General features: G+C 39.0%; 1 protein-coding gene across 1 annotated transcript; it reads left to right on the forward strand.

The window, feature by feature from the left end:
- Window positions 1-63,944: 63,944 nt before the first annotated feature.
- Window positions 63,945-486,095, forward strand: SLC35F1 (solute carrier family 35 member F1; the record flags this gene model as incomplete). Its single annotated transcript, XM_080699714.1, has 8 exons — window positions 63,945-64,117; window positions 314,478-314,653; window positions 399,339-399,466; window positions 437,928-438,087; window positions 448,409-448,565; window positions 450,755-450,807; window positions 458,725-458,879; window positions 485,871-486,095. 8 exons carry the CDS (start codon window positions 63,945-63,947, stop codon window positions 486,093-486,095), a joined length of 1,227 nt encoding a protein of 408 aa, XP_080555840.1.
- Between the last annotated feature and the right edge of the window lie 16,878 nt (window positions 486,096-502,973).

Genomic DNA, 502,973 nt, shown 5'->3' on the forward strand with positions numbered 1-502,973 from the left:
GTGGGGCTGTACTTAAAATTTTTAAAGAGAGATTAAATAGTGGACTCAATCAAGCGGGAAAAAAGAGTATTAGTGAGTTCAAAGACTGAACATTTAAAATTATTCAGAGGAGCAAAAAGAAAGGTGATTGTAAATGAATGAAGAAAGGCAACAGGTACTGTGGGCTATCAAGAGTCCAAACCTTTGCATAATAGGAGTTACAAGGAACCAGAAAGCATATTTAAAGAAATGATGCTGCAAACTTCCTTAATCTGGAGATGGGTACGGACACCAAAATACGGGAAGCACATAGGTCTCCAACCAAATCAGCCTAAAGTGGAGTTCAGCAAGGCATAAAAAATTAAACTATCAAAAAATAAAAAACAAATATAAAATTCTGAGATGGCAAGAGAAAGGAAGCAGGAATATCAACACAACAATCTGGTTTCTCATCAGAAGCTCTGCAGGCCTGGAGAGAATAGGATAATATATTCAAAAGGCTAAAGGAAAAACAAAACAAACAAGGAAAAGAAAACTTCCATCCAATAAAACTCTACTTAGGTGAAGCTGTTTTTCAGAAAAATGGAGAACCAAAAACATTCCCAAACAAAAGCTAAGAATTCATCACCACTATAACTGTGTGATGGAAATTGCTAATGATATTTCTTTTCATTTATTATTTATTATTAGTATTAGTACTGTGGATTGAACTCAAGGACATTGTACCTTCAAGCTACACCCCCAGCCCTTTTAAAAATTTGAAACAGGGTTTTCCTAAGTTGCTGAGGGTCTTGCTATGTGGCTGAAGCAAACCTTGAACCTGAGCTCCTCCTGTCTCAGCCTCCCAAGTACAGGAGTTACAGGTGTGCACTACTATGCCCAGCTAAGGATAGTTCTATTAGTTTAAACAAAAGGTTGGTAGTTAATGGCATAAGACAGTACATAAAAGTCAATGGTATAAATAATAGAATGATATTCAGAATACTTTAGGACTATAATAATGGTGTGTAAAGCAAAGCAATCTTCTCTACAATAGGGTTAAAAGATAATACTATTAATAAAATATACAGCAACAATAAACTGCCAAGTGATACATATTTTAAATGATGATACATAGGGCTTTGGAGGACATTCTAGACCAAAAAGATAGCATAATGCTTTTAGAAAAAAACCTGGGTATGTGTGAGATTAGGCACCAACTTTCCAGTGATGCTTACATGGAAAGTTTTAAGAGTATCTAATTTGGATTTCTCAACACCTGTGTTGTTTGTGTGCTGAAATGACTATACCTAAGAAAATATGGCAAAAAAAGCCCCTTTGACAGAAGTCTCTCCTGTCTCCTTTGCTACATGAATATAAAACATTCTTTTGCCAGCATCCATGAAAGTGCAAGCTAACTTAGCTTACAAGTAGGGTAGAATCTCAGACCCTTCGTGCTTATTGACATAATTAATATCCAAAAGTATATTTTATTTGCTTGCTTGGATATTATCTGTCTCTTTATGTAAAAGAAGGGCACCAATTCCATCTCTTTTTATCCTATATCTTCAGAGCATAAGATAGTTCTTAGCTCATAGCAGATTTTCAATAAATATTTGCTGGCTAAAAAATGAATAAATGAAAATCTTTTCTTACAGTTTTCTAGAACAACTTTTGGAAAATACATAGAGCCATTTTCTACATCAAAGTATAAAACAAACTCCTACTTTCTTGAGAATTATATGCTGTTTTTCTGTTCATTATTGGTGCACCCAGAAGGTACCATATCCTAAAACCAAAATCTAATCTTCCCAAAGTTGGTGCTGCCTAGATCAATATTAACCATGACTAGACTATTAAAGTCTTCTCAGTCCACTTATGCTGTCTGTCATTTCTTTAAAAGAACATGACTTTACATTTGTTCCTGCAATAGGAGTTCACATAGGGTAATGCCTACAGGTATAGTGAGTAACACCATAAGTTGTAGAGTCAAATTGTTTCTGGTTAGGTGTTGACTCTTCTCCCTACCGGCAGTATAACCTTGAGCAATATACTTAACCATTCTAAACCTCAATTTCTTAATCTTTAAAATAGGGAAAACAGTATTTAATTCATAAGATTATTGTGATTGTAATTAGATAACATACAGAAAGTACTTAGCAGAGTACTGCGTCTACAATAGATATTTGGTAAGTGTGAGCTGTGTTGCCTATGGGATCTGCTTACAATGCCTTGCAGTAAGAAGACTTTGCCAACTCTATGTGCATGTTCTATTTCATGCTAAAGGAGATTACAAGGCCAGTCAATAATAGTAGGTTCAGAAATGCAAAGCTCTGGGAGGTTTCAGGAAAACATTTCCTCAGCCTTACGGTTCACAGATAATCTGACAACTCTTCTTTAAGGAAAAATTGTAGCAGAAGATGTGGACAAACCTTCTGGAAATTCTGGAAGGTTTTTTTAAAAAGAAGAAATTTTGGTTTCATTCTGCATTTTTAGGTATATAGTTGAAAGCTTAATGCACGTCCTTGATCATATTTTTCCCTCATATGACTATTTCTATGCTCTGCTTTATTAAAATTAGGGACTAACAACATAGTTAATGTTTAATTTGCAAGACAGGAAACTGAATGTGATGAAATGAAAAAAAAGGAAAGAAAATGAAAAAAGTCTTATAATGGAGTTTCTTTCTTTCTTTCTTTCTTTCTTTCTTTCTTTCTTTTTTTTTTTTTGGTAGTACTAGGGGTAGAACCCAGCGGCTTTCTACCTCTGGGCTATATTCCCAGACCTATTTTATACTTTATTTGGAAACAGGGTCTCACTAAGTTGGTGAGAGCCTCACTAAGTAGCTGAGGCTGGATTTGAACCTGTGTGATCCTCCTGTCTCAGCCTCCCAAGCGCTGGGATTACAAGCATGCGCCACCACGCCTGGCCTTACAATGGAGTTTCAAATTTTCATGAGTAGTTAACCTTTCATGAGCTTACAGCTCAAGTTTAAATATAAAAACCTGGGGTGTGTATGTAAAATTATTACATATAAAATAATCATTATTATTGTGGATTATAGTAGCACAACCACACAGATTTAAAATATTTATTTTATTGGTATATTATAGTCATATATCTTAATGGGGTATAAGATGGTGGAGGCATACATGCACACATCACCCAATTAGCCCTTACCCAATTCCCTCCCTGTTTCTCCGCCCTTCCCTCCTCATGTTTGACTTAGTGGTTGACTTTGATATGTTTGTTAATGTACGTCATGTACATTAGAGAATTCCCCTCTTCCTCCTCCCATCCCCTCAGTTAGGTCACCTTATTTGCTCATCTATAGTATCTCCTTTTTTTTGTTTGTTTGGTTTTATTTTTTTGGTGGTACTGGAGTTCCTGGAAGCCTTTCTACCTCCGGGCTACACTCCCAGACCTATTTTATACTTTTTTATTTTTGGAAACAGGGTCTCTTAAGCCAGCGTGGCTGTCTTCAAACCTGCGTGATCCTCCTGTCTCCGCCCCCCAAGCGCGGGGATTACAAGCGTGTGCCAACATGCCCGGCTAGTATCTCCTTTTTTGTCTAGAGTTCCTCCTATGACCCATTTTTTCCCTAGCTTCCACATATTAGGGAGAGCATTCGATTTCTTATTTTTTGTGACTGACTAACCTCACTTAGCATAATGTTCTCCAGTTTCAAGTTTCATCTATTTCCCCGCAAATAACATAATTTCTTCTTTTTTATTTTTTGTGGGTTTGGAGATGGAACCAAGGGGCATTTGACCTCCGAGCTATACCCCCTGCCCTATTTTTAATTCTTTATTTTGAAACAGGGTCTCACTAAGTTACAGAGGGCCTCACTAAATAGCTCAGGCTGTCCGTGAACCGCAATCCTCCAGTCTCAGCCTCTCGAATGCTGGGATTACAAGTGTGTGCCACCACGCCCAGCTCAATTTGTTCTTCTTTATGGCTGAGTAAAATTCCATTGCTGTACATATCCCATAGTTTTATAATCCATTCATCTGTTGATGGATATCTTGCCTGGTTCCCTGTCGGGAATCCAGCCTGACAGCTGGCAGGGCTTGACGAGATGATGAGTACTGACGACTCGAACACAAACCCACGAGCCGGGAGTCAAGTCAAGCAAGATCTCATTTATTTCTCTCCAAGCAGTCCTATATATAGTACCAAGCCACGAGGGGAATCTCCATGAGAAATAGCCTAGCCTATCCGGGATAAAGATCACTAGCACGTAGTTTACAGCCAATCCCAGGCCAGTACATGAGCCATTCATGTGTGCGGAAAGCTCCTTTAAAGGTAGAAAGGGAAAAACCGCTCAGTCTCCCCACCCATAATGAATGGGGAAACCACATCTTCCTAGCTTCCTCCAGGTGCCATCTTTACTCCTTTTTTGCTGAATCACTTTACTTAAAGTTTTGCCTTAGGCCGTAGGCTTCTCAGGCCGAATCTCCTTAGGCGCTGTATGGACACACCCCATCAGTTCCCTAGTTTAGTAATTGTGAATTGTGCAGCTATGAACATAGATACACATGCATTAGTTTGGAAGTTTTCTGATGGTATATTTATTTATTTTAGACAGCAAAAACCATCTGAGAAAAGCATATGGCCAAGTAGCAATATTAAAGTTGTCCTTCCTCTCTCCCTTTCTCCTTCCTTCCTTCTTTCTTTCCTTCCTTCCTTCCTTCCTTTTTTTTCTCATTGAACCCAGAGGCATTGTATCTCCAAGGTACAGCTAGCTCTTCTTACTTTTTATTTTGAAACAGGATCTGGTTAAGTTGCTGAGGCTGGCCTCAAAGCTGCAATTATTTTTTTATCTCGGCCTCTCAAGTACTGGGATTACAGGCATGCACCATCATGCCAGGCTTGGAGGTGTTTCTTTTGTGATGTAGCACAAAGGCTCAGCAAAGACTTGGATTCATCTTTCTAGCATCAGCAGCCCCCAGTCACATGCAATTGATAACTCCAATGGTGCCACCATTCACCATGAACTCCTTATCAACCCCAGTGCAAGGGGCTGCTCCAAAATAGATTGAAAAGCTGGTGCTTATAGAAAGACTTCTAGAAAAAGACAAATTTCAGAAAACAGAAATAGAAAAGGCTTGACATCCTCAGATGGTGTTATAGTTACATGTTGCTCCAGCAGATGAAACTGAATGCTGGTGACAAAACATTCACCAGAAAATAAGTAACAGAAACAGTCCCTCCGGGCTGTGATTGAGGGTGGCATTTTGCTATATCAGGCAGAAAACTTTCATTAACTAAGGCTAAATGCAAGGAGTGTGAGACAGGGTGAATATAAATAATAACCTCACTGTCACGGGATTAGTAACAAATGCCAAAATGCAGTAGGGCATGGGACACATTTCCTGTAAATGCATGATCATCATTTTTCAGCAACATTGTTTGCATGCTAGGGTGATCAGGCACACTGCACTCTGCTATGTGTGGACAGTACTGGTTTATCTCTGTTCTGGTTTCCCTTACTGTTAGAGTTTCTTTTCATTCTCACATATGTTTTGGTTTGGACTATAAAGTATGTGGTCATTCTGTGCATGACACATGGAATTTGGAGTATATTTCAAGAAAATCTGTGACTTTGGACATGATGTATTCATTTTTTTCCTGTGTAGAGATTAGTACCCCGTTGCATTCTGGGTGAGCAGGGGTCAGGTGCCTGTAGCAGCAGGGCACAAGCAAGTCTTCAAAGGTGGATATGTTGGTTGAATTAAATAATTAACTGCCTCCAGAGCCTCTTGAATTTAGGTAATTATAGTAGTGTTCCCTTACCTGAGAGGGATACATTTCAAGATCCCTAGTGGATGCCTGAAACCACAGATAGTACCTGAATCCTACATACAAGCATTGAGATACCAAGACAGTTGACCTGCTAATCTAGATGGCAGCCAAGGGACTCATGAGTAGGTAACATATTCAGTGTGGATACACTGGATAACAGAATATTTAATGTAATTAATATTCCAGGCAGGACAGAGCAGGATGATGAAAGATTTTATTATGCTTCTCAGACTGTCATACAATTTAAACATAATGAATTGTCTATTTCTAGAATTTTCTATTTAATATTTTTGGACCATGGTTGGCTACAGGTAACTGAAACTGAAGAATGTAAAACTGTGGATCGGGTATAACTATAGTAATATCTTAAAAAAATTTTTTATTGGTGCATTGTAGTCATACGTCTTAATGGGGTACAAGATAGTGGAAGCATACATGCACACATCACCCAATTAGCCCTTACCCATTCCCGTTTGAAGCCTCCCCTTCACTCCTTCTCATGTTTGGCTTAGTGAATTACTTTGATATGTTTGTTAAAGTACATCATGTGCATTAGAGAATTTTCCTCTTCTCTCTCCCATCCCCTCAGATAGTTTGCCTTATTTGATCATCTATAGAATCTCCTTGGTCTAGAGTTCTTTCTATGACCCATTTCTTCCTAGCTTTTGCATATTAGGAAGAGCATCTGTTTTCTTAATTTTTGTGACTGACTAATCTCACTTAGCATAATGCCCTTCAGTTCCATCCATTTCCCTGTAAATGATGTGTGTGCTTTATATGGCTGAGTAAAATTCCATTGTGTACATATCCCATAGTTTTATAATCCATTCATCTGTTAATGGACATCTTGGCTGGGTACCTAGTTTGGCAATTGTGAATGCAGCTATGAACATAGATATGCATGCATTAGTTTGGTAGTTTGGTTTCCTTTCTTTTGGGTAGATACTCAGAAGTGGTATTGCTGAATCATATGATAAGTTCATTCCCATTATTATGATGACCTTTCAAAGTATTTTCCAAAGTGGTTGCACTAATTTGCAATCTCACTGACAATATTTTAGAGCTCCTGCTTCTCCACATCCTTGCCAGCATTTGTTGTTGTTTGTGTTTTGAATGATTGCCATTCTAGTTTGAGTTAGGTGAAATCTCAAGGTAGTTTTGATTTGCATCCTTCATGAAGTGTCTATTTAGTTCACACACTGTCGGGGCCCACTCGGCTGGACCGAGATGGCACCCAGGCTTGTTGCCAGTGTGGACTCAAGATGGCGCCTAGGCTTGCAGCCAAGTCACGAGGCTCACGAGGCTGGCGGTGCCCTGAGCCTGCGCAGTGAGCCCTGTCAGGCGCCCTACGGATGATCAGTGATGCAGCGCCTCGTGCTACCACCAGCCTGCCTATGAGAGGGTTAGAAATGCGCATGCCCTAGCTGCAGGAAGCTTGGGGTTGGTGGAGAGATGAGGGAGGGGTTATGAGACTGATATATATTTGCCTGCTGTGCGCATTGAGAAGGAAGCATTAAAGAGGAAGCATCAGCAGCAGACTCGGCGTTTGTGTCTTCTTTCCTGGGGCTCTGCAGGACGGAGCCTTAGGGACACGATAAGTGGCGCCGAAACCCGGGAGAGAGAGATAGAGAAAAACAAAAAACAAAAAACAAAAAACAACGTAGCAAAAAATTCGCAGGTAAGTGATAAAATAAGATAAGGCTCACGGATAAGCGAGGGATAGCACTGTGTATGTTCGCAGGAATTTGCGACGATAGGTTTGCAGGAATTTGCGATGAAGTAAAACTTATCATGGAGTCTAAGGTTGCTACCATAAAGGTTAAAGAGGCTCTTCGTAACATTCTGTCTAAGGGGGGAGAGAAAGTGAAAGCAGCCACTTTAGAAAATTTTCTTAGCACAGTTAAAACTGTAGCTCCGTGGTTCTTAGAGGAAAGATATGTTAACACTCCTCAGTGGAAATGTCTTGGTCAGGATCTTCTTAAGGCCGATTCTGAAGGGGCTCTCCCACCTGGGACATAGGCTATCTGGAGCTTAATTAAATCATGCCTGACAGACAAAACAGGGAGGTATCATCAAGTTCTGGCTGAAGGCTCTAATGTTGTAGAGGAAGCAAAAGAAGAGATTTCAGGGCAAGGTCAACAGGCAGACTCTCAGAGGGATGAGGAGTCCTCTGAAAGCGACTCCTCCGATTCCTCTGAGGAGGAACAAGAGATATGGCCTGTTCCACCAGAAAGAGATAAGGAGGAAGAAGCTTTGTTAGAATCTTGGCGCAGATTCCAAATGTCTTATAACAGAAAAAAGAAACATCCTGAACCTTCTGCTCCTCCCCCTCCCTCTCCTAGTCCGCCGCCATATTTTACTGAGAAAGGAAAGTCTGATGGGCAGAAGAGACCTGAGGTTAGTCTGTGGGCGGAGATTTTGCCTACACCAGGAGCATTTCCTGTGTTTCTTGACCAGAATCAGCAAAGGTATCATGAGCCATTAGATTGGAAGATTGTTCAAAGATTAAAAGAAGCTGTGTCTACATATGGAGTGCAGGCCTCATTTACCTTGTTACTGGTAGAATCCTTTGAAAGATACTCCATGACTCCAAATGATTGGATGAATTTGTGCAGGGCTGTACTGTCTGGTGGAGCCTATCTTAATTGGAAGTCAGCCTATATAGAATATTGCTTTGATCAAGCTCGTGTTAATGCTCAGACAGGGAAACCTGCTTGGAATTTGGATATGTTAACGGGACAGGGACCATTTGCTAATAATCAAAATGGGTACCCACAGCAGGTGTATGGGCAAATTAATCAAGCAGCATTAAGGGCATGGAAGATGTTATCAGGGACAGGTAATTTAGGAGCCAGTTTATCAAAAGTTACTCAAGGACCCAATGAGCCTTTTGCTGATTTTTTATCATGGCTTGTGGAAACAGCTTCTCAGGTTTTCCCTGATGTGGACGCTGCCATGCCATTGATTAAACAGCTAGCTTATGAGCAAGCCAATAAGCCTTGTCGGGATGCAATATGTCCCTATAAAAATAAGGGCCTAGAAATATGGCTCAAGGTATGCAGAGACATAACTGACTCTGTCATACAAGGACAAGCCATAGCTGCTGCCATTATTGCTGGGTTGCAGGGCAAGCCTTACAATCAAAAGCAGAGAGGCAGTTCAGGGAATCGTTTCCGATGTGGTCAACCAGGACACTTTAAAAGAGATTGTATACAGACTAATTCTGGAGCATCTTCTAGACCAGCCCAGAGGATTCCCAATCTGTGTCCTCGGTGTAGAAAAGGCAATCATTGGGCTGTAGAGTGCAGATCTCGATGGGATGTAGATGGAAAGTCTCTTCCCCCACCTCAATCAAGTGCTAGGCCAAAAAATGGGCAGAGGGGCCCTGTGCCTTAGGGCCCTCAAATGTATGGGGCAATTCAACAGGAGACGGGGAATGCAGGACCACAGATGAGGCAGGTGCCTTGATTTCAGCAGCCTCTCCCACCATACGGAGAGCAACCCCAGGGAGTGCAGGATTGGACGTCTGTGCCACCACCCGACTCATATTAACCCTTGAAATGGGAGTTCAAAAAGCAGATTCAGATTTTCATGGACCCCTTCCTTCTAATACTGTAGGACTGCTTCTAGGCCGAAGTTCCACTACCTTATCGGGTCTAGTGGTGCATCCAGGAGTTATTGACCAGGACTATACAGGCAATGTGAAAATATTAGTTTCTTCCCCTCGTGGGATTTCTGTTATAAATGATGGGGACCGCATTGCTCAGATAATTCTGTTGCCTAGTAAACATTCTCTTTTTCCTAGTCAAAGACAGGCAAAAAAAGATAAAGGCTTTGGTTCTACAGGTCCTCCTGGAGCATGGCTCACTATGGATATGGGGTCACGTCCCATGTGTCAACTCACTATACAGGGAGTCTCTTTTTGGGGTCTCTTGGACTCAGGTGCAGACCATAGTATCATTAGATTATCTGAATGGCCAAAAGATTGGGGATTACAACAGACAGATCAATTACTTAAGGGGTTAGGATATGCAAATAGTCCAAGCTGCAGTGCTGTTCACCTTAATTGGACAGATCAAGAAGGTCATTCAGGGACATTCCAACCTTTTGTTCTGGAGCTTCCTGTATCCTTGTGGGGTCGGGATGTGTTACAACAAATGGGAGTAAAATTGACTACTGAATCTGTATATAGCACTCAAAGTCAACAACTTATGCATGATGCAGGCTATTCAGGGACAGGTGGGCTTGGCCGATTTGAACAAGGTCGAAAGTCCCCTGTTCCCATGATGGGAAGAAACAATCTTAAAGATAAAAGAGGACTGGGTTTTTCTATGGGGCCACTGAACAATTAAGGATTAAATGGAAAACAGATGTGCCAGTGTGGGTCTCTCAGTGGCCCCTTCCTAAAGAAAAAGTGACAGCAGCCCACGAGCTGGTACAGGAGCAGTTATTGGCAGGACATTTACAGTCCTCCACATCTCCATGGAATACCCCTATTTTTGTTATCAAAAAGAAATCAGGTAAATGGAGATTGTTACATGATCTCTGAGCAGTAAATAATAGTATGGAGATCATGGGACCAGTGCAATTGGGGCTACCAGTCATATCAGCCCTCCCTGCCAATTGGCCCACTGTTGTGTTGGACATCAAAGACTGTTTCTTCTCTCGGAAGACATCTGAGGCTAGTCCGTGGGCAGAGATTTTGCCTACACCAGGAGCATTTCCTGTGTTTCTTGACCAGAATCAGCAAAGGTATCATGAGCCATTAGATTGGAAGGTTGTTCAAAGATTAAAAGAAGCTGTGTCCACATATGGAGTGCAGGCTTTATTTACCTTGTCACTGGTAGAATCCTTTGAAAGATACTCCATGACTCCAAGTGATTGGACAAATTTGTGCAGGTCTGTGTTGTCTGGTGGGGCCTATCTTAATTGGAAGTCAGCCTATATAGAATATTGCTCTGATCAAGCTCGTGTTAATGCTCAGACAGGGAAACCTGCTTGGAATTTGGGTATGCTAATGGGACAAGGACCATTTGCTAATAATCAAAATGGGTACCCACAGCAGGTGTATGGGCAGATTAATCAAGCAGCATTAAGGGCATGGAGGATGTTATCAGGGACAGGTGATTTAGGAGCCAGTCTGTCAAAAGTTACTCAAGGACCCAATGAGCCTTTTGCTGATTTCTTATCACGGCTTGTGGAAACTGCTTCTCGGGTTTTCCCTGATGTGGACGCTGCCATGCCATTGATTAAACAGCTAGCTTATGAGCAAGCCAATAAGCCTTGTCGGGATGCTATACGTCCCTATAAAAATAAGGGCCTAGAAATATGGCTCAAGGCAAGAGGGTCCCATAATGTGGGTACACCTCCCTCATTCTCCCAAAAAAGTGTTGCCATGGTATCCAGCCTGTGTTGCACAAATAATTATTAAGGCATTAAAGGCAACTCTGACTGCATTTGGAATGCAGCCTGATCTTATCATCACTCCATATACTAAAGAACAGCTTGCCACTCTAGCTGCCACCAATTCTGACTGGGCCATTGTCCATGTAATGGCCACAGGACAATTCAATAATCATTATCCACAGCATCCATGGCTCAGGTTTGTTTTGGCTCATCCTATTATTTTTCCTAAAATCACTCAATCTGCACCGATTGCTGGAGCGCCAAATATTTTTACAGATGGATCCAAAGGAGGTATGGGAGTGATATTCAAAGAAGGCTCAGATCCACAAACTTTTCTTTTTCCCCATTCATCAGCACAGGCAGTAGAGATTTTGACAGTAATTCAAGTATTTATGCTCTATGATTCCACTCCATTCAATTTAATTTCAGATAGCTTATATGTGGTACAGGCACTTAATAGCCTTGAATGTGTAGGACATATTAAGGGACAATCTACTATTCTTTTATTATTGGCTAAGTTACAACAATATATTTGGAACCGAAAATGTTCCTTCTATGCAACCCACATACGAGCTCATTCAGGACTTCCTGGACCGCTTGCTGAAGGCAATGCTATTGCAGATTTTCATACTCGAACTGTACTTATTTTTTCAAATGAAGACAAAGTTTTACAGGCTCAAGAATTTCACAATAAATTTTATGTAAATTCCCAAACGCTGAGACTAAAATTTAAAATTACTAAAGAACAAGCTCGACGCATTGTATTGCAATGCAAAAATTGTTTGACATTATTGCCACAGCCTACTACGGGAGTAAATCCTCGAGGTTTGCGACCTCTTCACCTATGGCAAATGGATGTCACACATGTTCTTGAATTTGGCTCTCTTAAATATGTACATGTTTCCGTGGATACATGTTCCGGAGTCATCTTTGCCTCTGCTCATACTGGAGAAAAGGCCCAACATGTAATTTCCCATTGTTTGCAGGCTTTTGCTGCCTGGGGCATCCCTCACCAAATTAAAACTGATAATGGACCTGCTTATGTTTCTCAGAGATTTTCTCATTTTTGTGCCCAAATGGCTATACAATTAAATCATGGATTACCATATAATCCATAGGGCCAAGGCATAGTAGAACGAGCCCATGCCACTATTAAGTCTGCTTTAATAAAACAAAAAGGGGGAATAGGGGCTCAATGGAGCACACCAAAAGATAAACTAAATCTTATATTATTTATTCTAAATTTTTTAACGTTGGATGCCAATGGACGAACGGCAGCGGAAAGACATTACAGGCCTCATGAGCGCTATGCAGGGCAAGCAATGTGGAAAGATATTCTTACAGGAGCATGGAATGGTCCGGATCCAGTGCTAACGTGGGGTCGAGGGTCGGTGTGTGTTTTCCCACAGGACAAAGACTCGCCGATTTGGGTTCCTGAAAGATTGGTGCGCCATGTACAGGAACCAATGGAAGATGCCAAGCAACAAATGGATATTGCTAACTCTGTTGGTAATGTTTCACATTGGAATGGGTGAAAAAGATCTTTGGGGAATTATTTCTGCTTTCCCTCTTCCTTTACCTGTGTCCACCATTGCCACCATTTTTCTATGATTTCAGGGGGAACTGTAAAAAATTGCAGCTATTCTCAAAATTTTTCCGATACTTTTGAGGCTAGCGTCAAGGTAAATTGTTCAATGGGACCACGATTCCCGTTTGGGCCCACTCCTGTTTGTGTAACTACTCCATTTTTTTTGGCTTGTTTCTAATAGTTCTTTGGTTAATGATAGTCTAGGTTGTTTTATTGATACCTGTTTTCTAACTTTCTGCTGGAATGCTTCTATGCACTCTTGGGCAGTAGCAATGCGACTGCCTATAGCAGTTCCTTGGCCAATATGAGCGAATATAAATTCCCTTCCAGTTTTGCTGAAACGAGAAAAGAGAGACTTTGGAATTTCTGCTCTTATTGCTGTAATTGTGGCCTCTGTGGCCGCGACAGTTACAGCTGCTGCCGCTTTGGCGACATCTATAAATACTGCAGCCACTATGAATGCGCTATCCTCACATGTGGCTACTGCCATGGCTCAGCAAGCTCAAATAAATGGGCAACTTAAAGCTGGCATATTAATGGTAAATCAAAGAGTAGACCTGTTACAAGAACAGGTTGACATTCTGGGGCAAATGGCCATGGTACCATGTATTTATTAATTATCTGGATTATGTATAACATATGTGCAGTATCAAAATTTCTCCCATGCAGGCAATTTGTCTCGTCAATTAAGCATGATGCTTCTAGGAACTTGGAGCCATGAATTTGAACACGCCATGATTGAGCTTCGAGCATCTATCGTTGCAATTAATTCTACCCGCGTAGAAGTCGCCACAGTACAACAATGGATGGACTTGATACATGGAACATTGGGTTTCTTAAAAGATTGGGGTATCATGGCATTCTGGGCATTTTTGCTGGTGGTAGCATGCTGTTTCCTGGTTGGATATATCAGGTGAACTCGACAACGCACACTGCAACAACAGCGCATATTGGTGCAAGCTATGGCAGTCCTTGATGTTGGCTCATCTCCTCAGGTTTGGCTCAATAGGCTGGATCGGTAGTCAAAGACGGGTAAGATCGTCACCGGGATCATATCAACCTAAGACAGGGAAACAATCATGCTATTGTTCTCCCAAAGACATGTAAGAATGATCCTTGAGGGTCAACAACCTAAGACAGGCACGATCCCGAGCCTTATTTTTAATAAAACAAAAAGGGGGAGATGTCGGGACCCACTCGGCTGGACCGAGATGGCACCCAGGCTTGTTGCCAGTGTGGACTCAAGATGGCGCCTAGGCTTGCAGCCAAGTCACGAGGCTCACGAGGCTGGCGGTGCCCTGAGCCTGCGCAGTGAGCCCTGTCAGGCGCCCTACGGATGATCAGTGATGCAGCGCCTCGTGCTACCACCAGCCTGCCTATGAGAGGGTTAGAAATGCGCATGCCCTAGCTGCGGGAAGCTTGGGGTTGGTGGAGAGATGAGGGAGGGGTTATGAGACTGATATATATTTGCCTGCTGTGCGCATTGAGAAGGAAGCATTAAAGAGGAAGCATCAGCAGCAGACTCGGCGTTTGTGTCTTCTTTCCTGGGGCTCTGCAGGACGGAGCCTTAGGGACGTGATAACACACCCATTTTTTGATTGGGTTATTTGTTTTCCTAGTGATGAGTTTCTTGAGTTCTCTGTATATTCTAGATATTAGTCCTCTATCAAAGGAGTAGTTGTCAAAAATCTTCTCCAGTTTTGTTTGCTCTTGGTTGAGGTTCTTGATAGTTTCCTTTTCTGTACAGAATCTCTTTAGTTTCATGCAATCCCATGTATTGATTCGCCTTTTAGTCTGTTGTGCCTTTGGGGTCTTGGTGAGAAAGTTTTTATCTGTGCCTATGTGTTGCAGTGTTGGACCTATGCCCAGTTCAAGTATGCTCAAGGTCTCTGGTCTAATTTCCAAGTCTTTGATCCATCTTGAATTGACTCTTGTGCAGGGTGAGAAAGTAGGATTTATTTGCATTTTTCTGCATATGGTTAACCAGTTTTGTCAACACCATTTGCTGAACAGGCTATCTTTTTTCCAGTGTATGTTTTTGGCCCTTTTGTCAAAAGGATGGAGAGAAGAGAGTAGGTATATAAAAGGGAAGAAGCTTGGGAGAAGGTTTGAGGAGAGGGTAAAAAAAAAAAGGCATACACACTCACACACACAAAAAAGAAAAAGACCAAAACAACACCAACAACAAATTAATGCAACTCTACAAATATATAGCTACTCAGCAGACTGGGACTCTGCAGTCTCTCTCTGTGCATACACGGAGTGCCACTGGCACCTTTCCTGCTATAAGCCTGTTTCTCTGAGTAAACTTTCTCAGTCTATGCAGATGGTCAGTATTGATAGGGCTGGATCTAGTGTTAAGCACAGGTTACCCTCCATGCTTTCCAGAGATGTGAAGTCTTGGACTCTTCCTGACTCTGCAGGTGGCAGATGCCTCTGATACCAAACTCAATGTAGGAGTCTCTGTTCTCCACAGCGAGAGCTGGGTTAGTCTAACTTCTCCCATTCACCAAGATTGGGTTGTCTGTGGTGTTCCCGGAGATCCTACTAGTAGGGTCCAGTGTTGTGCATAATCCCCCCCACACTTTCCACTGATGCAGAGCTTGAGTCTGTATGAACCTTTGCTATGTCCAACAGCAGACTCTATCCCCATCTTCTCCAGGTTGAACTGAAAAGTCTCAGACCTAGAAAGTTTATCCCAGCTGCACAGCTCCCTGAGGGTGCTGCGCTGTGTATGGTTTCACTGATGGTATTGTTGAGTGCCACTCTGAATCTCTGGAGGGCGTGGTAACCTTGGCCGCCACTGCTGCAAATTTTAGACTCTATCTTTACCTTCATTGAGTTGAAATACAAAGTTTCAAACTCAGGGAGTTTATTGCAGCTGCGGGAGTCCCTGGGGGCACCACACTGGCCATTCTCCTGCCAGGACTGCGGGTACACTTACGGTCTAGTTGAGCACTGGTCTGGATCTCCGGAGGGTGTGGCGAGCTCAGCTGCTGCTGCTGGAAGTTGTAGCAGGAGTTTGTGCAGGTGGAACTGATGGCTTGCAGTCCGATGATCTGCAGCTGCTCACTTCAACGCCTTGGTTGTTTTCCTGTTTGTCTCTGGAGTCACGTGCAGTGAGACAAGATGGTGCCACTGGGTGCCCATGGCTGCAAGGCAGATGGGTTTCTTTTTTGGTGTTGAATGCCACAAGCTCGACGGCCACTGCTGGAATTTGTAGTCGATGTCTGCGCAGGAAGAACTGATGGCGTACAACTCAGATAATCTGCAGTGCTCACTTCAGGTCCTGAGTTGTTCTCCTGTTTGTCTTTGGAGTCGAGTTTAGTGAGGTAAGGTGGTGCTACTGTGGCCGCAAGGCGGGTGGGTTTCCTTTCTTGCTCTCTGATCAGCCTTTTAACCTTTTTTTCCCTGCAGCCGTGTACCCATAGTTTTATTCCTCTACTGATAGTATTTTCTGGCTTTGTAGAATGTTGTTTTTAAGGCAGTAGAGATCGGGTGTCAGTAGGACTGGTATGTGTTGCTTCCCTCTGTCGCCATTTTCCTGGAAGTCTGTAATATCTGACTTTAGAAGATTTTGAGAAGTTTAAACAATATTTTAACCGGAACAAAAGGAAATTAGAGTCAATCTTACTGTGTTGGAAAGTAATCATGATATGACCAGCCTTTTCTTTATACTAAGAAGCTTATAGTGAGTTAATCATTGCTTAAACAAAAGTCCCAAGTAGTGCTTCCCCACACTAATAAACTTGTAAAGCCTGTTTATTAAGCATCACTTTGCTATTTATCAGGAACAGTAATCAATCAGCTTGGTACTGAATAGAGTCCATTGTTCAAATTTCCCGAATATCACACTGAACATTAAGTTTGGATTATTTCTTAAATGAATAGTCTATCCTTTTTAGATATTATAGGTAAAAAAAATTTAGCTGAGTGTGTGACATACACATGTAATTCTAGTACTTGAAAGGCTGAGACAGGAGAATCTCAGGTTCGAGACCAGCCTCAGCAATTTGGTGAGGCCCTCAGCAACTTAGCAAGACCCTGTTTCAAAATAAAAAATGCAACAGGGCTGAGAATATAGCACTAAAGTAGAATGCCATTGAGTTCAACTCCTAGTACCAAAAATTAAAAAATAAAAGAAGGAAGAAAATAAATAAGATTTAAAAATCTAAGCAAGGCCTTCTTCTTTTTAGTAGTACTTGACATCAGAAAATTCAAAGATACATAGATTTATTAAATAATCATAGATTATGATAAATCTACTTATAAAAACTAACTCTCACAGCTCTATGAAGAGTGACAGATATTAATATCTGAACTCTGTGAATAGGAACAGGTATCATTGTCTCTGTTTAGTTGAGAGGGTAAAGATAAAGTATTGTTTCAAAGATTTATATATTCCTGGTAAAATGATGAAATTTCATCAAGCTTTAAACTTAGAAAAGTGAGTAAAATAATTTAAACTTTCTTTTTCATGATGATGAGAAGAATGTACATTGAGATCAGAACCTCAGAAATGAGCTAACAAAAAAGATTAAAGAACTTTCTGGTAATTTATTTTTAACATGACTTTTACTTTAATTATCTTTATTATTTGTCAAATTAAAATTGTTATCCTTAGTCTTTGTTTTACAAATCATTTATTATTCTTCCAAAAGCACATCAGTTTGAAAGAATTCGTTAATTTATTCAACAAAAATTTATTTCCCACTTATTATATTCCAGTCACTCTTCAGAGTATAGGGAATCCTGTAGTGAACAAGACTGGCCAGGCTCTTCAGCACATATAGGAATCCAGAGAGGAAGATGTATATGTTTAGAAACAAAGTTAAAATAGGGTTTCCTAGTAGCTAGGCTTCAGCAACTTAGCTAGACTCTCTGCAACCTAGCAAGATCCTGTTTCAAAACAAAACATAAAAAAGGGATGGGGGTGTAGCTCAAATGTAGGCTGCCTCTGGTTTCACTCCCTAGCACACACACACACACACACACACACACACACACACACACATATATATATATATGTATGTATATGTGTATATATATCATATATATATCAGAGTTAGGATGGTGACTTTTATGTTATTTACATTTAAAACACAATTTAAAAATCTTTGGTTTATCATAAGATCCACGTAATTATTTATCATTGCTTAAATTTAAAAAAATAATTAAAAACAGTGTGATTCAGACTGGAATAAATGCTGTAGATGAGAAACCAGAGGTTGCTATGAGTTTTGTGGGTTTTAGGCTAAAAATTTTTAGTAGGTGATATTTAAGTAAATTTAAGACCAAGAACAGAAAATCTGGTGAGAAAAATAGTCACCAGAATCACATTAGGTATTAGTCATCATTTTTCTTTTGTTAACTGCTTTCCTTCAGTGCCGAGTACCTCATAGCTTTCCTCAATTAGCCTGTTTCCTCTCTCATTATTTAATTTTAAAATATTTATTTATTTATTTATTTATTTATTTATTTATTTATACTGGGGATTGAAACCTCTAAGCTATACTCCCAACCCTTTATATTTTGAAACAGGGTCTCACTAAGTTGCTGAGGGGCTTACTAAATTGCGGAGGCTGCCATCAAACCTGAGATCCTCCTGTCTCAGCCTCCCAAGTACTGGGATTAGAGGTGTGTACTACCATGCCTAGCTTTTTCTTTCATTTCTTAAGTAGCAACCCAGTGGGATTCCTTGACCTAGCACAAAAGCAGTTCACAATCCCAAATCACTCCTAGCATACTTTCTTTGATGCAGACTATGTCCCTCTATTTAGTTCCTTGGTTTGGTTCCTTCATGGGATGTATGGTCAACAGGTGCACATATCAGGAGGTGGCACCAGACAACAGCTGCATGATGAGAAGGTTGTGCCAAGACAGGCAGTGCCGGGCAGCTGGAGAAGTCTGGCTGTGGTCAGACCACGTTGACCTCCTGTGACTGGGCCAGCTGGTTATCACTATTGTTCAGTCTTGTGGGCCTGGACCTTTATTGTTGTTCTGTATTATTTTAATATCTTCAGAACCTAGTTACGTTCTGCTCCAATTATTCCTATAGTTTCCCAGAGATTAAAAAATTCCTCAGAAGCAAAAGATAGCCTTGACATTCTTCTGAATTTTCTGCTAAAAATTCTATGTTGACGTACCTATATCTGGTTTTTGGACTGCTTTAGTATTTTCAGTGTATAAATATACTATAAGTTGTCTATCCCTCTATATCTTTAGTTTGGTTCAATTTTATTTCTAATATAGCAAAAGATTTCTACACAGGTCTGCTTTGGTTTGTCAAGTGCAAGAATTTCACAAAGGAATGCTTGAAGTGAAATTGCAAAGTCATGATGCCTGCACAATTTCTTTTCTTTCTTTCTTTCTTTCTTTCTTTCTTTCTTTCTTTCTTTCTTTCTTTCTTTCTTTCTTTTTCTTTTTTAAAATTTTTTTTGTACTTGGGATCGAATCCAGACACATCCTACCTCTGAGTTACACCCCTATTCCTTTTTATTTTTTAGTTAAAAAAGAGGGTTGTGCTAAGTTAACCTGTGCTGACCTCAAACTTGCAACCCCCCTGTCTCAGCCTCCCAAGTACTTGGATTACAAGCGTCTGTTACTACACTCAGTTTGTCTGCGCAGTTTCAATGGCAGAATTTGCTAAATACTCACTGTGATTTATTCTCTCCCCAATACTTCATAAAAGTTCCCATTTTTCTACATAATCCTAATAATTGGTGAGTTGTTGAGTAATTTGGAAAGAAAGAGATTGATTAAAGTCCTATCTCTCTCTAGTTACAAATGAGGTCAAGAATTAAAATGTTTATTTCAGTAAAAATTCTCTATTTTCATTTTTGTTTGTCTTTTTCCTCCTGTTAGTTCTTAGAATCTTGAACATATATATGTTACTAACTCTTATTTTATTTTATTGGGACATTGTAATTATACAGCATAATGAGGTTCAGAGATAGAAACATACATGCACACAGCACATGTGTCTTTCCCTCTTTAGATGTTTTATTCTATTTGTATATTGAAAATATTTTCTACCATTATGAATCTTGTCTTTAAGTCTTAAATTTTGAAATATAACCAAATTCTTAAGTCTTTTTTTATGATTTGTGATTTTAGTGATTTTTTTTGTGTGATACTGGGGTTCCTGGAAGCCCTTCTACCTCCGGGCTACACTCCCAGACCTATTTTTATATTTTTTATTTGGAAACAGGGTCTCCTAAGCCAGCGCGCGCGGCTGGCTTCGAACCTGCGCGATCCCCCTGTCTCTGCCTCCCAAGCGCGGGGATTACAAGTGTGTGCCACCATGCCCGGCTCAGTTTTAGTGATTTTTAAAAAGAAATTTCTGTTGTAAGGTCATAAAGATACTCTCCCATATTTTTTTTTCTAAAATGTTTTTGCCTTTAGCCGGGCGTGGTGGTGCACACTTGCAATCCCAGCATTTGGGAGGCTGAGACTGGAGGATCGTGGTTCACCGACAGCCTCAGCTACTTAGTGAGGCCCTCTGCAACTCAGTGAGACCGGTTCCAAAATAAAGAATAAAAAAATTGGGCAGGGGATGTAGCTCGAAGGTCAAATGCCCCTGGATTCCATCCCCAGACCCCCCCCCCCACAAAATGTTTTTATTTTTTATTCTCATTTAAGTCTTCATCTGAAATTAATTTTTCTCACATAGTATGATGAAAGGATCTAAATAATTGTTTTTCTTCAGATGGATAGTCTTTATTAAAACATCTCCTCTGTATAGCCCATCTTTTCCTTGTGAATTTATACAATCACTTTATCACATCTGTCATATAGCAAGATCCCCTATTTTCATGCGTATGTTTCTGGACTCTGTACTCTGTTTGACTCTACTTGAATCTACTCATGCCCATATTATGCCATTTTAATGATAACTATTTTATATTACAACTTGATGATCTGGTTTCTGTGTTAGCCAGCTTTTCATTGCTGTGATACAGTACCTGAGGGAAAAACAATTTAAAGGAGGAAAGGGCCAGGCATGGTGGCGCACGCTTGCAATCTCTGCACTCGGGAGGCTGAGACAGGAGGATCACACAGGTTCGAAGCCAGCCTCAGCTACTTAGTGAAGCTCTCAGCAACTTATGAGACCCTCTTTCCAAATAAAATATAGAATAGGTCTTGGAGTATAGCCCCTGGGTTTTACCCCCAGTACCACCAGGAAAAAAAAATGAGGAAAGGTTTATTTTACTCTGCTTTCAGAGGTTGCAGCCCATGGTTGACTGGCTCCCTTGTTTCTGGGCTGTAGTAAGGCTGAATGTCATGGTGGAAGAGCATGATAGAGTAGAGCTCTCACCTCATGGCAGCCAGGAAGCAAAGATTTCATCTCCAAGGGCCTCAATCACCTCAATCACCCATTTCTACAGTTTTCACCACCTCCTGATAGTCCACTGAGCTATGAATCCCATCAGTGAGGTCAGGGTCCTCACCGTCTTATCACACCCAAAGACCCACTGCTGAACATCGCTGTTTTGTGGACCAAGCCTTCAACACAAGCCTTTGGAGAGCATTCTAGATCCAAACCATAATACCTGGCAAGGCAATTTTTTTGTGATTATTGGGCATATTTCCATTATATCATTTTGTGTTTTCTATTTGTCTTCTTTTTATTCTCAGATTTTCCCCTTCTCCTGTACTTTTTCAAAATTGCGTTATTTAATCCTGGCCATTTCATTAGACTATGGAGTAGATTTATAGAATTCTGACATTTTTAGACTTTTGACTGGAATATGAGAACATGTAAATGATTTAAACAATAATTTTACCTTTATGATCATCCTTGGATTCAAGTCTTTCTTTGTGTCCCTCAATCAAATTTTACAATTTTTTCCCACAGTAACCTTGTGTATCTTTTGCTCAATTCATTTTTGATACTTAACATTTTTCTTATCTTATTGCCCTATCTAGAACCTTTATTGCTATTTTGAATTTCAGTGGTGCAGTGAAAATTTTGGTTTTGTTTTTGAATTTAGAAATGATTATTTTAAAGTTTCACTATTAAGACTTACTCTCTGATACGTACTCTTTACTGGGTTAGAAAAAAAATTTTATTCTTAATTTGCATTTAAACCATAAATATGTATTGAATTTTATCAAGTGCTTTTCTGTGTTAATTAGTCTCAGCACATGTTTTTCTCTTGAATTTGTTATTTTTGTAAATAATTCTAATTTTTAGGTTAAAGAAGTTGTTGGTATGTCATGTCTTTTGAAATAGCATATACTAGAATTTAAAATATTCCTATGATAGGCACTACCTTTTAATAAGTTTGCTTAATTCTTCTGCATATCTGTGATTATTGGGCATATTTGCATTATATCATTTTGTGTTTTCTACTTGTCTTGTTTTTGTTCTCAGTATTTTTCCTTTCCTGTCTGGCAATGCATTGATCATCTTGTCTTCTACTGATTTAACATTGTTACTTGTACCTAATAATAATAACTAGCAATTATTTGTTGCTTATTTTCTTAGCCACTCTTCCAAGTTTCTAGGATTTTTAAAAATAAATTATTTAATACTTGCAACAACTTGGTAAAATAAATACCTCTTCAGGTTACCGATGGGAAACAGGTTTATAGAAATTGAGTGACTCAGACTGAGGTAGGATTCACTGTTGTCCACACTGCTCTGCCAAGTCTTAAAAAACACCTGTATTCTATCAAAAATAAGAAAAACTAGAGGACTTCCGGGAAGATGGCGACCAAGAAAAGCAGGGCTTAAGAGCCCCGCTAACAACCAATCTCCATTACCACAAAATCAGTGCCTTTTATAGCCAGAAAACACCATCACCAGAGAAACAAAAAAATCACCAGGCTCCAGAGAGAAAGTGGACTGAGAACAGAGCTCAGAACAACAGAGGAGATACACCGGCCTCACACCCAAGGACGCGGCAGCAGCGCCATACTGCTGGCGGCAGCGGCGAGTTCACCGGACAGCTACAAAAAGCCGAGGTGAGCCACTGCGGAACAGCAAGGCGGGATTTTTCAGCGCAGGGAACATCTAAAGCTCCCAGTGGCTGAGCTCAGCACACGCTGCAGGGACTCAGAGTGGAACTCAAAACCAAGAAGAAATAAGCCAGCCTCACGGCCGAGGGCGTAGCAGCGATGCCATATTGCCACCGGCGGCAGCAGCAACGAATTCACCGAGACCAGTACAGCTACATCTGCGTACTCAAGAACAGTGAGTCAAATTGCGGGCCACAGAGGAGAAATCCCAGTACTGTACTCCGTGGGACTTGACCCAGTGGGGGAGTGGCGGTGGCAGAGATATCACACCATAGGAGAACGTGCAACCTGGCACCCCCCACAGTCTAAAGCAGCCTCTATCGACTCTCTGGGTCAGAGACTCTGTGATACAACCCAGAAAAGGAGTAGTGGGGTCTGAGATACTACAGACTCGAGATCCAGAGCACCTTAAGTGAAGTCATAGTGACCCAAGGGAAGAACCCAGAGAAGGCACAAACATCCGAAATCATGGGAAAGAGGAATAATATTGGAACAATGAATGCCCACAACCCCACAACATCAGAACCCGATAAAACAGAAATTAAGAGATTTCTAGAAGATCAAATCAGGAAAATAACTGTAGAAATAATAGAGGTGCTTCGAAAAGAACTCAGAGAGAGCCAAAAAGAGATAAAGGATGCAATTAATGAAGTAAAGGCCTCAATTCAAAGCACGAACAACCGATTAGACCACATGGAGAACAGAATCTCGCTCTTAGAAGATGATCATTCCAAAAATGAACGCATAGTTTCTAATCTAGGAAAAAATATCCGACAGCAGGAATCTGATATTGAAGAAATATGGGCCCATTTTAAGAGAGCTAACCTAAGAATAATTGGAATAGAGGAGGGAAAAGAAAGTGAAACCAAAGGGATCAACAATCTCTTGAAGGAAGTAATAGCAGAAAATTTTCCAAACATAGAGCAAGAGACCGATACACAGGTCCAGGAAACTTATAGAACTCCCTTTAGACAGGATCGGAGAAGAGGATCCCCACGCCACATAATTGTCAAAATGACCAATGTGGAAGCCAAGCAGAGAATCTTAAAGGCAACAAAAACAAAGGGCCAAGTGACATTCAGAGGCAAACCAATTAGAATCACTCCAGACTTCCCAAACCAAGTCATGAGAGCCAGAAGGGCTTGGAGTAACATATTCCAAACTCTGAAAGAAAACAACTTCCAGCCAAAAATTTCCTACCCAGCAAAACTTTCTATCAAATTAGATGAAGAAATAAGAAGCTTCCATGACAAACAGAAACTGAAGGAATTTATGTCTTCAAAACCAGCACTAGAGAAAATACTCAAAGAGATTAACTACAAAGAAGAAATAGGTAACACACACCAGAACCAGAGAAACAAGATTTTCCATCCAACAGACAACTAAGATTGGTTATCTGTGGAGATTCATTATTTATGTTAGTCTTTTACCTATCTCTAAATGGTATTGTTTGCCTTTATTGTGGTTAATTTTTAGGATTTCTAGTTGGAATATTAATATACCTTCAGATATAGCATTTGGAAATATTTTATCCAATTCTACTAGTAACTTTTAACTCTGTTTACATTGTCTTTGGATATACAATTTTTTTTTATTTTTTAGGGAGTTTGTATACTCTTCTGTTGCCTGTGCCATTGAAATCATATCCAAGAAATCACTGCCAATTTCAGTGTTGTGAGGTTTTATGACCCAGATTTTCTTCTAAAAGTTTATAGTCTTAAGATTTATATTTAGGTCTTTTATCTATTTTGAGTTAATATTTGTATATGGGATTAGGTAAGGGTCCAATTTTATTCTTTTCCATGTAAGTATTATTTTTCAACAATATTTAGTTAAAAGATTATTATTTCCACCACCAAATGTTCGTGGAAACCTTGTCAAAAATAACTTGACAATATAGGGAAGAATTTAGCTCTAGGCTTTTATTTAACTCCAATGGTTTATAGATCTGCCTTTAGAATAGTACTACACTGTTTCAATTATTGTAGCTTGATATGGTTTGAAATCAGAAAATATAGATCTTCTAGTTTTGTTCTTTTTCAAGATCATTTTGGGTATCTAGAGTCCATATTCCATATTAGGATAGATTTTTTTTCTGAAAAATAAATATATAAATATATGATACTTTCACCTAAAAAAATAGAAAAAAATATTCTCTGGTAAGAAAGAAAGCAAAAAGAAATATTGAAATGTTATCTTTAAGTCATCAAAAGCTTGGTATCAGACAAATGAAACTGTTATGTGAGATTATCATTTTTAATTTTGGATAAATTGCTATAATACTAGATGTCAACCACTAAGCCAAGCATGGGAGGGAGGGATGGGGAGAGAATGGGGTGGGGATCGGGTGGGGGCTGACTGGGCAATGTGTGCATGTATGTCTACAAAAGTTTGTATCCCACTATGATGTATGAATACAGTGCACCAATAAGAAAAAGGAAAAAAAAGAAAAACTAAAAATGCTTTAAATATGTAGACCTTCCCTTCTCATCATCTATTTTAATTGCACTATATTATATTTCCATCTTTTAAAAACCCTCAATCTTAATTTCTCTCCTTCCTTCCTCTTTCTCCAACATACACACACACACACACACACACACACACACACACACACTGCTGTCTATTTACAGCTAAGGCAATGAACACCAGAAAGTTAGCACGAGCCAAAGTTGCACAGGGAGTTAGGGTCAACACTGTCTGCACTCTCATTTTAGTCTCTCCATTTAACTTTCCTGCTCCCGTGGTAACTTCTATAGTTTCAGAAAGTTTCAAGTCTTTTCATACATGATTTTCCTTTTCAAAAGTAAAAGTTCCTTTTCAAAAACCAGTTCTCAAAACTTTCAGAGCTTTGCTTGAAATTGTGCTGTTTGACTGATGGAGTGGGGAGATCACCATAGACGTGGGAGGAGTTCACTTTCATTTTAGAACAATACAAAGTATATTTAATTAGCAATCCTAATATAGAAGAAAAGACAAAACACAGTACTCCTAAAATTTCAGAATTTATCTGAAACTCAGGATTATTCAACTGCAAACACCTAAACTTATTGGAATTTTATATAAATAATATGTATAGCCCAATCCCTCATTTAAAAAAATAATTGTCTAGACTTAAAAATATATCCAATTATAGATCTTTTCTGTTAAGAAACAGGTTAATAAGTGGCATATCAAAATGGAAGCAAACTTTTTTTATGGTTCAGAGGTTGAAAGAAAATTATAAAGATGCTCATTCTACTGAGCTGTGTGTATTCTTTATCACATAGTCTTGGTAATAGTTGTGATTGTCTCACTGCATTTAAAAAGCGATGATAGTGAGAAAATTTTTACATAATCCAATACTTTCAACATTAAGACACTTTATTTATAGGATGAATTCTATAGTATAAGTAAGTTAAACATTGTATGTTTCCCTATAATATCATTTGTGTGTGTGTTGGGAATTAAACTGATGGCCTAATACATTCGCTCTACCATTGAGCTACACCATCAGCCCATAACTGTAACTTTTGCTGAGAAACAAATTAAGACAAAATAAGCAAGCAAATAAAATAGCCCCTCTTGACCCGTAATCAATTTCCCCATGATGCCAAATAGATATCAGATATAAAAACATGACCGATTCTTCATTACTCGTATTATTTTAGAACATAATGGTTCCATCAAAAATATATTCCAAATAATTTACCACTGTGACATAGGAGCCACTTAACTAAATTTCCTTCCTTAACTCTTCCATCTATACTAACAATGTCTAGTGCTGATTTAAATTGGGGGATTAGTTACCTCTAGATAAACCCAAAGAGGTATTTTTAAGTCCAGATTATCCAATTTTTAAAGCAAATATTATGTGTAATAATTCTTTGTTGTTTTTTGTGGATTTTCGACTGTAAATATCTTCATTGAAAACCATACTTGTGAGTTTCATGGAGGATTATGAAACGCTTTAAAATATTATTTGTTGCTGGGCGTGATGGCGCATACTTGTAATCCCTGTGCTTGGGAGGTGGAGACAGGAGGATCACGCAGGTTTGAAGCCATATATATATATATATATATATATATATATATATATATATATAATCACACAAGTTCAAAGCCATATATACATATATAGTTAACTGTATAATATTTATAAAATATAGTGCTTACATATATTTATATATAATAGTTATTAAAATTCTTATTAAACTATATTTCAATTAATTTCCAAAGAGCTAAAATGCAATATAAAGCCAGATTTTTAAAATTTATAGTTATATGTTATGACTACCCATCAAAGTCTGATTAATGTTATCTAAATACTAAAGAGTCCATTGAGTGTCAATATTTATACAATTTAAAATATTATGTTAATGAAAGTTCTATTGTGTATGATATAGTTTTAATTCTAGGAATAACTTGGTTATAGGAGAGAGGAACTATAAATCCTAGATTATTGGCTGTCATAGGCTACAAGCTTTTTAATCTTTCCTTAAAAAGAGACAGAGGTGTAAATTAAATGAAGTTTTAATTTATGTTAGTTGTTTCAAAGATGTTTACCCAATAATTTCTAAGAAGTAATTTGGAAATCTAAAGATTGTGTGAGCATTTTCTAAATTAATGTCTTCAATTTCTTAGTGGCCCTTCAGTGTATACCAGTAGTTTGGATTATTCCTTTTGTTTACTGTGGGACCAAGGTGATTTTGAGCCATAGATTTAACATTGAATAGAGGGAGTCTTTGTCTCTGCTCTCCTGGCTGCAGGAATTTTACCAGCATTTTATATCTACTTCTCTACTGGAAATATTAATCCCTTATTCTGTATAACCAGCCTCTGTTCTGTTCTTCTTCATTTTAATTTTCTTTCTTATAAAGACAACTTTTATAGCAGATAATTACAGAGCAGCTGCCGTTCCCCCAGTTGTGGCTATTGTGGAGGGATCACTGACTCCTGTTGTTTTCCCTCTTAAACAGCTCCATGTGAGGACATGCGGTAAGACTGAGTCAGTAGAATCTTGGCACACAGGGTAGAATGTACAGATCTGCACGTGAACCCGCTTAATGACACATGAAGATGCTCACTGTACTGTTCTCAAAAATGAAGGAGCAAAATATTATTATTATTATTTCTTTTTTGGTGGTACTGGGGTTCCTGGAAGCCCTTCTACCTCCGGCCTACACTCCCAGACACCTATTTTATACTTTTTAGTTTGGAAACAGGATCTCTTAAGGCAGCGTGGCTGGCTTTGAACCTGCGTGATCCTCCTGTCTCTGCCTCTCAAGCGTGGGGATTACAAGTGTGTGCCACCACGCCTGGCGCAAAATATTTTTATTCTTTTTTGCCTGTGCCTTCTTTTGGTTCTCCTATTTGCACATGCTTTCTCTAAGAAAGGGGTCACCTACTGACCCTTCGATTTGTCCTATAATTCCCAACTGTGCTTTGCTGAACAAAAAGCATTTTTAGCAGGATAGTGGGAGCATTTATCTCTTAGCAATTCACTCCTATTTTTGAAGGAAGAAAACTCACAATAGAGTGACAGTTATATAGCACTGAAGGTCTGTTTCTTTTACTCATTTCTTTGTAGAACTTATAAAAGTAGCATTTTATCCTGCTGAGGGTGGAGGATGGGGGAAAATTTCTCTCTCTGTGTGTGTGTGTGTGTGTGTGTGTGTGTGTGTGTATTGTATGAAAAAAGATGAAACAAAGTTATTGAGAAAAAGAAACTACTTTAAATTTCTTTTCTCCCACTCTCTCCCTTTCACTAAGCCTGTCCACACTAACTCCAAAGCACATTTCCAAACTCATTTCCATAATGATCTCATAAGTCAGCAGAGCCAATACCTAATAATACTTTTTTATCTTGTCAACTAACAGGCATTTAGTTTTTGAGAAAAAATTGAAACAATTTGACTTTTTCTTCTTAAAATATCCCAATTAATTTTAAACAATAAATTTAATCCACAATTACAATTACTCTCCCAGAATAGGATCCCCCTAGGAGCATTAGTTTCCCCCACACTTAATGTAACTCCCCTAATAGAGGTGGTCCTCCTGCTGTCACTGTTGCTTAGTGAGACATTTGTCTTTGGCTCACCTTTGTTTTTTAGGCAATCTTGACAAGTAAACAATGGCACCATGGGAAGGGGCATCATGATACTTTGACAAGATGATCACACTCTTTGATACTGGTACAACCCCACTGGGAAGAAAGTACATTTTACAAAAGTCTCTTGTAAAGTAAGTGGTAGCTAGGAGTGGGATCTTTAAAGTAGATTGATGCCCAATTATCAGTAGTTAGCGGGCAGTAGCAAGGATGCTCCATACCCTTAAGAACATGGAACAAACTTGTTTATAAAAGCAAGAATTCTCTCATAGAAATGCAAAGAATGGCTTCAGTAAAAACGCTGGGTTAGCATATATTGAGAAAGGGAAGGTTGTCACAAGTCTCTTCCAGTTTCCCATCTGGCAGTTGCTCTTCTATTTTTTCCTCCTTCCTTCCTTTCCTTCCTTCCTTCCTTCCTTCCTTCCTTCCTTCCTTCCTTCCTTCCTTCCTTCCTTCCTTCCTTTCTTTCGCAGGTCTGGGGATGGAACCCAGGGGCTTTTGCCCTCCAAGCTACACCCCCTGCCCTATTTTTTTATTATTTATTTTAAAACAGGGTCTCACTAAGTTGCGGAGGGCCTCAGTAAGTAGCTGAGGCTGTCTGTGAACCGCGATCCTCCAGTCTCAGCCTCCCGAATGCTGGGATTGCGAGCGTGCGGCACCACGCTCGGCTATGTTCTTCTATTTTCTCTATCTCCCTGGTTGCTGTCAGTTTCTCCATAAGCGAAATAGTCACTTAGCTTCTATCTTATTACTCTTTGACACTCCTGAACACAGTCGCCTTCAGAGAATGTTGCTTTCTCTCTCCATGGAAACCAACATGGGGACTAACTCTAGTGGGTATCTCTATTCCCCACTTTCTTTTTTCTTTTTTGTGGTACTGGGGTTCCTGGAAGCCCTTCTGCCTCCGGGCTACACTCCCAGACCTATTTCTTATTTTTTGGAAACAGGGTCTCTTAAGCTAGCGTGATCCTCCTGTCTCCGCCTCCCAAGTGCGGGGATTACAAGCATGTACCACCACACCTGGCTCTTTTTTTTTTTCACCGACAGATGAATAAATTATTATTATTTTTATTGGTGCACTGTATTCATACATCATAATGGGATTTAAAAAAAACACATCACCCAGTTGCCCCTACCCCACACCATTCCCTCCCCCTCCCTCCTTCCCATGCTTGGCTTAGTGGTTGACATCTAATATTATAGCAATTTATCCAAAATTAACAATGATAATCTCACATAAAAGATTTATTTGTCTGATATCAAACTTTTGATCACTTAGAGATAACATTTCAAAATTTCTTTTTGCGTTCTTTCTTACCAGAGGATATTTTTTCTTTTTTTTTTTTAAGGTGAAACTATCATACATTTCTTTTTCCAGAAAAAAATCTATCCTAGCATGAAATATGAACTCTAAATACCCAAAACAATCTAGAAAAAGAAGAAAGCTAGAAGATGTACATCTTCTGATTTCAAACCTTATAAAGCTACATTAATTGAAACAGTGTAGTACTGCTATGAAGGCAGATATATAAGCCAGTGGAGTAAAATAAAAAGCCTAGAAATAAATTCTTCCATATATGGTCAAGTTATTTTTGACAAGGTTTCTAAGAACATTTGGTGAAGGAAATAATGATCCTTTCATTAAATATTGTTGAAAAATAATAATTACATGAAAAAGAATAAAATTGGACCCTTACCTAATACCATATACAAATATTAACTCAAAATAGATAAGAGACCTAAATGTAAATCTTAAGACTATAAACTTTTAGAAGAAAACCTGGGTCATAATACTTCACAACATTGAAATTGGCAGTGATTTCTTGGATATGATTTCAAAGGCACAGGCAACAACAGAATAAACAAACAAACTTTCTAAAAAAATATTGTACATCCAAAGACAATGTAAACAGAGTTAAAAGTTACTGATAGAATGGGGTAAAATATTTCCAAATGCTATATCTGAAGGTATATTAATTTTCCAAATAGAAATTCTAAAAATTAGCAACAGTAAAAGCAAACAATACAATTTAGAAATAGGTAAAAGACTAAAATAAATAATGAGTCTCCAAAGATTTTAACCAATAAACACATGAATATATTCTTCTTTGCTTAGTTGTCTGCTGGATAGAAAATCTTGTTTCTCTGGTTCTGGTGTGTGTTACCTATTTCTTCTTTGTAGTTAATCTCTTTGAGTATTTTCTCTAGTGCTGGTTTTGAGGACATAAATTCCTTCAGTTTCTGTTTGTCATGGAAGCTTCTTATTTCCCCATCTAATTTGATAGATAGTTTTGCTGGGTAGGAAAGTTTTGGCTGGAAATTGCTTTCTTTCCCAGTTTAGAATATGTTACTCCAAGCCCTTCTGGCTCTCATGACTTGGTTTGGGAAGTCTGGAGTGATTCTAATTGCTTTGCCTCTGAATGTCACTTGGCCTTTTGTTTTTGTTGCCTTTAAGATTCTCTGCTTGGCTTCCACATTGGTCATTTTGACCAATTATGTGGTGTGGGGAACCTCTTCTCTGATCCTGTCTAAAGTGAGTTCTATAAGTTTCCTGGACCTGTGTATCGGTCTCTTGCTCTATGTTTGGAAAATTTTCTGCTATTATTTCTTTGAAGAGATTATTGATCCCTTTGGTTTCACCTTCTTTTCCCTCCTCCATTCCAATTATTCTTAGGTTAGCTCTCTTAAAATGGGCCCATATTTCTTCAGTGTCAGATTCCTGGTGTCTGATTTTTTTTCTAAGTTATAAATTATGCATTTGTTTTTGGACTGATCCTCTTCTAGGAGCAAGATTCTACTCTCCATGTGGTCTAATCAATTGTTTATACTTTGAATTTAGGCCTTTACCTCAATGATTACATCCTTTATGTCTTTTAGACTCTAAATTCTTTTAAAAGGTCCTGTATTATTTCTAAAGTTATATTTCTGATTTGATCTTCTGGAGATCTCTGAATTTCTGTGTTATCAGGTTCTGATATTATGGGGCTGTGGGCAGTCATTGCTCTATTGTTTTTCCTCTTTCCCATGATTTCAGAATTTTGTGCCTTCCCTGGGTCACTACGACTTCACTTAGGGTACTCTGTATCTTGAGTCTGTTGTAATCTCAGCCGCCACTACTCTTTTACTGAATTGTATCGCAAAGTCTCAGACCCAGGAAGTTAATTGAGGATGCGCAATACCGTGGGGGTGCCGGGCTGGGCGTTTTCCCACTGGGAGCTGCAACTAAGGTGTGGTATCTCTGCCACCGCTACTCCTTCACTAGGTTGGACTGCAAAATCTCAGACCCAGGGAGATTATCAAAGTCCCTGGTTGTGCAGTACAGGGATTTCTCCTTTAGGGGCCACAATTTCACTCACAGTTATTGTGCGTGTTGATCAGGAGCTGTCAAGGGTGCGGTGAACTTGCTGTTGCTGCTGGCAATATGGCACCGCTGCCATGCCCTCAGCCGTGAGGCTGGAGCTGCTGGTAATATGGTGCCACTGCCACGCCCTTGGCTGTGAGGCTGGCGCTGCTGGCAATATGACGCTGCTGCCACACCCTTGGCTTTGATGCTGGTGTATTTCTTTTCTGATTTTGAGCTCTGTTCTGAGTCCCTGGAAGGCATAATGAGCTTGACCACTGGGAGTTTTAGATGTTCTTTGTGCTGAAAGAACTGCTGAATTACACCCGAATGATCCACAGCTGCTCACTTCAGCTCCTTGTTTACCTTTCCTCTCTGGATCCTGGTGCTGTGAGAAAAGATGGTGCTGGCGCGGCCCCGCTGCTGCATTGTGGGCTTGATTTCTGGTCTCTGGTTGTTCTTCTAGTCTTTTTTTTTCTGTCCCTTGTGTTTACATTTTTTATTTCTCTGCTGATGGTGTTTTCTGGCTATGAAAAGCAATGATTTTGTGGCAATAGAGATTGAGTTTTAGCAGGACTCATAAATGCTGCTTTTCTCAGTCACCATCTTCCCGGAAATCCTACCAAAAAAAAAAAAATCTCTATTCCCCACTTTCTAATATCCAGGTCTTTCTATCATTCAAAATTTTGGCATGACCAAAGGGAATAACTTTGTAAACAGGAAAATGATTAAAAATTTACACTAAATATAACTTTCCCCATAGTTCAAGAGAAAAAAAGCACTGCAGTTTGTAATTTTGCTCTCCTGTTCTTAATTCTGACATGAGATGTTCCACTAGAACTTCCTTTTCTTGTAATATCTTTCATGTGAGTCCATTTTTCAGAAATTTTATACTATACTCACAGTTTTTATCTTGCCCTGGATTCATCACCATTCTCATCAGTCCAGTTTTTTAAAGTCTAGGTAAGTCTATCCAGAATTTTACACACACACACACACACGCACACACACTCTCTGTCTCATATATATGTGTATACACACACACACACACACACACATATATATATATATATATATATATATATATAGGCCTCTCCAAGCAGCATACAGTGTTATTATTAATATATACAGTATTATTATTTTTATCAAGCTTTCTGAACACTACCTGAAGCATTTATTTTTTTTATAATTATTATTGTAAAAACACTGTATGGGAGATTATCATTGCTGTTATCTTTTTTTTTCTTTAAATATATTTTATTGGTACATTGTAATCTCATGTCATAATGAAGTTCAGAGTGAGGGACATAATGCTCACAGCACTTGGTGAGCTTCCCCCCAGCTCCCATTCCATTACTTCTCCTTTTCTGTACATGATATGAAGATTGGCACAGACAGTTTTGTATGTGTAAATAGTGTCCATGTAAGTGTTTCCTTCTTCATGTCTCCATCTCTGCTACCTCCAATCTCCTCTAGACACCCTTCATCACTCCATGGGAGTTTATCTTCCTTTATCTGAAGCCTTTCCTATATCCCAATTTCACCCTAACTTCCACATACAAATGAAAACACATGACCATTCACTTTTTGTGACTAGCTAATCTCACTTAGCACAATGTTTTCTAGATCAATGGCTTTTCCTGCACATGATAATATTTTTCTTCTTCATTGCCAAGGAGAATCTATTGTGTATATGTCCCATTTTTTTTGCAGTACTTGGGATGAAACCCAGAGGCATTCTATCTCTGAGCTATACCCCCAGCCCTATTTTTTATTCTTTATTTTGAAACAGGGTCTCATTGGGTTGCAAAGGGTTTAAGTAGCTGAGGCTGTCCACGAACCGTGATCCTACTGTCTCAGCCTCCCAAATGCTGTGATTATAAGTGTGAACCACCATGCCTTCTCTGTCCCATAAGTTTTTAGTCTATTTATGTGTTGATGGATACCTAGGCTTGTTCCATGTTTTGGCTATTATGAATTGTGCCACTATAAACATGGTATGCACGTGTCACTATAATATCCTGATTTCAATTCCTTTGGAATGATACCTTGAAGCAGATAGCTAGATTGTTAGCAAATGGTGTTGAGAAAACTGGTTATCCATTGTAGAAAAAGGGAACTAAACCCAAACCTCTCACCTTGCACAACAGTCAATTCAAGATGGATCAAAGACCTAAAATTAGACCAGACTTGAAATTACTGCAGGAGGGCATCAGACCAACCCTCCAACATATAGGCTCTGGTAGAAGCATCCTTAATAAGATCCCAAAGCTCAGGAAATTAAAACAAAAATTAATAAATGGAATGTCATTAAATTAAAAAGTTTCTGTGAAGCAAAGAAAACCATCAAGAGTCTAAAGAGAGAGCATTCAGAATGGGAGATCTTTGCCAGCTACTCTTCTGATAGAGGACTAATATCTAGAACATACAAAGAACTTAACACTTAAAAAAAAAAAACAAGAAATGGGCAATTGAGCTAAGTAGATACTTCCCAAAAGAAAAATATAAATTAACAATAAATATATGAAAAAATGTTCAATATCAGCAATCAGAGAGATGCAAATCAAAACTACACTGAGATTTTATCTAACCCTAGTTGAATGGCAATCATCAAGAAGTCAAACAACAATAAATGTTGGCAAGGGTCTGGGGAAATAGGAACCCTTCTACACCTTTGGTGGGAGTGTAGTTAGTGTAGCCACTATGGAGATAGGTGTGGATGTTCCACAGAAAACTGGGAATAGAGCTACCTGTAACATTTAGATGAAAATCTGAAGTTCTTATCAGGACCACAAGACCTGAGGGACCCACCTCTCTGCCTTTTTCTCTTGCACTTTGCTTGTGTGATGCTCTCCAACCACCCTGGCCTGTTTGCTCTTGTTTCTAGTTAGAACCCTTGAACTCTTTCTCTCTGTTGAGGATTTCCTCCCTCCTGATGTATATATGGCTCCCTGACTTCCATCAGTCCCTAACATAAACCTTTGAAAAGTACTTCTTGGACCTCTCAGCATAACAGAGTGACAGTTCCTCCCTTCTTTTTCTCATATTCTTACTCTGACAGCTTGTTTTTTTTTACTGGTCTTAAGGTCACTGATATTACAGTATTTAATAGAATGTAAACTTTACAAAGGCAGGAACATTGACTCTCGGGTTCAGTGCTATATTTCTAATACCTAGTTTTCTCTTTCATATATGTTTAAGAGGTTTAATCAAGACTTTATGAATGAGAGTGAAATAGCTTTCCTTTTCTTGTAGTAAATTATTTTTTTGTGTGCTTAAATATAATTAGATTTGGTTTCTGTTGCTTGAAGTTAGACATCCTGACTAATATAGAATTTGAATATAATTTTTAAACTTCTAAGGAGAAATATTTAATCTGAATTCAGTAGTTGCCATCAGAGAGCATCAGTTGCTCTGGGCTCAATTCTCTTTGCCTTGGGCACTAGTTAAAAGTTCATCTTAGAAATACAGTTGGATATTTGACTCACAGTCTCCTTTCACATGTTTAGCAGACTTTTTTTTTTTTTTTTTAGAGCAGTTCGGGTAGGCTGAAATGAGATCTTATCTCTCCTTTTTGGGTTTCTAACACTCTCAGTAAATGACATACACAAGAACTTCAGTCCCCAAATGCTTTCATTAACTTTTCCTAGCACCTTTGCCTAAAGACTTCATGAGAACCAAGCAATATCACCTTCACTCCTCTCTTCCAGTCCTTCTTGCTGACCCTTCGTTTTCTGGGAGTAGCCTCTGTGCAACAGTAAAGAGAGGTTCTGAAGGAGACTGATGGAGACCCTGGCTTCCAAAGAAACATCGCTCGCATGGCATATGGCAACTTGCCTAGTTTCCTGGTCTGTGTTGTTTGTCTGAGCCAGTGAACAAACTGTGAGGAGTGATGAAGTTGTCTTGCCTCTTATGATCATGTGAGCATTACATGGGGTCTCTATTTAGGTTTATCTCCAGAATGAAATAAATAAATAAATAAATAAATAAATAAATAAATAAATTTGAAAATGGGTAATGGATCTAAATAGATACTACTTAAGAGAAAAATACAAGTGGCCAATAAATATATAAAAAAAGTTCAACACCATCAGCAATCAGGGAAATGCAAATCAAAACAACACTTGCATTCCACCTAACCCTAGTTGGAAGAGCGATCACCAAGAATACAAACAATAAATATTGGTAAGGATGTGGGAAAATAGGAGCCCTATATACTAGTGGTAGGATTTGCAAATTAGTACAGCTACTATGGAGATCAGTATGGAGGTTTCTTAAAAGACTAGAAATGGAGCCATCATATAACCCAGCCATATCAGTTTTGGGATCTTCTCAAAGGAATTAACATGAGATTACTATAGGGATACATGAATTTCCATGCTTATAGCAGCACAATACACAATAGCCAAACTATAAATCCAGCCTAGGTATACATAAACAGATGAATTGATTAGAAAATTATGATATATATACATAATGGAAGGTTACTTAGCTATAAAAAGGAACACAATAATGTCATTTGCAGAAAAATGGATGGAGCTAAAAAATATTCTACAAAGTGAAATTAGTCAGTTACAGAAAGTGGAGGGTTTTCACTCATATGTGAAAACTAAAGAGAAACTCGGAATCAAGCAGATTTCAGACAAATGAGGGGAGACACCAGTGGAATGGGGGAGGTGGATTTGGGGAAAGTAATGGGGAAGAGAAAGGGGAGATCTGATGATGAAAACCATTCAAATAATCCTTTGTTCATTCCAGAAGTTATCTGTATCAACATAAATAATTTTTATGGGGTGGAGGGAGTAGGGAGAGATCTGGAGGGAAACACAAAGCAAATGCTGTGTGCATGTATGTTACTGTTACTCTTAATGTATAATTACAATGCACCAATAAAAAAACTTAAACCTTTAAGGTTTTAACCACTAAAATACGTGATTCAAACATCAGTTCCATTCTTGAATATCTTCAATTTCTCTTGAAATTCCTCCAAATTTTCAAGATCAACTGAGTGCCATTCTTAAGTTGTAGTTTCAAGAACATACACATCATTTTTTTGTACTGTGCAAGTATTTTAGTGAATCCTTGTTATTTATTTATTTATTTATTTATTTATTTATTTATGGTTGTACTGGGGGTAAAACCCAGGGGTCTTCTACCTTTGAGCTATATCCCCAAGCCTATTTTATTTTTTATTTGAAAACAGGCTCTCACTAAGTTGCTGAGAGCCTCACTAAATTGGTGAGGCTGGCTTTGAACCTGCAATCAATCCTCCTGTCTTAGCCTTCCAAGTACTGGGATTACAAGTATGTGCTACCATGCCCGGCTTTTAGTGAATATTTAAAGAGATCACATCAGAACTTCAAGAGCCTTAGTGATTATTTTTTATTTTTTTAAATTATTATTATTATTATTATTATTATTATTATTTTTAATTATTTTGGTGGTACTGGAAACTCTTCTACCTCCGGGCTACACTCCCAGACCCATCTTATATTTTAAATTGGAAACAGGGTCTCTTAAGCCAGCAAGGCTGGCTTCAAACCAGCACAATCCTCCTGTCTCTGCCTCCTAAGTGTGGAGATTACAAGCGTGCACCACCATGCCCAGCTATTTTTTATTTTTTTATTGGTGCATTGTAGACATATGTTTTAAAGGAATACAAAATGGTAGAGACATACATGTACACATCACCCAATTAGCCATTACCCAATTCCCGTCCCATTCCCTCCCCGTCCCTCCTTCTCATGCTTGGCTTAGTGATTGACTTTGATAAGATGCTAAAGTACTTCATGTGCTTTAGAGAATTTCCCTTCCCCCACTCCCATCCCCTCAGGTCACTTTACTTGCTCATCTATAGAATTTCCTTCTTTGTCTAGAGTTCCTCCTATGACTTATTTCTCCCTAGCTTTCACATATTAGGGAGAACATCTGATTTTTTATTTTTTGTGACTGACTAATCTCACTTAGCACAATGTCCTCCAGTTCCATCCATTTCCTGTAAATGATGTAACTGTGTTTTTCTTTATGAACCTGCAATCGATCCTCCTGTTTTAGCCTTCCAAGTATTGGGATTACAAGCATGTGCTACCATGCCCGGCTTTTAGTGAATATTTAAAGAGATCACATCAGAACTTCTGATGTAAAATTCTTTTGTGTATATAACCCTCAATATGGATTATTTCCAAAAATAATTATTTAGATTATTTTGTAATCTATTCATCTCTTGATGGACATCTTGGCTGGTTCCATAGTTTGGCAATGATGAATTGTGCAGTTATGAATTTAGAGTTTGATAGTTTGGTTTCCTTTCTTTGGGGTAGATACCCAGAAGTGGTATTACTGGATCATATGGTAAGTTCATTCCAATTCTTCTGAGAATCCTCCATACTCTTTTCCTAAGTGGTTGCACTAATTTGCAATCCCACCAACAATGTCTTAGAGTTCCTACTTCTCCATATCCTCACCAGCATTTGTTGTTGTGTTTTGAATGATTGCCATTCTAATAGAAGTTAGGTAAAATTTTAGGGTAGTTTTATTTGCATCTCTCTGATTGCTAATGATGTTGAGCATTTTTTTCATGATTTATTGGCCATTTGAATTTCTTCTTTCATGAAGTGTCAATTTAGTTCACTTGCCCAGTTTTTGATTGAGTTATTTGTTTTCTTAGTGCTGAGTTTCTTGAGTTCTCTGTATATTCTAAATATTAGTCCTTTATCAGAGGAGTCATTGTCAAAAACTTCTCCCATTCTGTTGACTCTCAGATAAGGTTCTTTTTTGTTTGTTTTTTGTTTTTATTTATTTTTAAATTTTTTATTGGTTGATTGTATTCATACATCTTAGTGGGATGCAAGATGGTGGAGACATACATGCACACATCACCCAATTAGCCCTTTCCCAGTTCCCACCCCATTCCCTTCACCTCCCTCCTTCTCATTTTTGGCTTATTGATTGACACTGATATGTTTTTTAAAGTACATCATGTGCATTAGAGAATTTCTCTCTTCTCCCATCCCATTCCCTGAATTAGGTCACCTTATTTGCTCATCTATAAAATCTCCTTCTTTGTCTAGAGTTCCTCCTTTGACCTATTTTCTCCCTAGCTCTCACACATTAGGGAGAGCATCTGATTTCTTAATATTTTGTGACTGACTAATCTCACTTAGCATAATGTCCTCCAGTTCCATCCATGTCCCTGTAAATAATGTTATATTGTGTTTTTCTTTATGGCTGAGTAAAATTCCATTGTGTACATATCCTAGAGTTTTTTAATCTATTTATCTGTTGATGGACATCTTGGCTGGTTCCATAGTTGAGCAATGGTGAATTGAGCAGCTATGAACATAGAATACATGCATTAGTTTGGTAGTTTGGTTTCCTTTCTTTTTGGTAGATACCCAGGAGTAGTTTTGCTGGATCATATGGTAAGTTCATTCGCATTCTTCTGAATATCTTCCATACTATTTTCCTAATGGGTTGCACTAATTTGCAATCCCACCAATAATGTTTTAGAGTTCTCACTTCTCCACATCCTCACCAGAATTTGTTGTTGTTTGTGTTTTGAATGATTGCCATTAGGGATGGAGTTATGTGGACTCTTAGGGTAGTTTTGATTTGCATCTCTCTGATTTGCTAATGATGTTGAGCATTTTTTCATGCATTTATTGGCCACTTGAATTTCATCCTTCATGTAGAGTCTATTTAGTTCACTTGCCCAGTTTTTAATTGGGTTGTTTTCTTAGTGATGTGTTTCTTGAGTTCTCTGAATATTCCAGATATTAGTTCTCTATCAAAGAAGTCTTTGGCAAAAATCTTCCCCATTCTGTTGGCTCTCAGTTGAGGTTCTTGATAGTTTCCTTTTCTGTACAGAAGCTCTTCAGTTTCATGCAATCCCAAGTATTAATTCACCTTTTAGTTTGTTGTGCCTTTGGGGTCTTGGTGAGAAAGTTTTTAATCTGTGCCTATGTGTTGCAGTGTTGAACCTATGCCCTCTTCAAGGAGCCTCAAGGTCTCTGGTCTAATTTCCAAATCTTTGATCCATCTTGAATTGACTCTTGTGCAGGGTGAGAAAGTGGGATTTATTTGCATTTTCTGCATATGGTTAACCAGTTTTGCCAACACCATTTGTTGAACAGACCTTTTTCCAGGTTGAACTGCAAAGTCTCAGACTCGGGGTTTATCGCGGCTGCACATGTCCCCGAGGTGCTTTGTGCTAAATGTTCTCCCCCGGGAACCACGACTTCTCTTATGATGTTATTGATTGCAGCTCTGGATCTCTGGAGTATGTGGCAAGCTCAGCTGCCACTGCTGCAAGTTGTAGACTTAACCCTTTCCTTCAATGAGTTGAACTGCAAAGTCTTAGACCCAGGGTATTTATCATGGCTGTGCGAGTCCCTGGGGGCACCACGCTGGGCATTCTTCTGTGGAGACCGCAGCTTCACTTAGGGCTATTTATTTATTTTTGCAGTACTGGGGATGGAACCCAATGGCATTCTACCTCCAAGTGATACTGGCAGCCCTATTTTTTATTCTTTATTTTGAAACAGGGTTTCACTAAGTTGCAAAGGGCCTTACTAAGTAGGTGAGGCTGACTTCAAACCTGCACAACCCTCCTGTCTCAGCCTCCCAAATGCTGGGAGTACAAGCATGCACCACCATGCTTGGCTTGCTCAGCTTTCTTATCTCTCAGCATTTTTCAATTATTACCTGGTTACTTCTGGCCGAAACTACAAAGCTGCTTTATTGAACAATCTTTTCATAGGAACATAATTTTCTGTACTTTTATTTGGAAAATTAAAATAATAGTTTATAAAAGCTGCTTCTTGTATATTACTTATCACTGAAAACCAGTCTTTCCTCAAATGTGAAGCATGTTTCCCATGTGGCAGAAGAGACAACTTGAAGTGGAATGGTGTCGAGCATTTACATAATTATATTACTTATTTTTACTTTAATAGGTATTAGGAAAGTATGATTAGCACCTCAAATGTGTAATTTCATGGATATTATTGCTTAATATGAAGCAAAAGTAGTCATTTACATTTTAGAGAGTCATTAAAAACAGTGCAAAGTAAATAGGGCTACAACTTAAAAGTGGCTGAAATCTGGGAACTGCAGTTGTTAAATAAACTTTTGAATTTGTTCCCTCCCATGCACTTCCTGCCCACACATGTGCACATTTCCAGCAGGCCATTGCAGACTTGGTGGCCTCTGTTAGGAGTGTCCTTCTCCTCATCTCACCGACTCTCCACCGGTAGAAGCTGTATGTAGCCATCAAGGCCAGATCAAATCTTCAGAGAAATTCTCCCTGCCACTGCTCCTTCTCCAACTCTTTTATAAAGAAAATGACACCTACCTTCATATCCTCTCCAGATATTATTCATTCTTTCCAAGTAGCAATCATCCTCTGATGGTTTCTTTCTTCCTTCCTTCCTTTCTTTCTTTCTTTCTTTCTTTCTTTCTTTCTTTCTTTCTTTCTTTCTTCCTTTCTTTTTTCTCTTTCTTTCTTTCTTTCTTTCTTTCATCAGTACACTATAGTCATACATCTTAATGGGGTAAAACAGGGTAGTGGCATACATGCACATATCACTCATTTAGCCTAAATTGATAATTCTTTGAAAGCAGAGATGGAGTGTTACTAATTTTTGTACCTTGGAATTAATCACAGAATATGGCACATGGTAAGTGCTTAAGAAGTATTTGTCAAGAAACAAACTTGAGTTTTAATTTAAAGTTTATTGAATGAAGTGAATATTTTAATACTTTTCCTCTTTCTCTGAGTCATTAGGTTTGCAGAAAGCCTTTGGCCGCATAAAACTAGAAAAAGCAAGTTACAGCTAGTATATGCCAAAGAGAAACAACTAAGGATATACAAAATGTAAAGAAAAGATTGCTAAGTTTAATAAAGCTAAAACTAAAAACTTTAAATTATACCTCTTCTATCAAATATTTTTAAAGGAAGAATTTAATTTATTCGAGTAATACAGGCTTATATACCCTACTTTATTATAAACAAGTCTTACTTGACTTGATTATGAAACTTTATGCTAATTTCCTTCACCAAGTAATTGCCCAACTCTCTTTTTTATTCTTTTCGGTGAGCAGCATTACAAATATAACAACACATAGCTCTTTGCTTCTAGGGAAGGGTAATAACATATATAAAGTATCTGAATATATTAAATTTTCTATCAGCTTCATTATGTAAATGAGTCATTTACTTATGTCTAGGACAATAAAAATATGCAAAATATCCTGGGTTTATAGAAATAACTTCAGTTTAAATTAAAAGTTGAGTGCATTATTTTCTAGAATCCTTTGCCTTTTTTTTTTGGAAGTGTTTTAACTTGGGTAGGGAATATGTCTCTTCAGGAGAGATCTCCTTTCATGTTAGCTTTTCCCCTTCAACCTTAAAAGAAGTCTAGTATATACGGTCTGGTTCTATTTTTTCTTTTTTTATTTAAAAAAATCTTTTTTTTAGTCAGGCGTGGTGGTGCACACTTTTGGAAGGCTGAGACAGTATTTGGGAGGCTGAGCCAGGAGAATCGGGGTTCGTGGAGCCTCAGCTACTTAGTGAGGCTCTTTGTAACTCAGTGAGACCTTGTTTCAAATTAACTAAAAAATAGAGCTCAGGGTGTAGCTCGGAGGTAGAATGGCCTTGGATTCTATCCCTGGTACTGCAAAAATAAATCTTTTTAAAGCATTATTTAATTTTGAGGATATGTAGGACGAATCCCTGAGCCCAAATCTTCATTGTCAGTGAGTTTTGCTCTCCTTACTGCATGCCAGTTCTGCACTAAAGGCTGGAGGGAAGGTCATTAGCTTGTGGAGTTTAGAGTCTTCAGGGAACCATGTAAGAAAATGGATGCTGTGCTTGGTATACTCAGAGCGCTGTAGTTGCACCAATGATGCAACTACAATGGTATCATTGTAGTTGGTTCGTCAGTGGTGTTTAGGGCATGCCAATGGGAGGCAGAGAGAAGGATGCACTGATGAGGGTACCAAACCTGCTACAGAATCAGGGCAGACTTCCTGGAGGAGGTGACTTGGCAGTAGTTCTTGAACATTAAGTGTCAGCTGGACCAGAAAAAAGGGAAGGACCCTCAGGGTGAGCATCCTGTGAGAGGAGCCAGAGGTGGGAAGCAGCACCGCAAGGCATGAGCCTGAGCTTCTGTTTGACTGTGCAGATGAGGCTCATACTGGGAATGAGAGAAACTGAAGCTACAAGTTTTGGCAAATGATAGAACCTGAGTGGTCACTTGGTAAGCCAAAGGATTTAAGCATTATCCTGAAAGCTGGGTAATCCAGTGGAAGACTGATAGCAGTGAAGTGACAGGATCAAGTGTGTGTTTTGATAGAACACTGGTGAGTCAGTGGAGACTGTTTAGGGACAAGATCAAACTGAGACAGGGAGCCCAACTCAGTGTCCAGGTTGGAGTGTGACAGGCGTATGGGTTAGGTTTGATGCGGTTACTGTGGTGTGAGTGGGAAGGTGTGGTGTAGCCATTTCCCAGGGCTTTGCTTGAGTAACCCAGTAGAAATGATTTTAATCCACCACACCAGGAGAAGGCATGTAGGAAGGTTGGGACATAGTTTTCTGATGTGTCTCTGGAACATCAAGTGTTGAGATTAGGGATTATCAGATAGTTCTGAGACATCACAGGTTTAGGGAGCCATTGGAAGTAGTAAGTGACAACTGAATCCTTATATGTGAGTGAGCACACCCAGGGATCATGCACTAAATGAGAAAATAGAGGGCCAGGATATAAGCAACAGTTAAGAGGCAATTATAGGAGGTAGAGGAGAAGGAGCAAGAGGAGTGGGAGGAGGAGGCCTGGCCATGAGATGTAAACCAAGGAGTTGGGAGAAAAGAAAAGAAATATTTTCCAGAAGCAGAAAGAATCTACAGCTCAGGAGAATAAGTTCAGCAATTGTTTTAGTCAGCATTCTTGCTGCTATAACCCAATATATTTGACCACACAGAACATAGAGGGAGGATGATTTATTTGTTTAAAGTTCTGGACACTTAAAGGGATCAATCCATGTGAGTCTGGGTTCATCAATGGTGTTTAGGGCATGGCCATGGGAGGCAGAGAGAAGGATGAGACTGACTTTTTGGAGTTATAGGGGTTCTAGAGCCAGCAGATGGCCTCAGACTTGAAATGTAACATCTGCTCCTCAATGGTCACCAGCCCCGAGCCCACCCTGCTGATCTCAGACTGGCCAGCTTCCGTAATCACAGGAGCCAATTTCTTAATGTGAGTCTCAGTCTCTGTCTGTCTGTCTGTCTGTCTGTCTGTCTCTCTCTCTCTCTCTTTCTCTCTCTCTCTCTCTCTCTCTCTCACACACACACACACACACACACACACACACACACACCCTCTTGGCTTTTGTTTCTGTTTCTCTGGAGAACCTTGACTAGTGCAGTCAGCCTTTGAGAGTAGGAAGAATGCTGTCTTCATTGTACCAGGAGGAAAGGCAGACAGGATGACTACAGACGTAAGCAGCTTCCGTGGTAGGAAGACAAAGCAGCTTTTGTCTGACTGCCTTCTTTTCTTACTGAAGAATGAAAAAAGCTGCTGAAAGTGATGGTGGAAGAGAGACTGAAGAAAGTTTTCAGAGAAAAAAGATACATGTAGAGGAAGATTACATACAGCAAGAAGCATGAATGGGGTTTTTGGAGAGTGTGTGCACCTATTTGAGTTTTGTGGGCTGTGGAAATGAGGAACGATCATTTAGCAGGATTTTGTGTCCTCCTTCAGTGCCATTCAGCCAGCAGCTAGGCACATGCACAGAAAAGGTTGACAAATGGAATCAGTCAGGTAGGAGTTTATCAAGGAGAAGGAAGGAAGGAAGGTAATTTGAAAGGAGGTGATTCTCATCATGGCTCAAGATGTCTAAGTTTGGCAAGGATGGCATTAAGAACTTGAAAGTGAGTATTGTTGAAGACAATTAAATTCTTGAATAAAGGTACCAGAGGTGGTGGTCCAAGTTTATGATATTTTGATATCCTTACTTAATTAGGCACTCTGTGTGTGTGTGTGTGTGTGTGTGTGTGTGTGTGTGTGATGAAAAGAACTATGGGAGTGAAGGAAGAATTAAAAGAAAGACCACTGGATCTAAGAAAAACATCAGTTTTGAGTGACACAGACATTATTTTAGGACTGGATCAATACACAAGTAACTAATCCTGCTCCCAGAGTCTTCTGTTTTTGCCAGGGTTCAGCACTAACTGACTTGCCTTGGAAAAGATTGGTCTTTAGGAAGGCTTTGGCATCTGAAATTCACCATCCAGTAGAAAGTGCGTGTTAGAAGTTTTTCTTTAATCTGAGCCACAAAACAAAAACCTGGAGTTGGGCATAAGATTTGGGCTTCCAGATAAGCAAAAATAACAGAAAAAAATATTTTTGGTATTTATTTTTATTGGGAGAATAAGTACAAATGCTTTAAAAATAAAAAGTTTAAAAATACAAAAAATTATTACTGGGTTGGCAGCAGATTAGTCACCTATTAAATGTTCTATAACTTAATGTTGAAAGATGTACAACATGCTATAATTTATCCCCATTGAATTTCAAGAGCCCATTGGCTTATATGAGCTTAAAGGGAATGGAAAAATATATTATATTCAGCTAAATGAATGAATTTAACCACATGTAACTTTTAATTTGTAAAGTGAAAACAACAAACCACAAAATAGTCTCTTCCCCACTTTGCTTATAAAAAAGGTGAACTAAACAATGGCTTATTGTTTACCTAATATTTTACCATTTTATGTCAACTTAAAGACAAGAAATGTTAGTTGAAATATAGCTGAATTCATTTATTGGGAAATTAAAGGTTTACATGTCAAGAAAATGTAGTCATTTCTAAGAATGGAAGAAAAATTAGCATATGAATGAATCTGCTTATAGATTTACTATAGCAATGATTTCTTATATTAAGAAAGAAATGGTCCCAGCCTATGTTATCAACCCCCATTTTCTCCTTTAACTCCAACTTCCTTGGGAAGTTGCCTTGACAAGAACTTAATGGAGAGGGGAAAATTGTGTCAGGGTTACCCTTCTGTATTTCCCTCTCTTTAAAAATAAATGTTATTTTTTTGTTAAAGTTATAATCTACATAAAGTATCAAATAATTCTATGTGATTTCTTAAGCAAAACCTCCTCCTTCTATTTTAGAGGCAATCCCTTTCTGTTCTCTTAGCTGATTTGATTGATTTCTCACTATAAAACTTGTGGAATTAGCTTTTGTATTTTCCTCTCCTTAAATATTTGCATGCATCATTTTTATCCTCTCATTAGTCAAATATAGTTATAAATTTATTTAGGTCAACATTTAGTGTTCATACTGCCATGGCTCAGCAAATATTATTCAGAGCTTAGACGATTAGTGAATTATGATTACCTCTCATCTCCTGCCTGAATAACTCTTGGTTATTGTTAGAGTTAATAATTACCACTTTCTTAAATTTTCTTTTCTTCTTTTTTTTTGTGAGTCTGAGGGGCATTTGACCTCTGAGCTACACCCTCTGCCCGATTTTTTTATTCTTTAATTTGAAACAGGGTCTCACTAAGTTGTGAAGGGCCTCATTAAGTAGCCGAGGCTGGCCATGAACCGCAATCCTCTGGTCTCAGCCTCCCAAATGCTGGGATTACAAGCGTGCGCCACCACGCCAGGCTTAAATTTTCTTTTTAAATTGTCATTAAATTAAACTGAATATTACTTGCCAGTTGTCTTAATTTACTTTTAAGAAGTATAGAAAATAACCTTCATTTCTATAAAGATGTCTCTCCCAGAAACTTCTAACATTTTCTAGTGTGGATGACATATTCTCTGTAACTTGAGCATATCTGTAATCTTGTAATTTCTCAAAATCATCCCAACTCCCTTTGCTTCTCTCCTGTATCGAATCTCTGTTCCTATTTCTCTTTCTTCATTTACTCTGTAGTTTTGGTACAACACATTAAAAAAGTAACTTCCTGACAACAAATACATAGAAGGGAAAGATTCTGAGACCTTTCAAGTCTGAAAATATCTTTATCTTCACAGTGAATTGACAATTTGACTGGGTACAAAACCCAAAAATGAAAATAATTTTTTTCAGAGTCATGAACACTGTGCCACTGTTTTATACTTTCTATTGTTGCTATAAAGAACACAATCATTCTGGTTTTTTCCTCTCTCTGGAAGCTTAAAGAATATTCTTTGTTCTCAAATTATTAGACTTTAATGAAAATGCACTCAGTGTAGTCTATTTTAATCTATTGCTTTTTGGTCTAATCAGATTGTCAACTCATATTTTTCAGTTCTAAGAAATTATTGAATTATTTCATTGATGTTTTCTCCCTTCCATTTCTCTGCTATCTTATGTGGAATATTTACTTTTTAAATATTGGGTTCTCTTCATGGATTTTCATACATTCTACCTTTATTTGTTTTCTTAAAAATTTCTTAAATATGTTATCACCTTCATTTTGCAAACCACCTACTGAGTTCTTTATTCCTCTAAACACTTTTAATTTCTGAGTTTATTTTCTGAATTTTATTTCTGTGTGTGCTTATCTGGTCTTGTTTGAAGCTTGTAAAATCTTCTCTTATCTTTCTAAAGATATAAATGATATTTCAAATTTCTTAAGACATTTAAAAAATTTTTATTGGTACATTATATTCATACATTATATTGGGGTAAAAAACTTGTGTATACATACATGTACACATCACCGATTAAACCCCTACCCAATTCCACCCCATTCCCTCCTTCTCTTTCTTGGCTTAGTGGTTGACTTCGATATGTTTAAGTACATTGTGTGTTTTAGAGAATGTCTTCCCTTCTCCCATCCCCTCCTTTAGGTTGTCTTGTTTGCTGCTCTATAGGATTTCCTTTTTCATCTAGAGTTCCTCCTATGACCCATTTCTCCTTAGCTTTCACATATTTCTCCTTAGCTTTCACATATTAGGGAAAGCATCTGATTTCTTTTTTTTTTGTGACTGATTAATCTCACTTAGCATAATGTCCTCCAGTTCCATCCATTTCCCTGAAAATGATGCGATTGAGTGTTTTTTTTTTTTTTTTGATGGCTGAGTAAAATTCCATTGTGTACATATCCCACAGTTTTGTAATCTATTAATCTGTTGATGGACATCTTGGCTGGTTCCATAGTTTGGCTATGGTGAATTGTGCAGCTATGAACATAGATACACATGCATTAATTAGGTGGTTTGGTTTACTTTCTTTTGGGTAGATACCCAGAAGTGGTATTGCTGGATAAATTGGTAGATTTGTTTCCATTCTTCTGAGGATTCTCCATACTGCTTTCCAAAGTGGTTGCACTAATTTGCAATCCCACCAACAATGTTTTAGAGTTCCCACTTCTCCACATCCTCGCCAGCATCTGTTGTTGTTTGTGTTTTGAATGATTACCATTCTAGTTGGAATTAGGTGAAATCTCAGGGTTAACCAGTTGTGCCAACACCATTTGTTGAACAGGCTATCTTTTTTCCAGTGTATGTTTTTGGCCCCTTTGTCAAAAATCAATTGCCTGAAAGTGTGTGGACTTGTTTCTGGGTCTTCTATTCTGCTCCATTGGTCTATATATCTGTTTTTGTGCAAGTGCCATGCTGTTTTTTTATCACAGCATGTGGCTTTGTAGTATAGTTTAAAGTCAGGTATTGTGATTCATCCTGCATGGTTTTTGTTGCTGAAAACTACTTTGGATATTCTGGGCTTTTTGTTATTCCAAATAAATTTAAGGACTAATTTTTCTATGTCTGTAATGAATGATCTTGTTTTGTAATTTTCTTTGTAGAGATCTTTTACCTCCTTGTTTAAGTTTATTCCTAAGTATTTTATTTTTTTTTTTGTGGGAGATCCTCAGTGGAAGTGTTTACTGAATTTCTTTTTCAGTGGATTTATGGTTGGTGTACAGGAAAGCTTCTGATTTTTTTCAGATTGATTTTGTATCCAGACACTTTGCTGAATTTGTTGATCAGTTCTATAAGCCTTTTGGTTGACTTTGTTGGGTTTCCTAAATATAGTATGTCATTTGCAAATAGTGAAAGTTTGAGTTCTTCTTTTCCTATTTGTACTCCTTTGATTTCCTTTTCTTGCCTTATTGCTCTGGCTAGAGTCTCTAGTACTATATTGAAGAGAAGTGGTGATAATGGACATCCTTGTCTCGTTCCTGTTTTTAGAGGGAATTGTTGCAGTTTTTCCCCATTTAATATGATGTTGGTGGTGGGCTTATTGTAGATTGCCTTAATGATGTTGAGATATGTTACTTCTATTCCAATTCTCTGCAGTGATTTTTTAATCATAAATGGATGTTAGATTTTATCATACTTTTTCTGCATCTGTTGAAATGATCATGTGATTTTTGTCTTTGATTCTGTTTATATGTTGAACTAGCCTTGCATCCCTGGGATGAACCCTACCTGGTCATGGTGTATGATTTTTTTGATGTGGTTTTGAATGCTTGTTGCTAGTATTTTGTTTAATAGTTTTGCATCCAAGTTTATCAGAGATATAGGCCTGTAGTTTTCCTTCCTTGAACTGCCTTTATTCGGTTTGGGTATTGTGATATTGGCTTGATAGAATGTATTTGGGAGAGTCCTGGTTTTTTCTATTTCATGAAATAGTTTGAGAAGTATTGGGGTTAGCTCTTCTATAAAGGTTTTATAGAATTCACTTGGAAAGCCATTTGGTCCTGGGCTTTTCTTTGATGGTAAGCTCTTTATTGCTGTTTCAATCTCTTTGATTGTTATTGGTTGGGTTAAGTGTTCTTTATCTTTTGACTTACTTTAGGAAGGTTGTATTTATCTAGGAAGTTGTCACTTTCCTCCAGATTTTTCATTTTGTTGGAGTATAGTTTTTCAAAGTAGTTTCTGATAATCCTCTGGATTTCTACACTGTCAGTAGTAATGTCTCCTTTTTCATCTCTTATCTTCATAATTTGGGTTGATTCTCTTTTTTTTTAGTTAGGTTGGCTAGTGGTTTATCTATCTTGTTAATTTTTTCAAGAAACTAGCTTTTGGCTTTATTGATTTTCTGTATTTTTTTTATTCTCTATTTCATTAATTTCTGTTCTAATTTTAATTATTTCCTGTCTTCTACAGCTTTTGGGGTTCAATTGTTCCTGCTTTTCAAGGGCTTTGAGGTGTGTCATTAGGTTATTTTTTTGAAGATTTTCTGTTTTTCTTATGTGAGCACTCAGTGCTATAAATTTTCCTCTTAATACTGCCTTCAAAGTGTCCCAGAGGTTTTGATATGTTGTATCTTTATTTTCATTTGTTTCTATAAATTTCTTGATTTTCCCTCTTACATCTTCTATGACCCATTCTTTATTCAGAAGTGTGGTGTTCAGCCTCCACATGTTTATGTTGTTTCTCTGGGTCTTCTTGTAGTTGATTCCTAGTTTCATTGCATTATGGTCTGAAATGACACAGGGAAGTATGTAACATTTTTTGAATTTGCTAGTGCTCATTTTGCATCCCAGGATGTGATCTATTTTGGAGAAGGTTCTGTGAGCAGCTGAGAAAAATGTAAACTCCACTGTAGTTGGGTAAAATATTCTATATGTGTCCAACAGGTCCATTTGGTTAATGGTGTTCTTTAGTTCTGAGTCATCTTTACTAAGATTTTGTCTGGAAGATCGGTATAATGTTGTGAGAGGTGTTTTGAAGTCTCCCTGTATTATTGTATTGGGATTTATGTGTGACTTGATGTCACAAAGAGTTTGATTTATAAAAGTAGCTACAACCTATGTTTGGGGCATAGATGTTGATTAGTTATTTCTTCTTGTGGGATTATTCCTTTTACCAGTAAAATATGTCCTTCTTTGTTTCTTCTAATAAGTTTGGGTTTGAAGTCTAACTTGTCTGATATCATAATTGCTACTCCTGCTTGCCTTTGAGTTCTGTTAGCATCGATTACCTTGCTCTAGCCCTTTACCTTGACTTTGTTCCTATCTTTAGTTGTAAGGTGTGTTTCTTGTAAGCAGCAGATAGATGGATTCTGGTTTTTAATCCATTTTGCCACTTTATGTCTTTTTATTGGGGAGTTGAGGCCATTTACATTCAGTGTGATTATTGAGAGATAAGTTTAATTCCTAACATGTTAAGATTTTATTTCTGTTTGAGATACTGTTTATTCTTCTTCGCTTGGTTGTCTGCTGGATGAAAAATCTTGTTTCTTTGGTTCTGGTGTGTATTACCGATTTCTTCTTTGTATTTAATCTCTTTGAGTATTTTCTCTAGTGCTGGTTTTGAGGACATAAATTCCTTCAGTTGCTGTTTGTCATGGAAGCTTCTTATTTCCCCATCTAATTTGATAGATAGTTTTGCTGGGTAGGAAAGTTTTGGCTGGAAATTGCTTTCTTTCCCAGTTTGGAATATGTTACTCCAAGCCCTTCTGGCTTTCATGGCTTGGTTTGGGAATTCTGGAGTGATTCTAATTGGTTTGCCTCTGAATGTCACTTGGCCTTTTGTTTTTGTTGCCTTTAAGATTCTCTGCTTGGCTTCCACATTAGTCATTTTGACAATTATGTGGCATGGGGAACCTCTTCTCTGATCCTGTCTAAAGGGAGTTCTATAAGTTTCCTGGACCTGTATATCGATCTCTTGCTCTATGTTTGGAAAATTTTCTGCTATTATTTCTTTGAAGAGATCATTGATCCCTTTGGTTTCACCTTCTTTTTCTTCCTCTATTCCGATTATTCTTAAGTTAGCTCTCTTAAAATGGGCCCATATTTCTTCAATGTCAAATTCCTGCTGTCAGTTTTTTTTTTCTAAATTATAAACTATGCATTCATTTTTGGAGTGATCGTCTTCTAGGAGTGAGATTCTACTCTCCGTGTGTTCTAATTGATTGTTTATACTTTTTTTATTTTGGTGGTACTGGGGTTCCTGGAAGCCCTTCTACCTCTGGGCTACACTCCCAGACCTATTTTTACATTTTTATTTGGAAATAGGGTCTCCTAAGCCAGCGCGCGTGGCTGGCTTCAAACCTGCGTGATCTTCCTGTCTCTGCCTCCCAAGCGCGGGGATTACAAGCGTGTGCTACCACGCCCTGCTTGATTGTTTATACTTTGAATTGAGGCCTTTACTTCAATGATTGCATTGTTTATTTCTTTTAGACTTTCTCTAAATTATTTTCGAAGGTCCTGTATTATTTATACAGTTATATTCCTGATTTGATCTTCCTCTTTCCCATGATTTCAGAAGTTTGTGTGTTCTCTGGGTTCTTCCCGGGGTCACTACAACTTCAATCTCCAGTATCACATACACACACAAAATCTTGAAATTTGATGAGGGCTGCTTCATCAACATTTTTGTCTATTTGAGAATGGACCATGCTTTGGGTGCTTTATCAAAAAAAGCTTTTTCTAACTCAGGAACTCATAGATTTTATTCTATATGTTATCCTAAAATTTCTATTACTGTAAGATTTTCATTTAAATTCAAATTATTTTTTTATATCTTATGAAGTCAAAGTCCAAGTTAATCTTTGTATGTGGGTATTCAGTTAGTTGTCTAAGTACTATGTTTTGAATGATTATCATTTCTCCCAATGAATTGTCTTGGCAAACCAATCAATTGACTATAAATATAAAGATTTATTTCTGGACTCTCAATTCTGTTCCATTGATCTATATGTCTATCCCTTTGCCAATATCATGCTATCTGGATAACCATAATATTACTGTAAATTTTGAAGGCAGGAAGTCAAAGTCCTACAACTTGTTTGAAAATCGTGTTGGCTAACCAAAAAGCATTGCATTTCCATACAAATTTTAGGACCAGCTTGAAAGAAAAATACTCCTGATGGGATTTTTTTGTAGAGATTGTATGAAATCTCTAGATATGTTTGAAGAACATTATCATTTGTATTAGTCAATTTTATGCTGCTTTAACAAAATCCCGAAGGTATTTTGTATATGAAGTAATATATAAAGAAAAGAGGTGTATTTAGTTCAAAGTTTTGGAGGTGGCACATCCAAATTGGGTATTCCCATCAGCTTGGCCTTTGGTGAGGGTTCTCTTAATTCAACATGGCAGAAGGCATCATGGTGGGAGCAGGTACTAGAGGGAGAGATCATATGGTGAGATAGGAAACCAAAGAATGAGAAGAAGCCAGTCTTGCTATTTTATAACAAAACTCACTCTCACAAGCACTCGTTCTGAAAATCCATCACTAATCCTATCTGAAGATGGTTTCCCTAATTACTTAACTTCTTTTTAAAGGTTTTACCACCTCACAACACAACTGTACCAAGGACCAAGTATTCATCAGGTGAATCTTTGAGACATAAAGTACATATAACCATAGTATTATCTTAACATTTTGTCCTCCATTAATAAATATAGAATATCTCTTATTTTATTAGATTTTTTAAATTTATTGAGGTAATATCTTGTGATTTTTTTCCCATAAACATCTGATATTATTTTTTATTTTTTTCTTGTTTTCTTCTACTTTATTTTTAGATATGGACATTTATTTTTTTATTTTTTTAAATTTATTTTATTTTATTATTTTTTTATTGGTGCATTGTAATCATATATCACATTGGAATACAAGACTTGAGAGGATATACAAGCACACATCATCCAATTAGCCCTCATCCAGCCCCCATCCCATTCTCTCCCCCTCCCTCGATCGCATGCTTGTTTGGTGATTAACTTTGATACATTTATGTACCTACTGCGTTTTAAAGAGGCTCCATCCTCCCCTATTCCATACCTCTGATTGGTCACCTTAGTTGCTTCACTATAGGGCCCTTTCTATAGCTTGACCTCTTCCTGTTGCCCCTTTCCTCCTAGTTTTTGTTGATTAGGGGAAGCATCTGATTTTTATTTTCTGCGATATTTCTCTGTGCATGCCGCGTTGCAAGTACCGATCCCACTCTTGACGGCCCCAGTAGTAGCCTGGCTACCTGGTGGACTGATCCAGACCTCGCTGGCTCAAGCAGCGGCCTTGCCTCATGGGAGGCCCTGATTCTGGTATCGCTGGCCCTGACATCAGCCTAACCCCTCAGCTGGCTCCGATCCAGGCCTCGGAGGCCCTAGTAGCGGCCTTGCCTCACGGCAGGCTCCAATGCTGGCCATTGGCCCCAGCACCGGCCTAACCCCTCAGCAGGCTCCGATCCCGGCCTTGGAGGCCCCAGCACCGGCCTAACCCCTCAACAGGCTCCAATCTGGCCTCGGAGGCCTCAGTAGCGGCCTTGCCTCACGGAAAGCTTTGATGCCGACCATTGGCCCCGGCACTGGCCTAACCCCTCAGCAGGCTCTTATCCTGGCCTCGGAGGCCCCAGCACCGGCCTTGCCTCATGGCAGGCTCCGATCCCAGCCTCAGAGGCCTCAGTAGCGGCCTTGCCTCACGGAAGGCTCCAATGCCAGCTGCTGGCCCCAGCACCAGCCTAACCCCTCAGCAGGCTCCAATCCCAGCCTTGGAGGCCCTAGCACTGGCCTTGCCTCACAGCAGGCTCTGATGATGGCCTCGCTGGCCCCAGCACTGGTCTAACCCCTCAGCAGGCTCCAATCCGGCCTCGGAGGCCTCAGTAGCGGCCTTGCCTCATGGAAGGCTCCGATGCCAGCCGCTGGCCCCGGCACCAGCCTAACCCCTTGGCAGGCTCTGATCCCGGCCTCGGAGGCCTCAGCACCCGCCTTGCCTCACAGCAGGCTCCAATGCCGGCCTTGCTGGCCCCAGCACCGGTCTAACCCCTCGGCAGGATCTGATCCTGGCCTCGGAAGCCTCAGTAGCGGCCTTGCCTCACAGAAGGCTCCGATGCAGGCCATTGGCCCCGGCACCAGCCTAACCCCTCAGCAGGCTCTTATCCCAGCCTCGGAGGCCCCAGCACTGGCCTTGCCTCATGGCAGGCTCCGATGCTGGGCGCTGGCCCCAGCATCGGCCTAACCCCTTGGCAGGCTCCGATCCCAGCCTTGGAGGCCCCAGTAGTGGCCTTCCCTCATGGCAGGCTCCGATGCTGGCCCTTGGCTCCGGCACTGGCCTAACCCCTCGGCAGGCTCTTATCCTGGCCTCGGAGGCCCCAGCACCGGCCTTGCCTCATGGAAGACTCTGATGCCAGCCTTGCTGGCCCCAGCACCAGCCTAACCCCTTGGCAGGCTCCAATCCAGGTCTCGGAGGCCCCAGCACCGGCCTTTCCTCACGGTGAGCTCCGATCCTGGCCTTGCTGGCCCTGTCACCAGCCTAACCCCTCGGCAGGCTCTGATCCCGGCCTTGAAGGCCCCAGCATCGGCCTTGCCTCACAGCAGGCTCCGATCCCGGCCTCACTGGCCCCAGCATCAGCCTAACCCCTTGGCAGGCTCCGATCTTGGCCTCAGAGGCCCCAGTAGTGGCCTTGCCTCACGGCAAGCTCCGATGTCGGCCATTGGCCCAGGCACTGGCCTATCTCCTCGGCAGGCTCCGGTCACTGCCTCGAAGCTCCAGCACTGGCCTTGCCTCACGGCAGGCTTCGATCCCAGCTTTGCTGTGTCCATCGCCGGCCTCACCCCTCGGCAGGCTCCAATCCAAGCACCCTCTTCGCCCAACCAATTGTCCCACGTTTTTGAGGGTGCATGGTGGTAGCATTCTGCCTCTGGGGTTATTATTTCAAAGGTTCCTGGTGTAATGCATCAGATCTCTGCCTCCCCTGAGTACTGGTCACTGCCATTGCCACTGCCTCCACCATTTCAAATCTTTCCCAAGCTCTTTTTCCACTCTGAATGTTGTCCAGTGTTCCTAAGCATGCACGATGGTAACATTGGACATTTGGTGTAATTTCTCCAAAAAAAATAAGGTTGGTAGGATCTGATTTCTGCTTCTCCTGAATACAAGTCTCCACTGCCATCGTGTAGACCGCTTTCAATATCACCTTTCTCCTTGGTCTTCGCTAAACTCTCTCCTTACACGTGATGTCCAAGATTCTTAACAATATAGAGAAACAGCAGTCCTCCTTCACGGGGAATTTTTCCATAAGTTCCAGTGCATTTGGATAAGTTTTGTCTGCATCTCCAGTATCCTGGCATCTGCCATGGCCTTCTTAAGCCCTCTCTGATATTTTTCTTTTTTCCTTTTCTTTTCCTTTTTTTTTTTTTTTTCTCAATAAGAGAAGACAGTATGTGTGGTTTGAGGAGGTAGTGGGATCAGGCACTCAGTAGCACTGTGACCCGGCCCAGTTTCCCCATGGGTCCATCATGCTCCATACTACTCCACCTGTTCCGGGGTCCGGTGTGCCCCACCCGACCCCTGCCTGGGACCCAGGGTCTTACTGGGCCTGGTTTCTCCATGGGTCTGGTGTGCTACACGCAGTCTGGCCTGGGGCCCAGAGTCCCGCGACCTGAGCCCTGGCTGGCGTGCCCCGTGCAACCCCTGCCCGGGACCCGGGGTACTGGGCCCAGTTTCTTCAGGGGTCTGGTGTGTACGTGCGGTCTGGCCCAGGGCCCAGAGTCCCACGACCCGGGCCTCGGCTGTTCCAGGGTTTTGATATTATTTTTTAAAATTCATTTCTAAGTGTTTGATTCTTTTTGATGCTATTGCATGTACAACTGCTTTTTAGTTTCATTTTAACTTGTGTATTGCTAGTGTATACACATAGAATTGATATTTGTATATTGACCTTATATCCTACAACCTTCCTGTATATGTCTATTATCTTTAACAGTATATTTTTCTGGATTCCTTGAGATATCCTATAGAAAGGATAATATTATTTGGGAATAGAGATATGTTTATTTTTCTTTCTCCTTTCTTTACTTTTTCTTGCTGCCTGAACTGGCTAAATCCTCCAGTATCATTTTGAATAAAAGTGGTGAGAGGAGATATTCTTTGTTTGTTCCTTACCTCAGAAGGCATTTGTTCCTTATCTCGGAAGGCATTTAATCTTTAAACATTAAATATCATTGTCACTGTAAGTTTTTTGTAACCATTCTTTCAAATTAAGGAAGTTCCTTTCTCTTACAAGATATTTTTTTTAGATTTTATCATGTAAAGATGTTGAATTTTGTCAAGTACTCATGAAGATTTTGTTCTTCACTCTACTAATGTGTCATATTATATTAACCAATTTTTAGATGTAAAAATAATCTTGCGTTATAGAGGATTTTTTTTTTCAGACTGGGGATGGAACCCAGGGGCATTCTACCTCTGAGCTATATCCTCAGCCCTATTTTGTACTCTTTATTTTGAAACAGGGTCTCACTGAGTTGCAAAGGGCCTCACTAAGTAGTAGCTGAGGCTGTCCACGAACTGTGATCCTCTGCTTTCATCTTCCTTAATACTGGGATTATAAGCATGCGCCACCACACCCGGCAATATTCTAGAGAATATTATTCTAAAATTAGCCAGTCTCAGAAAAATCAAGGATCACGTGTTTTCTCTCATATGTTGAAGCTAGAGGGAAAACAAAAATAAAAAGGGACTTTACATGCCGGGCATGGTGGTGCACACTTGTAATCCCTGCACTTGGGAGGCAGAGACAGGAGAATCACGCAGGTTCAGAGCCAGCCTCGCTGGCTTGAGAGAGACCCTGTTTCCAAATAAAAAATATAAAATAGGTCTGGGAGTGTAGCCCGGAGGTAGAAGGGTTTCCAGGAACCCCAGTACCACCACTAAAAAAAAAAAAAAAAAAAGAAGAAAAAAGGGACTTTACATAAATGAGGAGACATACCATTACCATTAGAATAGTGAAAAGGAAATTGAGGAAGGGTAGGGGAGAAAACAAAAAGGAAAATGAGGAAGGAAACAGTTCAAATAATGCTTTGTCCCCATAGGAAGGTATCATTGCCAACCTTACCACCTTACAAGTATAGGGAGGGAATCGGGAAACGGGGTGGGCTGTGGAAGGAAATACACCAAGTGCTATGTCTATTTATGTTTGTATTATTTTGAGCCTCACTATGATGTATAATTACACAGTACCAATAAAAGCACAAAAAATCTTACATTTATAGGATATTTCTCACTTGGTTATATATATCATGATAAAAATATATATTTTATATGTTGTGGAGATTCATTTCCTATATTTTGCTGAGGATTTTTGTATCTATATTTATGATGGGTATTGTTTGCTCTTACATAGCTTTCTCAAATCTAGAGGAGTTTATACATTTTTGGATGATTTCAAAATAAAGAGAATATTTCTTGACATGTGGAAACTACATGTCCATCAGTGTTCATCAATAAATTAAGTTTTAGTGAAACATGGCCACCTTCACTTATTTACTTATTGTCTATGGCCATATTCACAGTTTGTAGCAAAGAAGTTGCCACAGAGTAGTTGCAACAGGTACTGTATGGTCTACAAAACCCAAGTGCTATTTACTTAGCACTTGCAGTAAACATTTGCTAATCCCTGGTATTTATTATTGCTCAAAAATTTTCCATGCATTTTTGCCACTATAGTGACTTCCTTCCTTCCTTCCTTCCTTCCTTCCTTCCTTCCTTCCTTTTTTCTTTCTTTCTTTCTTTTTTTTTTTTTTTTTTTTTGCGGGCCTGGGGATGGAACCCAAGGGTATTCGACCTCCAAGCTACACCCCCTGCCCTATTTTTTTTATTCTTTATTTTGAAACAGGGTCTCACTAAGTTGCAGAGGGCCTCACTAAGTAGCTGAAGGTGTCCACAAACTGAAATCCTCTGGTCTCAGCCTCCCAAATGCTGAGATTATAAGTGTGTGCCACCATGCCTGGCTGTGATTTCTGATTAATTACTGGATGTGTAGATGCAGCTTTATAGAGATTTGGGGTGGTGTTTTTTTTTTTAAAGAGTATTAATTTTTAATTAGAAAGGCAATCAAGTTGCCAGTGCATCTCCTTTATGCTGCCGAGGGAAGGTCTATAGTTTTGTCCTTAGTCCTAGGACATAGCCCTTACTGCTAATGACAAAGGTTCTTATTTCTAGGGTCTCTACTAATTGTCTGTGGCTTACCAATTTCCTGCCATGGCTCAACCTAAATTCCAACCTCTATCCCTACCCAAAAGAATGGAAATAAAACTACCAAACTAATGCATGTGTGTCTGTGCTCAGAGCTGCATAATTCACAATTGCTAAACTATGGAACCAGCCAAGATGTCCATAAGCAGATGAATGGATTACAAAACTATAGGATATATACATAGTTGAATTTTACTCATCCATAAAGAAAAACACAAGTATGTCATTTAAGGGGAATGGACAGAACTGGAGAACATTAGGCTAAATGAGATTCGTCGGTCACAAAAAATTAGAAATCAGATGCCTTCCCTAATATGCGGAAGCTATGGAGAACATGGGTCACAGGAGGAACTCTAGACAAAAAATAAGATACTATAGATGAGCAAATAAGGTGACCTAACTTAGGGGGATGGGGGGAGGGAACAGAGAAATTCCCTAATGTACGTGATGTACATTAACAAGCATATAAATGTCAATCACTAAGCCAAACATGAGAAGGAGGGAGGGGGAAGGAAATGGGGTGGGAATTGGGTAAAGGCTAATTGGCTGATGTGTGCATGTATACCTCTATCATCTTATACTCCATTAAGATGTATGGCTACAATGCACCAATAAGGAATAAAAAATAAAAATAAATAATAAAAGTGCATTTTATGTCAAATCCTTTATATAAATTATTGCTAATCTGTATTACCATCACCATTTTTATAGATGAGGAAACCGATGCTCAGAAAGTTTAAGAGAATTGTCTAAAATTAATCCAGCCAGTCAACACAGCTAGAATCAGAACTGAGATTACATTATACCCAATTTTTATCAAAACATTATGTCTACCCAGCCACCAAGTCAGTATGTCAATTATGAACAAGAGTTACTACAATTTCCCCAAAATTTACATAAATACTTTTACTGCTTAAATTGTTTAGAGGGAGAAGTTGTTGAAGTTATCAGCTGAAAATGACAACTGAGGTTTATGTGAGGATTTTCCTTTCCTATACACAGATAATTGATAACTGATTATAATATTTAAAAACAGAGTTTCTGGGGCAGCCCTTCCTTCCTTCCTTCCTTCCTTCCTTCCTTCCTTCCTTCCTTCCTTCCTTCCTTCTTTCCTTTGCCCTTCCTTCCTTCCCTCCCTCCCTCCCTCCCTCCTTCCTTCCTTCCTTCCTTCCCTCCTTTCTTCCTTCCTTCAGATCAAAGCCAGGGCCTTGCACATACTGGCAAGTGCTCTACCACTGAGCTACAACCCCATTCCTCTACAGATATTTTTGCCAATTTTTTGAGATATTGAAATTATACTGATATATTTAAGGAAACGGACATTACTCAATCAGTTGCTTTACTGAATATGGCAAGCTTCCTGTTGACAGAGACATACCATGTTATTGTAACAATGATTTACCATACTGTGCTTTTAGAAACAAAACACTTTGCAAATAATACAGAAATTTCAACCTATCAAAATGTAGTCTGACCTGAAAAATTAGCTATTATTCACAATAACTAATACTAATCTCATTCCCTAACTTTCCGTCTCTCTGAGTAAGAAAGGTCATTTATAACCTGTAAACAATATTCTGAGTTTAACCCAAAAGACTAAGTTTCCAAGATGCAAAATAAAAAATTACATAAACAAGCAGAAACATAGTATAAAATGTGTGGACAGTCTATGAAACCTGTTGTCTACTATTTTCCTGCTTTGTATATATTTTTATAATGATTAATACCATTTATAGACTGTCTTCCTTGATCAAAAGTGCTCACTGAAATTCTATGCTTTGATATTTTATTTATTTATTTATTTATTTATTTATTTATTTATTTATTTATTTATTTGTGTGTGGTGCTGGGTATTAAACCCAGGGGCATTCTACATCCAAGTTAATGCTCCAGCCTTATTTTGTTCTTTTATTTTGAAACAAGATTTCACTAAGTTGCCAAGAGCCTTGATAAGTCACTGAGGCTGCCTTCAAACCTGTGATCCTCCTGTCTCAGCATCCCAAGTACTGGGATCTCAGGCATGTGCTGCCACGCCTGGCTCAATTCATTTCTTATATGCAGGTGTGAAGACAAATCCATTCTATTCCTCTCAGATTCCTTCTCTTCACAAATTTCCTACCTGTTTTGCTTAGCTCGCTTCTATTCTGAGTTCAATTATGTGAATCAAAACTCTAAAGCTCTATCATTGTAGATGCCATGTATTTAGTAGTGTGTATGGAATAAATTCAATCAGAATTAGGAGAAAGAAAAATATTATGAGAGTGGCAGAGGGAAAGTGTATGGGCCACTGGGCATTTGTAGCAGCACAGGCAATTCTAGGCAAGTGTTCAGCATTTGGGGGAGAATCATCAGTCGCTTTTGGACCAGGACTCTGAAGCTTTTCCCTATACAATGGACAGGTGCAGTCTTTGCTAAACAAATTAATCAAAATGCCTGGTGACTCTGAGGTCTGAAACTGAGGCCAGATTCTACCCTTCCCTACATGAGTGAAATGCTTTCAAAATGAGCAGGATGGAAGGATAAATAGCTGATTGCAACTTCTTCTTTCCCAAAGAAACCAGCAGAACCAAGATGTGTCTTAAGAGATACTCAGGTGATGTAATAGTATAAGTAGAAGAACTCTGCTCAGTGAAATTTTGCAATAGATCACATCGTCAACTACACTGCTCAGGAAGATGTAAATTGAGCAGTATGACCCTGGGACCCATGTGCCACTAGAGCAAAACTCCATAGAGATCTTTGACCTACTGCTTTATCTCCTCTCCTTTATGTGGTACTGGGGATTGAACGCAGGAGCATTCTACCTCTAAGCTATACCCTAGCCCTTTTAATTATTTTAAATTTTTAAACAGAGTCTTGCTAGGTTGCTGAGGCTGGTCTCAAAACTACATCCTCCTGTCTCAGCCTCCCAAGTACTGGGTTTACAGGCAAGTGCCACCATGCCCAGCTTCCCCCCTTCTTTTGATAAAAGTTTGCGGGGTGTGTATTTTGAGATCAGGGAGTCAAACAAGACTCTTATAGCAGAAAAAGGAAAGTAGGACCTCCCTAAATCTTTTCTGATTAATTTAATGTCAGATACATTATTTTGATATACTGACACTTCTTTCTTTCTTTCTTTCTTTCTTTCTTTCTTTCTGTCTTTTTTCTTGGTACTGGGGATTGAATCAAGGGGTGTTCTACCTCTGAGATTGACCCCCATCCTTATTTTACTTTTTATTTTTAAAAGGGACTCACTGAGGTCCTGAGACTGACCTTAAGCGTTCAATCCTTCTGTCTAAGTCGTCCAAATATTGGGATTACTGACTCGCACCATTGTGCTCAGCTCTATGGCGGATCCTTTGGTCAGTATTTTTATTTGCTGGTTTCTAGAGCATTTAGGTTCAGTGATGGTATCAGCTTTTGTATGAACAAAGGTTCCTATTAAACTTAGGGCAATTAATTCCCTATTCTGAAATACTGTAAACACATATCATGTTTCATTGCAAGATCCTTATCTAGGCAATCTATATGAAGGAATAATTGAATTCTTTCTCCTTTAACAGTCAATTACTAACTGGGATCTGGATCATAGGTATAAGAAATGCCTAGGACAGAGTCGGTTTCCTTTGGTAGAAATATGATCCCGTTCAGAGCTAAGATTTCTGTGGCAGACACACAGCATTTCCCCTGTTGGAAGTGGAGGACCTTGAAGGAGCCATGAGGCTCTTCTGCTGGATGGCTTATCTCTTACAGCATCTTTGGGAAAAAGACATGAGTAGTCCTTTTGCACAGAGAACTTCTCAAAATTTAAGAAATTGCTTAAGGATTCTTTGCTAGTAAGTTTCACTAGCGCCACTGAAACTCAAATCTGTTTACTTTCTTTCACAGCGTGCTACATTGCCTCGAACTGAGACGTTTGGGGTTGGTTGGATTTGCCTTTCTTAGATCCCCGAATGGATTCTTAATGATAAATAATTCCTCTTTCCATTTCCCCCAAGCCTATCACGGTGACTGTAGGCGTAATATTTAGTATACTCAATTTGGGGTTTTAATCGGGCCAGCCCTTCACAGCGTTCTGCCGCTGTCCCGGGCCGGTGGTGCTGGATTCTGCAGCGTCCTGGCAGGCGCGAGGAGTCTCCGCCATCTCCTGAGAGATGCTCTGTCCTTGGTCTGCTCCTAAAACCCAACGACCAAAAGACAAAAAAAATCGCCATAATCACCAGGACATAAACCACCGGCCTCTGTGGACCTGGGGAAGAAGAGGGTCGGTCCTTTGAGGCCCCTCCGAGCGCCCTCTGGCGAGAGCAGAGCGCACAGGTCCCCGCCCCGGCCCCCGCCGCCGCCGCGGCGCCCCCGCCCGGCTCTCCAGGTTCACTCTCGGGCTCTCACTCCGAGAGACACAGACGGCAGCTTTGCGAGCGAGCGAGCCGGAGAACGGGCTGCAGCGGCTCCAGCAGGACTGACTGCCACTGCTCGCCCGGAGGGGAGGCGAAGCCGGAGCCCCATCCCTCCTCCGCGGGCAGAGCCCGCAGCTCCACGCCCCGCGCACACCCTTCGCAGCCACTTGGCGGGGCGTGCCAGGACTTGGGTCGGCTCGGGAAGAGCCAGGCGGCCGGGGATCCAGGGTGCGCTCGCTCTCCAGCTGGCTCTCCAGCTCCAGCTCGCGGGGAGGAGGGCGTGATCAGCCGGTGGGCGGTATCCCCGGGGCTCCCCCTTCGCAGGCAGCACCGGCGCCGCTCGGCCGGGTCTTCTGCGCGTTCCCGGGCCCGAAGCGGGCGCACGATGCGCCCGGCCGCCTTCTGATCGCCGCCGCGCCGCCACCTCCGCCGCGATGATCCCCCCGGAGCAGCCGCAGCCGCCGCTGCAGCCGCCGCCACCGCCAGCGCCGCCGAACCATGTGGTGACCACCATCGAGAACCTGCCGGCCGAGGGCAGCGGCAGCGGGAGCCTGTCCGCCTCCTCCCGGGCCGGCGTGCGCCAGAGGATCCGCAAAGTGCTGAACAGGTGAGGGCGCGCGGGCCAGGGCGCGGGGCACCGGGCGGCGGGCGTCCGGCCCCGGAGTCCCCTCGGGCTCTCGGAAGTGCCCGAGGTCTTTGGGGACCAGTCGCGGCCGGGGGAGCCTGGGGAGCCCGGGCGGCGCCGCGCCCCACGCTCGCAGAGAGGCCGCAGCAGCTTTGTCCTGCGGGCAGCCCCCCAGTGCCGCTGCCCGCGGGTCCGGGAGCGAGTTGGCGGAGAGGCGGGGTCTTTGCGCCTCTGCTGCCCTGTGTCTCTGCACTCACGCCTCGCACACGCGTGTGCCTCACTTCTTTCCCTTTCCCACTCACATCCCAGCTCTGCGCTCTGGGCACCGGTGGACATGGCCAGGGCGGAGGCGGGAAGGCGCCAGGCTGCGGAGGTGGCGGGGAAATCGCCGGCCTCGCAGCTGCCCGCATCGCCCCGTGGCTCGGACCCCTTTCCCAGGGCGTGGGGCCGGAGGGGAAACAGCTTCCACCTCTCAGACGCCTCCTGACTTGTAGCAGGGTAACCCAGGCTAGAGGCCTGCGCCAGACCCATGCAAAGTGTACAATGTTGCGGGAAGCGTGTAAGCAGGAGGCGCCGGGTTATTCTGAAGCTGGCTGAAGCCAAGAAGATCGCCTGCGCCTCCAGTGCTGGAATCTGCGTAGTGGATCCATTGAGGACCGAGGCGTTTTAGAAGGAGGCTCCCCGGAAAACATGAAAATGCCCCCTCCTCGGGCACCCCTCACTCAACTGTAATGTGGAAGGGACTTTTCCTACCTGAGTAACTTAAAACAGTCGGCGAGATGACATATTAAAAAATCACGTACGAGTGGGGTTTGTGTTTTGTTTGAGTGAGCCTGCTTGCTTTTCCATGCATATAGGGGTAACCCTTCCGCTCGCTCTGTTCGTACAGGTTTGTGTGTGGCACTATTTGGGGGCAGCAGAGATTTCCCAAGGAATTCACACCGAACTGTTTGGGGCTGATAGCTCCGGGGAGAGCACAAATATGTATAGAAATAGGAGCTTGGCATCTGGGGAGTGTGGTTTAATTTATTTATGGCAAACCCCAGACCATTCAAGAATCTCTTGCGAAGACTTACCGTGTATAACTTACTTATGAGTACTTCTTCATGCTTTCATTTATTATCATAGAAGAAGAAATTCACCCTTCAGTGAGACAGGAGTTAGTAATTGAAAGTCAAGTCTTTCCTGTCATTTGTAGCTTAGCATAGTACGTTCCAAAATATTACATTTCAATAATAATGAGTAAAATAAATCGAGAAGATGCTGGCTCAGTACATATCATGGGGGGTTCCTGTTCTTTGTGAATACCTGCAGTTTTAAGCAAAATATTTTTAATCATTATTTTCTGATCAAACTAGAAAACAGTTGTGCCCTAGTTCATTGGTCTCTGTTAATTTGTAAGTTATTATCGACTCTGTGCAGGTGATTTCTTGGCAGGATGACAAGATCACTGCAGTGGGCTGGAGGAGACCTGGGTGGTCATCGTGCCTTGGCTCCCAGCTAGCCATGTGACTTGCCACAGAATCATGTTTTCTCTCCTTGGGTCTAGATTTACTCATTTGCAAAATATGTTTAGTGATGCTTGTCTTATCTCCCCTACCATGAATTTGAGAACAAGACAGTATTGAAGAAAACACTTGGACGAGTAGAAAACTCCACATTTTTTCACTTATTCAACCCTCACTTGGGAGAATCTGTGGAAGCAACATAGATTAATGAAGGGGAGGGGAGGCGCAGCATACCATGGATAGAGGTTTGCGCTTTACTAAGCCTTGGGTAACCTGTACATGAGTTGTACTATTCCCCGTGTATAAAGAAGAAACTTAGACATAGGTTGGGCTAATGACATTTTTTCTTAGGTATAGCCATAAATGGAACTCTAGGATTAGAGCCTTTCAATTTAAACAAACAAACAAAATACCCACTTATTTGTCTTTGAAGTTCTCCAGAATTTTCAAAATCTTATCTTGTATTTGGCAAATGACTTGACCTTATACTTAGAGGATAAGGAAAAATATTTCTCTTGTGACAGACAATCTTTAGTAAAAAGACTGAGGAACATGGAAAAGCTGATGGGATCATTTCTTTGGCATGCAGATGAGCTTGGCCTTTGTGCCAGGATTGTGTCCATCTGCGACATCATTCACAGTGGCTACAGAACGCCTGGGTTCTCGTGTAAGAGTGTGAAGGAGAGGAGATTGTAGAGCTTAATCTCCTCAATATCTCCTCAAGATCGACTTACCTTTTGTTTTCCTTCTTTTTCAACCCCCTTTTCTTCTTTGCCTTCTTCATTAATTCTCTTTCTCTCACCTGTGTTTCCCTACCCACTCATTGTTTTAGTTGTGTCCTGGCACACAGCAACTTAGTTCCTAGAAGGATCTGGTTCCAAATCCAGAAGCTAGGACTCAATATAAAATGTCCATCCAACCACTGGCATGCAGATAATGTAGTCGGCAGCGTTCTGCTCCTGTGAGCTGGCAGGGCAGTCTCCTCATGGTCCCAGTGGGCGATGCCCGCTGTCAGTGGTTACTCTCCTGCTGGCTGAAAGGGGCAGTACCGAGGAATAGGATGGCGTGTTGAGACCAGGAGGGGGACACTGGGAGCAGGGCAGCCCTGGTGAACTGCCTGCCCTGGGTCACAGCTACCTGCCGACCCAAAGGAAGATGTACAAATAGCTGTGCTAGGGACAGGTAAAAAGAGAAGTACCGATTCATAATTAATAGAAGGTACTTGCTATCAAAAGCTTGGAATGAAGATGTAATGTTACCTCAATAGAATCTACCTTACGTGATCCAGAATTGTTTTACTTCTTCACTAGAGCACCATTTCCTGTCTGTATACTTTAAGGGCTTGTATTTTGTATTGTATTTTGGATATATATATATATATATATATATATATATATATATATATATATATATATATATATGGTGGTACTGGGGTTCCTGGAAACCCTTCTACCTCCAGGCTACACTCCCAGACCTATTTTTATATTTTTTTATTTGGAAACAGGGTCTCTTAAGTCAGCAAGGCTGGCTTCGAACCTGCGATCCTCCTGTCTCTGCCTCCCAAGCGTGGGGATTACAAGCATGGGATACCATGCCTGGCTATTTTTGCTGCATTTTGTGCACAACGATTGGGGTGTCTCACTGATGGCCAACTCTTATGTGAAGCAGTTAGATGAGAATATGCTAACATCCAAGACTTTGATGGAAGAGGAGGTGCCAGACCATTCTTTCTTAAGCAGTTAATGGGATATATTGCATTCTTTCCCAAAATTGTTTTGATGATGGAATGTATAAATACAGGATGATTTAAATGCGGGGACAATTACTCCTTTAATTCTAAAGATGGGAAATAATGTATCTATTCAAATAAGAAATCAACACGTCAAACTATTCTTCACTTATTTTTTAGAGTGGAATAGCATATATTACCCTTCCACAGGTGAGCAAGATACAAGAAGCACAACAGTTGATGATCCTCTCACAGAAACTGCTGTTCAAGTAGATTGCTTCAAAACATATAGGTGTGGTTATTGATCTATATATTAAAATGCCCAGAGATTCTCTCTAAAGTGATTAGTTAATGAAATGTCTTTCAAAAACAAGTGCTACTTATCTGTGTTTTGCATATGTGTGCTTTTACTTCTTTTCCCACTTGGAGAATTATTTTCGGTTCTTCATAAAAGTAACCACAAATTTCTAGTTTTGATATGCTTTTTTCCTAATAAGACATATATTGGATTATCTCAAGTTATGAAGGGTTTTCTACTTTTTGAATCTCATAGTGGGGATGTTTAATCATTAGACTAGAAACTCTCATGACCCTAGGTCATCCATTCATTTGATTTGGAACTTATTTCCATCTTACTTGTAGATTTATTTTACTAATTAAAAATAATGCCTGAAACATTTTTGGATTGTAAATCAAGGAACATTCTAGACAATGCATAGGAAAGTTGGTGGCAAGCCTATCTAAAATCAAGTGGGAAAGTCATCAAGTAAGGTGAGCTAATGTGTATACATAGCCTCTCTGAGTCATTCATAAAATAGAACATTGTCAACCAGGGAATGGCTGCCAAGAAATATGGTTATGCCTAAACTAGGTATTAGAACTGATTGATGGTGGCATATTACAATTTAGATAATCCTTTCTTATCAAGCGAGAAGGTTTTTGTTCAGAAATTGCTAGTGAGGTTCTTCCTTAAGCTGCTCCTTCTAACAGATGTCAGAACGAAAAGCAGAAGTTCAGCTTGTAATGAGGATAATTGATACAAAATATTCCAAATGGAACCGGATGGTGTGATTAAAAACAGACATTTCTAAGATCAGTAGTAAATAAAGGATGTCTGGAGGAGGCATTTATTTTTAACTAAAAGGACAAATTTATGAAAATAGAATAAATGATCATCTAGTATACTTGTATTTATGCATAATGCTTGGAGAAATGAATGTTGATATTAAAGGGTTGTTTTACATTGAATAAGGATGATGCATTTTCAGGTAATTAATATGTAATAACAGAGCCATGTCTTTTATGTGATTTTTTCTTTGACATTTTATTTTTAAAAATCCTGAAGTACTCTAGGACAATCATAATAAATGTCTATTTTTAACCATAAGCTGTTATTGACATAGGTGGTTAGGAAATTGAGCTAGCTTCCCCTATAGTTCTAAAGTTACTTAATGCAATAGACTTGGTTTTAGTTTGGCTTTTTCATTCAAGTTCAGGCCAATGAACATTCACTATACATTGTTCAAACACATTAACTTTTAGTTATGCTGCTAAAGAATGATGAGTAGGAAGTCAAACTCTAGTAGACATATGGAAAAAGATCCATAAATATTTGGCATATTTCTTGACTGTCAGTGTCACATGAACAATTACATGTTCATTTATTCTTAAGTAATTGCTGTGCACTGAACTCTCTTACTGAAGGCATGTATATGCAAAAATTATTTCTGAACTGAATGACCTAAAATATAATTGGAACATGCCTATGATCCCAGAACTTGGGAGGCAGAGATCTGAGGAACACAGGTTTGAGGCCAGCCTCAGCAATTTAGGAGACACTGTTTCAAAATAAAAATAAAGTAGGGCTGGGAGTATAGCTTGGAGGTAGAATGCTCTTAAGTTGTTTCAATCCCTAGTACCAAACCAACCCCCCCCCCCAACCAACTGATCAACTAACCAAACTAACTAACTAACTAACTAACTGGTGCATTTGGCCTGTGCCTTACTATTTAAAATGAAACATCCATTATCTGAATTGGTAACATAATACCTAATGATGCAGTCTAGACACTGTATCATGTAAAGAAATTGTTCATTGTGCAATTTATACGGAAGTTATTGTTCTGATGTTTTGGCTTTATACAGGGACTACATGAATGTAGAAGAAATTTCACAGGGAATGCCAAGAAGAACAATAAAAATAAGTATGCTTTAGAAAATATCTTAGAAAAATGTCACAACTCAATCAGTGGATACATGAGTCCAACTTGTTTACATATACTGTTATTTCATTTTTAAAATGTTTTTCATTAAATTTATTTTTTTCTCACAAATATCCACTTTTTTTTTTTTTTTTTTTTTTTTTTTTGCGGGTCTGGGGATGGAACCCAGGGGCATTTGACCTCCGAACTACACCCCCTGCCCTATTTTTTATTCTTTATTTTGAAACCAGGTCTCACTGAGTTGCAGAGGGCCTCACTAAGTAGCTGAGGCTGTTCGCGAACCGTGATCCTCCAGGTCTCAGCCTCCCGAATGCTGGGATTACAAGCATGCGCCACCACGCCCGGCTACAAATATCCACTTTTAAAACTCTGGGATGATGGAAAAAGAATATCTTAAGTATTATTTTGCACATGAGCCACCAATTCCTACTATATTTAATTTTTAAATAAATTAATTAGGTAGATCTGTTACAACTGAAATAAACAATAGATTTTTTTTTTAAACCATATCATACTAATTGTATCCAGATTTAGAGTGAGAGGGCTACAATTCCTAATCATCTTTGACTCTGAGAAAGAAATTCTGATCTGTCAAAGAAGACAAGTCCCCTTTCTGGTTCATTTATTGATTCATCCAGTCAGTCTCTTATGCAATGAATATTTATAGGGTGACTATACTATGTTGGGCTCTGGGAGGTCACAGGGTGACCGTCACAGGCTGCTATGGCCACTGGGTGCCATTGGTGGAGTTTTTATCGTTATCTTTTCAATATAACTCATCAGAGGTAGCGTAAATAAAGTAGAAATAAATGTATATCACTTCTCAAAATTCCACGTTCAAGCTCTCTAACAAAAATCCCTAGAAGTTAACAGTTTCACCTTTAGGAAAGCTGCTCAAGGAAAAAAAAAAAAAAACAAACCCATGAAATGGCTTGAAGTGCACACAGATTCAAGCAGCAGACCTTTCTTGTTGAATACAATTGAGTTTGTTTCACTTGGGGCTTCAAAACAAAACAAGAACAAGATCCAGCCACTAATGTTCATCTAACATCAGAGTATTAGAAGAAAAAAGGGGAACAGATTTTAATCCTTTTCTACTGTTTAGGGTGAGCCCTTCAAAGCTTTTGTCCACGTTAACTGAAGAAAATAGAGTTTTCTGAAAGTATTAATGTGCCCACTGCGTTGCATAGACATGTTTGTGTGTTGCAGATAGGAGGGCTTTAAAATATGACTATACTGTAAGGATGAGTTGGTGGGGGTGCTGGATACTTGAGTATTGAGTTTAAAAAATGCATTTAGATAATAGTTCTAGTTCTTAAATTTTATTTGCATACATTTTATATTAAAAATCATGCTGTATGTTATTCTCCTAATAGCAAATGTTGTTATCATCCTTTTCTAGGTAGGGAAATTAATGTGGTCACTCAGTTTCCTGCTTTGGTTAGACTGCAGAGGAGAGATGGTAATAGGCTGGAAACAAGGCAGGAGGAGTCTGGGTGGCATTTGCCCTTGGCCTTGAACGATGGGTAAGATAGGAACGTTTTTTTTTCTGGGTGGGGGATGAACCATATATGGAAGAGATTGGTGGAAGAAAAAAGTGACTAGTTTGACAGTATTATATATAGGATGTAAATAAAGGGTAGTAGAGTGAATTACGGTTAGAATTGTGGGATGGGAACAGATCATGAAAAGCCTTAGATGCTCCAATAGGCAGCTGGACTTAATTTTATCAGTTATTATTATTGTAGGTTATTGATTAGGGAAACATCATCAGAGAGGTGCCTGGACATGATATTCTGCAGGCCAGAAAGAGAAGGAAGGGACTGAAGTTTGGGCATCAGTTAGGGGCCCACTGCAGTTATTTAGGAAAGAAGAGCTGGGAGTCTGAATGGAGCAGAGGCAGCCAGGATGGCAGGGAAGTGCTGTGATTTGAACATACCCTGGGCTGGGTCTGGAGGACATAGATTAGAGTGTTTTAGGGAAGACACTCAGCAGTACCTGGAACATAGTAGGTCTTCAGTACTTATTTGTTGAAAGGTAACTGAAATCAGGAAAGAGATCCACTCACTAGGGCTAACGGGGCTTCAGGTGCTTAATGAGCTAGGGAGACAACCAGGACGACAACAGTTACTCAGAGTGTGGTCCTCCGACCTGTGCCAAACCCCAAATTCTGACTAGACTGTAATAAGAACAGAAATCAAGACTAAACATTTAGAAATATCTGTACCAGTTTGACAAAATACTTCAGTGTCTTTTGTTCTAATATTAAATTGAGTCTGATTTTGGCCATTTCATTTTTTCTTATAACTGATTTTTATTGTATTTTACAGAAATATTAGATGGAATGAATTGAAAAACAAAGCCAAAGTCTGGAAAGCTCAGGCCCCAACTGTGTGTCTAAGTGGGAGTAACAGCTGGATTCTAGGAGCACATCTGATCGTGGGCGAGAGAGTCTTAATCATGGGGGTGTTAGGCTAGTGCTTGTTAAGACCCTACAAATATGTGCATTAGAGCCAGTAATGTGGAGTATTATGGCCTGGATCTTAATTGCCTCCCAAAAGCTAGGTGCTAGAGGTGTAGCCACCAGCCCATTGCACTATTAAAGGTGGTGGAAACTTTAAGAGGTGGAAACTAGAGGGAGGAGGTAGGTCATTGTAGGCATGCCCTTAAACATGATATTAGGACCCCAGCCCTTACCTTTCCTTTTACCTCCTGGCCACCACGAGATGAAGAGTTTTGTTTGCCATGTTCTTCCATTCATGATGTGTTGCCTTGCCACATGCATAAAAGCATCAGGATCGAGTGTCCATGGACTGAAACCTATGAGCCACAATAAATCCTTGCTACTTAAATATTATCTCAGGTCTTTTGTTACAGCATTGGAAAGCTGACTGGCACATAGAAACAGTAGGGTAAGCCTGGCAAGTGCTACAGTAAGTGTTAAACCCTCAGCCAGATGGCCTGGAGTTCAGCTGGAGCGCCTGCCTTGAAGGGTCCCCTTGGAATATTAAACAGAAAGACTGCTTAGAAACGAGGGGAGAGGACGGCAGTCCAGATCTGTGGAATGGGCTGTGAGTGGAAGGTGCTACCTTTCAAGAATCACACAATTCAGGAGAGCAGATCCTTGGTATGAGTGACTGAAAATGGTTACCTGGGGTAACCCTGATTCCATTTCACTTCAAATTCTGAGAAGCACAGAATATGCACCGGTCAGCCATTCAACAAATAATTACTGAGCCAGGTGAGAGGCACAGGCTAGATGCTGTAATTCTTCAGGGACCAGGACAGAAAAGAGTTTGACTCATACAGAGGACACATTCTATTGGGAGGAGCAGGTGATCAGCAAACACACAGGGCAGATATCCAGTAGTAGTACATGGTATGGAGAGAATTCGAGTGATGTGGTAGAGAGGGGATGGGCAAGACTTTAACCTGGGTAGTTAGGAAAAGCCTCTTGGGTGATGGTGAACCTGGGACCAGACTGACCAGAAGAAACTGGCCACTGGAGAATCAGGAGTAAGATTGTTACTGAATCCTGGTACTTGCCCCAATTTGCCAAATCAATTAATTTGGAAGAAGGAAAAAGAAATTTATTGATCTGCTAGCAAGTCAGAGAAACTAGTGAACCTAGGAATTCAGGAACAAGCCTAGATTCTTCTGGAACAAAGGAATCAAGTCTCTTTTTAAGAGTTAGCTCTTCTGGGTCATGCTGGTGTCTTATCAGAAGGGGCACAGGTCACATTTTGAATCTTTTTGAGTCCTTATTCAGAGTGGGGGTCAGGGTCTTGGTGGGGTATGTATCAAAAGGGGAACAATTTATATTTAAGTTTTCCTTGAATGAGTTTTTATTCAGATCCATAAGTGCCAGGTACTATTCCATCAGTAAATGGATAAGGACATGTCATTTGTTGACCAGCATGAAGGGACAGGGGAGAACAAAGGAGTCCCCCAAATGTCAGCTTTGGAACAGGCTGGCTGTTAGGTACCAGGGTAGGAAGCAGGGAGTGTGGTATTGGAGAAGATCAGAGAGCCACTTTTAGATGGGATAGGGAGAAGAAGTGGAAGGTTTTAAGCAGAGTTATTATTGGGTAAATGTTTTGAACAGACCACTATGGCTGCTGTTGGGGAAGGGTTGTGGGAAAAGACGTGTTGAGGTTGGACTGGCCAGTAGCAGTGGGGTGGAGAGATGTGGCTGTTTTGGGGAGTGATTTGCATTAGGTGTGGAGTCCTTGTGCTGGCTGGGTGATTTGTTGAGGCCGCTGAGGGAGAGAAAGAACAATTCCCACTTGGGGCATCTTGAGGAATTGGTGGGGGACAGTACCATCTTTCTCACAAGATGAGAAAGAGTTGGAGATGGACATGTTTAGGGATGGAAAGTCAAGAGTTTACTTCTGGCAAGTTAAGTTATAGATGTCAAATGAGAGCAAAAGTGTGGAATTCTGGGGAGAAATAAGAGCTTGGAATTTGGTCTTGGGAGTTGTGGTCCTGGCTAAGATTGCCCAGTAGCAACATGTAGATGGAGAAGAAGAGGGGTGCCAGGAACCATATGGGGAGCAGGCCAACCCTCAGTGTCACACAGAAGAGAGGGACCCACCCTCCTGGTGGAGGGGTTTGAGTAGGGCGGAAACAAGGGGAGTGCTGTGTCTGGAAGCCAAGAGGAACATTTGTAGAAGAACAGAGGCCATCCATTGTGCTTCGCCTCAGCACGTAAGGAAAGGGTGGAGAGATGACCAGTGGCTGGGCAACACAGATGGCCTGGGGCCCTGGCAGGCACAGGCTCAGAGCAGCGGTGCTGAGGGGAACCTGGAGGGAAGAGTTCTGGAAGGAATGTGAGGTGAGGGTCAGAACACCACTGTTGGAGGTTGTGTCTCAGCAAGGAACACAGGAAAGGAAGGAAAGGAAGGAGGTCTTTTTTTTTTTTTTTTTTTGATGGTACTGGGGTTCCTGGAAGCCCTTCTACCTCCGGGCTACACTCCCAGACCTATTTTTACATTTTTATTTGGAAACAGGGTCTCCTAAATCAGCGTGCGCGGCTGGCTTCGAACCTGCGCGATCCTCCTGTCTCTGCCTCCCAAGCGCAGGGATTACAAGTGTGCGCCACCACGCCTGGCAAGGAAGGTCTTTTTTAACAACGGGTGTGTAGTTTTTTTTTTTGTGTGTGTGTGTGCGCACATGCATGTGCATGCACACATGCTGATGGAAATGGTACATGAAAAAGGAAAAACTGCATGTGTAGCAAAGAGTGGGATAATGTCAGGAAGGAAGCTTCTAGAAGGTTCAGATCTTCAGATCCCACAGAGGGGAAGGGCCAGGGCACAGGCTGTCATAGGAGAGCAGAGGTGGAACAGGGCCTGAATGAAGCTGATTTGGTAGATTTGGCTGTAGGAATGGAAGGCAACTCTGGTCATGTGGCTTCTCTTGCTGGGTGACACTTAAGGCATGGATTTCAATCATGAATGAACGTTTCAGATGCTGGAGGAGGTGTGTAGGATGTTTGCAAAGAGGGAAGTAGGAAAGAATAATTTTGAAGAATCAGAAGATAAGCATACTAAAGAAGGGGGTTATGTGTAAATTTGACATTTGTGGTAAAATGTGGTGTGTGTGTGTATGAGGGGGATGTGGAGCAGACAAAAAGCTTCTGCTATTTAGAATCTGCCTTGAAAAGGGTTAACTCAAAAAAGAGATTTGGGTTCACACAGAAACCAGCACGTTTGTGAATTCAGGTGTGAAGAAGCAAGAAGCGTTGGGCTGGGGTGAGGGGCTGCATAAGGATTCAGGTCCTGATTGTACTTGGGAGTGGAAGAGAGAAGAGGAATTTTACTTAAGAGGTCGATTGGAGATTTTGTGCCTGGGTCACTGGAGGGGTGGCGTCCCCATGAGAAGGTGGTACATTCTCTCAGGCAAGTGTCAAGTGGTGGGAGCTTCAATTTTCTCATTTATAAACCAGCTAAACTAATCCTAGTTCATTTCCTATTGGATGCTTGGGATTTTTAAATGAAATAACACTGGGGAGATGGCTTGGAAAGCTGCCAAACCCTATGCTATTGTTATCCTGGTCACAAAATTAGGAGAGCCTGGGTTTCTGTGGCTTTGCGCTGTCATTGAGGCTGTGATGCATCTGACCTGTGTCCTCAGCACCAGTCACTGGTCACTTGTCTTATGAGCCTTGTCAGAGTCTCAAGTGAAACCCACCCATCTATGAAGAAAGCACAAGGCTGTTTATGTCAATGTGTGTGTGTCTTAAGCTGGATGTATTTTTTTTTAAAGAAAGTGTCCTCTTGAGAAAGGGAACAGTTCAAATAATGTTGTATTTATGTATGAAGGTATTACGACCAATCTCAGTCACAGGTACCAGGAGGGAAAAAGGGAAAGTGGGGTGGTATAGGGAGGGAAATATACCAAGGGGTGTGTGCCTGTCTGAATGTATCATTTTGAATCTCACTATGATGCATAATAACAGTGCACCAATAAAAGTGTGTACATATACAATAAGCGTGTATACATGTATATGGAAGGATGCCTTCTTTGGGGAAGACTCACGCTGCACCATGCTCCTCTCTGAGTGATGGGGTGTGGGCGGTACCTGTGGTGTGTCAAGAACAGTTGAACAGGCTTCAGGAAGGGGTTAGTGGCTCTTGAACTGGGCGGGTTTCATAATGAGTGAGGGCCTGAAAGGCTCCTTGGAGGCCGGCAGCAGGGTGGACAGAGCGGCTCAGAGGGAAGGGACAGACCAGCTTTAATGTGCTAATGAGGGGAAGCCCAGATGCCTGGCATCAGTGGAGGTCTTTGTGAGCCCAGTTCCCGGGCTGGCTGGAGTCTCTGTCCCTGTCTGCCTCTCACTGCAGCAGGAGGAACACTGCGCTTTCACAGGGCCCTTTCCTCAACAGACAGCCTCACATACTGCCCACGCTGGCCGGCGGAAAATCCCAGGGTAGGCCCATGGCTGGGTGGAGGAGGGGAGCAGGGAGGCCAGAGGAGGCAGACCCGGGATGATCTCTTCTGGAGGGTGTGTGGATCAGTGAGCATTAGAAAGGATGTTTGCAGCTTCATGGAATGAGTGTCCCCAACGGCCAAGCTTGGCCAGTAGTGTTCAACCCAAAGGAGAAAAGAAGCAGTTGGAAATAGTGGGAGTCAGTTTTTAACTCGTTGTGTGGTAAGACTGAACCATCGCAATAACCCGCCAAACACAACCTACCCCCATCCAGTTAGGGCTGGAAGGAAACTCACCTCCTGGTTATTGCCTTCAGGGATGGGTCCCGCCCCACAGGATGGAAGGGCTTAGAGCACCCACTGGGTGGAAGCAGGTCCTGGAAAGTGCCTTGAAATTGTATTGTACAGCAGGAACACAGTATTTGCAAAGACTGTAAATACTGTGAATACTGTAAAAAGAAAAAAGTATTGTACTGCTCCATCTGCTGATGGAGAGCTGAGTAGCTCAAGCACTCCCAGGGTCTTAGTATTCACATTGCTATCTAAGAGACTGATCGTGTATCTTCAGGGAAGGAAGAGTTATTTGCTCACAGTTTTCCTTGGAGGTCTTGGGGTTCATGCCACGTGAAGCTGGGGGTCATGGATCTCAGAACACCACAGTGGGAAGCAGAGAGGGGGGAGCACAGGGCTTCACCCTCACATCATGGAGACTGGAAGATAGAGAGTCAGCAAGCAAGGGGAGTTAAAGACACAGCAGGACCCCTAAGGCTGCCCAGGGAGTCACCTTCTCCAGCCACAGCCTCTCAGGTTCCACCCAGATAGATCCAGAGAGTGGATTTATCTCCTGATGAGATTGCACCTCTCAGGACATAACATGAGTTTAATGCATGAGCTAATAGGGGGCATTCTACCCCTAACTGCTGTTGTTTAATTTTATAATAAAACCGAGGGCCAGTACTATCTCTGGCAAGATGACTTCTCAGATGAGATATATGAATGAACATGATCAATTCATAGTATCCTGACCTTTTCTTTTTCTTCTACCTTTTCTTTCTGAATCTGTCTAGGGGTATATATATTTAAATGTAATATATCACAAATTACATATATGTTATTTCCCAAACACTGTATATTATTTGTAATGAGTCTCAGTTTATCTACCTGTGTTTTTTTCTCTCTCTCTCTCTTTCTCTCTCTCTTTCTCTTTCTCTCTCTCTCTCTCTCTCTCTCTCTCTCTCTCTCTCTCTCACACACACACACACACACACACACATGATAGGTTCCCATTGGAGTTATTGGTTTCTCTTATTTAATGATAGCCCCTAAATTTCCATACTATGTCTGTCTGTCTGTCTGTCTCTCCCTCCCTCCCTCCCTCCCCTCCCTCCCTCTCTTAGGTGAGGGGCACCCAGGGAGAGAGAGCTCGGAATTGGTTCAAGAAGTATGATTTATTTTTAATATGCTTTATATATATTTTGGAACCACACTGAATAGGTATCACCTAAGAAATAAAAAACATTCAGTATGGAATCATCTGTGAGCTAGCTATATCTACAAGAGTAAATGTGCTTATAGAACAGTCACCCCATTTTCTCTCTTTCCCTGAGCCACATCTGGTTTTACTATAACATTTCAATTCCAGGTGACAGTGAGTACATTTACTTGGCTTAAAATTTGACTGTATTTTATCTCCTCTGACTCCAACTGATGGTGTGATTTTAGTACTTTCAGGCAAAGTCCTTTTGTTAATTAAAAAATTGGCTTTCATTGTTCCTATTTATTTCTGGCCCCTAAGGGGATACATGCTTTTGGAGTTGGCCATCCCTATTGCAAGCTAGTTCCTTTAAAATCTACAGAAGTATAAGCAATGAGGTGGTGCTTGCTTGCACCAGCTTTATTGGTCATTTGCAGCTCTAATTCTGATAAATAGACTAAATTGTGGCCAATGTGAAGAGAACCTAGTTCTTTCCTTCCTAGCCCCAAAATTAACTACAACCTGAGAATATGCTTTCAGAAATGGCAGGAGAAAAGAAGAAAGCATTATTTAGAGTGATGTGTGCATATATGACTCTATCATCTCATACCCCATTAAGATATATGACAACACTGCACCAATTTAAAAAAAAGAAAAAGAAAATACAAAAGAAAGAATCATTTAAAATGCAGCATTAGCCAGGCGTGGTGGCACACACTTGTAATCCCCGCGCTTGGGAGGCGGAGACAGGAGGATCGTGCAGGTTTGAAGCCAGCCATGCACGCTGACTTAGGAGACCCTGTTTCCAAATAAAAATGTAAAAATAGGTCTGGGGGTGTAGCCCAGAGGTAGAAGGGCTTCCAGGAACCCCAGTACCACCAAAATAAAAAATGCAGCATTGGGTATCAGATTGTTCTTTTGAATATTAACTTGCCAAAGGAAACAGTGATTCTGACATGCATGTATGTAAATGGGCATGTTGGTAGAATGAGCTGGTGCACCAGGTTTTCTGTTTGTTAGGCTACTGGTTAGTGAATTAAGACAACAATGAACTATTTCTTAGCCAAATTATCATCCTTTATTTTCCTTTGTGGCAGCTAGAAAGCAGCTCATTGGATTTAGGAACCTGAGGATTCTTTCCCTTTTAGCTGCTATTGGATAAGCAGGTAAAGGGGCCAGAATCTACAACCCACATTTTTTTTTTTATTCTCTGAAAAAGAAATTTCCACTTGACTATGAAGGGTGGTTAGAGGAGATAGCATTTATTGAGTGAATTAATGATGTACTTATGGTGGGCCAGGAAAGGGAAACTAAGAGGGTTGTATGGGAGTAAGAAGCCTTTAGTTCAAACTAAGCCCAGGGAAAAGAGAACAACATGCTTCTTCCCATTCATAAATGCTTTCCTAAACAATTTCTATCAGGAGTTAATTTCAGTTAAGTTTCTTCTTTCTGTATATCACTTTACAAAATTAAGCAAAAATAAATTGATAGCCTTTGCATGTCTGCTTTAGGAAAAACTTAGTGTGTGGTTAGAAAATACAGACATGTAGAGTAGACGATTAAGTCCCTACTCTCAGTAAACTGCAGTGAGTTCTCATTACAGTAACTAATTAGATTGCTTTTCTCTTAAGAGCTGAAATCAGTCACAGGGAAGGATGGAAGCATTATTTGAAGGCTTCTTTAGAATGTGGGACATTGAACATAAGATGTGGCTGGATTTTATGGTGGAGGAAATTGTATCACTTGAGAGAGCTAAGGATTTTAGGCTAGGAGAGAAGAATACATAAGCACAGGGGATACCCAAGGTCAACTTTACTATCTTTGAAGTATGTCCAAAAACCCTCACCAGTGGGAACAGGTATCACATTGCCAGATATTCAGAGGTCAATAAATCTCTGAGAATATATCCATGTGACAGCTATAAGAATTTTCACAAGTTTTCTAAAATATATGGTCTCTAACTCTGCTCTGTTTCTTAAAAGGTGTGATTATACATGAGACTATAGCCTGGAAACCTTTTGACAAAGCAAATGAAGTTTATTCCCAAAGCACATGTATAATCTTTCTTCTTAATGTGCTGGTCCCTTAGAATAAAACCATAGCCCAACCACCTCAGCAGTCATTTTTATGTCCTTATATCCTGAAGGAAAATAGCCAATGCGGAGAGTCTAGATATTAAAGATTTTAGTTAAAGTGCTTTTAACTTCAACCAAGAAATAATTAGATATATTTAGTATATTTATATCTATCCTGCAAAAGTAGGCTCAGTGAAACTTGACAAGTTATCTTTATGGGAATTGAATTGGAATTACTATGCATAATTTTTCTATGAGTGTCAGTTAACCTCAGTGGCTTTTAAGTCCCTTCTCCAGAAAACACAAATGTGGTACTTTGAGAGACAGGGCAGTGCCAGAGGGTTGCCAACTATGGCAACCTTTCTCCTCTTTCTAGTTTTTGTTGCATTGCTAAGGAAGGGAGCTTCATTCAGTGTGGAGTGATGGAAATTTGCTTTATAATATTATCAAAGATTCCCTTATGAGAGAGAGAGAGAGAGAGAGAGAGAGAGAGAGAGAGAGAGAGAGTAATGAAGTCATTTGGCTTGTGTTCTTGATGTCATTTGTATTGCCTCTGTGCAGGGTCGAGTGAGGTGGTTTCTATCGCTGCTGTAAGCAATAAGCCTCTAAATGTTAAATGCTGACTCAACATAAGCATGTCTGCAGAAGATGATTAACTTGAAGAGAAGCTAGCGTCAGCAAGAAGAAATACAACCACACATTCAAAAGGAAGATAGAGTATTTACATGTGACATTTCAGGAGCCTTCTCAAAAGAGGAAAACAATTGTGTTAGGTGAAAATAAGCGTGTTCTTTCCCTTTTATCATTAATATTAGGAATTATATTTTCCAAAATATTTCATTGGTTTCCTTATCTGGTGCATACATTTCACTCCAGGTGGTTAATATAAGCCAGTCAGCTCATGGCATTCTCCTGGACTCCAGGGCCTGGAGATTGGTAAGTCTTGGGATATGCAAGATCTTAAGTGGTCTAATTAGTTTAAAGAGAGGAACATACTAGGAAAGTGATGTCTCTTTCTCTTGCTGGGTTTGATAAAGGAAACAGCTGTCTTGCTGCTGGCTGAGCCACCTCATTACTATGAAGGGGCCAGTCTTAGGATGTCGCTGGCATAGAGGATGGTGGAGAGAGGATTCATGTGGAGGATGCAAGAGAAGATAAGTGCCTGGGTCCTTGGAGAGAGTATCCAGAAATTGACTGTAGAGCCTCCTGTGTGGAGCTGGCCCTGTCTCTGGGATTTCATTCTGTAGGGTAATTGATATCTTCTGAAAGCCAACTTGAGTTGAGATTTACTTAACTTGCAGCTGAAAAGCATCCCGAAGTGACGCATATCTCTCACTTTCCCTGCAACAGTGACCTCCTTTGAATGTTATTCAGGTCTTTTCACTTCCTTCTCTTTGACACCTCTGCTAAAGAAGAGGAGTGGCAGGTTTTTCCCAGTCTATGATGTGGTGGGTTGGTTTGGCCAAGATGTGGTTCCATTGAGGGTAGAAAGAATGGGCTCTTGTGACTGGTACATGTCATGGGTGTTTGGTTATACCAGTCTATAACATCATTGATAATCTTAAACTGGTCTGGATTTAGACAAATATATTAGGGATCAGAGTGCTGGATAAAAGGTTCTTCTCTAATCCTCTAATTATTTATTTGTTCAGTGAACATTTATTCTGAGTCTGCTTGGTGCTGGGCTGCTACAAGGCATGGGCACATGAAAGGTCTTCCACAGTAAAATGGAAAACCATGAGGGCATCAAATAATAAAGGTTTTTGAAGGCATATGAGCATATGACAGCTAAGCTTACAACTAGAGAAAGAGGAGGATATGGCCCTAATAAGGTTGAGTGTTGAGTGTGTGTGTGTGTGTGTGTGGTGAGGGGTGGACCTTCTAGGGAATAGTGCTTTAGGCAGAGGAAACATGTCAGAAACTTGTGGGTAGATGTGGGTGCGGAAAATATCATAGGTCGAGTTAGCACCAGCCACACATGAGAGGCAGAGATGTAAGGGGCTGGAAGAGTAGGCTGGGGCCAGTCAAATAGGGCTTTGGAAGTTGAAGTTGTATACACTTTGCTTTAAGAGCACTGAGCAGCACTGGAGATTCTAAGCAGAAGGGTGATATGACTGATTTACGTGTTCATAAAAACCGGCTGCCTGCAGTATAAACAGTAAAGGTGGTTAAGGAACTCAGCTAGGAGACAGAGGAGAAGTGGAGAGTTATGACATCCTCTTAACCTCTCCTTTTTAAAACCCTGGGTTTTCATGCCTAATTATCACATGAGAAAGGTGAGTCATGTTTGATAGTGGTCCATGTTAGATTTCATTTAAAATACTGATCTTGTGACTTTGGGCAAGTTGTCTAAACTCTCTAAGCTTTAGTTTCATCATCTGTGAAATTATAATAAGAACACCTCCTCATATTGAGGAGGATTAGAGAAGATAATATATTTATAGTTTTTGGCACCGGGCCTGAAAAATGTTAGCCACTCTAGTTATTAATATTTAGCCTAACAAATGTTGAAGGAAGAGGCCCAAGAATGAAGACAGAGGAAAAGCTTCTTTCTGAGTTCTTTTTCAATTTGGGAATTGAGATTCACACAAAAATAAGCATGGTGCTATTGTTTTTTCTTTAGGAATAGTACTTGTAATGATTGCGCTGCTAACAGTTTTCTGATAATCCTTGTTCTTGGAAGGTGCAGAAATAGAAATCTGAACTAAAACGATAGGTAGAAGGTGTGCATAATAATAATAATTATATATAATAATTATTATTATTATTATCATTTTGCTAAGGAAAAGAGAGGATAAAGGAGTGGTGGCCTCACAAGGACAGGCAGAGAAGGAGCCATGTTTATGAGAGATGCCAGTAGTAGGGGTTTCAGAAATACCTGAGCCTTTTCCACAGTGAGAACATTCAGCAGAGACACACACAGAAGCTTTAGATGAAGATAGATACATTCTCTTTGGGTAGGGGTGTCTGTTTTCTTTCTTTTGTCCTTTCTTTTTTTTTTTCTTTCTCATGTAGAATCCTGCCAAATGGTAGATACTGTAATTAACAAATATTGATTGAGTGTATGACAGAATAAATGATGGAAGGATGGATGTGCTTCCGCCAAGCTTCATTTTCCAGGGTCAGAATTTCCTACCCAGCATGTGTCTGGGGTATAGACACATGCTGGGTAGAGTTCCCTTCATTTGCTGCCTACAAAGCAGCCTTGTATTTTCTATTGCTGCCATTAGAGAAGCTAATTAGAGAAGCTAATCAATAGCTGATGAACTGATTCATGGAAATAGATTTCTCCAGTCAGTTTGAAAGAAAAGAACAGATTCTTTCCTTGGGCTGTGTAAGCAGCTATTTTTAGTTAGCAGATGTTGCAGCTTTTAAGAGGCATTTGGCAGGGTTTCCTTCTACTCCCATTTCATCCAAAATATGTAACTTTTATCCCTTCCATTCCAGAAACGTGCTGCTTTGTGAGTGTTTTCTGAGTAGAAAAGAGGATTGTGGGAAAATGTAATCAAGAAAAAATATGTGAAGTGCTCAGCACAGAACCTGGCCCCTGGAAGGTCAATAAATCAGAGCGAAGGTAGAAGCGCCATTCACAGAGCGTGGGTGGAGGAGGGGACAGCAAGGCAACGCTTCCTGCTGAAGAGGGAGCAATGGTCTCCACAACACTGGAGGTAGTGTGTTGCTTTCAGCTTCCTCAGTCTGAGTCAATTTCTATACCCAGAGCCTTTGCTTATAATTTTAGCTGTCAATACCTATTAGTTAGGAAAGGCCAATCAGAGTTCTTTGTGCATTGCTTAAAAACAAACAAATCCTCTCCAGATCAATTGGTGAAAACACAGTAACTTAACACTTTGAAAAAAATGGGTCCTTAGGAAACCCATATGATACATAAGTTCTGAGCTGAGAACTGGATGGACTTCCAGAACAGGTATTTCCTTTCATAACCTCTAATCATAAACTGGATTTATACTGGAGGTGCAAGCCATGGATATTAGTTTGTTCCTGTGTTCCACGATGAAATGCTAGATTTAGGATTTTGATGAAGACAACTTGGACATGTCTTGCTTCTTGAAGAACAGTTACAGAAGTCAGCTAAGTGTTTAAGGCAATGACTTGCTTTAGTGGGCCTGGCATGGTCTGCATTTGTGGGTGATGTTCTGACCAGTAGTAGTGCAAAGGGTTAGAGGAATAGCTAGGCAATCGAGGAATAGATCAGTCAAATATTCTCCAAGAAACAGAACCAATAGCATCTATCTGTCTATACTTCATATAGTATAATATGAAGCACAGTATAGAATATATTGACAGATTTCTTTTGAAGAATTGCTCATGGAATAGTGTGGGGGGGTTATTAAATCTGAAATTTCTAGTGTCAGCCAGCATGCAAACAACTCAGCAAAGTTTCTATTTTAGAGTTGTGGTTGAATTCCTTCTTTGAGAAATCTTAGGGTTTTTTTGTTTTTTGTTTTTTGTGTTTTTTTTTTTTTCCCCTTTGGTGGTGGTACTGGGGATGGAACCCAGGGGCCTTCTAAAAAATTTATTTGGAAACAGGGTCTCTTAAACCAGGCAAAGCTGGCTTTGAACCAGTGTGATCCTCCTGTCTCAGCCTCCCAAGCGTGGGGATTACAAGCATGAGCCACCATGCCCGGCTCGAGAAATCTTAGTTTTGGCTCTTCAGTGTTCAACTGATTGGATGAAACCCATATTATCAAGGTCATTTATTCAAAGTCAGTTAATTGTTAACTATATATACTTTATTATAAATTATAAATTACTTACACATATTTAAAATACCTTCATAGCATCATATAGATTCTATAAATTATGTAAATAACATGAAGTTATTTTATATATTTATAAAACATATAATTATAAAATACCTTCTGATTAACAAATAGGCTGTTTGACCAAATAATGGGGCATCATCGCCTGGCCAAAATGACCCATAAAATTGACCACACAATGACAACAATGATCCTCATAGTAATGTAAACTCTCATATTCTGTAATTACCAATTGTCAGTCAGTCATTCTGCCAAGTGCTTTACGTGCATTATGTTGTTTAAACCTCTTAAACATTCATCTTCATTTTAAAGGGGAAGATATTGAGCTAGAGAAGTCTGCTAAATTGTCTGGAGTTGCATAGATCCCAAGTGACATGACTAGGGCTTGAACTATTTGTCTCTAACCCCATGCTCTTATATAGCATTCTGTAGGGTAGATGTCAGTAGATAGTTTTCTTCCTTCTCTGTGACAGAAACCTAACTCAAGCTGAGATGAGTAGACATGGAATTATCTCTCATCTTTGGGAAGTCTGAGATAACTAAATCAGGAGCTTAAAGGACTCTGCTTTTTGCCCCAGCTCTTGGTTCTACTTGTTTCTTGTTCATGTGATTCTATAGCTAGGCTTTCTCCACCAGAAAGGCAGAATTCACATCCTGTGGCGCAGCTAGTGCATAAGAAGGGGCTTTGCTATGCTGTAGCCTTATTGCAATTCTGGAAAGTGTCTCTGGCCTTGCTTGGATTGTGTGCTATTTCTGGTCTAATTCCTAGGTCTGAGTTATGCAGTTCTGGGGTTCTGAAGGGTTGGGGTTCAGGATCCAAGGCATCATGGTAGATACCACACTAAAGCAGGTGGAATGAGGGAGGGGACACTGTCACACTCACACTCATCCCTCCTCCCCAATTCCCTGTGGACACTTGCTTAGAAGAGAAACTCTCTAGTAGATACCTCCCAGGACTGAAATGGGTTTTGCATCATCCCAGAGGGTAGAAGTACCCTGAAGCCATTTTGTGTTTTAGTGCCTTGAGCTGTTTGAAATGAAAGCTCCAAATTACTTAGAATTTAAATATGGACTTTTAAATTTTTAGCTCTGATTCAAAGCACAGGACCCAGGCAGACTTCTTTGCTAAGCCTTAACGCTAAATTAGCTTCCCAGTAGGTGCCTAAATAGCAAAAACTGTCTTAGAGAAGGTAATAGTTAGAACTAATGCTCATATCGCTTTATCCTTTCTAACTGCTGATCACAGACTACCCCGAAATATAGTTGTTTGTTTTTAAATCTTCATGCTAGACTGTGGGCTACAGGGGTGGTGGAGGCAGGGCCCACTCTTATTTCTCTTACTAACTGCCTACAGTTCCTGGCACAGACTTCTGTCACAGTGGGCGCTTGGAAAGTGTTTTTGAGCAAGTGAATGAATCTGAGTTATTATGGAGTAAAATAACCCATTGTATGTAGCACTCAGAGTTCTCCAGGGTAGTTCTTTAAAGGGGCACTCAGAGTACAAGGTTAATGGCACTGATTCTGAGTCAGATTGCCTGGGGTTGACCCTTTACCTTGTTCATCTCTATACCCTCAACTATCACATGGAGATTATGCTAGTATCCACCATACAGAGATGTTATGAGGATATATTGTCAGGACCCTGTTAGTACTCAGAAAACATTGCTACTATAATTATTGTTGCTGATTGGTTGATATAATGCTAGAAGACTACCAGGCCCTGTTTGAACCTGGCAAAGATTTGACTTACTTAGGTTTACAATTGTGCTTCGATCATAAATCAAAACTTAGGTCTATCCTTGCTTATATTGCAAAGGTTAAAAAAAAGTCTTACAAAAAGCAAGTTGCTTCTTTTTATTTTGTTAAATAATACTAATGTGTATCTCAGCTACTATGAAAACAATCATAGTGCACAGGTGGTTGTGCTCTAAGGCTCCTGACTTCAGGCATCAGAAAGCTGCAGCTGGTTTGTCTTGATGATCCCCAAAGACATTTTTCCATTTGCTTGGAGTGTTTTCACTGTGAACAGAGCTGCTTCTCTCTAAGCTCATGGTCGGCTAATGGATTAAATCTTGTCATGTTCTTTCCGTTATGGTTCAGTTGCTTCTTGGCACATCATTTGATAATCTTTATATTCTGCTTGCATTCAAGTCACCTGTAGGGATTATTGGCCTTGAAACATAGATGTTATTAATTGTATGAGGCAGGGAAGATAGGATGGAGTGTGTCCAGGCTTCTCTGGAGTTCACTTTGGATTTCAGAGGAAGGACTAGAAGTGTCTGCATAGAAGCCTCTAGCCTTGCTTCATGCAGTATCAAGGACTGTTGCAGCCAGTTTTCTGTTTAATTATTGCTCCTAGTTTTTGAGAAAACATGTATAAAGTGGTATCTCCAGGTCAAGGTGGGAAAATGCATTATTGGTTTTTACTATTGTTGGTAATACATTGCTATGGTTTGAATGTATCCCTCCAAAATTCATGTTGGGACTTAAAGCAAGATGAGGGACAATGAACAATATTGTACTTGAAGGATTCCCATTTACTTTTAAGCATTATTTTTTAAAGACTATATACCTGTCTCACAATATTCCTGAGTAAGCATAAATGTATTGCAATGTAGTGGTTGCCATAGTAATTAATAATCTCCCCAATAGAATAGTGGGGAAATATAAAGTCATGTAAATTACCTAGAACACCCGTCAGAACTGCCCACTGGGTACCTTGGCTTATGAAAAATTTTAGTAAAAAAGGATGTTTTTCTCTTTTTATGCTTCATGAAAAGAAGGATTGAGAGGCTGCTTTTGTGCTTGGACTGCCCAGTCTTCCCCCTCACCGCTGGCCAGTGCCAGAAGGTTGAGCAGCAGTCACGCGGCCACGGTGGAAGACAGAGAAGGCTCTTGTGATAATAAATCACAAAATACACAAGGGCATGGTGGAGTCCATTGCTTTATGAATATTCTGCTTTCAGATTGTAAGACACTAGTGCACTTTCAGGAATCTTGTGTGAGAACTGGAAGCTCCTTGGCCTGGTGGAGGTCCTCTCCTCCTGACCTGTATGTTCTTTCAGATTGAAGGGGAGGTTACTGCCGATTTGGGCCCAATAGTAATAACAAAAGTGGGAATCATTTAAAGGTCATCTTTGGAGCAAGGATCTGCTGAAATGGAGCAAGTCACTGTGGAGGGAAATTCATGAACTACAGAATAAGGGCTGCAAAGGCAATGAGCACTGAAGGGTGGTTTTAGAAATTTAAACTATATCAAGCAGTTGCTGTTGGGTACCAAGGATAGGACTCACCTTTTCATTGCTTTTTTTGTGTATCAAAACTGTGGTTTGCAGTCCTGTTAAGGACAGTCTGTGTCCTTTGGATGCATGGTGCAGGTCGGTGTGACTGGTATACAAAATCATGTCCAACTGAAAGGATTTTTTTATAGAAAGGCTAATGGAAACAGGTTAATAGGGTGAGAGTGTTTTTAGCTAGGACGAATTCAGGGAATCACATTAAGAAGATATTCTGGGATCATATTAGAGAGAAAAATTATGATAAAGCAATGTCTGGTAGCTATTAAGGGTATATTTTTAGCTAGAATTAATAGTTTCAAAGAAAAGTCTCAATAATTCATGTGCAGGTTTACTTTTCTGTACAGATGATATTTTTACAGTTCACTTTTAAATTCTGTGTTCAATCAATACAAAGTTATTTTGGTGTAGCATTCACTTCTCAGTTATGAAATTTATTATTGGAGACTATTTGATTAAGATATAGATATCAAACATAAGATTAAGGAAATCATATTTATTGGTTTCATGTCAATGAAAATGACTCTCCTGATATTGTTGTGCAAAGAAACAAATCTCAAGATAAGAAATTTTCTCATGTTTGACTAAGCAGTGAGATAGAGTTCAGTTGAACAACACCAATAAATCCCTCCAACTTGAGAACTCTACTCACTTATCTCTTCTCAAATAACTTATGCACAAATTCTACACTAAGAAAACCTACCACTTTATTCCATTTGGCTGATTTGTTGGTAAATATCAGGCTCTACTTCTTACTTTTAGAACTCTTTGCATTAGACACCTCTAATTACAGCAAGGGACTTTTTATTCTTTCAGTATTTTAGTCAATGCTGGGATTTGTAACCATGACATATGATAAAGAAACTTAACTGGAGCCAAAGAAAGGGAAGGAAGGTCAAGTTCAATTATACTAACTAAAGTGTTTCAGCTCAAATAATTAGGTTTTATTTTACTAGGAATTTGGGTCTCTAAAAGAAAAAAAATTCCTGCTCAGCTTCATAGTATCCACATAGATAGTTTAACATATATCATTGTAGAATTAGCCAGGTCATTGTAATTTCTTCCTTGTTCCTCAATATTTTCTACCCAGCATGTCAATAGTTGATAGAATGTGATAGAATTTTGGGGACCAGCACTAGGTGAGCGTGCCCGAGTGGATTTTATTTGATCTGAAGATGATCATTTTATAAAACTGGGAGCCACTGTGAATTCCATTTCAACAGATGGGAACACTAGGGTTCAGATGTGGACAGTATGGTTGAAATTCAAACCAAGGTCTTGTATTACAAGATCTAGGCTGCTTCCCTGTTTGGTCACTTCAAGTGTTCAGGACAGTAGAATTCTTTTTGTCCTCTATGAAACCCTACTGGAAACAACACTACGTGTCACTATTAGAAAAAAAAATAACCAAGTACCCAGGATAAAATATCTTCATTATTGGATGAAAACACATTGTTGTCAGTTGGACCCCTGAGGGAGCTCATCTGCCTTGGCATTTAAGAAACTCAGTGTGGAACTGGGGCCCATGCATGCGGCCAGCACCAGCCTAGAACAGTGCTAGGAACGAGAGGCCAGGTGACTAGTAGATTAGAAAATCGTGTGTTCTTTAATGTGTCTCAAAACAGGTGAACAAATGAGGCACATGTGCAGTAAAGTAGTAGAGCTTTTTGACCAGTGTCAAGGGAAGATAGTGTTTTCCATGATCCCATCTACATTCGCACAACGGGGGCAATGAGGCTTTGCAGAGTGCCAAAACTGACATTCTTAACATGTTTTTGTTTTTCACCTGCTGAATGGCTTTACTTTTGGTGTCTCCATTCTCCACTTGACCCACTCTGTGTCATGCTAGTCCTTTGGTGAGATACAGCAATTTTTTACTTCAGTTCAGGACAGGATAATAATGGTTTCCATGTTAGTTACATGCAGTTAGAAGGAAGAGTTGAACACAAAACTAGGTTGTACACAAAACTGGCAATCAGGAATTTCAATTGCTGATCTGATTTTTGAAAAAAATCATTTGGGAGTATGAACTTTTGCCGCATGGGATAACAGTGTCCCATTAACTCTTTAAATATCTTTTGTTTCTTCTTGTACGGCCCACTCCTAATCTCCTTCCTGGTAAGCCTAGAATGTCTTTTTCTCAGAAAGGGCAACGCTTCTCTTACATGGATGACTCTGGCCACCAGATTCCATGAAATTTCCCACTGCAAAATATAACAGTTGTTTTTTCTTTAGTCTTATTCTATTTCTCACAGTCTCCTCTCACTGCACCCTTGGACCTATTACACTATACTTTTGCAAACATTTAAAAATAGAAGTGTTTGCTGGGCATGATGGTTCATGCCTACACTCCCAGTACTTGGGAGACTGAGACAGGAGGAGTGCGGGTTTGAGAACAGCCTCAGCAACTTAGCGAGACTTTCAGCAACCTAGTGAGAAGTTGTTTCAAAACAACATTTAAGAAAAGGCTGAGTGTAGCTCAGAAGCACTCTACCTACCACTGAGCTAAACACTGAACCCCGTGGATGTTTTACTTTTTTCTTTTGTTGAAGTGCATAAGTAATTCTTCTGGAGTGGATATATGAGTGATGAACTTTCAAAGTCCTTGACTTAAAAAAATATTTCCGCTTGAATGCTAATTTGGCTGAGTATAGGTTTTATGCCCAAGCTTTCTTTTTCTAGAACGTTGAAGAGGTTTTTTCATTTCTTTTAATATCCAGTGTTACTCCTTAAAAAAAATCTGAGGTTAAAATCAGTCTGTCCCTTGTAGGAAACCCACTTTGTTTTTCTGGAAGCTGTTAGAATTCTCTCTGTATATTTGGGGTTCTAAAATTTTGCCACATAGTGTATCTATAATCAGACTCTAAAATTTATTTGTTAAGGACTTTCTCAGCTCTGACAATTAAAATGTATGTCTTTTCTTAATTTTAAAAAATGTCCTGCTTTCTCTTTTGATTCTGAAACTTTTACTATGTAGAAGTTAAAATTCCTATCCTTCTTTTAAATCTTAAACTTCTCTCACATAGCTCGCATCTTTCTGTCCTTTTGCAATGCCTTTGAGAGCATTTCTGGCTTGCTTTAACTTGCTAATTTATTCTATTGCTAGTGTTATCTTGCTATTCAGTATGTATATTGATTTAAAACTTCTACAATCATGAATTTATTTCTCAAGAATCAAATCTTTTTTTTTTTCATATAGCCTGATCTCTTGTTTGGATGCACTAACCTTTCTTATGCACATGATGATATTAATTATACAGTTGATTTCATTAATCACAGTAGTTATGCTCTAGAAAGTTGCTACAATTAGTGAATCAGCAAATACCAAACCATTGATCTTGGAGAAAACACAAGGTTAGGCTTCTGTAAATTTCTGGACAGGATTTCATCAACTGATCAAAATAACCTTCTTTTAATATATGTCTTTTGAAAACACCTTATTTAATCTATATTGTTGATTCACAACATTGATCTTATGGTTAACAGCACTATACCTCATGCTTCGACTGAAGCTTACTTAACATATTTATCCACAAAGCACATCACATTTTCTGGTGCTTAGGAAACTAAAGAGCCCTTCAGTGTAATGTTCAGGGGTCATTTTGAACAGAGACATCACCAATACAAAAGCACAAGAAAATGTGAAAAACAGACCACAAAAAGTATACTGGTTTATAGGATGAGAGTTGAAGCAGGAAGGCAGCATTGTTTTGAGGGACCCAAGCCTGGAATGTGCATGTCTCGGGTGACTTGAACTTGTCACCAGTCTGTGTTTGTGTGTGAATGACCACAAGAGTGCTGGGAATATTGATTTGGGGATTACAAGTAAGTGTTAACCGGTAGACAGATTCGCATATGGAATCCTCAAATAATGAGGATCAGAGGTGTGCTGTTTTGAAAGTCACCTTTTGTTTTGTTGGGTGTTTGGTCATGTGTTTGTGGTTTTCTTCTTTGAATCTGATGCCTCTCTCGTGAGTGGTGCTGGTTTACTTGAAAGTATCTGATTCCTGTGTGTGCTGACATTCTTTGATTACTTATCAAAGGATAGTACCAAAGATACTAGACTGGTGTCTTCTCTGATGGAGGGAAGCTGAGATGTGCTGCCAACTGTGGTGGTCAAATGTTCTCCTGTGGATATGGAGACCTGTTCCTTGGGGGTGTTGATCATCCTTGTCTCTCTCTGGTCTTTGGTGTTATCATGGTTACTAGACCCATAGGTGGATACTTTTGCTATTGCTATTTGTGGTTGGAGTAGTTGGTGGTGTTGTGGGAGGATGCGATTTTCTGAACTGGTCACCAGCCAATTACCAGGACACTTTCCTTAGGACTCCTTCCTGCTACCTTTTCTGCTTCTCTGAGTTTTGAGTGACTTAGAGTTGTTCTTTTGTTGCAACTGAAATTATTCTCCATGTGCTCTGGGTTATGTCCCCCCCCCCCATTGGTATCATCTGACAGTCTTTTATTATTTCTGGAAAGCTTCAGAATTTCTGTCACTTCCACCAATTCTTAATTTTCTAGCAGTGTTTTTTTTAGTGTGTGTGTATGTGTGTGTGTATGTGTGTGTGTGTGTGTGTGTGTGTGTGTGTGTGTGTGTGTGTGTGTAATGGACTTTTCTGGCATTTTTAAGAAATTGAAGTTGAGCTGGGTGTGGTGGTACAAGATTGTAATCCCCGTGCTTGGGAGGCGGAGACAGGAGGATCGCGCAGGTTCAAAGCCAGCAGTGCTGGCTTAAGAGACCCTGTTTCCAAATAAAAAAGTATAAAATAGGTCTGGGAGTATAGCCCGGAGGTAGAAGGGTTTCCAGGAACCCCAGTACCACCAAAAAAAAAAAAAAAAAAAAAAGGAAAGAAAGAAAGAAATTGAAGTTGGAAAGCATAGACATAAAGGCTTAGTTTATAATTTTCCTTTGATTTCCTATTATTTTAATTTTAAGAAAACGGTTTAAAAAAACTTTTAGCATTTTTAAAATATTCTGAATATGTTCTTCTGAATATGTTCTCAACTCTAGTTCTCTAAGACAGGGTTTATACAGAATACAATATTGTAAACATCTATAAGAATAAATTAGTAGATTCCAATTTTTATTATTACTGTTGAATTTATTATTGGATGTGATATTTATCTTCATAGTTTAAATTTGTTATTAATTACATTTTTATAAGAAGAGCTTCTGCCCTTTAACATGTGTCCATTGTAACAATGGATGCCAGACACTTTACGGTTCATTATTTCATCTAATTCTGACAGAGGTCCTATAATGTAGTGTTGTCATTCTCATTTTGAGGATGAGGAGATGAGTTCACTGCCTTTAATTTGCCTGTGGGTCTCAAATCTGAGACCTGGATCGGATCTAACGTCTCCCTGGCTCTAAATTCATCACCTTATCATATTCTTATCAGGAACTGGTGCTTTTAATTAGCATTTAGCAATGCTAAACATTAGCTTTTTGTCCATGTGGTTATATCCACAAAAATCAGAAAGAAAATGAAAAACCTGTAACAGAGGAGGAATATGTATTAGACATTTAAGCATTGCTGTGGCCTTCTGTTGCGTTTTTCTTCATGTTAGAATGAATAACCAGTTAAAAGCTCATCTTTTCAAAACAAATTAATGATCACTTTAATGTCATTATCAACCATTAAAAAATTCCTTTCCAATTTAAGACATAGCAATCAAACATTTATTTAAGGAAAATAATTCTGTTCTCACTGGGGTTTTTCATTTGAACAAACAGATAATAAATCAAGAAATACTGTACACAGCAGGCCTCCAGCTCAGAACAGCTAAAAAATATTCCCCAAGTTCATGTTGTAAAATCATAGAATTATGTAATGATTGAATTTAAGTTGGAAAAATGTTGCTGCTTTTATCCATAGAGACATGAGTGTATCGGGTGGAAGAGAGATCTCACTTTCTAACCTCTCCATTTTGAACTATTCAAACTCAGAATGAATTTAAATTTAGGGAAATTGCCTGTAAATTTCAGACTGAAAATGATCCCCATGCCACAGCCCCACCCTCTCCATCCTCCAGTTTCTGATAGATCTGACTAGAGGAGAATAGTTAGTCTATAGGCACTTCCATCCTGTACCTCCCTGGGAGGCATCGTCTTTCCTTGGAAGGGTCTCTGACCTGTTTTTAGATATTATTTCAATTACCTATGACATAAAATAACATAAAAATTAAATGCCCGTGAAAATCAGATCTTAGCAACCAGGCCTAGAACAATCAAAACAAAAAAAAAAACCCAAAACTAAGTAGCCTGTGATTTGTCTCTCTACTTTTTTGTTCTTGGTGGTGGTCGGGTCATGAGGAGATGATTTGTTGAAATCTGGTTTCTTATCTCTGGAAAAATACTAGTTGCCAATTTGTTAGTCCTAAGTCACTTAAGAAACGTGACATAGAGCTAAATCCCACTGAAATGAAGCTGGATGGATTTCATGGGACCAGGAAAAAAAAGTCACTCTTGGAATTTTGGTTAACACTACTATTCTAGATGATGTTGTCATTGGTAAACTGTCTCGCTGTTGTACAGCTCTTTGTTTTGACAGAAACTTTAGCCTATGCTGGTAAACATATGAGGGTTGCCTCATGAGTTGGCTTGGACGCTCACTGTTGCCCTGTTCTTGTCCACTCTGCCCAGAGCCCACTGCCCCTTCAGCCAGCCCTGCTCTCCTGCTGGGCATTGGCCTTGCAGCAGGGTCAGACCCCTGAGGAGCAATGAGGTTTTGATAAGCTTCAGCTGCTCCCCACAACTTAAACAGCTCTTGAGAAGTGGGAAGTAGGACTTACCTTTCTTCTTGGTAATATTCAGCTAGGGAGACCCCAAAACAAGTGTTCTTGGCTCAACAAATGGCAAAGTGGAGCCATGGGTTTACTAGATTTTATATAATTCTTTTTCTGCCTGTGGTATATACTTATCCCAGGGTAGCATTGTCTTAATGGGTTTAAGTACCAACCTACTGAATGCCTTCATCCTGATTATATCTCTTCCATAACCCCCAGGCCTTACTGTGTTAAAAGACTTCTGCCCTTAAAATGGATATTCTTTTTCAGGGAGTCTCCCCTCCCCCACTCTCCTCTGAATGCTGGGATCTATTCCTTTTATTTCCACAGTTTCATCGGATGTGCTTGCATATTCATCCACTCTAAATGGAGCCATGATTCAAGTGTTCTCCTGCCTACATAGGTGGCCTTTAGACCTAATATAAGTCAGTGGACACGAATGGATACTCATGAGAACAAGTAGGACTTAGAGCTATATCCTAGGCAGCCCCAGTCTACCACCAGCCCGGTCAAGGGCTGTGGGTAATGTTCCCATATATTTATTTTCCTCAGCTTTGTGCTCTTCCTCTGATATTTTTATGTTTAAACAGCATGTTAAGGTATGCTAAGATGACCAAACCATTCTGGATCATGGTCTTGTACAACCTTCAATTCATCTTTGTAATTTTCTGACACTCACTGAAAGTTACTACAAACAATTGAGTCAGTTGGATTCCAAAATACCTTTGTCCCAATAGTTTTCTGAGAAGAGCCAGTTACGATGGGCCTGAAAGAGTATAATCCTGTAAATCTAACAAAGATAACCTACTGTGACATTTGCAAAAATGGAAAAGGAACAGGAGGAGATGATTTATTAAGTAACTGGAAGCTGGTACCTACGTTCATATTAATCTTTTTCTGCTTTTTAATGAGGAGAGTTCTCTATGTTCATCAGCCCAGAGAGAAAGGTCCATGCAAGCAGAGTAGGGACAGGTCATTATATCAGTGTTCCTGGGTGGGGTATGGAGGCAGAGGGATTTAACACACCCACTTACAGGTCCTGCAGCCAGGGTCCCGCACAGCATGAGATGATCATGTGTGATCTCAGTTGTCTCTGACAGGCCAGGAGCACAGGGTGGACACTTTTAAATCAGCCTTTCCCCTGCTGATTGAAGAGGCCCTACTGGCAATTAGCCATTTAATAGAATATGGAGTGGACAATGACATGGGGGAAGTGTACTTTTTTTTCACTTTAAAATTAGTGTGATGGAGAAAGAGAAAAACAGAAGGGTGGATAGCTCTTTTCTGAGCTTATTGCTTTTGCTCCTTCATAAATTGATTTGCTGCTTACTCAGAGAGACAAAAAAAACAACAAAACCCCCAAATCTGTATAGTCTCTATTAACCCTCAAGAGAAGAACTAGGCACTTTCTGTTTAAATGTTGGCCAAGGCGAGTTTCCTCTTATCTCTTGAGTCAGCTGAGACATTTTTTTTAAATATTAAGACTGTCTTACTTATTTATTTATTTATTTACCTTTGAGGTACAATTGACAAAAAATGTATATACTTATACATTATATGAAGGTTTCTTGAACAATTAAAAAATAGAACTATCATATGATCCAGCAATCTTACCTTTGGGCATATATCCAAAGGAAATGAAATCAGCATCTCCAAGATGTATATGTATTAATGTATATATCTACCTCCTGTGTTTATGGCAGCATTATCCATAAGAGACAGAGAATGAAATCAACCTGTGTCCTACAACAGATAGGTAGATAAAGACAGTGAGCCTTTTGGGGTTATATCTCAACTTCTATAAACATTTCATAAAAATACAATAATGACAACTTGATTTATATCTATAGGGTGCCCACTGACCTGGAGGCAGAACATCAAATTTCACCTCAGGTCAGTTTCTTTCCTCCTTTGATGTTTAAAGGCCCGATGTCTCCAGGTTGGCTATGCTACTTAAATTTGGTTTTAAGACTCCAGACCTGTCTTTCGGATTTATAAATTCCATATTAAAGAGATTCATGAAACAAAAGTTCTAGTACCTCTTGAGAAAATCAGTATTTAGAATCAATTAGTTTTAGGCTTTTATGCTTTGTATGAGGAAAACATGTTGAGAAAATGTTCTGCTATTTTAAAATGTTCAGAAATAAATGAGCCTCATCACATTGTCTGCATTCAAGGTAAAGCCCTCACTGTTTTCATTCTTCTTCTATTTCTATAATCTTCACAGAAAGGCTTACAGAGTAGGAGCAACATCCTTGATGAAATCCTAAAATCAAAGACAATCAATAACAATAGCAAAACCAATAACAACTGCTACAAACAACAATGGCCTTTCAAGCAACCCAGGAAACACTGATGTCAAGGGCAGCTCATCTGGTTGAGAAATGTCTACTTACTATTAAGTCAGTGACTTTCATTCCTTTTTTCATACAATATTCTATTTGCCTTTGGAAATTCTTAATTCTGTCACTAATAATGCCACAAATTAATTTTCAGTTAAGAAATAAATCCATTCTATGGTCCGGATTATTCAAGTACCACTGAAGACTTGAGCCTATATTTAAATACTATGTATATCTCTTGTTTACTTGAAGATTTCCAGAATGAAAATAGACTTTCGTTTTTCTGATTTGATATTTCCTATCCAAATCTGAAAAATACTGATAAATAAATATGACTCAATAGTTGCTGATTGTCCAGGAGTTAGCTAAGTAGAATTTCTCCTCCTTTACCACATCATCATTTGGATAATAGTTACCTGATATTTGTGGTACTGGGGGTGGAACCCAGAGGCTTTCTACCTCTGGGCTATACTCCCAGAACTTTTTTTTTTAAATATATTTTATTTGGAAACAGGGTCTCAGTAAGTTGCTGAAAGCCTCACTAAGTAGCTGAGGCTGGCTTCAAACTAAGTAGGAGGCTGGCTCCTGTCTCAGCCTCCCAAGTGCGGGGATTACAAGCGTGCGCCTGATATTTGAATTCAAACAGTGTTCTAGGAACGCCTCCTAAGATCATTAACATTTTGATCAATGGGGAGAATAAAATGATATAAAGGGCTGTAATATATGTATTTAATCAAAATTATCATTTAATCTTCTAAACAGCACTTTGATTCACACATTATTGTGTGAATAATGTGTCCACACATTATTTTGTGGACATCAGTACTTGTCCAACAGGGATATAGCCAGAGGTCCAGTGAGGGTTTGAACTTGAGTCTTACTGACAGTAAGGCCCACACTGCTGTTCTGGGATTTGGACTAAATTCTATTGTTCTTACAGACTGTGAATTTTGTAAATACTATGAGCTTAGTGTTGTAAATATATAGCAAACAGGAAAGAAGAGAATAATTTTTTGTATGTATAATCTGGAGATCAGAAGGAATTTGATACAGAACGCTTTGACTCTGAGAATGTTCATGAATTTAAAATGTTAATAATTAGCACTGATTAATTTTAGTCTTTTATAGAAGCAGTTCCCCATTTTATATGGAATAGCTAATTCCAGTTTTTTATGTCTATCACTATTTTACTTAAATTAATTTCATTGGATCACTTATGGAATTTTAAAAACAAAGATTAAATATCTTGTTCTATTTTCTGCAATGTATTAAAATGTTAGTGATTATAGCTCTGTCATTGAACTTGTGGGTTTTGTGATGTCCAAACGTGATCAAATATTAGCATGATGGAAATGTTAAGATTTAATTATTTCATTGTGAATCGGGGGCCATGATGTGTACTTGTAGTCCCAGCTACTCAGGAGGCTAAAGCGGTAGGATCACTTGAGCCCAGGATTTCAGATTCAGCCTAGGAAACATAATAAGACCCCATTGCAAAACAACAAAACAAACAAACAAACAAAAAACAATAAAACAACAAAACTTCCATTGCCAGTTTCATGTTATTTCTACTAAATATAATTTTTCAAGATTTGTTTTGTAGTTATTGTTAAGATAACATGTGAACTTACAGCTCTTGTGAATTATATTTTTTGTTACTGATGCTTAAAAGTAATGCATTCACTTAGGAATGAATTAAAAGGTGATAGTTTTATTTATTTTTTAGCGAAGCCATGAAAAAGTTATGATCAATGTCTCTTAGTCCACAATTTATACTTTTTCAATGTGCCAGGCCGGTCTCAAATTCTTTCAATTTCTAACGCAATCAATAGTCAAGTGCCTCTGAGACAGCTTTTTCTCTCAAATGCACAGATCTTATTATTGATCCATTTTGGGTTGAGTTTTGCAGATCTGTTAAAAGATTTCTAAAATGCACAAAGCTTCATTTCAAATTTCATTTGAACATGATCTGTATACCACTAACTAAATTATTTGGAAGATCATTACTGCTGATTGATATTTCATGTTGGGACTAGACCTTTGGATATAACCCGAAACACTTTCTGAACCAATTTAGATGTGGTTATAGTTTTTCTAATATATTAACTCCTAAGGTCGCTGAAGAAACCATAGCTTAGAAGTTAGAATTTAGGCAAGTGACACAGTCATTTCTGCACGAGCAGAATTTATTCTGTTATTTGATGTGCTGTTAACCTTTCTCCCCAATTCACACTAGCTTTTAAAAAAATAAGAAATTTAATGCCGGAAAAAATTGAGCTGGTTGAATTAATATCACTTGTGAAGACTATGGGCACTGACATCAGTGTGAAATTTGGTGTAAAGTTTGTGATTTAAACTTACATCAGTAGCAGATCAAAAGCAATTAAAATCATCTTGCAATGGAAATGATCCAAGTCTGTGCCCAAAGAGTAGACTCTATTTTAGATGTTCTAGAAGGGATGAATATTTTCATTTGTTTGTTTGTAGTAAACAGAAAAGATACCAGCCAGACTCCAATAAAATAAATGTACGATGTTTGTAGATCTGAAAATGATTTGGAACCTCAGTTTATGTAAAAATTGATTTTGCTGGTGGTTGAAGAAGTTCCTTTATATATTTTTATATATATTATTTCTTATAATAATAATTTATATGTATTATTTATATATATTATTTCCAAAATGTATATTTTTATATTATTTATAAAATATATAACTTTTATAAATAATATATCACATATATTATTTATATATCATTTTTTGTTATTTTCTCTGCCTTTAGTTGTTTTCCTTTTGCCTACTCTCATCTGTTCAGATATACATAAATTTGAATTAAAGATGGCGTTTCAAACTTCATAAGCCTCAGACATGTCAGCACAAACTGTGTTAACAACACATCCATGGGAATGTTCCTGGGTAGACCACTGATCCAGCCTTTTTATGGAAATATGAAGTCTAGCTCTGCAGATGTGAAAAATGCACTAGAAAAATAATACTTTCATCGTCACTTATCTTCAAAAAACAGAATAAGTGGCCATCACAAGATAATTTTCTATAATTATATTTGATAATCTTGTTTTATTTTTGTGATTACTATTCACAAACAAAACATGAACAATTATAGAGTCATGTCTATGATTGAACTTAGTCCTGTTCAGTCTCCTTGCTATCACTTTGCTTTCTTTATGCTATCTAAACACAGCATTAGCAGTTGAAAGACTTTAAGTAAAGAAAAGGTAAAGGACCTGGCTGCATGAGAGAGATTTGTCACCTCTGAAATAAAAATTGTAGGGTCAAAAGATCCCCACTGAGATGCAAATCAAAACTACACCGAGACTCCATCTAACCCCAATAAGAATAGCAATCATCAAGAAGTCATAGGACAATAAATGCTGGCAAGAGCCGGGCGTGGTGGTGCATGCTTGTAATCCCAGTGCTTGGGAGGCTGAGACAGGAGGATCACACAGGTTCAAAGCCAGCCTCAGCTATTTAGTGAGGCTCTCAGCAACTTAGTGAGACCCTGTTTCCACATAACATATAAAACAGGTCAGGGAGTATAGCCCGGAGGTAGAAAGCCTCTGGGTTCCACCTTCAGTACCACCAATAACTAACTAACTAACTAACTAACTAACTAAGTAACTAACTAAATGCTGTCAAGGATGTGGAAATAGAAACTCTTCTACACTGTTGGTGGGATTTCAAATTAGTATGGTCACTATGGAGATCAGTGTGGAGATTCCTCAGAAAACTGGGAATTGATCCACCATATGATCTGCCTATACCTATACTTCTGTGCATCTTTCCAAAGGGACTGACATCAGAATATTATAGTAATATATGCATATCCGTGTTTATAGCAGCATAATTTATAATAGCCAAATTGAGGAACCAACCTATGTGTCTGTGAAAAGATGAATGGATTACTAAATTATGGGTTATACACACAATGGAATTCTACTCAGTGATAAAGAAGAACAAAAATTATGTCATCTTCAGGAAAATGGATGGACCTGGAGAATAATATGTTAAGTGAGATAAGCCAGTCACAGAAAGTGAAGAGTAATATATTTTTTCTCACATTTGGAAGTTAGGGAGTGATTGGGATAGCAGACGGACTTCAGATAATGGAGGGGAAACTCCATCAGAGCCGGGGAGGTGTTCTTGGGGGAGGGAGGAGAGGAAGGACCAATGAAGGGATCTCTTCCACTGATATTATATATGTATGTGAGAATACCAATGCCAGTCTCAATGCCCTGCACGGGGAAGAGGGGGAATGAGGAGGGAGCAGCAAGCCTACCAAGTGCTGTGTGCACGCATGTCACTATCATGTAACTACATCATGATGTGCGACTAAAATGCACCAAAAAAGTATATAAAAATACCCCACAGTGTTGCCAGTTACATAAATTCTATAGTTGCGCTTAGAAGTTGAGGGTTGTGTTGCAATAGGAGAATTCCCTGGATAGTTCAAAAGTTCAAAATGTAGTGAATTTTATTTTATTTTTTTGGTGGTACTGGGGTTCCTGGAAACCCTTCTACCTCCGGGCTACACTCCCATACCTATTTTATATTTTTATTTAGAAACAGGGTCTCTTAAGCCAGCGAGGCTGGCTTCGAACCAGCGCCATCCTCCTGTCTCCACCTCCCAAGCACGGGGATTACAAACGTGCGCCACCACACCTGGCAAAGCTAATTTATTCTAAATTTAAGTCTATTATAACTAAAAAGCTAGTGGATATAGTTTGGATCTGGAAAGGTATGTCCTCACAGTGACGTCACGTGTTAAGGCTTAGTCCTCACTGAGGTGCTGTTGGGAGGCTGTGGGATCTTTAAAAGTGGGGCCTCCTGGGAGATCTTTGAGTTAATGGTGTTCCCTTGAAGGAGTTATTGGAACCCTGGCCCTTCCTCTCCTTTTTGCTTCCCAGTCATGAAGTGAGAAGTTTTGCACTTTTTATTTATTTATTTTCTTTGTATGTGGTACTAGGGGTTGAACCCAGGGACATTCTACTTCTAGCTATACCCCCAGTCCTATTTGATTTTATATTTTTTAATTTTGAAACAGGATGTCATTAAGTTGCAGAGGGCTCACTAAGTTGCTAAGGCTGGCTGTGTGCCTTTCTACGGGGCTCTAAAGCACCAAGACCTTCAAAACACAGATTGGAACCTCCAGAACTGTGGACCAGAGTGAACTTTTTCTCTCTACTGATTAATTTTTCGGGTGATACTTGTTATGCTAGCACAGCTAGTTACTATTTCTTGTTTTTCTCTTCTATTTTTTTTTTTTTTTTTGCGGGTCTGGGGATGGAACCCAGGGGCATTTGACCTCCGAGCTACACCTCCTGCCCTATTTTTTCTTTAATTTGAAACCGGGTCTCACTGAGTTGCAGAGGCCTCACTAAGTAGCTGAGGCTGTCCGCGAACCACGATCCTCCAGGTCTCAGCCTCCCAAATGCTGGGATTACAAGCGTGCACCACCACGCCCGGCTTGTTTTTCTCTTCTAAACCAAAATTTTTTTCTTTTTTCTTTTTTTGGTATTGGGGATGGAACCCAAGGGCATTCTACCTCTGAGCTACACTCCCAGATCAGTTATATTCTTTTATTTTGAAACAGGGTCTCACTAAGTTGCAGAGAGCCTAAGTAGTTGAGGCTGGCTGTGAACCAGAGACCCTCCTGTATCAGCCTCCCATGTACTGAGATTACAAGCATGTGCCATCATACCCTGCCAAACCAAGATTTTTTGAGATCTACTTTTTTCTTACCTTTCTCATCTTGTTTTTATTTATTTATCTATTTATTTTTTATTTATTTAAAATTTTTTTTTCTTCTGGTGGTACTGGAGTTCCTGGAAGCCCTTCTACCTCTGGGCTACACTCCCAGGCCTATTTTATACTTTTTATTTGGAAACAGGGTCTCTTAAGCCTGCACGGCTGGCTTTGAACCTGTGCAATCCTCCTGTCTCCGCCTCCCAAGCGTGGGGATTACAAGCGTGCGCCACCACGCCCAGCTTGTCTTTATTTTTTATCGGTGCATTATAATTGTATACAATAGTAGAATTTGTTGTTACATATTTGTACATGCTTATAACACAATTTAGTTATTTTTATTCCCCAGCACCCCTCCTTCCTCTCTCCTCCTCCCTTGCTCTGGTCTCCTTCCTCTGCTCTGCTGGCCTCCCTTCTAATTTCATGATGGGATCCACTCTTCTTAACATTCAGACCTCCTCACCACACACCATGTATAGACATGTCTATATTCTAAATGCAAACATGGTATTTGTTGACTTCTTTCAGCTTACTGTAGTACCATCTTCTGGATGCATCTGTTCTAGAGAGAAAATGCTTGCATACAAACAAGGGGAATTTAACTAAACTTTACAGAATTCCAGTTTTAAAGAGTAATTTGTAAGCAGTGTTGAAGTGTGATTCTTGTTTTCTATGAAGCCATTCTTACCTGGAGCATCAGCTATGCTGAGACCTGAGTGCTTGTACTACGCTCTAAATGGTCTGATTTCTTGTAAGGATGTTTTTGGATCTGTATTTGATGAGATTCAGTAGGGTTGGGTGCTGGAGAGCAGAGAGGGGCCATGTCTCTTGGCAGGACACCTGGGTAGCTGTGGGATCTGAGGCATGCTAGTACTGCCCACCATTCATTTCTAACTGCCCAAACATTCCCTAAGTCTGCAGTGTATATGGCAGATAGTTTGTTTCTTCTTGTTTGAAGTTTTTTGCTTGTTTTTTATTTTTTAGCATATATAGTTATAAATTTACTACTTGCTCCATATATTGTATTACTTAATCTTTATGCATCCTACAAGGTAGGCAGTAGTCTTTATCTCCAACGTGTGTGTGTGTGTGTGTGTGTGTGTGTGTGTGTGTGTACTCCTTATAGTTTTTTTCCGAAAAATAAAGTTAACTGAACCTAATTTTTCTAAAGAGAGTCACAAGTATGTGTTTATTTATTTTTGTGGTACTGGGGATTGAGCACAGGGGTGTTCTACCTTTGAGCTACACCCCTAGCCCCAATTTATATTTATTTTGAAACAGAGTCTTGATAGGTTGATGGCAAAGCATGTGCCACCATGCCTGGCTTCTTGCAAGTTAAAATGATCACTTCTTAGTCAGGCATGGTGTTATACACCTGCAATTCCAGTGCTTGGGAGGCCGAGACAGGAGGATCACAGGTTCAAGGATAGCCTCAGCAATGTAATGTAGTGGTACTCTCAGTAATGTAGCAAGACCCTGTTCAAAACAAAAACAAAAAGGACTGTAGGTGTACCTTGGAAGTAGAATGCCCTTGGTTCAATCCCCATTTCCCCTCCCCACAAATCACTTCTTCAAAGTTAGAAACAGCATCATTTTCTCTATTTTCTATTTTTTACACCTGCAAGTAAAGACATACTTCCAGCATCACAGGCTTAACAAAGCTCTTCTGTCTTATCGCTGTTGAAGCCGCGCTTACTTGAGTTGTCCTGTGCCTTTGCAACAGGATCATAAGGGGAAGCACTTCTCTTCTGGAGAATAACAAGTTTTTCCTTTCTCTTTGTAGGGCCATTTTTAATTTTGGGAAAAGTGTAAGTTGCTTAATGTTATGGTTCCTCAGAATGAGCTTTTAGTGATTCATCTTAGAAGAATTGAAGACTAAAACATCATCACTAGAGAAACCAGGATCCTAAGAGAAATGATAGTTGTTAAAATGATGAAAATTGCGGGGCATGGTGGCGCACGTTGTAATCCCCGCACTTGGGAGGCTGAGACTGGAGGATCATGCAGGTTCGAAGCCAGCCTCTGCTGGTGTAAGAGACCCCGTTTCCAATTAAATATAAAATAGGTCTGAGAGTGTAGCCCAGAGGTAGAAGGCCCCTGGGTTCCATCCCCAGTACCACCAAAAAAAAAAAAAAAAAGATGAAAAATTTCCATGTAATGCAAAAAGTTTTGAAAGGAATTGAAGTTTATTTGGTTAACTTAGGGTTGAAGAACAAAAACTCTTACTCTTTCTTTGTGCTCTCTGATTCCAACCCAACTTTGGTGCAAGAATAAAAAGACGATAAACTGGATGTTTTCCCCAGTTATGCTCATTTTCCCCTATTCTCTTCACCCCTACTTTCCAAGTCCTAATTCGTTTTCAAAGACTTTTTTGGGAAAAGTTGAGGGTTGAGTAGTAGAAGAAGATAGTCTAGATAGATTTATACTTACTCCCAAAACTGTGAAATTTAAAATTATTTGGTTAATGACAATAACAAATATTAATAAAATGATTGTGAGAGAAATCTGGAAAATTTCATTTCAATTATAACTCTCACAACAACCAAAAGATGACAGAATGACGCCTCTTTTTATGTTTCTCAATTGAGTATAAAGCAGTTGAGGTTTCAAGAGCTTGCCGCCGCTGCTCATGAAGCTGCTGAGGGGTGGAACTTGGATAATAACTCGGGTTCCATGCCATTCAGTCTAGCCCTTTTCAGTTCACCATTGATGTCCCATTTAAAGCTGTCATAAGTGTGAAAGATTATATAATATGTCTCCCTTTGAGGTGACAGCCTCCATGAAAACTCTTTTTAGTAGTTTGAACTAGAGAGAAACCATTAGTGGCTAATTGAAATGTGCTTTGTGACATTACCAAAGAATTAGGGATGAATGTTCATAGAAAAACATTGACTTATTGGGTCACTGTGATTATTTGGGTCACTGCATATTGAATTTCAGCTAGTGAAGATGTTTTTTTTTTAATTTTTTTAGCAGTTATAGAATTAGTACCATTTATTTTTATTCTTGAAAATCAGATCAGGAAAGCAGAAAAACTTTATTTAACTGGCTCATTCATTAGTTTACTAGGCATTTATTGAATGCCTGCTCTGTGCCAAACACATTTTTTAGATTTGGGGGGCAATAGCAGTAAACAAAGCAGACAAAATCTGTTTTAATGGAGCTTATATTTATATAGGGAAAGACAGAAACTCATGTGCTGGGAACTTAGTACCCAGTACAGCAATCTTGGAAGGCAGGATCTCTACAAAGTGAGTAGGCCAGAAGGCATTCGCCTTCTTGAATAGATTAATGCTGTTGTCATGGAGTCATTTAAGTGTCTCGGGAGTGGATTCTTGATGAAATCAAAGACCTTTTTTGCTGTCTCACCCTCTTTTGCTCTTTTGCTTTCTGCCATGGAATGACTCAGCAAGAAACCACTTACTAGGTATCAGCACCCTTGTTTTGGACTTCCCAGCTGCTAAAACTGTAAGAAATAAATGTATTTTCGTTAAATAGTGATATATTGTCTGTGATATTGTTATAGCAGAAAAAAACATTCTAAGACAACAGACAATAATGTGATAATTATATAAAATATATGCCATGTTACTGGCTAAGGAGAAAACCTAGAATTAAGAGGGTGATGGAAAATATGGACAAGTATGATGAAATGTGAGATCAGGTGGTCAGCACGGCCTCATGAAGATGACTTTGAGTCAAGACATGAGGGAACAAGCTACTGAGGAAGAGCTCCCCAGACCGAGGGTATAGTGAGTGGGACACCTGTGGCTCTAGGTGCCTGGAATGTTCAAGAAACTGCAGGAGAACAGGGTGGGGGGCAAACATATTGGGAGGATATTGAGAAAAGGCTGTAGAGATGAAAGGGGGACAGGTCACTGAAAGAGGGGTCTGTTGTTCACTGTAAGGAGTTTGGCTTTTACTTCTATTGGAATAAAGTCAGGCATTTTTAGCAGAGAAGGGGTGTAATCTGACTTAAGTGCTCTCTTGTAAAACATTACTCTGTGCCAGGCATGGTAGCACACACTTGTAATCCCAGCATTTGGGAGGCCAAGACAGGAGGATCTAGGTTCGTCAACAGCCTCAGCTGTTACTTAGTGAGGCCCTTTCAACTCAGTGAGACCCTTTTTCAAAATAAAGAACAAAGAATAGGACTGGGAGTGTAGCTCGGAGGTAGAATATGCCTGGGTTCCATCCCCATTACCACAAAAAAAGAAAAAAGAAACAAACAAAAAAAATAGCTTCTTTGTTAAGAAGATAGTGTCACAGGTGAGTGAGGACCAATTAAGGGACATTATTCAGAGGGTGACATTAGTGATCCAGGTGTTGAAAGGATGGCAACAGTGTGGGTGATAAAGAATTGTCAGACTCTGTACACATTTTGAATGTAGAGCCATCAGGATTTCCAGCCTGACTGGGAGTGGAGTGTAGAGAAGCGTAAGTAAAGGATGGATTGCAGTGGAGGATGAGGAGGGTCCAGTGAGTAGGGGCATGGGAACATTCGTTCAGTGTTGTGTGTGTAACACATATTATATATTAACGTTCCATATTGTTGAGTGGGTGGTTGAGTAGAGGAGTTTGGAGCAGCAGAGATGTGTCATTGGGCAAACATATGTGGGGAGCATTAGCTTGATATTTAAGACCATGGTACTGGACAGAAATGAACAAAGAGAGAAGAGGACCAGGAACTGAGCCCTGGGTCACTCCCACATCAAGAGCATAAGAAGAATGAACCAGCAAAGGAATGACAAAGTAGTAGTAAAGTAGGATAAACCAACATTTTGTGTATTTTTAGATTCATTCATGTTTCAATATTTCTTTTTATTATAAAACAAATGACAATAAAGGAATCTGGAAAAAACATAGCTAGTGGTATAGGGAACAACAAGAAAAATGATAAGTAATGACAAGTCTTTAACTGAGACAAATCTTAACTGTGTTAAATAGCAGAGTTGCATGCAAGAAGGGGAAGCAGAAGCATTTTCATTTTCCCCACCTTTTCTACTGGATACCCACCAATTCTAATACTCTGGGTTTGACTTGGTGTTGAAAAGTGATTTAAGCTGTGATATCTTGGATTCTGGATGAACTTGGGTCCATTTCTTTCTGAATTGTTTTTAGATATCGGGCAATGATTGGTCTTTCTCAGTAGTTCGATTCCCAGTTGCATTTTTTTCTGGTGCTCAAGGAAGAGACTTTTTGGATTCTGATGGAAGGTCTAGATCTCTCACAATGACCTTACTTGCAACCATTTTCCAGAATCTATTGCATGTCAAGCTTTGCACCTGATGTTGGGGAAACAAGTACCTAACCAGCAACCTCCCTTTCCTGAAAGAGTTCCCATTCTGATGTGAATGAGCAATCTTAATGTATTGTGGGATGTGCTAGAGTAGACATGAATGTTGAGGAGGGATTGTTTTAAGGAAACTTGAGAGAATAACGAACTTCCTGGCAAGGATTGAAGAGTGCTTTGCACAAGAGGAAATACTCAAGTTTAGACTTGAAGGATGAATAAGACTTCCCAGGGAACAAGAGGACAAAGGATATTCCAAGCAGACAGGCGGTACAGATATGGGAAAATTAGTGTGAAAGAAGTACAGTAGGGTTGGCAGGATTTGGACTAATGGAGGCGGTTTTATGCTCTGTGCTGGGCACAATTCTTAATTATTTTTGTGTATTTAGTCACTGAATTCTCAAATGACTCTCTGAGATGATACAGTATCAATGCCATTTTTTTTTTGCAAATGTATAACCTAAAGCATAGAGTGAGTGGCTTCTCAGTTGCACAGCTAGTTAAATTGTATGTGTATAATATATGCATGTGATGCTAACAGTATTAACTCTTGAGTTCTAACCTTCATCCCTATTATTTCCATCTTGGAATTGTTAGAAAACTCCTCCTTTATGCTTACTATTTATTCTTCTCTGTAGCATATCTTGTGTCCTCCATAATATCAGATTTGATGAACATTTTATTTTTTTCCGTCTCCCTCCTTTTTGTACAAATTTGGATTTATAGTTTCTTTATTAGCTAGCGTCCTGCCAAGGCTTGGATTGTGTGAGATGCCATCAGACCCCTTCCAGGAGTCCATAATGTTGGCATTTGTGATCTGGGGCTCAAAACACATTTCCGTCTTTCAACATAACCGTGGAGCCTACCGTTCACACCTCATATGCTCATTTCCCCCATGTAATTATCACCTTCGGGCTGGACAATATTTGAAAATACCACCTGTTCACCTGTATTCCTGAGGCTTTCCGTTCCCTAACCTACCATCGCTGTCAGTTTCTCTGAGTGTGTTGTGAATGGTAGTGTGGGTGGCACCGGTCCAGGGATTTGTGGTCTGTCTTGATCATCACGGGATTGGCATTTGCTCACTTCAGTAGCATATGTCTCTCAGGGCTGAGGGGAGTCCTTGCCCTTGATAATGCATCCTTGGTAGTGTTCTGTGGAATGATATCTTTCTCCATTTGCAGGTCTGGATGCTTTCCTCCTTGGGTAGAGTTGCACTTGTGTGCATGAACACTGATTTAAAAAAAAAATTAACTAGAATGCAAGTGAATCTGTGCCTGCTCTCTGAATATCTCTAATTAGGCTATCTGCTCAAATCTACCACTTGGCTTAAAAAACTTTTTTAATTGTCTTACATCTTTTGAATAACACTTGGCATAGCATTTTCATTTGTGTTACAATCTTCATTCACAGCCTTTTAGTCACATTTGATTCCATGCTACCCATTTTCTTTCTCCATGCCTACATCTGAGTCTTTTTCTTCTGGAAGTTGTTTCTACCCAGGTATTGTTCATCTTCTTTAATAAACTCATAAAGAGCTATTCTTCAAACCCTTTTGCATTCTCCCTCAGCCAGGACTTTGACTCCGACTTGGAATTTAATAATTGGAGCCACGTATCTAGCAGGGTGGATGCCTGAGTTGGCATCCCTTCTATACTCTACTAATTTCTATGTTTTGGATGCTTGGTGAGGTTAATATCCCAGAGCACACGCTGCCATGGTGCTGAGGCCTGAACCTCAGTCCCATGAAGTCCTGAGTCAGAACTTGGCTGAGTGTGTTCTGCTGTCTCTCCAGTTGTTAATATGATGGATTAGTTGTTTTGCCAGTCTTGTTGATAAACACTAATTGAGCACCTTTATTGAATACTCAGTGTCAGATACCATGCAGGATCCTTGGCATATGTGCAACTCAGCTATCTGTCACTGTGACTAAAGTACCTGACAGGAACAACATGGAGTAGGAAAAGTTCACTTTTGCTCAGTTTCGAAGGTTCCAGTCCATGGTTGGCTGGCTCCATTTTTCTGGGCCTGAGGCAGGCAAGGCTGAAGATCTTAGTGGAAGGAAATGGCAGAGGAAAGCTGTTTCGCTCATGGCAGCTGGCAAGCACACAAGGAAAGTAGAAGGAGCCAGAGGCAGACCAGTCCCCAGGGCCACACCCGCAGTGACCTACTTTCTCTAGCCACGCTCCACTTGCCTGCAGTTTTTACACCTCCCAGTAAATCCATCCACATTATTAACCAACCAAATGGTTTAATCTACTGGTGAATTCAGAGCCCTCATGACCTGATCTTCTTACCGTGCAACATTGATTCATTGCCTTACACACGAGTTTTTGGGGACTATCCTAGATGCAATCCAGAAGAGCAAACAGACGTCTCTACGTCACGGAGGCTCACCAGCGGAGTGATTTGAAGACTGACGCTCAGTGCACTGGCTGTGGACTTAGTTCACACATTTCTGGGACAGGTAGATAGCCATAAATTCAAGCAAAACAGAGATTTTCATTATAAAACCAAGATAGTGGGCATAGAAAATTAAAGCAAAATAGAGTATTTCCATTATAAAACTAAGATAGTGGGCATAAGAAAGTCATCTGAAATGAGTTCTGAACATTAACAGTAAACATGATTAAAACCTTTAATTTGGAAATGTGCAGTGTTAGAATTAAAATTCTCTAAATTATAGTCAAGGCATAGAAGAAAGGTGTTGAGACATAAATGTTAATAAATAAAAGGCTTTTAAATAATGAGTCATTCCTAAGAAACAAATTTAAAGAATCTTTAGCATAAGTTAAAAGGTACATTTTTAAATATATCTAAAGTAAAATAAAAATCAGAGACATGTACAACTGAATCAATTACTATTCTCTCTGAATGTTCTATTCTTGGACTCAAATGGAAATATTTCTCTTCATAAAAACTATTTTCAACAGCCTGAGTGTTATCTATAAAAAAAGATGTTTTAAAGGGTTTGTTCAGAATCCAGATTTTTTCCAAAAAGAATTGAGGGGCTTTAGCTTTGGAGCAAGGCTCGAAAAGTCTAGAAGATATGGGGATAAAATTCAGTGCCTAGAAGGAAGAGATTAATCTCCTTAGGAAAAAAAGCCACACACAAAAAAAGGTCATGTTAGAGTAAAGAGCTGTCGACTGGGTTTAAGGTTGAAAGAGTTACATGTTGTAATAACAATCTCGACATAAAACTGTTTTAGGGATGAGAAGAAACTTACCAGAAATTTAGTGGTGTGATTTTATTTGACCAAGGAGAATAAATAAAATAAAATTTAGTTCATTTAGTGGAATTGTATGAGGTGGGAGAAAACAGGGAGTATTGTGTCGTATTATATTACTTATGTACTCCTAAGAAAACACAAACATAACAAAAGAAAAAAGTAAAACATTTTTGCCAGTCAAAGGCATGATCTAATTTTTCTTTTTCTTAAATGGCTGTTTTTGAAAGAACTGGTTCATCAGCTTGCTTCCTGTGCTGTGGAAGACAAGAAATATGCTCAGGATAAGAGACTGGGAAAAGACCTCTGTTCAGACCTAGGCCAGTGTTCAAGGGCTTCACAAAAAATGCTCTTTTTGCCAGAATCCTAACCCTTGCCAAAGAATGTCTATGGGAGGATGGGAGACTAAGCGAAGGAAGATGGAATGGGATTCTGTCCCAGTTGCAATGGACTGTGCCTAAAGTTATCCATTAAGCCTGAGGGATTCCCTGCTAAGTGCCTGCCCAGGGAACGCAGAGCTTCTCAAAGGAACCTGGGAGCGCAGCTGGGAGTGAATGCTGCCTGTGCGGTGGCTGCCAGCCGGTGGCGGGTTCATGCTGTGTCCTTCTGCAGAGCAGCCATCTGCTGCAGCTTTAATGAATGAATCTCTCTCTCTCTCTCTTTTCTTTCTTTTTTTTTTGGTGTATGTTTTGTTTTGTTGACAGAACAATAGCTCCCGCGGTGTGATTTGCATTCCGATGGAGTGTGTGTGTGTGTGTGTGTGTGTGTGTGTGTGTGTGTGTAAGAGACAGTATGTCTGAATCTTTTTAGACTTTTTTTGAAGGGGGGGCATTGGTGGATGTTGTGGAGAAGGGTGGTAATATTTGAAGTTTGTTTCTAATTGGAATCTTCAATCAACTTTTCCTTTGGAGACTCGTGCTGCCAAGCCGCTCTTTTTTCCTCTACATTGCGTGTCTGTTGTTCTCTTTCCACAGGTTGTTTTGCCCCCTGAGCACTGAAGGATGGGTTCAGTTTTTTTTTCAGGAAATATTAGTGAAGTATATAGGTCTATGCAATAAAATATTTAAGAGAGTTTTTTTTCTTTTTCTTAAATCTCCTGACATTAACTTGTGTTGATGAATCCCCTTCTTGTTTCTCCTGCCTTGGCCAGCATCTTTGAATCCATGCTTTTGATGCAGTTTGCTGAAAGAATCCTTTGCAGCAGTTGTCAATATATCTTTCCCCTGTGGAGTTCATCAAACTCAAGAGTGGTTCTTCTTAATTACAAAGAAGAGAAAGAAACAACTCAAAAGACAAATAAAAAATTTTACCAGGAGAAGATTGATTCTGTCTTTGGTTTAATCATCCTTAGACACAGAGGAAATCCTATTTTGCCTGTCAATAATGGTCCTGTGGTTATAATCATTAGCCTAACAGAATAAAGAAGAAGTGGATCTGGGGAAAAACTTTTGAAGGTTGATTATTGAATTCAATGAGGTCATCTAGCTTCTAAGTTTCAAGGAGAAAAAAAAAAGGATATTTCAAGTCAAATATTTGTGAAACCTTCACATCTAAACCAGATGCAATCATGAGTACTCTGGCTGATGCAGAGAGAAATAAACAGGAAGGAAAAAACGAGTACCACACTGACCTGAGTTCTCAGGCTCTGCTGGACGGGCAGGGTTCACAAAGATGCTCACTGAGGGGATTTATTTGTTTGTGGTTGGGTTCTGCTAAACCGTAGCAGAAACTACTTGTTATTGTCTTTGTATTTGTATTCTGCCTTTTAACTGTTAGCAGAAATGCCATTTTATATCCTTTACTGGCATCCCTTCATCTCATATTGGGCTATAATGGGTAGAAGATGGAATAAGTGGGAACTACAAATCCCTTCCATGCTAAACTTCAAAGGGAAAATACATTTACTGTTTTGCTGCTATATGCAGGATTTTTCACCTAATGGTCATTTGACATTCTTACCATTAGGTGTTTTATTGTTGTAAGAACTGTGAGTTAATTTTTATTTTCTTCTAAATATATATATATATATATATATATATATATATATATATATATATGCTTGTGTATATATACATAAGCATATAAAACATATTTGTACAATTCTTACACAGTTCATTCTGAGAGACCCATTATTTCAGTGGTATAGAGCAACATGGAGAATTAAATTCCTTTTTTCAAATTCCCTTATCAACCCCAAAGAAAATTCTCTTTGAAAATCTACTTTTATAGTCCAGAACTATCAGTAAAGTCTCACCAAATATAAAAGTTGCGATGTTTTTCACTTAGGTATGGGTCAGGGACTAAACCAGCAGACCAGAAGGAACTGTGCATTTATAGTTATAATTGTATTTATTTTATATGTGAATGTTTCAGAGTCCACAAGTAGTTGTGGGACCTCAGTAAATCTGGAAGTAAGTGAAGACACACATCTCTAACTAGGTCTTATGAGAAAGTGTCTGAGGGGCAGACAACCTGTTATTCTCATGGTGGGCAGAAAGCAGGTGGTAATTCACTGCTAAAATTAGGGTCATTTTGAGAGTTAAAGAGAGAAGAAGCTGAATGAGATGCTGGAGCAGTAGATACCAACAAGGGCAAGTGGTCACTCTCCAAGTGGGCTTTGACAGTCAGGGTCTGTGGATTAAGATAGTCATCAACCACATAGACATTAGAATATAAGTCTTAAGTTCTATGAGCAATTATGAAGAAAGCCTTAGGAACTCCAGAAAGAAAAAGCTATCTGAATTTGTTAGGGCAGCTTGGTGCTTTACAGCAATCTTAATAGACTATAATTGAGCTTAACCAGAGATTATAAAAGTGGTGCAGGGTGCAAATCAACTGAATAGTTATCAGTGATGAACATGGTAAACATGGTGACCAATAATGCAGGAATTTTTAAAGATAATGCTCCTCAAACTAGATCGGCAGAATTTTCAAGTTAAGTAGGGGTTGTAGGTAGAAATCATCCTCTTAGCTAGATATTCATTATCCTATATCTTGATGTCTAAGTATATGGAAATATGTAGACCTAAAACTTCCATATTATGGCTCTTAATACAGGTTTTGTCTAATCACAGGCAAAACCTTTCTATTCCTCAGTTTTCTCTTCAGTATAAATGGTTAAATATGCAAGAAATACAGTGATGACCCCCAAGGTTTTTTATATTCATTGAATATTAAAATATTTTCAGTATAAAATTTGAAATTTTAAGCATATTTTATTGTAATTCTTTGAAAGTATTAAATATTAACTCATCCATAATTTATTTTGAACTCCCCATTAGCCTTAATATTAAATTAAGCTTCACAGTTCATTCCTGAACTATTCCAAGTATCTGAGAGATAATACTTCACTTTGAAAACTTATCATGAGAAAAGTCCTTCTTATAACTGGTACATTTTTAACATTGGATTGATGAACATTCAATGATGATATTTGTGCCACTTTATCTACTCTGGAACTCCAGTGCTATTTTATGTCTCAGGACTTCTAACTCCTGATTTTTGAGAGATTTAAAAATTGCTATTACCAGTAGAAGTAACTTTTAGGATTTGGAAGCAAAAATTAAGACTTGAACTGCATTTACAATACTTGTTTATTTTCCAGACCATAGAGAATTGATGTCCATAGTTAAATTTGGGATCCATTGTCCAATACATAGTATGACAAGTGGTTTGAGAAATGGATTCATATTCCAAATCAGAACTGTCCCAGCCTATGGCTGCCACACCAAGAGCAGCCAACACAGTGCATGGTAGGTCTGCTGGAGCTTTCTTGCCTGTAGAATTATGTTGTATTTGGCGTCAAGTTCTCTACTGCTTCTCTGAGTTTTGAGAATCTTTGAATGTGAGATACTCCACAGTCAACAATCATGGACAAGGCTTTCAAACTCCCAGTGCTGTTCAATGAACTTTCCTCATCGCACCATTTCCCCAGATCCAAGGTAAAGGAAAAGGTCAAATTGGAAGCTATGGAGGATGAGAGAACATGGGGACAGCGGCAGGACTCAAGCTCAGTGGGGTTTTGCTCCAGCCTGGCTCAGCTGCTTTGTCTCATGCATGCCTGTGCTTATCCAGTTCCTGCCTTTGTTGCTTTGTTTAACTGAATGCTTGATGTCTGAACTCAAGTGCGGGTACTCAGCCCAGATTGAGGGTGGTCTCAGGCAATAACAAGTAGCAGTAGTAGCTTAGAATGAAAGACTGGAAAGAATTTTGTAACTGTGGAAAATGCAACGCAACAGCAGCTATTAAGAGAAAGAGGGTGAGTGAGGTAGCAAAACAGCCGGCCACACCAGCTGGCCATGCCCTAGCCTGTGTGAACGACTTGGGAGGTATGCAAGAGCTCCTTTATAGGGACACCAGGGACTTCTGACTGGAGCTGAATGTCCTCCCTGCTTCCAGTTTCAGCGTTATACATCCTTTCTGCATTTGTGTTCTATGCCCCAGGGTAGCTCACCTGCCCTTCAGCTCACAAACATGTAATGGCTTGGCAAAGGCAGAGAATAAAACGAAGGGCTTCACATTCTTTGTCTCCAGTGTGAGTGCACCGCCCTCTGGACAGTGAAGTGTTGGGGCACCGTGGGCGTTGGTCTTTCCCAGGAGATGAGCAAGTCCCAGTCCTTTTGTCTCACCCAGCCAGAGAGAACATACAAGGGGCAGTGCAGAGTGGTGGTTCTGCCTTTCATGTGCTGTTGGGCTACCTTGTGCGGTGAAGGGTTGTGGCCCTTCCTTTGTGGATGTGAAACTGTGGTTAAACCTTTCAATGAGTGCTCCTTTACCAGGCGACGCGGGGACAGTTTCTGGAATCTAGTCAGTTCATTGATAAAACTCGAAGTTGAAAGCATGACTGTCCCTTTGTGTGAGTGCATCCAGGCCTCATTAATGGGCTGCTGCCCAGCTCTGCCATCTGATTCTGCCGCTGACTAAACGGAGCCCTTGCAGAGGCCATTTTAAAGCACCGACGGGAGAAGCTTTTAATTTCTCCTTGGAAAATTTCAAAACTCTTTGAATGTCAGTAAGTCCCTGTTGGCAGGCTAGGATTTCAGCAGCAGCTGTGAAAGGTTAAGATTTCAGTAGGTCTTAGAAAGGGCAGGGGAAACCCCATCCTTACTGCTTATAAATTCAGTGTTTTCTTCAAGCAAAAATCTACCTTAAAAGCTGGGCATTTGTCATAACTCTGACCAGCAAAGATAAATGAGGACATCCCTTTCCCTCACTTTTTCCGGAAGGAATGTTCCAACCCGCACTACTGTCTCCTTTCTCAGCCCCAGGAGGGTGTTTTTTCTTTAGTGAGATGCACGGTGAGCGTGTCAGCTCACTAGTTGGGCATTCTGAGTGATTTATGATTCTGCTTATACATCCCACGTGCTATTGTTTTTTCCCCTCCATCTTCTCTGGAGATATTTCTAGGTAAAATGAACATTTATCAAGAGAAAGAATGATTCACTCTAGTCCCCCACACGAGTAGTTTAGTGTTTCTTGACTCTAACTTCATTTTTGGGCGTTCTCTCTCTCTTACAGAAAAACTTTTGTCACATTTAATTTTCAGAGGTTAGTGAGCCTGGAACTAAAAAACGCTGGGGCCCTGCGCTTCGAAGAAAGCTACCAGAATTGAAGAAAAAAGGGTGTCAAAATGTAAAGCATTGTAATGGTATTAACTATGTGTTCACATACTCAAAATAAGTTTTACCAAGCATTTGAATTTTGGATGTGAACTTGATAGAAACACCTGGGAAATAGTTTTGTGGTACAATCCATTATTCCTTTAGAATACTGAGAAATAGTTAAAGATTCATTTTTGGGGGATTCTCTAAGGTTATATATAAAGTGATGTTGAGAGGACTTTCTATAGGAAGGTATGACACTTGCTAAATGTTACGTGTTGGCTATTTCCTAACATTATAATTTCCTGGGATGGTTTCAGTAAAGCAAGATGGGGAATTTCAAGTGGGAGACTGAAGGGGCCTCATAGTTCTTTCTTTAAGGCTGTGCTTGAGAATTGTGTACTCTGCTTCATAATGCACACTTATTACAAATGCTGTCCTCTGGGTCCAGAACTTGTGAGACTTCTATATAACAAGGGCCTTTTGACATTTCGGTAACTAAATCTCTGTCTGTAGGGCCAGAGACAAAGCTCCCCAATGCTCAGGATTGTTCTATAACAAAGAGATTTTCATCTAGGTTCCAGCTTGTCATAGTGGAGGGAAAGAAAGCAATTCTAGCAATCTGAAAAAGATATGCCTTGCGATTCCTGAGACACAGGGAAATGAGTAAAATATATTTGTATATAAGTGCACAGATATAAAAACAGTACTCACTATACAAACTTTCTGGCTGAATAGTGCATGGAATAAGAAAAAGAAAGCACACTGGAATTTAAAATTCCTCTCTTCCATGTACAGTTGAAGACTAGTCTACCTAACCAAGAGATTTCAAGAAATGCTATGGGGATAGATTCTCAGTGCATGTAATATCTGACATACAATTGCATACATAATATCCACAAACTGAAACAGTTTTCATCCCTTACAATGTGATAAATGTGTTCACAAGCTTCCCTAGTTACTATTCTCCATAGACATATAAGTAGCATGTTAGGGTCTTTATTTTTAGAGAGAGGAAAACTTTGACTGTGAGAGATTTACTTGAGGCTACAGACAGCTAACAATTGACAGCAGCATCCAAATCCAGAAATTTCTGACTCTGAATCCACTCACTTTCCACTATAATCTTGTTGTCTTCCAAGGATAATTTGATTCAGACCACTGGAGAACTACTAAGACCCAATTGTGTTCCAGGCACCAAGGAGGATGCTGGGGATAACAGGCCAACCTAGCTAGCATGTCCCCTACCATCAAACAACTAACAGTCTAGGTGTGATGGCAAATATAGGAGCATCTATGTCTACTTCTCTCTTTTCTACACACTCTGAGATGTATAGATTCAGACACTGCCACTATCTTGAGTATAGTTTAGACAATTCATAAGGCACTTAGATTCTTTGAAGATAAAGTTTTAAATATCCTAATTTTTATAAGTGTTCACATTTCATACTCTCACCCCCATTACTGAACATTGACACTGATATGATAGTACATGGTAGTTTACAGACTAGACTTTGTAGCATATAGGTTCATTGTTGAATTGGTTAGTTTAAAGATTTAGTAGGAGAATGATAATTTAACAGGTTATATTTCATATTAAAATAAGTAATCTCATCTTTGTTAGCTTTCTTACTCCCAGCCTAATGTAACTAGACTTGAATACTTCTGTCTTGGTGTGGTAGAGCTCATGTAGAGGGCTAAGGAGGAGCAGGAGAACAATTTCTCTAGTATGTGACCCAAAGTTGGATGAGGTATAGATGAAATTGCAGACATAAAAGTTACAACTGACACTTGATGGAGAAAGGACAAATTATTAATACAGGTATGGCAGAGACGAGAGTCAGATGACCAGAGAAGCAGGGAAATAATGAGGGATGATAGAATGTTTTAGACTTATTTTGGGTAAGATTGCATTATTTGTTTCTTATTTCTACATAATTACATGAAACTTACATTTCTTTGTTGACCAGTCTCTTAGGATTGGTTCTTCAGTTTCACTTAAGATCTCACCAAAGACATGCACCATAAGAAACCCTGCTCCAAGTCACTCGTCTTTGATTAACTTGGCCAACTTAAGATTGCATTGCAATATATTCTTTAGACCTACATGCAGGAAAAATAAATAATGCAAATGGAATCCAAAGTGAATCAAAATGTGCTACATTGCTCTTAAGTGAAAGGCAGTTTTTCTTTAGCCCAAGTGTATGTTCTTCTTCTTCTTTTTTTTTTTAATCCTCAGTACTTGGGTGGTTGCTCATTTATAACAGGAATTTCTATAAGGAACTCCATCGAAAGACTTGGAAATGAGACAACTGAATCTCCAGGAATGGATTACTACAGAATCTCTAGCAGATTCAAGTATCCCAATAACATTTTTATTCTCCATCACTGAAACTATTCAGAAAGCCAGAATGATTTCAGGCAGGTCACCAAGACCTCTGATCATCTCCACAGGATGAGAACACTTAATAAAACCAATGGAAAACTTGAGATTTCTTCCATCTCAGCCTTTTTCCAGGTAGTTCAGATGAAGAACTATTAGTGGGTAAGAGCTCAGCCTCAATCTTGGAGTTGTTTGATCAGGTCTAGAAGGGAAGTGAGTTCCAGGCCCTCAGCCCTGCATCTGGTCTGGACGCTTCTTTCTCCACTCTGCCTCCTCTAGTTGTCCTCTGTGCTCAGTTACCATAAGGCACAGATGCACAGTGTTTCCTGAGGGATTTGAACTGTCACTTTTCTTGATTCCACTATCATTTTCTTGAATTTAAATACTGGTCCACTCTGAAGTCTTATGTTAGGTGTACAACCCAATGTATACAGATGTAATCTTTCCTAGTAATCCACTGTGAAATGAGGGGTTTCTTTCTAGTTATTGGACATATTAATGCATGACATCTCATTTTCTGTAATTCTAATTTGATACAATTAAATCAATGGCCCTTCTCTACATTTATGTCTAGCTCTTAATACCTAATCTTAGATTATAGATAAAAACATGTGAAGGAGAAACATCTTAGTCAGAGTCAAATGGCAGTAAATGATGGTAGAACACAATTATCAAATAGAATAAGTGTCTACAGTGGTAGTTATTTATGTGTGAGGACCTGGGTGATACTGTTGAGGATGATGTAGTTAAGTTTTTAACATGTGGATTTTTACTAACTCTTATATTATGGACTAAGTCACTCAGTTTCCACTTAAAGGTTTATCTTTAGAATTGAGGACCAGTCCATTGCCAAGCTAGGATGTATCCACATCTAAGAAGTGAGTCAGGCAGGGACCTCCATTTCCCATCTTGTTTGCTAGTCTCTCTTCTTCACTACTGTATAAAGAAGTTAGCCTGGTTTGAAAGTAGTCCCCCAGCATTTGCACTCAGAAAAATAAAACTCAAGGTGCGATGTTTTGTAAGACAATGAGAATTATTTATTTTCTCCCTTTGCTTACTAAAGATTCACATTGTTTCTGCAGGTCTTTCAGCATGTTTACATTTTGAAATGACCTCCTCCTTGCTTCTTAAAAATGCAGGTCCTTGAACACCATTACATACAGGCACACAAAGGCTTTTAAGATGCACCCTTCTTTGATGTGAGACCGTAGGGTCTTGTATAATCATCTGCTTGCCCGGAGAGCAGATGCTGCTCTCTTTTTTGGTGAACAAAGCTTGGATAAAAGGGCAACAATGCAGAGAGACTGTTAACGCCCACCACCACTCTCCAACTGACAGGCGGTGGACTTCTCTGGAGGGCCTGCCAGCTCCTGTCAGCCGCTAGACATGGGGTCCTCCTAAGGGACCAGAGAAGAAAGCGGCAGAGTGGAATGTGTTGGAGAAGCATTGACAAATGCAGACAGCACAAGACTCCAGATCAGCTGGGGCTCTCTTTAATTGATAGGCTGCTCTGCCCACTTCTCACGGGCCGGCTATACATACAGATGTATAGTGTATACATACAGAGGCCAGTGTGAGTAGGGGCCGGAGCGCCTGGTTCTAGCCTGGCTTCACTGCCTCAGCTCTACCAGTTGTTCCAGCCTCTTAAGTCATCCGAGCCCTAGGTTCCACAGGCTGTGGCATGTAGACAGCCCAGGAACCCCTATCCATAGCATCTGCCAATCTACGTGGTGTAACTACTTCCACTATGGCAATTTTCAGCAATCAGCAGCTGTGACTTGCAGAATTCCTGACTCTAGTAATATACTCGTTAGTGGTCACAAGCACACCATTCTGGATCTATAAAGTGGTCATGATAGAATTTACTTAATAAGGCTTCGTAAGACAATCTACACGAAGTTCTCAGCATCCTAAATTCTGGCACATAGCAAATATTCAACCATTAGTAACCATTTTCATTGTTTTCCAGTTGCATGCCACTTTTAGGGAGTCCTTGTACTAGTGGTTGTGATTCTAGCTTCAAGGGATCACATGGTACAAAAATTACTATGAATTAAAACACATACTCTTCTGGGCGTGGTGGTGCACCCTTGTAATTTCAGCATTTGGGAGGCTGAGACAGTAGGATCGCAATTTGTGGACAGCCTCAGCTACTTAGTGAGGCCCTTTGCAACTCAGTGGGACCCTGTTTCAAAATAAAGAATAAAAAATAGGGGTGGGGGTGTCATTTAGAGGTAGAATGCCCCTGAGTTCCATCCCCAGTATGGCAAAATGAATGAATAAATAAATAAATAAATAAATAAATAAATAAAACACACTCTAAAGATATAATTATTCTTTATTTTAATTCTTTTTCTTTCTAGTACTGGAGAATGAACCCAGGGGCATTCTATCTCGGAGCTTTACCTCTAGCCCTATTTTATTTTTTGCTTTAAAACTAGGTCTCACCAAGTTACTGAACCTATCCTTGAACCTGGAATCCTTCTACCTTAGCCTCCCAAGTACTGCGATTACAGGTATGTGGCATCATTCCTGGCTATTTTAATTCTCTTAATAGTCATCATGTCCTACAATGGTTTTAGAGGAAAGAGCGGGATATTTAACGATGTGAAAGTATTTACCTTTCCAAAGGAACTGTTAGCTGATGCCTTTAAAACTCTGAGTCTTTCTAGGCAATTCTTTTTCTTCATTTAACATCTTTTTAAATGAGGACATTGTGTTATGCATAGTAGTAAGGTTTGTTGTTGCATATTTGGAGGTGTGCATACTTTGGCCAATTATTTTGCCAGCTCTGGAGTGTTTTTTGGGTTCCTCATGGCTGCTCCTGGTCCTGTGCTCTCTTTTCATTATATTGATAAGCCTCACCTTGTCGGGTATCAACATAAAGTTTTGTTTGTTGGCTTCTGATGTTCTCCTGTGTCTTCTCACCTTCCCTTTGCTCAGCATTCACGGCAACCTGGGTACATCCCTGGTTGCTTTGACTTATTAATGATGCAGCCTGTTTAGTTGAAAAACTTTTACTCCCGAGTCAAAACTTTTTTCTTCCTCTAAAACAATCCCCATCCATGACCCTAAGGGCTTGGAGGTGGGACCTACACAATAATTTATATACCTTTTCCTGTTTTTGTTTGTGAGTCTCTGCTAGATTGGCTGCAAGAGGGCATAGGGAGAAAGGCTCATATCTTACCATGGAACGGATGGGCTCAGGCTTCTTTATTTCTGTGGCTGACAGTGCTCAGTGCTTGGGTCCCTCTCTGAGCAGTCAGCCTGCAGCTGTTGCCTCTCTGGTAGTGTACAGGGATACTATGGAGGATCAGAGAAGCCTCCCAAAGCCTTCTTATCATGCCTTAAGGTGAAAATTTAGGTTTTATCATAGATCGGCAGACTTATTAGGTTTACTACTCTTTTTCAGAACAAAAATTACTCAATGCCCCCACTCCCCAAAATCTACTTTCTTTAGGCACATAAGCAGAAAGATACAGTGACAAATTTGTGTTCTTTTATGTATCTGTTTCTTTCTAGCCACCCTCCCCGGGGTGCAGGGGGGGATGGCATTGCCCACTTTGGGAATCTATGCAACTTTACCAGCTTCTCTGTACCATCCACAGATCCTGGCCCAGCAAATGTTAAGCTACTGGAAGGTATTTTCTGTCTTATCATCTCTCTCATTCTCATGAGTTCTGTTTTGAGAGCAGAAGCAGTCAAGGATGCTACCAAAGCAGAATTCCAATGGAGGAAAAAATTATTTGTTTCCCCTTCTTGCATCTGCCTCAGTCTTTTTGACTGAATGTCCTGGAGGCCCTCATCTAAAGAGGAGAAGCACCCTCTTTCCCTCTGCCATAAAGCCTCTACCATGAGAACTATTCCCCCAGAGCCAAGGGCTCCCATCAGTCCCTCCCCACAGTGGAGCGGTGGATAGAGGCAGAGGTGTTGATTTCCTAGGGCTGCCATTGTAAAGTACTGGGGGCTTAAAGCCAAAAGTTTATGCAACAATACTGGAAGCCTGATGTTCCAGGCCAAGATGTCAGCAGGGTTGTTTTCCTCTGAGGCCCCTCTCCTTGGCTTACACATGGCTGTCTTCTCTCTGTTATCTTCACACAGTCTTCCTTCTGTGCCCTGGGTCCAAATGTCTTGTTCTTCAGAACAAAAGAGTCAATCTAACCATCTTTGGTCATCAATGAGTTAATAAAACTTAGCACCATAAATCTCCTTGGTAGATTATTGAGGTTGTTTTTTTGTTTTGTTTTTGTTTTTTTGTTTTGTTTTGGTGGAAAGGTTCGTTATCTCAAGAATGCAAAGAAAAAGAGTTGGATGGTTTGAAGGATCCATTTCAATCTATTGTGGACATAGTAAAGAAACTTGTATGTGTCCTTATTTCAAAAAGATTTTGTTTTTAATTCTTCAAATTCTTAAAGTGAGAACTCAAGAGAAGAATGTGTGTGTGTGTGTGTGTGTGTGTGTGTGTGTGTGTGTTCAATAAAATATTTTAAAGATTGAAAATGTTAGATCTATTTTCCCAGAGCACTATTTTTATTTAATTTCTGAAATAATTGACTGAGAGATTAGCAGGCTTATCATTAAGATCTCTTTTGGGCGGTAGAGGTAGCAGTGGCAAAGAAAGTAGAAAAGAAATGGAGAGGTAAAAACTTGCTTGAAAGAAGACTTGGAAAATGCCAAAACTCTACCAATGTTTCTTTGCAAATTACATATATATATATATATATATATTTTTTTTCTTCAGTACTGGGGATGGACCCCAAGGCCATTCTACCCACAAGCTACAATCCCAGCCCTATTTTTCATCTTTATTTTGAAACAGGGTCTTACTGAGTTGCAAAGGGCTTCACTAAGTAGTAGCTGAGGCTGTCTTTGAACTGTGATCCTCCTTTCTCAGCCTCCCAATTGCTGGGATTACAAGTGTGCGCCACCACGCCTGACTGAAACTATTTTTTTTTTTAATGAAAACTGCATGTTAAAACAACTAGAGGAGTACACTTTATTTTTATAGATCTGGTGAGATTTAGATGGACAGTGATATACCAAGTAGTAGTTTGGGAAATCTAATATTTATTTATTTATTTATTTATTTATTTATTTATTTATTTATTTGGTGGTACTGGGGTTCCTGGAAACCCTTCTACCTCTGGGTTATACTCCTAGACCTATTTTTATATTTTTATTTGGAAACAGGGTCTCTTAAGCCGGTGAGGCTGGCTGTGAACCTGCATGATCCTCCTGTCTCCGCCTCCTAAGTGCGGGGTTTACAAGCGTGCGCCACCACGCCTGGTGATCTTTGTATATTTAAAGACTCTTGAAAAATATGACGCACAGTGTATCTGCATCAGAAAATTTAGAGTAAGTTCTAAACCTACTGTTCCTGAGCCCCTGAGATTTTGATTCAATATGGTGAATGTCTAAAGCCTTCTGCTCTTAAGAGGGCTTTCTAGATGATTCTGAGGCACATAGAGGTTTGAGAACTACTGTTTTGGGAAATAACTGCTCACAGACAATTTATTCTGCCAGCACTATGGATTACTTGTCTACAAAACTCTATTTTCTTCTATTGTGAAATTTTACCAACTACCCATTTTGTTCAACAGAGAAGTTAGGAGGTGATTCTTTTATATGGGTAACCCAGAATTAACTTTTTTACTGGCTGAAAGTAATTTCATAATTTCACTTATGAGAAGCTCTCTCCCAAGTGTCTCTATCTTGGATGGATGTATTTTAGCTGACAAACAAACTGATAGTCCTTTCTGAAGTAAAAAATGAATTTTATTATAGAACATATTCATGATTTAACAATGAATTTTGCTGTAACTATGAATTTTTCACCTATAAACCGATACAGTTTTATATGATGTTAAGCATGAATGCATTTTTTATGTCCTTTGTTTTAAAAAGGACAGAATGAGGTGGGAAGGTACCCAGAGATGTTACAGTTTGTGACCCGAACACCAGCAACATGATCAATGTTATAAAAAATGAAAACTTTCATTTGCTGATTAATAAATGTAATGCATGTTGTTGTAAAATTTTTGAAGTATAATAAAAACTATAAAGATTAAAAACAATATAAAATATAAAAATATAAAGATTAAAACACCAAGAGAGCCGGCCGTGGTGGCGCATGCTTGTAATCCCAGCATTTGGGAGGCTGAGACAGGAGGATCACGGTTCGTGGACAGCCTCAGCTACTTAGTGAGGCCCTTTGCAACTCAGTGAGAGCCTGTTTCAAAATAAAGAATTAAAAATAGGGCAGGGGTGTAGCTCGGAGGTTGAATGCCCCTGGGTTCCATCCCCAAACCCAGTGGGGGAAAAAAAATAAGAGATGTGTGTGTGTATGAATGTATTACTTTGAATCTCACTGTGATGTATAATTACAATGTACCAATAAAAGTATTAAGAAGAGCCATCTGCAATTTCATAACTCAGAGAAAAAAACATTCTCAGCTATTTGGCTTTCTATCTTTTCTAAAATATACATAGCTATTTTTAATATTTTATATGTAGTCTGTAGGCACTCTGGGTCATGTTATCCTTTCAGGATATGCTCCAGAAAGTATAATTCCTAATAGGAAAAGAGACAATTTTAGGGCTTTTGATACATATGGCTAGATTGCTTTCCAGAAGATTGAGTTAATTAGTATTTGTAGCATTTATATGGGTAACCAGACTACACAGGTTCAAGTTGGTGTCTTCTTTAAAAAAAATTTATAAGATGAACACTGTCCATTTTTAGAAGGTTCATAAATTTTTAGTGACTCTTTCTGAATTTTGTGACTTCTTCACTGCATTATGCTGAGGTTACTGTAATCAGTAGACTAAATGGGTAATTGGATAGTATGTTCTATCATGCCAGTGGCCCTGTCTGAAATGGAACCCATTGTTTATAGGGTTTACCTGTGCTTGCTCTCTAAGGAGAATTCCTGGTTGTAAGGATGGCAGGAATGACTATCAGCATAGCACCCCAAGCTGACAAATTAATTCATGGCTTCTTTGTTCTTTACAACAACTCACGAAATACCATAGCTGCAGATGCCATCCTCTCATGAAATTCTAGAATAGAATAGACATATGACCTTAAATTTCCATATTTACTGTGTGTGCACATGTGCGCATGTGCATGTTCCCACATACTGAGTATTGAACCCAGGGTCATTTGCCTCTGAGCTGTATCCCTGTCTATCTATCTATCTATCTATCTATCTATCTATCTATCTATCTATCTGTATGTGTATATGTATATGTATATGTATATGTATATGTATATATGTATATTTTATATGTAGTCTGGAAAGCAATCTAGCCATATGTATCAAAAGACAATCAAAATTTTCTCTTTTCCTATTAGGAATTATACTTTCTGGAGCATATCCTGAAAGGATAACATGACCCAGAGTGCCTACAGACTACATATAAAATATATATATATTTGGTGATGGTATACTTTCTGTGCATCTTTTTGCAGTTCAATGTCAACTTTGTTGTATGGAAACTATACTTTATTACTGGTAACATTAAGGTCCTTTCTTCACAGCTTTTATAATGTGAACAAGTTAAGGACAAACAAAAATTCCTTTGGGTCTAATTCAATATATATATAGTTTTGAAGCATCAACAACAAAAATCTTATCTAAGTTGCTGAGGCTGACCTCAAACCTGTTTTGGTTTCCCAAGACTGAGATTATAGGCATGGGTCACCACATCTAGCTCCATATATACTTTTCCACCAGTGTTTTGTAGGCTAGTTTCTTTTTCTCCAGCTTTTCCTCATCAGCTCCTGTGGACAGGGGAGGTTGACAATATCCTATAATTCTACCTGGCGCCACCTGGAAGCCATCTGTGTCTAGATCTCCAGTGTGGAAATATGGAAACTTCTATTTGTCGTCTCAGGCAAGTATTTAGATATCACTACTTAATAATTTAATGTTAGAGGTTAAAACTGTAGAATTTTTTGAAAAACATATTTGGGTGAGAGAGTTAGACAGGTGTTTGGATCCGGTGGGGCTGATGTTACAAAATACCAGAAACTTAGTGGCTCATAAACAACAGAAGACTTTTTTATAAACAGTTTGGGAGGGTGACACCCAATTCTTGGTGTCATCATGTTTGCTGTCTTCTGACGCCTCTCCTTGGCTTGTGGACACCAGCCTTTCCTCTGTCCTCAGGTGGCTTTTTCTCAGTGTAGCTTTTCTTATAAGAATATCGGTCATTTGGATTCAGGTCTACCCATATGACTTCATTCCATTTTACTTACCTCCTTAATGGCCCTACCTCAAAGTACAATCTCATTCTGAACTTTGAACGTGAATATATGCATTTGGGGAAGGGAAGCTGTATTACAGAGGATTGAATTCAATTTACCTTAAAATGATGTCATTGACATCTGATTTGGTGATGGTATACTTTCTGTGCATTTTTTCACAGTTCAATGTCAACATTTGTTGTATGAAAACTATACTTTATTACTGGTAACATTAGGGTCCTTTCTTCACAGCTTTTATAATGTGAACAAGTTAAGGACAAACAAAAATTCCTTTGGGTCTAATTCAATATACAGATTCCAGGAATAAGTAGTAAGCTCAAATTCAGCTCTTGCCAACATAAACTAGTTCCAGCAATTCTTGGCACTGCTTTGGATTTGTATGTTATGAGCATCTGCTTTGGGTATCTGGGTTTGAGACCTGGGTGGCTGGTGCCAGTTACACTGTGAAGGTTATATGCAGAGATTCTGCTGGTTTGTCTTATCTCTGATGAGTATCAGCTCTTTTCCTTGGACAAAGCACTTCATCTCTGTGCACCAGTTTCCTCATCAGTAAAATGGGAATACTAATAACATACAGGGTTGTGGTGAGGAGTAAGTTAGTGCCAGTAAGCACTTGGAATACTGCCCAGCACATAGCATATACTTAATAAATGTTAGTTCTAATTACTTGGGGGCAGATGTATATGGTTTTTTGTTTTCAGGTGGAAAAAATATCATCTATTTCTCCAAACTAGCAATTTACCAACCATTACCTCATTTGCATGTAACACATACTCTATAAATTTTTATTGAATGAATAAGTGATATTTGAAATTTTATTACTAGGTAGTTCTGCACAGAATTGAAAATTTAATTTGGATTTTGAGTAACATAAAGTCAAACAAAAATGCTTTTCAATTCTGGAGCAGAGTAAAAGCTTGATTTATTTGTGAAAATACAGAAAGATATTTTGGAGTATTTAAGTTTAATATTAATATAACTTTTTAATTCTGAGTTAAAATAGAGGTCTGTGGTAGCTGTTCTCATGAATTTTGGTACAGGATCTATTTATAGTCTTTAAACTTACTGAGGGCCCCAAAAGCTTTTGTTTATGTGAATTATATATATTTATATTTAACATATTAGAAATTGAAATAAAGAAATTTAAAAAGGTGTTGTCTAGAGTAATAAAAGCAAATCCATTACAGGTGAACATAAATAACATGTTTTTTTATAAAATCTGAATGTATTTTCCAAAACAATACATAACTTAATGAGAAGAGTGACATTGTTTTACATTTTTGCAAATCTCTCCAATGCTTGCTTATTAGGAGACATTTGGATTCGCTTATTTACTCCTACATCAATCTGTTGAGGAATTTGCACTGCATACTTGTAGGAGAATGAAAAAAAAATGTCATTGGTATGACTATAGAAATCGTTTCCATAGTTAGGGCCTCCTGAAAGGATCTCGAGACTCCCAAAGCCACCCAGACCACACTTTGAGAGCCGCTAATCTCAGTTGAGTCCATTGGGAATCTACAGCCTCCGAAGTTTGCCATGCTCTATTCATTAGCACTAATAAGATGGATAGATGAAAATGTTTACATTCTTCCATGGATGTTTAGAATTAAGTTGACTCAAGTGCTTTTCCAATGCTATTCATTCATCCTTCAGTAGTAATGCCCATCCTTACAATGAGAACATGATGTAGCTGGAAAAAAGTGGTTGAAGTTATTTGAGCATAATCAAACAAGCGCATGAACTAGAGAAAGCAAGCAAGAAAGAAGAATGTTTGATTAGAGTCCACTACATCTTAACTCTCTGAACACAGTGGACTGCCTGACTCTAATTCAGAGTCTTCTAACTGGAATTGCCTATTCACTTTTACCTGGGATTGGCTGGCAGCATCCCAGGAAAGGTATGGCAGTGTTATTGAAGTGCAGAAATAGGACCCAGGGTCTTGAAGCATTCTTTTCATTTTAATATGATTTTCCTACTTTGATATGTTAGAATTAGTTGTGTATCTCAACCTGTCAGTCAGATGTGAAAACTATGGGAAGATACAATAAATAAACCCAGAGTAGAGTGTTCTCTCTTTCTCTCTCCTTCTCTCTGTCTTCCTTCCCCTCCCTGCCCATTCTTTCTCTTTCTCTTCTTCCCTCTCTCCCTCCTTCCTCACAGATGAGAATCTACCCATCTACTTAGGAATTCATTCTCTTATGTATGTGCTTTGTGCTGTGCCTGAGATTTGTAGTCTTGATTCCAAATTACCTCTAATTTGACTTTGTTCCCGACCTAACGAGTTTTTTTAAAAATCATTTTTATCTTTTAAGAAATGGTTATGGCTCCACATATTAAGAATTTATAGTTAGGTGTGGTGGCACATGCTTGTTGTAATTGCAGTACTTGGAAGGCTGAGATAGGAGGACCTTAGTAGGTTCATGGCCAGCCTCGGCTACCTAGTGAAACCCTCCACAACTTAATGAGAAACTGTCTCAAAATAAAAGAATAAAAATCAGGGCTTGGAGTGTAGCTTGGAGGTAGAATGCTTCTGGGTTCCATCCCTAGTACCAAACAAACAAACAAACAAACACCCCCCCCAAAAAAAAAAGTTCTTCTATCATTTCAGAAAGATTTTGACTTCTTTTCTGGAAATTCTGATTCATAAATATGAGCACAAGAGAGTGGACTGACCACATGAGATTGTCATGTGCTCCAGGATGGTAATGCTGCCACACAGAGGCAAAGTACAGGAGAATGTTCAAGTTGCCTCTTTAGAGTTTTAACAAGCTATGACTCTATGGAATGTCAGGCACTTTCCCATACTAATACATTGATTGCATCTTGAAAACATCCGGAATCAGTGATTCTCACATATTGGACTTCTCTGTCTAGTGAGCACCAATGTCTGTTTTCTCCATGGTGAAATACAAGTCCTTTTCAGCTCCAAATATATTTAAAAAATTCTAGCTCATGCTCACAAGAGGGCGCTAATTCATATTCATAACTAAAGTGGCAATAGAAGTTTGCTCAAATCTATAATCTTCAAGGTCAAACTGGAGAAAATATGGCTGAAAGAAGACTGCTAGTTGGCTTTCTTTCCTGTTAGAAGAATAATTTCAAATTTTACAAATTATAGGTTTTAGGTTGTAAAATAATCCAATAACATATCAAACAGTTATTGGGTTATATGGCAAGCTCAGTTTTGAGGGGAAACATTGATTCGGGGAACAAGAATTTATATCCTTTTTCCAGTTCAATTATTACTGGGTTTTTTTGCTGTGTTATTGAGATGAATATCAATAAAGAGTTTCAAGGTGGAAGCAATCCATAAGTATGTAAATATATGTGTTAAAATAAATACCAAATATTTATTTAATATCTTGCACAGATATAAGCCTTATACATATTCTTATATTAATACATGTTTTCATTTTCCTTATTACAATAACACAAAACTCTTTAGCTAAAGCTAGCATGGCTTTTTTTCTCTCCTGATTGAAAATAACCGTGTGTATTTATTGTAGAAACCTTAGGAAATACAAGAAAAATATTTAAAGAGAAACAGTAATTACTCCACAATCACAACTCATTTAAATAACAATGGAAAGTGTGGTATATTTTTTCCACCCTTTTTATATTGTGATTTTTAATTGTGATTGTGTTACATATAGATATATAAGTAAGTTTTGTATGCTGCTTTGATAAACTTAATGTTATATCAATTACTTTTAAAGGTCATTTAAATTTTTGTAAGCACAATTTTAATGACTGTCCACTATTCCATTTTAATTATTCTTTTATTAATGAAAATGCATAAGCTTTGTTCCTGTCCTTTTACTGTTATAACAGTGTGGTTAATATCTTTGTTGGTAACTCTGATGATATAGCTGATGACATCCTTGGGACAGATTCCTGGAACTGGGATTCCTGGATGAGAATTTGTAACTTTTTTTTCTCTTGGTAATGGGAATCAAATCTAGGGTATTGTGCATACAAGGCAAACAGTTTACCTTTATTCCAGCCTGAACACATGATTATTTTTAAGGCTTTTGACATATGCTGTTAAATTACTTTCTATAAAGGTAACTTATAGAACTCCCTTTAGACAGGATCCGAGAAGAGGATCCCCACGCCATATAATTGTCAAAATGACCAATGTGGAAGCCAAGCAGAGAATCTTAAAGGCAACAAAAACAAAGGGCCAAGTGACATTCAGAGGCAAACCAATTAGAATCACTCCAGACTTCCCAAACCAAGTCATGAGAGCCAGAAGGGCTTGGAGTAACATATTCCAAACTCTGAAAGAAAACAACTTCCAGCCAAAAATTTCCTATCCAGCAAAACTTTGTATCAAATTAGATGGAGAAATAAGAAGCTTCCATGACAAACAGAAACTGAAGGAATTTATGTCTTCAAAACCAGCGCTAGAGAAAATACTCAAAGAGATTAACTACAAAGAAGAAATAGGTAACACTCACCAGAACCAGAGAAACAAGAGTTTCCATCCAACAGACAACTAAGATTGGTTATCTGTGGAGATTCATTATTTATGTTAGTCTTTTACCTATCTCTAAATTGTATTGTTTGCCTTTATTGTTGTTAATTTTTAGGATGTCTAGTTGGAATATTAATATACCTTCAGATATAGCATTTGGAAATATTTTATCCAATTCTATTAGTAACTTTTAACTCTGTTTACTTTGTCTTTGGATATACAATATTTTCTTTTATTTTTTAGGGAGTTTGTATATTCTTCTGTTGCCTGTGCCATTGAAATCATATCCAAGAAATCACTGCCAATTTCAATGTTGTGAGGTTTTATGACCCAGATTTTCTCCTAAAAGTTTATAGTCTTAAGATTTATATTTAGGTCTTTTATCTATTTTGAGTTAATACTTGTATGTGGGATTAGGTAAGGGTCCAATTTTATTCTTTTCCATGTAATTATTATTTTTCAACAATATTTAGTTAAAAGATTATTATTTCCACCACCAATTGTTCGTGGAAACCTTGTCAAAAATAACTTGACAATATAGGGAAGAAGTTAGCTCTAGGCTTGTATTTAACTCCAATGGTCTATATATCTGCCTTTAGAACAGTACTACACTGTTTCAATTATTGTAGCTTTATATGGTTTGAAATCAGAAAATATACATCTTCTAGCTTTGTTTTTGCTTCGAGATTGTTTTGGGTATCTAGAGTCCATATTCCATATCAGGATAGATTTTTTTCTGAAAAATAAATATATGATAGTTTCACCTAAAAAAAAAAAGAAAAAAATATTCTCTGGTAAGAAAGAAAGCAAAAAGAAATATTGAAATGTTATCTTTAAGTCATCAAAAGCTTGGTATCAGACAAATGAAACTGTTATGTGAGATTATCATTTTTAATTTTGGATAAATTGCTATAATACTAGATGTCAACCACTAAGCCAAGCATGGGAGGGAGGGATGGGGAGAGAATGGGGTGGGGATCGGGTGGGGGCTGACTGGGCGATGTGTGCATGTATGTCTACAAAAGTTTGTATCCCACTATGATGTATGAATACAGTGCACCAATAAAAAAATAAAAATAAAAAAATAAAAAAAAAAAAGGTTAGGGTATTTTTTTTATCCATTTATACAATAGAAGAATATGTGACACTAACTACCCTTATTAATATTGAGTATTTTAATTAAATTAGTTAATTTAATAGGTGGAAATGTTAGCTAGCATTTGATATAATAAGGACTTCCCTGATTGTGGGGAAGTTAACTCTTTTCTGTGTTAATCATTAAGTCACTTTTGTGTTCTTTTCTATGAATTATCTTTTCATGATTTTTGCCCACTTTTCTGTGTAATGTTGAAGATGTGATCTTTTCAAGTGAGCTCTTAATAGTATAAGGGTAATATATCTTCATCTTCTTAGTTTGTACTTTGCCATTTAATTGCCTATGGTGTTTAAAAATATATATTAAAGTAGTTTTAAGATTTTTTGCATTTAAATTTATTCGATAATGTTGTGATCTTATTAACTGATTTTTATTTTTAATATATAGAATATTCAGGTAATCATAAAATATTTTTATACTAAGGAAAGATTTTCAGAGGCAGTGACTTTTTTTTTTCTTGGCAATACTGGGAATGGAACCCAGTGACATTCTACCTCCAAGCTATACCCCCAGCCCTATTTTTTATTCTTTGTTTTTTGAAACAGAGTCTCACTGAGTTACAAAGGGCCTCACTAAGTAGCTGAGGCTGTCCTCGAACCTCAATCCTCCTGTCTCAGCCTCCCAAATGCTGGGATTACAAGTGTGTGTCACCACGCCCAGCTTAGAGAAGTAACTTTTAAGTTTCATCTTCATTTAGTAATTGATTTTCAGAAGAAATAAACAGTTAAAAAAATAAACATTGAGGAGAAAAAAATTATTCCTATGTTAATTTGGGAGTAGAGTCAAACTTTACTTGAATTCTAGGAGGATTATGCTTTGTATTTCATGAAAGCCTTTTCTAATAGACACATAAATGCATTAATTGCAGTCTTTTTTCAGAGTAAATTGTGTTTCCTCAGGTGTGCTTATGTGGGCTGATGTGCTCATTCTGCTGCACTTTTCTTCTCCTTCCAAAGCGGAGCAGAGGTGCCACATTTTGTCATGCTTTAGAAACACTCTCAGCTGGGCGTGGTGGTGCATGTTTGTAATCCCAGCATTCGGGAGGCCTCAGCTACTTAGTGAGGCCCTCTGCAACTCAGTGAAACCCGGTTTCAAAATAAAGAGTAAAAAATAGGGCAGGGGGAATAGCTTGGAAGTCGAATGCCCCTGGGTTCCATCCCTAGCCTTGCAAAAAAAAAAAAAAAGAAAGAAAGAAAGAAACACTCTATAACAAAGACAAAAGCCTACTTCCAGTTTGGTTCCCCTTCCAAAAAATATTCCTATGAAAGCAGCTTTTCCCGTGCTTCCTGACTCCTGTCTGCCAAGATAATGCATCTTGCCAAAATTCCGGGTGCATGAGGCCTGCCACTAGTCCAGGAATGCCTTACCACCTTTCTCAAAGTTTTGCTCCAGGCTGGATTAGATGCCCCTTTTCTTGCAGATGTCAGTGCCATGCCTCCTCCCATCCTCATCCTAAAAAGCAACAAGCCATTGTAGTCTTAGCGCTATTTATCTATAGCACATGTTTGCTCATTACAAAAACTCATTGCTTTTTCCTTCATGGCTTTACCAGCCCTTTCCTTTGCTCTGAGCTTGCCCCACAACCAGGTCATCTTTTCTTGAGCAGAACCTCTGCTTCTATTTTGCCAGGTTGTACGCTTTTGACAGAGTCACTTTTCTATGATGGCTTAATACTGTTCTCTTTTCTAAGGGACCCACCTCATCTGGGTGTTATGAATCAGGCTTCCAGTCCTCATTCTCTCATGTAAAGTCATCTTGAACCCATTGTCCCCATCTGGGGTTGCCAGACTTAGCAAATAAAAATATAGCGCACCTCACTGAATTTGAATTTCAGATACACAATAATATTTCTCTGTAAGTATGTCCAGTGCAATATTTAGGATGTTGTTTATACTCCATAAATATTCACGGTGTATCTGAAATTCAAGTTTGACAGGATTTTCCTGTATTTTATCTGGCAGCCCTGCCCTCATCCTGTGGTTCATTTCGTGGCTCCTCTGACTTTGCTACTGGTTCCTGTGGGGCTCTGTCCTTCTGGACATGCCACTTGTCTGAACTCTTCTTCATCTTGTCCCCATCAGGCTTGACCTCTTCCCTGCACATCTAGTGTTATCAGTTCTTTTCTGTTTTGTGAACATATTTTTCAGGGTTCCCTGTACTATTGTCTGACTCACTTTAATGTGAGTAGATAACATTGTGATCAGTTTAGATGGAATACCAGCCCCGAGGAGAAACCCTATTCATCCCCCAAAGGAATTGCCTTCTGGATCAAAGGGCTCCAACTAATTCTAATTCCAAAAGTGGTGGTGGAGCCCGGACTCAGGTTGGTGAGCTTTCCATTGTACGCCCATAAAAGTCACAAACCCATTCCTCCATTGGAAGTTCTCCTTAAGTGGCAGGTCCTCCCTTTTGGACTCCTAAAAACTGTTAAGAAGATTTTACTGTGTGTGTATAAAGCAAATACCAGCAGGTACAGTTTAAGGATTGGTTTTGACTCTCAGTCTCTCCCCTTTCTCTAACTGAAGTAGATTTCAGATGCATTCGTTTCGCCCTACCCACATCTAGAAAGTATTAATAGCTCCTTTCCTTTTACTAACACAGCTTGTTCTCTAGTAATCAGCAGACCGGTGTGTTCCCAATCCTGCTGCGTCCTGCCTTTACATCAAAAGGAGAAAATCTTGCTTAAATCACTCCTTTTAAAGCACAGAGGCATTAAGATTCTATTCTTATGTTGTTCTTTTCTTCTCTGAGGCTCTTAGCTCAAGGTCACACAAGAGGGTCTGTGGGCAGAGAAAATCTAGTTCTGTCTGCTCGCATATACGCGAGATCACAGCTAACATTGTCCTTTGACTCCTGTCCATTGGATGCGGCTGATGTGGTTTCCAGGATCGGAGCCTTCTGTTTCCCAGCAAGATGGGATGATGGAGTTTTTCTTTTTTTTTTCTTTTTTTATATCTCAGCAGGAATATTTGATTCATGTTTCTCTTAGCTCTGCGAGCAAAAACTACTTATCTGAATTTCTGTTCCCTTTGTTGTGGTAAAAATTTGCTGTTCATGCAGTTATAAAATTTCTTTTACCCTGTGTAGAAACTAGGACCTCCAATTCTTTTTCAATCACTGGATGGGTTTCTGTTTGTGAAAGTATATGGTAGCCATGGAGCCAGTTGCCCAGCACAGTTGTTCAAAGCCCCATGTAGAAGATCACGGTGGCAATGTGAATCTGTTTATCATACACTATTAACATTTTTGGTTTTGTATTTTGAAACAACATATATGAGGAGAAGCTTCAGAAACCTACCTAATTACCCCTCCCCAGGTGCAGGTGATCCTATAGGCTGGACCACCTTCAAGGCCCCTGCTGAGGCCTGCCATTCTAGGATGCCCATCATTAGAGCAGTGTGTGTTGGGGAGCAGGTGGGAGCTAAGGACATTCTTGATCCCCTTGAGCAAAGCCGAATGAGTCCCATTTCTCAAAGCCCTGACGACCTTCTAGAATTAGAAGAACTGGATTGAACATCTGGTTCTAGTGTTGTATGTGTTGCAGAGCCTAATTAAATCAATAATTGTCCATTTTAGTGGATGATATTTTAATTTCTAGAAATGTAATGGGATTTGGGAAAAAGCTAAAATAGATCAGGGAGGACTTTCTGTTTTTGTTCACTTGTGTATCAGACAATTGTTAGTGAGCCTACACCCAGCAGTGTGTAGGCTATTGGGCTTATAAAGTCTCTAGCTTTAGGAAGTGCATGTTATTTAAAAAAAGAAAAAAACATACAAAATTACTCAAAGTTCGTTGTAGAAGAGACTGGCTAGAAATATTTACAAAATGTCATTAAGAGTACGAAAGTGTCTTAAGCCAGGGGTGGTAATACATGCTTGTAATCCCAGTATTTGGAAGGCTAAGATAGGAGACTCACAGGTTCGAGGCCAGCCTCAGCTACTTAGTGAAGCCCTCTGCAACTTAATGAAACCCTTTTTAAAATAAAGAATAAAAAGTCAGAGGTAGAATGCCCCTGGGTTCAGTCCCCACTGCCATCACACACACACACACACACACACACACACACACACACACACACACACACATACTAAAGAGTCTTGAATGAATTAATTATATGAAAACCATTTGATTTTTCTAAGGAGGTGACATTTGAGGTAAACCTTGATAAGAGTGAAGTTCAAAAGAAGTTCCCAGAGATTATTCAAGGCAGTGGGAGGGATATGAATAAACCTACATTTTTTTCAAAGATTTTAAAGATGTTTAGAGTTATCCCATGGCAATAGGGAATTCTAGATGATTTTAAGCAATGAAGTGCCATCATTATTTCAGAATTTTGGAAATAAAACTAAATTCGTAGCAAGACCAGTTAGCGGCCTATGAGAAAAGTGTGCATCAGGGGTGGAGGCAGAGTCAGGGTAAGGAGAGGAAAGAGTGAATTTGAGAACATTTAGTTGCAGAGAAAAGGGGACGTTTCCCATTCCCATATAACCAGGGTATTTTGAGTCGCCACTAAATAAGATGGGAAAGTGAGAGTATAAAGGAGGTTTTAAAATATGTTGGCCATGTTAGATTACAGATGGAACATGCAGTCAGAGGTGTTGGAAATCCCCAGCAGGAGAGAGCTGGAGCTGGAGATGTGGATGAGGTCATTACACAAGGATGGGTGATGGCTGACAGCCTGGTACTGGAGGAGCCCAGGGGGAGAATGAGGTGTATAAAACTGAAAGAAGAGGTGTAAGAAGGGGAGGGGAGTGAGAGAAGAAAGAGGAAGAGTCTGCAGGAGGGCTGACTAGAGGAGCTTCCACTGGATGGTAACAGTGCATGAGGGGGGACCTCAGGGAGGGCTGGGAGGTGTCAGCCAGAGTCAGAGGCTCCTGAGGGACACTGGCCAGCCTCAGGGTTCTAATGAGGACACTGGCATCCACTTGTTTAGCTGCCTCTGTGTGGTCTTAAGCCCAGGCATCACCTGATGGTGAATGCCTTACACGAGCTGAACGATTCAGCTACTGACTTCACTTTGCAATGTTGTAAAGGAAAGTAAGCTACATGAAGTAGATTATGGTTAACAGTTATGAGTTTTATTTTTAGAGCCCATGTCAGGCTCTAAAATTTCTAAACTCAGGTAAGAATGGTCGAATATGTTTCTATGTTTATACTGCAACCTCCTCTTCTCTCCATCTTAAGAGTAGTTATCAGCGTTGTTCTGAGGGTGCCTTTCTCTATATTTCCCCCCCCCCCCCCAGGAAATCACTGTGTGGGAGGTAGGAATTGTCTGTAGACTACGGTGCCTGTGTTGCCTGGTGGACGCCAGGGGTGCCAGTGCGAATGTGACAAGCTGTGTATTGTGTTGACTTCAATTTCAGTGGCACCGCTCTGTGCTTCTGTGTTTAAATATGCAACAAAACATGAGATTCATATTTAATCCGTGACCCATTACAATCCCCAAATCGGTTTCTGTCAAACTCATGCTTAAAGTATACTGGTTTAAGTTTTCTGTTTTTCTTTCTAAATAAATTAGCTTTTTCTGATTTTCTGATTTCTTTTCATGTTGGTGTGATCTATTTTTTTTAAAAAAACCTGGTTAGGGGGAAAGCAAACTACCTTGATGGTTAACTTCACTTGGTGGATGGCTGTCATCTGTTTCTTGCGTGCTTTCCCTTTTGAGATGACAAGTACTTCCGAAGGTTACTGAAATATAAAAATGTCGAAAAAGGGACCAGGAAATCATTATTTAATGAGGATCTGGATTAGCACTGAAACCTTCATTTTCAAAGAATAAAAACTTCTATGATTTCAGAGAACCCCAGGATCTTTGTCTGTGGCTTTCCCTCTCCATTTCCCTATGCATAAAATGTTATGAAAATAAGAAGGGTAGAAACTAATTCAACTTTTCCTACAGCCACTCAAAAACATTAGCAGTGGTGAAGGATATGAGACAAAGAGCTGACATTTAATTGGAACAGACTCCACTGCAAGGATGGACAAAGGGAGCCTCTGCGGAGCTCAGACTTCAGCATGGTTCCTCTCTGAAGGGAAGGTGCTTGCAGTCGGCAGAATTGCATGAATATTTTAATTAAAGCTTCTCCAAAGGGGAAGCAATTAAGACATGGGGTCTATCACGTGGGGCTCTCCTGCCCAGAGAATGAATATGGGTATGAAATTGAACCCATGGAGGATAACAAAAACATATGCTTTCCCCCTCCGTGTTTTCTATATATCATTGGTCCTTTAAAAAAAAAATCAGAAAATGAACCAATCTAACTTTGGAACATTGCTTGGAAGACTCTCTAATAATCTGTTGTTACTCTTTCTGCATCCTTAGGTCATCAGCTATATGATTCCCTTCATTATCCAGTTTTACCCACTCAGTGCCTTAATAAGGTGGTAGTGTTTAAACTTCACCCATCTCTCCACCCACTTACCTTTTTTGATTCCATTCACTCAGCTGGAAAGATGTGGGCTGAAGTACTTGGTGGAGAAGAAAGAAAAATATCATTTTTCCTATACTGCAGTTCTGTTTGTGGAATTGTAAATATATTCCCCTGACAAGAAGGGCAGTCAGCAACAAGATGGTGATAAATGATTCCAAGACCTGGAATAGATGACACCAGACCCAGCCATATGTCTTTGAATGGGTGCTTGGTACACTGTCTTTCATGGCTGAGGAATTGGTAGTTTTTAATAGAAAATACAAAATGCCTTATCCAACATAGTAAAGCTCTTTTAAAAATGAATTTTCTTAAATCCCAATTGGTTGCCTGGTTCACCAGCCTTAAAAAATTCAGTATCAACTATAAATTTATGCCATGGTTTTAGAGAGGCAAGGAACATTTTTATCTTTGAGAACTTTTGCTATTCAGACCAATTCATTGGTCTAGAATAGAACTAGAAAGATACTTAAAGATAAGGTAGTTAAACCCATTTGTGGTATACACAAGAAATTGAAACGGAAATGGTCAGGCCATTTGTCTTTTTGTTAAATTCCATAATGACCCTTTATTTTTGTTGGGACTGGCCAGATTATTTTTTTAAATGGTAGACATGTGGATCCATCTAAACTTACATATTTCAGCTACTATTTGGGATTAGATTACCTGAGAATTGAAGCTACAGTGGGATGGCTGGACTTCTCTGCTCCTTCTTGACCCATTTGAAAAGTATATTTCATCATTTCACAGGAATCTATCCAGACTTCCTTTTATAATCTGCCTTCCAATGGCAACTTAAACTGTAGAAAATAAGTAAAAATACATTTACTTAAGAAATCTCTTTATCTGTTTGACAGTAGCAATCCCTCCTGTTTTCAGTAATTATTATTTAACAGCAATACTAATACTATTTTTCTAGTTTTGTTATGAGACAGGCTCACTACCTGTTATGTATGACTTGCAGGCTACTGATCATTTTTACATTTTTAATTGTTGATAAAGTACAAAGATAATATTTCATGATGCATACCCATTTATGAAATTCAAATTTTAGTGTCGAGAAATTAAGTGTCATTGGATCACAGTTATGCCCCTTCATTTATGTATTGTCTATGGCTGCTTTTGAATGGAGTAGTTGCTGTACAGCTTAAATATTCACTGTTTAGTCTTGCATGGGAAAGCTTGGCCAACTACTGCTCCACACCACATACTTTATAGATGTTAGCTTGTTTACTCCTCACTGCAACACTATGCTGTGTGTGCATGGATTGCTCTCTTCCTACAGATGACTGACTGTGACTTTGAAAAGATGTGATGTGACGAGAGTAAAGCAACTAGGGAATTACAGAATTGAGAGTGTGACTCATGTTTGTCAGATGTAGAAGTGCTAGCCCTTTGTCATACACCACATTGCATTTCTTCTTGGGTATGAACTCAACCCTTTTCTGCAACTATATTGTTGTCTTCTGTGCTGCTTCTTAATTCTCCCCATCTTCATTAAACTGAAGAGGCAACAAATACACGCTGTTGCACAGGAAATCTGCTTGTACTTTTAGTAGCATTTTCACCACTATGACCCACAGACCTGATATACAAATATTAAAGGAAAAAGGATTTAATTTTGGGGCTCACAGTTCTGGAGATTTCAGTCTATGTTAAGCTATCTTCCAAGCAGGAGTCAGGCCTGCAGTTCCTCAGGAAATTATGGCTGGGAGCAAAGAGAAAGGTTGAGAGCTTGTGTCAGCTCATGGAGGGAGGGGAGAAGAAGCAAACTGCAGCAGTCCTTCCCAGGAAAGCACTGTTCCCAGCCATGCCCACAGGGACTTTTTTCAGCAGCCATGTCTAGCCTCCAAACATGGCTGCATCATATAATCCTTGGGATGTTGGGGACATTTTAAATTTAAACTATAATAGTAATATAGAGCACAATTTGATGAAACTTTTCCTTAATTGAAAAGTATTCTATTAAACTATGTAGTTGACTGAACCTTTGGTTAGATGTGAGATTAGAAACATAATGTGTTTTTTTCCATTCTGTTAATACATAGGTGATAAAGTATTTTTATAATATATGCTGAGAAAGCTAACTGATGTGACTACATGTTAGAATGGAAGGAGAAGTTGAGGTACTGAAGAATAATATCATGAGTGCTTTGAATTTAGTCCCTGTAACTTAAGCCTTTTAATTGAGCAGTGATTATAACCATTTAGGTTTCGTGTGTGTGTGTGTGTGTGTGTGTGTGTGTGTGTGTGTGTGTGTGTGTTTCTTGTCCTGGGGATTGAACCCAATAGCATTCTACCTGTGATCTACAACCCTGGAAGTATTTTATTTTGAAACAAGGTCTTACTAAGTTGTTCAGGCTAGCCTCGAATCTATGATTTTCCTTTCTCTGCCTCCCAAGTACTGGGATTATAGACATGTACCACCTCTGCCAGCTAAATTTCTGTGTTTTTAACAGTAATGCTCATTTGAAAGTAAACATTAGATAATTTGTGATTCACTTGTTACAGCCAGCCCCTGGTACAAAAGGAGGAAAGTGCTTGAGAAACACCATAAGAACTTATAATTCAACTTGTGTGGGGAATTATCTGGTAGAAAAGTACTACAATTAAAAAGTCATTGCACTGTACATTTCAAATTACAGCACCTCAAGATGTTCATTAAACAGCATAAAGGAACATCTGAGGCCATTGACTACTGCAGTTGACTAGTATAACTATCCATGTGTACGTACTGTAAGTCTCATGCACCATACGTTGTTAAAATGTCTTCCCCAAAACTAGATAGTACCTCTATTTTCTCATTTCTTTTTAACTTGCAAGTCCTTCAATTACTGAAGAAAGAAAACAGCTCATAAAGTGCTTTCAATCCTCTCCCATCTTGATGGATCTTTACATTTATAGAAAAATAAATACGCATGCACTCAGGTTGGGTATCAATCCTAAAGTCAGGTCTGCCTTGTTTTCAAGTAACAGAAAATGTTACTAACCTGAATGAAAAGGGAGCACTGTCTTGTAAATACATGCTTTCCAGGGGAATCTCAGGAAATACAAAGGAACTAAAGGGATGGGCTATCACAAAGGTCAGGGCAGGGCTGGGGGCCCATTTGGAAGATGGCAGTGATGGTTCATCTCTTTCAGGCCAGCTGGTATCTTGTTTCACATTCTTTGTTGTGTCTGTTTTAGGCTGGTCTTTCTGTAGAGCAGCCTCTTTTGCTTCTCCATTCAAGTATTGGAATATGGCCTCCTTACAGCTCACCAGAGACCACACAGTATCTTAGTTCCCAATTCACAGAAGAGAGAATCTGTTTGGCTTAGCTTGAGCCAGGTGACCACTCTGGGGACAATCAGGTGTGGCCAGGCATGTAGGTACTATAACTGACAGACGGCCATGCTGCAGTGGAGGGGAATTATCAGGAAAAAGAAGTGGTGGACTGTGAGTCTACAAAGGCATCTAAACTCTAACCTTATTGCCTATGTTAGACCAAACACAAACAACTTACTTGTTGGCTTTATTTTGTTTCTTGCTTAACAACAACAAAAGCTTGCTGAAAATATATTTTTGAGTTTTTGTATGTTCTGTTTATTTCAACAAGTGTGAGAGCCACCTGGGACTTTTGAAGCTCACTGATTGGCCTCTGCCCAAGCCCTGTTTGCAATCATAGCTAGCCCTAGGCACCAAGGGCCATTTATTCCGGTATGGCTAACCCCAACTCCGCACATGCATGTTTGATCTTCAGGTTCACCGGTGGGGAATTGTTAGTCTATCCCTTCACCTAGAGAATCTTGAAAGCTGAGGAATCTCTATATTTACCTGACTCGTTAAATGTGACAGGCACCATCATATATTTCTGAGGTTCCATTTCTCTCCTGCAGCTCTAAAGAGCTTTTGTTCTTGACAAACATGGCAGCTCCTGCTATAAGAGATGAATTCCAAGCATCCTGCAGTGGGCCTCTTAGGCTTAGTGCAGTTCTTTACCTACCATGTGACAGGTGACATGGGTGCTGAGAATTCAGGCATGGGGAGTTTATTTACATCATTAGGTGGGTAAAGAAACTTCAAAGTGCACAGGGTAGCAAGGAGCCAGAGAAAGGGCATTCAGAGAAACTGCTGGGAATGAAAGGATGCTTCTTTCCAAAGTCATATTAATGGAGCAACCTTAAGACTCACACCTGCTTTCTGTGTGTTTTCTTCCTGTGCTGTAGTATTGCCGTTCTCACAAACCAGTCAACTGCACATATGCAGGTCTGTTTGGAGCCTGAAACACTCCTCTGCCTATGCATGTGCCATACTATGGCAATTCCACAGTGGTCTGAGTTTTAAGTTTGATATCCAATAATGCTGTTATTCTGTTTTCTTTTTCCTATTTTTCCTTTTTCTCCTGCTTCTTACCACTTCCTCCTCCTCCTCCTCCTCCTCCTCCTCCTCCTCCTCCTCCTCCTCCTCCTCTTCTTCTTCTTCCTCCTCCTCCTCTTCTTCTTCTTCCTCCTCCTCCTCCTCCTCCTCCTCCTCCTCCTCCTCCTCCTCCTCCTCCTCTTCTTCTTCTTCTTCTTCCTCTTCTTCTTCTTCTTCTCCCTCTATTGTTCTCCCTCCTTCCTCTACCTCTTCTTCACCTGCTTCTCTCCTTCTGGCCATTTCTTTTATTTCAGGACACCCAGTCCAGTCTGCATGGATATAATGATTAACTAGAGCTTCTTTTTTAAAAAAATAATTTATTTGTACATTGATTTTTACATCGTAATGGAGTACAAGATGGTATACTCTTTTGGCCCTTCCCCAGTTCCCACCCCATTCCCTCCTCCCTCCCTCCTTCTCAAGAAATGTTTGGCTTAGTGATTGACTTTAATATCTTTGTGAATATGCTAGACCTTTTGAACTGGAATTTGTTCTGCTTTCTATTACCTTGAGACAGGCATCACAAAATGTGATGGTTATCTGCTTATAAATAGGGTGAGAATTGGATAGAATAAAAAGGGAATAAATCTAGGGAAGAACAAAGACAGATACTTCGATAATTACTTCAATACCTTCTCTGCAGGTAGAAACCCCTTGAATAGCAAAGGGCTGTCTTCTCCAAGACACATTAAGCTTGTGAGTCATCTTATGCCAGGGAATTTCTCCAAAACACCTTACTTCTTTTAAATAACTGACCATTTTCATTGGCGAATAAAAAATTATACATCTTTCTGTCCGAGTAGTACATTTTCTAAAGCTGAAGAAGTAAGTTTTATTTTAGGAAGCTTAAAGCTTTGGTTGCGGAGTCATAGCCCACCAGTGGTGGCACATTCAGAAAGGAAAGGCCAGGATTTCCAGCTCCAGAGAGGAGGAAGCCATCTCAGTCTCCATACTTCCACACAGTGACTTCCTTTGGGAGCAGTTGGGAAGACACATATCATTTCTCCAGACATCTGTGAAGCTGGGAAAGTCACCTCAGAGTCCCCAGCTCCTACTAAAGGTAAGGCACAGCAGGTGCCAAGCAGCATTTATATCTGAATAAATTCGATGTAGGGGTAAAGCAGTCAATCTTGTGTTTGAGTCATTCTGGGCTGTCACACTATTTCCTCCTTGGCTCAGAGGCAAGTTGGTGGATTCTCTGCCTACAGAGAATTCCCTTCCCATATTTCCTATAGCAGCAAGTCCATTCATACCAACAGGCTGTCAGAGTCCATTATATTTCTAATTTAGTTAAAAAAGTAACGATTTCTCTAAGCCACAAAAGACCTCTCTTAGGAGGAACATAGGAGGAAATCCTAATTAGAATATAGCAAACTCTTAAACTTCCCAGAGTTTATGCAAAATTAAATGAATAGAATGAGTAAACTAAGATTGGCCTTTTTTATAAAGGAGCCCTTGGTATGAAAATGATCAATCATGTGATTATTTGAATATCAGAGATAGATTCAAATTATTAATCTTGACCAATCTATTAGCTGATAGATATTAAGGAATGCACCAACATAAAAGGTTTCCCTTGAAGAATATAAACAATATGGTTTCATACTGTAGAAGAAAGTTGGTTTGCTAATTTTCATCATCAAAGTGTCTTTGGTGCTGGCAAGAGGGTTTGTTGTTCATTGAGCACAGAATTTCCATTTGAATTGATGGAAGCATTCTAGAGATGGATATGGTGATGACTGCCCAACAATGTGAATATACTTAATACAACTGAATTGTACATTTAAAAATGGTGAAGATAGTAAATTTCATGTTCTGTATAGTTACCAGAATAAAAGAGGGCCCTATTTTGTGAGTTTTTGAAGATGTCACAGAGTAGGTTGGTAGTATTCAGGGGGCCAAACTGAGTCGGAAGTCCCAGTTGACTCTTAGCCAGTGGCTCCCATGGGCCATTTCTTGCTCACTTCCTTCAGCAGTCCCTCACTCCCCGACCTACCTCAAACCCCAGCACCTCGAGAGAAAACTGTGCTGTGGTAAATAACGAGACCTGGTCTCTAGACAGAAAAATTACAGGAGAAGCATCCTTTTACCATTTTTAGCCAAACATATTTTATTCTTTTTTTCCCCCCAAATGAGAGACTGTCAAACCAGTGCACTGTGCTATCTGAAGGATTGTCAGCCGTGAAGGAAGTGCTTTCTGCCTGTAACCTGTCAGATAATCTGGGATTTTTCTGCATGTCAAGTAGCATGTCTGAAAGAAAAAGGCCGCTTATTCAAAATAATTTTTGGTCTGATTTTCATATGTAGTTGTCACCATGAGGAAACTTTATTGTAGGCATTTAATTTGAGGAGATTCTGAAACCTTTTTCGTTTGCCAGTAGAGTGTGTGGGGGGGAGGTGCTAAAAATGGAAATAAGATAGCAGTTTCTGAACTTAGAAATGATTTGTTTTTTTGTTAATTAAAAATTTTAAATCCTAAGTACAATTCTTAAAGTTCAGTATTCAAAACCATGAATAGCTACTAAACTTAATGTTGGATTTAGTTCATTTTTTCAAGGAATATGAATACAAATGCACAGTTAGGTTTATAGGTAGAATAAAATAAAGCAATGAATGTTAAAAACCCTAATAAAGCTTTGGTATGCTTAAGGAGAAGGGAAAAAATGAAGACTAGAACAAAGCCTGTACCTTGATTTTCTGGTAAAAAAAATTTTCTGTTTTCTCTCACAAAAACATCAAGTTCATTTTGTCTGACAAATGACAATGGTTCTTTCATTTTGCAATCTGTTTTGTTATCTTGTTTTTTTTGGTAGCTGAGCTGAGTCCAATTTAGTACATCATTGTGACAGTGGCACCTAAGTTCAGAGTTTTCTTTCTGCCCTAAGTATCAGATTTAATGTAGAACCGGACAGTTCTCATTTTTCTTGGTTAAAAGTGGCTGAATGAATGGTTTCTAATTTAAGGCGCTTGAGTTACTTAAAAATTAAAAAATAGAATGCCATCAGGTAAAGGACTTTTATCCCAGGGTATTTCTACTGATTTTTACTGTGGGTCTAAAATACTCAATTCTGAGTATTGGCATAGTGTTATTTTTTTCTAGGAAATAACTAGACCTATAGACTAAGGAACTTCTGTCTCATTCTGGAAGCCACTGGGAAGTGTGACTTGTCTTACACTCATGTTCAGGCCGAGTTTGCACCATATGTTTCTTCTTCCTGCCTCCCCCCTCAATGGAATGTCTTTGGGGCTTATCTAGTGGCAAATTTTCCCTGGAAGTTCCTAGATGACTGAAGAAATATTTCAATAATTTCAAGACTCACAAAAGAAATAGGACATTCTGTTGTACAAAATAGTACTGCTTCAGGCAACTAATCAATTACTAGTTGCTTGAATTAGCATCGCAATTTGCATTTTACAGAGTGATTGCTGTATAGTCATTCCTGGGTATCTGAGGAGAACTGGTTCCAGGACCTCTCAGGATACTGAAATCCTCAGATGCTCAAGTCCCTTATATAATGTGGCATAGTATTTGCATATAACCTATGCATATCCTTCCATATACTTAAAATAATCTCTAGAGTAATTATAATACCCAATAGTATGTAAATGTTATGTAAATATCTATTATGCTGTATTATTTAGGGAATAATGATAAGAAAAAGTCAGTGCATGCTCAATACAGTATTTTTTTTTCTGCATTATTTAAATCCTCAGTTGTTCTGCTATGAGGAAGTGAAATTCCAAGATCCAGAGGGAGGGTCTATTGTACGGCAGCTTATTTTTTGGGAGAATTGCCCTGTGAGCAAGCATCTACTGCGTGCTGAGCTCTGTGCTAGGTATCAGAGGGCATGTAAAACACAAAAAGGAGGCTCTTGTCCTTTTAAAACCTATTCTTGCTTTCTTTATTTTTTCTTTTTTTAATTTTTTATTGGTGCACTGTATTCATACATCATAGTGGGATACAAACTTTTGTAGACATACATGCACACATTGCCCAGTCAGCCCCCACACGATCCCCGCCCCATTCCCTCCCCATCCCTCCCTCCCATGCTTGGCTTAGTGGTTGACATCTAGTATTATAGCAATTTATCCAAAATTAAAAATGATAATCTCACATAACAGTTTCATTTGTCTGATACCAAGCTTTTGATGACTTAAAGATAACATTTCAATATTTCTTTTTGCTTTCTTTCTTACCAGAGAATATTTTTTTTCTATTTTTTTAGGTGAAACTATCATATATTTATATATTTATTTTTCAGAAAAAAATCTATCCTAATATGGAATATGGATTCTAGATACCCAAAACGATCTTGAAAAAGAACAAAGCTAGAAGATATATATTTTCTGATTTCAAACCATATAAAGCTTGAAACAGTGTAGTATTGATCTAAAGGCAGATATATAAACCATTGGAGTTAAATACAAGCCTAGAGCTAAATTCTTCCCTATATTATCAAGTTATTTTTGACAAGGTTTCCACGAACATTTGGTGGTGGAAATAATAATCTTTTAACTAAATATTGTTGAAAAATAATAATTACATGGAAAAGAATAAAATTGGACCCTTACCTAATCCCATATACAAGTATTAACTCAAAATAGATAAAAGACCTAGATATAGATCTTAAGACTATAAACTTTTAGAAGAAAATCTGGGTCATAAAACCTCACAACATTGAAACTGGCAGTGATTTCTCGGATATGATTTCAATGGCACAGGCAACAGAAGAGTATACAAACTCCCTAAAAAATAAAAAAATATTGTATATCCAAAGACAATGTAAACAGAGTTAAAAGTTACTAATAGAATTGGATATAATATTTCCAAATGCTATATCTGAAGGTATATTAATATTCCAACTAGACATCCTAAAAATTAACAACAATAAAGGCAAACAATACAATTTAGAGATAGGTAAAAGACTAACATAAATAATGAATCTCCACAGATAACCAATCTTAGTTGTCTGTTGGATGGAAAATCTTGTTTCTCTGGTTCTGGTGTGTGTTACCTATTTCTTCTTTGTAGTTAATCTCTTTGAGTATTTTCTCTAGCGCTGGTTTTGAAGACATAAATTCCTTCAGTTTCTGTTTGTCATGGAAGCTTCTTATTTCTCCATCTAATTTGATAGAAAGTTTTGCTGGGTAGGAAATTTTTGGCTGGAAGTTGTTTTCTTTCAGAGTTTGAATATGTTACTCCAAGCCCTTCTGGCTCTCATGACTTGGTTTGGGAAGTCTGGAGTGATTCTAATTGGTTTGCCTCTGAATGTCACTTGGCCCTTTGCTTTTGTTGCCTTTAAGATTCTCTGCTTGGCTTCCACATTGGTCATTTTGACAATTATGTGGTGTGGGGATCCTCTTCTCCGATCCTGTCTAAAGGGAGTTCTATAAGTTTCCTGGATCTGTGGATCAACCACTTGCTCTATGTCTGGAAAATTTTCTGCTATTACTTTCTTGAAGAGATTGTTGATCCTTTTGGTTTCACTTTCTTTTCCCTCCTCTATTCCAATTATTCTTAGGTTAGCTCTCTTAAAATGGGCCCATATTTCTTCAATGTCAGATTCCTGCTGTTGGATATTTTTTTCTAGATTAGAAACTATGCGTTCATTTTTGGAATGATCATCTTCTAAGAGCAAGATTCTGTTCTCCATGTGGTCTAATCGGTTGTTTGTGCTTTGAATTGAGGCCTTTACTTCATTAATTGCATCCTTTATCTCTTTTTGGCTCTCTCTGAATTCTTTTCGAAGCACCTCTATTATTTCTACAGTTATTTTCCTGATTTGATCTTCTAGAAATCTCTGATTTTCTGTTTTATGGGGTTCTGATGTTGTGGGGTTGTGGGCATTCATTGCTCCAGTGTTATTCCTCTTTCCCATGATTTCAAAAGTTTGTGCCTTCTCTGGGTTCTTCCCTTGGGTCACTATGACTTCACTTAAGGTGCTCTGGATCTCGAGTTTGTAGTATCTCAGACCCCACTACTCCTTTACTGGGTTGTATCACAGAGTCTCCGACCCACGGAGTCGATAGAGGCTGCTTTAAACTATAGGGGGTGCCAGGTTGCACGTTCTCCTATGGTATGATATCTGCCACCGCCACTTCCCCACTATAGGGGGTGCCAGGTTGCACGTTCTCCTATGGTATGATATCTGCCACCGCCACTTCCCCACTGGGTCAAGTCCCAGGAAGTACAGTACTGGGATCTCTCCTCTGTGCCCGCAATTTGACTCACTGTTCTTGAGTTCGCAGATGTAGCTGTACTGGACTCGTTGAATTCGCTGCTGCTGCCGCCGGTGGCAATATGGCGCCGCTGCTATGCCCTCGGCCGTGAGGCTGGCTTATTTCTTCTTGGTTTTGAATTCCACTCTGAGTCCTTGCAGCGTGTGCTGAGCTCAGCCACTGGGAGCTTTAGATGTTCCCTGCGCTGAAAAATCCCGCCTGGCTGTTCCGCAGCGGTTCACCTCGGCTTGCTGTAGCCGTCCGGTGAATTCGCCGCTGCCGCCGGCAATATGGCGCTGCTGCCGCGTCCTCGGGCATGAGGCCGGTGTGTCTCCTCTGTGGCTCTGAGCTCTGTTTTCAGTCCGCTTTCTCTCTGGAGCCTGGTGATTTTTTTTTTTTCCCTCTGGTGATGGTGTTTTCTGGCTATGAAAGGCATTGATTTTGTGGTAATGGAGATTGGTTGTTAGCGGGTCTCCTAAGCCCCGCTTTTCTCGGTCGCCATCTTCCCAGAAGTCCGGTCCACTATATCCTATTCTTGCTTTCTAATGAAGTGTCTGAGGTTAATGCTATGGGCAGAGGGTAGGTGGAGGTGAGAGAAAGCCAGAGCAAGGAGGGGGTGACTGCTGTCTCTGTGTTAGTTACAATTAGGGTGCTGGCCCTATCCAGCCAGGCTGCAGCAGATTCTGCTGTAAGTCTTCATAAATGATCAGGACTCAGTGAGATTTGTCCAGCTTGTGGAGACTGGTAGTATTGTCCTTCAAGTATAAAAAATGGGTATGAATTTATAGAATGAGTAATTTGGTATCTCTCTATTTTTTCTCATTAGAAAATAAGGTGACTATGTAGTTTTCCCAATACTGTTTGTTGAAAAGGGAGTCTTTTCTCCAAAGTACATTTTCAGTACCTTGGTCAAAAACCAACTGGCTATAAGTGTGCTGATTTGTGTTTGTATCTTCTATTCTTTTCCATTGGTCTGTGTGTCTGCTTTTATGCCAATATCAGGCTGCTTTTGTTACCATAGCTCTACTCTGTAATTCAAGTTCAGGTATTGTGATGTCTCCATCATTGTCCTTATTGCTGAGAATTGCTTTGGCTATTTTGGGTCTTTTGTTCTTCCATATGAATTTTTGGAATTTTTCCTTTTTTTTTCTAGCTCTGTAAAGAATAGGACACGCACTACATCTGTAGTTTGTATTTGCACCCATATCCCTCTTCTCATCTTCCCTCACTTATCATTTGATAAATACATAATCTATCCTTTGTTTCCTCGGTGAAGCCAGGATGAAGATCTTGGTCACAGAGAAGTCAAGTTAGGAAATTTGATGACTCTGTAGATAACATGCCTTTCTGACTGAGAGAAATTGCTGACTCTTGTAGACATTAGACATATTTCCTATTCAGCTCCATCTATTTTTCTTCAAGAGAGATCTTTAATGGAGTGGCTTTGTGGTAGTGTTTTAAATGCCTCATGGAAACAGAAGTGAAAGATTTTGAAAGCTAGATTGGTGCAGAGAGAAATTCAGTTTCTTATTTTGAGATTAATTGATAGTCTTTCCAGGAGTCATCAGTATCTCTGGAGAGTATTTTTTTTTCCATTAGCTTCATCCCTCTACAATCTCTATCAGGAAGATAGGAATTTTGCAGATGGCATCGGGCCATACTTCATTTCTGGTTGGATCACACCATAATGATGCCACTTATTCATCCATAAAAGCTTGTGGAAGTGCACTGAACATCTGCACATAATGCAGCCATTCATGCAAAGAAAGCCGAGGACCCTGTTTATCACAAGGGATATGTAAGCTCTCTCTTCCCGCTCAGGCAGCCTCAGAAGTTTCAACTGCCCTGTCAGAAAAGTGCCAACAGCCTATTAGCCTGATGAGCCAATCCATAGAAACATGCTCTCTCTGCCCTCCCGGATGCCTGGCCGGAGCTGGGGCCCTGCCAGCATGCATTGAGTTCTTCTGAAGCCTGAATGGTGGCATCTTCCTTCTTTAGTCCCACTCCCAAACCACTGCTTAGACATATGGCTTCATATGGTAATGTTCACACTTAACCACATGTTCTGCATAACCGTTAGCCAGAGCAGATTTGAAGTTTTTGAAATGATAGCAATTCTTCAAACAGATGTTGTTATAAAAGTACCATTAGATAAAAAGCATAATAATTCTTTCCGGTCTCCAGTCCTTGTAAGTATTCTCTCATCGGTCCAGTTAGTAGATGTTTACTGAGAAGTTACTGTGTGCCAGGTACCATAGACAGGGCAGTGAATGCTGAAGAAGCTGTTTCATCTCCTTCTGCATAAATCAAGCACAACAAATGAATTTTGACTAATCCTCTGAGAACTATTCTTCATTATTTTCCCAGAGAACAACTCAGCTTTTACTTGTTTATAATTATAGTGTGATTTAGATCCTAGCCTGAAGAAAAATCTAGAAATAAGAATAGTCTCACTTTTGACAGTTGTCTTCACTTTGTTTGCCTTTAATTACCTTCCTGTTTCCTTAACAGAAATGCATTTTATATTTACTCATACTCCTTAATGCACTTTTGCTATACATATGGTAATGAGCTCCAGTCCTAGGATGATCCTAAATACAGGCATATCAGTTTTCTATTACAGCCATAACAGATCAGCACACACCAAATAGCTGAAAACAGTACAACTTCGCTAACTCACAGCTCTGTAGGACCATGGTCTGAATAAGTGGGTTGCCTCCTCTGCACTGGGTTTTGCAGGGTAGAGATCAAATTGTCTCTTGGCCTGAATGCTTATGTGGAGGCTCCACGGAAAAATTAGTGTCCAAGCTCATTCAGGTTGTTGGTAGTATTGAGTTCCTTGTGGTTGCAGCTTGAGGTTCCTGTTTATTTGGCTGTCAGCAATGGGGCTCTCTCAGCTCCCAGGCCACCTGCATGCCTCATCTTGCTGCCTCCTCTGTCCTCCAGCCAGTGATATCATATTGCTGGGAACCATACACCTCACATCTCTCTGACTTCCACCTCTGGTGCATCTCTGACATCAGACAGAACATTCTCTAAGAGCTCATATGATTAGATAGATCCACCTGGATAATCTAAAATAATCTCCCAATGTAAGATGCATAACCTTAGTTCTACCAGCAGAGTCCCTTTGGCTGTGGAATCTCACATATTCAGAGGCTCAGAGACTCGGATATGGATATCTCTGTGGATTCATTTTGCTTCTCAGTTTTCAAGGATCCCTGCTCATAAGAGCTCCTTCTATCTATGCAAATTGTGGTAAACAACCCCATGAGATGGGTGCTATTTGTAGCCTTATTTTAAGAAGGGAAGAAACTAAAGGTCAGAAAAGGCAAGGTACTTGCTCAAAGTCCTAAAGCTGAGAAGTTGGCATTGGAATTTGAACTCAGTTTGTCTACAAGCAATTGTGTTTCATCTGTAAAAAATAATAATAGAAAATATTGTCAACTGATGGAATGCTTGTCCACTGACAATTAAATAATTTGGCAAAGTTACACTTTATGAGAATACTTAAGGATTCTTCAATAATAAGGAAGATGTGTAAGTGGAATTACATGGTTTGTCTGAAAGTTGAAAGGATATTGGGAATGTAAATTTCCAATGCAGAAACTATTCATGAAGATGAATATGTATTTTCATCTGTTTAATAAGAAAGATATTATTGAAGGATTCTTCAATAATAAGAAAGATGTGTGTCTGGGTGTGGTGGCACATGCCTGTAATCCCAGTACTTGCAAGGCTGAGACAGGAGGATCGCAGGTTCCAGGATAGCCTCAGCAACTTAGCAAGACCCTTAGCAACTTAGCGAGACCTTGTTTCAAAACTAAAAAAAACTAAAAAGGTCTGGGGACATGGCTTAGATGTAGAACATTCCTGCAATTCCCCATCCCACATGAAAGGAAGGAAGGAAAAGAGGAAAAAAGGAAAGGAGGGAAGAAGGGAAAGAGGGAAGGAAGATAAAAATACATATTCATCTTCACGAATAGTTTCTGCATTGGAAATTTACATTCCCAATCTCCTTTCAATTTTCAGACAAGCCGTTTAATTCCACTTAAAATGTTCTTGTAAAATGAATGCCAATGCCTTGTCATTTGTGTATTTGGCATCTCAGTAACCATTGTAGTCTGTAAGTAAAAGTTTATAACATTAGCATACTTAAGTTAGAATGCATCTTAGGGACCTCTGGCTTAGGGATCTCTCCTGGCTTCTCACATAGTGTAGAGATCACCTCGCCAGCATTTCTGACTTCCCAACATTGTCTGGCTTGAGTTTTTCTTTCACTTCTTATAATACTCACAGTGCCATGGTTTATTATTTTGGAAGGCAGCTATTTTAAACCAGTAAATAACTTTAATATTTATGACTTCTTTCATTAAATAAACATTTTGCTCCTGCCATTTTCTACCACTGATATTTATTATAAAGTTGAAGGAAAATTCTATACGTATTTTTCCATTTGCAAAGTATATATATATATATATATATATATATATATATATATATATATACATATATATATATTGCTTTGCTAAATATTATAGAGGGCCTTTAAGAATTCTATTTAAATTTAAATTCAATAAAGATAGGCATATGATTCAGGGCAAGTGCTAAGTAAGTATTTGTTGAATGAATGATACAATGAGTGGATACACATTTTCCATATATACAAAGGGAAATATTCAAATTTCTTTAAAAATGTCCAAATACATTTTATTTGAACATTTTGATAGATTGGATGGATTGTATGTGTCTTAATACACACAAACACACACTGTTGGAAGGTGTGTAAGAAAATATAGTATGAATTTTCTTATATTTGTAAGAGCAATAAATTGCTGTTGAGTAAATTCTAAATGAATTAAGATACCAGAGAGAAGAGAGGATTTATTAATACCATGTCCCATTTTTGTAGAAACAAATTCTCCATGAGTAAGGAAACATTCAAAAACTATTATGCACATTTAATTCCTTCATATTTGTATTTCTTTCATATTCTTCAGAGCACAGAAATAATTGTCTATTCATTATGATGATTGTTTTTTTTTTCAGAAAATACCAACATGTAAAAGAATGTAAACCTCCACATCAATATTATGTTAACATAAAAATCTGAAAAAACACATTTCAATGTTAAGATTCTGCAATGATTTTTTTAGCACAGACTTAACATTCAAGGGCACTAGATTAAGTGGAAAAGCACAAATTTACATAATTGTACTAAATAAAAAGATTCCCTTTCTTTTTAGTTAAATAATGGTTTTCCAAGGTCATATTAAACGCTGTCTCTGATTAGTATATTTTATCAGAGAGTATGTGTGCATATATATATATATATGTATATATATATTGTGTGTGTATGTGTGTATACATATATATGTGTATGTATGCGTGTATACATATTTATGTGTGTATGTGTGTATATATAAATGTGTGTGTGTATATATATATATATATATATATGTCCTTTTTGATAGTATGATAATTTCTAAATTGTCCAGAAGAAAGAGCTTAAGGGCAGGGCACAGTGGTGCACACCTGTAATCCCAGACTGAGACAGGCAGATACGAGGTTTGAGCCAAACCTGTGCAAATTAGCAAGATCCTGTTTCAAAATAAAAGATAAAACAGGGTTGGGGGATATAGCCCAGTGGTTGAATAGCCCTGGCTTCAGTCCCTAGTAAAACACACACACACACACACACACACACACACACACACACACACACAAAAGTGCTTAAGAAATAAGAAAAAAGTTATCATAAAGAAAAATTCAAAATTGTATTTGAGAACCTCAAAAAATTGGCAGTCATTTATAGAACTCCAAACATACTAAAATAAATGAGTAATATTATTCCAGTTATTTAAATATGTGTTCTTAGAGTTATTTCACTGCTTTACACTTGGCTACAGAGCAGGTCTTATGCAATATTATCACTTCTGCACACAATATCCAGTTTATCCCCAGGAAATCAAATAGCATATATTTATATCTACATATATGCATATACACACACAAACACACACTTTACTGATTCTTAGAAGGGAACAGAATCAAAGGTGAACTGACAATGGCCTGTCTTAAATTATATTCAGAGAAGTTTAATCAGACAATACCAGTGGCATCTCAGTGGAAAATGACTGAGAATGTCTGATCTCTAAAGGCTCAGTCTCCTCACAATTTCCCTTGCCTCGGCATAACTGAGTCCTTGTGTTTGCTTAAGTATATGTCTGCCTGAAGAGATTGGGATAACCCTTCCAACAAACCCAGAATAATGAAAAGGGGATTATTCTTAGATTCTGTAGACATAGTTAACTCTCTGGGCGGCATGGTTACATCATGGAATGCAAAGGCCTGGCACAGGAGGTGATGGCTGCTGCTGGGTCCTGTGTACCATGGCAACCTGCGGGCTGTGGTGTCCAGATGGGTCTCGTCCATGAGGCTGGCAGAGCCAGGGAGGTTGTCCTCCAAGATGTGCTGCCCTGGTTAAGGTGTGGACACTGGTGTGCCTCTCAAGTGTCAGTTTTGGACATAAGCTCAGAATATGCTGTCCAGGTGTGGAAAGAGAATTTTAGGGGAAGTCTAAATCATACCTCAGTTTACTCATCTGTGAAATGGAGATCATCCCAGTGCCCATGACTTGGGGTTGTTAACGATGATTATGACTACACGAGTAAATGTAGAATGTTACCTTTCATGCCTGATTTTATCTTCATGATTTTGCATTCTTTAAGAGGGTACTCAAAGTTGTATAAAGTTTTGGATCTTACACAACCTGAATCTGTCCTGCCTGGTAGACAGAAACAAGAAAAGCAAAGTAAAAAAGAGAAGTGGAGGCACTGCTTTCAAGAGGAGATGAGGAAAGAGGAGAGTTTCATGACTCGCCTTGATCACCTTTGCATCCTTACTCATAAAATAGGAGTTGTGATCAGTTGGCCACTAGGGACACTGGGAGACTCAAACAAAAATGCACTTGAATGTAACTTATAGATGTAAATCGCTATGGTATTATTACTATTTTATAGTCTTTGTATGAAGGTCCTGTGTTTTGAAAGTTCCGTAAGCAATATGGATAAATGTGCAACAGGTGACCTTCAATGTGTTACATTATCATTAAGCATTTATTTCTTCTTGAAAGTTGATGAACATAGTTTAGGTGTCCGGAGAATGTTATTTTGAAGTTTTTATTTTTGTTCATTTTGAATCCTGAAATTGAATACTCTCTTAAGAAATGTTTTCATGTTCTTGCGGAAGTAACATAACCCCAAATTTGAGGATTTCATTTAGCATCCCTGGTTTCTATTTTATCACAGGGAGTTGTAGCAATAATTGAAAGTGCTAAGTGAAATTATAGATATTTTGATCATTGTCTGAAACTTAAATCTATGTTCAATATGCTAATCACTGACTTAGAAAGCAAAGTTCCAATGGTACTAAATTCGGTCCTCCCATCACCTAAAATTTATACACACTTCAAAATTCATCCAACAAAGATACCACATATCATTGTGTATTAGGGACAGCTCTAGTTTTTGGGCATTGCAAATCAAATGGGGTATAGCACTTACCCTCAGGGAGCTTAAAGTTCAGGCTAGAGAAACACACAAGCAACCTAATGGATGTTGGTCATCATAGAGACATTCATTCAGAGGTTCTAGAATATGGAAAAAACCCCAAAAAGGTCATCTCAATTAGGGTTTTAATTAGGGTTTGAGAAGGGTTCCAGGGAAGATGGCACAAAAATGATTTGACATTTCAAGAGCAGTGAGACAGAAGAGGAAGGTAGGCATGGAGAAGTAGAGGGCCTCATGTGCTCAGAAGACAGAAGGTCACTTGGTCCTGGTGCATGTGCACCTGCTCACCTGTACACAGGTTATGGAGAAGAGGGGGAAACAGAAGCCAGAGCACAAAGAAGCCTTCAGTCTGACTCTAAGGAGCTCCCCTGTTATGCTAGAACTTGTGGGGGCCACTGAATAGTGTCTTGTGGTCCTCCTGATTGTCCTTTCTCCCTCTATCCCTTTTCTTTTTTCCAGCCAATTCTCTTTATCCCTTCTGAGTTAACCCACTGAGACCACAATGGCTGCAGAAACTTTCGCAGCTTTCTATTACAATATTTCCTCATGCAGTAAGTCTTGACTTGGCCTGGAATGCTTCTCTTGGCTTTCAAGTCCCCGATCTCAAGATAACCCCTCATCCAGCCTCCATTTCCCTCATTTCCCTTTTGCATTTTCCCTTGGTGATTCAGTGATCCTTCCAGTTCCACCAGGAAGCCTCCTCCAAAAGGGTGCCTTCTTTCTCTAAATTTCCTCGCTTGTGCATGCCCTGCTTGCCATTGATGTGTTGGGGCCAGTATTTAAATTATTTGCAAGTTTGATTTTTAAAAAACAAGCAGAGGCGGGGCCAGGTGGAGGCTTGCTGCAGGGGAGGGGCATGTGGCTCTGTTGTTCACAGGAGGCTGGTCTGGACAGAACTGGGGCCTAACTTTATGGAGCAGTTTTATGTTCTTGCCCAAATAATTGAGAATGAAAATTTAGCTTATAATTCTGACAAGAGTAAGGGAAGTTTTTCTGGAACCTAGTTAGAGGAACAGAATCTAAACTTCAATTTGATGTTAGTGACAGACCAGATTAGACCTAAGCAGATGGTCAGTGGCAACTGCAGATGGTGACAGCCTCAGTTGAAAAGTCTGTCTATTGCTGCAGGGAATAACAATCTTTAATATTTTACTTCCTGTGCCAACACTCCCTCTGGAGATGGTTTCTTTGTGCTTTTTCTAGAATTTGGCTCTTCTGCTCACGTTTCTTTTTCAGTTATTAAAAACTAAAAATGTAAATGAAGAATTTCTGAAGGTACGCTTATGTTTATTTAACATAGCACATGGGGAAAGTAAAATTTGGATAGCCCTGGGAATCTTTGTTGTCCCGATGGTTGCGCATTGCTCTCAGTGCTATTTATCATGTTCTGTTATTTTTAAAAATTTATTTGTGGTGCTGAGAATTGAACTCAGGGGCATTATACTTCTAAGCTCATCCCCAGCACTATTTTATTTATTTATTTTTATTTTTTGTTTTGAAACAGGGTTCCACTAACTTGTTGACAGCCTCCCTAAGCCATTAAGGCTGGTTTTGAACCTATGATCCTCCTGTCTTAGCTTTCCAAATATTGGGGTTCCAGGCGTGCAACACCACACCCAGCTTACCATGTTCTCTATATATGGTCAGTTAGCAACCAGCAAATCTGCCAAAAGAGATATGTCAGATTGGTTTTGTTGTGTAGGATTTCTCATGTATTCTGCAAATATTTACTGAGTGTCTGTCATAGACCAGGTGCTGTGCTGAGGCTTGGGTACGACAGGAACAAAATGGACCTGGCTTCTGCCTTCAGGGATGGGGAATAGAGGGGTTGGACAGATTCAGGAGGTCTGGATAATGGTCATATTCTTTTTTTCTGTTAAATTAGACATGCATCTGTTTTTTTTTAATCAGTGATTAAAACATAATAAGAGTGCCTCAAGAAAGAAGGTACTCGGTGGTCAGGGTACAAGCAGAGTCACATTGGTAATGAGGTCCCAGGGTGCTAAATGATCCAGCTTGTCCCACTATCTCTCTCTTTTTAAATCTAAAGAAAGCTAAATGGGGCTGTTTTGAGAGAATAAAATAACTGTAAAGAAAATAGAAGCCACAGATCTGCTCTTCATTTTCCTTTACCCTGTGTTATGTGATTGGGCAGTCTTACTCAGGGTCACAGAACTAATTACAGCAGGACCGTGATTCAAATCCTACAAGTCCAATCATCTTTTGATGACAGCTCCATAAAATGGTTTAACATCTTTTGTTCTATTATCCTCTGTTGCCATTTTCTGTTTTTTTATAATTATTCACTCAATAAAAGTATTTTGAAAATGCCAACCTCAGTTTCTTATTATAAATTTTACTCTCATTTGCATAAAAGATTTTAAGTTTAAATTGGTCCAATCATATTTTCAAATAGTTTCTCTTAGATTTATCTTATACTTATGCCTACTTAAGAGTAAATTTTCTGAGTGTCAGAGATCCAGCTTTTAGATGAAAAAATGTTTCATATATATATGAAATCATGCTAGGGAAGTGATGGCTTGGAAATTTATTGACTTTCTGATTTATAGTTGGACCCTGAATATATAAACCATGTGATTTTTATTTTTAATTTTTTGGTACTAGAGGCTGAGTCCATGGAAATTCAATCTTTGAGCTATATACTCATCCTTTTTTATATTTTATTTTGAAACGGAGTCTTTCTAGGTTGCTGAGAGTTTCGCTATGTTTCTGAGGCTGGCCCCAAACCTGCAATCCTCCTTTCTCAACCTCCCTAGTAATATGATTTCAGGCATGTGCTACCATGCTCAGCCTAAATGGTATGTTTATATTGTTATTTATTTTCTTTTAAAGCTAAAGTATAACTTTACAGGTGGGACTTGACTAAAAAGTGCTTCTTAGCTAAGTCATATTTTGATAGCACATAGAAGAAGTTTAGTGTCGAGAATTTGAGATGGAAATTTTTCCTTTATGGTTCAGAAAGGTCTCTCTTTCCTGGGCTTACATATAAGTCCATTTTTTGCCAATATTAGATTAAAACATTCTATTTAAGAGCTTTTTATTAGTTTGTATTATTTCAGAGCAGTAATTCCACTTTTTATTACATTTCCTTAATAAAAAACGATAATGATTCCTTCAATATTAATATACTGCAAGGATGAGTAAATATATATCCTTGTGGTAAAGACAAACAAGATAAAATAAAAATTATGATATTTTAAGGACAAATTTTGATCCTTAATTATTTCTCCATTGTATTTGATCATGTCAATAAGTAGATGCCAAAACATGTTGGCTTGTTAACACATGGAAGAGGAAGAAAATGCATATTGGTTCTCTTAGACTCAGTCCAATCAGATTGTATAATACATATGTTATTCTTTAAGGCTTTTATTATTATCTTCAGGGCTTTATTTTTTCCTCTAAGAAACTCATAATCCTTTAACCAATCCAGTTCACCACAGTTGTCTCAAGGCCATGGTGAGGCAACTAGACATTATTGAAGAGACTAACCTCTCACCTCACAGGACCCTAGCTTCACCCTCACCTCAGGACTGACAGGCACAAAACCTGGAATAATATCTTCTCTTTTCCAACTCACAGAAACCCACAGACACTAAACAATATGATCTAGAAAATTGTATCTGAACTGGGGCAGGTTTTCCTCCACGGGGACATTTGGCACTATCTGGAGACATTTTGGGTTGTTCCAACATGGGGGGAGGGCTGTTATTGCTATCTGATTGGCAAAAGTCAGAAGTGCTTCAAACTATCCAACAGTGCCCAGGACCACCCCGCATAGCACAGAATTATCTGGCCCCAAATATCAAAAGTGCTGTGATTGAAAAACTCTGATAAGGAAGCAGAAATGTTGGCTGAGGGACAAAATATATGAGGTATATTTAAATACCTCTACTGCTACTTACCAGTCAACCAGAAAAATAAAAAAAAAGTTCTTTGAATTCTCAGAATGAACATTTTACACATATCATATGACTTTAAAGAAAATGACATTAATATTTTTAATGCTTTTTTTAGAACAAGGTTAGTAGCTATTATAGTTAGGTATAGACTGTCCCTTGAAGAGCTTAGGCATTGGTGTTTGAAGTTGGTACAATTGAGTCATGAGAATTATAATCTCATCCGTAGATAAATTGCCCAGGGGATTTATGGGGTTGGTCGCTTTGGCTGGTGGGGTGTGGCTAGAGAAGGTGAGTCTCTAGGGGGTGAGTCATTAGCGATTGTGCTTGTGTCCGTGAATCTCCTTTTTTGCTTGCTCTCTTTTATTTCTGCCCTCCACGACGTGAGAGTAGAACCTTGTTCTCTACCTCTCTCCACTTTCTGCCACCATTCCCTGAGATGCTCAGACACCAGCTTCACATGGACTGAACCCCAAATCTCCAAAAACTTGAGAGCAAATAGATCATCCTTCCTCTAAGTTGTATGGTCAGGTCTTTTGGTTTCTAGAAGTGAGCATGTTGAATGAGATAGTTAGCTCATATGGACCTTTAAGAGCAAGAAAGGAATCTGGAAAGAAAAGATTAGGAAAAAAATTTTGTCTCAGGACCATTAGAAGTGATATCCTATTATTTGTAACATCAAACACCAAGTTAGAGAGGAAGAAGCAGCAGAAGTCAAAAGAAAAAGAGAGAAAGGACAGGATCTTGTGCATTTATTTATTTAGACTTGTAATGCATTTTTTTTTTTTTTTTGGTACAGGGGATTGAACCAAGGGAATTTTACCTCTGAGCGTTACCGTCCAGCTTACTTTATTATTTGTTTTGAAACAGGGTCTCACTAGGTTGATGAGAGTCTCACTACTTGCTGAAGCTATTCTTGAAACTGTGATCCTCTTGTCTCAGCCTCCCTAGTACTGGGGGTCACATGTGTGCACCAGCACACTTGGCTTTGTTAACCTATTCATAAATGTAAAAGTTGTTTTTTTTCTCCTTTAACTTAGAGCTATCTCTGGAGATAGTATATAGGGATAATGAGAGAAAACAAACTAAATGGAAGAAAAAACCCTCTGGGTATGTGACTATGAGAATCTTCCCAGTGGTGACAGCAGGAGGCTCAGGAGCAGCTCTACTCTCATTTCCAAAGTTCTCAAGTGACCAGGAAGCCTGCTTGAGCTATCCTGCTTTGGGATGCTGTGTGTGGTGTGTGGGCCCAGAGTTATTGAAAGATCCTGCTGCTTCTGCCCTTATCCATACTTCTCACTTGTTAAATGGCCCCTGGCAAATCGCTTAACCACCCAGAGGTGAGACTAGCTTTTCTTTATTTGCTCTCTGTAATTCAGTGAGGACAGAGAGATGTGTGGAGAGCTATGTGCCATTTGGCAGGTGTCATTATTTAACATCAGCATCTATTAATAACACGTTCAGCCATCAGAATGGGAATGAAGGGTACTATTACAAACCATTAAGCACTCTGCTTAGATATCAACTCTTTTATGTCATCTAGGGGACTAGATGCAAGATTTGCAAGCACCATCATTCTGCCAGTGCTAGCCTTCTCTGGCGATTACTTGGAATTTGGATGAATGTGATTTTTTTGAGCAATTTGTTCATTATGGCAGTGGTAATCATGATAGGTCAGGGACCTCTTCCAGTTGAGTTCTTAGGCCGTTCTCCCTCCCAGAGAACAGCACTTAAATATTAATAGCATCACTGGGAAAACACGCAGCTATTTCCCTGGTTTCTGCAGCTGAATGAAGAGCTGTTCAGTGTGGACCCCACTGCCCTTGCCTCATGAATGGACGTGATTGTAAGGAAACCATCTCTGACTAAAGCAAGACGTGACACTGGGGACAAAGGCTGGTTTTTAGCCTAATGTGATGAGCTCACTCCACTGTTCATGTGCAGACTTTGAAGCTTGTCCAGGTGCCAGCTTTCTTTGGATATGACATTTTGGGGGGAGCTTTGGAGGCTGGGCAGCAGGCCTTTAAACATTGATCTGCAGTGTGTGAATTATAAGGTCAGATGGGGTAAGATGTCATAATTCCTATTTAGCCTCAGTTTCCCCCCAGGGGAGATTTATTTCTTTTGCTCTGAGTAAAGGGAAACCATAATATTTTAAATTCAGCCATATCAATATGAGCTTTTAAGAAGTATATTTATACAGTTGTTTTCTGAGTGATTATGTCTGTAATAAGTAAGCGTGTTTCTCCTCTTCAGTACCTACTGTACCATTTGTGAGGCTTTGCTAACACTTAGGAGAAATCCACAAGGAAACAGGCTAGCATGGCCATTCAAAACAGGAAAACCCCATGGAATTAGTTTTTGATTTATGTGATGTCTTAAAGCCACTTTGAATGCAGGTATTTTTTTTTTCTCACTGAATTGATGGATTCAATTGTTTTATTGTCCTCTGGTCAGAGCACATTATGTTGGCTCTGTGGAAAATCCATCCAACTGTTTGTGGATCAAAGTGAAATTGAATGGCATTAGTTTATTTTCTACTTACATAGAGAATTTCCAGTCACACTACAAATTGTGTACACAAATTATAGGCACCTACAATATACATCATGCTCAACAATGTGTTGGGCGTTACACAAATTCAAAACAAGAGTGATTTACTTCATAGACTTAGGAAACATTATAGAAAAATTTAAATCTACTATGGGTACATTGTAGCAGTAGCCATCCTCTGATACTCACCTGTACTGGTTTGCAGGTATATGATAACTAGGTATATCAGGCCCACCTAGGAAACCAAGAGCAGGTGGACACTTACCTAAAGTGGAAGGCCTCTGTGTCCTGGCTGATCCCCAGGCTTTCGCTGCCCTTCTGTTTCTTTTTTTATCCACCTCACTCCATCTTTTCACTCATTCTGAAAATAGCTGTTCTCCAAACACAGTTTCCTAAATTTAAATTCTCTCTTTTAAATCAGACCTCAACCTTCAATGATCAACGTATATGAAAAGTCTTTGTTTTCTAAACAGAAATAATCATATCACACCAATAAATTCTTTTAAGACATCTTTCCCACCACCACACCACACCTTATACTTTCCCACAAGACCAAAAACTCCTTAAGGGCAGGGATTATTTTAGTCCCTTCCTGTATTGGGCAGTTTCTCAGATATAGCCAGAACCTCTAGTAGTGCCATAAACAGCTAAGAAACTGCATTATTCAGCCAAGCATGGTGGCGCACGCTTGTAATCCCAGCATTTGGGAAGCTGAGACAGGAGGATCGCAGTTCGCGGACAGCCTCAGCTACTTAGTGAGACCCTTTGCAACTCAGTGAGACCCTGTTTCAAAATAAAGAATAAAAAATAGGACTAGGTGTAGCTCAGAGGTCGAATGCCACTAGGTTCCATCCCCTGTACCGCAAAAAAAAAAAAAAAAAGAAAAAAAAAGAAAAGAAACTCTTGTTATTTGCTAAATAGATCTGTATATACAATCTTGCAAGATAATTAGAAAATTTAATCTAATTTCCTGGGGATGATTATAAAAGAAAAATAACACCTATCAAATGTGAATGATCACTCCAGCCATTTGAAATATATTGATTTCTAAAATATGTCCCCTCTCTCCAGCATCCTGCCCCATGAGTTCTGCTTCTCGAGAATACAGTCCTTCCCTAGCTGTTTCCTACATCTTAGTTTGGAATCAGCTTGCTGTACTTTGCAGGAGTCCCTCTCTCAAGTGAGCATTAATATTTTCTCCTATGGAATGTTTCTATGTATGCCTCAAGGAATTGGTTCAGTTCCTCAAACAGATGCTCAGGTCCCTGTGGGTGTTCTTGTAGTTATGGCCATCCCCGTGTGTGTGTGTGTGTGTGTGTGTGTGTGTGTGTGTGTGTGTGTGTGTGTTGCAATTCTTGAGTAAGCGGCATGCTGCATATTAACTGTTTTTCACTGAATGTAGGAAAAATCGTTTATTATTTAACATGGTTTCCTGCAGAAATACTCATTTAAAGAAAGACTAGTGAAATGGAACTCTATTCGTACTTTAAACATTTGAAAACATTATTTTGTCGAACCTAGTTCATTAGCTAGAGTCGGAGGAAAAGTAACATGATTTATATTCTATCCCTTTTAAATCAAATAGAACTCATTTCTTAAATCAACATGTTAGAGTTGAGCTGCAAATACTCTGTGTTGAAGAACTTCTATTTTTATGGAATAACTGGTTCCAAGCTATGGTGTGAAAACCACGCTGTGGAATCAGCCTTCGCACCTCATCTGGTGGTTAATATTTGCTCAGTGCTTTGATTAGTTGGCCCTGGATGCTTTGCTGGTTCCTGGGCTCCTCTCATCTAAATTTTTTTAAAGACTCATGGCAGCACTTTTGAGATTAAAAGGCATGGCTTCTCCTGAATATTTTCTTTTCTTTTTTTGGGTGGTACTGGGGTTCCTGGAAACCCTTCTACTTCCAGGGTATACTCCCAGACTTATTTTTTTTATATTTTTATTTGAAAACAGGGTCTCGTAAGCCAGCGCAGCCAGCTTCGAACCTGCGCGATCCCCCTGTCTCTGCCTCCCAAGCGCGGGGATTACAAGCGTGTGCCAACACGCCCGGCTCTACTGGATATTTTCAGAAGGAAAAAAAAAATTCAAGTCATCTTTTCACCCTCTCACAGTAACGTCCCCCTCTCCATTTTTACTCTCTTTCCCAAATCAGCAACCCAAACATCCCCAGGCCCCAGATTCTTATGGTGAAGTTCCAGAATTTTCCTTTAACATGGCCCCATAGACCAAGGAGATTGCTGCCTAAATAAGCTCACCAGGTCAACAGGACCTGCAGAATCCCTTGTCTTGCCCTCCCTGGAATATTTCTGGAAAAGAAAGTTGCTTCAAGAACCATTGCAAGAGAAGAAAAATAGGTCTGATATCTTGAAGTGACTCTAGAGCCCATTTGAACTGGTCGTGATCTGAATGTTGCCTGGAAGTGGGTACAGATTGCATCTAATGGCCACATTAGGACTAATTCCCAGGACTGTTCCCGAACCTGGAGTGAATCTGCAGGCAGAGTACGATCTGGTCTGCAGGAACATTACCAGCTCCATGGCCTCTTGTGTTCAGACAAAGGCATGTTGGCACAGGGACAAGCCTTTGCATTCTTATGCTTCAGCATAAGGCTGACTCAAACAAAGGAAAAAGGTACACAGCTTTTATGGCATCTATGTGGTAGGCAGACCTGATGGTAGGGCTTGTAAAGATGTCTCTGCTTTTCTTTATCATGCCTCTTCATGTGACTCGTGTCTCATTACATCTTAAGTTTCTGCCTTGGGGAGTGAGTTTTACTATGCAAATAATATAAAGGTAACGATGGTACTGGCTCAGTGAGTCCTTTAGTTCGTGTAGGATAGAAATCAAACATGGCTAATAGAGAGGGTAAGAATATTATTTACCACATTGATCCACATAGTGAAGTAGTTAAGGAAATTAAGAAGGGAATAACTTTTATGTGGGGTTTTGAGGGGGTTAGGGGAGATCTTGGGATAAACATATTTATAAGCTATGTTGCAATCTCTCATTGCACCTTTGCCAACTTGCACAGGGTTAAAAATGTGCCTAAAATTGTGTTAGGTCTTCCCCTGGGCGTACTTTTTAATGTGTACATGCATTTCAATGAGGGATCTCAGTTATTTTGCTTGTACTGTTTGATACTCTCCTGATGTTTGTTTTGAATAATGCATATAGGAGGAAAGGTCCTTCTGCCTTTAAATATAGACACTTAGTCCTTTTCTTTCAATTGTCAAAATTTAAACTTAACCCTGTATTCCTGCCTCAAATATAGGTTATTTTAGTGATACTCTTGCTTATGTGTTTGTCCCTTACCCACTTGTAATTTGCCTCTTATCATCTGGGAAAGTTCCTAGTTACGTTTTGAAGGAGGACACATCATTATCCTGCCTCAGTGGGTTTATTTTAGTGACCTTGTGTTTTTTGACCCTGGATTCTTGGTATGTCATCTGATCACATAGTCTCTGAACTTTGAGCTGACTTTTCAACCTCCTGTCTCCAGGTGCTTTATCTTAATTTTAGACCCTTGAAAACTGCTCCACTTTTTTTTGTGTGTGTGGTACTGGGGGTTCCTGGAAACCCTTCTACCTCTGGATTACACTCCCAAACCTATTTTTATACTTTTTTATTTGGAAACAGGGTCTCTTAAGCCAGTGAGGCTGGCTTCGAACCTGTGCGATCCTCTTGTCTTCCCCTCCCAAGCTCGGGGATTACAAGTGTGCGCCACCACGCCCGTCTGCTCCACCTTTTAACTCTCAGTTTTCTGGTGTATCTGTTAACTCACCAAAACTAAGGGTTAACTTATCTGTCTGAGGAACAAGGGGCCAGGATAACCTTACTAGATTGGTTACCTTTGCATTTTTGCATTCATGTTAAATTTTCCCAGAAAGGAACAACTGTACCCCTTTGTAGTGTGTGTGTGTGTGTGTGTGTGTGTGTGTGTGTGTGTGTGTGTGACACTGCAGAGTCTTAGGCAAACCAAGGTGGGGCTGTAGCTTCTCATCAGGACCTCTGAGCAATGCTTAGTATTGGCTATGTTGTCAATTAATAAGATTCTCTGGAATTCACAGCAGGATAATCTGCTTCAGCGCTACCTTCTTCAATCTCCGTTGACTGTGATATTTAGTGGATAGCAAAAGCTCAACTTCAAGTAGAGAGTGCTCTTCTAAATAATAGCAACTTGGCAACCGCGTGAGCTCGTACTAATTATGTTTCTGTCATTCATCTGTGGTAGATCTTTTGTGGCTCTTGTATAAAATAGCTCCAGGGTATTATTTCTGCATACTTATGTAAGCTCTGCTCATTAAATAAAGTGCTCCCAAGTTAAGTTCCCTTTTAATTTTGTTTTCTAAGATCATCATAATAAGAGAGTGATTGGACTGTAGTGAGTCCTTTTTGTGGAATAGTTAATGGCAAGTTGATATAAGATCAAAATTTTAAAAATGCACGAAGAAGTCAGCGAGACATATTTCTGTACACTTCACTTCTAACGTCCTCCAGCGGTAGTCCAAAGTGGCACTGTAACAGTTTAGATGGTGCTTTATAAGTAGTCATTATCAGAATCTGGCTTCTTTAAGTGGAAGAAGATTAGACTTGTAATCAAAAGACAAACTTTTTCTGTAGCACTTAGTAGCTACTAAGCCCTTCAATTTCTCTGAATATCTCTTTTTTTCACTTGAAAATAGCCATAATAATTTTTACCTTACAGGGTTATTATGAGATTAAATGATTGCTTCCTTTATGTAGACTCAAAGTACTTTGTAAATTGAAAAATTATGTTCATCTTTGTCATCTGCTTTAGATAGAGGCACTTTTCTATGTAAGCTAACGTTTTTATGTTTGGGGGTCTAGTTGCAAAGACTTTATATGGAACTTTCAAATGTTTAGAATGATAATGAACCATATAACAGAAAAATCTCATCCCCAAATTCAGCGCTGTACTCCCGGCCCAAGGAGCCAGCTGGCACTGTGTGGCTAATGGGACCCGCAGCTACAAGTGTTCCTGATTTGTATTGTTAGGCCGCACTATGTACATTTAGGGTTGATTGACTTTTATTGACTTTTTCTCAATTTGAGAGCATTGAGGATACTCTTATTCACATGCCACAGCAGAGAACTCCAGTTTGCTTTGTGACAATAGTACTCGATGAGACTGTCACCGTAGACTTAAAATTGGTTAAAATCATTCAGCACTATAAGTGGAATGGACTAGACCAATGGAATTGCTTTCTCTATAGATCTGATCTCTTACCTTGGAAAACAATAGTTATAAGCTTTTGCATGTATTAATTTATATCCTAGTTTCCATAATGTTCATCTACTTTTACTGATCCTCAGCACTGGATTTGAACACATGTAGTTTTGATATTAAAACAAATATATTGAAATATGTAGTACACTTGGTATTTTTATACTGTCAGTAATTTTATAAATTTTCAATACTTTTATTATCCATATATACACATATATTTTATATAGTAAATACATTTTCAGAGCCAAAGAATGAAGCATGTTTGTGTGTGGGCCTTTTAGTGCATCTTCTGCAAAAGTATGAATAAAAAGTAATAGAATATTAATATAGAAATCTATAGTTGAAGCAAGTTAAAATTTTTTACATAGCTTAGATGTAATCCGTTAGCATCATCAGAAGATAATTAGTACCTATTATGTAATGAAACATTCTTATGGATATATTAAGGGTTGGAGAAGAGGGAAGAGTGAGAGAAAAAACTTTTTTAAAAATTTCATATCATGTTTTAGTTTTAGGCACAAATAACCTTTATATGCATGTTTCCAATAGATCCTTGTCCCTGTTTCAGCTTATATAATGCACAGAATAATATTATCATCCTGAGTGTCTCTGCCTCATCTATTTTAACTCCATTTCACATTGAACCCCTTGGGCTATGCCATTGGTTACACGTCGCTCTGCTTTCATGTGATGGTTGGACTGTGGTGAGATTCTTTGGTTAAGTTGCTATTTGTCTTTAGTAAAAGTTGTTTTAACAAGATGCTCATTCTCTTTGTGTTGTATCCTTTATCACATGGAACTAATTCACCATAATGTATTCTTTTTTACAGTGAGGAGTTTTTAAAATGTGTTAGACAGCTGGATATGGTGGTGCATACTGCTAATCCCAGTATTTGGGAGGCTGAGACAGGATCACAGGTTCAAGGCTACCCTTAGCAATTTAGTAAGACATTGTTTCAAGATAAAAAAAAAATAGGGATAGAGTGTGACTCAGAGGTAGAACACTGATGGGTTCAATCCTTAGTGACACACACAAACACACACACACACACACACACACACACAGAGTGTTGGACAAATGCCATAGTATTTGAAATAATAATATCACAGGCTGGTCCCTGGCACATTTGAAAGATCTGAGAAAAGAGGCATTTATTTCTTTCTCCTCAAGACTAGCCATAAGGAGTCCTTATAGTGTCTCCACATCTGCTTCCTTTCTCACAGATTTTGTTAGGATCTATCATGGTATATTTATTATATAGCTCTAAAACAGCATCAGCCTTATCCTATAGACTGCATGGGCCATGTGATATCCATATAGAACCAACTAGTTTGCATCTTAGACTGACTGCTAATTATGTGCAAAACATCAAAAGTTACTGAGCAAGCTGGCCGTGGTGGTGGCGCACCCTTGTAATCCCTGCACTTGGGAGGCGGAGACAGGAGGATCGCGCAGGTTTGAAGCTAGCCTTGCTGGCTTAAGAGACTGTGTTTCCAAATAGAAACATAAAAATATAGGCCTGACAGTGTAGCCCGGAGGTAGAAGGGTTTCCAGGAACTCCAGTACCACCAAAAAAATAAAAAAGTTACCGAGCAAGAGAAGGTATGATGCCCACCCTTAAAAAATGCATGGGCATGATGTCACATGCCTGGAATCCCAGTATTTGGACGGGAGTATCACAGGTTTAAAGATGCCTCAGCAAATAGTGAAACTCATCAACTTAGCGAGACTCTGTTTCAAAATAAAAATAAAGTAAGGCTGGGAGTGTAACTTAGAGGTAGACTGCCTCTGGGTTCAATCCCCAGTTACCCCTCCCCCCCCAAAAAAAAGTGCACGGATGTTTGGAAGGTGAAGGAAAAAGACCACAAAGGAAACATTTAAAATGCAAGTGCTTGGCTAGGGTAGAAGGAGTCAAGCTCAGAAAGAAAGGATTTGATTTGTATTAGAGACTTGGAAAAATTATTGAAATTTCAAGTGCAAGGTTCAATCTCCTTAGAGTACAGAAGCAGAAGCTGAAGTCATCCATCTGGCTTTAAACATCTACCCAGGGGAAATGAGGCTTAGCACCATGTCTGTTATTTAGGGCCCCTGGGGTTGTGGGAGGTAGGACTTGTGTCGGTTCCCGAAAGGTAGATTATTCGGCAGCAAAGCACAGAAAAAGGGCTTGTGACTAAGGGCAGGGGAGTATGATTCAGCATTTTCTGTATAACTGAGAAAATTAGATTGTTGTGGTGAAGAGGAGGTACACTAATGAATATTAGGAAATATTTGAGAGTAGTCATGGGTGGGAGGAGGCCTTGAAAATGGAATAGAAAGCATCAACTTGAAATTAAAAATGGGAAACTATTATAGACTTTTTTGTGAGTGAAAAGTGAAAGACAATTTGTTAAGAAGATTTAGCTCCTTTTGAGATTAGTCAACCATAAAAAGTAAAAAAATCGGATGCTCTCCCTAATATGTGGAAGGTAGGAGGAAAAGGGTCATAGGGGGAACTCTAGATGAGGAGCCATAGATGAACAAATAAGGCGTCCTAACTGAGGGGGGTGGGAGGGAGGAAGAAGGAAATTCCCTAATGTACATGATGCACATTCATAAACATATCAAAGTCAATCACATGTCAAACATGAGGAGAGAGGGGAGAGGGAATGGAGTAGGAATTGGGGAAGGGCTAAATAAGTGCTGTGTGCATGTATGCCTCTACCATCTTGTACCCCATTAAGATGCATGACTACAATGCACCAATAAAAAAAAAAAAAAAAAGAAAAAGACTTAGCTGACTGACCTATGGAAAGCTGAGGACACAAAGGCTCAGGCCAAGACTGGAGGCAGGGATTGCTGCTGAAATTCAGTTAGGACCTAGACTCAGAGAAAGGACTATCACTGGGGACTAAGGGTAAAGGACCAATCAGATTTATTTTGAAACAGTGATGGGATTTTAAAGGAATGGAATTTGGAGGCTATAGTAAAAGGTCAAATATAGCTCATAGTGTCCTGGTCTGAGGTAGATGAGGCATTGAAAAGATAAACCATTTCAGGAATTGGTGCAAAAATAAACCTTTTGTCTAGTGTTTTGATTATACATGGAGAAATTTCTCAACAACAAAGTCAGAGCATCCTCGGTGATAACAGTATCCTGCATAACCCTATGGCTTTTTGTATTGAGAAAGAACAGTTGTTGGCAGCACAGAATCTGAAGAATATTATCACAATAAACAGCCACAAGGTAGCAGAGCTCAGGCTTATCCTGTTCTGATGGAGCATGAAGGTTCATGCAATATGCGTAAAGATGGTTAGTATCTGGGGTAACTTAACATAGAGACCAGGCTTCCATTTCTGCCACAGAATTCTGTACACATAGTTATTATTGTTGCACAAAATCCACTCCAAAACATAAAGGCTTAAACAACTATTTTATTTGTGCATGATTTTGTGAGTCGACCATTTGGGCTAGGATTAGCAGCTGGACTGTTCTGCTTCTCTCACCTGTGGTCACATGACGAGCGGCGATCATTAGGTGCCTGGGTTGTGGCTGGATAATCTAAGGTGGCCTCTCTTCTATGTCTGGACTTTAGTGTTGGCTGTCATGGAGGCCTCTGTCTTTAGGGAAGGAGGGGGGAAGGGATAGAGAGAGGAATAGAGAGAGAGACAGAAAGAAAGAAAAATGAATTTGCCAGATCTCTGTAGTCCTGAGTTTAGAACCCACTGCCACACTTTCATCATATCTTGTTGTCCTGGAATCCAGGGGGAAAAGAAAGTAGACTCTAACTTTTGAGGGAAGGATTGCCAAAACTACATTGCAAAAGGGCATTCGTATGGGACTAAGAACAATTGTGGCAATTATTAAAAAATCATAGAACATTACCAGATTTTTATTATAATATCTTATGACTAAAGCATTAAAGTGAATTTAGTTATCAGGAAGAAAATTTAGACTGGAAACCTGGAGACTTATCAGAAAGTATAATAAACTAAGAGGATAATATGAATGTTTCAGTGAAGGCAATGGAAGGGGGGATGCACAAATGTGAACAGACCTGAATATTTACATTAAGATGCCAACCTTGGAAATTAATTGATGTGTTAGGGGTCAAGGATGAGCACTAAGTTTCTAATTCAGACAAAAGGGAGGAAAGAGCTGACATTCACCAAAGCAGAGAAACTGGGAAAATAGTTGTTGCTGGGAATGGAGATGATAGAAGGCTGGGAAATGTGGGATTTTAGAGGGGTATCACACACTTATCAGAGAGTAGAAATCATGAATGTCGGTAGCTCAATTCTGCAGGATTGGGCATTTTTAGTCATTTTCAGCCACACTTACATAGGCATAGAACATGCAATGGCCAGATATGAACAGTTAGCAAGTGCTCACTGATCTTTGCTCAATGTAAGGATGAAAAGTTTGGGAGGAGATTTCTGAGGATAAAAATAAGGTACCTTAAAGGGCAGTGGACAAAACTGGCTACATAATTTGCTGGGAACAATGTGAAATAAAAACTTTGTGTTCCTCATTCAAAAATTATGAAGGAGTTCCAAGTGGTGAGGACAGAACCTTAAGCCAAGCTCAGACCCCATCTGAGAGTGTGGTCCTGGGTGACTGCTTGCCTGTCCTTGCAATGGAGAAGTCCTCTGAAAACTAAGCAGAATACAATCACTGAGGGAAAATTTGGAGATTTCTCTTTGAACATCTTTTTCCTTCCTCCTCTTTTTTTGTCATACATATAAATAATGAAGGTAATAAAAATGATGGATGCTGGAGAAGTCACGGGCATGGAAAGGATTTGATGGTATGATATATTTAAGGGCTGACCCTCACTATTCATCTGTGCCTATTTAAATAGAAAAGCTGATGTCTCTGTCCTCAAGCTCTATATCATGGTGTCTGCACCCTGACAGCTATAGTGAGTTACCAAGCAATAGTAATATTAAGGTTATCATCTGCAGCACAGTAATCCTAAAATCCTCTATTTTCTTGCAAACATGGAAATTTTCCTTTTCTTCTCTTCTTTTTCCTCCAGATCATCTGAATCCTGATATCTTTGTTGCATGAAAAAGGGAGCTACTCTCTAGCCTATTTAAGGCTATTCCCAGAGTCAAGGGAACGAGAAACAAATTTTGAAATCAAAGCAGAATTAGGTCTACTGGCCCCAAGGAGTCATGTCTTCTATAGCACAATTTCTATTCTGCAGATGTAAATTCCCATCCCTGTTTCCATTCACTGCAAGGAGTATAAACCTGGGAAGCTGTAGGGTTTACTACAGAATCAGGCTCATGGTATTTACTGTGCTCAGACTTTAGGTTTTATAACTGGAACAAATTTAGAGATAAGTGATTATGAATTATAATCATTTCATTTTGTAAATGAGGAATCTGAGACCAGAGTTGTGGTTTGTTCCAGATCAGTTAGCTCAACAGGAACAAGTTGTGAGACCTAGGGGAACACTCCCATGGAATAACAACACATTATCTCATCACCCATCCTAAAGAAAAAGCTTATAAAAAAGATAATTTTCTTCCAAGTCTTTCTATATTTTCTCATGTATATAATTTATATAATATAAAGTATGTTATATATAAAATGTTTATTACATTGTATTTAATATTATGTAAGATATATAAATTATACATACTTAATACATTGTATAATATATACATATTAAACATAAGCACATAAAATTTATGCAAATAAAAATTATTAAGATAAAGAAAAGCTTATAACTTTAGCAACTGGACATGACTAATAGTGTCAAGTTTCCTAATTTATTTTGAAAGGATTGTTGTGAAAATTTAGAATATAAGAGCCCTTTCCCTCTTCCCCAATAGTAAAATATAGTATCCCTTTATTTGGAACAGAGAAGAATAAAAGGGAATCAGTCATCATTGCAGATGTTCAGTTGCATTGTATTTTAGATGAAACTGACCATAAGGGTGAATTTCAGTAAATAAAGTCATACATTTTTTTCAGTGGCTTTTAGTATAAAACTCTATGATTTCTTTGCAAACCTAAGGAAAGGGAATCATAGGCAATAGAGAAAAAATTATTTAACAAGACATATTAAAACCAACAAATTTAGAACAAAAACTAAGTTTACTTGTGTTTAGAAACTACATCCTTTTGGACTAAAAATGGTCAGAGATGTGTTCCCCTATTCAGGGAGACTCAGATGATGTACTTAAATCTTTATCACCTAAAAAAGTTTTGTGTATATATTTTTTATTTATTTTTTATTGGTACATTTTAATCATACATCACATTGGAATATAAAACTTGAGAGGATATACAAGCACACATCATCCAATTAGCCCTCATCCAGTCCCCATCCCATTGCCTCCCCCTCCCTTGATCCCATGCTTGTCTGGTGATTAACTTTGATACATTTGTTTATGTACCTCCTGTGTTTTAAAGAGGCTCCATCCTCCCCTATTCCATACCCTCTGATTGGTCACCTTAGTTGCTTCACTATAGGGCCCAAAAATAAATAAATAAAACAGAGTCTAACTAAGACTCGGAGGGCCTCAAAAAAAAAAAAAAAAAAAAGGAAGGAAATAAATGTTTGTTTTTATTGAGAATATATTTTGTTGAATACATATTTTATATTTTAAAGGAACTATAATCAACAATCAAGGAGAAAACAATTCTTTCTTTGAGGGAAATTATACCAACTAATCATTATATAAAGCACTTTATAAAAACAAAAAAAGTTTTGTGTATAAATATACTGTTTTAACACATAAATTTAATTTTTGCATTTTTAAAAATTTTAGGTAGTTTTGGATTTGTAGTAAAATTTCAAAGAAATAGGGCTAGGGGTGCAGGTCAGTGGTAGAGTGCTTGCCTGGCATACACAAGGCCCTTTGTTAGATACCCAGGGAAGGAAAAAAGGAAGGAAAGTAGGAAGAAGGAATTACAATGATACTGTAGTTTCTGTTCTCTCCTAAGTTTCTCTGTTGTTAAAAGCCTACAAGAATATATTAACAAACCAATAATGAGACATTATTAATTAAACCCCATACTTTATTCAGATTTTCTTCATTTTCCCTAATGTTCTTTTTCTATTCCTAGTCATATATAAAATGGCACATTAGATATAGTTGTCATACCTCCTTAGGCTTCTCCTGGTTGTGCCTATTTCTCAGACTTTGGTTTTGATAATCTTAACAGTTTTGAGGAGCTCTAGACAGGTATTTTGCAGATGATCTCTTAATAAGATTTGTGTAATGTTTGTTTTGGGATTAGACCATATTTATGTGTTTGGGGAATGGAAATTGTCCTTCCTCTAACATTTTATCAAGGGTCCATTCTATCAACATGACTATTTATCATTGATGTGAACCTTGATCACTTTGCTGAGGTAGTGACTGTCAGGTTTCTCACCATGAAGCTAATACCCCATTATTTCTATGTTGTATTCTTTGGAAGGAGGTTACTACGAGTAGCCACAATTGAGTAGGGATGTTCCAACCTTGAGGGTGGTGTACCTTTAAAAATTATTTGAAATCCCACTATGTGAGAGATATGTCTAATCTCCCTTTCTTTATCTATTCAGTCATATATTTGCATCAATATAGACTTGTGGACATATTTTAAATATTTTCAGTTATAATCTTATGCTATTTCATTTATTTTGTCACTCAAAATGTTTCAGCTTTGGCCTTTGGGAAACCCTTTCAGTTGAACTGGCATATATGTAACCTGATAGCTTTCACACAGATATACACACATCACATTTCTAAAAGACATGAGAATGTATCTTATATTTTAGAGTAAATCTTGAAGCAAAATATAGTACAATTTTCAAATAGGTCAATTTTCTGTGATTGTACCAAAGAAAGTCTGAATTTAATATATAGAGATTCAACAAATGTTTGTTGGGTACCTGTGACTTCAAGGAACTCTCCTAGGTGCTGTGGGAGGTTTAATTTGAAGAATTGTCTGTTTATATAGTATATATATGGTGTGTGCTTTTCTATGGTTCATAATTTCTGTATTCTAAGAATTATTTGCTCCACCAAAGTGACCACAAATGTTTTCTCCTGTGTTCTTCTTGAAGTTATATGCTTTTAGGATTAGGAGTTACATTTAGGTCTATGACCCATTTTGAATTGGTTTATTTTTAATGTAGAGCAAAGTTATCTTATTATTTAATGATTTTTGAATCCTCAGACTTCAAATTCCACATGTAAAATATATTTGAAATGTTTATTGTCATATATATTTGACATATATTTTATATGCTTCTTTCATTATATAATAGAAAGTTGACTGTGCTATTTGGGCAGGGTGATAAACTCCTTAAGATAAAAATTTCTCTGTTTCCTGTATTCTTTTCTTCCTTTCTTGCTGCAATAAACAGCAGTGAGACTTTCATTGTACTACTGTTAGCGATTTCAGAATTTTAAAAAGACTGGGAGGTCCCCTAAAAGGATCTGGTAAGATCAGTGAAGCTAAGCCTGGGGGTCTAAGAGGGGTTATGTGGAGAACTAAGAGAACAGAGATGGTTTAGAGGTGTCTGTAGGTAAGCGAAGGAGTGGAGTTTATAGCCGAGGAAATCTGGCTGGGGCATACAAGAAGAATGAGGGGAGATGAGGACTGCTTCAGGGCTCCCATACTGAGCAAGGGGAGATGGTGTTGATTGGTACAGTCCGCAGGTGAAGAAAAGGAGTCGAAGAGGACCAAGGAACAAAGAAACCATCTACTGAAATAACACTAACAGATGCGGAAGGGGAGGAAGCAGCAAGAGAGAAAATCAGACACTGAAGATCATTCTCTTTTCTGTCTGCAAGACTTAAAGAACATTTTAAGCCTTACAGACAGAAAAAAAAAATGAGATGTGGCAGACATGGAAGGGTTTGGGATGGCAATCAAGTTGAAGATGGTGAACATAATTTTTTTTTTCATTTTTAAGATAGGTGTTTGTTTTTTTTTCAAAACCAGGAATTGGACCCAGGGGCATTCTACCTCCCAGCTCTACCCCCAGCCCCATTTTTTGTTCTTTATCTTTTGAAACAGTGTCTCATTAAGTTGCAGATGGCCTCACTAAGTAGCTGAGGCTGGCCATGAACCTGTGATCTTCTTGTCTCAGCCTCCCAAGTACTAAGATTACAAACGTGGCTAAGATAGGTTTTTTTTTTTTTTTTTAAGCAATGTTCTTTTGCAAAGATTGGCAGTTGATCCTGTTTCTCCTTGGAAATATAGTTTTAGGTTTGAATTGGAATCATGCAGATCATTATAGAAGTGAAAGTTAAAAATATAGACTCGTTCTCTCCAAGGACAGAAACATAAAAGGAGAAAGATAAGACAAGGATTCATCTTTTGAAGGTGCATCTAGTTAAAAAATAAAAATAGCAAGGCAGATAAGAAACAACGAAACTACTAAAAGAAACCAAGGAAGATTAATCAGACAACCAGCAGAGAAACAGAATGTGTTACCTGTAAGTAGATAGAGAAGCTTCAGGAAGGAACTGTGATCCTCTGGATGTATAAGGCAGAGTTCAAGGAGAGTAAGAATCCAGAAAAACCAATTCTATTTGTTTAGAAGACATATCAGAGGTATCCTTGAAAAAGAGCAGAGAAGGAGAAACTCATGGAGCAGAATAACTTTCCCAATTTGTGTGTGTTCTGACAGCTACTATTAAGTGCTACAAGATTAAAAATTCCATTTATAAAAGTATAACAAACTAAAGCTGCACAAGGTAGTACATGCCAGTACTATTGTACTGATACAGGAGGATCGCAGGGTCAAAAGCAGCACTCTGTAGTTAGGGAAACAATAGAAAAGTGTAAGGGACTGAGGTGCGGGGAAGGAGGCTTGATGAAGAAAACAGTTCAAATAATGCTGTGTCCATATATGAGGGTATCACTACCAATCTCACTAATATGTGTGGGGAAGTGGGAAATGGGATGGGATCTCTAGGGAATCATACCAAGTGCTGTATGCATGTGTGTTTGTATCATGCTGAACCTCATTATGATGTATAATTATAATTCACCAATAAAAGTATAACAATGAAAATAAAAAATAGGATTGCGGTCCAGCTCAGAGGCAGAACACCTATGGAGTCAATCCTGAACACCACATGCTCAAAAAAAGTATAACAAAATTAAAATGCACTTTGTTTTTTGCTGAAATAGCTTGAAAATTTTTTTCTAATGCTCAGCAGCTTTTACCATGCTAATATGAATTACCAAGCCCTAAAGAAGGGAACTATAATACACAGCTTTTCCTAATTACTGGGCTTTTCATCTTTCTTCCCCTTTTTACTTATAGAATGTCTTCTTGGAAGTGACATGCCAGAGAAGGAAAAGGGAAAGTGACCGGAGTCAGTAAAGTTTATCCTGCACGTTGTGATGTGACAAGAATTGTGGATACTTTAATAGAGATACTTAAAGTAGAGAAAGGAGATAAACATGTTGAAAAGTCATTTATAAAGGTGGTGAGGGAATGGTGACACTTGAAAGACTTGGAGGAGGTGAAGAAGGAAACCAGGCTTCCCTTTGGGGGAATCACATTTTAGGTGCAAAGTTGCCTAGGTCCAGGGGCCTTACTCGTTGCCATGACGAGGACAGGAGGCAGCAGGCCAAGTGGCTGGTGGGAGGGCTGGTCAGAGGTGTGTGTCTGAGGCGCTCCAGAGAGGATTTCTGGCTTTGGGGTTCCCTTCAGTAATAGCAGGTCCACAATTTTTGTTGCTCTTTCTCATTAGTTTGGCTGTGACTTATTGCCATAATAGGAGGGGCCTTGGAAAGAAGAGTTCCTGACCTGATCTATTCTAGAAAAGCAAAAAGCGATTTTATGTGGCTTATTAGAAACACGAAAAAATCAAGTAGAGTATGCCATACACTGGCCAAAGATCTCTGGGAAAAGAGGATTGTTGAGGCACACACAGAAATTTGGGGGCAACAAATGAAGAATATAAATTAGCGATCCCTGGTTATTTATAGCTGTTCTCCGTGTGAAGCTTCCTTCAAATCTATATTTTATCCCCACCAGGCATAGCCTCCCACTCTCAGTTCCTCATACCAAAGTGGCACATTTGTTTCAATCAATGTGGTATTTTAAATCTTGAATAAGATAAGAGAAAAATCAGTATCTCTTTGAGGTAAATGCAATTCAGAATGTACATGTTCACTCTTAGTATTTTTAAAAACCTGGTTTCTTTATCCCTTGTTGGCAAAACTTAGTAGTAACTTTTAAGTAAATACATATCTAAACGTAAAGTTATATTTCTGTGTGAAATGTTACCTTCTATGCCAGGTATGAGGTCTACTGTAATTTTAGTTAAATTACAGATGATTAATCTTAGCAAGGCATTCACACAGCTCTGAGGAGTTGGGAATTTCAGATTCCCACTTGATTATATGGACCTGCTGGAGGCTCTGCTGGAGCAAAGGATTGTTCTAGCAACTGTGGGTCTGAAGCTGCTTCAGATGGGCACATGATCCTAGTATAAAATAAAAAAAAAAACATGGTTGGAGTTTTTATTTGGGATGTTATTTAGGACCAAAAAAGTATGTGTATGTGTATAAAATATTTCACAATGTATTAAAATTGACACTTTAGCCCACTAAACCCAGACACATATTCTGTCTTTGAGTATTCATCTGAGGAAAACGTTTTTATTCGTGCTGTAAAGTCTAATTTCTGGAATCATTCTATTTTTATTTTGCAAGCCTGGGGATTGAACATAGGGTTTCATATACACCAAGTCTACACTCTACCACCAAGCCACACCTCCAGACCATCATTGATTCATTTTACTTTATTTTTATCAGTCAGCCCTATTTTTCTTGCTCTGCAGACAACAGGATGAGAACAGGGTTAGTTTATAGCTATAAGGACACAAAGCAAAGCGGAGATTGGTCAAATTTTAATTGATGAATTTAACCAATCATTGATTAAACTTCAGTTCATCATGTGTACACGTCAGAGAGTGTGCCTGGAGCTCGCCACATGAGCACGGGTAAGTCTCAGTATCTTTCCCTGAAAGGAAGTGTGTGTACATGCCCGCCTTATAACATCTCGTGTGTAACTCTTTCCTCCCCTCTTTTTGTTTATGCTTTTCTGGGTAGAAGTCAGAATAGGAGTCAAACCTTAAACAGTTTATATACAATATAGGTTATTTCTTTTCCCACCTGATTCAGCTACTGGAGGTGATGGTAGTATAGCAAAAATGATTGATAGAAAAGTTGTTGATATAAAAAAAAACCATTTGATACTATTCAGTTTACTTCTTTTTGTTAGGCTGTAATTTGTCATCATGTTCTCCTCTAACATAGAAAGGCTATTGGTTTTTAAGGTTTTATATACCTCTATGGGTCAATTCAGTTTCATGTTCTGGTTTCTTCTGATCTATATTTTAAGTAGTTTTAAAGAATCCTTTCCCTTTGGTTACATTTTTGAGTTTTAAAATCACTTGCCTTAATTAAGCTGGACATGGTGGCACATGCCTGTAGACCCAGTACTTGGGAAGCTGAGATAGGAAGATTATAGGTTCTAAGTCAGCCTCAGCAACTTAGGGAGGCTGTCAGCAACTTTGCAAGGCTCTGTTTCCAAATAAGAAATAAAATAAGGCTGTGGGTAGCTCAGAGGTAGAATGTCCCTAGGTTCAATCCCCAGCACCACCAATCAAATAAAATCACTCACCTTTGGCTGTGTGTGTGTGTGTGTGTGTGTGTGTGTGTGTGTGTGTGTTGTGTGTGTGTTACTGGGGATGGACCCAGGGGCATTCTACCTCCGACACCCCAAGCTCTATGTTTTATTCTTTATTTTGAAACAGAGTCTCACTGAGTTTCAAAGGGCTTCACTAAGTAGTAGCTGAGCCTGTCTGTGAACCGCGATCCTCCTGTCTCAGCCTGCCGAATGCTGGGGTTACAAGCATGTGCACCACGCCCGGCTGGCTTTTTTTTTTTTTTTTTATATTTCTCAAATCTGAGCACTTCTCTTGGGAACTGAGGTTTCAGGTGATGTGCCACAAGTCTAATATCTCTTTTCCCTCTTCTGACACTGAAAGTCCAAGTTATTCTCATTACTTTGGCCCCTGGGTGGCCTTTGGACAGGATTATCTTATGGAGCATTCTTACATAGATGTTCCCTCTGGAAAATCTTCCTTCCACAAAGTTTTGCATTTCATAAAGTATATAACTGATTCCAAGAATTTTATCCAGGAAAATATCCTTACTTGCAGTTTGTCTCATGACATTTTATTTTTTACCAATATTAATACTGCCCTAGACTTCTTTTTATAGTCTTTCTTATACCTTCTGGACTTAGAAACCATATAGTTGTCAGTGGCTAAGTAAATGTTAGCTAATGCGTTTTAAACACATTAAGATGCATATCCTTTAGATTTGGATATTTTTACATTAACTTTGAAAATTGGAGTTATTTTGGGATGCATTAATAAAACCTCTTAGGTATTATCTTTTATTAATGTTCAACTGTGTTAGTTTTTACTTTAAATATGAGATTTAAGAAGTTTCAATTTAAGAGAAAGATGAACAATTCTAAGACATTGTGAAGTGAGGAAGCCGCAAGGTCACAATAATATCTTGTGTTTGCTTCTATGTACATTCACATTGGTACTTTCATCTTTTATCTTGAGATGTTTTATTATCCCTCTGTTATAATGATGAGAAATTTTATGTCTAGAGAAGCGTGGTGTGTAGTGCAGAGTGCAGGGTGCATGGTGTATAGTGCAGCAAGAAGACGAGGCAGGTGTGCTGGGAACCGGTAAAACTGTACTGGGGTGATTGACATATCAATTGAAGAAAAATTTAGCTCTCTTCTGTGAACTTGTAGGCTCTTCAAAGTCTAAGTTGCCTATTTTGTTCATCACTATATTATAGATATAATGGTACAGTTATTGATATACATTTGGAACTTCCTAGAATATTTGTTAAATGAATAGATATTTCATTAATAAAACCAATTTATTAGCTGGGCATGGTGGCACACGCTTATAATCCCAGCATTTGGGAGGCTGAGACCAGAGGATCGTGGTTCACGGACAGCCTCAGCTACTTAGTGAGGCCCTCCGCAACTTAGTGAGACCCTGTTTCAAAATTAAAAATTAAAAATAGGACAGGGGATGTAGCTTGGAGGTCAAATGCCCCTGGGTTCCATCTCCAAACCCGCAAAAAACAAAAACAAAACAAACAAAAACCCCACAATTTATTGAATCTTTCAAGAGGGGTCAGAAACTGAAGGAAGAAACTAGAAAGGCTGGAGAATGTCTTAGTTTCTGGCCCACTCCTCTCAGTAGTAGAATAATAAAACGACTTATTGTCATAAACTTGTTATTCTAACAAAGATGGCAAACTTTTTGTGCAAAGTCCAAATAGTAAGTATTCTAGGCTTTGTGGGCCACATCTAGTCATTATTACTTCTTGTCTCCCATACCCCAAGCACTATAAAAATATAAAACCTGTTCTCAGCCTGCAGAAAATATAAAAAACAGAACTGGACTAGATTTTGCCTGTGGTCTATAGTTTTTCTGCTATAGAACAAAATCATTAGAAAAATATCTATGGAGTTCAGGTTATATGTTTATTAACTGAGGCTGTATTATAACCAGCTCCTTTCAGGTTTTTCTCTAGCTAACATTATTTGTGTATCTTCCAAGGTTTTGTTTCAGGGCGCATAGTAATATACTTCCACTTTTTTATTTTTATAAATTTATTAAGGTATAATTTGTAATGTTCTTGCTTAGGTTTTGGTGTTGGGGTATACTGATGTTGTAAAATTGTGTTTCCTACTCTTCAATTTTATGAAAACGATTTTGTAAGATTGGTTTGGAATCTTAAATGTTTATTTGAATTTATTTATAAAACCATCCAGGTTTGAAGGTGCTTATGCGGACACTTTCTTTTTCTTTTTTGTGTAAGTTTTACTGAATTTTATTCTTTAAGAAATGTTCTTTTTTATACTTTGTCAAGTTGGTTGGCATGAAACTGTTCTTTGTGTTCTCTCTCTCTCTCTCTCTCTCTCTCTCTCTCTCTCTCTCTCTCTCTCCCCCCTCTCTTTTACCTCTCTCTCTCTCTCTCTACCTCTACCTCTACCTCTCCATCTCTCTCTTTATGGTACTAGGGATGGAACCCAGGGCATTCTACCTCGGAGCTACACACCCAGCCCTATGTTTTATTCTTTATTTTGAAACAGAGTCTCACTGAGTTGCAAAGGGTCTAAGTGGCTGAGGCTGTCTGCAAACCATGATCCTCCTATCTCAGCTTGCCAGGTAGTGGGATTACAAGCATGTGCCACCACACCTGGCTCAAGGAACCAGTTTTTTACTTGATAACTCTTCACTATTGTTTCTCTGTTTTCCATCCTGTTTATTTCTATTATTACTTCTGTTATTTCCTACCTTCTATTTATTTAGCATTTACCTTTATGTTTCTAGATTCTTGAGGTAGACCCTTACATTATTGATTGTAGATATTTCTTATGCAAAGAAAAGCATATAAATTTCTCTAAAATCATTACTGTAAATACATCCTATAAGTTTGATATATTGTGGTTTCATTGTTACTTGGCTAAAACTGTTTTTTTTATTCTCCTTGTGATTTAGATCCATATGTTATTCAGGAATGTTGTATAACTTCCTGATATTTAAGGATTAGAATATCTTAGTACTATTGATTTCTAAATATAGTTGTGGTCAGAGAATTTTTTTATGATTTTGATCCAATTCAATTTATTTAGACTCATTTAAAATTTCATTCTATGTACTTTCTTGGTCCATGTATATATATATATGTGCATTTGAAAAAAAGAGACTGCTCTGAAGTTTTAAGATGTATTCTGCTAATGTCTCAAAATAAAGTTAATTTTTATGTACCAATGTTTCCTACAACCTTGCTGAACTCATTTATTAACTGTAATAAATTTTTTGAAAAGATTCCTTAGGGTTTCCCCCAAGATGTCTTTATTTTGTTTTTTATTATAAAACAATATTTCTTCTGGATATAGAATTTTGGCTTGACAGCCTTTTTTTCAGCACTTTGAAGATAATTCCCTTTTGACTTCTGATCTACATTTTTTATAAACTTTTATTGGCATATTATAGTTTTACAAAATAAGATCTACCTGATTTCTTATGAGAATTATGTGACTATTGGAATGTTTTCCCCTTGTGTACAATGTTTCATTTTTCTCTAGCTCATTTTAAGATCTTTTTCTTTTAGTTTTCAACGAATTTCTTATGATATATGTAATTATTATTTCTTTTAAATTTATTCTTTTTTGGCATTCACTGAATGTCATGAATCTCTGTTATTTTACCTAAGTTGGATATTCCCTATCATCTCTTCAAATACTTTTTATGCCTCATTTCTTTCCCCTGTTTTTCTTCAAATAAAAGCCTTTTTAGTTCTATTTATTGTCTCAAGGGTCTCTGAGACTTGATCGATTCTTTTTCACTTTTTGTTCTTCCTATTATTCAGATTGGATTATCTTTATTTCTATTTTTTAAATTTCTCTGCATTTAAGTCTACTAGTAGTTCTTTAAAAAATTCATATTTTATAATTTTTAATCAAAATATCCAATTATATGTAACTCTTTAGTGAGATTTTCTTTTTCATTTATTTCAAGTTTGCCTTTTCTTTTTGTAGAAGAATTATAGTAACTATTTTAATAGTTTTGATCATTCTAATATTTGAGTCATTTTGGGATTTGATGGACATTAATCATTACAGATCTAACCTTACCATTTTTAGACTTCATGCCCCAAAGTGAAATTCAGGTTAAATTATTTCACCTGACTCACTGTTCAGATTTACCACATAGTTGTCATATGTACCATGCATCTTCACATCGTTTGTCTTTCATGAGAAGCTGCATGGTGACTTAATAAGTCAAGTTTTTATGTCTTGAATATGAATGTTGTTACATTTTCCCAATCCCTAAACCTAGAAATGAGCCAAAATTTCATGAAAGAGAGAACTCAAACAAATAGTGTATAAACATTTGTTGCATCAAATTTAGCCAGGTAGGCTTATTTTAAACTACATTTATTTTGGTCCAGGGACATAGATATGAGTTAAGATTTAATTGCTGCTATTCTGATTTTAGAAGGTGTTAAGAGCATGAAAGGAACTTACACTGGAATTTTCTGTGTTTTTATAAGAATGAATGCTAGGTACATTTAAAATACAATGGTGCAAGCCTGGCATGGTGGCCCATGCTTGTAATCCCAGCATTTGGGAGGCTGAGACCAGAAGACCACGATTTGCAGACAGCCTCAGCTACCTAAAGAGGCCTTAGAGACTCCAGTGAGACTCTGTTGCAAAAATAAAAAGAAACTAAAAATAGAGATAGGGATATAGCTTGGAGGTACAATGCTCCGAGTCCCATCCCCAGTACCGCAAAAAAAAAAAAAAAATACACTTAATCTACAGTTTGCAAGACCTGCTGCTGCTGGTTATAGTGGTGGAAGTAACCAAATTAACTATTTTAAGACATTAGGATGTATAATTACAAAGCATCAATAAAAGTAGAAAAATAAATACAAATCTGTTTTTTTAGAAAATTGAAATATAAAACATTTATAAAAGAAAATGCTTGAGGATTTTTTAAAGACATTTTCCAGTACCCCCAAGTTTTTAAGGTATTTTGCATTTTTACCTAAAGCTATCTTTTAAATATAGAACTTGGGTGATGTTGCTTCCATGGAAACACTGCAGTGCTCACAATCCCCCTCCCCCATTGCATTTAGTTCAGAGCCCACCTCTGTCTGTCTACCCTGACTGCTGACCTCGTCTAACACTTCTGTCATTTATTTATTTATTTATTTATTTATTTATTTATTTATTTATTTATTTATGGTGGTACTGGGATTCCTGGAAACCCTTCTACCTCTGGGCTACACTCCCAGACTTATTTTTTATATTTCTTTTATTTGGAAACAGGGTCTCCTAAACCAGCAAGGCTGGCTTTGAGCCCACGTGATCTTCCTGTCTCCGCCTCCCAAGCATGGGGATTACAAGCGTGCGCCACCACGCCTGGCTCACTAAATAGTATTTAAAGGACAGAAGTGGCCAGGCGTGGTGGCGCACGCTTGTAATCCCCATGCTTGGGAGGTGGAGACAGGAGGATCAAGTAGGTTTAAAGCCAGCCTCGCTGGTTTAGGAGACCCTGTTTCCAAATAAAATATAAAATAGGTCTGGGAATGTGGCCCGGAGGTAGAAGGGTTCCATCCCCAGTACCACCAAAAGAAATAAAAATAATAAATAAAAATAAGTAAATAAAATAAAAGAATAAAAATGGGGCAGGGGTGTAGCTTGGCGGTAGAATGCTCTTGGGTTCCATCTTCAGTACTGAAAAAAAAAAGTACTTAGAAATGTCAAGAGTAGTGAGTGGTGTGAGAGAATGGAGGGAGTGTTCTAATAGAGAGGGTGGGGACAAAGGTAGACCAGAGAGGGACAGAGAAAGGCCTCTTTGAACAGATCATATTTTAATTCAACAGTAGCTACCCTTCAGGGATCTTGCAAGCAAGGGAATCAACAATGGAAAGGGCTTCCCAGGTAGATCCAAACTTGTATCAGACAGAGAGAAGGAAGGTAGAGGGAGTGTAGAGAAGGAAGGGATGAGAAAGGGAGCAGGCCAGAGAAATTATCCTATTTACATCATTGGATCTGATCATGTGAGCTTTAAATTTTATTCATGGTCATTTGCTACAGCCAAACAGGTCGTGTGTGTGTGTGTGTGTGTGTGTGTGTGTGTGTGTGTGTGTGGCAGTACTCAGGATGGAACCCAGGGGCGTTCTGCCTCCAAGCTACACTCCCAGCCCTACTTTTTATTCTTTATTTTGAAACAGGGTCTTACTGAGTTGCAAAGGGCCTCACTCAGTAGCTGAGGCTGCTTGTGAACTGCAATCCTCCTGTCTAAGCCTCTCAAATGCTAGGATAACAAGTGTGTGCCACCACACCTGGCTTCAAACAGACTTTAAAAAAAAAGCATAATAATCTCTACTTAACCCTCTGTTGTCTTGTTCACATAGTTGTCCTCAAATGACATTCTCAGCCCCATTTCGTTCTTTCCAACTGCTATCCCACTTTTAAAAGTGAAGCTCAGCCGGATGTGGTGGCCCAGGCTTATAATCCCCGTGCTTGGGAGGCGGAGACAGGAGGATCCTGCGGGTTCGAAGCCAGCCGCCCTGGCTTAAGAGACCCTGTTTCCAAATAAAAAAAAGTACAAAAATAGATCTGGGAGTGTAGCCCGGAGGTAGAAGGGTTTCCAGGAACCCCAGTACCATAAAAAAAAAAAAAAGAAAAAAAAAGAAAGTGAAGCCCAAACCTAACATTGTCTACGAAATCTTTCCTGACTTCTCTGGCATGATATATTTTCCTCTTTCTTATATATCTATCAATCTTAGCCGGGCATGGTGGCGCATGCTTGTAATCCCCGCGCTTGGGAGGCAGAGACAGGAGGAACGTGCAGGTTCAAAGCCAGCCACGCGCGCTGGCTTAGGAGACCCTGTTTCCAAATAAAAAATGTAAAAACAGGTCTGGGAGTGTAGCCCCGAGGCAGAAGGGCTTCCAGGAACCCCAGTACCACCAACAAATAAAAAATAAAAATAATATATCTAGCAATCCATTTTTTGTTAAGTATTCATTGAGAATTTGCCATGTACCAGGCATCATGCTAAGCACTAGAAATATGAAGGCAAAATATTATCCTTGTTCTTAGAAATCCCATCATTTGATGACAAAGAATAATAGTTTGCATCATTATTTTAGTGCTAATGCAATTTAAAATGAAGCATGATATCTGGCAACACTATGGAAGAAACAACTACCTCTTCCTGAGTTGAGTTTCAAAAGATGAGCAAGTTTGCTGTCGAAAGGGTGAGGAAGGTCTTTTATGGCCATGGCTCTGAATATGCAAAGACATCCAGACTCAAGTAATCACTTGTGGAAGGTTCTCATGAGCACCAGAGACTTGGCTTTAAGTTTCAGGAGGTTGTACAGTGCTTTTCAAATCACACCTTACCAAGGAGATTGGACCTTAGGGGCAATAGGGAGAAGAATATGGATTGTTAATAGTGACAGTATGAAGAATAATGTTGGGTATGGAAAGAAAGAAGTTACGAGGTCTTATTATTCTGTTTAAAGAGTCCAAATGGCCGGGCGTGGTGATGCACGCTTGTAATCCCAGCACTTGGGAGGCTGAGACAGGAGGATCACGCAGGTTTGAAGGCAGCCTCAGCTACTTAGTAAGGGTCTCATCAACTTAGTGAGACCCTGTTTCCAAATAAAATATAAAAGTAGGTCTGGGAGTATAGCCCAGAGGTAGAAAAGCCCGTGGGTTCCACCCCAAGTACCACCAAAAAAAAAAAGTCCAAATGAATGATGATACGGATCTTAATTTAGGGGATGTCAAAGTGAATGAATAGGAAGGACTGAATTTTCCAATAGGATGTACGAATATAATGCATCAATGAAAATTTTAAAAAAGGAAGGGCTGAATTTAAGAGACATTTCTGCCATAAAAACCATGAATATTGGTGACGAGCTGAATGTGGAACATACAGGAAAAAAGAGCTTTTAGTAGGGCTGGCTTGGGCGAATGGTACCCCTATTGGCTAAAATAGATAAGAGAGGGGGAGGAGCAGGGGTAAAGGGGAGATAATTAGGCCAATTGTGAATAGGTTATGTTGAAAGTTCCTGCAGCATACCCCAGACTTCTACTTTGCTTTTTGGGTTTACCACTCATCTGGTGCTTGGCAGCTGCTTTGTGTCCTACGTGGTTGGTATTCTATTTATGAGGATGTCACCTCACTAGATAGAATGTGGGCCATCAGGGGGCAAAATCATGCAGTTCACTTTCTCATATGCTCCTTATCAGCATGCACATGGTCTGTTCCTAGCAGGTGCTGTATTAGTGCATTTTCTGTTGCTGTATTAGAATACCACAGACTGGGTACTTTACGAAGCTAATTGAGCTCCTGGTTCTAAAGACTAAGAAATCTAAGAGAATAGGACTGGTATCTGGTGAAGGCCTCCATGGTGCATTATAATATAATTGAAAGGCAGAGAACATGTGAGAAACAGAGAGGGGAGAAAGGACCACATATGTGACAGACATACTTTCACAGCAACTAACCCACTCCTGAGATAGCATAGGAGCCCTCATGACCTAATTACCTTTAAAGGTCTCACCTAATATTGTTAAAATGGCATTTAAATTTCAACATAAGTTTTAGAGAGGACATTAAAACCATAGTAGGTGCTCAATAAATATATAGTAAAGAATAAAATTAAAAGAATTTACCATTGATGATTCTGTATAAATGGTTTCACTGTTCTTTGGGGCCCCTGTGTACTTAATGGGACATTAAGTGAGCTCGTTGTTTAAGTACTCTCCTGGCTTTCTGCTTGCATGCATCTTTACTCCTGAATTAGGAAAAGTATCCTCGCTGCAACTCATTCACCAAGGAGGGCTTTAAGCAAGTCTTTATGTTTTTCCTAAACTGAGTCTCTTTGCAGTTTATGTAGCAGATGGCTCTGTAGTGATGTCATTTTGTGGTTTATAAATGGAAGTTTTTCAAAGTTCCAGGTAAAAAAGGAAGGGAGTAGCCATGTCTGTCTTATTTTTAACTGCTCCCTGGTACCTAAAGCTATAATTGGCATATAGTAAATTTTTAATGAACATTAATAGATGTGTAGATGAATATATATTTCTCCACATTTTTATATTTCATGGGACATTTTCATAAAAGTCTGGTATTAGATATAATTTCTCACACTTGACCATCTTTTAATTCTAAAAGTACTCCAAATTTTATTGTACACTTATAGGAAATTTAACCTTTGGACCTTTCTAAACCCTACTAGGTAGACAGTAAGAAGAACTATTATAAAGTCTTATATTCAAATCTACAGGAAGAAAAAACTATCTCTCCCTTTGCCACTGCTTTCAGAATTGCTTTTATTTTATTTATTTATTTTGTGTTACTAGGGGTAGAACCCAGGGGCCTTCTACCTCTAGGCTACACTCTCAGACTTATTTTATATTTTATTTGGAAACAGAGTCTCACTATGTTGCTGAGAGCCTCACTAAGTAGCTGAGGCTGGTTTTGAACCTGTGCAATCCTTCTGTCCCAGTCTCCCAAGTACTGGGATTACAAGTGTGCGCCACCACGCTTGGCTCAACAGAAATGCTTTTAAAACAGCTCTTTTAGGGGAATCTGATTTTCTGTCTTGTCTGTCCAGGTTGTGACCTGTTCTCCTTGGATTCATCAAGTCTGTGGTGATTACTCACAAAGGAGGGCCAAAGGGGCTAGTGATGGTTCTCTCTTTCTCTCTCTCTCTCTCTCTCTCTCTCTCTCTCTCTCTCTCTCTCTCTCTCTCTTTTGGTGGTACTGGGGATGGAACTCAGGGGCTTTCTACCTCTGGGCTACAATCCCAGACCTATTTTTATATTTTATTAGAAACAGAGTCTCACTAAGTTGTTCAGAGCCTCACTAAGTAGCTGAGGCTGGCTTCAAACCCGTGTGATCCTCCTGTCTCAGCCTCCCAAGCGCGGGGTTTACAAGCATTTGCCACCACTCCCGGCTCCTATGGATCTCTTAATTGACGGGAGTATGGTAAACTGGCAGGGCTTTATGGATGCCATGATGTTCCCTGTAGGTACAGACCCACAGCTCCTGCTGGGATGTGAAGAAAGTTTGCGTAACCACAAAGCAAGTGCCTTGTTGGCCTTGTTCCCTTCCTTGCAGTGCCAGACTTTGGGTTTTCTTCTTTTCTTCATCCTCTGAACTGTGATCTGTGTACTCATCATGGTGAACCCCTTCTCTGCACTGAGGTGTTAGCCACGGACACCACTCTGCGGCCCCGTCTCTGCCTCTACCATTGGTATCCCCAGGCCCCGCCCTAGCCTTCTTGTCTGTCTTTTCTCTCTTCATCTATCTCTGTTACCCTGAGCTCTACACATATTCAACTCACTTGAAGTCCTTCTCCAAGGATTTTCCTTTTGGATCTGTGGATGGGGGTGAGGAGAGTTGTGCTTTGTGATGTCCTCATCAGGAGTCATCCAGGCTCCAACTGGGGGATTCTATTTCTTCCTGAGGTATTTGTGTTCAGCTACACAGGGTTCGGCCTCAGAGTGGTTCAGATGCACAGCTAAATATCCAAAATAATTACCAGTTAATAACTAAAATAACTATGTGCTACTGAGGTCATTTGAAGGATTTGAAGAGGATAAAAAAAGTTTGCAGCTATACTTTGCAGCTATAAGTTCCCTTATGCTCCTACCAGGACTGTTCTTTCAGATCCAGTTCAATTTTTTTTTTCACTTTGCATATCCCCACCCTCAATTCATATTTTCTCTCTTAGCACTTATCATGAATCAGGATTAAACTCTCTCTGATAATCCTTCTAATTTAGGAAGGAGCAGAGTGAATAAGAAACTATATAGGATAAGAATGAATGTTTTGAACAAGCTTTATGTGATATATATTATATGATAAATATATACATATACTGAAGAATGAATGCTTTGATACTGAATAATATATTAGATATGATGAAAAATTTTTTAAAAATTAAAATTATTTGGTTATACCATCTTTTTCAAAGGAAAATTATGTTCTTTTTGGAAACAAATTTCTTGTTTACAAATTTATTCTCACATGATTCATCTTGTGGTGTCTACATTGGTGAATTTTCACATCTTTCCATTAAAGGCTTTATCATCTATAGTGAAGAGATCTAAAATTAGAATGTTAGGTGTAATGATGTACCTGTAGCACCAGTAACTTGGGAAGCTGAGGCTAAAGGATCGCTTGAACCCAGAAGTTCAAGGTTAGCCTGGGCAACAAAGTAGGATCCTGGCTTGGGGAAAAGAAAAAGAAAAGAAAAAAAGAGAAACAAAAGAAAAAAAAAAGGTAATTAGATATGCTTTGCAACCAGAAAGGAGAAACATTTAAGAAAAGGTTCATCATAGGCTGCTAGCTATGAACACAATTTGGAAGTTGAACTAATGGAGTCTTAGATTGAGTTCACTAGAGCTTAGCCGCATATGGGCAGAGGGCATCTCAAGGGCATAGCACAGAGCACTGCTTCTAGAAAGCTCTTGACTGATGTTTCGTAAACTGAACTGATATAGAAGCTTTGAAGTCCAGAGCTTTACTGTTGGGCATTCATCTCCCACAGTAATTTGTCTTAGTTTCTGGACTTACATCTTATGTAAATTCCTTTTCTTCAAAAATTACATACACGCTGAAGTCCTGATCCTTGTGTCATTGGGAGTTACTTGGATTTTCTGTCTGTAAAGCCTTTATGCTTCTGGGAGAAAGATGGAAAGGACAGTGAGAATGCATAATAACTATGTTTTTGCAAAAATAGCATGGAGGTTGGGCCTAGGCTTTGACATTGAATAGCATAGGTTTGAATTTCAGGTATAATACTTCATAGCTGTGTGAAGGTATATCTGGTGTCTAAGCCACTTTAACTTCAGTTTTTTTTTTTTAATTTGAAATGCTGGGTTAATATGGAATGGAATCACAATATGATCCAGCGGTACCACTTGTAGGTATCTTTCCAAAATAATTTAAGTCGAAATATTATAGTGATATATACATATCCATGTTTATAGCAGCCCAATTTATAATAGCAAATAATCGAAACAGTTTAGCCTCCCATCAGCAAATGAGTAGATGTGAAATTGTGGTATATACACACTATGGAATTTTACTTAGCCACAAAGAACAAAATGATATCATATGCAGGAAAATGGATGAAGCTAGAGAATATCATGCTTAGTGAGATTAGCAAGTCACAGAAAGTGAAGGATGATGCTTTCTCTCATATATGGAAGCTAAGGAGAAATTGGGATGTGAAAGGGATTCTGAATAAAGGAAGAGAAACCCCAGTGGAGCTATGGGGGGGAGTGTAGGGGAGGACAGAGAGAGACCTGATGAAAGAAACACTTCAAATAATGCTATGTACATATACCAAATTATCAATGCCAATTATCTCAGTATTATGTTTACTGAAGGGGAGGAGTAAGTAGGAGGGAGGGGGCTCACTAAGTGCTGTGCGCATCTATGTCCCTATCACTCTAAACTAAATTATACTGTATGGTTACAAAGCACCAACAAAAGTATATTGAAAATATCAACAAATTCCACAGTTATGAGAATATAAGTCTTCTGGCATTGTGTTTGGGATATTGTAAATACTCCAGATATGGTAACTCTTGTATACGTGATTTCATTTGATCTTAACTACCCAGCAAGACAAGTAAAGCAGGGGGGACTATGTTATATCCACATGTCAGATGAGAAAGAAAAAAAGGAAAAGAAAAAGAAAAGAGGACTTTAGGCTTTTTGCAAAAGTTACACAATTTAAATAGTGAATTTGGAGATTCCAACCCAAGTTTTCTGACTCAAATTTCCCAATTTTAAGATATATCAATATGTTTTACTCACAATTTAAAAATATAGATAGATTTTGGAGATCAAAAAAATCAAAATTGATCTAATTTCATTGTGAAAAATTTCTATCCTTTCCCTGCCTTTCCTCTTTTAGGTTGCCAAGTTCTTCCTTTTCTTTCACTGTTCTGTCTCTGGAGCTGTCAGGTAACCTTCTGTTTCTTCTTTCTTTCTTTCTTTCTTTTCTTTTTTTTTTCTTTGCGGGTCTGGGGATGGAACCCAGGGGCATTCAACCTCCAAGATACATCCCCTGCCCTATTTTTTATTCTTTATTTTGAAACAGGGTCTCACTGAGTTGCAAAGAGCCTCACGAAGTAGCTGAGGCTGTCTGCGAACCGCGATCCTCCAGGTTTCAGCCTCCCGAATGTTAGGATTACAAGCGTGCACCACCATGCCCGGCTCTCTTTTATTTTCTATTCCTAATGCTTAGTAGCCCTTCAGAGGGTGTGAGGTGTGGGGAGGTATCTGTGGGTGCTAACTAGGGACCTCCTCCTTGCTCATCCCAACAAGAATACTCTTTTCCAGGGAATCTCAAGTCTCATTCCCTTGAAATTCATGCACAAGGAAAGGGCAATGGGATGAGGAAAATGAGAATAATAGTTGGGAACATCAGGCTGAGGAAATCCTGCCTAGCATTTGAGAGCTTGGCAAAGGAGCCTTAAATTTTGGGTTCTAATTGGGCAAGTCTTTGCTTCTCTTTGCATTCAGTGGCTTTTATTTTTTATTTTATTTTTTTGTAAAATTAAGAAAGCTAGTTGGCTCTCAGATCACATACTGGGAAGTCCAAAGGTCAGACAGATCGTGTGAATGGGCACTGTTGGCTTTGGGGAAGTACGTCTGTAGATGTGGTGAGCGTGGTGGAGTCTATGGGATTTGGGGAGTGGCATACACTTAGTTCAAGCATAGCTAACCAGGAGACGGAGGGAGGGTATGATCTGTCCAAAAGCTGATTCTAAGGATGGAGTGTGCAGAGAAGCAGATTATTCCAGAGTTGGTCCTAGGAAGCATGGTGAGTGAGAAGGGAAATCAGACTAGGGAGAAATAAAGGCCAGTAAATGATACATTGAAGATTGTGGGCACTGGTGCTGGCTTATTCCTGCGAACCACTTGACAGACTGTTTACAGAAGATCTGACGACATAGAAAGTTGGTGATAACTGTATGCAGAAGCCCATTGATGTAGGAAGCTTTGGGCTTCTATAAGAACTGTCCTTCCAGGCTACAGAGATGACAATGTGATGTATATGAGAACCAATGGTATCTGCTCCTTGACCTTTTGGTTTTTCAGGAAGCCAGAACCTCATTTGTAGGTGTTAGAAATAAGTTTCTATGTCGTCTTAAGAAAAGACACATAACATGAAAAGAGCTCGGCAAGGCGAGTTTACTTTTTGCAAAAAGGGATCCTGCTACCAGTAAAGTTAAGGAGGCAGGAACAAACATCATGGTGGAAAACTACTGGGTATTTTCTTTCCCGTGCAGGCTTCTATGCTGTGCTCCCATTGGTGGGAGCATAGCTACACAATCTTCACACCATTGGCTGAAGGGGAATCCAGCGGAGTGGCTGGTATTAGCAATTCTCAGAAGATGAAAACTGGCAGAAAGGAATATAAGCACACATGAGATTACAAAATGGCAGTTTTTTGTTTTGTTTTGTTTTTTTACAAAAAGGAGCTTCAATCAAGGTATTCCTTTGATAGAAAACATCTAATTATAATATCACATGGGGAAATTTCCTAATTTTTAAGTTAGTAACTTAGTTTTAGAAAGTGAAATAAAAGGTGTTTGTAGGCCATATTTGACTCATGGAACATCTGGGCCATCATCTCAGTGGCCATCATCCCACCAAGTAGCTGCTAATTGGTGGTTCCTGAGCCACCATAGCTCACTGCACTGGGTTTCACTATGTTTCCCAAACCTGAAGTGAATCGGGAGGGACAAGTCCCAATTCTACCAGCGGTTGTAATCAAATTGAAGCCTTGGATTCCTCAATTTTATGGTTTTATAATGAAATTATTTGGGGAATAAAAGAATAGACAGTGAAAAATACTTCTTTTATTATTACTTGTTTATTTATTTATTTTTGTGGGTCTGGGGATGTAATCCAGGGGCATTCAACCTCCGAGTTATACCCCCTGCCCTATTTTTTATTCTTTATTTTGAAACAGAGTCTCACTAAATTGCAGAGGGCCTCACTAAGTAGCTAAGGCTGTCCACGAACTGCGATCCTCCAGTCTCAGCCTCCCAAATGCTAGGATTATAAGCATGCGCCACCATGCCAAGATGAAAAATACTTCTTTGATGATTTTTTTTTTTTTTTAGTTTCAGGGGATCTAATTTATATAAAAGCCAGCTGAAACTTAGGGGAAAAGTCATTTACTGAACTAAGTCTGGAGACTTGAAAATATGTCCCTAAATGGTTCATTGTCTATATCCAGGAAAGAACATGCTCTCATACTCTCAAAGATTCCAATAATTACTGCATATATTTATATACATATATATTTTATAATATATAATTATAAGATATATGTGTATATATATGTATGTATATACATATTCTTTATTTTGAAGCAGAGTCTCTGCCGGGTGTGGTGGCGCACGCTTTTAATCCCCGCGCTTGGGAGGCGGAGACAGGAGGATCGTGCTGGTTCAGAGCCAGCCTCGCTGGCTTAAGAGATCCTGTTTCCGCATAAAAAAAGTTAAAAAATAGGTCTGGGAGTGTAGCCCGTGGGAGTGTATCTGGAGCTAGAAGGGCTTTCAGGAACCCCAGTACCACCAAACAAAACAAAACAAAACAAAACAAAACAAAAAGAAACAGTCTCACTAAATTGCAGAGGGCCTCACTAAGTAGCTAAGGCTGTCCACAAACTGCGATCCTCCAGTTTTGGGGGAAATGTTCTATTTTTATTAGTAAAATTTTCTGCTGTTTTGCTACTTCATCATTTCAGACTGATTAATAGTTCTCTTGTAGACACATCAAGATGGGATGCAGCAATATGTATTCTATTGTTCTTATCTTTACAAATGTTAGGCATAACAAACTTCTAACGTCCTCTCCAAATTCAAGAGGGAATTATGTTATATACACGAAATCTAGTGCATTCATCTCACTCATTTGATGCTTTCCATGTAAGGTTTGAGCCCTTGAGGGATGGCTGCAATCACTGAGTGTTTCTAGGGCAGTAGGTTTTACTTCAAGCATTTGAGCAATTTTTAGTAGTATGAACTTTTTGTAGTCAGTTCTATATTATCTTGGATGAAAAATAAAGTTGATGGAGAAAACCTTGTATAGCATTTCTTCAAAGATTTGAGCTGAGCCCCTTTGAAATCAAATATTAATGTTCCCCCCTGAATTTTATTAACAAACAAACATGGTGTATTAGAGTTCAATAAGTATAAGGATAGAAATCCGGAGACAATGAGAACTATAGAAGGGGCAGTGATCCTGACTGTGTGAGAGAGGCCTAGGACCAGAGAAGAGTCTTTGAAGTGATTATAGTTAAAGAAGAGCCAAGCAATCTAGGCAGAGCAATAGGAGGGGTGGAGAATGTATCAGGCAGAGTAAACAGTGCAATGAAAGGACTGGAGGAGGGTGAGCACAAAGCTGGAGGAAGTGAAAGGAAGTCCCTGTGGAATTGCAGATAGGAGAGAAGGTGGAGATAGGCAGAAGGCAGGCCAGATGAAGCCAAGTTTTGTTTTAGACTGTGGTTAAGGAGTTTGGCTTTCATCCTAAGAGCAAGTAGCCACTAAAGTAGGGATACCAAGCAAAGGATGGTTTCCATTCAGAGCTCTTCCTTACCTAGCAACCTTGCCTGGAGAGCACAGAACGAGCAGGGGACTTCTAGCTGTAAAATGGAGAGGAAACACCCAGACCTGATGAAAAGTGTGAACAGGATGAACCCCAGGTTATGACTTTAAAGGTGATACACTGACATCTAGAAACTTTTTTCTCTTGTTTCTACTATCAAATAAAGTTATTAAAAAAGCTGAGCATGTTTCATTAAAAGACTTGTGTTGAGAATTTGTACATTTTAGGCTAAATATTTACTCCAAAGTCAGTTTCCTAGTTACATGAATTGTTGAGTTCTTACCTTTTACAAGGCATTGTTTTTAAGAATTATACCGATTTAATTATCATTCTCAATCCATTTCACTTAAAAACATGCTATTTAATTTCCTGAAAAAGAAGCTTTTGTTCCTCTATTCAGTCTGCATTAATTCTTCCAAGTACCCATCGTGGAGCCAGCACCATTGGTACCTTTACACTTGACTGTTGCTCAGTCCCTCAGTGAATAAATGAGTTATTTTTTAATTACATATTGTAATGAGTGTGATGCTTGCATGCTATTTTTAAAAAGATAAAATAATTTTCCAAATGTTTTAGTTAGAAGAAAAATACATTAATAATAAACACGAATAACCCATTATATAACTATCACTGAGAAAATCTCAATATGAGAGGGAATGTATTAGTCCATTTTCTATCACTATAACAAAATACCTGACATAGGTTCTTTTGGAAGTGTAAAGTTCAAGATTGGGTGGCCACCATTAGTTTGGCCTCTGGCGAAGGTGACATATCATGGCTGGGGCATGTGTAGGAGCAAATGGTCACATTTTGGACCAAACTGAGAAGGAAAGAGAGACAGACACACTCTGAGGTCTTATGTACCCCACAGTGACTTAAGGACCTCCATTAGGCCCCACCTTATGAAGGTCCACAGTACCTTCCAATACCACCATCTTAGGGACCAAGCCTTTATAATGGACCCTTGGGAGACAGACAACCTTCAAATCATAGCAAAAAAAAAAAAAAAAAAAAAAAAGAAAGAAAGAAAGAAAGAAAGAAAGAAAGAAAGAAAGAAATAATACTTTCTAGCAGTTCGCAGTATTGGTATAGAACCAGATTATTGGGAGCTAGGGTAAAGGAGAGAAAATACAAAGCAAATATTAAGAGCTTAGAGTTATGGTTGAAATGATTAAGGGCAATAGGGGTGCCAAGAAGGAGGAGCTCAGTATGAGCCAGAATAATCAAGTAAATTTTCTTGCAGTTGGAATGCTGAGGCCTAGCTTGCCAACTGGCTTTTTATGTTAATGGCTTGTCTTGCTGGGGGAGGTTTTATATGTGAAATTAATCTGAATGCTGAGGCTGAGACAGAAAGATCACATTATCATCACAGAGGTAAAACCAGCCTCAGCAATTTAGTGAGACTGTCAGCAACCTAGTAGGACTCTGTTTCAAAATTTAAAAAAATAATAAAAAAAGAAAGAAGGGGGAGAGGGAGGGAGGGAGGGAGAAAGGAAGAAAGGAAGGAAGGAAGGAAGGAAGGAAGGAAGGAAGGAAGGAAAGAAGGAAGATCAATCTGAGTGTTTAACACAGCACCAAGGAGAAGCAGAGTGGTGATGACCAGGAACTGCATGGCCTCCATACTTTCCCTTACAGGACCAAGCGCTCACATCTCTGCTTTGCATGAGTAGTACAATGTTCCAGTCTACCTTCCCAGGCTTATCAAGACTGTTCCTCCCAGGCTTGTCGCCAGCTACTATGACATAGTTCATGACTCCAGGTGACAAATCTTGCTTCTTTTCATCTAACACTTTTCCTTACACGATTTATCTCGCAGATAAATCTATTCCTCTCTGTTCCAGATATGATGATAAAAAATAACAGCTCTATGACCACCTCCAACTCCCTGTCTGACTAAGGTCATTTGGTAACAATAGTCCCTGTAAGTAGCCCACTACACACAAAAAAATCTTTTACTCATCGCCACTCCCCGCTCCCCTCATGTTGTTTACACAAAAACACAAACCATTAAAACAATAAAAAGCAGAATTCCCTAAATGCTAACAGGAGACTTGATTCCAAGTCTGAATTTGAATGATCCCTGAGACTCTGCCTCATTTTCTAATGTCTATATAAATGCAATACCTAGTCACTATTACATGGTACTTTCCATACACTCTGTTATGTTTCAAGTGTCTGTCTTTCTCTTAAAATATCCTGTATAAATCAGCAGTGAATATCAGTGGTCACCATTAAGTTTGATAGAACATTCTGTATTGATTGAGTAATCTAAAAGATGTGCATCAATATTGTGAAGTGACTTATTGTAAAAAAAAAAAAATTCATTTGGTAAGAAAAGTTACCTGAACAAGAAGATCTTATTTGAGGTCTCCAAGCAGACTGAAATATTGCTAATTCCAATTTATTTTTAGGAACTAGCAATCTAGTTATGAAATTTCCTACATTCTGAAGAGAGGATTCATTACTTTGCTATTTCTTAAGCATAATAACACATAAGGTGGTCAGAAATCTACATTATTGTCTATAAATTAAAGTGATGATACTTCAGGAAGCTAGTCTAATGCCTAGATTATCACAGCCCTGACTATTAAGAAAGGAAGGAAAAACAATCTTCCTTATCCTTCAAAACTTTACATTGTAAAAATATTATTTTTATAATATTAATATATATGGTCATTAAATCTGCTATAATCCTATCATCTTAACATATGATTTCATTTAAAGTAGTTTTCCAATCTTTGTCCTTAGCCATATATTTATTTAACCAATTATAATCATTATAAACATTTAACTTAATATTATTCACTTAATAGTGAATGGCTAGCATTTTCTATGTTGTTTTGATAGTGTTTGTATTTTTAATTTTTAATAGCTGCATGGTATCCTAATGGACAGAGACTTCAACATGTATTTCAACATTTCCCCATTTTAATGTTTTTATTATTTCTATTATAGGTGTTCATGTAATTAACATCTTCATGTACAAGTTTTTTTAAGGATAAATTCTGTAGTTACTGAGTCAAAAGGCAGGAATACATTTATGATTCTGCATACATATTGCCATATTATGTTCCAAAAAAGTAAAATAAATTTATTTATTTCATGACAGTGGTGATTGATCCCAGGGCCATTCTACCAGTGAGGTACACCCCAACCATTTTTATTGTTTATTTTGAAACAGAATCTCACTAAGTTATTACATACTGGCCTTGAACCTGAAATCTGCCTGTCTTAGTATTCCAAGACCTGGAATTCGAGGCATGTACTACTGAGCCCACTAAATCTAGTTATTACATCATTATTAACAATTTCTGTGTTACACCAACATTGATAGCATTGAAAATTTTTACTATTTTCTCTAATGTAATATATGTCTAATGGTACTTTATTGTAATTCGAATATACATTTCTTTGGTTAGTAGAGCTGAATATTGCTTCATAGATTTTTGGAACATTTGTCCTTCCTTTCATGATAATTGAATCTTTTGGAGTCTCGATCTCTTCCTTGTGGTCATCATAACTTAGCAATTAGTTAGCAATAAGGAGGGCTTTGGGGCATGATAAGCACTTTCTGAACAATGAAGCATTCAGAAAGAGGAAGCCCTGGGAACAGAATTTATCTGGCTGTGTTGAAACGGCATGGTAATAGAATTCTCTCCTATAAATGTCTATCCATTGTGTGGATGGAAATAAAAAGGATACTGTTTTAGCTATATATCACACTGCAATTTCTGAATCTTTAAGGAGTGTCTCTGGCCAAGTAGTTGAAATGTTTTATTTTGGGATAGCATATAAAGGTTATTTTCCATCTGAAAATATAATTCCTTTCCCTTGACACAATTACTTATTGTGATTAGAGAAAGAAAATAATTTTCCCAGGGTCTTAGAGTCTCTATATATCATTTTGGCACCAAAGGTGATGTTTGCCAGAGTTGTTTGCCCATGTGCCTCTGGTGTTCCCCATTACCTGTCATCTCTTTCCCTCTCTGGTATTCACTTACTCTCTTCTGCTGCAAAGGGGGGGATAGCAGATTGGACCTTGTGGGCAGCTTTGTTTCCCCAGCTGTATGAGGGAAGCCTTCTGCTGGATGGACTGTGTGAGCTTCATGGCCCATTATTTTCAATGAATGGATGGATATGTTTGAGTATTGAAAGAGTGACTGGGTATTAATATCTAGTTTAGAGCATTAGTAGATGTTACTCTATCAATGTCATTAGATTATACCTTAAAATTTGAATGAAGAAGAAGCACTTCTGAGGATATTGTCTTTAAACAGTTGGTTATGATGCATCTTATATAGTTCTGGTTGGTTTATCAATGGTTTCATTGATTAGATATTTACAATACAGCCATTATGTTTATTTCTGGAATTTTTTATTCAGTCAGATTTTGATTTAAGGAGCCTGTGTTTGATAGAGGAGTGGGCATTTAGAGGAAAAGCTACTTTGACACAGGATGTCCCTGAAAATCAATGTTGTTGGCCTTTCATATATATTTGAAGAAAAAGGAGTTTTTCATAGGAAGGGGTCTATTTTTAAAGTAGCAAATCATTTGTGATTGTTTTCATATTTATATGGCAATCAGAATTAATAATACCTAATTATCTGTTGAAAATGCTAGGAGATATCTTCAATCCAATCAGTTACTTCTGGAAGCATCGTCATTATTCTGGGTGGGAAAGCATCACATCCCAGAATCCTAAGCCAGAGCTGCGGATTGTCAGGCTCTGGTGCAAATGAGATCTACAGCAAAGAGAGGCAAATCATGGACAGTGTGTTTTGACAAGAAGGTGTCTGCTGGAGGAATCAGTTCCTTTCTCATCAATTGACACCTGTGACCAAACCACAGTGGCTGGGGGAGGAGCAAAGTGAGAATCAAGTTTGCCTTTGTGTCCATGCAGGGCTGAGTATTGATTCGTAGTCAGGAGTCAGGACTGAGACACAGCTGTTAGACACCACTTCTGTGGCTTCCATAGGAAGAAGAATCAGTGTGGGTTTTTCTTTGGAATGGCTCAACTCTTCCCTATCAGCCTTGTCCCTAGGATTATGTTTGATATTAACCCATTTTATCCCATTGTCCCAGATGTGGAACAACTATTAAAAACTTGAATATGAGGCCAGGCGTGGTGGCACACGCTTGTAATCCCCGCGCTTGGGAGGCAGAGACAGGAGGATCACACAGGTTCGAAGCCAGCTGCGCGCGCTGGCTTAGGAGACCCTGTTTCCAAAATAAAAATGTAAAAATAGGTCTGGAAGTGTAGCCCAGAGGTAGAAGGGTTTCCAGGAATCCCAGTACCACCAAAAAAAAAAAAGCAAACTTAAATATGGTACGGACTATAAATATAATTATATGATCACATAAGTATAATTATATGATATATAATTAAAATATAAATAAGCTCTAGATTATAATTTCTGACCTGTTTTAATGTGCCTTCTCAATTTCATTGAACTATTAACAGAATTGAAAACTTTGGACTTAATGGGTTAAAGATCTCAGGATGAATCCTGATCCTCATTCTAGCTGGTTATCCAAGGTCCTTTTATTTCTGAATGAAGGCTCTTTTCAAAAGGGAAGCACTGAGTGGATTAGAACAAAGGGACACAACTTCTCTGCTTCACACAATTCAGAGTATGAAAACTGGGACCAGAAAAGCAGTCTAGAGGCAAAGACCTTCAAGAGCAGAGCACGGAGAGCTAGAGGGCCAATCTGAAGGATGGAAGGTAGGAAGAAGGGGCAGTGAGGCAGAAACTACAGGTTTTTTCATCTTTTGCTCAAATGAAACAAGGGTATCTAGACCATTCAATGGCAGGTGGACTCTAGAGGAAATTCTTAAGGTGCTAACTCAAGGACATGTTTAAGAGAGTGCCCAACTTTGACTGCTGGTTGGTTTTAAGAATTTTCAATCATTTCAGACAATACCAGGTAGGAACAATATATCTTCTGAGAACATTGGGAATGTGTCATTGGAGGGTTTGGTTCTGATGAGGACTGACAAAGCCTAATTCTTTGATGATTCCTTAGAAACACTGGGCTGAATGTTGTTACTTGGGGCCACTGGAGGAATCTCTTCTCCTAAGCTCAACTCCAAACCTCAAGATGTGTCATCATTGGGTTAATCAGATGAGAGTTCCATGCAATTCCAAAACAGAAAGTTGAGAGAAAAAGAGAAACCTTTTACTCCAAAACTTTTCCTGAGAAAAGGATCAGGATTGATTTTAATCCATATGCAAGAAAGAACTAACTGGAAAAGAGGTATTCATCATATGTGTGAGCTCCAACATACGGTTCTGGCCTGTGCTCTCAAATCAGGCCATGAGATCAATAGCTCCTTCTCCCTGGTAGGAGGCCTATAGTTGTAAATGCTTTTATTCATGCATTATAGTCTTCTATCAGAATAGAATTCACAGTGGTAGTGACATACTTACAAGGACAGAGACCAGTGTTCCCTGCCTGTACAGTTAGCATTTGAACAGTGACTGCTTCATCACTGTTTTGAACAGTGAGTCTATCAGAAGACAGTCAAGTTAACACTAGAAATAGTTAATGGGTCATTTGAACTATTTAAGAAATGTTTCTAAAATGTTAAGTTGACTCAACTACCATGCGATTAGAAGTCTTTTATCTCTAGCATATATTATCTTTAGGTTTATTTTATTATAAAATATATTTTAAATATATAATTTTAAATTTTTTTGGTGGTACTGGGGTTCCTGGAAACCCTTCTACCTCCGGACTACACTCCCAGACACCTATTTTTTATATTTTTATTTGGAAACAGGGTCTCTTAAAGCAGCGAGGCTGGCTTCGAACCTCCGCAATCCTCCTGTCTCTGCTTCCCAAGCGCGGGGATTACAAGCGTGTGCCACCACGCCCGGCATAATTTTAATTTTTTACATCACACTTTTTTTTTTGCAGCATGAGGATGGAATTCAGGGTCTTTATACCTCTGAGCTACACACCAGCCCTATATTTTAGTCTATTTATATTTTACTTATTTTTTTTGTGGGACTGGGGATGGAACCCAGGGGGATTCTACCTCCGAGCTACACCCCAAGCCCTATTTTTTATTCTTTATTTTGAAACAGGGTCTCACTGAGTTGCAAAAGGCCTCACTAAGTAGCTGAGGCTGTCTGCGACCTCCTGTTTCAGCCTCCAAAGCATGTGCCACCATGCATGACCCTATTTTTTTATTCTTTACTTTTTTTATTCTTTATTCTTTTGAAACAGGGTCTCACTAAGTAGCTGAGGCTGTCTGAGAACTGTGATCCCCTGTCTCAGTCTCCTGAATGCTGGGATTCAAAGCATGCACCACCACTTTTTGCTAATCTTTTCATTTTTATTTTATTTTTTGTGGTACTGGGAATGGAATCCAGGGGTATTCTACCTCTGAGTGACACCCCCAGCTCTAATTTTGTATTCTTTTTTTTGAAACTGGGTCTCATTGAGTTTCAGAGGGCCTAAGTAGCTGAGGCTGTCCGCGAACTGTGATTATGTGGTCTCCGCCTTCTGAATGCTGGGATTACAAATGTGTGCCACCACACTCAGCCTTCTTTTTATTCTTTGAAATAGGGTCTCACTGAGTTGCAAAGGGCCGCCCTAAGTAGTTGAGGCTGTCCGCGAACTGCGATCCTACAGTCTATGCCTCCCAAATGCTGAGATTACAAGTTTGTGCCACCATATCCAGCTCTACATCACTTGTGAAATTATATTATACCCATTTAATGAACATCCTTCTATTTTCATAAAAATAAGTAGGGCTTTTTCTAAAAATGAATTACTGAGTTACTTTGGGCAGATTGATACACATCTCAAAAGCAATGCTAGTCTCATACACTTTTTTCAGATTAAGGGAACATAAAGGAAGACATTTTGATGCTTTAATTAAATTGAACCCAAGTTCCCAGAGAAAGGAAGTTCTCTTCCACATTTGGGATAGTGCTTTGAAACTGTATATTCAGCCAGCACAAAGTAAATCTATAAAGGCCCAAGCCAGTTTTCAACTATTTGCACTTTCAGGCAGACAAAATAATCACAGCTGACACCATCATAATAAATGGTGACGTTGATACCTTGTATTCTAGCTCAGTGAACTGGAGAATAGTGTGTGTATTCAAGAGTGGAAGAAAATAAATGGTTTGGCTTTATTACAGAGACTTTTTATGGGAATTTCCTTGAGTTTGATAGTCACTATCTTAGTAATTAATGTCCCAGGATAGTAGGGAATTGGCGTTTTTATTGTACCTTCTCTGCATTTGGTGAAACTAAGAAAACAAAAATATTAAGAATTATTCGTTTGGATTATTAGACCATCTTGTTTGGCAGCACTGGCAAGTGAAAAACCTTGCCTTTTTCTTTTTAACTTGTCATTAATAGCTGCTTAAAGAGAACAAGCCAACAAGGATAGTAAGAAATTAAAGGTGAAAGTATGCTGGTCCTAATTTAGTTCTCCACATATAGATTTGGTGATAATGAGCTCATTGCATTTGGGAGTGATTATCCCTGCCCTGTGTAAATTTAAACTTTAGACTGTATGAGAAAGCTGTCTTTAAGGTTGACATTTCACATGAGCCATTTAGCAGGGGCACATGAAATTAAGCACTGAATTAGTTTGATTAGTGTTTATTGCACTGTTGTACTAATGTCATGCTAGAGATGTTTACAACTCCCCATTCAAATTCTTTGATGAGGGCTTTAATAGTGAAATTAGATGGAAGTACTTCATGGGCCTGAGATCCTCCTTGAACAGATACACACTTTCTCCAACTCCAGCAGAGTAATGGTGGAATTCTAAGGATAACATCAAACACTGTGGGATACATGCAGATGAGTTGTATGGAGAATCTGAAGAATTAATATAAATTAACCAGCTAAGAAAGTATAGTAAAAAGAAAAATTCCTCATCGTAATATGATAAGAGATTGATCTGCCCCCCAAAAAACCCGATTGCTTAATGTTTGGCCTCTCTATTTCAGTTAATGTGGTTTTGCAGTGCAGCTGAAGGTTGCTATGGAAGAAATAAAATACTGGAAAGATCTTGATTTATCTAAAGCTTCTGGGAAAAATAGGACATGGAAAGGATCTGGTTAATGTGTGCAGTATGTTGTGTTGGTAGAACCAATTTGATTCTTCATAGGAACATTTATAAGAAATCGAGACTACTGGGTAATAGAAAAGGAGGAAATATTTGAAGTATAGGGTTGCTATTGTTTAGAGACAGGAAATTTGTGGAAGACAACCTCTTTTGCCAAGTGTGTGGAAGCTTTCAGATACAAAGGTAAGTGGGGATATATGGGAGGGTGAGAGAAGAGATTGTCCATCAGCTTGTGCTCCTCCCTTCAGGGGCTAAGAGAAGACCAGTGCTTTCCCATTATAGTATGGCGAGGGTGTGATGGGGTGTAGGAAAAGAATAATGCAACTTTGATCATTCTATATTATTTTTAATATATTTTTAAAGTAGGAATGTGAGCCAGGCGTGGTGGTGCACACTTGTAATCCCTGCACTTGACCTATGCATTTTGTAAATTATTATTTTAACTTAGAAACTAATCTTATCCTTTCTTTTTTGTTCCAGGCATTTGTTTTTCTGACTTTATATCCTCATTTTGTTTTAGAATCCTATTATTCCCTAGTCATTTCTGCATACCACCTTGAGATTTTTATGGAATGAGGTTGAGGATATATTAATGCAATTGAAAATGTATAGAGAATACATAATTCATCACAGTGTCAGAACTTTCTGGAGCAACAACAGTTAGTAGCGGGTATTTCTATTGTGAGATCTCTAAGAACCTCAAAATAGTAAACTTATTAAAATGTCCTTTGCCTTGATAAACATGTTTTTCTTTCTAATTAATCTGTACATTGCTGTTTTCTATTGCTTTCTGATATTACAAGTTGAAATTGTGAAAATAGTTCTTAAGATAGAATGCAATTCTTTTTTTATAATAAGATCAGCTTTAATTTAGTTTCAGTGCAATGAAAAATATAATGAAAGTCTCAACTTTAGAACACAGAATCTGGAGAAATTTTCTGTCAATAGCAAAAGGAATTCATAACCTTTTCAAGATATAACAAAATATTTCATTTCTCATAGAAATTATTCACAGGGCTTTAAAAATATTCTTTGATAATGAAAGGTGTCATGAAGTTAACTCAGTGGGATGATTTTATTGCAATTCATCATCCTAAGAATAATTTAATTAGTTATTCAGGATGTGGAAGGCATAAACTACAATATTTAATCACTGAGCCCAGTAAAAATGCCTCCCACACATTTGAGTTACCTATCATATTCCCTATGGCAGAACAAAATGTACCTTAGCTGGTACTTCTCTCAGCTTCGGGTTGACTTTATAAGAGAATTAAGTGTCACATCCCACTATTTGGTGTACTGTGTTTATTTAGGAGAATGGCTTGTGTATTGTCATCTGTAACTTCCCACCCTCACTCAGTCCATGCCTGGGTAGCACAGAAGGGAAGATGATGGGAGACTACAATTTGAGGAAGATAAATTCTGTTGTGGTGGGCTTTCACCCTGTACATTATCATAAAATGGTGGGGTAAAGTTTCTATATTCTTTTCAAGAGGTTACCTTTTAAAATGTTCAATTGGAATTTTAAAGTAAATGTCATAGCCATTAGACTCAAAGGTGCAATTAGTGCAAACTGGAATATGCTGTGGTAAAAAGCAACTCAAAAACTCTCCATGGTTGACAGTAACCATATCTGCATCTTGCTCATGCCACCTGCCCATCGCAAGTTGGCATCACAGTTGAAACTCAGGTATGGAAGCACCATCTTCACTCATGATCTCACAATATTGAAGGAAAGGAAGAGAGGGTATGGAGAGTCATATACTGGCTCTGAAGGCTTCTGCTGAAAGTGAAGTGTCATTTCCACTCACAGCCATGCTGTGTGAAGCAAGCAGAGAATTCCTGAAGTCCACTGCACACTCAGAGCAAGCCATCCAGCATTGTAGACAGCCCTAATGATGGTCACAGAGGCAACTGGTTGAAAGAGATTCAAATGATCAAATGATATCACTTTTAGAGTGTTATTTATGACACTCTAAAGTGTCATAAATAAAGTGATGACACATAAAGTGATGTTATTTATGACATTTATATAATGACATTTATATATATGACATTTATATGCTTATAGATGCATACTATAAACAAATACTGTCTATACCCTCAAATAGCTTACAATCTGAAAGGGGAGTAAGTATATAATTACATGAGGCCAGATAATGATATAGAGTTAAAGGGAAAACAAATAAGTATCAAAGCCAAATAACAAACAAGAAAAAGCACATACTTTAGCACTAGGCTTGAGATCATTTGTGTTTCCTCCTGCTGTGTTGTAGAGTTAATTTTTAGGTTACGTTGTAAGTTAAGTAAGGTGAGTTGTAATGAGTTCTAGCATTGAATTGCTCCCTCATTCTGTTGCTATAAACTTAAAAAATATGTAAAGTGTTAGCTACTGGTAGGGACTTGACTGATGATAATAATTATTAGAACACCTTGATCTACAAAGTCTTCTGCTTCAACATCGTATGCATGTAGATAGGCATTTCCAAAATGAGTTTGACCACATGTGATGAGTTTTTATTCCTAGTGAATATAAATCTGTGTTTATTTCTGAAATATCAGATATTTCTGATATCAGAAGTAAACCCCCATTTCTCTTATGTTTGTCATTTATAGTGACTGTGCTAGCTACTATCTAGATTTGCCCTAAAATAGAAAACTCAAGTATTATACTCACTTGATGAGATATGGTCTCTTTCATAAGCAAGAGAAGATTAAGAGTATAAAATCAGAAAATGTGAAATGGATTTATGAATCATAGAGACTAAGTTTTGTAAAATAGGACACAATTCTGTATCATTTTGCCAACTTGAGGATGTTTAGTAAAACAGAGACAGTACAATAGCTAACATACATTAATTCATTTAGTCCTCACAAAAAGATCAGTGCTCTTTTCCACATTCTCCAGGTGTTGCCACAAAGGCTCAGGGAAATCAAATAGTTTGTCCATGGTTACACATAGATTAATAGATAGAGCCAAGCCCAAATCATGCAGCAGGGTCCTAAAGCCCAGGCACAGGCACCATAACCCGGACAGTCATTCATTTATTTATTCTCACTTTCTTTTTTTAAATCTCTGTTAAGATCTTTGTATTTCCCAACTCCAGGTATACTATTGTTATTTTTAGATATAGAGTGTCCCCCAAAGAACTCATGTACTAATGGATGGGGTTGATATGGTTTTGTCTTGGGGATTGTATCTCATCAATAGATAAATTTATTGTAATGTATTTTGGGTGTTAACCTGGGCAGGTAGAGTATGACTGGAAAAGGTGGATCCCTGGGGGTGTGGCCTTGAGGATTATAATTGGTGCCTCATCCCCTTGCTTGTTTGTTTTTGCTTTTGGCCTCCATCATATGAGGAGCAAAGTCCTTGTGCTCTGATTCCTGCCACTAGACCCTAAGCTTTTGTCCCTGGTCTCACATGGACTGAACCCTAAGATCTCCAAAAACCTGTGAGCAAATCAATTTTTCTTCCTGTAAGTTGTGGGGTCAGTTGTCTTGGGTTATAGCTGTGATAATGCTGACCAAGACAACTATGAATCTTTTAGATAAAGTTAGTGACAACTTCTGTCCAAGTGATATACATGGAATGGGTACTCTTCGGTAGCCTCAATTGTCTTTCTAGATCATGGACACATAAAAAGAGCAGAACAGACCATCTACTCCCCAAAGAGGCTGGAGGCCACCATCAAGGGCTTAAAATTGCTTTTCCTATGCATCACTTGAAATGGTCTCTGCATAGCAATTAGATTTAATGAAGGAAAGCTGCTGATAACCAAGACAGGCTGCCAGACCTTCTGTTGGTTATTTTTAGAGGAAATAGATTGTACAACCTGTTTGGCCTCAATTCCTATCCCTCCCAAATTGCTTTTTCTTGATGGATTTCACTTTTTTTTTTTTTTTTTTTTTTTTGGTCTGAATTAGAAAGCAAGAATTAACTCCTAAAGATTTCTTACTTGATAGTGTGAAATAAACACTATGGTAAAACATAGACACATTATTCTAAGACCTATTAGATGCTATAGATATAATATAGATATAGTCACTACTTACAAATATAAATATATATATGTGTATATATTCTTTACATGTATATGTGTGGTATCTTTTTATATATTTTTTTCTTTTTTGTGGTACTGGGAATTGTTTATACATGACTTGGATCTTCATTTGGTAATTTGAACTACAGGTAAACTGTAGTTTTGCTCATTTTCCACTAAATTCTTACTTTTTCGCTTTTAGAAAAAAGTGACTTGAAATAAAAAATTTATATATATTATATATATATAGCATTTAGGGTGACTTTTGATGAATGAGCTTTCTACCAATGATTAGGTATCTACAAAAAAAGTCATTTGGAGAAGGCATCTAAACCTCAGTTAAAAGGTTTTAAAGTGATATGAGAGCAAACATATTGTAAATGTTAATAGAGGGCTTTTTGCCTATTATATTCTGAGGTTATTCTCAATATGAAATCTAAAAAGAGATGACTTTAGGTAGAATTATAAAATGACTTTTATTAGCATCTCTTTTAAATTATGTCCCTAACAAAATATTAAATAGACTGGCGTAAGATGAGTAGAATGTGTTCTTTTTTAAATTTTGAAACAGGGTCTCACTAAATTGTTGAGGCTGGCTGAAAACCTATGATCCTCCTATTTCAGCCTCTGAAGTACTGGGATTACAAGCCTGTGGTACCATGCCCAGCTTGGTTTTGTATTTTTCATAAGAAAATCAAAATGAAGTTTTTGAGCACAAGAAAATATGATTTTAAATAAAATAGTTCTACATGAGAATATACTATAAAATATTGAAAAATCCCTTGTCTTATAAAAATTATATGAAAAGTTCTGATTTTATTTATGGAAGTTGACTGCTTATAATATTTATATAATTTTATAACAAGTGAAAAAGGAAAGCCAACTTATAAAACTATACTAAAATTTTTATAGTTTTCATATTTTTATGAAATAATTAGATCAAGATGAATTTGTTTTAGGGGGTGAGGAGGATTTGCTTTTTCTTTTTTTAGGGTAAAATACAATTACTTGTTCTGAAAGTAAGTTGTCCTGTCATTTGACATCTGATTCTTTACATGCTTATTTTTTTGATCATTTATTTATTGGTGCATTGTAGTCATACATCTTAATGGGATACAATGATGGAGACATACATGCACATATTACCCAATTAGCCCTTACCCAATTCCCAACCCATACCCTCCCTCTCCTTCCTTCTCATGCTTGGCTTAGTGATTGACTTTGATATGTTTGTTAAAATACATCATGCACATTAGAGAATTTCCCTCTTTCCCCCTCCCATCCCCTCAAGTTGTCTTATTTATTCATCTACAGAATCTCCTTCTTCATCTAGAGTTCCTCCTATTTCTCCCTAGCGTTTGCATATTAGGGAGAGCATCCAATTTCTTGTTTCTTGGGACTGACTAATCTCACTTAGCATAATGTTTTCCAGTTCCATCCATTTCTCTGTAAATGATATAATTGTGTTCTTCTTTGTGTCTGAGCAAAATTCCATTGTGTACATATTCCACAGTTTTATAATCCATTCATATGTTGATGGATATCTTGTCTGGTTCCATACTTTGGCAATGGTGAATTGTGCAGCTCTGAACATAGATACGCATACATTAGTTTGGTAGTTTGGTTTCTTATCTTTTGGGTAGATACCCAGAAGTGGTATTGCTGAATCATATGGTAAATTTGTTCCTATTCTTCTGAGGATCCTCCATACTGTTTTCCAAAGTGATTGCACTAATTTGCAATCCCACCAACAATGTTTTTCAGTTTCTGCTTTTCCACATCCTCACCAGCATTTGTTGTTTGTGTTTTGAATAATTGCCATTCTCGTTGGGGTTAGGTTAACTCTCAGGGTAAGTTTTTATTTGCATCTCTCTGATTGCTAATGATATTGAGCATATTTTGATGTATTTATTGGTCATTTGAATGTCTTCCTTTGTGAAATGTCTATTTAATTCACTTGCCCACTTTTTTATTGGGTTATTTATTTTCTTAGTGTTGAGTTTCTTGAGTTCTCTGTATGTTCTAGATATTAGTCCTTTATCAGAGGAGCAGTTGGTAAAAATCTCCCATTCTGTTGGCTATTGGTTGAGGTTCTTGATAGTTTCCTTTGCTGTACAGAAGCTCTTCGGTTTCATGCAATCCTTCATATTGATTCACCTTTTAGTTTCTTGTGTCTTTGGTGTCTTGTTAAGAGAGTTTTTATTTGTACCTATGTGTTGCAGTCTTAGACCTATGCCCTCTTCAATCCAAGTCTTTGGTTCATCTTGAGTTGACTCTTGTGCAGGGTGAGAAAGTGGGATTTATTTGCATTTTTCAGTATATGGTTAACCAATTTTGCCAACACCATTTGTTGAACAGGCTTTTTTTCCAGTGTGTTTTTGGCCCCTTTGTCAAAAATCAATTGGCTGTAAGAGTGTGGATTTGTTTCTGGGTCTTCTATTCTGCTTCATTGGTCTATGTATCAGTTTTTGTGGCAGTATCATGATGTTTTAATTATTATGGCTTCGTACTATAATTTAAAGTCAGGTATTGTGATTCCTCCTACATGTTTTTTTGTTGCTGAGAATTACCTTGGCTATTCCGGGTTTTTTGTTTTTCCAAATGAATTTAAGGTCTGATTTTTCTATATCTGTGAGGAGTGATCTTGGTAATTTAATGGGTATTGCATTGAATTTGTAGATCACTTTTGGAAGAATGGCCATTTTGATGATATTTATTCTGCCTATCCATGGACATGGAAGATCTTTCCATCTTCTAAGGTCTTCTTCAATTTCTTATTTCAATGTTTTATAATTTTATTTGTAGAAGTATTTTACCTCCTTGGTTAAGTTTATTTGTAAGTATTTTATTTTTTGTGGGAAATCCTGAGTGAATTGTTTTCTGGAGTTTTTTCAGTAGATTTATGATGGGTATACAGAAAATCTTTAATTTTTTAAGAATGATTTTGTATTCAGACACTTTGCTGAATTTGTTGAACGTTCTATAAGCCTTTTGGTTAAGTTTGTTGAAAGTTCTATAAGCCTTTTGATTGAGTTTGTTCGGTATTCTAAGTATAGTATCATGTCATCTGCAAATAGTGAAAGGTTGAGTTCTTTTGAGGATTTGCTTTATAAAGGCATTTTATTGACCTCATAATGTGTGGTTTGGGGATATATGTCATGTAATTCTTTTGTATCTCATATTTATATTATTTTAAAAAGAGTAGCTAAAGTTTAATGTCATCCAGTCACTAATAGATTAGAAAGTTACAGTCTATACAAAGGGAGAAACAAAATATATATTGGGTGAAACTTTCTATAAATTTTATTATATCACACTTTCCTATACAGTTTTATATTTAATTTATCAACAGTTGTTGGCAGTAATACTCTAGATTATTCTCACTATAAATTTACAATGTAATAAGATTCATTACTCTAGAACATTCTGGAAACAAAGGGACTTTTAACTAGCAGAAAGATTTCACTTTTTTCCTTTGTAAATATGCTTCTGTACTCACCCCAGTCAAGTGCCTCCCAAGATTCATCTCTATGTGTATTCTAAGGTTAAGAAACTAGACAAATAGCCCAAAATTCTTGAAAGGAAATTACGTAATAAGTATGAATTTTTATCTGTAATTTTTATTGACATATTTTAAAATTATTCCCTATATAAGAGGCCAATTGTTTCTGGAATTCAGATATGGGTCAAGAGCCATCCTTCATCCCATTCCTCCCCCCAAATCAAAGCTCTGTGTGCAACTGGGTGCTGCATTCTCACACAGTGAAGTCATTCTTTCTTCTCAGTAATCACTGAAGACCAGCTACTGTGAGGAAGTGATGTGCACAACCATAATCTTTTTAAGGCTTATCCCAGACAGATGCTTCCAGTATTGTTCATTCCACTCTGAAGAACCAGACTAATGATGTTCTTAACTAATGCTTGAAAGAAGCATGGACAATTGTGAAATAATGTTGTTGCAAATGTAGGAGAAACTCCTTTTTTAAACTTGCAGTGAAGGTTTAATAATATGACATGATCACTCGTGTCCAGAAAGTGTCTATTGGATATTGAGAACTCAAAAATTATAGCTCCTTTGCAGGTTTTGATTATTTTGATTTAATGGCACTTGAGAAATTGGGATTTACTTTCTCATCATAGTCAGATTTAGAGAGAAGATTGGAAGTTCAAAACCACAGTGAACTTATAATTGCCATCATACTTTGCAATACCTCTTAGTCATGCGCAGGCTTCCCATGTGATTGGGTAAATAGCTACTAAACAGCTCTAGAATGTTGTTCAAGTGACAGAAGGACAGCAACTGGAAATCTTTTTGAACAAACTACTCTGGGCTTGAGCGAACCCAACGAGTGCAGGATGAATCCAATGAGTGTATACTGAACATTTCTGTTAGGAAGCCTTGCATTTCCTTGCCTTCTGCAAGAGATTGAGGGTGCCTAGAAATTTCAGACCTTATTTTCTATGAATAAATAATAAAGCCCAAATTCTGAACTTGTATTCTACACTTTGTAACACTGCAGAGGAACTTAGCACATTCTATATCATACCATATGCATATTGGTTATCCGTAGCCATAACTTTTTTTCTTTAACTATTAAGGGCTACTATCTTGAATATCTTTTCATCTGGTAAGTATCAGATACTTACTGATACTCCATATAGCTGTGATGGTTGGATTGCCCAAAGTAAACTGATGCAAGGTTATGCCCTTAAATAATTTGAGAATAATCACACAGCTGACTTAGACAATTGGGAGGAAGGTGGCAAGGAAGGTCACATGAATTTGTTGGATTTACAATGAGGAAGAATACTAAGTTATATCATAGTCTTCCACTGGAGGTTTGTAATAGGGTACCAAAGGAATGGGAGTAAAATCCTGTCTCTCCAGCTCCTAAATTAGAGTTCAATCCATTTATGAGATCACATAAAACTTCCCAGACAGGCTCAGGAGAAAAAAAAATCATGCTCTTGAATATTTTAGTGCTGGATACTAAGTTAATAATATGAACTAATATTCTAATAATCTGTAACTTGCTTTCTGCAAAAACTAGGCAATATTCTAGGTACATAGGGCTGAGATCATTTTAAAGTTGATTTTATAGATGTTTTTATTTCACGGGTTATTGGTAATTGATAGACTGGTACTGCATTGTGTTGCCTAAGTTAGTGCTAACAACAACAACAACAACAACAACAACAACAACGCTATTTTGAATTTGATGTAGAAAACTAAAAAAAAAAAAAAGTATTGCTGTTGAATAAAGACTGAACTGGTTCCTTACAGGAAGATTTATAAAAAATAGGCTGAAAAACTTTCAGCAAATTAAATTTAATAAGCTTTATTTTTATAATGCAGACTATTTTCACAAAAAAATAAGTAAATACATAGCACTATAGCTAGTCTTAGACTTATAAAACCAGGCTATTGATTTGAGTTTGTATTTGCACAATTTCAAAGTACATAATAGGTCAGTGGAATAACTGAAAGATTTTTTTCTCTTGCATATAATTTTATAGCTGGTCAAATATTTTGTTTAAAACCCAAAATAAAATATTCACATTATGTTTATTTCTTATTATACATTATAGAGTAGTGGTTACCTAAGCATGATCCTTAGGATATCTGAATTGGTTTCTGCTGGAGTGGTTGGTAGATATGAAGAACTGAATGAGGAATTTGGGGTTAGGGGAGTTCTAGAATATGTACTTTTAATAAGCACTCATTGGGACTTTCATGCAAGTTATCATAATCTATGTCTTCAAAAATGTAACCTTAGGAAAGTTCTTTCTTTGTTAGCATTAATATTTGACTTATTTTAATAGTTAAATTATTTACTGTTATGCAACTCAATTGAAGCATCATCCAATTCATATAATTTACAAAAAGTATATCTATATTATTTGATGTTCAGAAAGTACCTAAAGTAAAAGACAGGAGGAATGGGTGGTGGGGTGGGGTTTAAATCAGACTGAAGAAAATTGAGGACTGTAGGTGAGAAAGTGGAGGCAGAAAAGTTTTGTCCAAGATTTGGCAGCATCAGAATCACCTGAGGTCTTGTAAAACTTTGCTGGACCATGTGCCTAGAGTTTCTGATTTGGTACATCTGGAATGTGTCCCAATAATTTGCATTTTTACCAAGTTCCAAGGTGTATCTGCTTTCTGTTGTTGCTGTAACAAATTACAAATCAGTTTTGTAAAATAATCCAGATTTTTTTTTCTCTACTAGTTCTGGAGGATGTAGGTGAATACAGGTCTCTGGGGCTAAAATCCCCAGGCATGGCAGGGCTGCTCTCCTTTCTGAGGGGTCCAGGGAAGAATTCATTTCCTTGCCTGCTGTCAGCTTCTGGAAGCCTCTCGCATTCCTTCCCTCATGCTGCCCTCTTCCTCTGTCTTTAATGCCAAGACCAGCAGAATATTGTTGGCCAATGACAATCCTTCTATAGTCACACCTCCCTCTACCTCTCTATGTACAGGTGACAAACTCTGATGGTAGGCATTTGTGTGATTAGGTGGGACTCATCTGGATAATTGAGTCTTATCTCAGGGTCCTTAGCCTTAATTATATGTGCAAAGCTCATTTTGCTATGTAACATAATTTAGTCACATCTTTCAGGGATTAGGATTCGGATATCTTTAAGAATTTTTTTTCTCTTACACTAAGTGATGCTGATGCTGCTGTTCCTGGGCCATACTTTGAACACAAGTGATATAGATAATTCTTTACAGAAGTGTGACATAAGAATATTCAGAGAAAAAGAAGAAGGGGGGACTTTTTAGAGTGATGGGAAGGTTTAGATATATTTTCAGGAAGGAGGGAGAGATGCTAGTAGAAAAGATGGAAAGTCACAAAGCTAAATTATGGAACCAACCTACATGTCTGTCAACAGATAGATGGATAAAAAATGTGGTATACAGAGCTGTGTCATGCCACCCTTTGGGCCCTCTGCTGGAAACATAGAATCAAGTCTCAAATAATGCCTTTGTGATTGTATCCTCTAGTCTCCTGGCTGTAGGACAGTACTGTATCCACCTCTGAGCATATGCTATCATAGCGTGCGCTCTATGACACGTAGTGAGCCTGTGCTTCCCGGGGCTGTTCTGAGTGGTGTTACTCTAGAGTGTTTTCTTTTCAGATGATGATTGAGAGCTAGTAAAACATGGTGCCAGGTATCACAACAGTAACAGAACTTTGCTGTTTTCTGGGGTTTTGTTTTTACCTTTTTTTCCTTTTTTAAATGGAGTGTGCTGGATGTCTCTACAATTTTGTTCAGATGACTGCAGAACCTGGAAAAGTTGTTGCTGCTATTGATGTATAACATACTGCTATTATTAGTCTTTTTATATAAATATAAATATATATATAATTTGAATTTTTGGAAACTTTAGCTGTGCCGTCAACTTTGAAAAAAGTATCCCAGTTTGCTGTGTTGAGTTTGCATTGTACAGACATTAACAGCCATATTGATCTAGAAACGGTAAACTTACTTTTTTTTTCCATTTGTACAGGGGTAACGCACTGTATTAGATATATAAGGTCTTATCTACGTGGGTTTGATTACAGAAACTAATAAAGTATCCTCTAAATTAAAAAATGTGGTATGCACACAATGGAGTTTTACTCAGTCATAAAGAAGGAAAAAGGTAGCCGGGCGTGGTGGCGCACGCTTGTAATCCCCGCGCTTGGGAGGCGGAGACAGGAGGATCGCGCAGGTTCGAAGCCAGCCGCGCGCGCTGGCTTAGGAGACCCTGTTTCCAAAAATGAAAATGCAAAAATAGGTCTGGGAGTGTAGCCCGGAGGTAGAAGGGCTTCCAGGAACCCCAGTACCACCAAAATAAATAAATAAGTAAATAAATAAATAAATAAATAAATAAAGAAGGAAAAAGGTATGCCATTTGTAGGAAAATTGATGGAACTCGAGAACATTAGACTGATATCAGCCAATCTCAGAAGATCAAAGGTTATATGTTTTCCCTCATATGTGGAAGCTAGAGAAAAAAACAGGGAAGAAAGGGGACTTTAGATTAAAAAATTGAGAGAGACAAATAGAATAGTGGGAGCGAATTAGAGGGTAGGGGGAAAGAAAAAGAGATTAAATAATGTTATGTTCATATATAAATGTATCGCTACCAGTCTCATATGTACTGTTTCAAATTATAGAATAAAAAATAGGGCTGGGGGTGTCACTCAGAGGTAGAATACCCCTGGGTTCCATCCCCAGTACTGTAAAAAAAATACACATATTTACTTGTGGTCATTTATCATATGTACTTGAGGTCAATTAATGCTTGTGGATATTAATTAACCATATTATTTTCATAATACATAACTTCCTTTGATCACTTATTTGTTTTTGACAATTTATCCATCATGTCAAATTTGTTAAATTCTTAGTGCAGGACAGTCTTTACATCACCTTTGAAATCCATCTTGGAGGCTGAGCAATAAAAGCAGAAACTTTTACTTTTATATCTGAACATCAGTATTTCCTTTATTATGTGCATGTGTGTGAGTGTGTGTGTGTGTGTGTGTGTGTTAGAGAGAGAGAGAGAGAGAGAGAGAGAGAGAGAGAGAGAGAGAGAGAGAGACACACATTAGATACCTTATTTAATATCATTTTGTCAGGCTTCTTCCTTCTAGAATGTGACTAGGATCATATTCTAGGAGATGTTCTACTAAAATCTCCTAGGTTAGTAAGAGTCATTTTCTTGAAGCTCCAGCTTGCCACTCAACTTTGACAGTTTTATGAGACACATGTAAAAATAAATCAGGCAATTGTCATAGCAGTGATTAACCAGCCTCCTTGTTGGCATCTTAAGCTAATATCTAGCTATTAAACGATTCTTTGAAGCAGGAATAATTATACTTATTTACCAGTTTTAAATGATGGGAAAAATACAGTTTATTCCACTTCGAGCACTTAAAAATGAACTCTGTCCTTTTTGTGCCTGAAGGAACAGAGACTTCCAGTTCACACCAAAGGAGATCATTTATGCAGGAATTCTCAATTAAAGATAACTTAATTGATGTATAATGTATTATGTAGTGAAGGTTAAGGGAATCTAAAATAGGGTAAAAAAAAAAAAAAGCAAACTTCTTCTGCCTTCAGATAGAGGAAAAATCTAAATTTCAGAAAAACAGCAACCGGCACTAAATTGTATCAAGTGAGGTTTATTTCCAAGGGATATCTATGTTGCTTCTGTGGCACAGGAAGTGTAAGAACATAAATCTTGTATCAAAAAATTGAAATCTACTTTGAACAATGACAATAAGTTCTATACTCTTGGACAGAAGTTTAGAACAGGAATTCTTTAATCCCCATAAAAATAAGAATGCACATCATATACATACATGCAGACCTGAACACATGTATGCATATATCATGTTCATTTTAATACTATCAAAATTTTATAATTCCTTTCTGTTGTGCCACATTAAACCGTAACATTACCCATTCCTACTTCCCAAGTTTTATTTTAAAGTGTTGGAGCTTTTAGTAGATGCTTTTAATAGTTACTGCAATATCTCTAAATAAGGTGTCTTTTCTGCTATTACTATTCTGATAAGTTTTATTTATATTTTCTTGTTTATGTGGTACTGGGGGTGGCACCCATGGGCTTTCTACCTCCAGGCTACACTCCCAGACCTATCTTATATTTTATTTGGAAACGGTCTCACTAAGTTGCTGAGAGCCTCACTCAGTAGCTGAGGCTGGCTTTGAACCAGTGCCATCCTCCTCCCAAGCGCGGGGATTACAAGCGTGTGCCACCAAGCCTGGCTATTCTCATAAGTTTTAGACATTATCTCAAACTCTTGCTGTGATAAAGACTTAAAATTTTATTTTTTATTTTTTGACCTAAATTTTTTATACTTGTCCATCTCCCATCTTCCAACCTCCCAATTTAGTGATACATATGTATATATAAATATATTTAAATTGTGTGTGACTGTTTTCACCATTGCTATAAATATTGCTCACCCAGTACCTATACTTCCAGCTACCATGGAGTCTGAGGCAGGTGGTCTCACATTCAAGGCCAGCCTGTCTCAAAATAAAACGAAAAGGTCCAGGGATGCAGCTCAGTGGTAGAGTGCTTGCCTAGCCATGTGAAGCCTTGAGTTTCTTTTTTTTTTTTTTGGTGGTACTGGGGTTCCTGGAAGCCCTTCTACCTCCGGGCTACACTCCCAGACCTATTTTTACATTTTTTTTTTTTTTTTTGGAAACAGGGTCTCCTAAGCCAGCGCGCGCGGTTGGCTTCGAACCTGCGCGATCCTCCTGTCTCTGCCTCCCAAGTGCGGGGATTACAAGCGTGCGCCACCACGCCCGGCGTTGAAGCCTTGAGTTTCATCCTCAGTACGCAAACAAACAAATGCTCACAGTAGTATAAACCATGTTCACATCCCCTCTTCTCAATGACTGTTTGTTTTTCCTCAAGTTTCTTCTTGTTCTTTATTTCTTTCCCTAGTTTCCAATTATCATGATTACCTTATTCTCAAAGGCTTTGCATAATAGAGATCACCTTTTCTTCATTTCCCCATTCAGCTCCTCCTTTAGTTCCTCTGGTCTCCCCTGCACAGCTGCCATCCCTCCTAAGACTTCTTTTCGCTCTCCTCTGAGCATCTGCAGGAATCCTGCATCTTATAACTTTCTCGTCCCCTTTTATGGTTTACTGCATGCATTTCCCTCCTGGGCCACATTCTCAGAAACAAGATGAAATTCCAGGACTCCTTTCTTTGCTGAAAATCTCTTCATTTCATTGCCATTGATGAATTTGTCTCTATACAGCATTGTATGGTAAGAATAAAATTCTATAATAATTTTGCATAGATTTTCTAATGATTTTGAAGAGCTTTTTCATTGTCTTTTAAGCATCCACTGTTGTCAAAGAATTTTATGCCGTCTCTTTCTTGTTCTACCTTAGCAACCTGCCTTTCTTGTTTCTTCTCTTTTAACCAAAGATTCTGAATTTTCACAGGCATGTTGCTTTCTGCGCCAGTCTTTTCATTCATTGTTCTGGACAATTGGTGGGACTTTTCAACTTGGAGGCTCATATATTTTTTAGCTTTTTTTTTTCTAAATTATTTCTAATTTTTCTTTATTTCTTTGGTACCTATTTCTGAAAATTATTTTATTCACATATTAGACCACTTAGGCTAATTGTTTATTCCACTTAACATTATCTTTTGCCTCTTACATGTATTACTTTTATTCTGAGAGATTTTCTTGACTCTGTTCTCCAAACTTTCAGTTAAAGTTTAACTGAAAATTAAAATCAGAATACATATATGTTTATATCTCATTTTCAAGAGCCTCTTTTTGTTCTTTTACCTTTTATGGACAGAATATAGTCTTAAATCTCTACAAATATACAACTAGGAGTATTTCTTTTTGCTAATTACTGATAATTTTCTTATTTTACTTTTTTTCAGGATGATATTTAGTTTGCTGTGTTCTAATACTGGTGGTTCGATTTGGTTGTCATGTAGGTTTAAGAATAAGACACTAGAAAGTGAATTAGAAGCTCTATACATTGACTGGATGTGCTGATGGGAGGAAAGTATTTAGGTATCTGAGTTTAGAGTTGACTGTTTCATTGAAAACCCAGAATTCCAGATCATAATCTTTCCTTTCCCTCCGTGACTTTTCAGTTCTTTTTCTCTAGAAGAAATCTGGCCTGAGAGAAGTAGGTACAGAACTGTCAGGCATCTCTTACATGGCAATGGGAAGAGCAGATGAAGCTCTGGGGCTTAAGGACTCAAGCGTCCTCTGGCTGTTAGGACAGTAGCTCTTCTTTCACTGTCTGCCTCTTTAGCTAATCAGTCTGCATAACTTACACTGATGGCCTCTCTCCTCTTTGCTCAGTCAGGACTTTATAAATTTTTACATCCTTTGCTAGCAATTTAAGTGATGACTGTGGAGTGAGAAAAGATAGTTACCTTTTGTCCAGGCTTTGTATTTTACTCAGAGTCTTGGACTCTTTTTAATAACATTGACAGGGGAAATATTTTGGGAACTGCTGAGGTAAAGTGTGGAAAGCACACTGAGAATGGCTTGGAGGGAGGAGGGAGATGCAAAATGGAAGCTAGTTCCTGCTGTGAAAGAGTTAAATACTTATTTGCACCCAAGTTATTGTATGGGAAAGACTGGAATATACCATAATGTTTAAGAGTTCTGGCTTTGGAATTAAGAAAGCCTACTTTTGAGCCATGGTTCTACTATTAGGACCCAAATGATTTTTGGAAGTTGCTGAAGTTCACCAAAATTTAGTTGTTCATCGGAAAATCCAGCCTGCTTATAATAACTATCTTATAGGTTTGTGATGATGATTAAATGAGATAGTGCTTGCAGATATCTTAGTGTTGCTTTTGGAGAATGGTAAACACTTTAATAAGAATTTGCTGTTATTAGTTATTAAGGTAGCTATCGCCTTATCTTGGCGTTGTATCAATGAGCAAATAAAATGTTAACTGTACATTTAGATAAAATATGAGTAAACCAGCTATAAATCCCATCAGATTTAGTTATAGGATCCAAAATACAAATAAGATTTATTACTAAAATTTTATGTAGCACAAATGAACACATATTAATATTATTTTTATTCTTAATATTTGAAAAGTTTTTTGCCATAATTATTTAAATAATGACTGATGCATATTTTCCTTTGCGGCCTCATGTTGTATTTTTAAGAATGCAGTTTAATACCCAACAATAAATCTAACATAAGACAAATAAGTCTTTTGTTTTTTAACTTGATTCGCACCTTCTATGTTGACTTATAATTTAAATGACATAAAAATAATTTATTATATTAAAAGTTAGGAAAAGAGATCTGTCCCATTACTTTTAATTGTTCTGATGTCAGCAAATCCAAGGAAAATCTGCTTGTCAAAATTAAAAAAAAATTTCCTGATGATTATATATAAATCCAATTACTTTAGATTTTACCCGCAGATCTTTTTTTCATCGATGGTAGCATGTTTTTATGATTATGCCCTAGAGTGGGGAAGGATCATTGCACTAAAAGTCGGGAAACTTGAGTTTTGATCTCACCTTATTGCAGACGATTAGCGTGTCCTTTCTGCTCCATGAAATGCATGGAGCTTTATAGAATGTGAGGCAGAGATGTGTTCAGATTCACTACAACCATCTCAACCAGTGCCCAGGTGACTACCCCATTTCCACCTGGATGGAGAAAGTGAGAATGGTGTGGGTAATTCATGTTGTGCAACACAGTGCTGTTATGTTCCCAGCACGAAGTGTTGAATGGATTTCTCTTGTTTGACTTATTAGTCATCTTTGAAAAATCCCCTGAGCCTGGGCATGGCCTTTTCCAAAGCATATGGGAAGCTCAGCTTTCCTGACACTGTGTTCTCCATCTATGGTAAGGCTATCCAACAGGCTCCTGTTTTCAGTTCAGGATCCTCAGGACTAAAAGGTTCTGGTGATGGAGCACAGAACAAACTAAACTGACCTGGGAATTATCCAATTCTTTGTGACATGCTGATGGAGAAAGTAGATTTTGGGGAAGCAGTGTGCTTCAGCTTTGCTACCCAGGTGCCAAGGCTTGACTCTCCAACGCGGTGTTCACACAGCCCCCCTCTTTCTGTGCAGTTCACATGAGTTCACTCTGAATGAAGTCATATTCTGAGAACATGGTGCTTGCTGAGTGAGCATTCTGTATATTTAAAAGAGTTTAGTTATATTTGTCCATTGAATTTTTCTTGAACCTATAGTCAGAATTTTATTTATATTGGTCAGAATATAAATAGGGCTCAGAATATTTCTCACTTCTAATTATACTTTAGAGGATTTTTAGTTTCTCCAGTGACTCTACATTAATTGTCACAGTACATTAATAATGATGCAACTGGAGCTTAAATCTACATGATAAGTGGGAACTAGTGTTATTTCTAAAAGAAAACTTGGCATTAATTTTATATTAGCATCTCTTTAGCATTACTAAATAGCCCATCAGATTTTGTGGTCACACATCCATATTTTTTCTTCCAGAAACGTTTCATAACTGTAAACCAACATGTATTGGGAGCTTACTGTAAAGATTAAAATGACAAATATTGTAATTATATGCGCAAATAGCAGTAAATCCCTGACTAATACAATATTTAAAGCTACATTTGTATTTTCGTTTGCACATTAGTCTTTGAGTTGCAGGACACGCTGTTACACAAATGTGATAGTTTTGATCTGTTACCAGTTTATTTTTGGAAACAATCTGGTTGTACTTTGGAGCTAATTGTAGTGTTCATTGGATGTAGGTTTTAAAATACATATGCCAAACATAGTGGTACATGCCTGTAATCCCAGTACTTGGGAGGTTGAGACAGAAGTCAGCCTCAGCAATTTAGCAAACCCCTTTTTCTAATAAAAAATAAAATAGAACTGGAGAGGTAGCTTAGAGATAGAATACCCCTGAGTTCAATGCTCAGGACCACAAAATGACAGCAACAGCAAAAAACTACACACACTCACATACACACATACATACACACACCCTTGTATACTCATAATTATCACTTTTTGGTGTGTAGGAGAATAACATTTGTATTGTCAAATCTATCATTTATTGTGGCAAAATGATGTGAATCACATTTTTTCCTTTATCTCACATGGTGTTGTCTTTTAAATTTAAGCCAACAGCTAAAATTGCTTTTTTTAAAAAAATGCAAAATAGCTGGTAACATCAATTCTGTTTCTACAAGTAGCTTCCTCTAAATGGAGCAGGTGCTCACCAGGTCCACACAGCAACCACCACTCTCTATTATTTCTTCAACACTAAGGTTCACTGTAACTTTTTTTTTTTTAACCACAAATTAACTGTGATCCTGTTGGACAAGCCAGAACTCTTTCTTCTAGTCTGATAATTGCTCATGGATGGTGCCTGTTTGAATTCTGTACTTTGACTTTATGATTTCTCCTTTATAGAATCTCCTTTTTGTATTATGCTTGGAAAACTTTTTCCACACCCCAATCATATGTTATTAGCTGTATTTTCCTTAGGTATTTTTGTGCATAATATTTACATTTAAATATTAAATGTATTAAGAATATACCAGCCTGGGTTTGTAGCTTAGTGGTAAACCATTGCCTGGTATGTGTGAAGCCCTAGGTTGGATGACTGGCACCATGAAAAAAATATATATAACTTACCTTTCATCTAAGATAAAGAGTTGGGAAGCTTTATTTAGCCAATTATTTCTGAAATTGTTTATTAAATAATTCATACTACCATCATAGCTTGAAAATGCTGTGTTTATTATGTGCTAAATTATTACACAGAACTGAATATACCCTTTTCCTAGGTAGCATTAGTTCTCTTATCACCATTAAATTATTTTAATTATTATAGGTTTATAAGGTTTATATATTTATTATTTATAGAGCCAACTCTATTTTCTCTTTCTTGAAACTTTCTTGCCCATTTTTGTGAAACTATATTTTAATCTTTAGAATGACTACCTTTACCTACATTACTCTTCCCAAATTCTCTGTGTTTTTTAATTAAAGATTGAAATTTTAATGAGCTAATGGATTAATATTTAGAGAACTTGCAGTTTACAGTTTTGAGTATTTATACAAATAAATTGGCACAATCTTCATTGTAAATAGACAACAGTACTGACAAAATACATACTCAAAAGCATCCAGGACCTGGTGCAGTGGTGCTTGCCTGTAATCCCAATTGAGGCAGGAAGATCTCAAGTTTGAGGTCAAATTTGGGTGGCTTAGTGAGATGTTTTATTAAAATAAAATAAAATTTAAGAAAGTCAAAGGGCTGGAATGTAGCTTAGTGGTGGCTTGCTTGTCTAGTACGTGCAAGGCCCACATGTACAAATTAAATAGTGCAACGTTTTCAGGGGCACGAGAGTTTAGATGGAGCTGCTGAGAAAAGGCTCAGCAAAGAGATAGTGTATTTTGGGGGGTAGATTTATGGGTGGATACACAAGTAGTAGAAGATCTATATAGAACTCTTTCTTGCTCTCTTTCTTTCTTTCCTCTTTCGCTTTTCCAGTGATAGGCATTGAACCCAGGGTGTTGGGCATGCTATCAGATGTAGTACACTGAGCCACATCCATCACCATGAAGAATTCATGGGCTCTGTTGTATCATTCCCTTTATATAAATTGGCAAATACAAAAATGGAACTACACATTTGACTTGTTGATAAGAGAATAAAATGCTCTTTGAGAACCTAAGTTGAAAGAAATTAGCCAGGCACGGTGGCACACACCTGTAATCCCAATGCCCAGGAGGCTGAGACAGGAAGATTTCAGGTTTGAGACCAGCCTCAGCAATTTAGGGAGATCCTCAACAACTTAGAGGTGCTCTGTTACAAAATTATATAAATAAAGAAATAAACAAACAAATGAATGAATGAATAAAGTTAGGAATGGATCTTGGAGGTAGAAAGTCCCTGGGTTCAATCTGTAGAGAGAGGTAGGAGGGGAAAGAGGAAGGTTAGGAAGGAAAGAAGGAGCGTATAGATTCACTGGCTGGCTGGAAATGGAATGGAGAAAATTTTATCAAATGTGTTTGTTTTAAAGATATATTTTTATCTAATTTACCTTATAATAAGGCTTTTGGGAATTTTTCTTTATTCATAATAAACATAGAAATTGGTAACTGGTGTTCAACTTTAGCAAAGCACTATAGCATATTATGCTAAGTGAGATCAGCCAGCTTTATAAAGGCAAGGGCTTATGTTTTCTTTCTTATGTGAAAGCTAAAGGGAAAAAGAACTTAAGATAAATGAGGAAATAGACCGGTAAAGTAGTGCAAGCTGATTGTAGAGGGGTGTTAGGGAGGAAAAAGGAAGATTGAGGAAGGAAACTTCAAATAATGTTATGTCAATATATGAAGGTATCACTACCAATCTTACTAACATGGATACGGGGGATACAGATACAGACAGAAATGATGTGTGATGTGTGAGTTTATGAATATATCACTTTGAATATCACTGTTCTATAATTAAAATGCACAAACAAAAGTCTTTAAAAAATTTAAAGTGCTGGCAAGTAGATTGAGATTAAGATGGCTTTCTCTAGAAGCTTTGTGAGCATATCCAAGACCATGCTGAGCCACAGCTGCCCCTGGAGGCTCCTGTGACAGGCACCGTCTTCAGATGTGAGAGATAAATTAGCCATGTTTAGTAGTAGAGGGAAAGAATTCCCAGAAAGCTCTGAAACAATAAGAAAACACAAGTTAAGCCCTTCCCATCCAACCATTAAATGTACACTGAAACCATTTTTCACCAAGTCTGGCTGTGTTTTAATTTTCTAGCTCACTAAGTTTTTCTCAGTAGAGGGTTAAGCTTGCCATTGGTAGTCAATTTCAGTTCTGTCTCTTGAGACTGAAAAAAAGGAAAAAAAATGTCAGAAGGTGAGTGTGTCTCTTTAATTGATGTCCTGCAAAGACAAAAGCAATGGAAGCTCCCTCTCAGTGGCTTCTCATTTCACTGGCGTTACCTCAGAGGCATGGCACAGATGGTGGAATACTTTCTGTTTTTTTCTTTTTTTTAAGTTCAGGAGTGAGAGAAATACTCAGAGCTTATTCTTTTGATATTGTTAGTCAATGTTCAATGAAAGAATATAAAACAAAAAGTATGATTTCTCCACATAGAGATAGCTCATGTTGAATACATTACAAAACTTTTAAAAATGGAGAGCTTTGTAGGCCACCAATAAAGATAAGAATGGGTGAGATTTAGCAGCTTTGAAAGAGGAACAAGTTCACCTGCTCTATTTTTGTTGTTTAGTATTGTGTAAAACCTTTATACAAGTACATGTATTGAATAAAGGGGAGTGTAGGACTGTATTCTCTATTATTAAGTAAGTCTAAGAGCCGAAAAGCTAAATCTTCAACGCCCATTTCAATAGGCCAGAGCTCACATTGAAAAATAATGAAATATCTGGGCATGGTGGGATATGCTTGTAATCTCAGCATTTGGGTGGCTGAAACGGGAGGATTGTGGTTTGCGGCCAGCCTCAGCTACTTAGTGAAGCCCTCTGCAACTTAGTGAGACCCTGTTTAAAAAAAAAAAAAAAAAACAAACAAATAAAAATAGGGCTGGCGGTGTATCTGAGGTAGAATGCCCCCTGGGTTCAATCACTAGTACCACAAAAAAAGAAAAATAATAAAATTAAAAATGTATACAACTGATCTTATCCTGCTCTTTGAAACTCTATGTCCAGTGTGGTGGATTACACTTAGATTTTTACTGCTGTGCAGTCCCAGCAAGAACTGCCAGCTGAGAGTAGTTGATTAAAAGTTTCATCTCCATTCCCATCAGGACTCTGGTTTCCCTTCTCCTAAGGCCTCCTCTACTTCTTCTCCACACCAAGAAGAACTGGGGTGCAAGAGGAAGCTTGGGTACCTTTCAGCATTGGTACAGATTGATGGGGAGATGCCTGGTGCTGTCCTGATCTTGGCATTGCCTCTTAAGTCCTTGTTGGCTTCTATGGAAATGTCCCTCAGCTTGTTTGAACCCTGGACAACCTGAGCCATAGCATTTGGGGCTATTTTGGGGGCATATTTTGTGAACATGCAGTGCTGACCTCCATCATCTTTGTTATAGCCTTTGAACACTGCATACCCTGCTGACCCCATTCACGGGTCATTAGGGTCTATTTAAGAAAAAATTTATCATGCCTTTAATCCCAGTATTTGGGAGGGTTAGATAGGAGGATTGCAGATTTGAGGCCAGCCTTAGCCACTTGGCAAGACCCTTCAGCAACTTAGAAAGATTCTATTTACAAATAAAAAATAAAATAGGGATAGGGGTATAGCTTGGAGACAGAATGCTCCTGGATTTAATCCCCAGTACCAAAAATAAAAACCAAACCACCAGCACCACCACAACAACATCTTACAATTTTATTATGGTAAAATATATATAACATAAACATGGCACTTAAACCATATTTAAATGTTTAAATCAGTGGCATTAAGTACATACAACTACTGTGTACCTGTAACTACTGCCCATTTCTAGATTTTTATCACCATCCCAAACAGAAACTCTGTGCCCATTGAATGTTCCTCCCCATTCTGTCTTCCTCCCTGTTTTGGAAACCTCTAGCCTACTTTTCATCCCTCTGAATTTGACTACTCTAGGGGCCTCATATAAGTGGAATCTTTTTTTTTTTTTTTTGGTGGTACTGGGGTTCCTGGAAGCCCTTCTACCTCCAGGCTACACTCCCAGACCTATTTTTACATTTTTTTATTTGGAGACAGGGTCTCCTAAGCCAGCACACATGGCTGGCTTCGAACCTGCGTGATCCTCCTGTCTCTGCCTCCCAAGCACGGGGATTACAAGCGTGCACCACCATGCCAGGCATAAATGGAATCTTAACAATATTTCTTCTTTTGTGTCTGTTTAATTCACGTGCACAATGACTTTATGACTCATCCAGACAGCGTGAATCAGGTTTTCTTTCCTTTTTATGATTGGATATTATTTATTCCATTCTATGTATATACCACAGTTTATTCATTGAGCTTGGGTTGTGTCTACTTTTTGGCTACTGTAAATATTGCTGCTTTGAGCTTTTGCACCAATATCTGCTTAAGTCCCTTCTGTCAATTCTATTGGCTACTTGCATAGGGGAGAAATTGCTGGATAGGAGTTAGTTCACTTTTTTCTAGGGATATTTTGTACCTGTTAAAGATCTAGGAACATAAAGCAGCTTATTCTGTACTTACCTAGGAGGACAGGGCATTGGGTGGCTGTCTTCAACTCCGACTGACTAGACATTTTCCTCAGTCTTCTCTCATGCAGGTCCTTACATGTTGCTGAACTGTTTCCCGGGAAAAAAAAAAAAAACAGCTTCCCCTGCTCTTTTCTGATTTTGAGGTTTCTGCCCCAAGAAGTCAAGACACTCACATCTGCTATGGTTTGAGGGTTCTGTCCCAAGAGGGGATGAGCCAGGATACTTACATCTCGTCACTTGACTCTCACACCTATCCTTTGTCTTGTCTACCAGTAGCAACAGGACTGTCTACTTCTCTTTCTTATCATGGAGTTTTCCCTGCCCCGTATTTTCTTTCTTTCCATGCAATGCTTGTAGAAAACCACACTCATCTCTCCACTGTGCTTTAAATATGAAAGGGGAATCTTAGCATTTAGCATACCTATTATTTTCAACAAAGGCAGGGTTTCCAAACTATTATCTCACTCTGAACATTACAGAATTTGAGCTTAAGACTCAAAGCTGAGCTCTAACTTCTTTCTTCCCAGATGGAATCTACCAGCTCCTGAAATAATAGTGCCATCAGTTCAATAAGTGGGGAATTGCAGGGCAGGAAAAATATATCAAAGTAATGTATCAAAACTACTGTCCCCAGTACATTAGCAATACCACTCCTGTGGCCATTTCTGGTTCGATTCTTTTCTTTGTTCTTATTCCACTTATCCAACTCTGATTTTGGTGGAAGCACACTGCCTTGGAGGGTTATGGGGTTGCATTCGGCTTAATGGGTTCTGGAGAGTGTCATCCATTAGCATATGCATGTAGAGCCTGTTTTCAGATATGGTGAATATTGTCAGGTCAGAACACATTGTGGATAGAGAGCTTTGATGTACAGCTTAAACTAGTATGCACAGGTAAAAGATGATAAATTGGCTCTTTGGTCAGAAAAAAAAAACACAGTGGAGGTTCAGACTACTATTTTGTGTGATTATTGATTTCTAATGGCTTTGCTGTGACCTTAATCGGGCTACTAGAGGCTGAGCCAGGTTTGAAATAAAATGGAAGTGCTTGTAGCATATGCAGGAGCTCTTCTGGGTTGATTGAAGTAGTGATTGGGAAGACAGTGGGAGTCCTTACAGATATGCCTGGGTTCCTTGTGGCTACAGAGCTAAAATGCATCATGACCTTGCAGGGAAACAGCAAGCTACCCTGAGCAGCATTTCCTCTGCCTTCTGCCTGGAGAATAAGGCAGAAAACACTGCTAACAGTCGGTGCAGAGTGAAAGCTAATGAAGAAATCAGCAGTGCTCCTAACAGCACATCAGTGCCCTTCTACTTACTTTGCCAGTGATTGCCTGAGAATTCTCCTAGCCCCTTCTCCTCTTTATTCTGTATATTGGTTTACCTGGGGAGCAGAACCCTTGCCTCTGCTCTATCTCTTTATCAGGGCTAATTTCAGACACTCAGAGCTTCAGATGGAATCTTCTCGTTAATCTTCCCTTCTCTTTTACTCTTGTTGCTCCCATTTGGTTCAGTGAATACTCGTCGAAGTTTCCAATGACAAAAAGGCAAATTATTTTCTTAAAGAGAATTTTATATTTAGGATTCACCTGTGGAGATGGCAAGCTATACTTATGCTCACAGAGAAAAGAGCAGAAGTATCAACTGGGATGGTGAAACCTTGGCCTTGTACTTTGTGTTGTTGTTTTTTTAAACAACCTGATGTGTTCTTGTTTTATGGATGGTCTGACCTGGTTCGTTCATTTAGACTGCACATGCTCAGCACGTATCATCATTGTGCAAGAAGATACTGCCTTCCAATTTTACAAGTTCTTAGTCCACATCTCTTAGCCTGTCTCTTCAGAGGCTCTCTGCTCTGAGTCTTCAGTGTGGCTGTGAACACAGATTCACAGAGGGTGGCTTGGCTCATCATTTAAGTCGTTGTTACACATGAGTGATGCTGAGTATCACCTGGGGAGTCATAAAAACATTCAAAGACCTATTAAATCAAAACCTTCAAGACTCTGTCTCTCAAGAATCTGTTCTTAAAGAGAGCTCCATAATTCTGGTGATCAACCATATTGGGGCCCTTCTTTTTTAATTTTTATTGCTGAGTAGAATTCCATTGTGTCTATTTCCCATATCTTGCAGTCTGTTCATCTGTTGATGGAGACCTAGGTGGGTTCCATATTTTGGCTATTGAGAATTGTGCTGCTATGAACATGGGTATGCATATGTTACTGTAGTTCTCTGATTTCAACACCTTTGGAAAGATGCCCAGGCGTGGTATAGCCGGATCATATGGTGGATTCAGTCTCAGTTTTCTAAAGAAGCTCCACATTGATCTCCATAGTGGCTGAACTAGTTTGCCCTCCCACCAGCAAGGGGCCCTGTCTTTTTTTTTATATAAAATAATTGTCTAAAACAGATAAATTCTAAACCAGTCAAATACATGAAACATTTCAAGTACTTAAAAAAAAAAAACTTGCTGAGCCAGGTGTGGCGGAGCAGGTTTGTAATCCCCACGCTTGGAAGGCAGAGACAGGAGGATCGCACAAGTTCGAAGCCAGCCACGCTGGCTTGAGAGACCCTGTTTCCAAACAAAAAGTATATATATAAAAAAGGTCTGAGACTGTAGCCAGGAGGTAGAAGGGCTTCCAGGAAACCCAGTACCACCAAAAATAAATAAATACTTGTTGAAGTCTCAACCTTTGGGATTTGTTGGCACCTCATTGGGACTAGTATCTAGGAAATTTTAATTAAAAAAAGAACAGGTGATTCTTATTAATAGCCCAGGTTCAAGTGATATAGCTCATCACACTCAAAGCCAGGTGAGATATACTGATCTAAATCATGTTTACAGAGAAGCCTTCTTTTAAAACTGCCCAAGATGTCTTGGCTTAAACTGAGTATATCAATATAGAATGCTGGTATCTAGTGACAGGACTAATGAAAATTTAAAGTGTTCAAGGGAGAGATTTCAGGAAGCTGTAGGAACAAATAGGGCCTGGAGTTTTTCTCTGTTAGGAGAGGAGAGATTAAGAAATTAAAGAAACACTGATTATTAAATAAAACTAATGTCTGTCTTTTATTTTTTTTAAAGAGTTGGGGTCAGGCTTTTTTTTTTTTTTTTTTTTTAACACGTAACAGAAACTTAATTCTATCGAGGAAAGAGAAGAATTCTTCTTGTCATTGTCACTGTATTTTGTTCTTATTTTTCAGGAGAAGCCTGAAATTTGAGATTTCAGGTATATCTGGATCCGGAAACCCAAAAACATGGTAGCGGTTTGTCTCTGCCTTTTGCCTCTGTTTTTCTCATTGCCTTGGCTTCATTCGCAAGCAAAGTCTCTTCAAATGGCAAGAAAAAGATGGCCACTGACTATCCAAGTCATTCCCTTAAGCAGCCCCAAAGGAAAGAGATCCTTTCTCCTGTAGTATCCATAGTCCAGATCTTGAGGAAAGCTCTGATTAGTCTTCTTTGAATCACCTGCCCATCCCTGAATGTGTCCAAAAGGGCTGGGGAGGGAGGACTCTGAGTGGTGAGCCAGGGTGACACCCCAATCTTTTGGGGTTGGAGACACTGGCATATCTGCCAGGACCACTGAAGCAGATCTAAGTGGCTCCTCAAAGGGGGAAAAGGTAAGAACCGCTGGCTGAGCAGGGCAGAAACAACAGCTGTCCTCTCAAGAACAAATTGAGTGATTTCCTCCGTCTGCCTCAAATTATAGTATTCATTAAAGTCCATGATCTGCCGGGAGTCACACATCAGGTACCTTGGGACACAGAGAATCTGTTTCTTACCTGGCTGTTTTTGGGGGCCTACTGGGAAGGATGTGTGACTGAAATGGAAACTAAATTTTGCTACATTTAATATTACCAACCTGAACTGATGAGACAAACAACTGTGTGGAGGAGCCATGCTAAAAACCGCGTTTTATAAACCATTTCAAGATAAGTGGGCTGACCTCAGGGGTAAAGTAATAAGGATTATGCTATCCTTAGATATTTGTATGCAAATGGATTTCTGTGCTGAGATTATGGCCTTGAACTTGATCCGCCCACAGTTTCCCAAAACCTGTTTAGTGATGCTTATAAGAAGAGAAGTAATGAGAAAATGTTCAGGTTAAAAAAAAAAAGCATAATTCAAAATTCATTAAAATCATTCCTGAAGTACTTCTTTCCCAGATGTTAAAAGCAAATAATTAAAGAAGTCCTTATTTTTACTAAATCCAACGATGCTTTCATGTTGCTATTATAAAGTCAAGGTCAAAAAGTAATTTAGTATTTGGTTCTCTGCTGTGTGATTTGCCCTTTAAAAATACTGTGTGTTGGATTTTGATCAGTATTTGGTTATCTATGTTGCAACTAGAATTAGACTTAGGATACAGTTGAACAATAATTTGCAATTTAGTGATCGCTCATTAGCATCTTTAAGGGAGATCCTTATTGCACCTCCAGGTTATGAAGGACATATTTCTCAGCCTCACTAATGCAAAATCTCTGCTGTTCCAGAGACTCCACCATTTACACTTAGGTCATTGGAATGACATTTTGAGCCTTGGACATCCTGCTCTCTCCCCGTACAAGATGCATATCAGTGGCTTTGTGAGCACTAGCTGAGTGACAGGCACTACTCTACTTCCTTTACATGTTTAATTCTTGTAGCATCCAAAAGACATAGACATTCTGATTTCTCATTTTGTATACAATGAAACTGAGTCTTCAAGAATTTTTATTTTCTTTTGTGGTACTAGAGATTGAACCCAGGGGCATCCTACCTCTGGGCTACATTCCCAACCTATTTTATTTTCTATTTTGAAACAGGGTCTTGCTAAGTTGCTGAGGGCCTCACAATAAGTTGCTGAGACTGGCCTCAAACCTGTGATTCTCCTGGCTCAGCATCCAACATACTAGGATTACAGGCATGCTCTACCATGCCTGACTAAATCTTAGAATATTTAATCAATTTGCTCATGATCGCATGGCTAATGAGTCTTGGCTTCAGGACTCCCATATAGTTCTATCTGGTGGCTTTAGACCTTGATCTTTAGGCTCTTTCTTTTCATATATAAATATTGTCCATATTTATATGATATATATATATGTTATATACATATGCCTGTTTTATAAACACACATAAAAGACTGAAAAGGAAAGACTGGGGAGAGAGGCATTTCTGAACATTTCTGAGCAATATGAGGCTCAATTCTGAATTTGTTTTATCCTTGTATTAGGCTAATATGTTAAATGAAATACAAAATAATAAAAACAACTAAAATACTTTTATTGATACAAACTCAGTATTTGCCTGCAAATATTTTACCTCCAAGTCGGGGATAGGGGACATGAGACTGTTTTGTTCCACCTAACTTTTGCCTGGGGTTACCACAAGAGCAGAGCAGGTGAGTTCCCTCAGGGATAGACCCAAACCATCTCAGGTGGGGCTGTTGGGATTCAAGAGAAAGAAGCCCTAAATGCCCAGGTGACCAGTTCATAGCATTTCCTAGAGGAATCCACTTCCAGAGTGCTGCAGCTCATCTTTTTAATGGACAATGAGAGAAAGGGACGTTCCACGTAGGTGTGTCCCCTGTAAGGGAGTCAGAGGATGAAGTCTATGTAAGTATGAGGAATTTTGGCTCAGGGAAGGGCCAGTTTTTCAATTTTGTACAACAACCTAACCACTTTTATCAGTGCTGGGAATGTTCAAGGGCCCAGATTGGGTTCAAGCCCGCTGGGCAGAACCTGCAGCTGGCTAGGTCACAGAGTCATCAAGATACTCTGCAATTTTAAATCAGAACACAGAAAGGAAGTGGGGGAACCTGGCACCCCCACAGACAGATACAAAAATAGCCACTGAAAAGTAATGTGTGGTGTTCTTCAAAGTGACACTAAAGTGGCACTAGCTTTTCTCATCTGTCACGACTTACACTGAGATGTTTCCCAGGGCCAGAGAACTCAGCAGGCTGGCTGCTGGGGACTTCAAAGACTCATCTTTTCTGTCTCTGATTCTCTTGGTAGCCTTGAGAGACTTAAGACTTTCCCTGTCCTAGGCCAATATCACATTTACTAGGAGCCACTGATAAACCAAGTTTAGCCTTTGATTTGTTTAACCCGTTCCTCTTCCACCTGGAGGTGGCCTGAGAAGAGCAGCCAATTCATGGAGGAGAGACTGGACCAGGCTACGGGAGAACCAGGCACTGCTCTCCGTACTGCTGTAACAGCACATCCACCTGGATTCTCTTCTACTTAGAGCCAAAATCTCTCCTAGTGTTTGGGTCTCCATCAGAGGGATCCTAAGGAATTTGCTTCCCCTGGAAGGGGCCCGCTCTGATGGAGAAGTGCTGTTGCTAAGCCAGGCTTCTTTCAGGACTGCCAGCTGCTCTGACATTCTTAGGGTTTGCTGGTTCCAGTTTCAACCAAATTCCCTGGTATCTTTCTGGTACATATTAAAATAAAAACATCTTTCTTTTTCAAATCCATTAGTAATATTTTTGTATAAAGTTTATTTCAACTAACTGCAAATTCAGCTGAGTGTGCAGTCATCCAGTCTATCTTTCTCTCTTATCTACAAGATATATCATGCTAATACTAATACATAGATTTTATAACTTGCTGTACATGAATTAATATGATTATGTTTAATGTATGATTATGTGAATGAGCTGCCTTGAGAAGTTGTATTTATCATCCCTAGAGATGTTTAACTGTAAGTGGGGGGTCACAAACTGTGCCTATTAAAGCATTTGGACTTTGGGGTTACATTATCGTTGAAGAACCCTTCCTGTTCTAAAACTCCACAATTCCGTATGTTTTTCATGGTGCTTTTAATACTGCTTCTATTGATCAGTTTTCTCCCTCTTAAGTGCTTACAAGTCCCCATTTGAAGATTGCCCCTGGGATTGCTGTCAAACTGTCCATTTTATAGTTGCAGATTCCTCTTTCTTCTGTTTGGTGCAAATCAGGTCAACATATGCCATCTCCTGTCTTGTCTGCCTCTTCCATTTTCTTTGCTTTCTCCAAGGTCGGTTTCAGCTGTTCTGCTGCTCATTTGCAAGTTCTGCAGTTACCTTGAGATGTGATTTATCGAGGTCAGGCTACTTGAACTCACTCAGCACAGCCGTGTGTTCTTTTATAATCCTTCTCCTCCCTTGAATATCAATTCTCTCTTGCCAAGGCTCATTCTTGTGTCTTCATTCTGAACATCCTTAATGACAAAGACTGAAGTGGCAGAAGAATGGATGTTTCTACCTGCAGCTCTCGTAGGGGAGCACTGGAGCCTCTGCACGGCCCAGGTTCCAGCTCTAAAGGAGCACTTTTTATAGAAGACCCACGTGATTTTAATGATTCAGTTCACCGTGGCCCTGAATTTCACTGAGGTTTCTGACTAGTTTACTAGTTTGTGTTGGTCAGCTATTTTTCCTGGATTGTATGTCCTACTTTTCATATTTTGTACATACCCTGTAACCTATAGGCTCACTGAGGGGGTGGCCCAGGCAACTTCTTTGGTCCTTTTGTTCTCATCAGGTCCCTTTGTGTTATCTAGTCTTAGAAGTGTATCATGCCTGCCTTTACTCCAAACTTTCTGCATTTTTGGCAAAGTCCATCTGTAAAGCCTTGTCAATGTGCTTGGTCTACAAATTTACCTTCTCCTTTCCCTCATTCTTAGGGACTCTGAGATGCCAGGCCCTGTGTTGTTATCTTAGAACGGTCTCAACAATGTGCTGCAGACTGGGTGGCTTAGCCAACAGAAATTTGTTTTCTCACAGTCTGGAGGTTGGAGGTCCTAGATCAAGGTGTCAGCAAGGAGCTTCATCCCAAGTTCACTCATGATGGCTTATAGATGGCCTTCCTCTCCTGGCATCTTCACAGTCTTTCCTCTGTCACCAACTGTGTTCAGATTTCCTCCTTTGAGAACAGCAATCATACTGTATCAAGGTTTTACTTATGACCTTAACTTCATTATCTTTGTAAAGACTTTGTTTCCGAGTATAGTCATATTTTGTGACTCTGTGGATTAGGGTGTCAACATGTGAATGGGGAGGGGAAGAAAACCAGCCCCCAAAAGCCCCTTTCTACTCTAGCAGCTGGCACCAGAGGGTCAGAATTAGCTTCACTGTAATTGTCTTGGGGGAGGGGTTTGTTGTCATTTGTCCTCCACTTTTTTTGAGATGAAATGTGAGCAAGTAGTTGAGATCATCTCAGCTGATCTGCTTTTACTAGGCTCAGTCCAAAGTTCCAGGACTGAGTAGTTCACCTGCCTCATCTCTCCCTGCATCTTTGGCTGTTGCTTGCTGTGGCCTAAGCTCATACCTTCCAAGTTTTTTCTCCATGATGGCTATTAGAGTCCTTCCCAAATAGCTTAACACAGATGCCACCATTATTTACTGAATCTGTGTTGTCATAAAACCCTGTCTATATAATAACACACACATACTTAATGTTTCTATTGTGTTAATGTTATTTATTTAGTCCTTCTTTCTCACACAAGATAGTGAGCTGTTTCAGTACAGTTTTCCATTGCTATGACCAAATCCTGATGGGAACAACATAGAGGAGGAAAGATTTAATTGGGCTCAAAGTTTCATAGGTATAGTCCACACTTGGCTAACTCCAAAGCAGGCATCATGGACACACCATGTGTGGCAGAGGAGAGCCACTCATCTCATGGTAACTGTAAAGCAGAAAGAATGATAGGAAGCAACCATGTACAGATATAGTGCCCAAGTACAAAACCCCAGTGACCTTCCTCCTTCAGCCTCTTCATACCTGCCTAAATCACCACCCAGTAGATCCACTCAAATCATCAATCCTTCAGTGAATTTAAATATCAATGAGATTAGAGCCTTGATTTGAATAGTTCATCTCTGAATATTCTTGTGTTGCCAACATGAGTCTTTTGGGGAACATCCATATGCACACCATAACATGAGCACTTTGTAGAAGCATTTTGTTTTCCTGATCATCTTTATTCACCCCAGAGCACCAAGCATTTGGTTTGTAGCCAGAAACCACTCAGCAAATATTGGTTTAAATCTTACCACAGATTTAGAATAGCAATCAAGCAATGAACATTTAAATTACATTTTATAGTTACACATGCTTTTTAAAGTTCTATGTGACAAATCATTGATATCGTCAATATAACCACTGAATATTAGTAGTTACTCTTTAATGGCTACTTAAAAGTTTTTAGCCTAGCTGGGTGTGGTGGTGCATACCTGTAATCTCAGTACTTGGGAGACTGAGACAGGAGGATCTCAGGTTCACAGCCAGCCTCAGCAGTTTGGCAAGGCCCTCTGCACCTTAGTGAGACCCTGCTTCAAAATAACAATAAATAAATAAAAAATGGGCTGAAGATGTAGCTCAGAAATAGAATCCCCTGGGTTGTAATCCCCAGTACCACTAAAGCATTAGGCTAATTAAAATGTGTCTCTTTTTATATGTTGTTAATACTCATGTCACCTAAAGCACTATTTATTCTTAGCACTATTTTCACATCTATTATTTATGGTGGGGTATCTTGTCCATTTTCCTAGTTCCATATGTGTGTGTGTATGTGCGTGTGTGTGTAACCAGAGGCATTCTACCTCTTAGCTAGAGCCCAACCCTATTTTATTTTTCACTTTGTAACAAGATTCACTAGGTAATGTGCAATTCTCCAGTCTTAGCCTCAAAGGTGCACACCACCATGCCTGGATCTAGTTCCTTATTTTAAAATGTAGTTCCCTGATGAACAGATGCTATGGCTTGTGGATATTTCCATTCCTGGCACCGTGTAGTAAACAGCAGGCAGGTCACAAAGAACTGCTCTTACTTCAACTGTGCAGGATTGCATCTGACCCTGGTGACAAAAGTAGTTTCCTGGAAAATAGCCCATTTGAAAGAAATGATTATTCATTTTTTATATCAGAAATATTTTATGAGCACTACTTGTAATGACTCTGATCTTGGATAAAAAGGGACATCTTAAAAAAAAAGTAAGGGAAGGTACAAGGATGTAAAGGCAAGTGGGTGGTTGTATGGGTTGTATACTGAACAAGGGCATTCAACCAAAGGAGCAATGGGGCAGACACCAAACTAATCAAGCCATGTACCCTGCCACATGTTGTGATAGCCATATGTTATAGTTCACATCTTGGATGTCTTCCAAAGGACCATGTGATAAAGGATTAGGCCTCAGGGTGGTACTGTTGACAGGTGGTAGAACCTTTAAGAGGTGGGGCTTAATGGAAGGAAGTTAGGTCATTGGAAGTGTGCTTTTCAGGGGGATTGGGCCTCCTCTCTCTCTCTCTCTCTCTCTCTCTCTCTCTCTCTCTCACTCTCTCTCTTTCTCTCTTTCCCATCTGCCATGACATAAAAAGTTCTGTTATACCACATGCTTTCTAATATGGTATTCTGCCTCACCATGGGCCCAAAAGAAACATAGTCAACTGACCATGAACTGAAACCTCTAAAACTACCAGGCAAAATAAATGTCTCCTCCATATAAGCTGTTTGCCTCAGGTATTTTGTCATACTGACTGAGAGTTAACACACCCAGAGGGAGGGGAGGAAGGGAGGCCTTTTTCTAATTACCTGGAAGACACACTGCATTCATCAAGCCTTGCATGGTAGAGCTGCATCCACCCAGAGGAGGCACTGTCTTTTGTAACCTAAGTGGACATAACTTGTGGGCTAGCAGCAGCCATGAAAATTAAGGAGAGATGGACCAACTATGCATTTGCACAGTCAGGGTGAAGGGCACAGTAGAGGTACAGGTTTAACAACCAGAAATCCAGGAAAGAAATAATGGTGCCTAGAGAGAGGTCGTGGCTGTGCAGATGCAATTGACAGACCTGCTGATGGACTGGATGAAGGAGGAACGAGAAAGAGAAGGGAGAGCAAAAGGAGAACCCAGACTTCAGACCTGAGCATCTGATGGCCTTGGTTACCATTTACTAAGGTGAGAAAGAAAGGGATGAGGGCCAAGACAGTGAGGAAGACATTTATGGGTTCTGTTTTGAGTGTTTCTCATTGTAGGTGCTGCTAGAGCATTTTTTACTTTATCCTCTTTGGAGCCTTATAAAGCTGCCATGACAAGCCTCATCCTTCTGAGTGCCCAGAGCCTAAAAGAAACAAAAGAGCCTGGGCTGGGAGTTTAGACAAGCCATTCAACATCGCTGGGCCTTTTGCCAAAGGAATTAGGTACTCATTACTTCCAAAGTTCTTTCCTGCCATACAAAATTGCTATTAATTTATATTTCCTTTTGCTCATTTTTATGATATTCTCTGTGCAGGGTGCACAACTCAGAAAGAGAAGGTGGCATTGGTGATTAGTAGTAAACTAATGCAGATCCTCCAAGCTAAAAAAACAAAGTCAGCCACACAAAGAGGTCTCAAGCTGCCACCAAATATATTTTTGCAATACTAGTGGCTTAAAGATAGATGCTTGGAAGACTTGTGGATCTATTTTCATGCCTGTATTGCCAGTAAAAGTCTGCTTTTCCATCATGGATTTGGGTCCTGGGGACATCTGTGGATCACAGGTTGTTCTGTTAACGGCTCTCTCCTAGATAACCATCAGCCTCCAGTTTTACTTTGCAAAATTGGAAAGTCCTTTTTCCGTAAGCCAATTTTATGAAACAAAACACAATGCCTCAATTCTTGACTCCAAGCCGAAAAGCTGTAATGGTCCCATAAATGATTAAAACAGCAGCTGGTAATGTCTTGGAAACAGATTGATCCCTTGGAATGCCTTAAAATTTGTCTGGGTTCTGCACGCCTTTGAGCAATACGAACTAATTCTGATGTGAGACTGAGTAAGAATGGCTATTTAGAACTCAGAGATGTCAAGATAATTACGAAACCCCTGGCAGGACTGCATCTCTCTAGGGCAACCGCTAGTTTATTTTAATACCCCAAGATGGGGTATACATTTTGGAAGACATTTGCTCTATGGAAACTTGTGGTGACCCCTGTTTAACTGACCAGAACGCTTGAAGTCAATCCTCTAGTGTTGTCATTTTCCCAGAGAAAATGGGTCTTGGTGCTCAGAATTTATCTGAGACATGGGAGGCAGATAAATGAGACAGAGGTCCTGGCATCTCTGAGGCCATTTGTGGTATAAGGAAACAGATGATAACCTAGGAAATAAATAATGCATATAAATTCACTTAGCAATACGTGCTATATTAGAAGTAAAAGTGGATTGGTGAGACACAATTTCAAATTAACAAAGAAAGGCCTCTCCGTAAAGGAGATACTTGAATGGTGAGAGAGAAGTCAACAATGCAACTACTTAGGGGGAAATTCTGCCCGGCAGAGGAACAGTACCTGGAGAGACCTTGGGGTGAGGAGGGGCTTGGCACCACTAAATAAGAAGGAGGGCAGATGAGGTTGGAGTTTGGCAAGTGAGAAGAAGAGCAGGAAATTTAGTAAGAGAGGTTGGCAGAATCCAGATATATAGTGTTGCCTTTAGATCATAAGGAATTGGATTTGATTCTGTGGGAGGTCTGTGAAGGTTTTTCAATAAAGTTTTAAATTATGGTATTATCAAGCTATTATTTTAAAAGCATTCCTATAACCGCTGTGTGGAAAATGAACTATGAGGGTTGAGTGTACATGGATGAAGAAAGGCAGGACAAGAGGTTATTGCAAACTGCCCAAGCAAAGGGGCGTGGTGGGCCTGGACCAGGTGGAAGTGGGAGAACTAGTCAGGAATGGATAAAGATCAGATGGCATTTGAAGGGGGAGCTGACAGGACTTCTTGATGGATTCGATTTGAGGAATGAAGAAAAAGAAAGAAAAATGACAAGAAAATATTTAAATTAGACAACATACTGTATAGAAATTTTTTGTTTTCTTAAAATAAACTTGCCCTCATTCCTCTTCAACCTGTTAGTCTTTGGATTAAAAAAAAAAAAACACCCGGTTTTTCATAGGACCATTTGTCAAGAGACTTTGAACTCGTTACCTAATGCGAAGGTTGTACGTGGCCCATGTGGTTGTTCAATGAGCCCAGCCCTGAAACTTTGATATCTCTGGGAAAGGAGCATCCTGGGCTTCTCTGACCAAATTAGACCTGGCCAATAGCACAATCTAGGACCCAAGAAATGGAGCCAGAAATTGTTGCCGATGGAGGCCTGAGATGGTGTGAAGATTGAGGTGAACTTGAAAAGAAGCAGCCATGGAAGAAAGAAGAAAGTGGAGGCAGAAAAGGGTAGAAGGACAAGGATTGGGGCTGTGGACTAGACAGACCATACCTGCAGTTCAATGTTCTATTTCGGGTTGATTTGGGTCCTTTTAGATACCTTCATTCTTACCAGTGGAGCAGTAAGCCCTAAGACCTGCTTCTCCAACTTTCAACGTTCACAGGGACAGAATCCAAGTGAGAACGTGGGCCAAGAGACAGGCATGGGCTCGGTTGGTCCTGTACTCTCTCAGAAGTCGAAAGTAAATAGGGGGATTAAAGAAAGATTGGAATATTGCTGCTAAATCCTATTTTTCTGAATTTTCTCTTTCCCAATGTCAACCTCTCCCTTCAGTGAAACAAGTTGCTGATTCAGACTCAATCTGCAGTTAGTTAATATCTAATCAATAAATGTAAGGAAGCACTCATACATTTGAGGAATATAGACACAGACATTTTGAGGTAAGCCTTGGTACAACTTGGCCTATAAAATTTGTACCCCATTGCTGAATCCACATTGCCTTTCTTTAAGCATAGTAGAAAACGGTGAAAGTGACTTGTAAAGTATAACACCACTTTTGACACAAATCCTTGTAGACAGACTGCCTCTTTTACCCACCTCAAATCTTTTCTGGAGAACACTAGGCTGTAAATAAGTAATCACAGTTCTCGTTACTGAGTTCCTACTGATTGGGCATTCAGGTTCTGCTGGCTACACAGTGAGAAGCTTTTGGTCACCAGGTATTGCTGCAGCATGCTCTCAAGTGCACAGTAGATGGGGTTTCATTATTTTTCAAAAGCCCAAGGACCAACAGCCAGGGATCATACTTCATCTCTTGGCTCAATTTCCATTGGGCTGAAGATAACAAACCACTCACCTTTCCTTTTTCTTCCTTCTTTTTTTGTGATACTGGGGAGGGAACCCAGGGACAGTCTACCTTTGAGCTACATTCCCAGCCTTACTTTTATTCTTTTTTTTCTTTTGAAATAAGGTCTCACAAAGTTGGAAAGGGCTTCACTAAGTAGCTGAGGCTGGCTGCAAACCTGTGATCCTTCTGTCTCAGCCTCCCAAGTACTGGGATTACGGCGTGCACCACCACACCTAGTTCACTGCTCATACCTTTCCTTCAGACCATTTATTTATTACTTCAGTGTCTAACAGTAGGCATGAGATAACATTACTGGAAAATATAGAACTTTAACAGGAAGCATATTCCATTATTGATGGCATGGCCCATCCTACTTCAAATCTTCTCTTTTCCTATTATGTCAATACTTCCTAGCTTGGCTCAAACAGGGTCCTCACCCTCCCTTTTGTTCCAAGCAGCAAAGTCATAAAATTCTGTCAGTTCTACCTCTCTAAAATTTGCTGGGTCTCACCCTTCTTCTGCATCTTCTACACTTCAGTTCAGGATCTCAGAATTCTCTTACTCTAGAATCTTTCTTTTCTTTCTTTCCTTCTCTCTCTTTCTTTCCTTCTCTCTCTTTCTTTCTTTCTCTCTTTCTTTCTTTCTCTTTCTTTCTTTCTTTCTTTCTTTCTTTCTTTCTTTCTTTCTTTCTTTCTTTCTTTCTTTCTTTCTTTCTTCATGTCTTTCTTTCACTGGAGAGTAAATCCAGGGACATCTTACTTACTCATGTGCCACACCCCCCCACCCCAGTATATATATATTTTTTAAATCTGGGCCTTGTTAGATTGCCGAGAGTCTTTCTGTGTTTCCAAGGCTGTCCTCAAACCTGCAATCCTCCTGTCTCAGCCTCCCAAGTACTGGGATTACAGCTGTGTGTCACCATGCACTGCTCACTCTGGAATCTCAACTAGTTTTATTTCCTCCTCTTTAATCTTGTTTCAGAGTTTATTCCTTCAGCCCATATGATCTTTCTAAAACCAAAAGTTGGTGGACATGGTGGCGCACACCCATGATCTTAGTACTTGGGCAGCTAAGATGGGAGGATCACAGGTTGAAAGCCAGTCTCAGCAATTTAGGCCCTCAGCAATTTAGTAAGAAATTATTTCAAAGTGAAAAAATAAAATAGGGCTAGGGGTCTAGCTAGGAGGTAGAATGCCTTTAAATTCAATCCCCAGTGCCACAAAAATAAATGAACTGCAAAGCTATCACTCTTCTCTTTAACACTCACACAACTGTATGGATGTGGTGGTACAGACCTGTAATCCCAGTACTTGGGAGACTGAGAGGAGGAGTGCAGGTTCAAAGCCAGCCTCAGCAACTTAGCAAGACCCTTAACTTAAGAAGACTGTTTTAAAAAATAAATAATAAAAAGAGCCAAGGGTGTAGCTCAAAGGTAGAATATTGCTTCTGGGTTAAATCCCCTAGTACAAAAAAAAAAAAAAAAAAAAAGGAAAAATAGTAATGATAGAACCAGTTACCCAGGAAAGTCCAGACCCTGAAACTGATCTGCCAGGCTCTGCCTCGGGGACTCTCATGTCACTTCTTGTCTGTCTTTCTGCTCTCACAACCTTCTGCCTTCCCCTTTCTATGCCAGGCCACAGAGCACATGTAAGTGCCTTTAGCACATGTAAGTATGGCCCACTGAATGACTGTTTCCAGGCAGAGAAGGAGGTCCCAGCCCAAAACAGGTGCTCTCTTCTTTCAGAACACCTCTGCTCCATTCCATTTGTTCTGAGCCACAGCATGAAAGGTCTTAGCTCCCTTCCAAACAGTTGTGCCTGGAGATGTATTTCTTTCTTTCTCTCTCTCTCTCTCTCTCTCTCTCTCTCTCTCTCTCTCTCTCTCTGATGCCCTTTTGGACAGAGAACAGTAGAACCCATTTTGGTCCAAATGTCAGCTGTCAGGAAGCAGAAGTTTGAGTGCACAGCAAGGATTGGACCTGGTAGAGTGCAATTTTTCTGTGAAGACTGCTTTATACCAAAGAGAATATTCAAATCACAAATCTCATTTGGAGAGTTATTTTCTTGCCAACACCAGCTTCAGCAGCTGATAATGCCATGGTGGTCATTCTTTGTACCGATAAACAAAGTATACTAATCCTGTAAAAATAGCATTGAGTTTAAATCCGTAATAATCATCCAAGGCAATTACCAGTTACCTAGTAGTAATTATTTTGGAGTGAATCTTTTGGTCTTACTAACTGAGTAGGCGTGGTTTAAGTATTTCTTAATCTTCTCACATTTAATTATAAATAGATCTATTTCCAAATACCACGTTGTCTCCCTTCTAAAAATAAGCCTAGTATGGCTATATATTTCCTATGTACTTCTGTGACACAGCATGAATAGAAAATTCACACTGGCACCTGGATGCTTATAGACTTTGATTCATTCAATAAATACTCACCAAGTATCTATTACAGGGCAGCACAGTTTTAAGTGGTGAGGATACAATGAGCAAATTGATCGATGAGGCTTATGTTATTACTTCACAGTTGTATAGCGGTTTGCAAAGCACTGTCATATACCTGCCTAACATGCCTACTTTGGTTTTCACAATGACCACATGAAGTAGTTAGGGAAAGAATGATCACCATCCCCTTGCAATGAAGAAAACCTAGTCTCGGAATGCCCAGATGACTTAAATGAGAACACATGACTGGAGTGGCAGATCTGGGATCGAAATCCAGGTCTCCGGATGCCTGTGCTGGTGCTGTTTTCACTATGCCATTTTTCCATTGGCCCTCCTTCCTTGAGCCAGAGAGCCTCAAGCATGGATGCTGGGAGTGAGGATGGCTACAAGACCCACTGCAGGGATATGCTGCTCTTCTGCGGGTTTCCCAGTCTTTTGCGACTTTGTGCTTCCTCCTTTGACTCCTGTCTCATCTCTTTTTCTGAATAAGTCTCTTTATATCCAGATAGCATCTCGAATTGCTTTCCGGGCAAGTCCTATTGCCTGCAACTTCTCCAATATATTTCTTACCTGATAACTAAGTTAGTGTATTTCATAGTATACCCTTGAGTAAAATGATTGGACAGGGAATTTTATTTATAGTAGTTTGGACAAAAGATATTATTGATTTGGAAGAAATAAGACTTTTAATGTTTATATATTATGTTATTTTAATTTTATATTTATATGTTATATATTATACTTATTTTATTTTACTTTATAGTACTATGGGTTGAACCCAAGGGAACTCTGCCTCTGAGCTATACCCAAAGTCCAATTTTATTTTTTATTCTGAAACACGGTTTTTCTAAGTTACCATGTGCTGCTAGCCTTGAACCTGCCATCTTTTTTGGACTTCCAAGTACTGGGATTATAGGCATGTGCCACTGTGCTCAGCTTTTATTTTATTTGATTTTAAATTATTTTAATAACATATATGAAGAGAAGGAGAGTGCAGCTCCCTGTCTCCATTCAACGTATTCCTTTATTTTCTTCCCACTGGCTTTGGCTTATTCTGTAAAGAACCTACTTTCTGTAGCCTCTAGGGCTGTCTGTGAATGATGGGAGAAAGCAGCATTAGAAAATAGACCACTGCTAGGAAAGTTACATGAAGGAAAAGTTACCTGCACGATTTCAGCAAGATGTGGTGAGAGCAGAAGTGACGCCAAGCCAGGCCAAGATTGTCTGATCCGAGGCAGCCCCGCTTGATTATGACACCACCATCCAGAGCGGTGGTCTCAAATTCAGCAACGGAATCCCTGAATGGGAAGCTTGTTAAAAGATTGCAGGACCCCACTTTAGAGTTTCTGATTCAATAAGGCTGATGCTGCCAGTGGGGAGATCTTGCTTTGCAAACTTCCAATTTTTATGCTGTAACTGTTAGTTAGGAAAGGTAAATAACCAGAGATAACATGTGTTGGGTCCATTCTCTTTCTCTACCTCTCTACTTCTCTTTCCTTTCCCTCCCTTCCCACTGCACAGAATCCCTTTATTCAGTGGTTACAACTGCCTCTCAGACCCTGAAATTTTATCATGCACTCATTCTTTTGAATGGATTCAGTGTGATCAGAGGCCAAAGGGAGTGACCCTTAACTAAAACTATTCCAATGGGCAAGAGTCCATCTGAGGTCAACCATGAGTTAAAATTGTCACTGTCATCTGTAGCTATGGACGCCTTTCCGGTACAACCCACATGAGAGAGGGTACTCCTTGAGGGGCTATGGTTCATGGCCACACATAATCAGTTAAATGGGCTCATCCTTGTCCTTCTTATACTCTGAAAACAGCATTGAAAACAGTGTTTGCGTAACTGCCTAAAAGCTATGTTATGGTTTGGGTTTAAAAATGTTCTGCCAAAGGCTCATGTGTTGAAAGCATGTTGAGAATGCAACAATAGTCAGAGGCGAAATAATAGAATTAGGAATCTAATCTCATCAGCAGATGAATACCTGAAGGATTAATAATCTGAATAGACTTACTAGGTGGTAACTTATTCAGGTGGTACATGGCAGGAAGAAGGAGGTTATTAGAGATGTGGCCTTGGGAACTGAATCTGTCCCTCATCACTTTGTTTCTGCCCTGCTTCCAGCCACTATTGAGTTAAGCTCAAATTTACTCCACCTTCTATGCTGCCATGATGTCTGCCTTGAAGTCGGCCAACAGTGGACTGTACTTTTGAAACCATGAGACAAATAAACTCCTCTATGTTGATTTTGTCAGGTATTTGATCACAGCAATGGAAAAGGGGTTTAAAACAAGCTATGATTTTATCACCAGAACCCTAGGCCAGAGGCCTGACTCTGAGGAGCCAGCATATTAGGTCTGGCCATTTGGCCCCAAAAAACAAACAGATAAGATAATGGTAAAAAGCATGAAAGGAACTTTGATCAGTATGGCTACATTAGGAAGATGAGGGACCTGTATTCTTATTCTGTCTGAAATTGACAATGAGTTTGAGGTTTTTATTGAAAGGGAATAAGGGTAAAGGGTGGAAATTTGCATAGCTGGAGGCTTTTCACAGAGGCTAAGGCAAATAACCTTGATCAGGTATGATATCCTCCATCAGGATATCAGGATTGGTCAGACAGGGCTTTGTGATAAGAAAGTTACTCTTGTCTGGGGTAGCTTGGACTCCATGTAAGATGTGTAGCCGGCAGCCCCTTGTTCAGGCAATTCTAAATGACTCAGCATGAGGGAGACAGATGCAAAATGAAGGCAGAGGAGCCAAGTCTTTAATCCTGCTTTTAGCCATCCATCAGATAGTTGTAGGTAAAAGTAAAGGGTCTAAAACTCTCTAATTTTATACTGTGGTAAAGAAGAGGTAAAAATACTGGTATCACATTTTGTGTGTGTGTGTGTGTGTGTGTGTGTGTGTGTGTGTGTGTCTGTGTGTGTTAGTGAGGATTGAATCCCAGGGACATTCTACCTCTAAGGTATACCCTCAGACCTTTGGTTTTTGTTTTTGAAACAAAGTCTCAGTAGGTTCTGAAAGTGTCACTACATTGCTGAGGTTATCCTTGAATCTGTGATCTTCCTGTCTCAGCTTCAGAGTATGAGGATTACAGTCATGTGCCACCATGCCATGCTGGTTATTTTTTTGTTGTTGTTGTTATTTTTTAATAACCAATAGAACAAAAACAATACACTGGTTTGTGTGTAATATGCAAAACTTATGATCACTTGAGATAATTTTTCATGTATAACACAATATCTTCACAACAACCTATTATTATTCTCCCTCTGTTAATGAAGAAACTGGAGCATAGAGTTTAAACAACATGTCCAAGGTCACAAAAGCTATAAATAACAGAAACAGCATTTGGGCAAAGCAGTCTGGTACCAGAGCCCTGCTTTGATATTAACCATTACTCCTGACTGGTTTATCCCCTGACCAGGGCCCTTTAGTTCACCTTAACAAAATGGCCTCTAAGTTTTAAACCAAATAGACCACCCGCAAAGTTGTCCATAGTTAAGCAAATTGAGGCTAAGGAGACAGCCCTCAACAAGACTTTCCTCACTCTAGACACCAGCCTTCAGTTGAGGGCTCCCAGGGCCATCTTTACGTTAGACCAGCTGGCTACTAATTTGGAAATGGGCCCTTTGGACTCCCTCAAGTTCAGTAATTCACCAGATGAGTCATAGGATGCAGGAAAGTGCTCTGCTTATTACAGTCTTCTATCAAAAGTAAGTTGGGAATGGTTACACACACACCTGTAATCCTATTACTTGGGAGGTTGAGACAGGAGGAGTGCAGGTTTGGGAACAGCCTCAGCAAATTAGTGAGAACTTGTTTCAAAATAAAGAATAAATTGAAAAGGGTTGGGTATATAGCTCAGAAGTAGAATCCCATTGGGTTCAATCCCCAGTACAAAAAAAAAAAAAAAAACTAGAAATGTTAGAACCTGCCAAAGGCAGAGGCACAAAGACAAAATCCAAGAGGGTTTCTAGTGTCAAGTTTTGTCCCCCATGGACATAGTGTAGTGTAACACTTTGCAGAGTTCTGTCAACCAGGGCAGCTCACCTGAGCCTGTGTCCAGAGCTTTTAACAGTGTTTCTTGATGCAGACATGCTGGATTTAATCACAGGTAATGTGGGGAACTCAGTGTCAAACTTCTCCCCTTCTTGGAGATCAGGCTGATTTTATGGGGTACAAAGCTTCAATCCCTAATCACGTGTTGGGTCTCCCTGGTATAGCCAGCCTCTATCTGGATTTACCTCATTAGCACAAATCATCCCGTGTGGTCCAGGGGCCCACCCTGCATAACAAGGCACTCCAGTTAACTCTGAGGGCTTAGACGTTACCTCCCAGGAACTTGGGACAAAGGCCAGCTAAACTCTTTGTTACACAAAAAGCACAACAGAGAAGGGGTGGCAGAACCCAGAGGCTGGTTCAGACATGAATGTTATGACATCATTTTGGTCAGCAGCTCTGTTTCTGTGTCAGGCCATAGTCTCACTCCCACACACAGAGGGAGCATTTCTCCTGGAATTTCTGCGAATAATCAAGTGCTAAGTGGAAAAGGTAACACCAGAGGAAGAGTGTTTGAATTAGGAGGGAGCTGGAGAGCTCTGCAAGGTGGACGCTGCTGGTGAGCACAGCCCAGTCATAATTTACAATGAGATCACAGGCAGAGGAACCAAAAGGGATGCCGTCCTTGCCACAGTGAGGGAGAGAGCATCTGCTGTGTGAATTGAGGGCCACTGGAGTGCCCTGGGGAAGATTTATACACCACACATGTAAATTACAGTGCCTGTGAATGAGTGTTGGTTCACATGTAAATGAGAAAATGCTTCAGTTAACCAAGTCCCGCCTCTGAGAAGAATAGATAGCTAGGAACCAATGACTGTACTGAGGTGCTTGCAAATAATAGGGAAAGAGAGGGAGCTGTTCAAATTCCGAGGCACTTCTAGAATGAAAAATAATGAGGGGTGAGATGGGGGGAGGGGAGGGCAGAACATCAGAAGGGGCAATCTTCTGTGAAAATCCGCCTTTGTGCCATTAATGCATGTCTTTCCAAATAAGAGCAAGCAAATGAGAAAAGAGCAAAGAGGTTTACATAAAGGCTGGGTGAGCTCCAAGGGAAGCGTGCTATGCATGGATGGAGGCTGATGTAGAAATATGTGCATTCCACAGTTGGGGTTATGACTCATTCAAAGCAAGGGATTTCCTTCTATGATTAGGCTCTCCTTTCTCTGCAGTTGAAGCTCCTCAGATTTGATGGTTTTAAGCAGACTTTTCAGTGCAGAGGAGGAGCAGGTGAAGGGATGCTTACTTTGGCCTAACCTGGCCTCTGAGCACCCGGGCTGTTTGTGAGGTTGATTGGCTTTGCTTTCTCCTGGGCATGCCTCTTTGGCTCCTCCCTACTGGTCTGGCAAAGATGAAACTGAAATTTTACAGTAGCTGTGGCAGCTATTGAACTGTTGAGCCCTTGCCACTGCTGAACAATAACAATGTACAGCAAGGGTTTTTTTTCTTTTTTTTTTTTCTTCATGTTTTTTAAAGAGAAAAAAGAATGCTCATATTCAGATATCACAAGTGTTATGGTGAAATATGTTGCAGTGTGAGAATATTATGGTTGTGGGGAAACTGTTCCCAGGGACCCCTGTTAGGGTCCCGGACACAATTTCCCTCAAATCACAACAAAACCCCAAACAATCAAAAACAGAAAAACCGCGGTTCTTGTCCTGAGCTAAGGGTAAAAACACATTAGCTCAGACTCTTGCTGAAGTTTTAAATTTTAATAAAAAGATAGAAGTACAGAAGATAGTTACAGCCCATGCCAGAATGGCATGGGGGGGGGAGTCAAATGACTGCCCCACCCAAGATACAGCACATGGACTTTTTATACCCATTGAAACGGGGGTTTCTTGAGAGGAAACCCGGCGAGTTCTTGTCTATGGTGAGCAAAGAATGACACCCACAGACCTCAGGAAGGGGAGTAAAAGGTTTATTGGAAGCAGCAGGGAATGGGGGGAGAGTGGCTGAACACCCCCAAAGGGGCTAGAACTCTGGGTCCAGCAGCTGCCTTCAGGACAATACTTGAGAGTAGCCCAAGCCAAATTGCCTTCAGGTGCAGGCTGCTTTCTTCCAGCGTCCATGCAATCTGCCAGAAGGGAATAGAGAAAAGTGTCCAAAGACCCCAAAGGGGCGGTCGGAACTCCGGTGTCCAGTAGCTGCCTTCAGGGTCACTACCCGAGTGTCGCCCGAGCCAAGTGCCCATCAGTTGCAAACTACTTTCTCCCAGAGTTCACGCGATCTGCCGGAAAAGAGGTGCAGGTCACCCCTAGGGGCCTGGTCAGCCATGATGTCCAGCAGAGGCCTTCAGGTCACTACTCAAGAGTTGCCCGAGCCACGTGCCCTCAGATGCACTCTGCCTTCTCTCAGGGCCAACACGACCTGCGAGAGAGAGAACAGCTCCCCAATAGGGGAGGGGGTCCCGAGTGGAAAAGTCCCCCCTTTGCCATCCAACTGGCAAAGGCCTGACCACTTGCAAGTCCGCTTTTGGTTAGGGTGACTTCCAAGGAGAATTTGCATAGGGTATTTGCAAGTCCTTTGAAGGGTCTCCTTTCAGGAATGCCAGACTTGCTTCCGTGGGTTTGTTGGTTAGTAAACAGATGGCTTTGTGAAGCTCTGGCCTTCTTATCTCTGAGCATTTGGAGTTTCAGGAATTTGTCGCCCCTCAGAAAACTCAGGAAACTCAGGAAATTAACTTTTTTCTACCAAGGCCTTTTCCCTATCTGTCTATTTCCTTTCTATCTCCTCACCATGACCTCCATCTTGTTTACATAATTCTGAGGTAGTAAACTTCCTGTCCCTGTAAGGTTCCTCCCCCAGCAAGGTGTCTCCTTGGAAGTTAAGGTCAAAGCCTCCTACCATCCTAGCAAGATTGTGTAGATCTGTCTTTTAGAAAGAGGAAGCCCTAGCTCCCCTCTCCTATTGACTTGTTAATTACTTTTATCTAAGTCAATTTACATTGGAATAGTTGCCTGCTTTTAGGCAGAAACCAAGTCCTTTCACAGATTTTTGAATATAATAATCATAGCTTTCTCAAATCTTCCTAGGCCATTCCCAATATTGGTATAGCCAGGAACTATGGTTTTCTCATGCAGCCCAGGTAACACAGGATTTAAAATATGCAGAGATGCCGAGTGACCCTTGTATGTTGCAGCACATCAGCCTTGATTCTGAACTTGGCGGCTTCAGATGTAGAGAAAGCAGCCACCTCAGCACCTGGAGAGCTCATCCATGGGCTTTGAGGTTGATTTCCCCCTGTCTTCTCTTGAGTTTTCCTTTACCCAGGTTTGTCCCCATCAGCTGGAAGGAAAACTAGCACTTGGCAGGAAGAATGATGTCTCCCTGGGAGGTACAGGTCTCAATCCAGAAGGAAAACTGTAAAGCAAGTTTCTATTAAAGATATCCTGCTCTGATCCAGGAAGCTGGGGAAGTGGAGAAAACCCAAACTTGTGAATCTTGTTCTGCACTTTATAGTATGGGGCAAGTTACTTCCTCACTGAATTTCTGATTATGTGTTTGTAAAATCGGGCAGGTCAAGAGATCTACCTCCCAGTATTGTTTGGAAATTTTGTCAACATTTTTCCAGTTGACAAAAACACAGTAGGTGCCCCCTCTCAAGAAGAATATACTGAATATCAACTAACTTCTTTCCTTCCTTCCTTCTTTCCATTTCTTCCTGCCTTTCTTTCTTCCTTCTTCTTTCTCTTTCTCTCTTCCTTTCTTCCTTTCTGTCTCTTATGCTAGAGTTTGAACCCAGGGCCCCGCACATGCTAGACAAGCAATCTACCACTCTACCACTGAACCTCAGCCTCAGCCCAAGTGCATAGGTTTCTGATGCAAAATTGAAGCAAGCAGATGATGATCACTGAGCCTCCTATTATTTAAGAGTCGATGCTATTTTGTCTTATGAGCCCTGCTGCCACTGGGATCCTAGGTTCTGGGAATCTTCCTTTGGTACTATGCAGAGGTACCATTTGACCCCCCTGTCCTGATGGCTTCCTAAACAGAAGGCCAGGTGATTCTGTGGGTGTGCATGGTGGCTAGGGCCACCCCCATTGAGACTGTGCTCTCTCAGGCCATTACCCGAGTCCCCAAGCCAGAGAAGCATGAGGGGGATCTTTGATTTACTAACATAATGTACTTCCCCAGAAATGGCAGGGGAACTGCTACATGGTGCTGAATGAACATGAGAATTAGCTTCCTCATCTATGAAATGTCAAACTCTCTCCTTTCTGTCAGGAGAGAGTGACCCTTCAAAGGTGTTGTTGACAACTCAATGGGTCTGGTCTGCTTTGTTTATAAGAACAGTTTGCCCAAATTTAGATGATTGTTCTGGCAGCCTTGAAATGGATTTTCGATTTAACATTTTAGTTTTTCCATCATTCAAGTCTACCGGCAGTTACTTTTAACTAATAATACCACCTCAAAGTTTGAAAAGTAAATTATTGTGTTTTACCAGTAGATATCCATGAATTTTATCTCTCTTTATATTTTTATCATATCCAGCAGATAAAACATGAATCTTTATTTCACACTTTTATGCTTATTTTGTGCATTCCTGATCAGTGGAATGCTGATAAAGAAAAACCACATATCAAAGGAGATAATATGATGATCTGCTTATGTTGCCAATCTCAGTGAGACCTCAGCACTACCTGGCAACTCAGAGGCGTTTTTTTCCATTGCTCTTTCTCCCAAATTCCATAGTACATATTTTACATTGTCACTAGTCTTCTTAAATCTCAATCTTCACTTTGTTCCTGCCTTCCAGTGCTTTATAGACAAATTAGCAGGTGTCACAAGGCAAAGTTGAGCCTGCAGCTAAATGTTACTAATATTAATGTCACCACGGCTAAACACCTGTGACTTGGACTCTATCCTCTCCTCCCACCTCCTTATGAAATAGAAAAGACCCTCTTATAGCTAATAATGACACTTCAAATAAATTGTCCCCTCTTCCTTTTATGGAAACTTGGGTTATCAATTCAACTTTCTCTTTTATGTATGAACAATGTCTTTCATTCATCAGGAACCCTACCTGCATCAGAATCCTTGATTCTTGCATTCCCACTGATGCCTCCTCACTTTCCTGATGACATCACTACCTAGCTAATTGCTCCGGAAAAATCCTCAGTGGCATCCTTTGTTCTCTCTACCTTTCACTACCCTGCAGCCTGTCAGCAAGGCTATTGGCTGTATACCCATTCTTACGCTAAATGTGATCACCCCTCATCATTTCACTGATGTGGCTTCCTTACTACGGAGTACAGTTGTAGCTATCAAATGGCTCCCACTAGTTATTTTTCTTTTTATCTTATTTTTAAAGTTTTTCATTTGTTTAGCACTGTGGATTGAACCCAGGAACATTCTACCTCTGAGCTACTCTCCCAGAACTTTTTTGTTTTAATTTTGAAACAGAGTCTTGCTAAATTGCTGAGGCTGGCTTTGAACCTGTGATCCTCCTGTCTCAGCCTTCCAAGTACTAGGCTTATAGGTGTGCTCCATCATGTGTGTCTCTTTTTATATTTTATAATCCATCTCCATACAATAGAGAGGCTCACTGTTTCAAAGTTTAAATAAGATCATTCAATTCTTCCTGTTGAACTCTATAATACACTTTGCTATGGTTAGAATAAAGTCCAAAGTCCTCTTTGTGGCTAATTGGCTATGCTGACTTCTCAAATTTTTTTTTCTACCACTTTCTCTATTTGCCACACTCATTTCTTATCATTCAGCTCTTTGGACATACCAAAGTGTGTTTCTGCCTCAGAGTTCCCTCTGCTTCAGATATTCTTTCTTGTTTATTTTATGACTGGTTCTTTGTTAACCAGCTTTTGGTCACTATAACAAGATATCTGAGATAGTTAATTTAAAAAGAAAAAAGGGCTTTTTTTTTTTTTTTTTTTGGTGGTACTGGCATTCCTGGAAGCCCTTCTACCTCCGGGCTACACTCCCAGACCTTTTTTTACATTTTTATTTGGAAACAGGGTCTCCTAAGCCAGCACGCACAGCTGGCTTCGAACCTGCGTGATCCTCCTGTCTCTGCCTCCCAAGCGCGGGGATTACAAGCGTGCGCCACCACACCCGGCTAAAAAAAAGGGCTTTTTAAAATTCAGTTTTAGAGAAAATAAAAAAGAGGAAGAAGAAGGGGTAGGAGTACCATAGTTCCCTTCATGCATATGGCCTCAATGTCCTAAGCACCTCCCAGTAGGCCCCATCTGCTAAAGGTTCCACCCCCCTAACAGTGCTAAACCTTTAACACATGGGCCTTTGGGGGACATTCAGCATCCAAACTATAACAGGTTCTTTTGGATCATTTCTGCTTTTATTAAAATGTCACCTCCTCACTGAGGCCTTTTCTAACCACTGCGTCTCTATAGATACCATTCCACCTCCCAACAACACTTTGTATGGCTTTCTTCACAGCATTTATCACCAGCTGAATGAATGTTATTTACTTATCATTTATTTCTATTTTATTCAAATAGACAGCAAGCTCAGTAAGGGTGGGGATACAGCTTATTCTGTGTGCTGCTATTCTCTGGTATGGAGAATAATGTCTGATATGCTTAGATAGTCAAGAAATGTTTTTTAAATAGATGAATAAATGGACAAAAAACTGGATATTGACAAATTGCCAGAGGCTCATTGTCCACTAGCCTGAGGGTTAAAAAAGCCAAGAGAAAGCTCAGCATTAAGCTCAGCATTATCAGCACTGTGGTAAACCTTACCTCTAGAAGCCCTCCCAGAGCCTCACTGTAAAGATGAGGTGTGAGTCTCTGCCTTCACACACAAAAAAACCAAAGCAAATGGAAATAGCTACCATCTTCCCCCAAACTCCCATCAGTACTGCTCTACTTTCTTCTTCATCTCACATCCTGTATTCTCATGGTTCTTTGGGCTCATACGCACTCAACACCATCTTGGAAGAGGATTGGAGAGTACACACAAGTAATGTGTCTTTCTGTCTATTATCAAAATCATCTCTATAGGAGTAGTCAATGGAAATAGCAGTGTGAATGATGTTGGGGACCAGGGGGATTTTAGACAAAAATCAATAACTTTGACTCTCTCTTAAGGTCAAATAAATCTCTAAGCATTCTTCCAAATTGCAACCAATTCTAACTTGCCTACAGTTTTACCAGTAGATTTTTGTTAGCCCCCAGTTCCAACACAGCTCTAGCACAATGAGAACATCGGCTCCTACCTTAAGAGGCTGTGCATGACTGAAATGCTTTCTAAACCATTCCAGAAAGAATGAGAAGTATAAAATTGTGGCATTCAATACCCATAATTATTTAGAGAATGGTAGTTTGTGTCTGGTATACATTGTAATTCTATATAACTCAAATATTTGATTCACAAAAAACACTTTGCCAAATAAAGAATTCATTGTTCTGCCAGGCTGGTTTAATAAGTCTTTGGAACTTGATATTTAGCTATATAAGTTAACTAGTTCCATAACTTTTCTATAATTAAAATACAATGTGAGCTTTCATCTTGGTCAAGATTTGCTTATTGCAATCGTTATATTGATTCCAGTGCCTAAGCTACTTCTGGGTAAATTTCCTTGAGAATCTAAAGAAGTTACTGTGGAGTTTTAAATGGTGATTTTCCCCTATATTAGGCCCTGGGACAATCAGCCTGTATATTGATAGTTTCTGACCTTTCCTGCCCTATAGAAAAGCTTTTTAACAAGGATACTTTAAAATGTTAAAAGTTCTAGGAAGTCTTTGTTTGTAGATACTTTTTAATATAGCTTGGCTGTCTGATTAAATGAAAGGAAATTACTTGAAAATCTTTTCTAAAGAACACTTGTTTCCCCCAAATACCTTCTCTGTTGCTACACCATATTATTACTAGATAGTTGGTTGGAGAATTGTTTGGAGCCTATTTACTATGTTTTCTTCATGCTGAAAACTATCAATCAGCTACCACCCATTAAATTTCTTTTCCTTATCACACTGTAGACAGAGAAATGAGTTTAGTTTCTTATGTTTCAGTGACATTTTATGGGTCTATTATTTTCTCACACAGGGAAAATTAAACTTCTCATAAGATTAAATTGCAACACTTACTGCATTTCTTTGTTTTGAGTCATACTAAAGTTCTATATGCCTGTGCTCCTTTGAAGGCATTTCTGCTGGGTAAATTATAACAGCTTCAAGTAAAAAAAAAAAAAATGAAACAAACAGTGAAATTTAAATAGGAAGAATGTCCAATGAGCAGACTAATGTAAAATAGAACTTCATATGTAGGAACAACTTCCTCATTCTTAGGGAAGTATTGCAGGGGAAAGAAGAAAACCAGAAGAAGACAATAAAAAAAACATTAAGGCAAATATTTTTCACAAATTCTGAATGTTTGGAGTAATTATATTTTATAAGAGGTACACTCACAGTTGAAATGGGTGAGGTAACAGATGTGAAGCACGTGAAGAAATTTAATTTTCCAACGATTTTCTTACTTGGGCTACAGGTGGCCAAGAAAGGAGTGGCTTTGGAAAATTCAAGCTCTTAGAATTCCAAAATCAGCCGGGCATGCTGGCACATGCTTGTAATCTCAGCGTTTGGGAGCCTGAGACAGGAAGATCATGGTTCGCGGCCTCAGCTAGTGAGGCCCTTTTTAATTCATTGAGACTGTGTTTCAAAATGAAGAATTAAAAATGTAGGGCTGGGGGTGTAGCTCCAGAGGTAGAACACCCCTGAGTTCTACCCCAGTACTGAAAAAAAAATTCCAAAATCATGCCCTGATACCTATGAGATTTTTCTTCACCATCCTTGCTTTTTAGCTTTTTAGCTTTCTTGTGCCAGTGGTGCAACGATTGCTTCTCAAGGCTCATAACAAACTCCCTGAAAAAAGAAAGCACCATATTCTACATAGACAATGCTCAAATACAGATTCAGTTGGATATGAAGATTATATTAGGGTTTCAGCATCCAGCATTTAGAACGTTAGAACTTGGAAAACCTATGAACCTTACTAGAAGAAAAATTAAAATGGAATTTAAGCTATTACCTTGGGAGTAGAGGAATGTGAGGTAAAACAAGGAGTATGTCTAAATTATCTTGTCTTACAGTAAGACTAGCTCATATAAATTCAAAAGACACATAGGATGTTTAAAAAAACAGAGCACCAGAAACTCATATATAGTAGATATTCAGTAAACATTTGTTGAATGAATGAAGACAATAAATTTGAGGCATAAAAAAACTAAACTTTTGATGAAATACGGCAATGCAGATCTTTTATGTTTGTTTATATGAGGAAATGCACAGCAAATCAGGATGTCCTGGAGGGAAATAAACACACACACAAACAATAAACACACACACACACACACACACACACACACACACACACACACACGACAGGGAAAGAATCTGAAATGGATACCAAGAGACTGGTGAATCTAATGACCTTCTGGCTCGACCACTCAGGAACCATGCTAGAAGTGCTAGGAGCTGGCTGCTTTTAAAGTTGTGTGGGAAAGGAGATTCCATAGCCTGCTTATTGACCCAGTTCAGGCCATTAATTGGCTGCAGAAAAACCCTTTTTCATATTTAACATTTAGCTTTATGATTAGCCCTTGGTGCAACACATAAGTATTAAGAGTTTTCTGTCTCTAAGGGACTAGGTTAGTCCCTGGGGATACACTGGAGGACACAGGAAACACAGTAACTGCCCTTATGGGCCGGTAATATAATGGGCATAGCCACATAATCACATGTAAAAATACATTGTGATGTGTCCTACAAAGGAAAGCACTCAGTGTTTTTAAAATTCAGGGCATGTAGCCTGGCAAAGTGGTGCATACCTGTAATCCCATTACTTGGGAGGCTGAGACAGGAGGATCACACTTTTGAGGCCAGCTTCAGCAACTTAGTGATATCCTGTTTTAAAATAAAATAAAAAGGGTTAGGAATATATCTCAGAGGTAGAAGACCCCTGGGTTTAATCTCTAGCACAAAGAAAAAATTCAGGGCATGTAAAAACTGCCAGTTTTCCCTATGTTATGATCCTTGATGACTTTTTAGCAACCTCTGGCTTCCAGTCTAATATATAAAGAGCTTAGGAGTTATCACTCCCATCCTCACATTGACAACTATAATAAACTGAACAAATTTTAAATCAACAGCCTTTCCAGGAAATAGAAGGTACAGAGCAAACCATTGCCCAGAAAACTGGAGAAATAAGAGAGATAACAGAGCACTGTGGCTTACAGAGAACAGAAGTCCACACTCTACTCAGTATTGGGAGCAGCAATCTATAATTGACAAATTGCCATAGGCTCATTGTCCACTAGCCTGAGGGTTAAAAGAGCCAAGAGAAAGCTCAGCATTAAGGGCAGGGTATACACTGTGGGGAGCCTTACCTCTAGAAGACCTCCCAGATCCTCGCTGTAAAGATGAGGTGTTGGGAGTCCCTCATTCACCACAATGATGGCAAAAGTAGTAATTTTAATATATACTCTGCTTTCTGTTCTCTTGAATAAGTCTTATCCTGGAGGGAAATTATCTTACCAAAGTCTAAAGTACTAGGGTTTTTACCAAAGTCCAATCCACCATGGGGAAGAGAAATCTTAATTCCAGAACCTTCTAGCTTTGGATAAGGGGGAAGGAAAGCACAATTCAGACTCACAAAGACTGAGACCTAATCACAGGACTGTAAAATGCTGCTGCTTCTCCTACACCTCATCAACATGTCAACAAGGCTCCTATGTAATAATGTATATTAAAACTAAAAGAACTGCAAGCCTCAGACCCTATTTATGGAGTTTCTAGGGTTGGCCAGAGACAATAAAGGAAATAAAAGCAGACAGTGGAGGAAATGTCAGCCTCTGACACCACAGCAATAGCATATAGTAAACACAGCCTAGCTCCTAAACACAAACCATCACTTGCGGGCTTCTCTACCCCTGGTCCCTTTATCTGATACATTGGAACTGACTTCCAAAATCACCAGACATGTTAAAGACTATCTGAAGAAACAAGCCATACTCAGATAACCATACTCATAATCACACTCAGATAAGACTAGGATTTTGGAATTATGTGATGGGAAATTTAAGAGCTGGGATTCATATGCTAAGGACTCTCATAGATGAAGTAGAAAACATGTAAAACAGCTGGTAATGTAAGCAGAGGCATGGAAACTCTGAGAAGGATCCATAGAAAATACTAGAAATCAAAAGTTCTATGATGTATGAAGAAGACTATTTTAGGTGGCTCTTCAGTAGGCTGGACATGGCCAAGGAAAGAATTGGAAGCCTGAAGATGTCAATAGAGACTTCCCAAACTGAAGTGCAAAAAGAAAAAAGAATTTAAAAAACAGAACAGAATACCTAAGAATTGTGAGACAATTTCAAAAATTTCAAAAGTATATTGCACATATGATGGAAATGGAGAGAGGGGGTGAGAAGAAGGAGGAAGAAGGAAGAAGGAGAAGAAGAAGGAGGAGGCAGAGAAGAAGGAGGAGGAGGAGAATGAGGAGGAGGAGGAGGAAGAGGAGGAGGAGGAGGAGGAGGAGGAGAAATATTTGAAAGAATGTGCCAAAATTAATAACAGATAACAGACACCAAACCACAAATCAAGGAATCACAAGGGCAACAAGCAGGATAAAAAAAAAAATACACCAAGGCATGTTATAGTTGAACTGCAGAAAATCAAAGACAGAGGAGATCTTGAGAGAAGTCACAGGGTAAGAAGAGACACTTGCCTATAGGAGAGCAAAGATAAGAAATATATTGAGTATCTCTTCAGAAACCATGCAAGCAAAACAAAAGTAGACTGAAATATCTTAAAATGTCAAAGAAAACCTACACCAATCTGCAATTCTTTATCCAGTGAAATTATCTCTAAAAAGTGAAGAAGAAATACTTTCTCAGGCAAACAAAAACAGAAGAAATTGTTGCCTATAGATTTACTTTTCATGAAATGTTAAAAAAAAGTTCTTTAGAGGAAGGAAAATTATATATGTCAGAAACTCAGATGTACATGAAGGAAGGAAGAGACCCAGGGAACGAATAAGTGAAAGTAATATAATGTCTGCTAGAATTTAGCTCTAGCAGAAAACAGTTTATTCTAAAGAATAAGAGAAACAATATATTGGGTAGTTATAGCTTATAAATAAGTGGAATGAAGATAACAATGTTATAAATCATGGGAAGGAGGAATTAAGAGTATTATAAAGTATTTACACTATCAAGAGATAGTGTTTTTTAACAGTGGGCTTGGTCCGGGCCCCGGGCCCCCGAACCTGGCCAGGTGGGCAGGCGCTGGCGGGGTGCCCCTAGGCGACCCCCTCTCCACCCGGAAGCACCCTGTAAGAAAGGAAAAGAAAAAGAAAAAAGGAAAATATCGGAGAGGGATCAAGGAGGTGGCGGATGCCAGGATACTGGAGATGCAGACAAAACTTATCCAAATGAACTGGAATTATGGGAAAAATTCCCCACTAAGGAGGACTGCTTCTTCTCTACATTGTTAAGAATCTTGGACATCACCTGTAAGGAGAGAGACTTTAGAGGAGACTAAGGAGAAAGGCGGTGCTGAAAGCGGTCTCCACGTTGGCAGTGGAGAATTGTATTCAGGAGAAGCAGAAATCGGAGCCTACCAACCTTATTATTTATTTTTTTTTTTTGGAGAAATTACACCAAAGGTTGAATGCTACCGTTGCACATGCTTAGGAAGACTGGACAACATTCAGAGTGGAAAAAGACCTTGGGAAAGATTTGAAATGGTGGAGGCAGTGGCAATGGCAGTGGCCAGTACTCAGGGGAGGCAGAGATCTGATGCATTACACCTGGAACCTTTGAAGTAATGACCCCAGAGGCAGAATGCTACCACCACCATGCACCCTCGAGAACGTGCGACAAATAGTTGGGCAAAGAGGGTGCTCGGATTAGAGCCTGCCGAAGGGTGAGGCCGGCGACGGACACAGCAAAGCTGGGATCGGAGCCTGCCGTGAGGCAAGGCCGGTCCTGGGGCCTCCGAGGCCGGAATCGGAGCCTGCTGAGGGGTTTAGGCCAGTGTCGGGGCCAGCGAGGCCAGAACCAGGGCCTTCCGTGAGGCAAGGCTGCTGCTTGAGCCAGCGAGGTCTGGATCAGTCCACTGGGTAGCCAGGCCACAACTGGGGCCGTCAAGAGTGGGATCGGTATTTGCAATGCGGCATGCACAGAGAAATATCACAGAAAATTAAAACCAGATACTCTCCCTAATTAGCAATAACTAGGAGGAAACGGGCAACAGGAAGTGGTCGAGCTATAGAAAGGGCCCTATAGTGAAGCAATTAAGGTGACCAATCAGAGGGTATGGAATAGGGGAGGATGGAGCCTCTTTAAAAAGCAGGAGGTACATAGACACATTTATCAAAGTTAATCACCAAACAAACATGGGATCGAGGGAGGGGGAGGGAATGGGATGGGGACTGGATGAGGGCTAATTAGATGATGTGTGCTTGTATATCCTCTCAAGTCTTATATTCCAATGTGATGTATGATTACAATGCACCAATAAAAATAAATTTAAAAAAACAGTGGGCTTGGGTAAATCAAAATGTATATTGTAAATTCTAGGGCAACAGTAAAAATATTTAAAAACATATAATCTATATGCTAAAAGAAGAGAAAATAGAATTATATAAAATATTCATTTAAAATCAAAGAAAGCAGATAAAAGTAGATGACAAAAATAGTGTCAAAAATAGAAAAGTTACAAATATGACCAATATCAATCTAACTAAATCAATGATCACTTTTAATATGAATAGTATAAATAAACCTTAAAAGACAGAGACTTCTAGACAAAGTTAAAAAAAATAGGCCCATCTACATATTGTATATAAGAAATCTACTTTAGATATAAAGACACAAAATAAAGTATAAAATGAACAACCTAAGAGCAAGCCCTCACCTAGCTCTAGAGTTTAAGTGATGACGGTGTGCCAGGGCAGGGTCAGCAGTGGGAACAGGTGCACCTTCTGGTGCTGGATGTTACAATGAAGGAAGCTGTGAACATGTGGAGGTAGGGTGTGTATGTGAGATGTCTGTACCTTCTCCCCAACTTTTCTATGGGCCTAAACCTGGTCTAAAGTTACAGTCTATATTTTAAAAAGTAAAAAAATGGGGAACAATTTATCATGCTAGAGCTAATAGAAAACTGCGGTAGTTATGTTAACTTCACGCAAAGCTGACTTCAGAGGAAAGAAAATGATAGTAGCAAACACTCTCAGTGTTATATTTTCCAGCTGTGACTTTAATTTTTTTAACTTTTCTTCCTAGTATATGTTTTTAGTTCTATTAACTATTTTTGACTTTTCTTTCCAAAGTCTTCATGTTTGAGATCCCAGAATTAAAACTTAGTTGTCTGATCCCATTTAATAATGCTGTGTAATTTTACTTTTTAAAAAGTATACTGTCACACCATGTGTGGGGAAACACACCCATAAGTCCCAGTTACTCAGAAGGCTGAAGCTGAAGGATTGCCTAAAGCCACAAGTTCAAGGATAGCATGGGCAACAAAGCAAGACTCCATCACACACACACACACACACACACACAGAAAGTATATTGTCTGTCTTCTATTCTGTGCTGTATCAGTTAATATATTTGCAATGCTAGTCAGCCGTTAAATTTTTTGTCTGCGGTGTTAATGACTTGTTTGTCTTCTATTCAGCATAGTGAAATTCATAATGTCGCAAATAATGAAGCAAAATATTACTATGTAAGCCCTTTATAAATGCACTGTATCACTTAGCTTTTATGAGAAGTCAATACCAATATTTCCTCATCATTGTACTGATGAGGAAACCAAGGCTAGGTGGAGCACAGAGCTTAGCCAGGGTTGCTGAGTTTAGGGGGTACAGTTTGGGTTTGGATTGGGCTCTGAAGCTCAAACACTTAACCACTCTACCTTATATTTTCTCTTTATAAAGTCTGCATTGTTTTCATAATAATGATCCATTTTAACTTCCTAAATCTTGTCCATGTTACTGGAATATTTTAGCCACCAAGTGAACTATGTTTTATTTCCCATGGTATCTTATATTTGGCAGTAAAAGTACAGTATTCCTCAGCCTTACTTTGCCCCAAAATGGTGTGGCTTCCTAATTTTCTTTGACTTCCTATTTCTTCTTTCACATTAACTTAGTGTAAGTTTCACGTTAACTTAAGTGTAAGACTTAGTGTCAGTCTTTCCCTTGGAGCCTTTTACTTATATTCCCCAATTTGTGTGATTTCGGTTTGGAAAGGGCCTCTTTTGAATTCTTTTGAATCAGAATCATGGGCAATGTGGGGAGATGGTTGATTTAAAATACCTGTTATTTTCATTTAATGCAAGCAAATATTTTTAAGAGAGTGGTTTAAGAGATACATAATTTTCTGCATTTAATGGCCATGTAAATCTAGGAGTAGGGATAAGTAAAAGCCACGTGGCACAGGGAGTGTTTGTTTTATATACTTCTGATTTGGTATCCAGATTGTTCTCAAACTGATGACTTGAGTTATCAGCTGACTCACAGTGCTCTTTTAGGAAGTCTTTCAGCTCTTGCCTCTGATAACGCTGAGCATCAATCACCTGGTTTTATTGCCAACACAGTTTGCCCTGATATAAACCAGGAATGAAAGGTATTTACAATGTGCTATTTTTCCTGCAGGTTCTTTTCCAGTGTCTTCTAATCAAAAGAGAGTGTGCAGCTCTAAGTGTACATCTGTATAATTAAGCATACTTCGAGTGCCATTGTGAGAATTACTTTTTAACCACTGGAAGAATAAAATGACTGTTCAGAGAAGCAGCATCTAAGATATCATTGCTTTTGTGAAATGGGATTACAGTGTATGTGCAGTCAAAGAGGCTAGCCTTGACCTTAAACAGCACCATCAAGGTCATTCTTGATTATGTTCAGGGACATGACTTTTTTTCACACCTCGTAGCTGTCCAGCTGAGTCTCTTGGTGCAGTTCTATCTGTAATTTTTCATTGATGAGCTTGTTGCAGTACCCCAGGAAGAGTGATTTATGATTCTTGTGTCAAAGCTAGCCATCTCCTAACTGCAGGAAGGGGAGATAAAATGAAGATTTGTAGAGGAAGAGAGGATTCTGTACCTATTAGGAAGGAAAAATGTGCACTGATCAGAGAGCAGGTGTGCTTTGAGCCCTTGTCAGCTGACAAATGGAAGAGGAAGGGAAGTATGGGTGCCAATAAGCACAGCAGGTGAAGTGATAAAGGAGACAGGGGTAGAATGGTGGCTCACATGATTTTACTTTATTTTGTTCTTTTGATTCTAGAATACAAATATTTTGCAGTTAATACAACATTTAACATTAATTATTCTTTTTCTTTTTTGTTTCGGTCTTCCTTTTTTGTGTGTATGGTACTGAGGATTGAACCCAGAAGTATTCTACTTCCAAGCTATACACCCAGCCTATTTTTAATTTTTATTTAGAAACAGAGTCTTGGTAGAATGATGAGTCTTGCCACTTGCTGAGGCTCTCATTGAACCTGAGATCCTTCTTGTATCAGCCTCCCAAGTACTGGGATTATAGACATGTGCCACCATGCCTGGAATCAATTGCTTCTTTGGGGCTTCACCCACCAGACATTAAGTAAGACGGTGTATTTGAAAGACACTGAAACTAGTCTGTAGTGTCCATTATTTGTTCTCTGTCAGGTTTTCTTTACATCTGACACATATACCATATAGGCAGTTTGTTTCATTCTTAATTTTACTTCTGAAATTTCCTTCTCATGTTTCTCCCAAAATACCATATAACCGCAATAGCATAATAAATCTTACAAATAGTGAGAATGAATAGATAGGTAGAGAATTTGGTTATTAAAGAAAACAGGCTTGTACATAGGTTAAAAAATAAACATGAATTTATGATATCAAGTAAATATTTGGCATTTATAGTTAATAAAAGTGTTAATGTTAAAGGTTTTAAAAATTTTAATTAAAAACTGGATTTTAAAACTATTTTAATTCAATTAAATTTTTTCCTTGATTCTAGTTTTCTTTATTTAATTTTTTTTTGCATGTGGTCATACATCTTAATAAGGTACAAGATGGAAGAGAGAAAAAAAGCTAGGGATGTAGCTCAGAGGAAGAATGACCCTAGATTTAATCCCTAGTAAAAATAAATAAAAAACAAATAAATAAATGAATTGGTACAATGTTTATTATTCAAGTCTAAGTAAAAGGAAAATATAAAACATCAGCTTACCCTCAATATGCATTTCCTTTTTGGTTGGAAATTTAATTTGGGTCTGTTGTAGTTAAACAAGGATATTTTCACTTTATTCTTGAAAAAGCCACATATCTAACTGTATCAGACTTGGTGCCTTGATAAAGTATTTCAAACTGTCCTTTTATGTAATGCCCTTAGGACTCCTTATGTCCAGGGCTCTCTGCCTGCAACAGTGTGAAGTGGTGGGGGTAAGAGGTGCACCGTTCTTTTGTCAAGTAGGAAAAGGAGAGTGTGGAAGAGAGATGAGAGGGATGCCATTCCACTACTGCTTCCATGGCAGATCTGTTCATGTGTGGCTGATGATCTGGAAATGGATTGCCTTCAAACTTGCCCAACTTGCAAACCTTTCTAAAGTTCCCATGAGTATACATGACTCAGTTTCAAGACCACTGGAATATACAATGATTACAAGTGTGGTCAGTGTTTTACAATTTGCAGTAAATAAAAACATTGAGAACTTATAAAAAAATGTCCTTGGGGAGACATTGAATATGTATTGACTGAATGCAATGATTATAACTACAGTTAGTTCTAGATACATCTACTATCATCTAAGATGCATAGAATAAACAATACACACCAAAATGAAAGAGACTTGACAATTTATTTTAGATAGTGCATTAGTTTCTACCTTGTGCTAAATGCAGAAGATAGATATTATAATAATCCCTTTTAAACTTTGGCTGTATGATGCATGGCTTTGCTAAAAGTTACATCTCTGAATATAGATTACTTTGTCAATATAGAAAAAAGAAATTTAAGGAGGGATAAAGGAGTACAATTTTTATAATGTCACAAAAAGAATGAAGAATATAAAAAACCTGGGTGTGGTAGTGGTGTATTATAAATGAAGTAGTTAATTTGATTACATTTCAGTTTTTTAATGCTATTTCAGGGAACAGTTCCCTTTTAAGGCTTGTGCTTCCTGTCTTTTAATTCATCTATATAATGTCTGTATTTAATGAGAATCTGCTCTGTGCTGGTCAGCGGTGCTGGAAACTAAAAACACCATGAAGAGCAGGATAATCTCTGCCCTGAGAATGTTGCTGCTTCTCTGCCACTCAGATCCTTACACTGGCTGCCAAACACAGAGAAGGCAGTAGAGTCGAAGGGAAGAGAAAGGGACTGTTCAGTACTAGAACACCAGGTTCACATTCCCAGCCTCTCCATCTTGCAGCCCAGTGGCAATCGCTCATTGTATCTAAGCCTCAGTTTCCCAATCTGAAAATTAGGAGTTAATGATATCTTATAGAGTTGTTACAGAAATGAAATAAAATTATAACTGTAAAAACCCTTGTTAAATGCTACCAAATGTTGGATATTGTTGAGATTGTTCTTCTTCCCCAGGATCTCTGAGCATCTTCTACCTCAGCCATACTACCGAGCCTTTCTGAAGCCACTGGATGGACAGTTTATTGTTTCAATGCTGCTCTTTTCTCATGCTCAAATTCTCCTTTCTCTTGATCTATAGTTGAGACTAGAGTAAACCCTTGTCTACATCCTGGAACACTGGCTGTCTGCTTTCTTTTTTTCTGAGCTGCCAGAGGAGATATAGGACTTGTGATTAACCTAGACAAAATGTTTAATTTTTATATTGACACTTGTGTCTGTCCAGACATCCTCTTATTCACTGTTCTCCAATGAATGTTTCTGTTAATCCTGCCTCATCTTCTTCCCCTCCTTCCTCTCACTTTACAGGAAAGATAGAGGCCATCCAATGATAATAGTCCTTATACAAGAATTGGCACGATTTCTCCTCCCTTTTCTTTTCTCTTTGTCACTTCAGTTTTCTCTATTCAACATGCTTCTTTCTGTTATCTTCAAAACCTGTGTTCTTGATCCAGACATGGTGCCACATGTTTGTAATCACAGTACTTGAGAGGCAGAGACAGGAGAAATCACAAGTACAAGAACAGCCTAGCAATTTGGTGAGGCCCTCTGCAACTTAGTGAGATTCTGTTTCAAAATAAAATAGAGTTGGGGATGTAGCTTAGAGGTAGAATGTCCCTGGGTTTAATACTTAATACCACACTCACAAAAAAATGCTCTTAAAATAAAATGTCATCAAGGCCTGTTGAGATCTTTTCCCATTCATCACTACATCCTTTTTCTTTTTCTTTTTCTTAACAATTTTATATTAGAAATTTTAAACTAACATGAAAGCATGGAAATTAGATATAATTATGGCAGTCTATGTGATGTTTCAACTTACATGCATACATTGTGTAATGTTAAATCAAGTAAAACATGTCTGTTGTCTCAACTAATCTATCTTTGTGGACAACTTCTCCCTCAAACAAGAAAACAGTGACCACTAGCTCACTTTCTGAGAAGTCTAGATCTTGACCTATGATGTTGCTGAAACTGCATATGAGAATGTGACTCATGATTTAACTGTAATAGAATCTCAGAATGGATCAAGACCTTGGAGGTCAGGTGGTTTCACCTCTTAGCTGATGCTGGGGTAACACCTGGACATTTGCACTAGTGTACCTACCACCTCTCTCATTATCCCTAGTGAAGGGAGCTAATTTGCAAGGCAATTCATTCTAATCCCAAGCAGTTTTAGATGTGAGAAGGTTTGTCTTTGGACGTATCTAAACCCTGTAACAAATGGCCTTTGTCCTGCTGATGTGTAATTTACATCTTGGTCTACTTTACCAAAATGAGATTGTCATTCCCAGACCTACAGCAGATGAGCAAGTGATTTATGTCTTGCTGTACCAACAACCCTATCTGCATATATTTGATTCTAAACATCACCTTTCTCAAAATAAACATTTTCAAGAGTCTTATAAAGAATTCTGATTATGTTCCCAAGTAGAAGAATATTCAATTTTTTGTTGAGTAACTTACTCTTCCAATGAAAATGTGTTTAGTGCTTATGACATAAGACAAAGAGAAAGAAAATGATAGAAATGGATACTTGAAGCAATTGCATTCTAAAACATAAACAGAAAAAAAGTAAACAGTGTGTTTCATGGAAACAACCATGGAGTGAGGGGGCTTCTGAGATACTGCAATTTATTTTCTTGGTAACAAGGGTTAATAATTTGGAGTCACCTTCATCACTCTATAATATAGAGTATAGAATGAGTCAAAACAGTGGTTCATAATAAACTTTTAATGTGTTGCTCAGATGAAATAATTCATCAATGTTAAGTGTATAGTTTGACAAATATGGATAATTTTATATAACCATGCAACCATCACATAATCAAGAAACAGAACATTTCCATCACCTTAAAAATAGTCCCCATGTCCCTTTACAATAAGTTTTATTTTCAGAGTCCCAGATTAAGGCAGACTAATTTACCTTTCTAGAGTTTCTTAAAAGTGAAGTCATACAATACATTCTATTTTGTGTCTGACTTCTTTCACTTAGTGTAAATTTTTGTAACTTACTTGTGTCATTGTATGCATTGCTGCTTCATATCTTTTTGTTTCTGAGTAATGACTATGGCATGGATATAGCACAATTTGTTTATTTACTAGATGAGGAAGATGCAAATAGCTTTTAGTTTTGGCAATTTTCAATAATACTACTATGAACATTCATGTATACAATTTTATGTGGACATATGTTTTTATTTCTACAGAGTAAAATCGTGAAAATTGTTGGCTCACATAGACATTTTCTGAAATTGTCCAGAGTGTCTCTACAACCCTGAAACTCACTTTGCTAAAGTGTCTGTTCTCTTCCCACCTGCAATATAAGAGAATTTCAGTTTTTTAAAAAAATTCTCATTAACCCTCTGTGTCATCATCCACCTTTATAACTTTAGCCATTCTAGGTGGAGTAGAGTGGTATCTCATTGTGATTTTAATTTGGGTTTCTCTGATAATTAGTGGTAGAGAGTATCTTTTCAGATGCTTTATGCCAATTTATGTATTTTGTGAGGTGTCTATTTAAGTCTCTTGTCCATTTTTGAATTGGGTTGTTTGTGTTCAAAACAGATAACTGAAGGATTCCAGGAGTTTCTATGTTCTCAGAACACTTTCATGTGCAGAGAAAGTAACAAATCTAGTGAGTAAACAGAACAGAACTCATTTCAGGAAAGAACAAGGCTGGAGCTGATGACTGGTTTTGCCCAGCACAGAGAATGGTTTACTCTTGTGCACCGCACACCGCTTATTGATTGACACCTACACCAAGATGTAAATTACAAACACTGAGACTAAAAATGCCAGTTTCTGGGAATAGACTTTTTCTTTGTTGTTTTTTTTTTGTTTGTTTGTTTTGCTATGAAGTACAGACATATATCCTTCTTGAACTAAAGAACCAATAAACTCTTGTGTTCCTCCAAAATAGCATAAGGTGACTTTCAGGTTTATGTTGGAGTAAAAGATGTTAATGAATTGATGTAACTATAGATCTCAGAGCATAACATGATTTAAAATTAGGTAAATATTGCTGAATGGCCATTATTTCTATGTTAGAGGAAAAGAAGTTGAGCATAAATATACTGCTTTTTTAAAATTTAAAATGTTTTTTTATATACAACATGATGTAATATAATTGAGCAGTAACAGTATTTTCTTATAAAGAACATAGAAATTTACATATTATTAGCTAGTCTATAATAATGCTGTCCAATACATAATAATTTTGTGCTAAGAAGTCATTACCACATAATATTTATTCAGCATCATTATATATATTGTGTGGTACCCACGGGATTTACCCAACATAATCTCAGTAATCCTGTGAGTTCACCTAAAATGTCTAAGGAAGCATACAAAATTAGGGTGATTTTTTCAGGACAAAAACCAGACATGCATTTTTCAAGGGACATCCAGACCACTGTGGTTTCTTTTTTGTACATTTCCAATTCACATTACATAAATAGCTTACATTTTGTATTACTGTAGCTTAATAAATTGAGTATACAACAGATGAAAAGACTGGGGGTAAAATGAATTGGGAAGTCAAACCTGATGAAATTCTTTGTAAAAATAATAAGGTCACAGATTGAAAAAAGGATAACCGTTGAAGTGTAAACCAGAAAAAACATGGCATAAAAGTGTAGTTTATGGCCACAGAACCAAGAACCACTAGGAACTCTAGATGCAGGATGGAAGATATGAGCTCCCATTTCATGAACATGGCATTATATCTTTGGGGCTAATTTGACTACTGAAATAAACACACAAAAGGATTTCCCACTGGCATGGAATATGTAGCAGCTACAATTTGGTGTACTACATGGAAATTCCTAAGAATCCTGAGAATTTTATTCAGAACAAAACATTTTTAAATCCTTTATGTCTGGTGATAGGAAATGATGTTCAAGTAGAATTAGCTGTGAGTATGCTAATGTTGCCTGAGCTATCTGGATAATTCCTGAAAAGCCACCTGCTTTTGTACAAATAACTACACCAACAAAGGCCAAGTCTGCTAACTATTCTCTTATCATAGAGAAATGTCTTTAACTCTTAGAGTAAATAAGACCATATTTTAACTTCAGAGATATATGCTAATGCATATCCAAATGCATGCCAATGCTTAAAACACCCACAATAGTAGGGGATTCCTTTTATACATCTATAGATAAAGTTAAGAGGGAGGGATGTGGCCCTGTTATCCCCACAGATAACCCAACTCTTTTTGTTTTTCACACAATTCAGTCCCTGTGAACCTTGATTTGTTGGTTTATGTGTTTCACTCATATGGGATTCCCAAATTTTCTCCAGATAATTCAAAATATGAGCAAAAGCTCAAACCATAAATTCATTAAGCATTAAATGTAAAGAATTGTTTTCTTTTTTTGTGTGTGTGTGGGTCTGGAGATGAAACCCAGGGGCATTAGACCTCCGAGCTACAGCCCCTGCCCTATTTTTTATTCTTTATTGTGAAACAGGGTCTCACTAAGTTGCAGAGGGCCTCACTAAGTAGCTGAGACTGTCAGTGAACCCTGATCCTCCGGTCTCAGCCTCCCGAATGCTGGGATTACAAGTGTGCGCCACCATGCCTGGCTTAAATATAAAGAATTTAATGGAGAAAATTTGATAACTGAAGGTGATAGGTGAATTGAAGCCCCCAGAAAGGATCTGTAATACCTAAGAAAATTCCACACTGAAAGAACACAAAAAATTAATCCATTAAGATTCTTGTACAATTTACTAACATAAAGAGCTCTTCTGCCTTGGCTTCCAGGACTCTCAGTGTTGAACTCAAGCCTCAACTGCAGTAAGTAAATTATTCTTTATGTTCCTGGCATGATAATCTTTTTATCTTCTTTCTGCTGCTTTTAAAACTCTCCTTTTAGTTTTAAGTTTTTAACAGTCCTATAAAAATATTTTTTCTTATTTTAATTGAGCTAAACTTTTCTTAAAAGTAGATAGGGTACCAGTTAAAAATAAAAATACCTTGTAACAGTTAAAAGAAGTTTTGAGTTATGAATTGTCAGAAATCCAAAGATTAGGCAAAAATTATTTAGCACTTCTGTCTTTTATCTATCCTCTGACTTAACATGACCAGTATTAACATGGAGATGCTCACTGCTTTATCTTGTTAGATGCTCAGAGGAGATGTTTAGAGGGTGCAGGGTGGAATCTGTGACACTATTTTTAGAAAGTTAGAAGGAACCTTATAAAAAATAACTACTACCTTCTGAAAACATATTATTATCTAGACTGCATGTTAAGGACTCCTTTGCTGCTCAAATTTAATTTTTAAAAACCCATTGGGAATTTTCTTTCGTCATTTTACAGTTGAGAAAATTAAAGCTCATAAAGATAGTGTGTATTGCTTTAGGTCACACCACTAATAAGTGGCAAAGATCTGAACCCAGTGCTATCTGAATGAAGAAGTGTTCTTTTTCACTGTGCAAATAAAACTCCTTAGTGAACTCCTTAAGGACCATCTTGGAAAAGCAACCTCCCCACACAAAATCAGGTTTAGGTTATACATGTAAATTTATGTCTTTGAAGACATCCCTACCATTCTCTTAGAGATGCATTATAACGTTCAACATCCCCTTCAAAAGTATAAAATTCCTCTTTATATCTAAATTTATCTTTTACATGATCTTTGAAGTTCTTTCTCTTTTGTCTTTTTCTAGTTAAAAGGGAGACTGTCAAGCACATTGACTATACACTTATGGTAAACATGAGGGAACATAAAATTCTCAGATATTAGATACCAGTATAAAACAAATTATTAGATGATTTAATAACAAAACAAGGGTGTTTAGAATAAATTCTTCACACATTCAGATTCTATGTTTGAATAGTTGTTCTAGTCTTTCAGAACCCAACATTGTCATCCAATCTTATGAGGAAGAAATTCTCCCCCCCCTTTTTTTTTTTGGAGTGCTGGGGATTGAACTCAAAGTCATTCTACCTCCAAGCTACACCCCAAACCCTATTTTTAATTCTTTATTTTGAAAGAGAGTCTCACTAAGTCATGGAGGGACTCACTAAGTAGGTGAGTGGCCACAAACCTACAATCCTCCAGTCTCAGCCACATGTACTGCAGTTACAAGTATGGGCCATCACACCAGGCTCAAGACTTCCCTTCTCCAAGTTAGATTTTTTTCTAAATGGAAAATTACTCTCAGAAAGCAGACAGCTGATAAAATGAACTTCACTTCTATTTTTAGGTCACAATTTAGGAGCCATTAATATTTTACTTTTGTAGCTCAGTTGGTGCAAAATAATGATGCTCTGATTCGTTAAATTTTAACAATTTAGCATGGCACTTTTGCATATCCAATATAAGAGAATATTTACTCCTTCATTTCTCTTTTTTCTTTGTTTTGTTTCTATCTTGTTTTATTCAAGAAAAAAATGGAAATGCAACAGAAACATAAACTCCATTGTTAGATAGTACCATTGCAGCTGGGCTATGGTAAACTTGGGACAACATGGCGGTGGTTTGGTTTCCAATGGCATTGTTACTTTGAGCTTGACAAGTTGAAAAAGTTCAGCACCAAGCAAATCTCCTCATTAAATAAGCCTTTTATCAAGTCAGAGAAACTTTGTTCTTCTTGTCACAGTACAAAGTACCAAGTTCAGCTCTGCCAGCTTCCTATTTAACCCTAGTGATGAGAAGCTTGGAGAGTTTAGAAAATTACATATGCATGATAAAGAAAGTTTACTTTTATTGTGTGGTTTTAATATCTTACCTTGCCAAACTCTTAACCAGAGCTTCCAACAAATGACAAAATGCTCTTACTCGAGTCTCCAGGCATTTGTCCCTACCTCAATGCTGCCCTCATTCCCTTGAGAAGGAACTAACAAATTGTGTTATGGCCAAAAGGCAGACAGCAGGAAAGAAAAAGAAGAAAAAGCAGAGTCTAGTTAATTCCAGACCCTGGCTAATTGGCATCCAAATAATTAACAGCAGGCTTTACAATAACATACCCAACACCTAATAGAAGCTCAGTGATGAATAGGGCACAGGGAGAAATGCTAAAAATTTTGGAACATTTATCAACTAGTAGGAGTCCAACGCTGTGGGCTAAAAGCAGGAAGTTAGAAACAGAGACCCCAGTAGGAGAAAGGAAATTAGCTAGCTGGCAAAAGCAACCTCATCTCATAGCTGAAAAAAAAAAATCAGCTTTCACTTTTCAGTGATGTGATGGTAGGTAATTGGTAGTTTAAACAGGATTTATTCTCAAAAGGCCTTTTTTTAATGCTTGTATTATGTTCTATGTATGTTGTATCATAAATACCCATCTATAAACAAAAGATAAAACCCTGGGAGAAACCTTTCTTTGGCTATGTCTCCAGGTTCAATTAAAGTAGAGGATGAAGGCAATTGCTCAGATTTAGAGGAGAACAGTCTCACTTTTGCCTAAATTAACAAGCAAGTTCAACCCAAAGTTACACTTTGCTTTAATCTCAGCACTCATCTACTGTTGGGCAGAATTGACCACCAAAAGTTATATATTTGGTAGGTGTTAGAAGATCAGTCTTAGGAATTAAATACCAAATGACAGAATTTTTTAAAAAGTGATCATGGAAATGAGTTTTCTATAAACAATGATATATTTAATAAGTGGCATGAAAAGAAAATGCACTTTAAAGAGGTGGTTCCCGCCAGGCGTGGTGGTGCATGCTTGTAATCCCCACGCTTGGGAGGTGGAGACAGGAGGATCCTGCTGGTTGGAAGCCAGCCGCGCTGGCTTAAGAGACCCTGTTTCCAAATAAAAATATAAAATAGGTATGGGAGTGTAGCCCAGAGGTAGAAGGGCTTCCAGGAACCCCAGTACCACAAATAAATAAATAAATAAATAAATAAATAAATAAATAAATAGGTGGTTACCTCTATGCCTTGCTATTGTACATATGAGTGCTTTGGAAAAGCGCCACTTGTATCCTTGATGCATCTCAGTAATCCTTGGTCTTTCCTAAAATAATACCAAATCTCAGGGTTAAAATGGAAACCATCTATGAACTGACACTTTATGGCCCACAGTGAGCTCCTGTCTCTTGTCAAAACATCCTACTCTCTTCTGGAACAACTTGCTTTCCCACTTTTGTTCTCTTCATGAAAGTTTCTAGAAAGTCTAGGTCAAGATGGTAATGTGGAGGCATTTATTTTTGTTTGACCAAAAAACCCCTTGAAAGAGGATTTTTAAGGACCTGTAATGGGCTCAGGGTAGCAATGTTGGCCAGGATTTTCACCAAAATTTGGGAGGTGGAGTGGTCCATAAGCAGTCAGTCTAAACACAGTGAATTAGCTTCTGCAAATGTATTTTGAGCAGAAATGCAAATCATAGATTTGAAATAAGCTGTCTCTTTGAGTAGAATTTCTCTTGAGAGGTTCATTGGTCTCCGTATTTTCTGTTTTATCAAACACCAGAAACTTGAAGACATTGAGAAATGATCTCAAAATTAAGAATTAGGGTCCCTGGGCTCTAGTATTGGCTTTTCTACTATCAAGTTGTTATCTTGGATTATTCACATAGCCTGCTTTAATTTTATTTTCCTCAACCCTAAAATGAAGAGGTTGGAGCATAATGATCCTTAAGGTCACTCAATCTCTTAACATCTCATGGACTTAAATTAGTATATAATTACCCTTTGATCTCAAAGGAAAGGGTTGTTAAATCTGATTGACTTGGTTTAAAAGATAGAATAATGAAAGTGCTGAGGCAATAATTCTCTTTTTCTCAACTATGCTCTTTAGGCTGGGATTTAAGAGTCCTCTGTGCTGTTATATCCCTATCTCTCCTTAGAGGTAAAGTAATAGACTATTAAGTACCTGTATCTAGACTGGAAGGAGAGGCCCCATGGCCTCTATCCTCACCTCTTCCCTGACTAAAGACTTGGCCCATGTTGTCATTGAGCCTGGCCCTGGATGGACTGCTACAGGAAATGCCCCAAGGTAACCTGTCATGACCTCATAAGCACGACCACTAGATGGTTCTAAACCTGGCAAAAGCCTCAAATCTTTTTTTTTTTTTTTTTTTTTTTTGCAGTACTGGGAATGGAATTCAGGGGCATTCTACCTCTGAGCTATACCTCCAGCCTTATTTATTTATTTATTTATTTATTTATTTATTTATTTATTTATTTGAAAACAGGGTCTCACTAAGTTGCAGAGGGCCTCACTAAGCAGCCGAGGCTGTCCTCAAACCGTAATCCTCCTGTCTCAGCCTCCTGAATGCTGGGATTACAAGTATATGCCACCATGCCCGGGTAGCCTCAAATCTTCCTGTGCAAATCTTGGTTAGGACCCAAGGACATATATTAAAATTTTATTTCAATATTATTTTAGGAAACTATATATTCTCAAGGTATCACTAAAAACTTATACTGCAAAACTGATTGACAGTTAAAATTATAAAAGCTATTCTGTGGCTTTTGACCTGTTTTCTACAATTTATTATTCTTCATAATGTGTAAAATAAATGGTGGCAAGAAGAGTGAATCGTATATTTTAATGAAGTAAAAACTCAATCAACCAGTAACTATGGACAAAAGAAGTGCTGGAAGGCTATCATGCAGCTCAACTTCTAATATTTACTCCAACATTCCAGGATCTTCACTGCATAAGAAACTATTTGCACAAATTTATATGTCTTCAGGTACATAGATGTATAAGTGAGTGCTTTTGTGCATGTACACATGTGTTCAGAGAAAAAAAATAAAGGAAACAAAAAGAACACATGTTTTCAGAATTAATCCATGTTTTGCTTTCTGACTACGGATTGAAAACTGCTAGCCAAAATCTATTATTACAGGGAGCAATCTATCACTTTTCTCCCTGTGCTAGCTTCATTATACAATTACTTTGGGGAAAGATACCAGTTATATGAACAGAATTTTGAATATCTTTTTTCTTTGCTTATTAATGGTTTTATGACTGCATATTTACTATTGATGCAGTATGTTTTTTCTATGATACAAAATTATTTGTGGAATTTTTTTGGAACGGTGAAAATAAGCAAATTGTGCCATTGGAAAGAGCAGGAACTAGATTCTGACAGGCCCTGATTATTTGTACTCAAATCCAAAGTATTCTTGGGCTCACTGGACTAGTATAAGCTGAGCCTCCTAGCCTTGTTCCTCCAGAGCATCTCCCTTTATTAGAATTTGTAAAGTATGGGAATGCTCCCTGGTACCCAGGGGGCAGGCAGCCTCTTGGCTGGAACCTCATGCCGCCTCTCTGTCCATGTTTCCAAGGTGAGAGTTTGCCAATGCACCACAGGTGAAGCAAGCCAAGACAGGTGACACCTGTGAGCTAATGAGATCTTTGAGAAAGGGCATATTTAATATGTGACCCTATTAATACCATTATGTCCACTTTTAGCCAGCTAAGTCAGTGAGGGAACAGAGCTGGCATGTTCCAGGGGCCTGGTGCTACTCTTGGGCTACTACTGCCCGTGGATAATCACTACTTTTTCCAGTTTATTTGGCTTAGCTCCTAGGGTAATCGACTTTCTGCCGCCATTAGAAGTTATAGTAGATTATTAGAAAGGAGGAACAAGTTTGATTTTATTTTTGGAGATCAGTTGTCCAGCATGATAAATACAGATAATAACTAAATACCTTTAATATTATTCATAGTATATTTCAAATAAATGTTGTCACCACTAAAAAATGTTAAATATTAAAAACTATAGATATGTAAATCAGCTTGATTTAATCATTCTATATTGTATCCAGAAATCATAGCATTACTTTTTACCCAACAAATATAGGCAATTACAATTTAAAATATATAATAAACATAAATTTTAAAAACCTAACATAATGACATTGGATTAAAAATATTTGAAAAAAAGGTTAAGAATATGTGCAGTTGGAGTTTGGCGTGCGAGGCAGAATGGTTAGTGGTTAAGCTAACCATTAAGCCCTGGAGCTCCCTCTCTGAGGGACGTTTTGGAGCCTAATGTCTCATTTGTAGAAGTATACAAATAGCATTCTCCATGGAGGCTTTTATTAGGATTAGATGAATTAACTTATGACACACATTTATAAAATAACCCGCCACATTATAATGCTGCATTAGGATATATTTTAAGTTTTATCTTTAAATTTTAGTGTGTAAACTTTGGATATTTCAAAATGATTAAGTGATAAATGATTAAGCAATTTCTACTCAATACACTTATCCTTCCTTTTCTCATATTTTCTTAGATTGTTTAACTCTCTTTACTTCCTTTCTAATATTTCCTTGGATTGTTATTGATCTTCTGAACATTTGTTAAGTATTTTCTGTGTGAGAGGCCAGGTGCCAGGCAGGGCAGATGTGACATGCACAGGGGATAGCCAACCCCTTTCCCCCTAGAGCTGAGTGTCTAGGTGGGAAGACTCATGATCAATAAGTGTTACCTCCTGCTCTGGAAGCAGGCAGCCATGGTTGGAAGTGGTTCCTTGAGGCATAGCCAGGTAGTGTGTGTGTGTGTGTGTGTGTGTGTGTGTGTGTGTGTGTGTGTTTCTGGCTCTAACTTACTCTCTGGCCCTTTTGCTCTCTTTCTTTCTGCTTCCTGCCATCATACCCTAAGGAGTTGTAGCCCCAGCTCCTCCTTGGCAGGAGTAAAATGGAATGTGTGCATATGAGAGATTTATATATACATGTATTATATATTTATATATAATATAATATGTACTATATATATTTATATGTACATCTATTTTCGTCCATATATATGGACTAAAATCTTCATGACCAAAGCAAATAAATCTTCTAAGTTGTTGTAGTCACAATGGTGAGAATGCTTATTGAAAAAAATAAGTAAACAAATGAAGGAATCAGATAATTATGGGTTGTGATTAGAGCCTCAGAGAAGTCAACAGCAACAGTAGAGAAGAATGATAGCAGTGTGGCGTGTTAGGTGAAGAGATGAGAGGGGGCTTCTCTCAGGAGGTGCCACATGGACAGGTGTGTCAAGGATGAGAAGAGCCAGGGGAAGAACCTTCCACGCAGAGGGAACAGGAAGAAGGTACAAAGGCCCAGGAGCAGCAAGCACCCGGGAGGAGCCATGGTGAGTCAGTGTGCAAGGGCATCCAAGCAGAGGAGTGACCTTACCTGAGGTGATTTACATTTCCTGTGTTTTTGAGCAGCATCATAGAGAACGATAGAAAGGGACATTAGGAGCGCAGGTCTGAGAAAGCTGTAATTTAAGAAGATGGTGTGGACTGGGGGTGTTGGCAGTTTTTTGGGGGTAAGGTGAGTATTTGAGAGGTGTTCTGAAAATCAAATCAGAGTATTTCCCCTGGGCTTTGAGAAAAGGGAAGAATGGAGTCTATGAAAGGGAACTTCTTATGTTATTATAAATATGATGAATACCAAATCATACCAAAGGAGCAACCTTATATCTAGAGATGATTGATATATAATGCAGCTGTACCTAGACTCCTCTACTGTGTGTTCTGGGAAGAATCTCATAGCTACTGAGAAAGCTATATTTTAGGATTATTGTATTTTAAGAAAAGGTATTTTGGGAATTTCTTCACTGAATGAGGACACTGGATAAGCTTCATACATTTCTCTCTGTCCTCAGTTGCCCATTCCCTTACCAGTAATCTTTTAGACAGTCTGTCTTTCTACATATAGTATAGACCATGGTTTCTAAAGTACAATTTTAAAAATGCACTATAGTTCTAAAAAATTTTGAGCATTTTTTATGGACATTTTTTCTTCCTGACTTAAAATTTGGGGCAAAGTATTAGCCTCTCTTTTTCTGTTTTCTCATCCTGAACATTAATACTGGTACCTTCCTAAGAGGGTTGTCAAGGATATTAAATGGCAATACCTATAAAGGGCTATATAAAGGTTTCTTACATAGTATGATTTCAATGAATTTTGGTTATTATTATTATTATTATTATTATTATTATTATTACTAGTCTACACTGGCTTCTTAGGAAATATGTTCTTTAGTTTCTTCATCTGCAAAATGAAGATAATTCCTTCCACAGTAGCCAGTGGAAAACATCTGTATCACTATAGACTATTGTGTCTTTCTGAGAAAGCTGTAATTTAAAGACAAAGTACTTATATAGTGTTTTGGTAGATCACACTGAATATGTTAACACTTGGTCTATCACTTAAACAATGTCAAATGCTGAGAAATATGGAAACATGTATCCCTTAAGGCATTTATTTTTTAATTTTGTATTCAGAGACTTACTACCACTTTGTATGCATAAAGCACTATTATTTATTACCTATTTATACTGTGCCACAATCAGAAAGGATTTGAGCTGGATACAGTAAAAAGATCGGAGATCATAAATCATTTAACTAAAAGTAACAGAACCAAAGCCAATAAAGGAAGAGGGGAAGTATGTAAAGATTTTATAAATATTTTATGTTCTCTGTAACTATGAATTTTTTCATGCAATTACTTCAGAAAACTTTAAATCTTCTCTTTATAAGATATCTGACATGGAAACGTAACAAGTGATGTGCTCATACCACAAATATGAAGTCTCATTGCTTGGCTAACATAGAAGGCTGAGCATAAGCAGTGCATGTACTGGTTGGTCCAGCATCATACTTGCCCCAAAGACACACATATTTTTTCAACCATGATATTTTCCCTATATTTTCAAGTTACTCAATGATTAGCTTATTAGATAAAATAGTCAAAAGTTAGAAATTTAAGCTGGCCGTGGTGGTGCATGCTTGTAATCCCAGCATTGGGGAGGCTGAGAAACAAGGATTGTGGTTCGTGGATAGCCTCAGCTACTTAGTGAAGCCCTACAACTCAGTGAGACTCTATTTCAAAATAAAGGACAAAAAAAAAAAAAAAATAGGGCTGGGGGTGTATCTCAGAGGTAGAATGCTTCTGGGTTCTATCCCCAGTACCACATAAAAAGTAAGACATTTTTATTGACCCATCAAAGTTATAACCATATACAGAGAACAAAAAGAAGAAAAAATCTGTTACTGTACATAAAGTAGTTCCGTGTACTTAAAGCATAGAAACAATCTTTTTTTTTTTTTAGTGTTTTTCTGTTTTTCACTCAGCATTATTTTTAAGCACTGTTGTATTTCTATAATCTATTGGCAGTGGTATGAAATTACGGCCTTCCATTCCATCAAGTTGATGCACTGTAACTTAATAAGCCAGTAAATTATAGTCACATTTAGATCATTTCCAAATTTTTTATTATTGTGAATAATAATCAGACTCGAATGTAGTCTTTTAATCTTTTGGATGACTTCCATAAGTTCTCAGAGAGAGATTACCAAGCATGTCAAGCAGTATGAACATCACGGTTTCTGTCTGTCCTGCTCTCAGTAGTGCAGGAGGATCCAATTTTGCCCCATCTTTAAAACTTAGGAGCTCTCGCCTTTTCTACTTTAATGAGTATAAATAAATAAAAGTATTTATTTGATGATAAAATAAATCGAAACTCTGTATTCTGGCATTCAAAGGCAGGTGAATATACTCGTGCTCATATTATAATTATTCACATACAAATGCAAACACATAACATATATTTATATAAGTAACGCAAATCAGTCTACTGATGAATCATTTAATCTATATACTAAAATTAATTATCTTTTTTCTTAAACAGGTTGCTTTAGAAGTAAATAATGTCACACAATATTTCTAAGTTTTTTGTTATTAAAAAAAAAAAAACCACGCCGGGCGTGGTGGCGCATGCTTGTAATCCCCACACTTGGGAGGCAGAGACAGGAGGATCGTGCAGGTTCGAAGCCAGCCACGCTGGCTTAAGAGACCCTGTTTCCAAAAATAAAAAAGCATAAAAAAATAGGTCTGGGAGTGCATCTCGGAGGTAGAAGGGCTTCCAGGAACCACAGTACCACACACACACACACACACACACACACACACACACACACACACACACACACCATGAAGCCAAGCGTGGTGGCTCACACTTGTAATTCCAGTATTTGGGAGGCTGAGACAGAAGGATCTGGGTTTATGGCCGGCCTCAGCTACTTAGACCTTCTGCAACTTAATAAGACCCTGTTTCAAAATAAAGAATAAAAAATAGGGTTGGGGTGTAGCTCAGAGGTAATATGCCCCTGGGTTCAATCCCCAATACCACACACAAAAAAAGAAAAAAAAATGATCTTGTCAAGTGTCAAGTGCACAATCCATTCCTTACATAGTTTTGTCAGAACTTCAAGAAATGGTTCACCAGATTTAGTGAATAATTCAAAGAACAGTCTCTGCTCTTCCAGGTCTGTGTTTATTTCATAAAACACAGGCAGATGGACAAAGGACTTTGAGAAGGGACAAGGTCTCCTTTCTCCTTCCCTAGCTTCTCATTCCATCTGGCAAAATTGCACTGCCCTTTGGATCAAAGGGATGTAAATAATTTAAAAGTGCAGATTAGGGAAAAATATATGATAAAAAATGAGGTAAAATAAAAGAACGTTGGAAGCGAAGCCATCCGAGCATGTTGGACATGTTTGCGCGCTTGTGTGCGGTGTATGGACATGTGGTTGTGTGCGACTATGTGATTGGTGAATAAGAACTCAGATACTGGAATTAGCTTGAGGTTGGATTACATTGCTGCCATCAAATCCTCTGCCACTGAACTCTACTCCTCAGTTTGTATTACAGTTCTGTTGGTTGTGCAAGTATGTGGCCATGGCATCTTCCTAAGGTTACAAAATCACTTTAGGCCTCAGTTTGCTCATCTGTAAAACGGAGATAATAAAAATACCCTCCTTATGGGCTTATTTTAGGGTTAATCCATATTGTGAAATTTAGAGTACTGGAATGTAAGTACTCAACAGATGTTCACTATGATTATTGCTATTATCACTGAAATCTCCACTTTATATTGACTTGTTGTCAATATAAAATGATTGACTAGAGCTATTTCATTGCTTTCCATCTTAGATGCCACAGGATGCTTGTCCACAGGGCACGATTCAGAAGGACCTTAAAGATTTGTTCTGTCCTCCACTCATTTGTCAAGTTCCTTTGTAATTGGTTTTACCTTGCTCCTTTGTTTTCTGAAATGCAGATCGGGCGGCTTATTGCTTTGGGATCCCCTTGGCATCGACAGGAATGCAGGGCTTTTCTCCAGTGGTCCAGGTAACACAGGCATCTGCACTGCTTCCTGAGAAAGGCCTGAGATGGGAAAGGAAGGCTGAGAGTGGTGATATGGCTAAAGTTGTTTGCTACATTGGAAGTAGGAAATGGATTGACAGCTGGTTCCATATGCTTCCCTGGAAAGTTGCATCTGGATACAAGATGTGCCTGCATGACCTAAATCCCTGGGAGCCACAGATCTAGGAGTGGTACAGTTTGATGGAACAAGAGGTTTCTGTGTTACATTCACAGCGTTTTTCTAGTATCAGTAATCTCTGATCTGCCCCTGAATCCAGGGGGAGAATCTGGTCCACAGAGCTCTGCAGGCAGAACCTGTCTGATGCCAAAGAAAAAAAGGGATAAAGGAAAAAAAATGAAACCAGCTGCAGAAGTGTGCATTCCCAGTGCTGTGAATGAACAGAAAACTGTTGCTTTTACTTAACAGGGTTTTTTATCCCCCCAGAATTTAGAGGCATAACTATTTTTAGCTTCTAAAAATATCATTTCTTTCCACTAAGATGCATAAATGGTAACATTTCTGGCTGCAAAAAAGTGAATTTCCACATTGAACAAGTTTATAGAAAGGTTAATCATATTGATAGAATAAAAATAGGCCATTTTTACTGCAAAGAAATATTTCAATGTGCAGAATTATAAAAGTGAAGAACTTTTTCTTTTGATTTTCTTTTTGGAATTAAACTTACAGAAAACAGCTTTCAACTCTCAAGTAGAAATGGTTTACTTTTTTTCCTTTTCCTTCTTGTAGTGCACATACAAAACACTGCGTTGTTGTTGTTATTGGTAACTCCAGACTTTCAAAAATATCTCTTAAAAAATGAGTTTTTTAAGCCAGGCATGGTGGTGCATGCTTGTAGTCCCAGCATTTGAGAGGCAGAGACCGGAGGATTGAGGTTTGTGGACAGCCTGAGCTACTTAGTGAGACTCTTCACAATTCAGTGAGACCCTGTTTCAAAAAATAAAAAGACTAAAATATAGGGCTGGGGGTGTAGCCCCTGAGTTCCATCCCCAGTACCAAAAAAAAAAAAAATGTTTTTCAGTTGGGCATGGTGGCACAAGTCTGTATTTCTAGTATTTGGGAGGCTGAGATAGGAGGATCATAGGTTTGTGGTCACCTTCAGCAACTTAGTGAAGTCCTCGAGAATTTGGTGAGACCCTGTTTCAAAATAAAAAATAAAAAGTGCTGGGAGTGTAGCTCAGAAGTAGAATGTCCTTGGGTTTAATCCTCAGGACAAAAACAAACAAAAATATTCTTCAACTTACTAATGGTTGGCTTGACTTCTAGAAGTGGCCCCACACCTGCTCTGACCTTTCTGTCGCCATCTCTCAAGGGCCTGGGACTGGGCACATTCTGGAGGTCCAGTGGCCACCACAAGGTGGTCTTTTGGGAGAACCAGTGCTCTGCTTCCTCAAAGTATTGCTTTGAAAGTTGAAATCCTTTTGAAGTTGTTTGTGAAGGGAATATATTCAGCATTACCAGAAAAAGAAGAAACTGCCCATGCAGGACTGGCCTGGTCCATATGTTCAACTGTGAACTGCCTATGGTGGGTGTTGGGACTTGGAGAACATCCTGTAAGGCCGTCAAAGGTCTTGCTTCAGGGAAAAAAGTAGTGTGGCTGCAACTTAGAGTTCATTATCTCATTACTTACTGTAAAATTCGCTCTGACTTTGAAACACTTGCTTTTTTTAATCTGTCAAGTCCAATTGGAAACGGAATTAGAAATGTTGGCTGCGTCCACTTCTGACTCGGCACTCCAAGGGCAGGAGGGCCAGGAAATGAGCTGCTTACAGGAGCAGGTAGTTACAAAGGCTGGTCACTGAATAGTGCTGAATCTCATACAATAGACAGAGTTTAATAGTATAACTCGAAGGTGAATCCGAACCAGAGGCCTAGACAGAGGTGACTTGATTTCATCAGTGATACATAGGAAGCCTCTCTGTGACTGTCTTTGCTTTCTGAGTGTGACCCCGTGTGGCAGGCCTTTCCTGGGCTGTGGAGCTGCTGACTAGAGAGTTGTGACAATTGGTAAGAAAAGTCCTCTGACTTGTGCATACCTGGCTGGTGGCTGAGAAATGGTCTGTGTATTTTAGAGACCTGCTGTCACTTCCCTCCATAGAGCAGCAGAAACGAAATGAACCTGAGCGTCTTTGTGACTGCCTCTCCTCTTTCCCCCTTCTCCTCTCACCATCTCCTTCAAGTATCTTTTTCATATTATTGCACCAGGGATTAAAATTTTGAGTGTTTAAGCCAAGCATCATGGGACACTTCTGTAATCCCAGTACTTGGGAGGCTGAGAGATGCAGATCAGAGGTTGGAGATCAGCCATGGCGACTCAGTGAGACTCTTAACACCCTGGTGAGACCCTGTCTCAAAATAAAAAATAAAATAGGGCTAGAGGAGTAGCTTGGAGGCAGAATGCCCCTGGCGTCAATCCCCAGTACCACATAAAATAAAAAGGTTTTGAGTGTTTACTTCCTGTTCTGTCAGAGTGAGAAACAAGTTGAAAAACTTAGTTCTCTTTTTTTTTTTTTAATCAGTGCCTTTTACTTGCACATGATAGTGAAATTTATAGTGATACAGTCACATATGCACATATTTGTTCTGTTTCCTTCCCCATACCTCCTCTCCTCTCTTCCCTGGCCTCTTTCCATTATTCTGCTGATCTCTTTCCTAATTTTCATGATGATCCTTTTCTTGGAAAGCTTTTTTTCATAACAGGGGTTGCACAAAGGCTAAATCAGTAGACAGAGGTCAAGTAGGTAGAGACTGAGAACAAGAATTTCTCTTCTCTGTGGGCTTATGAGTAAATATTCTCCTCTTTACTATGAGCTCTATTTCTAAAGTAGCAATGACACCCTGCCAGGCACTGTGTACACACACTGCCACCCTGTGCTTAGTGTACAGATACACTCAAGGCACACAAGCTTTCCAAAGTCACTAAAACTCAACATATCCAAATTTCAATGCTGTCTCTTAATTATTAACATCCTAATGAACCAAGTAATTAGTGATCATTCTTTTCCTTGAAATCGTTCTCCAGGTTTATAAAGTCTTTGTCAATCCTAGCGTTCTTTTTTAAATACCACTCAAGCAATCTCAATATGACTTGAACTCTGCATTTAGTTTCTGTGGGGGAGCACTGCTTATGTTGTTTAACAAAAAGATGCATAGGGAAAGAAGCGAGGATTAAAGCATTATGGGATTTCCTCTGTCGGAAGCATTTAGATGGAGGGTGCCGGCCATCTGTGCTGGTGGCTGTGCGGGACGCTGCCCAGGCCCTTCAGTCAGCTGGGCTGCTTTGAAGGCCAGCTGAGCATCCACTTGCTCTACAGTACAATTGGACCTCAGCAACCGTCTCCACATGCATGGATTAAACACCTGCTGGTTTCTAAACACTTGGAAGACCTCTGCTGCCCACTTAGTGAAGGGAGGTTAGAGCTTGAACAGCACTTTTGGATGATATCTGACATTCAGTGCAACTAAAGCAGTACACAGAATTGGCATACTCTCCATCATATTTCCCTCACCAATTCTCCTACAGATATTTCTATAGAGAGATAAAAGTGTTCCCAATAACCATGATACTTCCCACCATGTCTCACCTCCCCAGAGTGCCATGCTGGGGACTGAGCCTCCGCGGCATGGACTGTCTCCTTGCGCTTGTCTGGTGTTTAATCTATGGTTGCTAACTTTATTGAGCATACTGTTCTATGTCTATACCTCTTTCAACTTTGAAGAGATGTGGACATAGAGTTTTCTCGGTAATACTAAAACATTCAGCAAAAATCATTAAAAAATACCTTTGGGTTTATTTTGTTGTCTTTATTCGGGAGTTTTAGGTCTCTACGTTAACATGCATGGTTTTAAATTTTTTAAATATTTTTGGTGCATTAGAGTCATACATATTAATGGGCACAAGATGGTAGAGGCATACATGCACACATCACTCTTTTACCCCTTAAGAATAAATCTCTTTATTTATTTTAGTTCCTAATTTTTAGAGTCAAATCACAGTACTTATATCTTGAAGGATTTTTGTACCAATAGAGGATAATGCCTTTTTTCTCCACTAACCCATGCTATGGTTTGGATCTTGAATGTACCCCAAAGTCCATGTGGTAGAGGCTCAGTCCCCAGCATAGTATTCTGGGGAGGTGGGGCCTAGTGGGACATAGGTCATTGGGGGCATACCTTCAAAATAGATATTGGGACCCCAGCCCCTTCCTCTTCTTTTTTCACTCTCAGTCATGAGTTGAATGGGTTTCCTTGTCACACACTTCCACCATGATATTCTAATCACACCACAGGCCCAAACAACATAGCTGATGGATCATAGCCTCAAACTTCTGAAACCGTGAGCCAAATGAACCTCTTCTCTTTATAAGTTGACTATCTCAGGCTTTTATTATAGTGAAAGGAAGCTGACTTATACAGTCTATCTCCTTCTACTTTGTTTTTATTTTTAAAGGCCCCCCCCAAAGTAGCCAGGTACAGTGGTACGCAATTCTAATTTGTGGGAAGATCACAAGTTCAAGGGCAGCCTGAGAAACTTAGAGAAAAACCATTTCAAAAAACAAAAAGGGTTGGGAATGTAGCTTAGTAAATAGAATACCCTTTGAGTTCAGTCCCGAGGACCACACACACATTTGCTCACACACATGCACACTAACTCCCAAAGCAGTCCAAGTCTTGCTGTACCTCAGGAAGTATATTTTTAATAAATATTTCCAAAAGTATCAAATGGGAAAATGTTTGTGGAAGTAAACCTGGGATTGTCAACTGAACCAAATCTTTATATGGCAAACATGAAAGCATATCTCTTATCTCTCTCACTAATATATCTCAGACAGCATTGGGGATGTGTAGATAAAAACACTGTATAAGAAAACATTTTCTTTATAAAATATATATCACAGTAACCATCATGTTGAAGTCTTGAAAGGGCATGATTTTTCACTTTCCTTGGATTGATATTGGGGAATATCAATTCATCCATGGATAGATTCTTAACCCACTCTTGTTGGATTTTATTTTTTGTTGTTTTAGGTAAAATGAATACTATCATATGAATATCCCTTATTCTAGATACTATTGCTTCCTTACCTATTCCTTATTCATTTTTATCACATTATTTGTGTATCTCTTAGCTTTCTAAATGTTTCCTCTCTGCCCAATGCCAACCTCTCAGACTTCACTTACCCCCAGTCCAAGCCAAAAAATTATAGTCCTTGCTCATAATAAAATGCCAAAGAAAGAGAAAAAAAGGGGATATTGAGAAAGGAAGATACTTTATTTGATGAATGAATTCTCAGCTAACCAAAATGAAAATCAATCAACTTTTCCAAGAGGGGAAAAATGGAGACCTTTTGTTCCACAAATTTTTATAAAACAAATGAAATCTGACTCCAATCTGATGTCTCTGGGCTCTGCATTTGGTGGAAATTATCTCTCAGCCATTTGAAGAGGGGAGGAAAACCCAGTCATCCCAAACCCTCCCTTCCCACTCTTTCTAAGGCCACCTATTCCTCTAGAAACAAGCAGATGACCCAAAGTCTTATATTCATCAAAACACATTGGAGTTCCCGTATGCATGTTTTCCAAGCCTGACTGTACTTTGGAATCCAGAATCTTTGTAGATTTTATGCTACCAAAATCTATGCAGGATGAGAGCCAGCTTCTAGGAATACAACTTCCCTCAATGGTCTGCCAAGCCATTCTGCCTACATGTCTGTAACCACCCCACTCTGAGAGTAGAATGAGGGGGTGTGTGCGAGTGCCTGTCACATGGGGAGCCTATACTAGTCTTGAGTATTCTCCCACTTTGGTGCTTCTGTGCCCCCTTCTCTGCAGAGCAGCCTTCGCTACTCCTAACATATCATCTCTTCGGATTCTAGAATTAAAAAGGAGGATGCTTCAGAGAACATCTGCTTTAGCCCTCATCTGTTACCTCCTCAGTAGAAAATAGCCTGATGCTAGGGAGCTCAAAATCTTAGAGGAAAGACTATCAGGAGAAAACCACATACCTTAAATGCCTTCATAAATTATTTTGCCATCAACATAAAGTATGACCTGGTCTCCTTTTTTCCAGTTTTTCTAAAGCCAATATAATATCTGTCTTATTCAAGGAAGAAATGACCCAAAGTCAGCCTGACCTCTTCTTTACTCCAAGGGACTATATCAGCAACCGAGTCATTAAACAAGGCCCATTTTGCCTTTTCCTCTTAAAGAACTTCATTAAGTTTATCTAAAATGTGCTTGAAAAACAATCTAATTTATCTTGTTCCAAGTAATTTAATTAGAATTCAATTAAATTCAGCAGAAGGCATACATCATTTTATATATTGCACCTTGATTCATTTCACTTGCTATTTTTATTTTAAAGCTGCAATGTGATTATATGACCCCACAGTATTCTATCAAAAATAATCTTCTTTATGAATAAACTAACTGGTCCTATGAAACACTGAAGGTAACAAAATGTGTTCTCATCATTAGGCCTGTCACACAGATCCTAAGTTGTTTTGTTTTGGGGTTTTTTTTTTTTTTTTGGTGGTACTGGGGTTCCTGGAAGCCCTTCTACCTCTGGGCTACACTCCCAGACCTATTTTTACATTTTTATTTGGAAACAGGGTCTCCTAAGCCAGCGCGCGCGGCCGGCTTCGAGCCTGCGCGATCCTCCTGTCTCTGCCTCCCAAGCACGGGGATTACAAGCGTGCGCCACCACGCCCGGCTTGTTTTGGTTTTTTTGTAGTGCTGGGGATGGAACTCAGGGACATTCTATCTCTGAGCTATACCCCCAGTCAAATGTTTTAATCTTTATTTTTAAAACAGGGTCTCACTAAGTTGCAGAGGGCCTCAATAAGTAGCTGAGAGGGTGACCACGAACCCAGATCCTCTTGTCTTAGACCCCCAAGTACTGGTATTACAAGCACATACCACCAAGCCTGGCTTCACACACATCTAATTTGAATTTAATATCTTGGGCAACATGTGTGCTGGTGAGATAGGTACATCATTTTAGTTCACTTTTACTTCCAAGGAGATTTTTTTTAGCCCCTCCTTTGTTTTTCATCACACACACACAAACACACACACACACACACACACACACACACACACACACCAATGAAGGAAAAGAAATTATATTCAAATTCTATTCGAATCATTTTCATAGTCATGATGAAAATTTTAGTGTATCAAGAAAAGCAAGGATGGAGTGTGAAATTCTTTTCTCAAAGGGTAGTTCAAAATTCTAAATTGTCTAGAAATTGCTTTTCTTCTAAGGAGTAACATGCTGTATTGAGAATCCGTTCATCTGAGTGAATGAATATGCTCTCCAAAGGCCTGACACCTTGTGAGTGGTACATAAGGCCAGAGGGAGGATGCTGACCCAGCTCATTTCCCAGGAAAGCCATAGGACTGCTTTCTTGTGGTTGGCCATGAGTCTAGAAATCTTTTAATGCTGTATGCTTCTGTAATTTCAGAAACAAAGTGAAATAAAAAGTCTTTCCCATGCTTTTTCTTAATCCGAAGTTAACAGTAGCTAAGGCTTTCACAAGTAGAAAGTGAGCCTGGTGCCCTCGGGATTTGCCTTTGTGTTGCATGATAAACAATTGATGCCTCAGCATGGATCTCAGCCATCAGATATGTCCCTGCATCTGTACTATCAAAGAAGCATTATATGCTTCCAAGAATAGGTGGTGTTGAGGAGATAGTAGGTAGAAAAGTGCTATGTACATGAATACTTCTATCACTCTGTACCTCATTATGATGCATAATTCAGTGTACCAATAAAAATTTAAAAAGAAGGACTTGCTGGAAGATGGAGATGGAGAAAAGCGACGTTTACAAGTCCCGCTAACAATCAATCTCTATTACCACAAAATCAGCGCCTTTCATAGCCAGAAAACACTATCAGGAAAGAATTAAAAACTGTAAATACAAAAGGGACAGAGAAAAAAGGGCTATAACAACCAGACATCAGAAAAGAAACCAGCTTGTAGTGCCGTGGCCGGAGCCGCAGCATGGAGCCGCGCCGGCACCATCTTCCCTCGCAGCACCAGGCTCCAGAGAGGAGGGGGACTCAGAATGGAGCTCAAAACCAGAGAGGAGATACACTGACCTCACAGCCGAGGTCGCGACAGAAGTACCATATTTCCGGCGGCAACGGTGAATTCATGGGAAGGCTCCAGATCAGGGCGCTCAACAACCCACCAGGCTCCAGAGAGGAAGGGTAGACAGTGAGCCGAGGTGAGCAGCTGCGGAATAGCCAGGTGTAATTCAGCAGTCTTTTCAGTGCAAGGAGCGTCTAAAGCTCCCAGGGGCTGGGCTCAGCATACCCTGCAGGGACTCAGAGCAGAGCTCAAAACCAAAGAAGAAATATGCCAGCCTCACGGCAGAGGGCGTGGCAGCGGCACCATATTTCAAGTGGTGGCAGCAGCGAGTTCACCGAGTCCACTACAGCTCCATCAGCACACTCAACAACCGTGAGTCAAATTGTGGCCTCTAGAGGAGAAATCCCAGTACTGCACTCCCAGGGACTTGCACAGGTAGTCTCCCTGGGTCCGAGATTTTTGCAGTTCAACCCAGTAGGGGAGTGGCGGTGGCAGAGATATCACACCATAGTCACAGCTCCCCATGGGAGAACACCCAGCCCGGCAACCCCATGGTCTAAAGCCGCCTTGATTGACTCCCTGGGTCTGAGACTCTGCAATAGAACCCAGTGAAGGAGTAGTGGTGACTGAGATACCACAGACTCAAGATGCAGAGCACCTTAAGTGAAGTCATAGTGACGCAGGGAAGAACCCAAAGAAGGCAGAAACTTCCAAAATCATGGGAAAGAGGATTAACAATGGAGCAATGAATGCCCACAACCCCACAACATCAGAACCTGATAACACAGAAATTCAGAGATCTCTAGAAGATCAAATCAGGAAAATAACTGTAGAAATAATAGAGGTGTTTTGAAAAGAATTCAGAGAGAGTCTAAAAGAGATAAAGGATGCAATCATTGAAGTAAAGGCCTCAATTCAAAGTATAAACAATCGATTAGACCACATGGAGAATAGAATCTAGCTCCTAGAAGATGATCACTCCAAAAATGAATGAATAATTTCTAATTAGGAAAAATAATCTGGCAGCAGGAATCTGACATTGATGAAATATGGGCCCATTTTAAGAGAGCTAACATAAGAATAATTGTAATAGAGGAGGGAAAAGAAGGTGAAACCAAAGGGATCAATAATCTCTTCAAGGAAGTAATAGCAGAAAATTTTCCAAACATAGAGCAAGAGGTTGATACACAGGTCCAGGAAACTTATAGAACTCCCTTTAGACAGGATCAGAGAAGAGAATTCCCCATGCCACATAACTGTCAAAATTACTAATGTGGAAGCCAAGCAGAGAATCTTAAAGGCAAAAAAAAAAAAAAAAGGCCAAGTGACATTCAGAGGCAAACCAATTAGAATTACTCTAGACTTCCCAAAGCCAAGTCATGAAATCCAGAAGGTTGTGGAGTAACATATTCCAAACTCTGAAAGAAAACAACTTCCAACCAAAAATTTCCTACCCAGCAAAACTTTCTATCAAATTAGATGGGGAAATAAGAAGCTTCCATGACAAATAGAATCTGAAGGAATTTATGTCTTCAAAACCAGTGCTAGAGAAAATACTCAAGGAGATTAACTGCAAAGAAGAAATAGGTAATACACACCAGAACCAAAGAAACAAGATTTCCCATCCAGCAGACAACCAAGCGAAGAAGAATAAACAGTATCTCAAACAGAAATAAAATCTTAATATGTTAGGAATTAAAAATTATCTCTCTATAATCACACTAAATATAAACGGCCTCAACTCCCCAATAAAAAGACATAAAGTGGCAAAATGGATTAAAAACCAGAATCCATCCATCTGCTGCTTACAAGAAACACACCTTACAAGTAAAGATAGGGACAAACTCAAGGTAAAGAGCTGGAGCAAAGTAATCCATGTTAATGGAACTTGAAGATAAGCAGGAGTAGCAACTATGATATCAGACAAGTTAGACTTGAAACCCAAACTTATTAGAAGAGACAAAGAAGGTCATATTTTACTGGTAAAAGGAATAATCCAGCAAGAGGAAATAACAATAATCAACATCTATGCCCCAAACATAGGTGCAGGTACTTTCATAAATCAAACTCTTTGTGACATGAAGTCACACATAAATCCCAACACAATAATACTGGGAGACTTCAAAACACCTCTCACAACACTAGACCAATCTTCCAGGCAAATGGTCAGTAAAGATGCCTCAGAACTAAAGAACACCATTAACCAAATGGACCTGTTGGACACATATAGAATATTTCACCCAACTACAGCGGAGTTTACTTTTTTCTCAGCTGCTCACAGAACCTTCTCCAAAATAGATCACATCCTGGGACACAAAATGAGCACTAGCAAATTTTAAAAATGTTACATAGTTTCCTGTGTCATTTCAGACCATAATGGAATGAAACTAGAAATCAACTATAAGAAGACCCAGAGAAACAACATAAACATGTGGAGACTGAACACCTCACTTCTGAATGAAGAATGGGTCATAGAAGATGTAAGAGGGGAAATCAAGAAATTTCTAGAAACAAATGAAAATAAAGATACAACATATCAAAACCTCTGGGACACTTTGAAGGCAGTATTAAGAGGAAAATTTATAGCACTGAGTGCACACATAAGAAAAACAGAAAATCTTCAAATAAATAACCTAACGCCATATCTCAAAGCCTTTGAAAAGCAGGAACAATTGAACTCTAAATCCAGTAGAAGAAAGGGAATTATTAAAATTAGAGCAGAAATTAACAAAATAGAGAATAAAAAAATACAGAAAATCAACAAAACCAAAAGCTGGTTTCTTGAAAAAAATTAAGAAGATAAACCACTAGCCAACCTAACTAAAAAAAAGAGAACCCAAATTATGAAGATAAGAGATGAAAAAGGATACATTACTACTGACAGTGTAGAAATCCAGAGGATTATCAGAAACTACTTTGAAAAACTATACTCCAACAAAATGGAAAATCTGGAGGAAATCGACAACTTCTTAGATAAATACAACCTTCCTAAACTGAGTCAAGATGATATAGAACACTTAACCAGTAACAATCAAAGAGATTGAAACATCAATAAAGAGTTTATTATCAAAGAAAATCCCAGGAATTCTATAAAACCTATATAGAAGAGTTAACCCCAAGACACTCAAAATATTTCACGAAATAGAAAAAATCGGGACTCTCCCAAATACATTTTATGAAGCCAACATCACATTAATGCCCAAACTGAATAAAGACAGTTCAAGGAAGGAAAACTACAGGCCTATATCTCTGATGAACTTGGATGCAAAACTATTAAACAAAATACTAGCAACACGCATTCAAAACTACATCAAGAAAATCATACACCATGACCAGGTAGGGTTCATCCCAGGGGTGCACGGCTGGTTCAACATACAAAATTCAATCCATGTAATTCACCATATAAACAGAATCAAAGACAAAAATCACATGATCATTTCAATAGATGCTGAAAAAGCATTTGATAAAATTCAACATCCAGCTGGGCGTGGTGGCGCACGCTTGTAATCCCTGCACTTGGGAGGCAGAGACAGGAGGATTGTGCTGGTTCGGAGCCAGCCTCGCTGGCTTAAGAGACCCTATTTCCACATAAAAAAGTTAAAAAATAGGTCTGGGAGTGTAGCCCGTGGGAGTGTAGCCCAGAGGTAGAAGGGCTTCCAGGAACCCCAGTACCACCAAAAAAAAAAAAAAAAAAAAAAAATTCAACATCCATTTATGATAAAAAACACTGCAGAGAATTGGAATAGAAGGAACATATCTCAACATTATTAAGGCAATCTACAATAAGCCCACTGCCAACATCATATTAAATGGGGAAAAACTTCAAGAATTCCCCCTAGAAATAGGAACAAGACAAAGATGTCCATTATCACCACTTTTCTTTAATATATTACTAGAGACTCTAGCCAGAGCAATAAGGCAAGAAAAGGAAATCAAAGGAGTACAAATAGGAAAGGAAGAACTCAAACTTTCACTATTTGCAGATGACATGATACTATATTTAGAAAACCCAACAAACTCAACCAAAAGGCTTATAGAACTTATCACAAATTCAGCCAAATATCTGGATACAAAATCAATCTTAAAAAAAATCAGAAGCTTTCCTGTACACCAAACATAAATCCACTGAAAAATAATTCAGAAAACACTTCCACTCAGGATCTCCCACAAAAAAATAAAATACTTAGGAATAAACTTGACCAAGGAGATAAAAGATCTCTACAAAGAAAATTATAAAACACTGAAAAAAGAAAACGAAGAAGATCTTAGAAGATGGAAGGATCTTCCATGTTCATGGATTGGCAGAATAAATATAATTAAAATGGCCATCCTTCCAAAAGTGATTTACAGATTTAACACAATGCCCATTAAACTACCAAGATCATTCCTCAAAGACAGAAAAATCAGTCCTTAAATTTATTTGGAATAACAAAAAGCCCAGAATAGCCAAGGTAGTTCTCAGCAACAAAAAACCATGCAGGAGGAATCACAATACCTGACTTTAAACTATACTACAAAGCCATTGTAATAAAAACAGCATGGTACTGGCAAAAGAACACATACATAGACCAATGGAGCAGAATAGAAGACTCAGAAACAAGTCCACACACTTTCAGCCAATTGATTTTTGACAAAGGGGCCAAAAACATACACTGGAGAAAAGATAGCCTGTTTCAACATTTGGTGTTGGCAAAACTGGTTTACTATATGCAGAAAATTGGAAATTAATCCCACTTTTTCACCATGTACAAAAGTCAATTCAAGAAGGATCAAAGACTTGGAAATCAAACCGGAGACTTTGAAGCTCCTGGAAGAGGGCATAGGTCCAATACTGCAACACATACGCACCAATAAACACTTTCTCAACAAGACCCCAAAGGCACAACAAATTAAAAGGCGAATCAATACATGGGATTGCATGAAACTGAAGAGCTTCTGTTCAGCAAAGGAAACTGTCAAGAACCTCAATCAAGAGCCAACAGAATGGGAGAAGATTTTTGCCACCTACACCTCTGATAGAGGACTAATATCTAGAATATACAGAGAACTCAAGAAACTCAACACTAAGAAAACAAAGCATCCAATAACAAAATGGGCAGATGAACTAAATAGATACTTCACAAAAGAAGAAATTCAAATGGCCAATAAATGCCTGAAAAAATGCTCACCATCACTGGCAATCAGAGAGATACAAATCAAAATTACCCTGAGATTTCACCTAACTCCAACTAGAATGGCAATCATTCAAAACACAAACAACAGATGCTAGTGAGGATGTGGAGAAGTGGGAACTCTAAGACATTGTTGGTGGGATTGCAAATTAGTGCAACCACTTTGGAAAACGGAATGGAGAATCCTCAGAAGAATGGGAACAAATCTACCATTTGATCCAGCAATACCACTTCTGGGTATCTACCCAAAAGATAGGAAACCAAAGTACCAAACTAATGCATGTGTATCTATGTTCATAGCTGCACAATTCACCACAGCCAAACTATGGAATCAGTTAAGATGTCCATCAACAGATGAATGGATTACAAAACTGTGGGATATGTAAACAATGGAATTTTACTCAGCCATTAAAATAAACTCAATTACATCATTTTCAGGGAAATGGATGGAACTGGAGGACATTATGCTAAGTGAGATTAGTCAGTCACAAAAAATAAGAAATCAGATGCTTTCCCTAATATGTGAGAGTTAGGGAGAAATGGGTTATAGGAGGAACTCTAGATGAAAAAGGAAATCCTATAGATGAGCAAACAAGGTAACCTAAAGGAGGAGAAAGGAGGGGGGAAGAGGAACATCTCTAAAACACACAATGTACTTAAACATATCGAAGTCAACCACTAAGCCGAGCAAGGGAAGGAGGGACGGGGAGGGAATGGGGTGGGAATTGGGTAGGTGTTAAATAAGTGATGTGTACAGGTATGTACACACAAATATTTTACCCCAATATGATGTATGAATATAATGCACCAATAAAAAATTTAAAAAAGAATGTTGATATCCATCAACCTTATTAGAATTAGGTTAGAGTGTTTACTTTTTGGCTATTGAGTTTTTTCTTAGTACTTTCTTTAGTGGAACTTTAAAATATTGAAATTGACTATTCTAATTTTTTAAATTTAAATGGGAAAATCCCAATGTTCTCTTATTTGGCTTCCTGCTACACACTCATCAGATGTCCCTTGTGTCCTTGGATGGCTTGGAAATGTCATTGCAACCCTTACTGGGTGAGACAGGTGAGCAAGCTGCATTGTGTCCAAGATCTGAAATGACTTGGATTCAACCCACATTCACACAGAACAGAAAGCAAAGGTGTGTCTAAGTTCAGGCTTCAGTAACAAAGTACCATGGACTGTGTGGCTTATAAACAACAGAAAATTATCCTTGTAGTTTTGGAAGTAGAAGTTCAAGATCAAGGTGCCAATGGGGCTAAGTTCAGGAGAGGGGCCTTCTTCTTGCAGACTGCTGCTATATCCTCATGTGGCAGAAAGAGGACAAGAAAGCTCTTGAAGATCCCTTTATTAGACACTAATCTCATTCATGAGGGCTTCACCCTATTATCCTAATCACCTCTCAAAGTCCTGGCACCATCACATTGGTGGGATAGGACTTAAACATAAGGATTCTGTGGCAAGAGGCACAAACATTGATTCGGTTGTAAGATGATTTGTAAATGATTCCATTTGGAAAACATGTTAATCACTTCCCCACTAGTCCGCACTGTAAAAGGACCACTTTAAAAAGATGGACAGAAGCCAGGCATGGTGGCGCACGCTTGTAATCCCCACGCTTGGGAGGCGGAGACAGGAGAATCGCTCAGGTTTGAAGCCAGCGTGCTGGCTTAAGAGACCCTGTTTCCAAATAAAAAAGTATAAAATAGGTCTGGGAGTGTAGCCCGGAGGTATAAGGGCTTCCAGGAACCCCAGTACCACCAAAAAAAAAAAAAAAAAAAAAAAAAAGATGGACAGAAGCCTGGTGAAAGTTAGGAAGATTATTGCCTTTGCCTTTTCCATTCTGGGGACTTGGTTTCACTGAACTAGGTATTTGAGAGTGCATCTCACTATGTTAACAGATTGTTCCACAATGAATTCAAGTAAGAGAAAAGAGAGTATAGCATTTATGTTCCTGAAAGAGATCCTTGTATTTTTTCTTTTTTGTTCTTAATGTATCAATGTTTCCCATACTCTGAGAGCCTGAGAGAGTAGGAACAGGCTGTCATATAGAACATGAACTTAACGGGAATGCCCATTCAGAATAAACCTTGCTATTGCATCCTTAGTTCATAATCTGCCTGATTTTTGTGTTTGACCTGATGCTTGGCCACAATGCTTAGTCTTGGTAGCTTTTTAAAAAATAGATTTTATATGACACGAGTCATCCCAAATTATCTTTTAATAGATTCATCAATTTAATTTTAATGTTTTTCTGCTTTCCACTAGCCTCTTCCACCAAGCCTTTAAATGTCCTCCTGAGACAACCTGGCCTCAGAAGCATTTCCTTTCATGGGTCTTTTCTTCTATTCTCTTCCCTCCTAAATGCAGTTGAGAACTTTCTGTGATTTTCTCACTTTTAGGACACCCTTTTCTTCTCATCACTTTTTCTTTTTATTAACTGTAAATCTGGAATGGCAATAATAGAATTTTCTGTTGTTTTTAGAATCATCCTTCCAGTAGAATTGTCAACAGGTCAGATTCCCGTCCCTCCCCCAGTCATTATAATATTTCATGATGGCAAATAACAAATTTTTATTTTTACAGAAGACTTTTTCCTATAGAAAAAAAAAAAGTTGCCTAGCCCATGCTTCAAAAATTGGATTTTGATATAATTTTGAGGCGTTTTTCAAGGCAGTCTGTCAGAAGCACTGAGATGAAATTACTCCTTTATTGTTATGCCCTTGAAACAGGGCAATTGGATTCATCTTTTGATGCAAAGCAAGAAGAAAAAATGTCCTCTGGCCTCTACTCAGAGGTTCTTTTTCTACTTTAAAGCAAAAGCCAGATAGATTTGTCTTCTAAAATGGGCCATGACTTTCCTGTTTACTTATCCTCATTCCCTGCAATTTTCTTCTAAGTAAAAGGCATAAATGATGATCTCAGTTGATTATACCTTTTTCAAATAAGTTGTAATTGTGTGTGAAGAAATTTGGCACATAGTAGAATCTAATATTACTAATTTTCTCTGCCTCAAATACACTATGCTTCATACATAAACATTTGGTAAATATGTAATAAAATAATGGAATTTGCCATGGGTTTTTATTTTTTTAAAAAAAGTGAGTCACTATTCTACTTATATGGTATTATTTTTTTATTTATTCAGTAGATTTCAAAGTTAGATGCTTGCCATTTGGCCTCAGGGTCCACTAGCATAATTCAAAATGCAAAGCTAAAAGCATTTCATAATGAAAAATGTCAAAGTCGTTTAACAAGCAGTAAGAAAGAAAATTGTAATACAGGCACCCAAAAAAGGTTGCCACTTCTCTCCTGCTCCCCAAGATGTTAGCAAGTATGTGAACTAGAGTCAGAAGTTCCTATTTAAAACTAAGATCTGTTAGTGCTTTAATAGTTATGTCATGTAAGGACTTTGAATATTCTTCAGTTTTGCGGGCTTTTCTTTCTCAACTTTTTCTTTCTTCCTCTCACTTTTTCTTTTTTTAAATTTTCTTTCCTTTTGACACTGGATATTGAACCCAGAGGTGTTCTACCTCCGAGCTACATCACCCAGCTCTTTTTATCTATTTATTTTTGTTTGTTTTGAAACAGGGTCTCATTAGGTTGCTAAGATCCAGAATAATATCACTATTTTGTCTATAGCACATATATAATTTTTCTTCTAAATGTATCATAATACAATTATATAGATTTAAATAATCGGTAAGAGTTTTGGTATTTCCAAGTGTACTAAGTTATAAGAGCTGTCATTCTGAGTATTTATCATAAGCCAGATATTGTAGGAGGAAATTTATATATACTATCCTATTTAATCTTTACAAGAACCTTTATGTGTATATATATGTATATATCTATATCTATATATATTATTCCAACTTATAGATGAGGAAAATGAACCTCAATTAATTATTGGTAGAGTTGGGATCTGAATCCACTATTCCTGAGAATATGAGAACCATGTTCGCAATCTACTACCTCCTCCTTGTTCTTTGGAAGAAGATAGCACAGGTCCATCCCTTCTAAGGAAATGACTAAAAACTTATCTTTTAAGTTGGTTGTCTCCAAAGTAGGAATAAACATCCCTGGGGAAGCAAGATGATCTTATAGGATCTGGGAAGAAGATTATTATTACTACCTAATATATGTAAAGGAAAAGCTATTTTATATGTGGAAAAAGTAAGAAAGTAATTGAATTTGTCTGATTTATAACATAAATTGGCCCTGATGCAGTCCTGCAGTTTGTAAGTGAGAAAGTTGAGTATTTCTTCTTTTTTTAAGGTGACTATCAATTTTGTGTTTCTTTATTTTGTTTAATTTTCTTTTTTATACTTTACTGCCTTCCCCCATTCTTTCTTTTTCTTTTTAATAATGGCTTTATTGAGATATCATTTCCTTAGTGTATGATTCACCCACTTAAAGTGTGAAATTCAGTAGTATTTTAGCATATTAGGATTTAGAATAAAGATGTATACAGCCAACACCAAAATTAAGTCAATTTTAGAATATTGAAAACAATTTGGTACCTGTTATCTAACATCCCCTGTTTTTCTAGCCCACCAGCCCTAAGCAACCATCTGTCTGCTTCCTGTCTTTGTAGATATATTTGCTCTGAACGTTTCATATAAAGGGGGTCATATATTGTGTGGTCTGCTGTGACTGGCCTCTGTGGATAGATGGCTCTGTTAAGGTACAGAAGACTCTGACACGTGTTGGATGTTCCACTGTTTGGGGCTTACTTGGGTCTGGTTAAAGGATAAGCCATTGTATTATTTCAATAACTAAACTTCACAAAAAGAACTCCTGGCTTAAAAATTATTCTTACACAAAAGCTGAGAGTCAAAGATGTCCCCTAACTAAATTGTAAGAACAGCAGAAATGCTCAATTGAAATTTCTTATTAATCTGACCTTTCTCATATCAGCCACATTACAAAGTAAAAATAATAAAATGAAATCTAATCATATGAAACAAAAATATTAACTAAAGCTATGTGATTGGTCAACCAAATTACTGTTAATATGAATTCACTTCCAATTTTATTATAGATAGACTCCACTTCAAATGTACAGTGGGATTTAAGATATTGCCTGATAAGATATGAGTAAGATATTCAAAACTTAAGCCACCAGTCAGGTATGGTGGCACACTCCTGTAATCTTAGTATTCCAGAGACTGAGACAGGTGGATCACGAGTTCAAGGCCAGCCTCAGCAACTGAGCAAGACCCTGTTTCAAAATAAAAACTAAAATAGGGCTGGAGGTATAACTCAGAGGTAAAATACTCTTGGATTCAATCCCCAGTACCACAAAAACTAAACAATACCAAAAAAAAAAAAAAAAAAAACAACCGTAACATAAAGATAACTTCTGAAACTTGGAAAGAAATGGGGTTGTTTGAGGACACACAACCCATCACTTTAAATATTTTTCTATTGATTGTGAAAACAATTATTTAATTAGCCTCAGTTGGTATTGCTTACTTATGACCAAACTCTACGATTGGCAAAAACTCCTCTTTCCATCACTATGCAGGTGGTAGTCATATGCAAAACAAAAATATAAAAGCAAATCAACCATAACAAAAAAGCAAGATGACAACAGATGAACAGCCATTCTTCTGACAGCAAATAATGTTGACAGATGCACAGAGAGCCCTGCTACAGGTTTGAAGAGGCCATTATCAGATGACGGCAGCTGTGTAGTGCTGGGCAGAAGCACAGAGGCTGCAGCCTCCATCAGAGGGGAGGCTTCAGGAAGTAAGGCAGTAACTAGTGAGGAGTTTGGCATCACAAAATGATATATAGTTTTTCAGTCTTGTCTCTTTTAGAAACCTTTTTTTTTTTCACCATGATGGAGAATATTTTTCTACCTCATAGAATGAGCAGAGAAATTTTGGGACATCATGGCTGGTGCTTACTTTGTTTCACTTACTCAGGAATGTCAGAGAATGATTCCTACAGGATTAAAACTCTACCCTGTTTCTTTAATTCCTCTACCACTTGCCTGCCTGTACCTATCTCTTCTATTACTATAATTTCTCCCTGGCCAGCCAAATGGTGCCATGTGTCTATCTGCTTCTGACATAGCCTAAAATGTCTTGCCCTGTAGGTATATGCAAACCCCTCAAGGCCAAACCATACCTCTGCCATTAAAAGGTAAGGGCTCAAAACTCTTTTCTTCAAGAAACCCTTTCAGACTTGCTTTGCCCAATCATAAAGATTTCCTTGAATACATAGGTATTTTTAGGTTCTCAATTTATATCATTTATGTTCCATGACTCACTAAGCTCCTTAGAGGCAGGGATATGCTGTCTTTTCTCACACTCTGCACCTAGTATGCCTTGACAAATGCTACCAACTGATCTATTTCTTTGTAAGTAATACCTAAACTCATGGAATTTACCCTTAATAAGGGAGTAGACATCACTGGTAACTCAACTACCAAATAATTTAACAAAATACACAATCTTTTTCAGAGCAAAGATACAAGTTTCAAGAACTTGTATCTTGTACACACACCAGTGTTATTTTTCTTAGGTTTCTTTTTTTATTGGTGCATTATAGTCATACATCTTAATGGAGAACAAGATGGTAGAGGCATATATGCACACATACTGTACAATTATTGAGTAGAAGGAAATGGAAAGCTTCTTATTTAAGCCTGAGTTTCCCAGAAAGCAGACAGAGGCATGTATGCTACAGCTTTATTAAGGGATGCAGTTCCAGGGAGCAGGAGTGATACTGGGAAGGAGGGAGGCTGGCAAAGGGCAAAGTACCCTACCAAGAACCTTAGAGCAGGGCTGTCTTCAGAGAGCCTGTATAAATCACTGTGCCTCAGTACAGCTCCCCTGGGGGAGAAGAAAGAATGCATTCCTTTACTAGTATTTCCTATGGGTCATGTAAGATACTTCTCTTGTGCTTTCTTGACGCTCCTGAGTAGGTACCAAGCAGGTTCCCATGGGATCTGGCACTCAGCATCCACTGGCAATCCCCAGAGCAGAAGGCTCAATATTTGAGGTCCAGCGCACTGGGCTATGCCCACATAATGCTGTCTAGGTAGAACAGGTCATGGCAGCCACCACTGGAGCTAGAGTAGGTGGCCAGAGACACTGGAGACAGGTGAAAACAAAAGAATTTCAGGAGAGGTGGAAGAGGTGTCCTGCATATACCAGTTGTAATATTCTTATTTTACATGGTCAAACCGAAGGCCTTAGAAGACAGGCAAGATCATGGAGATCATGAAGCTTAGTTGGTGGGACTCAGGGACAGAGGTTGCCAGTTCCCCACGTGGTGGCTTTATCTCTGAATAAAAACACACAGCGCCTGCGAGCATTCTTGACTCCTCTTCTCATGCTAGAGGTCAGATTTCTCCAAGGCCTACGTCCTCATAGACCCAGAGAATGGCATCCTCAGGAAGGCTTCCTATGGCTTACTTGGTTTCTTCTACCTATCAAAAACAGAATAATATGGAGTCCACAGCGTCAAAGAATAGAGTCAATTCTGTGAATACTGCATCTGAGGGAAAGAAATCCCAATTCATGCTAAACCTCTCGAAGGATATATTTGTTTCTTACATATAATCTTTTTACACATACGTCTAATGAATGCCTGAATGAAATAAAAGAAAAAAAAAACATTTCAGCAAATAGCTTCTAGAAGTCATGGACTAACTTCTGCAAATGAGAATCTTGTCCAAGAACATAGTAAAGGACATCTCTCCCACATTTAAGTGTTTTTGTTTTGAGTCCAAGCAGTAGACTTAAATGTTCTGTATGTGTGCATTTGTGAATTCATGTGCTGACTCAGATCTGACATGACTTGCCTAGGAATCATTATCCAAATGAAGATGCCTCCAAAGAAATGTTGATGTGCTCTAATTCAAGATGATAACACAATCGTTTCACTCTTATGGCAAAGAATTACCAAGCAATATGATTATGTAACACAATGTTAAAATTCTTCATACCCTTTAAAAGAATATATTCTTATAACTAAGAGAAGAACACAAGATACAATCTGTGCTTCATTTTTAATCTTATTAGTTTGAATATCTAATTTGTAACACATTTATTCTCTAAAGTCTGTTTCTCTAGCAGAACAAAGTGCTAGTGATAATGGTTATGTCAGTCTTTATGAATACAAGTTCTATTCTAACAGGTATTCGGCTTCCAGCAGCACTGTTTTTCCTCAGACTCATGCATTTTTCATTGTCTGGTCCTTCTGAATTTAAAGTAGACGAGATGTCCTTTTAAATGCATAAACAAAGAAGATGAAAATGTATATCATACCCTCCTCTCCATTTCTGCTACTAAAATTATATGAACTATGTATCTTATGTTAGAATGCATCTGGTGTGCTATTCCATATAGTATATGAATAACCAACAGCTCGCTGTGCAAAATTTCACCCTGCTCCGTATTTAGCATCATTTTTGCAAGATAGCACCTTTCCAGGCTTGTTCAAAAATGCACCAGAAAATAGCTTATTAATCTCAGTGTCTAACTGGCAGATGGAATACAGTGAAAACAAGTTGTTTTTGTCTTTCAATGCTAGTAGTTTTTTTCAAGATAAGACAAGCAGTTATCTTTCAAATCTTCCAAGATTTCCTTTTTCAGAAATTTGTTCACTCATAAATTCATTCATTCACTCATTCATTCTATGTTTACTGAGCATGATTTTTTTTTTTTTTGGTCCAGAAGTCCTCAAAGCACTTGGGATATAGAAATGAATAAAATATATTTCTTTCTTTTCAACAGCTCATGAGCTATGTAATCTGAGTACAAGTAGAGACAGGAACATACAGATGAGGACACTGAACTCAGACTTGGGGATCAAGTGGTAGCCAACAGCAGACATTCTGGACAAGATGGTATATGGTATGAGGAGTTATGTAAGGGGACCACAGATCAACTGTAGTGGGGACCCAAGGGGGGGAGAACAACTGTTAGTGATCCCAGGAGAGAGAGAGAGAGAGAGAGAGAGAGAGAGAGAGAGAGAGAGAGAGAGAGAGAGAAGGGGGGGATGAGAGAGAGAGAGAGAGAGGAATTATGAGAGAGAGAGGAATTGTAACAGGTCATTGAATGGATTTGACCTGTACTGATATAGAACAAAGATGTTTTGATAGTGTAAGGTGGTAGGTCAGAGGGGCATAATTGGCGGAGTGTCTAGGCTAGGTCTGTGGATTTCTTTGTATTTTATTTATTTATTTGTTTGTTTTGTTTTGATGACTTTAGTAACCAGCCCAGCTGCATGAGCTATGGTAGCTATGATATCTAGCTCCCCTCACTCAGGAAAGAACGCAGGAACTAATCTGATCAAAGGATCTTTCCATTCCTTCCTGTATTACATGTCACATTCATAAGCATGACCAATAAAAATCATAATTTGCATTCCCTATCAATTCACACCAGCAGTATCTGAATGACATGGCCACTAATCAAAAGCAAAAATTGAATACAGCAGATTTCTCTTTTGTTTTGCTAAAGAAACAAGAATAGGAGTGTGTTGACCACTCATTGAAAGGTACACATTACAGATACCTTGAGGGAAGAGTTTTCATCAGAGAGTCAGTCAGGCCAGCTTTTTTTTTTTTTTTTTTGTCTTTATTTTCTCCAAAATATTTCTGGAAACCATACAGTTAAGCTAGTTTGATGCTATGTGTCCTTTATGAGAGCAAAATATATATTTGAACAGCATAATGATGATATTCTACAGTAATTAAGAAGTCAGGATTTGCCAGGCATGGTAGCACATGCTTGTAATCCCAGCATTTAGGAGGCTGAGATAGGAGGATCCCGGTTCGAAGACAGCCTCAGCTACTTAGTGAGACCGTTTTTTAACTCAGTGAGACCCTGTTTCAAAATAAAGAATAAAAAATATGGCTGGGGGTATAGCTTGGAGGTAGAATGCCCTGGGTTCCATCTGTAGTACCACAAAAAAAAAATAAATAAATAAAGTCAGGATTTGGAATCATATCACCTAGTGTCTACCTAGACTTTTCCCAGTGTGGTCAGTAAAAGGACAGTAGCTCTGTGACTAACAGCTGACTAACCTCTCTAGTATAAGTTATTTGTCTATAGAATGGAGCAATAATATTATAATATTTTCCTTACCAAGTTATTCTGAAGATTAAATAAGGTAGTATAAATAAACTTAAGCCCAAGATTTGACACATACTAAGAACTTATTAAATATGAAATGTCACTGCTATTTTGTCTTAATTAGCTCCATTTGTACTAAGTTATATAGGAACCCAGTTACAAAATTTTGGTTTAATACCTCCCTGATGACCAGTACTGTGTCCCAAGCATCCGCACATATATATGATATATGGCATATAGAAGGCTGTTTTATAGAATGTTGGCACATATTCACTAGGAAGACAAGTTTATTATTTTCTGTGAGTAACTGGTAATCTTGTGTGGCTTGATTTTGCTCAGGAAATGGACAGGATATTGCAAAAGTTTTGAATACCGTGGTTAGAGTTTAAAGAGCTGTCGAAATCAGCAGACTATAGCAGTTGTTTTCACCTTTTTCTCAAGGTAATATACTCCATGCATAGTATTCTCAAATGCATCTCAGGAACTCTCCTCTACTAGCTCTAACTCTACCTATTTTTCTTCCCCTTAGGATTTAAGTTACGAGACAAATAAGAGTAACTCAATGGTGGCATAATCATGAGTCTACTGTAAATTAATGTTTAAATAATTTTAAACATTCTTATTTTAAATATCATTGTGTTACATGGTAACTAGATCATATTCCTTCAAAGAATACCTTCAAAGTCAACACGTTTTATTTCTAACCACTTCCTATCTACTTAGGCTCTCTTCCATGAAACTCTCCAGTTCCTTGGTTTCCATAACAACAGCATTACTCTGGTACTCCCCAGCCAGCCCAAACTGGCCTATTAAGTGCTGTCATTTATTGCAAGTCATCTCTCGCCGTTCTGCATTCTCTCTACCCTCTAAGCAACAATCATTATGACAACTACTTCCTCCATAAATATCTGTTCCCGTGGCTTCCTTGACACTAGGACTATCCTGGCCTTTCAGCCCCCTCTAGCCACTTCTCACCCCAATGATATGATTCTTCTCTCTTCCCAACCCCCACCTTGGGATTTCCCAAGGCTTTTCCCAGAGTCCTCTCAATTTCTCTCCAACCTTCCTTTCCCCTTGGTGACACTGTTCATTTCCAGTACTTTATCCATCACTTTTTTAACTTCAGCGTTCCTGTTTCCTGGTTGACCTCCCTATCCAGCTATGAACCCACATTTCTAACACTGCTGGATCATTCGGAAGTTCATCTGGCAGCTTCAATACAATATAGTTAAACTGTGTATTGTCTTTCCACTAAAAATAATGTGTGTGTGTGTGTGTGTGTGTGTGTGTGTGTGTGTGTGTGTGTGTGTGTGTAGGGAGAGGGTACCAGATATTGAATCCAGGGGCATTCTACCTATGTGTTACACCCCTAGCCCTGCTTTTTATTTTGAAACAAGGTTTCACTAAGTTGCTGAGGGCCTTGCTAAGTTGCTGAAGCTGGCCTTAAACCTCCGATCCTACTGTCTCAGCCTCTCAAGTACTGGGATTACAGGAATGTGTCCCTTTGCCCTATTAAAAGCAAACATTTTATCATGATTTTTGTCAGTGGCTATCATACTTCTCCTTAGATAGCCTTAAAGCCCTCAGTTAATTTTTCTTTCTCCTTGGCCCTTTCTTTTCCTAGTCACTCATTCATCCTTAACTATCCAGCTTTGCCTGAACCTAACTCTTGCCTTTGCATCCCTCCATTTCTACTTCTGAGCAGAGCCTGTCTACGGATACATAGAAGAACATTGTATAAACTCCACAGTCTGGTGAAGGCAAAAGAGGCGAGACAGCAGTAATTACAATGCAGTGAGACAGAAGTCGTAAAGAGATGCCTCCCCGGGAAGGGAGAGCAGGGATGGCTTCTCAAAGAGGGTGACGGATGAGCCGAATCTTGAAAGATGAATAGGAGTCAGACTGGCAGAGGCACAATGAACATTCTGGAAGTAATAACTTATGCAAAATAACATAGGCAAAGAATAGTCTGACTCATTGTCAAGGTGAGGCTGGAACTCTGGCTTCAGGGAGGAAAAATGCAAGGTTGGAAAGTAGAAGGCAGAACTCAGAGGCAGTCAGAGTACAGGGGAGCGTTGAGGGCATGGTTTTCGTTTTCAGTTGCTGGATAATAAGCTGCACACTCTCAAAAAGCATCATTTATTTTTTTTCCTTACAATTCTCCAAGTTGCACATCAACCCCTGGGATGGTTCATCTGTAGTTGGATGGCTGGACTGGAGGATTCAGAATCATCACTCACATGTCTGTCACTTTAGCTGAGGCAGCACTGGTGGGCTGGGCTTCTCTTTTCATTTCCCTGTGGCCTCTCAATAGTCAGCAGTCTACCCAGCCTTAGCTTAGAAGCATTTGTTAAGAGGGGAAAACATGGAGGCTTCTAAAGGCTTGGAAATTACAGGACATTCTTTCCTCATCTTTTGTTGGTCAAAGCAAATCACGAGACTAGCTCAGCTTCCAGAAAACAAAGAGATCTCACCTCTTTGGGGAGGAGCAGTATGAATGTAAAGGCAATGTTGGCAACTGTCTGTGGATCACCTACCATAGGCCTTACGTGGATTCTAAAGGGGACTGTTGTAGGATCGTTATTTATTTATTTTGTGTGTGTGTGTGTGTGTGCTGAAGACTGAACTCAGATTTTGACTCTGAGCTATATCCTCAGCCCTTTTATCCTTTTAATTTTGAAACAAGGTCTTGCTAAATTGCTTAAGCTGTCCTTGAACTTAGGATCCTTCTACCTCATCCTAGGATTACAGGTGTGTGCCACCTTGTCTGGCATGTTGTAGGATTTTAAACAGCAAACTGACATGTTTAAACATGCATGTTTTATAAAATTTGAATTCAGGGGCCAGTGCCTGGGAATAGGTTAACCTTGGAAAAGTGTCCTCTAGGGGCCACAGGGCTTGCCACAAGTTTTCCTCCTCGTGGAAGCAAGTGGAACACACAATGTGTGACTGATACTTTTCTTTTCTTAAATCAAAATGTCACCAAAGCACTGCCCAAGACTCTGTGCTTCTTTCAAAAACAAAAATAGGACTCACATTGGCCAGGGGGAAAGAAATATGTAATACCATAAATCCTCTGCCTAGAGCATTTTGGTCTAGAAATATGACGGTATTCTTATTTTATATTGTCTTTCTATAAATAAATGAGAAAAACCAAACGAGACCATCACTGAGGACCAAATTCAGCTTTGTCTTTCCAGAGCCTTCGCCTGTGTCAGTGCGTGCACATGCACCTAACCATGCAGCTCTGTGGGCCTTTTATTTCCATGTGAACCGGACACTGACTCTTACATCTTACTCTAGTCTCTACTGCAGTGATCTACAGGGGCAGTACCTAGGAAAAAGGGACAAAAAATATTTGCATAATTTGAAAGGTTTTTATTATACTGCCACAGTATCGGATCTCCTTCAGGAATAAGATTTTACTATGTAGGCAATTGTAACTTGAGCAGAAAGGAACAAACACTTAATGCTTATTAAAGCTTCCTTGAGCAAATTGAAATCCAAAGTCTGGGGGTGAACAGGAAATCGTCCTTCTGGATTTTTAGGGGCTTAATAGCTCTTTCACCCTCCCTCATTGTCACTAAACACATGCTAACACTGTGGTGGTCATCGCTTCCCTCCACAGCCTCCTTAGAGCAGTGGCTAGAAACCAGGCTCCTATGGAGAGACCTTGTCTCACCTCCTGGCTTTGCCAATTCCTAGAGAGCCAATTGCTTAACCACTTTAAACTTTCATTTTCACCACTGTAAAGTCTCCATAAAAAGTATACCTTCCTCCAAGGATTGCTGTAATGGATTAAAACAAATAACATTTATTGCCCTTAACCCAGTGCATGATATGAGCATGATATGATATTTCAACTGTTATTATTTTAATGGACTTCCTGCTGATTTTTGCTGTGTTTCTCTTTGCTTCTCAGGGAGATGTTAATCTCTGTAGCTCTGGGCCAGGTGTTATCCCTTCTTATTTGTGGAATTGGCTTGACCAGCAAGTACCTGGCAGAAGATTTCCATGCCAACACGCCGGTCTTCCAGAGCTTCCTCAACTACATCCTTCTCTTCTTGGTTTATACCACCACCCTAGCCGTCAGACAAGGTAAGCTCCTCCAAAACACCAGAAAGATGGCTTTTGTATACATCTGGAAGAATGTGAACCATGCCTGGATAACTTTTTGTCACTTAGAACATCAATAAGATAATTCAAAACCCCAAATCTCGCTTTTCTATTCCAATACTGCAAGCGAAATGAACGAATACATCACAAAGAGGCATACGTTGTGTGAATTCAGCAGGGAGTAGCAAGTGCATGTACAGGCAGAAATGTACAGTTGCTTGTTATTTGGGTTCCTGTTAACATTTCTTATTCCTCTCAATGAATTCAAATAGTGTGCTTCCCCGGAACCTGGAACAAGCCCCATGCAACTATCTGACATAAGGCAAATGCTGATACAGCCAAGGAAATTGCAGCCATATACATGGTCTTTGTGAAAATGACAGAAGAAAGATAAAAAATAGTCAATGAAAGCAACTCCAGTAATAATGTAGGTAGAAGAACCAAGAGAAAGCTACTATTAATGGTCATTATTTAATTTTAAAATAATTCAATTATTAAAATAATTAAAAGCACTAGGCATGATGGTGCATGCCTTTAATCCCAGTACTTGGGGGGCTGAGATAGGAGGATCTCATGTTTGAGGCCAGTCTCCTCAACTTAGCAGGAGCCTCAGCAACTTAGGAAGACTCTGTTTCAAAATACAAAATAAAACAGGGCTAGGCATCTAGCTCAGATGAAAAAAGGCTAATAATAATAATAATAATAATAGCAATAAAACAAGTATTCCAAAAGTCAGTACAAGAAATTTTTTGTTAAGGAGCAGTTGTAATTTAATGTAATTTAACATCCCAAAATACATCCCTGGAGAGTGGAGGGCATGCCTCAGAGCCTTGTGATTTTATCACTGAATCTGATATAAACACTTTTTTAAAAAATTCTATTTTTGCAGTACTGGGGATGGAACCCAGGGGCATTCTACCTCCAAGCTACAACCAAAGTCATATTTTTTATTGTTTATTTTTTAAAAAAGGTCTCACTGAGTTGCAAAGGGCCTCAGTAAGCAGCTGAGGCTGTCTACAAACTGCGATCCTCCCGTCTCAGTCTCCCAAATGCTGGGATTACAAGTGGGTGCCACCATGCCTAGCTAGTATAAACACTTTTACCTCTGGCCCAGAAATAGCCAACAATTTTCCCCAAACAGCAGCTATTGGCTATAAAATGTTCATAGAAAAATAACCATTAGTAGGCTTGATACCATAAGACATGTGTATATCAATTGTAATAGTCAATGTTTTTCAAACCTTTATAAAAACTATTTATAAGTGCTTAGTACTTAGATTTTACATTTTATTTGGATTTTTGTCTAAAATATTGTTTAATTACAATTACTAAGCCAGTACTAAGTGTCATTTTACAAAAAAAAGAATAAGCTGATACTGAATTAATTTTGGATTTGTTTAAACTATGAGAGAAACTAATTTCATTTGCTTTTCAAAAATGAGTTCTGTCAGTATTTATTTTTTAAATTAACATCAGGAGACATAAGTACTTTTAAAACAAGTGTCAGCTAAAACCTCAGCCTACAGAAGTTATAGACATTGAATCTCAGCTATGTTTTCTCAGAGTGAGGGATAGAAATATGTTGTTTTAACAGTTATCTCCTCTGTTTCATGGTGTTTCCAGTCAGGAAAACAATCCAGGAAGTGAGGGAATGAGGGAAATGAGGAGGGTTAAAATTAGAAATTCACTTGTGAGAGATCGTGGGAATGTCTCATTTGGCCCTATCAAGAAGATAGAGCTGCTGGGCGTGGTGGTGCATGCTTGTAATCCCAGCATCAGACAGCCTCAGCTACTTAGTAAGGCTCTTTGCAACTCAGTGAGACCCTGCTTCAAAATAAAGAAAAAAAAATAAGACTATGGGTGTAGCTCAGAGGTAGAATGCCCCTGGTTTCAATCCCCAGTACCACAAAAAAGAAGGAGGAGGAGGAGGAGGAGGAGGAGGAGGAGGAGGAGGAGGAGGAGGAGGAGGAGGAGGAGGAGGAGGGCAGCTAAGAGTTGAATGAAAAAAATCATTTGATATGACCTTGAATCAATATTAAAAGAATAAAATTATTTAGTTCAGAACATGAGGCATAATTAAGAATAATAAGATTAAATCATAACAATTTCTTAGTACTCTATCCCTGAAAAAAATTAACATGGATGTGGTGAATTCATCTTCTATTGTGATCTGTAGAACCAATTTGGGTTACATGATGGTGAGCTGTAGTTCATCTTTGGGTTCTTGTCCATCTTACTTTCAACAAGTCTAGAGATTTAACAGGAATCTGCCTTAGGAGGAAAAATAAGCATCCTTAAAAGCAGAAAAAAATAATTTCAGCAGTTATAAATATAAACCAGGAAAAATACTACAAAACTAAATGTATAAAAGGTCCATAGTTAATAAAAATAACACCGTCTCTTTTGCCTTTATAATGTGGCAGTCACTGTGTGTGTGAATTGTCCCTTTCATTTCCTTCAGTTCATAATATATGTATTATTATCCAAAGTTTTATAAATGAGAAAGTCAAAGCTCTGTTGGCCCCAGGAACCTGCTAAGGGGTTGGATCAAGAAGTGTTAGACTTCTGCCCTGCCTCCCCAGGTGAGGTTTAGGTGAGGCAGCAGGAGGAGTGGGAGCCCCTCTTGAACAAAAAGAGAGGGTGTTTCCCTGTATTTCGTCATACCCCTGAACAAGAAACCAGCTCTGGGGATCCAGGTCTAGTGAGACACAGCAATGAAGTCAGGAGGGTGTCATAACAGGCAGTGCAGGGAGACTGAAGTGGTGGACAGGGGAGAGGGAATCATGGAGAGAGGCCAAAGACTTGGAGCAGCAAGGAATTTAAGAGGCTGTTTGGAAGGAAAGGATGAAGAGGGTCCAAGGAGAGCCTGACTGTGCTCCTGCTCAGCCATGGGGAGATCCATTTATAAAACACCCGCTCTGGAGATTTTTACCGTTGCTTCAGAGTATCACCAAATTTGCTGGTGTGTCTTTATTTGGGTGTTTGCTCCTAATGTTTGTTTTAAGCTTCATCTTTAGAGTTTGAATAGGCCGGCATTAAGCTAACATCTGGAAATCAACATAGTAATTACATTAATTTTGTATAGGCATATTCAGTACTATGTTGTGGAGACATAATAAATTGCAATTCAGATACCTCTAGACTGAAGAGGGAGTGAGAAATGGAGAACAGGACAGGAAGGCTGGTCCGTGCGACAGAGGTTCTCTTAGCCACATCTTCTCCTCCAGGGCTGTGGATTAAGTCTGTGCAAGGTGCTGGTCTGCATGCCTCCCCCAGCACAGATATCACCTACTGTGCTGGTAGTGCAATACCACCTTGTTATGGATTTTTAAATTAAATCCCTATGACCTTATTCATGTAGCTTCTAAAAGATGGTGATTGTCATACTCGAACACTATGAAAAGTGTAAGAAGACCTTGACGAGCATTAAGGATGAAGTTATTAGGAAAACCTGGCCATAACTTGAATTTGAAGTTAAACTGAATTCTCCCTAACAAATTTGCTTTGGACCAGGAATCTACAGACTTGGAAACAGCAGGTTCCAGTATAAGTTCTAGTATGAAGTAGAATCTTTAACTTGTCGTTAATTCCTACAAAATTTTAGGAACCATCTCTTTAATCAAATTCAATTCTATTAGCCAGGTATAGTGGTGCATGCCTGTAGTCCTAGTGCTTGGGAGGCTGGGACAGGAGAATTGCAGGTTTGTGCCCAGCTTCAACAACTTAGCAAGGCCTTCTGTAATTTAGTGAGATGCCATTTCAAACTAAAAAATAAAAACAAAGTTGGAGGTAAAGCTCAAAGGCAGAATGTCCTTGGGTTTAATAACCAGTAACACTCGTGTGCACATGTGCACATGCATACGCGTGCACACACACACACACACACACACACACACACGTAGATACTATTATACAAACTTTAAGTTTAATCTTCTTCATGGCTAGAACTAGTTTTTCCTCCAATAGTTCTTAAATTTAAAAAAGTTTACTATTCATAACAAAGAGCTTCAGTAATGTAACTTTATAGAAATATATACAACACACACACACACACACATACACACACACACACACACACACACACACACACACACACAGTGTGTGTGGTACTGGACATGAGACCCCAGGGCATTCTACCTCCAAGCTACACCCCCAGCCATATTTTTTTTATTCTTTATTTTGAAACAGGGTCTCACTGAGTTTCAAAGAGCTTCACTAAGTAGTAGTTGAGGCTGTCTACAAACCTTGATCCTCCTGTCTCAGCCTCCTGAATGCTAAGATTACAAGCATGTGCCTACCACGCCCAGCTTAATATAATTTTAAATGTGATTCCATTGATGTATAAAGTTTGGGAATTTAGAAAAATTTTAGATTACTATTTCCTTAATATCTAATTATAACCTTATTGAGAAGTTATTCAGGAAATGAAAATGTACTCATGAAAGAAACACCAGAAATCCAAACAATTTATGCTGTATATCCAAAGTAAATCTTCAGCAACATGACCAAGAAAGCATAGTGAGGCTTCCAAAAACTTGAGAGTATATCTAGAAAATAAAAAAAACACACTCTTCCTCATATCTACTCTTTTCTTAAAATTCCATGTAATGTTTATGAAATCAGGAAGCTGAAATATCCCAAAATGCAAAGATTATAAACAAGTGAACAGGCTAGAATCCAATTGAAGACCAACTATTTTTTGTTTTTGTGATGTAAAAGTAAGAAATGACAAAAATCCTACTATGCCTCAGAAATACCTTTAGATGTTTCTAAGTATTAAAAATAATAATTCCACTAATTCCATCTTCCTTCTTCTGCTACCATTTTTCTTTATTTTTGTCCCTAAATGAGGGAAGTAACTGACATCTAAGGAAAGATGCTGAGAATAAAAAGAAAACTTGCTTTCAGGCCGTGTTTTCTTCCTCAATTTATGGTGGTGAAAAAATGGCTATCACAAATTTAAGCATGAATATGATCAGAAGTGTCTGCCAGTTAATATACAGACCTAGAAAGATCATAAAATGTTGCCACCATTTGACTTTATTAGACTACTAATGGTTTCAATGTTCCTGGTAACTGGTTCTTTAAGTTCTGACTTTTCATTAAAAGGTTATAAAGATAACCTTTTAACCAATCTTCCAGCTAAAAGCAGTTTGATCAATATTACATGTATCTTTTTGATAAATTCTTGAAACATAAACATTAAAAGAGTCACTCAATCATTTATGTATTTCTTTGTATGAGTATAAAAATGAAACAAGTCTTTAAAAGAGAACTCATAAAGAATATCACTGTGAAATTTTTTTTTCAAAGAAAATACTGAAAAGTGAGCTGTATGTCTTACTCTTTTTGAGCATTAAATTCCAGCAGATGGGAATCCTAGAGGTCCAGGTTTGAATTTAAATTCTAAGTGAAGAGTCCAAAGAAACAAAGTGGGTTGCATGTTGCGGATGTTTACTCTCTCCTGGCCTCTTCTACCCACCATCCTCCTCTCTCCACCTGGAGCATTGCAGTGGACCTCAAGATTTAAAAGAAATAAACATAACTGACAGCTTCATTAGCCACAGCAGCTAGATGTAACTCATGGCCCTGATCTAGTCCTACAACCTTGCATTGAAAAATGAATATATTCTTTTCATAGTTCACACCAAAATTAAGAATTTATTTCTTAGGGTGGTGGGGATGATAGCTGGAACACAATTAATCAAAAGGCAATTGTTGCCCTCTCTGGCCCAAGATAAGCTTCATACTTGTTCTCTGCAGAAATACTATACTCCTTACTTATTCCATAGGTTAAATTACAGTTACCAATATTGCAAGATTTAAAACATTGATATAAATAGAAAAGTATGGAACTCATAGTAAATAAAACAGGCCTCTCAGAGAGCCATGTAGAATTCTTAAACATAGGTACCTGGAATTTCCCAGTGTGTCAGACCCCAGAGTCTCCTGAAGACCTTCCTCTTTAGTTCTAGAACACTGGTCCTGTGCATCTTTCCCCCTGCCTTTATTAGAATCTTTTCTTGATACTAGGAATTGGACATGTGGCCTGGAATCTTCATTCATGTTTACCATAGGCAGTCTAAAGCATAGGTCAAAGCAATGAAACACACTAAAGCAGAATCTTGGCTTTTCTCAGACCAACAGCCTGATCTCTGTGTGAGCTGCCCCACTCCCCATTCTCTGGTTAATTGTGTCTAAGCCACTGAAGAGAAGGGCAGTTAGTGAATCGGCAGAGCAAGAAAGCACTTGGCAAATGTAAATATGGAATTGTAACTCCCTCAGGAGCCATGGGGGAAATACTGTCTCTTCTCTAAGTCTGGTGGAGGTGGAGCCTCTTCAAAAGGCTCCCTTGTGAGAAATGATTTGCAGACTTCTCTATCTATTCTGTGTCAGGTCACTCTTAAGTGTGATTGGAGAGTTTTAGCCCCCAAAGCATAGAAAGAAGGTACCTCAGGGATTTATGAGTTGAATCTTTGTAGATAATCCTTGGAGATTATGCTTATGAGGAAGAAAGGTTTGAGGCTGTGGTGTTACACTTATCATGCTGGGAGACTGGAAGAGAAAATCGCCAGAGAAAATTAGAATTCACATCTAAACTTGGCCTTGTGATGCATACCTATAATTTCACTACTTAGGAGGTTGGGACAGGAAAATCTCAGGTTTGAGGACAGCCTCAGCAATGTAGCAAGAGTCTCAGCAACCTGGTGAGAAGCCATTTCAAAAAGCCAAAAAATAAATAAGTAAATAATAAAATAAAAGTGGCTGAGGGTGTAGTTATGATGTAGAATGCCCTTGGCTTCAATCATACATACATGCATACACATACACACACACACACACACACACACACACACACACACACACACACACACAATCCACGTCTAGCAAAGCCAGTCTGCCAATATGTTTCACAACTGGAACTCTCATATACTGTTGGCAAGAATGCAAAATAGTGACACTGCTGTGGAAAACAGCTTGGAAATTTCTTATAAAGTTAAATATACACTTTCTGTAGGACCTAACAGTTGCATTCTTCCCAGAAAAATTAAAACATAATATCCACACATAAAAGTATATGGGGATTCCCATTATGGCATTATTCATAATTGTCTCAAACTGTAAACAATCCAAATTCTCATCAGCTTGTGAACAGCTAAATAAAATGTGATAAATTCATTAAATGGATTACCTCTCACCAAAATTTAACTCAGAAGTTCATACATATACAGTGCTTAGAGGGTGAATATCAAATCTCCTGCAGTCGTAGTCAGATTTGTAGTATCCAATAGTGCGGGTTTTATTTGTGCTGAAATACATGAATTGAATGACATCTTACACAAAACCCTCCTCGATGCAAGAGGTGACTTAGACTGAAAGACATTGGCATAAATGTGCAACACCATTTTCTCCTTTTAATGAGCCTTCATATAAACATATATGCACCCTGCATACGTACACACACACACACACACACACACACACACACACACCACTGTACATCAACTACACACACACTGTACAGACCCTCCCTCAAGTCCCATGCCATGCCAAATACTTCATTAATGAATGCCTCTCTGATTCCTTCTTTCTGGACAGCATATAAGCTGTGGGGAGGGGTTGTCTCCCTGTTTTATCTGGAGTCCATGTTGCCTGTTAATTCTGGAAATCTTTAAGCATTCATCTACCCATGCTGAGAGCTGGCATGAGCAATACTCATTCCTGGCACGCAGCTCCAGTGTTCATGTGGGAGACTGAAGGGTGGTTACAGGATGATAACTGTATTGCCTAAAGCAGATAAGTCCCCTTCTGCCAAAATAGTGCTTTGTATGTAATTAGTGTAAAAATTCAGAGGAATAGAGTTTATCCTTCCAATCATCTTTCTCATTAAAAAAGAATCATAATGGAGGAACAAAGCCGTCCCTGCAGTGAATTGAATTGCTTTCCCTAAGTTTTCATTAAATCAGAGACTCAGCAGTTAGGCATCTTGCAGACACTATTGCAGTCTGCTGCATGAGATCTGTAGGGGGAAAAAAATGAAGCAAATGATTTTTTTTTCTATCAAAGATTAGAATAGTATTGCGGTTATCTTTAGATCTAAATTCTCTGTCTCTGCATTTCATGAAATGTTTGGTTTCACTGGTGTGCATTTCTAAGATTTTTGAGGACTAGGGAGAAGAAGCGAACTTAACTGATATAATTGTTATGCTAACGTATGACTAATTCTAATATGAACAATCCCCTCTATTCCCTTTCCCCAGGTATAGAGTGGGTTTTGAAAAAATATAGGGAATCAGAATCTTTGCTCAAAAGAAGCCTAGCTATGCTGACTTTTAGGAATAACTACACCAAAAAGGTTTACTAAGGACTGAAAGGAAGAAGAGAAGACAGCCAGAGAAGAGTTGAAATAACAATTCCCTAGGCCAGTACTTACCCCACATAAGTATTTCATCCTAGAGCTTTGATTAGAACTATGGGATCTTAAGGCATAATTCCTCCCCGCCTTTTCTCTTTTTCTTGATTGTGTGTGTGTGTGTTTTATCTCTTCTGTTTCCTCTCTTGCCCCCTTCTCACACAGCCTTTTCCTTCTTTTTTCCTTCTCACACATCCTTAATTGATAAACAAATGGGGTAGAAATGGGAAGAAAAACATTCAGTTCTCTCTTCTCTCGATGGGGTCAGGAATGTCATTACAAATCCAGATAAAGGACAGAAAATCCAGATTCAGCTCAAGGTGTGTCTGCAGATAACTACTCCAAGTTATTCTTTGCTCAAGAAAAGGCTTAGAGGACAAGGATACCCATGAAAGCCTGTGGTGAAATGGTTGGCCACCTTTTCTCCGGCATATTTTCTCTTCCACAACATGCACAGAATTCATCAGTGTACTGTAGCCAACTGAACATGCACAGAAAGCACAGCAGATCCAGGCAGCTGGGAAAAAATTAAATTCCCATTTGGCCTGCTGACCAAGGCTCATGCCAGCTGGAAAAGTTGAGGAAAAGAAAGTGTGGCTTGGCCAAAGTCAGGGCAGGATGACATTCCTCTCTCTGAAAATTAAACAGCAGAAATCTTCAGTTGTATTCCAAGAAGGAGAATTGAGTCACTAGTTTATGATCAAAATCCCAAATCACCATCAGTTATTCAGAATAATCAGTGAGGAACACACCCCTTTTGGATCATCCAGATAGCTGCCACAGTAAGAAGTTTGTAAGCAGAGATCTAGCTTTACTGATCCTTACTGATAAACTACTCTCAAGACAAGAACTTTCCTTGAGTGAACTCATTCAAAGACACTGACTTTTCAGTATTATTTTTTATAGGAGAAGAGTATTCTTTTCATTGCAAAGTTAAAAATAAAATTAGGATGGGGAAAAAGAAAAATGAAAATAATTTAAAATAAAAAATAGCTGTCACATGCCTTAGGGAAGCACAAAATATTGGGGGCTACCTGGCTAGGGAAGTGGTCCTGTGTCATCCTTGGCTGAGAAGAGGGAATGCCACCTGTCCTAGGTCTGGGAACCTTGCTAGGCCATTGCTGAGCCCAAGGAGCATGCTGCAGACAAAGTCCATAGAACACTGGGGTCTTCCCAGGTTCAAAAACAGCAGCTTCTCCACCCATGAGCACATTTCAGCTTTTGACTTTAGTCGATGTCATTTGCCAAGGTCGAAATTTCCAGCTGGGCAGTGTTAAATTCTGGACCATTATAGCACAGCTTTAAGCAAGCTATTGATTTTAAACTTTTGTTAGACTAAAAGAAACTAAGTTAGATCATTCAGAAACAAGCAAAGAACTCAGCTTCTAAAAATAAAGTTAAGGGACTTGGTAGGTACTTCTTTTAACAAAGGAAATGTGTGGGCATAGCTTATGTAAGTGACATAAATGTAGAAGTCTCTGCACTGTTAAAAATTTCAACTTATTTACTATGTGGAAACTTACTAGCTCTCAGCCTCTGATTATTTTTTTAACTTAGATATGTTGAACATGTTAAATATCTGAGAAAACTGATAAACTTGTTTCTATACAAGAATATCTCTTAACCGAGGGTGCCAATCTGGTGCACAAAATTGGGCTGTGACCCCTCCCCAATGGTGTTCTAGAGGTTTAGTTCTGTCAGTGATTGCTTTCCGTAGAACCTTTCAGAAGGTTCCAACCTGAGCACATTATTCAAATTTCTTTTATATAAATTGCAGTTCTCTTACCTTCCTCTGCCACTTTCTTCTTACTTCGTGCATTCACATTCCTTATTCATTTATTCAGTTTGGGGAATGTATTCACCTGTCAGGCACTGTGCTACTTGGTGTGAAGGATACCTGACTACCTGACTACCTGACTACCAAGTGAAGACAGACGGGAGAGCTCCTGTCTCCTGCCCTTTTCAAGCTTGCAGGCAGGAGGAGTCTAGCGACAAATATGAGCCCTTTGACTGCAAGTGTACTACTCTGAGGGCCTCCCTTCACCTTATCTCCACCAAATCTTGATTGCATGAGCACTTGCTTCTCCTCAGTCATCAGCTCCACCACTCTTTTCTCTATCCACTCTGAGGTCTCCTTTTCCCAGTTATTCATAGCAGAAGAAATCGTCATAAGCAACTAGAACCAATACACCAATGTTCAATGGCCCATGTCTGGTCTTTCTTTGATATTGCACATGCCCTTAACACCAGGACTCTGACTTTGCATTAACAAAAGTGTTATATGCTTCTCCCATCTCTGTATCATTCACCCACCCACCTCTACTGTGCACCCAAGGCTGTAGGAGAAAGGCCCTTTTCTCAGTTCCCATAAGTTCTAGCCCTACCCTAAGCTACACCACCATCACCTTTGGCCTGGACACTGCTACCATTCCCCAGATGTTCTCCATTCCTGTTACCTGCCACATTTCATCACAATAGCACCTCTTTTAAAATGTTATTGGCTAGCCAGGTGTGGTGGGGCATGCTTGTAATCCCAGCATTTGGGAGGCTGAGACAGGAGGATGGATCCAGCCTCAGCTACTACTTAGTGAGGCCCTTTGCAAATCAGTGAGACCCTGTTGTAAAATAAAGAATAAAAACTAAGGCTGGAGGTATAGCTTGGAGGTAGAATGCCCCTGGGTTTCATCCCCAATATCACACACAAAAAATGTTATTTGCTTGAAACCCAAGTTCAATAATAAAGCAGGTACCAGGTGATCAAGTAACCCCTTCTTCATTTATCATACTAACTGAAATCTAAAAACCAACAGTTGGAGGAGAAACCAGTTAACAAAAAGAGATTACATTCTATATCCAGTAAAATCAACATGTACTTCTCTGTGTCACTCTGTAAATGAAAATAGAGGTGTGTTTTTTTTTTAATAAGGACTCAAAGAAACTTAAAATCAAGGTGCTACGATGTTTCTATTCCTGTTTTCTAATTAGCCTGTCTACTTGAGGAAAAGAGACCAAGACTTGATATGCTGATTTTTATTCTCTTAGCAGGGTCTCTTCTAAAGTGCAAGCCAAGTTACTTTGGACTTCAGAAGAGTAGAGTCTGATTCTAAAGTTTAAAGAAGTACTATTTTAGGTACTAATTTTATAAGAAATAACTTCAGTTGATACTATATTCTATATACAACCTTGTTACTAAACCCAAAGAATCTCATTTGTCTCTAAATATAGGAACTTTCAATTAAAATCAATTCAATATGATTTAGAGCTAAAATAAATGGAAATACCTTCATAATGAATCTTCTGACTAAATAGCTTTATAGGGCTTCTTCTAAAGCAGAGTTCTACATTATAAAAACTGCCCAATACTTGGAAAAAGCCACTGAGAGATGATATTTGAGGTGACAATGTTATTACCATTTTCAAATTTTATTTTTGTTTTTTAACTACTCAAGTAGCATAACAGTATCATGATTGCTCATGTAAATATCAGCATTTCAAATACAAACATAAATATGCTTAAAAAATTAAAAAGTGGTAGTGCCACCACATAAATCCCATCTCCAAAGAAAATCTATGTTAAAATGTTATTTACTTCCTTGGCATTTTCCTATGCATTTGCATTTATATATGTAGTTAGAATTTTTTTTTTCATGCCAGTGCTAGAAACAATGCAAGTTATTCTGAAGCTTGCTTTTTTCACTTACTAATTAATAATATGTTCTGGAAAATAATATACAATATATAATAATATATTCAGTACATGTACACTTTATAGTTTTGCCGTAGTAGAACTGATATGCCCCAAATGAGTGGTCATACAGATTGTTTCCAATTGTGAATTTTATTATAAAATATATCTCATAAGAATCATCCTGATAAATACCTTTGAATACATGTGAAAACATATCATTAGGATTTCAAAAAATTTAAATGTTGAGCAAAGGGAATTCCAAATATTGATACGTATCACCAGATTCCCCACCCACATCCTACCCCCCAAAAAAGGCATTACCAATTCAAAAGCATTCTACCAGTATTTAAGAGTACCTATCTTCCTATTTATTTATCACCAATGGACATTATCAGTAATTTTTTGTCATTCTGAAAAGTGAAAAATATCATTATCATACATCTTATTTCCTTAATTGCCAGAAAAATGTGCATGCATCCTTTCACATGTTTATTGGCAACTTGAAATAATGTGTAAATCCTGAAATAAAATGTGCAATGATAATGATCCCTCACACAGTCTGTTCTTGGTGTAAGAGAGTGTCCCAGTGGGTTATTTACCTTCTTTCTTTTATTCAACCTCTTGTTTTCTTTTCTTTATAAATTAGTGCAAAAATGGAAAAACAAATGGTCCTATGATACCTTCCTCTGGAAGAATGCCACTGTCAGAGCATTGGATAATAATACTGAAAATTATATCATCCATAAACCCTTTATGGTAGTGTAATTAGAAGGGCTATTAATACTACCCAAGCCTAGCTTTCTTTATTGCTATAAACACAGCTTGTGATCACATAAATGACATCAGTAATATTCCTTTAGGGTATCATGTAAACCAAAGCACTTGAGTGAGTTTAACTAGGGCTTAATCAGAACCTCTATTCAATTTTATTTTATTTTTTGCCTAGAAAGCACAGTATGAGAGAAGACCATTGGGCATTTTCCAACATTTGGATTTTGTGTTCTAGGGAGGCTTATTGGTGTTGAAATGCAAAGGAGGAGCCTGGCATGGTAGCCTATGCTTATAATCCCAGTACTTGGGAGGCTGAGACAGGAGGATCATGGTTCTCGAACAGCCTCAGCTACTTAGTGAGGTCTGCAACTTAGTGAGACCTTGTTTCAAAAAAATTAAAAATTAAAAATTAAAAAATTCAAAGGATTAATTGGAATGAGATAGGGAAATTTTTGTCAGTATCAGTGCAACCATGCCCATCAGCTTTATATACCCTGCCTTTTTCTAAGTGTCACTTACATATGGTTTTCTGTACTTTTTGACAGTTTCATTAATATTAAATAAGAAATGAAGTAAGTTTAGTATATATGCTCCTTATCGCTTCAAAAACCAATGAATGTGGCATAGATATAGCTTCCAGGAATCCCAAATTGTAAATTAGCATCATAGTTTAGATGAATGTTGTGGGAATAAGGACAGTAAAATTACATTCAAGAATGCTTCCTACTATGGTTTATATTTCTTTCTTAAGCAGGTCACTTTAATATCTCTTTAGTTCAGATTTTCTGGCTTGGTAAGTTTGGTTGTTTTGCAAATAAAAATTACATATTAACCTATATCAATTATTTTATATACTCAGAGATACAAATGTATACTTCTGATGGTTCCACTAAAATGTGAATTTCTTTGATGATATCTGTATGTGATTTCTTCAGGGTTAACTATTCACTTACTCAAACTCATGTAGCTCTGAATAAAACTAGTACATTCTGAGATGAGTAAGATTTTTCAAAATAACAGGCGAAAGGTCAGTTCATTCAACTTGTACGAACATCAGCAAAGAGAAGAGTGCAATTAAACACTGGAGAAAGAAATAATGCACAATAAATTTGTTTGATTTTATGACCCTACTATGAACGATTTCAAATACCACGCAAAAGGAACGATAAAAGGGGTGAGAATACACAACACAGTTACATCATCATTCATTATGCCCCACAATAACCTTATAGGTTATTCTGTAGATAAAGTTTACAGAGGTTAGTTAACATCATAAATTATATCATAGCTTCTTTCTAGGACATAGTAAGTCACAAAAGGTTGTCACTCTCATTCTGACACAAAAACAAGCCTGGTAACTTATAAAATCATAGTTTCTTTGAATGTACCAGAAAACAAAGGATGAAAAGAAACCTTAATATGCAGAACCCAAGAAAACTTCCTTCATAGGAGAAAAAAATCTATAGTTATATCATCCCTGGCAGATGAAAAGGAAAGGAATCAACCCCAGAACAGGTCTGGACACAGCTGCAAACTGTGTTCCATGGAGCTTCACCTGGTGCTGGGCATGAGGTCTATACTGCAGGCCAAAGGATGGAACGGGGCAGTTATAAGACCCCCTGAGTGTGTGAAGCACCCTCTGTAACTACATAACTGCCATCCTTTGAAGGTGTCAGGAGTCACATGGGAAATCTGAAAAAAAAAGAAAGAAAGAAATTTGAGGCATTCTAGATCTTTAGCTGCAAAGGAGGGACCAGAGAACTAAGAAAAATCTTTCTGAAACATTTTAGGCAGAGAGAGAGAGAAAGAGAGAGAGAGAGAGAGAGAGAGAGAGAGAGAGAGAGAGAGAGTGAGAGTGTTCCAAAGGTGCAGAAAGTTGATACAGGACAAAACCCCAAAAGAATCCCTCAGCAACCCAACCAGTAGTCATTTGAGCTGTAGAGCAAAGATACAGCATAAAACTGGTAACTTAGCTGTAGAGTGCAGGGAAATCTCCAGAACTTCAATAGCTCTCAGACCACATGCCTGAATAAGATAAACACTGATTCTGCTCTCAGAATACTTGAAAACAATGGTGAGTTAACCAGCTGAATTCATATTTTATACATATTTAGATGTAGCTCCTCCATCAATCAACCTCAGCCTTCTTCCTCTCCTATCCTTCCATTCTAGCTTTACTGAGGTTTCCCCTCCATTATCTGGAGTCATGTGTAAAAGTATGAATGTAGCATGGTCAACCTGGACACTCATTGTTGGGAGGGGAAAAAGCGGAAGCGGGGAGAGGGGGGAGAGGGCACCAAGCACAGTCTGAATGTATGTCATTTTCAGTATGTTCCACATAAATAGAATAAAAGAAAACAATGGCAAGTTAAATCAAACTAAAGTTGTAAGAAAGCTCAATTTCACTGATCATATTGACTTAGTCCCCAAATCAAGAGGCCTGATACAACTGGCTATGGTGGTGCACACTTGTAATCCCAGCATTTGGGAAGCTGAGACAGGAGGACCACAGTTTGCAGACAGTCTCAGCTACTTAGTGAGGCCCTTTGCAACTCAGTGAGACCCTGTTTCAAAAGTAAAGAACAAAAAATAGGGCTGGGGGTATAGCTCAGAGGTAGAATGCCCCTGGGTTCTATCCCTAGTAAAAAGAAAAAAAGAAAAAAGAGGCCTCATACAAAAAAAAAAAAAAAAAAAAAAAAAAAAAAAAAAAAACCGCCCTGTTTTGGAAGTAAATATTGTCATTAGTTCAGTCTCTACTATTCTTTTATTTGAAATATCTGATATAAAAATGAATATGCAAAAAAGCAAGAAAATGTGACTTATTGTCAAGAAAGTAATCAATAGAAGTAGATCTAAAGATGTCAATACTCAAACAGGAATGATGGAAATTAAAAAAAAAACACATAATAAGAGAAAAAAATGTAGGCCTCAGTAGAGGAAAGAATCTGTGAACTTGAAAGGAAAGCAGCACAGAGTATACAAGCAAAACCTAAAAAGAGAGAAAGCAGTGGGAAGAAAAGCAGAACAGAATATCCATAGAAATAGAATATGAAAAGATCCAACTTACATGCAATTGGACTTTCAAGAAAACAACAAAAAGGAAAATGAACAATGGGACAGAATAAATGTTTGAAGACATAATAGCTGAGAACTTTTCAAACTTATTGAAAGACATCACATAGATCCAGACACTCAGCAAATTTTAAGCAGGAGAAAGGCAAAGAAATCACATTCGTGCATGTCATAATCAAACTTCTAAAGACCAAAAGCAAAAAGAAAACCATGAACATATCAAAAGAAAATGATACAGAGAGGGAGAGAGAGAGAGAGAGAGAGAGAGAGAGAGAGAGAGAGAGAGAGAGAGAGAGAAGAGAGAAGAGAGAGAGGGAAGGGAAAGATATTTTTCATCAGAAACAATAGAGACAAGAAGGCTATCTAACATTTTTAAAGTGCTGGAAGAAAAAGATATCACTGTCATCATATAAATCTATAAACCATGAAAATATCCTTTCACAGAGAAAACAGGTCAAAGTCCTATGATCAGTAAGAAATTCAGATTTGAACCAGAGCTCTAGAAATGAGAAGATCACTCTTACTGCATGCAGCCTGCCTGTCTTATCAAATTTGGTGTGTATTGGCACATGTCTTCAACAATGCTAGCCTTTAACATTTTTTTTCACTGTTGGGGATGGAGCCCTGGGGCATTCTACCCCTGAGCTATATCCTTTGATCTTCTGACTTTTTATTTTAAGACTAGGTCTCACTAAGTTTCCCAGGCTGACCTCCAACTTGCACTCCTCCCACCTCAGCCTACCAAGTAGCTGGGATTACAGGTGAATATCACTTCTCTTTCTAAATGTTTACTTTTTACATTTATTTTTTACTATAAAAGTAAGGGTCTTATTTAAAAATTCAAGCAGTATAGAAGCATAGAAAGTTAAATCACTTCCTACAGACTAGAACTGGCAAGTTAGAAATTATAATCTCCACTTTCCTTGAACTCGTTTCTCAGACTTGAAAAGTGGAAAGTTTGAGTGAGGTTACTTATCTACCCTTCTCTGTAATGAAAAATCCTCCCTGGCCATGAAAATAAAAAATCCAATCCTTTAAGTGTGAAAATTCAGCACTTTTATTTCTGTCCAACTCAGGGAAAAGGATCAGAAAGAATAAACTCTTCTAATCAATATACCACAATGACACTAAGAGAAATATTTGGTTTATAAAACAACCCAAAAGTTTTATGTGGTTTCCTTATACCAAGTTTTATGTGGTATATGATGTTCTACAAAGCCACATGTTGTGACTCAGGTATTTTTAAGTTTAATTACATGAACCAGCCTCAACTTCACTAACACCACCAATTATTACAGATACACATTTTACACTGCCAGAAAATAATGGCTAGCAATTTTAAAAATTGACATTTTCAGTGTGTTTATGACAGCCTCTTGAGGCAGAAGGTGAGAAGTCATGCCTGAAGGTCAGTGGAGGAGCCTTGTTTTGACCGCATGTTTCAGCTCCATTTGAGAAAGTATCTCTAGTCACTGCAGACATTCCTACTTTGTTAATCTAATTTCAGACAAAGCCAAAGGTAGAAAAATAATTTTCTTGTTTATAGTGAGACTGATGCAAGAAAGAAAAGAAGTGCCGGTGAAGCCTTAGATTGTCAACTACTACAGCTTCGCCACTTCTATAACAGTCAAGGTTGGGAGGGCAGAGTGAGCTGAAGTCTTTTGAACTCATTATATCCAAGAGGTGCATCTCATCTTTGGGTAGCTCTGACCATTAAATTTTATTCTTAAAATTAGCCCAAACATCTTTCCTTTTGGCTGATATTTAGTATCCCAAACCTATTTCTTTGGGCCACATTAATATTTAGTTATTCTTTTAATAAGATACTCATTGAAATATTTGAAGACAAACCTCATGCAAACTTTTTTTTTTTTGCCTTTGGTATTGGAGATTGAACCCAGAGACATTCTACCTCTGAACTACAACCACAGCCATACTTTTTTTTTTTTTTTTTGGTTTTGAAATAGGGTCTCACTAAATAGCTGAGGATCTCACTAAATTGCTCTGAGTGGCCTTGAACCTGTAATCCTCCTGTCTCAATCTCCTAAATACTTGGATTATTAGTGTACACTATCACACCTGAGGCACACCTTTTTTTTTTTTTTTGGTGGTACTGGGGATGGAACCCTTCTACCTCCGGGCTACACTCCCAGATCTATTTTATATTTTATTTGGAAGCAGGGTCTCTTAAGCCAGCAAGGCTCCTTTGAACCTGCGCGATCCTCCTGTCTCTGCCTCTCAAGTGCGGGGATTACAAGCGTGCACCACCACACCCGGCTGAGGCACACTTTGTAACAGATCTGCTCCCTCAAATGTCATCCCCTCTTCATTCATATTATTGTTCTCTCAACATCTTCCATTTAGTCTCTTCCTCTTTGAAAGAGAAGGGCCCGCTTCTCTGCTGTTCAGAGCAGGGGGAGATTGATCACTTTCCTCCCTCTAACGTTACATTCTTATTTATAAAGTTTAAAGTTGCACTTGCTATTTTTCCCACTCACAATTCATTGCACCTAAATAATCCCAAATGAAAAAATGATTGATTTTCTCATATACTCCTATCTCCTTATTGTAGGAAGGCTTTTTCCCACACAACTAATTCCATATCTCTTAACCTGTTAAAAGTTATCTTTTTTTGATACCTGACTAGAATTTTTTCTGTGATGTTATAAACTCACTTCTTTCTAATAATCTTTTGTATCCGCCCCTCAAAGTCACCTTAAGTCATATGTAATCACCAAAACCTTTCCATCTTTACAGACTGCTGCACACTTTTTTAAAGCTTTCGTGATAGGCCTTATTTTCTATGCCTAGCAAAGCTTTCCTTGCACACCTCAAGACTCTCTTTGATCTCTTCACACTCTCTAAAAATGTGACTCTAAATTAGATACTGTTAAATATACTATAGCTGAAAGAACTTCAACTTTTTTGAGTAAATCTCCCTATCCTTTTGCTATCTTTGGAGAATTTTATTTTGTTTTTCTTCTGTAAGTCAAAACTTACTGGAATGGTCAAGAAAATAAAGAATATGATCCCATCTATTTACTCTGCAGTTAAGCAAGTCCTTTCTGCTCCATGGAGTAGTTGTATAATTTATGATGAAAACTCTCAGAATGTCGTTCTCTAGTAGGGTACGGTGGCATATGCTTGTCATCTCACTTACCAGGGAACCTGAGGAAGGAGAATCTCTTGAACCCAGGAGCTCAAGGCCTATCTCAAAAAAGGAAAAATAAAAGACATGAAGGGGAGAAGAAGAGTTTCCTTTTGAGTTTAAAAGAGAAAATATCAGAACCTTAGGGGTTGATCTCTGTTCTAGTCTCATCCAACCTCTTTTATTTTGTCTAATTCATTTATTTACTTACTTAAATAATTTATTTACTTTTTTGTGGTATTAGGAATGGAACTCAAGGGCACTGTACCTCAGAACTACACTCCCAAGCTTAATTTTTAGTCTTTTTAATTTTGAAACAGGGTGTCACTGAGTTGCGAAAAGCCTCGCTAAGTAGCTTAGGTTGTCCCCAAACCGCAATCCTCCCATCTCCTCCTCCTGAATGCTGGGATTACAAATGTGTGCCACCATGCCTGGCTTGTCTAATTTTTGTTTTGTTTTGTTTTGTTTTGTTTGCGGGTCTGGGGATGGAACCCAGGGGCATTCTACCTCCAAGCTACACCCCCTGCCCTATTTTTTTATTCTTTATTTGAAACTGGGTCTCACTGAGTTGCAGAGGGCCTCACTAAGTAGCTGAGGCTGTCCGCAAACCACGATCCTCCAGGTCTCAGCCTCCCAAATGCTGGGATTACAAGCGTGCACCACCACACCCGGCTCGGCTTGTCTAATTTATTTTAAAATTTTTTTAAATGTGCTTTAATTGGTGTATTGTAACTGTACATTATATTGAGGTTCAACATGATTGGAACATGCTTGCACACAGCACTTTGTATGTTTTTCTCTGGATCTCACTCCACTCTCCCTGTTTCCCATACATGTTACTGAGTTTTTATAAAAAGAAAAAGTTATCTTTTTCTGGTACCTGACTAGAATTTCTTCTGTGATGTTATAAACTCACTTCTTTGTAATAATCTTTTGTATCCCTCAAAGTCACCTTAAGTCATATGTAATCACCACCTCTCCATATGAGAGAGAGAGAGAGAGAGAGAGAGAGAGAGAGAGAAAGAGAAAGAGGGAAAGGTATACGTATACATATATATGTGTGTGCATATATACATGAATACATATGTGTGTTATACATATAATTAACTATTTCCTTCATCGAGCATCCTCTGCACTCTCCTCTAGACCCCTCCTTCACTCCACTGGAGTTCCTCCTCATTTACTTGAAGTCTCCTTTGTTTCCCAATTTCTTCCTAGTTTCCACATATGAGAGGAAGCAGAATCCTTTACTTTCTGAGACTGGCTTATCTCGCTTAGCATAAGAGTCTCCAGTTTCATCCACTTTTTTTTTTTTTTTTTTGCAAATGACATAATATATTCTTCTTTATGGCTGAGTAAGATTTCATCGTGTGTATATACCACAGTGTTACAATCCATTCTCTGTTGATGGATACCTAGGCTGGTTCTGTAATTTATCTACCTGTGACAGGCGGGTACAAATTGTAGAGACTTGTTAGTCTTTTTTCAAGAGTAAATATTGATAATTTAAGCAGCATCTTCCTCTATTGTAGTTCCATTGTTCTATGTGGTGACTTTTTAAAATATGCTCCTGAAAGTTCCAAGTTCTTTTGGACTCTACCATGAACTCCGAAAGCAGATCTCTGTCTTCTTAGGAGTGTTTTGCATTTCCTGAGTGTGCAAGAGCAGTGGTTACTCAGCCCATACTGACCTTTGGAAAGGACATCCTCCTGCTTCAGTCCTAGGGTGAGGCGGATGCTGCCTTCTCTCAAGCTCGCTCTGTCAGGTGGAGATGCTCTTCCGCCCCAGCTTTCCCAACCTTGGAACTCAGGTGTCCCCAGCCTGGAAACCAAAGCTGGTCAGATTCCCACCTGGCTCCCTGTCCCCTCAGTTCACATTCCCAGGATATCAATGCCTCTAAAATGATACCTCCTGGGGTTTGGTGATTTGGGGATTTGACCATTCACTGTAGGATGCCAACTCTTCTGCCTCTACCTGGAATGGAATGTCTGTTCTCACTTCTTCCTCCATCTGTCTTCTATTAGAGTTTCTTGTGTTTAGGGCATAGCTTTTCCCATAGCCTTTTACTTTTCTATTCAATTCAGCTGACTATCCTATAAGAGAGATATTTTTATAAATGCAATTTTCAACATCAAAAATGATTTTTGGTATATTTAATTTTTGAATGAGAAATTTCACTATTATTTGTTTTTGAGAAGATGGGGTTCACAAGTAGTTTAAGGAGAATCATATAAATTAAGCCCATATACTTTTTTATTGCACAAACCTTGGATATGGAGAAAGTTCCCCTCACTGAGCCTCAGGGAAGACCCAGCTTCTAACCACAATCAACTGAAGGAGACTGACAGTACCTATAAAGAAACCAAGACAGTCTCAGGACAGATGTAAGATTTATCCAAAAGATAACTCTCTTATCTTTTTTCCAGGATATTTTAGTACCTCTGAGAGGAGATGTAGCACTAAAAACCCAGGTCTGTGATTGGCATAGAATCAGATCCACCCATGGAGGTTTCATAACTCAGTCTCTCAAAAGTAAACTTAGATATTAGCAAGATAGTCTTGAATATTCTCTTTAATGATATTTTATGGGTCATAATAAAAGGGCTATGTCCACATTTTGGGGGTGGGGGGTGTGATACCAGGCATTAAACCCAGGGGCATTCTACCTCTGAACTACATCCCTAGCCCCATTTTATTTTTATTTTTTCCTAGATTTTTTAAAAATAGGGTCTTGCTGGGTTGATGGAAGTCTTGCTATTTACTAAGGTTGTCCTCAACCTGAGATCTTCCTGTCTCAGCCTCTCAAGTACTGGGATTACAAGTATGTGCTACCATAGCCAGTTTATATCCATATTTTTATAAAGTTAATGCATTCTTTTAATATAGATGGCACAGCACTAAATTGATTCTTTTCTTGACAGAGATTAGTTATTTCTCATAGTTAAATTTGAATGTGCCCCTTAGCATACACTGGGAACTAAGCAGAAGCTGGCTGGAGACAGGGTTATCTAGGGGTTTGTAGAACAGGACATGCTATGTTTCCCTTCTGTATTCATCGGGGTTCTTCAAAGAAATAGGACCAATAGATTAAATATGTAGAATGAGGAGCTGACTCAAATGATTATGGAAGCTGGGAAGTCTCATGATCTGCCATTTGCAAGTTAGAGAATTAGAAGAGCCAGTGATGTAATTCAATCTGCTTATGAAGGCCTGAGCACAGGGGAAAGGGCATTTTTGGCAGAAGTCCCAGAATCTGCAGGCCTGGAGAACTAGGAGGCCCAGTGATGAAGAGCAGTAAAAGATGAATGCCCTGGTTCCAGAAAATAAACAGCAAATTCATCCTTTCTCTAACTTTTTGTTTGATCTGGGTGGATATGCCTACCCACATTGGTGAAATTAGTCTTTTTATTCAATTTGCAGATTCAAATGCTGTTATCTTCCAGAAACACCCTTAGAGACACATCCAGAAATTGTATTTTACCAGCTATCTGAGGATCTCTTAGCCTAGTCAAATTGAGGACATAAACCTAACCATCACAGAATTCTAATTTTGGATGTGTTTGTTTATTAATGCAATATAGAATAAATGTTTTGAGAAAACTTCTCAGTATAACACCACTAAGATTGTGAGAAAAATGTTTTTTAGAAGTTCTTTTCAAAGCAGCACTGACCTTGTGGATAGGTTATGGGAGTTTGAGGATGTCAGATGCAAGCTGGAGGACAGAGGCTTGCTCTGGTATGATATGCCCTCCCCTAAGCTACATGACACTATTCCTGGTGTTCTAGAACCTAGGTGTTTTTGGTTTGTTTGTTTGTTTGTTTTTGGTACTGGGGATGGGGCCCAGGGACCTTCTACCTCCGAGCTATACTCCCAGACCTATTTTATATTTTATTTGGAAACAGGGTCTCTTAAGCCAGCTGAGGCCGGCTTCGAACCTACACGATCCTCCTGTCTCAGCCTCCCAAGCGCAGGGATTACAAGTGTGCGCCACCACGCCCGGCTAGAACCTAGGTTTTTAACATCACCAACATGGACTTCAGAAGAAAGCTTGGAGCACAGCAAACATGAATTGTAGAACCAGAGATCTACAGGAAATACAGGACTGCCAAGGGAAACCCTCTCAGTGAATGAACCCTCTCAGTAAATGAACCACTGTCCCATAAGAGAGGAGGTGGGGATATCTGCCTGGCTAAGCTTCCATCTGGCTAGAGAAGAATCAATAGGAAAAAAAATCCCCCCTTGAGAATTTCTGACCATAAGTTTTAATAAATTAATTTTATTAATTTTAATAAATTCAGAACTACGGAGGCTAAAATGTAATATAAATTTTCTTAGATTGTTAATTTCCTTAGGTGTTTTGCATAAACAATTCCAGGTCTTTTGGAGAAATGCATTTTATAATAGACTCTCAAAGAAACTCAGTAGATCAAGTTCTAAAGAACATGAACTAAGCTACTGAGCTTTTTGTTTGTTTTAATTTTAAACAACATGTGGAACCACCATGAGTAAAATCTAGCTTAGCCATAAGCTACAGAAACAAATATGTAAAGATTATAGACATTTGAATTACCAAAAGAAGACTGCAAAGTAAATGTATTTTTAAAAATGTAAGAAGGGTTTCATTATAAGACAAATAAGGAAACCATCAACAAATGATCAGAATCTGATCACAATCTGGTGGAAAAATAGGAACCCTAGAAATGAAAAACATAACTGAAATTAGACAACCAGCGTAGAGATTAAGCAACAGATGTGATTCCACTAAAGAGAGAATTAGTAGAATGAAAGTTACTTCTCATGAATTAAGAAAACAGATCAAGGTAACAATATGAACCTATGGTAACTGACATGAGAATGTGCAACATGAACTCAGATTCTGAACAATATTATAAAGAAAAGGGGAGAGAGACACTGAAGAGGTAATGACAACAAATTTTCTAGTGTTGACAAAGGATACAAACTCTTAAGTTCTAAAAATCTAGTGACTACCAAGCAAAGTAACAAAAATAGAACCACATCTAGACATACCATAATAAAACTACAAACTGCCAAAGAAAAGATCTTAACTACAAGAAATAAAGTCTACCCAAAAAATAACAGTTAGATGAACAATAATAACACTTAATATAATAATACCCCCAAAACTTAAATTATATCTAGGATTATTATCCTAATTATCCTCTTAAAAAAGAAATATGCTGAAGGTATTTCCTAACCAATAAAATGAGAGTTACTCTACTAATAGACTGTCTCGGTAAGGGAGAGTCAAAGGATGTGCTGCAAGAAAACAAAAATAAAGAACAAAATGATGCCGTTTGCAGGCACATGGATGGACTAGAGAATATGATGCAAAGTGGGATCAGCCAGGCCCTAAAGGCCAAGAGTTATACGTCTTCTCTCATATGTGGAAGCAAGAGAGAAAATAGGAAACACAAGGGACTTTGAATAGTGTGGAGAGACACCCACGGAGTAGAGGAAGAGGGTTGAAGGAAGGAGCTGGAGAGGGGAATAAGGAGAATTGAGGAAGAAAACAGTTTAAATAATACTGTGGCAATTTGTGAAGGTATTGCTACCAATTTAAAAAAGAAAAGAAAAACAATCTTCTTAAGGCCTAACATTGAAGGAGGAATGGTAAGTATAGAATGTGGCAGACTTGAAGGCAAATCTATATAAATATTAACTGTATAATGCATAATAATGTGACTCTATTTGTGAGGTTTTAATCAGAAAAAGAATTTAAACCAATGCAACAATACTATATGAATCAGGAAGAAGTGGTGAGAATTAAAATGTTCAAAGATCCTTGTATTGATTTGGGAGGAAGTAAAATTAACTGTAGACACTCGAATGTTTCATTTCTTAAGTAACCACTAAAAGAATAGAAACAGAACATACAATTTAAAACCCATTAATAGGAAGACAATAAAATGTAGGAGATTCAATAAACCCTAGAGAGGAGGAAATGGACGGCAGGGAGAAGAAATAATACATGAGACAAAAAGTGAAAAACAGGTGAAAATAAGTAGTGACATAACAGGAATCACGATCAATATAAAAGCACAAAACTTTTAGATTAAAAACTAAGTCATAAGAATGAATTATAAAAATTCTAGCTGAATGCTGATTTCAAAAGATGTACCTAAAAATGAAAAGATATTTTTTAAAAGATTGAAAGTAGCCGGGCATGGTGGTGCACGCTTTTATTCCCCGCGCTTGGGAGGAGGAGACAGGAGGATCGCACAGGTTCGAAGCCAGCCGCGTACGGCTTAAGAGACCCTGTTTCCAAATAAAAATATAAAATGGGTCTGAGAGTGTAGCCCAGAGGTACAAGGATTTCTAGAAACCCAAGTACCACCAAAAAAAAAAAAAAAAAAAAAAGATTGAAAGTAAAAGAATGAAAAAGTTAACCTGGAAAAGCAATAAATTAAAAAGAGCTACTATAGGTATATTTGATAAAATATTTAAGTAAAAATATTACTGACAAGAAGATTCACTACTCCTTAGTAAAGGTTTAATCAACAGTTAATTTTAAGCCTTTAATCCCGAGTAATATAGACTCAAAATACTGGCCCATCAAAGTGGAAGATTTTTAAGATGACTTTCAATAATTGAGAGATCAAGAAATATTGCAAAACACGATTGCTAATTTTGTTTTTAGAGAAATAACCTTTGACTGGAGCAATACTTTCTATTATGTCTTTGTTTTTTTGTCACTGTTTTTTCCACTTATCCTTTATTATCTTATTGCTTATTCTTTCTTTAGGCTTCAGAAATTTAATAGAGTACAGAATAAACCCAAGGCATTAATATGCCCAAACATGCAAAAGCAATTTCAAAGTAATCAAGAGAAATGGATATAGGTGTTCTTCATTATTCATTGTTATGAAATGACATTATTGTTTTCATATATACATATATATATATATTTATATGCACTATGCACAAAACAATTTTAACATAATTATACTTTTATAGACTTATCTAACACCTATAATGTGAAATAACCTTTATGGCACATTTTCATGACCAAATATAATCCTTAAAATACCATTGTAGTAAAACCTAAGTAGTTCTCATGATCCTTTTGTTCTAATGAATAAATGATAACCTATTATTATTTTTTAGAAATGCTTACCCTGGAAGGATTTCTCTTTGGTCTGACTCTAAAACTTTAAACATGTCTTTCAAAAATTTGTTTTTTAAATAAGAAAAGCTGTATGGCTCAGATTGCTGTAATCCATCATGGTAGCTGTAGATGTCATGAAATACCACTAGCAGTGAAGGACTTTATTTTCTGAAGCTTACTATGTGGTTTAGAAACCCATGACAGATAGCAAATGACTGGATAGTGTGTTTGTGTTTTGTGGCCACAATTTAAGATAAAACTCCACTCTTTAAAGTTAAAGGTGAATTCCACCTGGATAGGTAAGATATCAGAGCAAAACTTCTGCTGGTGCCAAGGCACACGGAGAAGAGAAAGAAATGGCTTCTTGGAGAAAAATTGCATAGAACCCATGAAATGAAAACGCTGAAAGTATAGGTCGATACTCAAGACCCAAAATTCCAGAAATTTCAGCCTAGTCAGCAATGCTGTCCTGAAAGAGCCTCAGAAGGCCTGAAGTCTACAATGGACTCTGCATTTAAAATTAGTCAGGAATATTGTTTATTTGGACTCTAATTTTTTTCTTTTTCTTTAAATTTTTTTTTTTGTTGGGTGCATTGTGGAATGCACAATGGAATAAAAACTTGTGAAGTCATACATGCACACATGGCCCATTCTATTCCCTCCCCATCCCTCCTTCCCATGCTTAGCTTAGTGATTGACATCAATATGTTTAAGTGCACCATGTTTAAGTGCTTTAGAGAGTTTCCTTCTTCCCTCTTCCCATTCCCTCTGTTAGGTTGCCTTATTTGCTCATCTATAGGATCTCCTTTTTCATTTAGAGTTACTCCTATGACCCATTTCTCCTTAGCTTTCACATATTAGGGAAAGCATCTGATTTCTTATTTTTTGTGACTAGCTAATCTCGCTTAGCATAATGTCCTCCAGTTTCATCCATTTCCCTGAAAATAATGTAATTGTGTTTTTTTTATGGCTGAGCAAAATTCCATTGTGTTCATATCCTGCAGTTTTGTAATCCATTCATCTGTTGATGGACATCTTAACGGATTCCAAAGTTTGGCAATGGTGAATTGTGCAGCTATGAACATAGATATGCATGCATTAGTTTGGTAGTTTGGTTTCCTTTGTTTTGGGCAGATACCCAGAAGTGGTATTGCTGGGTCAAATGGTAAATGAGGATCCTCCATACTGTTTTCCAAAGTGGTTGCACTAATTTGCAATCCCACCAACAATGTCTTAGAGTTCCCACTTCTCCACATCCTCACCAGCATCTGTTGTTGTTTGTGTTTTGAATGATTGCCATTTTATTTGGAGTTAGGTGAAATCTCAGGGTAGTTTTGATTTGCATCTCTCTGATTGCCAGTGATGTTGAACATTTTTTCATGCATTTATTGGCCATTTGGATTTCTTCTTTCGTAAAGTGTCTATTTAGTTCACTTGCCCATTTTTTGATTGGATTATTTGTTTTTTTAGTGTTGAGTTTCTTGAGTTCTCTGTATATTCTAGATTTTAGTCCTCTATCAGAGGAGTAGGTGGCAAAAATCTTCTCCCATTCACTTTCAAATGACTGAAAATCCATTTTCCTTCTCTCCATCATTTTCTATTCTTTTCTGTTGTATTTTTAAAAAACCATATACTTTAGTTCCTTGGATTCTTCTTCACAAGCAAGAGTATAAATTCTCTAAAATTTGACCTTCCAATCATTTTCATATTTTTTCTTGATCAGGAAGCAGAGAGATAAGTTCCTTTACATCTCCTCTATCTTTCAACAGTGGATCTTTCAGCAAAGATTTTTGTCAATTGTTAGTGGACCAGCACACAACTTACTCTAGGTACTGGTCTAGATAGTTACTGGTCTAGATTCTTCTAAGTGGCTTATAAAACAGCTATTTCTAGCTATTTACTAAGATGTGATGTTTTCCTGACAAGATACTGAGAGTTGCAATACAACATCTACAAGAGTGCCTGCCACAGGGCAGGACAGGGTGACCACTTATCCCAGTTGCCTGTAACGGTGCTATGGTTTGCACATGCCCAGAAAAATTATTTAGAGAAAGGCTCTAAAGTGTTCCTAGATAATGGGTACCTCATTCTATCCCAAGAATCCAGTCCAGGGGTTTCTAAACGCCATCACACATGGAATCGCTCACATGTATTCTGTTAAGGGGAATGACACAGCACGTGAAGCCCTCTCCCTGGTACCCAGAGATCATAAATAAGTAACAAATGTCCCCAACTCCTGTAATCTTATGTCTCCCTGTTACTCCTCCGAAGGACTAGAGCATCCTACCACCAAGAGTCTAAGGAGGGGTGCAGCTGATTCTTTGGAGTCTTTCAAGGTCAGGATATGGAATTAGTGGCAGGGCCGGAGGGAGGGAATGTACCATAGATACGTGAAAAAGAAGGGTTCTGAATGTACTTTATACAAAAGCCCAACACTGTAGTGGGTAGTGTCTCTAAGTAAAAAGTGTGATGGGTTTTAATTTTAAGCCATATCCTCAGCTGTGGAAGAAATAATAGATCTGTATATTTTTGCGTTCTAACCTCATTCTCCACTGAGAGGCAGAAGGATGTTTCACCATGGTCCTACATGGGGACCTTCCCTTGCCTCTTTTTCCCTACAAGAAGGTCTTTTCCCCTGTCAGGGACAGAGCAGAGGTTCTGTCTGTGGCCATAGTCACAGATAACCAGGAGATTTTGTCATAAGTTGGTTATCTGTAGTCCTGCCTGCATGGCCCCTTCTTGTCCAGAAGTATCTAATGCCATTTGCCTGGGGCACAGATACATTTTTTTTTTTAAAGCTGCCTACAACTCATTGGTCCAGACTTTCCAATGTGACATTAGCAAAAAGCAGAGAGCTGGGATCCTCACTTCTTGGAAACATTTCTCCTTTTCTTCTCCCACCTCGGAGAGGAGTTTGGGAGGAATTTCTCCCTGGCCTGGGGCTGGAGGTAAGTGTTACTGTGTCCCCTGGTTGTACACAATCGCCTATACTAAAAAGTCCTTGTATCTCCTCTGCAAATTACTTGTAAAGTTTTAGGCTTGGGGAAAATAAAAGCCATGAAGATTTGCAGGCTAATTCTGCATGGGTCTTGCCCCATTTCCCCTGACGCAATGAAACAGAGAAGGTCTTGCAGCCCTAGGAAGAGTAGAGAAAGGGAGACTACAGAGAGGGAAGCAGTCTCAAAACAGTCTCTAGCCACAAAATCAGCAGGAAGGCAGAATCAATAAATGGAAGAAGTGTTCTCTTTGTCCATCTTGGCAACATTAATAGGTATGCAGTTTCTTCAGGGAACCTCTCCTTGACTGGTATAGGGCCCCCTTTGTAACTTCAGGTGTACTTTGATTATTCTTTTGGTTGTAATACTTTCTTAAAATGGTTTAACACACAAGTGACAAATTGGCAGGCTGCAGGCCAAATCTGGACTGCAGATGGTGTTGTGTTTGACCTGCATAATGTTTATAAAAATTTTAATTAATTGGAAACATTTTTAAATCAGGGAATTTTGCTTAAAAATATGTATTTCCAGATTCTATTGAAAACCAGCCCTCACTACAGTGTGCCTGCATGACTGACAGCGAGGATTCTGGGCAACGAGCAGCGGCTCACCCCTGGGCAGGATGGGCACCCCTCAGGTGGCCACAGTCTCCACCTGGCACTCACCATAGGCACTGGAGTTTGCCAGCCCTGGTCTGAGTGCCAGTGTTCTGAGTTCTGTGATGCCAGGGCCTGAGTTTCTTTTGTTCAGTACCATAAATTCAGTGACTTCACATTTTAGGACTTGATATATATGTCTAGAATAAATATATTCAAATCACCCCCAAATCATAACACTTTATTTTTACTCAACTCAGCTTTGTTAACCTCCACACAAGAAAAAGGACTTGATGTATCTACATATCAACTTTACCCTCACACTTATACATGTGCAGTACATAGTCAAGCAGTGCAAATTCTATCCCCAGTAGGCATCAGCCAGGGGGCATACTCACAGGACCTCCTCCACTCCCTGGGTCACCATGTCCAGAGTGGTCTTTCTCCATATGCATGCATGTACATGTGTTTACATACACCACACACAGAAACACATGACTACATATACCCTGGCTGTATCTGGAGTCCTCTCTGTGGTGGGTTTAATGTCAGTCTCTCTGTGTATAATATGAGCTCCAAGAAAGAGTTCTAGTTACACTGTACCCCCACATCCAGCACTGTTCCTGGCACAAACAGGGCACTTTCTACTCATTGTGAATAGAATAAATGCAGCAGTCCTTCTTATTTAAATCCCAGGTGCTTCTTAGGAGCTCAGTTACAGGGTGCCCAAATGTACTTGCTTCAGGTTCCTAATATAGTATTAAACTTGCATTGCAAAACTTTTTCTTTTTTCTCTTATAACATGGAAATCACTGGGTTTTCCCTTTTCACCCCAATATCCAGATACTTTCTGTTTTTTGAAAACTGTGTTTAATTATAATTTGTGTGTACTAAATTCACTAGGAATGAGTCTTCCCACTTTTCAAATTATAAATAAGTATTGGTTCACCACTCATGACATTTGTTCAATGAGCATTTACCCAGCTATTTCGATCAGGTACTAAGCTAGGTGCTAGAGACGGAAGAGTAAATAGACCTGGCAGCCCGTGCTGTCCACACGTGGTCACAAGGGATCCATTCCTGAGGAGATGAGGAATTCAGGGAACTCCCCACAAGCCAAATAGCGTCCAGCTTCTCCTGTCTGGTGGACTGCTGGGAACTTATGATAAGTTTCCTAGACAACTTGAACCAAAGCCAGCTTCCCAGGGCTTCGGACTATCTTCTAAGGTAGCAGAGACAGATATTTTCCTATAGATTCTCATTCTCTCCAGAGATTTCCCTTTTCCCCATATTACTCAATCCCATTGTTTGTTTCCAGTCTGTTCTTGTTCATATTCTCTCGCTCTCATTCAGTCTCAACCAGCCACATCTGGAAGATCTCCTTTGCTCCCATGTGCACCCGCGGGGATTCGCTGACTACCCTTTGCTCTCCGTCACTGAGTTAAAATCTGTGAACTGATATAATTTATGTAACTGCACCCTGCACAGGGCAGGCACATGAATGCTACCTTTCTTCCTCTCCCTTCTTTTCCCCCGGAAATGCCAACACTGAAATTGCCTTTCTGTCAAGTGGAGCACTTACATTTGGAGAACATGTTTTTGCTTCCATATCTTTCTCCCTCACCAACTTTGCCGAGACTGACAAGTGTTCCAATTAATGTCAACTCCCCTCCCCCGGATAGAAGAAAACAAGAATCATGAGAATTGTAACCAACTCACGAAAGTCGTTTTTCTAAGTAGAGAAATGAGAAAGAAACAACAAGAGTAGACTTTTTCCCTGTCCTCTTTACCCTCTGGTCAGGACAGACTTTCTTCAGTGATAACGAAGTCTGCACTCTGCTCTGTTTGGGCTCTTTCCTTGACAGAGCGTGAATCCCTTTTCCCCTGAGTTATCCTATGTGTGGGCGGCTGGAGGGACTTCTCCAGAAGCTTCCAGATGAAAACAGCTGAGATATGTGCAAACCGAGCCTCCGGCCCACACAAAGTACAGATATTTAATGAGTCACTTCAGTTTTAGGAAGCATATTAATCTAAAAGGTACCTGAGCCAGAAAATAGAATTTTCTCAACGGAGAGAGTTAAAACACAGACTCTGTTACAGGCAAAGGAGAAACTTCTCTCTCCTAGCATAGGAATCCCTCTCCAGGCTCCTGTGGGGAAGATGCGTACATAGGCCACTGTGTCTCTGGCCCCTGCTCAACGATCCTTTTGAGAAAAACAGCATAGATTCCTATTGCCTGGCTGTTCTAGGGCCGTGGAACGGTGTGTTTAATTTATATTCTGTCAAGTCACTGAGCTCCACGAAAGCACTTGCCTCTGAGTCTGATCACTTTCTATAAGCAATCACTTAAGCAATAACGCTGCACAGTCACTTAGAACTGGGCATATTCTCACAGAGTCAGGGGAGGCCTGCTGCCGCGGGTTCCAGAAACGATGTTTAAGTCTTTCCTAGGGATGGATTTCTGAGCCTCACAAACAAAAATTCCTTTTGCATTCATTGAGTTTTTACTGTCTGTCACCTGTCTTCATTTGCTAAAGTTCAGCCAAAGTAAATCACAGTTTAAGAAAATATATAGTTCTGGGGGGAAACCCTGCTGCATATGGGAGCATTGGTGGTAACTCAGTAGCATGTATAAATAGCTCTTTTCAACAGTAGCATAGTATTACATAGATAGATGATAGATAATCATCTAGTGATGAACATGTTGATTATTTTCTTATCTTGGCTATTATGAATAATGATACCATGAGCACGGGGCTCAGATGCCTCTATGAAGTACTGACTTTGTTTCCTTTGGGTATAAACCCATCAGAGGCATCACTGGATGGGACAGTAGTTTAATTTTTTGAGGAACCTCCATTATGGCTTCACCAATCTACATTTCTATTAACAGTGTACGAGGGTTCTTTTTTCTCTATACCCTTGCCAGCATTTTGTTGTTGTTGCTGCTGCTGCTACAACTGTTTTTTTTTTTTTTAAATAATAGCTAGACTAGCTGCACAAAGTGGCACACAGTACTTGGAAGGCTGACGGGATGACTAAATCAGGTTCCAGGCCAGCCTCAGCAACTTAGAAAACCCTCAGTAACTTAGTAAGATTCTATTTTAAAATAAAAAACAAGGGGGCTGGATGTGTAGAATGCCCCAGGATTTATTCCCTGGTACCAATAAGTAAATAAATAAATAATAAAAATTTTTTAAAATCTGAACTAACAGGAGTGAGCTAATATCCCAGTGTGGCTGTGATTTGTATTTCCCTGATTAGTGATGTTGAGCTATTTTTCCATACATCTGTTGGATGTTTTCTATATCTTCATTGGAAAAATGTCAATTCAGGTCCTTTGCCCATTTTTAATAAAGTTATTTAGTTATTTTGCTATTGAGTTGTTTCTCATGTATTTTGGGCTTTTATCAGATACATGATTCACAGATGTTTTCTCCAAATCTGTACGTTGCTTTTTCATTTTGTTAATTGATTTTTTTCTGTGCAGATGCTTTTCAGCTTAATAGACTTGTCCCACTTGTCTGCTTTTGCTTTTGTTGTCTGATATAAAAAAAAAAAAAGGCTTGGCGTGGTGGCGCACGTCTGTAATCCTAGCGCTTGGGAGGCTGAGACAGGAGGAACGAGGCCAGCGAAGACCTTCAGCAACTTAGTGAGACCCTTAGACCGGCGGCAGCAGCAGCGAATTCACTGAGTCCACGACAGCTACATCTGCGTACTCAAGAACAGTGAGTCAAATTGCGGGCCACAGAGGAGAAATCCCAGTACTGTAATCCCTGGGACTTGACCCAGTGGGGGAGTGGCAGTGGCAGAGATATCACACCATAGGAGAACGTGCAACCTGGCACCCCCCATAGTCTAAAGCAGCTTCTATCAACTCCCTGGGTCGGAGACTCTGTGATACAACCCAGTAAAGGAGTAGTGGGATCTGAGATACCAAAGACTCGAGATCCAGAGCACCTTAAGGGAAGTCATAGTGACCCAAGGGAAGAACCCAGAGAAGGCACAAACTTCCGAAATCATGGGAAAGAGGAATAGCAATGGAGCAGTAAATGCCCACAACCCCACAACATCAGAACCCAGTAAAACAGAAAATCAGAGATTTCTAGAAGATCAAATCAGGAAAATAACTGTAGAAATAATAGAGGTGCTTCGAAAAGAACTCAGAGAGAGCCAGAAAGAGATAAAGGATGCAATTAATGAAGTAAAGGCCTCAATTCAAAGCACGAACAACCGATTAGACCACATGGAGAACAGAATCTTGCTCTTAGAAGATGATCATTCCAAAAATGAACGCATAGTTTCTAAGCTAGAAAAAAATATCCAACAGCAGGAATCTGACATTGAAGAAATATGGGCCCATTTTAAGAGAGCTAACCTAAGAATAATTGGAATAGAGGAGGGAAAAGAAAGGGAAACCAAAGGGATCAACAATCTCTTCAAGGAAGTAATAGCAGAAAATTTTCCAAACATAGAGCAAGAGGTTGATACACAGGTCCAGGAAACTTATAGAACTCCCTTTAGACAGGATCGGAGAAGAGGATCCCCACGCCACATAATTGTCAAAATGACCAATGTGGAAGCCAAGCAGAGAATCTTAAAGGCAACAAAAACAAAGGGCCAAGTGACATTCAGAGGCAAAGCAATTAGAATCACTCCAGACTTCCCAAACCAAGTCATGAGAGCCAGAAGGGCTTGGAGTAACATATTCCAAACTCTGAAAGAAAACAACTTCCAGCCAAAAATTTCCTACCCAGCAAAACTTTCTATCAAATTAGATAGGGAAATAAGAAGCTTCCATGACAAACAGAATCTGAAGGAATTTATGTCTTCAAAACCAGCAATTTTATTCTTTTTCATGTAATTATTATTTTTCAACAATATTTAGTTAAAAGATTATTATTTCCACCACCAAATGTTTGTGGAAACCTTGTCAAAAATAACTTGACAATATATGGAAGAATTAGCTCTAGGCTTTTATTTAACTCCAATGGCTTATATATCTGCCTCTAGAACAGTACTACACTGTTTCAATTATTGTAGCTTTATATGGTTTGAAATCAGAAAATATATATCTTCTAGCTTTGTTCTTTTTCAAGATCGTTTTGGGTATCTATAGTCCATATTCCATATTAGGATAGATTTTTTTTCTGAAAAATAAATATATAAATATATGATAGTTTCACCTAAAAAATAGAAAAAAATATTCTCTGGTAAAAAAGAAAGTAAAAAGAAATATTGAAATGTTATCTTTAAGTCATCAAAAGCTTGGTATCAGACAAATGAAACTGTTATGTGAAATTATCATTTTTAATTTTGGATAAATTGCTATAATACTAGATGTCAACCACTAAGCCAAGCAGGGGAAGGAGGGATGGGGAGAGAATGGGGTGGGGATCAGATGGGGACTGACTGGGCGATGTGTGCATGTATGTCTACAAAAGTTTGTATCCCACTATGATGTATCAATACAGTGCACCAATAAAAAAAAAAATCATTGCAAGGCCAATTTCAAAGAGTTTCCTTCTAAGAGTTTCTAGTTTTATATTTAGGTTTTTAATCCATTTTGAGTTCATTTTTGGATGTCATATAAGGTAAAAATTCTCATTATATTCTTTTTTCATGTGGTTATTTAGTTTCCCAGCACCATTTATTGATGAGACTATCTTTTCTTCATCATGTCTTTTGGGTACCCTTGTCAAAAGTTAGCTAACCATGTGTGCATGGTTTTATTTCTGGGCTCTCAACTCTGTTCCATTGGTATAGGTGTCTATTTTTATGCCAGTACTATGCTGTTTTGATTATTATAACTTTGTTATTTATTTTTTATTATTTATTTATTTATTTATTTATTTATTTATTTATTTATTTATTTTGCAGCACTGAGAATGGAACCCAGGGGCATTCTACTGCTGAGCTATACTGCTGGCCCTATTTTTTATTTTTTATTTTGAAACAGTTGTAAAGGACCTCACTAAGTAGCCAAGGCTGTCTGTGAAAGTCGATCCTCCTATCTCACCCTCCCAAATGCTGGGATTACAAGTGTGTGCCATCACACTTGGCTTTGGTTAATATAACTTTGTAATATAATTTGTATATTACCAGGTTCTTAAGCCTGGGGGGGTTCCTGACTTTGGGGATCCCAACAGGCAAGATCCAGCCACGTGCCTCAGAAATCAGATAGAAATGTGCCGGTACTGGGAAATGGCTTCAAAATGTATTTGAAAGTAGCTTTGGTATCAATATGCTGGCAATGGAAAATGGCTTTGATAATAATGTATTGGAAAATGAATTTGGTATTAATGTATCAAAAATTAGTGTCAAAACATAAAAAGCAGTCAGGGCCTGGTTACTGCCAAGCACTCAGGCAGCTCTTATAATACAGAGTTCCCTCACTAAAAGTAATTAGCAAGTAGACAGAATAGTTGGGACCCAGGGCCTTGGTGAAGGATGAGAGAAGTCAGGTAAGTGCAGGACAGATCAACCCTGTATTGCCAGTTTTTAAGCAGAACAACAGTTCTTCTTACATGTATGCAATGAAAAAAAAATGAGCAGGTCTTATTTTATTTAGTAATTGAATCAACTAATTGTCGCCTATTTTGCTTTCTTTACTTTCCTTTTTCCTATTCTTTCCCTCCCTGATTCCCTTTTCTAGGCTTACTGCCTTTTTTTTTTTTTTTTGTCTTTAGATAACCCAAGAGGTGTCTTTGACTTTCCCAATGTGTAGAAATGAAGCAAGTGATGTGAGAAAAAAAGTACTGTTAGAATTGTTCTTTTAAAAAGCAATAATAAAGAAAAAACTCAATGAGTTTTTGTGCTATCTTTATTGTGAAATATGTGGATAAAATAAAGCTTTACTTTTTATTAAGAAGTTATCCCCCTCCCAATCAGACTTCAAAAGTACAGAGAGAGAATCAAACCAACTCCACTATTTTTGTGTTAAAGTAAAAGCTTTCCTATCTGATTCCAGTATAATATTAACAGGATGGAAGAGGGTTCAGGAAAATACAGAACTCTGAGCTTGTAACAATGATCTCTTGATTCCTGAAGCTTCAGCCTGAATAAAGAGGCCCAACCATACTCAGCCCTCACAACTGCCCTAGAACAATTCAGTCTTGAATTTTTAAGACTTTAAGTTGTCTGCTTTCCGAAGGAAGAAGGCAGAAAAAAAAATCCCACTTTACATTTGAAAAGCTCACTTTCTCAAACAGCTGGTTCCCCACTGGGAGAGCCCCAGAGGGCTGTCAGTGGGTTTGTAAGGGCATCACTCTAATAAACTTGCAGACAAGATAAATGCTGCTTTAAATCAGAGACCTCTTCTTTGTCCTAAAAATTTGCTTTTTGCAGGTATAAAAAATTTACAGTAGAAAAAAAAATTTTTGTTATGAGCAGTTCTCACATCAAAGATACTCTCCTTCTGGACTTATAGCTCTCAGGCCTTTGGCAAATGTAACTGGTAAGAAAAGTGGTGATCGTTTTCTCTATTCATCTATATAATTCAGTCAGCTTGGACTTCAATCATGCAATCTGTGAATACAAATATGCTTTGTTTTCAGAATGTTCTTCTGGGTTGGATAGAATTCAATCCAGAATTGGTGAATTACTACATTGTTCAACAATATTCTAGTTTCTCTTATACTGCTTACTTGTTACACAGAGGCATGGCATCATTCAGATCTGTGAACTTACTATATTACAGAGGTTAAAACGACCATACAAGTTTTTCTTTCAAACTAAGCATTTTTTGTAAATGAAAGGAGACTCCATTATCTGTTAGGAGCTAACAGGCAGAAATGGAGACGCACCTGTATGTGTGAAGGATTGAAGTTGGGTCGCTTTGTTTACTTTTGTTTTGGTTTTGGTACTAGGGATTGAGCCCAGTAGCATTCTACCTCTAAGCTACACCTTCAGACCTATTGTATATTTCACTTATTTTTATATTTTATTTAGGGTCTCAGTAAATTGCTGAGATGCATTGAACCTGAAATTCTCATGTCTCAGCCTCTCAAATATTGAGATAACAGGCCTGTGCCCCTGTGACTGAGGATGAGTTTGTATTATTTAGACAAATTAGTGCAAAATAAAAACAGTCTTATTGTCAGGTTTTTTGTTTAGGGTTTTTTTTTTTTGCGGGTTTGGGGGTGAAACCCAGGGACATTTGACCTCCAAGCTATACCCCCTGCCCTACTTTTTATTCTTTATTTTGAAACAGGGTCTCACTAAGCTGCAAGGGACCTCACTAAGTAGCTGAGGTTGGCCCCAAACTGCGATCCTCCGTCTCACCCTCCGGAATGCTGGGATTACAAGCGTGCGCCACCACACCCTGCTGTCAGTCACTTTCTTAATGTAAACACAATTGATTTTAGAAAAAAGTAAGAAAACACATTTAAGCAAATAGAAGCATTAAGCACTTAAACTTCTATGCCCAGAGATACTCCCTCTAATTACACTGCTCATATGTTACCAGGCAGTGCTTTCCACAGTTCTTGTCTTCCCAAAAGAATGATTTATTTCACGTAACAAGGGTAGGATGAGCATAAAAGATCTATTTAGTAAAGTGAGGGGGGAGTTTTGAGAGAGGAGGGCATGTTGGAAGGGAGGAGTTATGCTCCAGAGAGAAAGAAAGAGGGAGAGTTGTGGAATGTTCTGTTTAAAGAGTAGAAACAGCAAGGCAGCTTTCACACAGTGAGTTTTCCAGTTGGTCTGGGTACCTCCCCCTCGTGTATTATATATTTGGTGGCAGGTACTGATACTTCACACCACAGCCCAGTGCAGCTGTCCCATTCCGCCATGCTGGAAACTGTCTCCACAGTACCTAGGTGAAACCCATGGGCTTAGTGCTCTTCACATGCTCTGAAGTTGGGAAGCCCCTTAGGCTGGCTGTACCAGCTTCCTTTTAGATTTCGGGAAGTAGTATCTGGCCGTGAAGGAGGTGACTTACGGGCTGGAGTTCTCTGTCATTTTTGGTGGGTGAATTTTCATTACTCTCAATGGAGCAAGCCCTGATTTTCAACCCTTGCTGATTTCTGCCTAACTACCTAACATACCTAACACGTATTCTAGAGCTGAAATGAATACACATGTGAATCATATTCTTGTTCACACACACACACACACACACACACACACTACCATGACTAGTATCAGTCTCAGAGAGAGGAACTCTGCTCTTTGGTTATCAATCCCACAGTTAGATTTGAAACACCTTGCCAGTTTCTACTAAGGTTCTGACATTTAGCAAGAGGGTTTTTTTTGTTTTTGTTTGTTTGTTTGTTTCCCACAAACTTAGCTGCCAGAATATAAGTCTGGTGAGTCATAATACTCTCACAATAAGTCAGGCAAATAATTTTCTGGCTCAGAAATAGACAGCAGTGCCGGGCGTGGTGGTGCACGCTTGTAATCCCCACGCTTGAGAGGCCGAGACAGGAGGATCACACAGGTTTGAAGCCAAATGTGTTGGCTTAAGAGACCCTGTTTCCAAATAAAAATATAAAATAGGTCTGGGAGTGTAGCCCGGAGGTAGAAGGGCTTCCAGGAACCCCAGTACCACAAAAAAAAAAAAAAAAAAGAAAAGAAAAGAAAAAAAGAAATAGGCAGCAGTGATGAAAGAAGCCTAGGATCCATAGTGGACAGGTTCCCAAGCCTAGGGAAAGTTGCCCAGGGTCAAAGTAGTCTTATCTGCATGTATTCCACTTGGCACCAAACCTGAGGGATACAGAAAGAGTATTGCTCTGTGATTTATATCCCAGGGGCAACTTGCATTGCTGAGCCAGTTCACTGTAGGGTATCCTATTTTCCAAGGGACAAGGATAAGGCCTGGGATATACTGGACAGTTCTTCCTTATCTCAGGACACTGCATTTTCAACACCTTCTAAAGTTATCCTGAGAAGTACCAAGAACTGGGCCCGAGGACCTGAACTCCCCTACCCATATGCAGTTATATCTGTTTTTATGTTGACATTTGTCTACAAGGTGAACTCATACTGTATATATACTTGAGTAACCTTTCTTGTTTCATATCATCAAATTTCCTTTTGTAGCAACTTTTAAGTCTATAGTGTTCTGTTATATAAACATAATTTATTTAGCCAAACTCAATATCAAATAATATACTTTAAAAGGGTAAAATCAGATTTTATACTGTTACCTGGATGGGGGGGCCTGAGGAGGTCCCCAAAGAGAAAGGGCCTGGACTCAGCCCATTAATGTCCTTGATATTGTAGCAGAAAGGCATTTAAGAATGGGTCACTGTGAGGCACAGGTTGATTTTATTAAGATAAAGAAAGGAGTATACATCCTGAGAGATAGGGTAGAGAGTAGAGTTTGGAGAAGAAAATGCTAACTAGGCATAATTTAATCATGAAAAATCTATAGTGTGGAGAAATGATGTAAGAGGGGTTTTCTTTTTAGTTCTCCTTTGTGTTGGAGACTGGATATAACAACTAGGGGTTATTTTTTTCTTTGTTCCTAACAAAAAAACAACTCTAACAATTTCTCAAACAAGGTTTTATTTTTTTTTTTCAGTTTTGCTTTGTGAACTTAAACAGCACTGCACTGATGTAACACTGTGAGGGTCTGATGGAAGGTATGACGCACAGATGAAGTAATCAAAGGCCTATGGCTTAATTCTAATAATTGATTTAACAGTGCTGTTTGTAATCAAAGTCTGTGAAAGTGAACTTTAAACCTGGACTTTTTTTTTTTTTTAGTGGTACTGGGGTTCCTGGAAGCCCTTCTACCTCTGGGCTACACTCCCAGACCTATTATATATAATTTTTTTTAAATTTGGAAACAGGGTCTCTTAAGCCAGTGCAGCTGGCTTTGAACCAGCACAAGAGACCTCCTGTCTCCGCCTTCCAAGCACAGGGATTACAAGCGTGGGCCACCACGCCCAGGAAACCTGGACTCTTAGCCATGTGACGGTGGACTTCATATCTGGACTTTTAATCTTGGCCATTCTTGTTTTGTCCCTTATATTTCCTCTTTATCTATGCTTATGTCTTCTGCTTCCAGTTTAAAATGAACGTGCCAAGATTTTAACTATCTCACTAACTATTGATGGAACCAGTAAGATATTGCAACCATTACAAATGACCTCAAACTATCCCACATTTGGAGTCAGATAAAGAAGGTGGAAATAAATTTACAAGTAGATACAAAACTGGTAAAACTGGTGAATATTTATGTATCGATAATTGTATTATACCAAACACATATTTTTATTGCCATGAAAGGGATGATTTGAAGTCTTGTCAGTTTTCTACAGGTAAACTTTGACCTGTACAATGCCTTAAAATAGCATGTTCACACACATTATAACAGAGACAGCTGAACAGTCCACCTAGTGAATTTGAAATACTGAAAGGATAGTTAGAGATCTGTACCCAAGGATTCAGATGTGTGTGTGTGGGGGGTATCGTTGGATGGAATATTACTAAGAGCAAACCTCAGCGATTAGGGACATTCTGGCTAAACCAATTTGATAGGATTCTTGCTGGAGGCAGGCCAGAGTAATCAAACACCAAGGATGAAGAAAATAATTTGATCATATATCTAGGGTTATCATTAATCAAGGGGAGGGATTTCTTCTAAACTCATTTTTCAGGATTTTTATATAATTTTGAAATACAAAGATGGACAAGGAAGTCCAAAGTCAAAGCCTAGTTGAGAGGAGGGTTCAGAAGAGCCTGACTACCCAATATGATGTATGAATATAATGCACCAATAAAATGTTTAAAAAAAAAGAAGAGCCTGACTAGCTGGGCACAGTGGCATACAGCTGTAACCTCAGTACTTGGGAAGCTGAGATGAGAAAATCACACGTTTAAGGTTAGTTTCCACAACTTAGTAAGACCCTCAGCCATTCAGTGAGACCCTGTTTTAGAATTTTAAAAAATTGAAAAAAGGCCAGAGGTATAGCTCAGAGGAAGGCTGGCTTACCTTGTTTTTAATCTCCAGTTCCAAAAAATAAGACAACGAAAACACCTAAAAAAACAACAAAGAGGAGTCTGACTAAAGGTTTATCAAAGAACAAGTTGTAATCACACCGAATTATCATGAACAGTTACAGCCCTTTTGTAAATTGTTTCAATTCATGATCTTAACTATGTCTTCTAAATACCTCACAAAGCATATTCCTTTGGACTTCTTTTTCTTTCTGATTTGACATCTCTTACAGCACTCCGAAGCTTTACCAGATGACAACCTTCTTTTCTGAAAGCTCCTTGGACAGCAGAAATTGCAGAGTGATGCAAAGACCTTATGGTTGCTAAATATAATCCTCTGAACAAACCTGGATTTGCCCCCAAAATTTCTGGGCATCTTTTTTGGTGTGATGGTTCGTTTCATTATTTAGCTGTGGTTGGGCAGTCTCTAGCACGGGCACTCTGGCTGCTGCCCACAGCTAGAACCCTGGTGCCAGGTACCCTAGGAAGACTTCTCTCTGCCATGGTCTCTCACCTCTCCTTCTGGCCCTCTGATGGTTAGCACACAGCCTTCCACACCCAGTGGTCTGTGAAGGACAACAGAGGGGCCTGTGTTCATTCACCGTACCATCTCTTCTTCCTGTTGCTTTGGAAGAATTTGGGGCTGAGTACAGAATGAAAAATAATTCCCAATTTCTGACTCAAATGAATAGGCACCATAGCAACTATGCTTCATTTTCTTTCTTTCTCTTCCTTCCTTCCTTTTTGCTTATTTTCGCAAATGCTCAATAACATTTTTATGAGAACTTGGCCTTCCTAACGTGGACTCATTTGAACAAATATCAAAATTTGCAAATCCCAAGTTAGACTCCATTCTAAAGAGTATCTTTCATCATCTAGTAAATGAATGGAATCAGGTTCAAATAACTATTAAGGATGATCATTTTAAATATTTTATTGGTATATTACAATCTCATATCCTAATGTAGTTCGTAATGATAGTGGCATACATGCACATAGCACTTGGCAAGTCTTAAAGCAGCAACAAGTGAAATACAAAATGGGAAAATTAACTAAGAAGGGAAATACAGGAGGGAAAAGAAGCAACAATTTTTCTAGAGGGCCAGCCCTAGTGTTTTCTTTATAATTTAGATATGGACAGTATGGTGTTTTGTTTTGTTTTATTTTATTTTTCTGTTGAAACATCACTTCACTGCACCACTGTTTTAACCATAGCTACCCTCTCAACTGCCAGCATCCTTCTAAGTCTTAGTTGCTAATGTAGCTGGAGGCCTCAAGACGTGGAAGAAAACAAGCAGGGTTAAGTAACTGAGGAAATAACCTATATCTAATCCAGGCCTAATAAAATAATCACTTTTTATCTGAAGCAAATTAGAACCTAAAAGCCTAGATTTTTAAAGGGAACAAGAGGGCCTCACAGCCTACAATATTTCTGTTTTTCTCTTATACTCAAATGTTTTAGATCATGTAACACTAAAGTCTTGCCTTAGAATAAGGTATTTATTTCTTTCTAATATAACTGTACTCGGGGGTCAGCTTGAAAGATTTTTCCATGTTGTCATTCAGGGACCCCAAAATGATAAGGCTCTTCCACATGTGGCTTCCAGGATCAGCATACTGGGTTTCATTCCGGCTGGAGGGAGGGAGAGAAAGGAGGAACCACTGCAAAAGAAGACTTGCAGGAAGTGGAAAATTACTCCCCCTTGCGAATTATTAGCTGAAGGTCAGTTACATGACCATCCAACTGTAATGAAAACTTAGAAACAAAATCTAGTTTTGTGTCTAAGAAGAATAGGAGATGTTTAGTTCACTGAACAGACAGCAATCTCCAGCACACATTTCATGTAATCAGATTTCTTCTATTGATGTGAAATAAGATGAGTTGGCAGAGTCCAACAAGTAATTTAATAGAATATTTGTTCCTTTAGGCAGAGATCATAGTTGTTTGCCTTTGTATCTTCAGCTGTTGGCACTGAGCCTGTTTACCAAGCAAGTGATGAATACAGGCTGAAAGACTGAATGAATAACTCCAGGTACTATGCATAGTTGAATGACTTTTAAAAATAATAGCTCTAGTGAGATAGAATTTAGATAGCACACAATTAGCTCAAAGTGTACAGTCTGGTGGTTTTTAGTATAATCATATAGTTGTACAATCATCACCATAATCAATTTTACAACATTTTCATTTTCCTCCAAAGAATTCTCTTACCAATTAATAGTCATTTCCCATTTCTGGCCAAATTTCTCAGCCCTAGGCAACCACTAATCTATTCTCTATCTCTCTTGATATGCTGATTCTGGACATTTCAAAGAAGTAGAATCATATAATATGTGGATTTTGTGTGTACATTTAGTGTAATGTCTTAAAGAGTCATCCATTTTATAGCATGTGCCAGTACTTTATTTCTTTTTATTGCCAGCTAATATTTCATTATATGGCTATAAAGTATTATATTAATTCATTCATTAATTGATTGACATTTAAGTTATCTCTACCTTATGATTAACTCTGCTGTGAAGATTGATGGCCAGGCTTTTGTGTGTAAATATCGTCATTTCTCTTGAGTATATGTCAGGAAGTAGAATTCCTGGATCATATGGTAACTCTACAAGCACATCTCAAAGACTGTCTAGCTGTTTTCCAAAGCCAACTGCATGTTTTTTTTATCTTTTGTTTTATTGTGCTTTCTGGTTTTTTTCTTCTTTTTTTGCAGTACTAGAGATGGAACCCAGGAGCATTCTACTTCTGAGTTATACCCCTAGCCCTATTTTTTATTCTTTATTTTGAAACAGGGTCTCACTTGAGTTGCAAAGGACCTCACTAAGTAGTTGAGGCTGTCCATGAAACACGATCCTCCTGTCTCAGCCTCCCAAATGCTTCAATTACAAGCGTGCACCATGGCTAAGCAGCTACATGATTTACTTTATTAAATGACTTCAAATCTGCAGTTGTCACACAGTTCCTGGTATGTATTATGTGGTGAATAAACCAATTCATCAATAATATGACAGACATTATTCTGAACACCAGTTATCATGGTGACCAAGTTCCTGCTCGGTAGTGTTTCCAATCTGGTGAAAGGGGACAGACAACCACATAAACAAAACAGATGATTTTATATATTGATAAATGTGAAGGCCTATATATTGGTTTGTGTGACAGAGAGTGGCTGGGGCAAGAGTGGAAATGCTGCTTTAAGTTGGTCATCAGGGAAGGCCTCTCCAAGTAGATAACATTTAAACTGACACCTGAACATTAAATTCTGGCCACATGAAGATCTGGTGATAAATTTTCTAAGCAGAGGAAAGGGTCATGCAAAGGTCCTGCAGGTTTACTTTTGTTGCAAGTTTTTCCTAAGGATCCAATGAAGTAAAAGCCCTGAGTTGGGCTGAATCAGGAGGATTGCAAGTTTGAGGCCAGCCTGGGAAACATAGTGAAACCATGTCTTAAAATAAAAAGGGCTGGGCCAGGCATGGTGGCGCACGCTTATAATCCCTGTGTTTAGGAGGTGGAGACAGGAGGATTGCGCTGGTTCGGAGCCAGCCTCGTTGGCTTAAGAGACCCTGTTTCCAACTAAAAAGTATAAAATAGGTCTGGGAGTGTAGCCCGGAGGTTGAAGGGCTTCCAGGAACCCCAGTACCACCAAAAATAAATAAATAAATAAATAAATAAATAAATAAATAAATAAATAGGCTGGGAGTATAGCTCAGTCAAAGAGCATCTCTCTCTCTCTCTCTCTCTCTCTCTCTCTCTCTCTCTCTCTCTCTCTTTAAATTGGTGCATTTATTTATACATCATAATGGAGTAAAAAACTTGTGTAGCCATAAATGCACACATCACCCAGCCAGCCCCCACCAAGTCCCCACCCCACTCCCTCCTCATCCCTCCTTCCCATGCTTGGCTTAGTGGTTGACTATGATATGAATAAGTACATCCTGTGCTTTAAAGAGTTTTCTTCTTCCCCTCTCCTATCCCCACAGTTATTTGCTCCTCTATAGTATCTCCTTTTTTAACCTGAATTCCTCCTAAGACCCATTTCATCTTAGCTTTCACATATTAGGGAAAGCATCCAATTTCTTACTTTTTACAACTAATCTCGCTTAGCATAATGTCCTCCAGTTCCATCCATTTCCCTGAAAATGATGTAATTGAGTTTTTTTTGATGGCTGAGTAAAAATCCATTGTGTACATATCCCACAGTTTTGTAATCCATTCATCTGTTGATGGACATCTTGGCTGGTTCCACAGTTTGGCTGTGGTGAATTGTGCAGCTATGAACATAGATACACATGCATTAGTTTGGTAGTTTGGTTTCCTATCTTTTGGGTAGATATCCAAAAGTGGTATTGCTGGGTCAAATGGTAAATTTGTTCCCATCTTTTGAGGATTCTCGATACTGTTTTCCAAAGTTATTACACTAATTTGCAATCCCACCAACAATGTTTTAGAGTTTCTACTTCTCCACATCCACATCCTCCCCAGCATTTGTTGTTGTTTGTGTTTTGAATGATTGCTATTCCAGTTGGGGTAAGGTGAAATCTCAGGGTAGTTTTGATTTGCATCTCTCTGATTGCCAATGATGTTGGGCATTTTTTTCATGCATTTATTGGCCATTTGAATTTCTTCTTTGGAAGAAAGATTGGATTATTTGGTTTTTTAGTGTCCAGTTTCTTGAGTTCTCTGTATATTCTAGATATTAGTCCTCTATCGGTGGTATAGGTGGCAAAAATTGTCTCCCATTCTGTTGGCTCTTGATTGAGGTTCTTGACAGCTTCCTTTGCTGTACAAATTCACCTTTTAGTTTGTTGTGCCTTTGGGGTCTTGTTGAGAAAGTTTGTATCTGTGCCTATGTGTTGCAGTGTTGAACCTATGCCCTCTTCAAGGAGCCTCAAGGTCTCTGATCTAATTTCCAAGTCTTTGATCAATCTTGAATTGACTCTTGTGCAGGGTGAGAAACTGGGATTAATTTCCAATTTTCTGCATATGGTTAACCAGTTTTGCCAACACCATTTGTTGAACAGGCTATCTTTTTTCCAGTTTATGGTTTTGGCCCCTTTGTCAAAAATCAATTGGGTGTATGTGTGTGGACTTGTTTCTGAGTCTTCTATTCTCCTCCATTGGTCTATGTATCTGTTTTTGTGCCAGTACCATGCTGTTTTTATTACAATGGCTTTGTAGTATAATTTAAAGTCAGATATTGTGATTCCTCCCACATGCTTTTTGTTGCTGAGAACTACTTTGGCTATTCTGGGCTTTTTGTTATTCCAAATAAATTTAAGGACTGATTTTTCTATGTCTGTGAGGAATGATCTTGGTAATTTAATGGGCATTGTGTGGAATCTGTAGATCACTTTTGGAAGGATGACCATTTTAATAATATTTACTCTGCCTATCCATGAACATGGAATTTCTTTCCATCTTCTAAGATCTTCTTTGATTTCTTTTCTTTTCTTTTCTTTTTTCTTTTTTTTTCTTTTGGTGGTACTGGGTTTCCTGGAAACCCTTCTACCTCCAGGCTACACTCTCAGACCTATTTTTATATGTATTTTATATATATTTTTAATTTGGAAACAGGATCTCCTAAGCCAGCACGGCTGGCTTTGAACCTGCATGATCCTCCTGTCTCCGCCTCCCAAGCGTGGGGATTACAAGCGTGCACCACCACGCCCAGCTAGCTTCTTATTTTTAAGATTGATTTTGTATCCAGTCAGTTTGCTAAATTTGTTGATCAGTTCTATCAGCCTTTTGGTTGAGTTTGTTGGGTTTTCTAAATATAGTATCATGTCATCTGCAAATAGTGAAAGTTTGAGGGTTCTATCGCAAAGTCTTAGACCCAGGAAGTTAGTCGTAGCTGCGTAAGATCCTGATGTCACGGGGCTGGGTGTTTTCCTTCGTGGAACTGGGACTAGGGTGTGGTAATTTCTGCCACCTCTACTCCTTCACTGAGTTGAAGTGCAAGATCTCAGACCCAGGGAGTTTATCAAAGCTTGTGAGTCCCTGGGGTACGGTGCTGGAATTTCTCCTGTAGGGGCCTCAATTTCACTCATGATTGTGGTGCACACTGGGCTGGAGCTCTTGCCTGCATGGTGAGCTTGCAGCTGCTGGCAATATGGCACTGATGTTATGTCCTCAGCCATGAGGCTGGCATATATCTTTCCTGGCTTTGAGCTCCGCTCTCAATCCCGGGGTGAGGGGGCGTGATGAGCTTGGCCACTGGAAATTTTGGCAGATATTTTTGCTGAAAAAACTGCTGAATCACAACCAACTGGACTGCAACTGGTCACTTCAGCTCCTTGTTTTCCTTGTCCCTGGAATCTGGATCTTGTGAGGCAGGATGGCATTGGTGAGGTGGCCGCTGCTGCAAGGCAGACAGGTTTCTTTTCTGTTCTCTGGTTGTTCTTCTAGTCTTATTTTTCTCTGTCCCATGTATTTATATCTTTGATTTCTCTATTGATAGTATTTTCTGGCTGTGGAAGTCTTTATTTTTGAAGCTATGGAGATTGAGTGTCAGCAGTACTCCTAGACACTGCTGTACTCAGTCGCCATCTTCTAAAATTAGGTCATCTCTTTTATTTGGTTCTTAGCAACACACACACATACACACACACACACACCACTCTGGAGACCAACCTTTCTTCCTATATGTGACTTACTGATTTCTGCATGACTGTATTCAACAAAGAGCAGCCCAGCTGTCTTCAGACAGTGGTCAATGTCTCACAATAGATTGGGAGTTTTCATGTTTTCTACTCAGTGGGGACATGTCTTCATGCACTCTCCATCCTATCCACACAGGGACAGACTACGCCTACTGCTCTTGGGTTTACAGGGCTCTGACCGCAGCAGTTATCCTGAGTGAAGTGAGGGCTCCTTTGAGCATCACTGTCATAAGTCTTTAGCTCTCTGTTGTCCAATCCTTCTGTATGAATGAATGTCAGATGACAAGATACCCTACCTTCAGGGCAACTTCTCCAGTATTCAAGTCATGATCTTAGAGACTGAGGCCCACACACCTCTTCTACAGTGATCTGCTCTGTTATTCCTCTTCTATAGTAATCAGCCCTAGTCTCTTTCTTTTATTCCATTCTCTCACTTTTCAGAAGACCCCTCAAAAATCCCAAGATGTTTAAATTTATCTCCCTTTCTGGAATCTATTTGAAATAGACAAGCATCTGAGGCTATTGGAGTGAAGCCTCACTCTCTGAAGGGGAGGGAACCATTCTATTGGGAGTGATGCATCTGTTTCCTGCCAAGACTTGGAGGCAAGCATGTCCATAGAGAGGTGCTAGGGGAGAAACAGCCACAAACTCTCCTCTCACTGAATACCCATGTAATTCAAATTATGTTGTCAACACTATGCTTGAAAGAACATGCCATTTGCTGTGGTCCACTAAAACTTATTCATAGTTTCATTCATTTAGGTAACAAACACACCTTTACACAATACTACATGCTTCAAACAGTGCAAGTTCGGACAATAGAGCATGGGCAGAATAAAGGTCTCAGGCTCCATGGTGGATATGCTAGTGAGGAAGACAAGTCAGCAAGAAGACTGCTAACAATGATAAATGGCATACATATATGGAATAAACTAGGTGATTACGTAAAAGTAACAACAGAGACAGAGGGTCTACTTTATGTAGGACCATCAAAGAAGGCTTTACTGAAGAAGTGCCGTTTGAGATTAGCTGCAAGGCAACAGATAGAGAGAGAAAGAACAAGGCCCAGGGTCAGCTAGGGAAGAGCAGTCCCGCCGAGGAAGCAGTGGACACAAAGCCAAGGATGGTGTCAAGAGCAAGCTGCGTGGGCTTCAGGAGCAGAGCGGGCATCTGTGTTGCTACTGCACTATGAGCAAGAGAATGAACAGTTCACACTGAAGATACAGAGGTGAGCAGGGAGCACATCAGGCAAGGCCTCCTGGCACTGTGGAGAAGGGCGCAGTCTGCCTAGATCTGCATGCACGCCATGGGAGATTTCTACACTGGAAAGAAGTACGATCAAATTTGCCTTTAAAAAAATATTGTTCTGCCTGTGATCGTGAGACAAATGAAGCATCCACTTTTTTGATGGTTGATCACTAGCAAATTTCTGTATTTTCTAAAATACTAGAAGCTCTCGTGCTATTGAATGTAGATGTGCTTGTTGTCAGAGGTGACTTATCTACTGAATAGATACATCATGAAGCTGTTGAATCTGTTGGGAAGGCAGTTTTTTTTTAATCTTTTATTGAAGCAAAGCATGCATAGAGAATTGTGAATAAATTATTCACAATTTTTTTTTAAAGGAACAACCTCTGTAACCAGCATCCAGATGAAGAAAAAAGTATTACCAACTCTCCTAAACAAAAACCTCTATCCCTATAACCTCTTTGGTCACTACTCCCTTCTTCCCAAAGGTAGCCACATCTTATCCACTAACAGCGTAAATTAGTCTTACCTGTTTTTGATTTTTTTAATTTTGCATAAGTGGAATAATTTATGTTTGTGCTTTTTATGCCTGGCTTCTCTCACTGAATTGTTTGCAAGATTTATCATATGTGCAGCATATAGCTTAGATCATTCTTAATGCTATATGATATGCAAATGATGCAGATATACCATAATTATTCCATTGTTGATGGATATTGGGTATCTTATAGTCTGGGACTATTAAAAATAATAGTATTATTAGTATTCTTAAATATTATCCTTATATCTCTTTGTGACTGTATATATATATATATATATATATATATATATATATATATGTGTGTGTGTGTGTGTGTGTGTGTGTGTATGTGTATGCTTTTGTATATACACACATATATATGTGTATAATCTGAATATGTAGTCTATTTGAATATATATTCTATCTCTGTGTGTGTATTTCTGTTGAATACTATTTAACTTGTGTGCTGGGGCTAACTCATACCATCACACAGATGTCTTTTTTGCACATCTGCTTAAAGGCCCATATGCTAAGAGCTTGGTTTGCAGCATATGGCACTCCTGGGAGGTGGTAAAACCTTTAGGAGATGGAGCCTAGTGGAAAGAAGCATGTCACTGGAGCATGTTCTTGAATGGGATATTGGGACTCCGCCCCTTCTCTTTTTTTCTCTTGGCTTTCTGGTCATTATGAGATACTCAGTTTCCTTCACCATGTAATTTCATTATAATTCTCTGCCTCACCACAAGCCTGAAAGCAGCATGGCCAAGTGACCATGAACTAAAATCTCTGAAATCATGAGTCAAAATAAACTTCACCTCCTTTTAAGTTGATTTTCTCAGGTATTTTGTCACAGTGACAGAAAGCTGACTAACATGTCTTTTCCCACTTCATGCTTAATGAGTTAGATTATAGCTTAAAATTACAGATGGTGCAAGTATTACATGGAAGGAAACAAAATTTTAGATCAAGGTTTTCGGTTTGGGAGTTTTGTTTCCAGAAAGATAATTTACCATGTGTCATCACATCACTCAAGAAATATGCCAGAGGTTTGAGTGTGTATATATTTGTACTTACTAGAAACCACTAAGTTTCCCCAAGTGCTCGTACAAATTTAGAGTCTTACTAGGAGAACAGCCCTATGAGGTCCTACATTTATATCTTTATTAACACTTAATATTTTCTTTTTTAACTAATTCTGATGAAAATCCCATTGTCATTCTAATTTTTATTTTTCTAATGCATAACGAGGCCAATCACCTGTCCAGATGTGTACTGGCTATCTGGGTATCTTCTCTTCTGTAATTCTTGTCAAGCTTTTTGTTCATTTTCTTAAGTAATAAATTTTTTTTAGAATTTAAAATAAATCCTGGGGGACTGTAATGATTTGGGTTTAGACTGTTCTCTGAGCTCTCATGGAAACAAGATAGCCAAGGCAAACCCCAACACATGCTGTTTTAAACCTCTACTTCCATCAGATTTGCTTATGACATGTTGGCCAGAGTATATCCCCTGGCCAGTCTAGAACTAATGTGGAAGGGACTATGCAAGAATGTGCTCACTGGAAGACATGATCTTTTGAAGGCTTTCAGAATAAAAGTCAAAATATATTTTCTTTTTTTTTAATTGGTGCACTGTATTCATACATCATAGTGGGATACAAACTTTTGTAGACATACATGCACACATCGCCCAGTCAGCCCCCACCCAATCCCCACCCCATTCTCTCCCCATCCCTCCCTCCCATGCTTGGCTTAGTGGTTGACATCTAGTATTATAGCAATTTATCCAAAATTAAAAATGATAATCTCACATAACAGTTTCATTTGTCTGATACCAAGCTTTTGATGACTTAAAGATAACATTTCAATATTTCTTTTTACTTTCTTTTTTACCAGAGAATATTTTTTTCTATTTTTTTAGGTGAAACTATAATATATTTATATATTTATTTTTCAGAAAAAAAATCTATCCTAATATGGAATATGGACTATAGATACCCAAAACGATCTTGAAAAAGAACAAAGCTAGAAGATATATATTTTCTGATTTCAAACCATATAAAGCTACAATAATTGAAACAGTGTGGTACTATTCTAAAGGAAGATATATAAACCATTGGAGTTAAATAAAAGCCTAGAGCTAAATTCTTTCCTATATTGTCAAGTTATTTTTGACAAGGTTTCCATGAACATTTGGTGGTGGAAATAATAATCTTTTAACTAAATATTGTTGAAACATAATAATTACATGGAAAAGAATAAAGTTGGACCCTTACCTAATCCCATATACAAATATTAACTCAAAATAGATAAAAGACCTAAATATAAATCTTAAGACTATAAACTTTTAGGAGAAAATCTGGGTCATAAAACCTCACAACATTGAAATTGGCAGTGATTTCTTGGATATGATTTCAATGGCACAGGCAACAGAAGAGTATACAAACTCCCTAAAAATATATATATATATATATATATTGTATATCCAAAGACAATGTAAAAAGAGTTAACAGTTACTAATAGAATGGGATAAAATATTTCCAAATGCTATATCTGAAGGTATATTAATATTCCAACTAGAAATCCTAAAAATTAACAACAATAAAGGCAAACAATACCATTTAGAGATAGGTAAAAGACTAACATAAATAATGAATCTCCACAGATAACCAATCTTAGTTGACTGTTGGATGGAAACTCTTGTTTCTCTGGTTCTTGTGTGTGTTACCTATTTCTTCTTTGTAGTTAATCTCTTTGAGTATTTTCTCTAGTGCTGGTTTTGAAGAGAAAAATTACTTCAGTTTCTGTTTGTCATGGAAGCTTCTTATTTCTCCATCTAATTTGATAGAAAGTTTTGCTGGGTAGGAAATTTTTGGCTGGAAGTTGTTTTCTTTCAGAGTTTGGAATCTGTTACTCCAAGCCCTTCTGGCTCTCATGACTTGGTTTGGGAAGTCTGGAGTGATTCTAATTGGTTTGCCTCTGAATGTCACTTGGTCCTTTGTTTTTGTTACCTTTAAGATTCTCTGCTTGGCTTCCACATTGGTCATTTTGACAATTATGTGGCGTGGGGATCCTCTTCTCCGATCCTGTCTAAAGGGAGTTCTATAAGTTTCCTGGACCTGTGTATCAACCTCTTGCTCTATGTTTGGAAAATTTTCTGCTATTACTTCCTTGAAGAGATTGTTGATCCCTTTGGTTTCACTTTCTTTTCCCTCCTCTATTCCAATTATTCTTAGGTTAGCTCTCTTAAAATGGGCCCATATTTCTTCAATATCAGATTCCTGCTGTCGGATATTTTTTTCTAGATTAGAAACTATGCATTCATTTTTGGAATGATCATCTTCTAAGAGCGAGATTCTGTTCTCCATGTGGTCTAATCGGTTGTTTGTGCTTTGAATTGAGGCCTTTACTTCATTAATTGCATCCTTTATCTCTTTCTGGCTCTCTCTGAGTTCTTTTCAAAGCACCTCTATTATTTCTACAGTTATTTTCCTGATTTGATCTTCTAGAAATCTCTGATTTTCTGTTTTATCGGGTTCTGATGTTGTGGTGTTGTGGGCATTCATTGCTCCAGTATTATTCCTCTTACCCATGATTTCGGAAGTTTGTGTTTCTCTGCGTTCTTTCCTTGGGTCACTATGACTTCACTTAAGGTGCTCTGGATCTCGAGTCAGTAGTATCTCTGACCCCACTACTCCTTTACTGGGTTGTATCACAGAGTCTCCGACCCAGAGAGTCGATAGAGGCTGCTTTAGACTGTGGGGGGTGCCAGGTTGCACGTTCTCCTATGGTGTGATATCTCTGCCACCGCCACTCCCCCACTGGGTCAAGTCCCAGGGAGTACAGTACTGGGATTTCTCCTCCGTGGCCCGCAATTTGACTCACTGTTCTTGAGTACGCAGATGTAGCTGTACTGGATTCGGTGAATTCTCTGCTGCTGCCGCCGGTGGCAATATGGCGCCGCTGCTACACCCTGGGCCGTGAGGCTGACGTATTTCTTTTTGGTTTTGATTTTTACTCTGAATCCCCGCGGCGTGTGCTTAGCTCAGCCACTGGGAGCTTTAGATTTTACCTGCGGTGAGAAATCCCGCCTGGCTGTTCCGCAGCAGCTCTCCTCGGCTTGCTGTAGCCGTCCAGTGAATTTGCCGCTGCCACCAGCAGTATGGCGCTGCTGCCGTGTCCTCGGGTATGAGGCTGGTGTATCTCCTCTGTGGCTCTGAGCTCTGTTCTCAGTCTGCTTTCTCTCTGGAGCCTGGTGACTTTTTTGTTTCTCTGGTGATGGTGTTTTCTGGCTATGAAAGGCACTGATTTTGTGGTAATGGAGATTGGTTGTTAGCGGGGCTCTTAAGCCCCGCTTTTCTTGGTCGCCATCTTCCCGGAGGTGCAGAAATATATTTTCATTACATCATTCATTGACTAGCTTATTAGGCAAGCATTAAGGCCCATTGAGAACCTAGCAATAAAAGTAAGAGCCTCCAGAGAGTCAGGGGTCTTGATAGTATGAGATAAGACCCAGGCTCCCCAGTAGAACAGCTTTTGAGCAGAGCAGAAAGGGGTTTGCCTCTAGCCTTTACTTTTGTCAGGGTTTATTTGGCTCCTGTAGTATCCAGGGAGCCTCATAAGATACCATTCTATTACTCATCTCTCCTGAGACAGTCCTGCCTCCACACTCCATCCCACCCCTCATTAGACCACCTGCTTGCCATCACCTAGAATTTCCTTGATTGAGAATACTTTTTTCCACTGTGACGCATACATTTATATTAAACTATTTAATTGAGTTAGCTACCCAGCATAAATGAAATCTGGTTAATCTTAAAGGATAACAGCAGCTGGGCATTGTGGCACACACCAGTAATCCCAGTTCTTGGGAAGCTGAGACAGGAGGATTGCAGGTTCGAGGCCAGCTTCAACAACTTAGTGAGGCCCTTGACAACTTAGCAAGACCCTGTTTCAAAATAATAAAACAAAAAGGGCTGGGGGTATGGTTCCACAGTAGAACACCCTTGGGGTTCAATTTCTAGTACCAAAAGTAAGTAAGTAAATAAATAAATGGATAAATAAATAACACAAGTAATTTCCCTTTATATTGACACTTTGACTTCTGTTCTGAGTAGAAATCTGAAAATTGCAAGGTCCCTGAAGCGGGGCAATGGGTTCCTTATAAACAGAAAATGGCAATGTTGGGACTGGGGATGTAGCTCAGTGGTAGAATGCTTACTTAGCATGAGTGAGGTACTGGGTTCTATCCCTAGCACTGCAGAATAGCCAAATACAACAATAACAACAAACCAGGAAAGAACAAGACATAAAAGGAAGGAGATAACCCATCCCCTACACACTGCCCACGCTTGGCCTCCTCTATGCAGGACCAAGCTTCCTCTGCATATGCACACAGTCACTGGTACACCAAACTAAAGCCATTCTGTGTGACCTCCCAGCGTCCTCCACTTACCAGTCTTGTGATGAGATCTCCAAGTCTTTGTGTTTCACTCACAGTTGACCCTAGAGAGTCATTTTATCTCTCTAATACAGAAACACCTGGTAATGAGAGGAGAACCCACCAGAGAGTCTGCACGATGCTCGTGATAGAACAAAAAATGACTTTGCAATTTCTTTGTATCAAGGCATTCATGATTCAGAATTATGGAATAAATCATTCTTTGATTTCTTTGTAAACCTTCTAAATTTTGATAGTTCAAAATTATGAAGAGAAATTTACTTTAGAGTAACTCTTTTATTATTTAGAATTCACAGACTTTAATGTAATAATAAGTGCTTTTTAATTATAAAAGCAATTCATGCTGAAGAAAGAAAAATTGGGAAATACGTGTGATTAGACAGAAAAATGCCCGTGGTATCATCACCCAATCACAAACACCTCTGTTAATATTTTGATATCATCTTTAAAAACTTTCTATTTTTAAGTAGTTGCACTTTTATTTTACATAATTGAAGTCATACTGTGTTTATAATTTTCTTGTCTGCTTTTCATATACTTAATATCTCAGCACAAACATTTTATGCAGGTTTACAGAGCCTCTCTAATATACATTTTTCTTATTTGTGCAGTACTGGGGATTGAACCCAGGTCCTTGAGCATCCTAGACCTAAAGGTGCTTTTTAAATTAACCAGTAAGTAGTCTAGCAAGTAGATGTAATGAAATTTGCCCCAATAATAAGGCAATTTACTATTTAAATGCTCATAATATCAAAAATAAATTATTGTAAATATTATAGGACCCATACTTCATCTTTACCCCTTTTTGGTAACCATGACATTTTAAAAATCTTGAAAGTTGTTAAAAAAATACTAATCCTTGGCCACCAGGGTAATAAAATTACCTTAAATAATCTATAAAGATTTTATATGTCCCTGGTGCAGTGAAGTCCAACAATGTCTCATCCAAGTTTACATAAATATTTTATTATATTAAATTTTATACTAGCTTCCCAAGAGTACTCTCAGTTCTACCTACCAGGGCAGTCCTCATAACAAAAGAGCAGAAGGGATTTCTGATTCCACTTTTCCCCAAGATTTGAACTGTATATTTACTATTTCAAAGTAAAAAAAAAAAATGGCACATATCATTTCAAGGGTCTCCTATACAACATTATCATGGTCTTATAATTAAATTCAAACAGTGAAGGTGATATTCTAAGATGCTAAATTGGAGCAAGTAGGATAGGAGCCCTGTTATGCAAATATATGCCCATCCACAGCTCTTCTACCTTGAGGAGCTTGAAGATGGAATTAGGGGGTGGGTGTATAGTTTTCCCCCTCTGAGCCTTTCCTAGAATTAAAATTAGAAAGCCTAAATATAATTATTAATTGTATTCTTCAAAAATTCTTCATAAAACCTTTTTGTCACTGTGACAGAAGACCTGAGAAAGGTAACTTAAGGGAGAACAGATTATTTTAGCTCATGGCTTAGAGGTTTCAGTCCATGGGCAGCTGGCTCCATTGCTTTAAGCCCAAGGTCAGACAGAACATCGCAGCAGAGGACATTGCAGAGGACATGGCAGGGAAGGAGAGGGGGTGGGGGAGGGAAAAGAAGAAGGAGCTGAGGATAAGATAAAACCCCAAGGGCATACCCCAAGGATGCTCTCCCTTCAACTTGCTCTCACTTTCTACATTCTTTAGCACCCCCTAAAAGTCCATTTAGCTCAGAAGTCATCAGTGAACTAATCCATTAATGAGGTCAGAGCAGCAGCATCCAATCACATCTCCAAAACGTCACCTCTGAACATTGCTGGTTGAGGACCACACCTTCAATACATGAACCTTGGAGGATATTCTAGATCCAAACTGTAACTCCAAGGAAAGATGCCTCTGTAGATATCAGCCCTGTAAAACCTCAACCGTGGACTTCTAGCCTCTAGAATTGTGAGAAAAGTTTCTGTGAAGACACACAGTCCAGTTGGCGATACTTTGTGTGGCAGCCCAAGTAAACTAATATACCATCCTTTCTCTTCTGAATCTCCATTGCCTTTTTAAAATCTTTCTTACTTTCTATTTGTGTTACAATTCTGCATGTATCTTCTCATATCTCTCTTCCAAGACTGTAAGATTGTTGTGCACATGATCAAAATGTAAATCATGTTCCTATTGCCCACATTGCACTCAACAATTTATCAAATGATCATTGCATGCCTATTCTAAATTATGTGTGTACAAGAGGCCTGCTAGGCTCTCAGTAAATATTTGTTAAGTGAATGAATGCAACCTCAGAAAAGCAGGTGACCGACATAAATCATTATGGAATGTCAGTTTATAATGAATGTCAGTTTATAATGAATGTATGATCAATTTAAGAAAAACAACCAGGAACATATGGACATACCCCTTGAGGAGAGAATCTGTGCCAAAAACATCAAGAACATGTCATGCTGACTACAGCATTTTAATCATCTGCATGTTGCTTATTCCTGTAGGGCTAAAAGCACAAGTGGTGTTAACAGGTCATTATGATAATGAATTCTTTATCTGACCTTAGCCAGAACCGTGCACAGATGAGTGGAAAGGAGTTCAGGACTTAGTTGATGCATTACCTCAATAATTGGATTCCTCTGGCATGGGCATTAACTCTATATTTCCTTGGGATAAATTTAATACCCAGACATCCATGGATCATAAAAAAACAAATCCAGAGCAGTATACAGTAAGACCGTGTAGACTATTGCTTTTAGTCTGTAAGTTTCTCACATCCTATCTCCAATAGAAGCCCATCTTCTGTCAGGGGCCCTACCCCATTCCCCATTCTAGGTCTAGTGGGTCTCAGGGAAGCCCATTTCTCAAAGCGTGGTTGTATGACCAAAATAAAGGCAGTGGGACATTTCCTCTTGGGATCTTGGAGCCTGTCACGAGGGGACACAACACAAAATAGAACAGAAACAAATAACGTTCCGTGTTCCATTTGCAATGCCCTGATGGAAGAAACCAAATATTTCATGTGCTTGGTTCTTAGTCTGATGGTTAGTAATGCAGCGGTCTCGTGAAGTGGATACTTAAGAGGCAGAGACCACAGAGTAATCCCTCCAAGCGTGTCCACCCCACATGTCCACAGAAAAATGTGTAAGGAACCTCCGTCCCAAGAGAACTAGAGATCACAGGAAATAAGAGACAAGAGAAACCATAAAAAATTCAGTGAACTCTACTAAGTGACAAAAGGCACCTCCACTCTAAGGCAGGAAGCTCTCTACTTTCTCAGTGTGGGTTTCAGTTTAATTTTTCCAGTCTTTCTCTTCTTCATTGCATAACTCAATCCATTGCAGTGGTTATGACTATTACTACTCAGAGGTAAGAGCTACACATTCTTAGTCTGTCTGAGAAGTCTGCATATTTATTACTCAGGAAATCCTGACTTAGTTCTAAATTTATATTTCAAGTTCAACACTAGCAACAATAATTTCAGCTTTGAACTTTTTTTTTTTTTGGACTGGGGATTGAACCCAGGAGCATTCCACCTGTAAACTACACCCCTAGCCACTTTTTATTTTTATTTTAAAACAGTATTTCTCTAAGTTGCTGAGGGTCTTGCTTAAGTTGCTGAGGCTGGCCTCAAACCTGTGATCCTCCTGTCTCGGCCTCCCAAGTACTAGGATTTACAGGCATGTGCCACCACACCTGGCAGCATTAGACTTTAAAGATTTTAACCTAATGACTGGATGTGATATTTAGTTGTTTCTACTTTGTGAAGAGAGTGAATTTTATTTATTTGTAGAGATTTCTGTAAATGTAAAGAAAAGAGAGGATTTGTATGGGTAAATGGATATTGGGCCTTCAGAAGTTTGGTAACAATATAGAAGAGACGTTTTTATTTCCAACATCAAATAGACTCCTGCCCCATTCCATTCATCCTCCACCTTTCTTAGACCATGTGCTCAAGACAAGTAATTTAATCCTAGTCTATATGGTGGAGTCAAGTAGTTTGTGGAATTAGACAAGGGGGAGATTAGCTAGAATTCTACCACCATAGTTTAGGTAGAAATGTCAAAAGACTTAATTAGACTCAACACAACAGTGTTATAGAAGTGAAGATTTCAGAAGAGAAAATGGAGAGATAGAATTAGCAGGGATTCAAAATTTACTAGGCAAGAAAGAAGGACAAGCCAAAAGTGGTTCTGAGCTGAAACCTAGTTTCTACCTGTAGCAAGAGCAGAGAATGTAATAAGAAGAGCGTGTTTGCAGGGCGAGGGCTGATTGGCTTCAGTTTTAAGAAATCAATCCACAGTTCACTTGGTTACAGGCATCCTTTTGGATACTGAAGGGAGACAGTTGACCATTCTGGGAGGTGGTACAGTTCGGTGAGGCCGTCACAGACTAACTCAAATTAGTTTGTGGGCTCCCTGGCTCTGCCAACCCTTTGGAGCACAGAGGCCATGTCCGCAGTGGTCATTCCTGGCATATGGTAGACACTGAATATGTATTTGTTCATGTAACAGACATTTGTTATTTGGGGACAATCAACATCTAGTCACCTCCAGTTGAGCTAGATTATCCCTTATTTTCCTCAGGGAAATAAGCTCTTTGTTCTGGGTGTGTTTCTTGGTGTGAATTTACTTACTGTATTCTGTCTCTCTGACAAAGAGTGGGGCATATGATCTAAGCTAGGGCAATGCTTCTTTTTGTACAGATTTGTGTCTTGAATGGAACAGGAAGTACTGCAAAAACAGCTGGTTTTGGCTTGTTCCATCCTTGGCATCTTAAAAAGACTATGTGTTACCACATAGATGCCTCAGAAGTCCTAATTCTTGACATTCTTTAAGCCCAATTCCCCAGCCTTCCAGCAGTTTCTTTTACTAATTACAACCATCACAGCTGGTGTCTGTTGATTTCAATCATGAAAATCTTGACGCAGAAATAATCATACGGTCAGCATTCATCTGCATTTTCTCGGCATTACTATTCTAAATAATTTAAGATAATAATTAACCTAGTTTTCTAATAGATGTTGATACATAACTAACTTTGAGAAATTTCCCAGTATTTGATTACATTTACATTAGGAAGCAATTCATAGCTAACCTAGATTTTGTTTATAAAATGTTAAAACCTGAAGTATTGAAGAAAGAATATTTAGAGGTCATATATTCATCACATGCATTGTAAACACATTGGTACAAGTTAAGGCAAGTTTGGGTGCATCTGTGCATCATTTTAAATTCAGCAACACACACAGAGCCCCTCTAGCTTTGTTCAAATGATCATTTTCCAGTTCCTAATCCTTTGTCTCACTTAGCCCTAGACTAGAATCCACCGTATTAATATTAAGAACTAAAATCAAGTTATGGCATATTATTTGCACTGTATTAGCAACCATTTAAGGATTTCTGGCTTTGTCTTGGCCACAAAGCATAAAAGTGATTAGATATTACCTTTCTTATCCCTAGAGAGATAAACATAAAGAATGTGTTTAGTTTGTATGGCAATGATGGACAGAAGGGAACTGCTACTGCTGGTGGAGAATAAATGTGCACAAACACACAATAAGTGCTGCGTGTGTTTATATTTCTCCACTCTAAAACTCATTATGATGTATAATTACAGTGCACACACACACACACACACACACACACACAAATTGTACAAACAAAGCCAGGTGTGATGGCACATGCATGTAACCTCAGTAGTTGGGATGCTGAGGCAAGAAACTCTCAAATTCGAGGTCAGTCTCAGGAACTTAGTAAGATCCTCATTAACTTAGGCCCTGTTTTAAAATAAAATGGTGTGCTGGAGCACGCTTGTAATCCCAGCATTTGGAAGGCTGAGACAGGAGGATCACAGTTCATGGACAGCCTCAGCTACTTAGTGAAGCCCTTTGCAACTCAGTGAGATCCCATTTCAAAAATAAAGAACAAAAAGTCGGCTGCGAGTGTTGCTTGGAGATAGAATGTCCCCGGCTTCCATCCCCAGTACCACAAAAATAAATAAATAAATAAATAAATAAATAAATAAAATGGTGCTGGGGTATAGCTCAGAGGTAGAATACTTCTGAGTTCTATCCTCAGTAACACACACACACACACACACACACACACACACACACACACGCAGCTATTTGGTTGTATCTAGAAATGTGTAAAACATGCATATTCTATGAACCAGTAAGTTTGGGTACTGCTGAGTTTTACACAGGTCCAGAAACATGTCTATTGCAGCATTCTGTTTTCTCACAAAATTGGAAGGAACCTGTGAGTTCAGGGATGGCAAGAATGGATAAATAAATGTAATATGCTGTTCTGCATATTCTCTAAGAAATGAGACAGATTTATCTGTATATGACACGAGTAACCCACAAACACAATGTTGACTGACAAAAGGCAGGCTACAAAGATGAATAGAATAACTGGAATATGATGCCAATAGTTTACATTTTACAAAACTTACTCAAAAAATATTATATGTGGAGGTCCATACATATGCATAAAATAGGTATAAATATGTAGAAAGCCAGAAATGGTGTGTGAGACATTTCATAAATTCCATAGCATTGCTTAGGAAAGTGAAAGAAAATAAAATTGGGTGTGAGGGACAGTGAAGGCTCTAACTTTATTTAAAATGTCCTATTGTTTATCTTTCCTTGTTTTTTAAAATGATTTTGAAAACAATCTTGAAATAACCCTTTCTCTGTTGAGCTTACATGAGCATAGCCAATTAACTCTCTGTTTTTTTCATTTTTTAAAACTAAAAGTCTTCTCAAGTCTATCACTATTCATTTATTCTTTAGTAAATATAGAACACTTACCTGCTTTATAGAAGACATGTTTGATACCATAGGAAGGAATAAAGATATATATAAGACATGGCCCTACTTGCAAAGATCCTGTAACTTTAGAATTTAAAAGTTCCTATTGAGCTGAGCGTGGTGGCGCACGCTTGTAATCCCTGCACTTGGGAGGCAGAGACAGGAGGATCGCACAGGTTTGAAGCCAGCCGCACGCTGGCGTAGGAGACCCTGTTTCCAAATAAAAATGTAAAAATAGGTCTGGGAGTGTAGCCCAGAGGTAGAAGGGCTTCCAGGAACCCCAGTACTACCAAAAAATAAAATAAAATAAAATAAAAATAAATAAAAGTTTCTACTAGGAAAAGTATGTGTGGGTAGTCATTCCTAATGTGGAAATATTTTCAATAGGCTTATGATATGAAATTATTACAGTTGTCATGAAGTTACATGTAGGTAGGCTTCACTCTGTGAAAATGTAACAGGAAAATCACCATTTACAAAAGATTAAATAAGGGTGTGATTGGCACTTTAAAAAGAAACCATGCTCTTTTTAAAAAAAAAAATTATTCATTGTAGGCCTCTTCCCTGAATGCATAATATGTGGCTGTACATACAAAAAAAATTAAAGTCTCTTTATGCTGATTTTTTGGGGGGGCAACATGTTCATTAAGGCATACCAGCATAGGATGAAGACTTTCCACCTGGAGGTTGTTTCACTGGTATACGATTAGTAAGTCCAGCATGTAGAGAAAGTTGTAGGCAAGGACATTAATAGTAGCTCCAGAGGCGGCTCTACCCAGAAAGGTAAAGTTGATCACCAAAGGCTGAAAACCAAATGGAAAAGTATCCATGTGGGGTCTCCATTACAGCTGGCATGGGAACTATATAGCAGGAACATGTGAATTATTGCAGATGCTGACAGTGGGGAGAAAACGTGAAGAATGGTAAGCTGCATACTGTCTCTAAGATGTTGAAGGATCACACACCTGCCCTGACTAGAAAAGAGATGACCCAGTCTTAGAAGGAGGAATGGAATCCAAAATACAGCCTTTTTCATAGACCATTGGAAATGGCAAAATCATCAGTGAAAGAAAAAGAAATTGATGTAGGCTATAGATGAAACTAGAGGAATATGAAGACTATTGGTAAGAAGACTGCCCAGAAAGACTTGTGCCTTATGTAGAAACTCAGTAAATGTGTGTTGACTGACAGAGATCTTGGATTAAATATTGAATGCATCATGTGAATATAGACTCTCTGGAGCATCACAAGGAATTTGAGCCAAAGGTGTGCACAGCTAACCAACTCCTAGGACAAGAGTAGAGGCCAGGGGTTCCCAGGGCTCAGCGATCATTGAACTAGATCCATTCTGTCTACTAAAACAATGGCTCTTGACTTTGTGCCCTGAGAAACAAGTTCATTGCAAAGAGACCACAAATGGCAGACTGTGTGTGTGTGTGTGTGTGTGTGTGTGTGTGTGTGTGTGTGTGTCTGTATAAGAGAGCAAACAAGCAAGAGAATCCATGACATACTTAGTTGTTTTTTTTTAACTTAGTCCTTTTTGTGAATGTGACTTATTCCTTAGTTTTGGGCCCCTTGTCCCGCACCTCTCTTAAAAGCGATTGACTGATAATTGGCAGACACTGCCTAGCTGACTAAATATTTTTGTGAAAACTTTTCTACAGGGACCTTCTATCCCATATCAAAAGGCAGAAGAGAATCTCAGCCTCTCCTGGCTTTGTCACAGTTTTCCTTGGCTCAGGCAAAGTGGACTTTGAGGGAGGAGTCGCTGAACACCTAGGAAGAAGCTGTCAACTGCAGTGCTTCTTGGCATTCAGACATGTCTTATTGCTTGGGGATTTCTCTGTTCAGTCAGACAGCAAGGTATTGAGGTAGATAGATAAAAGAGAAAAGATCTGAGAAATGTATGTGAATTTTCTCTTGTAGTCTTCTATCTAATAAAAAAAATAGGCAATTAAAAATATATGTGAAAAAAGGAGTATTTTGAAAGTTTGAATATAAAAGGAAGACCCCAAAGTGTTTAAAACTAATATCTATTAAAGGTTTATTTGCCTACATAAATAAGATGGTCCTGTTGCTAGGCAGCAGAGAGATGAGACAATGGTGGGCCATGAAGATAGAGGAATTCGGAAATGTTTTAACATAAATTCTCATCACAATGGTAAACCAAAATCAAGCTTCTTTCATATAATGGGAAATGGCAGAAATGGAAATATGCTAGACAGAAAGAGATTAAGCACCCTGGTCTTGTTTGCCTAACATATTCAATCTTGTGTGATATGCTTAGTATTTTTGTTAATGCATAGTGGCCTATTTATCCTAGGAGATATTTTATTTTAACTTTCCAGCCTGTATTTGATGACTCTGTAGGTGGAAGAAACTGCAGGATCTCAGATGCTAAGGCCCAGTCTACTCACATGGTTACTGTGAACAGGAACAAAGCTTGGTTACTTTCGCAGTATGATTGCAATGTGTTCAGAATAAGATGGAAGGCATCATCACTCGTCTGTCAGAGGAATTTGGTTGTAATTTGACAGGTGATGGAAGATGTTAAAGTGTATTTCATACCACAGTGTTTTTATAGGACTATTAGTTTCAGGAACCCTAAGGATTTTGAACACTTGGTATGCACGTTTTTATTATAGATTACCATATCTCTAGAATTCTTAGTTTATTCTTCCTACTATTAAAAGTTACATGGGAAGCAAAGAAGATAGGTTCCTTTCCTCCTTATTGCCCCCCCCCAAATGTTGAGAAAGTGGGCAGAGGACTTTTTAATTATTTTAAGTCTAAAGAACAAGAGTAGACAGGAAATATCTAATATTTGTGTCAGAAACCTTAATAGTAGTTTACTTACAAGAAAGCCCCCATCTCATAAGAACTGATGATATTCATTAATTATCAAGACTATTTGTATTAAGCATAAATTACATCCCTATTATCTTTATTTAAAGATCTCAAAATTCTGAACACAGAGTAGTGCTTTATTAGAGTTATGACTTTTGAGGTTCACATGAATGTAAAAGTATACATTTTATATTTTCACATGCATATATTACAGAACTTCAGTTCAATCCAAAAATAGCAGCTATCTAGATTTCTCATAAAGTGTGAACATAATAATGTATTAATATCCTCCAAAGTTATTCCTTTTCATATGTGGTGTGTGTGTGTGTGTGTGTGTGTGTGTGTGTGTGTGTGTGTGTGTGTAGAAGTGGAATTTGAACCCAGGGACATTCTACCTTTGAGCTACCCCCAATAATATTTATTTATTTATTTATTTATTTACTAATTTATCTTTGAAACAAGGTTGCACTAAGTTGCCAAGGCTAAATCAAATCCATAATTCTTCTATCTCAACATCTTCCTATTTCAACCTCCCACCACTGAGATTACAGATGTGTGGCACCACACTGGGACAACTCACTCCTTTTCTTTGAGTGGCCTTAATTTGAGTTGAACTTCAAAGTGATCAAATTGAGTTGACATGTAATAGCCTGAAGATTTAATGATTAGAAAGAACCAAAGTAGATGACAACAAAGAAGAGCCAAAACAGCAAGTGGAAAGAGGTTTCCTAAAGCTCCATTTCTCACACGACTTCACACGACTTACTCGTAAAAAGATCATCACCTCAATTTCCGCGTCTACATTTATACCCAAAGAACAGAAAGTAGGGTCTGTAACAGATATCTATTAACAGCAGTATTATTCGCAGTACCCAATGATGGATGCAGCCAATTATCTACCAATCGATGAATATATAAACAAAATGAAATATTTACAGACACTGAAATATTACTCAGGCTTAAGAAGGAATAAAATTCTGATGCATGCTACAACATGAACGTTGGAAGCATGTGATAAATGAAATAATCCAGACATTAAGGGTCAGATGATACATGGCTCCACTTACATGAGGTACTGAGAATAGTCAAATCGATAAGTACAAGAAGTAGAACGATGGTTGCCAGTGCCTGGGGGAGGAGGAATGAGGAGTTATTATTTAAAGGGTGCAGAATCTTACAATGAGATGATGGAAAAGTTTTAGAGATGAGTGGTGGTGTTGGTTGCACAGGAATGTGGAGGTGCTTAATGTCATGGAACTATGCACTTAAAATGGTTAAAATGACAACATATATATTTTATTACATACAGGAAAAAATAATAATCATGATAAGGCATTGCCTCATCCTAACTCAGATCATGAATTATTCCTTGCTAACATAGTGCCCTTCTGCTGCTTCTCCTCTGACCTCAGGTTTAAAAATACTGCAGTGGAATCACACAAGCCTTAATTTAAACTCTAATAGGATACGGCAAGGTCAGTTTAGTCATTTCCTCTCCTGGAAATGTTATTTTCTTGAAACATTATTTATTTACTTGCCAAGGCCAGGTACATACTTGGGACATTGCAGAAACACGAAAGGAGAAGCCTAATGTTCCCTGCCCTGGTTAGAACTTGTAGGGCAGATGGCATGGTACAGACAGCAGGTCCACAAACTGGACAGATGGCCCAGTCTTTATTCTGAAGTAGAATGCAGTTCTTGGGATTTGGGGTTGATTATACCAAACCACTGATGAGTCTCCATTTTTGTTGCCAAGAAAGCAATAAAAACAAGGAGAAGGGAACACGCCAGTGGTGTTTATGAACATGACACACCAAGGCAAGTGGAGTGAAGCACCCTGAATGGCACTGGGCACTACTATACCTCTTCACAGTCACGTTTCCTATTGAATTAGCAATGTCAGCAGCTTCATTGCTTAGTTAGATGAGTAGCCACAACCTTCAGGCACCCTTCAGACTTCCAGCCATACCCTTTATAACAGAATATTCTTTTCAGTTTAAGTCAGATATAAAAATAAACTGGATTTGGTGGATGGGGGTATGGGTACTCCAAGTTTTATTTTTTAAATTAGATCCAAGATGTAAGGAGGGGGGAAAAATCACAAATGGTTGGTGAGATTCCTTTGAAAAATAGACTGAGTTTCTTCCATGTGGCCATTAAGAATCCTAATTTAACCTGTGACTCTCTTCCTGGATCAACTCAATAGGAAATGTAAATAGTCTTCTTTATATTCACTGTCAAGTTCCTACTGTTTATACCCTGAGAAATCCACAAATGGGCCATCAAATGAAAAACTGTGGTGTAGCCAGTGATTTTGGGGACACATTCTGATCACTGTTGTTTTCTAAGGTTTGACCCTACATCGGTGTGCTCCAGACTAACCCCAGTTTCTAGAAGTGTACTGATGGACTAGGGCTCAATAAGACTCAATACTGTCTTTCTACCGACCATTTTCTGGGTCTCAGATACCTTCAGAGGTGTTGACCTTTAAATTCTTAGAGGTGTATATCTTATCAATGAGCATGTATCAGAGAATAAAGTGATTTTTCAAAAAAGATAATTAGTATGGATCATTAGTGTTTTATTTGGTTTTGTGGGATTTTCAAAAATATTATATTGTAAAATGGGCCATTTTGGACAGCATATATTTCTATGAATTTTAACATGGATCGTTAGGTTTTGTTGGACATTGGCAATACACATGTTCTGAATCATTTACTGCCATAGTTGATGCATAATAAATAAATGAAAAAAATCTTTGGCAAATTAAAATGTCCCTTGATTATAGTGTATAAATGTAGATGCTAACAAAAATAGAGACATTAGGTTCTATGGAATAAGTTTATAGTATAATTATGTCAAGATTTGTTCATACTAGAAGGCTAGTAAATATTTATTATGCAGATAATAACATATATTTATAACAGTCTTCATAGCAAGATTCCAAAAGAGAAGCTTCACTCTCCCTGTTTACTACCATTCAGTAGAGAAAGAATACACACACGCAGCTATGTGGATGTGTGTGTTGCTATTGTGTGTTGCTGGGAATTGAACATAGAGACATTCTACCTCTGAGTTATACCCCAGTCCTACTTTATTTTTTATTTTGAAACAGGGTTTTGGTAATTTACCACGTGTTGGCCTCAAACCTGCAATCTTCCTGTCTCAGACTCCCAAGTACTGAGATTACAGATGGGCACAACTGCATCTGGCACACACACACAACACTGTAAGAACATAAGAAAGAGGAGTTCCATCCCTAGCATTAAAAAAAGAAAGAATATAAGAAAGGGTATGATTAGGTTCTTAAGACAATTGAAAGTTGATGTGTGTCAACTTGGGAAATTACTCCGAGAAGGGAGGAATTGGATGAAGGTTCCTACTGGTGCATTTGTGGATAAATAGCATCCACCATTCCCCTGCGCTGATTGCTTTAGAACAGATAGCTGTTATTCGTGCACCAAAACTTACCTTGTCAATTGCCTCTACTCACCAGCCAATGCAAGCCCTGGAGAAAATGGCTCAGAGAGAAAGAGGCCTAACTAATTTATCAGTAAATCAAGGTAATCAGAAAGAAAACAAGCAATGTTACAATTTTGAGAAGCTTTTTAAAGATACTGAGTCCCAAGCCAGACCTACAACTGAAAATGTCCAAGGTGGAGCTCAGAAATCAGCAGTTTTCAAAACTACACAAGTGATCCTGATATACATTTGAGTTTAAGAACCATACTGGACAACGCTGGCAAGAATCTGGTGGTCAAGAAGTCGGTGAACATTTATGTCATCTTATAGGCAACTGAATCATTGGTTTGGCTTTTCTTGCTTCCAAAATATTTCAGCATTGTTGAATGCCTTACTTGAGGCCCTTGTGTGTGATTAAAGCCAGTCACATACCCTGGGCCTCACTGTACTCTGGCCTGTGAGAGCTGAGGCTCCCAATGTGTTTGGCGCACACAATGCAGGAAGTCTCTCTTGGGATGCTCACTTATCATTTGGCGTTTTTTGCTTTCTGGTTCTTGGTAATCGCAATTATAATCATGTCATCTCTTTTTAATTTTCAGTTTTTCATCTGGAGCTTGAACCTGAGAACACTCTACCACTGAGCTATATCTCCAGCCCTTTTAAATTTTTTATATAACCCCAGTAGTCCTTGAGCACTTCATATCTCTTTTATATGACAAGATGTTCCAGGCTGAACTTGCATATTTTCTGACCCAAATTGCAATTTACCGTTTCTTCAAGAACAGGATCTTGCTAAATTTTCCAGGCTGGCCTCAAATCTGTGATCCTCCTGCTTTACCCTCTGGAGTAGCTGGTATTACAGGTGTGCATGACCACACCCAGCTAATCATGCCATCTCTTATCATTTGGTTAGGTATTAACTGCATTCAGCTGAATTCCTTTATGCATTTCCCTTACTGAAAATAGCAATGTCAACACTCGAGATGGTGGCATCTCCACCAGCAGCTTTCTGAGGCTCCAGTAGTTAGTACAGACACTGGGCTACACCTACAAAAGGTCCCTATGAGGACTTTTGTGGTCCAAACATAGACAGGCCTTTTCTGTAAATGAAGCCGCAAAGACAGGGGAACAGCCTGATCATTAGCACAAAGGCAAGGAAACTCCACAAAAACAATGCTGGGAAATGAGCAAGAGCTAATAAGGGCTTGTCAAAACCTCTGCCAGAAGCGTTGCCAAGTATTCCTCTTGACCTCCAAGATGGAAACGAGGAAATGGACAAAACAGAATTCAAATTTCATTCCTGCTCTGAATCACGGACACAGAAAGGAGGAATGAGGTCTACAGGCACACAGACACTGTTGAACACATATTCCTATGTTCCAGTGAGACACATATTCTTATGTTCCATTGAGTCTGTGGAATAAGATCTTGCTTCACAACCCAATTCTTCTTTTTATATAACTTTCTTTTTTTTATACTTTTAGTGTTACATTATAGTCTAACATTATAATGTAGTTCAGAGTGATGGTATGAAAAAATTTCACACACTATAGTAATGACCCCTGAAAGTATAGTCTTAAAATATACATCTTCTAGCTTTGTTTTTGCTTCGAGATTGTTTTGGGTATCTAGAGTCCATATTCCATATCAGGATAGATTTTTTTCTGAAAAATAAATATATGATAGTTTCACCTAAAAAAAAAAGAAAAAAATATTCTCTGGTAAGAAAGAAAGCAAAAAGAAATATTGAAATGTTATCTTTAAGTCATCAAAAGCTTGGTATCAGACAAATGAAACTGTTATGTGAGATTATCATTTTTAATTTTGGATAAATTGCTATAATACTAGATGTCAACCACTAAGCCAAGCATGGGAGGGAGGGATGGGGAGAGAATGGGGTGGGGATCGGGTGGGGGCTGACTGGGCGATGTGTGCATGTATGTCTACAAAAGTTTGTATCCCACTATGATGTATGAATACAGTGCACCAATAAAATAAAATTAAAAAAAAAGAAAAAATTTCAACAGAAATAGAGCAGCATAATGAAAACCTATGAGACAGTATTTCAGCTTCAACAAATTTCACCCGATGGTCAGACTTATCCTCACTACCTTCCTTTTTCTCTGTTGTTCTGAATCCAATCTCAGAAGTTATTTCATCTGTAACTGTTTCAATGTGTATTTCTAAAAAATGACATAACAGCTATACCACAATCACATTTAATTTAACATAGATTCCAAATATTCTTTCAGTTCAAATTTTCAATTGTCTCATATATATACATATATACACATATGTATGTATACATATGCAAATATATATACATATATACATATATATAGATAGAGATATATAATATGGTTATAGTTTGGTTGGGTCTGGATACAAATAAGCCTATACATTGTAAGTGGTTGATATTTTTCTTAAGTTTCTTAAATCTATAGATTTTTCATTTTTATTGCAATTTTTATTGAAGAAATCATCATTTGGCCAATGGGTGCAGTGATTCTCAAGCTGCAGTGCACGCAGATGCCCTGAGGACTCGGTCAAAGGCAGATTCTGTCAGTAAGGCTGGGTGGCTCAGATTCTGCCTTTCTAACAAACCATCTGTCTACCTCAGTCAAGGTGTTTCTGCTGCTTGACAGACAGATTTGGAGTAGCCAGATTATGGCATATCCCACAGCCTGGATTTTCCTAAATTGGTAAAGGAATTCAGAGACTTGGTCAAATTTAGGTTTGGTGTGTGTGTGTGTGTGTGTGTGTGTGTGTGTGTGTGTGTGTGTGTGTTACTGTTCTTCTGTTAAGCACATAAAAACCACAGTTGGTTCCTCTTTTTTTGTAATGGTAGTAGTATAACCTTTGAGGTTTATACCTGTTAATTTTTAGGAGATCCAAAGTGGTGATAGTCTTAGTTCTCTCATTTCTTATATATATTATCTATAATATTACCACAAAGACAAATGTTTCGTCTATTATTTATTTACTTAGTGGTATAGTTCATATAGAATCCTGGGCCAGGAAGGGTTGACTCTTTACAAACTTTCAAAATAAGGACTTGTTTCAACAACATCTTCTAATGGTAACCAGTTTGGTTGTGTGTATGTATAAGTGTATATGCATGTGTGGTACTGAGGATGAATTCCAAGGGTGCTCTAACCCTGTGCTATACCCCAGCCCTATATTATTATTATTATTATTATTATTATTATTATTATTTTGAAACAGAGTTTTACTAAGTTGCTGAGGGCCTCACTAAGTTGCTGAGGCTGGCCTCGAACCTGTGGTGCTCCTGTCTCAGCCTCCCAAATATTGTGCTTACAGGCATGCATCACTACACAGTTTTTTTAAATGTTTTTGAGTGGTGACTATGTGTTTTATGATATTTGTTAAATTTATTACAAACTCATAGGTTTAAATATATTTCATGCATTTCCATCCACGTCAGTTATGCTCGTCTCAAGACTCTTCAAGTTGGCCTGCGAGTTCTTTTATTTCAACTCTAGCCATCTTTAAGCACTTCATTTCTCTTTAGTGTGACAAGATGTTCTAGGCTCACCTTGTGTATTTCTTGACCCAGATTTGCAACTTGTCATTTCTCCAAAGGTCATTTTTTTCTTTAACTGGAAAATGTGTTTTAAGATAATAATCTGGGTGTTATGGGGCTTGCTGCCATAATAGTGGAAAATAATGGAAAAATTAAATTTTATAAATACATTCTTTAGCATTTTTATATGAAAATATTTATACTAGAAATGTTGTACTCTATTATTTCATTGCTCATAAAATGCTTCTGAACTTAATTTCTGAAATAATATAAATAAAAATATTTTTTATTTTTTAATTAAATGTATCATGTAAGCAAAAAGCACCATCAATCTTTGAATAGTGAATACTTTATAATAAAAAAGAGACCAGAATAGACCTTGGGAAAATTACTTAACTTCATCTAAATCCAATTTCATGATCTGAAAAATGCCTTCCTTGCGGGGCTCTTAATAACAAAGCTATCATTTACTGAATGTGTACATTTTTTTACTTAATCCTCTCCGCAACATTTTCGAGTACGTGGTGTTTGCCTTGTTTCATAAACGAGCAAACCTTCCCCCGGTGATGCAGCTGGTGAAGTGGTGATCAGGACTTTCACACAAGCCTCTCTGGCTCTGTGCTTTTCGCCTAGAGTTGAGGATGCCCGTTAAGTGAGAGGATGAATGTGTGGCGCCACTGGCCCAACAGCTGACACATGGTGTTCAGCAAAAACTAAATGACAGTTAGCAGAAGTGGCCTTGGTGGATCTCTGCTTGGCATTTAGGTGATGGGAGATGGAGGGTGGGTGGAGGAAGCAGGCCAGCCAACTCTCCGCTCCATCAGGCATCTGGCCCGTTGACACTTCATCTTGCTAATTTCCCATGTTGGGTCTAACCTATGTGTCCACCATGACAGATGCACTCATGTCAGAGCCCAAGGTCAGCCCTCCAGAGTTCAGGCTGGCACCTTCTGTCATGTTGTCTTTTGAAGATACGCAGCAAGTGTCAGGCGTCCGGAGGCAAGCCCGTGCTGGCCTCTTCCCCTCTCATCATGTGTCATTAGCTGCTACATAGTTCTTTGTTCAAAACGAAATTCGCAAAACTGACAGATTCATCTGCTAATGTTGGGAGGCATCAGAGCCAATTACAGGATAGTTCCAGAAGGCAAATAGGGTCACTTTTCACAAAATGGAATGAAGAAAAGGAAAATAGTCTTGTCATTAAAAAGGACAAATACATTTCCCTCTCAGCAGGCTCACCCCAGGAAAGTAGAGAGATTTGTTTTAATACATCGTTTCATTGTGATTGCTTTGAATAATTTCAAACCAAAGCATGTATCCCTTACTCCCCCCGCCTCCCCACCAACCTATCATTAGCCATTTTGAGCTAGTGAGCAGTATTTTCTATGGTAAGTGATAGCTTCATGACAGAAACTTTAAGGATAAAGCACACAAGTTTGGTACTCTTTCTAGATAGCAAGCATTGTTTAAAATCACCTGGAAAGAAGCCTTGCTCTGTGTGTGTGTGTGTGTGTGTGTGTGTGTGTGTGTGTGTGTGTGTGTGTGTTTTACTTTGAATCCAGGAGGCCTGGGAAATTCTGGGATTCTGGGGACTGCTTGTGCTGGGGTACACTTCCTGTCCATTCAAGTTCTTGAGCAAGAGAGGAAAAAGTTTAGTTGTGTTTGCGGATAAGCTATTGACCGGGTACCATCCCAACATGACCTCCATCTCTCACACCACTTCATGCATTTAGACCAAGTAAAAAAATTCAGAGGGACCACAGTCCCACCACCACTCACCCTCCATTCTGACCACAGTTGCAAGTTTGGGGTGGAGAAAACTGTTAAAAGTACTCTGGGGTTCAATCATTTGCAAGATAGCCTCACAGAGCCCACTGAAAGCCATTATAGCCGTGGCTCTGACTATAATAAAGACAAAATAAAGATTAAAATCAGCCTGGGGAAGAAGTGCGCAGGGCACAGTCTCACAGACATACTGAGACTGGAGCTTCATTTGTACTCTGTCTGTGGATGTCCATCATTCAGGCATGAGGGATGTCTCTGTGATTGACCTCATTCTCCAGCTGTAAGCTTTTCTACATACAACCCAAACTTTCCACTTAAAATTGCCTCTTAAAAATACCTCTGGTATGACCAGCACAACAGCACACACCAGTGCTTGGGTGCGGGCCCACTGCCCAGTGGCCCTGGTACACTTGCCCACATTGCACTGCCTAAGGGAAGGCTTAGGTGCCATGAGCCACGACTCCTCCATAGGTGCCATTCTTATTGTATGTCCAGAGGGCTGCCTTCTGGAGTGATGCAACCTGCCCATCTGAAGGGAAAGAGCCAGCCTGGCAGTCACATCCAAGTCAAAAGGAAGGGAAGCTTGGGGCAACTTTTCACTGCACATAGGGTTAACTGCAGAGTTAAAATGACCCTGCAGAGGAGATGCTCAACAAGAGATACAAAATGGACAGTGGTCAGGATCTGAATATATGCTCAGTTTTAATGGGTTCAATTTTAGGAGTTAAATGACACTGATGAAGAAATATGTCTGTTAAAACTAGAAATAAGGGACAGAGTGCTGGTTTATGTTTTATCATATAACAACATAGTTTTTATGATTTGGTGGTTCCTTTCAGTTATTGATATTGACAGTGTTTGGCTATTCAAGCAGGTTTATTCTTTATTAGGGTGTTCTTTCTAGAAATATAAAATGGGTGTGCTAAACTATATACTCAGCTTTAAAATCCTAGGTGGGGCTTGCTTAAAAGAGTTTTTAGATCCCGTGTACTATCTTTAAGAAGTAGAACAATTCATAACACATAGAAATTGGGAAACAGTTCTTAACAGTTGCATGCAGTTTTATACATGGAATTTTTGACATCGTAAAATGTCATTTGTCTGTTTTGACTGGGTCTATAACAATATCTGGACAAACTTACTATTAACCTTTAACATTAATATAAAGAAGAGAAAATGTTAGTAATTGTGTTTTCTCTCTTAAGACACATCAGGAACACAAAAATTTAGATATTTTTAAAGAGTATCAAGTATTAATATGCTACATGTACTAATATATTTTAGCTTCATAAAAGATGACACCTGAAAAATTTCAGGAAAAAAGATTTCTCAGCTTGATTTAATTCATATTGAAAATTGTTACATATAATGAAATATTAGCCACAGAAGTAGCGATGGATTGAGTTCATAATTAGAGCCAGAATATATATTTTATTTTAGCAATGCCCAAAACATACCTTTGAGAGAAATAAACTTACTGTTAAGAAATTTATACTGTATGCAGCCATATCTATGTGTGTGTGTGTGTGTCTGTGTGTTTTCTCATATTCAGTTTAAATCAAAAGGTACTAGAACCTTATATGGTTATGATTTATTACAATTCCTTTTAGATATTTTTTTCTAAATTCTATTAGATGTTTCTTGAAAATAGCCACATGGTTGAGCAGGTTTTAAAGACTAGCTTACCTTACTTACATTCTTACTCTGAGTGATTTGTCTCAACCTCTATACCAGGCAATATAGGATATTCCAAAAACAAAACAAACAAAAATTAATGCTAAGAAACACTGGGAAGACATGGCAGAAGATTTTGGAAGGCTCTAAATGCAGGTAACATTTAGCGAGTGTGTGTGTGTGTGTGTGTGTGTGTGTGTGTGTGTGTGTGTGTGTAGGGTACTGGAGATGAAACCCACGGGCATTCTACCTCCAAGCTACACCTCTAGTCTTTTGTTTGTTTATTTGTTTGCTTGAAACAGAATCTTGGTAAGTTGCTGATAGCCTTCCTAAATTGCCAAGGCTAACCTTGAACCTGTGATCTTCCTGTCTCATATTCCAAAGTACTGGGATTACTAGCATGCATCATCATGCTTGGATATACTGGGTTTTGAAGGATGGGTAGGAACTTTAATGACAAGGATGAGAGGGGAGCAAAATGGGAACCGAGGCCAAGTCTCTTCTTCTGGCTGTCTTTCAGCCCTTCTGGGAGTTTTCCTCTTTTATATCTTGCCCATCATGTATAGTGTAAGTGGTAAGAGGAACCTTGGACACATCTCTGCAGATGACCTTACCCTAGACATATCTTGTAGGACCATGGTCCTAGGGAACAAGGCCCATTCTGTCTGGATCTCATGGAGAAGAGGCTCATTCCCAAAACCTTCTCTTGTAATATAAAGTAATATGACCCAGGAACTTAAGGCAAGGCTTGGCACAGGGCAGATTTCAAGGACGAGGCCCTCAGCCTGGCTCTGGTCTGGACAAATGTCACATGCTGGCTCTAATGTGATCTGGCACAACTTGCCAGGGTAAAAGACAGAGGGGATTGTGTGGCTACAGCCTTACTGTGTGTAGTTCATTTCCTGAGCTTCTTTCATGTAGTATCTTTTATACATGGTGGGCTAGCCTGTGGGGAGAAGTTGGCCCAGGACTTCTTTAGTCAAGGTTATGTAGAGAAACACTCCATAGCCAGGCATGGTGGTGCACGCTTGGGAGGCTGAGATAGGAGGATCGAGGTTCACAGATAGCCTCAGTTACTTAGTGAGGCCCTTTGCAACTCAGTGAGATTCTCTTTCAAAATAAAGAATAAAAAATAGAGTTGGGGGTATAGCTCAGAGGTAGAATGTCCCTGGGTTCAATTCCTAGTAACACACACACACACACACACACACACACACACACACAACCCCACAAAAAACAAGCAAACAAAAAAGAAACACTCCATAGACTAAAGAGGTAGGCAGGTAGACTTAGAAAGATTCACACATGTGATCATGGAGGTCATAAAGTCCCGGGTCTGCCTGGCCTCTCTGTAAGGTAGAATGTGTTCCTAGCTGGAGTCCAGAGGCCTGAGAACCATAGTAGCTGCTGGCATAAATCCAAGCCCAAGTGCAAGAGATGATGAGTGATGTCACAGCCTACACAAGCAGGCAAAGGATGAATCCTTCCTTCCTCTGCCTCTTGTTCTACTCAGACCCTCAGTGGTGTGGATGATGTCTATCCGCATTGGGGAGGCCATCCACTGTTCTGAGTCCACTGATTCAAATATTAGTCAAATCTGGAAATACTCTCACAGACACATCTAGAAATAATGCTGCATCTGAGCAACCATGACCCAGTGAAGTTACCATATAAAATTAATGACCAGTCCTGAGGATTCAGAGATTCAGGATGCCACCAGTCCAACGATGTCTATGCACAGGCCTGAAGTTAGATGCTTTAATTACTCATATCACCTTTAATTTGCAACTTACTAACAGCATCAAAACAAACAGTTGTCATGATGCCCATCTTACATTAGAGGAATGGAAGTTCAGTGTCATTACTTAATTACTCAGTACCACTCAGCAGGAGGCAGTCCATGGTCAAGTTCAAGTGTGTTGACTTGTAAACCCACACATCAGTGGGTTGCCTTTTATGCTTTTCCTGATTTTTTGATCTAACAATAAACAAAGCTCACCAAGTGCTGCGTGCATGTATGTCCCTATCACACTAAACTTCACTATGTTGTATGATTACAATATACCAATAAATACATATTTAAAAAAATAAAAAATAAGCTGAGTGTGTTGGTGCATGCCTGTAATCCCAGGACTGGAAAGGCTGAGACTTGAGGATTGCAGGTTTGAGACCAACTGTTTAGCAAGGCTTTCAGAAACTTAATGAGATCCTGTTTCAAAATAAAACATAAAATAGGTAGGTCTAGGGCTGAAGTTCAGAGGTAGAATATACCTGGATTCAATCCCCAACACCAAATACATAAACAAACAAATAAAGTAATAATAAAAGATTGAAAAATAAATGAAAACATACAATAAACTTCAATCTCCATTATATTTTTTGCATTTTGTCCTTACTCTCAGGTTCAAAATAGACAGCACAATTGGTTGCAGTCCTTTCCATGACCAAATTACATTTTCATTTCTCTATAATATCAATTAATTTTGTTCGCCTTTCTGAATAGAGTTGTTTTAAACTCTAAATCCTAGGACCACATCTCAGCTTTTAAAAGCAATTAAAATCTCAATCACAAGTAATTCCTCTTAAATTTACCAATTAATACTTGAACATTCTCCTTTATGGTTCTGGGCAAGGAGATGACTTTTTTGTGTGTGATACTAGGGATGGAACTCAGGGGCATTCTACCTCCAAGCTACACCCCCAGCCCTACTTTTTATTCTTTATTTTGAAACAGGGTCTTACTGAGTTGCAAAGAGCCTCACTGAGTAGCTGAGGCTCTCTGCAAACAGCGATCCTCCAGTCTCAGCTTTCTGAATGCTGGGATTACAAGTGTGCACCACCATATCCGGCAAGGAGATGACATTTTGGCTTCAAATTGTGAGCCAAGGAGGTGTCTGTTGGAATCAGTGTCTTGCCCTCCTACAGAGATTCCTCTCTGTCCTCTGTGGCATCTGCTGGATGTGCACTGAGCTCTGTTCTTGTGTAGACCACCATGAAGATTCACATTCACCAGAAGAGCTCTTCAGAAAAATGTGGTCCCCAGAATAATACAGCCTCTTGTTTCTTTAGCTGAACACACCTGGGCCCTGTCTTGCTGTACTTTTCTTCTCTACCTGGGCTACTGTGTTGGGGTAGGGTAGGGAATAGGAGTTATGAGCAAGAATACTTCTGATCAAGGTTCTTTTCCAGTCACTGTTACAGATGTGAATCATATTTCAGCCCTTGTACAAAAACTTGCTCTTCATTCACTCAGAGCGTATTGACCATCGCCACCTTAGCCATACTGGTTATGTGACCATTTTTCTTATGCCAGAGGCTCTGCAAGTAGTATGGCATAAAATAGTAACTCTTGTAACTAGACTTTGAAGCCATAAAATTGATTTAAAGCTATATTTCACATTTCACAAAAGAAATTCTGTCACTCCTTGGATTATGCAGAGATACATAATATCTATCATTGACATTAAACTGCTGGCCATGGGACACAGCCCAATCCCTTCCTCAGTTCAAGGGTGGAAGGTGCACAATGGCATAGGTGGGCATGAGAATCTCCAGGTGTGACATTCATAATACCAAGGTCGCAGGATCAACCCCTTATGGGCCACCAAAACATGATACTGAATTTCTTGCCAGGTCCTTATGGAATTAAAGAAAGAAATCTGCAGACATCAGGGAGGTGAAAGTAGGAAGTTTATTTTAAAGGAAAAAGAAAGCAGAGAGGTCTATCACTCCTGGAGGCCTTGGCAGAGTCCAGAATCCAGCAGGTACTTCTGGCACTGCCTGAGTGTAGTCTAGGCCACGCACCATCAATTGCACAATGCCTTTCCCCAAAGTCCACTTGATCTGCCCAAGAGCAGCAGGGTTAAAGCTCCCATGCAGGAGAGGGCTCCCGAGAGAGTAGCCAGGTTGGGTGCTAAGCACAGGGCTTATACATGTTAGAAGCCCCTTTGTATAGACATTAACCAGTGAAGAAAATCCCCATTTCTCATCTTGTTTTTCTTGACTTAGTTAATTTTTCATCTATGGCTATTAATTCCCCAAAGTCCCGAGACTGTTCTGCACATGTGTCCCTGTTCTGTATGTAGCAACAACCCATTAGTTTCACGCTGATGCGCATCTTTGGTTCCTGACATCTTGGCTGTAGTCCTCCACATTTAATTGTTCCTGTTCAAGTCCATTGAACAATGAGAAAACACCTTCCTCTGGGGTATGGGGGTCTGGATTTTGTTTTTCTTAACCCTTCCCTCCTAGGAGTCTGGTTCCCTCACTCCTACCCAATACCCAACTCCTCGATATAACGGGCCTCCCCTGAAGTTGGCAGCAGGATACTTTGCGAGTGAGTTTAAGCACAGAGGTCAGGGGAGATCCTTTAATGAGAAATGCAGGACTCGTGAGGACAATGCCACAATTACAAATCATTGAGAGAAAAAAAAGTGCAGTAGTGGTGAAGTCTGTGCCAGATCTGGTCATAAACTCAGATCCTGGCTCATCTGTGACCTTGTGCAAGTTCCTTAATTACTCCAGCCTCGCTCTCGTTCATCATCTGTAAATAGGATAAACAGTGATATATACTATCTAGGCTTAGTAAGGTCATATTCATAAACATGTAGGTACTACCCAACACATAGAGGTGTATGCATCTAAGTGTCTAGTAAAAAAATTTAAAAATATTTGATCATTTACTGATGTTTAGTAAAGTTAGATATGAATCAAATGAACAAGATTGTCAATAATTTTCTTCTGTTCTCAATTGCTGGTTATTATCTTTGCTGTAATACTATGTGACTTTAAACTAGAATAACTTTCTTCATTTGTCTTATACATTTGTGGTTATTTACATATTCTATCGTTCTTAATATACACAAACAAGATATACTTGTACAAAGATATGCATGTTCTTTGTTGCATTATTTGTAATAGTGAAAAATTATAAACAATTTAGATGTCTCTCAATGGAAGAATAAATAAATCATGGTATAATCATAAAATAATAATATGCATCATTTAAAATGAATAATTCAGCTCTACATGAAACAATAGGGACCAGGTACAAAGAAACTTTGAAAAATATAAAATAATATATACATTAAATTTTAGTTAAAATTTAAAAGCACACCAAAGAAAGTTATATATTATTTTGGACACCTAGATATATGGAAAATTTGTAACAAAAACAGGAGCATATAGAAAACACTACAATATCTAGATGGTGATTTGAGGAAGAAAGAAGGTTGTCAGGCCCGAAGAGGGTGTCAATTTTATGTGTAATCTGAAACAGGCACTACAGAATCTTATTAAATCAAGGTGGAGAGTAGATTATTACTTCATTTTCTAATATTTTCATTTATTTTTAACCATACTGATATTAAAACATAATCACTACATTACATATAAATGCCAAACAAGAATTCTAAAGTTTCTACTCATGGATTTTATTATTTTTCCAAGGTAATTTTAAAAAGGTGGAGCATCAAAACTTGAATGTGTCACCTATTAGACTGGCGTTTCCTATGGATGGCCTTATTTCATGATGTTTAGAGAGGTCTTTGGCAAAGGGACCCAAGGGAATGTATTCTCATTATTCTAGAAGAAGCTTCAATGGCCTGTGTTACATCAGTGTTAATGGAAGTCAGGTATATAAATCCCAAGCAGTCCCTTTTGTATTTAGGGGCAGGCAGGGTACTGGGGGTTGAAATCAGGTGCTCTACCACTGAGCTACATCCCCCTTTTTTTTTTATTTTTTATTCTGAGACAGATCTATCCTGAATTGCCAACGCTGGTCTCCAACTTGTGATCCTACTGCCTCAGCTTCTCAAGGAGCTGGGCTTCCAGGCATGCACCACTGTGCTGGGCTTCCAAGCAGTCCTTTGAAGGATTTGGAATTTTTACTTAGTCAAAACAAACAAACAAACAAACAAACAAAAATAAAAACAGCTACTTGGAAAGTTGATGCAGGATGATCACAAGTTTGAGGACAGACTCAGCAACTTCATTAAACCTTGTTCCAAAATTAAAACTAAAACAACTGGGTGTGTAGCTTAGTGGTGGAGTACCCCTGGGTTCAATCCCCAGTGACACACACACACACACACACACACACACACACACACACACACACACAAAATAAAGTATAATAGTTTAACAAACATTCTCATGCCTTCCTGGCTAATTCTGCTAAGCAAGTGCATTGTCTATTTCAAGACACTTTAAGTGAAATTATCTGGAAACATTTATTTAGGGTGTTTTATGTTGCAGACTTTTTCAGGAGATCAGCAAGGCAACTAATCATTCCTCTGAATCCCTGTAATGAATTGCGCTTCAGATATATTCGTGAATGTTAGCACAAAGAGCACCATATTTTTTTCCAGTGTGGTGTACCTATGATGCAGCTGGTGTGCTTGAAATTTGACAATTCTCTCTGTTGTATAAATTAACTGAGAAAGTGACCTGTGACTTTAGAATGACAACTCTGAGGTTAAATACACCATTGGCCATTTTAGGTACTACGTATTGTGTGTAAAAGATTCACCAATTAATTTTGTCAGATGTTTTTTACATTCTAACTAGAAAACAGTTTCATTGGCTAGAACATGGATTTTCATGTCTTAATTTAATTATTTTAATGTTATTTAATATTGCTGAGGATATTAAACAGGAAATTTATTCACATTCTACATTATTTATTGCCTGTTCTTCATGCACTGTTGGATCCTAGAAATGAAGTGGTGACCAAGAAAATGCCACTGTCTTCAAATTGCTAATAACTTGATGAGTAATAGAGACAGGAAAATAGGCAATTTTAAGACAGAAGGGTTAATTCTCACAGGTGTTCTTGGAGCCTATAGTGGGGAATCCCAACCCAGCAGAGGTGATAAAAGTATCCAGGAAGCTTCCTGGTAGAAGTGTACATGCTGATCCTTACTGGGAGACTGGAGGACCAATAGTTTACACATAGGAAATAACACGTGGAAAGACTCAGAAAGAAGAGGGAGCATATATTGGGCCAAATGTTCAGGTCATTTCTTCAGTTTCAAGAGTCGTCACTACTCTGTGGATGTATGTCTTTGGAATTTCTAGCCCAAGTCGCCCTAAGAATGGCCCTTGGCACCCAGCATGGTGGTGCACATTTGTAATCTCAGCATTCCAAAGGCAGAGACCAGAGGATCGCAGTTTGTGGGACAGCCTCAGCTACTTAGTGAGGCCCTTTGCAACTCAGTGAGACCCTGTTTCAAAAAATATAAAGACTGGCCAGGCGTGGTGGCTCACACTTGTAATCCCAGCATTTGGGAGGCTGAGACCAGAGGGTCACAGTTAATAGACAGCCTCAGCTACTCAGGCCCTCTGCAACTTAGTGAGACCCTGTTTCAAAATAAAGAATAAAAAGTAGGGCAGAGGATATAGCTCTGAGGCTCAAATACCCCTGGGTTCCATCCCCAGACCTGCCAAAAAAAAAAAAAAAAAAAAAAAAAAATATATATATATATATATATATATATCTCGGAGGTAGAAAGCCCCTGGGTTCCATCCCCAGTACTGAAAAAAAAAAAAAAAAAAAGAATGGCCCTTGGACATCAGTTGTAAATCTTAGATTTGATCATCAGCCCAGTGCCAAGCACCTCCCCAAGCCCTGTTAGAATTTCTAATTGAATTTCTGAGGCATTGGAATATGGGGGTTGGTTGGTTGGTTGGTTGGTTTTGGTACTAGGGATTGAACCCAGGGGCATTCTGCAACTGAGTTACACCTTCAACCTTTCTCTTTTATTTTATTTTACTTTTGTGTGTAGGTCTAGGGATGAAACCCAGGGGCATTGGACCTCCGAGCTACACCCTCTGCCCTATTTTTTATTCTTTATTTTGAAATAAGAATTAAACTATATAAGTTTTGCAACTAAGTTGCGGAGGGCCTCATTAAGTAGCTGAGGCTGTCTGCAAAGAACAATCCTCCGGTCTCAGACTCCCAAATGCTGGGATTACAAGAGTGTGCCACCAAGGTCTTTCTAAGTTCCCACCTAGTGGCCTCAAACCTGCAATTCTCCTATCCCAACCTCCCAAGTACTGGCATAAGAGGCATGCCCAGGGACACTGGGCTTTTTTAAAAGCTTCCCAGACTGTACCAATATGCATTCATGTTGAGAGTGACTGATTTACAAGATAAAGCCTGCCATCTGTGTTAATTGATCCAATGTATAGGAAAGTAAGAAGGACAAGCAGAAGGCTGTGCATGAACTATGGCCGAGGGAGGTGGCTGTGAAGAAATGACCTTGGGAATCACATCCACCAATCTGGGTGAAGGTGCAAAGCCAAGAGGAGAGCGACTCACTCTAGAGCTTGCTCTGACACACTCCTTTCAGCTCCTTCATTCAGTGATTTCAAGGCGCTTAGCTACCCCGTGTCTCTGTCTCCCTCACACTCTCAGTGCACATGCAAAGTTCACCGCTGGGGCACACCCTCAGAGTGGCAGCGTGGAGTCTCGCACAGACCCGTCACCTCACACACCTTTTCTCGTCGGTCTGCATCCATTTCATTTGAGATTATTTTACTAAAATCTTGAAATCTAAGATGCTTTGGAATTTGCATGTTTATGCAGCCTTTCTGTTACACTCTTCCTTTGATTTTTCACATAATATAATTATTTTTCCTTCATATATTCACTAGAAAATGACTTGCATGGTGAACTAATAGCCCACCCAGCCTTATTCTGGCATAAAAACTGATTTGAAGATCCCAAATCTAATTTGCTAAGTAAAACTAATGTGAATCTTTGATAAATCAATTCATATATTTAAATATTTGGGAAATTCATGGTAAGAAATATTTAAGAGTACAATATTTTATCACTTTAACTATATACAATATAATATGAATCAAGAACCTAGTATAGTTTTTCTCAACTTTTTTTTTTCTTAATTTTGTAACACAGGAGAAGAAAATCTCTTGGCGATTTTACGTCGAAGATGGTGGAAATATATGATCCTGGGACTGATAGACTTGGAAGCCAATTACCTGGTGGTCAAAGCCTACCAGTACACGACCCTGACCAGTATCCAGGTACCTATGGTCCTTTCTTTCTCAACTTCCTCAGTTACCAAATATAGTTTACTTACAGTTTAATCTCTTTGGAATCTGAATGCAACTCTATAAGTTTTGCAACAAGAGGGAGTATAGTTGCTTAAAAATTAACTTAAGGTTCATTTATATGTCATTAATTTTTCTTAATTCAATTGTAATCAGACATTTTCCTCTTTGTTCTGAATGTATTATGTTAATTAAACATTGACAATGTAGGAAACTAATTTGTGGCTTTGAATGCCGCCAACTAATCATGTGTCAGCAGGAGAGTTATTAATAAGCATAAAAATAAATCTATTTTTATTACAATTTAACTTTTTAGAATAATAGACTTTGATTAATCAAGCTGCTTAATAATCTTTTCTTAAGCCTTTTTTGATGTGAAGAATTTGTGATCTGAAAGAACAGGATTTTTCCTAAAGATATGAGGATAAAATTCCTACAATGTATTAGACATGAGCTGAGTGTGGTGGTACAATCCTCATACTTGGGAGGCTGAGACAGGAGGATGGCAAGTTGAAGCCAGATCCAGCAATTTAGTGAGACCTTGTTTCAAAATAAAAAAACTAAAACAGGGCTGGGGGTAGAGTTTAGAGGTAGAATGCTCTGGGGTACAATCCCCAGTACCTCCCCCCCAAAAAAAGTGTTAGACATGAAAATGCTACTGTGTTTCTGTTTTTTCTCTTCTCTCTCTCTCTCTCTCTCTCTCTCTCTCTCTCTCTCTCTCTCTCTCTCTCTCTCTCTCTCTCTCTCTCCCTCCCTCCCTCCCTCTCTCTCTCTTCTCTCTCTCTCTCTCTCTCTCTCTCTCTCTCCCTCTCTCTCTCTCTCTCTCTCCCTCCCTCCCTCTCTCTTCTCTTCTCTCTCTCTCTCTCTCTCTCTCTCTCTCTCTCTCTCTCTCTCTCTCTCACACACACACACACACACACACACACACACACCACATACACAGACAAATGCAAATTTAATCTAGTTTTCCCCAATTGCCAGACATTTATATTCCTCATTACATTGCAAATTATGAGCTTAACTATATTTGTTTTATCCTCGTTTTTCTTTATGCATCAATATTATGAATTTCATAGCAATTCCAATGTTTTAGGAAAAAACAGAACAGTATTTACATATTCTATGCGATTTAGATTTGATAGTTCAACAGAATTTCATTTTTATTTTGTTGTTCCTGACAATTTTCCTAGGAAAAACAACACAAAAATGGATACACACACAAGCAAACAAAGCACCTGAATGCATTTAGATCATATAGATTGGGCAGGAAGTGATCTAAATCAGATTTAACCTTCCTACTGTCTGATTTCCAAATAACTTCACAGATGATGATTTAGTCCATTTTTGCTGCTATAACAGAATACTTGAGACTGTATAATTTATAGTGAACAGAAATTGGCTCGCTGTTCTAGAGGCTGAGAAATCCAACATCAAGGGGCCAGCACCTGATGAAGACCTTCTTGCTGCATCTTCCCTTGGTAAAAGGTAGAAGAGAGAGAGAGAGTAGGAAAGGGCAAACCCATCCTACTCACGAGATTGGGGCTTTGATAGTCTAATCTTAAGAGTCATACCTCTTAATATTCTTGTAGTGGCAATTAAATATCAATATGAAACCAGGTGCAGTGGGTGCACACCTGTCATCCCAGTACTTGGAAGACTGAGTCAGGAATGTCATAGGTTCAAGGCCAGCACATGGTAGCCTAGTCAGACCCTGTTTCAAAACAAAATATAAAAAGAACTGGGGCTGTAGCTCAGAGGAAGAGCATCCCTGGGTTCAATCCACAACAATAAATAAATATCAACACGAGTTTCAGAGAGTGCAAACATTCAAACTATAATAGCTGGCTTTAAATAAAAATAGTCAATGGAAATATTTTTCCAAAAAAATTACATTTTCATATACAATTTGTATTCTGAGAGCATTTGTGGAGCCAGTTCTTAGTGAAGGTGCATGTTTAAGCAAGAAGCAGACTAGTAAATAAAAGACCTGAGCCTGTCCCTTCAATTTCAAATTCTATGATCCTTGGATGAATGTTGGAAGGTACAAGGCAGTATCCAGATGCATGGTGAGGATCCAGAAGTGCTATATGCTGGCTTTGGTGCTGCCCTATTTTTTGTTCTTCTTCCTTCCTTTTTTATTTTCTTTCTTATTAAATCCTTTCTGTCTCTTTTTGGAAACCTTTTTTCTCCATTTGTAATGATCTTATTCATCTTTTAAGTTGGCTTTCTTCTACATTTTCTTTTCTAATTTTTTATCTATGAGAAAGAAACTCCTCAAATACCTATGTACAATATATAATATTTTAGTTAAAAAATTGGACATGCTTATATCCTCTTTCATTTATATATCATCAGTACTCTTGGTAAGATTTTAAAGATCTTGAAAGCAAGCTTCTTTAGAATAATTTATAAATCCATCAAATATAAATGTGATTAACCCATCACTGTAGAACTGCCCTATTTATATTTGCTTTGCTTTTTTAAGAGCTCACTGAATTCCAAGAAGACATACATAGTTGCAAATTCCAAAGGGAGAAAAAATTAAACACTTATTTCTTCTATATCAGTGATGTTTACAGATTCCCCATATTCACATCTTCATACAATAAAGCTTCAAAATGGAAAACCCCTTTAAATATGTCATAATTATAGTAACAATTCACATTTTGTGTATAAATGAAATTCATTTTGTGAAATGGGTAAATTGAAAAAATAGAAACAAAAGTTTGGCATATATATCAGTTATTCAGTACAATTAGTGATCTGAAATTACCACTAGAAAAGCAATCTTTTGCCTTCTCTCCCTACCTCTCCTTTCCTTTGTCTTAATCTTCTTCAATTGGAAACAAGGTATAAGACCCAAATGTGGTGGCACACATTTGTAATCCCAGCATTTGGGAGGCTGAGACCAGAGAATTGTGGTTCAAGGACAGCCTCAGCTACTAAATGAGGCCCCTTGCAATGAAGGCTGGGGTGTAGCTCGGAGGTAGAATGGCCTTAAGTTCCATCTCCAGGACCACAAAAACAAAAAGAAACAAGGTGTAAGAATAGGCAATCTCACACTTCAAGTATTCTACAGGCACCTTATATTTTATACACACACACACACACACACACACACACACACATACACACACACATACACACACACAAACACAATTTTATTCCTAATACTTTTGATCAAGATGTTTCTATTACTTGAAATATACTTCTTGCCTCCATGCCTGCCCATTAAAATTCTACTATCTTTAAAGATGAAAAAAATGTATCAATTATTACATCTGGAACAACCAAAGAGAAGACCACCTTCAAGATAGTTGGTCAGATGTCTTAATGATTCCATCAGAGACTCAGTTTCTTTCTATCTTTCCCTTCTTCTATTCCTTCTGCTAGCTTTACCCTTAAACAAGCTCCTCTCCTGGCCATTTAGATGGCTACCAGTATGAACAGCAGCTATGTGCTTCTTACTTTATGACCAACGAGAGACAGAAAATATGCTTGTGCACAACCACTGAACCAAAGTCCAGAGCTCTATTCTGATTGGACCACACAAATGGCCAGAGGGATGTTATGAATAAATTGGCTTAAACCTAGATTCCCTGAGCCAGTACAGGTTGATACTTATCTCATTGGCTTAGAGACAATGTTTCTTAATGAGTCCTACTGCCATTTTTAGTGGAACAGTACGCAATCCTAGAGTCAGGATGGGATCAATCCTACCCAATCCCAAATCTGTTATCTCTTGAGGGAAGAGTGAGGTAGATGGTTGCAGAAGGACCAATCACAATGTCCCCACACATACATACTACCTCACTTCAAACCCACAGTGAGAACAGATCTCTCTCTCTCTCTCTCTCTCTCTCTCTCTCTCTCTCTCTCTCTCTTCCTCTCTTCAATGCTTTCTTATTGTTTTGTTTCTTTAGCTCCATTTTCAGTCTCTTACCTAAGAATGATGCTTGTACATTCCCATCTAATCCACCAAACTATGAGCTATTTAATAGCAAGTATAATTTTATATTCAGTTTTAAGTCTCCATATCTAGTAGAAAACCCAGACATATTAGATAATAAATATTTTAAAAGGCTAATTAAATTGCATTGATTCCTAGTATTTGGGGACATAGAAATTCCCAGCAGTCCTCTACCTAAATTTAGGAGCTCCTGGAATATCTGTGCAGATATAGATAGACAGGAAAAATGGAATTTGGCTTTATTGCAGAACTTTGCCATCAGTCTAGAATAAAAAATTATAAATGTAGCTAGAGAAAATAAGGAGTGGTTTCTTGCTTTGAAAATATAGTAGTTGATGTTTTACTTTTCTTTCTTTTTTTCTTTTTTCTTTCTACTGAGCATTAAAGATTCACAACTGATAATTAATTTTTTAAATTCTATGAGTTTATCCCCAAAAGTTTTCTTCAAAGTTTTTAATATGTAGAAACAGTGACAGTTTATTCCTAGCATTAGTTCACTGAGCTCAGATATTTGGTTAACTCACATTATTTACCACCAAATAATCTATCCATCTTTCTGTCTTTCTTTTATTCTGGTTTTGTTTTGTTTTGTGGTAATAGGGATTAAACCCAAGGGCATTCTATCTCTGAGCTACACCCCCTCCCCAGCCCTTTTTATTTTTTATTCTGAAACAAGATCTAGCTAAATTGCTGAGGGTCTCAACAAGTTGCTGAAGCTGGAACCTTCAATCCTCCCATCTCAGCCTTTTGTGTATTGAAATGACATGAGACCACTGTACCTGGATCATTGCAGATTGTTTTATTTGTTTTTTATTCATTTATGTTTGTGTGTGTGCTGTCATTGAACCCAGAACATGGGCATTCTAGGGAAGTGCTCTACCACTGAGCTACATTCCCAATCCTTTTCATTTTATTTTTTAAATTTTGAAACAAGGTCTCACTTGAACTTATGATCTTCCTGCCTCAGCTTCCCAAATGGCTGGGATTATAGGACTGTGCCACCATACCTGACTCATCCTGCTACCTTTCTTAAATTAGCTTTTTAAAACCCATTTAAAGCCATATTCTAGAAAAAAAAATTTAATTTCATAATAGGACAGAAAAATAAAAAATCCAGTGAAATAAAAAATGGTCTCCATTGTAATTTACTGATCAAGGAAGAAGCAAGTCAAATCTAACAGATATAGAATCATTTTCCCACTTGTAATAAAAAACTATTAATAAGTAATAACAAAAAGTCAAGACAAAAAGACTTTGCTCTGGGAACCATCCCTGCATTGCTATTTGTTAATTTAATTCTGTTTACTCATTGTAAATTGTTGAACCTAATAAGGACCTATAATGATTATCCCTTGTATCTGGTCAACATTCTCTCTGAGATAATCCAAAACAACTGACCACACAATTTAGAGGAAGAAAGATTTACTTGCTCATGAGTTTTAGAGATTTAAGGGTTCAGTCTATGTGAGGCTGGGTCTGCAGAGCCCAGAGCATGGGTGTGGAAGCAGAAAAAGAGAGAGAGCACAGAGTTTTGCTTCTCATATCATGGATGCCAAAAGCAGAAAGACAGCAAGAGGAGAAAACCATATATAATCCCCAAGGCCACACCTCAAGGACCTCTCCTTAGCAACCAAGCCCCACTTTCTTTTTTTTTTTTAATTAATTTATTTTTTAAATTGGTGCATTGTAGTCATATATCAATCACATTGGAGTACTAGACTTGAGAGGATATACAAGCACACATCATCCAATTAGCCCTCCTCCAGCCCCCATCCCATTCCCTCCCCCTCCCTCCATCCCACACTTCTTTGGTGATTTACTTTGATACATTTGTTTATGTACCTCCTGCATTTTAAAGAGGCTCCGTCCTCCAGTATTACATACCCTCTGATTGGTCACATTAGTTGCTTCACTATAGGGCCCTTTCTATAGCTCAACCTCTTCCTGTTGCCCTTTTCCTCCTAGTTATTGCTGATTAAGAGAAACGTCTGATTTATATTTTCTGCGATATTTCTCTGTGCATGCTGCGTTGCAAGTACCAATCCCACTCTTGATGGTCCCAGTAGTGGCCTGGCTACTCAGTGGACTGATCCAGACCTCGCTGGCTCAAGCAGCGGCCTTGCCTCATGGGAGGCCCCAGTTCTGGTCTCGCTGGCCCCTGAACCGGTCTAACACCTAAGCTGGCTTTGGTCCCGACCTTGGAGGCCGCAGGAGTGAACTTGCCTCACGCCAGGCTGCGATGTTGGCCATTGGCCCCTGCACCGGTCTAACCCCTTGGCAGGATTCCATTCCCGGCCTCGGAGGCCCCAGCACTGGCCTAGCCTCATGGCAGGCTCCAATGCCGGCCTCGTTGGCCCCAGCACCAGCCTAACCCCTCGGCAGGCTCCGATCCCGGCCTCGGAGGCCCCAACACTGGTAATGCCTCATGGCAGGCTCCGATGCCGGCCTCACTGGCCCCAGCACCGGCCTAACCCCTCGACAGGCTCTTATCCTGGCCTCAGAGGCCCCAGTACCGGCCTTGCCTCAAGGCAGGCTCCGATGCCGGCCTCATTGGCCCCAGCACCGGCCTAACCCCTCGGCAGGCTCCGATCCCGGCCTCGGAGGCCCCAGCACTGGTCATGCCTCAAGGCAGGCTCCGCTGCCGGCCTCGCTGGCCCCAGCACCGGCCTAACCCCTTGGCAGGCTCTTATCCTGGCCTCGGAGGCCCCAGTACCGGCCTTGCCTCACGGCAGGCTCCGATGCCGGCCTTGCTGGCCCCAGCACCGGCCTAACCCCTCGGCATGCTCCGATCCCGGCCTCGGAGGCCCCAGCACTGGTCATGCCTCACGGCAGGCTCCGCTGCCGGCCTCGCTGGCCCCAGCACCGGCCTAACCCCTTGGCAGGCTCTTATCCTGGCCTCGGAGGCCCCAGTACCGGCCTTGCCTCACGGCAGGCTCCGATGCCGGCCTCACTGGCCCCAGCAGCGGCCTAACCCCTCGGCAGGCTCCGATCCCGGCCTCAGAGGCCCCAGTACCGGCCTTGCCTCAAGGCAGGCTCCGCTGCCGGCCTCGCTGGCCCCAGCACCGGCCTAACCCCTTGGCAGGCTCCGATCCCGGATTTGGAGGCCCCAGCACTGGTCATGCATCAAGGCAGGCTCCGATGCCGGCCTCGCTGGCCCCGGCACCGGCCTAACCCCTCAGCAGGCTCTTATCCTGGCCTCGGAGGCCCCAGTACCGGCCTTGCCTCACGGCAGGCTCCGATGCCGGCCTCGCTGGCCCCAGGACCGGCCTAACCCCTCGGCAGGCTCTTGTCCTGGCCTCGGAGGCCCCAGTACCGGCCTTGCCTCACGGCAGGCTCCGATGCCGGCCTTGCTGGCCCCAGCACCGGCCTAACCCCTCAGCAGGCTCTTATCCTGGCCTCGAGGCCCCAGTACTGGCCTTGCCTCAAGGCAGGCTCCGATGCCGGCCTTGCTGGCCCCAGCACCGGCCTAACCCCTCAGCAGGCTCTTATCCTGGCCTCGAGGCCCCAGTACTGGCCTTGCCTCAAGGCAGGCTCCGATGCCGGCCTTGCTGGCCCCAGCACCGGCCTAACCCCTCAGCAGGCTCTTATCTTGGCCTCGGAGGCCCCAGTACTGGCCTTGCCTCAAGGCAGGCTCCGATGCCGGCCTTGCTGGCCCCAGCACCGGCCTAACCCCTCAGCAGGCTCTTATCCTGGCCTCGGAGGCCCCAGTACCAGCCCTGCCTCAAGGCAGGCTCCGATGCCGGCCTCACTGGCCCCAACACAGGCCTAACCCCTCGGCAGGCTCCGATCCCGGCCTCGGAGGCCCAGCACTGGTCATGCCTCAAGGCAGGCTCCGATGCCGGCCTCGCTGGCCCCAGCACCGGCCTAACCCCTCGGCAGGCTCTTATCCTGGCCATGGAGGCCCCAGTACCGGCCTTGCTCACGGCAGGCTCCGATGCCGGCCTCGCTGGCCCCAGGACCGGCCTAACCCCTCGGCAGGCTCTGATCCCGGCCTCGGAGGCCCCAGCACTGGTCATGACTCAAGGCAGGCTCCGATGCTGGCTTCGCTGGCCCCAGCACCGGCCTAACCCCTCGGCAGGCTCTTATCCTGGCCTCGGAGGCCCAAGTACCAGCCTTGCCTCATGGCAGGCTCTGATGCCAGCCTCGCTGGCCCCAGCACTGGCCTAACCCCTCAGCAGGCTCCAGTCCCATCCTCGGGGGCCCAAACACTGGCCTTGCCTCACGGCAGGCTCCGATGCCGGCCTCGCTGACCCCAGCACCGGCCTAACCCCTCAGCAAGTTCCGGACCCGACCTCGGAGGCCCTAGCACAAGCCTTGCATCATGGCAGGCTCCAATGCCGGCCTCGCTGGCCCCAGCATCGGTCTAACCCCTCTGCAGGTTCCAATCCCGGCCATGGAGGCCTCAGTAGTGGCCTTGCCTCACAGCAAGCTCCGATGTCGGCCACTGGCCCCGGCGCCCGCCTAACCCCTCAGCAGGTTCCGATCACTGTCTCTGTGGTTATTATTTCAAAGGTTCCAGGTGTAATGTATCAGATCTCTGCCTCCCCTGAGTATTGGCCATTGGCATTGCCACTGCCTCCACCGTTTCAAATCCTTCCCAGGCTCTTTTTCCACTCTGAATGTTGTCCAGTGTTCCTAAGCATGCGTGATGGTAGCATTCGACACTTGGTGTAATTTCTCCAAAAAAAAAATAAAAATATAAAGTTGGTAAGATCCGGTTTCTGCTTCTCCTGAGTACAAGTCTCCACCACCATCGCGGAGAACTCTTTCAACACCTCATTTCTCCTTGGTCTCCGCTAAACTCTCTCCTTATATGTGATGTCTGAGATTCTTAACAATATAGAGAAATAGCAGTCCTCTTTCACGGCGAATTTTTCCATAAGTTCCAGTGCATTTAGATAAGTTTTGTCTGCATCTCCAGTGTCCTGGCATCCATAATGGCTTTCTTACCACCTCTCCGATATTTTTCTTTATCTTTTTCTGTTCTGGGCCCGGTTTCTCCAGGGGTCTAGTGTGCTACTCGCAGTTCGGTCCGGGGTCCAGAGTCCCGCGACCCGGGCCCCATCTGGCGTGCCCAGCCCGCGACCCCCGCCCAGAACCCAGCGTCTTACTGGGTCCGGTTTCTCCAGGCGTCTGGCGTGCTACGCGCAGTTCGGCCCGGGGCCCAGGGTCCCGCGACCTGGGCCCCGGCTTTTGTGCGCCGCGCGCGACCCCTGCCCAGAACCCAGCGTCTTACTGGGTCTGGTTTCTCCAGGGGTCTCCAAGCCCCACTTTCAACATGGCTTCCTTGTTTCCTTGAGAGCTCCACCCCAAAGCCCTAGACTTCATGGCCACCTCATAGTGCAAATGCATTTAGTCTGTCTTCAGGAAATCCCATAGTCTTAACAGCTCCAGGGGCACTCCAAAGAGTGAGGCAACCAAGCCTTACTTCCAACATATTTCCTTGAGGGCTAAGGGGACATTAATCCAAACCATTACACTTTGTTTCTATAAATATCACTCAAATGCATAATATGTGTTTTTCTCATATTAATCAATAAGAAAAATATATTTATTAAGCATCTGAGAAATATACTAATCACTGCAGATGATGTCAATAAAACTGAATCAGAGCTGGGCATGGTGACACATGCTTGTAACCCCAGAATTTGACAGGCAAGAGACAGAATTATGGTTCATGGACAGCCTCAGCTAGTTAGTGAGGCCCTTTGCAACTCAGTGAGACCCTGTTTCAAAACAAAGAATAAAAAAAGTTAGGGCTGGGGGTATAGCTCAGACATAGAATGCCTCTGGGTTCCATCCCTAGTACAAGAAAGAAAGAAAGAAAGAAAGAAAGAAAGAAAGAAAGAAAGAAAGAAAGAAAGAAAGAAAGAAAGAAAGAGAGAATCAGCCTTAGCTTCCAGATTGGTAAAAGAGAAAAGTACAGTTTAGTGATAGTAACAGAAGGTTCTGCAAAATAACAGTACCCAGGTTCTGTGATTTCCAAAGGAGTCAGAGATAATGATTATTTACAAATTCGAAAAATTACCCATCTAGATGGGTCTATGAAATTGGATAAAATATGGATAAAAGAAAATATGTATATAACCTTGCACATGGAATTAATAGTATGTCAGAAAACTGGGGCAAGAAACCCAAGAATGATATTTGGAGGACAGTTATTCCCTCATTCAATTTATATAGTCCCAAAACAGTAATTTCTGAGAACTTAAGTGTTCAAGACATTGTATCAGGTGATGAACACACTTGTAAGAAAAATACATACTGTCTGTATTACTAGGGTACTTCATTCAAGAGGGAAGAACAGCCTTTAATCAAATAACCAAAATGATATGTAATTATAATCAAGGATAAATATTCCAAAGGAAATCAACACAATTCTATGAGGATGTTTAACAAAACATCCTGACTTAAATTGGGGAAGTGGGTCAGGCAAGCTTTTCCTGAAAACTGATAGTAGGAAAAAGTCCAGAAAAGGAGAGCACATGCTCGAGGCCCTGGGTGGGTTAGACCATGGCAAGGATGAGGCTCTGACCATGGTCACGTGACTAGGCAGAGACAAGACCAGTGGAACAGGACTGGCTGAAGAGCAGGCAAGGCTAACCCCACAGGCTTGGTGACCAGGCCAAAAGTTTGGGAAGCCATCAGAAGGTTTTAGAGAAACTACATAGTAACATGACACATCTGAATTTAAAAATGTTCCCGGCAGCCAGGTATGGTGGTGCATGCCTGTAATCCCAGCATTTGGAAGGCTGAAACAGGAGGATCGCATTTCAAGGACAGCCTCAGCTACTTGGTGAGGCCCTTTGCAACTCAGTGAGACCCTGTTTCAAAATAAAGAATAAAACTAGGGCTGGGGGTGTAGCTCAGAGTTAGAATGCCCCTGGGTTCCATCCCTAATACTGCAAAAAAAAAAGTCTCTGGCTATCTGCTGATAAAGCCCAAAGTTAAGTTTGTGCCATATTGCAGAAGGTCTTTAATACTAGGATGAAAAGCATGATTTAACTTTGGAGGTCACAGAGAGCCCTGAAGGTTCATGATAGGATGTGACCCAAGCGTTTTTGTTTTAATAAAGGGGTCTTCATTAGTGATTGACAGAGCACCAAGTACTCTTGTTTTGTGATCCATTCCAAAACAGAGATGTAGAACAGAAAGACACACAGAGCTGCTGCTTCCTTTATCCTGTGCCCTGAAGCTTAGTCACCAAACTTAGGTTTAAATATCACAATTGGTGTGTGAAACTTGAGAGGAAAAATATAGTTTTGAAGTGATTATAGACTTAGAGGAAATTTGAAAAATATAGAGTCCTTTGAAACCTTCACATAGCTTTCCCTAATGGTGACATTTTCTATGACATCAGAATAATGTCAAATCCAGGATATTGACATTGGGAGACTATTGTTAACTTATATAGTTTTCAGCTGTTTTCACCTTTATTCGTGTGTGTGTGTGTGTGTGTGTGTGTGTGTGTGTGTGTGTACGCACGTGTTTGTGTATTCATGCACGTGCATCTCTGTATCTCTGCAGTTTGAGCCAATGTGTAGTTCATGTACCCACCACCACAATGTGGATACAGAACAACCCCATTACCATAGAGGAACTCTGTGCTCACCCTTATGAAGTCACACCCATCCCTCTACCCATCCTGTCACCTGGCAACTTCTCATTTATTCTCCATCTATACAATTTTGTCAAGTAGAGTATACTATACAAAATGTATAGTATACATTTACATTTATACTATACATTTAGTATAGTTACAGAGTGTTAAACCTTTTGTTACTGGCTTTTTTAATTCAACAAAACTTCATCAAAATTATTGCAAGTATCAATAGTTTGCTTCATTTTTAGTGCTGAGTACTATTTCATTATGTAGATTTACCAGAGTTTGTTTACCCGCTCACCTGTTCAAGGGCCCGTGTGTTGTTTCCAGATTTAGGCTTTTATAAATAAAGCAGCAATGAACATTCATGTAGTTTTCTGTGTCAAATAAAGTTTTTCTCTGGGACAAATGCTCAAAACTGCATTTCTGGATCATATGGTAAGTTCATAGAGTTAGAAACTGTCAAACTAATTTCCACTGTAGCTATACCATTTTACATTTCTACCAGCAGTGAATGGAGGACCTATTTATTCTCCATCCTTATAAACACTTGATGTTATCATTTTTTTACTTCAGCCATTGTAAAATATGAGCAATATTTCATTGCAGTTTTAATTTACATTTCTCTAACAACCAATAATGTTGAACATTCTTTTGAAAGAAAGAATTTAACTTTGTCTTTATAATCAAAAGCTCAAGAAATTTATCAGTGGCAAAAGGGATAACTTCTCTAAGAGAAAAAGATGATGAAGGAGACATTGAAGTGAAGAAACCCAGCTGGTTTTTATTTGAAAGTAAAAAGAGATGCAATAACACTATTTGTTGGATTTATAAAGATTTTATTCTAAAGACACTTTTGTGGGTTTTTAACTCTTGACTCTAGAGAATGAAAAGGTTGTGGCTGTGACTTTGAGACAGATTAGCGGTGACATTTGGATAGGTTTTAACTGCTATGCTATTTTTATAACTGTACTATATGAACCATTTCAGTAGAAATACCAGCTTTATGACTTCTTGCCCAAAGATTATTCATCCTTTTTCAGCCATGTAGTACTAAAATGCAAACAGATTAAACTTGTGCTGCTTTACAATGAGAAGAAAGCAGGTCTCTTGAAACATGACTGTTTGGGAATTAAAATTAACTCGCATTGGAATCAATTTCCGGTTCTCTTGCTGACCGTGCAGAGGGTAAGGACCTCTGACACCAAGTCTCTTCCTTCACACAGTATGGATTTCGGAGCTTTTTACATTCTTTAAGTAATTTCCATTAGGAGCAAAGGACAAGGCACATAAACCCTTAATTCCTCTCCAGTCTCTGTGAAGTTCCGTGGTGACTTCCATCCCTAGACCTGTCTTTGCATGTTCTGAGGAAGGCCCCTCTACAGAAGGCAGCTTTCCTGTCCTGCCTCTCCAATGCTGGCCATGGACGGGTCCCCAGGTGCCTTCAGTAAAGCCAGGTGCAAACGCTCTCTCTCCTCTTCTGTCTCATGTCATAGACGTGCTTACAGGATGGGAGAGCAGGCCCTTGATCCTGTCTAGACCCTTCTCTCATTTCCTCATTCTCAATTTCCTGGGGATCACCATCACTCTCTACTCCATATGATAGCTGTCCCTTTACACATTTCCTCCCCTCTTTGAAGGTCCTTGAAGGTGAGACCAGTGTACCTGGTACACAGTCAGCACTGAGCGCACTCCTGGTGTTCAGATAAATGAAGAAACAATTTATCTTTGTTCTCTCTATAGCATCCCAAACATGATAGATACTAGACATGTTTAGTATCTGATATCTCAGAAACCACGTTGTGAATGGCAGGATAAATCTTTAGAGCCCAACTATAGGGCAAGGCAGCACGAGTGACCTCCGTGAAGTGTACTGGACACAGGTGTGGAGTGTCAAACACTTGAAGGATTCTGTGCTCTAGGAAGGTACCAGTGGAGAAGATATAACAACCTAACTCAGCAGAAGCTCAGGTGTGGTGGGCTTAACTCATTTGTGGTGTGCACAGACGTCCAACGTAACTATACCTTCCTTAACCTGCGTAGGGACCCTCCCCCAGATACTCTCCAGCTGCCTGGGTCACAAGGGATAGAGGGAAGACTGATTCCGTGTAATACTGCGTAATCTCTGTGAAAACTCCTTTCGCATAGGTCAGTTGCTCCGCCTCTCAGACTTCCCACCCTCCATACTCATTTTTGAGATGGCTCATGGATGGGTCTCTGGGGGTCTGTGGGAATGGTGGCTGATGTCCACCGTGGGGTGGCTGGCTGGGCTGGTGGTTGAGTGAGCTTGCTGTGGCTTGGCTCTAAGCCTGGTGTCCTCCTGGCTTCTGCAAAGCCCTCTACCCAGAAATGGTCTTTTTCTTGTGGTTTACTCTACCACGGCAATCCTGGGCTCTCACTGACCTCCCGATGTCTGGCTGTGAATGTATTTGGTCTCTGGCTTTAGTGACATGCCTCCGCCCTCAGGTAAGCCAGGAGGCCGGCCCATCTTTGCAGAGGACATGGACTTCTGGGCCTCCTCTGCCCACACAGTGGCATGCGATTCTGAAGGCCTGGGTGCCCGTCTCACCACACTTCACTTCTGCTTCTCCAAAGGAAGCCAACAATTTGATTTCTGTTCCTACTTCAAACTAGCTAGCATTCTTCCTCTGCTCTGGGGAGTTGAACTCCAAGAAGGCATCTCTGGGTGCAGAGGACTCAAAGCTCGCTTCTCCTCTGCCACCTTCTTTTGCGCGTCCTGCAGCCCGGGAGTGGGAGGAACAAGCGCTTCCCTCGTGTTTCTCTCTGGCGAGGGCTTCCTTATCTGCCATCCTCCTCCTTCCAGGGACACCAGGCCTCCTGGCTCAGCCTCCAGAGAGGAAGTGGCATCCTTCCATGTTCTGAAAGAAACACTCCTGTAGTTGGCAATATTGGCTCTTGATATGTTGCAGGGAGAATTTCAGGATCAAAATCTCTTCTCTCACCAGAAACCTGGCTTTCTAGACACTTCCTTGCTAAAGAAGTCAAGAAAGTCAGCTTGGCATTTTAAAGCTTATCAGTGACCTCTCTGTTCCTTAAAGGACCTGATCTCTTTTTCTTCATAGACGGTAAACAGCAGAATGGGAGAATATTTAAGTAGGAAATTATATTTCCAAACTTTTATTCATATTTTGCTGGAAGAACAGTCTGTAAACAGATCACAATACAGCATGAAATGGAGTGAGATGGAGATGTACACAAAATGCCCTGGAAATACAAGGAGGAGTGGCTGACTGTGCATGACAGGGAGGGCTCGAGGTGACATTTGAGCGGGATCTGTAAATCTAGCTTTTATTGCCAACATGAATCTGACAATAAAGCAGGCCACTGGTGATTTTCAGCTCCAACAGCGCACACAGATAGGTCATAAAAAGTAAGATGCCCTTACATGTTTTTGTTCTCCCTCTCTCATCATCAGTTTTTCTACCTATAATTGAGAGGAAAAATCCTTCCTCCTGATGTGATCATGATAATGCAAACATTTGACATCCTTTCCCCACCAGCTCTATGGTTAAAAAACGCAACCACAAATAATAGGTTCTATTTTTCTTATCTTACATTCTATTGTTCTTATCCTGCTCTTAATACAGGGTCTAACTCCCTCTCCACCAAAATCCTCCTGTCTTCTTACCTTACAACCGAGCTCTCAACAGTGCCACACTGTTCTTCCCACACTCCCAGGCTTGCCTGAGATCCACATGACAAATCCGTCAGCCAGAAGGTGACACTGGTGCCTTGGAAATCTCTAGCATCAAGTAGATGCTCAGTAAATGCCAACTTCCTTTAATTAGACATTTTCCACTTCATGTGTTCCTTCCATTCATCCAATTTAAGAAAAAAACTAAAGAAGGTACATTTTGCCTAACCAATTCATCCTTTCATTCCCTCTCCCTCTTAGACTGCAAATTTAAGAGGAGTGATAAATTTCGCAATTGCATGCAAAGTGATCCAGGTGAAAGAACTTGCTTGGGATGCAGGAGAAGGTTAGGAAGCCCAGATTCCAATTAGGTTTCCCACTGATTGATTACCCTGTTAGCTCGGGTGAGACCATGTGCCAGTGGATAGAGGCACAATCTGGTAAAGATTAATGAGGTTGCTCCTAGGGATGAACAACATTCTCCCAGCCCACTCTATTTTAGAGCAAAAATATCATGGAGAATTGCACAAGCAAGTATGGTAATATCCAATTTGAACTGTATTTTTTTTTAGTACCAGGGGCTAAATAACCGTAAAGCTCTGGATTGTCATTCCTTGACATATGGAATCAAGAAAATTTTCTCCTATACCCTGACGGTAGCGAACATGCTCCTGAAATACATTTTCAAATATGTTTTTAAAAATTATTTGTATTTTTAGCATACTAGGCACCACACTGGAGTATTTCTTAAAAATAAAAAATAATTTTGTCCTATGAATAATAGCTTATAACTGTTTCCTTAGATATTCCTAAAGTATTCTCTCCATACACTGAGTTTGTAGAAAATACAACAATCCTATAGTTCAGTATTATACCACAAAGTTTTACATATAGATTCTCAGAAGTAGTGACCAAATTACCTATGCTGGCAAGCCTGATAGATAAAGGTAGATAGGGTGAACAGGAAGACACGGAAGACACAGAAGACCCAGCCTTAGATTTCCCCAAACCACCTTGATACAGATTAATCTGTAACCATTTATTGCAGTAGACTTCTAAACATAGAGGCCTTCAACAGAACACAGTTCAGGTGATTATGGATGGACAAAGATACAGATGAACAGCTTTAATTAATGTTTTATTCTTTTAAGTAAGGAAACGCAAATAGAGTTAGTACTTCTAGGGGTACATGCAAGTGAGCAGTGTGTGTGTGTGTGTGTGTGTGTGTGTGTATGTGTGTGTGTGTGTGTGTTTGACAGAGACAAAAATACAGAGACAAAAATACAGAGACAGAAAGAGAAAGCATAGTGTTCAAAAACTGAGTTTTCTAATGGCAAAATAAATACAAATTTTAAACTCAAATTTTTCTTTACTTTGAAAACTTGTGAATTACGAACCTTGACTAAAAGCTAATTTTAGTTAAATAAGGAACTCAGAATATCCCATTTAGCCGCATTTTAATATCTTGCCAATTAATGTGTATATATTGGCTGAACATATTCATTTATCCTTTAAGTATATAAATAAGAAATCTTTTTATAGAAATTTATAATTATGTTTTTATTCCAAGTTATCCTTTCTGTCTTTTTCTAAGAAAAAAATCTATAAATTACATAATCAATAATTTCTCATGGTTTTCTATTGGTAATAACTCCCTGGTTCTTCAAAAAATTAAAGATTATTGAGGAGGTGAAGGAGAAGTCAAAGATTTGTGGTGTTGAATAAAAGATTTCAGGATTTTTCAAATCCAGTAATCTAGTTTGGACTCATTTTAAAAAACAGCACTGTTTTCTATAAAGGCTTTAATTAAAGGACACAAGATGAAAAGATCAGGGACTTGAAAAGATCTAGTTTGTAACAAATGATTCCTGTGAGTAGGCAATGCAACCTAAAAATTAAGAAATAAGCAATTTCCAAAGGATTTTACTAGAAAGATCTTTCTACATAAGAATTCTATACTTTTAAACCAAAAATGTCCTTGAATAACAATATTTTATTATATAAGACAGAGAAAAGTTTCATAAACACAGCAAAAAATTATGCATCCAAATGTACATTATCCTTCAATTGTGTTTATTTTTTAATATTATACATTTTTTCTAATACTTTAGACTTTCTCTTTTGAAATTTGCTTCACAGCCAATTTTAAATCATGTAAGTTTATAATCTATTCTCTCTGTCTCCCTGCTTTTCTTTCTCCCTCTTTTTTTTTCTTTTTCTTTTTTGATCCAGAAAGTATTATCTAGTTTAATCCAGCATTTTGGTTCTTTCCAAATAATAAAACCTAACCTCAAAGAATGAGCAATTGCTTGCATTACTGAGTGTTCAGAAGGCGATTTCAAAGAGTTCAAAACGGTTCTGAGTGATGAGAACTTCATTAAAATACAGCCGTGACCTTCCAGAGTGACTATCTTGAATGACAACTGCGTTCGGATGAATGAATTCCAGTGCATTACAGAAGATTAGATATGTAAACACCTGCACACCCTGCTCAATAAGTGGCAATTTTCTTCTTCCCTTAAAAAAAAACTTTCATTATTTTCAAGGCATCCCTTTGATTATGCATGAACATAGCTGGAGTTGTGGGCAGAATAATGCCCTCCAAAGATGTCAATGTTCTAATCCCTGCAAAATGCAAATGTGTTACTTTAAATGGCAAAAGAGGCTCTGCAGATGTGATTAAATTAATGATGCTGAGAGAGTGGGATTATCCTAAATTATCTCGGGTAACCCTACTGCAATCACAAAGGTCCTTTGAAGACAGAGACAAGAGTCAGGGTATAAAACATGATAGTAGAAGCAGAGGTCAGAAAGAGACTTGAACATGCTCCCCTGCTGGCTTTGATGTGGGAGAAAGTGGTGATGAGCCAAAGAATGCAGGCAGCCTCTGGAAGCTAACAAAGATCATGAGATGGAATCTCTCCTCTAGCCCACAGAAGGAGCACAATTTCTGGCAACACCTTGGTTTTAGGCCCTCCAGAATTCCAACATAAGTATGTGCTAGCTAAAGTCACTAAATATGTGGTCATCCTCACAGCAACAATAGAAAACTAGCACAGTTGGAGATATTTAATTCCTCTGAATCTGATATTGACTGGATATTTGTGTCCCATAACCATTCATATGTTGAAATCCTCACCCTACAATGTGTTGGTATTTGGGGGTGAAGCCTTTGAAAGGTAATGAAGCTTTATAAAGCTTATATGAGTGGGAAATCTTGTTTATGTCTTCTAATTAAAATAGACCCCATTACCTTTCTTGCCCCTTCCACCAATGTCTTTTGCTAAAAGACAGCTATCTGTGAACCAGGAGTGGGTTCTCACTAGACATCACATCTGCCAGCCTCATAATCATAGACTTCTGGCCTCAGGACTGTGAGAAAGACATTTCATTTGTTTGTAAGCCACCCAGTGTAGAGCATTTTCTTACACCCTGAGTGGACTTAAATCCTATCTTCAGGCAGATTGTGAGGCACTGACCTTTTCAGAGCCTTGTACCTGGAAACATGGGTGAAGAGAAAGTTTCCCTTGTCCAACCATAATTATCTTTCCATTTTTTGAGGAAAAGGATCTGTTTCCCTTTTGTAGTTATAAAGATGCTGACTCCCCAACATTCTCTTGATGGGCCCCTTAGAGGACTGTTTGCCATACTTTGACGCACATCAAAACACTTGTAGGACTAACTTCCATTAGCAGAATGACCTCTCATTTTGAGGTGATAACTCCACAGTAACAAATGTAACAAATGGGTAAAGTGGGGAAGTGATCTTTTTCTTTAAAAAGATGAAAAAAGATTTGAGCCCTGCCTCCCTTAGCAAAGCATTTGAGGAGTTGTACTGTTCATAAATCAGTAAAAACCTGAAGACTGAAGGGTATGGTCTCAAAGCTGTTCAGACTTTTTAAGACCTAGATAATGGATTTTCATAGAAATCCCAGTATGTAAGAAGATGGCAAGAGGTATTTTTGTCCCTCTTCTTTTTTTCCTCTCTCCTGTTTATAATTTCTGAGTTGTGGCTATTTCTAACTCAAGAGCTCTTGCACAGGGAGACAGAGCATGATTGGTCATTTTCCAGGGCTATTAGGTAGGAGATATTCTGTGAGTAGATTAGGAGCCATGTCCCTATTCAGGGCAACGAATGACGACAGGAACTGGGAATTGCATATGGAGCTCACTCTTAGTCCCCTTGAAGCAGAAATCATCTCAATAGATGCCTTTATGCAGTTCCAGTTTTCTCAATGACAGAAAAATCTCCCCAACTGCTAAGAAAACTAAAAATTATTCACTGTTCCATTTGTTACTCTTTCATTCAGTATCTCCCATCTACCAGGCAATGCAACAGGCACCTAGGGTTTTGCTCAGATGTTACAATTTCAGTGAAGTCTCCCCTGACCACACCATTTAGAATCATAATCTCCACACTCCCTCCCCTCTCATGTTTTCTTTTCTCCATAATACTTATCACCACAGACATACTAGATAATTTATTCAGTTGTCTTTTATGCATGTAATTACAAACTTTATAAGGGCAGGATTTTTTTTCATTACCTGTGTGTGTTCTATATTTTCTAGGATAGTGTCTTGCATATAGTAGGTGCTTCATAAAAATTTTTTAATAAATTAATGAAATGCTTATAAGGGATATACTGTGTGCCAAACATCATTTTAGTGGCAGGAGATAAACCTGAGTGCAAGAGAGAAAATTCCCTGTCTTATGGAAGGTGACTGTGTTCAATCATAAGTACAAATCCCAGAAAACAATGTGAGCCCTTCAAGGGTACCTTATCTGGACTTAGGAAGCCAAAGAGTGCTTCCCGGAGGAAATATAGCCTAAACTAAACCCTAAAAGAGAAGACTGAGTGGGCTATGCAATGAGTAACAAAGGAGAGAGACATAAGAACTTCAGGAAAAGGAAGGAGAATGTGCAATGAAAAGTCAAGAAAGACCATGGCATGGTAAGGAACTAAAAATGCTTCAGCATAAGTTGTGTTTTGTTGTTGTTTCTTTTATTCAATCTCTTTATCATGGTAACAACACCAAGCATGAGCTTTTCCATCTTGACAAAATGTTAAGTGTACAATAGAGTACTGTGAACTATAGCTATAATGTACAACAGGCTTTAGAACTTGGTCTCTAGTACAACTGACAGCATTGGCGTTTGGAGGAGGACATGGTCATAGAAGAGGCTAGAGTGTCTGGATACAAATTACTAGGGAGCTTATAAACCACATCAGGAAGTTTGAACTTAATTCTGAGGGTTTCTAGTGTAGGAATAGCATAAGATACGCAGGTTAGAAAGTTCATTTGCATGGTCTGATCTTGAAGGAGCAGAAAGGATGGGACAAGTGAAGAAATTGTAAAGATGTTTAAGTGGCTAAAAAGATAAGATTTATTTGATATATGGATGAAGAAGATGAAGCAAACCATGTTTTATTCATTAATGTGCTTGGCAAATATTTGTTGAGCATATATTGTACTTCTGTGGGTGTTAGACACAGAATGGAAAAGACTGTTCTTGTCCTCATGAAGCTTCCTTTCGAGTGGATGCTAATTTTAATTTTCTATCCCTTCCACTAGCAGTAAAATATGTGCAATGAAAAGTCAAGAAAGACCATGGCATGGTAAGGAACTAAAAATGCTTCAGCATAAGTTGTGTTTTGTTGTTGTTTCTTTTATTCAATCTCTTTATCATGGTAACAACACCAAGCATGAGCTTGGTGTATGTAAGGGAATAAAATATGTAAAGATATGGGGAAGAGAGTAAAAGAGCAAAGAGTTTGAGCGTTTAAGAAATGGAAAGAGCAAATAGTCACTAGTAGTAAGATATTATACTAGAGAGAGTTAAGGGACAGTTACATAAGGCTCTGTAAGTCAAGGAAAGGAGTTGGGATTCTGCTTAGGAAAATCATTAGACTGGATAGAGCAGGGAGTTCTTGTGACCTAGTTTGTGTTTTTAAAGCACCAGTGAAGCTTGTGGAGTTCTGACTGAAAGAGTAAGCGTGGACATGGTTTAACAGTCACTAACCGAAAGATGATGGGACTTGAAGCCAGGTACTATTTGTGGAAGTGGCTAGAGGTGGTTGAACCCATTTACAAGATAGAGCTAACAGGATTTTTAGAACATTTGTATGAGAGGTAGGGGGAATTGGAGGAAAAAAAGAAGGCTCCAGAATGATTTTAGTTTATCAGCCTGAAGCACTGGGCACATGGTGGTGCAATGCCATGAAATGAAGAAACCTGGGGAGAAAATATGTGCAGCAGAAAAACAAGGGGCTCTGCTGTGGTCATATATTTTGAGCTTCTAGCAGAGCTTGGTGTGGGTGGCTGGTTATGTGTCACGAGTTCAGCAGAGAAGTGGGAGCTGTAAGTACATACTTGACTGTCATCTTCATATAGATTGTGCCGAAGGTCATGGCAAGATCACAATGGACTATAAAAAAGAATAACACTCAAAATTGATCACAATGGAGTGAGTGCAAGTATAAAGGAGAAGAAAACTCAAAACTGAGCTCTAGGACATGGCGATATTTGAGAATAGGGGACAGTAGGCTGAGGAGAGGCCAATATGGGATGAAGAGGACCAGAATAATGAGTCTGGCTCAAAAGTTAAGGAAATGCTGTCAGCCACAGGGTTCACCCCTGAGCAACTAAGTCACTAGTGGTCCCATTTACCAGGGAAGAATCCCCGAAGGATGAACAATCTGTTTTCTCTCTGACATGAGTTTCTGTTTGAGCTATGCTGAGCTGTTGGCACTTTGGGTGCATCCACATCAGATCAGATGGCTACATGGCTCTAAAGTTCAGGAGAGGGAGCCAGATTTGAGAGGTGGAGTTGAAAGCCCTCAGCATAGAGATGATTTTCAAAGCCTGAATGCTGAGTGGAATCCTGTAGGAGTCAATGTGGAGCCATGAGAAGAGATACTATGGTAAGTCCCAAGAACACATTAGAGAGATGAGAGTAGATCCAGAGCCCATAAACTGAGACTCCATGATGACAGAGAGAAGGCAGCCTGAGGGATGAAGGAAGGAGGGGGGCAGAGGCATGGTGGATAAGACACAAAAAGAAGGGAGGAATGTCAGTCTTCACTGAGTAAGATAAGGATTAAAATGGGCTAAAAGCAGGGACTGTCTTTTTAAGCAATTTTGCTGGTGTTTGAAGAAGAGAACCCAGATTGTACTGAGTTGAGGTGTTGAGAGGGTGTTGGAGAGAAGGAGACAGTGGCTGCAGGCAACTTCATTCAAGGAGTTTGGCAGGAAGAAAAATAAAAGTGGTACAAGTAGAATATGAAATAGCACAAGTAGAAAAGAGAAGAAACCTAAACACTGAGCCCTAGGGTATGGCAGACTTGGAGAACAGGGGATAGTAGGCTTGGGAGAGATCAGGATGGAATGAGGAGAGCAAGGAAAATGTGGTATGGCCTGGAGTCAAGTCAAGAAAGAACTTCAAGAGGAAAGAGAGTCAAGAGCTGAAACCAAGACCCACCAACTTTGAGGGACAAAACAGACAAACCAACAAACAAGAGACAGAAGTCAGAGGAGAAAAAGACAGATAAACCATGGAAGTGAGAACTCAAGGATGGAGAGATTAGTAATGCCACATGCTTTGGGGGTTCTGTAAGAAATCAAAGGTGGCCAAGGCTATTCAGCTTTGGTGATCCCAGGGAAAGGAGCTATGTCTCCAGGGATAGCTTGAGGAACCAGTGAGACCATGATACCAGAGACAGTAGCTGTAGATCAGTCACCATAGTCTGTCTTGAAGAGGAAAAGTTGAATAGCCACAGGTCAACTGGGCATCAAGAATAAGGCCAGGATGTGCCTAGATGGTGAAAAAAGCCACCGGCAAAAAGGGATGAAGACTGGGGGATATGGGGTGGGGACTAGAATGAGGTCCCAGCGGAAAGAGGGAAGGAAGGGGCTAAAACACAGAGGACAGGCTCACCTTTGGTACCAGGAAGGAAATTGTGTTAACTGCAGGGAAGATGGATGTTTTTTGTTTTCTGTATTTTGTTTTTGTTTTTTAATTGATGTGTTATAATCAGATATCTTGATGAATATCTGATTATATCTTGATAGAGGCATACATGCACACAGCACTAATTTAGCCCTTCCCCAGTTCCTACCCCATTTCCTCCCCCTTCCCTTCAGCACAGTGATTGACTTTGATAAGTTTGTGTATACACATCATGTCCATTGAGATGTTTCCCTTTTCCCTCCCCCATCTCCCTCAGCTAGGTGACCTTCCTCACTCATCTAAGGTTTCTTCTCCTCTGTCTAGAGTCCCTCCTATGACCCGTTTTCTTTCTAGCTTCCACATACATATTAAGGGGAAATATCTGACTTCTCACTTTTTGTGACTGACTGATCTCACTTAGCATAATGTTGTCCAGTTCCATCCATTTCCCTGTAAATGATGTAATTTTGTTCTTTTTTTTTATGGTACTGGGGATGGAACCCAAGGACATTCTGCCTCCGAGCTACACCCCCCAGCCCTATTTTTTTTTTTATTCTTTGTTTTGAAACAGGGTTTCACTGAGTGCAAAGGGCCTCACTAAGTAGTAACTGAGGCTGTCCATGAACCGCAATCCTCCTGTCTCAGCCTCCCAAATGCTGGGATTACAAGCATGCGCCACCATGCCCGGCTGTAATTTTGTTCTTCTTTATGGTTCAGTAAAATTCCATTGTTTATAATCCCATAGTTTTGTAATCTACTCATCTGCTGATGGACATCTTGGCTGATTCCATAGTTTGGTCATTGTTTTTTAAGAACTGTCCATTTAGTCATCGGGTCTCCTCTGTATTTACAGCAATGCTGAGCGCTAGGAGGCATTCAACAGTTACCCAATGAAAGAGCAAGTGAAGGACTAGTACCAGATGATGGGAATCTGATTTATCTGATTTTGCTGTTTTAGTTTAAACAGAACCAAAATAGTGAGAACTAGAAACAGACCCCCTCCAAAAAAAAAAATGCAAGATGTTTTCCTGTAGGCTTGGAAAGTGTTTCTCCCTGCTGTTTTAATGCTAGGAGGACTCAAAAGTAATGCAAAATTAATGTAGAATTAATATTTTATCAGAAAACTTTCATTTCCTTCAATATGTGCTTTGAAATGTGTACTTGCTTTAATGTTTTCGTTAATGTTCTTATATTCATGAATTCTATAAATAAAAAAAAAATACAAGCTAGGGCTCAGCGGACATAAGGCAACCGCTTCTGGGAAAACTCTCAAGATAGCCACACAGTATCACAGATTCATCACTAAAAAAGTGATTCTAGTTCTCATACAAATGGTTAAAAAAAAAACTTTACTTCCTTTAATTATATACTTAAAAATGTAAGCCAGCTACTGTGGCACATATCTGTAATCCCAGTAACTGGGAGGCTGAAACAGGAGGATCACGGGTTCTAGGATAGCTCAGCAACATAGCAAGACTCTCAGCAACCTAGAAAGATCCTGTTTCAAAACAAAAATAAAAAGGGCTGGGAGTGTAGCTCTTATGTAGAATGTCCCTGGGCTCAATCCCCAGAACTAAACATGAAAAAAAAAATGTAGAGAAATATCCCCAGTCAGTGCTGACTGCAATAGCATCAGTGTTTCTTCCTTCTCAAAGGAGGAGAGTGTGGATGCCTGTAGATTGAGTGAAGTTCAACAGCCTTTGTCAGAATTGGACCCTGTATAGTTTCTATGCTACCTGTGCCTCGATTACTTAAGCTCGTTTTGTGCAAAGAAATGGCAGATGGGGATCCCTGACTCTCACTTACTACTATGTGACTTCAAGAAGAGTTACTACTGTCTTTAAAATGCTGCTTCCTCCTCTGTAAAGTGGGAGAAAGAAGACCCTGGCAGTGCACGTAGCAGGCAGTAGACACTCAGTAAATGTTAACTGCTTGCTTTCTACCTTTGGAACTTGTTTGCTGATCATCAGAGCTTGTTAAGGTAATTAAGGCTCCAGTGATGTTCACCCAGAAGGCATTGGTCCTCTGAGGCAACTCTGCTTTCACCAGGGGCAGATTTACCCACCATGGAGATAGACCACTGTGTCTAATTGTATCTTCCTGTCACTTCAGTCTCTAGGTATTTGTAGGAGATTTTCAGTGCATGACAGTGTCCCCTAATAATTCCCCCTCCCCTTGTTGAAACCCAAAATAAAAGTTTTCATGACTGCCACAAGTACACGGTGACATATTCTTATTTGTAGAAAAAACAGAAGTACATTGGTTCGTGAAACTCTTTCTCTAAATTATGAAAATAAGACATTCCCTGGAAAATAGCTGTCGTAGTAAGCAGAATGACACATTATTATTAGATTGAATTTCTTGGACAACATGGTGGGAAATGGCTTCACCTAGTGTAAATATCATAAAATAAGAAAACCCAAACCATAATGCCCAATGCGTGTGTGTTGGAGGAGAGGAATATGAATAAAATAGCCCCGAGAAGGAAAAAATCTGGTGCTTTTCATATTATAATTATGATATCTATATTATAATTATATCATAATTATAATATATAAAGAAGGAGAAGTTGTCAATCAGAAAAGTTTGTTCCAGATGAAAGATATTGACCCTGGTGTTACATTTCTGGTTGGATTTCCAAATGCCTATGGGAGGGCTACACATCCTGGCCAGAGAATTAAAATGACTGTTGATAGCAATATGAGTGTGTATTTCCCATATTATAACCTCTCTTCAGCCAGACAGTCATCCTGAACAGGACTTTTGGAGAGGAGAGAGGGAGGGGGGGAGAGAGAGAGAGAGAGAGAGAGAGAGAGAGAGAGAGAGAGAGAGAGAGAGAGAGAGAGAGAGAGGGAGAAAAGAAGAAGAAGAAGAAGAAGAAGAAGAAGAAGAAGAAGAAGAAGAAGAAGAAGAAGAAGAAGAAGAAGAAGGAAGAAGAAGAAGAAGAAGAAGAAGAAGAAGAAGAAGAAGAAGAAGGAGAAGAAGAATGAAGGAGGAGGAGGAGGAGGAGGAGGAGGAGGAGGAGGAGGAGGAGCAGGAGGGAGATGTAAAGATCCTTCCTCATTAGTGCTTCAGTTGAACCTACTGGAGATGAATTTAAATATTTGTCACTTTTAGAAACCAGGGAGAATAGCCAATTAGAAGGGAAGAGGAGAAAAGTATTCTTGTTTCTGGAGTCACCTACCAGTTGCCTCAGACTGTGGTGGTGGCTGCTCTGGGCTGCATGAGGTGCTTTGACCTTGCAAATAGTTGGAGGGGCATGTTAATAAGGATCTGGAGGCTGGTGAAGGCTCTTTTGGGCAGAGAGCATTTGACAGAGGGCTGAGATCACCTCATTATGCTCTACAGAAATGGGAGCAGTTGGTTTTTTTTTTTAAATAAACCACCAGCCTCCTTTGAGAAAGACTTTTCAGCATAATAGATTTTTATACTCCATAATATGTCTATATATTTCAAAAGTAGAATATGTTCCAAAGAGGAAATTTGGGAACCACAAAGTATATGGACCGTGGAATTGTAAAGATTCAGTCACCCCATGCAAAGATAACCATTGGTAACATTTTATTCTTAGAGATTCTGATTTTCTTCTTCCAGAGACTTTTATGATTAACATGATATGTAGATCCTTCATCAATAAATAAGCTTTTAGCGGAGTGTGGTAGTATATACTTGTAATCTCAGTGCTTGGGAGGCTGAGACAGGAGAATCTCAGATTCAAGATCAGCTTCAGCAACTTAGAGACTCTCAGTAACCTTGCAAGACCCTATTTAAAATATATAGAGAGAGCTGGGTGTGGTGGGGCACACTTGTAATCCCAGCATTTGGCAGGCTGAGACAGGAAGATCAAGGTTCACAGACAGCCTTAGCTACTTGGTGAGGCCCTTTGCAACTCAGTGAGACCCTGTTTCAGAAAAAATAAAGAATAAAAAGGAGGGCTATGGATGTATCTCAGAGGTAGTGTGTCCCTGGGTTCCATCCCCAGTACCACCAAAAATATATATATATATTATATATATAAATAAATAAAATAAATAAATAAAATAAATAAAAAATAAATATATATATATAGAGAAATATAGAAATATATAGAGAGAAAATATAGAGATATAAATATATATGTGCATTATACATTTATGTTACATATATATGTATATAGATAGATAGAGAGAGAGAAAGAGAGAGACAGGGAGAAACATTAAAGAAAGAAAGGGAGAATGTGGAAGGATTTGTGTGTGTGTGTGTGTGTGTGTGTGTGTGTGTGTGTGTGTGGTACTGAGGATGGAACAGGGGCTTTCTACCTCTGAGCTACATCCCCAGCTCGATTTTTTTTTATTCTTTATTTTGAAGCAGGGTCTCACTGAGTTGCAAAGGACCTCACTAACTAGCTGAGGCTGGCCGCGGACCACAATCCTCCTGTCTCAGCCTCCCAAATGCTGGGATTACAAGCGTGAGCCACCATGCCCAGCTGGGAGGATTTCTGTTCTCCCCCATGATACAACCACGTCAGGGACCCTTTCAGTTCCCTTCCAAAAGCTGAGAAAAATGGAAGAAACTCTCTCTATTCCTTACTTGCTCCATCCCAAAGGAGGAACAGCGAGTTAAATATCCAATAGAGAACCTTGGTTCTTGGGGGGACTGTAATGCCTTAAAACAAAAAGGAGGGAAGGTCAATCTTCAAAGTGCTTCATTGCTTCGTTTCTGCTGGTTTGGGGGGTGGATAAGGACTGTCTCTTGCAGGAAAGATACCTGAGACAGAAGCAAACCCTGATGCTCCTTCACCCAGGCCAGCTGTCTAAACGTGTGGGTAGCAAAATTAGAGGAGATAGGAAGCAACACCACCTTCTCCAATACAGATCTAACACTAATTCAGCTGGGGTTTGATCTCCATGTACTTCCATGCGCCTTTTAGGGGAACCACAAAACACTGCCAGTATTCAACCAGTGTGACTTATAACAATGGCAATTTCAAGTAGATCAAAGTTATTATTTTCTGCCAGTTAGATCCTAGATAAATAAGTAATTGGAACCACAACATTGAATATAAAAGAAGAAAATAGTACATATAGTTTTATAAACACAAAAACAGCCTCCAAGTAGACATTTTATCAGAACAAAAACAATGTTATATTTGGCCTTTCTGGAGATAATTAAAGACCATAAATTGAAGACAGAGGACAAACCATGCCAAGTTTTTTAGGCTTATAGTTACAAAATGGGAATAATATGGAGATTTTCTAAAATCATTTTATTGGTTTACAGAGCAAGTCTCTCTCGTTTTAGTTATCTATACTTTCTTTTTTTCCTTTCTTTTCTTTTTCTTTTTCTTTTTTTTTTTTTTTTTTTTTTTGGTTGTACTGGGGTTCCTGGAAGCCCTTCTACCTCTGGGCTACACTCCCAGACCTATTTTATATTTTTATTTTGAAACAGGGTCTCTTAAGCCAGCGCGGCTGGGTTCACACCTGTGCAATCCTCCTGTCTTCACCTCCCAAGTGTGGGGATTACAAACAAGCGCCCGGCAGTTATCTATATTTTCTTGTCATTTTAATTCATGTTACATAACATGTTTCAGAAAATACAAAATACCATGAAAAACAAATGTGTGATCATCTTTTTTTTTTTTTTTTAAGAAATAAAGTAACTCTTTGGATGAGTAAAAGCCAAGTTACAAATTTGATTTTTCAGAAAAAAAAATCATGTCCTGCTTTTTTGAAAAGAAATAGCCTACCAGACTTTTCCTGCACTTCTAGGCAAAGCTACTCATTCTTTTAAAAATAAGATATATTTTTGTACTGTGATTATTTAATGAAGTTTTACATAATGAATTTTTAAAAAGGTAACAGTAAGCTAAACTATAACATTTAATTTAAGTGCTAGGTGACTATCTACATTTTTATTTTGATTAATATAAATATAAAACCTGTCATATTTATCTGATGTAAAAATCACGGTACCCTTTAAAGTACAATTTATATTCAACTGATATTTTGGATGGCTATAATAAATGCAAATATCCAAATTCAAAATTTCATTTGAAGTTCAGTAAGAGTTTGAAAAAAGTATATAGATTTGTCCCAAAAGGCTTATTTTAACATTTGGCAGTTAAATAATGAATGTCACAGAGGCTTTTTGAAATCTAAGGAATTTATTATAAAGTTGTGGTATATGTATGGGCAGAGGGAGATAAAGACTGGAAAATATGGTAAATTTTATCTGAAAAATGATAATAACAAATATGATTTTGAAAACAACAAATAATGTAAACCAATTTGCCTTAGAACCAATGGAATAATGCATTCATAAATCTGTAGTAATTAAAGCAACATGATACCATTGATAGTATGGTATATAATATGACCATAAACAGATCTTAGCATCATAAGGTACAGCTAGAGAAAATACTACAGACCACTAAAAATTGAAATGCTATTTAACAAATGCAGTGAGAAAGTAGCTATAATAAAATAAAATTAGATATTAATCTCATGCAAGAAAATATTCCAAATGAATTAAAAATTTAAGTGTTAAAAAAGAAAGCATAATAACTAAAAGAATATAGAGATCACTACTTAGCTGATTTGGGGGATAGAAAATTTTCAGAAAATGACCCTACGAATAAATATTTAAACCCACCAATTATCTTTTTTTTTTTTTTTTTGCGGTACTGGGAATGGAATGCAGGGGCATTCTATCTCCAAGCTACACCCCCAGCCCTATTTTTTGCTCTTTATTTTGAAGCAGGGTCTCACTGAGTTGTGGAGGGCTTCACTAAGTAGCAGCTGAGGCTGGCTGTGAACTGGGATCCTTCTGTCTCAACCTCCCAAATGCTGGGATTACCAGCATGCGCCGCCACGACTGGCTAAAATGCTTATCTTAGGAAGCACTAAAAACAAAATTTTCATAAAACAAGCTACAGAGATATTTTCAATAAATATAACTACCCGGGCGTGGTGGCGCACGCTTGTAATCCCCACGCTTAGGAGGCAGAGACAGGAGGATCGTGCAGTACCACCAAATAAATAAATAAATAAATAAATAAATAAATAAATAAAACAAAAATCTAACATCTTTAATAATAAAATTTTATTATGTCAGTAGAAAGAAATGAACCTAGAGCATGCATGGATAGATATTTCCCGAAATACTTATAAATAGGTAGATTAAAAGGTTCTGCTTCATCAGTGTTCGTGTAACTATTGTGTGTGTGTGTGTGTGTGTGTGTGGTACTGGGTTTCCTGGAAACCCTTTTACCTCTGGGTTACACTCCCAGACCTATTTTTTATATTTTTATTTGGAAACAGGGTCTCTTAAGCTAGCAAAGCTGGCTTTGAACCTGTGCGATCCTCCTGTCTCCTCCTCCCAAGTGCAGGGATTACAAGCGTGTGCCACCATGCCCGGCTATAATTTTTTTTAAAGAAAAATTTCAAGCCATGCATGGTGGCGTATGTCTGTTAGGTCAGCTACTCAAGAGGATTACAAGTTCAAGACAAGACCAGACAATTTAGCTAGATGCTCTCTCAAAATGATTTTTGTGTGTGTATGTGATACTGGGGATGGAACCCAGGAGCATTCTGCCTCTGTGCTATACCTCAGTCCTATTTTTTAGCATTTAAAAAAATTGTTTTAAACAGTCTCACTGAGTTGTGAAGGGCCTTGCTGAGTAGCTGACGCTGTCTGCAAGCTGCAATCCTCCAGTCTCCACCTCCCAAATGCTGGGATTACAAGCATGAGCCATCATGCCCAGCCTCAAAATGAAATTTAAATTAAAAAGAATTGGGGATATAGCTCAGTGGCAGAGCATTTGCCTAGTTTGTGGAAGGTCTGGGTTCCATCTCTCATACCACAAACTTTTCCTATACAAATTGGCAACTTTCAAAAGATTATGTCAAAATTGATAGGAGTCAGTAAAATTGGAGCATTTATACTCTGAGACTGCTCAAATAAATGAGCACTAACTTCATGGGAAGAAAAATTTGACAATATGCATCAAGAGATTTAAAAAATTTAAAAACCTATAATTTCATGGCTAGAAATCTATCCTAAGAAAATGTTCAGAGACACAGATAGATATTTATATATAAATTTATTCTTTGAAGAATCATTTATAATTAGAACTGAGAACAAATAAAAATATTTAAAAATAGAAAATTATTAGACAATATTTTATACAAATTTTGAGCTGGGCATGGTGGCACATGCTTGTAATCCCAGCATTTGGGAGGTTGAGACAGGCGGACTGCGCAGGTTCAAAGTCAGCCTCAGCTACTTAGTGAGGCCCTTTGCAACTCAGTGGGACCCTTTTTCAAAATAATGAATAAAAAATAGGTGTTGCTCAGAAGTAGAATTCCATCCCCAGTACCGCAAAAAAAAAAATTATATATATATATATATGTGTGTGTGTGTGTATACATATATACATATATATGAGAATATAGTACATGCTACAGTACAGACAAACCATGAAAACATTATGCTAGTGAAAGAAGCCAGTCACAGAGGGCTATGTATTATATGATTCTATTTATATGAAATACCTAGAATAGGTAAATCCATAGAGACAGGAAGATTAGTGGTTGCCAGGAGCTAAGGGGAAGGGGACGTGAAGTGTCTGCTGTTGGGATTTCTTTGGGGAACAGTGAAAATACTCTGAAGTGAGACAGTGTGATGATTATACAGCTATTAAAACCACTTAATTGTGCACTTGACAAGGCTCAGTTTTATGGTATGTGAGTCATATCTCAAAAAAGTCAAGCTCAATTTAATGAAATTATAGAGTATGCTACAAATTTAAGATTTTTTAATTAAAAAAAAAGAAAAGGAAGGAAAACCACCAGGGGTAACTGTCAACTGTGTCTTTAGCCTACACTGGGAGTCCCAGAGTGCAGAGAAAGTTTTACCCATCTTGTCACAGAGCCTGGTTATGTCCATACCACCTAGTCATGGAACAAAAAAATTCACAATCAATGTAGAATTTCCTTACAGGAAGATGAATATTCTGAAGGAAGAAAGCATGCCTTGTTCATCTGTATATTCCTCTACTGTCTCCCCTCAAGACCCAGCATTTAGTAGATTCTCAATAAAGTGTAGCTCAATGGATTCTTTCTGGCTTTACTCTCCGTTTTAGTTGGTATACAGTGTCCCTTTAAAAGCGTATTTATTAATGTTTGGGGTTGATGTAATTGAATCGTGAGGGTTAAAATTCCAGCAGTGGATAAATCTACTGTAATAGACTTACTGAGCGGCACCCAGCAGGCCTGTAGGGTGTGGCTGGAGGAGGTGGTCCCTGAGGGTACGGCCTTCAAGATTATATTTGGTTCCTCCTCCCTGGATCAATCTCTTGCTTCTGGTCTCCATGACGTGAACACAGCCCATGAGTTCTCCCACTCTCCTCCCACCGCCTTATCCTGAGAGCGTCAGACCCCAGCCTCACACAGACTGAACCTGAAACTAAGAAATGAAATCTTCTTTCCTCTTAATTACATGGTCAGTCTTTTCGATTATGGCTGCAGAAGGGAGACTGAAACACTCTCTAATTCTACAGCTCTCATGACTTCCCCATTTGCTGTTCTACTAATTTTATTTAAGCTATGTCTTCTACAAAGGAGATTTTCCCCCTCTAAATTCAGTTATGTTTATCTGTGAATATGTTGAGTTAATGAGTATCTTTACAGTGTCACTGTGAATTTAACTTCATTGGTAAAACTCTGAAAATTGCTACTTGGACTTGGCTGATTGAGGCCACTAAGTGTATGGATGATTATGAGGATACACCCTCTTTCGCTTAACACAGGATTTTATTATATAATAGCTATCATGAAACTATAAAGTTGTGATAATTAAATGCAGTTGTGTTTCATGACTCTTAAAATGGATAAAAAAGTGATGAATTGAGGAACATAATATAAATAATTCTGCTCCCATGGCCTATCTTATAACCACACAAAGCCAAACAACCTCACCTGTGGTGCACTATCTTGGTTGTCCTCTCAGTATCAGAGTTGGAGCTGGATTCTCTATCAAAGCGTTTAGACATGAGGTCGCCTCTGGTAGTGCTTAATGAAATAATTCCATTTTATTAGACTTACCCTTTGCCCATATAATGTTTACTACAAAATGGCCCAATATCTTTCACATATTATTGGATTTAGGCTTGTTGAAAATTTATCAGAAAACAGAAATGTCTTATTCAAAACAACACTCTTGAGAGGCATGTGCATATCTACATATGCATATAATACATGCTATATTAAAAAATGGGTACATCCAGGTGTGCTGGTACATACCTGTAATCCCAGTATTTGGGAGACGAAGACAGGAGAATCAAAGGTTCAAGGGCAGCACACAGTGCCTTAAGAAGACCTTGTTCCAAAATAAAAAACAAAATAGGTCTGGGGTATGGCTCAGATCTAGAACCACCCCCTAAATTCAATCCCCAGGGTCATGAAAAAATTGAAATTGAATACAGCTATAATTTCTTTAAAGGGCTGTTATGAAGATTTAGTTTAAAAACACAATTGTTTTTCAAAAAAGTTAATCTTAATGCAACCTGCTGTAAATATTATTCAAAACTACAAAGTAACATAATAATCATGGTACAGCCACCACAGCTTGAGAAAATTTGCCCCAGCCCTTGTACATTTTGTGCCTGTCTTTGTCAATAAACTGTGATAATGGAATCAGAGACCTGTCTAACATGGCTTGTCTAAGGACTTATACTATATAGAGGGTAAAATTCCTAAAGAAAAAAGATGCTTTGTAAACCTAAGGGCAATGGATGCTTTTCTTTCCAAAGTGTTTTTAATGTCCTTTGAGATTTTTTTCAGAGAATAAGATGATTTTGAAATCATATCTATTTGTCTTTTGGTATGATACTTTATAATTTCCTTTTGGATGGAAAAATGATCACACAGAAATTTAATCTTTTAAACAGAAGAATGACAAAAGGAGAGATGATCTTTTTACTTTTTCATTTTTAATAGTCCCAGTCCGAGGCTGCTATTGCAATGCTTCTCTTTTATATCACTCTAATGACCTCTTTTCTAAGAAGTTAAGCTACCAGAAAACTATTGGAAAATTATTTTGTCAGTATGTTTTATGCTATCAAGACCAAGAGAGGAAAGGCTGGAGGCAAAAAAAAAAATCACTGAAATGTAATAGCCTATTTATTAAAAGCAGCTGCCAAAGAATTCCTTATCTGTAGTTACAGATGCCATGGTGAAACCTCCAGCTATAGCAATTAAATATTCCTATCATTGACCTTCGTTAAAAATTGTTCAAAGATTTATTATTTATAGCTACTGCTGATGCCAACAATTTGTGACCTTTGGCATATTATATCACTTCTTGGGACTTCTGAGTTCCTGATTATGTATGTGTGTGTGTGTGTGTGAATTGAACCCAGGGGCATCTTCTCTCTGAGCTGTACCCTCAGCCTTATTTATTTGTTTGTTTGTTTGTTTATTTATTTATTTATTTACTTACTTATTTATTTATTTTTGGGTTGAACACAGAGACATTCTACCACTGAGCTATATTTCAGCCCTATTTTATTTTCTTTTAATTTTAAAACAGTATCTTCCTAAGTTGCTGAAGCTTGCCTTCAACCTGCAATCCTGTCTCAGTCTCTCACATACTGGGATTACAGGCATGTGCCACTATGCCTGGCTTTATTTATTATTTTGAAGCAGGGTCTCACTAACTTGCTAAAGCTGGCCTGGAACCTGTTGTGATTCATAACTGGGGAGATACTGCCCTCCAGGGGCATTTGTAAGTGGGTAGGAGTATTATAGTGATCAAGACAAACAATTCTCGGATGGCACACGCTTGTAATCCCCGCACTTGGGAGGCAGAAACAGGACGATCACGCAGGTCCAAAGCCAGCCTTGCTGGCTTAAGAGACCCTGTTTCCAAATAAAAAGTATAAAATAGGTCTGGGAGTGTAGCCCAGAGGTTTCCAGGAACCCCAGTACCACCACCAAAAAAAAAAAAAAGAAAGACTAACAGCTCTAAATGCCCTGCTGAGAGCATGGGACAGTCTCTCAAAATTAAGAACTGTCCTGTTCCAAACTCCAGCAACAATCTTGATCATCTCTAATGTCCCTTCTGACAGTTACTGATACCACATGTCTGTCCATTCATTAATTCATTATCACCAATTTTTCAGCACCCCTATTCATGCTGAGCACAACCTTCCCTCACCCAAATGTCCCTAAAATCCTGGTTTAATTGTATTCTTCTTTCCCTTCTCTTACATCTAAAAGTCTCCCATTGCCCATAGAACTACCTAACACTTACACATAAGGATGTTCTCACTCAAAGGAAATAGACCCTAGACATACCAAGTGCCTGAGGTTTCCAACAACACTGAGAAACAGTGTTCAGATCTCTCCACAAAGTAGATGATAGCCTGGTTTTCCCTCAATAATTCAGAAATGAAGGCTTTCGATTTCACTGTCCAAGGGCTTCCAGCCAGATAATGAAATCCCAGTTGTGTACACCGGGCGTGGTGGTGCACACTTGTAATCCCCGTGCTTGGGAGGTGGAGACAGGAGGATCACACAGGTTCAAAGCCAGCCACACTGGCTTAAGAGATCCTGTTTCAAGAAAAAAAAAAAAAAAGTATAAAATAGTTCTGGGAGTGTAGCCTGGAAGTAGAAGGGCTTCCAGGAACCCCAGTACCACCACCAAAAAAAAAAAAAAGAAAGAAAGAAAGAAAATCCCAGTTGTGGGGCATGTAGCAAAATATTTCAACATGATCCAAACATTTTTAATTTTTAAAACAAAACACCAACTGTTTTATGCCCAGTGAACAGTTTTCACGGGCAAATTGAAATTTCCTAATATACTTAAGTGGCATTTGAGGCCAGTTATAAAACCTGCCTTAGCGTATATTACCACATCAAGTGGGCTCGTTAACTTGCATTGCTAATTAACTGTGCAGGGAGCAACTGTGGGCTGCAGCACAATCCTGCCTGCTGCTTCCCCTGCACAGAGCCCGCCAGGCGTGCTGCTGCGACCTCTGGGCGCAGCCTGGCCTCACAGTGCTGCTCAGCATTCACAGGGTGCCTCTTCACTCCATCCTCATCACCTCTCATCAACCTGAGGGCCGCCTCCTATTCTGAGAGCTTGTTTCATTTTGCAAAAGAAAAGACCAGTGCACAGACATGCTGAGGCTCACTCAGGTCACAAACACTTTGGAGACCAAGGGGATTTGGAGTGCTGTTTACATGGCCAAGAATCCCCTCAGACATTCAGGGACACTTTACCAATATCCAAGCCTTGTTCGGCCTTTAACGAATCATGGAGACTCCATATTGATGTTTCTGGTCAATAAAGGTCTTTGTATGTATTTGTTTCACAACTATTATTATTTCTCATGAGCCCAGCAGCATTATCTGTGCTACAAATACAGTCCTGCCCACATAGTCCCCCAGGAGAGGGCAGAAACCAGACTTTATGCCAGTGATTTTATATTTTTAGTACAGTGACATTTGGCACTATGAAGGGAAAGTATGGTGCAAGAAAACCATCACACCAGACCTGGCCTCACCTGGAGTCCAAGAGGCTTATCCTGAGGAGGCAGCATGAGTGCAGGCCTGAAGGAAAAGCCAGCAGGAGGTTCAGGGACTGGGTGGCACATCGCAGAAGGAGGGGGATGAGGAAGAAAGGTCCCAAGGCAGGCGGAAGGTTTCATTCCTGGTTGGAGAGGAGGCCAGCTCAGTCTAGGTGGTGGAAGGGAAAGGGGCTGGCGTGATAGATAGGACAGATATTTCCAGGGTGGAAGTGGCAGAAGAGCAAGGTGATCAACAGGATAAAGCCTATGGGAGTGCAGGAGCGTGAGGGCTCTCTGCCTGGCACTGGTTGCTGGGTGGTGGGGGCCACTTGCTTAGGATTTTAGCAAGGAACTCTACTGGGCAGTAGGACCAATCACAAGTGACTCATTTGACACCTGGCATTTAAAGTCCTGCAGGACATCTGTTAGTGTGGTGGAGGCCCTTCCTTGGTTAGGGTATACAGAGGCTTTCCAGGGGTGGTTCTGTGGAGTGGAGCCCGGAGCATGAGTTTGAAAGAGAGGGGACACAGAGACATTGAGGGGCTCAGTCTTTACCAAATACTTCATTTTCTCTGAGCTTCACGCTGATCACTGGGGACCTTTAGTGTGGTTGTTTTCTTTATTCTAACAGGAAGCTGGGGCTTTCTGAGTTTGTGATTGTCCAAGGTTGCACAACTATGATTAAGGATCTATTACTCCAGGTCTTCAGGCCCCTGGTGCAGGATGCTTCTAATTTTTCCATGTTACATCTCAAGGCAAACTTTATCAACTTTGGGGATTTCTGGGTCAAATGGACTCTCGCTGTGCAAAACATGTGTGTGTGTGTGTGTGTGTGTGTGTGTGTGTGTGTGTGTGTGTATTAGAGTTATTTTTCTTTATTCTTTATCTAATCTTTTTATTTTTTTATTTTTTTGGTACTGATGATCAAACCCAGGGGCATTCTATGGATCTCTGAGCTATACCCCCAGCCCTATTTTATTTTTATTTTGAAACAAAGTCTCCCTAGGTTAATGAGAATCTTACTACATTCTAAGGTTATACTCAAACTTGCAATCCTTCTGTCTCAACTTTCCAAGTACAAGGATTACAGGCATATGCCATCACACCTGGCCATTGTCCAACCATTTTACAGCAATATTTTAATGTATTTGTAAAATTTTAAGATTAATATTTCTATTAAAATTTAGGGTATTTTGTAAAAGAGTAAAATGTCAGGGACAGATTAAGCAACTTTTACTGGAACTGTGGAGACAATTGGGAGAAATGAAGTTCAGCTTTTGTCTAAATTCTAATAATTTAAAGAACATTCTAAGACCTCTACACCCTGACCTCTCATTCCTAAATCAATTTCTAAAGTAATGGAACCACCTAACATATCTGGGCATATCCTCTGCGTGTGTGAGCATCCCCATGGGCCTACCAGGGGGCTGAAGAAGATGGCAGGCAGAGCCACTCTGCCCACACAAGAATGAGAATCTACACCACCAGCCTGCCTTATCTGTTTTCCTTCTCTCCTTTCCCTCAAGGCTCAGAAGATGTCTATGATGAAAGGAAATAATACAGTTAACTTGCATTTAGCTCCAAGCCTGTTTTAACTGAGTTGGTTCTGGGTCTATGCAAAAACTTAGATTCAGGTGAAGTATATCACTTTTCCCTGAGACACGGAGCACCCCTAAAACTGTTACTGTTCACCTTCCTCCTCCCCACAGCTCCTGGACTGCTTCGTGATCCCAGTGGTGATCTTGCTCTCCTGGTTTTTCCTGCTGATCCGGTACAAGGCTGTGCATTTCGTTGGCATCGTCGTCTGCATCCTGGGGATGGGCTGCATGGTGGGAGCCGATGTGCTTGTGGGCAGGCACCAGGGAGCAGGTGAGTGTGCGGATGTTCACCAGGTTGCTCACCTCTGCGGGTAAGACCCAGGCAAGAAACAGGATGCTTGCGGTTGAGTAGAATCAAGACTCTTTAGGTGTCTGGTCTTTTTAGTGTCTGTATCCTATTCACATTTGCTCCCCATAACTAAAACATTGGTGCCTAACACATGTTTCTTGAGTGAAAGAGGGGAGCAAAGTGCAACTTTTATGCCCTTTTTATATAAATTCAGAAACACACAGAAAATATTTGAAACTGAGTCAAATCTTCTAAAACATCTTCTTGGAAGAAGTTTTAGAGGCCAGACCAGCTGGTTAGAGGTGATTGTAATGAACTGCTCTACGCCTGAACCAAAAGGGCCATCTCCACCCTTCCCCACTCTCCCCCACCCACTCCTTTCTCTTGAAAGAGAAAGACTGAGCTTTCAAACTACCAGGTGAAGGATGGTTTATAGGCTTCCAAGTAAATATTTAAAGTTTGAAGTCTAGATTAGGAATGCTCAATACCTTTACAAGAGAAAGATAAATGCAATTTATTTGTGCATGGGTTTTTTGTTTATTTGTTTGTTTGTCATGTGAGGGGGGGTTATTGGTGTCAATCATAGCTTATAGAGTTATAGACTCAGAAGGTAAAGCTTCACTATTAACTCATCAAATTGCTGTTAATCTCTCAGAGGTGGGGGTAGTCCTGATCCAGGACGTTTCCAGACCCATTTAAAACCATTGCAATTTTTTTTTCTTTCGGTAATGGGGATGTGATTCAGGGCCATTATACCTCCAATCTACACCCCTAGCTCTATTTTTTTTTTATTTTAAAACAGAGTCTCACTGAGTTGCAAAGGGCCTCACTAAGTAGTAGCTGAGGCTGTCCGCAAACCATGATCCTCCTGTCTCAACCTCCCAAATTCTGGGATTACAAGCATTCACCACCACATCCGGCCATTGCAATTCTTTAAAATATAACAAAATCCTTCTGCTGTGAAAGGGTTTTTTGGAACACAAAAACTGACACCTCTCTTAATATCAGAAAATGGATAGAGAATACCCACTCTCACAGAGTTCTTGGAATTGCCTCTTTCTTGTAGGAAATTAGATAATAAAGAGTCAAAATTGAGGCATTCCACTTTATGAGACTAGGTCATATGAAATCTCTGAAATTATGTCATATATGTCACACTACAGAACTTTATAGCTAAAAAGGATCTTGTTCGGTTTCTTTATATTTGACGTATGAGAACACTAAGATCAAGGGAAGCCAAGTGAGTGACCCAAAGTCACAGAGCTGGGACAGCAGGAACTAGACCCCAGGGTACCTGACCTCCAGGGCCGGTCCCCCTTTTCTTTTCTGTTGTTGGGAGCTGAAGATATAACACAGGGCAAAAAAAGAGACAGCCTGGGCCTCCCAGACCCACAGCCTGAACAACGGTATCGATCTCCACCTCAACAGATGGACTGAAAAGATACTCTGCATTTCTCAGATTCTCCTCTGTTAACTGGTTCTATGGCATATCAATATACAGCATGTGAAAGGGCCAGTTCTATGCTCGATACATATTGTGGGTAACCTTGATAAGAACAGTTTCCTCGGAACTAAGCAGATGGCGTTTTTGTCAGATATGACTTGGCCAGTTGTTTTAAAGTCACAATTTAATTATACTTTCTCAAGTTTCTGGGTACCATGTAAATACAGACTAAGTACAATTGTGTACCTACTGCCCATAGACCTTAGCCATTCATCATGACCACCATCTGTCCTGATAAATCTGAATGTGTAAGCCTAGATTGTCAACTTGAGTTGATTTACTGGACCGTATACACACACCCTGTAAAAATATTTTCTGGCTTTCAAATGAAGTGTTAGGAAAGTAGTACTATTTAAGAAAAAGACAGGCCGATTGTGGTAGTGTACACTTGTAATCCCAGTGCTTGGGAGGCTGAGACAGTAGGACTGCACAGGTTCAAAGCCAGCCTCAGCTACTTAGTGAGGCTCTCAGCAACTCAGTGAGTCCCTGTTTCCAAATAAAGTATAAAATAGGTCTGGGAGCATAGCCTGGAGGTAGAAAAGCCCCTGGGTTCCACCCTCAGTACTACAAAAACAAAAAGGACAGTATGCCCATTTGAGGGCCTTTCCAAAGTGGTTAGTGTTTGTTGTTGTTTAGTATAGATGGAGCTAAAACATACTTGAATGGCATTTTGTCTGTCCATTTGAGTTTGTTTAAGGCACACAGCATCATCTCTTTTGTGACACACGAAGCACCTATGTTAACAGAATTAAACCATCACTATGGAGTATCTTCTATGCCATTAAAATGCTGCCCAAGTATATGTGATGATGTTTAAAGGCCAGCCTAAAAATAGGATCTAAAGGCTCATTTCATAAAATCATTTTGGGACATACTTTGCTTTCTCTATCAAATATTAAATTTGGTAGCAGTTGAAGCTATTATATAAATTTTTTAAAAGGAGAAAACCCATATTGGCTTAGGAGTCAGTCAATGCAATCCTAAAATTAGTGTGTGTCATTATCAAAAATATCACATTTGTTTTTGCTTTATGGTAGAGTTGGCTCCATTGCATTAATTAGCCTGGGACACAGAGCTTTTCTAAAATACTTCAGGGACTTACCAGCACTTTAATGACTCATTCAATTCTATATCCATTCTCATCACCATATCATGAGCTTCCCAGAAGAAAAGAGAATGTCTAACTTTATCTTGTTTATATTGCTTACTATATGCTTGGCTTTAGCTTGGGATTTGGGCAATTCTGTCCCCAAGCAATTTCATTTAGGCCCATTTAATGTTATTTTGACCTCATTATAGTTAAAGTAATTGCTTTAATTATAATGTCAGCAAGCTTCTTCACCTGCCATTCAGGAATTCCTCCTTGGATTTAGCCTTGCAGAAAAAAACTTCTCAGGTGGCATTAGGCACTCCAGATGCAAAACATAAATGCCAGGGCCCAGAATGATGTGCCAGGGATATGCTTGTGATGACTCTTGACCATCAAGTGTGCTTGCTGTGGACCGAGGTAGAGAGAAGGTCCCTCAGTCCAGGCCACGGCAGCTGCTGTGGAGCTAGTGGTATACCATACATAGTACAAAGGACATAGACAACACTTAGGTTCTCTTTCTGTGTCTGTCATATGATAACTGGGTACCTGATGTAAGATATTTCCATACCTTTGCATTCAGTTGAAAAGAGATGTCTTCTCCAAATTGGTCAGTAAAGATTGGTGGTCTTAATATATATAAACTCTCTTTGCCACCTTAACTTCATGTCAACATTAAAGGCCTCTTCCCAAAGACCACCTCTGCATTTACTGATGTACCAGGGGGGAAATATACAACAGAAGAAGTTCCTAAGAATGTCATAGACTTTAGACTAAAGCTGATCTCCAGCAAAACAGGACAGTTGGAGTGCACAAAAATGGCTTGGTAAAACCCAAGAGATACATCTCCATGACTTTTCCTTTCCTGGGAAAACTTATGAATATAAAAGGAAACTTAGAAATTAATAGAATTAAGATAAAACTTAATTAAAATATATCCTTATTATAAAATGTATTTCTTGCCTTTCAACATATTCTTTTTCTACTATAACATATCCATTGCATCTTATAGTTCACTTATCAAAGATGTTAATTACTTATAATAAGTTTTTATTATTAGATACAGTATTATATTTATTTCAAGGAAAAGGAAGTATTTTCAAAGAGTCAGATAATTAAACACAATAAAATAAATTTGATGTTTTTATTGAGTGCCCACTTGTGCCAGGTACTTTCTAATACATTATCTCATTTAATCCTCCTACCTATACAAAAAAATTTTAGTCTCATTTTTACAAATGAAGAAATCAAGTTTTAGGAAACATAAGAAACTTGCATAAGGTCACATCATTATTAAATTATACAGCTTAGATATGAAATCTAGCCAGAGATGTATAGTTGTTTTATTTTATTTTGGTGGTACTGGGGTCCCTGGAAGCCCTTCTACCTCCAGGCTACATTCCCAGACCTACTTTTTAAAATATTTTTATTTGGAATCAGGGTCTCTTAATCCAGCACAGCTGGCTTCGAACCTGTGCGATCCTCCTGTCTCCACCTCCCAAGCGCGGGGATTACAAGTGTGCGCCACCACGCCCGGCACTGTACAGTTGTTTTTACATATTAAATTAGATTGCATAACTGTCCTTGGATTACCCAGAATAAAAGGAATTTTCTATATGTGAGACTTTTGAGGTAAAACTGATCTACAGGAGCACAGGACAGTTGATCCTTTTACTCAAAACTCCAGCATATTCAATGGGATGGATACATTTTCATGGATTGCACTAATAGTCTTTCAATACTCTAAGTAGTATAACTCACCATTAGATCTTGACTTAGTGACAAATTTTGATTTTAAATAACTTTTCTTCTCCTCCTACCACCACACATAGACAAATATCCCTTAAAACATGTTTCTATACACAAACAAAAACCAAGTAAGGAAATACTTGTATGCATACTTGTATGCAGCCTACACAGGAGGCTGAAGCTGAAGATTGTGGATTCAGCCAGCCTAAGCAACATTATCAAGATCCTTTCTCAGAAAAAAATGTAATAAGGAAAATCAATTTTTGCAAGGCAGTTATGATTGAGTTGTTGATTAGAATCTAGGAGCAATCCAGAATGAGAAATTTCCAACCCAAAGAAACAGATGATTATTTAAAGGGTTTGACTAATTCACTCTTTTTAACTACCATTTGTGAACACTTACTAAATGCCAGATACTCTGCTAAGCATTTTACACGTATTATTATTATTATTATTATTATTATTATTATTCTCACAATAACCACATTTTAAGGTACAGAAAGTGAAGTTTGAAAGAACCGTATAGTTTGCTCAATGTTGCATTTAATCAGTGATGGAGGTATGATTATGATTATATCCAAATCTACCTGAAATAAAGGCTATTGCCATTCAAAACACCTATCATACAATGGCTTAAGATATTTTCTGTCATCTTAGTTTATTTAGACATTTATTGAGAATATATAATGTTCCACTATTTATGCACAGCACCACATAGAATATAAAGCTAAGTCATAATCCATGCTCTTCAATCCTATTTTATAAAACAACAGGTAGGAAGCTAAGCCACAGGAATAGAGTGGAATACAGTGTATTCCTTGGATAGTAGCACTATAAAGTTCATAGGAGGGAGAAAAGTTTCAGGTTGAATGGACATTTTATAATTTCTAATGTACCCATTTTCTCAAAATTTTCAAAACATTATCATTTGTTCTGGCTTCATGCACATAAATAATAGCTTTTCTGAGCATGAACATTGTGCCAAAACAGTACTACCATGTCAGTAGTTACTGTATTAATTTAAAAAAAATGAGTAATATTTTATAATTTCCAGTTAACTAGGTACACATTTTAGGTATAAAACATATTATATTAAGAACTTCATCATATAGCAGGTTGCATAAAATTATATGCTGATTAGTTTCATTATATTTAATCAACTAAATTTTCATACATGCTGTATTAGTCAGCAACACTAACAAATGCCTGAGATAAACAAACCTAAAAAGAAGAAAGGTAATTCCTGGAATTGCATTAAACTGAAGAGTTTTTGTATAACAAAGGAAACTATCAAAAACCTCAACTGGGAGCTGACAGGATGGGAGATGTTTGGTAGCTACTCCTCTGATGGACGACTAATATGTAGAATATACAGATAACTCAAGAAACTCACTACTAACAAATAACGCAATTAAAAAACGGGCAAATGAGCAAAATAGACACTTCACAAAGAAGAAATTCAAATGGCGGATAAATGTAAGAAAAAATATTAAACATCATTAGCCATAAGAAAGATACAAATTGCCGGGCGTGGTGGCGCACGCTTGTAATCCCCGCGCTTGGGAGGCAGAGACAGGAGGATTGCGCAGGTTCGAAGCCAGCCGCGCGCACTGGCTTAGGAGACCCTGTTTCCAAATAAAAATGTAAAAATAGGTCTGGGAGTGTAGCCCGGAGATAGAAGGGCTTCCAGGAACCCCAGTACCACCAAAAAAAAAAAAAAAGAAAGATACAAATCAAAACTACCCTAAGATTTCATCTAACCCCAATCAGAATGGCAATCATTAAAATTAAAATAGCAACAAAGGCTGGTGAGAGTGTAGAGAAATAGGAACTAAAATACATTGTTGGTGGGATTGCAAATTAGTGCAACCACTTTGGAAAACAGTATGGGGGATCCTCAGAAGAATGGGAAGAAATCTACCATTTGATCCAGCAATACCACATGCCAAAAGAATAGAAACCAAACTACCAGACTAATGCATATATATCTATTTTTATAGCTGCACCATTGCCAAACTATGGAACCAGCCAAGATGCCCATCAACAGATGAATGAATTACAAAACTATGGGATATGTACACAATGGAATTTTACTCAGCCATTAAGAACAAAATTATGTCATTAGCAGGAAAATGGATGGAACTGGAGAACATTATGCTAAGTGAGATTAGTCAGTAACAAAAAGTGAAAAGTCAGTTGTTCTCTCTAATATGCTAGGGAGAAAATGGGTCATAGAAAGGACTCTAGACAAAAAGGAGAAACCTTAGATGAGTAAAGAAGGTGACCTAGCTGAGGGAGATGGGAGAAGGGAAGAAGGAAGCACCCAAATGCTCATGAAGTACATTCACAAACTACCAAAGTCAGTCACTAAGTTGAACACAGAGGGAGGGAAGGGGGAGGGGATGAGGTGGAAACGGGAAGGGCTAAATGAGTGATACGTGCATGTATGCCTCTACCATCCTGTACCCCATAATTATGTGTGATTACAATGCATCAACAAGTTAAAAGTTAAAGTAGTAAATCTTTAAGAAGAAAGGATTATATTGGCTCACAGTTTCAAAGGTGGTAAAATATATCATGGCAGGAACACATGGCTGAGGGGGCCTGCTCCCCTTATCGTGGCCAAGAAGCAAAAGAAGAAAGGACCAGGAAGGCCAGGCACTCTTCCCATGCCCACAGTGACTTCCTTTGGGCCACCATCCTAAAGGTCCCACCATTTCCCAGTAGCTCTACAGGCTTCAGACCCAGCCTTCAATACAGGGGACCAATCCAGACCATAGAATATGCCATAGGCACATGTATCCATTTAAAAATGATTTAAAAACTGGCAATTATCAGTGAAATTATAATAAAAGTTATTTCATTTTTGTGTTGCTGATAACTGAGAAAATATTTCCGAATTCACAGTTAAACAAAATTGTATTATTACTATCAAAAATGATCGCCAAATTGAGGATGACTTTAGGTCATGGTGAGTAGATTGCTTAGAGTAGAAAGCTAGTTAGCAGAGTAAGCATAACAGATGTGGAGTAGAAAAAAATATTGGTGAGATTATTCACCGAAATAATGGGTCTTCCTTTTAGGACTTTTAAAAGATAGATCGATATGCCTCTAATTCCTATTAAAATATTTCATTATGACTTAGCTTCCTTGAATCCAGGCATATAAAGTTAATTTTATTAACCGTGAATTCTATTAAGCAGTCCTTTCACACTCCACTGGTACAACAATAATTGATATTCATAATGGTGACTTTATGTCATCACAAGCTTCCGAATGTCTCCTGAATGAAAAGAGACTAAATCATGTTCATTATAATTTTGGTTATAGATTTGTTTTATCTTACGAGTTGTTCCTGAAATGAACTGCTTAAAATTATAAGTTTTTCATTATTTGGTAGTCAGCACATTAAAAAAAAAAAGAAAAAGAAAATGCTTGCTGAAGATTTCACACCCTGTCATAGCAACCTTAATTTCCCTAGAAGATGCATCCAGGATCTTCCACCAGGTCTGTTTCCTTCTCAGGGACTCATCAAAATTCTCAGCTTATCTGCTGAATAGTGATGGTTGTACCTCAGGGACCCAGGGAAAGCTCCCAGCCCTCACAGAATCCCATCCTTACCCCATTCCCTTGAGAGTGACTCTAACAAGCTGCTGCCTTTTGGAGTCACTTCCTCTTCCTCTCCATTCCTTACCAGAGGTGGGACATGGCCACAGAAAGTAGCAGCATTTAGAGCAGATACAGAATCTTCCAAGGTGATCACATGCAGTTTCTTCAAAGCCTGTCTAATGCCCTTACATAAAATCCTTACCTAGGGAATGCTCAGTGCTCCCAGCTGAAAGCTCAGTTCTACAGTGGGGATTGTTGTAGCTAATCTGGAAATGTGAGGCTAATCTAAGGTGAGTCCCTTCTTTAAACTAATGCTGGAGTAAATGCGAATCTGTAGTGGATGGCATTGATGTTGATCGATTGATTGATGAAAAGTCGTCTATCACATGAATGACAGTGGACTCAACATGGCAGCTGAGGAGGCTGGGGAGGAGAGATGTCTCTATTCCTGCCGTCCTTTCACTAGCATCTTGCTTTCTTTGAGGGTTATAACCAAGACATTATAAGATATTAATCACAAGAAATAACAAAGCAATCATGGGTGAGTCAGGAATAACACCAAGATAGTCATAGATGAATCAGGGAAGGAAAGGGTAAACCAGGAGATTGTCAGGGTCCCTGGTTATTGGTCCCATTTGGTCCTTGGAAACTTGTCTGCATTTTAACAATTCCCACTTGGGTGGGCAGTTTGTGCCCCTCCCAAGCCAGACCGAGTGACCTCAAAGCAGAAGACTAAGGATGCTCCCAACACCCTTCCTCAGCTGCACCGGGGCAGCAGGTCTACAGAGCTGCAGGCCTGTGCACTGGGTAGAGTCAGTTTAGTATCACTATAACAAATACCCAAATACTGGAGGGAAACCAACACAGAGATGAAACAGTGCCCTGGCTCCACACTTCCTGGAGTGGGAAGAATTTGCCTAATTAAAGAAAGTACTGAGTAAAGCATTTATTAAAAAGTGGGCAAGCTGGGCCTGGTGCTCACACTTGTAATCTCGGTACTTGAGAGACTGAGACAAGAGGATCGCAGGTTTGCAGCCAGCCTCAGCTACTTAGTGAGGTCCTCCACAACTTAGTGAGAACCTGTTTCAAAATAAAGAATAAAATGGGGCTGGAAGTGTAGCTCAGATGTAAAATGCCCCTGGGTGCAATGCCCTGTACTGAAAAAAAAAAATGTGGGCATATAATCAGGTACAATGATTGTAATCCAGTACTTGGGAGGCTGAGACAGGACGATTGCAGATTTGAGACTAGCCTCAGCAACTTAGCAAGAACTTCAGTAACTTAGACCTTGTTTCAAAAATAAAAAAATAAAAAGGGCTGGGAGTGTAGCTCAGAGGTAGAACGCTTGTGGGTGCAATCCCCAGACACCCCCATATTCCACATACATACAAAAAAAATTGGACATATAAATATTGCAGAGAGAAAGAGAGACAGAGACATACAGTGAGAGAGAGAGAGAGAGAGAGAGAGAGAGAGAGAGAGAGAGAGAGAGAGAGAGAGAGAGAGAAAGAAAGATCTGTATGGTAGGGTAACTGAAGTGTGTTAGTGGAGAGATTTAGGGAGAGGAAGAGAAAAAACTGAAGAAGGAAACAGTTCAAATAATACTGTGGCAATATGTGAACTAACTCCTGTGGGGGAGGAAGGGGAAGTGTGGAGACCCGTGCAGGAGAATATACAAAGAGCTGTGGGCGTGGATGTTTTTAACAAACAAAACCTCACTATGATGTATAATTGCAATGCACTAATAAATTATTTTTTAAATTTGGACATAAAACAAAGCCTTTAAAACATGGTTTTATGGCAAAAAGAAAATATTAATGTGATAGTGAATTGCATATATTTCACTCTCCTGTTACTTTAGGGGAATTGGACATTTCAGTTCATACGTATTTTACATACCATTGTTTAAGCATGTATACATTTTTTTCATGGTCAAAATGTAGTATTGCCTTCTCATCTCCCTGTATAGCAGAAGGTGGGAATTGATTCTGTTTTTTTTTATATTAGGTTCCCTATGTACTTGGAAAATCTGAAACAAAAATAAGATGTGCACCTATTAGCATATGTTCACAAATGCATACCTGGAGAGATGTTAGACTCTGTGGAGAGAATAAATCTCAAAGAAACTAGTCCTTTTCTTACTTAGGGAAGACTTTTGGTTGTACTGACATAGGCAGCCTTTTTATATCAGAACATGTCAATAGCTCAGATAAAAACCTTTACTCAATATCAGTTGGAAATTGCAGGGCCTCTTCTAAAATGTCAAAATAGAACAGGCAAAGCTCAATTGTCTGGTACCTGATTCTTATTAAGAACATTTTAATGAGGCTCCCTCTGTTCTTTTTGATTTCTAGGTGAAAATAAGCTAGTAGGGGACCTTCTTGTCTTGGGAGGAGCCACTCTCTATGGTATTTCTAACGTCTGGGAAGAATACATCATCCGCACCTTGAGCCGAGTGGAATTCCTGGGAATGATTGGTCTGTTCGGTGCATTTTTCAGTGGAATTCAGTTGTGAGTAAAAATAACACAAAATTCAAAGAGTAAATAAGTGAGACTTGTTCTTACAAACTTTGTCCTTGGGGAATCAATATCAAGGCATAAAAGCAGTCTCAACCTCCCACATAAAGGTCTTAGGAAATCTGCAAAGCCAATAAACAAATACATGTTTATTATGAATTATTATAGGACATTTAGTGGCCTTAGAAGTACATCCATTCTCCCAAACTAGCGAGTGGGCTATTACATAAAGAAGTAGAAAAATTAAGCATAAATGTCACAATTCAATGCACTACTGAAAAAGGACATTGGGCTTACTGGTGACGACTGCGAGAGAACTTAGAATTTAAAGTTGCCCTTTCATGAATTTGTTCTTTTATTGCCCATGGATCTGCAAAAGGGAACTATATTTCAAACTTATCTCTTAGAATTAAGCATTTTCATTTTCTTTTGAAACATAAAAGTATAATATAGATATCCATGAAGCATCAAAAAGTCAAAAACACCAGTTTTGCAATAACAGGAATTAGAGTATATGCATCATTTAGCACCTCAGAATTTGTTATGAGGATAAGTGTCAAACAAAGCATAATTTTCCATAAAATATAAAGAACATATATTTTAGTTTAATGTAAGGAGTAAAGAATGATAGTATGATCTGGGCATGGTGGTACATGCTTTTAATCCCAGCATTTGGGAGGCTGAGAAAGGAGGATCATGGTTTGCGGCCAGCCCCAGCTACTTAGTAGGTCCTTTGCAACTCAGTGAAACCCTGTTTTAAAATAAAGAATAAAAAAATTAGGGCTGGGGGTGTAGCTCAGAGGTAGAATTCCCTTGGAACTAGGGTTCCATCCCTAGTACCACAAAAAATAAAGAATGATAGTATAACTTTCAAGTCTAATTTCACCAAATCCTTTTCTACAAATAAAATGTAATTGTAATTGTATTGATTCATGTTTGATCTTTTTTGTGATACTTCCAAAGATTGAACCCACCTTTGAGCTGTACCCTCAGCCCTCAGCCCTTTCACTTATTTATTTTGTTTGTTTGTTTGTTTTATAACAATGTCTCCTGCTAGGTTGCTGAGACCTTTGCTAAGTTGCTGAAGCTGGTCTCCAACCTGCCATCCTCCTATCTCAGCCTCCCAAGTACTGGGATTACAGGCATGTACTACCACACCCAGCCATGTATAAAATTATTAATGAATAATATTGTGGCATCACCTTGAATGTGTTCTACATGTAGGCTATTACCCTTTAAATTCCAGTTTGTATACTAGAAAAAAACTCCATAGTTAACAAGTCACAAAAATGGAAAGACTCTCTGATAAGGATTTATTTTAGAAAGTGTAATGGTGCTTTAAAGGTCCTAAATTTGGTGCTTCAACTTTGCAAGAGGAAAAGGAATTACTTAGTTTAACTATTCATAGCCAACATTTTATAGCTGGTTGGCTCATTGTGTGGGTTATCATTCTGACTTCAAAATATAAATTCAGAGATACAGTGCTCATCTGCTTCCACTATAGTCTGTTATTACTGACCAAGCATTGTGAGGGACACTTCTGCCAAAATAAAGGCTCGTTTGGCAAATGGGATGCATTGAGTGCACCTTGGAACCCAAGCAATGCTGATGGAGTGTGCCAACTAGTCTCCTGCTCCTCTCCTAGAGTGATCCTCCTTGTGTGGTCCTCAGAACAGCAGCATAGGCATCAATCACATGAGGACTTGTCAGAAATGCACTTCCAGGAGCCCCACCTGGATCTGCTGAATTAGAATCAAATCGCTAGAGATCAGGCCCCAGAAGTGGTATTTTAACACATTCACTAGCTGGCTTTGTGGTACCTTTGAGAACCAATCCTCTAGAGAATGCTCAATCAGAAAATTGATTCAACCTACATACATAGAAATTTTCTGAATCTGGCCATTTGTTTCTTAGGCAGCATATGGGAGAGATAAAACAAAGTCTGTGGGAAAACTGGTTAGGTGAAGAGGACCCTGGAGGTTTAGAACGCCACCATGCTCACTAGCACACTCTCGCTACTGCTGGCCCATGGAATGAGACCTGGCAGGCTGCCTCTGTGTGGCCCAAAGTTACTTTTGAAGTACAACTGATTGCTTTCTTATTAGTATAAATATGGCAATTGGAAGGGGGAGAGGAAATAGATCTTTTCTTGTTCATCAGATCCACCTTCTTTGAATTTGCAGAGCTATCATGGAGCACAAGGAGCTGTTAAAGGTGCCCTGGGATTGGCAAATAGGTAAGGAGTTTGCCCTCTGAAGTTTGCTGTTTTTAATAAACCAGAGAAATATGTTGGAAGAGTGATGTGGGTGGGGGTGGGGCCTGAACAAACAAAGGATTTATAACAGCAGAGAACAAAAGAAGATTAACCGCCCCCCCCTGCCGTTTGGGAATTCCTGTACTGCTGTAAGAGACCAGGTTGCATAATTCATCATGCTTCCTACTTGAGCTTCTGCCCATTATCACTGTCAAGGTACCATTACTATAGACCCGGAAGTGTGTTATTAGGTTACAGACCAACCTGAAAGGAAATTGCCCTGAGGCAGTGGTAGCACAGAAATGACAGCAATTTGCTCTTGCCAGGAAACACAAAACTGATGTGATCATTAAAAAAAAAACAGACACTTTAGTAAGAGGAAAAAACTGAACTTACCAAAAAGACAATGAAAGAAAAGAGTATAATCGGAATTCTGAGCCCATGAAGACCTCAAAAGGGAGCAATTTGCCAGTAAGAAATGGTTAATTAATATCCAAATGGACCTAGAAAATGCCAGATGGTCTTTAGCGAAGTAATAGTCATCCAGGGCATTTCAGATTCTACCTGTTCCAAAGTTCACTTTCCTCTAAAAAATTTAGGACAAGGATTTCAGATCCCAGGTGATGTGCTAATGGAGGATGGCACAGCAAGCTCTAGAAATGGCCATCTGATATCTTTAGCAGGTATTCCCGTAGTGTCTCTACTGAGGTGCATGGATCTAGGCCATGACACAGAGCTTTTCTTGGCTGGTAGGTGCTTGGGGAATGTGTCCAAGAATGAATGCAAATGAGAGGTAAAAATACAGATATTCCCCCACACTGAGGCTGGCTGTTTGAGCCATCTCCAGTTTATATAGCTCTGATGTAACTGACAGCTGCCATCACCTTCTCCTTTCATGAGGAAAGACAATGACCTGAAGTTCTCCTGCATCATTTTGCTGGCCCCCTTCACTACACTCCAGGACCAACTTCATTGTTTCTGAAGGTGCTCTGTGAACTACAGACATGCATGGGACTCTCTTAAGGGCTTCTCTTTTAGTGATTTCAAGTGCTCGCCAGACCTTGTGTCTATCATGGAGTCCTGCCATTTATTTTTTCTCTAGTCTGGGTATAGAATGATACAATTAAATGAAAATTAATAGAGAGGAGGGAGTGGGGAAAGAGAGGGCAGCTGGGAAAGAAGGCCAGCGGCAGGTTGCAGAACCATTTGCCTTTGTGACTCTCGAAGCCACGACTCTAAAGTACTACTCTGAGCACTTCATACACAGTGGCCTGCAAGTGTAAATTAATTTGATATTGATGGTAATAGCAATGATCAAAAAGAATTTGTCCTCTAATTATGTGGCTGTCATGTGCATGTCCACTGAGGTTCTGTTATAATTCAGTGCTAGTTAAATGTGACATCGAAAGATAGTTTTATCCTGAGCTCTCGTACTTCCATTAAAATGTCAGTCCCTGTGGTCCAAGATTATGAAGGCAGTGGAAAAGGAACACTTTATGGTGCCATCCATTTAATTGGAAATTAGGCCAAAATGGCCTAGAAGGGGACTCAAATGTTCCTTCTTTCCTTTCTGCAGCATTTGTAGGGTTAGATTTGCAATTTCTTACCAGGGCCACCTTTGTGCTCATTAGTTCCCCAGACCGACTGGCAACATGTTTCCTTTGCTTAGCTCAGCTCTAGACTGCAATATTCAGGGACTCAAGGTTTGTTAAAAAGCAAAATGAGTGACAGCAAAGAAGAGGGGGATATTCTGCTTCCTCTTGTCTCACAAAATACAGACATAGGGGAAGGGGTGGAGATGACGGTGGGAGGTGTTAGGCTTGATGTCACACTTTCTTTCTGGGGCCTGGGAGATGCCATGGTGGGAAACTCTGGGGAAGGTCAGTATCCTCTCCTTGCCCACCCCACACTCCTTGGAGAATCACCCACAAGTAGCTTGAGAGCTATGCCCAGCTCCGATTGCTGTGTCCTGCTGCAGAGCTCACATTATTTGGGGAAGTAGAATAGAATTCAAGACAGTCTTTGTTTCTCATGATCGATCAGTGTGTGCCACTCCTTTACCTCTTCTGCAACACTGATCTGCCTTACATAATCTCTTGGACAGCTCCTATGGTTGTCACTTTAAAAAAATAAAAAGAGCTGGGCGTGGTGGTGCACACTTGTAATCCTCACGCTTGGGAGGTGGAGACAGGAGGATCGCACAGGTTGGAAGCCAGCCACTGGCTTAAAAGACCCTGCTTCCAAATAAAAATATAAAAAATATGTGTCTGGGAGTGTAGCCCAGAGGTAGAAGGGTTTCCAGGAACCCCAGTACCACCAAATAATAATAATAATAATAATAATAATAATAATAATAATAATAATAATAATAACAATATAATAAATAAAATAAAAATATTTTTCTTTAATGTAAGTGGAATAACAAATGTTTAATTTGGGGGGAGGGAGTTTAATGCATTTTTTAACAGATTGCTATCTTGCCAGTTGCAAGATACAGAGTGATTAAAAGCAAGAAGATAATAGTTATTATTGTGGTTTTGTTCCTTTGTTTTACTCTACTGAGCAGAAAGACTGGTTATGATTATCAAATCAGTAAACTCAAGTAAAATGTGCAACTTAATACAACTAAAGTGTCCTCCTGGGGAGCAGGAATGTTAGAATCACAGCCAGAAATCTAATAAATAACGTAAATTTTCTCTCTATCCCATTTGCCATATTGTGTGAAAAAATATAAGCTGAGGCAAAAGTCAAATATCAAAGGAAAGAAAAGAAAAATGTACTGGGGGTCAGTTAACACAGATTTATGGTATGTAGGGGCTTCTTCCCTTTGATGTTGTGGCTGATTCTTTTTTTTTTTTTTTTCTTTTTTGGATGCCAAAACAAGAAGTGGGATAATGGGACCACACAGTAGGGAGGACCTTAAAGTTAAGTAGAAATACACCTCTCTTGTTGCCAGGTGTGGTGGTGCACGCTTGTAATCCCCGTGCTTGGGAGGCTGAGACAGGAGGATCACGTAGGTTCGAAACCAGCCTCAGCTGGCTTAAGAAACCCTGTTTCCAAATAAAATATAGAATAGGTGTGGAAGTGTAGCCGGGAGGTAGAAGGCCCCTGGGTTTCATCCCAAGTGCCACCAAAAATAAATAAATAAGTAAGTAAATAAATAAATAAATAAATACACCTCTCTTTTTACCAATGAATCTGAGGTCTGAGTTGGGGGGGGCAACTTGACTGGGCCCCTGGCTTTCTTTTATAGGACAACTAATTTACACCTCTGAGCAAATCCAGCCAGCCTGGTGCCCTAGCTTAGCCTAATCCATATGTCCTGAGAAGTCACCTTACCTGTCATTATTAAGAATTAAAAATAATATTTTTGAAATCCAGCATATACAAAAGAGAAAGGAAAGCAGAACACCAGGGGGCTCCCAAAGAAAGAGATGAGATAAAATATATGAAGCATACACACACAGATACTCTATACAGATCCCACATATATGTGTGTATGCACACAAAGTGTGGCAATTCTGTGTTCACACACACACACACACACCTAAAATGAGATGTTTATTAGAGTCAAACAGGATGTTTCTTCAAAGTTTCATTTCTCTTCATAGTAATGAAACACTATAGATTAATAGTTTGTGCTCAGAATTTGAAGTCAGATTGCCCATGAAACTGGAGGGCAAGTTTCTCAGCCTGTCCCTCACCATCCCATTTCTTCCTCTTCCCCTGCTCTGCTCTTGAAAATGACCTTCCCAGGCTTTCTTATCAACTGGCTTCTGACCAGGTCCGTTTGATGAAAGGCATTAGGGGAACAAGAGACAGTGAGAAAAAGAAAGAAACCAGGTGTTTTTCCATGTCTTGCTGTTTGAAATCAGGTCTCTAGATATGGCAGTCTCTTCAGTGATTTACCTCTGCAGAGCTCAGAGAATGTGGTCTCCTGCCTGCATTTCTCTAGCTCTTGGGATGGGAGTAACTTACTATTGTTAGTGTCTGATTTCTTCTCTGTCCTTTTCCCCCTATCACCCATTCAAACACTTCTGACGCATGTGGTCTGTTAAATTTACTCTTTTGAACCTAGGATAGACTGTTTCTTGACTGATGTGCTCTATAGACCCATTTCCTTACCTGGCTAAAGCAGATTACAATAATAATAATGCTATACTATTACAGAGATTAGTTACTATATATGTATAGTATATACATGACGTATAGTAAGCACTCAATCAGAATCAGCTGAGAGTATTATTTTCAATTTCTTCAGCTTAGATATTTTGGTTTATGAGGATTAGAGTGATTAAATACTCTCCTTAGTGAGAGAGAAAACATTTCAGAAACAGTGGTTATATGCATACCTCTACCTGCAAAAGTAGTTCTTGCAGCCATTAGAGTTGCCTTCCAGAAAAGGAAATCAGTTTTATTTGTCTGATCATGTTGACTGACTGAAAACCCTACATGGACAGCAATTTGGGTCTTGCTATGCCTTGCTGGTGTCCCTTCACTGGCTAATGTTTGTCTAAGAACAACAAAGCAGCATCATGTGGCAACTCTGTGTTCCAACGCTCTGATTAATCATGTCTTCGTTTGGCTGACTGTGTATCACTTACAAAACAGGGTATTTGTACACCCAAACACTAGCTCACCTGGTGAAAGCTGTCACCTGGGAGGAGGTATGTTTTTCATTCTGTCCCCCTACATCTAATTTCTGTAGTTTCAAAAAATACATTTTGGTGGTACTTGGGTTCCTGGAAGCCCTTCTATATCCGGGCTACACTCCCAGACCTATTTTTTTATTTTTGGAAACAGGGTCTCTTAAGCCAGCGTGGGTGGTTTTGAACCTGCACAATCCTCCTGTCTCCGCCTTTTAAGCCCGGGGATTACAAGCGTGTGCCACCATGCCCAGCTCAAAAAATACATTTTGAACACGTAAGCTACAAGCTTCCCGAGTTGCCCTCATTGATGGATTGGAAGCCTGTCATGTGTCCATTCGCTTACTCTCCGTGGCTCAGGAGGGATGCTTGCAAAGTCACACCTCTTCTCTGAGCCATCCAGTAACATACCCAGCTCCCTACTGGACAGGTCCTCATGGATAAGCACCTGAAACCTAACTTTCAAAATGGAGCTTTTGTTTCCTATGAAAACAAGGTCCTCCTTTCCTTCTCTCCAGCTCAGTAAATGCCATCAGGGTTCGCTCAGTTTCTTCATTAGTCAGAACCTGTGGTATCTTTGATGCCCTCCCTCCCTCACCACTCACCTCCCATCCATCACCAAGGCCTGCTGAGTCTTTATAGACAGAGCTGCCTCCTTCGCCTCCCCTGTTGTTGTGAGCAGCCTAGAGGGCCCTACCTTCCTTGCCTGAACCAGGATGCTGCCTCTCGCTGGCTCCCTCCAGGATTTTCTCCTCATTCCTCTCCAGAGTAGCCAAAGTCATCTTTGAAAAATGTAGATCAGATTATGTTAGATACCTGCCACAAACTGCTCAATGACTTATAACTGGAGTGAGATGTAAATTCCTTTCCAAGTCAGAAAAGGCTCCATCCTAATTTCTCTACCTCATTTCTTATTATTGCCCATTCAGTCATTTTGGTCCCTGGCAGCTCCTCAAACACTGCATACCCTGTCCTTTCTCAGGTTCTTGTCATTTGCAGATCTCCCTGCCTAAAATATTCTTTCCCTGTCTCCTCTAATCTCCTTTATCCCCCTCAGCATTCAAAGTAAATGCCACCTCCACAAAGCATCCCTATCTAACCAGCCTTCCTAAAGTGAGCCCCCCAAGCCCCTGTACAAAACCTTATTCTTCCTGCATAGCACCATGGCAACCCTAAGCTTCTGGTCCATCCTGCATTTCACTGCATGCCTAGCCCAAAGCAGAGTGTTTAGGGCATAGTGGGGTGTTCAGTAGATAATGTTTGAATAAGTAAGTGTATAAAAAACATTCGAGTCTGCAAATCTGAGTCTACATATGGTGTGCTAGGTGATAGGATCTGGAAGTTTTTGGTTCAGACAGGGTATGATGTAAATCAGTGATGCCCTTTTAAAATAAAAAAGGCTCTAATTTGTCTGGATTATATTTCTTCCAAATTTGATTGTTTTTAGTGAGTTAATTTAAGGATGAATTTTGTTCATAGTCTGTTGATTGCAAATATTTTTAAGGAATAGTGAATTAATTTTATGTTTTTTATGTATAAGTCATAGGTTATGTAGTATTTATTATATTTTTAGTAACTTGGTTAAAAGGAAAATGAATTATAAGAAGTGTGAAATCCAAGTGCAAGGAAATCGACTACTTTTAGGGAATTAGAACTTGTGGTGGAGAATGAACAACCCTCTCATCTTCCTGTCTTACTGAAGCCGGAAGTGGCCCTCATCATCCTCTTACTGTGGAGGGTGCATCCGCCACACTAGAGGGGGCTGTTGCACTGGGTTTGCTAATTTCGTGTTCAACATAATTTTGTATGTAGAGCCGATGTGGATTTTTCTTAAAAAATTAGGATCAGAAACATAGAGAGGTGTGTGCCCTTAAATTCTTTTCACAGGGTCAAACCAAATTTCTTTCTAGAAGAATCTCTGGTTTTTATAGTCAGAGAGACTGAATATCTAGTCCCTTCCAAACCCCACACCAGACACAATTAATCAAGGCTTTTCTTAGAAAGGTTACTTTTTTTATATTTTACTACCCAAAGATCTGCTGAATTGTATTACTTATGCTATTTTTTATACCTTAATTTTTCAAGGTAGAGAAATGAGGATTATTTTTCTACATTTGCATTATATCAAAATTTAGGAAAATATAAAGCAAAATTAATTAATTAATTAATTTATTTATTTATTTATTTATTTTTGGTGGTACTGGGGTTCCTGGAAGCCCTTCTACCTCCGGGCTACACTCCCAGACCTATTTTTACATTTTTATTTGGAAACAGGGTCTCCTAAGCCAGCACGCGGGGCTGACTTCAAACCTGCGCGATCCTCCTGTCTCCGCCTCCCAAGCGCAGGGATTACAAGCGTGCGCCACCACGCCCGGCTCATAAAGCAAAATTTAGAATTAGCTGTGAACTCCTGGTTGGGACCAAAAAAACTGAATATTCGTGGACTTAGTATTAACAATTGTATGTCTGGACATGCATGTTTATATATAGAAAGAAGTTTTGAGGATGAAAAACTGACCAAATGGCATTTTAAAGGTATCTCACCACACATGAGCATCCACAGTCGGCGAAGAAAACTGATAGAAGGATAGGATTCAGTGTCTTGGGGTAGACATGAACAGAATTCAGGAATCTTGACAAAATTGGCAGATACTTTGTGCTCAGAGCATTGAAGTAGTCTGCCCAAAGCCATAGGGTCGACTCCAGTATTCCAAGTTCAGATCTCTTTGCCATTTAAGTTCTTTAATTTCAATGACTACATAGCTAGTTATTCATCATTATGAGGAGTGCACAACCCCAAGCAGTTCCTATTTTGCAAATAAAAAGCTAAGAGGTTTAAAAGAGTTTTAAAAGACATGTATAGTAAAAGGACATTTTAGCATAATTAGGAATAGGACTTAGCAGGTTCTGCACACTGCTACTAAGAGGATCTCCTTCTCAGAAGAAGCAAAATACCAGGTATGTAGTGAGAAGCAGGAAGTTCATTTTCTACCTATAAATATGACTTTTTATTTTATATTTTAGCTATGTACTAGCCAACAATAGCTACCAGTTGATATGGTGAAAGTGAGTCATAAATGGTGTTTAGGATTCCCTTTGCACTGTATCAACATGTGGGAAAAGATAACACAAATTTCATACTGCTTGTCTTAATTAGTGAAATAGTGATACCTGCCTTGACTCCTTGTCAGCCTACGTGGATGCTGCAGATGGCCTGGAGGAGCCCTGATGTCCCTCTCTTTATTCCCCCTAGGGCTACTCTACGTTGGCTTTAGTGCCTGCATGTTCGGTCTCTACAGCTTCATGCCAGTTGTCATAAAGAAAACCAGTGCCACTTCCGTCAATCTCTCTCTGCTCACAGCAGATTTGTACAGCCTGTTCTGTGGATTGTTTCTCTTCCACTACAAGGTAAGCTGACTTGGTGTTCCTTTGTGACCAAGGCACCCCAAAGGAAATACCACACACACAGGTGGGGATGCTGGGATGCCCTGATTATGTGTAGGGAGCAGAAACATAACTCTGTGTACTAGCCCCTATGATTTTGGTATTCACATTTCAGTTCTGAGACAGGCAACATTTTGTCCTTAGGCTAGTAACTGTAGACAATTGATGGTTAAAAAAAAAAAAAAGCAACAGCTATAAAGAGAAAAGCTTTTGAATACTAGGGGACAGTTTTTTCTATACTGTTCAGCCCACATGATACTCTTTTTCCAAACTGAAGCTAGGACAATTTGTACAATTCCCAAGCTACTAGCACAAAATGGATTCTGCCAAAGGCACTGGCCGATTATATTCCCTTTAGAGAAAAGACGCAATTCTTGCAGTTTCTGCTTTGCAGATTTTTTAATAGCAAATACGAGTGGAAAATGCTAATGCATTAAACATAGTTTCTTTTCTAAAAAGATTAGAATTTGAGTAAAGGAATGCAAAGATACTGTGAAGCAACTGCAGTTAATATTGCAGCCCTGAAGAAAAGAAGAAACTATCCAGTGCAAACATGGCCTTCTCTTATAAGATGCTAAGCACATCTTCACCCATGGCAGGCATCACTAATTGATTATGACACATCAAGTTCACTGCTGTTCTTGCTGCACCCCTTGACAGTTAATTAAAATTGGTATATGAAAAGAGACCCACTTGCCATCCATTCACTAGTCACTTAAAGTAAAGGTCAGTGGGGAATATTACACAGTGAACAGGCCAAGTATGGAGTCCCCAAGCATCTAAGACTGAAGTAGGGCAAGCAAAAGAAAGAGACACCAAGTGCTTATGCAGTAGTATTATAGTAAAATCACCTGTATATAGGCGTGGCCAGCTGCTGGGGCACATGGAGAGCAGAACACCTTCAACCAGGTGAAACTGAGTTTAGAGGTTCTTGGAGAAATGATGAGGTACAGAGAGTATATACTTGAGATGACAAGAGACAATGCAACTAGAGAGAATAATCAGAATTAGTACTGAGAGGAGCCAAAACCCTAGCCCAGAGACAGACTGAAAAGGACCCAAAAAAGGCTGGGCAGACCAGAAGATGGCAGAGATTGAGAAAGGGGCTAGGACAATTGCCTGGGATAAAGGGTTGAAGTTACTATTTTCCCCAATTTTATTGAAGTATAATTAACAAAGAAAAAAATGTATGCATTTAAGATACAATTAAATGTGATTTTTTTTTTTTCTGGTGGTACTGGGGTTCCTGGAAGCCCTTCTACCTCCGGGCTACACTCCCAGACCTATTTTTACACTTTTTTATTTGGAAACAGGGTCTCTTAAGCCAGCGCGCCTGGCTTCGAACCTGCGCGATCCTCCTGTCTCCGCCTCCCAAGTGCAGGGATTACAAGCGTGCACCACCACGCCCCCCAGCTAAATGTGATGTTTTGATAGACATATACATTGTGAGATGTTTGCCACAGTCAGGCTAATTAACATATTCATTGCTAAACAGTTTCTGCTTTCTTCTGTGTATGCCGGGAATATTTAAGATCTACTTCATTACCAAATCCAGGTATACTATACATTTTCCTTAACTGTAGTCATGTTAAATAATTAGGTTTCTAGAACTTATTCATCTTATAACTGAAAGCTGCCCTTTAGCTAGCATCGCCCCACTTCTCCCATGAGCTTCTATTTTATATGGATCCCCTTGCTCAGTTTAGTGGGAAAACTGACAGCCAAAGGAAACTACCTAGGACTGGACTGTGTTTATTGCTTGCAACATGCTTTATCTTAATGGTGAAATTTCTGTGTTCCAAGCTCACCCTGGTCCTCATAAGGGTAAAAAGTAAAGTCGCCTTATGTTCCTCTCATCCTGCTCCTGATCACAGTACTGGGAAGAACCAGTTGCTCTTAAAGTTTCTGTCTGCAGATGACATAGTCCTATACTTAGAAGACTCAAAAATATCAACCAAAAGACTTCTAGAGCTGATAAATTCAGGAAAGTAAGCAGACATAAAAATCAACTATACAACAATCGGAAATTCTAATTATTTTCCAGAGTCTGAGGACTACCTGGCCATGTGGTAGAATATTAGGATATTGGCATTGTTAGAGTCCACATCCAAAATCTTTTCATTACCATAGGGATTGCTTATGTTGTCTTTTTATAACCTAGACCTACTTCCCTTTCCCCTACACCAACCTCTTGAAACAGCTAGTTGTTGTGTGTCTATAAATTTGCCAGTTTAGGAATGTTATATAAATGCAGTTGCATAGTTTGTTATCTTTGGGGTTGATTTTTTTTTCACTGAGCAGAATGACTCTCAAGAGTTATTAGTTTTGTTTACTATACTAGTAGTTTATCTTTTTATTGATAAGTGGTATTCCAGGGCATGGTTATACCATGATTTATTTAATCATTACCTTACTGAAGGTTATCTGGATTGTGTCTATGTTTTGTTGTCATAAATAACGCTGCCAGGAGCATTCAGGTACATATTTTTGTGTGAATAGTAGTTTACACTGAACTCTGAGATAAATGCCCAAGAGTACAAATGTTGGGTCAAATGATCATGGCATGTTTAGTTTTATTTTAAAAAACTGACAAATTATTTTCCAGAGTGATTTCTTTGTCATTTGAAATTTCTAAAAATATAGGTAAGTATTTTTATACATTGGTACCATTTTATTTATTTATTTATTTATTTATTTATTTATTTATTTATATTTGGGGGGGTTACTGGGGATGGAATCCAGGGGCATTGTACCTCCAAGCTACATCCCCAGCCCTATTTTTATTCTTTATTTTGAAGCTAGGTCTCACTGAGTTGCAAAGGGCCTCACTAAGTAGCTGAGGCTGTCCTTGAACCGTTATTCTCTGGTCTCAGCCTCTCAAATGCTGAGATTACAAGTATGTGCCACCATGCCCGGCCATTGGTACCATTTTATAGTTCATGCTTATACAGTGTACAAATATTTTACAGTTCATATATCTTAATTAAACTACATTACAGTGTTCATAGATTGTCACATGTACATAGATTGTCACATGCCTTATTTAAATTTAATATATATGTGCATCTTCATGTTATTTAATATGTCTATGTGGGAGTTTAACATCTGACCATATATTACAATCTCACATCTGAGCACAAGTTACAACTACCTAGAAAGAATACAAAATTCAACTGTGCCTAGATTCTATCCTAGAGAGTCTAATCCTGATAAATATGGAATGGGACTTTTTTAAAGCTATTCACTTCATATCCTAATATACAGTTGAAAATAACTAAGCCGAGTGTGGTGGTGCAAATTTATAATCCCAGCATCTGGGAGGCTGAGACAGGAGGATCATGGTTTGCTGCCAGCCTCAGCTATTTAGAGAGGCCCTTGCAACTCAGTGAGACCCTGTTTCAAAATTAAAAAAAAAAAAATAGGGCTCAGAGAATGCCCCTGGGTTCCATTCTCAGTACCACAAAAAAAAAAAGAAAGAAAATAACTATGAGGTTGTTTTTAATAGCCATATCATAACCCATGGGATGTTTAGACTTTAACTCAGAATTTCTCAACCATGGCGCTATTGCCAGTTTAGGCCAAATGATTCCTTGTCATGGCGGGGCAGGGGTAGCCTCTGCATCATAGGATGTTTAGCTGTATCCTTGACTTCAACTCATTACATGTCAGTAGCATCCCCCAGTAATGACAATTTAAAAATGTCTGCACACATTGCTCAATCTTGAGAATAACTGATTTAGCAACAGCTAATTCTTGAATTCAGATGCTATCTTTTTTTGGCTAATGTAATTTGGAGAGTTGGCATGTAGATCTTTGCTCATATTTATTATTTTTGTTTTTGCATAATGTAAATACCTCTATATAAATTTAAAAATTTGAATAATAAAGTTTTTAAATAATTTGAAAGTCCTGTTAGTACTACCACCAATGTTAGGACATAAACAAATGCTCTAGTCTCCTTTCCTATCATTGTATTTAAATTGACACCTTTGGTAGCTTAGTTCTTGAATAAGCACTGCCTTAAATTATTTTCTGATTGTTTTATGAACAATAGTATTTCGTATATGCAAAGAAATAGGCTAAATACTCATTCCATTTACAGCTAATGATTTTATTTAAATAAAGCTTTGTTTTGCCTTGAAGATTTTCTGAAAGACTCTTCCTGCAGTTCTTGAATTTTTTATCATAGAGCCAGTGTTGGGTAACTCAGGGTTTTTTCTCAGCACCTGCTTGCCTGCCTCTGCCTCTGGCCTCCAGCTCCACAGAGGGAGGGCAAGAACTGGGAGAAGGGCAGGACTCCTGGTCCCAGGTTTCCACCACAGCCAGATCAGAACACTAATTTTCAAACAACCTTTACTGAGTTCACTTTTATCATTAGGAGCAACTTATGGTGGCCAAAGTGAAAATCTTGATATATTTTGCAAAATGCAAAAATTGTCATGATGAGAGAGCACATTTATACTAGTGTGTTGGGGAGACAGGGAGTTTTACTCAACCACAAAGAAGAACAAAAGTATGTCACTTGTAGGAAATTAATGGAATTAGAGAATGTGAGGTCAGCCAATCTCAGGAAGTCAAGGGTCATATGTTTCCCCTCATGTGTGGAAACTAGAGAGAAAATAGAGAACAAAAAAGACTTTAGGCAAATGAGGAGAAAGACCAGTAGAACAAAGAAAAGGGATGGGAGAGAGAGGTGGAGAAGAGAGAGGGAAGAACTGATAAAAGAAGCAGTTCAAATTATGCTGGGCCCATGGATGAAGGTATCACTACCAGCCTCACTAAATGTCCGGGGAGGGGGGAGGAGAGTGGGGGTTCTAGGGAGAAACACACCACGTGCCGTGTGCACATGTTTATTCCACTTCGAGCCTCACTATGATGCATAATTACAATGCACCGATAAAATTATTTTTAAAAATGGTCATGGTGATGTAGTATTTGTATATTTATGTGTGTTTGGTGGAGATATTTGGAAAGAAGCTGGTTATATTTTAAATATAAGCCTCAGAAAAAATGTCTCTTGCCCATTTTTAATTGCATTGTTTGACTTTTTTTTTTTTTTTGGTGGTACTGGGGTTCCTGGAAGCCCTACTACCTCCGGGCTACACTCCCAGACCTATTTTTACATTTTTATTTGGAAACAGGGTCTCCTAAACCAGTGTGCGCGGCAGGCTTCCAACCCACACGATCCTCCTGTCTCTGCCTCCCAAGTGCGGGAATTACCACGCCCGGCCCCATTGTTTGACTTTTTTTATTATAACAAATAGTAATGAAATAAATAGAACCAGTAATTATTCATTTTATATTGACTTGTAATAGTTCTTATTTTCTGAATACCAGTCCCTCACCAGCTAGATGGTTTACAAGTATTTATCCTATCTTGTAGCTTTTTTACTTTGTTGCTAGTATTCTGGAAGTACAAAATTTTTTAATGTTGATGAAGCCAAGTTTATCTTTTGAGTTTTACTTCTATAAACATGGAAGAAGTCAACTAAATCCCCTGTTGCCTTCGGGCCTCCAGGTCTTCCCTGTTGCTTCCTACCGCTTTCCCCAAAAGCTGTGAGTAGTAATGACCAGTTGCTTTGCATTGTCTGCTCTAAAGGGATGGTTGAAAGTCACAGCCTAAGGAAGAGAATATTGAATTTTAAGTGAGGTATCCTTAACTATAGATCAAGAGGGTTGAATCCAGTAACTCTGAACCATGCCTGTACATCAAATTACTTGAAGAGCTTTAATAATACTGATGCTGGGGTCCCACTCTTTCTGATTCGGACAACCCCAAGCATCTAATGCTTAAAACCTGTACGGGTTACTCTCATGTGCAGCGCCAGGGTTAAGCGCCTGCTTTGGACTTAATGTGGCTGCAAGCAAGTGAAACTAGAACCAAAAAATGAAGATTATAATATCATTGCTAAGTATTAAGAAACATTTTTTTTTACTGAGGAGTAAACTCAGTGGCATTCTACCTCCAAGTACACTCCTAGCCCTCTTTCTTTCTTTCTTTCCTTCTTTCTTTCTTTCTGTTTTTTTTTTTGTGTGTGTTTTATTTTGTTTGTTTGTTTTTTGGTGGTACTGGGGTTCCTGGAAACCCTTCTTCTACCTCTGGGATATACTCCAAGACCTATCATATATATATATATATATATATATATATATATATATATATATACATATATATATATATATATAATTTTTTTTTTAATTTGGAAACAGAATCACTTAAGCCAGCAAGGCTGGCTTCGAACCTGTGCGATCCTCCTGTCTCCATCTCCCAAGTGCGGGGATTACAAGCGTGCACCACCACACTTGGTGCTCTATTTTTTTTTTTTTAATTGTGAAAGTCTTACTAAGTAGCTGAAGGTTTTGCTAAGTTGCTGAATCTGGCCTCGAACCTGTGATCCTCTTATCTCAGCCTCCCAAGTACTGTGATTACAGGCATGTGTTCCCACACCTGCCTAAGAAACATTGTTCATGAGCAGTCATACAGTAGTGAGCTAGGCTCTCAGGAGGTCCCTCTGCTGCAGGAGGCAGGACGTGAATATTAAAGAGAGAACAGGAAAGATCCTTACGCTGCAGTACTGGAGATTAGACCAGTGACCTCTGAGGTCTCCTCTGGTTTTACTACAGCCTGCGGTTATAGTTTATTCTTTCACTTAATCATGATGTCTTTAAGCCACCTTCTGGTCTGGTTATTAATATCTGCAAGTTAAGAAGGGAGGGCTAAGCAGATGTTGCTTACCCAGGCAGAACTAAATGACTAAATGAAGCTCTCCTGCTCACCATCGATTATTTGCTTTTTCTCACTTTACACCCTTGGAAGAAATCCATTCCTTCCCCCTTCTGTCAGCCCAGTGCAGCATCTCTGCCTTTATGCTGACTGGACAGGAAAGCCCCATATCCTGGAAGCAGTCCTAATTCTACCTTAGACAGTCTGGATGGCAGAGTGCCCCTACAATCTCTAATTTTATAAGCTTTAGAAGGTAGTTATATATTTCTGTTCTTTATTACCTGACAACATTATTGAATCCAGAACAGTAAATCTATAACAACCCATGAAAAGTAAAGGGAAAAAGCTTTACTGGGCCTCAGAGACCCCTAAAGCCAAATGCAGGAAGAGACTGATATGAAAGCTTTTCAATTGAATGACATCTTGGCTTCTCAAGGTCATAGCTTGGTCTGGTCCAAACTCCACATGAATTGTACAAATGGGGCACTTTTGAGATTGAAAAGGTATTAGTTTTCTTTTGCAGCTGTAACAAATTACTACAAACTTAGTGACTTGCCATAAATTTACTCTCTTATCCTCCTGGAAAGTCAGAAGTCTTGCCAGGCTAAAATCAAGGTTTGGCACAGTTGTACCAAAGGCTCTAGAAAAGATCATGTTTTCTCACCCTTTCAGCTTCTAAAGGTCACCTGCATTCCTTGGCTTGTGGCCCACTTCCTCTATATTCAAAGCCAGTAGTATGGCATCTTCAAATCTGTGCCATTTCTGCTTCCTGCTCTTAGAGACTTTGCAGTTATCTTAGGCTCACTCAGACAGTCCAGGATTGCCCTTTCTCATCTCAAAATCTTTCATTTAATGGCATCTGCAAAGTTCCTTGTATGAAGTACCATAGTTACAGATTGCAGGGATCTGAATGTGAATATATTTGAGGGATCCATTATTTTTCCCACCACAGAGGAAATTTAACAATTACACCAAACAAGAAGTCTGCACTGGCTTCAAGCCAGGCTAGTTGGGACATGAAGAGGTGCTGTTCAGAAGCAACATCTGAGTGACAAGACACCTTCCCCACCAGCAGGCACTCGGTGCTGCTTAATGTCCCCCACTGATTTTTAAAGGTAGTTCTGGTTTTCTGCTAACATACAATTATAATAATAAAATCGCTAAGCCACGCAGGGAGAGAATAAATTGGAATGGGAGGGCTCCTTCATTGTTGATCAGGAAATGTATGAACTCTAGAGGCAGGGAGCCGAGATAAACCTAGTTGTATTTGCATTTGCTCTTTGGACTAGTTACTTATTTTCTCCAAACTTCAAGGTGATGAGATTTTCCTAATTGAGTTTTTCAAAGGATTATCCTAAAAATCATATAAGCAGAGACCAGCAGTGACACATTTCTCTTGTTAAACATAGGACTCCACATTAGTAATCCCTGTCTCCTTCCATTTTTGGACTACTGATTTTATTTTAAGATTATGACTAGATGTAGCTCTTAACAGTGTGAGTTCTCATTGATTTATTTCTTGTTTGAAAAGCCAAAATTTGTGAACTCATACATGAGGTGTAGAAGATATTGTATTAGTCATTTTCAACTGAATGATTCCTTTGTCTTTGATTCCTTCAGTTCTTACAATAGAATTTTAGGTGATGACCAAAAATATATAACCTCTGAACGTTGTTCAAATAAAGTCCCAATAAATTATTTCACAAGATGACATCATATGCTAAGCATTTGCCAACAAAACAGCCGCCGACATCGAATGTGCCAAATATTCGTTTTTGCCTGAAATTTAAATTAGAAAGTAGCTTATGTCACACATTTCTTGTTACCTTGTCAAGGCTTAATAGTGCCACAGAATTACTCTAATGGTTAAAGTTGAGAATAATTTTGTTAGAAGACATTATTTTTATAGCCCTATTAAATAAACTAGAAATGAACAGGAAAACTGATATTGTACATTCTTCCCAAGTACCCTCTAAACACTCCACTTAGGCCACTGGTTATATGACCTGAAGTCACAGGTGGCCCTGTTGGAAGAGTAATATTTTAAGAAGGTAAGGGCTTATTCTTACGCCAGGTAAATGTTTTTACCATCCAAATATTCACTAGTAAAAAATAGAAGAGAGAGCGTTTAAAATAGTTTATCCAAGAAGGCTACTTCAACTATTGTGGGTAATGTGATTAGTGTAAATTTTGTATAATTTCATTTGCACATTTTCTTTTTTATTGTTGTTTACTTTGTTTGTTTGCTTTGTTTGGGGTACTGGGATTGAACCTAAGGGCATCCTACCTCTGAATTAGACCCCAGCTCTTTTTTCTTTCTTTTTAATTTTGAGATGAGGGTCTCACTAAGTTGCTAAGAGTCTGAGTTGCTGAGGCTGGCTTCAAACCTACTATCCTCCTTTCTCAGCCTCCCAAGTACTGGGATTACAGGTGTGGGCTTGCTTGCACACTTTCATTAGAAAATACTCCGCATGTTTCAGTTTCAACCTTATATGATACATTTTTAATAATTTCTGTAAGTTTTATTTATTTATTTATTTGCAGGCCTGGGGATGGAACCCAGGGGCATTCGACCTCTGAGCTATACCCTCTGCCCTATTTTTTATTTTTTTTATTTTGAAACAGGGTCTCACTGAGTTACAAAGAGCCTCACTAAGTAGCGGAGCCTGCACACGAAGCACAATCTTCCAGTCTCAGCCTCCCGAATACTGGGATTACAAGCATGTGCCACCATGCCCGGCTTAATTTCTGTAAGTTTTAAAGTAACCAGAAAAGCTTCTTAATATCAACTGCCGATGCTCCTAATCCAGGTTACCTCCTAAGAGGACAGGTGTGGAACTCCATAAATTCACCCAAACCCTCCCTGCCTGGTGCTAAAAAATTGCATCTCCAGTGTGCCAGTTCCTCTTACTGTTTTGTTGTGGTGGTGGTTGTAGATTTGGCAAGCAGAGCTCAATAACTCTGGATGTGGCGTCATTTTAATAATACACTGTTCTTCATTAAAATTAAGAGAACCTCATCCAACAAATATTTATTCTGTAACTGCTGTGTGCCAGCCACTGTTTCGGGGCTTACCTCTTTGTTTATGAATAAAGATGACAAGAACATGAAAAATCAGCAAGCAGATAGATGCAAAAGATGAGATTCTAAACCACTGAGACTTGAATAGACCAGCAATTTCAAATATTATTACCATCTATGTGCCTGTGCCAGAGAGTTTGCAGAGACTGGAAACTTTCATTAAGAGGGGAATCTTTCATTAGACATGGATCAGAATCTTGAGCCAACCAGCCTGTTGATCCTCTGCAGCAGAGAGCAATTTCAGTAATGCAACTACGCCTGGAAAGCCAGGGCAGGCAGCCCAACCCGTGACAGCTGATAGGCAGAAAAGCAACATTTCACATTGTATTCGCAAAAATATCTTCATACGTAGCCTGTTACATTTCCTTTTGTAAGAACGTCATCTTAAAAAGCTGTGTTCTTTTTTGCTTATAAGAACCAAAATAATTGTAAAATGAGAGATTTTAAAATTAACAGCCTCTAATAATTATCTTCCAATACTTTAATGACTAAGTAAAAAAAAAAAAAATGGAGGAACTGGCTACACTGGGGTCCCAAAGCATTTCACATAAAATACCATGATAATAGGACAGTGACGTTTTAAACTTGGCTTTTTCCTACATAGTAACTCAGTATGGGCTCTTATGAGACTTTCATGTTGCTAAATGAGTTAGCATCAGCATCTCTGGCTTCTAGCAGTGGGGGAGGGCTGCTTCCAAGGCAGTTCAGGAGCCCAGGACCCTCCCATCTCCTGGCTCTGCCATCCCCAGGGCCAGGGAGCTATGACCTGTTAGCCAGCCCTGTTTTTATAAACAAAGTTCCATTGGAGCACATTTGTCCCCATTATACGTTATATATGGCTGTTCTTCTATCATAATGGCTACCTTGAGAAGCCCAAAATATTTGCTATCTAACCTTAAAAAAAAAAAAAAAAAAGTTCGCCAATGCCTAGGCTGGCCCTTAAAGTGCTCAGCGGGATTCTCTATGAGACAACTTGAACACAATTGTGTCTGTGCCTAGCATGAAGAGTACATAACCTTCTACCCATTCTATTGCCCATAACCCAATCACATGGCCACAACTAATTGCAAGAGAGGCTAGGAACTATAGTCAAGTTGTTTGTGCAGAAAATAAAATAGGTTTGGTGGACAAATAGCCAGTTTCTGCCACATTATAACTTTGCATCTGCCAGAAATATGGAAGAAAATTGAGCAGTTGTGGTTAAATTGTGAGGCAGTCCCAGAATTACAGCAAGAAGTCAGAGTTCCTTCTACATGAGTCTTTTCATAAACTACATATTATAAAATACAGATTTGAACTCAAAACATCAGGAAAAACAGAACAAGCTAGAGCTATTGCAAAAGTTTCCAATGGAAACACTTACGGTTGGATTGAGTTCAACTGAGAAAACACAGCTAGTCATCTTCCAGGAGAAGGCAGGGGATGTGCTTACCACAGTTTGGGCCCATTTGTACAGTCAGATATCTCATTTTGTCAGCAAACCTATGCAGATTTATTTCCCATGGGCCAGAGTATTAATGAACTGAGCTTACAGAAATCAGTGTCTTTATGCAGATATAAAGAGTGAATATAGGCTCAAACATTAAAGGCTGACGCAAAGCTGCTATTTTACAGGTCTCCAGGGGCCATCATGATGGCAGACTATTTTCCAAATATATATTTTAAATTTTAAGAGTTTTTATTTACTTTCTTTTATGAAAGATGATTAATACTAGCCCTCCTTCCTATCCTGACTTTGGTATTGTTATTTATGCTGCCAATTACTTAAACTTCTATACATATAATTTCTATGTAATCCAGATACAGTGCCACATGTCTGCAAATCCCAGTACTTGGGAGGCTGAGATGAAAGGATTGTTGAGTTCAAGGCTAGCACAAAGTAACTTAATTAGACTCTATTTCAAAAAAATAAATAAATAAAAGGGCTAGGAATGTAACTAGAGGTAGAATGCCTCTGGGTTCAATCCTTAGTGCCACAAAAATGCACACATACATGTACACACAACCTATGCATTTAAGCCATATATATATATATATATATATATATATATATATATATATATATATGTATGTATATATATACTTTTTTTGGTGATACTGGGGATGGAACCATTCTACCTCCAGGCTATACTCACAGACCTATTTTATATTTTTATTTGGAAATAGGGTCTCTTAAGCCAGCAAGGCTGGCTTTGAACCTGAGCGATCCTCCTGTCTCCGCCTCCCAAGCCCGGCTAACCCATACTTTTATATTTACATTTTCTATAACACCAGTCTCTGAAACACAGCAGGTTCCTCTTTCTGAATTCCTTATTTTTATTGATCTCGTAGTTGGCTGGATCTTATCACTACTAGTACTATCAGGAATCAGCGTTATAATCAGGTTATACATTCTGTACATAATGAAATTTGTGTGTTTGTAGGGAATATTTATTTCTAAAATTGGAAGCAAATGATAATTAAGTTTTTTGAAGAGGGGAAACTTTATAGTCACTGCTAAAATGCCTTTGGGCTAGTAGTGGGTCTGCCACAAAGTATTCACAAAGACTATTTTCTAAATATATGCGCCCTTAAAAATTTTTCTTTGTGCCGGGCGTGGTGGCGCACGCTTGTAATCCCCGCGCTTGGGAGGCGGAGACAGGAGGATCGCACAGGTTCGAAGCCAGCCGCGCACGCTGGCTTAGGAGACCCTGTTTCTAAATAAAAATATAAAAATAGGTCTGGGAGTGTAGCCCAGAGGTAGAAGGGCTTCCAGGAACCCCAGTACCACCAAAAAAAAAAAAAATTTTTTTCTTTGTATTCAAAGGTTAACGTTTTTATATTCAAGGTTTTCATGTTCTTTTCCTCAAAACTTTAGAGACATGTTTGTTGTTTTTAGAATTTTATTGGTGAGGTATAATTACATCATAATGAGATTCAAAGTGATACATTAATATATTCACACATCTCTTTGTATGATTCCCTCCAAACCCCATCCCACTACCATCATCCTATCTCCCTGTATATACTAGTAAGGGTGCTAGTGGTACCTCCATATAAAATTGAGCATGGTACCCATTTCTTTTCAAGTCTTTCAAGTTACTAGATTTTACTATTGAGGAGTTTGACATTTTTTTCTAAAAATAGATGACAGGTTCTCCTACCCCTGAGGTTCTTTTTGTCTAAGAATGTCTCTGATGTTTTTACACTTACAGGTCAACTTGGCCACTGTCCCTGTCTCACTCTTAGGGGCGTAGGGCATGACCTCTTTGTGCCTTGAGTGCTGCCCCTGTTCCCCACAGAGCCCACGTAATAGCCAGCCTTCTTCATCCCCAGGAAACTGAGGAAGGAGATAAAGACTTTTCATTCCTGAGGATATTTTCTCAGCTTTCCCTGAGTTTGCCTAATTACCACTTTGATTGGTTCCCTCCAGATTGGAAAGATCTGTGAACATCTCAGTGGACCAACTTCATCTGTTTCCTGTGTTCTCTTCTCCTTGTGCTAAGGACTGCATGTGAGGGACAATGCCAAGCCATGCTGGAATCTTCTGGGCTCTGCCTCAGTTACCACTATCAAAGTTTATGTCATACAATTTTACCCCATTCTTGTTTGGCTACTTCCTAATATTTTGTCTGGTTCTGATTTTAGCTACTGTGAAATCATGGTCCTGCTTCCCTCTGACATCTTTACTCAGAAATACTTTATTTGTATTTGTATTTTTATTTATTTATTTATTTATTTTTAAACAAAATTTTTATTGAACATAAATGGTTTACATTTAAACTATATTTGGTGCCCTCTCTCCCCCACCCCTGTTTTCCCTTCCCCCCTCCCACCAATGGTTGTCCAGGGTAACCATGTCATATTCATAATTTTACACATATTTAGATGTAGACCCTCATTAATCAAGATCAGCCTTCCTCCTCTCCTATCTTTCCATTCAAACTTTGCTCATATTTCCCCTTTTATTGACATACTTGCATGCACACTTACACACATAGGTATCTAAGCAAGCACGTGTCTGTGTCCATACAGACATAATTGAAAAGATCTTCATCAAAATATGAACTCAAGCCCAAGGGCAGATGGAATGGCACTACTGTCCACAGCCCGAGCCTGGTCATAAAATCTAGCTCCCCCTCCCCCACCACCAGTCACACTCCTTACATTTTTGTGCCATGGGTCTGATGAAGCCTAGAGACTCCTTTCCACAATGTTTTGAAGTATTAAATAAAAAAAATGCATGGGCTTACAAAACCAATTATATTAAAGTTATTAAAATATTTTAAAACTTGATAAGATAGTAATATATGAATAAAAAGATCTAGAAGAAGATCTAATAGCTACTGTCATTTCAGAACATTGATGAGTATGAGCAATATTTGAAGAGATCTGCAGGATGAATAATGTGATATAAACATATCACCATTATAATGGTGAAAAGGTCTAAGGTACTGCTAATACTACTGTAGCTCATTGCCTACATTTATAATTCTAAAAATGCCAAATGTCAGCTAGGGCTCAGTGAATATAAAGGTCCAGGTTTCTCATCTAGATTCATAGACCACTGGTTAAGAATTGAATGTGACCCAGTTATACAACCTTAAAAAAAGTTTCTACTTTCAAACTTACTTTCCTCATTAGCAAAATGGGGATCATGTATACATCTCATAAGAATATTGTGAGAGTAAATAAATGGATGCATTCAGATAACTTACTACAATGACTGGTGGGGTCAACATCTAATAAACAACTCAGTCATAAAGATGATAAAATTTTGAGTAATTGTATTTTACATTCTGCATACTTTTTTGTAGTATTGGGGATTTAACCCAGGGGCATTCTACTATACCCCCAGCCCTGTTTTTTGTTCTTTATTTTTGAAACAGCATCTCACTAAGTTTCATTAAGTAGTTGAGGCTGGCCACCAACCTGCGATCTTCCTGCTTAATCCTCCAAGTACTGGGATTCCAAGCATGTGCCACCATGCCTGGCTTGCATACTTTCAAATATTAAATGAATTACATATTGCTCAAATACCATAAGAGCATTTATTAGTTTTATAATCATAAAACAATAATAGTATTATCATTTTGAAAGTAATAAAAATAGCAGTCCTTTCAAATAATAAGGAAATCTAAATGTGAATCTCTAATATTGAAAAAGTAGAAAGATTATAACAGACACTGATTAGAAAGTTACAATGGCTTATTAACAGTTTTAATTGAGAAATATGTAAAAAAAATCTTAATATTTATTTGTCTCGGATTTCCCCATTACTTTTGCATAACTAAAACTGTTCACTTGGATAGCTAAGTACTGTCTTATGTGAATGTATATATTTATGATAGTTTTATATTTAAAGTAAATACATTATAAACCATTCTGCGGGGCCTCAAATGTAGCAAACGATTTTAGCTTGAATATAAGGTGTGTGAGTGTGTGTGTGTGTGTGTGTGTGTGTGTGTGTGTGTGTGTGTGTGTTGTGGTACTGAGAATGGAACCTAGGGGCATTCTACCTCCAAACTATGCCCCACCCCTATTTTTTAGTCTTTATTTTGAAGCAAGATCTCACTAAGTTGCAGACAGTCTCACTAAGCACCTGGCTGTCTGAGAACCAACCATACTATTATCTCAGCCTCCCAAGTACTAGAATTAAAAGTGTGTCCACCAGGCCTAGCTTGAATGTAAGTTTTGATTACCAGTTTAATGTCCAGTTATTTTCTGGATGTTCCATGGAGCCAAGCATTTATATACAGGAATTGTTCTGGGGAGGCTTCAGTAGTTTATAGGTTCTATTGGTGTTTCCTTTGTGTTTTAACCAATCCTATTTTTAAATGAAAGGACTAACTTTAGTTAATTAAAAATTTTATTAGTGCATTATGATTATACATAATAGTGGGATTCACTGTACACTTCAAAGTTGCTTTTCCCTCACATCCTTGCCAGGATTTATTACTATTTTTCTTCTTGGTAATCACCATTCTGATCGGACTGAGATAAAATATCAGTGTAGTTTTAATTTGCATTTCCCTGGCTGCTAAAGATGTCTATATTTGTACATGCACATAACATGTTTGGCCAATTTCATTCCCTTCTGGACTTCCTCTTGCCTCCTCTTCTCTGTCCCCATGACTCCCATCCTCTACTCTATGGGTCTCCTATTTTCATGAGACCCATTTTTCCATTTTGTTCTATACCTTACGCATCAGAGAGAAAACATACAACCCTTAACTTTCTAAATTTGGCTTATTTCACTTAACACGATGTTCTCTATTTTCATCTATTTTCCTACAAATGACATGTTTGTTCTTTATGGCTAAGTAAAATTCCATTGCATATATATGCCACACGTTCTTATCCATTTCTCTGTTGACAGATACCTAGGCTAGTTCCATAACTTGACTATTTTGAATTGTGCTGCTATAAACATGGGCATGCATCTGTAATATACTGACCTTAATTCTTTTGGATAAATATCAAGAAGTGGCATAGCGGGCCATGTGGTGTTCCCATTCCTAGTCTTTATGGGAAACTTCATACTGACTCCCATAGTGGTTGTACTAATTCATAATCTCCCCAACTGTTGCTTTCCCCTCACATTCTTGCCAGAATTTATTACTATTTTGATTCTTGGTAATCACCATTCTGATTGGACTGAGATAAAATATCAGTGTAGTGACCCCTGGTGTTTGATTATACCTGTCCTTGCAAACTCCCCCTACTCTTCAATGCCGGGGCATAGCCATTTCTTCTGTACAGTGTGTCATGAAAAAGATGGCAAAAAAGGCATATATCCTTTTACTTCAATTGTACAGAAAGGTTTTCAAAGCTAATTGCAATAATTTCCACCAAATTTTGGGATAAGTGGAGTATTTGCCCCCTGAGTTCTTGGTAGCATCTTAGGCCATATCTGTCCATTTTGTTGTAAGGATTTCTGTGGTGTGCACATAACAAGGCAGGGAAATATTTCCAGCTTAATGTTTCATGGGCTTTATTTTATGCAAAGGAATGAGTAGGGGACAAATGAAAACCAGTAACATTGAGATAAGATATGAGATGGAAGGACTATTAAAGTTATATCTTATCAAAACAGCAAACTATTTGGGAAGAAAAGGCATCTGGAGCCTGGTAGAACATTCTAAACTGATTTCACACATTAGTACACGCCAGAAGAGGCAATATCAGGTGGCAATAATCATATTTTCAAATTGGCTTATTAAGGGAAAAGACACACTGGCTGATTTGACAGTAAAGAAAGCCCTTTCTAAGTTACAGGTCTCTTAATAACTTGGTGAAGCCTCACCGTTCCCATATTCCTCAAAAACACACATGCATAAATGTGCACACACAAACACACACACATCATTGTGGGTATATTATTTTGTTAATGTCAAGCTTAGGGGACACAGATTTTGAAGGAAAATGTGTTTTCTTAGAAAGTATATCCCCCAATTTTTTTGTTTTGGGGTCTTATGAGATAATGTTATTTTTAGAATGGGTATATATAAAGTTTAATATAAAAAAGGGAAAAGATACTAATAGTGTTGATGGAAGTCTCACGTTTTTATAGTACTCCATGGATTTCAAGAATTATACAATACATTAAAATTTTAATATATTTTGTTGAAACAACCAAAAATTCTGGACCCAGTGCTTGTACTTCTTAGGATATCCTGAAATTAAAAAGTGAATGTTGATGGCTATTTGGGAGAAGGTGACAGACAGCTGCTACATCATCATATTCTTTATAGACAAATTACTCATCCATTTAATTTATTTCTCTGTCATTCACAAAAAGCTACCACCAGGTGCATGAAGAAGAATGAAATATAGAATTTTAATATAATTAGATAGAACACATTTTTCATTTTTTCAAGAGGTTTTTCCCTCTCCTAAATATGATTCTATGTCTTGAGGATTGTTCTTCTCTATGAATTGAGAATGAACTGCATTCAGGTTCATCAATAATACATTAGGTTGTTCCAATATATGTTGAATTAAAGTTTGAATCATTTCTCTATGCAAAAGAAATACAGGATTGTCCTTAGAAGCTTCAGTGTAGGGAATGGAAGAGATGAAAAGAATTAACAATACTTTGTAGTACAGTTAACCAAGCAATTAGAAGATGGGAAGGAGCTTGAGCTGAGGGCCACTGTGTTAGCTGTCACTGCAAGATGGAAGGCCTAACTTACTCCTGAACCTCCCCACCTCCCACTTCTTCACATCAAGATGTGCATGATGGTAGTCCATACTCTTCTGACACAATGTTTTTTTGTTTGTTTTGTTTTTGTTTTGGTGGTACTGGGTTCCTGGAAACAATTCTACCTCCGGACTACACTCCCAGACCTATTTTATATTTTTTTATTTAGAAACAGGGTCTCTTAAGCCAGCGAGGCTGGCTTCGAACCTGCGCGATCCTCCTGTCTCCGCCTCCCAAGTGCGGGGATTACAAGCGTGCACCACCACACCCGGCTGTTTTTTCTTTTTTTTAATTAAGTAAGATGATATATATGAAAATACTTTGGAAGAGGTAGACTGCAGCTTTGTTTGCTAAGTAAGACTTTCGTACCTAATTTAGAATTGTTACTCATTGTGCTTTCCTGAATGCAATCTCTTGTTAGAACATTTCCCAGGCTGCAAGGAGTTGAATGAAATAATGAGAGAACTTTACAAAGTAAGTGGTAGGAATTATACCTAGAACAAAACACAGCGTATACTATCATGATAGAAGATAAATGTATATCCCTACTGATAAAAGAGATGATATGTGCAATAGGGGAATAGATATAGATATACAAGAGAAAGTTTAGTAAAGAATTGTATACCCTAAGCACAGTTTACTTCCATAACTGAAATTTAGTCTAATTTCTCTTCATTCCTCTTTTTTATCTATCAACAAATTGTTTTGCTCCTCCTCCAAAATGCATTCTCTTCGATATCCACTGGCATCATCTTGATCCAAACCACTAACTCTCACTTAGACCATTACAACAGCCTCTTTATCTTCTGCTTCCTCTTCTTTCTTCCAACAATTAACCTTCCACCAGCATTCAGAATGATCCTTTTAGGATGCTAATTAGATTATATTCTCCTCTGTTGAACACCCTGGACACTTCTCATTGGATTCTAAATAAAAATGCACACGTCCTGATGACTTCAAACACTGATCCTGCCTGTGATTCCCACATCCACTCCTGACCATACCACTTTCTAAGAAAAGTGTACTTTTCTTAGAAAGGGGGAAATAACAATAGTTTCTTCATGAGTTATAAATAATGTAACTCCCCTCAGTGATGAGTATGGAGTAAGCCCTTTACTGTGAGTCACTATTAAGTAATAGACTCCAGTGGCACTGGCCCATCCTTAGGCCCTTGAACTAGCCAAGCCCTGTCTTCTCCAGAGTCTTCCAACTTGATGTCTCCCAGCCTGGATGCTCTTCCCCAAAATGGTCTCATGGCCAAGTCTTCTGATCCTTCTTGTCTCAAATACTTTGTCTTCACACAAGACATCCTTAACTAAGTAACTTCTATACTTTCTCACATCATCCTGCCACTTCTTTATTAACTTCATAGCATATCCCCAAACTGTATTACAGATTTATTCCTTCAACTTATTTTTAGCCTGTTTCCAACAATAGACCAAAAACTAGGGTCATATACATATTATTTTTCACCATATCCCCAGCACATGTCACATGGTAGGAACACAGTAATATTTATTGAATTGGTGGTTAGGTAGGTGGTACTTATGGTATTTAGGGTCTCAGTTCATAGTTATGCTCAATTATTGACTGAAAATTTAATAATGATTATTTTAAATAAATGATATTATAAAATATGTTAAAAGTGTGCTATAATATTAATTATATTAATAAATAATGATCTCATATGAGCATTGGAATGCATATATTTAGTAGTGGCTACTAAATAACCTACAGAAACTTATTTTCTCACAATTCTGGGGTCCAGAAGTCTGAAATTAATTTCACTGGGCTGAAGCTAAGATTCAGAAGAGCTGTGTATTGTCTAGAGACTCTGGGCAAGAATTTGTTCTTTTCTTCTTCTAGCTGCTGTGGCTGCCAGCATTCCTCAGCTGGTCACAGTTCTTTACCTCATAAAGTGACTCAAACCTTCATTCTGGAGGAATCTGAACCATTAATAGCCCTGCCTAGTTACCTTGTTCTCATTTTTCATTGACTTTAATCGCAGGGCATAGTAATACTAAGAGACCCCTAAGAGGTCTCCTGCATTCCAGACATCCTCTTCCTTCCATCCATAGTAAAGCAGTAGTCCAGTTTCCCCCTGGTAATCAGGATTGGTCACCCAGCCAGCACTGTGCACCAGTCACAGTCCAGTTATGCTAGGGCAGTGGGCTAGGTTACTGAGAAACTAGAGATACCAGGAGATGGGATGTGGAATATTAGAAGTTTATTAAGAAATGCTTCTGGGACTACACCAGTGGTGACAGACTAGGTAGATATGTTGCTAAGAGGTCCATAGGCAACAAATTGCACAAGGGTACTTCTGTTTCATACAGTGTCTCTGGTGCTCTGCTAGTAAATAGAGCTTCCTATTCCTCACAACACTTTGGTGCGGCCACCTGGACGAGCACCTCCTTCTCTATGGTGCTCTGATGAACATCATTTAACACAGGGAGAGGGGATTTATAGGTTAGGTTATAGAAGCAGCATCAGCTTAGCTTGTTTTTTCCTCTGATATGACCAGCACCCCAAAGAACTTGACATACTTGCAAGAGAGCGGGTCTCCACAGGTAACTTGCCCTAGTTCCCAGCATATGTGAGAGAAAGCCAGGGTCCATCAAGATATGTGTCTGTACATTCTGGCTCAAACTTGCTCTCACTGTCCCCTCTCTTGGCTAGGTTTTGGGAAGTGAGAAGGGGCATTCGGAAAGATGATTTTATATTGTCATCTTTTTCTTTAAGTATGTAACACTATAACTTCCTTTTTTTGTATATTGGCTCAGGAGCGAGGAGCCGTAAATGGACAGGTGACAAACTTAACTTCCAGTTCAGTGGGACAGTGTTGCCAAAGCCTGCTTTCCTTCAGAACTAAATCTTTTGCTGGTGTACACCAGGGCAAAACAGTGAGTGGTGGCTCTTCCATTGCCATCCAAATAGGTGATTTTGGAATGTGTTGAGCTGCAATATTACCACTTCTACAAACTGAGACACCTTCACTGGCTTTAACATTCAGTCTTTTACTGCACCCGGTGTGTACCCTTGTGCTGGGCTGAGGGAAATAGATATCTTGCGGTGCAAGAGTCCAAGTGAAGAGACGCCTGCTGCTCAGTGTGCCTCCCACACAGATGTAATCGCTTCTGACTACGTAGTGATAATCAGAACGATTCATGGGAAGGTGACAGAAATGAGCCATTGAACAGTCTTGGTTGTAACAGCCTATAATTAAACACCCCTACAGAGTAAGTCCCTTCTGTTTCACTTTTGGCTTAGCTATTATGATCTTCTTTTTTTTTTAACTGGACTACAGAAAATAGAAATCTGCATGAACAAGGATTTCTATCAATTCATCAAACCAAGTGAAAGTATCTGTCATATAAAAGATAATGGCAGAAATCCATTTTCTAGCTCTCTATTGCTGTGTTCATGTGTGAAATTACCCCAGGGGGAAGATATTTGCCTGTAAAAGCCTTAGATATGACTGGCTGCACAAATTATTATACTGCCAAATGAATTGATTTTACAAACCAAACAGAAGGCCTCATAAACCAAACTGGGATTGCTCTCAGAGCAGAGCCTTGCTCTGGGTGACAATGTCAGGAATACCAACAGGCAGGAGACTGGTTGCTGCTTCTCTTTTTTAACAACCTAGTGCTTAGAGAATAAGTTGTTTTCCAAGTATCAAATCTTAGTAAAGGATTTGCTTTCCTGTTATGGATTAAGAAATCGCTTGACATTGTAAGGGACTCATTTTTAAAAAATTAGATGAGCATGAATTTGGTGTTCAGATTTCCTGGGGGAAAAAAAAGAATGGGGAGGGGCAGTATTTTTTAGTCTCTAAGGACAATTAATGAATTTAGGTGTTGGTCGTGTAGATTGTGTGCCATGCCCACACTTGGATTTTTCATGGTACAATCTAGAAGAAACAAATATTACGATATTCAGTCAGGAAGATTTAGCTTGTTTTTTTGCTAATAATGATAAAGAAGACAGGAGGAAAAAAGAAAGGAGAAATAAGTGGTGCAAGTAAGGATAATTATTGAGAAGTTGAAGATTATTTTTAAAAGATTGTATCTCCTCCAGGCGATTTATTTTCAGTTCAGTAAACCCAGAAGTCAAACTTTTATATTTTGAATGCACTTAATAATAATAAAAATGATCTTGTTAGTTTAGTGCAGAGCCAAAATTAGGAGATCCAGCATTGACTTGTTTGTGTTGATTTTTCTGTGGAGCCAGGTCTGTCTAGATTCCTTGGCCTGAATAAGGACTGGCTCTGACCCAGTGGCAATAGATCAGGCCCAGGGATAGCCTTTCTTCACAGGATCCTAACCAGGCCACAACTTAAAGAGTGGTCAGCACTAACCAACAGCCTATCAAAGCTCTGCACCCAAGAATTGTACTCCTTGGCTCAGGGCATAGTCCTCAACCTTCTGAGAAATACATGGCTGCTGAGGGGTGGATTGTCACTCCCAAGCTGTCATATCCTTCCCACCCCAGGACATGTAGCAGACTGGCTATTTATCTTCTAAGATTCCTGCCACAGGGTCGACCCTCTAGTCCATGTGTAAAGTGGAGACTCCACAGATCAAGGACTCCCCTTTGGTTATTCTTCACTAGAGCAGCAACACATTTAACTAGTGATTCACTCTTTTAATTGGCTTTATTTAGTCACTGATGGGTCTTTACACCACCTCGGTACCCAACGCCTAGACCCTGGCAATCTGCTTCCATCTGAAACAGAACTGAATTCATGTGTTCATTTTTATCTATAAATCAGTTTTAGATTCACCAGCTGATTTATCTATGTGCGTTTTATATCATACATTTTCCTTTAGGGAAGTGTGGGGGCAGAGGGTGGGAAAGATACTTCATTTCATATTGCAAGGAATATTTAGAACAGTTTTAACCAACTCAATTAAAAGTCTAATTTTTCTCAGGCAAAATTGACTGTTAAAATTACAAGGTCAAATTCCTTACATGGAAATTCTTCCCAGAAATTCTTGAACCCACATGTACCAGTATAGGCCAAATAACCTTGAGAATGATCGGTCACTATCATTCATTGTTTTACTTATCCACGGTTGCATTGATTTCTGAAGCATCTATTAAGATTGCAGATTCCCAGACTTTACACACATAGATGTTTTCTGCCAAAGAGTTAAAAATATGGGAAGGTTTAGCCGGGCATGGTGGCGCACGCTTGTAATCCCCGCTCTTGGGAGGTGGAGACAGGAGGATCACGCAGGTTCGAAGCCAGACGCGCTGGCTTAAGAGACCCTGTTTCCAAATAAAAATATAAAATAGGTCTGGGAGTGTAGCCCAGAGGTAGAAGGGCTTCCAGGAACCCCAGTACCAATATATATATATATATATATATATATATATATATATATATATAATGTCTCAAATGCTCTACTACTGATGGAGATAATATTAATATGCCAACTGTCTAAGAACTGGTTTTCAACCTCCGGCTGGAAGTTGAAAGGTTTTACACAGGCTTAGTAGGAGCCTTCCAAGCCACACCATTCTGTATGATGGTTTGTGAGATCCCACAAGGGGCGGGGGGCTCATTCACACTGAGCATTTTCTGACTCTTTTCACAAAGACTCATCATGATGGGAAAACACCAGAAGCAAAATGGGAGTGTTAATTCAGAGTGCATCCTTCCCCAGCTTCTCCGGGTTACAGAGAAAATAAAGTGCCAGCTGTCATGTGTCTGCAGCATGGAACATACGGCATATTCTGAGGCTGGTTGCTGAAAGGGTGTGCTCAGAGTGCACTCAGATGGCAGCCAGCTCCTTGGTAGAGACAAAAAGTCTCTGCCTAAAACTTGCTTATCTGAACCACAGACTCCTGTCCATCCTCTGAGTGTTGCTGTTCTCCTAGCTTAGGAAACGAGAAATAAGTATTTCTTTGCAGTTGATACATTAAACAGCCTAGACCCCACAAAACTTTCATTTAATTGATTGGAATTTGAAATGAATGCTCTACAAGATAAATGCGCCATCCAGAACTGAGGGTCCTTCTATTAGGTAGCCCTCTTTAAATTCCTTCTATTAAACTAATAAGAGTGGGAGGATAAGAACTTTTCTTGCTTTAAAAAATAAACAGTCCTTTCCATCACCATTTGTAATATTCAGTGTTTATCCTGATTATTTCGTAATGCTTGCCTGACTGCTCCCTTGTTGGGGAAATAAAAACTTTCTCTACCCTCTATTAATAAAAGTTCTTGGGTACCTTCCAAGAAGCTTCAGTCACATGAAATTCCATGCCATCTTTCTTTTGAGCAATTTTAGAGAGAATGTGGTATGAGTTAAATAGAAGTGCACTGAAAATATGGTACACCTTATCATTCCAAAGCTATGCCCCCAAGAAAACAATTTCTAGTGGATTTATCACTCAGTCTATGGTTCCATTCCCAAAAAGGCATTATCCTTTTGTTTGGGGTTTGTTTGGTTTTGGGGTTTAGGAGATTGAACACAGAGTCATTCTGCCTCTGAGATAATCCCGTAACCATTTTTATTTTGAAATAGGGTCTCATTCAGTTATTAAGCGTCTCCCTAAGTTGCTAATGCTGGTTTCCAAACTGTGGTCCTCCTGTCTCAGCCTCCCAAGTACTAGATCCAGGCACGTGCCACCACACCCGGTGGGCATGATTCCATGACAAAAACAATGAGGAGCAATGGAGCTGGCATGAATCGAATGTTTGCTGTAAGATAGGGACTATGATACGTGCCTTACATGCTTTATCCTATTCAATCTTATAACCACTCTACAGAGAAGGTACACTTGATTGATATGGAAGCATGGGCCTGGAATACTTGAGAAATGTATCCAGAGTTATAGGGAGTAAAGCAGGATTTGAATCTAGTTTGGTGGTTGGAATGCAGTGGTAAATGCAAAGCCCCATTCTTAATATCTCTACCTACATCTGCACCAAGAGAGCCAGGCTCATGCTAAAAGTATACAGATTTCTTTGTTTAAAAGTAAAAATAATTTACAAAATATTTAAAATGAACAAACCCATTCTGTACATTAAAGTTTCAGCTAAAATATGAGACTCTTGAATGTATAATTTCAGAAAGCAAATTTGGGATTAAAGAGGTTTTCTGTGATTATATACAACTGCACCAAAATAGTAGTCTTCTTTCCATATCATTTTATTTCACATATTCATGAATCAAAGAATAAAACACATTTATTTCCACTGAGGAAAACTGGATTCATTATTTCAACTTAATTAAGTGACGCTGTTACAAGCTGAGTCTAGTCCATAAATCTCTCTGAGAAAAAAATATTTTCATATTGTTTAATGTCAAAAATAAAGGAATTGAGGAACAGGCAGGGTGAGATGATGGGGGTTCTTTTTCTTATTCAACTAAGGTTGGTTGAAAGAAAAATTAAAACTAACAGGCAGCTCAGTGCAGCTTTAATAAATCTTTATTACAAAATTAGGAAATAGGGCAGTAAGAAATAGAGAAGAGAAAGAAAAAGCAGCATGCTGACCCACATGCTGGAGAGCCCGAAAATGGAACTCTGGGCCCTTTTGGGGACCCCAACCTTTAAATAGATTTTGTATTGGTATCTTTCTCATCAGCGTTACTAGGGCAATGGGCTAGTTACTTATTCCTTAGCCAGGTGGTGCCTCTTTGCCTCCGGACAGTGCACTTACTAAGTGCAAGGGTCAAGAATCTACTTTTCCCTTATCTCTATTGTATTGGGCAGTATTAGTTGCTCATAGACTAGAATGCTTTGAAGCAGCACACAAAGTTTACCTTTCCTATGCCCAAGCTGGATCCCAAAGGAGAGGAGGTAAACAGAGGCACCGGTTGCCTCTATTGTAGTTTTAGGGCTAATGGCTTCAGTTGACTCTGTCTTTTACTACAGGTTAATGATTAGAATGAATGGCAAAGACAGAGAGGAACTCTGCCTTGTAATCACTGCATCTCCCTCTCTGCCTGAGTGTTTGCACAGCACCTAAGCTCTGACTATATTTTACACTTTGGAAATTATCAAAGCAATTTTCCAATACCAGCACCTTAATACATTTTGATGCCTCTTCCCAATACTGGCACACTCTAGAAGGAAAATCAGAAAATCACCTTTAGTCTTGGCTACCATGATCCTACAAAAGGCTAAAAGGTAAAAAACAAAAAACAAAACAAACAACAATAGCAAACAAAACAAAACAAACAAACAAACAAAAAAAAAACTAACACTAGCAGAGTTTTCAAGCCACAGCCAAAACTTTTCTGTGCATCATTTTCAAGACCATTTTCAAGACTGCTTTTTTTCACCTGAGCACAGTACTGCACGCCTGTAATTCCTGTCCTTGGGAGGATGAAAATGCTGGCTATCCAGCCCTGTTTAGTTTGCGTTTTGACTAGTGGGGCAGGAATGGAATGTTCCACTGCCTTTCTGTATAAGGATAATCTAATCTTGCCAATATAGTTACCATAAGGCCCATAAGGGTTCCTACTGGAAAGACAAATCACGACTGCATTGTATTGAGGGTAAACAAGACTTCCCTGCCATGGCTGCCGGCAAGCGTCCCTTGTTTACAGCTCCATAACAACCTTAAATGGAATATCTATATTTCTTCTGGGTTTAATGAGGCCACAAACAAGCAGCTCATTACTGAGTGATGTTGGGGATTTTTTTGCTTTTAACTTGATGTATTTTAATTTGTGCTTAACTAGCTCCCCCAGCATCCCAGGTGCTCAGATCGGCGCTTCAGAGACAATTAGCTAAGTGCTGCTCTTGTTAGCCACAGGGTCTAGAAAGAGATAAGGGGAATCAATGAGAGCAAGCCCATGGCGGAAGAGCAAATTCGCTTTCCATCCAGAGCCTGGGCCAGCTCATCAAGCTGTGCGCTGGAGAGGGCGCAGCCCCTCCCGCCTCGCTGGGCCTCATTAGCGCCACGGACCTCCGCTCCTGCTGCTAAATCACCGTGCTGTTGTGTTTTTAGTTTTCAGGACTCTACCTTCTGTCCTTCTTCACCATCCTCATCGGGCTGGTGCTGTACTCCTCCACCTCCACTTACATCGCCCAGGACCCCCGCGTGTACAAGCAGTTCCGCAATCCCTCGGGGCCTGTGGTGGACTTGCCAGCCACAGCCCAGGTGGAGCCTTCCGTCACCTACACCAGCCTGGGCCAGGAGACCGAAGAGGAGCCCCACGTTCGTGTGGCCTAGGATGAGCCCGCCCTGCTCACTGAGGACCACTCAGTGGCTGTGTGTCCGCCCGCCATCTCTGTATTGTACATAGAGAAAGGTATTTACTAGGCGCAGTCTACACAGGTGGTCTGCAAGGTAGCAAATTCTCTGAAAGCTTGGGAACGGAGCAAGATACAGATCACCAGAGACACGGGCTCCCGATCCGCCTGCTTTGGAAAGATGCCCAGCTAGTGTGCATCCTGATCACAGCCCCCTGCGTTACGTATTGTGAATATTTTTGAATCAAAAGCAAGTATTATTGTTATTATGATTTGTATTATTATTGTTACTGTTATTCCACCAACTTTCAGGAGGATGTTTTGTACTCCTGGTAGGAACTATTGCCAGACCCACACGTAGTCAACGTAAATCCCACTTTTCTATGGCAAGTCACTTTTTAAGAATCATACTTTATTTTTTTGCGCAGACTAGATGAGTGATGGATGCCACAGGAGCTCTGCCCCTGAGGAGTTTCCCCATCTTTTAGGGCCCTGGTGGCCGATGGTTTTCTCTGCTACCTGCTGCACTGCCCGCTCAGTAAGGATTTTGCACTGTCACCCCATGGGGAGGGGCAGCTGACCATATAACTCTCTATTCTAGGAATAGATACACAGCAAACATCCTAGCCTTTTATAGTTCAATCTCTGATTACTCCAGGCCATGCCTTTCTGTTGTGCCATGTGATTCTGCTAATTAAGTCCCTGTAATAACAGGATAAGGACTGTTCTATTTCTGAGGCTTATGAGAAACCCCAGAACAATATTTCTGTTTAGGGTTAGGTATGTTTTTAAAGATAATCCTGCTCCTTCCTGTGTCCTTTCTTTAAAAGCTATGTTTTTATTTTCCTTCCTTTCCCTAGATTTTCTTAGTGGTAATATGGAAATTATTCAAGGCACTGGAAAAAAAAAAAAAAAACATGATCCTCGGCCCTGTTAATTATATGATGACCTTTTTGCATTTTTTTATTATTTTGAAACAGGGTCTGAAACCAAGTTTCTGAGGGTCTTGCGGAGTTGATGAGGCTGGCCTCAGACCTGCGATCCTCCTGTCTCAGCCTTTCAAGTGCCAGGATCATAGGCATGTGCCACCACATCCAGCTCTGATACCCTTTTGGAAATACACCAACATGGAGCTATCTTTGTTGTGGGGTGTCACTAGGCCTGCCACCTCCCCAAGTCAAGGTGCTGCTCTGGAGCAGTGTCCTACAGCAGCTCATGTGCCCTGGTCCCTTTGTAGTGGCAACAGTGTCGCCATTGAAAAAGTCTGGCCTTTTGGGCATATTTGGCATCCATCCAATGGTAGAATATGTTGACACATATTGTTATGGATACAGAGAATGATTATAGCTTACTGACAAGGCTTTGAGTGATATGTCAGTAGTCTAATTTATTGCCCATAGAATAGCCCCTCCCCTTTTTCAAACACAGGATTTTAAGAAGCGCCACAGACCTCTTTAATTTGGAATAGATCTTGTGTCCGAATATGAAGTGCTCATAAAATTTGGCTATTGAAACAAAGATCCGTGATGAATTACAGGATCTATATAAATGTTTATGAAACTTTGGTGATTCAAATCAGCGGATCTTAAGCAAGCAAAGCAAAACACCAATGGGGTCTCTGTAAAATAGAGCATGCCTAAATATGGCAGGAAGAAGTATGCCAGGCCATCGGCCAGCACTCTCGTGGCCTGCCTTCTTCACAGGGTGATGAGCAGTCCTTCCCTAAGAGACGGGAAGAAAATCCACCTTCTCTGATGTGCAGATTCCATGATCAGTTCAGCCCCCTTAGAAATGTGTACCATTATTTGTAGGAGGAAAAAGGTCAATAATAAAAGTTAAATCAAATCAAAACAACCTTGCCACCGTCCTCTCTCTGCTACCTTTTAAGCCAATTAAATACCTTTCTCTGAATATTTTGTCCATTCAAATCTGAAGACCTTTAAAGACTGTGGTTTTATTTTTGTGTTTACATTCCTTTGTTTTGCATAATTTGCTTGATTTATTGCATTTTTACTATTTATTTTAAGCCAAATGTTTTTGTCTTTTTCAATTCATTTTGATGACACTAATTTGTAGGCACTTAGTAAAGTCTTATGTGAAACAAGTGGCTGAAACGATTTTAAGTCCATGCAGTAGACTGGGATTTTTTTTTAATTTAAATTTCCAAAAAAGTTTGCAATCAACTGATGGCTAAAGGTTGCCATCTGAATTATTTTGTAGAATATTTTAATTGACTCCATTGTATGGAAACCAAGTGTAAATGTAAAAAAAAAAAAAAAAAACCCTCACTGTCTACCCTTTCTCATCCAGTGTCCTTGTAATCAATCAGACGTTCATGTCACTGGCTGACTTAACTGTGTTGGTTTGTCTCCATTTAGAAAGGCTATAACACAGTAAATTGTCCAAGATCAGGAGTTCCAGGTTGACCCGTAAGTGGGGGAGGAAAAAAGTAGCAAAGAACAAATTCTTTTTTTCTGTATAAAGCACTGATCCTTTGGAAGTAGGGTGGGAAAAGGGAATAGGGTGATATTAACTCTAGCAGTTTTAGTTTCTGAGATTTTGTAACCTCAGTAGACACCAGCAAATAATTTCAGCTTTTCAATCCACCACCACTCCCACCTCAACAAATGAGACTTTAGCAACTTGTATAAAATTTGCTTAAGAGCAAAACCACAGCTCTCCCAACCTGCTGGAGATAGTGGTCATTCTCACTTCTTTGATGAAAAACTTGCACTGGGGACAGAGCTTGCCTTGGTCAAACCTTCCCACAGCTCCAAACTCTGCAACACACATCCAGGTAGACCAAGTGATGGAAAAATTTGTACCACTGTGTCCCATGAAGATGTTTCGATGTTTAGTTTAGATATTGCTAACTTGTGCTATTAACCTTTTGACAAGCTGTAGTATTGTTTGTTTTGGATTTATCTTTGATTTGTAATCATTTAGTAGTCCCCAGCTAGCTACCAGTACAGATTTTACCCCATGGGTAGGATTCTATTGTTAAACCACATAACAAAGCACACTAATCCTGACACTGCAAAAGGAAAATAAGAACCAAAAAGGAAATTTACCCCAATAAGTTGAACAAACTGTCCATTTTTGATATTTGCATGCACCCCTATGGACTGGCTGTGGCAATGTAATGCCTGTATAATGTTTTCAAATAAAAATAAATGCTTTATGAAAGCACCGAGTTCTTGGTTTTCTCGTGTGTTTGTTTGCACTATGACAACCATGGAAGCAGTCCCCTTGGGATGCTGGAAATAGCATCGAGCGCAGATAGCTGGATACATGTCAAAATAAAAACCAGAGAAAAATGTTTCCAAATTAGGAAGGGTACAGTTGGTCTTAGAACTACAACTTCGAGAAGCCAAATTAAACACATTTGTAATTTGCAAAATTAATTATTTATCAGAGTACTTAGGAAGACTCTGGGGCTGTGACCTCTAAACAGTATGTATATATATATATATACTAAAGATGGAACCCAGGGGCATTCTACCTCCAAGCTACATCCCAAGCCCAACTTTTTACTCTTTATTTTGAAACAGGGTCTCACTGAGTTGCAAAGGGCCTCACGAAGTATCTGAGGCTGTCTGTGAACCCAGATCTTCCTTTCTCAGCCTCCCAAATGCTGGGATTACAAGTGTGTGCAACTCATTCAGCTTCTAAGCCCACATTTTACACATATGTAGGGCAATATAAATTTTACCCCTAAGAAGCAGTTTCTCATAAGGAAGAAAGTTCTGTGAGCACTACCCTTGGTATAACTGAAGACCTAAGGATGAGCATTTTTCTACAGCATGCTTCCAGAACATTTATAAAGCAGGGTCGGCCTGTGTTTCTGCTGAGAACTTACACGGAATCTTCTAATCATTCCTCTTCCACTAGCTGCTGTCAATCTGCAACCGCTCAAGTACCCGGAGTAGATTGCATATGCATATGCATTTACATGTCCTTGTCATTTGTATTCATAATCAGACCCTCAAAATTAAATGAGCCGAGATGACTGTATGTCTGAGTTATATAGCTAGAATACTTTTTAAAGAAAACACTCATTTTTTTTTTCAGTGAAAAAGGAATAGCCGCACACTGAGTGCTTTTTAAAGTAGCGTATAAAGTACTCTTAAGTCAAGATACATCATGATCTGCTTTAATAAGTAGTGAGAATGTGTATTTAACATAAATAATTTGCTTGAAAAATATGACTCACTGTCTAAGAAAGTTTTTCCATATAAAATATATAGCTTTCTCTAAAATATTATTTAATTCTATTTAGTAATATCTTTTCTCAAAGATGAAATGAAGTTGGACTTCAGTCCAGCCCATATCCAAATGTGCAGCAATTCCAAGTGATTAGGGTCATTTGGTGATATCACAAACAGCATAGTCAATAAATGTATATGTCATTTTCCATCTGTTCCTCCAATAAATTATAATCTTTTTAAGAGAAAGAACTGGGTTGCCCAAATACTTAAAAGCTCTTGCAATGGTAAGATAAGGAAGTACTTGAATGATTTTTGTGCCTATTAGAAAGAGGGAAAATAGAAAAAAAATTCAGCAGGAGGGCTTTATTATATTGTTTTCATGTTCTACAGAAAAACAAATTGTAATGTGTGAAATAATATGAGCTGAAATCAGATCCAGTATATCTATTTTCAGTGCCCAGCAAAATATCTTGCACTTGGAAGGTGTTCATGCATTTTATTTTTAATGGAATCTATCTCCTAAACCATAAATAAATGTTTTAATGGAATCTATCTTCTAAACCATAAAGAAATGTGATTATAAAATGTTCCCTTCCCTCTTTCACTAGTCTTAAAGACTTTTCTCTAAAATTCCTCAGAAAGAAATAGATCACCATATCTACCTAAATGGACCCTTCTAGAGATTTTTTAAAAATCATTTAAAACAATTAGACCTTCATGTTCAGCCCTGGAGTATGAGACAAGATTCTTTTTTACCTGGAAATAGAGTTTTGAATTTATAACATACCTTTGTGACTATGTACTCTTATCTTTTCTTTATATTTCCTTTCTTTTTTCTTCATTTTTCTCTTCTTTTTTCTTTCTTTCCTTCTTTCCATCTGTCCCTTTTCTTCCTGTAAGCATATAGAGGGCCACAGGCAGGTCTCTGCCCCTCATTATCTATGTGGCAAAAAACTGTTCAGTTAAAAAAAATTATAATGCAGCTGGTAAGCCTAGGTCTGCCAGATGGCCCTGCCTCAGCACCTAAAATGACAAGACGTTATTATGCATCACTTTTCAGACAGCCAGACCAGTGGCCTCCAAACACCACTGCAGCCTGATTAACAAGGAAAACTAATGATCAGAGGAAGGGTCCCTGGGAACAGCTCTTAAATTAGGGCCTTCTATCTCGATGGACAAAGGGCTGGTCTGATAAGAGGAAGATGTGTAAAGGCGTGAAAATGAGCTGCTCACTAAACCTCCATCTCAAAACTAGTAGGACCAATCGCATAATGCTTGAAGGATCATTTCAGGGTAAAGGTAAATATTACTTTACACAATGGAAAGTAATCTTCCTGAACTCATCACCCCAAACCAGTGGTCCAAGCTAAAAATGTATAAGGTCACCTGATAAGATTCAAGAACTATAATAGGATATTATGTAGGGTGAAACTGCAATTCATTATCCAATTCATTAAGTGAAGGTAGGCACTCTTTATAGTTATGCCCAGACAACAAGTGTAGACCATCCCAGGTGGGCCATGGAAGTGTGCTCACCTTGGCTTTAAGAGACAAACCCAGTATATTCTCAAACCACCACAAGTTGGTGACATGGACACGTCAACCTCAGTGGACAGTCATGACTCTCTGCCACTAGATGTCACTGTCTCAGGTTAAACAACAGGCAGAAGCTGTTCACCTACCCACAATGGTGGGCTGATGGATTCTTACTCCTGGAGAGCAGCTCCAGCCTTGGCTTCCCCCTTTCTGTTCAGGTCTCCTTCTTGGAATCTCCTGAGTCCAGGGGTGATGGGGAAAAAGAGAAGGGTTACCATGGTGATATTTCAAACAGCATCACTACTATTTATTGATAAATATGTAAGGAAAGTAAAAGAACAGGGAAAAATATGTGAGTCTAAAGGAGGCAGTTTTGCTGGAATAATTAAAAAATAAATTACAATAGAAGCCAGCGCACACACATACGTTTCAAGAAATGATGAATGACAAAGGCAGAAGTGAATGGATGCATGTTCCTCATGGAGGGGGAGAGTCCTAGGAGCTGTAAAGTAGATGGCAGCAGATCAACAGCATTCTTCACTCAATATATTCCCAATAGTGTCCTCAAATACTATTCTTAGGACTTCGGACTAATTGGCTAAAACATGGAATGATAATAACTATTTTTGTGCAAAGTTGGGTCTCCTTGCCTTTCTTGACCTTTTCTCCGTAGGCAAGAATTGTCTCCACAGTACCTGAAGAGAGTTGATAAATTTTAAGTAATAGTAATAATTGCAGTTTCACAGATGGTTGGCCACTTTCCAATTTCACAGCAAACTAGAAAAGCAATAAAAAATCAACTTGTTCTTAAAATGACTACTGTTCTAAATGAAATTACTAGACAGACAGGAAATGGTCTAATCACTAGAATAATCAAAACAGTCTCATTACGGGATTCCCTGTAATCTTTTGTTTGAAGTCTCTAATGTAGTTTTGGCATTAAATAGGATTTTAAAAGCTAAATAGGTCACACATGCGTACAAATGGTTGAGTGAGTCACATAACTGTTTTATGTCCACAAGATTTTGCCTATCAGGCTGTGTTTTAATTAAAAGGAAAATTGTCAGGGATAGAGGAAAATTTGGCATCCATGGTTGAAGGCTAAGATTTCACTTTGCATTCACTTTTCAGTTCATAATCATGACTTTCAAACAACAATGAAGTTCATTTTCATTTTAGTCACAAGTTTAGATACAGAATTGAGTGTAAGCCCACTGCGTGCACAGGGAAGTTTCCTATCTCCAGAAATGCACTAGCTGTCACTGACTGTGTTCTCCAGTGGCCTGTTGGGTCAGCATCCACAGTGGGTCTGCCACCTTGAAAAACATTTTGGCAGCTCTGAATGAGGCCCCACTTGGCTTGAAGGTGAAGGAGCACTTATTTCTTCCTGAGTATCAGAACAACATGAACCACTGAGTCAAGAGGACCGATGATATAAGAATAGGGGGAAATTTAAATCATGATGCAACAAGTCACTGAAGCTTTGAAACTTTCAAAGCTAAAGTTGCCCTGCCTGCCTTGAGGTGGGCATGTCACTCTTTATATTGGCACTTTTTAAAAAAAATTTTGTATTGGTGCATGGTAGTCATACATCTCAATGGAGTACAAGAGGGTAGAGGCACACCCGCACACATCACTCCTTTAGCCCCACTACCGCCTACTTCTGGGTTCATGACATATTGCTGATTTTTCGGTTTTTTTCTACCATTTCTCTTTTGACCATTTGAATGAATTTCTTCGGTATGAAATGCAATCTCCCTTTATTGACTCTTGAATTGTAAAGAGATAGAATTTTATGTACTGATGCCATTTTTATTTTCCCCATTATCATGAGACTGCAGTAGCATCTGCTTTTGGCATCTTTTTTTTTTTTTTTTTTTTTTTTTTTTTTGTGGTACTAAGGTTCCTGGAAACCCTTCTACCTCCGGGCTACACACCTAGACCTATTTTTATACTTTTTTATTTGGAAACAGGGTCTCTTAAGCCAGCGAGGCTGGCTTCAAACCTGCGCCAGCCTCCTGTCTCTGCCTCCCAAGCGCGGGGATTACAAGCGTGCGCCACCACGCCCAGCATTTTGACATCTTTATATTATTTCTGTTTATCCCTCCCAGAATGATTGGCACAACCTTTCTGCAGCACTCCACACTCAACAACTACTGTCATCCAGCCTATTTTTCCAGTTCACTCTCAACAACAGCTTCTTTGAACATGTCAGGAACATGGTTTTCTTTGTTTTAGAACTTAAATGTATTTGATCTTTTGTCTTGAAAGTCATTGAAGAAGAGAAGAAAACTCTACTGAGCAAGGATGGCCATACCTCAGATACTGCCTCTAGGCAGTATATATACTTATTTTAAAAGATGGACTAGAATTATAACTTTTTCACTGAAAAATATCACACTGAATATTTATTAAGTAAAAACACTCTGGCTCCCGAATGACAATGATTTTAGAATCTAATCATGACTTTAAAAAAGTAAAATTTCTCTTTTGCTCCCAATGTCCTTACTTGTTAATACTATAAGATTCTTACATTAGCAAAACACCACAGAATATTTTTCTGTTTGGAGTTGGCTTTCCCATCAGTCCTGAAAATAAACCATATTTTTTCAATGGGATCATCAGCTACTTTAATTTCTCTTTCTCTTGCATTTTTACTCCCAACGTTGTCTTTTTTTAAAAGTGTCTATATTATTCTTTAATTCATTGGGAAAAAAACATTCTGGAGAGGAAGCTTTGAAAAGGCAGAATAAAGTATAGATAACAACAAGTAGCAAATAGTTCAGAGTGTATGCTACATGGATTACAATGAATTAAAACCTTTTTTTCCCTTACATGCTTTTTTCTTAGAAAAACAAAATAACAAGTAGAAATATTAACTTTAGAGATAAATATCTAAGAAATAAGATAATAAAGTTTGTCCCAAAATCAACCTAGCTGGAAGTTTTGGTTCAAGTCTGATATTTTGCATCACCCCAGGTTCTGTCCACAACTGACACACTGTGACAAATAGACAGGTATAGACAAGGTTCTTGACAGACTTAGTTCAGCTGATGAGGTAAGATATGTACTAGCAATGCTATGTGACTCTATAGAAGCCAAGTTGAGATGGAAAAGAATCCAAGTTAACTGAGATAACCAGGACAACTTACATTAGCCCATATATACTCCTGATGATGCTCCTATTTAGATCATCAAAAGAAACACATTTTGAGACTATCTTTCAGCTACTTAGGTAGAACTTAAGACCTGTTTGAGTTATAATCACTAGATGATAAATTTCTCCATAAAAGGAAATTCAAATATTCTTCAACCCCTTCTCCTTTGTAGTTTGATCAATTAACTATGTCTAAATTACCTTAAAGAGACATTTTCCTCTTCATATCCATCATTTGAATATCTTATTCCAATTGTCAGTCACCAGCAAAGATGTCAATTCGGTGCTCCAAGATTTATCTAAAAAGCACAAGACCAACTAATAATAAGACCAAAAACAATGACTTTGTCCAGTATCCCATGGTGCAGAATGAGATGAAAGCCTGGGAACAATGTAGTTAGGATATATACCTCTTTCTTGAATGCAGTCAGAGCTGTGTTTAGGATGATGGCATGCCCTTTTCAGTTGGACAAATGAAATCTCCAGAACATGACAAACCTAACTTTTTCATGTGCATCTCTAAAGAAAACCAGTTACGCCATTTATAAAATTATGCCGAGGACTTCTAATATTTGACTTGGCAGTAAAGGAGAGTGACGGTGTTAGTCTTCTGTTACTATAACAAAAAGCTTGATGTAATAAACTTAAAAATAAAAAGATGTTTGCGCCAGTCGTGGTGGCGCACGCTTGTAATCCCTGTGCTTGGGAGGCAGAGACAGGAGGATCGCGCTGGTTCGGAGCCAGCCTCGCTGGCTTAAGAGACCCTGTTTCCAAAAATAAAAAAAAGTATAAAATAGGTCTGGGAGTATAGCCCAGAGGTAGAAGGGCTTCCAGGAACCCCAGTACCACCAAAAATAAATAAATAAATAAATAAATAAATAAATAAATAAATATAAAAATAAAAAATAAAAAGATGTTTATTTTGGCTCACAGTTTTGCAGGGTTTTGTTCATAGTTATTAGCCTCCTTGCTTGTGAGCCCGTGGTGAGCAAGACATTACTGAAGCACATATATGGCAAAATAAGATCATTTGCCTCGTGGCCTGAATGAAAGAGAAAACGCCAATGGCTTTCTTTTTTACTTACATGCTTTATTCTTGGAAAAACAAAATAAAGTTCTATCTCTTAAAGTTTCCAATAGCTTCCAATAGCACTAATCTGAGCACTAAGCCTTTGACAAATGGGCCTGGAAGGGACATCTGAGATCCAAATTATAGCAGAGACATTCTTGTCCCTTTAGGGTAATAGGACAGCTTACTGTAACCAGTAATTAATATAAGATCTTCAAGCAGAGACTGAATCCTTATCTCAATGTTAGACTTTAAGATCCCTCTTCTTAGATATCCTTCGCTTACTGCCAGTCTTCAAGCATCCTGGTTCAAATGTTCAACCACCATTTTAAAAAATCTTATAGATTTCTGTATAGTTGCAGCTACAGCCACTATTATTTATTCTACTGTGTGCTAGGTACTGGTCTAAAGATCATGGAAATTGTCTCATGTAATCTTCAAAGCAATCCTGGATGGAGTGGGGAGGAGTCAGAGAGTGATTCCAGTTTTATTGATAAGTTAATGGAGGATAAATGGAATACATAAAACAGCCCAAGTCCTACAGCTAACAAGCTATGAGACCGAGCTGTCTGAATTCAAAGACACCGGAATACGTGATAGTACAAAATGTCTCATGATCACTCGGAAAAGAGTCTAGATTGACAAAAACTTTTGAGGAGCTATCCATAAAAATCTCATGATATGAAGAATGAAGGAGAAGCAGGAAGTGACTGAATCCAAATAGAAAATCAGCTCCATTAAGTGAGTCAGCATAAAAGCATATGCTTACCACATTCCCAGCTCACCATCAATATGGGAAATGAGTGACCCACAAATTCCTCTTTGTGCAGTACCAACGGAACCAGTGGGTCTAAAGAAAAGCAAAACAAAAAAATTCCAGTGGCCAAGAGAAGAAATGTTAATTTGCTCTGGAAGTAGGAAGATGTGGTCAGAAACAACATCCTTGACTTCTTTAGCAGGCTCCTTTCCTACCTGCCAAGGCAGCAGATCTTCTCAAATATCACCCCACTGTCACCCCCTCACACACACATCCTATCTGAGACACAGTCTGTAATTATTTCTTGAACTTCAGTCTGCTTAACCTCAGCAGCACATGGCGCTGAGCACACCTCCTTCTCCAGCCATTTCACTCTGAAGCTCTAGAACCACTTTCTCTCCATGCAGCTGGGTCTCACAGGCCACTTCTTGTGTCCTTGGCTGGGTCACCCTTTTCCTCTGTATCTAAATGTTAGGACTCCACTGGGCTCTTCCTTAGTTCTCTTCTTTTTATTTACATTCACCTTCTTTAAATACCAGCTTCACACGGATGACTCATGTCGGCATCCCCAGACCAGGTTTCTCTGCCTGCCTGACATGTCCACTCAGACCTCCAACAGTCCTCTCAAACCTAGCTTGTCCAAAACAGTCTCGTGATTTCCCCCCAAAAATCTGTCTCTCCCTTCCCCAGTCTACTGCCTCTTATTTAACAGCACCACCAACTCCCTGGTTACTTGGGCCAAACATCCCACATTCCTCTTCAATCTGTTCTCTTCATCAGTATCCACATCCCACCCTCCAGCAAGAGGCTCGTGTTCTGAGTCTGACTACTGACCACAGATGCCTCTTCCGCCCTCCAAGCCTCCCTCAGCTCCATTATTGCCCCTAGAGCCTTCACCCACAGCTCCCTCTCTACAATTCATTCTCTACACAGTGTGAGTTACTTACGAATGTCAATTACATCCTGTCATTTTCCTGCAAAAATCCTTCCAGTATCTTTTTATGGTTATTAGAGGAAAGTCAAGTGCCTTGCCATGGTTTTCAGACCCATAGACTTGGATCCTGCCTTACTGGGCAACTGCATTTTTCTCCTTTCCCCTTTCTCACAGACACCACCGCTCTTTCTCCACACACCAAGCTTGTTCCACCTCAAGGTCCTGGTAGCCACTGGCCCGGGGTGCTCTTCCTTTCATTCAGCTTTTAGCTCACAGGTTGCACCCCAGACAGCCTTCTTTTCATCACCCTCACCCCAGTCGTGCTCTTTTCCATTACTCTGATATCGTTTCTTCATGACACATCTTCCTTTCTTAAATAAATGATCTTACTTATTTGTATGCACTGGGAAACATGGCTCCCATTAGGAAGTGTCCTGTTCATTCCTGTATCTTTAGCACCTGGAATAGCCCACAGTAAAGTGTGTTTAATAAATGAATGTCTAAACCTTAGAGGAGTAGTTAGGGGTCTAGAATAAGCAGGTTAAACAGTAAGACTAAATCTCTAGTTGTGCAATAAAACATAAAATTCCAGGCAGTCACAAGTAATTAGGGGAGTATCTGGGGGCACAAGATCTTCTAAAAAGCTTTGAGATTCACATCAGCTAGGAAGTCACTATATGCAGTGATGGCCTTAAGCCTCCATGTATATCTGGAAAGCAAAGATTTTTTAAGATTTTCATTAAAATAGGAAGAGATTGCCTCATCATTCAGCAGCCGGTAAGAGAAATTGTGGGACAATGTTCAGATCATGAACAAAGAACAAAAGTCCTGAGAAGGGAGGTGCTATGTTAAGGACAGGCGATTTTTCTTTTTAGAAGCATCCCCTTAGCAGCACCACCAAGTGCTCCCTCCCACTCTCCCTCCCTCCCAAGCAGATATTGTGAATTCATGCTCTGACCACTTCATCCCCTGCCCAGCTTTTCCCCAGCAACCAACCCCAGCACCTTCCTCCACTGTTCTGTGTGCAGCCAAGGCAAGCTCAAACCTTCAGCAAGACTAAAAACCTCTGTCTACTCCACACACCTCTCTAATAAAGAATGAATAGCTAAGTCCAAAGTGTAGGACAAACCATATTGCAGGGATTGTTCCCTTGGGTTGAGAATCAGAATGAAGAAAATAAAATAGCATGATACCAATAAGTGATCTATGAGTGGGTGGCTACTTTAAAATTTGGCTGCAAGGAAGGTCCTCTGAGCATGAGACATTTCATTCAGCACGTATATACTGATCAACTACTGTGTGCCAGGTCAGATGGAGACGATGGTGAAAGGAAAAAAAAAAGCCATAGGGAAAGGAGGCACTGTTCTATGTCCTAGTAGAGGAAGATAAAAAACAAACATAGGAGCAAATAAGGTAAGTTTAATAGTGATAAGTGCTATGAAGAAATGAATCTAGGTTAGTAGATAGTGATGAGAGCTGGGCTAGGAAATGTCTCCTTTGACCCTAGTAAGGAGATGAGAAAGGGCCAGATGGAGAAGACACAGAGAGCCTCTCCTCAGAGTGAGCAACGTATGCAAAAGAGAGCTTGGGCATGACTCCAAGAGAGACCTGCATGACTCCACACCAGTGATCCCCACCTGCAACACTACCAGCTGAGCTAGAGCACGGAGGAGCTGAGTGACTTTTAGGCACCACACTCCTGTCTGTGAGGTTAGGTATCTTCTCTTCTTAGCCACACAGCTCTGAAGACAAACTTTCCTCTCTGTTGATAGACCAGGGACTTTGAGCATGATGCTTAACATGTCTAGACCTGGTCTCCATATTTGTACATACTGGTAATGTCTTCTTGACAGAGAAGACGTGTGCAAAACAGAGCCCAGTCTAATGAGAGCAAGGCTTCAACAAATGGGACTACTGCCATTCTCTATCCTCTATTCTCAAAGCTCTGTCTTCTCAAGTGCCAATATGGGTAATTTAGAGTAAGATGAGAAACCACAGCAGACCACAGGCTGTGGGCCTTGGACCACTCCAGGAGTATTTGAGACAAGATACAAGAAGAGTTGGGAATGCTCCGTTCATACTAAGGGGCCTATTTTGACTTCGCCCATCTCCTCACTGTTTATTTTTCATCTTAGAAAGCTTAGATACGGTGCTGATTTTTTCACTGGCTCTGACCCCAGAGCTACTCCCGGACTCAGCAGGAGGGGCCATCACTGATGGCAATGTGGTGCCAGCATCGTGCAGTGTTCCCCACTGGGGTAGACAAATGAGCCCGAAATAGAGGAAAAATAAACGATGACGCTGTAGCCCAAGCACTGACATTGAGTTTTTCTCAGCCACTTCCCCCAGGCGAATAAGATAAACATCTGTACCAGATTTAGAAGGCTCTATGTATAAACCATGACCTTGTCCTGGGAATTTTATTTTTATTTGGAGGCTAAATCTACATGGGGTCTGCAGAGTCAACTTGTATTCCAGATACATCTTTTGATATTTGTGTACCTAACAGCAACTGTGAAAATAAATGCCTACATGAATGTTATTATTCACAAAAAAGTTAATCTTGGTGCAATGTCTTTCAGACTTCCTAGTTTTAATACAGGGTCCTTAAGCAGAAATGTGTGTTTTCTAGTTAGCCAACGAGGCGAGAAATATTTACCTCCTGAATGTTACTGCCTGCCCCTGTTTCCCCCCGCCCCATTCTCATGATCCTAATTGCAGTTCAATTTATCTTTCACTTGAACGAACTATTGCCTCCTACTCAACCTCTGTGTGAGTACTTTTCTATTCAGAAGCTAAAATGCAACTGGGATCTTGTCACCATCCTGCTGAACACCTTTCCCTGGCTCTCTGTGTAGAAGCCATCCTCTCTGGCAACCCCAACAGGCCACTCATATTCTTTAAGATCTTACTCCTCATGCACGCAATGCCATCCCCTTCCCAGCTCTAATTTTCTCTATAGCACCTTTCAGTTTGCGACACATCACACATTTCTTTTGTTTTTTTTTGTCTTTCTCCCCCAACTTAAATGTAAATTTTATTAGGACAAAAATATCACCCATTTCCCCCCTTCCTTTTAACTTTAAATGACTACCAAGCACACAGAAGAATCTTGGCTAAAGTGGAATGGGTAGTGAATTAATTAATGAACGAACACATGGCAGATGTTTGAAAGGCCTTAGCAAGCCACACAGGAGTCAGCATGGCAGAATCTCTGCCGTGCTCACTCATCTCCTCTCCACTTTGTTCTTATACATCAGTAATGTCCTTCTTTGTATCACCCAACTCCTTCCTGTCCCATGGCCTGGAGCTTGCTTTCTCTTTGGCTAAAAAATTCTCCTCCTTTCTCTCCCTATGCCTAGATAACTACCACTCATCCTTCAGAACTCAGTTTCAACATCACTTTTCAGAAAAATCTCTCCTGATTCCCAGGTAAGGTACAGGTGAGATCTATTAGAAGCCTTGCTTCCATGGCTCTCTGTCTTCTTACAGCTCTTTTTTTTTTTTCTAAAGGCTGTTTGAATGTCAGTATCCTCCCTCTCAACTCTGAAAAAAGCAATCCATTGGGCACCATCCAGCACATGGTCTCACCTTAGCGGATGCCCAGCATGACTTGCTGAATGGAGAAGGACGACTTACTAGACTTGGTTAGGCCACAAGGGATATGTCTAGAACAAAAAGGAGGAGGTTTCAGGCCCATAAATTTCAGTGCAATATAAACAAGTACTTTCTAAAGTCAGAGCTGATCCTAAAAGTCAAGGTGGCCTGACTCAGTAGTGGTGGAAGAAAAAGAAAATAGACGGTGTGGCAGGAAAAAGGCTACCAGGTGGGACACTGGACCAGACCCATGGTTTGCACGCTGTGTCCCAGGATTTGGGGACAGTCATGGAGTCAGCGTCAAGGTTCTTTGGCCCTTTAAGTTTTTTCCTCTTCCTTTGGCTTTGTAAAATAGAATGCAAATTTTTAGAAGAGAAATCATGGGCTTCAAAACTGATAGTGTAGCTTATTGTATTTGTTTATCCAGATTCTCCATTACAATATAAACTCTGTAAGCTTGGATCTTTCCAACCTTACAAGTTGTTTATTTGAAGCAGCAGAAACTGGCTCTGAACAGATTAAGGGGGAAAAATCATTGGAGAAGTTCTCACTTTGAGATAGACACAAACCCCATGGTAATGGTGATTGAACCAGTGGCATTATACTTCTGAGCTATACCCCCAGCCATTTTTATTTTTGATTTTGAAACAGGGTCTGACTATGTTGCAGAGGGCCCTGCTAAATTGCTGAAGCCGTTCATGAAACTGCGATCATCCTGTCTCAACCTCCCATGTATTGGGATTAAAAGTATGTGTCACCATGCCAGGGTTGAGATAAAATTTTAACAGCTTTTATAATCTTGGTACCACCTTAGCATTCTTTGAAAGACAAAACCTGGCACAAGCCGGGCATGGTGGCGCACACTTGTAATCCCCGCGCTTGGGAGGCGGAGACAGGAGGATCACGCAGGTTCCAAGCCAGCCACGATGGCTTAAGAGACCCTGTTTCAAATAAAAAAAAAAGTATAAAATAGGTCTGGGAGTGTAGCCCAGAGGTAGAAGGGTTTCCAGGAACCCCCAGTACCACCAAAACAAAAAACAAACAAACAAAAAAAAACCTGGCATAAAATCACTAGAAACAAGAAACTGTTTTAAAAACAAATTGAATTCCTGCTCAAATTTATAGGGAGGTCAAAGAATAGCTTTGGGCCAATAAGACACATGATAATTTACCCAAATCTAGGCACAAGAGAATAACTGTTAAGAAAAGTAAAACTCCCTGTATAAAAATATGAAATAATATGGTAGTGTTGATGAACACTGTCTCTTAATTTACTATTTACCCAGAATATTAGAATATATATTAAATATATTTATATGTTAAATGTAATATATATTTTCTAATTTTTCATATATATATGGGAAATCAGAAAATAATTTGGTTGGGGAATGGTGGCAATGGACTAAGTAAACTTTTGTTTACAAAACAACAATATAATATAATCCTTGACATCAAGCTTTTAACTTATTTTCAAAGTCAGTGAAAAAATTACTAATAATCCAGGCATGGTGGCACACACCTGTAATCCCAGTACATGGGAAGCTGAGACAAAAGGATCACAGGTTCAGAGCCAGCCTCAGCAATTTATGAGGGGCCTTCT

The sequence above is a fragment of the Muscardinus avellanarius genome (assembly GCF_963383645.1).
Source record: "Muscardinus avellanarius genome assembly, chromosome: 8".
Classification (NCBI taxonomy): domain Eukaryota; kingdom Metazoa; phylum Chordata; class Mammalia; order Rodentia; family Gliridae; genus Muscardinus; species Muscardinus avellanarius.